The sequence below is a fragment of the Bombus vosnesenskii genome, unplaced genomic scaffold (assembly GCF_011952255.1).
Source record: "Bombus vosnesenskii isolate JDL3184/JDL3185 unplaced genomic scaffold, Bvos_JDL3184-5_v1.1 scf7180000013299, whole genome shotgun sequence".
Lineage (NCBI taxonomy): Eukaryota > Metazoa > Arthropoda > Insecta > Hymenoptera > Apidae > Bombus > Bombus vosnesenskii.
Genome location: NW_022882949.1, coordinates 1,511,652 through 2,038,152, shown reverse-complemented (window position 1 = coordinate 2,038,152; position 526,501 = coordinate 1,511,652). Strand labels below are relative to the sequence as shown.

General features: G+C 33.5%; 31 protein-coding genes, 3 long non-coding RNA genes, 3 other non-coding genes and 1 pseudogene across 71 annotated transcripts; 17 read left to right on the top strand and 21 right to left on the bottom strand.

Moving 5' to 3' along the window:
• Window positions 1–26,139: 26,139 nt before the first annotated feature.
• LOC117233751 lies at window positions 26,140–32,610 on the bottom strand (annotated as a pseudogene).
• Window positions 32,611–42,704: 10,094 nt separating this feature from the next.
• On the top strand, window positions 42,705–43,816 carry LOC117233769 (peptidyl-tRNA hydrolase ICT1, mitochondrial-like). Its single transcript, XM_033494332.1, has 3 exons — window positions 42,705–42,949; window positions 43,196–43,384; window positions 43,475–43,816. Exons 1-3 carry the CDS (start codon window positions 42,728–42,730, stop codon window positions 43,733–43,735), a joined length of 672 nt encoding a protein of 223 aa, XP_033350223.1. The 5' UTR covers window positions 42,705–42,727; the 3' UTR covers window positions 43,736–43,816.
• Window positions 43,739–46,667, top strand: LOC117233768 (clusterin-associated protein 1). 2 transcript variants are annotated; one of them, XM_033494331.1, is made up of 6 exons: window positions 43,739–43,821; window positions 44,450–44,646; window positions 45,045–45,443; window positions 45,544–45,782; window positions 45,857–46,035; window positions 46,241–46,667. In XM_033494331.1, exons 2-6 carry the CDS (start codon window positions 44,461–44,463, stop codon window positions 46,507–46,509), a joined length of 1,272 nt encoding a protein of 423 aa, XP_033350222.1. In that variant the 5' UTR covers window positions 43,739–43,821; window positions 44,450–44,460; the 3' UTR covers window positions 46,510–46,667. The 2 variants fall into 2 exon arrangements, with proteins under 2 accessions (XP_033350222.1, XP_033350221.1); XM_033494330.1 differs by lacking the exon at window positions 43,739–43,821 and adding an exon at window positions 43,899–44,371.
• Window positions 46,668–46,843: 176 nt separating this feature from the next.
• On the bottom strand, window positions 46,844–213,943 carry LOC117233767. Of its 2 annotated transcripts, XM_033494328.1 has the most exons (8): window positions 213,615–213,943; window positions 138,983–139,033; window positions 122,995–123,255; window positions 60,573–60,778; window positions 54,502–54,703; window positions 53,448–53,675; window positions 49,933–50,243; window positions 46,844–48,685 (listed from the first exon to the last, which is right to left on the bottom strand). In XM_033494328.1, exons 3-8 carry the CDS (start codon window positions 123,241–123,243, stop codon window positions 48,178–48,180), a joined length of 1,704 nt encoding a protein of 567 aa, XP_033350219.1. In that variant the 5' UTR covers window positions 123,244–123,255; window positions 138,983–139,033; window positions 213,615–213,943; the 3' UTR covers window positions 46,844–48,177. The 2 variants fall into 2 exon arrangements, with proteins under 2 accessions (XP_033350219.1, XP_033350220.1); XM_033494329.1 differs by lacking the exon at window positions 138,983–139,033.
• On the top strand, window positions 136,717–164,515 carry LOC117233770. Its single transcript, XR_004493396.1, has 3 exons — window positions 136,717–136,816; window positions 136,915–137,603; window positions 163,944–164,515. It is a non-coding gene; the product is annotated as an uncharacterized LOC117233770 (long non-coding RNA).
• A 1,711-nt stretch (window positions 213,944–215,654) lies between the features above and the next one.
• Window positions 215,655–233,895, bottom strand: LOC117233819 (sodium-independent sulfate anion transporter-like). Of its 4 annotated transcripts, none has more exons than XM_033494421.1 (8): window positions 233,775–233,895; window positions 225,739–225,923; window positions 223,557–223,694; window positions 222,299–222,577; window positions 221,393–221,702; window positions 219,634–219,936; window positions 217,745–217,979; window positions 215,655–217,616 (listed from the first exon to the last, which is right to left on the bottom strand). In XM_033494421.1, exons 1-8 carry the CDS (start codon window positions 233,818–233,820, stop codon window positions 217,349–217,351), a joined length of 1,764 nt encoding a protein of 587 aa, XP_033350312.1. In that variant the 5' UTR covers window positions 233,821–233,895; the 3' UTR covers window positions 215,655–217,348. The 4 variants fall into 4 exon arrangements, with proteins under 4 accessions (XP_033350312.1, XP_033350315.1, XP_033350313.1 ...); XM_033494424.1 differs by lacking the exon at window positions 233,775–233,895 and adding an exon at window positions 228,734–229,089; XM_033494422.1 differs by lacking the exon at window positions 233,775–233,895 and adding an exon at window positions 227,009–227,145.
• Window positions 233,354–233,435, bottom strand: Trnas-aga. Its single transcript has one exon. It is a non-coding gene; the product is annotated as a tRNA-Ser (tRNA).
• Window positions 233,896–236,863: 2,968 nt separating the features above from the next.
• LOC117233774 lies at window positions 236,864–243,606 on the bottom strand. The gene is made up of 2 exons (XR_004493397.1): window positions 243,427–243,606; window positions 236,864–237,270 (listed from the first exon to the last, which is right to left on the bottom strand). It is a non-coding gene; the product is annotated as an uncharacterized LOC117233774 (long non-coding RNA).
• Window positions 236,937–237,018, bottom strand: Trnas-gcu. The gene has a single exon. It is a non-coding gene; the product is annotated as a tRNA-Ser (tRNA).
• Window positions 243,592–280,800, top strand: LOC117233771 (sodium-independent sulfate anion transporter-like). 3 transcript variants are annotated; one of them, XM_033494335.1, is made up of 11 exons: window positions 243,592–243,705; window positions 259,729–260,061; window positions 273,066–273,301; window positions 275,501–275,702; window positions 276,421–276,641; window positions 277,279–277,624; window positions 278,540–278,842; window positions 279,633–279,778; window positions 279,939–280,109; window positions 280,222–280,375; window positions 280,487–280,800. In XM_033494335.1, exons 2-11 carry the CDS (start codon window positions 259,869–259,871, stop codon window positions 280,525–280,527), a joined length of 2,013 nt encoding a protein of 670 aa, XP_033350226.1. In that variant the 5' UTR covers window positions 243,592–243,705; window positions 259,729–259,868; the 3' UTR covers window positions 280,528–280,800. The 3 variants fall into 3 exon arrangements, with proteins under 3 accessions (XP_033350226.1, XP_033350224.1, XP_033350227.1); XM_033494333.1 differs by lacking the exon at window positions 243,592–243,705 and adding an exon at window positions 243,712–244,204; XM_033494336.1 differs by lacking the exon at window positions 243,592–243,705 and adding an exon at window positions 254,384–254,402.
• Window positions 280,801–281,175: 375 nt separating this feature from the next.
• On the bottom strand, window positions 281,176–284,328 carry LOC117233773 (galactokinase-like). The gene is made up of 6 exons (XM_033494338.1): window positions 283,941–284,328; window positions 282,796–282,982; window positions 282,567–282,709; window positions 282,196–282,493; window positions 281,806–282,127; window positions 281,176–281,717 (listed from the first exon to the last, which is right to left on the bottom strand). The coding sequence occupies exons 1-6, from the start codon at window positions 284,100–284,102 to the stop codon at window positions 281,648–281,650; spliced, it is 1,182 nt and encodes a 393-aa protein (XP_033350229.1). The 5' UTR covers window positions 284,103–284,328; the 3' UTR covers window positions 281,176–281,647.
• Window positions 284,329–284,459: 131 nt separating this feature from the next.
• On the top strand, window positions 284,460–287,255 carry LOC117233772. Its single transcript, XM_033494337.1, has 9 exons — window positions 284,460–284,638; window positions 285,087–285,273; window positions 285,470–285,605; window positions 285,707–285,924; window positions 285,987–286,047; window positions 286,138–286,266; window positions 286,344–286,679; window positions 286,751–286,833; window positions 286,944–287,255. The coding sequence occupies exons 1-9, from the start codon at window positions 284,602–284,604 to the stop codon at window positions 287,068–287,070; spliced, it is 1,314 nt and encodes a 437-aa protein (XP_033350228.1). The 5' UTR covers window positions 284,460–284,601; the 3' UTR covers window positions 287,071–287,255.
• Window positions 287,256–287,683: 428 nt separating this feature from the next.
• On the top strand, window positions 287,684–295,064 carry LOC117233822 ((E3-independent) E2 ubiquitin-conjugating enzyme UBE2O). 2 transcript variants are annotated; one of them, XM_033494432.1, is made up of 9 exons: window positions 287,684–288,302; window positions 288,566–288,739; window positions 288,817–288,975; window positions 289,032–289,688; window positions 289,779–289,989; window positions 290,072–290,255; window positions 290,346–292,327; window positions 292,405–292,776; window positions 292,994–293,853. In XM_033494432.1, the coding sequence occupies exons 1-8, from the start codon at window positions 288,081–288,083 to the stop codon at window positions 292,767–292,769; spliced, it is 3,954 nt and encodes a 1,317-aa protein (XP_033350323.1). In that variant the 5' UTR covers window positions 287,684–288,080; the 3' UTR covers window positions 292,770–292,776; window positions 292,994–293,853. The 2 variants fall into 2 exon arrangements, with proteins under 2 accessions (XP_033350323.1, XP_033350322.1); XM_033494431.1 differs by lacking the exon at window positions 292,994–293,853 and adding an exon at window positions 294,964–295,064 and having other exon boundaries at window positions 287,685–288,302.
• A 1,276-nt stretch (window positions 295,065–296,340) lies between these two features.
• Window positions 296,341–297,584, top strand: LOC117233836. Its single transcript, XM_033494457.1, has 3 exons — window positions 296,341–296,670; window positions 297,200–297,283; window positions 297,356–297,584. Exons 1-3 carry the CDS (start codon window positions 296,628–296,630, stop codon window positions 297,523–297,525), a joined length of 297 nt encoding a protein of 98 aa, XP_033350348.1. The 5' UTR covers window positions 296,341–296,627; the 3' UTR covers window positions 297,526–297,584.
• On the bottom strand, window positions 297,580–303,973 carry LOC117233827 (splicing factor U2AF 50 kDa subunit). 3 transcript variants are annotated; one of them, XM_033494443.1, is made up of 8 exons: window positions 303,952–303,973; window positions 302,986–303,215; window positions 302,637–302,897; window positions 302,400–302,550; window positions 302,251–302,306; window positions 298,996–299,277; window positions 298,219–298,383; window positions 297,580–298,141 (listed from the first exon to the last, which is right to left on the bottom strand). In XM_033494443.1, exons 1-8 carry the CDS (start codon window positions 303,971–303,973, stop codon window positions 298,010–298,012), a joined length of 1,299 nt encoding a protein of 432 aa, XP_033350334.1. In that variant the 3' UTR covers window positions 297,580–298,009. The 3 variants fall into 3 exon arrangements, with proteins under 3 accessions (XP_033350334.1, XP_033350335.1, XP_033350336.1); XM_033494444.1 differs by having other exon boundaries at window positions 298,010–298,141; window positions 302,412–302,550; XM_033494445.1 differs by lacking the exon at window positions 303,952–303,973 and adding an exon at window positions 303,648–303,931 and having other exon boundaries at window positions 298,010–298,141.
• Window positions 303,974–304,777: 804 nt separating this feature from the next.
• LOC117233834 (ankyrin repeat domain-containing protein 40-like) lies at window positions 304,778–306,205 on the top strand. Its single transcript, XM_033494455.1, has 3 exons — window positions 304,778–305,036; window positions 305,212–305,510; window positions 305,620–306,205. The coding sequence occupies exons 1-3, from the start codon at window positions 304,864–304,866 to the stop codon at window positions 305,976–305,978; spliced, it is 831 nt and encodes a 276-aa protein (XP_033350346.1). The 5' UTR covers window positions 304,778–304,863; the 3' UTR covers window positions 305,979–306,205.
• On the bottom strand, window positions 306,081–308,020 carry LOC117233830 (ribosomal L1 domain-containing protein 1-like). Its single transcript, XM_033494448.1, has 3 exons — window positions 307,440–308,020; window positions 306,586–307,151; window positions 306,081–306,392 (listed from the first exon to the last, which is right to left on the bottom strand). The coding sequence occupies exons 1-3, from the start codon at window positions 307,901–307,903 to the stop codon at window positions 306,217–306,219; spliced, it is 1,206 nt and encodes a 401-aa protein (XP_033350339.1). The 5' UTR covers window positions 307,904–308,020; the 3' UTR covers window positions 306,081–306,216.
• A 337-nt stretch (window positions 308,021–308,357) lies between these two features.
• Window positions 308,358–314,317, top strand: LOC117233829 (glycoprotein 3-alpha-L-fucosyltransferase A-like). Of its 2 annotated transcripts, XM_033494446.1 has the most exons (5): window positions 308,358–308,508; window positions 309,078–309,198; window positions 309,308–309,643; window positions 311,198–311,355; window positions 313,304–314,317. In XM_033494446.1, exons 3-5 carry the CDS (start codon window positions 309,470–309,472, stop codon window positions 314,232–314,234), a joined length of 1,263 nt encoding a protein of 420 aa, XP_033350337.1. In that variant the 5' UTR covers window positions 308,358–308,508; window positions 309,078–309,198; window positions 309,308–309,469; the 3' UTR covers window positions 314,235–314,317. The 2 variants fall into 2 exon arrangements, with proteins under 2 accessions (XP_033350337.1, XP_033350338.1); XM_033494447.1 differs by lacking the exons at window positions 308,358–308,508; window positions 309,078–309,198; window positions 309,308–309,643; window positions 311,198–311,355 and adding an exon at window positions 313,007–313,170.
• Window positions 314,318–314,526: 209 nt separating this feature from the next.
• LOC117233832 (nudix hydrolase 8) lies at window positions 314,527–316,045 on the top strand. 2 transcript variants are annotated; one of them, XM_033494451.1, is made up of 5 exons: window positions 314,527–314,628; window positions 314,744–314,997; window positions 315,125–315,433; window positions 315,570–315,772; window positions 315,833–316,045. In XM_033494451.1, the coding sequence occupies exons 2-5, from the start codon at window positions 314,760–314,762 to the stop codon at window positions 316,001–316,003; spliced, it is 921 nt and encodes a 306-aa protein (XP_033350342.1). In that variant the 5' UTR covers window positions 314,527–314,628; window positions 314,744–314,759; the 3' UTR covers window positions 316,004–316,045. The 2 variants fall into 2 exon arrangements, with proteins under 2 accessions (XP_033350342.1, XP_033350343.1); XM_033494452.1 differs by lacking the exon at window positions 314,527–314,628 and having other exon boundaries at window positions 314,709–314,997.
• Window positions 315,757–316,715, bottom strand: LOC117233837. Of its 2 annotated transcripts, XR_004493423.1 has the most exons (3): window positions 316,581–316,715; window positions 315,963–316,080; window positions 315,757–315,863 (listed from the first exon to the last, which is right to left on the bottom strand). It is a non-coding gene; the product is annotated as an uncharacterized LOC117233837 (long non-coding RNA). The 2 variants fall into 2 exon arrangements; XR_004493422.1 differs by lacking the exon at window positions 316,581–316,715 and having other exon boundaries at window positions 315,963–316,098.
• On the top strand, window positions 316,644–318,787 carry LOC117233833 (E3 ubiquitin-protein ligase CHIP). Its single transcript, XM_033494453.1, has 5 exons — window positions 316,644–316,720; window positions 316,808–316,960; window positions 317,019–317,217; window positions 317,717–318,054; window positions 318,143–318,787. Exons 2-5 carry the CDS (start codon window positions 316,844–316,846, stop codon window positions 318,383–318,385), a joined length of 897 nt encoding a protein of 298 aa, XP_033350344.1. The 5' UTR covers window positions 316,644–316,720; window positions 316,808–316,843; the 3' UTR covers window positions 318,386–318,787.
• A 387-nt stretch (window positions 318,788–319,174) lies between these two features.
• Window positions 319,175–322,842, bottom strand: LOC117233824 (GPI inositol-deacylase). Of its 2 annotated transcripts, XM_033494433.1 has the most exons (10): window positions 322,601–322,842; window positions 322,188–322,341; window positions 322,011–322,121; window positions 321,782–321,885; window positions 321,276–321,719; window positions 320,940–321,193; window positions 320,429–320,857; window positions 319,972–320,358; window positions 319,517–319,894; window positions 319,175–319,440 (listed from the first exon to the last, which is right to left on the bottom strand). In XM_033494433.1, the coding sequence occupies exons 1-10, from the start codon at window positions 322,754–322,756 to the stop codon at window positions 319,176–319,178; spliced, it is 2,682 nt and encodes an 893-aa protein (XP_033350324.1). In that variant the 5' UTR covers window positions 322,757–322,842; the 3' UTR covers window position 319,175. The 2 variants fall into 2 exon arrangements, with proteins under 2 accessions (XP_033350324.1, XP_033350325.1); XM_033494434.1 differs by lacking the exon at window positions 322,601–322,842 and having other exon boundaries at window positions 322,011–322,117; window positions 322,188–322,327.
• Window positions 322,843–325,486: 2,644 nt separating this feature from the next.
• Window positions 325,487–329,185, bottom strand: LOC117233825 (glucose transport transcription regulator RGT1). Of its 6 annotated transcripts, none has more exons than XM_033494441.1 (5): window positions 329,010–329,185; window positions 328,059–328,169; window positions 327,610–327,840; window positions 327,239–327,499; window positions 325,487–327,133 (listed from the first exon to the last, which is right to left on the bottom strand). In XM_033494441.1, the coding sequence occupies exons 3-5, from the start codon at window positions 327,799–327,801 to the stop codon at window positions 325,946–325,948; spliced, it is 1,641 nt and encodes a 546-aa protein (XP_033350332.1). In that variant the 5' UTR covers window positions 327,802–327,840; window positions 328,059–328,169; window positions 329,010–329,185; the 3' UTR covers window positions 325,487–325,945. The 6 variants fall into 6 exon arrangements, with proteins under 6 accessions (XP_033350332.1, XP_033350328.1, XP_033350330.1 ...); XM_033494437.1 differs by having other exon boundaries at window positions 327,242–327,499; window positions 328,541–329,151; XM_033494439.1 differs by having other exon boundaries at window positions 327,242–327,499; window positions 328,673–329,151.
• Window positions 329,186–329,565: 380 nt separating this feature from the next.
• Window positions 329,566–331,156, bottom strand: LOC117233835. Its single transcript, XM_033494456.1, has 3 exons — window positions 330,910–331,156; window positions 330,271–330,782; window positions 329,566–330,206 (listed from the first exon to the last, which is right to left on the bottom strand). The coding sequence occupies exons 1-3, from the start codon at window positions 330,970–330,972 to the stop codon at window positions 330,050–330,052; spliced, it is 732 nt and encodes a 243-aa protein (XP_033350347.1). The 5' UTR covers window positions 330,973–331,156; the 3' UTR covers window positions 329,566–330,049.
• A 161-nt stretch (window positions 331,157–331,317) lies between these two features.
• Window positions 331,318–333,915, bottom strand: LOC117233831. The gene is made up of 3 exons (XM_033494449.1): window positions 333,443–333,915; window positions 332,509–333,176; window positions 331,318–331,701 (listed from the first exon to the last, which is right to left on the bottom strand). Exons 1-3 carry the CDS (start codon window positions 333,557–333,559, stop codon window positions 331,425–331,427), a joined length of 1,062 nt encoding a protein of 353 aa, XP_033350340.1. The 5' UTR covers window positions 333,560–333,915; the 3' UTR covers window positions 331,318–331,424.
• A 36-nt stretch (window positions 333,916–333,951) lies between these two features.
• On the bottom strand, window positions 333,952–335,797 carry LOC117233826. The gene has a single exon (XM_033494442.1). It carries the CDS (start codon window positions 335,405–335,407, stop codon window positions 334,100–334,102), a length of 1,308 nt encoding a protein of 435 aa, XP_033350333.1. The 5' UTR covers window positions 335,408–335,797; the 3' UTR covers window positions 333,952–334,099.
• Window positions 335,798–336,970: 1,173 nt separating this feature from the next.
• Window positions 336,971–340,223, top strand: LOC117233750. Its single transcript, XM_033494309.1, has 6 exons — window positions 336,971–336,988; window positions 337,278–337,470; window positions 338,175–338,287; window positions 338,346–338,570; window positions 339,517–339,640; window positions 339,928–340,223. Exons 1-6 carry the CDS (start codon window positions 336,971–336,973, stop codon window positions 340,179–340,181), a joined length of 927 nt encoding a protein of 308 aa, XP_033350200.1. The 3' UTR covers window positions 340,182–340,223.
• Window positions 340,224–342,063: 1,840 nt separating this feature from the next.
• On the top strand, window positions 342,064–357,646 carry LOC117233782 (proton-coupled amino acid transporter-like protein pathetic). Of its 3 annotated transcripts, none has more exons than XM_033494349.1 (10): window positions 342,064–342,335; window positions 354,181–354,230; window positions 354,316–354,392; window positions 354,565–354,663; window positions 354,885–355,035; window positions 355,109–355,230; window positions 355,344–355,702; window positions 355,760–355,943; window positions 356,646–356,809; window positions 356,917–357,646. In XM_033494349.1, exons 2-10 carry the CDS (start codon window positions 354,228–354,230, stop codon window positions 357,156–357,158), a joined length of 1,401 nt encoding a protein of 466 aa, XP_033350240.1. In that variant the 5' UTR covers window positions 342,064–342,335; window positions 354,181–354,227; the 3' UTR covers window positions 357,159–357,646. The 3 variants fall into 3 exon arrangements, with proteins under 3 accessions (XP_033350240.1, XP_033350241.1, XP_033350242.1); XM_033494350.1 differs by lacking the exon at window positions 342,064–342,335 and adding an exon at window positions 344,353–344,374; XM_033494351.1 differs by lacking the exon at window positions 342,064–342,335 and adding an exon at window positions 349,207–349,229.
• Window positions 356,899–359,398, bottom strand: LOC117233783 (DNA-directed RNA polymerases I, II, and III subunit RPABC5). 2 transcript variants are annotated; one of them, XM_033494352.1, is made up of 4 exons: window positions 359,209–359,395; window positions 358,878–359,135; window positions 358,461–358,573; window positions 356,899–357,065 (listed from the first exon to the last, which is right to left on the bottom strand). In XM_033494352.1, exons 2-3 carry the CDS (start codon window positions 358,970–358,972, stop codon window positions 358,465–358,467), a joined length of 204 nt encoding a protein of 67 aa, XP_033350243.1. In that variant the 5' UTR covers window positions 358,973–359,135; window positions 359,209–359,395; the 3' UTR covers window positions 356,899–357,065; window positions 358,461–358,464. The 2 variants fall into 2 exon arrangements, 1 of the variants encoding a protein (XP_033350243.1); XR_004493402.1 differs by lacking the exon at window positions 356,899–357,065 and adding an exon at window positions 358,033–358,265 and having other exon boundaries at window positions 358,347–358,573; window positions 359,209–359,398.
• Window positions 359,399–360,519: 1,121 nt separating this feature from the next.
• Window positions 360,520–364,903, top strand: LOC117233850 (PAN2-PAN3 deadenylation complex subunit PAN3). Of its 4 annotated transcripts, XM_033494478.1 has the most exons (10): window positions 360,520–360,915; window positions 361,548–361,774; window positions 361,925–362,008; window positions 362,102–362,182; window positions 362,267–362,642; window positions 362,731–362,847; window positions 362,933–363,172; window positions 363,261–363,543; window positions 363,813–364,167; window positions 364,312–364,903. In XM_033494478.1, exons 2-10 carry the CDS (start codon window positions 361,697–361,699, stop codon window positions 364,426–364,428), a joined length of 1,731 nt encoding a protein of 576 aa, XP_033350369.1. In that variant the 5' UTR covers window positions 360,520–360,915; window positions 361,548–361,696; the 3' UTR covers window positions 364,429–364,903. The 4 variants fall into 4 exon arrangements, with proteins under 4 accessions (XP_033350369.1, XP_033350366.1, XP_033350367.1 ...); XM_033494475.1 differs by having other exon boundaries at window positions 361,925–362,182; XM_033494476.1 differs by having other exon boundaries at window positions 360,520–360,925; window positions 361,925–362,182.
• Window positions 364,904–368,037: 3,134 nt separating this feature from the next.
• On the top strand, window positions 368,038–414,066 carry LOC117233855. Of its 2 annotated transcripts, none has more exons than XM_033494490.1 (5): window positions 368,038–368,220; window positions 403,288–403,427; window positions 408,000–408,149; window positions 409,875–410,030; window positions 411,188–414,066. In XM_033494490.1, exons 2-5 carry the CDS (start codon window positions 403,289–403,291, stop codon window positions 411,220–411,222), a joined length of 480 nt encoding a protein of 159 aa, XP_033350381.1. In that variant the 5' UTR covers window positions 368,038–368,220; window position 403,288; the 3' UTR covers window positions 411,223–414,066. The 2 variants fall into 2 exon arrangements, with proteins under 2 accessions (XP_033350381.1, XP_033350382.1); XM_033494491.1 differs by lacking the exon at window positions 368,038–368,220 and adding an exon at window positions 374,780–374,804.
• A 657-nt stretch (window positions 414,067–414,723) lies between these two features.
• On the bottom strand, window positions 414,724–415,130 carry LOC117233857. The gene has a single exon (XM_033494494.1). It carries the CDS (start codon window positions 414,997–414,999, stop codon window positions 414,820–414,822), a length of 180 nt encoding a protein of 59 aa, XP_033350385.1. The 5' UTR covers window positions 415,000–415,130; the 3' UTR covers window positions 414,724–414,819.
• Window positions 414,728–416,382, bottom strand: LOC117233856. 2 transcript variants are annotated; one of them, XM_033494492.1, is made up of 3 exons: window positions 416,218–416,382; window positions 415,484–415,669; window positions 414,728–415,405 (listed from the first exon to the last, which is right to left on the bottom strand). In XM_033494492.1, the coding sequence occupies exons 1-3, from the start codon at window positions 416,246–416,248 to the stop codon at window positions 415,209–415,211; spliced, it is 414 nt and encodes a 137-aa protein (XP_033350383.1). In that variant the 5' UTR covers window positions 416,249–416,382; the 3' UTR covers window positions 414,728–415,208. The 2 variants fall into 2 exon arrangements, with proteins under 2 accessions (XP_033350383.1, XP_033350384.1); XM_033494493.1 differs by having other exon boundaries at window positions 415,484–415,709; window positions 416,218–416,378.
• An 897-nt stretch (window positions 416,383–417,279) lies between these two features.
• LOC117233853 (tRNA:m(4)X modification enzyme TRM13 homolog) lies at window positions 417,280–419,229 on the bottom strand. Of its 3 annotated transcripts, none has more exons than XM_033494484.1 (6): window positions 419,032–419,229; window positions 418,702–418,948; window positions 418,435–418,628; window positions 417,937–418,362; window positions 417,599–417,854; window positions 417,280–417,515 (listed from the first exon to the last, which is right to left on the bottom strand). In XM_033494484.1, the coding sequence occupies exons 2-6, from the start codon at window positions 418,878–418,880 to the stop codon at window positions 417,329–417,331; spliced, it is 1,242 nt and encodes a 413-aa protein (XP_033350375.1). In that variant the 5' UTR covers window positions 418,881–418,948; window positions 419,032–419,229; the 3' UTR covers window positions 417,280–417,328. The 3 variants fall into 3 exon arrangements, with proteins under 3 accessions (XP_033350375.1, XP_033350376.1, XP_033350374.1); XM_033494485.1 differs by having other exon boundaries at window positions 418,702–418,906; XM_033494483.1 differs by lacking the exon at window positions 419,032–419,229 and having other exon boundaries at window positions 418,702–419,005.
• A 271-nt stretch (window positions 419,230–419,500) lies between these two features.
• LOC117233854 lies at window positions 419,501–425,337 on the top strand. Of its 3 annotated transcripts, XM_033494486.1 has the most exons (7): window positions 419,501–420,129; window positions 420,464–420,750; window positions 421,108–421,137; window positions 423,231–423,424; window positions 423,879–424,073; window positions 424,192–424,431; window positions 424,544–425,337. In XM_033494486.1, exons 2-7 carry the CDS (start codon window positions 420,552–420,554, stop codon window positions 424,709–424,711), a joined length of 1,026 nt encoding a protein of 341 aa, XP_033350377.1. In that variant the 5' UTR covers window positions 419,501–420,129; window positions 420,464–420,551; the 3' UTR covers window positions 424,712–425,337. The 3 variants fall into 3 exon arrangements, with proteins under 3 accessions (XP_033350377.1, XP_033350379.1, XP_033350380.1); XM_033494488.1 differs by lacking the exon at window positions 419,501–420,129 and having other exon boundaries at window positions 420,403–420,750; XM_033494489.1 differs by lacking the exons at window positions 419,501–420,129; window positions 421,108–421,137.
• A 489-nt stretch (window positions 425,338–425,826) lies between these two features.
• LOC117233851 (growth hormone secretagogue receptor type 1) lies at window positions 425,827–488,390 on the bottom strand. 4 transcript variants are annotated; one of them, XM_033494481.1, is made up of 7 exons: window positions 488,197–488,390; window positions 486,280–486,450; window positions 474,819–474,931; window positions 474,272–474,434; window positions 439,719–439,827; window positions 437,127–437,198; window positions 425,827–427,470 (listed from the first exon to the last, which is right to left on the bottom strand). In XM_033494481.1, exons 3-7 carry the CDS (start codon window positions 474,897–474,899, stop codon window positions 426,747–426,749), a joined length of 1,149 nt encoding a protein of 382 aa, XP_033350372.1. In that variant the 5' UTR covers window positions 474,900–474,931; window positions 486,280–486,450; window positions 488,197–488,390; the 3' UTR covers window positions 425,827–426,746. The 4 variants fall into 4 exon arrangements, with proteins under 4 accessions (XP_033350372.1, XP_033350371.1, XP_033350370.1 ...); XM_033494480.1 differs by lacking the exons at window positions 486,280–486,450; window positions 488,197–488,390 and adding exons at window positions 475,641–476,474; window positions 478,238–478,433; XM_033494479.1 differs by lacking the exons at window positions 486,280–486,450; window positions 488,197–488,390 and adding exons at window positions 475,641–476,435; window positions 478,238–478,433 and having other exon boundaries at window positions 426,747–427,470.
• On the bottom strand, window positions 483,857–483,975 carry LOC117233929. Its single transcript, XR_004493451.1, has one exon. It is a non-coding gene; the product is annotated as a 5S ribosomal RNA (ribosomal RNA).
• A 14,251-nt stretch (window positions 488,391–502,641) lies between the features above and the next one.
• LOC117233793 lies at window positions 502,642–517,812 on the top strand. Its single transcript, XM_033494363.1, has 9 exons — window positions 502,642–503,304; window positions 504,517–504,624; window positions 505,349–505,494; window positions 507,468–507,630; window positions 508,698–508,854; window positions 513,671–513,820; window positions 515,047–515,488; window positions 515,991–516,343; window positions 516,454–517,812. Exons 1-8 carry the CDS (start codon window positions 503,085–503,087, stop codon window positions 516,225–516,227), a joined length of 1,623 nt encoding a protein of 540 aa, XP_033350254.1. The 5' UTR covers window positions 502,642–503,084; the 3' UTR covers window positions 516,228–516,343; window positions 516,454–517,812.
• The last annotated feature ends 8,689 nt before the right edge of the window (window positions 517,813–526,501 follow it).

Genomic DNA, 526,501 nt, shown 5'->3' with positions numbered 1-526,501 from the left:
GAAGCAGAGATCGCACGAATAAGCGATAAGTTAGCAAACATGCAAATGAGAAACGGATCAGAAGCCAGCTCCCTGATAACTATAGATGAAATACACCCCACCACTACGGATCAATCAGTCTTCCGAGAACCCCCCCCAATGACTCAGCCACCCCAATCACCCGAGGGCAGAGCGTTCCTCCAACGTTCTACGCAACCAGAGCTTAAAGCTACAGATGTAATAAGATGTATATCATCACTCAACGGCGAAGATGATATAGGAGTGGAAGAATTCGTTAGAGAAGTCGAAGAGATGAGGGTAATGTGCAGCGAACAGTACTTACTGCTAAGAATGATTAAGACTGAGAGAATTTCGAGAAAAGCAGCTATGGCAATACGTAGTGTGCACATTTCAGAATACGCACACTTATACCAAGCATTACGACAGCACCTAGCGACTCGAACCTCGGTCCGTGAAAACCAGGATCAATTACGAGACACTAGACAAGGGTTTAGTGAAGGCGTACAGAGCTATATTACTCGGTTTAGACGAGCCTACAATGAATTACAGCACAGCATTACTAATGAATACCCAGATGAAATGCACAGACGCGCCGTGAGCGACAGAATCTTGAAAGACTCGATAACGGACTTTGTTCGCGGATTAAAATTAGAAATAGGACAAATACTACTGACCACTCCGCCGCAGAATTTTATTGAAGCCGAGAAACGCGCCATCGAAATCGAAAGATACTTTCATGAGCACAGAACCCGCAAGGAACGGACCATTCGCCCCGATAATCGACCACGACCAGTAGCAAATTTCACGTCCACACCGCCCAGAGCGATTCAAAATGGTTTCGCCCAACAACCTAAAACGGCCTCTCGACGAGCACCGTTAGAAGAACGAGCCCAGGTACAATGTTTCAAGTGCAAACGCTTTGGACACAGATCAAACCAATGTCCAAATTTTCGAACACCAGGCCTACAACAACGAGCACCCCCAATCAACTTCGTCCAGATGGAAACGAAAGAATCAGGATCAATGCAACTACAGGAGAACTACCCACAGTGCTCCTGGGACCAGCCGGACAACCGAAACGAACATTTCTTGTCGACTCAGGGGCAGGAATCAACCTGCTCAAGCGAAAATGGACAGCAAGAACAGAACCGGTACCTGTGAAGAAATTCACAATGGGACACTCTGAATTCGAAACTTCCAAACGCGTCATTATAGATCTGTTTGACAAAAAGATAGACTTTCATATAATAGATGATGATTTTCCGCTAATAGAAGATGGAATATTAGGTTTCCCCGCATTACGACAGTTTAAATTCAATCTTTCCAACAACAGATTAAAACTAAATAATGATACTATTTTGTTACAACCGGCAACGACCATATCACCTGGGCAAGCCATATCAAAGACAGTGTACCTAGAAGGAAAACCGACTCCAGTATGCTTTATCAATGGTGGTGAGTCCAACTTAAAAATCACTAATTGCATCGAAAATTCCAACACCTACAATCAAATTTCTACATTCAGAGATCTAGTTAGACTTTCACATATAGAAAAGGCTCTCAGAGAACCAATTGAAAAGATATTACTTTACTATTTGGACGTCTTCAATCTCGAAACAGAACTCTTACCGTGCACTTCACTTGCTAAACATACAATTACCCTAAAAGAGAACAAAATCATAAACACTAAATCCTACCGACCCCCTGAATGCCACAAAACAGAAATTAGGCGACAGATGGACGAAATGCTTAGGAAAAACATTATAGAACCTTCCGACTCTCCATATAATTCCCCAGTATGGGTTGTACCAAAGAAACAGGACGCCTCGGGAAAACAGAAATGGAGAATTGTAACTGACTTCAGAAAAATTAACGAACTTACGGACCAAGACGCATATCCACTACCCGACATAGATGACATAATATCGCAGTTAGGAAACGCAAAATTCTTTTCCGCCCTAGACTTATCCTCGGGATTCCACCAAATTCCTATGGATCCCAAATCAAAGAAGTACACTGCATTTAGCACACCACAAGGACATTACCATTATAATCGAATGCCGTTTGGACTCAAAAACGCGCCAGCGACATTTCAAAGAATGATGGACACTGCGCTTCGCGGACTTATTAATAAACATTGCTTTGCATATTTGGACGATATTATTATTTTTGGTCAATCGATAGAAGAACACAACCAAAACCTAGCTATCGTTTTACAAAGACTTAGGGAATTGGGGCTGAAACTACAGCCAGATAAGTGCGAATTTTTAAAGCCCGAATTGGAATACCTCGGACATACCGTAACAAGTGAGGGAGTAAAACCCAATCCGAAGAAAATAGAAGCAGTAAAAAACTTTAGACAACCTAAGAACCCAACAGAAGTAAAATCTTTCCTCGGGCTAGCAGGTTATTACAGAAAATTTATTCGTAACTTTTCAAAGCTAGCAAAACCCCTTACGGACCTCACGACACGCCATTCCACTGGACCGACAGAACACAACTCAGCTTCGATACGTTAAAAGAAAGATTATGCCAAGCACCGGTACTAAAATATCCCGACTACACAAAAACATTTACGTTGACAACGGACGCCAGTAACGAAGGTTTAGGAGGGATCCTTTCACAAGACGGGCACCCTTGTGTCTTCATTTCGAGAACATTAAACCCTCCTGAACGAAATTATACAACGACGGAAAAGGAATTATTAGCTATCGTTTGGGCAGTTAAAAGACTGAGACAATATTTATTAGGCCGTAAATTCCAAATTCAAACAGACCACCAAGCCCTTAAATGGCTACACAACTGTAAGGACCCCTCCAGCCGATTGATCCGATGGAGATTAAGATTAGAGGAATACGAGCATGACATAGATTACGTAAAAGGAAAGGAAAACGCGGCCGCTGACGCCCTATCCAGAGTACACGCGATAACACAAACTGACGTTTTATTAAAACAATTCAAAGATTGGGAAAAATCAGAAGAAATACCAAAATTATTAAAACTAACACCTAACAAAGACAACTTTTTCCCATTAACAAAAACATATCTAGGCCCATATGACGAAACCGCATGGTTACAGAAAATATCAAACGTACTCAAAACAAATAGAAAGATAGGGATAGGAGACAACAACTTAAACGCACAAGACAAAGCACACATAAAGAGACTTCTTTTGTTTTTCAATGACCAACGCGGCGACATAGAGTTTGCTTACGAGCCAATACAGAGCTTAAGTGACGAAGAGATAGAACAAATACTGAAAGAAAATCATGACTTGATAGGACATCCCGGGATACAAAAGACGTACGACAGAATCAGAGACAAATATAGTATCCCACACCTTATGGACAGAATAAAAACCAGAATAGAAACTTGCGAGACTTGTCAAACCGCAAAAATGACTAGGATTCGACCCAAAGAAGAACCATGTATAACCGACACACCATTGGAACCCAATGACAAGATAGCCATGGATATACTAGGACCATTGAAGAAAACGAAACGAGGCAATTCCTTTATACTCTCCATTCACGATGAACTCACAAAATACCTTATCCTTGTTCCTATAAAAAACCAACAAACAGAAACTATTTGGAATTCCCTGTTAGACCATTACATATACATATTCTCAGCGCCTAAGAAAATACTGACAGACAGAGGACAAAATTTTATTAGTAGCTTAATGCAAAAATACGAAGAAGCCTTCAAAATAAAACACATTAAAACTACTAGCTTCCACCCCCAAAGTAATGGATCATTAGAGCGAACTCACGCTGTAATAGCAGATATGCTAAAGTGTGTTCAAAGGGACTCAGGGGAAGAATGGGACGAACATTTAAATTTTATATGCCTAGCCTACAATACGATGATACACGACTCGACCGGTTATAAACCTTTTGAATTGACATTCGGCCACAAAGCCAACTTACCCTCGACCATTTCACGAAATCCACAGTAGCAGACGAAGTAGCATTCAGAAAACGAGAATGGGATTCTAGACTTTCGAAAGCTCGCGACCAATTGATTAGGAGTAAACAAAGATATCAAAGAGATCAGAGACGACGAATAATAAAACCCCAGTCAATATTTAAAGAAGGGGATAGAGTCTTAATACACAACGACCATAAAGAGCATAAATTAGACATAGAGTGGCTAGGACCCTACACCATTGTTACGCCATGCGGCTTGCCATAGATCATATTCTTCACTGTCGGTCGCGGCACTATAATGTCGCAGACGGATCGTCGCGGCTGCGCGGCAAAATAAACATTGTAGTGGCAAGCGCATGGTTCATTAAGCAGAGCGACCTCCAGAAACGTCGATTCGTGGCCGTTATTTTATCTGGCGTAAAAGAATGTGGCGTGATCCGAAGGTAGTGGGGGTCGCCTTCCAGAAAGAATCAGAACGTTTCGAGAAGCCAAACAGTCCACACATATCTTGTATCGCGCATTACGTAGTAACATTTCCTTTTGTTGTTCCATTTATATTTTATAGTTAATAAGTTGTTGCAATAAACATTAATTTAGTTGTGTTAATTCTGTGAAACTCATTGAACTACCCTTATTATCATAATCGAAATAAGGGAATCGATCAGTTCGTGGCGTCGATTGTTTAATCGTAACGAGAACTTACAACTCTCGTTGACGTGATATCTCGCGATCGCGTCTCTCTGCGAATGATCGAAACATTTTGGTCCTTCGTGCCGGATCACGTGCCAGTGAAGAGTGCACTTACCAGTGACCACACAGTGCCACGTGACTTTATCAAAACCAGCAGCGGAAGCAGGAGCATCCACTACAGCCAGTAGTACAAACCAGTGACGTCAGGCGCGTCATCTTCGAAGAAGCACATCCCATTGGCAAGGGAACGCAACCACGCAGCCTTCCGTCGCAGCTGGACAATCATCAACGCAACGAATTTCACAACTTAACATACACGCGACCTCACGCCGCACGACAGTAAGGTAAGCTCGTTCCTTATTTCAACCATCTCCTATCCTCGGCAACGATGACGAGCGAAGACCAACTCATCTCCCTGCGTCGGAGACGAGGCTATTGTAGCGGCCGATTCACATATTTATCGAATCGACTGGACGAGTACGAGCAATCTGAGAGTCAGCAAAATTCCTTATTAAAGAATTACGAGAAACAACTGACCGAAGTTGCGAGTCAATTCGAAGCGATTCAACTCGAATTGGAAGTATTGGACGAGGAGGAACAAGCGCGCGGCTTCGAAATAAGGGATCAGTACGTCGCGGTAGACACAAGGCTACAAAATCTTCTGAGGAACGCGCAAACAGCTTCGCCGTCGACATCCATAAACCCTCCAACCTGTGCATCATCCGCAAGTTTAAATCCGATATCCATTAAATTACCAGATCTTCGGCTCCCTACCTTTGACGGAAGCTTAGAAAAATGGAACACGTTTTATGATACCTTTTCCTCCACAATCGATAAAAATCCTAGTCTCACTGACATACAGAAATTCCATTACCTGCAGTCCGCCCTGCAAGGAGAAGCAGCCGATTGTTTAAACGCGTTACCCCTTAGTAATGTAAACTACAGTCAGGCTATTGCCGTTCTCAAGGAAAGTTTCGAATGTCCACGATACACAGCTTTCAGCCACTGCATGGCAATAATTGATTATCCAAGGATAACCAAGGAATCTCCAACGGAATTAAGGCGCTTAGTCCACACATTTAAACAACACATATATGCATTAAACAAATTAGGAGAATCCTACCCCGATACCAGTGCTATGCTCAACAGCCTCATCCTCTCGAAAATACCACTAAGTATCCAAAAGCAATGGGAAATGACGCTGCCCAATAACGAGGTGCCTCCGTACATTCATTTACTAAACTTCCTAGAGAGATTAGCACGAAGCTCCAGACCGATCACCACGGTCAGACAAACAAGAGAATCACCGGAACAAACTACTCCTGTCCGTCAACGCGCATCACGAGGGCATGTACTTACGGCGACACAGGTTACTCCAACATGCCCCACCTGTCAAGGACCACACCCCATTTGGAGATGTGACACCTTCAAAACCAAATCCCTTCGCGAACGCATTCGGGAGGTCAAAAGGGCATCACTATGCCTCAACTGCCTCAGGAAAGGGCACACAACGAAGCATTGTTTCGCAGGATCATGTCGCGCATGCGAAGAACACTTCCAAGCCCACACCCGACGCACCAGCGAAGAACAATACATCGTCGCTCTACCTTTCAACGATCAGCTTCAGTCACTCGGATCCTCTAAAACGCTGGCGAGTAAACGACTCGCCTCACTCAATCGCCGATTCAATCGGATAATACAGGAATACCTGGCGTTGGGACACATGACAAAGGTCAATGACAACCACTCCGACGACAACGGATACTATTTACCCCATCATGGCGTGACCAAAGCATCGAGTCAAACCACCAAACTCCGTGTAGTTTTCGACGGATCGGCACCAAGCACTACCGGAACCTCCTTAAACGATACACTTCACACAGGACCCAAGTTACAGGAAGATTTATTTTATATATTAATTAGATTCCGCGCTCATCAATACGTACTCACCGGCGACATCGAGAAAATGTATCGGCAATTCCTCGTACGACCAGAGGATCGGAAATATCAAAGGATATTATGGCGCAGCGCGAGTGGAGAAACAGAAACATATGAGCTTAACACTGTAACGTTCGGTTTATCCGCAGCCCCGTATCTAGCTATTCGGTGCCTCAAGCAACTGGCAGAGGACGAAGGACATCGATTCCCACGTGCAGCACAGGTACTGCAGCGGGATTTCTACGTCGACGACGCTCTCACCGGAGCTGAAACGAAGGACGAAGCCCTCACGCTCAGAACAGAACTCACCAATTTACTTCAACTGGCCGGCTTAAACATACGAAAATGGGCGTCAAACGATAATGACTTATTACACGGACTTTCCTTAGAAGAAACAAATCACCAACATTTTTTGGGCGACTCGCAAACCTTGAAGACGCTGGGAGTGTTTTGGAATTCATCCGACGACTCTATTCTTTACTCGGTCGAAGTCAAACCCACGCCCTCTCGAGTCACGAAACGAATCATCAGCTCGGAGATTGCAAAAATTTACGATCCGCTCGGTCTGCTCGCACCGGTGATTGTTCGGGCCAAGATGCTACTTCAACGAATATGGTCGTCGAAAATCGATTGGGATGAATCACTTCCGATCGAGTTACATACGGAGTGGGAAAGGTACTATGCTCAATTACCCTTATTAAACAACGTCAGGTTCCCACGCAAGGCAATAATCGAGTCCGCAATGGAAATTGAACTGCATGGTTTCTGCGATGCCAGCGAAAAGGCTTACGGAGCCTGTATTTATCTTCGAACCCTTAACACCAACGGCCGTGTTTGGACCCAACTTTTAACCGCAAAATCGAAAGTCGCCCCACTCAAGTGCCAGACCATTCCTCGGCTCGAGCTGAGCGGAGCACTCCTTCTTACGTCCCTGATGTCGACAATACAACAAGCCCTATCACACAAAATTACTCGAACTATCTATTGGACCGATTCCACTATCGTCCTCCATTGGCTCAATACATCACCTCACACCCTTAAGACATTCGTCGCTAACAGAGTCTCCGAAATTCAAACAAAAACCAGCATCCGCGATTGGCGCCACGTTCCTACCGACGACAATCCCGCGGACTTAATATCACGCGGCCAAACACCCGAAGAGTTTCTGCGCCCAACCATCTGGCAGCACGGTCCTGCATGGCTCTACCAGTCGGAAGGCTATTGGCCGACATGGGCGCTAACACCGCAAATTGAAGTACCGGAGCAGAAGGGGGCGATTTGTCTGTGCACAAACCCCGCCGATTACTGTTTGTTGCAAAGGTATTCATCCTGGCCCAAGTTGATACGAATCATAGCTCGTTGCCTCCGTTGGAAACAGAAAAGGAACCGAGCGGCACCCCTAACCGTTACTGAATTACGCATAACGCACAATAAACTGATAAAATTGTTGCAAAACATCCATTTCTCCGAGGAAATTCGCACACTCCAAAAAGATCGGAACGCGGCGATAAAGGGTAAGCTCACGCGACTCAATCCGTTCATAGACAAGGAAGGAATATTGCGAGTCGGGGGTCGACTCAGTCATTCGTCGATGACCTTCGCCCAGAAACATCCCATAGTATTACCTAAGTCATCCGTTACAACACGCATCATAGACCACGAGCACAAGATCCACATGCATTCCGGAACGCAGGCTACGTTATACGCAGTAAGACAAAGATACTGGCCCGTTGACGGTCGAAGTCAAGTATGGCGGGCGATCAAAGGCTGCGTCCGCTGCTGCCGCGCTCAACCACCGCCGGTAGAATACGTGATGGGTAATCTGCCGGAGGCGCGAGTAACGGAATCTCGCCCATTTACAAACGTCGGCGTCGATTACTGCGGGCCGTTCCACATCAAGGAAAAACGAGATCGTAACCGTCGTCAGATAAAAGTATACGTAGCCATTTTCGTATGCCTAGCAATTAAAGCGGTACACATCGAGCTCGTTGACGATCTCACTAGCGAAGCCTTCATCGCCGCTCTTCGCAGATTTATCGCTCGACGAGGCTATTGCTCCACCATCCATTCTGATAACGGCACCAACTTCAGAGGAGCAAGCAACGAATTACGAGAGCTTCACGATTTATTACAATCGGACAATCACAAGGAAAAAGTAACCGCATTTTTAGCCGACAAACAAATCGAATGGCGCTTCATTCCCCCTCATTCGCCGCATTTCGGTGGGCTATGGGAAGCAGCGGTGAAGTCATTTAAACGCCACCTCAGGCGTGTAGCCGGCAACGAGTTACTCACCTCTGAACAATTGAATACTCTTATCATAGAAATAGAAGCAGTCCTCAATTCCCGCCCGCTAACTCCTATCTCCACCGATCCAAATGATCTCCTAGTCCTCACTCCCGGACATTTTCTCATTGGCGATTCACTAATGTGCTTACGTGATCGAGATTTCAGAGACATTCCATCGAACCGACTCTCCAGATGGCAGCATATCCAACAGCTTAAACAGCATTTTTGGAACCGCTGGCATAAGGAGTATTTGAACGAGTTAACCAACCGCAATAAGTGGAGCAAGGGTGGACACGGCATCCAAAAAGGCACAATCGTCATCCTCAGAGAGGACAACGTTCCCTCCATGCATTGGCCTCTGGGCCGAGTTATCAAGGTTCATCCAGGCGCCGATGGTGTCATCCGGACAGCTACAGTTCAGACGGCAAAGAGCGTTTTGGATCGGGCCGTCAAAAGGCTTGTCCCACTGCCAATTCAACCCGATCTCGAGAAACCCGAACAACTAGCCACCGAGACGAACTAAGATGGGAACTTCAACCACATCTCGCTAATTTGATCGGTACCCTCTCAACGGGGGGAGGATGTTACGCCATGCGGCTTGCCATAGATCATATTCTTCACTGTCGGTCGCGGCACTATAATGTCGCAGACGGATCGTCGCGGCTGCGCGGCAAAATAAACATTGTAGTGGCAAGCGCATGGTTCATTAAGCAGAGCGACCTCCAGAAACGTCGATTCGTGGCCGTTATTTTATCTGGCGTAAAAGAATGTGGCGTGATCCGAAGGTAGTGGGGGTCGCCTTCCACAAAGAATCAGAACGTTTCGAGAAGCCAAACAGTCCACACATATCTTGTATCGCGCATTACGTAGTAACATTTCCTTTTGTTGTTCCATTTATATTTTATAGTTAATAAGTTGTTGCAATAAACATTAATTTAGTTGTGTTAATTCTGTGAAACTCATTGAACTACCGAATCATAACCGAAATAAGGGAATCGATCAGTTCGTGGCGTCGATTGTTTAATCGTAACGAGAACTTACAACTTCGTTGACGTGATATCTCGTGATCGCGTCTCTCCGCGAATGATCGAAACAACCATTGAGAGAGTTAAAACACCGTATTATGAGGTTTTAATAGAAGGTAATATCAAGAAAATTAATGGAAACCGGTTAAAACCTTATTTCCCAGGACGGGGTTCATAACTATAATATACTTAGGCAACACGCAAACAGCAACCTTACCGGAAAAGCCAATTGACCTAGAGATAATCCGCAGAAACCCTGAGATTTTGGAGGACCAAAATCAATCTAAGAAGGGGGGTATGTAACGTCAATTCATATCAGAGACCAGGCCACACACCACGGACAGGATGGCACCCAGATGTCTGCATATCCTTGGCGCGCACCCTCAATAGTCTTAAGTGCCCACCAGGGGGCCTTGGCATTTTTATAGTTAAGGTCCTTCGGACCAAGCGAGTATTTCCTGTCTTAAATTTCCCTTTACGTTTATTGTCTACCACGTGTTAGCTTAGAAAGTTGGTTTTCTCCACATCTGGTATGTTCCGTTGGCAACTTTCTCGCGAGGGCGGCTAAAACCCTTCCTGGTCCACCAACCGTCCTATTATCCAATCGGAGATGGTGTCTACTGCCCTCACTTCCTTAACCAAAATTGTCATCAACAAATCCGATAGTCCCGTGTCCTTAGACACACTCACCCCTAGCTTTCCTCAGACACAGTATCGTCAGTAAAACTTCACTTATTCTGTATCCTTAGAATAATCAACATATCTATGTCGGTCTCTACTCTTATAAGTCGCGTAGTTAATGTATTGTTGTAACTAAGTCTTACATAACGTGGTTGGAGTGAATTGTGATTTATGTTAATTCAGTGCGTGTTACATTGTGATTGCTGAATTCATAATAAAGGTTGATTAAAACCAAGTAAATAGTTGTGATACGACTCAACTATATTTTATTTTCACCGACCAACCCAAAAATTACGTGACAATTTCGTCGATTTTAAAGAAAAATAGCCGTCATTTCCTTCCCGTTGGAGATATTTCGACGTTTGAGCGCTCATTCCACTCCCTTTTTCACTGCAAATGTAACGCACTACGGTTTAAGCGTCGAAACAAACAAAACAGCTCGCAAATCGCTATGACTTCGTCGATTTTCACGAAAAATAGCCGTCATTTCCTTCCCGTTGAAGATATTTCGACTTTTAAGCGCTCATTTCACTCCGTTTTTCACTGCAAATGTAACGCACTGCCGTTTAAGCGTCGAACAAGCAAAATAGCTCGCAAATCGCGATGATTTCGTCGATTTTGACGAACAATAGCCGTCAGTTCTTGCCGTTGGAGATATTTCGACGTTTAAGCGCTCATTTCACTCCGTTTTACACTGCAAATGCAACGCACTACCGTTTAATCGTAGAAACAAGCAAAATAGCTCGCAAATCACGATGATTTCGACGATTTTCACGAAAAATAGCCGTCATTTCCTTCCCGTTGGTGATATTTCGACGTTTCAGCGCTCGTTGAACTCCAGTTTACACTGCCAATGTAATGCACTAAAGTTTGAGCGTCGAAGCAAGCAAAATGTCTCGCAAATCGCGAAGATTTCGTCGATTTTGATGAAATGTAGACGTCATTTCCTTCCCGTTGGTGATATTTCGACGTTTAAGCGCTCGTTGAACTCCATTTTACACTACAAATGTAATGCACTACCGTTTCAGCGTCGAAACAAGCAAAATAGCTCGCAAACCGCGAAGATTTCGTCGATTTTGATGTAATCTAGCCGTAATTTTCTTCCCGTTGGAGATATTTCGACGTTTAAGCGCTCGTTGAACTCCAAGTTTACACTACAAATATAATGCACTACCGTTTAAGCGTCGAAACAAGCAAAATAGCTTTCAAATCACGAAGATTTCGTCGATGTTGGCGAAAACTTACTGTCATTTCCTTCCCATTGGAGATATTTCGACGTTTAAGCGCTCGTTGAACTCCATTTTACACTGCAAATGTAATGCACTACCGTTTAAGCGTCGAAACAAGGAAAATAGCTCTCAAATCGCGAAGATTTTGTTGATTTTGGCGAAAACTTACTGTCATTTCCTTCCCGTGGAGATATTTCGACGTTTAAGCGCTCGTAGTACTCCATTTTACACTGCAAATGTAATGCACTACCGTTTAAGCGTCGAAACAAGCAAAATAGCTCGCAAATCGCGAAGATATCGCCGATTGTGAAGAAAACTAACTGTCATTTCCTTCCCGTTGGAGATATTTCGACGTTTAAGCGCTCGTTGAACTCCATTTTACACTGGAAATGCAATGCACTACTGTTTAAGCGTCGAAACAAGCAAAATATCTCACAAATCGCGAAGATTTTGTCGATTTTGACGAAAACTAACTGACATTTCCTTCCCGTTGGAGATATTTCGACGTTTAAGCGCTCGTAGAACTCCGTTTTACACTGCAAATGTAATGCACTACCGTTTAAGCGTACGAAACAAGCAAAATAGTGCGCAAATCGCGAAGATTTCGTCGATTTTGATGAAATCTAGCCGTAATTTTCTTCCCTTTGGTGATATTGCGACGTTTAACCGCTCGTTGAACTCCATTTTACACTGCAAATGTAATGCACTACCGTTTCAGCGTCGAAACAAGCAAAATAGCTCGCAAACCGCGAAGATTTCGTCGATTTTGATGTAATCTGGCCGTAATTTTCTTCCCGTTGGAGATACTTCGACGTTTAAGCGCTCGTTGAACTCCATTTTACACTGTAAATGTAATGCACTACCGTTTAAGCGTCGAAACAAGGAAAATAGCTCTCAAATCGCGAAGATTTTGTCGATTTTGGCGAAAACTTACTGTCATTTCCTTCCCGTGGAGATATTTCGACGTTTAAGCGCTCGTAGTACACCATTTTACACTGCAAATGTAATGCACTACCGTTTAAGCGTCGAAACAGGCAAAATAACTCTCAATTCGCGAAGATTTCGTCGATTTTGATGAAATGTAGACGTCATTTCCTTCCCGTTGGAGATATTTCGACGTTTAAGCGCTCGTTGAACTCCATTTTACACTGCAAATGTAATGCACTACCGTTTCAGCGTCGAAACAAGCAAAATAGCTCGCAAATCGCGAAGATTTCGTCGATTTTGATGAAATCTAGCCGTAATTTTCTTCCCGTTGGTGATATTTCGACGTTTAAGCGCTCGCTGATCTCCATTTTACACTGCAAATGCAATGCACTACCGTTTAAGCGTCTGTTACGTATCAATTTGTTTGTTTAAATCGATCAAATCTTAAGTTTAAATTTTACTGAAAAAAAAATTTTTTTTTTGTTTAAGTTGAATTTAATCGGAAGGGAAATAAACTGAATTGATATTATTGTGTTTGTAATACTGATTTAGATTTCTAATTGATACTGTAGTTGCTGCCACCAGAAATAGTCTAAGGACTATTTCAAAATATTTTATTTTTATTATTTTTTTTACGTTTAATGGGTAGCGTTATCTGACACTTAATGCAACTGGTAAACGAATTCCACTTTTCAGCTAACCTGCTATGTGCAGGGATACTGGCACGAGAGAGGATTAAAGCTGGGTACAATAAATATTTTTCCTCGTTGAACGGATTTTTATTTGGACGTAGAATTGCTTAGGTTATTATATATGTCGGGTTTACATTAGAATTAGGGTTAGGGGCGTGAAACGAATCTTCGTTTGGGTTACACGTTGTCGTTATGCAATACAGAAGACATTGACTAGTGCAAATACGATTATTATAGAACCGGACAAGTAACCGCGGTAGTTAGGTACTCAAGAAACTAATGACAATGATCCTAGGTTCAATAACGAATCCGCGGTCGACGGGGTGATAGATGAACGTACTCACAAAATCTAAGTCGGACGCGTAATATTCACTGGTCGTAAAGAGTTACTCCTTTCATCAATGAGATCGCGAGCGAGAATGCCTTTCCCGTCCCGATCATGCCACAGAGGAAAACTATAATGGGGTGAGTCTAAGGACACGAAGTCATCGGATTCGTCGAGAAAAGCCTTCGTTCAGAAAGTAAGGGAAATTGGCGTTGCTGCTAATTGGTCAATCTCCATATCGGTGGTTAGAAAAAGATGCTAGTCGCCCTCGAGGGAAAGTTGCTAGTGGGAGACGCCGCTCATTGAAAAATATGTCTCCCCTATCTTCCCGTAGTTGGGGCAAAGACTGTTTGTCTGTTTGAAGGACTTTAGTTAACTAAACCTTAAGATTTATAACGGGCCCTCGGGCTAGCCGAACATGTACTGCGGAGACGCATCGACATCTGGCAATCATCTTACTCGAAGAATAGGGTCTGCGTGTGGCGAGCCACGGTAGAGAAACCGTTGGAATGTTTACTGTCGCGTGTCGCCACGAATATTTCTTTTAAGGAGAGCTATAGAATTACTCCATACCTTTGTTAGACAAAGCGTTCATCCCGTGACCGCGGCTACGTTCGGCAACTGACTGTCGCCTCGAGCCCAAGCTCATTATCACAACTCTCGAACAATTACAATCGGATTGAATAACTACAATTGTTCAATTACAGCTATAGTAGACTCTAGGTTACAATGTTGCGGGATTATCCAAAGTTCCAAAGGCTCCGGTGTTCTTTCATCTCCGACATCTATATATATATATATATATATATATATATATATATATATATATATATATATATAACGTGGACGAAAGGCCTAAGAAATATCGGGCGAACTATAAACAATGTCGCCAGAAAGTCGAAGCACCGACAGGCCCAACAATGTATCGTCGGTCTTTCGGTCGAATAGGTTACGCAAAAAGGGCCTACGTGACTTTGACTACGAGCAGAACACGTGTGCGGTGGTGCCTAAGACAAAGGAAACGGAGTCAGTCGAAAAACAGAGTGTGATTAGAAAAGCAGAGTGCGAGTCGAAAAGTAGAGTGCGAGCCGAGGAGCCGTGTGCGAGTCGAGCGGAGACAGAGGTTGCGAGTGGCGTTGCCGAGAGAGTGTGGATTGCGCTGTTTTCTGTGCGTTTGGCGTGAATAGTTCAGGTTGAACAACAATCGTCTTTTTCTGTCTGATTAACATCTCTATTGTCCACTCTTTGTAAACACATCATATCACGATATTACATATATATATGTGGAGTCAAGTAAGGGAAATTGACGTTGCTGCTAATTGGCCAATCTCCATATCGGTAGTTAAAAAAAGATGCTAGTCGCCCTCGCGGGAGGGTTGCTAGTGGGAGACGTCGTTCGTGGAAAAATAGGTCTCTCCTGTCTTCCTGTAACTGGGACAAAGACTGTGTATCTGTTGAGGGATTCTACGTAACTAGATATTAGTGTTTATAACGGTCCTTGGGCTAGCCGATCACGTACTGCGGAGACGCGTTAACATCTGGTAAACATCCTGCCCGGAGAATAGGATCTGCGTGTGGCGAGCTACGGGACAGAAACCGTTGGAATGTTTACTGCCACGTGCCGCTACAAATCTTTCTTTTAAGGAGAGCTATAGGGTTACTCAATGCCTTTGTTAGATGGAGAGTTCGTCCCGTTGACCGCGGCCACGTTCGGCGACTAATTGTCGACTTGAGCCCAAGCACATTGTCAAAAGTCTCAAACGAATACAATTGGGTAGAGTGACGGCAAATCGTTTAATTACAACTGTAGATTTTAATTACAATGTTTTTATGGATTTACCCGAGGTTTCGGAGGGAAGGCATCGGTGTCCTCTTATCTCCGACATATATATGTCGGGTTATCATTAGGATTTAAGGCGCGTAATGATTCTTCGTTTGAATTAGCCATTGTTTTACGAAAACAGAGAATATATTTACGCGAATAAATAAGATTTTACAAAATATTATAAATAATGAGTTTAATAAATGATAAGATTAACAAACGATAAGTTTAACTAATAATTAGATTAAAGAATAATAAATTTATCGAACAATAAGAGGAACGAATAATATGTCTTACGATTAATAAATTTAACGAATAATGAGATTAACGATTGATAGGTTTTACGTATAATGAATTTAATTAACGCTATTAACAATTTTCCGGGGTTCAAACGAATCCACGGTCAACGGGATAAATCTTTACTATGCGTAGAATAATTTTAAACACAAAAATACGATTGCTGAGACACTCGGTAAATTGCTCGATGTATCACTTTCCAAGGCGATCACACGAATGAATATCTGTTAGGGAAGTGATACATTTATACTGTACATGAGAGTGTGTGTGTAAGGGTTAGAGGGCGTCAAGGTCTTAGTGGAGACAAAAGACTGTTGCCAGATGTTAGAAGAATCGAGGATAGTCGGTTGGCGACCAGCGTGCGTGCAAGACGTTCTTCAGAGAGTAATATAGTTGTATAACTGTTGTGTGGGAAATATAGTCAATTATTTGTATTCCCAAATCCTCGAATTTCCTTAACATGGTAGCAGAGCGTGGTTACTAGTTTTGCAAGATATTTAGTGCGTGGTTACGATCTTGCGAGTGAGTTTTCAGTAAAGAAAAAAAACTTTCAGAGAGAAAGAAAAAAGAAATATACTTCGAGCACGTAGGAACGCTTGAGTAAGAAAAGAAAAAAAAAAGAAGAATCAATTAAAATGGAGAGATCGGAAATCATGATACCTATATTCGATGGTGAGGATTATGGAATGTGGAAGCAAAGAATCACGATGTTTCTCAAATATAAGGAATGCGAGGTTGTTACAACTAGAATGAAGAACGAAAGAGACGATGAAGACTGGGACAAAAAGGATTTGAAGGCGATTAATATAATTTATAGTGCAATATCGAACAGACAATTGGAGTATGTTAGGGAAGGAAAAACGGCGTATGATATAATAAAAAGGTTCGATGAAATGTACTTGAAAGAGTCGACGGCACTGCAGATCGTATGCAGAAGGAGATTGGAAAACATAAGAAAACATAAGAACTACAATGATTCAGCATCATTCTTTAACGATTTTGAGAAATTAATCAATGAATTAAAAAGTGCGGGCGCACAAGTAAGTGAGAGGGAAAAGCTGAATTACATGCTGGATACGTTACCCGAAGAATACAGCTACATAGCGGACATAATAGACGCATTGAAAGAAGAGGATCAAACGGTAGCGTATGTAAAAAATAAAATAGAGATAGCAGAGAAGAAAAATAAATCCAATCGAGGAGAAAGGCAAACCAACGCCTTTTCTGCAAAAAAGGAAGGATGCTTCAGATGTGGAAGATTAGGACACTTTGCGAGAGAGTGTCAAAATGGCGTCCAAGCGGGAAGCAGTAACGGCTATTGGCATGGGCCAACACGTGGTCGAAACAGAGGAAGAGGGAACAAAGGCAACACGAGCAGAGGACGTGGAAACTTTCATGGTCAATCAACAACCGGCACGGGCGAGCATGGAAACTCAAGAGCAGGCATATGGACAGCAACGGCGCACGCAGCAAACAGCAGTGAGACGAATGAAATAAGTAAGAACGAAATAGTGTGGCTATTAGATAGCGGTTGTACCGATCACATAATTAATAATATAAATTATTTCGATAAATCTATCGACCTAAAAGAACCGGTAAATATATATTTAGGCGATAATAGACCGATAAAAGCGACAAAAGTTGGGAATGTTATAAGTTATTTTGAAGCATTCGGAAAACAAAATGAAATAAATATGAGGAAAGTATTTTACGCGAAAGAAATGTCCGCAAATTTGATTAGTTTAGGTAAACTAACAGACAATAAGAATACGGTTATTTCCAAAGGAAATATTGCGAAAGTAATAGATGAGGATAATAAACTTACAGCTGTAGCGTTCAAAGAGAATGGGACATATAGAATAAAAAGTATATTGAAAGGGAAGAAGCACTTAGTAAACAGCGCCGAACGTAGTGGTATGAGTAAAAAGGAAAGATGGCATAGGATGCTAGGACACGTAAATTTTAAATATTTAGAGATTTTGGGTAAAGAGCAGCTAGTGACTGGCATACCGAATGAATTTGAAAAGGAACTTTTGAAATGTAGGGTGTGTATAGAAAGCAAAATGCATAACTTACCTTTCAAAAATAATCGAACTAAGGCTAGGGAAATAATGGAAATTATTCATACGGACGTATGTGGTCCCTTTAAGACCACCGGATTCAATGGAGAAAAATATTTCATTTCATTTATCGATGATTATAGTAAAATAGCTAGGATCTATTGTATAAAATCAAAAGATGAGGTCTTTGATTCTTTCGTACAGTTCGTAAATGAAGCCGAAAATTTAACGGGCAAGAGGTTAAAAATATTAAGATGCGATAATGGTAAAGAATATTTAAATAATCGAATTTATAAATTTGCTAGGGATAAAGGTATAAGAATAAATAATTGTCCAACATACGTACATGAATTAAACGGGACAGCGGAAAGGTATAATAGAACAGTGATGGACATGGCGCGTTGCTTGTTAGCGGAAGCGAAAGTACATAAAAGGTACTGGCCGGAAATAGTTTGTACAGCGGCATACTTGAAAAATCGAATATTAGCGAATACTATAAAAAGAAAGACACCTTTTGAAATATTCTTCGGGAAAAAACCAAGTGTTAAAAATCTACATCTATATGGAAGTAAAGTTTTTGTAAGAAGGCCAGAACAAAAAAGAGTTTCCAAATGGGACAAGAAGGCAGATATGGGAATTCTATTAGGATATAGTGAAGTAGGATACAGAGTCTTATTAGGTGGGAAAATAACAATAGCTAGACATGTAGAGGTCATAGAGACAGACACTAAATGTATCGGTTTTGAGGAAAATTCATCAGAGGCAGATAGAAATGATAGCGAAGATAACTATTCATTGGTCGGTATGGATAAGGAAGAGTTGGAAGGTAGGAAAGATGAAAATAATAGTAGTATTGAAAGCTCAAACACTCCTAGGAGATCTACACGTATTAAGAAAACTCCAGTAAGGTATCCAGAAAAGGAAAATATTTGCGAGATGCATGCAAATTATTGTAAAGTAGATATCCCTCGTACATTTGAGGAGGCGATTTGTTGCGAAAATAATGAAGTTTGGAAACAGGCTATGGATAAGGAAATAGAATGTCTCTATAAGAATAAAACTTGGAAATTGGTAGAAAGGGTAAAAGGCAAAGAAGTATTAGATGTAAAATGGGTTTACACGAAAAAATCAGAGGACAGGTATAAGGCTAGATTAGTGGTAAGGGGATTTCAACAAAGAAACGTAGCCGATGACATATATTCTCCAGTGGCGAGTAATCAGACCTTTAAGATATTGCTATCATATTGTTGTCAAAATGGATTAATAATTGAGCAAATGGATGTAGAAACTACCTTTTTAAATGGTGAAGTAAGCTCGGAGGTATATGTAAATCAACCAAAGGGATATGCGGACGGAACGAATAGAGTTTGTAAATTATCGAAAGCGCTTTATGGGTTAAAAGAAAGTCCGAGGGAGTGGTATGAGTGTTTTGATAAGTATGTGACGAGATTAGGTTTTAAGAAGAACAATATAGAGATGTGCCTATATACATATGGAGAGGGAGAAAATGTTGTTTATTTGTTAATATACGTAGACGATTTGTTGATTTGTAGTAAAAACAAAGGGAAGATACAAAGTGTAAAAAAATTATTAACTGATAAATTTGAAATGAAAGATTTAGGTGAAGTAAAAAAATATCTTGGAATAAATATAGAGTATGATTATTTAAAAAATGAAATGAGATTAAGCCAAAAGAAATACATAGAATCATTAGCAAACAAATATAAATTACATAACAGCAAATTGTACTGTACACCTATGGAGACCAACTTAAAAATTGAAAAAGCTGAGATAAATAGAGAGGACATTGGATACAAGAATTTAATTGGCGCATTGCTGTATATTAGTGTAAATACCAGACCCGATATAAGTTATAGTGTGAATTATCTGAGTAGATTTCAAGATTGTTGTAACGAGACACATTTTAAATATGCCTTGCGAATATTGAAATATTTGTACCGGACTAGAGATTTAGGGCTACATTATAAAAGAAATGAAAAGTGCGAAACGATAGATTGTTATGTGGACGCTGATTGGGCAGGAGATCATATAGATAGGAAATCGACTTCTGGGTATGTAATTAGATTGTATGGAAATGTAATTGGATGGAAGTCTAAAAAACAAAGGTGTGTGACAAAAGCCTCGACGTATGCAGAGTATGTTGCTCTATCGGAAGCGGTGAGCGAAGTAATGACTATCAGAGAACTAATGAAAATCTTCGATGTAAATGTAGACGATAACCCTGTAAAAATCTATGAGGATAACTCTGGAGTAATGAGTATAGCAAAATACGGAACTTTTACAAAAAATTCTAAACACATCGAAGTTCATTACCACTACGTTCACGAGTACGTAAAGGAAAATAAGATAAACATAATAAAAGTAAGTACAGAAGAAAACACTGCGGATATTTTTACGAAGGCACTGTGTAGAGAGAAATTTGAAAGGTTTAGGTCATGGATGAATGTAAAATAAGAGAAATGTAAATAAAGCGATAAATGTTAAATATTTTGTTAATTCGACAAGTATGTAAATAAAATTAAGTGTACAGTATAAATGTAAGGAGGCGTGTTAGGGAAGTGATACATTTATACTGTACATGAGAGTGTGTGTGTAAGGGTTAGAGGGCGTCAAGGTCTTAGTGGAGACAAAAGACTGTTGCCAGATGTTAGAAGAATCGAGGATAGTCGGTTGGCGACCAGCGTGCGTGCAAGACGTTCTTCAGAGAGTAATATAGTTGTATAACTGTTGTGTGGGAAATATAGTCAATTATTTGTATTCCCAAATCCTCGAATTTCCTTAACAATATCTGATGAAAATCTTTTTCGCTATACGACTGCATTTGTTTGTTATATGCTCGCTGGAGACATCGAAAAGGTTCCAATCGTTGTTGCTAGGCAATTTCTGTCAAAAGTTTGTTGTATACTCTTTGGAAACATCGAGAAAGATCCAAACGCCGTTACTAGGCAGTTTCTGTCTGGAGATTGATTCCTAATACAACGTGTGTCCCATTATATCGACATCTCTAAAGTACAATTCTATGTGATTTCTAGGGAGAACAATACAACCGATCCACACCTTCGTCAGGCAAAACGTTTATCCCGTGACCGTGGCTACGTTCGGCGACCAGTTGTCACCTCGAACCCACTTTCGCTTTCACAAATATCAAACAATTACAAATGACAATTGCTTAATTACAGTTATGATAAAATCTAGGCTAAAGCATTAGAAGGCTTCCTCAAAATTGCAAAGGGAAGGCTCCGGTTTTCCTTTCATCTCCGACATATATATAGGTAACAATCTGAGCAATTCGACATTCAAATAAAAATCCGTTCAACGAGGACAAATATTTATTGTACCCAGCTTTAATCCTCTCCCGTGCCAGTATCCCTGCACATAGCAGGTTAGCCGAAAAGTGGAATTCGTTTGCCAGTTGCATTAAACGTTAGTTAACGCTACCCATTAAACGTAAACTATTGGATAAGCACTTACGAAGTATCAAAAACCCCGACAGACGAAGGTACAAAGATTTGTTTTCCTACAGCCAAGAAGGTGCTTACAGAGGCACTTCCAGACTGTGAATTCAATCAAATAGTTACCGAAAATACACGACAGATGAAGTTACAAAGATTTGTCTTCCTACAGCCAAGAACGTGCTACAGATGCACTTCCAGACTGGGAATTCAATCTAGTTACCAAAGACACTATAGACGAACAATACCCATCGCACACTAACACTCCTAGCTTAAAGAAAATAATAATAATAATAGTAATAATAAAAAAAAAATTTTTTGAAATAGTCCTTAGACTATTTCTGGTGGCAGCAACTACCATATTAATCAGAAATCTAAATCAATATTTCATACACAATAATATCATTTCAATATTTCCCTTCCGATTAAACTCAATTCCAACAGAAAATAAATTCAATAAAATTAAAATTAAAAAATTTGATCGATTTAAACAAATAAGTACGTAACACCCAACAGCTCGCAAATCGCGACGATTTCGTCGATTTTGACGAAAGCTAAACGACATTTCCCCCCCGTTTGGGATATTTCTACGTTTAAACGCTCTTTTCACTCCATTTTACACGCCAAGTGTAATGAATGGCCGTTTCAACATCGAAGCAGGCCCAACAAGTCGCAATTCGCGATGATTTCTTCGATTTTGACGAAAATTAGCCATCATTTCCATCCCGTTTGAGATATTTCGACGTTTAAGCGCTCTTTTCACTCCATTTTACACGCCAAATGTAATGCACGACGGTTTCACCGTCGAAACAAGCCCAACAAGTCGCAAATCGCGACGATTTCGTCGATTTTGACGAAAACTAGCCGTCATTTCCTTCCCGTTGGAGATATTTCGACGTTTAAGCGCTCATTTCGCTCCCCTTTACATGCCAAATGTAATGCACGCCGGTTTCAGTTGTTGCGTATTTATTTGTTTAAATTGTATTGAAATTAAAATTTTGCTTAATTTATTTTCTGTTTGAATTGAATTTAATCGGGTGGGAAATATTGAAATGATATTATTGTGTGTGAAATATTGATTTAGGTTTCTGATTAATACGGTAGTTGCTGCCACCAGAAATAGTCTAAGGACTATTTCAAAAAAAATTTTTTATTGTTATTATTATTATTATTTTCTTTAAGCTAGGAGTGTTAGTGTGTGATGGGTATTGTTCGTCTGTCGTGTCTTTTGGTAGCTACTAGATTGAATTCCCAGTCTGGAAGTGCCTCCGTAAGCACCTTCTTGGCTGTAGGAAAACAATCCTTGTACCTTCGTTTTTTGGTAACTATTAGATTGAATTCCCAGTCTGGAAGTGCCTCTGTAAGCTCCTTCTTGGCTGTAGGAAAACAATCCTTGTACCTTCGTCTGTCGGGGTTTTGTTACTTCGTAAGTGCTTATCCAATAATTTACGTTTAATGGGTAGCGTTAACTAACGTTTAGTGCAACTGGCAAACGAATTCCACTTTTCAGCTAACCTGCTATGCGCAGGAGTACTGGAACGGGAGAGGATTAAAGTTATTCGGAATAGACAATTGCTATTGACAAATGTATTTATTTCGTCCAATTGAGTTATATTAATGTAAATATGTTATAATTTATGCGATTTTAGTCGATTAAAGGTATTACAATGGCGGTTATAAGTATCGTCGGATACAAATATAGATGTATTATACGGTAGTATATAGTAAGTATGTATATAGATATAGTGAATGTTCGAGCTACTGGTCGGATAGGGTTTCAGAAATGTTCGATAAGATTTACTTATTGTGATAGGATTAATGGCGAGAACTAATTTCTACTCGTTCGGGTGATTAGCATAATACGGTTTATAACAAACGCTATCGTAAGATGTAGGCGATGGCGATCGAGATTGGAAGGAATGCGTCTCGCAATGTTCGGATATAAGTGAACTCGAGGGCGAAAAACTCGGTGCAGAATCTTCGCGATTTAATTCTAACTCTTCTAGACGCCTCTTTTCTTCTCTTTTAACTTCTGCAGGAATTAATCGTTTGTACCAAAGTTCGGCTCGCTTCTTGCTGAGGTGTCTTTTATCTTTTCGATTCTTTCTTGATTTTGTCATCTGATATGATCAAGGTGAAATGAATATCATTCTCTGTGTGCGACTTGTGCGATTTCGCAAGCCTTACCCAAAGACGGGCGATATTTGCCAACGATGGGAGGAGGAATGCGAAAATCGATAAGTGTTTTCGATAATTGGAAACACCGTTAACACAGGTTTAACACAGCGAATAATCAGTTAGATTTAACAATTTAGAAGATATAAGTCGTTCTTGGCAACTAGTGGAGTCGTAAGCGAGAAATGATTATTTTAATTGGCAACTAGGTTCACTGTGGACAATCAGTGTGGCTTCGCAGGCCTCGCCCAAGGATGAGCAATCTGCTAACGATGGGAAGAGGAAAACGAAAAACTATAGATGTTCTCTGCGTTGAAAACACCGTAATTACTGTGTTACGTCGTGCGACATTCTATCTAGACCAGGCCACACACCGCGGACAGGATGGCAACCAGATGTCCGCATGCCTTCACTGCGTACCTTCAATAGTCTTAAGAGCCGATCATATATCTTAGAGGAATTTCTAAGGTCCTTCGGACCGAACCAAACATCTGCACTAAGTCACTGTTTAAAGGTTATTGTTTACTACGGAAAGATAGGAGAAGTTCGTCTTTCTTATGTACGATGTTTTACACTAGCAACTTTCTCTCGGGGCGGTTAATACCCTTCCTCCACTCTTCCACACCAATCCAGAAAATTAACCTATTACCAGAGAAGTCCTTCCCTCACTCTCCCAACAAGAACTTGGTCTTAACAAATCAGCTTTTCTCGCATCATTAGACCCACCCATCGAAAGTGTCCTCCGCTACATCATCGTTACAGAAAGTCAGTCTTTATACGTTTTTTGAACCTTCAACATCTAAGCGTGCGTCGCGTACAACACCTTGTTACTCTAGCTATCAATCGAATTAATTGTACATTCCTAGTTAAGAAGTTGTTGGAATAAACATTAATTGTATTCGTTATTTCAGTGTAAAATCAACTTAACCACCCCTATTATCGCAAACGAGATCAGGGGACCGATCATTTCGTGGCGCCGATTATCCAATCGTAACGGGAATTTACGACTCCCGTTGACGTGCTTCCTCGCGATCGCGTCTCCCCGCGAATGGTCGAAACAACCGGGCATAGCCTTACTGACGAGTCCACCGGTAGTCCCGGGACGAAACGTAAAACTCCATTTTCATTCGCCACACGATTATAAGAATCGACACCACGAATAGATCGATCCCCTTGTTTCTTGTGGGATAATAGGGGTGACTGATGTGGTATAACACTGCGATTAACAGAGTTATAAGATTTATATTTCCAATAACTTAATACACTGAATAGTTACACCGTTACGTATGATATAAATATCTTAGAAGATACTTTGATGTATGAAACTCCGATAAATGAACACTGAATGTTCTTTCGTAGTAGAGCAAGGCCCTTACAGTTGAATATAAAAAGAAGGTGACTTTCTTGATGTAGCAGAAGTAGCAATTGAATAGACTCTCCTGATGTCGTAAACGAAGTATAGAGATGAAGTGGCTGCTCTGTAGTCTAGATCACAAGTGTAGAGGGATGAAGTGACTGGTCTATCATGATGAGAACAAGTGAAGTTCGTTCTTGTGTGATTACGGAGGAAAGCTCGGTGTGGATGTGTCTTCTGAACTAAGGGCGTGGATTCGTTGTTCACACTTTTCTAACGAAAAGTGAGGGTAACGATCCGCGATGCACAAGTACACATTATTTCGTTTATATAAAAATTAAAATATCTATTCCGACTTCTTTTATGCATACAACATTAATTATCCCGAAGCTATTTCCAACTAGTTCATATTCATCACATCTTCCAATTTTTTTACATTTCTTATTATACTCCCAAGGTCATTTATTATTATTTAGTGTTTTGGTTACTTATCCTTAGGTAACATTTATATCAAATTTAAGTAAAATAGTATATTTAAATATAATTTGACAATATCAATTTTTGTTACCTTTATCTTTCCCATTTAATAAATGCATAAAACAAACTGAATTGAATGGAATATACAGGGTGGTTGGTAACTGATGGTACAAGCGAAAAGGGGGTGATTCTGCGCGAAAAAGATGTCGAAAATATAAAATAAAAATTTTTTTTAATTTTTTTTTAATTTTTTCATCGAGACAACGATCTACAGTGAGATCCGTTATAACGAGACGTGATAAAGTGCACGCGTACCGTGCGAAAATTCAAGGTCGATTTTCTCGAAAACAAAACCTCAAACGAAAAATTTTTATTATTTTTAATAATTTAATTAATATTATTATATTATTTTCGACTTCTTTTTTCGCGTAGAATCACCCCCTTTCCGCCTGTACCACCAGTTACCAACCACCCTGTATATGCGCGCTCCATGTATAGATTTGAAAGCTTTTTGGTAATCGTTCACAACAAGGGAATCACCTCTGATTACTTTGACTTTAACGTATGTTGTGAAAGACACTCTACTGAGCAATCTTAAAAACTCTGAAATCTATTGTTACCGCTACTCCATGGCAGCGTATGAATGTTGATACTGCAGACAATTCGCGGATTGTTTTTTCTGAGCGTTCCTATATTGCTCCCTCTTTCCCTAATAATATCATTAGTTAAATTTAGACAGTTAAATTCACAGTCGCTTTAAATTAATTTATAACATATATATTCGTATTTCTGTTTATTCAACCACTCCTCCTTTAGCATATCGGAACCCTTCTCTGCGATCATGATAGTCGGTGCGTTAATATTACCACCGATTATACTTGGCATAATGGAACTATTTATAACTCGTAGTCCAGTAACTCCGTAAACTCGAAGCCGAAGATCTACCACAGCTTCTGAGTCCGAATCAGGCCCCATCTTGCAAGTGTCCACAGGATGAAATATAGTCTGAGAATAAAATTTGATCGTGCACTCCCAGTATAAATCGCTATAGAACGGAATATCCTTGCAGCCAGGAAATGGTTTAGGATTCAGTTCGCTCCCGTAACGCCTAAATGGAGCAATCTTGCTCATCTCAAGCACAAACTTAACTCCTCCGATCAGTGTCGTCATATTCTCCGCTTTGTCGAAACAGTTCGGATAAATCAATGGATAATCGAAAGGACTGTTGCTTCGAAGCTTGATAACACCACTACTTTTCGGTCTTAAATGTATGGGATACACGCTCCACAGGTCCTTATCGCCAAGCTCTCCATATACGTCGTCATAGAATTCGATCCACGAGTCCGTCTCTGGCTGTCAGAGTTCTGCCCCGTTGAGGAAAAAAGCAACTGTATGTTTAGGAAATGGCCAGAGGCATTCGCATATTTCGTATTGATAAAACCTACTCCTTCTATAGATGCTAAGTTGGTCAAAGGTCCGTCTTCGAATATGGCGTATTCTAGGATGTAGCTAATATTATTCAAGCTGCTTTGTACAAGCGAAACTGTATCATTCATAAAAAACGTAAGGCCTCCCGCACTTATATGATTTTGAAGAGTATGGCTGACACTTAAATCCTGAATCACTTCCGATAAATGTTCCTTGGGTCCTATTCCCGACAACATCAGCAATTGAGGGCTATTGATAGCTCCTGCGGAAACGATCACTTCCTTGTTGGCATAAACGCGCAACGTCTCTCTATCTCTAACGAACTCTACGCCGTCAGCACGCTTCGACGACGGATCTATTAAAATTTTGGTAACGTACGCTCCCATTGCGACGTCTAAATTCTTGCGCGACATAGCTAGCCGCAGAAAGGCCTTTGCCGTGGAGCACCGGCTTCCATTTCTAATGGTTCCCTGAGGATTCATAAAGCCAGTATGCCATTCTCCGTTAACGCCTCTATTCTCGTAACCCATTTCTTTGCCTGCTTGAACAAACGAAGCGGCCAGAGGAGTGTGAAATGGTGGTTCTTGGACGTGTGGCGACACGGGCCAGGGAACTTTCCAACGGCTCTGGATACAAAGCGCTACGCCGTCAAAGCGCAACACCGACGTGCCCAATGTACCATCGATATCTTCACGCTCTTTCCGCCGAATTCTCGGAAGAGCATACACGTGCCAGGCGCGGCGGCACATCTAATGAACGCACGCTAGTGGGGGATATCGATGGGCAACGAAGGGAAGAATCCGTTCGATCCAGAACAGAAGGGCAGCAGTCTGTCTTGCGCCGTGAAATAAACAAGTACTCAGTGACATTGCATAGCAACGCGTCTATTGAACTCTTGATGTCAATTGTTATTTGTTAATCGTTACCAGTTATTTGTTGATCATATCTGTTAATTGTTATTTGTTGAGTCTGTCTGTTAAATCGCTTCTTAATAAACTATCGTTCGTTTAACATCTGAGTATTCCTTTCGTACCTATCACGGCATACCACCTCAGACGGTTATGTAACCCCCGGACGAATGATACGGTGTCTCGGTGTAATTGTGATTCTTATTATGCTCCGATTTTTTGAAATATCTTAGGATATTCTTGTAGGACCATCCTGAATTGCCTTGCTGCTCCCATATATCGTAGTCTCGTTTGGCACCACGAATGTAGACCGTTTATCGTGCTGCTGCCACCAAGCACTTTGCCACGTGGCCAACGGCAACGACCATCTTCCATTGCTGTGAGCACAATTTACGATAAAGTGCATTGAAAGCGTCGCAAGTAATTAATAATCGAATGTGTGTTGTCGATTGGTTGTACACGTACGATTACATTTTTTTGGATTCGATGATGGATTCATTTTTCGATTTAGATTGGGGTTAGATTACTGTTCTTTGCTCACCAATGTCAATGAGCCCGCCGACTCTGTTAGAAGACTCTATTATGGGGCCTGGGAGTCGGTAGTGTTATATGCGGCGCCTGTATGGACCAAGGTAATAGAGATTAAGAAGAATAGGAACATCTTGAAAAGGACACAAAGGGCCGCATTGACAAGAGTTTCGACGGCCTCCCGTACAGTGACCCATGCAGCAGTGTGCGTGCTTATGGGCATAATGCCCATTTATTTCACAACTGAGCTTCGGGCCGAAAAATATTGCATTAAGAAGGAAGATCATTAGGAGCAGTATAACACCCGCTCAAGAGCTGGTGCCGCCTCGGTCTATCAATAGAGGATTATGGCAGTGGAGGGACGCATCGTGGGGAAATGGAAGGAGGAGTGGCGATTTTGCAGAGAAGACAATTGGACGAAGCGACTGGTAGCGGATGTATGTTTATTTAGAAGATATAGGAGGAATATTGATCACTTCACCATGCATATCCTGAGAGGGCATGGGATTCTTATCGTAAAATGATTAACAAGGAGGATCACTCCAGATGTTGGGACTGCAATGGTAAAGGCGATGACGCTGAACATGCGCTTTTCTACTCTCCAAGGTGGATACGTGAGAGAACGGAGCTAGAAAGTTACGTCGGTACACCACTAGGCAAGGTTTTAGGCCTTGTGCAGAAAAATCATGCTATCAAGAATGACGCAGGAGAAATTCAAAGAGAATGGGACTCAAGTATGAGGGAGTGATGCGTAGTTAAGCCCAACTCTGAAATAATGCCGTAAGGCGGTTCTGGGGTTGATGCTTGCACAGAAGCGGAGTGGAGGCTAACGCCCTGGCCGCGCTGAGTTTCCGTTAGATCACGAAAGTTAAGCAGCGCTGGGCACGGATAGTACTTGGATGGGTGATCGCCTGAGACTCCGTGTGGTGTTGGCGAAGCGCGCTGGGCCCGCCGACCCCCCCGTGGAGTTCAAGCTTGGGCGTTTAGCGGCTCAGCGCCTCCGGCCGCCAAGCAGTTCGGTAGGGGAACCAGGCTGCCTGGCACGGCGGCCCCGGCGACAAGGCGCGGTGTGACAATGGTCACACACCGCTCCATCAGCGGTGGTATTAGGCGCGCGGAGGAAGCCCTGTTGCGACGCTCACAGCGGTTCCCGGGCCTCTCTCGATCGCAGCCGGGACGGTTATCGTGGATTATCGTTATCGGTTTTTGTCGGTTGGAGTCCGACACTACCACGCCGCTTTCCCCAGAAGCGGCCTGGCATCCGTGCGGATTTCCTCCACGTAAAATATAAAAAAAAAAGAAGCGGAGTGGAGAGAGGAGGGGTTTTTAGTGGGTATGGCAACGCCATCGACCGAGTCCCACATAGTCCAGTCTGAGCATGCGTAACAGCATTTTGCTCTCCTCGCGAAAAAAAGAAGAAAAAAGAAAGGTTGCAGTTAGCTTGGGCCGTGCTCTCGCTACCCCCGGGTAGCGATTGGCAGGGAGGAAAGTACGATACTGACCCAAACCATCTTGGCCTAATCGGATAAGGGCTCATCTATCTGACGAGGCATTGCCGCCGCCCCAATTGCACGATGACCCAAAGAGGGATGATATGCCCTGAGCTTTGAGAAGAATAGAAATATTTTGAAAGGAGCACAAAGAGCCGCGTTAGTACGCACATCAATAGCGTACAGAACGGTGTCCCATGAGGCCCTATGCGTCGTGACGGGCAGTCCATACATATCAAGGCCAGGCAGCTGACGAAGAAGTACGCGTTGAAGAAGAGCCTTGCCGCACTAAACGGACAGGACGTGCAACATATGCATGAAGAATATTATCAGTCGGCAGAGGATCAATGGAGGACAGTATGCGCATTATACAATCCTAATAATTGGACAAAAAAATTGATAGCAGACCCAACACTTCTTTATAGATTATTATACGATGGAAATTCTTACCGGTCATGGCATTTTCAACTATTATCGGTACAGAATCTGCAAAGAGTCACATACAAGTTCTTGGGAATGTGGGGACGATCAGGATGATGCCGAGCATGTACTATTTATATGTTTGAGGTGGCCAGTGGAAAGAGCTGCTCTTGAAACCGACTCTGGAACGGAGATGAAGATAGATAATGATGTAATAAAGAAGGTGGCGAGTGACGATGAGCTCTGGCAACGATTCGCGCGATTCTGCACCAAAGCGATGAAGGCATGTCAGACCAAGGAGAAAGAAGTTGAAGACAGAACAGGTAGGAGAGGAAGACGGAGAAGATATACCCTTCCAACTTCAAAATGATAGGTACACTTAAATAGAGGCCAACCCTGAAGTAATGCCGTATGGTAGTTTTAAGGTTGGAACTTCGAGTACCGTTTTAATAGTGAAAAATGAAGAGCGGGTTTTAGTGGGTACGGTGCCACCATCTTGCTGAATCCCAGATAACTCAATGGCACAGACTACTGTGTATGCGTAATGCATTTTTCCCTCCTCGTGCAGAAAAAAAGAAAAAAAAGGTTAAGGCGATGTTAGTGTTTCGAAACATTAGAACTGGCCAAACGTACCTGAATATTCAATATATAAATCAGTATAATTCAAGTGACATTAGTTAAACTAAATAGACTTATACAATTAAATATACGTCTAAATAGAAGAGAGAGTTAATTTTGACAAAAATATCTGAATGGTTCTAGTAATTATAGTGTGGCGGATCGGTATCAATAGGACACCGACAGGTCGAGGCATCAACGCGGCGCAACACCTCCCGGGCGATCCGCGGGTACCAACCGCCCACACCAGAGGGCTACGACGACAACGAGTCTGTTTATCTCGCTAGCGGTCGAATATACGGGCGAATGATACAAATACCGCACCTAGCAAGATTCCCTCTACGTCTAAGGCAGGGACTACCGGGCATAGCCTTACTGACGAGTCCACTGGTAGTCCCGGGACGAAACGCAACTTCTCTTTTCATTTGGCAGCGACAATCACTGCACAAAATAGAAAAGATAATCCTAGATCCGTCGTTTTGACATCTTTGGTAGTTGTAGGGTAAATATTCGTTAAAATTGAAAAATAACGGTGTATCACTGTTCTAAAAAGCGTTACTTATTTGGTCGCTCCATATATATTCGCATTGCCATAAATTACACCTCACAATCTTTTCACGATTTTATTTATCTCCTCTTTCCCAATTCACTTTTGTCAACATACAAAATAAAGCGTTACACATGCATGATCGCCGAATGCAGTATTGCTTTCATTATTAAATACTTATTAGTGTGATATTTAGGTATTATTCGATATTATTTACCTCGACAGTAATTTTCATTCGATTCCACTCTGTAGTCCCAATCGATATCAGTGAGCTGCAGACTATCGGAAAAAGCAGGAATATCATAAAGAATGCTTCCATCGCCACCAACTTCCAGAAGAAGTATGTTCCAATCTTCTATCTCGGACAAACGATTTGCCATCACGGCTCCTATATTAATCGTAAATTGTTAATTGTAACGTGTAAATTGATAGAATATTGTAAATTGAACATACGTAAGAAAACCCAATCTATTTAAACGTCACAAATATTTTAAATCAAAAGTTCCTGGTTTAATTTCAAAAAATCGAGGAAGGGAGAAAATTTATCGAAGTCATGAAACAAAACTCTGGGTAAATTCAAAATACGATTACAAAATAAGCCTAAAATTGTTTACATGAAGGAAATAAGGACTTCAAATTTCATCGTTAATATATACAGGGTGGTTGGTAACTGGTGGTACAAGCGGAAAGGGGGTGATTCTACGCAAAAAAAGAAGTCGAAAATATAGAATAAAAATTTTTCGTTTGAGGCTTTGTTTTCGAGAAAATCGACTTTGAATTTCCGCTTGGTATTCGTGCACTTTATCACGTCTCGTTATAACGGATCTCACAGTAGATCGTTGTCTCGATGGAAAAATTTAAAAAAAAAATTTTTTTTTTATTTTTATTCTATATTTTCGACTTCTTTTTTCGCGTAGAATCACCCCCTTTCCGCTTGTACCACCAGTTACCAACCACCCTGTATATAACAGAATAACTATCTATTCTCTTGTACATCTCAAACAGGAACGAATTTCTTTTATTGCATATTCATTCATTCAATACATATGTGATATACTCGTCTCATGGCGTTTCCCTTTTGTCTTCCTCCCTTTCATTCCTCGCTCGTACAATACCCATCTATCTTCTAACATTTATAATGGAGCTTTGTATTGACATTATGAAAATATATACCTGCAGAACCACCGGCCACGACTATGAAATCATAAGACGCCTTTAGTAATTTGGAAGGGACATTCATCGAAGAGTAAGGAACAACCAAATGCGCTGCATGTACTGGGAAGCTTAAGAGTATGAAAAACGCCAATGTGATCGGTCCTAGTATTGTCGCTTCGAAGAAAAGATGGTTGACATCCATTTCGTAACTCTCCAATTTGATTTATCAGTCTGTAATATTAAGTTTCAATACCTTAACAATCATTTTATTCACAAGATAAAACGACATAAAGGAGAATTATTGATAAACACTTACTTACTCTCATTTATCGTTTCGGACTCTAAGCGACTTACATTCTTAAATCTACTTTCCTTTAATGTGTAGGACGTAGATAGTAGCACTAGAAACATCGTTTTTGGAAAAATATTCAGGAAGGGTACCTACAGCTCACTGATTTGGACGACGTTAAAACATTTTGTCGAGGTCAATATTCCGAACAACTTTTTCCTCCACATACAGCCGCCGTAGTGTTGTTCGATCTTAATTCCGCAGATGTTTGCAAAATACTTGAATTAAATTTATGTTACAATTGCAGCTCATCCTGGAGTAGGCGGCTACATTTGTATTGGCCAACCTAAACTTAGCTCCCTGACGAGAAAGATAATATAATATTGTACAACTAAAAGAGAGAAATCAATAAGTTATTGATTGGGTTAAAATGGTTCGATCAATAACCGTTAGCGGTTAAATAATTTTCAACGAATTGATGGATATATGGAATATTGCACTTTATCCCAAATCCTCTATTGGTAAAAAATGTAACAGATATCTCTGCTGTCATTTAAAAATTGTTTACAAAAGATTTACAAAATTTAAGACAAAATTTAACAAAATTTAGAAGAAAAATCTATAAAATAAACAGTTAAATAATATATTCGTATGTCGGAGATGAAAGAACGCCGGAGCCTTTGGAATTTTGGATAATCCCGCAACATTATAATCTAGAGTCTACTATAGCTGTAATTAAACAATTGTCGTCATTTGATTCGATTGTATTTGTTTGAGATTTGTGATAATGAGCTTGGGCTCGAGGCGACAACCAGTCGCCGAACGTAGCCGCGGTCACGGGATGAACGCTTTGTCTAACAAAGGTATGGAGTAATTCTATAGCTCTCCTTAAAAGAAATATTTGTGGCGGCACGCGACAGTAAACATTCCAACGGTTTCTGTCCCGTGGCTCGCCACACGCAGACCCTATTCTTCGAGCAAGATGATTGCCAGATGTCGATGCGTTTCCACAGTACACGTGCAGCTTTCCCTCGAGGGCGGCCAGCATCTTTTTCTAACCACCAACATGGAAATTGACCAATTAACAGCAACGTCAACTTCCCTCACTTTCTGAACGAAGGCTATTCTCGACGAATCCGATGATCTTGTGTCCTTAGACACACCCCATCTTAGTTTTCCTCTGCAGCATCATCGCGACAAAAAGTCATTCTCTCATAAGATCGTATTAGCGAATTACTTAGCGTCTTTACCCTCGGTGGATATTCCACGTTTTAACAAAGAGTTAGTTTAGTTATACTTCCACCGTAGCCAAGCAAGTCGAATACGATTTGGGCGTTGGAAGAAAGCGCATCCTGTTATCCCGTTGACCGCGGATTCGTTATTGAACCTAGGATCATTGTCATTAGCTCCCCGAGTATCTAAGTACCGCGGTTACTTGTCAAGGACTGTAATAATCGTATTTGCACGAGTCAATGTCTTCTCTATTGCATAACGACAATGTGTAATCCAAATGAAGATTCGTTTTACGCCCCTAACCCTAATTCTAATGTAAACCCGACACATATATTATACGTATTATTATTATACATTACATTCTATACATTATTTTTATATTGTATATTATATATTCTATATTATACAATTTTTCTATCTAATCTAGACGAACATAAGGAATATAATATTTTTCACTTTTTCAAATAGTAATTCACAACTACTTTTTTAATCTGTGCAGTAATTGACTCACACTTTTAAACTCGCACGATCCACGTTTACAAACAGAAGATGAACGGTCAGTACATTATTCCTATACTTAGAAAATTACTCCTATACATCTTAGAAAAGAATCTTTGACTTTAAGAAGTAAAAATTTACTGTTAAACACATGCTTACTACGAATAATTTTAATTAAGTGAGCAATATCATCTCTTGTATTACATTAAAGTTGATATTGTAAAATCGTATTATAAATTCAATGGTGATAATCAGAAATAAATTTTTTTATATTGCGTTCCTTGAAAGCCAAGCTTGCAGAATTTAAAGGCGCCATTGAACGATTACAGTTCACTTTTGGAGGCACTGATGTCCCATAACTTACGATCTTATACGTATAATTAAATTCGCATTATACTTTTCTGAAACCATTTGAAATATTGGTTGGATGCCATTTTCACCTTTCAGAATGATTTGATACAAAAATGTCTGTTTTTTTCGCTATATATTTTTCCGATTGTTTTTACTAATTTTCCAATTACACGTATTTCAAATTTACTGAACGCTTCTATTAAAGATCTATATAATTCCATTTGCATGTGAGACTAATAAAACAACAAAATTGATCTAAGAAATTCCTGCTATGTATTCTATGTATTGTCCTCTATATTTTAATTCGGTTAATAGATTAATAGGATCAGAATTTTTGTTGATTCCTAATTTGCGTACGATGACTTCTTCTCTTATTTCTCTTCTCCAGAAATAAACCATATATGGATAATCAACTAATTATCTAAATAATCAACATTTGAAGAAGGAAAAAGAAAGAAAGAATCTAGAAAATAAAATATTTACAAAATTCCTCATTAAACCTGAGACAATCAACACCAAAATGCATGAAACATTCGAAAGCAGGTTTGCAAGCTAGTTCGCTGTGGAATGCCGAAGCGTGCAGACGTGTCTCTAGTGCCCAGCGTAGTCCGAAAACAACACGTGTCGCCCAACCGTCGAAAGAGAACACAGCTAAGTGTCCCTTACCCTTTAGGGTGAAGAAAATCCCACGCACCTAACCCCAACCCGAATACTAGCCTCACAGCCTCACGACTAATTGTTCATTCCGAATTAATTAGCTCGATGATGGCCCAGCAACCGCGACCAGGCTCTCCGGAGCAGACTCGCAGCTACCCCGTGCTACCCCCCCGTGGCAGAAGTGTAGCAGAACTCTCCGCACTAACGACGCTAACACTACAAAGAAAAGGAAAATAGAAACAGCAACGCAAATAAACACACACAACAGGTTCGCCGTATTGGAATCCTCAAACGACGCCATGGAAATCGTAGAACCGCCACCAAACCAACACTCACAGAGAATCCCCCCTCCCCCACCAATATTTGTGGACGACGTCATCGACATACAGACAATGATCAAGTCCCTAGAGAGAGATATCTCCAAGGAGGACTATAACCTTAAGATAAGTAACAATAAAGTAAAAATACTGCCGACGAACCCAGAAGCTTACAGAAAACTCACCAAGATACTCAGGACCCTGAACGCCAACTTCCACACCTACCAACTCAAACAGGAAAGGCCTTTCCGGGTGGTCCTACGAAACATCCACCACTCAGCAGACATAGACGAACTCAAATACGAACTCTCAAAACTCGGCCACGAAGTCATCAACGTAAGTAATATAAGGCATAGAGTCTCGAAAGACCCGTTATCCTTATTTTTCATAGACATAAAAAAAAGCCTAACAATAAGGAAATCTACAACATCAGTCGCCTAATGAACGCAATAGTAAAATTCGAACCACCGCTTGTGAAAAAAGAAATAGTGCAGTGCAAAAGGTGCCAAAGGTACGGTCATACGCAGAAATACTGCAACCATACTTTCCGCTGCGTTAAATGCGCAGGCTCTCACTCCACTGACCAGTGCGCCAAATCACCGGAAACCCCAGCGAAATGCATCCACTGCCAAGGGGACCACCCTGCCAACTACAAAGGCTGCCCAGCATATAAAACACTATACACGAACAGGTACCCTAAGCTCAGAGCAAAAGAGGTATCCAACCAAACACCCAGCCCGCCGAAATTCACGACTACCCCAACCCCCTCAACCAACCAAACACCCAGTCCTACCAAATTCATCTCCACCTCAACCTCCTATGCCCAAGAAGTACAAGGCATCCAAAATAACCCGAACAGCCAAAAGGACCTTTCCCAAAACAGTGTCCCCAACCCACCAAACACAGACAACTCCTCAAGGCTTGAAAAGCTAATAGAGAAACAATCGGAGCAAATAAATCACTTGCTATCGCTACTAACACTCATCGTGGAAAAATTAGCACGCCCCGACTCAAAATAAAACCAAGGCGCATAGCACTCTGGAACGCCAACGGTCTAGCGCAACACAAACTTGAACTAGAACTCTTCTTAAAACACCAGCAAATCGACGTAATGCTCGTATCGGAAACCCACTTCACCGACAAGAGCTACCTGAAAATAAATGGTTACAAATTCTACCATACCCAACACCCCAGCGGAAAGGCCCACGGTGGCACCGGAATAATAATCAAAGCAAGTATTAAGCACTACGAACTTCCATCATTCCAGAAAGACTACCTCCAAGCAACAAACGTAGCAATAGAAGACTGTCATGGCTCAATCACCACCTCAGCAGTATACTGCCCTCCCAGACACTCCATCGCCAAAGAAGACTTTGATAACTTCCCGGACACCCTGGGCAATAGATTCATAGTTGGAGGAGACTATAACGCCAAGCACATCCAATGGGGCAGCAGACTGGTTACAACAAGAGGCAAAAACCTCTTAAACAGCATAACAAACAACAACCTCAACTACCTCACCACATACGAACCCACATACTGGCCCACTGACACCAACAAAATACCCGACCTTCTCGACTTCTTCATAACTAAAAATATCCCATCAAGACACGTCCAGATCAACTCCTCGGCTGATCTCTCCTCTGATCATTCTCCCGTGATAGCAACAGTCAGTTCAACAATCATCGAGAATACACCTAATGGCTCCATTCACAACCAACACACCAACTGGCAGCTCTTCAGAGAAGTCTTTACACACTCAACCTCAGCCTTCACCCCACTAAAAACAAAGGAAGATATCGAAGCAGCCACGGAATACTTTAACACGAGCATAATAAACGCAATCCGCCTCTCCACACCGACAAAGCCATCTAACAGCAAACAAGAATATCCCCAATACATACTAAAAAAAAAATAGCAGAAAAACGTAGACTAAGAAGAGTCATAGAAGACTGACTAAGAAGAGTCAGACCCATAGAACACCGGAGGACAAACGCAAACTTAACAACGCAACTAGAAAGCTATCCAGAACCTTAAGAAACTATAAAAACGACTGTTTCCATAAATACCTCGCCAGCTTATCCCCCACAGCCGACGCCAACTACTCACTATGGGAGGCCTCCAGGAAACTCACACGCCCCCCACAGATAATCCCACCTATCCGCCGTCCGCAAGGTGGATGGGCGCGAAGCCCTATAGAAAAAGTCGACCTGTTTGCTGAACACTTGTCAAAAGTATTCAAACCCCATTCCCCCCAAGCCGACGCGGGCGTTACTGAATACCTGCACACCCCCTTCCAAATGTCCCCTCCTATCGAACCCTTCTCCTCTGCAGAGACTATAGAAACAATCAGTCGCCTAAACCCCAAGAAAGCAGCAGGACACGACCTAATAGGCAATAGAGCAATCAAGGAACTTCCCACAAAAGGGATAGCACTCATCACATCGATTTTTAATGCTATCCTTCGCCTGGAACACTATCCTAAGGCCTGGAAAATCTCATTGATTACCCTCATCCCTAAACCCGGTAAACCGATATACGAAACCTGCTCCTATCGCCCAATCAGTCTTTTACCTACCCTGTCCAAACTATTCGAGAAGATGCTCACGAACCGACTCCTTCCAATCCTAGAGAACTTGAAAACACTCCCAGATCACCAATTCGGCTTCCGAAAACATCATTCTACAGTAGAGCAAATCCACCGCTTAACTCATACGATCAGCCAAACACTCGAAAAGAAAAAATATTGCTCAGCGGTTTTCCTAGACATCCAACAGGCATTCGACAAAGTATGGCATGAAGGGCTACTATACAAACTTAAAAAGATCCTACCCCACCCCTACTACTCCATCCTGAAATCTTACCTAACCAAGAGACAATTCATGGTTAAATGCCTAGACGCCACTTCCGCAACATTCCCAATAGAAGCCGGCATACCCCAAGGTAGTGTCCTCGGACCCCTACTGTACTCCATCTACACTGCCGACCTACCTATATCAAACGATATAACAATAGCGACATTTGCAGACGACACAGCGCTATTAGCTACCCACGCAGACCCGGTAATAGCCTCATCCACTCTCCAGCGAAGTCTCGACTCCATGGAAAAGTGGTTTCACAAATGGGGCTTCAAAGTCAACGAAAAGAAATCCTCACATGTAACCTTCACGCTCCGAAAACAAACCTGCCCCCAGGTCACCATCAACAATGCAACAGTTCCTAGCAGGGACACAGTCCGATACCTGGGCATGACCCTGGACAGGAGACTAACGTGGAAGACACACATCTCAGATAAAAGGAAGCAACTAAAGGACAAACTAAAAAAACTCTATTGGCTCACGGGCCGACGCTCCAAACTAAATATACAGAATAAAATTACCCTCTACAAGACCGTAATAAAACCTGTCTGGACCTACGGAATCCAACTATGGGGAACAGCAAGTAACTCCAACATTGAAATACTCCAACGCTTTCAATCGAAAACGCTAAGATCCCTAATTGACGCACCTTGGTATGTAACCAATGAAACAATACACCACGACCTCAAGATACCCACCGTCAAAGAGGAAATAGCAAAATATAGCGACAGATATAGCAAAAGAATCAACAAACACCGAAACCCCCTAATCACTGGACTACTCGATACGACGGACCAGATTCGCAGGCTGAAGAGGCACTACCCGCTAGACCTAAGCGTTAGATTCATTTAATTATCCAAATTAAGCATATGCACTTACTTATAATACTTATAAATTATACCTATCTATAATAAGAATTAACTTATTGTAAATAAACAGCCATGTCACTGCGCCACGCCAGAAAAATTACTGAAAATTCTCAACGCGAGAATTGATTGTAATTTCAACAAATAAATAAAAAAAAAGGTTTGCAAGCTACTCAGGTTCGTGTCACGACCGGCATACTTCAAATCCAATGGATTGACGATGGAGATAAAGATGTGGCGGCACTCGGCGACAATGTATATCGCTGAAGTGCCTAATGAACCATCAACATCCCAACGGTCCTTCCACCGAAGGTTCTAGAAGAAAGAGCACGTGGCAACGGTCGCGGACGCCTAGCAAATGAATGGACGTTGGGGATGTGAGGGATGACAAAAGAAAGTAATCGGATCCGATCGAAAGTCAAATCATAAGAGTCTCAGTCTTAAAAAGTCACACCTAGAGTTCGGAAGTGGATTGTAAAGTGGATTGTTGTTAGAAAAAAAAATAAAGTTTTCCTTTTTTATTTTTCACCTCAAATTTTTTTATTTTGTTATTTTTGCGTGACATTCGCGTGGCACGAAGATATTTTACTCGACAACTATATCGTGAATTACACAGTCACTTATAAAATAGAATCTAACCGTCACGCGACACATACGAGATAAATCGCATATTCGTGCGTTTGTACGTGCATGCGCGTTCCACCAGGCTGCGGTCACGCACCAAATTGTGTAATCCTTCTTTCCATTTTTTCTCCTTCTCGTCCACTCCTTCTCTATTTGCTCGTTCTATCGGATGCTCCTTGTGTTAATTGATGTGGGTTTGGGATTGATAATTAATCGATTCACACAGATTCGATTTTCTCCATATTTTCTTCGCCTCGTACAACACATCTTAACACACAGGATACACTTGGCCATTAACACGTGGTCGACTTCTAAGACAAAAGAGCGTCGCTAGAGGTCGTACCAACTCAGCTTGTAGTAACTAGCGATCATACCAACCTAACTTTTCTCAACACCTTGTTAGACAAAATCACAAGTAGAAAACGTTAAATCGCATACGTGGTAATATTATACATATACACTACCAAACAAAATATCCAGAAACTTGCTTATTCTTTAATTCAAGATATATTTTAATTCTAAAATTACAGATAAATCAAATTATGATCGTTTACCTTTATAATCACCTTAACTACGTATGTAAGAATAGACTTATAAGATTATATAAGATACAATGGAGTACAATAGAATATATAAGAACATTATGGCACAATGATATTAATTTTTAAAATGTGATATGTAGTATCGTAGTAAAGCTGGTGTTTGTAATTGTCAAACCTTCTAGAATCATCTTGTTACTTTGTAAACTTCTTATCTTTAGATTTCTGGATTTTTGAATCATAAGTCAGATTAAGAAGGATCTTCTAAACTGATAGAAAGATTTCTAATGTTGATACAGTTAGTACTATTTAAATAGCAAATATGTGCAGTAGAATACATATTAAATAGTAACATATATTATTGCTATATTCCCTTCAATAACCAACCTAAATTCATATTTTACCAATCCCATAAAAAGATAGTAAATACTGCTTTTAATTAATTTATCATTCAACAACACTTATACGAAAATTCGCATCATAAATATATAAACGCACGTCGTCCGCGTAACGTTACGATAATTGCAATTTCGTGTCAATGCTATCAGCAGTATCGACTCATACATAGTCACGAATAAACTTTTATCATCAATTTTTTCAAGAATTAGTTCGATTGAATCACCATGAACTCTGCTAACCAGTGAAATTTTGCCACATTTCTGACTGTGCGCATAAGTGGACTCGTTATTCGGAAGGTGAAGAATTTAAAAATTAAACGACTGTGTCACAAAGTTTAAATATTATTGAGAATGATTGTACGATGGCAGCTATTGGTATCGTTATCTGATAGTATTGTGAGTTTAAAAGTGCTTGTTGAATTTTATACGCATTGAATGAATAAAATGGGTTTTGTAGGGATTTTCTTGGAATATACTTATTCAATATTTAATATGTTGCAGAAATTATAGTTTTGGAAACATTACTTTCGAGGTTTTTCTTTTTGAAGATTACTAACTAATCTTAAAACTAGAACCTTATGAATAAAAATTGCGAGAGAGATTTTACCTTAAAAAAAAGTTTGTTATTCCAACAATTTTACAACCTAGGAAAAGAATAATGCCTAATTGAGATGTTTAAAAAATGAATAATGGTGAACACTTGGTAATTGAAATTACTTTCATTTTTCGAAAGCAAGAGTGTTTCTTAACAAAATCAGAGAGGCCTTAATTCATATATTAATTGTCCCTTTCCTATCGCAATTCACATTACGTTTGGTACTACTTTTAATACTACTAATAATACTTTAATAATAATGTATACATTTAATACTACTTCATCTTCCAAGTATTAGCGCGATATCCTGAAGCCAGCTACAATGCTGGCGAAATGTCGGAAATCTTTTTCCTTTGGACACAGATCTGTCCAGGGAGCTTCAAACTGTCTTAGCTAAAGTAATATTTAAATGTAACAGTGCCATGTGATAATATAGGCTGCAAAAGCATAGAGACAGAGTTGTTCAAATTTCGAAATTCGTCGATTTACTCATTATTATTTGTTAGTTGCTATTGGTTTCTGTTTCTCTCAATTGATTTCTATTTTACGTAAAATTTTATAGTTTTACCTTGTATATTAATACTTATGTATATATACTTACAATACATGTGTACATATATACAAGAGATTGTAATAAGTTTTTAGCATATTATTAAATTATTTTAAATTAGTCATTCCTGATTATCCTATTGATGCGAGGGCATTTGAAGCATGATATTGAGAACTGAAATAAAGTGAATTGATTTTAACTTATAAAAAGTACTGAGGCATTGAAAAACTTACTGGCGTTGCTTACTTAAAATATCTTACCACGTGCTTTATTGTAATCAGCATAAACAGGACACTAACCACTAATATATCATGCACTTTTTATAATAAATCAAATCAATATTGCGTTAATAGGCACAAAACAGAGCATCTTTTACTGATTACTTAACATATATTGAAATCGAAATATCACAATATTACAAAGAATTTTTGTGAGAATCGATTCTGGAACTTGTAGTGCTAGTAGCAATCTTCAGATGATACGTTTGTTATTACCGCGGTATAGGTTATGTTATGATTTAAAAATTCAAAGAAACGACAAAATGAATATTGTCAGCAGACAGTGGACTCGAATTTTTAAGACAGATATAATGCATAATCAATTTTGTATTCTTGGAAGAGCCCTTGCTTACAAAAGTGCTTTTTCTCTTGATAAGCTATATCCCACAAGCAATTTAAAACTGTTCACGCCAACCTTTGTAAGTTTATTATAATTTATTAACGTACTAGAATCTACTATTTTGTACATTTTATTTTGTTGATTTCACGTACGAAATGTCTTAATTATTTATTCAAATCCTTGTTTGGAATATTTTCTATATTTATGTTTAAAATAAAATTAACATGTATCTTTAACTGAACAATTTTTAAAAATTATCTTATACATTATGAAATATAAAGGCTTATGATTAAGAATTATTTCTATAATTGCATAATATTCTCAGGTTCCTGATGATCCAAATGCTAAATTTGATGGCTATATACCAATTAAAGAACTTGATATCACCTATAGTCGTAGCAGTGGTGCTGGAGGACAGCATGTAAATCGCACAAATAGTAAAGTAGATCTAAGGTTGCATGTAGAAAGTGCTACGTGGCTAGCAGAGAGTATTAGAAATAAATTATTGGAACAGGTTTGTAATTTTTCACAACTACAAACAAATTTTACAGCTATAAGTATTAATTTCACATAAGAAAGGTTTTAAATAATGATATCATTACAGTATAAAAATAAATTATCTAAAGAGGGTTACTTAATAATCAAGTCAGAGTTAACAAGATCTCAACAATTAAATTTAGCTGATGCTCTTCAAAAATTGAGAGAAATAATATGGGAAGTGGCAAAACCACCATCAGAAATACCTCCTGAAACTTTGGAAATGAAAAGAAAACAGCATCTTCGAGCAGCAAGACAAAGGCTTTTTGAAAAACGAAGACGTTCTGAAATCAAACAATCTAGAGGAGCTCCTACTATGGACTTTTAATCTTCTTTATGTTATATATTGTACATAGAACAATATACTTTTCAATAAATGAGATATGATACAAAATGTGTAATCATAAAATATATGTACGTATTATTGTAACAGTAATGATTTTGAATATTAGATGGTGGCTTTCTTAATTTTTATTAATTTGACTTTTATTAATTTTTATTAATTTCTTTAAATCTATATTTAATCGACATTAGAAAAAAACAATTCAATTAATTAATAATTGTCATTCTGATGTAAATATTGAATGCCAATATGTACCATTATTCGTATGTACATATGTAAATAAGTATTACATTACATAAACTTGGAATTCTTTTAAAAAATTGATATATTACGATTTAGTTACTATAATTTCAATTAAATTTTTTAATTTGATATGTATTGGTTACAACAGAAGTAGAAAACATGTATGAATCAAAATTTCGAGTAATATTTTCAAAGGCCTTCTTTTGAGCCTATGATTCAAAGAAAAATAATACACTTACATATACAATGTATGAAACTCTGTTTCCTTGACAACGTGCTCAACGTAAATCAAAACATAACGTGGAAAGTGGACGAAAAGTATTGAGATTTATTTAAAACTTGCCTTTCGAAGAAAAATGTCATTTCGTGACTTGAGAAGTACATAACAACCTTTTTTAAATAGATGTTACAATATAACGTATGCTTCTACGATAATTATATTTATTTTTTTGATAGATTTTACAGAAATGATGCGAGTCCTTGGTTATCCTAGATTAATTTCTGTTGGAAATTTTCGACTGCCAAATTTTCCACTGGTTGCTGAAATTCTTGTTTGGCTACTCAAAAGATTTGACCCACATGCGGATGTATCTAGCGAGCATAATACCGAAGAAGAGCGTATTTCATTAATACGTGCAGTTGCTGAATTTATGGTAATAAAACATGCAGTTTTCAATTTTTTTTGTTTTATATTTGATATTTAGTTTTATATGAAAATAAAATGTTTCATTGAATTTTATAATTTATATTTTTGACATCTATGTTTATTTCTTCATTATTATTTAATTTTTAAGCATGCATAGAAAAGATACTTAATTTAGTTTGTAATTTTAATTTTAAGTTTCTCCGGAAGTATCAACGTCTTATTAACGAAATTATAAAAAAATAAAAATAGCAAATTAATATTTTTTAGTATTATAATATAAGTATTATAATATATTTAGTATTATAATATTAGTATTTTTTAATGAATTAATATTGTGCTGTTTATACTATGTTGTTTTTATATTTTTATACTGAAATTTATCATTGTCAAATGATTTTAATACAGGCTTTAAAAACAAATGTCAAATTAAATACAAAAAAATTATACCAAGCTGATGGTTATGCTGTAAAAGAGTTACTAAAAGTAGCCACATTACTATATGATGCACAAAATAATAGTATTAATAACAGTATAATGTCTGATGATAATTTTAGTACAGTTAGTTTTGACATTTCCAATAAAGTAAATGAATTGAAATCAACTAGGCAGTTAGCCAGTCAGTTGACAGTTACTGGTGCATCACTTTTTGACTTATTAGGTCGTGAAGTTGATCTCAGAGAGATTCGTAATTCAAAAGTTGCTAGACAATTTGACATCACAGAAATTGAGATGGCCTTGAAAAGTGTTATAGAAAATGTACATAAAGAAATTGATGATACCAAAAAACAAATTGAGAACGTTAAGGTATTACCACGTTGTCATTTTATTCTTGGAACGTTAAAATATTCTTTAGTAATTTCTCTAATCTCTAAATGTTCTGTTATAATTTCTGTAATGATTAAAGGATACAGAGCAAAGTTTGGATACAAGAATCGAAAGACGACGTGCAGAGCTTGATAGAAACCAAAAGAGATTGCAAACATTAAGAAAGGTACGCCCAGCTTTCATGGAGGAATTTGAGAAACTTGAAGTTGAATTAAGAGTTTTATATAACGATTACATTCAAAAATTTCGTTATCTTGCATATCTTGAGCATCTGTATGAAGATGCAGCTAAGACAGAACAAGAAAGATTTGAAAGACGGTACATACATAAATAATAAAAATTAATACTTACTATGCAGAAAACATAATATAATGTTTTCCAACTCATAATAGGCAAGAAGCAACACGGAAACAATTAGAAAAAATGAGGTCAGAAGACGCTAACTTTGAAAGTATAATGGAAGGAAATGATTCCATATTACCTATTAATCTTCAAGAGCCTCCGCCTCCTCTCGCTGATACAGAAAAACAAAATACCGAGAAAACAACACCAAGTAGTCGATTGAAATCAGGTAAAAATATAGTGCAGTTTTCTTCTCAACATTTTTAAGAGCTTGTTATAATATGTAATAACTTTAACAAAATTAATATAATAGCTATTAAAACATGTATAATAACTATTAAAACTTCTCAACATTTTTAAGAGCTTGTTATAATATGTAATAACTTTAACAAAATTAATATAATAGCTATTAAAACATGTTTATAATACAATAGCTGGTCGATCATCAAGAACACAAATATCACAGCGTCGTATTTATGGAAGTATGTCTGGACGTCAGAGAGGAACTATTCAAGAATCAAATGACAGTGGTGGCTCGCTAGATAGTGACAGTGACTTGTTAATCGATGGTGATCTCGATGACGATGATGATGATGATATTCTAGACTCTGTAGGAGGACCAGAAATTGGGAATTTTGATTTAAAGGTTGGACAAGAAAAACGAGCCGTTAGTAAGCTAGATCATTCGGATGAGGATTTTTAACGATTACAAAAAACAATTACAAAAATTTCAAAATATACCGTCCATGTAATTATCGATCTCTATACGCATATTTTTACAATAACTGTAAATAGGTGTCAATAAAAGGTAATATATTATTAGTCGTCGTGATCGAATAATTTTGACGGTGGTAAAAAATACTTAAGATATATATATATATATATATATATATATATATATATATATATACACACAATTATTGTATATATATGACATACGCGTGTTAAATAATTTGAAATTCAATTATTCATATAATTGTACATGTACTCCAGACTTATATTTACGAAATATATTTTCAAGGGAATCAAAATACATATTGTCGTCGTATAATATTTATTAACTTTCTCAACATGATCAAACGGCATGTTGATTGTGGCTTAGCACCGATCACATGTACGTATTCACCTATCCTACATGTTGTGTACGTAAATGTATGTACACTTCAGTGTATACACATATATACATAAATGTATGTGCGCGTAAAAAATGTGACATTATGAAAGAAATAGAAACAGTTTGCAATATTCATTGTCATAACGCTCAAATCTGTAGTCTCTTATCTCTAGCTGACCGTAATACTTCCTCCTTTGTTACATCCATTCTGAGTACAATTAATAATCACATTTTTCTTGAAATGTAGCTCCTATTATGTAACAACGTTTCCTGAAATCACTTTAAAGGGCTGATAAAAACTATTCACGAGGCAGTTCGACAACAAATAAAATTGTAAAACGCAACTAATAAAACGCAACTAATATTAATCCATGATAAAAGACGGACGAATTCTTCCTAGAACTGAAACGTTCTTCGTAGTGTCAATAACCGATCGGATATAAATCGACTATGTTTAAACGGCATTTTAAAAACATTTCGCATTCTACGCGTTTACTATCAGATTAAATACTAGATGTTCTAGATACATATTATACATACATAAACTACGACTATAAGTATTGATCCTATGGATATGCGTACGTTTTTCTTTATACGTTGTGCGGATTTATAGGTGTCAAAAAAAGGAAAGAGAAACGTATCAACAAGACAACAATGTAATATCAGATATCTTACATTATAGCCGATAATGTAGACCGTAAACATAGGCCCTGCTTGGTAACTTCTACATTCCTATTACTATGTAGGTAGTCGGTTTCATGCAGCTCGGCTTCGTTCGAACGAAAAGGAAACTCGTACATAAATATAATACCGTATAAAATCGTGAAAGAAGCACCATAGCGTAAGAGATACAGGATCGCTCGGGAAAGTCATTCGTCATGTAAGTATTTTCCCGATCGATCATGAGTCTTCCTCACGTAGAAAAATATTATTCGTCAGCTTTCGAATGAGCATCGCGCCTTTCAGAATGCTACCGGCTACCACACTTCATTTCATCATTTGGCTCATTGTTAAACAGGCACCGTTCTCCGTGTTTCCAAAACGAGATTTATCAGGCGTGGACCGCGAAAGGTAGAAAAAACGTGTTATGGTACTCCATAAATCCCGAATTTCTCTGCAATTCTCTTCTCTCAGTCGAAACTGGATTTCGCTGGAGGAAAACTACGGGCCACCGTAGTTATAGAAATAGGTTCTTGCTACCTTTGGGGTACCAGTAAAATTACTAATATCCCAAAGAGTATCGATAATAGTCTTTCGCTACCTGACCGATTTTAACACGGGGCTTGCTTTTATCCGCGGCGTCATCGCCGGCACTGGTTCTAACTTTGGTAACGAACAATCGGTGCTTAGGTCTGTCCAGATTTTGCCAACGTTTTCGGCCAGTCTATCCTTGTACTTGTAGGCCGTTCTATCGACTACCGATTGAGTCTTTATACAATCATCACCGCCGAATTCGCAAACCCGATAATGATGCAAAATTGCGGCGTCCGATGGAACGTTCAAAGTTCCATGCCCCGGAATAAATTCCCAGACAAAATGATTACCAGCTTCCACAATGTCTTGCGGCTTGCAAATATACTTCGAGCGTTGCTTGTGCGGATGCAGTTTTGTTCTACGTCTGGTTTTCTTCAGAGTAATCAAACCTGCCTCTATGGGAGTTCGACTGGCCATCACGAAAGGATCGTCCACCCACTGCAGATAGAAGAATGCGTTTTGAAAAGAATACGCTCCGGTGGATTTTGTATTTGTACGACTGCTCATCCATCTAAAATATAACATTTTTATTTTATTTTTATATTAATTGAAAAATATAGTGATTCTTATCGATATTCGAATACCATGATATTCGAGAAATTATTGCTTTATATGCCTATATATAACAATGTCGCTAAAGTATCATTTTTTAATATATTACATTTACATTTTTTAATATATTAAAATACTTATTGCAGTTAGTAGAAACATAAAATGTAAACATTAAATAATGACGTCATTTAAGATTGCAAAAGAATGTCAACTAATGAGTAAATTACATGAATTTTATATAAAATATGTACATATACAATATTATAATGTACGTATCTAGGATAAAATTTATACATATAAATTTGAATTTGATATGTTTGAAGTATCTCCATATTATTAAAAAAAGCAATTGAGTCAATTAGATTATTATGACAAATATATAGAGCAATAATCTCTCGTCTCTAAATCGGGGTACACGGATATCGATGAGTCGTGTATAAGACTTTGTATCAGAAAATATCGTAAAACTACTGTAAAATAAAATATTGAAAATATTATAGATATATTTGGTTGTAATATAAAGGCCGTTATATAGTGCTGTCGGTTATTAATTTATCTGCATATTTCATTAAAATCAATATGATCTGAGAGTTTGAAGAACTTTGTCTTGTAATAATTTTAATGCTTTAATTTCCCTGAAACAGAGTGTTTTTTTTTCAATGCAAATATTCCTACATATTTCATACGAGTCATAATTTACAGATGTGAATATTGTGTTTGAATGGCAGAAACACACACACAATATTTTTTATGAAAGTGAAAAACGAATCTTTACATCAATCTGTTTTTATATTAATAACTATTTTTTTTGTAATTAAATATTTCCCTCTTAGATTTCTCCATTTAAGTTTAATTTAGTTTATTTAAAAAGTTTTATATGTGTTTCAATTTTATTCTAAAAAGTATCTGTAAGGGACGAAGAAAATATGTAATATGATGCTGTAACAAAAGATCATGCATACTAATCAAAACTTTTTCATGTCTTGTTTGAGTTTGAGATACTCTTTAGAAACATATAGTTGAGTCGAAACTGACCAGAAGAACGCAGTTAGTTGTATAAAATTACATTTAATTCCGATCGTATGTTAATTAATCATTGTTCAAAATTTTAGTATTTTAGTTTTAAACATCTGGCACATTCACACATTACGTATAAAGAAATTAAATAACCACAAGTTTAATTATAACAAATTAACAAATTTTCACCTAATGAGATCAATGATCGTGTCGTTGTGCCTCGGTATAATGAACTCGTCGAGGTCCACCAACGCTACATATTCGTATTTGTACATAGATCGATAAAGGCAATCGTTCAGGGCAGCGAACAGTCCCTCCGTGCGAATTTCTCGCTGCGAAATCATGTCCAAATGATGCCAAGGTAACACGGTCACGAGACCTTTAGCTTCGTAGTACTTAAGAGCACATCCAGCCTCCGTGCCAACCGTATCGTTGTATAGAGTCACATGGCTAGCGCCAAGCAGTCTATATAACTCAATGAACTCTATTAGCTGTAACACCTAGAAAATTTACACTCATTAACATTTTTACTGTCACGACTAAAAGTAACATGTTTTTTCTACTTATTTCTTTCTTTTCTTTACTTTAATTTAATCATCGTAAAATTCAGTTATTGTCCACATGAATGCTTGTACATCTCATTCAGTTAAACCCTGTATATTTACAATTTACATATTGCTATATGTAGTTTAAATATAAATGAATTCACCGTTTCTATTAAGCGCTGTAAACTCTAAAAGCATTTGAAATTTCATGCAAGATTTACTTTATAATAGATAACTGTCCAGAAACCTACTCGTACATTTACGAATTCTGATTAAGATTAATGAAGTTGTTTGACTTCAAAATTGCGTTCGTATGAGTGTGTGTCAAGTTCCTTAACACATTTGCTACCAGCGTAATATATACAGTGAAGATTAATTTAGATTTAACTTTAACCTACACAACCTAATAAACGAGCATGTAACCGACACGTTTTGTAAAATAAGATAATACCAGATACGGATTTGTATTAAACTTATACTGTATTATTAAATATATTATACAAACGCATAAGGACTAAATGATCTATAGTGAACACTTTGCTCTAAGTTACTATATTAATGAACACGTAAATGCGTTAATGTGAAATCCTTTGCATTCAAATAAGCTGACTTTGTTTGAGTATCTATTGAAAAACGAATAGCTAAAATGGTATAAGTATACCATTAGAGTGGACTCGATTTGAGGAGCCAATATCAACAAGCACGTAATTAGAGAAAATATTATATTATTTAGCAACTATTGTTCTTTTCATGTTAAAGAATAGTTAAGGTGTGTTTAATTTTACCTGCACGTTGTAAAGTATCTTAGTCGAGCAAAATAACAGGTTCACATTGGCAAATGGTATTTACATACTTGAATGCAGGTGATTCGAAATCGAAAGATTTGATTAATAAGAATCAACGTAGAAACCTAAAAGGATATATCAAATCAAGCAGATAATGGATTTACATCGGTAAACTGGTTTAAAGTTGGTTAAATTTAAATCGTTTGAATAAGGTAATCTGACTAATCTGAACAAATTTAACAGTATACTATCTTGCTTTCTATCGCCTTGACAGTGGCAGCATTCTCGACATGAATATTTTATTTATCAGGTAACGATTATGTACATACACCGATTGTGTGCTCGCATTATGGCAATGAAGTAGTTATTCTATAGCTGGCAGCCGAATTGTACTATCCATATGATAATGAAAAGATAATAGATATCGATTCTTAATTACACACTCTTATGTATTCAGTATCACCTTCTTCTATTATTTTTATTGTTATCAGTTAGGGATTCACATGCGTAGACGTTCTTTCAATATCTAGTATACCTGCATTATGAGTATTCGACAATTAAAATTTAATGATAAAAATAAAATATAATGTAATATAACAATAATTTCACCAATTTTATCACTTTAGCTACTCTCGTAGTTTGAGCAAATTTTTTATTTCTTTTTTATTTTCCATGCGCACAATACTGTGAAAAGATTTTCGGCCAGACAGATTTTTCAATTATATTCTAACAGTGATATTTAAACAAGTTTTAACATATTATACATTAGTGCACTGTTATACATGTATGTATGCACTGGCTCACGAAAATATTTGAACGCTACCTACCTTTTTCAAGTTTCCAGAATATCATTCAACAGTTTTTATTGTTTGTTACTTTAATTTCTTTAAGCAAAGCAAAATTTAAACAAAGATATAAATAAAATAAGAAACTACTTGAAATTACCGATCGAAAACGATCCAGTATACAGATAGAACGTTAAAATATCGTTTTTAGATTATAGAACGAAGAATCTATCTGATCAAGAGCTTTCGTACATCATTCTATGTATATTGGATCGCAGGACATAAAATACCGATCGATCAATCGATTTTTTGAAAATCTAGATTACTATTATTTACTATTATATCATTTATTATTATATTATTAATTAATCTAAATTTTCCAAAAGTCGTATTAAAATACTTTAGGTGTGCGACAATTACTGCTAGCCCAATACATAAGTTGTTAGTTAAGTGAACGATAGGCTTAATTCATACGTCTATATTCTATCGGCTAAGCACGCTTTTGTCGTGACTCGACGCCATCAACTTCTAATAGAGAGTAATTACCATCTACAACGAAATAAAGAAGGCAGCTCTTCAAGTAAAAGTTAAACAGTCAGATTACGATAGAGTCTCGTTCGATGAAACGATCTTGTCATTTGCATAAGGCAGACTGCATAGACTGGTCCAGTAGGTTAACTCGTTAACCGTGGGAGATGATTTGATTTGTCACTGGGATTTCTAGTATCTTGGATATAACTATTCCTGTATTTGTGGGTCTTATATTCTTTACCATTCCTATTAGAAACAAATTATATCATATTCATATTTCCAACAACTGAAATCGACTAGAATTAATTTCTCTTTATTGACTTTTAAACAAAGATTTGAGGATTGAGAAGAATGAACGTATTGCACGAGTAGGCTTTATTGCGACTTTGATCCTTTAGCTTCTCTTTGGTACCTGTCACTTTGTATTTATACTATGTACCGTCCATAGCTGTAGTTGCAGTAGATACTTATTCTGATTAAACTATCATTCGAATACAAATAAACAGATAAAAGAACAAATAAAGAAATAAATAGATTCTTACGAATAGATTGTGGATATTCATGTAAATTCATACTTTATTTTTAGATCGTCGTCAGAACACACATCTCACTACTCACTATAATTCTACCCCAATTGTAAGCCTTTCTTACGCACAAATCACTTAAGCCGAATTATGTTAAGCTGCAGTCGTTTTATTCCTTGAATTCGGTTTGAAGGTTTTCGATTAGAAAACTAAGGGTTCCCTTGGTAAAGTTGCAAATTATTGCAAGTCTCAAACATAACTCAGCACGGAAATCATCACAGTTTGAACACGTTGATCGTAACGCTGGTTATAATTGGTTTACGTTACTAAATCTTTCAGAATGATTAAAATAAATTCCATAAGCTAACAAATTTTCAACAATCAGAACGATTTCGATAACATTGTTAGAAGAAGTTGCCAAATTTTCTGATGTAGCGTATTTCGCTGTATGGCATCTGCAAGACTGAAGTATACAAAATTTGCGTGACAATCAACGGGTCAAGTGAATTCTCAACATGTACCTTTCGAACTTACTCTGTCGTAATCGTAATGTAGTGGTTTCACGCAAACGGCCAACAGTTCCTTGTCCTTCGTCCTAGTCTCGGGCCGATTCTGTACGAGGATACGATTCGTCGGTGCTGCTTTGAGCCTGGCTACAACGCTCACGGTTTCCGGTACTCTATCAGACGTAGGCGAATCTTTCGGTAGCGGGCAAATCACAAAGCAGGCACTGTACTTCAAGTTCCAATTTTCTCTGATCACCTATCAAAACGATCACGATAACCACTTTAGCTTTATCGAAGAGCATGCTGCGTGCTTGCGTCAACGAGCTTTCTCCCGGGAAAACGGAAATTACAAGCAACGAGCAAGTCGAAGTGTGTTGCCTCTAATTTATCCAACATATGGGGTGGGTAAAAACTGGTTCGAGACACTAAGAAAGAAAAGGATGAATATTATGCAAAGTAACGTAAAGCGTCAGCTTCTACCTGCATGCTACGGTATTTTACTTTTATGGAAGTTAATTTCTCTAGCTTTTCTCAATTCTTTTTATTTTGAACTTTTATGATACTTCAACTGATTATGACAGATTTAACAAAAAATATTTCGAACAACAGATGTAAAAAGAGATTTCAAAAGTGTCATTTTTTAAATACAAAATGACAGTCACTTTGTATTTTTTATATAGCACGATATACTTTCCTGATCGTATTCGGGTGGATTTAGAGATGTAATAAATAAGCTACTTTTTGATCAAATAGATTTTATATACAAGTATAACATTTGACGCGTTCTTTCAAAAGGAAGCGAACGAGCTTACTGTTTAACCTAATACACAGCGCTCTTTAAACAATATAAAAATTGTTCTCCTTTTACATCAGTAAATTCTTCCCCCGATACCAATAAATTTCCACTGGAAACATTATTTCGTTGAATTATCTGAGCCGGGATAAAAATATCGTGCTGACTGATTTGCGGACCATGCTATGTATATTTTGTTCTATTTGTTTTGTAATAATTGATCTTGTTCCAAAGGCAACGTTATAGACGTTACAGTTTATTTTCCATTTTCTTCATTTGCTTAACGCACCTTCACTTTAGCAGCTACCGTTACGGAAGTTGTTACGTTGCCTCCGTTCTTTGGTCGATACCAAAGTCTACACCAAACGCGCTCTGGTCCTCTTGTCTTTGTTGCGCTTATTATGCGAACCATTCCTTGATTTTTACCTGTTGGTGTGCTCGTGCCACCAACCCTGTTATCGAAGTACGCTGAGTATACAAAGAATTTGAATCTGAGAATTGAAAAAAGAAATATCATCCTTTTAAAATCAGATCAACTCGTGCTATATACAATTACATTGGCTCGCGAAAGTATGTGTCGTATAAAGCATTTTGAAATCTTATTAGCATTGTAAAAAAAATTTACACGACTGCCATGACTATATCGATCAAATTTAAAACCAGCCTGAAAATGTATATATATAGAAGTTATTACAAAATATTTACTATAAAAATATATTCAATAAAAAATTGGAATAGCATGAATAGCAGTCATCTTAAGTATATAAGTGTTAAATATAGTTCCACTGAATATTAAGGCTTATTCATATAATAAATAATTGACTATTTAAATACTTTTATAATTTCCACGAAATTTGCACTAAATTTGTTATAGTTTCTATACATATTTTCAGATTTGTTTCAAAATTTATTGATAATAATCACTAGTGTTTGAGAACTCTCGTGAGCCACTGCATGTAACAGTAAATTAGTATAATTACGCATAATACTCTATAATATATCGCAATCTATCGCACGGAATCGTGAAATGTTATGGGAGAAATAAGATTATCATGAAATTTATTATTGTGAAACGTGTAACAGGGAAAGCAATAAAGAAAAATAAAGAGAATGTGCAAGAGTAACTACTTCCTCTGTCCTAATTTCCTCTAGTTTCCTTTACTCAACAACTTTTTTAAATATAATTTCAAGACTTCTCATGCCAGAACTGAATTCAATTTTATAGTAAAATATATGATGAATAGGGGATCTTACGAAAAATTCAGCCACGTATAAAAAGGTGACCTAAAAACACTCTCGTCTCGACTATTTAGGCCGTGATTATACAAAAGAGCGTTAAGCGGCATAGCGACAGAGCGACCGAAAATAAATTTATAGGTTTGATCAATTTTCTGTCGCTCAGCCGTCATTTGTTTTATGACTCTACCGCTTACCGCTTATCGCTCTTCTGTACAATCACGACTTTACACGTAAAGAATTTTCGCGAACGTTGGAAGTTTCTCGGGGCAATAGTCGAGTCGCGATAGTAGTGGAAGGGTCAGCTGTATCGGTGCGTTGGCCCAAAAGGGTTAACAGCGAGGTACGCTGTGCGGAATTGATCTTAAACATTCTCGAAAGCTCGGAATTAACAACGAAACTAGCGAAATGGAGGCAATAGAAATGGAGAAACGACTAGTGGAGTTGCGAGAAACAGCAGTAGGGGATATCGCGGAAACAGGAGTGAAGCTAAGTAATTTGGAAAATCAGCTGAAGACTATAGAAATTACGACGGAAATAAGGGAGAAAAAACAGAAACTATGAAAGGAATAGACATGAGGATGGAAAGAAAGGATCTCGAAGAGGAAGTAGAAGAGTTTTTAAGAAGCAAACTGGAAGTTAGCGCGGAGGTTGTACGAGCAAGAGAGATAGGAGATGATAGAGTGATTCAAGCAAGAACAAAAGAGTGACAAGACAGAATCAAAATAATGGAAAATAAGAAGAAACTGGGAGATAAGAAAATACGTGCATATAGGAAGTGATAAAACAAAGATAAAGAGAAACATACAAAGCAAAGTAGTAAAAATAGCAAAATGTCGAAAATAAGAAGAAATGGAACAAATGGAATTGGACGGAAAACTTAAAGGGCGAAAAATTTTACGCAGAAGACGAAGAAAAGCTTTCGTTTAGGCCGACTAGGGAGATACAAATTCAACCACGGATAGAAAAGGATAAAGAAAGGTAAGAAAATATAAAAACGTAACAGGGCAAATCAAAAGAATAAGAAAAACACGAGAAAGTAAACCTGTAAATATTATCCTGCCAGGTGGCTGGATTTGTCAAAAGGATCGAAGATTTCTGGAATTACGTAAATAAATCCGATATGGTAAACCTTCCTGAAACAGGATTCAAAGAAACAGATTGGGAAGAAGTGGAACATAGGTTAACAGAAGTTTAGGTGACACGGCGTACAAAAGAAGATAAAATGAAAATAGAAGTGACAGCAATAGGTGGAATGTTCACAGGAATAAAGCGACAGATCGGAAAAGCGCAAACAAGGTAGAACGATCCATCCAACAATGATGGAATTCGCACATAACAAATCTGACGAAAGGAGATCATTAGAAGATTTAGAAGAGTTGACGGAAGATAGAAATTGATAACTCAATTGGAAGCGACTTCGATGCAAGAATCGAAAAGAAAGGAGAACTCTTTTGGGATGGACAAGAAAATACAAAACTAAGACGATTCAAGGATAAGACGGATAATAAACAAGGAGAACACTTACTGCGGATTGTAGAAAAAGAAACGAATGGGATATAATAAATGGAAACAAAACAGGTAATACAACGAGTGAATGGACATTTGACAGAGAAAACAGCTACTTGATAATAGACTAGGGAATAATAAATATAGCCACGTGGAATAAAGTAGAAAGGATAGAAGTAAGAACAAGAATTGGGTCAGATCATCGGCCGTCAGAAATAGAAATCGCAGCCGACATTGCAGAACTAAGGACATGGTAGAAGAGGAGACAGAGATAGAGGTAGACAATTGGAATGAAGAAGGGATACAGATTTACGAGGAAGCACAAGAAAAAAAGGAAATTTTGAAAACGACGTAGTGCAGGGAGCAATGCCCGGACTCACAGGGAAGATGAAAAAGGCAATCAACAAACAGAAGATCGAGAAGCGTGATAAAATCCAGGAAACAGGATGATGATGGGATGAAGAATGCAGGCTTAGTAGAAAAAAGATAAATAAAGCGGTAATGTGGAAACAGGATAAGATAAACGAAGTCAAATACAGAGAGGAGAAACAAAGACACGGCAAGCTACGTAAAGAAAAGGCAGAAGGAGCAGGAAAACAAGAACAGAAGAAAACAATAAAAGTAATGGAAATTAAGTACCAGGAAGAAATAGAGACGTATGTATATACAAGAAAGAAAAAAAGAGGTGAAATTCCCGGAAAAGTATAGAATTATCAGAATAGAAACATCGTTTCATGCATATGGTAGGAGCAGAAGATACGTATGGATAAAGAAAATACGAGTGGATAAAGAAGAAGAAAGCGGAACTGAAGAGAAATAGGAAGAAATCGAGAGTGGTTATCGGTAAACTCGGTAAAGAAGAAAGCAACAGGAGGAACATTGAAAAGCGAGGCCTGCGTGTTCGCAGCAGAGAAAATCAAAGAAAGATTTAAGGAAATTATCAATAAAGTATGGAAAGGAGAAGTATCGTCTGAAGGTTCGATGAGACTTTTCTATTGTGAGAAAGACGTTAAAAATTATGGGGGGATAACGTTAATGGACAGCGGATGTCAAATTTACTGTATTCGATATTAGAAAGTAGATTAAGGAAATAAATCGAAGTAGAAATATTTCAAGTATTGCCGGATCCACAAGTTGGATTCCGAGAAGATAGAAGCTGCATAGACAACATATTCATACTGAAAACCGCATTAGCAAAAAGAATTAAGATAAAAAGAAGCGTGCTATGTATATGTTCAGCAAACTTGAAGATACGGTAAACAGGAAAAAACTGTGGCAGAACATGAGAGGTAAAAGAATGGATCTAACGTTAGCGAAAAGAATCGAAGAAATCTATAAAGAAGCAAAAAATAGAGTACAGGTGGGAAAATTCAAGGACAGGAGCGTTCTGGATCAGAAAAGGCCTAAGATAAGACTGCTGCTTAAGCTCGCTATTGTTTGCAATATTTATATCGGAGATAGACGACTACTTGAAAAGAACACAAGAAGAAAAAACTATTGTAGGAACGAAGAAAATATTCATCCTCGCGTATGCAGATCATCCAGCAGTCATGATGATAACTCGGAAGGAAGTGGAAAATATATTGAAGTATCTAGAGATATTTTTTGATAGAAAGGAATCGGAATTGAATTCGAATAAATCGACGATCATAATGTTCAGAAAATACGCAGAAATGGATTTGGAAGTGTAAAGAAAGCGAAAAAGTGGTAAAAGACGTGTGTAGAAAAGCGACAGTAGCAATGGCGCGGATCCGGAGAATCGGAGAAAGAAAATTTGCCGATGACTTCTGTGCGAGAATGTTAATGTTTAATGAGATGATCAAAAGTATTCTGATATACGGAGCGGGTATCTGAGGCTATAAGGAAAGGGAAGAGATGGAAGTAGTGCAGGAAAGATATATCAAATGAATACTAAGGTTAAACAGGTGCCCTCCAGGGTATCTAATAAGAGAGGAAAAGCAAATAAGAAAAATATGTATAGAAATGGAAGACAGAGTTGTAGAATATGAAAAAGAAATTAAAAGTAGCTGCGAAAACTCCCTGTTGAAAGAATACACGAGAGAGATGGGCCAAGTCAACTGGATCGAAACGAAATGAGGCAAGGAAAGAGATGAGTTTCTGAGAGATGTTGGAATGAGCAGATCGAAAAGTGAAGGCACCAATACTTTTTCTGTTCTCTTGGATGAATTTCTTAAACGAAGACATTTTAAACGAAGGGAAGTAAGGCAATCATCTGATGATCGTGAATCCGAAATTTACTTAATCAAATAGAGAGTGTCTGAAAGCGTAAAAATTTTGAAAACACTGAAACTAAACTAATAGGAGCCTGTCACAATCTTACTTTTAATAATATGAGTTCAACGAATGAACTCATTCTGTATATTATTATTACATTCAATCACTATTGAATGAACCTTATTCAGAAAATTATTTTCTTTCTTTTAGTACATTTTTGAATAAAACTACACCTTTTGAATTTTTTAATTTAGATATTTTACTTTTTACTTTTAATCTTTAACTGTCATCTGATTATAATATACACTGAAACACATTGGAAGACAAAGATTTTTTCAGATTTTATCTTAGCTACCTGGACAATTACTTCCGATAAAAAGATTTCCAATTTTTTTTAAATTAAGAGAAACGTGAAAGAGAATGTGAAAAAGTGGAAAAATAATAATTACATGTTTTTACATTATATCATTAAATAAAGGCTCAAGTATGGGGTGTGGTAATACCACATATAAAATATTTTGCGAGACATCAATGAATCTTGAAGCGGAATTTCTTGTATTAGACTTTCCATCGAGAAGGGGAACGTCAAAGTTATATTGTAATTCACGGTAACCTTCATTATATGCAAATGAGAGGCCAAAAACGAAAGAAAAATATGAAGACATAATGGATCTACTATGTTATATTTCACCGATTCATCGCGAATACCTAAAATTTCCAAAACAGGAAATGTTGTTATTGAAGGAGAAGATTATTAATAATTAATTACGCAAGATTACAATATACGTAACATAAGCAAATAAACCTGTTTGCTTTTAACTTGTTCCTTTGATAAAATAAATTATTTTTTACCATCATCATTTTCAATGAAAAAGTATTAGTCAATTAATAAAAAAGGAAACTGATTTCGTTTATTTGTATTATCGATTATTTGCAAACCGGCATGCGTAAGAAGTTAATTAACTAATTACGTTCGAAAAAATTAGCAGTAATTTTAGTGCATCGTACGTTCTTTACAAAAACATGAAAGAAATATTTTTTTTTGTTATCAATAATTAATAAAAGTTGATCTTCCCAATAGCTTAAAGAAATGGACTTCTGAAAGTAAAAAGTAACCGAAGTTAATTTTAATAAATTTAAATATCCTAGCTGGTCGCATAAAATAATATTAAATTCCTAAATTGGAGATTAACAGAAATTAATTAAACGTGCACGAACTTGGTTTGAAAAATGATTTAGCCTCAATAATATTTAATAGAAAGCAATATAAGTGTAAGCGGCACATTTTTATAGACTAACAATAAAATAATCGATTGGCATTAAACGTGAATAATTATCTGCAATAAATATTCAAAAAGCCTTGTCAAATCGTGAACACACTTAGTCTTCGTGACTGGCAACCATTCGGCGTGCGTGATCCTCAAACTCTGATCGAGTTGTGGTAGACGAGCTTCCAAGTTGGGTGGTAAGCTCGGTAAACCTCTCGGGTCCGGTTGTATCGCGGTCTTCTGTCCTCCGTCTTCCCCACGCATCAATAATCCGATATGATCGTCGAAGCTGCCCTTCAATCCAATGTAATCTTCAGCCTGCGAAAGCCAACAGGACGTTTAATCGCTACTGTGTATATAACTTGACCGAGGATGCTATTTCGTAGAAGGGAATTAGAGACGTTTCCAATCTTTATTTTTCGATAAATTATTATTTGACATAATTTTGAGATTGTTTCATTATGTAATACGTACGTTATTATTGACGGATTTAAGATTTTGCACACGCAAGTATTTCCAATAAAGTATTGATTTTTATTGAAATGAAAACATGTTTATTTTTATGTGCATATCTATTTATTTTCATTATATCATTTTTAAATATGTAATTAGCTATATGCGATAAATTCATATATGCGCTAAAAGTTGATACTGTATAGTTCTTATGTTAATAATATGTTATGATGATATTTTGTGACAGTTTCTTTTTTTTTGATTCGTTAAACTTTTTATTGCTATTGATGTGTCAGTTGCGTTTCGTCGATTATTTTAACAGCACTGTTTACACAAGTATTGAGTTTTTGTTATTATTGAGCATTTATTGCTGCAAGGAAGGGTACTGCGCCACGTGATAATTATTGAATATTATTACTTGGTAATTTTTGACGACCGATTCGCCTAAATAAAGCTAAATTAAGCTAAGAATAGTTACGTTACAAAGAAATGTGTCGCTTCTCTCTTTCTCTGAAGGGAAAGTAAAATTTTGACAGTGGGTTAAGTGTTAAATGAAACAGTGTTGTGGATACTTCACGTAAAGGAAAAGGACAGATTATGTAGATCAACGAAAAAGTATATATATATATATGTAATATCGTGATATAATGTGTTTACAAAGAGTGGACAATAGAGATGTTAATCAGACAGAAAAAGACGATTGTTGTTCAACCTGAACTATTCACGCCAAACGTACAGAAAACAGCGCAATCCACACTCTCTCGGCAACGCCACTCGCAACCTCCGTCTCCGCTCGACTCGCACTCTGCTCCTCGACTCGCACTCTGCTTTTCGACTAACGCTCTGGCCGTTGCCGCATTCCGTTGTCTTTTTCCTAGGCCCACCGCACACGTGTTCTGCAAGCGCTCGTGGCCAGGGTCACGTAGGTCTTTTCCACGAAACTATGCACTTGAAAAGACCGATGACACATTGATGGGCCCGACGGCGCCTCGGCTCTCGCGACATTGTTCATAGTTCGCCCGATATTTCTTAGGCCTTTCGTCCACGATACTACATATATATGTCGGGTTTACATTAGAATTAGGGTTAGGGGCGTGAAACGAATCTTCGTTTGGGTTACACGTTGTCGTTATGCAATAGAGAAGACATTGACTAGTGCAAATACGATTATTATAGAACCGGACAAGTAACCGTGGTAGCTAGGTACTCGAGAAACTAATGACAATGATCCTAGGTTCAATAACGAATCCGCGGTCGACGGGATGATAGATGAACGTGCTCACAAAATTCACTGGTCGTAAGGGGTTACTCTTTTCGTCGATGAGATCGCGAGAGAGAATGACTTTCCCGTCCCGATGATGCCACAGAGGAAAACTATAGTGGGGTGTGTCTAAGGACACGAGATCATCGGATTCGTCGAGAAAAGCCTTCGTTCAGAAAGTAAGGGAAATTGGCGTTGCTGCTAATTGGTCAATCTCCATATCGGTGGTTAGAAAAAGATGCTAGTCGCCCTCGAGGGAAAGTTGCCAGTGGGAGAGGCCGCTCGTTGAAAAATAGGTCTCCTCTATTTTCCCATAGTTGGGACAAAGACTGTTTGTCTGTTTGAAGGACTTTAGTTGACTAAATCTTAAGATTTATAACGGGCCCTCGGGCTAGCTGAACATGTACTGCGGAAACGCATCGACATCTGGCAATCATCTTACTCGAAGAATAGGGTTTGCGTGTGGCGAACTACGGGACAGAGACCGTTGGAATGTTTACTGTCGCTGTTCGCTGTGGAGTGCCGAAGCGTGCAGACGTGTCTCTAGTGCCCAGTGTAGTCCGAAAACAATACGTGTCGCCCAACCGTCGAAAGTGAACACAGCCAAGTGTTTCCTACCCTTTAGGGAGAAGAAAATCCCACGCACCTAACCCCAACCCTCATAGCCTCACGACTAGTTATTCATTTTGAATTAACTAGCTCGATGATGGCCCAGCAATCGCGACCAGGCTCTCCGGAGCAGACTCGCAACTACCCCGCGCTACCTCCTCCGTGGCAGAAGTGTAGCAGAACTCTCCGCACCAACGACGCTAGTATTACAAAGAAACGGAAAATAGAAACATCAAAACTAGACATGAACGGCACCCGGAACGAACAATCAACGATACAAGTAAACACCTACAACAGGTTCGCCGTATTGCAATCCACTAACGACGCCATGGAAATCGCAGGCCCGCCGCCAAACCCACAAGCACAGAGAATCCCCCCTCCCCCACCAATATTTGTGGATGATGTCATCGACATACAAACAATGATCAAGTCCTTAGAGAGAGATATCTCCAAGGAGGACTACAACTTAAAGATAAATAAAAATAAAGTAAAAATACTGCCGAGGAACCCAGAAGCTTACAGAAAACTCACCAAGATACTTAGGACCCTAAACGCCAACTTCCACACCTACCAACTCAAACAGGAAAGGCCTTTCCGGGTGGTCCTACGAAACATCTACCACTCAGCAGATATAGACGAACTCAAATACGAACTCTCAAAACTCGGCCACGAAGTCATCAACGTAAGTAATATAAGGCATAGAGTCTCGAAAGACCCGTTATCCTTATTTTTCATAGATATAAAATAAAAGCCTAACAATAAGGAAATCTACAACATCAGTCGCCTAATGAACGCAATAGTAAAATTCGAACCACCGCTTGTGAAAAAAGAAATAGTGCAGTGCAAAAGGTGCCAAAGGTACGGTCATACGCAGAAATACTGCAACCATACTTTCCGCTGCGTTAAATGCGCAGGCTCTCACTCCACTGACCAGTGCGCCAAATCACCGGAAACCCCAGCGAAATGCATCCACTGCCAAGGGGACCACCCTGCCAACTACAAAGGCTGCCCAGCATATAAAACACTATACACGAACAGGTACCCTAAGCTCAGAGCAAAAGAGGTATCCAACCAAACACCCAGCCCGCCGAAATTCACGACTACCCCAACCCCCTCAACCAACCAAACACCCAGTCCTACCAAATTCATCTCCACCTCAACCTCCTATGCCCAAGAAGTACAAGGCATCCAAAATAACCCGAACAGTCAAAGGGACCTTTCCCAAAACAGTGTCCCCAACCCACCAAACACAGACAACTCCTCAAGGCTTGAAAAGCTAATAGAGAAACAATCGGAGCAAATAAATCACTTGCTATCGCTACTAACACTCATCGTGGAAAAATTAGCACGCCCCGACTCAAAATAAAACCAAGGCGCATAGCACTCTGGAACGCCAACGGTCTAGCGCAACACAAACTTGAACTAGAACTCTTCTTAAAACACCAGCAAATCGACGTAATGCTCGTATCGGAAACCCACTTCACCGACAAGAGCTACCTGAAAATTAATGGTTACAAATTCTACCATACCCAACACCCCAGCGGAAAGGCCCACGGTGGCACCGGAATAATAATCAAAGCAAGTATTAAGCACTACGAACTTCCATCATTCCAGAAAGACTACCTCCAAGCAACAAACGTAGCAATAGAAGACTGTCATGGCTCAATCACCACCTCAGCAGTATACTGCCCTCCCAGACACTCCATCGCCAAAGAAGACTTTGATAACTTCCTGGACACCCTGGGCAATAGATTCATAGTTGGAGGAGACTATAACGCCAAGCACATCCAATGGGGCAGCAGACTGGTTACAACAAGAGGCAAAAACCTCTTAAACAGCATAACAAACAACAACCTCAACTACCTCACCACATACGAACCCACATACTGGCCCACTGACACCAACAAAATACCCGACCTTCTCGACTTCTTCATAACTAAAAATATCCCATCAAGACACGTCCAGATCAACTCCTCGGCTGATCTCTCCTCTGATCATTCTCCCGTGATAGCAACAGTCAGTTCAACAATCATCGAGAATACACCTAATGGCTCCATTCACAACCAACACACCAACTGGCAGCTCTTCAGAGAAGTCTTTACACACTCAACCTCAGCCTTCACCCCACTAAAAACAAAGGAAGATATCGAAGCAGCCACGGAATACTTTAACACGAGCATAATAAACGCAATCCGCCTCTCCACACCGACAAAGCCATCTAACAGCAAACAAGAATATCCCCAATACATACTAAAAAAAAAATAGCAGAAAAACGTAGACTAAGAAGAGTCATAGAAGACTGACTAAGAAGAGTCAGACCCATAGAACACCGGAGGACAAACGCAAACTTAACAACGCAACTAGAAAGCTATCCAGAACCTTAAGAAACTATAAAAACGACTGTTTCCATAAATACCTCGCCAGCTTATCCCCCACAGCCGACGCCAACTACTCACTATGGGAGGCCTCCAGGAAACTCACACGCCCCCCACAGATAATCCCACCTATCCGCCGTCCGCAAGGTGGATGGGCGCGAAGCCCTATAGAAAAAGTCGACCTGTTTGCTGAACACTTGTCAAAAGTATTCAAACCCCATTCCCCCCAAGCCGACGCGGGCGTTACTGAATACCTGCACACCCCCTTCCAAATGTCCCCTCCTATCGAACCCTTCTCCTCTGCAGAGACTATAGAAACAATCAGTCGCCTAAACCCCAAGAAAGCAGCAGGACACGACCTAATAGGCAATAGAGCAATCAAGGAACTTCCCACAAAAGGGATAGCACTCATCACATCGATTTTTAATGCTATCCTTCGCCTGGAACACTATCCTAAGGCCTGGAAAATCTCATTGATTACCCTCATCCCTAAACCCGGTAAACCGATATACGAAACCTGCTCCTATCGCCCAATCAGTCTTTTACCTACCCTGTCCAAACTATTCGAGAAGATGCTCACGAACCGACTCCTTCCAATCCTAGAGAACTTGAAAACACTCCCAGATCACCAATTCGGCTTCCGAAAACATCATTCTACAGTAGAGCAAATCCACCGCTTAACTCATACGATCAGCCAAACACTCGAAAAGAAAAAATATTGCTCAGCGGTTTTCCTAGACATCCAACAGGCATTCGACAAAGTATGGCATGAAGGGCTACTATACAAACTTAAAAAGATCCTACCCCACCCCTACTACTCCATCCTGAAATCTTACCTAACCAAGAGACAATTCATGGTTAAATGCCTAGACGCCACTTCCGCAACATTCCCAATAGAAGCCGGCATACCCCAAGGTAGTGTCCTCGGACCCCTACTGTACTCCATCTACACTGCCGACCTACCTATATCAAACGATATAACAATAGCGACATTTGCAGACGACACAGCGCTATTAGCTACCCACGCAGACCCGGTAATAGCCTCATCCACTCTCCAGCGAAGTCTCGACTCCATGGAAAAGTGGTTTCACAAATGGGGCTTCAAAGTCAACGAAAAGAAATCCTCACATGTAACCTTCACGCTCCGAAAACAAACCTGCCCCCAGGTCACCATCAACAATGCAACAGTTCCTAGCAGGGACACAGTCCGATACCTGGGCATGACCCTGGACAGGAGACTAACGTGGAAGACGCACATCTCAGATAAAAGGAAGCAACTAAAGGACAAACTAAAAAAACTCTATTGGCTCACGGGCCGACGCTCCAAACTAAATATACAGAATAAAATTACCCTCTACAAGACCGTAATAAAACCTGTCTGGACCTACGGAATCCAACTATGGGGAACAGCAAGTAACTCCAACATTGAAATACTCCAACGCTTTCAATCGAAAACGCTAAGATCCCTAATTGACGCACCTTGGTATGTAACCAATGAAACAATACACCACGACCTCAAGATACCCACCGTCAAAGAGGAAATAGCAAAATATAGCGACAGATATAGCAAAAGAATCAACAAACACCGAAACCCCCTAATCACTGGACTACTCGATACGACGGACCAGATTCGCAGGCTGAAGAGGCACTACCCGCTAGACCTAAGCGTTAGATTCATTTAATTATCCAAATTAAGCATATGCACTTACTTATAATACTTATAAATTATACCTATCTATAATAAGAATTAACTTATTGTAAATAAACAGCCATGTCACTGCGCCACGCCAGAAAAATTACTGAAAATTCTCAACGCGAGAATTGATTGTAATTTCAACAAATATATAAAAAAGAAATATATATATATATATATATATATATATATATGTCGGAGATGAAAGAACACCGGAGCCTTTGGAACTTCGGATAACCCCGCAACATTGTAACCTAGAGTCTACTATAGCAGTAATTAAACAATTGTAGTTATTCAATCCAATTGTAATTATTCGAGATTGGTGATAGTGAGCTCTGGCTCGAGACGACAGTCTGTCGTCCAACGTAGCCGCGGCCAAGGGATGAACGCTTTGTCTAACAAAGGTAATAATTCTATAGCTCTCCTTAAAAGAAATATTCCTGGCGACACGCGACAGTAAACATTCCAACGGTTTCTGTCCCGTGGCTCGCCACACGCAGACCCTATTCTTCGAGTAAGATGATTGCCAGATGTCGATGCGTCTCCGCAGTACATGTTCGGCTAGCTCGAGGGCCCGTTATAAATCTTAAGATTTAGTCAACTAAAGTCCTTCAAACAGACAAACAGTCTTTGTCCCAACTACGGGAAAATAGGGGAGACCTATTTTTCAACGAGCGGCGTCTCCCACTAGCAACTTTCCCTCGAGGGCGGCCAACATCTTTTTCTAACCACCGGTATGGAGATTGACCAATTAGCAGCAACGCCAATTTCCCTTACTTTCTGAACGAAGGCTTTTCTCGACGAATCCGATGATCTCGTGTCCTTACACACACCCCAATATAGTTTTCCTCTGTGGCATCATCGGGACGGGAAAGTCATTCTCGCTCGCGATCTCACCGATTAAAGAGTAACATCTTCGCGATCAGTGGTTATTTCACATTTTAACCAGACTTAGACTTTGTGAGTACGTTCTTTTGTCATCCCGTTGGCCGCGGATTCGTTATTGAGCCTCAGACCATCGTCACTAGTGTCGCGAGTGCCGAACCGCCGTGATCAATTGTCAAGACTGTAATAATTCTATCATTGTAATAAACTACACCTGTGTATACCGTACCAATGGCCAATTCTCGAGAAGATTCATTTAACGCCCACAACCCTACTCCCAGTGCAAATCCGACATATATATATAAATAATATACAATATATATATACAATATATATATGTCGGATCACGATTCGAATTTTGGGCGCGCGACGACTCTTCATGTGGACTAGCCATCGTTTCACAAAGCCGAGATTTTATTTACACGTATATACAGGTCTATCACTAAGCTTAACAAATAATAAGTACAACTAATAATAAGTCTAACAAACACTAAGCCTAATGAATAATACGATCTACGAATAATTAAATTAAATAATACTATTAGCAATGTTTGAGTTCAAACGAATTCACGGTCACCGGGATAACTCCTTACTAAGCGAAACTAACTTAGATGCAAATGCGATCGTCGAAAATGCTCGATGTATCACTCTCCAAGGCAATCGCAAGAATGCCAGCCTCGTGGAGATTTTTCTCCCTGTACGATTGCATTTTGTTTTCTATACCCGTTTGGAAGCATCGAGAAGGTTCCAAACGCCGTTGCTAGGCAGTTTCTGCCTGGAGTTTTGATTACTAATACAATGTATGTCCCATTGCATCGGCACCTCCGAGGCAACATCACATGTGGCTAGGCCCGCTCTCGAGGCCGCATGCCGCCACAACCACATTTCTCAGAAAACACATACAACCACTCCAGACCTCCGTTAGATAAAACATCCATCCCGTGACCGTGGCTACGTTCAGCGACCGATTGTCACCTCGAACCCAATCTCGCTTATTACAAATCTTAAGCAATTACAACTATAATAAAATCTAGGCTAAGGTACTAGAGGATGTTCCCAAAATTTCCAAGGAAAGGCTTCGGCTTTCCTTTCATCTCCGACATATATAATATATATATATTATTTATATAATATATATAAATAATATATATATATATTGTATGTATTCATATTATTTGTTATTGTTTATATATATATATATATATATATTAATATAACATCATAGAATTAATTATACCAACAACGATGAATTGGATTTTAAAGTTTATATTTCTTCCAGTTTATATATTTATTTAATAAGCAATATTATGAACTAGATAGTATGTTGCGATACAATTAAGAACTCAATTACTTATTTAAAAATGATTACAATCTATTTACTTAAATAAATAACATTTGTCATTTATATAAATATATTTTCAAAAAATAAATTGTTCATTTCCTAATGGAAATTCTTCTAATTTTATTTGAAAAATATTACATGATTAAATAAATTGAAATGCAATTACGAAAAGATGAATTAATAAAGCTTTTACACATTGCAGAAACAACCTAATAATATCTTCCAATAAATCATAGCTTCTGGGAATTGCCTATCACAATGTGTATAGGTATAATTAATCAGACCATAATTACTCTACTCGCATAATTTCGAAACTCATCGAACATTTGACCCAAAAATGAAATCATAAATATTGATTTACATGATTGGAGAAATATGTTCCAAGCGATGTTTGGAAGTCAGAGACCTATTCCATGATACAAAGTGTTGGAACAGTTATTGTCTGTGACCTTTTTTAACTTCAGAGTTACTTGCTTTATGTATGTAAGTCTTCGGGTTTACTAAATCATTATCCATTACGTTGAATGTATGTGACTTAATCATCCGCCAAAGAGTAATAGCGAAAAATAAATCTTGAATATTTTTTTACAATTAATTTTATAGAATACTTAAATCTTCTATATCTTTAAAAAATAGCTCATCTTTGTATAGAAACATATATATTTGTGACTTAGGCCACTTGTAAAGTCAGTAGTACGGTCATTATTGTAAAATAATAATTGTCTTTCGTAACTACTTTGATCACTAATAATAATCATATCAAATTTCCAATTTCATATCCTATTTCCATTTCCACCAAAATAAAGCTTTAAAAATTCCTATGTATGGTTTGTAACCAATTAATAGATACAGTATAATTTATAACGTAACTTATAAGTAAACATATAATTTATAGACAAATATAATAATTATCTTTAACATTTATGATATTTATAATGATACTACTAAAAATGAGTAATGTCAAAGGAAATTACCGAGAACTTCTGATTATTAAAGAAAAAAAGAAAAGGTAGTTGATGTGGCAATGAATTATAGAAATCTTTTGCTTACTATACACATATCTAAAATTACGATATAAAACTAAATGTGGCTTGGATACTGTTCTCGTATATCGATAAAGGTTTCTGTGCAATAGATAAAACTTAACATTTTATTTTCATTATATAGTTATCATTATATTAAATGGTAATATCTTTACATCTTATGTCGTCTTCTTTGAGCTATATATTCTTCTCATAAAACTTCTGTAATAAAATAAAATAACTCGTAATAACTCGTAAAAAATGTTTCAAACAAAAGTGGCATGATTTCACAAAACCTCGTTAACTTATTATTAGTTATTTTTAAAACAATTACATCTCAATTATGTTCAATTATATCATATTGAAATCCACCTTGTTGATCATACAGTAAATTTCAGCTAATTTCATAAGAATATACTAATCTCAAAAAATTAGTACTATATCAACTACACAGTTATATTAAAAAGAATTATTAACAATAATTTTCACAAATGTTAGCTTTTAGAATCACTAACATCTATCAATTAACAAAATCTCCAGTTTCAATGTGATCGATATTAATTTGCTTGGCTACGAAATCGTCAACTCTAGCCCTCAGAGTCATCGATATCGGCTTCCGCAGCTCCATAATTAGTACTATCAGTTCATACGATACTTACATTCTTCAATATCGCGTGTCACCACTCCTAGATCGTTAATATCGATTCCCCACTTTCCTTTTTTCACCGTTTCCCACTATCTTGTTCTGTGCTTCGAGATGATGTATCAAGTGTCCCAAGCGTATTGTATTTATGTGAAAAGTTACGTTATACATCAAAGTTTCCAACTACACATATATTTTATCATGCTACTTCAGATAAGACTGTATACCTTAACTAAAAAGTATAATGCAAGTGACTTCGTATACCTAAAACCTTGATATATAGGTTTCACACATACGAGACTATTTGAAGCGAAACTGTTCAGCTCCATCTACTTTTTATCAATTTCTCAGTTTCATGAACGCAAGTACAGGATTGATGCTTCCATCAGTTCAATTATTACTACAGGATGGCATAAGTAATAACAAATTTGAAAGTAAATTTAAAAGATAGTGTTTGTAATCATCACTTTTTCATCTCTTTCAATTATAAAATTGATCAATATGGCTTCTAAACGGCTCATGTATTTGTATCGTTGTATATCATTTGTATAATGAATCATTTTAATGACGAATGACGGCGAATTCAATTTAATTCAATCTATAATTATTACTCGAATTTAAAATTTTTAAGTCGTATCTATAGTACTTCAAAGTATAGAAAGTATATTTTTATACATTATACTATAAAAAGAATTAAAAAAAAAATTTCATATGACAGTATGTACATAACAGTATAATCAAAATAAGAATATAACAGCAACGATGATGTTTACTAATCCTCGCTCCATTATGAACAGATGGTTTTAGATCCAAATGTTAAACAAAACGAAAGAGTACATTTTTAATGTACCACGTAGTATAATCTAATCCTTCAAAAGAAGAAAAGAATGTTAGTAATATGATTCAATTTTTATTCACTATTGTATCTTAGTAGCCTTATAATTTTAATAACATTTGTTACATCACATCTTTCGAGATTTTCTTCTAATTTTACAGCAGTATCTAATTTTAATACAGTATTATTCTGACGTAATAGTAAATGTACTGTTAAAAATGACACGTTGCATGCAATTCAATAAAATAATGGTATAGACATAAAGAAGTCACAGAGAAAATATGAATATACGAATCAGAAATTTTATTTAGATTTATACTGGATGCAAAATTATCCAACTAACCGGCTTATAATCATAAAAAAGTCATTAAAATTTTGTATGTATGTATTGTATCATTTTAAAGGAAAGATTAAAAAACTTCTAAAACCCTTGTAATTATTATCTACTTATTACTATAAACGAAAAGTATAAATCATAATTCAATTTTATATATCTTAGAATTAATTCTGTCCTCCTTACAGGTCAATGGTTATCGAACAAATCCTTATTTTTTTCTCAGTTTTTATTATATACTTAGGTATTATATACCGTTATACATACTTCTTTTTTTTAAAGATTCCTTTCAAATTGTAGGATCTCTCTTATAATTTTTTCTTTTTCTTATAATTAACAAACTTTTCAAAAGGTTCGTGCTCCTATATCTATCAAAGACCTTCCTGATTTATCTGCAGTTTCATATGTTACAGCGTAATTTCAACAAATAAAGAAATCACAACCCTACACAATTCACTTTTCATCTCCAATAAAATCCAATAGATGATACAATGACATAAAAATGAATATCCAAACATGGAGATGCGTTAATACAATAATTAATAGAATTGGCGTACAAGAGGTATATGCAGGATTTGACACTATCGAAGTTTGAGTAGGAAAATGCGTTTATTTTACGGGCAATTTCAAATGGATTTTTCGAACGCTATTTTGGTCCGTTGACGTTTGAAAAATTTCATTTCCACGGATTTCACAGGCTTTTTCATGCCTTTCGTCAGGTTATACGACACACTCCTGTGTGTCATGTATGCACGGTCGGGATCATCATCTGCGTGTACACACGCTTGTACCAGCTTCTGTGCATTTTTTCATTGCACGATGATCGATCGTTCGACTGGATTGCGGGACACAGTGGCCACGTGAAAAATGGTATCATTTTTCTTCGGTTATGGCTCTCTATTTTTACGCGTTACAACGCGCGCACCAGGTCATAAACATCCCAGGCGAAATGAATTTTTGTTCAAATAATGGCCACCGTAATTTTTGCATAATTCCGTATTTGAATAATATTAACTACCGTTAGCACAATGGCAGTTGTAATTATTCAAATGACTATGAGTTTTAAATTTATTCCAAACTTGAAATCATTTCAGCCAGTTAATAACTCTATCTTTAAAGAGAGATAAATCCTATTTTATGTAAATTTTCTAATAAATTGATTATATATAAAAATATAATATACATAAGGGGATATTTTTAAAATATTTGTTAGGAAATTGTTTCATGAAACTTGGGCACTTAAATATGAATTATGAATTTGACATGTTTATATCAAATATCTGCCCTTTAATTATTAAAAAAAATTTTTTTAGACATATTTGTTTATAAATCTTTGAATATTTTCTTTTAATGTTTAAATATGTGCTAAATTTTTATAAATTGCGGATTTCATTGAACATTCTTCTTTAATGTTGATTGTTTGATAATAAAATGAAAAATAATACCCTTCTCTCTTCTTCCTTATAATTATTATACTGTATTCTAAGGTATGGCTCTCGGGGCTAATATTATAAATTTATCAAAATAACAGTAAAAATATATAGCATATACATCAGGTATAAGTGGAGAATTGATAAATTAGTAAACCTACTAATAATTTCCTTGATGTACAAATCAACATGAATACTACACACGTTACAAACGTTACAAACACAATCAATAATAAATTATATTTCAATTATATTATGAACCGACACACCCTCGATAAATGTAATGATAAGAAATTTAGAAACTTTAAAATCAAATAGGAAACGAAACTACCTCTATTCAAAAAGTAGATTAACTATTAGGTTGTCCGAAAAGTTTCTTTCGTTTCATAAGTTGATAATAGCTGAATTTCTATTTTATATTATTTTATTGAATTAGGTACAATCTATTTCGTTATATTTCTATTATTATGTTCGTGCATAATTCAATAAACTAATATAAAACGAAAAACACTGTGTTAATACTATTGTGTAATACTAAATGTACATATTAAATACCCTGTTTCATTTTCGAATTCTCTATTTCTACGAATGATTCTATATCAGTTTTATCTTCTGCAAGAAATATCGCATGTCAGCATTCTCAATAGAATAAGGAACTGAAACATTCAAAAACCAGACAAAATACAAAAATATATCATTATTCAAATTATAAGAACTTAACTACTACGTTAAATATCTCGTCCTCTCATTTTCTAATTCCTCAATATACCTTAAATGAACATTCCATCCGCATAAAAATATATCACACGTCAATAACCTCAATAAATTTCACTATGACAAATATAAAAACTTTTACAACCAAACAAGAAACGACATGAATCTTTTATCTCTATAATACAAACTGTACTTTGAAGGTTTCAATCGAACACGAAGTTTAAGCGAATACAACATCAACGATACCTTTCTTACCATTAAAACAGTTCCATTTGGAACCATTTAATACAATTCCTTTATGAAAACCCTTTTAAAGGAATACAATTAAGCTACCCCTGAAACGGAGTGTTACGCGTTGTTTCATCAAAGCTGTTCAACGTTATCTACTCGAAAGCCGGTGCTCACAAAAATTCCCATTTTTCCCTTTTCTATCAGAGATTTTATCTGTATGCCATTCTTTAAATGGAGCTATTTAAAAGTTCCTGCGTTTAACAGTGGTAATTTTGTTTTCACGATTCAAACGAATAGCAGAGTTTCCACGAGGGAAAGCGTGTTTTTTTTTATCCGCGGAACAGTCTAAAAGCGCAATATGTCAACCGTGTCATGGTCACGCGTTGTGCCGTGACAATTTCAAAGCAGAATTGTCATCGCTATATTAAGTACACCTCTTATGCGGTATTATATATATATTTATTTATTATAATAATTATAATAATAAATAATATTATATTATTATAAAATAAAAATAATATTATAATAATTATATATATAATATATATAAAGATTATATTATAAATATAATGAGATAAGATTCACACATCGATAATATTTTATCGAGATAAATATATTTGTTGAGTATTGACCTTTGACTGGTCACGAGTCTTGGAATCACGCGATGTTTATGAGATCCCATACAAAATACACATATAATCTATTTTATTATTATTACTATATCGGGCGTTCATAATGACTTCTATGTAGAAATGTTATGTTTTTTAAATTAAAAATGATATACTATTATTATATACGTAATATACTATTTTTATTTTTATACTGTAAACACAAACCAGAACGTGAAAAAATATTTTCTTGGTAAGGATAAGCAAGAGCAATGCAAGTTTCGTTATTTCTTCGCGTGTCTACCGTCGTGGAGCTTTGTAATTCCAAAGCAAATTTTCAACTGTCTCATAACTAAACCGCTAGAGTGCACAACGAAACTCAGCTATACGAAAGTACAAAATTCGCACCATTGAAATAACAATACTATGAACTTTGAAATTGCCTGCGGTTTGTTAAACCCCACGTGTCCAATCGAGGATTGTAGTAATTAATGTTCGCGTTGTAATTAGTATTTTGTAGGCTGTCCACAAAATATTTCCTCTTGACTGTGTACATTAACTTACAATAGTATTTGCATACTTGCCAAAACTTTTACATTACACGTGTTATACTTGTAGAAAATATTTTGAAATTTCATTAGCATTGCAATGAGACACGATTAGCATGACTATAAAATTGAAAATCAATATACAAATGTATATGGAAATTACAGGAGATTTATTGCAAACATATATTTAGTAGAAAATTAATACATAGCATGAATAATCTTCTTCAGTATATAAGTATTAAGTATATAAGCGTTAAGTATCCGGAATATGACTTTTCACTAACTCGGTTGTTATTATGTGTCTTTCAGTTCCTGGCCTGGTTTCTTATTGTTTTGGACTTCACACAAATTTGACCAAATTCTGACATATCTGCTATAGTATCTAATTTACCACACAGGCAATACTTTAGCCAAATGTTTAAACTTTCTTGCGATAAAAATAAAATTTTGGCGGAAGATTATATTATAGAAAATAAAAGACGATTATCATGATTATTTTGATAAAATTCGAAACCAATCTGAGAATTACATATATGTCGAAGATGAAAGGACGCCGGAGCCGTCCCTCTGGAACTTCGGGAAAATCCGTAAAATTGCAATTAAAGTTTACAGTCGTAATTAAACAATTTGCCGTCATCCTGCCCAATTGTACTTGTTTGCGATTTGTGATAATAAACTTGGGCTCAAAGCGACCATCAATCGCCGAACGTAGCCGCAGTCAACGGGACGGGCGTTCCGTCCAACAAAGGCGCGGAGTTACAGTATGACCCTCATTAAAAGAAACACCCATAGAGGTACTTGACAGTAAAACATTCCAACGGTCCCTTCGGACAATGAATACCAGATGTGGAGGCACGTACACAGCACAAGCCCAGCCAGCCCGAAGACCCGCTATAAAACCTGGGTTTTCGGCAATTAAGATTTTTGCAAACGGACAGGCAGCTTTTGTCCCAAATCGACCAATCGACAGCGACGCCGATCGGAGGAGCTGGCATACCTAGATACACTACCACAGGTTGTCTCGGTGGTGACATTGGGACGAACATTCATTCCTTCGGGAGATCTCATCGACGAAGGGACCAACACCGCTTGATCCGCGAGTAGTACACGTTCGAGTCAGTGTCAGTCTATCTCTCCTCCCGTTGACCGTGGATTCGTTACCGGACCTAGGACCAACGTCGCTAACATCGCAAGTGCCCAATCACCGCTGTTGATTGTCGAATCGGTAGTGTCCCTACTCGCAGCATCAGGCCGCGTCTTCGTTATCACACAACGATGGCCAACTCCGAGGGAGGTCTATCAAACGCCCACAACCCTGTTCCTGACTCTTCTCCGACATATAGAATGTTAAAGTGGTTACCACTTCTAAGAAAACTCTACATCTGGTCTTTTTAGTTTTCTCAAGCACTGAAGCCATCGACAGCGCGTAGACAAAAGTCTGGGACGAAGACAGACCATAAACAGTAGACAGGCGACGTTGGCTTCAGGGTTTTCAGTTATTGGGTAACATAGCTAGCGTGCGGATCTGGACCAGCTCAAATTGTATTCTTACTTATAATTACACTTTTACTTAAATATATTTTCTGCCTTACAATTTATCCACGTGTTTTCTCTGTTTACACATCGAATAACCTTAACAGGTTATGGGCCCAGAGCTGTAAATTGCAAGGCAGCAACGTGAAGTGAATAAATTGTTAAAGTGTTGTGCTTAGTAAAGTAAGGGATAGTGCTAAAATGGAATCAGCAAGTGCGAAGATCGAGATGTTACGCGACGAAGAAAACTGGCTCCAGTGGCGTTTTGTTATGTGTACACTTTTGGAGGAAGATGATCAACGTGCGTGAAGGGAATCTGTGTCATCCAGGTAACAGCGCGGAGAAAGAAATCGCTCGTGAAAGATTTTTGAAGGCAGATCGGTTAGCGAGAAAATTAATCGTAACTTCAGTAGGAAGGAAACCGTTGGATCTTCTTTTATGTTGCACAACAGCATATGAAATGTGGAAAAAGTTGAATACAGTATATGACATGAAGTCGGATGAGAATCTAAATATGGTCCAGAAGCAGTTCTTCGATTTTAAATGGGAAGAATCTGAAAATGTCTCTTACAACCTATCAGAGTTGGAACTGATAGCGGCGAAGATGAAACCTCTTGGGAGTGAAATTGGCAAGAAAATGCTGATAATACGCATTTTATCGGTGTTACCAAACAAATTTGACCATTTTCACAGTGCGTGGGATTCGGTGGAAGAAAGAAAGAAGACCTTAGACAGGCGTAGTACCAGGCTGATGACGGAAGAAATCAGATGGAAGAAAGACGACCAGGAAACATCGGTAACAAAAGGTAATAATTATAAAAGGGAACAGCAGAAGCAGTCAAGAAAATGTGAATACGAGAAACAAGGACCAAGCTGCTTCCATTGTGGAAAAGTTGGCCATCTAAAGAAGGATTGCTTTAGATGCTTTGTATGCAAAAGGAAAGGCCACTCCAGTAAAAGCTGCTTTAAAAATAATAAAAGAAGCAACAGTAGAAACAACCAGGAACCCAGAAATCAAAATCGAGATCACAGTGGAATTGGTCTATTAGGAAGCACTTCAGCGATACAAGCGGCAAACCCTGATGTTTGGATAATGGACACAGGAGCTACGGATCACATGACAGGACGACGGGAATGGTTCAACGTCTTCGAAGAATTCGATAATACGGTGAAGATAGAGATCGGCGATGGTAACGTTCATGGATGCGTGCGGCAAAGGAAAAATGAAAGTAGAAACTTTTGTGGACGGCAAATGGGTAACATGTACAATGAACAATGTTCTGTACGTACCAGGTATGAAAAGAAATCTATTTTCCATTAGATCTGTCGCAAGAAGGGGCATAGATTTCTGTGTTTTAAAGGAAGGGATCAATTGTATGTTTTTACAAAACCAGAAAATAATAGCAAGAGGTTCTGTTATCGGAAATTTGTATAAAGTAGATATGCGAGTTATCATACCGTCAGTTTGTAATTTTAGCAATAGAGCAATGTGTGCGCAGAGCGATAGAGCATATACGTATGAAAGTGCAGAGAGTGAACATAAAAACAACCTCATGGAACTAGCGACAATGTGAAACAATTGAGAGATAGAGGTAAGATCAAACGAACGATTTTTATGGTAGCCCAGTAACGTACGTAACGGAAAAATTACCGATGGATTTTAACGAAGCGATGAGTTCCGAAAAGAAAGAGTTATGGGAAACGGCTATGAATGATGAAATGAAATCGCACCATGAAAATAAGACATGGATTCTTGTAGAAAAACCAAAAGATCAGAAGGTAATAGGTGGGTTTTAACGGTAAAGCTAAATTCGGACAACTCGGGACGAATTTTGCGCGACATAAAAGGGACCGCAGACATCGGACTCTTATATACAAAAGCAGGTCCCGAAACCTTTAGCGATGCTAACTATGCAGGCAACAAAGAAACAAGAAAGTCGACATCAGGCGTTGTATGTAAGTATGAGAATGCTGCCATCACATGGCAATGTAAGCGACAACAATGTATAGCTCTATCTACGACGGAAGCTGAGTATGTCAGTGCAGCCTCAGGAGCGAAAGAAATTATGTGGTTAAAGAAAATATTTCTTGAATGTAAAATAGAGATCCTTAAGTATATGCTATGTGTAGACAATACTAGTGCCGTGAAATTAATTAAGAATCCAGAATTCCATCAAAGAAGCATATTGACGTAAGATATCATTTCTTGCGAGATTTATACAATAGAGGCGAAATTGATGTAACGTATGTAACAAGCGAAGAGCAACTGGCAAATATATGTACAAAGGCGTTGCCAAAACCAAGATTTGAATATTTAAGACAAAAGTTTGAAAAATAAAAAGGATATTAAGAGGTAATTGTTTGTAGACATGTAGAGTTTTTAGGGAGGGTGTTGAAGTGGTTATCAAGAAAAAACTCTACATGATCTGTTTAGTCTTCTAGTTGTTTTTTTGTAATAAATTAATTTGCATGAAAAAGAGAAAGGCGGCTGGCAAATGTACTTGTGAAGGCATTGACAAATTAATTTTCAGATATTTACGACAAGAGTTAGAAAAATATTAAGAGATAATTTGTAAATTTGAGAAATTTGTAGGGATGTAGAATTTTAGGGAGGGTGTTGAAGTGGTTATCACTTTTAAAAAAACTCTATATCTTTCTAGTTTTCTCAAGCACTGAAGCCATCGACAGCGTGTAGACAAAAGACTGCGAAGAAGACAGACCATAAACAGTAGACAGGGGACGTTGGCTTCGGGGTTTTCAGTTATTGGGTAACACAGCTAGTGTCACGTAAAATAACACAAAAGAACAACAACAAAAAAAATAGAAAAAAAGAAACTTTATTTTTCTTCTAACACAATTCACAATTTTTACTTCCGAGCTCTAGGCGTAACTTTTTAAGACTGACTCTTACAACTCGACTTCCGATTGGATTCGGTTATTTGTCTTTTGTCACCCCTCAATATCCCCACTATCCTTGAGTTTGTTAGGCATCCGCGATCGCCGCCACGCACGCCTTCTCCTCGAATATTGAGTGCCGCTCCACTGAGTGCCGCCACATCTTTATCTCCGATTTTAAAGTGAGCCGGTCGTGACAGCGGCCTGGTTTCTGATGTGGATTGACGTTACACTAGCGTGCGGATCTGGACTAGCTCAAATTGTATTCGTACTTATAATTACACTTTTATTCTATATATATGTCGGAGAAGTGTCAGGAATAGGGTTGTGGGCGTTTGATAGATCTTTATTGGAATTGGCCATCGCTGTGTTATAACGAAGGTACGGCCTGGTAATACGAGTATGGATACTACCGATTCGACAATCAACCGCGGTGGTTGGGCACTTGCGATACTAGTGACGTTGGTCTTGGGTTCGATAACGAATCCACGGTCAACGGGATGATAGATGAACGTGCTTACAAAATCTAAGTTGGACGCGTAATATTCACTGGTTGTAAGGGGTTACTCTTTTCGTCGATGAGATCGCGAGAGAGAATGAATTTCCGTCCCGATTATACCACAGAGGAAAACTATAATGGGGTGTGTCTAAGGACACGAGATCATCGCATTCGTCGAGGATAGCCTTCGTTCAGAAAGTAAAGGAAATTGGTGTTGCTGCTAATTGGTCAATCTCCACATCGGTGGTTAGAAAAAGATGTTGGCCGCCCTCGAGGGAAAGTTGCTAGTGGGAGACGCCGCTCGTTGAAAAATAGGTCTCCCCTATTTTCCCGTAGTTGGGACAAAGACTGTTTGTCTGTTTGAAGGACTTTAGTTGACTAAATCTTAAGATTTATAACGGGCCCTCGAGCTAGCCGAACATGTACTGCGGAGACGCATCGACATCTGGCAATCATCTTACTCGAAGAATAGGGTCTGCGTGTGGCGAGCCACGGGACAGAAACCGTTGGAATGTTTACTGTCGCGTGCCGCCACAAATATTTCTTTTAAGGAGAGCTATAGAATTACTCCATACCTTTGTTAGACAAAGCGTTCATCCCGTGACCGCGGCTACGTTAGGTGACAGACTGTCGCCCCGAGCCAAAGCTCACTATCACTGTTACGACCGTTCGCGGAGAGACGCGGTCGCAAGGAATACGCGTCAGCGAGAGGCGTAAATTCTCGCTACGATTCGGTGAATTGACGCCGCGAAGTAGTCGTTCCCCTGTTTCGGTTAAGATAACAGAGGTGGTTGAATGAATATGACACAGTAGTAAGTTATATTTCACCGTTTATTCCACAACTTATAACGAGGATAGTTACGCTGGTGCGTATGTACGAGATGAGTGAGTGACTGATCTACGGGTGTGTATACCCGGTGGAAGGATGTAAAATCAGTACTGTCTTGGGAGACGATGCTGTCTCGGAGGAAAGCTAAGGATGGGTGTGTCTAGCGCACGGGACCATCGGATTTGTTCGTGACGATTTGAGTTAGGAGAGTGAGGGAGTAGGCTTCGTCGTTAATTGATTAGACGAAGGGTCTTAACCGCCCTCGAGAGAAAGTGGTTAGTGGGAGGAAAGTTGCAGCGTACGTGAGAAAAACTAACTTTCCCTTTTTCGCCGTGGTAGACAATAGTCTTTAGAAATTCTTCCGAACCAGATGTTTGTTTTGTTTGAAGGACCTTTTCTAGGAAATTTATTAGATTTATGGAAGGTACTTGAAACTATGGAGGATACGCTGCGAGTATCCGAAGACACCTGGTTGCCATATTGCCCGCGGTGTGTGGCCTCGGCTAGGTAGAGTGTTACGTGACGTAACAATCACTAATCTCGAACAATTACAATCGGATTTAATAACTACAATTGTTTAATTACAGCTATCGCAGACTCTAGATTACAATGTTGCTGGATTATCCAAAATTCCAGAGGCTCCGGTGTTCTTTCGTCTCCGACATATATTTAGAATAAATATCCTGTAACTTCTATGTTGAGGGTATTCGTTGTGTAAACAGAGAAAACACGTGGATAAATTGTAAGGCAGAAAATATATTTAATTAGTGTACAGCATGAATAATCATCTTAAGTATACAGTATGTGTTAAAGATGCTCCCACTGAATATTGAAGCTTTTTACTATACTGGATAATTATCTGTTCAATTACCTTTGCGATATCCGCGAACCATATACATCCACTAAATATCTTGTAGTTTCTATATACATGCTACATTTGCTTGAAATTTTTCCAATATAATGATGATAGTCAAGTCTCATAACAGTGCTAACGAAATTTCAAAATGTTTCGTATAACACATGCAATGTATAGGATGAGTCAGTAAGAAGTTCTACGTAAAATAATTCATTGTCTATTGGTTTTATCGAAAAATGTTTTTGTTGAAAATTGTGGTTCTTTGAAGCCGAAATAATGTTATAGGAACACTAAATTTATACTGAGGATTAATATTAAAATAATGAAATATTTATTTCATGGACGATTTCTTATATATTCATCGATACACACTTGCACGCGTCTCAGCACTTTCTTCTATACCCGACTGTTAACCAACTCTTAACCGACTGAAGAGTTTACATTCCTTTGTTCTCAATTCTCAACGCGAGAATTGATTGTAATTTTAATAAATAAAAAAAAATTCCTTTGTTTTCGAGGCGCTGTGGACACACATACTTCCACACACTGATATTCACATACAAGTATCTCTACTACACATTTAACCTAGTCCAGCACCGAAAATTATACATATCTCAACAGTTTTAAATGAATTATGATGTATTTCAAAGGACTCATCGAACGGATGCAATTTTATTTTTTTATATCTTATATATTCTGAGATATCAAGTTGATTTTATGCTTTTTAAATTTACTTTTACTTTTTAATTTTACTTTTTACAACATAAATCGATCTAGCTAGATATTCTCTACAAAAAGGTATTAACTTATTTATATCGGAAAACCATAAGTTCGTCGGATATTTCAACTTTAATTTGTCAAATTTAATGTATGAAAGGCAAGGAATGTGGCAAAGCGATATCGTTGTTCACTGTGTTGTCTTTATCTTTCATACGTTATCTTTCTCGGTATTAATAGATTAATACAATATAATTCATTTACAACACTTTTCGATAAAACCAATACAGAACGAGTTAGTTTAGATAGTACTTCTTATTGACACACTCTGTATATTCATAGAAGTTATCTATAAATTTTCATATACTTCTCTGAGCTTGTGTATATTTGTCACATCTTTTGATCACTATTTTGGTCGATTATAACATTTATTCATACTATATATAATTGTTTCTCATTATTTAATTGCTATTTTGTTAGGAGATTTTATAGTAGAAATTTAGATTTTTAGCAATCTTTTTGTAATGTTTTATTTAATTCATTTAGATCTTGTAAGCAACATTTCGATTAGAAAGATGTCGAGACACGTAATATTATTGTTTACTATAATACTATATTTTACTATATTTACTATATTTACTATGTTTACTATATTTACTATAATTCTCTCAAATACTTTTAACAAATCTCTGTTTTTCACAGATATTGGAATGCAATTTTGTATATTTATAGAATTCCGACCGAACAGGCGCTGTTTTGTACTTCAGTTAGAATAACCGTTACGTTTCGTATAAAACCAATAGATATCCTAATACGTGTAAATAGGAGCGTATATTTAACCTTGAGAGAGCTCGCGTGCATTGTCTTTCACGCGTATCTCTGCAATTACTTGCAACTGCTGTCTGTCTCTTTCCCTTCCTCTATGTGCCTATCTATATAACTCTGTTTCTCTTTCTGTTTCTGTCCAGAAACTTGCTCCTATTGACTTTGGAAACTCGAGCACAGATCGACTTTATCGTACTATGTGGTAGCTGATTTTTGTTCTTTCTTGATTTGAATAGATTTACTTTGCGACGATAATAATTCTGAGGGAAGTTTGCGTAGTTTTAAAATTCTAGATACCGGCGCAAGCGATTAGATGCAAGGAGGAGTACTGGATGTTTTAATGCAAATATCTTCTTCAGATTATACTCAGTGCTCCCAGGTTTCAAAATTATTTCTACCTAGAAGGGAAATTCATTGTTTTAAGAAAATAATTTATTCTGCGGAAGAAGGACCATTTGTGGCAAAACAGTAACGAAACTATTCCTGTATATTTCTAACTGTATCCCTGAAATATAAAGGAAAAAGTCGTCGACTTATACAAATCAGGTCAAATCGATTTAATTAATAATTATTTATAGAGAGGCAAAACTGTTCAGATAATAGAATTTTCGGATAATAGAGCAATCATTTTTCCGATATGAGATTTCATTTATTGAAGCACAAATTAAAATTAATTGATAATTTCTTTAAGTATTTGTGGATCCCATATCTTTTTGCCTGTTAACGATAAATCACACAATTTTTTTAACCTGAATAACTGCATACAGATTCCTTTTATACTTCGAACCATCGAAATCCTTCTTGAAATGTCACGAATGCTTCGGTATGAGAAGGCACCTCTTCATCGCCGCTTTCGTTTGCTCGTCCCGCTTGTGTGACATCGTCTTTAACGCAATGAAACCATTTCATCGCATCAGTATATTTAAGGCTTTTCTACCCGTCGCTAGCAGAGGAATCCACGCTTTAAATAATTCTCACTATCACGTTTTTGTTTTTTATTGTCCCTGATTGTGGTTTCTCCAACACCGTGTATTGCTATCTCCGTTGCACTTACATCACTTTCCAGTTGTTTAATTATTTCGTACTTTGTTCCTATAGTTAGAACGCTATTAGCTTCATACTAAATTCTTATAATCGGAATTCGCTCAATCGCCGAATAAAGAAACGAATACGTCATATACATACGAACACTAATAAAATATGTACATATTTCAAACGGAAAAAGATATTCGTTATTGGAAGATAGTATGGTCGGATAATAACGTTCTAATATTAGAATATTTGGATAATGGATTATTATTCGGATAAGAGCAGTTCTACTGTATCTAAAAACAAATATCGGTTGTTGAAAACAGTATGTACAGCAACGATTATGAACTGACTTGATACATAAATTTACTTTTAATAACGAACTATTGAATTAAATATTTTGAATCTTTTTTGTACATCAGGTTTACCCAATTTGACATTTAATTTATATTTGCATTATTTAAACGGTTAGGTTATTTCTTATCTTTATAATTAATTGATTTCAATGATTTTTATAATGTTGAACAGAAGAATGATCGCTTTAAAAAAAATTCACATACGTAATCATGTTTCATGAATAGAAGAATGTTGATGGCTTTAGCTATATATTACCAGTACTTAGAAATTACTATCTTCAAGCATTTTAATCTAATTATCGTAATAATTTTGGCGCAACAGATTCTGTAGAAAAATTGTATACAAGTTACAAATTTAAAGTATACAGAAATGTAAACAAAAATGATACGCATAAATGTTACTACACAAAAATTACTGCAAATAAAAATATCAGTTCGTGGAAAGATAATCTAAACGACATTTAGAAAATAATTTATTATATGTAATAATACTCATCAGGCTGAGTATAATCAAAGATGGATATTGCCTTTTACGTTTCCTTAGTCGTTAAAGCAAAAGGTTTATCTACTTTTATTTCGTAGGAATATTACCTGTATGATATTCATCGAGCGAGCAATTTTGATAAATGTTGCAGATAACCTTCAGCAATGTCTACACATTTCGTTTTAATCCCTATAATTATTAATTTATGATTACCATAGTTTACTTGTACCGCTTTGCGACTTTAATAATCTTTAATTATGTCATATTTGATGTCTATACGAAACATTACTCTCATCTAATAACATAGCAACGCTGTGTGAACAATTATGCCGTTAGATCCACGCTACATAAACTGTACACATACGTACATACATACATATGTATGTTGCAGTTATGATTAAATCTGCATAGGTTATCTTTGTCTTCAAAGGAGAATATCTTCATCTGAAAATGCAAGTTGGGAGCTTAGAATGTTAAACTATTCATATTATAAATCATTCGAGGCGATCGTAACTTGACACATATACGAGCTGGAGAATAATAAATAATTGATAAATATGGAGTTAATACGATTACTTCAACGAGCAAATAACTTGAAATATTCAAATATTTCAAAATTCAGTTCGTGTATTTGCTATGAATAAAAACATAAATTCTTCTGTCATTTATAGTTATATAATAAGGAACATCATTAACTGATATTGTTTCCTCTTTACATAAGAATTATATAACTGTAAAATGTTAAATACAGCTCTTTGTCTTGCACAATAATTTTTTATTGACATCGGCTAATTGAAATTATTCATTGAAATATTTTATGATATTTACTGTTGTATTCGAATATTTGATAATAGCTGCTTAATTTTAAACAGACACATACAGTGAGGGACAAAGGTATTAGCACAGTCTTCAAAATAAAACAACTTTTTTAACATTGGATCATACGACGTGATTTTTTTAGAAATTAGGAGTATTATATAATTGGATAACGCGAAAAAGCTTCTTCCAAAAAATAGCAATTGGTCGTAATCGCGAAGAAAATAGTAAAGCTCGCTTTTTACAATTGTTTACCTGAGTCAGTGATGAAAAATTGAACAACATCTTTCGAAAATTTATACCAATTATATACCTACGTGCTGAAAATTTCATCGAAATCGGTTAAAGTTGCTATGAACTACACAAACGATTACAAATGAAAAAACGATCAAGAACTTTCGACCTAAAATCTCAAGATCCTTAGATCTTTCGACGCCTATCCCTTGTTCCCGCATCATTTGATTTCGATACAATATTCAGCAGCGTGTATGGTTCATCTTGAATATTTCGTTCAAATATTTCGAAAATCGTTAATGACACAAAGAAATTGTTACGACCGTTCGCGGAGAGACGCGGTCGCGAGGAAAACGCGTCAGCGAGAGGCGTAAGTTCTCGCTACGATTCGGTGAATCGACGCCACGAAGTAGTCGTTCCCCTGTTTCGGTTAAGATAACAGAGGTGGTTAAATGAATATGACACAGTAGAGTAAGTTATATTTCACCGTTTATTCCAACAACTTATAACGAGGATAGTTACGTTGGTGCGTATGTACGAGATGAGTGAGTGACTGATCTGCGGGTGTGTATACCCGGTGGAAGAATGTTGACCGTTCGAAGGATGTAAAATCAGTACTGTCTTGGGAGACGATGATGTGTCGGAGGAAAGCTAAGGATGGGTGTGTCTAGCGCACGGGACCATCGGATTTGTTGGTGCCGATGTTAGTTAAGAGAGTAAGGGAAATAGGCTTCGTCGTTAATTGGTTAAACGAAGGGTCTTAACCGCCCTCGAGAGAAAGTGGTTAGTGGGAGGAAAGTTGCAGCGTACGTGAGAAAAACTAACTTTCTGTTAGGGAAGTGATACATTTACACTGTACATGAGAGTGTGTGTGTAAGGGTTAGAGGGCGTCAAGGTCTTAGTGGAGACAAAAGACTGTTGCCAGATGTTAGAAGAATCTAGGATAGTCGGTTGGCGACCAGCGTGCGTGCAAGACGTTCTTCAGAGAGTAATATAGATGTATAACTGTTGTGTGGGAAATATAGTAAATAATTTGTATTCCCAAATCCTCGAATTTCCTTAACATGGTAGCAGAGCGTGGTTACTAGTTTTGCAAGATATTTAGTGCGTGGTTACGATCTTGCGAGTGAATTTTCAGTAAAGAAAAAAAAACTTTCAGAGGAACAAAATATATTTCGAGCACGTAGGAACGCTTGAGTAAGAAAAGAAAAAAAGAAAGAAAAATCAATTAAAATGGAGAGATCGGAAATCATGATACCTATATTCGATGGTGAGGATTATGGAATGTGGAAGCAAAGAATCACGATGTTTCTCAAATATAAGGAATGCAAGGTTGTTACAACTAGAATGAAGAACGAAAGAGACGATGAAGACTAGGACAAAAAGGATTTGAAGGCGATAAATATAATTTATAGTGCAATATCGAACAGACAATTGGAGTATGTTAGGGAAGGAAAAACGGCGTATGATATAATAAAAAGGTTCGATGAAATGTACTTGAAAGAGTCGACGGCACTGCAGATCGTATGCAGAAGGAGATTGGAAAACATAAGACTGGAGAACTACAGTGATTCAGCATCATTCTTTAACGATTTCGAAAAATTAATAAATGAATTAAAAAGTGCGGGCGCACAAGTAAGTGAGAGGGAAAAGCTGAATTACATGCTGAATACGTTACCCGAAGAATACAGCTACATAGCGGACATAATAGACGCATTGAAAGAAGAGAATCAAACGGTAGCGTATGTGAAAAATAAAATGGAAATAGCAGAGAAGAAAAATAAATCCAATCGAGGAGAAAGGCAAACCAACGCCTTTTCTGCAAAAAAGGAAGGATGCTTCAGATGTGGAAGATTAGGACACTTTGCGAGAGAGTGTCAAAATGGCGTCCAAGCGGGAAGCAGTAACGGCTATTGGCATGGGCCAACACGTGGTCGAAACAGAGGAAGAGGGAACAAAGGCAATACGAGCAGAGGACGTGGAAACTTTCATCGTCAATGAAGAACCGGCACGGGCGAGCATGGAAACTCAAGAGCAGGCATATGGACAGCAACGGCGCACGCAGCAAACAGCAGTGAGACGAATGAAATAAGTAAGAACGAAATAGTGTGGCTATTAGATAGCGGTTGTACCGATCACATAATTAATAATATAAATTATTTCGATAAATCTATCGACCTAAAAGAACCGGTAAATATATATTTAGGCGATAATAGACCGATAAAAGCGACAAAAGTTGGGAATGTTATAAGTTATTTTGAAGCATTCGGAAAACAAAATGAAATAAATATGAGGAAAGTATTTTACGCGAAAGAAATGTCCGCAAATTTGATTAGTTTAGGTAAACTAACAGACAATAAGAATACGGTTATTTCCAAAGGAAATATTGCGAAAGTAATAGATGAGGATAATAAACTTACAGCTGTAGCGTTCAAAGAGAATGGGACATATAGAATAAAAAGTATATTGAAAGGGAAGAAGCACTTAGTAAACAGCGCCGAACGTAGTGGTATGAGTAAAAAGGAAAGATGGCATAGGATGCTAGGACACGTAAATTTTAAATATTTAGAGATTTTGGGTAAAGAGCAGCTAGTGACTGGCATACCGAATGAATTTGAAAAGGAACTTTTGAAATGTAGGGTGTGTATAGAAAGCAAAATGCATAACTTACCTTTCAAAAATAATCGAACTAAGGCTAGGGAAATAATGGAAATTATTCATACGGACGTATGTGGTCCCTTTAAGACCACCGGATTCAATGGAGAAAAATATTTCATTTCATTTATCGATGATTATAGTAAAATAGCTAGGATCTATTGTATAAAATCAAAAGATGAGGTCTTTGATTCTTTCGTACAGTTCGTAAATGAAGCCGAAAATTTAACGGGCAAGAGGTTAAAAATATTAAGATGCGATAATGGTAAAGAATATTTAAATAATCGAATTTATAAATTTGCTAGGGATAAAGGTATAAGAATAAATAATTGCCCAACATACGTACATGAATTAAACGGGACAGCGGAAAGGTATAATAGAACAGTGATGGACATGGCGCGTTGCTTGTTAGCGGAAGCGAAAGTACATAAAAGGTACTGGCCGGAAATAGTTTGTACAGCGGCATACTTGAAAAATCGAATATTAGCGAATACTATAAAAAGAAAGACACCTTTTGAAATATTCTTCGGGAAAAAACCAAGTGTTAAAAATCTACATCTATATGGAAGTAAAGTTTTTGTAAGAAGGCCAGAACAAAAAAGAGTTTCCAAATGGGACAAGAAGGCAGATATGGGAATTCTATTAGGATATAGTGAAGTAGGATACAGAGTCTTATTAGGTGGGAAAATAACAATAGCTAGACATGTAGAGGTCATAGAGACAGACACTAAATGTATCGGTTTTGAGGAAAATTCATCAGAGGCAGATAGAAATGATAGCGAAGATAACTATTCATTGGTCGGTATGGATAAGGAAGAGTTGGAAGGTAGGAAAGATGAAAATAATAGTAGTATTGAAAGCTCAAACACTCCTAGGAGATCTACACGTATTAAGAAAACTCCAGTAAGGTATCCAGAAAAGGAAAATATTTGCGAGATGCATGCAAATTATTGTAAAGTAGATATCCCTCGTACATTTGAGGAGGCGATTTGTTGCGAAAATAATGAAGTTTGGAAACAGGCTATGGATAAGGAAATAGAATGTCTCTATAAGAATAAAACTTGGAAATTGGTAGAAAGGGTAAAAGGCAAAGAAGTATTAGATGTAAAATGGGTTTACACGAAAAAATCAGAGGACAGGTATAAGGCTAGATTAGTGGTAAGGGGATTTCAACAAAGAAACGTAGCCGATGACATATATTCTCCAGTGGCGAGTAATCAGACCTTTAAGATATTGCTATCATATTGTTGTCAAAATGGATTAATAATTGAGCAAATGGATGTAGAAACTACCTTTTTAAATGGTGAAGTAAGCTCGGAGGTATATGTAAATCAACCAAAGGGATATGCGGACGGAACGAATAGAGTTTGTAAATTATCGAAAGCGCTTTATGGGTTAAAAGAAAGTCCGAGGGAGTGGTATGAGTGTTTTGATAAGTATGTGACGAGATTAGGTTTTAAGAAGAACAATATAGAGATGTGCCTATATACATATGGAGAGGGAGAAAATGTTGTTTATTTGTTAATATACGTAGACGATTTGTTGATTTGTAGTAAAAACAAAGGGAAGATACAAAGTGTAAAAAAATTATTAACTGATAAATTTGAAATGAAAGATTTAGGTGAAGTAAAAAAATATCTTGGAATAAATATAGAGTATGATTATTTAAAAAATGAAATGAGATTAAGCCAAAAGAAATACATAGAATCATTAGCAAACAAATATAAATTACATAACAGCAAATTGTACTGTACACCTATGGAGACCAACTTAAAAATTGAAAAAGCTGAGATAAATAGAGAGGACATTGGATACAAGAATTTAATTGGCGCATTGCTGTATATTAGTGTAAATACCAGACCCGATATAAGTTATAGTGTGAATTATCTGAGTAGATTTCAAGATTGTTGTAACGAGACACATTTTAAATATGCCTTGCGAATATTGAAATATTTGTACCGGACTAGAGATTTAGGGCTACATTATAAAAGAAATGAAAAGTGCGAAACGATAGATTGTTATGTGGACGCTGATTGGGCAGGAGATCATATAGATAGGAAATCGACTTCTGGGTATGTAATTAGATTGTATGGAAATGTAATTGGATGGAAGTCTAAAAAACAAAGGTGTGTGACAAAAGCCTCGACGTATGCAGAGTATGTTGCTCTATCGGAAGCGGTGAGCGAAGTAATGACTATCAGAGAACTAATGAAAATCTTCGATGTAAATGTAGACGATAACCCTGTAAAAATCTATGAGGATAACTCTGGAGTAATGAGTATAGCAAAATACGGAACTTTTACAAAAAATTCTAAACACATCGAAGTTCATTACCACTACGTTCACGAGTACGTAAAGGAAAATAAGATAAACATAATAAAAGTAAGTACAGAAGAAAACACTGCGGATATTTTTACGAAGGCACTGTGTAGAGAGAACTTTGAAAGGTTTAGGTCATGGATGAATGTAAAATAAGAGAAATGTAAATAAAGCGATAAATGTTAAATATTTTGTTAATTCGACAAGTATGTAAATAAAATTAAGTGTACAGTATAAATGTAAGGAGGCGTGTTAGGGAAGTGATACATTTACACTGTACATGAGAGTGTGTGTGTAAGGGTTAGAGGGCGTCAAGGTCTTAGTGGAGACAAAAGACTGTTGCCAGATGTTAGAAGAATCTAGGATAGTCGGTTGGCGACCAGCGTGCGTGCAAGACGTTCTTCAGAGAGTAATATAGATGTATAACTGTTGTGTGGGAAATATAGTAAATAATTTGTATTCCCAAATCCTCGAATTTCCTTAACTTTCCCTTTTCAAGCCGTGGTAGACAATAGTCTCTAGAAATTCCTCGGAAACAGACGTTTGTTTTGTTTGAAGGACCTTTTCTAGGAAATCTATGCGATTTATGGAAGGTACTTGAAACTATGGAGGATACGCTGCGAGTATCCGAAGACATCTGGTTGCCATATTGCCCGCGGTGTGTGGCCTCGGCTAGGTAGAGTGTTACGCGACGTAACATACTCCCCCCGTTGAGAGGGTACCGATCAAAAGTTCTGTAAAGGTGAAGTTAATTGGAGCTGCCGTCCAACTCCATGTTGATTGTTGATGACCCGTATTCTGCTGGGTCGGCTTGGCTCGATGGTAGGACGAGCTGCGTGGCACCTCGATCCAAGATGCTCCTTGCCGTGTGAACCACAGCCGTCCGGATGATGCTGTCGTCCCCAGGGTGAACTTGGCGGTGCGGCCGAAGGCCCGTTGCCTGGATGGCACGTTGTCTCCCTTGTAATCTAGATCGCCGTCTTCCTCGTCGATGCCGAGCGATTTCCAGGTGAAATTCACGACCCAAGAAGTGTCGTGAATCTTGCTTCTGGAAGTGTCGTTAAACACGTCGGCCCAGGAAGTATCGTCGAAGGGAACGTCGGTGGGGCTTGGTGAAGATTCATCAAGCGCGGTGCGGAGGTTTGAGGTTGATTGGGAGGCTGGACTCCCCCCGATGACCCGCTCGAATCGCATTCTCTTAGTGATGATTCTTGGTAGAGGAGAAGCGTTGGGCGTCGTGATTGGGACTTGTTTTGCCATTGGAGAGTGTGGTAGCGTCGTTGCAGCCAAGGGTGACTTCAGGGAGAAGTCTGTGACACGCGACTCGTTCGGTACGGCGCTCTGTGAACTCAGTAGAGAATCGTTGGGATCAGATAGAATGTTCTGTAACAAATTGTGAGATTAAGCTCGAAAACGATTTGTCGTCTGGTGAGACCCTCTCTTTCTTCAGGTCCGAAGGCTCGTTGAAGTTGGTCAAATTCAAAGTGATTAGTAGCGTTGAATCCGATTGTTCAGTTCCTGCCGATGCTAATGTGGCTGTCGTCAGGCCGCGTTGAGGTGACACGTTGCGAGTGTGATGCGATGATTTGCGAATGGGAAGCGTTTTCTGATTTAAGGCGTTTGGCAGCGTTAAATCCGATTGTTGAGATAATGAGGACGCGAACTTGGTTGTCGTCAGGTTGCGTGTAGGTGACACGCTGCTAGTATTGTGCAATGAATTGCGCGTGACTCGCGGCGAGGTCGGCGTTCGAGTCGATGCGATCTTCTCCGTCGGCGGAGTTTGAATAGCGTTGCGTGTTTTGTTTAAGTCATTGTTACTTCCCTTATCCGTGGGCCCTTGTGGCAATGGCGAAGGTGGCGTCTTCGCATTATGTCTAGGAAAATGATTCTCCGGTAATTTAAGCGAAGCAGACTCGCGACTGGCAGCTGATTCGTCGTTTGTCGATTGTGACGTCGTAGTTAGTCGTAGGTTGCTCAGTTGAGTAATTACTCGGAGTTCTAATTTCTCGTACTCGTCGGCTATCTCGAGGCCGCGCTCGATCTCTTCCTCATCTATGCTTACGATCTCATTTTGGATGGCGCGGAGCTCCGTCTCGTATGTTTCCAGACGATTTTTGATTTGAATTAGCTCGTTCTCTCGCGGACAACCGGACTATTCAATTTCGTCCAGTTTTTTCGATAAGCGTGTAAAGTGGCCGATACAATAACCCCGGCGTCGACGCAAGGCGATAAGTTCGTTTCCGGTGGCCATTATTTGTTAGATAATTGAGAGTGGATGGTTATAACTTACTTCTGTTGAAGATTGTCCAGTTGCGGCAAGAGGTTGCGTGGTTGCGTTTTAACCACCGAATTATACCTCTTCAAGGGTGACGATCCTTGACGTTACTGACCTCGCTGGGGGGTAACGCTTCCGCTGCTGGTTATGTTGGACTCACGTGGCACTGTATGATAGTGGGTGTCACTGGTATGCGCTTTTCACTTGACGCGTGATGCGGCTTTGAGGATCGAATGATTCGACCGGTTACGTGTCCACACTTTTCACTTGTCACTGAATCCGGCTCGAAAGATCGAATGTTTCGACCGGATGGGTGACAAAACTATCCATTGCCACTGATGATCCGGCTCGAAGGACCAAATGTTACGACCGTTCGCGGAGAGACGCGGTCGCGAGGAAAACGCGTCAGCGAGAGGCGTAAATTCTCGCTACGATTCGGTGAATCGACGCCGCGAAGTAGTCGTTCCCCTGTTTCGGTTAAGATAACAGAGGTGGTTAAATGAATATGACACAGTAGAGTAAGTTATATTTCACTGTTTATTCCAACAACTTATAACGAGGATAGTTACGATGATGCGTATGTACGAGATGAGTGAGTGACTGATCTACGGGTGTGTATACCCGGTGGAAGGATGTTGACCGTTCGAAGGATGTAAAATCAGTACTGTCTTGGGAGACGATGCTGTCTCGATGGGTGTGTCTAGCGCACGGGACCATCGGATTTGTTGGTGCCGATGTTAGTTAAGAGAGTGAGGGAAATAGGCTTCGTTGTTAATTGGTTAAACGAAGGGCCTTAACCGCCCTCGAGGGAAAGTGGTTAGTGGGAGGAAAGTTGCAGCGTACGTGAGAAAAACTAACTTTCCCTAGTTAAGCCGTGGTAGACAATAGTCTTTGGAAATTCTTCGGAAACAGACGTTTGTTTAGTTTGAAGGACCTTTTCTAGGAAATCTATGAAATTTATGGAAGGTACTTGCAGGATCCGAAGACATCTGGTTGCCATATTGCCCGCGGCGTGTGGCCTCGGCTAGGTAGAGTGTTACGCGACGTAACAGAAATGTTTCTTACGAAAGTTGCACGATATCGAGGGAGATGTACTATATACACTTGTACATTTGACGTCGCTGAGACTTTGAAACTTGCTGTGAACGACGTGTTAAAATGTTTAAATGTAGTGAAAATTTAAACAACACATTGTGAAGACAGCTATACATATGTACAGTGTGTCCAGTCTATGTCGAATTGCTTAAAATATCTTGAAAAACACGAATAGGAAATGGTAGAAAAAAATGTTTCAGACAAAAATTGCATGATACAGGGGGAAACATATCATGATCTCGTATGTTTGACCTTTCGGCAACCATGAAACTTTCTGTGAAGTTGACATTACAATTTTTAAATAGAGACTTCTTGTAGCAGACAGTCAGATATTTTTAAAATAGAACAAACTTATGTGTCGTCATATAAATTTTCAAATCTCACAGAGCGATTCAAGAAATTACCCAAAACTGCTGTCAACTCACTGACTGTTTTGGACACACTAGAAAAACGTAACTTTGTGTTTTGACAACGCGATATCAGCAATAGAATTATGAAAAGCAGCTGTATGTGTCCGTATGGCGTCGGATAATACGCTAATACTAATGACCTACCGAATTTAAAAGTTCATATGCCGCTAGCGGATGATGCGAAAGATACGATAAAACATGGAGGTCTCTATTAAAAAGTTATAATGTCACCGTCACAGAAAGTTCCAAGGTCGCCGCAAAGCCAAACACGCAAGAGCATAGTACGTTTCCCCCATGTCATGCCATATTTGTTTGAAACATTTTTTCGTATCATTCGTGTTTTTCGAGATATTTGAGCGGTACGAGTTAAACCCGACACACTGCACATATATGTCTAAAATTGACACAAATCTTCCAAATGTGTCGTTTAAATTTTCATTACAGACCCACGCGAGGAAGTTACTTTCGAGAAGCTACTTTTACTTCTTATCTATTATCCCGACCAACTCTAGTTATTTGACAACATTTTTTACACGCTATTTAGTAAACTAATCCTTCCAACTTCTTATTATTAGGTTGTCCGAAAAGTATCTTTTGGTTTTATGAAGAAATAATAGACGCACAACGTTTTTTGTTTTATATTATTTTCTCGAATTACATACAATCCATTTTGTTTTGATGAGATAAACACCGCGACATTTCACAGACTTGGTTTCACGTTTGTATGAAGGTGCATTGTTGTAAGAAACACGTTTGCGAAAGAAAGACACTTTCCGGACAACCTAATACATCGCGTTTCTGTATTTTCCCGATAACATCCGAGTTCGCATGGGATGATCGTAATTACGACCACATCTTTGCCAGATTTCGAAAACATCGCAACAGTGCAGCGTGGTATTGCCTGTTCACGCAGATCAGAATAAGCGTATTTTTGCACGTGCGCCTCGTGCGGCGTGGTAGGTAGGTGAAATGCATTGAGCGCACCGTCGTCCATGCGTTTTCCATGAGCTTGTCCAGGAATGTGTAAATTCGGCGATTCTAAAGGCACTGCAACGACGTTATCGATTGAAGTTCGAGTTGAGAGAGTCTTTAAAAAGTGTTCGGTCAGTCTTAAAGTAGAGGAGTCACGGACTAGTTGTCGACGAGTTCTACGACGAAAGTCTTTGAGTCCTAGTTAATCAGTTTATCAATTGATTGTTGTTGAGAGTTCGCTGATAGTCGATGAGGTGAGTTCAGGCTCGCAAGCCTCCTACTATGAATTGCTCGCGTTTAGTACAAGTCTTGCGCGTGAGATCGACATCCTACTAAGGCAATAGCCCGCAGTCTGTAAGATAGAATGGAGGACTGTCCGGCGGCAGTAAATTTCGGATAGTGTGGAAGTGAGTGTTCGCAAGTCGAGGTCATCAGTGCATATTGTAACCTATTGTGAAATTTCGATTATCCGATACGTAACAAGTGCATGGAACGAAATCGTGAGCGTGAGTGTTTGCGTGAAAAGCGATAACGTAAAGTGGACAGCATTCATCGCGAGTCTTAACCCAAGATATCTATAGAAATCTACCTAGAAATCTATATCTATAATATCTATAATATCTACAATATTTATAATGTCTTAATGTGTATAATATCTACAATATTTACAATATCTATGGTATCTATAAATTTATAAATCTTACGAATAAATTTGTATTCGATCCTCTTAGATCGAAATATCTCCCTCTTTTTTTCTTACCCTCCCATATTAGTATATTTCAGGTAAGTAATTTAGAACGAACGAGGCCTGTATCAGACCGACAAAGGTCGGACCCACGATAAAAATAAATATAAAGCTCGGGCGCTTTTTGCTCTGCCATTGGATTGTCGCGTGCTCGCTACTGTAACCGCTATGCTTGCGCCCGCACGTCACAACCGAATTGCTGGCAACGAATACCCCGAAATACCTCGACCTTGCCATATTTATTCTGAAATACTTCAATCTTCCTAAATTTCAGTTCTTTAGGTAATTATTTAAAGATCAGCGATCTTATCGATTTCGATGATTTTTAAAGATTTTATAGAAGTTCATATTCTACACAGCTTTTTCATATATATATAGGAAATTACTATATATATATTTTTTATTTTTTCAATTATATATATGTATTTTCTAATTTTGTTAAATTATATATATATAATGATTAATAATATATTATTATATCATATAATCCCTGTTTGGCCTCAGTTTTCCAGGTATTTATGAAAATATTTTCGACATATGTAGTTTGATGTACGCTGGATGCCGCTTACGTGTAGGTCAGGCTTCTGCGGGCATAATATATGCATAATTATGTGTAATATAATTATATCACACGCTCGTGCCGCGATGCTTATATCTATATGTCACGTTCCAGTTTGTAAATACAGAGAAGAAAGAAAACACACAGACAAGAAAGAAATGCAACTTATCTTAGTTATTCGAGAGCATTACCTCAGCTATTCGAGGAAGGTGAGAGGCGATTTATGGTTACATTTATTGCTGCAGTTAATGTTATCCGGTCGCCTCACAACTGCCGAATTAAAGTATCTGATTCGAACCTAACCCAAATCATAAAGCTGGTTAGCAATTAAATAAGTTGTTATCTGATTTCAATCAATTTATGTCCATGTTTAACTTCAGTTTCAAGTCAAATAAAAAATCTTAGTGGCCTGTATTGGGTTAGGTTTGTGTTGAACTTTTTATTCCAACTGCCATGAGGTGAATGGCCATAAAACCTACTACACGCATTGATAACTAAATAATAATTATGTAGAATTTTTCTATTTATTTAGAATGGATTAAATAGGAAACGACGGTTATTTAACGCGAATTAAATACAATAATGTGCTATAACTAAGACAACTAAATAGTTAATTTACAACTCTCGTCACCACGGTTCCAACGCTCTCTTTCACGCGGACCATCCTCCTCGACAAAGCTGACAACACTCTCTGACAACTCTGACAACACTCTCTCACGACGCTGATAACACTCTTTCACGACGCTGACAACACTCTTTAACAACGCTGACCACACTCTCTGACTTCTCAATTCACGATTACCCGTGAATTCGTCTTTCTCCCTTAAGCATCCCTTTGTCTTTTCTCATCAACCCACCACGTACGTGTTCCGCAACCGTCCACGGCCATGGTCACGTAGGCTTTTTCTCCCCGTAACTATTCGACCGAAGGACTGATGACACATTGATAGACCAATCGGCCCATTGAAGATTCCAGACCCTTTTGGTCTGTTGGCACTTAGACTTTCTCGCAATATTGTTTATGGTTCACCCGATATTTCTTAGACAATTTATCCACGATACTACAATTATAACTAAAAATTATCTCTTGACCTTCCCTATATTTATAAGTCCTCTTACCGGTAAAATAGTAGATATTGGCTATGTGCAAAAAGAATCGCTATTAGACAATATTATATTAGGAACAGGAAAGGACCCACGTGTGCATAAACACTTCGATGAACTAAAATAATTTAGCTATGGGAGCTATTCAGCTGTACGAGCGCGTAACAAAATACAAATACGCAATTAAATAGCAATAGATCGCGTTTAGATATACGTATAGTAGTCAGACTCCGTGATACTCATAATGTCCCTGAGACGACGCAAACACCCTTCTTGAAGACTGGAAACCACTGGAAACAACTAAGACTGGACCATGGAAATAGGACACCTCTTAACGCTCCTTTTCTACAGCATCTGCACGGGAGCAGAGATGTTAATGGCTGCAGAGACATATAGTATACCACCGACTGATAAACAATCGGGAGTGTATTACAAAACAATGACATTATTATAACTTCAGGGAGCACAATTGAAATTATCGGAATAGCTGGGAAGGAAAAGAGCAGAAATGAGATCAAAGATCAGCATCCAGGGACTAAGAGAATTCTCGAGAATAGAAACATCAAATTTTGAATTTCTTTTGGAAGTCAGATTAGTACGTTCTGAAAACCTAACTTATGTAGTTAGTGCGGAGCTACTACGCTATAAGGACAGGGTATTATTTATACGTACTTCATTACTGGTTAGGATTGCCTATAACCTACATAAAGTGCATCCCTGGTCAGTATTGTAAAAATCAAAGGACACCGTGTGGGACTTGATCAGCAACGGTGACTCCCTACATTATATTGCAATATTCTGAATGAGTTCCCGACTCCGGAATTCTGTTACCATGACGGCGAGAGAGAAAGAGAGAGAGAGAGAGGGGGGGGGAAATGGAAATCCGAAGGTGAAAGTAAGGAACACGATAACGAAATAATCGGATAGCAACGCTGGAGATGCAGCAGAGACGAAAACGGGGGATTCTCAGAATTACAAAATAATCAGTCGCGATGGCGGACAACTACCAGTGGAGAACTCCATGACCCCATCACCACCTGAAAATTCCAAGTGAAACGCAATAATAAATTAGAAATTAGAACCCGGATGAAGCGAAAACTCATTTGGAAAGTGACAGTCACGATGAAATAGTGCATGTATTGCAGAACGTTGGTCCCGTTAAGGAAAACTGATGCGGGGGTGGAGTACATCCTCTCCTGTATGGAGGAATTCAGGGAGCAAGCAGCAAGAAATCTTGTTACGAGTGTCCTCTGCGGCCCCTGCAGTTCATCCTAGGGAAGGTGTATGATTTACATTTCCAGAGATGTCTAGCCCGCTAGCTCAACGTGATTCCAGCGCAAACGTCAACCCATGGGGACGACCGGCAGGAGGTCGCTGCATCTGCCACGTCAACCGTCGGTCCAAGTTCGACGTGTATTATCTCGACAGGGGCCAAGTTAGGGGGCAGCTATTGCGTTTCGCGAGAAACAACCAAGGGATCATGAAGCCGAAGAGGACCACAGCGCAACGTATCACATGGAGGTACAAGCCAAAAATGAATACTGGAATCCAGACGGAACTGTGGGTTAAGCATAAAGTAACTGTGCTGCGATGTTAAATCAATGAAACAGACCTGGCATCGCACCTAAGGCTACGCAAACAGACTTCAAGGAAATCCTTATCGACCTCCATCTCGATACGTTCGAAAGCCTCGAACTATAGACACACTTGTGGAGCATCTGGAGCCAGCCTTGAAAATAATTCTGTCACCGGACCAGGATGCTAAGCTGCACTACGATATGGGTCCTGTTGTCTTAGCCGCTTTCTTAGTGGTCGTGCATGCCACGACAAGACAGGAGAAGGCAGAAGAAGGAAGGAAACAAGGTTTATCTCCATTTGCAAGCGATATGTTAGAATTTTAATAGCATGTGTGATCGAGTGGACAGATGCCGATCATTGTGACGCGGAAATTATGAATTCTACTATGTATCTCTCTCTTTTCTTTCCTAGCCTCCCACATCAATACGTTTCAGGTAATTTATATATAAAATGAATATAAAGCTCAGGCGCTTCTCGTTCGGCTATTCGGTTGTCTTGTGGTTGCTACCGTAACCGCTCGCGTGCGCATATCGCATTATCAAAAAAGCTTAACTCGTTTGGCCCAATTTGAAGAAAGTTACTCTATTCCAAAGGGTGTACGAATACTTCTCTCTCTCTCTCTCTCTCTCCCTCCCTCCCTCCCCCTGTCCATATGAGTTAGATTGTTGTATATGAAACAAATGATTTCAAGAATGTATAAAATTATGTAGAATTTAGTAAATGGACGAAAACTATGCGAGGAAAATATAATAAGCCTACTTTTCTTGATTTTTTAATTTTTATGTTAATTCGTATCTAAAAAGAAGTATTTTAATATGGAATAATCGAAGAAAGGAATAATGTTACGCCACGAGGCTTACCACAGGCTGTATTTTCTAACCGTCGCTCGCGGTCTTACAGTGTCTCAGGCAGATCGTCTTATCTGTCCGCCGGATCATATACAATGTATCGACGAGAGTGTCACGTAATTTTTGGGTTGGTCGGTGAAAATAAAATATAGTTGAGTCGTAACACAACTATTTACCTGGTTTTAATCAACCTTTATTATGAATTCAGCAATCACAATGTAACACGCACTGAATTAACATAAATCACAATTCACTCCAACCACGTTATGTAAGACTTAGTTACAACAATACATTAAGTACGCGACTTATAAGAGTAGAGACCGACATAGATATGTTGATTATTCTAAGGATACAGAATAAGTGAAGTTTTACTGACGATACTGTGTCTGAGGAAAGCTAGGGGTGAGGGTGTCTAAGGACACGGGACTATCGGATTTGTTGATGACAATTTTGGTTAAGGAAGTGAGGGCAGTAGACACCATCTCCGATTGGATAATAGGACGGTTGGTGGACCAGGAAGGGTTTTAGCCGCCCTCGCGAGAAAGTTGCCAACGGAACATACCAGATGTGGAGGAAACCAACTTTCTAAGCTAACACGTGGTAGACAATAAACGTAAAGGGAAATTGAAGACAGGAAATACTCGCTTGGTCCGAAGGACCTTTTTATTTATTTGTTGAAATTACAATCAATTCTCGCGTTGAGAATTTTCAGTAATTTTTCTGGCGTGGCGCAGTGACATGGCTGTTTATTTACAATAAGTTAATACTATTATAGATAGGTATAATTTAAAGTATTATAAGTAAGTGCATATGCTTAGTTTGGATAATTAAATGAATCTGACGTTTAGATCTAGCGGGTAGTGCCTCTTCAGCCTGCGAGTCTGGTCCGTCGTATCGAGTAGTCCAGTGATTAGGGGGTTTCGGTGTTTGTTGATTCTTTTGCTGTATCTGTTGCTATATTTTGCTATTTCCTCTTTGACGTATCTTGAGGTCGCGGTGTATTGTTTCATTGGTTACATACCAAGGTGCGTCAATTAGGGATCTTAGCGTTTTCGATTGAAAGCGTTGGAGTATTTCAATGTTGGAGTTACTTGCTGTTCCCCATAGTTGGATTCCGTAGGTCCAGACAGGTTTTATTACGGTCTTGTAGAGGGTAATTTTATTCTGTATATTTAGTTTGGAGCGTCGGCCCGTGAGCCAATAGAGTTTTTTTAGTTTGTCCTTTAGTTGCTTCCTTTTATCTGAGATGTGCGTCTTCCACGTTAGTCTCCTGTCCAGGGTCATGCCCAGATATCGGACTGTGTCCCTGCTAGGAACTGTTGCATTGTTGATGGTGACCTGGGGGCAGGTTTGTTTTCGGAGCGTGAAGGTTACATGTGTGGATTTCTTTTCGTTGACTTTGAAGCCCCATTTGTGAAACCACTTTTCCATGGAGTCGAGACTTCGCTGGAGAGTGGATGAGGCTATTACCGGGTCAGCGTGGGAAGCTAATAACGCTGTGTCGTCTGCAAATGTCGCTATTGTTATATCATTTGATATAGGTAGGTCGGCAGTGTAGATGGAGTACAGTAGGGGTCCGAGGACACTACCTTGGGGTATGCCGGCTTCTATTGGGAATGTTGCGGAAGTGGCGTCTAGGTATTTAACCATGAATTGCCTATTGGTTAGGTAAGATTTTAGGATGGAGTAGTAGGGGTGGGGTAGGATCTTTTTAAGTTTGTATAGTAGCCCTTCATGCCATACTTTATCGAATGCCTGTTGGATGTCTAGGAAGACCGCTGAGCAATATTTTTTCTTTTCGAGTGTTTGGCTGATCGTATGAGTTAGGCGGTGGATTTGCTCTACTGTAGAATGATGTTTTCGGAAGCCGAATTGGTGATCTGGGAGTGTTTTCAAGTTCTCTAGGATTGGAAGGAGTCGGTTCGTGAGCATCTTCTCGAATAGTTTGGACAGGGTAGGTAAAAGACTGATTGGGCGATAGGAGCAGGTTTCGTATATCGGTTTACCGGGTTTAGGGATGAGGGTAATCAATGAGATTTTCCAAGCCTTAGGATAGTGTTCCGGGCGAAGGATAGCATTAAAAATCGATGTGATGAGTGCTATCCCTTTTGTGGGAAGTTCCTTGATTGCTCTATTGCCTATTAGGTCGTGTCCTGCTGCTTTCTTGGGGTTTAGGCGACTGATTGTTTCTATAGTCTCAGCAGAGGAGAAGGGTTCGATAGGAGGGGATATTTGGAAGGGGGTGTGCAGGTATTCAGTAACGTCCGCGGCGGTTTGGGGGGAATGGGGTTTGAATACTTTTGACAAGTGTTTTGCAAACAGGTCGGCTTTTTCTATGGGGCTTCGCGCCCATCCACCTTGCGGGCGGCGGATAGGTGGGATTATTTGTGGGGGGCGTGTGAGTTTCCTGGAGGCCTTCCATAGTGAGTAGTTGGCGTCGGCTGTGGAGGATAAGCTGGCGAGTTATTTATGGAAACAGTCGTTTTTATAGTTTCTTAGGGTTCTGGATAGCTTTCTAGTTGCGTTGTTAAGTTTGCGTTTGTCCTCCGGTGTTCTATGGGTCTGCCATACTCTTCTTAGTCTTCGTTTTTCTGCTATTTTTTTAGTATGTAATGGGGATATTCTTGTTTGCTGTTAGATGGCTTTATCGGTGTGGAGAGGCGGATTGCGTTTATTATGCTCGTGTTTAAGTATTCCGTGGCTGCTTCGATATCTTCCTTTGTTTTTAGTGGGGTGAAGGCTGAGGTTGAGTGTGTAAAGACTTCTCTGAAGAGCTGCCAGTTGGTGTGTTGGTTGTGAATGGTGCCATTAGGTGTATTCTCGATGATTGTTGAACTGACTGTTGCTATCACGGGAGAATGATCAGAGGAGAGATCAGCCGAGGAGTTGATCTGGACGTGTCTTGATGAGATATTTTTAGTTATGAAGAAGTCGAGAAGGTCGGGTATTTTGTTGGTGTCAGTGGGCCAGTATGTGGGTTCGTATGTGGTGAGGTAGTTGAGGTTGTTGTTTGTTATGCTGTTTAAGAGGTTTTTGCCTCTTGCTGTAACCAGTCTGCTGCCCCATTGGATGTGCTTGGCGTTATAGTCTCCTCCAACTATGAATCTGTTGCCCAGGGTGTCCAGGAAGTTATCAAAGTCTTCTTTGGCGATGGAGTGTCTGGGAGGGCAGTATACTGCTGAGGTGGTGATTGAGCCATGACAGTCTTCCATTGCTACGTTTGTTGCTTGGAGGTAGTCTTTCTGGAATGATGGGAGTTCGTAGTGCTTAATACTTGCTTTGATTATTATTCCGGTGCCACCGTGGGCCTTTCCGCTGGGGTGTTGGGTATGGTAGAATTTGTAACCATTTATTTTCAGGTAGCTCTTGTCGGTGAAGTGGGTTTCCGACACGAGCATTACGTCGATTTGCTGGTGTTTTAAGAAGAGTTCTAGTTCAAGTTTGTGTTGCGCTAGACCGTTGGCGTTCCAGAGTGCTATGCGCCTTGGTTTTATTTTGAGTCGGGGCGTGCTAATTTTTCCACGATGAGTGTTAGTAGCGATAGCAAGTGATTTATTTGCTCCGATTGTTTCTCTATTAGCTTTTCAAGCCTTGAGGAGTTGTCTGTGTTTGGTGGGTTGGGGTCACTGTTTTGGGGAAGGTTCCTTTGGCTGTTCGGGTTATTTTGGATGCCTTGTACTGCTTGGGCAAAGGAGGTTGAGGTGGAGATGAATTTGGTAGGACTGTGCGTTTGGTTGGTTGAGGGGGTTGGGGTAGTCGTGAATTTCGGCGGGCTGGGTGTTTGGTTGGATACCTCTTTTGCTCTGGGCTTAGGGTACCTGTTCGTGTATAGTGTTTTATATGCTGGGCAGCCTTTGTAGTTGGCAGGGTGGTCCCCTTGGCAGTGGATGCAAGGACCTTAACTATAAAAGGTCCTTAACTATAAAAATGCCAAGGCCCCCTGGTGGGCACTTAAGACTATTGAGGGTGCGCGCCAAGGATATGCAGACATCTGGGTGCCATCCTGTCCGTGGTGTGTGGGCTGGTCTCTGATATGAATTGACGTTACAAGAGCATAGTTGTCGCCAAGCAGCGAGCTCTAGAAACGTCGATTTTTGACCGTTACGTTTTCGCACACAAGAAGAGGCATACGTGATCATAGGCACGAGCGGTGGCGTGACCCGAGCATAGTGGGGGTCGTCTTCCAAATGAGACAAAGGAATAATCGAAAGGCGATCAGTTCCTTCTGACGAGTCAAACGTGACACATCGACAAATCTGACGAGCAAACGAATTTATCTAGAGATATCGTAAAGTCGAGTCAACTTTCTGTAATATATTCAGCATATTATTATAAAATATATTATTCTATGTTAACCTGTTAATACAGCGTTACATTCATTAAACCACCTCTGTTATCTTAACCGAAACGGGGGAACGACTATTTCGCGGCGTCGATTAACATAATCGTAGCGAGAATTTACGCCTCTCGCTGATGCGTTTTCCTAGCGACCGCGTCTCTCCGCGAACGATCGTAACAAATAATCTAATATATTCAAAGATATAAAGCTTTTAAAAATAGATGTTAAGTCTATGATCTTTTGTAAGAAATGAATAATATTAGTTTAACTGTTATATTAATTTAATTTGTAATAAGCAATATTAGTTTGTATATCGAACGTTATTAATATTTTTTAAACGCTCAAAACAATATTCGATAGAACATACATTAAGGGACACTAAAATTTTATATAGACTAAACTGTAATTAAATTCCATTAAATTTATTATAATGTAATAAATTTTATAATGCAACATGACAGTAAACATGTGATAAGTTTTATAATGCAACTTTTACAGTAAAATAAAAATGTCTTCTTAAGTTTGATAGAAATTATGTATATAGTATATAAGAACATATAGATTACTATCTGTAAAATATAATCATACCATTAATCAAAAAAATTGATTGTACAATATTTTAGAATGGAACAAGCATTCTATTTTCTTTCAGTAAATACTGTAAATTCCCAAAATCCTAGCCCTCACAACATCCTGTATATTCAATTTGCTTCTATATAACACAGATAATAATAATCTATGTTGATCTGTGACATATTTCGATATTACGAAGCAAGACCTTAATCTGCCTATAACCGATCTGTTTGTTCTGATATTCGTGTCGAGAAAATTAAACAAAGCATTTAATTAAGATAACAGAAAAACGTAGACGCGTTATGATGAATACTTAGTCGTTGCAAATCCGTTCATTTGACGTTCAATACAAGCGCACATTTGCCTAATGGAATGCAAACTTGTCCATTCTGGAACACGCTAAGGCGTAAGACGATTCATGACACGTGACAAATTTAATTTGGCTTTACCTTATAGCCAAGTGCTTTCTTTTCAGCCGGCTCGCGGCTAATTCTGCTCGGAACGAAAAACACTGTCTCGACATTGTCTCCTACTTACCATTATTATTTGCTTAGTTTACACGATGAAACGCGTTACACTAGCTTTTCGTGCCGAATATATAAAAACCTTTTTAGTTTTAAAACTTCTATTTGGAGACCACGTGGGAAAAGTATGATAAGTCCATCTTCGTTGCCATTCTTGAATTTTATGTCACTCGATGACAGAAGAGATGAATTTTACGATATGAAATATTATTTAATAATTTAATGCAGTGAATAACCTGATAGATTTGAACATGTTTGTCTGAAAATAGGTGATGATTCTAAAATATTTTGCAAGAAAGGAATAATACTAATTTGGTTGATACGTTAGATTAATTTAATTAATATTAATCTGCATAACACTAATCTAGTTTATATTTTTTAAACTTTCGAGGAATTGACTAGGACATATTTAATCACAAAATCAAATGCAAAGATAGTTTTATGTGAAATTTATTAATAACATGTTAGGTTTAGAAAGTTCTGCTCTTACATTATATAAAGTCAGTAAAAGTGACTTACCTTTTTTTTTCACATGTGGAATTCATTTATTATATAGTATTTTCGTTATCGAATTAGGACTATTCGAAATTTTCAATATTTTTCATCTTTTTAGTAAAAACAAAGCGCATGAATAATCCTAAATGTAAAACTTATAAATTGCTATAAAACGTTGTAATATAACAAATAATTATATAATTAAATAAAGTGGTATGATATAACAGATAATTAAATAATTAAATAATGTATAATAAATTAATTAATATGGACATAATGAATGATTAGTATACATTTATATCTATAACAATTTTGCAATGGACGCAACATGACTACATATATCAAAATATATTATACTATATATAAATAACATATATTTAAACTTAATAGATTTAATATTTATATCATATGTACATGTACCTGTATATATTTTTGTATATCATATTAATATTTTGTGTTTTCACTATAGTTTTCGTTACAGCTCATATTCTTCTCAGTATGCTTCGTTTGCACTGCACGTCATATATTTTATATAAACTGAAAGTACAGTTAACTTTCTTTAGGCATATTCTAATGTTAATTATTTTTGCTATTTTTTCATTAAACTACTTTACAATTAGTTCTTTTAATGAATTTTCTTAACTCAAATATAATAAATTTATATCATTATTTTGCCATAATTAGAATCAACGAAGATCAAGAGTTAAGAGATCGAGAATTTTGCAAAATATTATATAAACATAATCTGTCTGAGAATAAATTGAAAAATAGGATAATATAATATAATAAATAGAATAATAGAAATAAACTAAAAAGCAAATGATTTTTATATAAAATTGTGTTTTGAAACGAAAAATCCCGTTGCAATTACATAAATAAATAAAATATTAACAGAATGATAATTTTCATTGGTGATATGTTTTTTCTTATTTTCGACATTTAAATTTCGTCCCATATTTCATGTGATCTTATAATTTAACAGTACCAAAATTATAGTTTCAACTCACTCAAATCGTTCATCATAAATTAACTGAAATCAAATATAGCTTCTAATTGCTTCTGATTAAATACCGCAGCTAATATTCTTCCTCTTAGTTTATGTACATACTTGGAAACTTCCAACCTTGTTTCAATAACTCTACCAATCTTACTTAGCAACTTGTAATTTATAACTACCCTTCTATTTATCACCCAGAACTTAGAGAACATTCTGCTTATGTATTTCTAACAAAATCAATATTGAACCAGTTGTCTTTCATTAAAGTTCTATATTAATTCCTTAAATTAGTTTCTTCAGCATTTAAATATTACATATACTAATTTATTTGATGGTAAATTTTCTTAAAGTTTAAATCGAAAAACAACGCAAAATATAAAATTAAATTAATATAGATTACTTAAATAGCGTTTCACAAATGTTTAAGTAGTCTTTCCTAATTCCTTAAACTTTCATGTCTGACCCGATATCAATCTTTTCACCGATACTCGTATTTCGAGTGTAGCTTAATATTTTTCCATTGCAAATTTTTATTACAAAAAAATAAAGAGTACGAAATGTTGAGATTCCTATATTACACAAATTAAATTCCTCTGAGAAGTCGTAAAATTCACTCTGAACTACCCCCGAGCATTCCACACGAAATTCACAACGTCTAATTAAGATCTCTACTCACACGGTTGCATATTTTAAACCCACGTATTCCACTTAATTCGAACAATTAATCGTGCTAAAGTACTACACTGTTTGTTTTAAACAATGTAATTGATCAACTTCTAAATGACTGAGGAAAAACATATAAATTGTACAGTGTATATTGAAAAATATTTTTTTCAGAATACGTCTGGAAAATTCCTCCCTTTAATCTCTAAATTTTACACAGCATCCAGCTGATACACAAAACAAGCTTTCAGGTAGTACAATTTATGAACTTCTAAAAGGCATAAATAAAACCATACACAATGTTCAATAAAATATTGGACTGTTTGGAAAATTTGCAGCGTTTTTTAGTAGATGTCAGCGTTAAGACCTTTTATAGTTAAATACTACGTATAAAGTTACGATATCTATGTCTGTTATTTTAAATCTTATCCAGTTTCCTAATGTCTACTTAGTAAATACATTTAGCGATCGAATTAATACTTATTGAAGAGCGTGCAAAGGTAAAAATACCGCCCAAAACCAAGAAAGCATTTATTCAATTTATGGAAATGATGCGGTTGAAAGTACCGCATTTTGAAAAAAATGGCTTTAATTCAATTTGAAACCGGTAATTTTTGATTTGAGGATACAGAACGTTCCGATATACCATTCATAATTAACGACATCGATACTACGATGTTAGTTGAAAATAATCCAGACTATAACGGGAAAGAGCGCAGCTATATTGAAAATATCAAATATTTACGGTACTTGACCATCTAAGAAGAGTTGGATGCATAAGACCCGTCGTTACCATGTCCCTGGTTCCTATCCGCTCGACTCATAAACGCTACGAACTTTTCGAATAACTCCGTATTAATTTATAATTCATTTTTTCAAATTTATTTATAATTATTATTTTTTATTTTAATTAATTATATTTATTTGTTTAATTTATTTATAATTAATTCTCCGCAAACTTTCTAAATTACGCAAACAAAACTTGCTGCAAGTTTTTCTCCGACATTCTACGCTAAATTAACAGCTGCTAATTAAATGTTTGTTTGATCAATTAATCGCGCCAAAGTCATATACCGTTTGTGTCAGACAATACGGCCGAGTTACAAAAGACACGCTGTGCTAATTACAAGAAAGAGAAAAAGAAGGGGCAATAGACACAGTCGCGATCAAAAGTATTCTGCAATTCCGACGAGATTGAAAACCGCTGCCCCAGAGACCGCTAATTAGGCTACCGAGCAAATAAGAAGGAGATCTTCGTTGCACTAATAACGAAACTGAGAAAAAAGCATCTGTAAATGCAAATTCTCCGCACTTCTACCAGTGCAGCGCGGGAAACCAAGTGAGATTCGTGAAACTTTCGCTACGAAACTCTGGAACGGACACATACATACAACATACGTACTTTCGTTGTTCCCCTCGGAACGAAAATTCGACGTACACCAGCTTTTATCTCGCGCGGGAAACTCTTAGTCGTAAAGTGAATTTCAAATCGCCCGCCATAATCCACGACGTACGTACAGGTTTCAGTACGCTTTTGCGTACTCAACGTACTCACACTAGCAGCTGTATAGATATAAATCGTAGGCGAGTCGCGAGGGCTATAAAAATTAATTATGCAGCTCGGGCGAGCGCGCTGTTAATTTTACGCCAACTATTTTAATCTTTCTTATTTCGTCATTAATACCAGCAGCGCGATACGTGCTGCTACGTTTCGCTGAATTATGTGCTTCCGTGTGATTCAGTTTCTGATTTCGCTTTTGAATTATGAAGTTGGAAATGTTTCTCGCGTCTTATCTTTTTCCCCTTTCCTTTTAGATAAATAAAATGCATCCCTTTTTTTTAATGTGGACAGTTATTGGAACTGTGTAGTACATTTATATTACATTATATAAAACTTACATAACAAATCAATTTTTACTAGTTATATCTTCACCAAATTCAAAGAAGAAAATTCAATTAAAAAACCTTTTGTCTGTTTTAAAGAACCGTTTAAGCGTTTAGAATTTTAATAATTTACTTAGAACCGTACGAATAAATTAGAGAAGAAAGTATGTCGAGGAATTTTCTATTGTAATTCGGCTAGTTCTTATACAAAAGTTTTTGAGAATTAGAAGTCGTAATTCGTATTACAAATACTATATATCGACGTAAGGATTCGTTCGAAAATGTACAGAAAAACAGAAATACGTGAATATAAAAAAACTAATTTTTGAATGTAGAACACACAAAGTATTGAAAATAATCAAACATTAACAGAATTTATTAATGTAACAAATCCAAGTGTATTTCAATTATTCAATTATTTATTTCCTACTAACCTAGTATTATACTAAAATATAATTCAGAAGAACTACATCTTCCACAGCAAAATTCCTTTTTCAAGATTTTTAAGATATAAAAACAACTTTTTTGTAATACATACGAAGGTGATGCATTCAGCATTATAAAGTATATATCTAGTAATAAGCAGATCATACAATCTACATAACTCTAATAATTCTAAAAGTAATAATAACGGTATTAAAACATCAAAGTATAAGAATACATACGTAGCAGTAAATAATTCTGTTGTTATTTCTATACCCAGAGGTAGGATCACAATAGTTATTATTTTATTGAATGGATAAATCTATCACATCGTTGTGAGCCAAAAAAACCTTTACAAAAACTAAGGATAAAAACAAAAAAGCATCTTAAGCTTATCGATTAAATCTATCGATTGTAACTAGGATTATCTCCTAGTTACTATTTCTTATAACTAACGCATCTGCATATGGGTGGCGAGCAACCCATACTTACGTTATCATTTTCAACAAATTCTTTATGAAAATTGAAGCCGTCAACGATCTCACTCTCTCTCTCTCTCTCTCTCTATATATATATATATATATATATATATATATATATATGATTGATTGATTATCATATATTGATTGATAATATATATATATATATATATTATATATATATATTATATATATATATATATATATATATATATATATATATATATATATATATTATATATATTAGGTTGTCCGAAATGTTTCTTTCGTTTCATAAGGTGATAATAGATGAACAACAATTTCTGTTCTATATTATTTTATTGAATTAGGTATGATCTATTTCGTTATATTTCTATTATTACGTTTATGCATAATTCAATAAGCTAATGTAAAACAAAGAACATTGTACGTCTATTATTTCTTTATAAAACAAAAGAAATTTTTCGGACAACCTAATATATACCTATTTCTTCAAAAACGATTCTAAAACAAAATACACAACGCAGAAAGCACCATTGCGAACTTAAACTTGTAGAAAAAAGACTCTAACTACTTTATAATTTCCAACGTTAAGGCATCATATGTCCAAAAGGATTTTCATACACAGTGAAATAAATGAAAAAGAGGAATACGAGTTTCTGAAAGCATTTGCACAGGCAAAGCGAAAGTTTCTAGTTAATAAACATTTCGTTTTTCTTTAACCGCGATAGACGCAGCCATATACAAGTTCACTGATATATAATGAATAAATGATTCAGCTCTTTCGCCAGTGGTAATTATGACGTTAATAAGCGAAAGTCACAGCCATCCTCAGGCCGCTTCATTTGCCTGGCATTACGACATTACAGCGTCAGCTTCTGCTCAATAGTTTATTAAGCGTCGATTTATTTCACTGGAAGACGAAATTAACGCAAGCCTCTATTCATCTTGATAACGGCCTGACGTATCGTTCACCTTTTCATTATTTCAACGATCTCTACATTTCCCTCATTGTTCTACATTTCCCTTTTAGTTCTTGGTCACGTGGCAGACGAGCACGCGGGCTCTTTTCGCGATAAGGAAGATGAATTCAACTAGTCCCCCGTTCTTCTTATTCGCCATTCGTCTTCAGCTTTCTTCGTTCTTTCAATCTTCCGAACTCTGGTGAAATCAATTCTAAGTCAATTTGAACAACGATTCGCTGATACCATCGGTGAATCTTCAAATGATAAATTATAAGTAAACTGAGAATCGGTACGCGTTTGTGGGAAATTTAAGTGTAGAAAAATGTACAAGATAGACGGAAAAATACATAGAATATTATATAAAGTTCCTTATTATAAATGAAAAGGTATTTGTTATAGTATTTAAACCTGAAACTTACACATCCACCCGTTTATATGTGTCAGGAATTACATATTTTGTACATACTATACTACTTTGTATTAATTTATTTTTATATATAATACTAGATAAATAATAATAACCTTCTGGTTATTATAGTAGTAGCAGTAATATATTGGGTTGGCAACTAAGTGATTGCGGATTTTGTCAATACCACCTGATGACAAAATCCGCAATCACTTAGTTGCCAACTCAATAATTCTAATTAATACATTCTTGCATTAAAGAATTAATTTCAATAAATATAAGAAAACAGTTTCGTTCAAGTTGCACTTGCAATGGGAATATTGTAGAAAGGTTGCTATGGCAGCTTCGAAAAAAACTTTCAAATGACCTAGAACATGAATTCTAATTCCTAACAGGGTGAAATTTAATGCGCACTTGACACGTATGTACACATTAAAGAAAGATGAAGGTATTGTGGTATGATTAACGAATAATGTTTCTTGAAAGCTTTGTGGACAATCGTTTTGGGATTTGCAACTGCTACTTATAGTCAGGCATTTAGGAGAATCGTCCATTACAGAAAATAGGTCACAAGGGGTTATGCCCCTGGCTAATACTACGCTACTAATGCTATGACAGGATTTGTAGTTTATGATATGTGTATCACTAGTTATAGATACTATCTAAAGATTCTAGTAATTCGTGACTCCCAAAGCTCTAATCATAAAGTAATGTTTTTTAATTGATATGCCAGAACAAATAAATTTTATTCGTCTACATTGTACGTAAATTTGAGTTTTAAAATGCTATATTACAGGCAAATAGTTAACATTTAGGTCGACAATAAATGTATTGTAGATAACTTATGCAATATATTTATTGATGAATTGTATTAATGAGAAGTTATTTCTATTAGCCGATTCGTTTAAATTTTCCTAGTTACAGGATACACGGGTTCTATAAAAAAATTGGACAATATTTTGATAAAAAATGCATAAACATGAAGAACAGCGCGAACTTTCTGCGATATCTGATACTATAGAATTTTTTTTAAAAAGCTACACGATTCATAAGTAGTCGTAATGGTGCAAATTCGAATTTTAGATATGTTAAAAATAATTGTCACATTGGTAACTTCTCACAAGCCTAACAGGTTAGCGAAAAGAGAGTCTTGGAAAAAGAAGATTTTCTATAACATAGACGATTAATCATCACAAGAGCTAATAAAATAACCAATTAGAGTTATTATTACTTAATTATTATTACTCTAATAATAGAATTATTATTAGATTTATTACTATAAAGTTTCACAGCAAGAAAATTTGGTAACTTAAACGTATTATGTGAACCTTATTCCTGACTTCAACCACAAGATTCATGCATCGATGAAACACGGCTGAAATTATAGAAACTTAAACAATACGTTACGTAAGCTCTATGAATTCTAAAATAATAATGTTATCGCGTCTTTAGACTATAGTAAAATTGTATATAAATGGTTAAATACAGCGAAGTTTCGCGTAATCTTATTATTGTTCGACCATTTCGATAATTTCATAGTTTATTGCTAATTAAAGCACTTTATCACGGAGACGCCAACGAAATCAATACAGTTTCATTTGAATTTTAACGATGGAAAGGACGCGGAACGAAATTAAAGATCTGATCGAGCGAATCGCGCCGGTATTTATTACGATTGAATAGAATTCCCGCTCGTTCTAAACAGCTTTACATTACAGTTCAACGGAATCACGTGTACCATTCCTATAAAAGCTATTTCCTGCTGGACGAAGCCACTTTTCCATCTCGGAAATCATCTGAGACCAATTTAGCCCCTAAACTCGATGTTGCTTTTTCAAACGTTCCGGAACCAGGAAATGCAGAAACGGCGCTTCGAGAAAAAGAGAACAGTGGGAAGACAGGAAGCAAATAATGACGCGAGAACAGCTAAAACGGGGTATAATCAAAAAGATTTCTATCCTGCAATGAGAACGTTCTAAGAAAAAAAGTTTAGTCGAGATCGATTTTTGAAAGTGCTCCTCGATTGGTTGTGACTAATATTGTAGTTTGTAAATATTCACGACACGTGTTAACTTGTTGGTACCATTACGTAAAATGTAATGAACAGTATAAAGTGAAATATAGGAAAATATCAATTTTTTCTGTGCGAATTGTTCGTATTATAATTTCCTTGTCGATAAATATCTTTAATTATTAAATTACTGAATTCTCATATTATCGTTTATTATTGCTGAAATAAATTTTCGTTTAATTTGTTTCCTTTATTAATTACAGAGAGATCATAAAATGACTCTTGTTCAAGTTAGTTAGTCTCAAGTTAGTCTTGTGTCTTTCTGTATGAAAACGAAAGAATTCTGTAGCATTTCAAATTTCTGTTCAGTACATGTCAACTTCTTTTCAACAAAATATTCATCACATTACACAATTGCTGTAGATGTGTTTATGATGATATTACGAAAGAACTGCGAACTTGTGGAATTAGAACCTTTGTAGAACCGATCGATTTCCATTCGATTATAAGCCAGGACATGGATCATTTTTCATAATAATTTATTCTTAACAGGCACAGTGCATTATTATATAAAAAGGCGAAAAATTTAGCAAGAGCCATTTTTGATACGAGTTCTTTGATTATTTCATGGATCGATTTATAACTGAGTTACTATAAATTACCATGGAAAAATGATACGTTAATTTTTGAAAAATAATATAAAATAATAATTATTAAATTAAGGAATTCTTATTTTATTATATTTCATTTATTATACTTTTTAGGTCTTTTTGGAACCTTATATGTCGAAGTTACTATAAATTACGATCAAAAAGTAATATACTAATTTTGAAGAAGTAATTTTGCTTTAATATCTCGCGTGACGAATATTTATTCTGAAAACCGAGTAATATGAATAAATCAAATAATTGGGAATTTTAATTGTCGGCTGCAAGTGAAACGATATGGAAATACATTCTCCGGGTTACATGACAACACCTTAGAAAAAGAAATTTATTTTAAGATATTCAGAAAGAATTGATTCGACTTCATTTTTGTAATCCCCCATTTGAATTGCATTCGCGATAACCAGTTATAAATGGGAGGTGAAATAAAATGAAAATATCATTATGCGCAATCAGTGTGAAACTAAATACCTATTAACTAGTACGAAATAGAGGCGGATCTATGAATCGTATTTTAGTTTATCTATCTCTTGCACTGGTATTTTATCTAGCACATGCTAGTGCTATTTAGAATTTTTTATCTTTATTGTCGGAATCCTAACAAGAGAAATATTTTCTCTCTGTGTATAGTATTTTTTAAAATTTATCGCAATTTTTATTTCATTTCGTTTTATTAAAAGCGTGAACGCAAACAAAACTTACGAAAATACAAGCTCGTAGGTGTGAATAAAAATATTTTAATTAAAACATTTCTCATCATTTAAAGTGAACGGTACAAAAATTTGTAAAACATAAATAAAGATATAAATAAATATTGCAGTGATATAAATAGAAGTTCTTAAAAGTTCTTTTATTCGAATTAAAGACCATTTTATCAAATGTTAAATGTCCTATTTTATCAAACATTTCGATATAAACAGAATTTTATCGAAAGAATATTTATTTAATACAGATTCACTTTTGCTGTGCAGTGAGTTGAAGTTTGTCTGATATTTTTATCTATGCTTTTATATCTTTTTACCAGTTGAGTTATGTACGTTTCTTTCTGAAGAATGCTTGACATCTATAAATATTTTAAGATTTCTGATTAAAATAGCATGCAAAGCCTATCGCAGGTGTGTAAATTATGTCACGAGAATATTTCTATTGCAGTAACGAATTTTAATTTAGAAATTTTAATTTTCATGTTTTGTAGCTATTTTACATAAAACATAAATATAACAAAACATACATAAATAATCAATATAACTCTATACATAAATATTATCTGCACAAAAAAATTAAAATATTAAACTTCAAGTAGCGTTATAATGGAAAATTCCAATTTTTTTCTACATAACAATTATTTCTTATATTTTTCATGATCTTATTAAATTAAAACAAATTTTATACATCGTACGATATAAATACATACATATGTGTGCATTTACATACATTGTCAACTCCAAAAGAGAGAAGAAAGTTCTTTATTTTACTTAATAGTTTACGTTATAAAACACATATGATGAGAACGAAATAACATATTTTATACAATAAATTAACAAAATAATTAAACAATAAAAGCACTGAAGAAAGCATTCGATTTATACCGAATACCAATAAATACCCTAATACTTACGATTGGGAATGTATGTATATTATCAACAATGTACTATAAAACTTGTTCAGGTATTTGAACCGAACTTTATGTCACTAAAATTCCTTTTTCTAAATATTTTAACCGCTTTTATATACACAGAGTGTCCTGCATGATTGAAAGAGAATATATTTTTTAAATCAAATAGAAATTTCATAAGGTAAAATGAAATAGCACAGAGAATATGCTGGGTAACGTTCGTTACGATTTTTTAAACAATCTAATAGAAAAATGTTCTCAACAAATATTAAGTAATATTGAATCGATCACGCGGTGTAGCATGAAAGGTTATTAAGAATTTTGTTCAAAATAGTTTTTTATCGAATCGTCGAAGGAGTCAACAAAATGTTCAATCAGTCAAAACTGTAGAATGAAAAATATTCTAGAATTAATTGGACACATTTCTATGTATCAATGAATTGGAAAAGTGGAATTGCGGCTCTTTTTTAAATATAATTCCATACTTTCGTCCATGTCGATCGATAAATTGGATACTTAAGCAAACCTTTCGTCACAGTAGAAGAAACGGAACTTGTGTAGAGATTAATCAACGTCACCTGCTAAGTATTGTAACGAGTACTCTACTTTGAATATCTTATACACTTTTTGCCTATTACGTACATTTTGTGTATTTTTGCATTTCAAATTCGCTAAATTCATGTAAATACGCGATCTATCAATCAAGCTTTCTTTTCATTCTCCACAAAATTATATCGAAATTCAATTTTACGATTACCACAAAATTCGAAACCTGATAAATTAAAACGGATATAATTACACTCTCTATATACGTATCGCTATTGTATCTATAAAAATGCATAGAATTAATCTTAGAATTTTCATTTTTCCCGTATCGTTTCACTTTGTCCTACGGTGTGTTTTCCATTTCTTCCCAGCTTCAATGGCATATCGTATCCCGTGGGCGTTACTGCATGGGCCATCACGTATACGTATATCATCTGGGTGGCATCAGAATTTTTGACGAGCGCGTCCTTCACCCCGACGCGTCGCTAGCACGGAAACTCGAAACACAGGGAAAAGCAGGCTGCAATCGATATTCGTTTTAAGTAGCGGCTATATCAATGCCACGCGAACTGCTTCTTATTCGACTCTTTCGCTCCACCGTGAATCATTGTCCGACACGGTTATACCGGATGAAAGAGAGAAGAGAAAGAGCATATAAAACAGCTGGAGTGAGGTTAAGAGACGCGTGAGGCGTGTGCTATGCTAAAGGGGAAGAGGTAGAAGAGCACGAAATAAAAGGGAGGAATAAAAATAGGAGCGTGAGTAGCAGCGGAAAGCAGTGACAGGGGCAAAAATCGATGGTCCAGGATGGCAAAGTTTTCCGTCTCCACTTTTCTTCCGCTTTGTACGAACAAAGAGCGACCGAGTATAAAGTTGAGCCCTTGCCATTAGTTCGAAAGTCTTTTGCCAGTTCCCTTTTGCTTCCAACAGGAAACGTTTGAGGATTATCGACCCCGCGAGCAACGTGCGAGTTCTCCAATGGAAAACCCACTCATTCTCCGAACTCGCCCGATATCTCTTGCTTATTACTACCGTGGAAGAAGGAGTGGACGAAGAAGTAAGAAGAAAAGGAGAAGGACCCCGAAGAAAGTTCTGATGGTCAGAAGGAGTAACTCGGTTGTCACGGATTGCCAACGGCCATTGAGACATTTTAATTTCCCCGAGGGTAAGCCGCGAACACCAAAGCACGATTTTAGGTCATAATCTGCGCCCTTTTATTCGCGATGATTGCGAACTTTATAGCGGAGATTAAAATGGTTTCCGGACCCGATGCAGAGGGGAACCTCGGGTTCACCTACGACCCCTAATACGCTCTCGCTCGTCCTTCTCGCTTTGTCCTTTCAAAAGATCGAATGAGCCCAGATAGAGAGCGGTTTTCCAGGAAATTAAAATTTATTTAGTCGATTGCGTCGCAAAGAGGCTGCTATTGTCGTGTTTGTTTTATTTCAATGATATATTATAGATTGAGTAGTATCATACGATGTCTGTGATAAAATACAATATTGATTTTGTTATGATCGAAGTTAATTAGTACCGTGGAAAACTCAAATACTGAAATTCTTAGTTTCTTAACCGTCTTTCGGATTGATTTTTCAATTTATAAATCTACCTCGAAAGGTCACGTGAAAGTTGCGCGATACGAGTAAATGATATCATTTTCAAACATTTAGATGAACGTGTACTGTAATCTGTTAATAAAATTGATGAAAATGTTAAAACAGTAGATTTAAATAAATGAATTAATGAAAAGTATTATCTTTCCCAACTGATCCTCGAACAACTTTTAAAATTATTATATATGTTTTCTATAAAATTATTCAGTGTAGTATATGTATATTTATACTACGATAATATCTTTAATTTCAAAAATGCTGAACTTTAAACTTCGCAATCAGGATCTTTGTAAATTGACTTTTCCACGAGTTCACGACGAAATTTTGTTTACAAAATATAACCAACTCCGTAGTTCTGTTTAATTAGTCGTACGCTTAAAATATTCACATTTGTTAGATCAGTGATGAGACAGAGATAATCTACCTTCGATGTAAAATTACTTTGAGCATTTATTATGAAATTATAACATTCGATTAAAATTAATATGCTTCTAATATCAAAATATTATTTTAATATCACATGCGATCTTTCTTATTAATTCTAAAATCAAATATGCGAGTATATTTATTTCAATATTAATTTCATAATTTTTCCTTTCTTTTCTACTATAATTAATTAGCTCAACTGTGTACATATCAGTAGCGTCATCGTGTACAAACGCTGCATTGAAGTTTATATGTTTTTACCTTTACAAGTGTACTTCCCATTCTACATAAACTATATTTATAAACTATGAATAAAAATCGCGATAAGCAATTCGCGTTATCAATTTTTTCTACACCTCACTACGGTATAGCTTTTTACAAGACACGTTGCACATACGCCTGTACGTTGTCAGCGATTCTGACGTTATCGTTATCCAACTAACAAGTATCGTAAACGTTGATGCAGCGTCACGTGTGCACACAAACAATAATTTCGATATGCACGCTCGTTACAGCAAACTGACATCGTATATCATTTATCACGTTTTAATATCGCAATCTTAATCTCGGTGCCGAATCAATGAACGCGAACCGTTAATGCAATGAATCATCTCTTAAACCACTTCGATCGTAACGACGAAACACTGGAACTCATTCAAAGAGAGAGAAAGAGAGAGAGAGAGAATAACCAAGAATTTAACGAACTTTTAATTTGTTAAATTGACTGGCAACGTTTGTTTCACATAGATTCACAGTTAATCGACGAAGTATGTAAATAGCCGCGTCGAGAAAAATGTTCTTTGTGATCGTAGTTCACTGCGTACGATATATCATGCGCAGACAGGAAACTTTTATTGAATAACCGCTGAAAAATATGAATTATCAAATGTAATCACAATAAATGGTTACACGTTTATTTGGAGCGTTAGAGCAGTCAGTGAAAAAGAGTGCTGATCGATTGGAAACAATTTGTCGTGCGAATTTTATTGAAAACTTAGAAAAGCGGAAGCGTCTGCATTAATTTGTGATTTTTTCTACCATCAATCGTATGTACGTTTTACTGAACTAAATTATTACTGCATTATACATATACATCGAAAGCGAACAAATATTTAGCGTAGATCAACTCATTGTTACTATAGAAACTTGCAAAAAAGAAACTCTATTGTATTGATCATCTATCGATTATTGAGGTGTGCTGAAAATAAAAAAGCATAAGCACTTAAACATATTGATAAAGAGTTAAATTAAGTAAATATTAGTAAAACACATGTAGTATAATACATTTCAAACTGATTCTAAATGCATGATGAAACGTCCTAAAGGATGAAATAAAATAAATTCTATAATAAAAAAAAATGGCAGCCATTTACCATTTATTATTTAATCATCACTTGAAATGACAAGAATTTGGTGGCGAATTTTCTGAGAAAATTATTTCCCTTAAATCCTCTATAAACTTATTAGTAAAATATCGTAGCATATGCCCGTTATTAGAAAACTACAAAGAAGAAGTACGATGATCAAAATCTTCTATTTTCTGCGAAAACCAGGTTTTTAAATTTACTACATCGTCGATCAAATTCGTATCACTTTACATTTAATCTTAGGGTCGAATACATATCCTTTTTATCTTGAAAATTCAAGGACATTAATTGTCATTACTACGTCTTTTATACTTCACAAAAACTTTATAGGTTTATTCTATAATATGAGATTTATATCTTCGAACCTAAGAGGTCGTTTCCTCCACAACTTCGTCCCGTTTCAACTGTTAAAATACTCTCTCATAGCCATCAAAGCGAATCGTCGTTAAATCAGAAAATCAATATGTTTATCCCATGTGACGCTTATTTATTTTATCGGACAATCTGTGCCGAAATCACCGCTGTTTGCCTGTGGTCCCGACACAGTAGCGATTAAATACATATTCAAATCATCAGAAACGAACGGTCGTGCCACCGCGATCGGTCATCAAATAAGGGTGAACTATTTTCTGCTTTTTCTTCCCTTTGCTAGGAATACCACCCTCTACTCCATTATCCGATCAATATTTGCATACGACTAACGACGAATAAAGCGGTTAACAAAACGGAAATAAATAGCGTTGATTGGTGAAAACGGTCCATCGAACGATAGTAAATAATTCGTTAAACGAATCGCGGCTCGGTTAATCGCGAGGACCTGCTCGCGTACCAGGTCCGAAACGACCGAGTCCATTTTCTCCCGACATTTATTTCAACGGTGCGGCTGTTAAATGCACAGGGTGTTTCCAAAAGTTGGTATCAAATTTCAGGAGCGTGTAAGCAGTACGCTTTGAAACAAGCAGGCAAAGTCGTCTTAATAAACATGAGTCGAAACACCGTTAGTTCCGGAGTTATAAGACGCTTTCAGCTACGAGCCTGTAACATTACAGGAGACTCTACTGCATGAAAAAATCTTCGCGAGATTAGGTTATTAAGAAACGATAACTTTCGAGACTGCGCAAGATCGAAATCAGTTCCTGCCATGTTGCCGTATGGAGTAAATTATATTATAACCGATCGTCATTTTTTTATCACGCAATATATCCGAGTATTGGCTTGTTGGAAAACGTTGCTGCGAAATTAAATTTCTAAAGAAATTGAATACTCTATTAAATAATACAATGAATTTCTTGTTCCTTTCTATGGTGCCATTTAAAAAAGAAACTTATTATTCTTTTTAGCGACGAGTTTCTTCGTTCTTTCTTGAAGCATTCAGTTGCCCGTAATTAAAACGAAAGTTAGATTAAACGAAATCAGTGTGAGTATGTTATATCCAATGAATGGAATTGAACATCCCAGCCAAAGTTCGATGCTTTTAGACTAAAAGTCTAAAAGTAAGCAGACGCTTTTCACCGCCACACAAAGCCCCTAATTACCTTGATAAATACAAAACTTTCTAAATGCAAAACTAATTAACGAATTTCGGATTGTTCCCTTAAATTGCATTTTTCCAGTGCATCAGACTCTTCTTATGCCATCAGGATCACGATTCAGCATTTCATTCGATCGTACCTTTTTACGCGGCATTAACTGCCAAGTAGGCCACAAATTTTTCCAACAGCCCAATGCGTAATATATTTTCCTTTTGCGAAACATCTTATAACTCCAAAACTAATGACAGTTGTATTCACTACATTCGCTATGCCCTTTTTCCTTGTTTCCATGAGTACTACACGCTCCTAACGTTTGATAACCAACTTTCCGAAACACCCTGTAGAGTATGAGATTCATATGGAGCAATAGCGAAGTTTAATCAAGTGGATACAGATGGTCCTAATTGCGTACTTACTCCGATTTCCCCGTAATCCGGACGATCGGGCGCAGCCGGCAATCGATGTCCACTCCTGTGACCTCCTAGGGCCCCGGTGCCACCTACGCCCCCGCCACGCCTCTCGTCGATCAGGAATATCTCCGTAAAGACGATCAAACCGAACACGGCGAAGAACATGACCACCAGCATGAACGACATGCTGGCTCGTTCCTTCAGAACGCCAGCGTTCGCCCGGCTCCCGCTGAAACCGCTCCTTCGGGAACCCATCCTCCAAAGCTTCTGTCGACATCATCAGAGAAATTGTCAGGTCGTTTAGGTCAGTGTGTAGATCGATAGAGTGGAGGGACGAATTCGAGCGATTTGTAGGTCAGTGGTGTTCTCGAATTCGAGGATTCGTTTAGGTACATCATAAATTAAGGAAATATTGCAAGCAAGTTATATATATATATATATATGTTAGGTTGTCCGAAAAGTTCCTTTCGTTTTATGAAGAAATAATAGACGTCGAAAATTTTGTCGAATTACGTACGATCCATTTTGTTCTATCGAGATAAACACCGCGACATTTCACAGATTTGGTTTGTATGAAGGTTCACTGTTGTAAGAAACACGCTTGCGAAAGAAAAACACTTTTCGGACAACCTAATATATATTCATGTATATATGTACATATGGTAGATATTTACATGTTGGTAGATATGATTTTGTATACAGTGGCTACAAAATGTATTTGCACGTTATTGTAGCATTTGCATAGTAATTAATTAGATTAGGCTTCGTATCATTCAGTAGCGCTCACGTGTAACATATACAAAAATTATCGTCATATGACATGTAAGAAATATTTTTTGCCTGTTAGTTGAATGTTCTAAATTTCAAAACGAAAGACAACAACACAGCGTCCCAAGTAACGTCAAAACGACCCTAAATAAGAGGGAAGAAATAAAAGGAACACAAACATTTTTCAATTAATCTAGCCGCAGAGAAGTAACTGAATTTACCACAACTGACATGTTTTTTAGGTATTTAACTATGCTCACTAATACAATTTAAATATCGTACATATCTATGACCAAACAATAGTATAATAGTAATTTAATGTGATATTGTATAAACCTATGGAAATGTAATCGTATACGACCGTAGTTGTTATTGAACCTCAGATGTAGATGCGTTTGTAAGTAAATAAACTAAAAGTATGCATTTAAATATTAATTGATTAGGTGAAATTTCATATCATTTAGTAATACTTTCATACGACGTATACAAAAGTTTGATACTGCGAAAATGAAACGTATGGATCTTGGTGAAAATGCGCCTCGTTAGAGAATAAAAGTGTGCGCAGCTATTTCTTCCAGCCATTGTGTTTTTAAGCGTTGCTCAGATTAGTCGAGTTACACGAACCCAAATGATTTCAAGCGAAGCGAATTGACTAATGGCAAGAAGGATAGAAACCTGAAATAATATTTCAAGTTAAATAACCGGTTCAAACTGGAATTTGAAAAGCTTGGATGAGGTTTTAGCGAGACTTTCATTATGTGTGTTTTTTTAATAAGAGATTTGAGTATGACGAAAAAATATGCTTAGCGTTAACTATATTTTATGGAGATTGTATGTACGCTGTTACTTCTGTACAATCTTAGAAATATAGAAAAACATTTACAACTTTAAAGAATTATTTATGTAGAGTGTTTCTATCATTGAAATCTATAGTTATATATTGTATACTGATTCAGTTGTACTCTCCATGTATACACAGTATATATATATATATATATATATATGTATATATATATATATATATATATATATATATATATATATATATATGTATACGTATATACGAATATATTCATCGTTTATGGTAATCGACAGTATGCAATAAGACAGCTTTCAACATCTTAAGGAATTCAATTAATTTACATGTTACTTGAAGCGCACAACGTATGGTAAAATTCATCAAGTAGTTAAATCCATATTTTATGAATTTCCAAGCCACCTCGATTTTTTTAAGGGAAAGAAACAAATAAAAAGATTTATTCTCAGACCCCAATTTGTTTTTTTTTTGGTAAAGCTTTCATCTGAAACTATTTCGACATTTTTCGTTCCAGCGTTGCCTTGAGAAAATAAGGTATCGATATTATAAAAGAGGTGTCACAATAAAAATACAATTTACATGAACTTCTGAACGGCAATATACATTTTTTAATAACAATTTGAATTAGTTTATACATTATATCATGACAGTGAAAATATCAAACCCGAAATAAAACGAAAATAGCATCATAAAATCGCGTGATTCTATTATACGTGTATATTGAATAAATTATTTAATAATTTAATATTCATCCTTTATTTCTGTTCTCTACATATTGAAACTTAAAAAGTTTCCCCGGAGTCATGGTAAATCCTTTAAAAAAGGAAGACTGTACTACATGATCACAGGCTCGAACGTGTGAAGTTTTAAAACTCACTTTCCTCAGTAATGTTATACATAAGTGATATCGGCCTGAAAAGCGAAGTTTCAAGCGAAAGTTTAGTCGTTGAAAAAGATTCAGGGCAAATTCGATCGAATATTGAACAAACGTCTGTTTTGCGGCACGAAAATAAATAGCTTAGATGAAACGTTTCAGAAAATTTAGGTCTCATTTGAAAGTATATGGAAAATCTAATCTTTTTGTTACTGCGAATGCATATTACGAAAGTTTTAATTCTGGAATTATTATAAACTTCGAGGGTTTATAAAGTTTATACAAAGTCTATATGTACTTATGGCTCTATTTAAAAATAATAGACTTAAAGCTAATGTAGCGAATAGAAAAATTAGTATCTGGAAATAAAGGAAAAAAGGAATTTAATTTTGAAGAACGTCCAATAATCTTTACAAAAAAGGAACTCGTCTAGAGGAGATACTTGCTATAGAAAGAGATAATTTCTAAATATTTAACAGAATACATTTTTTGGAATTGTTCCAATTCAATAGCTCAAATCCTAATTTTGGATAGTTTTAATCCAATAGTTCAAGTTCTAATTTAGAATAATTCTAAATGCACATAATAAATGGAATCATTTATCAGAATGTTATTGCCTGTTTTATCTGCCACTATATTACCCTTAAAGTTTAGTAAAGTCGTTGTTGAGAATTTTGTACGCAATATGCAGTTACCTTTTCAGCATAACAATGCAACAACAGTAGATACAACAATAGTATATTTATTGATTTACTTTCAATCATTGATATATTGAACATCATCTTTAAGAAATCATTTGTTTCCTGTGTAACGTCTTCACCCTTTTATTAAATAGTATCTTACTTTTTCTATTAAAAATTGGTTTACATCATACGACAAATAATGTATAACGGCATATAAAAAATAGAGCAAATAATAATTTATTACTATTATTTTTATCTAAAAAATGTTTATCCTCTCCTTTTATCTATATTATTCTATTAAGACAAAAATTCAGTACTTATATGATACAGAAACAGATATACTATAAAATCACATTAAATGCACATATATATCACATTTGACCTAGTTTTTAAAATAATATCACTTTCATGTTTCAATAGTTTTCCTCTTTTTTACAAGCTAAGCTAGAATTATTGATTTTACTGGTAGAACGTGTCGAGAATCTTCAGATACTCCATCACTATATGAAACACGGTTGCATGTTCAATGTAAAAAAAATCAATAACTGCATACGTAATCAATATCGAATGTTTGCAGACAGACTTGATATTAAGTCGAAAAATTATTATTTTAATTGCCTCACAATGAAATATTCAATATCGATAAAATCTTTCCTGTTATTAATGAACTAATGTACGCACACGCTATCTATGTATTTACATATCATTTTAATTTATCCTGAATACTCTCTTTTTCTTCAAGTCTTATAACTGCAACCCTAACAATTTCACATACTTTTAATAATTAAGATTAATAGTTCTTATCTCTGATTTGTATCGAATATTATGAAAATTATAATATATCAAACATTCAAAGAAACTAAATGCAATTTCGGACTTTATATAAATTTAGAATCCTTTCGTTGTATGTTCAACGATAACAAACATTTTTATTGATTTCTTATTTCTTCAATTGTCGAGATTCCCACGTAGAAAAGAAAAGTTGGAAGCACAATGTTGGACTTTATGCAGATTTTATGTCAAAATTTCTTATACTGATGATAATTAAACATATTATATTTTCAACGTTCTTAGCAAAGAACGAAATACTCTGACTCTGACCTATTTGCTTTAGTAAATCAATTGACTACTACACAGTATAATTGATAAACGTTGAAAATGACGGACGCAGATCATCATTTCATTAAGGACTCGTAAGCTTCACACTCAGGTTCTAATTGACTCGTGAGTGCTGGTCAATAACAGCTACAGAGACAGATGATAGACAGTTTTTAGATCGTTCCTGGTAACTAGATCACGATTTGCGCAGCTGCTTTTGATCTCGTAATGATCAATTTCCTAACGTTAATTCAATTCGCAGATTCATACCAACAATGTTACATTATGAAAGCTCTCAGAAAGCGTTTCACTGTAGTTCTTCGACTTTCCAAACATGGTTATAGTTCTAATTTAAACGTTGAACGAGAAATATCGAAGAACTGTAATTAGACACATATATTCGTATCTTCGCAATTATTCAATTCGATTTGCGTATATTTTTATTTGTATTATAATGGACTGTCATTTTTTAATTAACCACGTAATATCAATAAAACGCTCGATTATTACGTTATATACTTCTATTAATAAACACTGCAGAATGTATATCATTAAAAAGCACTAATTATTAATTTTTACTACGGTGGCTCACTGTAATTATATTTTGATTAACTGTAATTAAATTGTGATCCACTGAATAGTAGATACATTGAAGACTGTAAAAATTTAAAGAGACGAATTTAATAAATAAGCAAGAAGCTTCTTAAGTAGCTCTATAAGTAGAGTAAATATGAGTATACAAAATATTTCGTTCATTCTTGAATACATTAATATTTATGTCATTCTAATCTTTCATGCGATAAGTTCTACAAAATTAGAGATAAAATAATATCTTTTAAGTTAATCATTTTCAAACGCAAGTATTTTAATTTTTGTATAGGAAATAAAGAAAATATATCGATTGGCGTAATTAAAGGTATACCTATAGGCTCGTTTTTTGAAAAATTCAATAACAATGATCATCTTTCTCCAAAACGTCCTGAAAACAATTTTTTACATCGCCAAAATAACTACATAATTGTAAAATATTAACGAATCCAGCATAATCGAAATTGAATTATCCTAAAATTTTTACTTATTTCGTAAATATAAAAAGAACAAAATTGTTTAGTAATCGTATTTATCAATTCAAACGTAGCTAATATAGTGGAACTGAAACTAAGACTTCCAACATATTTTATTCATTCCCCGTTTTATGTTACGGACTGAAAAATTTCTCGAATTAATAGAAAACAGTTCTAAGATTTGTAAAGACGCTTATACCAAAAATCGAAGCAGCCATATCACGGAAAATAATAAATTTAAAAGATAAAAGTCTTATTTCTAAGACTAGTTTGAAGAATCAACAAGAGATACGTATTAAGGAATTATAATTTATAAAAAAATGTTTAATTTATAAAGAAAATTAAATTTCAGTTAATATAAAATATGCATCTTTTTCTTTCATTAATAATTCCTGCATTTATATTCTTCCAAATTTAAAATGACAAATTTAAACGCATGAGGAAATGCATATTTTGAAATGCATAAAAATTCTCACATCAAATCTTATATAAAAAATTAAAGCGGTTATTTCAAGTATTATTTTATATATGAAATAGTAACTTTTAAATATAAAATTTATTAGTTCTTACTGTAAATAACAGAAACCAATAAAAATGCAATTGTATATGTGTCGGTTAAAGTTTCAAAATGAAAAACTTTTAATTGTTTCCAATAATTTCCAAAAAAATATCACAATTTGACCTCGCCGTTAAACCGAAAAACGTTTCATATTTTTATTCAATAATTGTTCCGTGATATACATCTGCTAGTTCCATCAACCAGTCAATTGGTTTCGTTTCACCGCTTTTTCAATAACGTCATCTAATTGATTATTTAATGAGAGGGAAAACTCAGGAGATATTTGAACGTTAAAGAGATCTAAAACGAATATTAAAGTGAAAAGTATTTCGAATTAGAAAGCGATGGAATTATTCTGGAATTTCGTCCGAACATTTGCCGGACCGCACAGGCGACATACTCAGACTTCGTAATAGAATGCACGTGGTCTTTAAACTTGCTTCGGACTTTATGTGAAACGTATTCAAATTCACCACATATTTCGGAGTAACACGAGAATTAACATTCCCACATTAAATTTATGGCTATACATATTACCGTGATGGTATATTTTAGACAATACGTAGCAGTGTTGTATTAAATTATAACAACATACAAAATGAACTACATACCTTTAAACTGTTTCTTAAAATGAAAACCGTACGTGAACAACGTATCTTACACCTTTTGTGATTTTAAATTCAACACACAATGATATCATGGAAGTATTTCAACATTTGAGGGTATAAATACATACATATATCTTCCATAGGAACAAGGTAATAAATAATTAACTTCTTTAAAATAATTAAAAAAAAAAATGAAAACCGTTTTAGTAAAAATAACAAATATTTCATTTTCTTCCATTCTATTACTTCTACTTTCTCAAACAATCAACTAACATTTCAATAATGCATAAATTAAATTCAACGTTATTTAATCGCCTGTTTAACGATATATTTTATTTCTGAATGAAGTCTCACCTTCTGTCGATTTAATACCATCCAATTAACACCGATATCAATCAATTTTTCGATAAAACAACTTTTCACACGTAACGTCGTTCTAACTAACGAACGGGAACAAAGTGACTACAGTGATTCGCAAAGGTATTGGAACATTCATCATAGAAAATATTTGTGAATGTACGTATTACGTGCGTTATAGAAAACTTTTCGATATTTCATGAACGTTCAAATGAGATACGATTACCGTAACTGGTAAGCTGATAAACTGGCAAAATATGAAAACGATCCGAAAATGTGCATAAATGATACTCGCATTTATTGCAAATGTACATTTAGTAAAAAACTAGTACGTATATGATCTATCACTATCACGTATGATTTCACTAAATACCGTGACTTACTAGTATAATAAATAATTGACTGTTCGAATACTTTGGGAACCTTTGTGGAGCATCCGCTTGTAATAAATAATTTTCTAACTTTTATGTTTTTTTTAATTTTTGCAAATTTTTGTAAATATCATTAATATGATACCTCTATGCCTATATCTATGCTAACGAAGTTTTAAGGTGAGATAAATGTTCAAGTACTTTTGTAAGTCGTTATACAATATTAAAATTTTCGCAGCAGAAAGGCTTAGTTCTAATTTAATAACTCTGTATCTACCTATTATTTTAAATTATTCTTTCCAATTCAATATAATGAACTATTGCTATAGTGTAAAAACTGAATAATTGAGGCACTTTATTCTACATTCTGTTATTCGATTTATTCTTCATATTTGTTGTAAAAGAATTAACAATGCATAATAACTTCTTTTTCTTTGATTCTATAATATTTCAAACTATTAACCTTTAAACTGTGAATGTAGGTATTTCATGCTCGAGCTATTTCAACCGGATTGAATTTCACGCAAGGTAATAGACGGTGAACCTCCCGCTCCCCCACTTTCCAAAAAGAAGCTATTTGGTAAAAATATTATAACCTTAAGTTAGAACGTTTGAACGTATTATATGAATTTTAATAGATTTTTTTCAATAAATATTACCTACTGAAAAATGTATCATCTGGGTATAAAAGATTCTCGTTTACCGTAAGGTACCGTAAAAACGTCTACAATTTAAGAGTTAAATAACTTTGTAATTTAACATGTATCGAGTACGATTTAATACACTAAATTATTGTTATTGTATAAAAATTGAATAATTGGAGTAATATATTTATTTATTTATTTATTTTGTATACTTATTTATTTTTATTTTCCACAGTTCAATATAACGAAATATTTTTATTGTATAAAAAAAAAATTAACGTTGCATACTATGTCTGTAATATTCCCCACTTACTAATTAAATATAATAGAATATTATATTTTTTAAGAAAAGATACTTCATGATGCTATTCATTGTCAAATGAATTACTCTGAGTATTTAAGCAGAGACGAAGCTGAAAGGGCGATATAACTTAATAGTACTTTAACTTAATTTCTTTTAGATTTAAATTATAACTTAGTAGTAATTTAAAAAGCACCGGAAATTAGAGGAGATTCGGTAAAATTTATTATAATCAGGATTACACGCGTGCTGTGAGAACTGAAAAAGCATCTTAAAACTGGTATTAATGCGTGAAATGTTACTGGAAAGTTGCAGGATCTTGTAGGAAGTTAGAAGGGTAAATGAACAGTAGCAGGAATTCGGTAATTTGGTAGAAAACGGAAAGGGGCGGCGAGCCTGAGGTTCGCAACAAACCTTACCATCCATTACGCAATACATTCCAACAGCCGCCGACTATGAACTTTCGAACGATTAAAGATGCTAGTTTCCTTAGCAAAACTACTAATTACTATTTTAACCTTCTCAAAGGCTTTATACTATCGCCATTAAGCTACTTCTAAATCCAATTTACCGATTTTGTTCAAAGTGTTATATTTTAATTTCATAGAAATGTATAATTCTGGAAATGTTTGGATCAATGCTTTATTAGAGCCGGGTTTTATTACAGTTGTGTTATCTTTAAAAATATAACATTTATCGATTTGTTTTCAAATTTCTATCTTATTCGTGTCATTCTGTAAATCTAGACATTTTTAAGTTAATCTCTCATTAAACAGACAGATTTTTTATTATCACAGATATGTTGCTTACAAATCGAATTTATCTTATTTCTAGATTTCTATTTTGTTTACGTCATACTATAAATTTGTTAAGATTTATAAGTTGAGAAATTTTTCTTCTATTGAACAGATGGGTGTATTCTCGAATCTACATAAAAGAGACGCATAAATCTTTTTAGTAATAATATTATGTTCCGAAATTTATTTTATGAAACATGTAAAAGAAACTGACCGGGAGAATCGGATAAAAGTTCGGCAATGTAAGGCAATTCATCAAATTTATGAAATATAGTAACTGTTATTAATTCTGGCATAAAATGTGAAGAGTTCAATTTTCACCAAAATCTAACATTTATAGGCTGAAATTTGTAAATTCAGAATAAATTACAAATAGAATACTTACCACGAAAAAGTAATATATAAAGTTGAAATAATTCCCATAGCGGAGTTAGCAATACACGATAAAAATGCAGATTATTACAAATTAAACTCGCAATCTACGCGTACTTGTCCGACGGAAATCAATTAAGGTAAGGGAAAAACGAAAGTTTCGTGCAACACTTAACTAAACGCAGCGAAAGCAAAAATCAGCGTTGAATTGGCCATGAAATCCCGCATTAATCGTCAAGCGGTGTTGTTGACATCGTAATTAGTCGAATCGGCGTTCTACCTTCGCTTCTTGCACAACATCGAAAAATTGTTTTCCGATAGCGGTGCAGCATCAGAGCAACGAGTTCCTCGCTGACATTACGATATGACTTCGACGTGAGGTTATCAGAAGCTATTCGATTTTCCTCTACGTTTAAAGTGTATTTTAATATTCAATTTTATCTCGATCGATGCTGGTTAGAATTGTTTTTTTTTTTTTTTTTTTGATAAAATGTCATTCAAGACGTAATTAAAGTAATTTAACGTAACCTGATAAAATAATTTCAAATATATGATGCGATAATTATTATAATAATGTAGTATACAGGGTGGGGCATATAAATATAACTCACCTCGTAATTATTCCGGGACTTTAGCAAGAATTATAATAAACGAATGTTATGCAATTAAAAACGGACCGTTCCATGCGATCTTCTCGTGTCTCTTTCCTTGTTATCATTTTTCATTTCCAAGTCATTTTCAATTACGATAAGCGGCAGCTAAATTTTGTTCATAACAAAACTTATGGAATTAACATACTTGATGAATTGAAGCTTCAAATTACATATTTTAACAAGTACATATTTTAAGATTTAGAAATCGTTCAGGTACTTCTCCCTATTTAACTCCTTTCAAATTTCTTCTTTCTACGGAATCATGTAAAACGTGCAGCTTATAAAGCGCAAACCTGGTTAGTCGTGAGAATATGCGTCAAAGACTCATTAGTGCTTGTGATAAAGGCAGAGGCATTTGCTTTTTATAAAATGTGATATAGAAAAGAACATTTCCCAAGAAAAAATTAGAGAATCAATTAACGTTCAAAGAAAACATTTTGGATATTTTTTATAAAATATTACAATATGAATAAGCGAATATACTACAGACGTCGTTGATGGAAAATAGAAATAGAAAGCAATACTTTTCTGTTTTTACTGTTAGGGCATGAATTCCCTAAACAATAATTATATACATATCTGCAGTATAATTTAGATTTCGGTGCGTTGGCATGTTTACCGTGTAAAAATCATAAACCATTAAACGGAACTTTCGTTATAATTCATACAAGGTTTATACGTACGTAAAATTTTACAACATAGAGTTTGCGCGAAAAGTTACGTCGTTAACGTATACCAGAAATAATGAAAATTCGAGCGACAGTAATCATATTAATTAATAGAATTTCTTTCGAGATCGTTTATTATGCTCATCGTACATGTATTACAACGCATAATCACATTCACTGTCAGACTAACTAATAAAATTATCAAATTTCGATGGAAGACAGGTTCATTTACTAAAACTTGCATAATATGCGAGCGTGCAATCTGCATCATGTCTACCTTAAATCTATCACGAACTTCAAATTTTCATATTCTAAATATGAAATTCATATTCACTTTCGTTGACAACAAACGAAAAGACGCAAACATTTGATATATCAATATTGGTTAATATAGCATATTGGTATATATATACACGCCCCTATGGACCGCATGATAGTCAACTGAGGTCAAAGGTGAAGGTGATTTTGATCAGGGACAGAGTTTATTTCTGACGACGAGGAGACGCTACGTTGCTACGTTGGTTGTTATCTGTGCCTCCTCAAAAGATCACACCAAAATCTGAAATTTGTTTAGGTTAGATTAGAAGTTAATTAAAAATTATTTTCATATCCATACAAGGCCCCAGTTTTTGGCTTTTAGTCTGCAAATAATCATAAAATGCATTTTAACAGCTTTTCCTGATTTTTTAAAAACTTCATTTAAGGATGCTATCCGCTTATTTTCGTCCGATGATTAATTTCTCTCAACACCTCTCCTCTTTATATAAGTCTCTGTAGAACGTGTATGTTTATGCTGATATATCAAACAAATTCTCGAAAAAGATTTTCAATGTCTTAGAAAAAACGAATACGGTAGAGTTGAAAATAATCAAATTTGTCGTCTTCAATGAAGAACATCGTTATCGAAGTTGCCCACTGAATTCTAATCCTTCGATTGTTTGCAAATTACGAGAGCTTCAAACCCACATCAATCGAAGTCATACACCGGCTACGATAGAATTAATGTTTGTTTACAGAGACAATGTAAATAGTACTTCTAATCAACGAGATATTTATTTTCACAGGTGTAATTTGAACGTTTCTGGACACAGAAGACTATTAATGGAATTCAATGTATACGTAATCAGAGATAATGTAGATGTAAATTAATTGAAAATCGAATAATAAAACAACAAAATAAGTATAGGAAGAGATTCTAAAGCCATGATAATAGAAAAAAGAAAGAATTTTCTCATTTCCAGGAGATTCTTGCTACAAATAAAAGAAAAATTCTTAATATTTTCTTCTTCTCTTAATAGTATCTCATTTATGCTTAATAAATTAATTAAAAGCATTATCCACCTTTTTATTACACAACTCTCTTTTGATTCTTTACATTAATAAACTTTGAAATGTTACTAGCTTAATATATCCAATATATTGGAATATATAATACAAAATTATCTGATAAAAACGTTATACAAGAAAAGAATTATTATAACAATAATAATTAATCTTCGTTATACTCGGATTAAACGAAAATATGAACAATGCAATTCGTGTTATGTGAATAAATGTTTAAAAGCATCTCGTTGGAAGGAAAATTAGCAGGAAGGAAGGAAAGCTTTCTTTTGCTAATATCCCGATTCAACGTTGTTACAAGGTCGTTACGAAGATATTAGCTATCAATTCAAACTTAGGTGTAAGATTTTTTCCAAGATAAGAATTCTGTTACGCGTACATTTATCAGCATGAAAACTTACTTATATCAAACAGTGCAAAAAGAATAGAAAGTCGTGTAATAAAAAGGAAAAGGGAATTAAAAAGATTCGTATACGTATCTACAATTTTATAAAACAACTGTAATCTTTCTTTATCAAAAAGATTTATACAGTTCTTGTCTCTACAAATATGCATTCTTTCCTTGTTATAAACGTCGTATATCGAAATGTATGCTGGATACAGTTCCTATAGGCAGATTCCCTTGCGTAAATTTAAATAGAAGTAATATCCACCTTGTATATCACCATACGATTTTCATGTTTGCCCGGATAATGGAAAGCATGGCTGAGAATTATTCTAACACGGATGATAAAGTGAAAGATGCCACGTCAAAATGACGTTAGGAAATCGGATGCAAATACTCCAAAAGCGCAATTCACAAATTAGCTTCTTGTTACGATAAACGTTAGCATATGCTGAGGAACTACGTTAGTTACTTAAAAATGTAACGATCGAATGTAAGGTTACTGTCATACCGCGATATTAGGGTCGAGAAAGGTGAAGATTGCTCGTAAAAAATCGACGATATTTTCTAGGAAAGTGGTCCGGGATCCGAATACAGCGGGTCAGGGTAACGAAGACGAAGATCGAAAACACGGTTTTCACACGTACATTTTGAACAACTCAAAGAACTCGGTGCTTGACGAACAAGTTATACGCTGCACGTGTCTGATAAATATGAGTTACATGATGTTCGATGATTTATGAATGACGAACTCTTTCCAGCGGTCACGCGATGGTTTTCATATTGGTCTTTGGTGTGTGTTTTGGGACAGCGGATAGCAACGCTAGTAAAGTTTTACTAGCCTTGCGAAATATTATTTAAGGCAACGCTTTAAAACGAGGCTAGAAACGTGCAAATGCTGATATTGCGATATGAAGTGTTCCTAAGTCAATGATATTTCTAGGCCATACATATTATTACGTTAACGATAAGAAACACTTTTTTTTAGCTATTCATAAGTTTTTTAGACGAAAGCAGTAACTTGCTTATTCACTGACCTATGTACTACATGGCTCATGGAAATATCTTGGAAACTTTTACGTACATAATTGTGTGTGTTATACGTAATATTTTGAAATTTCATTAGCGTCGTAAGAAAACGCCGGTATCATGATTACATCGATAAAATTTGAAACTAATCTGAGAATGTATGTTACAGTTACAAAATATTTATTGCAAGTACAGGATGTAACAGAACATGTGGCAGCCACTCAGGGAACTGATTGCACACCAATGAAAACAATGAAAGAATTTTATATAAACATAGAATCTATTGTGTACGGAATACCTATTAAAAATGTTGATATATTCAGAATGGAACAAGTTTTTCAACATCAGGAATCATTCAAAGTTTAACCGGATTCATGATAAGACGTTTACAGCCTTGCCTTGAAATGCGAGTTGGTAACTTTGAGCATCTTCTTTTAAGGTAATTGCATAACACAAGATCAAAACGTAAAATTCATTGTATCTCACAAACGAAGATAGATAGAACAGGTTTCTAGCAACTTTCTTCATTGTTTTCAGGCGTAAAATGGGTCCCGCATGTTCTGTCACGCCCTGCATATATTTAATAAAAACTTAGTTTGCAACACGAATAGTCACTTTAAACGTATAATTAGTGTTAAAGATCAGCCCATTGAATACTAAGTCTTATTAACTAGAATATTAAATATTTCGTTTCACTTGCGACGTATTCGAAGCATATACTCGCACCAAACATTTTGTAATTTCAATGTACATGTTTAAATTTGTTTCAAATTTTATGAGTATAATTATGATGGCGGAGTCTCATTACAGTGATAATAAAATTTCGAAATATTTCATATAACACACGTGATCTCTTCATTAAAAATTTCTACAGGCGTGTTTAAATACTTTAGTGAGCAACAGTAAATATATATGGGATATTTATCACCTCACAGGTGAAAGGAATTAATAAACAAAAGTTTTATTTAACAAAGCTCTGTTTTTTCGTGGTATACATATGTATCTAAGCCAAGCACGAGCCGATGAGAAGAACTTCTGATACCAACTACCGAACAAATACACCTACTTACGTATGTGCATACAGTGTAGGGGAAGTTCAGTCTGGGATTTAGATCAAATCGTCGATCTCCAAGGAAGTTGGAATTAAATTCCGGAAAGTCACAAGTCTCGTACGTTTTCCTCTTATCTACGCTAGATCTGTCTACCACTGAAAAGTATAACACAAGGTAAGAAGTTTCTTTTATCGAATCATCCGCTGTCTGGCACAAACGTTCCAGAGAGGGAAGGCGATAACTATTCTCAGAGTGAACTTCCCTTTTATCAAACATTCGCAAGCGTACTTTTATCCATTGCTCTGAATATTCCTGTGTCAACTTAGAGATATCTCTCTTACGAACAAAGAGTAGATACAGACGTGGCAAAAAAGTAAGAAACTGTCTTCCGTTTCTGTTCGGAGGAAGATTTTCATACGGATATAAAATAAATTGCTATTCGGGTTGAATTAACACGAGAACTTTTTATATTCTTATTTCAGATGTCTTCGAGCTTTTATCTCAAACATTCCCTCTGTAGTTTCATACGTTTGGATATTCGAACATTGACTTAGAAATATCTGTTTCGAAGAAGGAAAATAAACGCAAAAGATAGTAAATGTCCTTCTGGTTCTATTTACAGTCGTTACATTACGATGCACAAGTCTACGTACTATACATGTATAGCGATATAAATTATTATAATGAAAACGTCAACTCTGCGAATTTTGTGAAGACGTTACGACATAAATAACAGAGAAGTAAAAAAAATATAAAATACAGAAATTACATACACATGTTAACATATACATGAGACGATAAATGTTAATTATATTTGATAAAATGTTAGCGCAATATAATAGAATATAACAATATATTTCATTATAATTAATATAATTAGAGTACTTACATTACATCACGTGTACTTATATAAGCATGATTTAAGTACTGCGTGAGTGTAAGTATCTCCTTGGTGTTCGAGAAATTAAGTTTGCAATTTCAGATGTAATTTTTTACAAGCTTTTTACAAGTTCAATTCCTCTTAAAAATATATCGATAATAATTGTATTGACAGGCAGGTGATAAATAATTTTCTGACCAAGTACGTTTCTTGTTTCTATGATAAGTCAGATACAGAAAATTCGACAGATGTACGTGTAGACTTTCGTGACTAACTGTATATATGGTAAAATTCTGGAGAACCTGTGCAATCATTTATGATTCACGTAAAATAGACACGAGGTCTTTTTCTATTGATATATCAGCGAACTAATGCTACACTGGCCGACATAGATTACGTTTGTTAACTCGATACGAAACTTGGACTTCCCTACATTCTATGAAGGATGAAAAAGAATTTTCGCTCGGCTATCGAGCTCTTTACAGTCTCCACCCCTCCCGGGCTATCGATTTCTCTTTAAAATGCAAGAGTACTCTGTATCGGTCGATAATAAACGCGAGTGGAGTGCTTTGAATCACACCAGGGATGGGAAAGCGCGGAAGATGGAATGCAAACAATCTTATTGCCTGAAATTTTAATAGAGAAATTTCCATTACTGCAACGCCCGACTCACCTAAAGTGGTCCCAGGAAAGGCACTGCCAAGCATGGGGACGGTAGTTCGTTCTGAAAGCAAATAAAAAGAAAATGTCTAGTAATAATTAATTCTTCTAGTTCTCTGCTATGAGAGACAACACGCTTCTGTTAATACGTGAATTCTTCGAAATTATTTATCTTCGCCCTCGCATTAACGCCTGGAAAATATCGCTTCTTGTTGTAAAATACGTTTGCTTCCTCTTTACTTTTTATTCCTTTTTTCTTTTGCGCTGTCGACCGTGCTTATGGTTTTTGCGCATTTAGAGACAAATAAAGAAAATCGGTTGGTTCGAGTGACATATTTAATTTACGATACGAAATGGAAGATAAATGTAGCATCCCCTTTAAATACAGCAGCCATGAACATGATTTGCACGTGTTTTGGTATCCAAAAATACTGCGAATCAAAATTTGCAATAATTTCTCATTGTCAGTTTTATTTATATCGCACCTTCTGTTAGTTTTGTTGTTCATTCGTAAATTATTATTATTTACCATCATAAATATTTGTATAAAATTCTCTTTATTTATTTGTTTATTTAGGGCTATTAATAATGGTTAGATAGTAAGTTTTCTAAGGTACGAGAAACCTAAAAAGACGTATTTCTTAAATTTTGATTTCGATGGAGCACGTAGTGATTTCGAACTTTTGACCAGTAGTATACATATAATTAAAAATTAATAAAATTATTAATTATTCATATATATACGTATTACATTGTATAAAACTTGTTATTTGTCAAAGAGATACGTTTATACTTATATAAATAACTAGCTATGAAAATAATTAATTACAATACATATAAATGTGCAACTATTTTTCATATTCACTATAGCTATGTGTAACAAATACATAAAAACATAGCGAGTTTTAAACATTAATCAAAATTCACGCTTCTATATTCTCTTATGATTTTCGAAATTAATAACTAAATAAGACGTCAAAAATTATGATCGTTGAACTTACCATTGATACAAATTTTAGAATGTTCTTTCGTCTTTGTTATAGAAAAAGAAAACGCTTTGAGTAATTTCTAAAATATATGGTAATAAAGTTACTGGATCACTGGTATTGGAATCACGTATGAATATGCAAAAGTTTCTTCAACAAACACGATACATAACGTACACATATATATATATATATATTTTATCGAACAGTAGGGTAGTAGTGTTCGATTCGAAAGTCATTTGAATACTACAATCGAATGTGTGCTCAAGAGATTTCAAAAACTAACTTTCTGTAAGGAAAGAGATACTTTGTGCAGAGGAATTTCATCTTGTTGCTTTATAATTTATTTTTCGCATAAAAATATCTCCCTCGTTTGTTTAAATTATGCTTCTTTAAGCTATGTTACGAATGAGATATAACGGTCAATATGAAATACATGTTGCTAATATATTTATATTTTCATAGAATATAATTTCAGATATTCCTGAATTCATTATGGCAAAAAAAGGGAAAAATTCATTGGTATTTTTTATTTAAGACTTACTGTAACATCATCTTAATTCTAAGGTAATCTACTCCTACTTAATCCCTCTCTTGAAGGGATAAAATGGAGAAATTTCCTCCATTTCCTTACAGGAAATAACACACAAACGTTTGCCTTTTTAAGTGGATTTTACCCAACCAATTATTGATTAATGGATTACATACAACCAGGGAAAGCTTTCTTTCCATTCTATATAATTAATTTCCGAACTACCTTTTAAAAGGTTTTGTTTAACCTTTATACGCATTTTTTAACCCTCTTTTATACTTTAGAGAATAAAATTAGTATGTGTAATATACCATCTTTTAGATATTTCTAAATATTATTTTACGTTAATTTACTTTCAGAAGAATTAAGTCAATGGCTGGCTTTGTACAATAAAAATGTTTTAGTCAGAAAATTTTTCGGATCTTTCTCCAAAACTCATAGCAGTAATAAAAATTGAACGCGAACGTAAGCGATACAATTTGTTTACAAAGTACACACGAAGAGATATATTAGCTTGTAGAAAAATATTTTTCGTTGTGTAAGGAAAATATTCCATAAACGTATTATGTCGCTATAATGCTATTTCGGGTCAAAATCACATATCTAGGCTGTGAAGATTTATGAAAATTCAGATTTTTATGACTAAAGCTAAAGTTAAATGCAAAGTACAAAGCACGAGCTACGAGTAAAATTAAAGAAATGGAAGCCAAAGACAAATTCGTTATTCTTATAGATATTACGACAAATACATCGAACATCTTGTACATTGTAAAATATCGTATACATTCTACATATTCTTCAACACTACTCTAGCAACTCGAATGAATACTCTGAACACTCGAACCGTAGTCTAATAACAAATCTTGATTCAAAACCTGCATGAAGCAACTTTTCATAGAATGACCTAACCGTGACGCAGAATTTTCACAAATTTCCCTTCTCTCTGCCTCCATTCGGTTTTCAATATCCGACATAATGTTTCGTCGTAAACAATGCGTAGCAATTATTCGCAATTAACGGGGATTTTCAAACTGCAGCTCTAGCCTCGATTACACACACTGGCGCGATATATATCTAGTAATTGCATGCATTTTCAAAAGCACGTATTATTAAAATCGGTTATTCTTATGGAACAGAAACACGATTTGTACGAGCGCGGGCTGCGTGTATAAAGTGCAAACCACAATAACGCGGTCGCGTAGAACGAAAATGAAAAACGCGGTAACGAGCACGAGGCAGAAATAAAAAAAAAACGAGGGAAACGCGAATAAATTCCTTCGGTAAAGCGTTTCACGTAATGGCATTAACTATTTCATGTTTTATGGAGATTTTTATAATTCATCGGAGGGTACAATGCGCGACATCAACAGCTGCGATATTTCGAGCATTAAAACTTCACGCTGCGTGCATCGATTCACGTTTCCGCGAATCGGCCGTGCAAGGGAAAATCGGATTGCGATTCACGTTCAAGCTTGAAAGCACTTGCACGATTATTATACCGTTGACCGAGTTTTCCTTTACTGCCTGTCTTTTTGGTATTCGTGCGACGACACAAAGTATAATTATTAGATTGGGCATGCTTATATAAATTCATGTTTTTATCAATACAACTAAAGAGACAGTATATAAACAGAGACCTATTTCATTCACTAAATATTGCAGCGAGTACATTTGTATATTTTTATTGGTATTTTTATCGTTATATCTTTGACCTATGTTACTTTTGTTTTTCATTTTTTATATTTTTTTAGTTCGTGTACATTTTGCATATTTATGCAACTTTAAATTTCCTATGTAAGCATGAACATCAGCAGTTCGAAAATTTACATTTTTATTGGATGAGTTAAAGAAAGAATAAAATCATTTCAATGGTTTTATACTACTGTTTACATAAAAATTTCACATACGGTTCTTTTTTGTTCTGTGTATGTTTTTAATAAATAACACCGTTAGCACCATTCTCTTAATGAAAATTTCTATTGATAATTCATATTCAACGAACTCTATTAATAATCTTTAACCCTTAAGTAGTATTACTTGTTTTAACCCCCATGTTCTATATTTAAGGCTTCGTATTTTCTCTTTATATTTCTACACTTTCTTTAACGATCTTTCCATGTTCTTGTTAAAACAAGGAAAAATTGCTCCAGATGCATATTCTTGAAAAGTGTATGCGTTTATAACATTCATAAAATCAAATATTTAAGTATTCAAATTATACGCTTTTATTTGTTTGCTCATACACTTTATATCAATAAACAATTATTAATTAAAGCTTTATTAATCTTTTTTATTAATTTAATTAATTAGTATTAATTAAAGCTCTTGCTCTATGTAATTCTTTCGTAAAGTTCCTGTTTATAATTTATCTAACTACAATCTATATATTTCGTATGGTTATCCGGGTATTAAACGAGCGTATAAATTTTAAAGTTGCAAAATGTTTTACTTTCTGCGTATATAAATGTTTTTAAAACAGAGGTCGATATAAATGTACGAGCTTCAAAAAATGAGAATGATATTTTGATACTTTTATAACAGAAGATATTGTCAAATATAACACGTAAATAAAAATAAAAATAAGTAAAATGTAAATTGTTAAATATAAATATAGAAGTTGATAGTTGATTGTGAGTACAAGATTTAATTTAAATTGGAAGAAAGGAATATTCAACTGGAATATTTTATTCATTATTTTCGAAAATCAACTTTTCCATTTATCAGTATTGCTACTGATGTGAACAATACAATTTTTTTTATTATTTAATTTGCACTTTACAATTTGTCCAGTTGGATTTTGGCAAATTTTGCTAACTTAATAACAATACAAATGAGTACAATATCGAAGTCACGTAGTACTATAACATATCAACCATTTGGATCTTCAAAACTTTATCCAATGCAATACCATACAAATATAACTTAATTGTTTTATTGAATATTCATGCTCCGAATAATCTTTAACACAAATTGCTTTTCGTCTTAAAACCAAACTTGTGCACAGAATAGTTCCAAGTATACCTACGTACATCTGTGTAAGTTAATTGTGTTAACTTCATTGTGTCATAATTCTATTCACAAACGTATGGAATATTTCAATTATTTAACATTTAATATATATTTTCCTAATAGCGTTCAACACATATCTCTTATAAGAAAATGGTTAGTTAGAAAACGAACTTATCGTTTACACTAATCGTTGACATCAGTAGTATCTGTACCGTAATTTAAATTCGAGAAATTAACAATCTATTTCACTTCATCGGATGCTACGCTGTGCGTTCATGACCAACATAAACCTCTTATCTATGTCGTTTTGTTCCAGGAATAAAGGTAGAAGTAGAAAAATAGAAAAATCATGTTAGCTCCGCTGATCTCCTTCTGGCCGTTATAACAATGACACCTGGGTAAGAACAAAGTCGTATCAGTCAGAACTGTCCAAACTTTACTCGCGAGTTAAATGCTTTTCTTTCATACCCACGAATGACTTTCTATTTCAGAATGGAAATGGAGAAAAAGCGGGAAAGGTCACGTTAATCGTGTTATTCTTTTCGGGTCTGTATGAGCAAAAATAAAAATATTATATCTGAATAGGTATTATTATAATGCACACAATTTTTAATTATTAGGTTGTCCCAAAATTGTTTTTTTCAAAGTCAAATTTGTTAAATCAAAATTTCTTTTATAAGGAAATAATAGATGCTCAACATTTTTTGTTTTATATTATTTTATTGAATTACGTATGATCCATTTCTTTCTATTGGAACAATGCATCTGTTGTTTCCTTATAAAACGAAATTCCTTATAATTTCCTTATAAAACGAATTTCCTTATAAAACGAAAGAGACTTTTGGAACCATCTAATATCTGAATACTTGTAGCAACGTACTGTGAATATGTTATGGGTGTTATTGGAAATATTTTGAAATTTCGAGAAGAGCGACGATGGCAGTACGAAATTTGAGGTACATAGAGACAAATAGGTTTGGAGAAGAACAGTTTCGAACAAAAGATTGTATAATTCCAAGTGTGATTATATATATTATTTCCACCATATATTATTTCTTTATGAAACGAATTAAACTTTTGGGACAGCCTAATATTTAGCTTTAATGATCGATATATACTGGCTTACGATATTTTTTATTTGCACATTTACCATAGAGAACTTTTACATCCATATTGTGTATGTTATATAAAACACTTTGAATTTTCATTAATACTGTAATAAGACACGACTGTCATTATGATATATTTGTATAATATTGTATCATATTTTATTGATAAAATTTAAAACCAATGTTAAAATGTATATAGAAGTTACAAGATATTTATTACAAATAGATATCTAGTAAAAAGTTACTAATGGTCCCATTGAATACTAAGACTTATTTATGTAATGGGCAATTGACGGTTTAAGTACTGTTGTGTTCTCTGCGAAATATAAATTTGTACTAAACAACTCGTGATTTCCATATACGTATATCAATTATAATACGCATATATCACAGAGTTCAGGTTGATTTCAAACTTCACTCATATAATCACGATGATCGAGTCTTATAAAAGAGCTGATGAAATTTGAAAATCTTGTATGAAACGCACACAATGTATTCGTGACAGCTATCTATAAGTATTTGAATACTTTCGCGAGCCTGTGTATTTAAATCTTACCATTCTTTTTATATTCTATACCTGTTATGAATAAAGAACAGTAGAATTCCATATAACGCCGTGTTCATATCAAAAAATTCTACTATCCTCGTATGAAAGAGAATACCAAATAATACCAAATAAAACATCTGCGAATAAGGAACATAAGGAACTACTGAAAGTGAAGAAAATTCAGCCCATGAACAAAATGTAACAGCATGCGAGAAACGATATCGATGGAACTTATTTCTAAATATTTATAATACATATTTCAGTGGGAGAATTTTAATTTTACACGCTTCAAGTCATTCTATGCTTATAAAAAAAAATCGTGAGTTTCTATTATTTAAAAATAAAATAGACGATACGTTATTTTCTGTCATATTAAAATGAACTTTTTATTTAATGCCGACTGTGTCTTGGATCCCATGCAACACGAAATTCGTATAACGCAGTATGTACCTTCCGTATCATAGGAAGTCTTATTGTATTTTAAAATTTGAAGAGAAGAGGGAACACAAGGAGGAATGGGAGAACAGCAGGGCTAAATCTCTTAAAGCTTCCTTCGAATTCTAAACTTTCCTTTTTTTAGAAGCAAAAAAAGGAACAAGGTTAAAAACACTGGAAAATATTGGAAAATCGAACGCCGAACGAAACGCCATACAATGAAAAACAAGACAGAGATATGTGAAACTGAGTGAGACTGGACGAAAACGGAAAATGTTACTTCGTGTTCGCAGTTGTGAACCCGAATGCGTGTTGTGTTCACGTATCGAATCGCACGGATTTATTTCCTTCTCGAAATTGTAATTCCTGATCCTGATCCTGTTCCTGTTCCTGTTCCTGTTCCTGTTTCCTCATTCAGTTAACCTCGATGGTGCTCTGTTCGTGAGCCTTTCACGCTAATTTAATTGTCAGCAACTAGTGTAATCGATAAACAGGTTATCAACAATTGAATTCCGCTGACTTATTCGTATCGTGCTGTACGCTTTTTGACCAAAATCGTTCCTCTGCAATGAAAAAAGATTTGACAAAGAACGAATTACGTTTTACTCGTTGTTAAACGTACAGTTACAGCAACGTCAAATATCAATTTTATCGAAGAAACAAACTTTTCATCGAAAATTGTATCGAAGAAACAAAGTTCAAGGAGAAATTCAAAGAATATTTGTATATTAGAGTTTTCTAGATTTTGTTGTTCCTGCCAACATTTTGTGTTTAGTAAATGAGATTTTGCAAGCTTCCAAACAATTTCTCGCTTTCCCTGAAAAATTTGTATTCAATAATTCAATTTAATTGCATATGTATTCGATAGCTAAAGAACCGATCAATCTGCTGTTATTAAAAAAACAAACGCAACAAGATACTCACTTCCCTTTCGGGTCAACAATTTTCGAACTGTTTCGTAAAATTGACAATTTTTATCGATCTTTCAGCGAATCTAAATATTCCTTCTGAACTTTCCAGTATCGAACAGAGTCGTTCAACGAATAAAGTTAATATCCCGTCTCTGAATTCCATTTCTATCCACGCGAAGAGAAGAAGAGAAATCAGCATATACAATGTTTCGTTAATGAATTCAGAAGATTACGCGTACGCAACAGAAACAATGCGTAAGATAGGAAGATCGGTGCGGTATTCGAAGCGAGTGCGCGGAATCGCGTACGTTTCCTTCGAGCCAGCGAAATTCATCAAATGCACGTGATTCAGCACAAATTAACGCGAATTAGACTCCGATACAGAGGATACTAGGTCGATGCGACGCAGCCGCTGACGTTCTGCGATTCGGCAAGTTTATATTTCTAGTAGCGGAATCGCGCGCTTATATGTATGCATTTCACCATTGCCAGATCACAAGTGCATCGCGTTGTTTGTATGCAACCGGCCTTACCATTCCAGCTAACTGTGTTACAGCTGAAACTCGTACGACGCTGCGCAGAATGTTGGATCAGCATTGGACAGCGCTGTGCACAACGCTAGTTTACATCTGCTACGATGTTGGCGATTTTGATCTTGATTTCGCCAGACCATTGCATATTACGTAACTAGCGTCGTTTATGATTCTGAAGGAATCTGAAGTTAATTAACTTTTGGAAAACTTAATTTTAAATACTCGGCTTGAGACGACGTCTCTCATTCGCGATTGAAATTTTTGGCTAAAAAACGCAGCTAGGAAATAAAGCGTAATTTTTATGGACAAATCAATGAATACATTTTCTAGGGTATACGACTTACAGGTATTAGCATAGTCATGGAAAACGAGATACATCCGAAGAGTTATTAGAAATTTATCAAAGCTTTTATTAAAAGCTTTACGATAATTGTTTGATTTAGAACTGTGGACTACGAAGAGATAAAAGAGTTTATAGTAAGAATCTCATTAAGAATAAAAATAAACTTTTTCTTTTCTTGGCTGTGTGTCTTTTTCTCAATCGCTGTTCCAACTAACTTTTCAACCTGTGTTACTACCAGAACATGGATTTTTATGCATTTATAAAAAATTAAAAAATGCAGAAATATACAAATTGCGCATAATGTACAAAAATATTGCTAGCGATCGTCATAGGATTTAGTAAATGAGATAAATTTCAATTTAGGATCTATTTCTTTAAAATTATGTTGTTCATGTCGTGTAAGGTATATTGAAAATGGAAAGAGAAATGCAAAATTATTTAGGGAAGAGAGAAACAGATGTATTCTTATTCTCGTGTCAGTGTCATGGAATTCTATAAGGATCATTTTTCGAGATGGCTTATGGCCTTAGTAAACGTCAATCGATACTTCAAGAGGCCATAAGAAATCTTTATGCCTCAATCTATGTAACATTACTCTAACCATAATGAAATCTAGGCTCGTGTCTACACATTCCACCCTTTCAACGTCAACAATATCATAAAAGATATTAAATTACAACAAGCTCTCCTTTATTAGATCACGTGTCACCGGAACGTTCTGTTATCTTCTCTTGGCTGAACGTTTCATTATTCGAATAGGATATTTTCTACTAGAATATTATAAGTAAGCACACACACGCACAATTGATTTCACTTCATTTTCTTTTATTTTTAATTTAATTTTCTTCATTTTCTTTTATTTTTAATTTAATTTTCTTCATTTTCTTTTAATTTTAAACAATTATGTTGTTTGTTACCCGTAGGCTGATATCAAATATTATTCCACAAAATTTGCAACATTCATATAACGTTGTCTACGTATAATTGTAATTATATTACAATCGATCTATCTAGTAAAGAGTACATTCCTATTTAAAGTCATTTAACAAGACATTTCAAAGAACCATCAAGAAGCAGATTAATTCAATAATGGTATATCTGACGATGAAGGTGTCACAGAGTCATAAATTAGCGATAGAAAAACCAAGGGGATCTAACGAACACCCCGCAGGCCATCGAAACAACAACGTAGAGAGTGTTCCAGTATTAGAAAACAGTAACAGCAAGGCCATCTCTGACCTGTGCCCCGGCGACACCCTCGGCGACACTCCCTTCATAGGAGCCAAATCCATAATATATAAATCTTCCTAAAATCAGCTCTTCACATTCTCTGTTGTAACATTCTGAACCGTCCTTTGTTGGATTCGTACAATAAATTTTACTACTACATCTAAAGTTCAATTCTTTACCTTATTTGTGAAACGTTCAAACTGCGACGCGAGGAAATCACCGGTGATGTATCAATTTCATGATTTCTTGTGTCTCCCACGTGACAAAGGCGTACTGGTTTATTAAGATCATTACGAGATCCAAAAGGAATATAATATCGTAGAATTAACACAAGAACTATCGATTTTTAATATTTACTTAAATATATTGCGATTTACAGCAGTATGACAAAGAGGGATAAGTATAAACTATATCTACTATATGGTAGATATTACTATATGATATAATACTATATGATAGATATTAAATTCCATTTGACATTTAACTAGGACGTGGAAGAAGATTGTACAGCGTAAATTATAAAAGTTGGTGCCAAACTTTAGCTATCATCAAAACAAGCAAAAAGATCTTAATAAATGTGGGTTGGAAAACCACTAGTTTCGGAGTTACGAGATGTTTTTGTTACTAGGACATTACCTCTGTAACACATGTTCGATATGTCCTCGTTCATTTCAACACAGATCGGCTCGTTTTCTCATAAAAGCACGCACATGTTGAAAGGTCTCCTTTATTTCTCTTACCTTTTGGCAACAATTTTCGATTCGTTGTATAAACTCATTTAACGAAGCAACTGCTTTAATATACGCTACTTTTATACACTGAACATCTCTCAACTCCGAAACTAACGGTTTTTCAACCTATGTTTATTGATCAATTAACTGGGAAACTTAGTTTTAGAAATTAGTTTAGTTTAGGCAGTAAATGAAATCAAGCGATAACGAGTATACACGTCAAAAGCAGGGCAAACACTGCTATTACAAATTTCACAATAAAATTAAAGCAAAACGGTTGATGGCTTACATTTTTATTCGAAAGAATTACCGATTCATTGTCGATAAAATTATTGTTGCATGAAATTTCAGAATTGCAACGAAATAATAAGAAATTCAGTTGGCCTTTTCAATATGGTATTTTTCGAAACAGAATACCGCACAAAGTGGCACTTTATATGTCGTGGCTTCTTACGAATTCCATTTCTTGAACAGACAGCAAATCTTCGAAATGCATTTACTTTTGATGATACAGCTGGTATAAAATTAGGGAAATTCTTTCCGATGAAACGTGTAAGTTTTGCAACTGAGCTCGTAATTGGTCGACTAACTTTCGAAGTTTCTGTTTGTTGAATTGCATACTCCTCAAAAATTTGTTCAACACATTCCATCAAAAAATTTAATCGACTTTCCTGTTTTTTTCTTTTTATATAATACGTATTCTATACGGTTCAAGTACACAACGTCTATAAGATAGAGAAATATTTTCTTATAGTATTTCTATTACAATATACAATATACAATTCGGGAATACCGACTGAGTTTGAAAAAAGAAATACATTATACAGGAAATAACCAATGTACCGAAGAAAATAATCTAATTTTTCTTCATAAAGCAATAAAAAATAAATAGACAATAAAGAGGCAATAAGAGCAATATAAAGTAAACACACCATTAAATGACACTTTTATTTTTCCTAACTAGAATTTGGACCTTTTATAGTAAATGGTAATTTTTTATTTTACGCGACAAGTATACGTGTCAAACGCACAGAAAAATAATTTTTCTTCAAACGCGATTAACTGGTAAACACTTTTCTGTTCGTTTTGGTGAGTACTACAATATCAGAGCTATTGAAGTTTGACACTGAGTTTTACAGACACCCTGTATGTCATGAATTTCTCATAAACATTAAGATGTCTTGACTTAGACCGCTGTAATTTTTGGTCTACTAAATACAGCACTTAAACACTTTCTTTTATCACGCATGAGATTCTTTTGTTGGAAGAATTTCACGCGCATATTTGCTGCAATAACGGTCGTTTACCGCGCCCTATGACATATTTTGTAATTTTTTCGTATATTGCAGAGTCAAATAGCGTTGACAACACGTGTTTTCGTCAGAGCAATGCGAAAAACGCAGCCACGTGGAAAGAATGCGAGGAGAAATCACCCAAGTTGCACGATATTGGGAGAGTTCCCAGCACAATACCGTTTAACAAGTTCGGTTTATCCGTCCGGAGGAAACTTTTGTACACTTAATTTTCGTAGCCAGTGCCTTAAAGACAGAAAACTTTAAATTGGAGAAAAATAGTGGTCCCGCGCGTTCCTTCCTAGGGATATATTGCTATTGTGTCGGAGCTAGAAAAGTTTTCCGATACGAACAGGACAACGTTTGCAAATTGAAGTTTAATAACTTCGAAAAGATACCGGTAAACAAACCAGCCAACTTAGTTGAACCTTCGTTCCTCTATTTGTTAATTATTGCATTGCATTCGCAATGATTACATTGACAACTGTTTGTTTCAAGGAACGGTTCAGTACGATAAATTCAACGTAAGCGATTCGAAGTCCTTTCACTATCAAATTATTTAATACCTTACATTTATTTGTAAATTATGTTATGTTTTAATTTCCTTCTTTAATTTATATATCTATTACTGACGAATATTAGAGCGATGTATATGGGATATTGTTTTCCTGAAGTTTCAATTGGACAAACCAATACCACCTATATTATATGTTTTCCCATTATCAATTATCAATTACAGCGAAGAAAAACAAATATGTTACGTGCATATTCGATATTAAGAAGATTTGTTAGAAAAATATCAAAATTCATCGTTATTATTTCATACGTATAGACCAGCTTAACTTCTGTCATTCATATAAATATTTTGATATTTTTTCAATATATAAGGATATTTTATAATTTTGACGTAATAATTTTTAACTTATAACTTTCTGAACATGTACATGTTCATACTTCAGTAACGAGAGGCATATTTAATAATTATTGAAATTTTTTGCTTAAAAGTATACAAAGAATTGAATTTTTATTTATAAAATATGTCTGCAGAGGATCTCTCTTAAATACGAGAAATTGAGAAAATTGAAGTTCTAGAAGGAAGCATAATGTGATAATAGTCACGTAATTGACGATAATCAAATTTGAAAATTCTATAAAATTATAGCTTTCGTAACAAACGAATAAAAAATGTTATTAAGTCTAGTCAGAAGATTGAAATTGGAATTTCCACATACACGCAAACTAATTTCTTATGTCAAAGAAAATATTACTAGTAAAATCCATTGTTTTATTGCAGCTGCTATTAAGATATAATAATGAACTTTCAGAATCGGGAAAAAAATAATAATTTCTAGCACCAATGAGGTAATGTCATTTGAAACGAGCATATGAAAATTTCCTTCGAATATTTTAGATATCATCGATTTAGAGTGAAATATTAAAAGAAACGTTCTCCGTTTAATTTAGGGAATGCTTACAGTTGATACGATTTCTGTAATGTGCTCCAGGCTAACATTTCCGTAATACTATCCGAAATACGCAGGAAATTCTGTAATATTCACGAGACACTTCACGAAATTCAGATTCTGGCGCAACTATTTCAATTTACAAATGCTATTATTCCATCAGTATTGTTATATCGTTCCTAGAAAGAGATGAAAATGGATGACTAATATGGAACTCCTGCGGACCTAATGCATCTATCATCTCATCCTTAAAACTCTAAACGTACGAACGATGATCATTAAAGTTTTCGTATATAAATCTCTTTGAAGGAATTATCGAATTATGTCGAAAGCAGTTTCTACATATATTTGTACGTGTTATAACATATTTATATTCATATGGTTTATAACGTACAAAAATAATTTTTTGTGTTTGTCTTTTTTAAAGTTTTAGATTCTATTATATTATAACGAAGATAACGAACTACGTATTGATTGGAAAGAGGATGCAACGCAAACGATAGAAACGAAATATAAGTTGTTCGTCACCACATACATCTAGAAACGAAAACAACAATTATATTTATTTATTTTGAGTTGTAATTTGAGATGTCGCGCGAGATTTATCTCAATTCTACGATTTACAATTTTTCTGACAATAAATTTAGAAACTCTATTTACGATCTTTATATAGAAAAAAGGTACATAACTATGGCAGTGTGCAATATTTATAGACAAAGATTAACTGGAGAACTCCAAAAAAGTAAACTTTATTTCTCATAGCGCAACCAAAGATGTTCGACACGTATTTCTTTTGTCACAAAATACAAAATTCATTCATTGACACAATTCCATCGCCTCTAATAGTTCTCAAAGTATTCTAGCAGATACATTTTCTTCCGTCAATTTTAAAAGCCACGCTCATCCCTTGATTGTGATCGATTGCCGATAAAAAGGATACGTGTCGAGCATTTTTGACTGACCTACGAATATGCAAATCTTCACCAAAATCAGTAGACAATTTCACGTATTGTCTCTTGATCGAAGTAAAAATGATAATCAGTAACCAAATATATTGACATATTCATGTAGTATCGGGGAGAAGGGCCTAAGAAACGTCGAGCTAACTATAGACAATGTCGCGAGAGCCGAGGCGCTGTCGGCTCCATCAATGCGTTATCGGGTCCTTCAAATAAATAGCTTCGCCGAAAAGACCTACGTGACCCTGGCTACGAGCGTCCGTGGAACACGTGTGCGGTGGGCCTAGCAAAAGACAAAAGAATGCTACAACGGCCAGAGAGTCAGTTGAGAAGCAGAGTGCGAGTTGAGCGGACACAGAGTGTGAATCGACGTGCGACGATATTATAGTCGGTCCTTTTGTTCTTGACTATCGCTTATTAAACTAGAGTAAACTCTATTTATATTCCTTTTGTTATTGAATATCACTTATTAAAATACATTAAACTTTAAACCTACCATCATTACTTGTCCTTACTCTAAGAATCCATCAGTTAATACATTCATATACTTACAACTTTTTGAACAATTTTCAAGAAAAATTATTTTAATCAACAAAGATAAAAAAATTCCCGTAAAAAATAAATATTCTCTAACCCCGTTATTCTCCTCGGGTCTATATGACCCAAAATAAAAACTATATTTCGATAAATACTATTAAAATATAGATAGTGTTTAAGTATTTACTTTCAGTACTCGACATATCTAAGTCCTGCTATTTTTTCTGTATTCTATACTTTTAAGGACCAAAATATTTAAAAATTTAAAAGAAGATATCTGAAGGGTGAACAAGATTGCACTCTCCAATAATTCATATATGTTATTTAATAAATCAGAGTGATATTAAACTATGAAATCTGGTTACCAGGATCCAATAATAGTTAAATAAAAGTTGAACGTAGTTTACCTCCCTGACACCACAACAGCGTAATCAACAAAGTTAGAAAAACCAACCGCAAATCGCAACAAGAAACAGTAACCAAAAATCCAGAACTCGGATAAATATCGTTAGAGAGGGCCACTTGGTTGGACCAGTCAATTATTCAATTTCCAGCGCAGTTTTATGTTAGCCTAATCAGAAGAACGTCGCAGCGCCGCGTCGTCAGGTGAATGGCTAAAAAGAGGCGTTTCTACGAGGGTTTGAATTTTTGATCAAATTAATTACGCGATCCCTGCCAGTGTAGCGAGCTTAAACCATGAAAGGATAAATTATTGACCATTTGCTCGCCGTAGTAGGTAAGGACCGAATGGACTAGAATTTCCCCGTCAACTTGAAACAGTGAATAAATCCTTGCATGGTCAGCCATGCACGACTGGTTCGTGTAACTTCTGGTCCGGACTTTTTGCCACGGCGTTTTGTCCGTCTTCCCCTTTTGCACGCGCTGAAAGACCAAAAGAATAAACCGTCGCTTCATCCGAGTCGTGCATACTTTATGTGGAAACAGGTGGAATTGAGGGTGAAACACGAATGAAGACTCTATTGACAGAGACTCGTTGACGACTCGTTGATCGGCTTCCATACGAGTAAATACAGGCACATGTATGTATGTAAGTCACTTCATAAGTAATACGATCGTTTCTCGTATATTAAATGAAAAAGAAAAAAAAACGAATTATGTGTTGGTAATTAATCAATGATGAATTTGTCCTTATTTTTTTAACTCTTTAACCCTTTATCTTTTTCCATAAAGTTATGTACTGTATATACAAATTTATGTACTAGATTATGTACTGTATACCATTTGTATAAAACTTCGATTGTAATAATTTTTGAGATCTCAAACTCAGTTTTCAAGTCACGTCATTTATGAGATGATCTAATATTTTAATACGTATTGGGTTGGCGACTATGTGATTGCGGATTTTGTCAATACCACCTAATAACAAAATCCGCAATCACATAGTTGCCAACCCAATAGATGTTCAATGTCGCTCGAACGTTTCCAAATACTTGTTTTTAACATGATATGATTTAATTATACAATTAGAGGTAAAAATTATACGTTGACAAATCCTAAACGCTTTCTGTCTTATTATTTTTTATTAATGTAACGTGATGAAAGTGATTTAAAGATTAATAGATATGTAATAGAGCGTTGGCATTTGATAAAGTAGAATAAGTTATGGCGAGATTTGTCAACAAAATTGGCAGCAAAACATCCCAGTAAAGACTATCTATTATAGTTTCTAAGATACAGATTACCTTACTGCGTTTAAGTTTAGACAATAATCAGACCGTGAATACATTTCAAATAAATCAAAATATACATATAAAATATAATATTAACCCTTTAACAATCTTAATAAAGTAACAAAGAACTCGATATGAATTAGTAGTAGTAATTATTTCCTTATAGTTGAGATTTTTTCCATTTCTGTTATCCGATACAAGTAATACGTACTTTCAACTTTTTATAAATAGAAAATAGATATTAATAACTGTATGACGTAATGGCCTTTAAGATTAAGAAATTAAACTGTAAGATTAGGTTATGCTATAAAAAGATGAAGTTTATCGGAAAATTGGCGCCGGATTTTGCCTCCATTTACAATCGTATTTTGAAATTCCTGCAAATTCCACATTATTTAAAATAGCCTTGTTGAGTGAAGACAAACAACTTCTTGAAATTACAAGTAGTTCAATTATACATACGTATATATATGTGTGTGTGTGTGTGTTTTACCGCCGAAACAAAAAGTACAAAAGTGCAGTATAATATTGCTAGAGAAATTATTCGTTGTCAGAAATTTGATAAACAGATTGCTCTATTGGAAGGTGCATCTTAATTACATATCGCTTTTTATTGGGTTGACAACTAAGTGATTGCGGATTTTGTCGTTACTACCCAATGACTCACTCACTTAGGTGCTAAACCAATATATAAGTGACAGATAAAAAGTTTGTAAAGGGGGAAGATTTCGATTCTTTTCTAGAGAGGTTGTTAGATTGTTCAGATCTTTATAAAACTTTGCCATAGTAGTAATATTTCATTTTAATATTCGAAAGTTTGCATCTTCAAATTTATAAGAGTATTAATTGAACAGCAAATAACTGTTTGATTTCTAACGTTCTGATAACGAATATAGCTCTGTTTAGACGTTTGTGTTGCGAGCAACTCTCAAAAACAAAAATTTAGTAATTAAAAATTATTACTTGTCTTTTACCTTTTTAAATGTATTTCAGCAATGTTAAAATTAGACTGAGTTTAAATCGAGTGTTTTAGTATCGCGACAAATGTATAAAAGTATACGTGTTACATACATACGTAGAATTTGTGAATAATATTGCCTCATTTTGTAAATTGAAATTTAAGTAAATTACACATGGAACTCCTGTTTGTTACATTTGGAGTACAAGCCGTATTACTGCGCGTATGATTAAATGTTGTAACGGAAGGGGTTAAAGGCATTTCATGTAAGTATAGTTGATAACATCGATATATTTGCATGTTTCCTTGGTGTTATCGTACTTGACGTATAATAACATAGAAATAAAGTTTATTTTTAGGATAGACTGAAACTAGAAATTAGAAAGTCAAATCAGGCGTAAACATATACGAAAATTCACACAATAAAATCGGATAATAATCACACTGACGACATATCAAATGTATGTAAATAGAATCGTATGAAATTTTTAAGAATATACAGAACAAGGAAACGAGGATAAATAATAAAGTAAATCAAAATTTTAATCTGGTCACATCTTTTTCACAAAACCATCCAACGAAACTTTAATATTTCATATTGACTTTATATTAATAATTAATAAATATAACCTTTTTCACAGCATAAGGAAATTCGGTCCTGAAAAAATCCTAAACTCTCGTTTCTTTATAAATCACGGTTGACGATTCAAAGCCAGATTTTTTGGATAGACACGTAGTTTAAAAAGTGAACTGCATTTAAAGTCAACGATAAGAAAAATTCTCGATCGATTAAAAATGCTTAGATAAAATAGGATAAATTAAAAAAATGATAAAAATTAAAATAGTAACATAGTCGATGCATTTTGATTCTTGGATATTCTTATTCAAGTTGTACTTTGCCAGTATCAATTATTTAGGAGCCGATGAAATGTTTATACTATATTAAATTAAAAAGTTTATTTTTAACCAAGAATCACGCATAGTAAGGAATAAAAATGGAAAAAAGATGGAAAACAGAGGGAATGTGAAATCGTATCGTATGCATCTATTAACGTAAAAAGCCCGGAGCGAGCTCTCTATACGAAAGAAGTTGAATTATTCATAAATGTTTCTGGTACGTAACGGCATCGATAAAAGGAGAGGAAAGCTGATAAAACAGAAAAGACGTCGACATTTTTCCCCTATTTTCATATCTTATCAACCGACAGTGCCCAACGTAGCTTTGAATACATTTCATCGACTTCGGCTAAGAAGACTGCAACGAGCTTCTGTAATTTGCAAGCTATTCGAATTTTATCATCCCTCCCTTACGCTTACTGCAAACCTTCGACTAGCTACTGAATATGTATATCGTCTATCTTTTCCACCCATTAGCCAATGCGTCTCTCGAAAATCAAACGATCTCCATGGAATCCCAACGACGAAAAAGTGATATTAACAATTTACATAGCTTAGAAGCATGACAATATTAAGATCAGACAAGCTAAGTTTGAATATTAGTTTCGAAGCCTGATTTCATTAGACATTGTTTTGATTAAATAAGTAATTAATTTGTTTATTAATGTCGCATCAACCTCTAGGGATATTAGCATCACGTGACATAATTTACACGAGTGTCAAAATGTTTTACATTTTATTACAAAATTATTTTATTATTTATTATAAAAAGCTAATTGTATTATTAACACTAGAACTACCGATAATTAACACGACACTATTTCTACCAAAACCAGTCAAAATAACTGGTCTTTAAAAAATACGTAATAATAGAATATTTTTTTACAGAAGGATAATGGAATATTTTATTACTTTTTTACAGAAGGAATTCCATGTCATGTGGTACATTTATGGTATTATTAATCCATCTAGGACCATGATCCCTAAACGAAGATTGACACATTTGTAGCATTGTAAAACCAGTCATTCTGACTGGTGTGGTATTTCTAGTGTTAACGATCTAGCGATTGATTCGAAATTTTCCTGATACCTGATATCATCATATTGTATAATACGCAGTAAAAATTGTAAAAACGTGTGGGAAGTTATACAAAACGAGGAAACTGGTTAATTGGAGTTCGATAAACAGATTGCAGGACCCTTTTACGCTAAGTACTAGTCATTTTTAATGGTATTGGTATAAATAGCCTTGATATAAAATTATTTTGAGTCTGAATACATAAAAAAGAAAATAAAATTCAGTATATTATTCTTTTAGTTATCGTTGCGAAAGTCATTACATCATTACGGAAAAAAATATAACATGAAGTAGGAATTTTAAAATAAAATTGTAAAACTAATCAATTTGACTGATGTGGTAGTTCTAGTGTTAAATAAAAACACGCTTATATTAGGTCTTAGAGTATAGCGAATTTTTCTTTGAACAGTCAATTAGTTTCTGCGTGTGTGCTGGTTTTATCAACGTTTCCCGAATATCAATACCAGTTGCATACCTCGAGTTATTCAATTGCGTAATAAATGTCGTAATTGGGATATTGCATTCTTCGCGTACTTTTAGTGATTTATCCGTTAGGCGTCCATGCGTTACGGTCTAATTAATTCTAAGTCTAGTCATGATCACTTGATCTTTTGTATTTATTTTATTGACTTGAATTTTATAATTAAAGTAACGAATTAGTTTGTGCATGTTCGAAGTTTTGGCTTCCCAAATGGAGTTGCATTGGAAATTAACAATTCTGTTCATATTGTTTTAATTAAATGATCCGTAATTATTACTAAACTGTGAATGTTCATGTAAACTTGTTTTTTTCTGGATATAATTAACCTTCGAATACATACAGTGCTTATCAACATACAAATACGTATTTGATTTACAGTTTATTATTACGATAAATTATACATTTCATGCACAGATGTATCGTACCTACATTTATTACTATAAATTATAATTCATCCTATTAAATATGAAGCATCGCCATTCTATATTTGCGTTATAATCTTTGCGTGCTAATTCAAAAATCTCACAGTTCATCGTAGCTATTACTTTCTCTTATATTTCAAATATGATTACAGTACACTAAAATGTGGTGAAAATTGTATACAGCTAACAAGGTGAACAATTTATTCTATTTTCACAAGAATTAATTTTCGATTTGTTCATACGCCCTACACATACACATATAGTCATCTGGTAACAAACTTTTTTTACAAATAAAAAAGATATAAAGCGAGAATACAAATTTTTGAAACTATTCTTTTATAACTTTATAACACATAAATTGGTAAATTGAAAGGAAGATGTTAAGAAATGGCCATTTTTAAAAAATGTCTGCAGGACATTTAAGAGCATCTCTCAAGTAACAAAGAATGTTCTTAGCGTTTATCCGAAATGTGATGGGAAAGTTGAGAAGAACGAGTGCAAAGATGAAAAAGTAGCAGCGGTTAGCCTTATCCGTACGTTACACTTAATCTTCGTTCTCTTCAAAATCTGATCCAGCTACAGAATAATTGTCCATCTGTATCGACGTATTGATTCTTCGGAAATTCCGCTGATAAATCACTCGAAGTTCGAAATCGAGTAGATCTGAAGTATCACCGGATTGTTGCTACGTGAGAACAATAGCCAACAACGATCTTGTGATACTTGGAATTTGTTCGATTCTGAACTTTCAATCGATTTATCAGCAGAATTTCTGAAAATTATTTTATAGATGGATCAGTATCTGAAGAAAATGAAGATTAAATGTAACCTGTAGGGAAATTTGACCGCTGCCACTTTTTCATCTTGGCACTCATTTTTTTCAGCATTCCCATCTCATCTCGGATAAATGCCAGTAACATTTTCTGTTCCTTGAGAGACATTGTTAAATGCGTGAATTTTTCGCTCGCAAGCAGATCCAAAAGTGGTCATTTTTTAACATCCTCCTTTCATAATGTACGTGAGAAAATCATACATTTAAAAGTTGAGTACGTGAAAGATTCGTTTCCAGATGAAGATATTTTCATCCTTTAAAATTAGAAATCTCTCAATGTTACAGTTCACAGTAAGAAGTAAAAGTGAACACACGTGCTTTATTGAAACGGAATAATTTTCTTAAGACGACCAAACTACTTGATTTCTTTCAGAAGTTAGAGGAACTGGCTCGAACATGTGACAAACTTTTTGAAGAAAGTGAAATTTGTCGGAATCACGAAGAAACAAATAAATGTTACTTTTTTACAACATTTTTATCTGGGTCTGTAATGGAAATTAGGACAACGAATTGGTACCAGTTATGTACCTACGTTCTGAAAATTTTATCGAAATCAATTAATGTTGCTATGAACTGCAAACGATTAAAAACGGATGAAAATTACAGTTTTCGCAACTTCCGGTCTAAAATCTAAAGATTATTATGTCTTTGGTCGCCTGTTTCCGTATCAACCGATTTCGACAAAACCCTCAGCATGTGGCCACATAATTGACATAGATCAGCAAAATGTGTTGGAGACAAAAATGTTGCAAAAACCAATTGCAATTCCTTCAACACTTTTCTCGCATGTCACCTAGTAAACTAATCCTCGAAATTTCTCAGAACGAATCAAGCGATTGATTTTGATTGAATTTGAAAAAAAAGTTATTCTGTCTTGAAGGACGTGTTGTTCACTTTGGCTCGCTGTGAATATTATACTGAACATTTTGCTCTGAATATGGCGAATATTTGTCCATATTAATGCATTCTAAACCCTTCAACGCATTTAATATTCTCATAAATGCATAAATATCTGCGATTTAATTATGTCACAGTTCGTGCGAGACCAGCAAGTGTCCTAATGCTTATGAATGAAGGTAGTTCACAGGGAAAGTTTATCGCATAGATCATCTGGTTAGTAGATATAAATCTTTCCTCGCAGAGCATCGATCAAGCCCGGGACAGAATTTATATCCTAACGATTACACGTGAAAGCGCAAGCTGGACGAATTTATTCTTCGGTTCCCCTGGCTCAAAAATATGCCTCTGAAGCATTTTTCAGGAGAAGTGACATAAGTTAGCAATGAAGTCGGTCATTTTTTCCACTTTAATTAATAATCAACGTTAACTTTTTGACACAGGTAATTCCTCAAATTTTTTATATCTTTTATATCCAAATTAGAGATTCTGGCATCTTCTGCGTTCTTATTGCATTATATTTGTCGCATAAATCAAACTTTTTTTTAATACGAATTACAAACTCTTTTTTTAAGCACCTTGCAATAATACAATTGGACGAAATATGCACTACTTTGTTCAATAATCTTCTAACGTGTACAAACTGGTGATATTATTCTATCAGTGTATCAATTTCTGTTGTTTCTGAGTAAAAACGTGACCTCGGAAAGGTTAAAGTTTGACCGATAAAACAATATTTACATATTTACTCAATTATTCAATATTTCTTTGATAAGTGAAGAAATTTTTAAATACGAGTGTATAGTAAGTTCCTTCATTCTTATGCATTTAGTTTTACTATTATGGAATCTTCAAATGCTAAATATTCTAAATTTAAATGGTTTATACGAAGCATCATCATTTGTTGCAAATGCATGTAATATATATGTTTATTCTGCGTTATTCTTATAATTAGACTCTTTAGAAAATTGGACGCGCTATTCTAATAATCGAATTTTTCAAATAACCGAATAACTTCGTTTTCAGGTCAGAGTAGACCATTTACTTCGAATTATTTCATAAACATAATCATTAAAATGAAAACACACGTAATAATGCCTTTCAACTTTTCTCACAACGACATCATGTTCTAGTCTCTTATTAATTAATGTTACAATACGCTCGATAATAATTAATATTTTCATAATTGAAGTTGCTCTGTGCACCTAAACTACTGCCTTAACTATTGTGTTCATTTCATGAAAGCAGAAATGGATGAAGCATAATTTTTTCTATCAGTCATTTCTATATTTCACACTAATACCCATCTAAAGCACATTAACGTTGAGAGTGCACATAGCACATGCTACACGGCGACTACATTACATTTATCTACACAGATAAAATTTAAATCCAAATTTGTACCAAAGAAAATATAAAATTCCCCCAGTATTGTTCTTTAAAAAAAGTATTCGATATTTACATAATAATTCGTGTGAAACTGTGACATAACTACGCAAAAAAAAAAAAAACAGTTACCATAATAATTAAATGAACTTTTGTCAGCCAAGTTCATTTAATGACGAAATTAAGAAACTTCCGACAGGGTTGGTTATTAACCAAGTAATTAGCTAAATTAGCCGGCTGATGTTATGCTTCTACAATCAGCCTTCTATTGAGAATATGTAGATTTAGATCTCCTGAATTGCAGAACTAATTTCCTAATTAAAGACTGTGAGTTTCAGAAATAGAAAACTAAGAAATCCCAGACATTGCGAAATTAGCTTAAACGTGAATTGGTTCTGATTTATGGTGAATAATATCGTTGAAAGCGTTTGTATAAAATATTCGCAAGAAAAATTATGAAGTAAAGTACTAGGCATAGAACAGATACGGATAATAAGACAAATATATATACGCGCACAACACGCTTTACATTTCTATTAATAATATATAATATATGTATAATATACTATATAGGATATATAATATATGTATAATATACGATAATAAATTAGCATGTTAAAAAATATTTATAATCTTGCTGGTTTTGAAAAGAATGGAACAACATAATTAACAGAGAATCAAAGCATAATTATAACACGAGTAGGAAATTCAACATAAACTAATTATTTCAATTAATTGAATTAATTAATTTAAGTGCATAATATACGTACATTAATTTATTATCTATCTTTCGACGATGCAAAATTATTTAATAACTTATAAACAACGTGAAAGTTTCCTATTATAATTTAAAATATATTTTTGTTTCCTCTAGAATAATTTTGAACCAATCTATTAATTACATAATTTTATAGTGATTTTTATCTTAATAAATAAGTTTCAATTCATCATATTTCACATTGCATACATCTTTAAAAATGTAAAAATAACTTAATTTCGACTACGCTACCGCTTCTAAATATATTTACAAAATTGAAAATTTGCAATCGTATGAAAAATATCTTGTTAAACAGACCTTTCACTCCTTTTTTTAACAACAAAGAGACTAAGAATTTTGAGCGCTATTCAATGAAAATCTACATCCAAAACAAATAAGTAGAATGAATGAACATCCCAGTCTTTTTGCCACTATCATGCAAAGATTATCATATAGAAACAAAAATAAAATAATTCGTATCGGACCGTATAAAGCACACAAGATCAATCCCCAAAACATCTCAAAGTGCAAATCCAAACGTAAATATGAAAAAACGCAGCCTCTTCGCATCTCCAAACATTCAACGATAACACGTTTTGGCAACAAGTTCCTCCAGAGAGCAATATTCCTCTCGCGTGTGCTGGCAGATCGAACGATCGCCACGTTGATCAAATTATCATGAAACAAGTGGAATCCCGGTGGAGAACATCATTGAATTACATTAAATTGCTCGGCGAAAAAATTCTCCGACGATCGAACTGGGTGCGCATTTAGCAGCTTGCGACTCCTTCGATCGATCGCGGAAGGAGAAAGCAACGCACTTACACAGGTAGCAGTGACACAATGCCATTCGTTATTCAGAGTGCTACTTCCTTCAGCTCATATTAATTTAAAACGCTCGTTTAAGGTCGTAAGGGATGGTAAATTTACTCTCTGTTTTTTTTCCTTTCTTTTTTAGCTCGGTCGACTCCGCTAATAGAGCTGCCTTTCTACACGAGGCACCTAGTGGCTAGAGTCGTATCCGACGTTCGAGTTTCTCTCTGTTGCACAGCCACAGGCAGAAGAGAAAGGAAAACGCGGCGAAAAATCTGAATGCGCGGCCTCACCAAGCCAGAACCAAGGCATAATTACGAAAACGCATTTATGAGCCGACGCGTATGAACGTTATAGAAATACGGGACCAGGGAAAAAACGTTAAAGCCTGGCATCGACATCGGAAAATTATTTTCTCAGCGACATTCCGATACATCGACCATCGACCGTCTCAAAAGCCTCTGGCTGCGCGTTTGAATTCGTATTTCCTAGCGCGAGTAATATTTCATAAAAAATGGAAAATGAAATATGGTTTTTTAGAAGTAATGCTAGTTTGCTCGGGGAAACGGTGTTTATGCTAAACTATTTAAGTGTATAAATATTGTATATTTATCTAAATATAATAGATGTACGTAAGAATATTAATGAAAGATGAAACGCATATTTTTATATTAAGATTGGAATATAGTATTCATATTTGGATAAATGGTGCTTATATTAAAATATATACATATGTGAGGATTATATATAGTAACACAGGACAATTTTTTATTGACTTCGTTCTCACTTTTATCAAATATTTCTCTCTTATCACCTTTATCAAAATATTTGTCTATTTTGTTACTCGTCAAAGTTTTGCTCCTAACTTATGTTGATTCCATCATCATGTTCATTTAAACTGAATGTGTCTATTTAATAACATATTAGTAACATAAAATGGCATCTATGATAAACGAATTATATTTACTTCTATGTATATAAATTATTATTTAATTTGATTAGCTGCAATCACCCTTGATACTTTCAAATTGTTCTGTTTTCCCGTTTGCAGCCATTGTGCCCTTGTAAAATATTTCAATAAATAAATTACCATTCGTTCGATTACCACAGCCAAACTGCATTTAATTAATTTCAGTAATCAATAATTAAATACAAAAACATGCAATTACTTCTAGATAAGTATACATGTATTAAAGAAAAAAATATGTTGTAATGAATTTATGCATTGAAAATGTGGAACATTAATTCTACATACGTTCCTTTATCGTCATTTTTTTATGGCTAGTCCATACATTTGATTTTGAACGAATGAACGTGAAATTATATTTTCTCGATATATTTCTATTCCTTTTAAATATTATTAAAATTATAATATTAAAAATGAATGATATAATAATTATATATAGAGTTTCAATAAACAAATATAAGTATCACTGATTCCTCTACACAACATAATACGAAAGATAACATAGAATATGTAATATAATAATATGAAATGTTTAAATATCATTTGATATTTGCGAATATGAAGATTTACAGAATTTACTTCAATAAACCAGAATTTGATAAAATTATGTTAAATATAAATACAGTCCATGAGATAATTAGAAAATCAAAAGAATACTACTTTCAAGTGAGGTAATCAGTATTTTAAAAATTCTCGAATCGTATAGGCTAAATATTTAACGAACGTTCTTTCATCTTTGGTTTTGTTCCTTTTGCAGAATTATTTGATGAATGTTTTGCAGAAACATTGTTATTTGATTAATACTGCAGAGAAGAGATACACCGATTATTTTAGATATTGTACGTAGATTAATGCTGCATAATGAACTTGCACGAGTTTTGCGAATACTACGAAAGACATATACATATAGCACAATGAACATTAATTACAGTAGCATAAATCGTTATCCATATCACAAGATATAATAACTGATATTTTCTATCTCCAACAGTGAAATAGAATTATTAATGGCTGCTAAATATAAATCATGATCGTCTGTTGACACTTGATATATAATTAATGTAGTTAGATCAATTAAAAAATATTCGTGGAAATAAAATTAAATCGAAATTACTCTCGATAATATTACTCCAGTCGTGGTCCCGAAATGTCAAGTTAATGTTTAACGCGATATATTCTTACAACGTTCGTAAATTTTCGTTAACCACATTTTATGGGTCGCAGGAATTATAATACCATAATGAAAATATTCGAATGTTACAATTTGCATGTATGAAATGCGTGGATTTCCAATTTAGTACGAATATTTGTATGATATACGAAACCAGTATAAAAGTAAAATATAATAAAAATATAACGAGATTTCTGTAATAAATGATCAAATATTTTCGTGTAAACTTCAAACTCAAACGTTATTTTACGAATAAATTGAATAAGAGACCATTGGTTTTGCTATAAAAATACTTTTGTTCACCATCGTATAATGAAACGTTCGTATTTAAATTACGAAATGATTTAAAAAACGAGAAAATATGAAACTTCGAGTACAAAATTCACGTAGAGGAGTGAATTTGTATTTTTTACTTCAAACCTCTACGTATTCAGTTTCATATATAAAAATTGTCACGATATATTTGCGTAACATATTTTTTGGTTTTAATTTGTTGCTAGACAATTTCAGAATTAACAACATCGAGGTTTACAAACAAAGGAATAAAATTGATGGGAAGCGTATGTTTGTTCGATTCATCTTATTTATTTTATCTGATCCAACTTATCGATGAAGTCAATATTAACCTGGTGCACACAATCGTGATATATTACAATGACTTCTGATGGAATCTATTACGTTATGAATCTATGACGTACAACGTATATACGTGTTCACGATCGCATTTCAATGTTTGTTTCTCTGGAAAATAATGATTCGATGAAATATGAAGTATCCGCGATTTGCCTACACGCATTTGCAAAATTTGCGAAAGTTTAAGTCGTATTGGTAGATCAGTTGGTAAGCATCGACGTCAACAAGATTTGTTACTCACAGGATTGTATACTTCCTAATGATTCTTAAATAAAATCATACACGTCAAAGACATATCAAAATTTGTTGAGAAATTTATCATAATATATTTAATATTTTTCAAACCTTAACAGTCACGTGCATTGATATCAATTTCTATTATGTTTATGAATTTCATACTCTTCGTGGCAATATCTTTATTTTTATGTGTTATACCGTAATGCATATCGTTATATATCTCGTGCAGCTTCTTATCTTGATCTCTGTGCTAAATTCAAATATTGATTAGAGTCTAGACTTCTAATAATACGATAGTTTCATGATAGGATGATAAGGAAACTAGATAAAATGTTACATACATTTCTATTTCTGTATTTCCTTCTTTAACGTATGTTCGCAATTTCTGTTGAATTGAAGCTGATGTTTCTTAGAAATTCAGACTAATTTCAAAACTAGTCATTTTTATAGATTCGTCACCTATTTAAATAAAACTAACTTTAAATGCATATGCGATATGAATAATTTATAAGCTTTTATCATTTCAAAACACAAATAAATTATAACACACGTATAAAAAATCTGTAAAGTATTTTCAACTTTTTCAACTATTCCCCTTGTTATTCTTTCTCCAACTGCGATTAGAAAACAAGGATATTAACTTGTGGACAAAAATCGTTATATCCTCTTTGTACAGCAATAAAACACAGAAATACAAATATACCAAGATATATCGAAATTCAGTTGAACTTTTAACAGCCTTCACTCGCTTCCAATACTCATGGATTACGAAAGAAAATAACATAGAAAATAAGATAGTTCATTATCTTTACCTCTTACAATCAGCAATTTCAATATCAGTCGTAACAAGACTGCGAATATTTATGCAAATTCATATTTTTCCGAATACAATTGAAAAACTGAAGCTTGGATAAGAGGTTATTTCATACGTTAAATACTACAAAAACTACTACACTTCAGATATTTTATATATTTTTACATATTCCGTGGATTTTGTATTTCTGCATTTCCAAATTATTGGGATATGTATAATTTTGTATGCTAGATTAGATTACCCGCGTAGTAGTGACACACGTATGTGAGTACGAGTGTATGAAAGTATGTGTGTGCACAGCGTGTCGAAAAACAGATGAATGCAATTGTTTCGTTAGTAGTGTGGTATAGAAGATGGTGAGACAAACAGAGTGCTGAAACGCGTCCAAATATATATCGACGAAGATCCTGTAAATCATCCATTAAATAAGCTAAAACTATTTTAATATAAATTCTAAGTGTAATATAAGTATTCCTTTACTTTTATTTCAGCGATTAAGATCCACAATTCTCAACACTAATTTCCTACAGACGCAAAAAAATCCGCGGTCTTAGTCATAAAACTACATTTTATAAGATTACAATGTTTCCTCGTATCACTCGTCGTTTGGAGAACAAGTACATGAACCTATAAAGGCTCTTGGAAAATAAGAATTCTGCTGAATTTTTCACGGGCAGCGTACACAGAGAAACTACTGTACGTAGAATTCCCCAGCTACGCCAACAGGAAACCGTATAAAACAGTACAAAACTCGTGGTCCCAGGAAGCTCATAAATTCAGCCTAGACCAGAATCCAAAAACGAATAGCTCAAAAAGAATCGAACCGCGTATCGTGGCAAAATAAAACGCCGTAGCTTCTCCTATCCTTCTATGCTGGATTCCACGGTTGCTACGCGATATCTCCGAAAACTGGTCTACACAAACGACTGTGTGTACCGTGAAAAGGTGCATAAATCCAGCTGGATGGATGTGTCGCGCATAAAACTCTAAACTCGATTGCCAGTGTCGGTGCGTGAATCAATAAAACGTTGCTTTATTCGAAAACGATAAGCTTTCACGGCGACAGGTAATCTGTCCAAGTGTCAGCCCGTGTTATTTCCATTTGAAAACATACCCAATTCCACTATTTATATATATATATTTCTTGCTTTCTTGCTTTCGCTCCTTTTCCTTTTGTTACAACCCCTTTTAGTTTCTTCACTGACACGAAGCAAGCAGACTTCAAGCATTGATTTTCCACGGCCCCGGAGGAACCGATTTCCCAGTAGTGTGCACGTCGTGTCACGAAGTTATACATGGTCCTGAGAAGAAGAGAAGTCGTGCGGCAGAAACGTGTGCGATGCGGTTTACCCTCGCGCTGGTTATTACTTCCTTCCGCTTGTTGCACCGAATCGATTCTGACTTCGACCGCCGAACATCTCCCAGGGATTATCGTTGACTCTTCAACGACCACGGATCTCCGCTAATTTATCAGCGAAAACAACGTGGCTGTATAAACTACAGGGTTCGATTGTTTGTGTTTCACCAATCATGGACTACAATGATACAATGTTGTTCGTAGCTATGTTTTCAGTCATCTCGGGTTAAGGCTTGATCCCTTAACCGATCCATTAACCCATCAGAAACAACATTTAATCTGTAACTTTCTCAGTTACAGTACATTATCGAATTTTGCGTTTTAGCATCACGGTTATAGAATCGCAAGTTATAGGATCGCAAGAATTTGCTGAATCTTTTAGCTAAAGCTTTTCTAGTTGCCATTTCTTCTTCCACTCGTTCCTTGCAATTTAACGAGGTATGAAGAAATTACGAAGATGTACAACATTACGATATTAATTTTTTTTAAATCATCGAATATTTTCGTTATAGCGTAGAATATTTCTGATTTATGCAATGGACTTTTGTGTAGTATCCGCTACTTTAATACATTTTTTATGACATTCAATTCTTTTATAATAATAAGTCGCTCTATATGCGTGCTGGTGACGACGTATTTTTAAGAGTCGTCGGTGTCAGTTACACTGGCGTTATTTAGCCTTGTGTATGGCCAGTGAAAATGTAGGAGAAAATAAGCAGATATTCAACGATAGCATATATCTCGAAGTCACGTAACCATCGGGTATCGAGAGTGAATGTTTAGAATGAGAGGGTTTAGAAAGGCTCTCCTTTAACGACCTCTCAGTAGCTACAAAATACTTTCGCAAGTATCCTTATTTTCCAATTAAGCATTTTGTTTTATTTACGTTCTACGTTTCACTTTCATAATATCAAATTCTTGTAATCATATTGTATTGGGTTGGCAACTAAGTGATTGCGGATTTTGTCAATAACACCTAATGACAAAATCCGCAATCACTTAGTTGCCAACTCAATAGTATCGTGGACAAATTGCCTGAAAAATGTCGTGTAAACTATAAACAACGTTGCGCGAGAAAGCCTAAGTGCTGACAGACCGAAAGGGTCGGGAAACTTCAATGGGCCAAGCGGCCAATCAATGCGTCGTTGGTCCTTCAGTCGAATAGTTACGTGAAAGAAGGCCTACATGACCATGATCGCGGACGGTTACGGAACGCGTACGTGATGGGGGTATGAGAAAAGACAAAGGGATGCTCAAGGGAAAAAGACGAATTAATAGTCAATCGTTAACTAAGAGTCAAGTTGTGAGGAGTCGAGAGTTGAGTTGCCGAGTTGTTATGAGTTGTAAGCTATTAGTTGTGAGTTGTGAATTACCCATTTAGTCGTCTTAGTTATAGCACATTACTGTATTTAGTTCACGTTAAATAATCATCGTTTCCTGTTTAATCCATCCTAAATAGATCCATCTATCAATAAACTTGTCATTTAGGATAGAAATCATCGGAAAGCCTAATTTCTAATATTTCTGAATAAATAAAATCCTGTAATTCGAAAGCATTACTGAATGATTCGAAATTTAATACACTCGTACTTAGACCTAATTAATTGCTACCTACGCAAATACTGTAATAAATGCAACGGTATACAAATACCTTTTGTATATTTTGTGTATCCGATCCATCAAACAAACTCTGATCTCGTTTCTTTCTCTTCAAAATTTCCATACTCTCGCTAAATCTCCAAGTAAGTATACGAGGAACGCCTTATCGGGTCCTTATCAAGGCGGAAATATTTACATTACCCGCGCTGATTTATCGCCCCTGTCCTTCCCAAGACAGTAAACTAGAACATTCTCCAATATAAGAATTCTGGTACAAATATAGGACCCCAAAGAAAAGGACAGGACAGAAAAAGTAGAACGTCAAGCTAATATCGAAACTCTGCATGATTATTGTATCGTTCCTTGATAAAAGTTTGTACAAAAGAACTTGTAATTTATATTTCCACGATCCTTCGGAGCATCTCGATGACGATGACAAGCGATCGTTAAAGGTACGCGTGTAAAATGTTGGATCGGGAGCCGAACTGTGCATGTGCGTGCGTGCAATGTAAAGACGCTTCACAGTGGAATCTGAATCTGAATGCGAGTGCGGTTATTAGGTTATCTATTCGGAGCGTACAATAGCTTTTTTTTTTATTATTTAATTTGTACTTTACAATTTGTCCAGCTGGACATTCGGTAAATTTTTCTTAATTTTGCTAAATAACATGTGGATGGCTATCCCCAGCAGGATACCATCTTCGAGTTTGACTATTTTATTTCTTTAATAATTTCTTTTTAGTCTTCTTTTCTTGTATTTTTCTGCGTACCTGTCGATTTCTTCTTTGACCGTTGGTATTTTTATGCGTATATCCTCGTTTCTGACATACCATAGGACGTTGACTATTGTTCTCAGTATCTTCGATTGTAGCGACTCTAGGCGTGCGATAGTGCGCGCGCGACGAGAAAAACGCGAGAACAGCGAAAAACGAAGAGTAGTTGGTCGATTAGTTATAGAACACGTTGGTTTAACATTTTGTCAAATGTGTTTGCATTCCTGTTTTTTCGGCGATTTACCTTGCAGTCTCTTTAAAATTTGAAAGATCTGAAAGATAGACGGAATTGCCTATCGCGTTCAGATTTAGTACAAGACCCAACCTCTTTTAGTTTTTCCATAAGCTTCATTTTTTTCAACACTTTCTAACTATCTAATAAGTTGTCACTCATGAGATAATGAGAGTCACTTTCCCTCGAGTAATTACTTCTTCTTCGTTTAAACGAATGCACTAATATTATAAGTAAGCGATGGATTTACACTTTTGCGTTTACCCACAGTCGAACAGTTGCTGACAAAAGTCTACCAAAAGAATGGAAAATGGACCAAGTGTTTTATAATTTTGTCCAATCAAAGTCAGTTTATATTTGAATTTCTTCGCCTAGATTCTGTTATATGTCCTTAATTACTTGTTCTAATAACTTGGTATTTATGTGTTTGCTCTGAAGAAGCTATGCGATATATAGGGCGTATAAAGTGTGCATTTTTTTTTTTTAACATATGAAATATATAAATGTAATTTTGTTCGGCATTATAGCCGTGTAACGAGTAACGAACAAACAAGATTAGTACTAGTTATAGAAAATAAAAAAGTGACAATATTCTTTTATTACCGCGTCTTTTATTGCCATCAAATCACGTATATCTTACATTTATTTATTTTACATTTTACTTACAAGTAAATATTTTTGGATTTCTTCGAATAATTTGAATTTAATAGGCTTCATGGTCGAGTAGCCTTAAAAAGTAGGAATATTATTCCTGAAAGAGAGAAATGGTCGCGGAGTGAAGAAAGTAAGGACGCGTTCCGGTAAAAGGACTGCGAGGAATAAGAACTTTACTTCAAGACTTTGAAAAAGGACACGTGCCTGAATGATTCGGTCGAGCAATACTTCGTATCGATCCATATAAAAATATAAAAATTCCTAACATGAATCTTTCAACAGTGTCGCAAAGCTTCCTTGTTCCTGGTTGAAGGATCAAACATTTGTATGATATAATGTAATCAAGTTGCGTAAGTGCAACAGTATCGAAAGACATAAATGAGGTAACTTATATGTTGTTTTACCAGGGCACAAAGCAAAGTATTAAAACAATAGATACTTTCCAGAAGTCCACTATACAAATGCAGATACAAATTGACCTTTCGCGATTTAAAAAGAAATAATTCACGTTGCTATAGATACCTGAGTTTCTTTAAATTTCATAAAATTGTGGGGTTTTAAAGAAAGTAACGATAAAGAAAATATCAAACACATTTTTAGAATTTTCTTTCATAAGTACGATATTAAAAAACACGCGGTAATATAAATAAAATGGAAACAGATTAGAAGTGAAATGTTGCTGTGTTTGCTACAATGTTAGCTATTTACTGTCGTAATAGCGTATTTGGTACAGAGTATTGAAACTTATAAAGTGTTTCGTGAAATTATTTGGGCTTCGTAGGGATTTAATTTGAATGTATTATATTATGTGTGTTGTAAAAAATATTTTGTATGGCGTACGACTGCATGCTAATGTTTGAAACAAATCCGAAAACATAAAAGTTACAAAATAATAAAACACGAAGCTCATAAAACTATTTAGACAATCAATTATTCATTACTAATAATAAGTCTTAATATTTAATCAGAATATTCACAGCTACTCGTACTGTATACTATTATAATTTCTTGTTATTATTCTACATATCATTCTACGCGTGAAAGTAGGTAAAAAATGTAAAATGAAATATTATATAAATATAAATTTTCGAAAATTTATTACGCGCTTGTAGGAAGCCATGTTCAAATTCTATCTTCTTGAAAACAAAGCACAAAACGAGCAACTGTATTTTACATTTTTCACTTACTTTCACGCTGGTTCTTCATTCACAGCTAATCCATAATTAATCAAGTTTAAGCAAACGTGACAAACTCGCAAATGAACCCTCACATGAACAATTTTTATGTATATTTTCGACTTGCCTTTTTCACGTAGATCCACCCTATTGCTTTTGGGCATCACCCTATTGTTTTCACATTTAAATTATAAACTGCTTATAAATAAACAGTTCACGTTAAGGCATATGTGAAATTTTCGGTTTCTCAATTTTTTCAAAAAATGGACCCACTGCCTTCAGAGTAATTGGTTCATGCATGTATTATTTATCTATATATATATATATATATATATATAGATATAGATATTAAAAAGAGAGAAAGCAATACGGAAATAAGCTGAGGACGATAAACTGATCTATGAGGATAACAAGGTATTTAGATTTCACTAATTTCAAGATTGAATTAGTTTATGGCTTTGAAACAACTAACTGTTGACTTCATAAAGGGCAATTAAGCGACGATTATTTTGATTTCATTCGTCAAAGGAGATAATTAAGACGGTGACTTGCCCGTGATGGAAGATCGAAATTTAATATTCGTTATTGAATGTTTAGTTGACGGTTCATAAATCTCCGAGATATTAAATTTCCGTCGAGCTTGCAAGGACTAAATTAACTTTCGACAACTTTAACAGGTATTCGACGGATGCAATTACCGACAAACTAATCCTGCAGGATCGTCGTGTTAATTACGAATATAATTTACATTTAAGAAATATAAAGTTAGTCTGAATAAATTTAAAAATTACGAAACAGATTACATCTATAGGAAGTTACCAACGTAGTTTATGAAGTAGAAAATTGAGTTCGAAAGCGTCGACAATAACTTACATACGAACGATCCCCAAGAACTCTGAAGACACTCCTGTATACTCATAAATTCGAAAATAAAGTGTAGAAATATTTCATTGAAATTATTATTACTCTATCGTTATTAGTACACTGTATCTAGATAAACAAACAAATTCTAATTTCTCCAAATGATATCGTCTGTTTATTAGAAGAGCGATGCAACAGAGAGAAGTAAAATTCAGGAAACCAATTTGAAGCAGGTAGTTTAAGATATGGAAAATTATCAATGAGAAAATAAAAATATTTCATTGAAATTAGAATTATAATATTATGCTATCTGTGCGACTAAGAACAGTGTTAGTTTTCTTAACCACTTTTCTTACCATCTTACTTTTCTTACCATCAGTTTGAAATAGATCTTTTAAAAAATCGATTGAAAATAAGGAGTTTGAAGTAGGAAAATATTCATAATTCAACAATTTAACGATAAAGACTTTGTTGATTTTTAAGGATTACATTTTAAGAATTTCGAATCAAATATCATTTACGTGTAATAATTTCAAATTTCAATCGATTTTCATAATCTTCGTGTATAATATTACCTTACAATTTAAAAGAGGGCTAATGTTGTTGGAATTGTAATATTCTTCTTATTAAATAATATAATTTTATCAGATAAAGTAATGACAGGTAAATTTACGATTTTTATTACGACATTACGAGAATAATGCACTGAAAATGTAATATATTCACAAATAAAAGTAGAAGTATAATGTATTTCTTTTTACTTGCTCCCTTTCCACCATTTCGCAAATGATATGAAATTATAATTTATTATCATCGATATTTACGTACACGCTTTCCTCGTATATTATGCGACATATGGAGGATATTATCAACAGACATCTACTATTTTTTCTGAACATAATACGCACACGAAGTACACAACATATTATCAATTAATAATACTAAACGTTTCTTATGTAATACAGTATGATTTCTTTACTGGGTATTTCGTATTTATGACACAATCTTATATCTGATTATTTATATACCACATATCGATATCATATGTATTTAAATGTATTCAGAGTTCCTAATAAATCTTAATAAACGAATCATGCAATTTAAATAAATGGTCCTTTGCAATTCAACAGACAGTGATACAATTCATAGGAGGTTTTACGATGATATTTAGAAAGATAAATTTTCCTTCATAGAAATCACTTTATTCACAATTAACATTCTACCTGTTCCGGACAAACAAATTTCATCCTATTACATCCCATTGAAGCGATTGTTAACAGAAATGAAAAACGACGTACACTCGGAACAAGCGACTTTTTACATCCAACAATTGCATTTCATTTTTTCCAATGTTCCTCCGTCAAATGAGCTTTTTGTACACGACCATTCGACTAATTAAAAGGCGCATTAAATGCAAATGCAGGTTACGTTCCCGTTCTACAGCAAGAAAGACTCGAATTTAAAGAGCAATCTTTTCCGCGTCAACTTTGCAACAATGCAGTAACAACGGTTCGTTTTGACGAAATAAATTGCACTCGAGCAAAAGCCGGCACAAATGAAATACTAATAACTAGTCCGCGAATATTTATGACCGTTAAATGTGCAAGAAACATATTATAATTATTTTCTAAAAAATAATCGTGAATCTGTACAGATAGAGTAGTAGAGAGTAAAAGTTTCTCAAATTTGTCAACAGACGATATAAAATGCTAATTCCACGAAAATACATGAATTGCACATTTTTTCCAAATTTCGCTACGAACATTTCGAACAACTCATGAAACAAAACTCAATGAAACAAGAACAATTCTGAAAATTCTTGACGATTGCCAAGAATCACAAATCCCACATATTTATTGGGCCCGAAAGTCATTCAAATCATCGAGCACCATCCGCCGACCTTTCGAACGAAAGAAAGAGGGTAGCAATAAAGTGGCGATGAGAAGTCAAATATTTCCTGCGAACACGAACTTTCCATGTTATTTCTGGAATATTGTGCGCTCTGAAAAGATGAAAAGGGAAACGATTCGAGGCAATATGACGAGACTGACCATCGCGGATATTATTTTCTTCCGCTTGTTGCATCGAATCGATCTCAAGCTCGTTCATAATATCGTCGATCCTTCAAGGTTCCCGCCGCTTTTTGAAGACGTGACCTGGACATAATTCAACCACTAAAGACGACTCCTTTTCTTCTTCACGAGTGGGACATCGTGCTGTCTTGTACAAGGCGAGCTGTTATTTCGCAGAAGTCTACAGGCAGTAAGAAAGAAGGATATTTTATGGGTCAAGTATCGAAACAAAATGCACTTCGTATGGAAGAATATTAAACGATAAGAGCAGAATATTTCTTATGATCTTTTTTTCCTTCCCCTTTTTCCCCCTCTTCATATTTTTAGAAGCAAAACTGGCGACATAGATCCTAAAGGAAGCTTATATATCAGCTACCAGGTATAATAACGAGTACTGTCTTTTGAATATTTTATATATTTTTGCATATTACATATATACACTTTGCGCGCATTTTTGAATTCTTAAATCTCCATAAATACGTAAATATGCGCTATTAGTAGACTGCAGATTTTTGTGCAATTTCATACATCGACTAACTATACACATAATTAATACACCTACGTAAAAATGTTGAACGTTATAACAAGTATTGGGTTTGGCAACTAAGTGATTGCAGATTTTGTCATTACCACCTAATGACAAAACCGGCAATCACTTAGTTGCCAACCCAATACTTCGCTTCGAACATTTCTTTGTTTCTGTATATTGCGCGTGCTTTTACATTTCTGCACTTTTAAATTTTCCATAGATATATAAAAATTTGCAGTTTATTCGCGAAATTATATGGGATTGCGGACATAAGGTGTTTCAAATTCCTCTGCAACACGATGGTAGCGTATTTTGTGACTAAAACGAGCAAAATATAGGATCATAAACTCCTTACTAATTACTATTAACTAGTACTAATGACAATGGATTCGTAATCGCTTTTAAAATATCATCACACTAGTGAATAACGATGGATTGAAATTTTCTGATCCGATATTTCGATATTCGCGATTCGATATTTTATCACTGTATTTTCGCGCGACTGAAACAAGATTTCATCGGAAAGCGATATTTACTAAGCAATTATGTTTTTGCAGAAATTAACTTCGCGAGCGATAACAAACATGAGTTTGTTGTTCTTAAACAGGATGAGATGATTTTCATGGAAAAAAGAAATGTTTATTATTGGGAACATGTGTATCTGAAGTTTTATTTCGACACTAGACATATGCGATTACGTGAACATCGTATTTCTGAAAATTATGTTGTTTGGATATATTTTAATCGTTGTTCCTTGCTATTATTTAATTATATTATCGAGGAAATTTAAAACGAAGTAATTAAATGCAGAAACGCAGCTGTTTTTAATAATTACGTTGTAACTAATTAAATGATCGTAACTGAACGAGATTACGTGCAAAAATTCAAATGGGAAGTAATGTAATTTTCCTGGTCCTCTAAGGCCAAAAAATCTGAAAATTATATTATTCTTAATGTTTCTTCTATTGTTAATTATTAGATCATTACGTGGAAATGTATTCACAGCTTTTAGACATATAAACAATTAAATATGTACATATTTGTGTACAATGAGAAAGGAAACAAAAAACGAAAATAATTACAAATGTGTTTCATTAATACATTTCCGCGATTATTACATTTTCACAAATTATTCGTAAATTCTTTTCGCCTACCACATATAGATACATTCAATCGTATGTATAATAAGCATTAATCGAATATTAATCATTACGAAACGTTCATCACAGATTTGCCTTTAAATGTCTATAATAATATTTGCTAACAAATAGACTTCACAAAAAATTTATTAAAAATTTTATTAAATTCAATTAAATCAAACTAATTTAATAATATTAATAAATTAATATATAATATAATATATTAATAAATCAATTAATTTAAACTTATTTAACTAAATGAAATTCTGGAAACTTTCTCAAATTTCTTGAATCTTAACTTACGTCTTATAAATTACAAACTATATAAATAGCTCGGCTCATATTGGAACGTAACCTGGTTTTATAAATGACGCGACAATTAACCCAAATTACTAAAGCAATAATTAATCTAAAATCTTGTAAAAAGAGTTATGGAAACTATAAGAAGAATATAACAAGTTAGGAATTACGTGAATGCAAACGCACAGAAATTGTACGCAGTTAAAAGCCATAACATGGGAAAACAGCAAAACAATTTTGGTAAAACAAAATTGCTCTGCTTTGTATTGTATCCTAGAACCACGCTCTTCCTCAGCAAAAATATGACCTATCATATTGCGGTGTTGTGGCCTTCATATCGTAAAAGTACGTGCCAACTGAGACCCCAAACGTATGCACGTATTAAATGTGTTAATAAACAAGAAGCTACAATTACAGTTTAGCACAGAATTCGCCGCAAAACCAAGCACGATTTTAATATAGGTCACCACTGACACCGTTCTACTGTCTGACACAGTCTCTCACTACACACGTGATTTTAGATTTAAAACACTCGGAACTGGGACTCCCAAAATCAATAGAATCCGATACCACGACAAAGTGAAATAAAATCTCGTGTACATCGTACGTGTAATTTCGAGAATACCGGTCTACTGTCAATCCGAAAGAATCCCTGTGAAATTAAAAGGCTCGGAGCAAAAACGAGCATCGTTCGTGTTCATTGTTCTTCCCAAGAAAGCAAAAAGAATATCTTGAAATAATTACGTATTAGGTACTTTATTTAAACCAGCAAACGATCTTTCTTGAAACTTTTATTATTTGACTATCGAATGAAGTAATTTATTTCATTTACTGTCATGTATTCGCATTATACAGGGTGGTTGGTAACTGGTGGTACAAGCGGAAAGGGGGTGATTCTACGCGAAAAAGAAGTCGGAAATATAGAATAAAATTTTATTTTTAATTTTTTTTTTTTTTTTAATTTTTCCATCGAGACAACGATCTACAGTGAGATCCGTTATAATGTACCGCACGCGTACCGAGAGAAAATTCAAAGTCGATTTTCTCGAAAACAAAGCCTCGAACGAAAAATTTTTATTCTATATTTTCGACTTCTTTTTTCGCGTAGGATCACCCCCTTTCCGCTTGTACCACCAGTTACCAACCACTCTATATAATTAAAGAAATTATGTAAATTTGGTAGACGCTTTCTAAAATAATCAATATTCCTACGTTACGTCACGTTAGAAGTATAGATTTCCTGACAAAGATGAAATAATTGATTATTTCAAATGAAACTCAGAATTTTTAACATTTGTCTTAATTATCCAAGATAATTATTGGAATAGATTTCAGTAGAATATTTTATCCGTATGATAATTATTGAGGAATAGTAATTATACAGATAAAAAATTATTTTCCTTATTTGCTCCAACAATGTTCGAATAATAATAAGAATAACTATGGTCGCTAATGACCATAACTTTTCACTTAATTTTGTGCGAGTTTGCATGAGTACATTGAGTCACATGCTCACGATCAGTACAACCTCAACTACGAATGTACCAAATGATTAATTCATCGAAGAGCGATGAAGTTTTCTGATCTAACATTTGAAAACGAATTAATTTCAGAAGTCAGTGTTACCACAGCTGAACGATGAATCTTGAAAGTATACTTCACATTCAATACTTCGTTGCTTCTCCAAATAGGATACAGTAGTTCACGAAAGTATTGTATTTCTACATTTATCATAGAGATCATTTATGTCCATATCGCATGTATTATATGAACCATTTTGAAATTTCATTAGCGCTGTAACGAGACGTGGCTATCATGATTGCATTAATAACAGATGCAATTTGAAACCAATCTGGAAATATATATAGAAATTACACGATATGCATTGCAAACATATATTTAGTAAAAAGTAAGAAAGTACATAATAAATGGTAAATACGGTCCCAATGAATATTGAGCCTTATTAATTAGTATACATATATATACATACATACATACGTTATAACGTATGCTAAATATATGTATACTTGTATTAATTATCTTGCAACTTCCATATATATTTCCAGATTTGTTTCAAATTTGACCAATATAAATCATGATAGCGCTGTTTTATCACAACACCAATGGGAAATGTTTAAAACACATAATATATTGATAAAAGAAGTTAACGCATGTTCGAATATTTTCGTCACCTTACAAGAATCAATTATTCGAAGAAAGTTTTATCAAGGTCAGTTCACACACGAGTAATTTCTTATATGAACAAATTCTTCTTCGGATAAATTGAAGGGTTGGATACGAGAATCAAGTAGCTCCAATAATTTCCTTTCGCGCTATAGTGAGCAAGCAGTCACATGGGTATAGTATTCGTCGTAATTTTAGTGCGAGAACTGTACAAAGAAGCGCTTGGAAAATCTCTTAATAGGAATATTATTGTTGTAAATAAAGAGCAGCTATCCATTTCAAAATATACGGAACTGCGAAATTGCGGGACGTAATGACACTTGGCGAACGCTATGTACATCCTAGTGACAAGTAGCATTACAACAACGTAGCCAGACATTCAACTGAGAATGGAGTCACGAGTGGATAATAACGGTAGTAACAATAGTGGACAGACAAACATTCGTACCTACCTAAAATTTCTGTAACCTACGATTGAAGTAATGTGATATTTGTAACGTCATATTCCTTGTGTAATATACTCGTTTAAAATATTAATAAATATAGAATACATTGAAACACGGAATGCAAATAATTACAGAAAATCTGGTATTAATCAAATTTGCAAGAACCAGCTGGCTCTACCCGAAGTCTACTGCTCTATGAGCAGGAGAAATTGAAAATTTTCCTACAAAACAGAATACACTTGTATAACGGATAAGCTACGATTAATATATTGACAGGAGAAGATATTTTGTAATATCATTTTGTAACTTCTTAAACAACTTTCTCTAAAATACGTGTTCCTGTAAAATTAGTAAAAGCGGGGATAAATTGTTTTTACATCCAACCCTTCGATTCGATTGGATATGTCCATGATTGGATTGTTCGTTAGAATTGGCAAATAGAATGGCCAATAGAATTTTATTCCTTATTTTTATCCCTGCTCTGTTATCCGAATAAAAATATCGCTCAGCTGTGTCCTAAACGCGTTACTTACGAGTCCGCACGCGAGCGGCAAGGAGAACGAACGTTTAGCCGGAAATTATAGCGGAGTTTCCCTAACGAATCATCCTCTTAAGTTGAAGGTAGTAGCGCGCCGGAGTCGCTTTCACGCCCCCATGAGAATCGCTGTTTTAACGTCGGTCTACCGAGAGAGCCGGTTTAAACATACGGTTATACGTCCATGGATTATTTTATCCGGCGTTGAGGGGTCCATTTAAGCCTGTGCAGACGGATATAAAACCCGCGATTCACTTTTTAAGCCTGCTGATCCCACTTTGCTCGGAAACAAGAGAGGGCTTCGCTGAGCCTGCGGTCCGTTGTTACTTCCTGAATTTACGATCCTATTACTGTACTATATCCTAATTCACAGGTTCATAATAAAAACAACCTGCGTCAATATTTTGTACTTTCAACATAAAAGTCGCGTGCCTGTTAGTCAAAACCTTACCACATACTGAAATCTATATTATAAATAATGATCTACGATGAATTCACGAACAAATTTGAACGTTGATCATAGAAAGCCTTTACGAATATGCTATGTGATATTGCGCTAACTGTTAACTAGTTTGAAATTTTATTAGCTTTGTTTGGTGACAAAGCAATCGAGGACTTAGAAATAAAACTGAAAATACCAGGTATTCGCGGATTTACTAACCGACCGGTCTTACTCGTAAACGATAAGTATGTACAGTGATGCGAAGAAGTTTACGTAGTTTCATTTTATCTTACAACAAATAAAGAAATGAGAAACATTTAGATATGTAGAATGATTTTTCATGTATCTATATCTCGGTGTTAGTCGTACTCGCTCGATATAGCGATCAGCTATGATCGTTTCTAAAAGCGTTACACTGCAATATCGATAATTTAATGATAAGTTTAGAATTATGGAAAAATATTGAGATAATGGAAGTGACAATCCCTAAATACGTGTATACGTATCAACCGTGATAAGAACTGAGTTTATTTCAAGGGCGTGGCTCCTTTGTGAACTGGGATTTAATGTCTTTCTTGGGATATCGCGCGATTCTTTATGGGCAATGAAAATTTCATATATCAAGAGATATAGTACACATACGTATGAATATTCGGAGCTTGAAATATCTTGCTGATATTTTGAAATAAAAAAATGTTGTTAGATTCAAACAGATCTACAAAACGGGTAGATTTCTTAGATAATACACATTATTTTACAGTTTTTGTAATTTACAAGCATGTACCAATTTTATATCTTTTACCATATTTTATATTTGAAGAGAATTGTCTAAATGTTATTAAACAACATTCTAATATACCTACTACATAGTATCTATTTAAAATTTCACGTTTAATTTGATAATAAAAATTGAAATATTTTCTATATGTATTAACTTCAGAAGGTAAAACTTGAATTATTACTGTCAATAATTAAAGACGAAAATTAATAGCAATACTCGCAATTATGCATAAGTTGCTTGAACGTAATGTAAACGTTAATTGATTACCATTAAACATTATTGCTTCGATTAATTGTTAATCGTGAAAAACGAATTAATTCGTCACTCGCGTTACCAATCTCTTGGACATAATAATTTTTTGATTTAGAAATTTTCTACCTTTTTATATTTCGTTTCATTCCCGTTAACAACAAATTATATCATATTTACGTTTGCAAGAATTGAAATCAATTTAACTAACATTGGTTGAATTCCACTGACTTCTAATTCGGTGATTATACGAATTTGGTAATGCATTAAATTATTACAAATTAAAATATACAAGCATTTCTTCGTGTTTCATACCTAATTTTATCGACCATTTCTAACGTACCTATTGAACATTTACATTTTCATCTGTCACTGTAATATATCAAATTAAACTTGACTGGCAGACATTATCATTAGTAACGTTAAAATATGAATTGTAGTAACTTCATTATTTGAATACCCATTATCTAAACGTTCCATTATTGGAATATCCTACTACCTGAACGTTCTATTATATGAATGTCTGTACATGTATCTCTCCTTCACCATTTTATTAGCATACGTATTTTGATTATATTATCGTTATTATAATTATTATTACTGATATCGTATATCGATATTATTATTAATATTCTACTATATATGTCGAATTTTTGGAAATACCATAGAAATCGGTAGTGTGAAAATTTTAACACATTTTATATGTAAAATATATATAATGACATCAAAGAGGAGACGTATGATACTGTGAAAGCGAAGCAAGACATTTTAAGAACTAGGAAACGATAAAAATGTGATAGAGGTTGTATAAATATACGACATTGAAATATACAAGCATTTTCACCTTCAACCATTTATGGTACCAAGGGACGATCATTTAGATGGTTTAAAGTGTAAATAAACGTATTAGATTCAGTAGGATATTTTACCAGAGATATGCAAATGTTCTCATGAAATATTTCTAAAGATAAATCTATAAAATTAAGCGAGACAGATACATAAAAAGCTTTTCATCTTTCTTTATATGACATACACAAATATTATTTAGGACGTATAATTGAACTAGATTACTTGAAAAATAATTAATAGTTATAAGAAGTATCTGTAGGATTTTTGCAGAATAATAGTGAATTATTAATTGTAGTGACGAGCAAGTTTTTAAAATTAAATAACTTTTTAATAATTGAACCAAACGACTTTTCTCTTTTTTTTTGTTGGAAGTTACAAGGATTATTTATTAGATAACGTATAAAATAATTTTGAAAAAATTGTAATTGGTCGGAATGGCGAAGAAAAAAGTATACATACTGAAGGTTCCACCGAAATTGATTAACATTGCTACAAGCTGCAAATATAAAAAAATGATGAAAGTCACAATTTTCACGACTTTCGGTCTAAAATCTACAAATTCTTACATCTTTCGACGCTTCTGACTCTTGAATTTTAAATTATTTGAAAATTTCCGAACAAAAATTATTATTTCTATAGCACGATAATCAAAGTCGGACTGGAAAAGTTAGAAAAGCTTTCCTTCGTCGCCCTTTAAAAAAAAAAAATTTCTTTTGTGATAACTTTTACTTATTACTAATATTACTTTTACTAATATTAGAATAATCCCGTTGAATAGTCCAATAGGTAATATTTGACATATTGAACAATTTGTGGAAATCTAATGTTGCTGATATTATTGTTTCTGCGGTATAAAATAATTATCATAAAAAAATGAATGTTTTCTTAAAATTCCCTATATCGAACGATCATCCCTATTATTCATATTCTAAATCCAGACAGGTTTCTTTTTCGTTTATTATTTTCAGATTCAAATATTTCCAAAGTTGATGTTATTTATTAATATCGTTTATTCATGCACATTTTATTATCCAGTACACGTTTTAGGCAAACACGTGTTGAATGAGAAAGAAAGTCTCGTTGACTTCAATCATTAAAACATAGTAAATCCTATTTAGAAACGTTTTTAGCATTTCAATGTTTACATGCATTATTAACACAATTGTTTCATAATAAAGATGAACAGGGTGGTAAACAGTAAAACAAACGAATAAACGCTAGATGGAAGAAAAGCTTAGAAAACTTTCAAATTAGTTTCACGTTTTTACTATTGCTATCCTTTGTGCTCGTATCTTTTATGGCATTAGGCGATAAACATAAAAATTTTTCCTTTACTTTGTCATGCGCAGACCATAAATTTTAACATGCATTTTTTAATAAAATTATTAATACGTTAGTAACGTATACTTTTTTCAACACATCAAGTATCAAGTGAAGTGAATCGTTAGAATATAATTTATTCGAAATTTTTTTCAATTTCGAGGCAAATGTAATAATCTTTGACCAAGATCTTTGAACGGAGCTGTATATACATATGCAGATTAGATTCTATTGGAAACGAGTTTCAGGTGATTTGGAGCACAAAGGGAGAGTACGGCTGCTGAAATAATAACATTAAAGCAAATTGCTCAATGGCAGCTGAAAAAAATTGAGAGACACTGAAAAAAAATTATTCAATTTTGACCGAAAAGCTTCTCTATTTGTGTACTGTAATACTAATGTACATGTACGTGTCTTTATTGTAATGTATACGGTTGTCCGAAAAGTGTCTTTCTTTTACAGACACGTCTTTTATAACGGCACATCTTTATACAAACATGAAACCTGATCTGTCGAACGTTGTGATCTTTATTTTATTAGAACAAAATGGATCATACGTAATTCGATAAAATAATATAAAACGAAAAATGTGCATCCATCATTTCCTTATAAAACGAAAGAAACTTTTCGAACGATCTAATATCATCACACAATGATAATCAGCATAAACTGTGATGACTCAAATTGACACGAATGTGAGTACTCCAGGTGATGTTTTTTACATTATTTAACTTATGTCGCTAAATCCGTAGATGTAAAGAGAGAACTGTTTAATTTTTCGCATTCTTCTGTGGCGTCCAGTAATTTTCTGGCCGGTTTGTTCAGATCTGTACACATCTACGAAATATTTCACAATATATTTTTATGATATTCTTCTTTCAACAAATTATACAGAGTTATTCGATTATTTGAATATCCGTGTTTTGGTCCGGATAATCGAAGTTTTACTATACTTTTCATCAAAATATGTAAAAATACGTATTCTGACCTTTCTGAAACAAGTTTTATCAGACACATTCTTCGAAACGTACACACTTTTGACAGCCGAACGAGTTTATTACTCGATCGAATATTTAAAAAAATAAAGATTTCTGCTCAAAAGTCTTCAGATATCTCTTACGTATCGCTAATAAAACTTTAATATTTAACTTAATAATATTAGATTATGCTCTTTAAACAGTATGAATTGTTTGAATGAATTTTTAATATATCAGTAGCGTATTCTCAGTTTAACATACAAAATATCGATTCGAATGAATTATTAAATTAATTATTAGTATAATTCATCTGTGACGTGAATCAATCTCGTTTCGTAGCCGCAAGGCAAAATTTAATGAAATACATATGCATATTAACATAATTGGTTTATGTTAATAACAATTCATTTATGCAGAGATAAACAAACGTATTCGTATAATTGGAATCTAGAAATATATATTAGTTTATTTATCTATATTATATCTACATTATTATTATAATTGCCTATATTATTAAATATGTTCAGATACACATACATAATCGTATATTATAATAGATACTATAGCTGTACAGAAATTGAATATACTTAACAAAACAGAAAATCTTTTATTTCTACAATTTCAAACTGTGCGAATACCTTCGCCCCTAGCTGTACTAAATTTTGTACAATTTTTCAGCAAACACAGTTATCGCCCTAACACTTTTGAGCGGTGATTATATCAATTGCAGACGAACGATTAGAAAATGCAAAAATATCACGTTGAAAATACACTGCGTTCTATTTTGCGAGCTTGTCTCTTGAATTTGCACTGTAACGCTAATTCGTCGGGCAGCAACGTGTAATTACAGTAAACTGCATGCAGGCGACAGAGCGCGCGGTTAATTTGAAAAATTCGGATTTCCCGTAAAACGCTTCGAATGCACGACGTAAATCAAACGGACGCGACAGCGGAAGCAGAGAAAAGAGAAAGAAGAGAAAAGGTGGGAAAGGGACGAGAACGCACTCGTGAAAATCAGCATTAATAACCCGGAAATGCACGGGACGCAGGCTGCATTTCATAAATTCTTTCCCAAATATCATCTGTCACCATTTATTTACGCCTCGAGCGTATTTCAAGAGAACCTTAACGTGGACAAAACGCACGCGCGTGCGTCCGCTTTGTTCCTGTATTACGTCCTTTAAAGGGCAAATTATACCGCCAGCGCCGGCCACGTACAATTTGCAATTAGCATCGAGGACGGGGGAACGACAGCTGGAAAATCCTCGTTTTCGCGAAATTTCGCGCGAGTAGGAAAATCAACGACCGCCCACTCGTTCGCGATAAAAACCGAAACATGTAAATTGTTGTAATGAAAAGAACCGCCTGGTAGTTGGGAAATTGTATTGCTCGTGCGGTGCACGAGGTGTGGCTGGTCTTATTTCGTTAAATGATGCTTGCATATTTTGCGAGTAAAAGTAGCAAGAGAATTTTGAAAAGAGTATAATAAAAGTACTATATATAACAATGGAATACAATGGATTGATTTTTCGTTCGATAAAGCGTAAAAATAGATCGGCTACATTTACCGGTATATCACACAGCTTTATTTTAAGATATTACTTACACGTGGGCCTTCTTGCAAAATTTTCAACCGTATAATATTATTAAACAAATTTTGTACAAGTCTCGAGATACATTTTTATCGGCACACTATACATGTCCTTTATTATCTCATCAAATTTTCTAATTAAACTACCGAATACCTTTGCGTAATATTAACAAGTTTGGCAGCAAAACGATGAACATTTTTCAAACAGATTTTAAAACATTACAAGCTACTTCGTTAAGCCGACTATTTCCAAGTCAACTTGATCTAACATATCGTTCTCACCACTTGAACGTGCCATGGGAATAAAACAGACAAAGATAATCGTTTTTCACGATTTGTTGTCTAATAAATTATTCAACGACCTCGATACAGAATTATTCATTGCACGACTCCATCTGCTTTAATACGTTTATCTCGACAAAAATATCAACATTCATTATCCATCATTCTACGTTCAGGTTGGCAAGTATTGATAGGTCTTATTTCGTTTTGTCCTCGAGGATCTGCTCCGACACAGGACGATGTTTAGTAAACCGAATGATAATGATGAATTAAGGGAGGCACTCGTGGATCATTTGTCACGGGACGGAAAACAATAAAGCTCATGGCACAGCTGGAAATTTATCGTTCCCCTAATTGTTCTTCCACGCTACTTTCTGCGGATGCCCAACGTTTCGCCCCTGTGAAAATGAAAACGACAAAAGGGAGCACGAGAAGGACGCGAACCTAAGCGTCGCACCATGGTACAACCTTTCGTGGCCAAAATCCAATTTTTCAACATCGCATTGAAAAGGCGAATTGTTCTTCTATAAGCTGACGAACCTCAAAAGCTTCGAAATTCACGCGTACTTCTCTTTTCGGACGATTATGCGACCAAATGTGCGTAGTATTACGAAAACAAAGTCATAAAACTTTCATATTTTAATTATCATTGTACAACATCAGAATACAGGTTTTGTATCACATAGATTTAACGTTTGAATTTCAGTTTTATGAGTATAATTAAACGCAAAATGTTGTATAAACAGATCGCTTAAAGTTTCGTGAAAATGTTTGAATAGAAACAGTAAGAACATTCGTTCACTATGCCAGATACACGACAAGTGTTCTTTTCTTCGTTTAATTCAACATAATCGTTAACAGAAACCACCAGCTGTTAATGTTCCATTTCAATGAAAAAAAATTGGTTTCGTTTCTGCAGGTAAGTTCATTTTGACTTTGTTTCGTCTCGATGCACCGATTTACTCTTTGAATGAATTCATCCCACATTTTCACGGTATATGCATAATTTGATATATCTTTCTTTCTCAAAATTTTGCGCATTTCAAACTCCAATGACACGAATTAAAAACGAGAGTGCAGCTTTTGTTCACTTTTATTACAACTTTTAACCCTTTCCAGCCTACATATGCGCGAGTACGCTTGCTGTATATGAAAAAGTCGCCAGTGTTTTTGCACATACAGTGAGATATACGTAGTCTTATAAAACAATTATCTAAATATTTAGTATCTTTTATTTCCAAAGAAAACAACCTAAGCTCGAACCTTTAAAAACAGATATATCAATCACCGATTTCTTTCCAGTTCTCTCAATAGTCTGGAAAAGATCTTTTACTATAATTGTTTTATAATACCTAAAAGATTGAGTGGCGCAGCGGGTTCGCAGAAGGAAGTGTAAAGAATTGATGAGATTTTAAGCGATAAGAGTTCAAAAGAGAGGACAGAATGGCTGAGCATGTCGAATGGAGAACGAAAGAAGAGGCCAGAGATACCGGAGTCAGTTGCAGGCGATAGTTAGAATTAGAGCTGCTGTTATTGAGCTTGGGAAGGGAAGAAATAACAGGCAAAAATAGGCAAGTGCAATGGGGCGGGATGGCAATAAATAAGCATTAGTTTTAGGCTCCATGTAATTTTCTCGTCGGTTTAATTTTATTTCCGGGAGCCAAACCAACCAAGTTTCCTTTTCAAGGCCGTTGCACCGAAAAACAAAAATATAACAATAGTAGTAAAAAATTGATGCTTTTATTCTTGTTAGAATACTTATTGCTACAGTGCTGCACGTAAGAAAATACGTAAGAACCGTTGTTTTAATATCTACATATGGAATACGGTTTTAAAACGGTTATTGCGATTATGGTGCAAAGTAGCAAGAGCCGACTAGTGTTATGAAGGAAATTCCAGTTAACACTACAACTACCGATAGTTAGCACGAAGCTATTTCTACCAAAGCTAAAATGACTAGTCTTTAAAAAATACGTAATAATAGAATATTTATATATTTATTGCTTTATTACTTTCTTACAGAAAGAATTCCATGTCATGTGGTACATTTTTGGTATTATTAATCCATCTGGGACCATGATCCCTAAACGAGAGTTGACACATTTGTAAAATTGTAGAACCAGTCATTTTGACTGGTATTGATATAAATAGCCTTGATACAAAATTATTTTCAGTTGAAATACATAAAAAATAAAATAAAATTCTTTATATTATTCTTTTGACTTTTGACTTTTGACTATCGTTGCGAAAGTCTTTACATCATTACAGAAAAAATATAACGTGAAGTAGGAATTTTAAAATAAAATTGTAAAACCAGACAATTTGACTGGCGTGGTTGAAGCTTTAAATAACTTATGTTTATATAACGGTTTCTTATTGAATTATAACCATAGAATGCGCTGAAAAAATTTGGCTGTTAAACCTTGAAACACACTGCTCCATTGCAGGTACATTTCAGTTGTTTACATATCATAAGCATTTTTTAATTCGTGTACAAAGTTTATAACGATTTATATTCAAATTCGGAAGATCTATAAAAAGAAAGTGGTTAAGAGTAATATACAAGGTGTCTATATGTAATTTGTGGTATAACCCGTTAAGGTGCGATTTAATTTATACGAAAGGTCGATTGATTTGATTTATACCAATGTTTAACGACGAGAACGTGAATTTTGCTTACAGCTTTCCTGTAATATTTAACTCTATGTAGATTCTTACGAACGGACGCTCGATTTTCACCATAAAATTCCTTTCTTTCGTGAACAATAATCGTGCTGTTTTTAACGATTTACGGCAAACAGTCGATACAAAAAGCTTTTGTATCGAAGAAAAGAAAAATCGATACATAGATGTTTTTAATTCTGAACAGAAAATGTTATTTCTTCGACAATCGCCAGGCTACTGAACGTTTGCGTTATTGTCCGAGGACAACTTTGTTATTTTCCATCCAACTATCTCCCATTGTGATGTTCACGATACAAACGCAAGGGAAAAAGCGACGAGATTCGTCCGCGAACGAAAGAAGGAAAGTTTTCAATAGGAATTCTATACGCATCGTTCGAAAGAAAAAGGAAATATAAGGTGGATGCCTGTCGCCTTTTGCGCTTCCAAGTTCCTCGAGGAATAGTTTGATAGAAAGTGAGACTTTCTCAAAGAGATTCTTGCACTCGAACTCGCTTTTTAAACGTTTAAGTGGAAGTGCCATTATTTGGCTTGTCTAACGTTCAGACTTCTCTAGAACAGAGCGCTACTATGATTTCCGGTTAGCACGATTAATCCTCAATCAGGACTAAATCGCGAATCTCTAAGCAAATTTTATGGACACACCGGTTATATATTAGGTTGTCCGAAAAGTGTCTTTCTTTTACAGACACGTCTTTTACAACGATGCATCTTTATACCGTCATGAAACCTAATCTGTCGAAGGTAGTGATCTTTATTTTGATAGAACAAAACGGAAAATGTTGTGCATTTATTATTTCCTTATAGAATGAAAAAAACTTTTCGGGCGACCTAATAGATTCAATAGATTCTGAATGCAAAAACTTGTGATATTTTAGATACACTAAACTTTTGATATTTTAAATATTTTTACCTATTACGTGCTATCCGTGCATTTTTGCTGCTTTAAGTTTCCCATAAATGCATAAACATCCACTAATTACGACAAATATATTTTATTAAATATACTTGATGAAGTAAATGAAATGTAAATGAATTAAATTTTATTAAATGAAATGAAATTAAATGAAAGGTAAAGTAGCTCACAAGAGTATTTGAGATCGGTCAAAGACGATAGTTAGCGAACATGTTTACCAATAAATGTGCATGAAGTGAATGCGACCACCGTACACTCGTTTAACCGAATTCGTTTTATTTGTGAGGATTTATGTAACTGTGAAGCCCATATGAATACATACAGTGGCTGACGAAAGTATTCGAACGCTTACACTTACAAATTCCAATTAATAAAATGAAGTGTACTAAACTAATTTGTTAAAACAATTTGCTATCCATAGTGACGGGAAAGTCTGAAGATTACATCAGTAAAATTTGAAAACGATTCAATAATATAGACAGGAGTTATGATACATTTATTAGGAACATTCATGATAAGCGTCTCACAGAAGTATTCGAAGGCTGTAATAAAATGATAGTTTTTCATCTTCCTTTGCACCGAATGTAAATATCATTGCTAAATGAAAATATTGGTACGTTCACTTGATGTTAGGATATCGTTTCAGTAACAGTACCGTAAAAGTGTGCACAATAGTATTTAAAACGAATACCAAAATGTCTGAAACAAAGAAATGTGAAACAGAAATAGTATCCGATTACATGAGGACGGGAAATCGTATAACGAGATTGCCGGAATTGTGAACAGAAGTAAGTCTACAATACATTATATCATAAAAAAGTGAAAGAATGAGGGAACACTTGCAAACAAAGCTCGATCAGGTCGAACTAGAAATTTACTGGAAGAGAGGAGAAAGTTATTATTCGCGAATTAAAAAAAAAATCCTACTATCCGTTCCTCAACTCACAAGTATGGTAGCTGATATGTTTCATAAAGAAGTTCACCCGGAATTATGTCGACGAATCCTACGAAGCAATGATTTTCATGGCAGAGTACCGGAAAACAAATCATATATTAATGCGGTAAATCATAAAAAAGACTTTCGCAAAAACCTATATTAATAAAGATAATTCTTTTTGGGACAAAATCATGTTTTCGGACGAGTCAAAATTTAACATTTTTGGCTAGGATGGTCAAAATTATGTGTGAAGAAAATCAAATACAGAATTGGAAATTCGATATCTACATGAAGCCGTGAAACACAGAGATGGATCGGTCATGGTGTAGGGGTGCATGGCTGTCAGTGGCACCGGAAATTTAATACTTATTGATGGAATTTTACAAAATCATTGGTTTACAGTATGGAACGTCGATTAAGACACACTATTGCTGCTAAAGGTGGTCCAACTAATGAAAACTAATAAACGTATCATAACTCCTATCTACGTTGTTGAATCTTTTTCAAATTTTATTGACACAATCTTAAGACTTCCATCTTCCTATTGACATCTGCTTGTCTAAGCAAATTACTCTAATGTACATTATTTCGGTCATTCAAGTTTGCATATGTAAGTGTTCGAATACTTTCGTGAGCCACTGTATATAGCGAATATTAGTAAATTACAGCAATCTACAATCTTTTGACATAAGTTTTCCCCTTCGGTTCACCGAAATGACCTCTGAATATGAAAATCATGTAGGTCAGTCTCGTCCATGTGTAGCACTGATAACACAGACGTACCAAAAGAAACAGAAATCGCTACAAAGTGCGACGAGATAATTAAAAGTACTGATACTGAGATCTCGCATAAGTCGATAAAACGCGTAAGATCGGAAATAACCGACGACTGAAGCCACAGCACAGGATCGAATCGAAGACCTAAGCTACACTATAGAAACCCCCTAGAAACTTAATTAGGCAAACCTTAATTAGGGATCTGAGATATAAACGGAGAAAGAAGAAATTAAATTAATTCAAAAAATTACTAAAGCACAACAAACAACGAACGAAACATAGAATATGTACTACAAGCAGTTAAACATAGACCAGAAAAATCAGGTAAAATGTTAAAAGTTTCCTTGAATAATTATGTGGGTCTTCCAGTGCCAAGAAGTAGAATGTCTAGCACTTCTCAATCTCTAGCTCACAAGTCGCATCATCAAAAATAGAGAAAATTATTAAAAAATTTAAAGTAACGAGGAATTAAAAGTTAAACCTACTAATGCTGATCTTCCAACGAGCCCTTCGGCTCCTTCAAAATATTCTGACAGTCGCCAGAGCTCAGCAGACGAATGTACGAACTGAACATAAATACAGCACTGTTCTAAGTAATCTTTAAAGCGAAGCAGAATTTTACAGTGAAATGTGAATAGCCATAAAACACAGTTTGAATTCTTACGTAAATTACTCCAAGATCACTGATCATGTATACCATGCCTGCAAAAAGCAAATTTCAAAGCAAACGAATTCATGAAAACGTTAAAAGTTTCAACGTAGCTCGAATAAATAGAACGAGTGCTCTGATTGCAAGTGACAGAATTGCAATCTGTTTGAAGCAAAAAATCAATTACACAGAAATTAAATTAAATCCGCTTAACATCGATATTGAAGCAATTAACGTTTCAGTTATCTCGCATCAACGAGAAATTTGTATCTGCAATGCCCATATCCCCAACGATCATCAACTCGAAGAAGCTGAGCTAGTCGAGTATACAGTAACTTTCTAAATCATTTTTATTAATAAGAAATTTCAGCAGCCGTAATACGATGCGGAGTTGCACAAATACAGATACCAGAGGAAAAATAATAGAAAACAAACTACTCAAATCAAAGATCAGCTTGTTAAACATTATCGAATACACTCATTTCGACATGCCAAATGGCTCTTTCAGCTCAATGGATTTAGCCTTTTGTAACCCCAGCCTTCTCAACATCATTGAATACTCAACTTCAACCGATTTACACAATAGAAATCACTTTGCCAGATTTTATAATCCAGCCAAGAGGGAAATTCAAAAGAGCTGATTGATCACTATGCCGCTACGAATTACTCAAGATCTTTCAATGTTACAATGTCCTAACTCCTCGAATTGTAGGAAAGTGAACCAAATAGCGGAAGAGTTCGAGGAATTAGTAATCGATGATGCAACAAAAATTTCTTTCTAAAGCGTCAAATATCGTGAAGAAAAACAGCCTTCCATGGTGAAAAGAAGAATGTCAGAACGCGATAAAAGAAGAGAAACACACTTTCGACGTATGTAAAGAGCATAATAGCGATACAAATTTAGCGGAGTTGAAACAGAGGAAAGACATAAGCAAGGTAAAAGAAACTCGTGAATGAAGAATATCTCTTCGTTAATAGAAAACGCTCCATGAGATGAAACGCGGAATGGATTAAAGAAAATCAACGACTAAAAAACGAGCTCTCAAATTCCCAACTCAACTGTTACAGATTCCACAGAAATTGCCAATCTACTTTGCCAATAACTTTGCGAGTAACTCGAGTAATGAAAATTTCGACCCAAGATTTCTCCAAATCAAAGCAGGTATAGAAGAAGTGTTCAAAATACAAAGTTACGACACCCCCAGACAATAATCACCGTTAATTTTGAGAAAAAGCCTAATTTACAGAAATATTTAAACTTTCTTAAACTACTTAAGCCGGTAAACTAAAAAAAAAATACTTCAAAATCGAAAATCCTACTATACAAAGAAGACAATAGCAACTCGTATTATGAACAGTAAATATTCCTTGCAAAATCGATCAATTCCTAGAAATAGATAAAGATAACGACCCTAATGTTTCCAGAACTTTATACGCTAACTATCTAACGAATATCCAAACCACAGAGAAGCTCAAAGCAATTGAACTGGATACGCGGTATGTATTCCAGAAAATAAGCTGCTATTCCCACTTCCACAAACATTTACTGTTTCCACCACTGAAGCATTTGCCGTTTTACAAGTTTTCAAGTATGTAGAAAAATCGATAAACGACGAATTTATTGGGTTGGCAACCCAATAGGTGGTATTGACAAAATCCGCAATCACTTAGTTTCCAACATAATGTTACTTTCTCTGATCTCAAAAGCGTCGTGTTAGCTTCAGCAAATTTGAAAAACAGTAACACTATGATATGGGAGATTATTGAAATGGGTATGCAATACTCGAGTGTGCCAAAAAAGATGTTTCGTATTTTTTGATCCCACCACATGTTAATGTCACTGGTAACGAGGAAGCTGACTCAACAGCTAACCTGGCTATCTCCAGTACATCTACGATAAATGATGAATCTACATCCTAGAAAGATTTTCAAAAATATCAGATTAAAGTGAGAAATGAAAAATGGAAAAGTTCAAGATCTACGCTACATCTAAACATGATCCAATTAATTCGTTCAACATGCTGCAAAAGGAAGACTTCGGGAAGAAAGCTCTAGATTTCCTGAGAGACATTAATTTATACAACTCGCTATAGATTCGTTTTGCCACGCTGATCGCTCTTTAACGTGGTCATTGATAACCTTGCATGTGACCTTAAACAAATAATTAAAAAAAAACATTTAAACATTTACTATAGAAAACATTTATGTACATATTGTAAGAATTATACAAAACATTTTGAAATTTCATTAGCACTATAGTGAGATACGACTACCCTGATGGTATTGATAAAATTTAAAACAAATCTAAAAATGTATATAGAAGTTACGAGATATTTGCTGCGTACATATATTCGGTAGAACAATAGTATATATTGGTATGAATCTTAAGGAACATTAGTATACATCTTAAGTATATAATAAGTATATATGATCTCAATTAATATTCAGGATTATTAATGTAATGGCCAGCAGATTGTTTAAATGCTGTTGTAATCTCTGCGAAATATAGGTACACTTCCACTAAATATCTTATAATTTCCGTATACATTTTTAGATTTGTTTCAAACTTTAGCAGTAGCTGTAGTGATAAGCGAGTCTCGCCACAGAGCTAATGAAATTTCAAGATATTTTATATAACACATGTAATACATTCATGAAAGCTTTTTACAAGTGTTTCAACGTACTCACCTTCGTGAGTGACTGTTTAAAGAGCGGATACAGGTACGTAAATAGAAAAGTATAGAAAGTTGCTATCAATGTTTGAAAATTAGCATTATTTATGTCATGTTTCTACAGTGGCTAAACTTATAGAAATAAATATTTGTTTCTTGAGAATATTAAAATAATATATAATTTGATTATACCAACAATTTCCAGCCAGATATAGTTGTATCTTGGAGTAATCTATATGGTAGTAAATTTCTTTTTACAAACATTTTTACAATATTGTACTTTATAAGGCGCATAAGATGGCCATACTTGTATTAGGTTGTCCGAAAAGTGTCTTTCTTTTACAGACACGTCTTTTATAACGACTCATCTTTATACAAACATGAAACCTAATCTGTCGAACGTTGTGATCTTTACTTTGATGGAACAAAATGGATCATACGTAATTCGATAAAATAATATAAAACGAAAAATGTTGTGCATCCATTATTTCCTTATAAAACGAAAGAAACTTTTCGGACGACCTAATATGTCAGATTTTTATTTTTGGATATGCTTTTTCTATTTCAACGATATAGTAAAATTATACTTTGGACGAAAACTTTTGACAACCACTGTATCTAATTCAATAAGGTATATTGTTATTGAATCACTAAATACAAGCATTTGAATGATATTTAAATTGTTTGATAAAAGTATCTAAGAAACTATGTATATGCACATCAACGAGAAGAAGAAGAAATCTTTTTCTAAAAATAAAAGTTTATAAAAGCAATTACACAAATGCATCTGAAAACAGAGATGTAATATTATCTTTTTCATTCTTCTTTACTCTCAAATAAAATTAAAACTTGCAATATAAAATGTGAAAATACTCATTTTGAATGAAACAAATCTAACTTGTAATATTAATTTTAAAAGATTATGTTGCACTGAATATAAAATTAGCCCTGAAAATGTACCAAACTTTTTCAAAAATGTACAAATACAATAACCATTGCCATATGCGATTATTTATGATATAGAAATTATTCTCTGAAAATAATAGATAGCATAGTTATAGGGTGTTTGATAAATTTCTTTAACTATATAAAATTTGAATCACTTATATAAATATTTGATTGCACAACAAAATGAAACTTGTGTTTGTCAATTAAATGAAAAGAAAGTGAATAAAAAGTTTACCAAATTACAAATTTGATTGGATTTGTGGGGAATTATAAATTAAAATTACTTTTATACAAAAATCACTCTTTCCACGAAACAACTTTCTTAAAGATTGAACTAACAAAAAAACAGAACAAACGCCAATCGTTCAAACGCGAACTAATTTAGTACAATGTTCGAAACGTTTGCTTCCGGCTCCTGTCACGAAATTAAAGTCTCGAACAAATTCGCAGCAGCGTCCTACATAGCGCAAGTATTGCAGAATAGAAAGCAAAAAAGAAAGAACAGAGCAGAATAATCCTCATGTTACAAATGAAATTCAAAAAAAGATTAAATACCGAATTTTTTTAAAACACTTGAAAATTATTTTTTCGAGTACAATTCTTACTGCTTAAATAAAAAAACTACCTGTATTTGATTCGTTTGTTTGATAATAATAGAATTGATTAATAGCAATAGATGTGTAATAAATTTAATGATAAATGATTTTCTATACGTAATCTTTTAAAATTTTACTTGATCGATGAAATAAAAATAAGTTTTTGCAACGATGCAAATTAATTTCAATTAACCTTCCTCTCTCGTACTAATATATACATCGTTATTATAAATATTAAATACAGAAAAAATACGTACTGGAATCAAGAGAACATAAGTGTACTTTATGGTTAGCTGTTGGAAAGTTAAAATAAAAAATTAGAGCAAAAATTAGTCGACATAATATACTCTTAACCATAAATTAATACAAGAATATTCAACAGGAAAGTTAGTGCAAGTTATTTAATTAGCATCTACCTCTCTTTAAATGACCTTTTACCTAAAGCAATAGAATTCACTAGCAAGAAATTATAATACAAGTTCTAGGAACACTCCTTTAACCAAGTTTGCATCATATTTGTGTGCTGCTATTTAATCAATCTAATGAATCATTTAAACACATACGGGTACATGTGTGCAATGTACGTTACTGTTAGAAAAACATATTCCAGAATGAAATACAAAAGCTGGAAAATATTCATATTCCATGTTATTACACATATTGCACCTGGCAGTGTATAGACTAAACTATTTCGTACGTTTTTTAACGTTAACTAGTGGGAGTCTCTTAATCCTCTTATCTTCAGGGTTATCAGATATACACTTGCATATATACTCGATCGCTTCTCATTAAAATTAATATAGTTAAAAAAAAAAGAACCGATTATCGAACGGTCGAGCAACGATCGTCATCTGATTCATTTTTTTCTCTTTTCTAGCTTTGAGGGAATCAAATGGAAAAAAACGAAACGAATCGTAATCGTCAGTGATTGAATTACGTAGCAAGCATGTACGTAGGAATATTTTACAAAATTGTTAAATAATGTTGTTTTAAAATTACTTTTTAAAGTTATCTGTAAAATATATATATATATTTTATATATATATTTTATATATATATATTATATATATATATTATATTACTATATATATATTACTATATATATATATTACTATATATACTACTATATATATTACTATATATATATATATAGTGTCAAACAAAAGTATTGACACTAGAGGCCGGATCTTCGTATAGAATTCTTTGCAAATCTCTGAAGTATGCGATTCTCTATTTAAATCTTTAAAATAGAATTTTAAGGTTATATAAATGTATTTATGTAAAATATAAAAATATATTTACATAAAATATAATTTTTGTTTCGCTAAAAATGCAGCTTCATGTGTAGTTCTTCATTCTTTTTTTCTTGTTATAACTACTTTTAGAATTCATGGTATACTTACACTTTAGAGTCGACAGTTATATTTTACAAAAAAATTAAATAGAAAATGGAGAAAATAGAGAATACATTTCTTACAGATTTGCAATGAATTTTACACGAAGATCCTAACTGTGCAAATACTTAGGATTCCACTTAGACACACAATTTACAATGGAAATTTACAATTCCATTTACAAATGGAAACAACATACTATATCAATTATAGAGAAAATGCGAATAAAAAGAAGACAGATGTACTGGCGAACTAGTCGAAACTCTAAACTCAGCATAGAAAATAAACTAAAAATCTACGAAACGATAATAAAACCAATTTGGACGCACGGAATACCGCTATGGGGGACAGCAGCAATGAGCCACATAAATAAACTAGAGTCGCTACAATCGAAGATACTGAGAACAATAGTCAACGCTCCATGATACGTCAGAAACGACGATATACGCAAAGACTTAAAAATACAAACGGTCAAAGGAGAAATCGACAGGTACGCAGAAAAATACAAGGAAAGAAGACTAAAAAGAAATTACTAAAGAAATAAGATAGTCAAACTCGAAGATGGTATCCTGCTGGGGGTAACTATCCACATGTTATTTAGCAATTAAACTAGAAAAATTTACCAAATGTCCAACTGAATAAAGTGTAAAGTACAAATTAAATAATAAAAAAAATACTTTCGTCTGCCACTATGTATTTTTAGAATATCATAAATGTCCCGCGCTAATTTTAGTCAAAATTATTTGTAACTGATTTATTTATCAGTCGGTGAAATAAATTATTTACCATTTAAGAGTATGTGTATTTGTTAATCGATTTTGATGGAAATAATAGATTTATTAAATACAGTGAGTTTGTTTCATACTAATACCATTATACGTTTATACACTAGGTCTGTTACTGCATTTCTTTCCATTAATGTATACTACTCCTTTTAGATGTTATCTGAAAAAGAAACTTTCGATTAACAAGTAAACGTTATTTCATAAAATAATCGGCTTCTCAATTCATCCTTCTCAAAATTATTCGTCTAGTTTTAAATTTCTATCATTGACCGGATAAAAAACGTAGCATTAATTGAAACATATGTACATAATATTTATCATATAGTAGTTTGACACATTTATTATTAAGAAACTATTATTTCAAATACAGTTCTCCCGAGTTTATTCTGCAATATGAAACAAATATGAAAATCAGTATGCGAAAATGTTCTAGATGAATATTATTATATTATGAACTTAAATATACGAAAACTGGAATACATATGCATTTAAATAATAGCTTTTCACGTAAAAAAATATGTCACATATATGAACAAAAAATAATTAGAATTAAATTCTTATATCTATCAGATCTAACTAATATTTGTAAAGTTTCTAACATTTTGTGAATATTTACGAGACAAAAATATAATACTTTTAATCTTGAACCTAAAAGGAGATAAATTTGATTCAATTTATAATAGAAAAAAAGATACGAAGGAAAGACAAAAAATGAGTGACAAATGAAACAAGGTAAATACAAAACCATACTAAATCGAACCGAGAACATTTACGGTTTGCAATAACCGCAAATTGAAAACTAAAAATTACAAATTACGAGCTTGAAACGCGAATTGATAATTAAAAATTGAAAAATCGAAGAACTGAATCGAATGCAGCTAAAAAAGTATTAATTTCCAACTGGTATTGAATCGTAGACAACATGAGAAAGTTTGAATTAAATCACTTAATTGTAGAATATTTAGTTCTAGTTTAATCTTATATGGTTTTGTATTTTATATGACGAAACACTGTCAATGATATTTCTGACATAAAAAACAAAACTAGAGTTAAATGCCTATTATAAAATCGAATAATCTGTCTTAAATGTAACAAGAAAATTATTTTTGTCGCCTGTGATAGCCAGTTGAAAATTCAAATTAAAAATACGAAAATCACATACTAAGAATTATTAAAAATTCAAGGTCGAAATTCTATTGTACATTATGGCTTTTAAATATTTGAATTATAGATTTCAAGTTCTCGTTTCGGTAAGAACACGAAACACGATAGATGCACCGACATTGATAAATGATTTATCGTCATTTTTAAAACCTTGAGAGCGTAGGATAATAAAGAACTCAAGTGGATTATTCACGCTGTGATTAACAGCGAAAGACTTTTCACCACCGACAGGATCATTAACAGACAGCGAAGATTCATAGCCGAAAAGTCATTCAAGCTACGTGATGTCTAATTCGAGAAAGCAATTCCCTTGTTGTATAACTAACAGTTCAACGATAAGCCGGTGATTTAATGTTTCTAATCATAGATGAACGTGGAAGATCTGTAAGAAGAAACAAATGTGTAGTCATTCATCGCGAAGGCTATCCTTATAGTACGAGCTCTTCATACATTAATTCATATGCTTATGCATAGATACCTATTAATTAACGCGTACGTGAACATATAATTTGCGTTTGAAATTTATTAAGCCAGCAGATATTAAATATACCAGGCTATTAACTTATTTGTATTAAGCGAAGGTAAATTTGTTAAATTTGCATTAAGGTTAAATTTGCATTCCACAGAGCATCGATCACTTCTGAACTGAAATATATCGTAATTCGCATAAAAATAGTGGGGGCATGAGCCAATATTTTACTGTCATCGAAATTATCTAAAAAATACAGACCTTTAAACTTACCAATTTTTAACCATTTTTACGATTCCTTCGCAATATCATTTGTCCCTTCATTTCTTTACGAGAAAATTTTTATCCTCGCGACTACCGAATATGCAAATTTTGCTTTCTCTTGATTTTAATTGTAAAAAAAACGTAAAACGTAAAAAATTGTAAAAAATTGTAAAAAAGTTATTAAAAATATCGTTATTTTGTAAATATTCGTTTGATTTGTTTTATTTTATTTCCGAAGGCGTAAAGTAAGTATTGGGTTGGAAACTAAATGATTGCGGATTTTGTCAATACCACCTAATGACAAAATCCGCGATCACTTAGTTTCCAACTTAATATAAAAAAAATGTAAACGGAAAACATTTCGGTATTTCAATATCTTAGAGATTCTTGTAGCAATAAAATGTTCTTCTTTTACGTATGAATATATCCCTTATGATTAATTTGATATAACGAAGCAACGGAAAATTTTTCCTTTTCAATTTCCTTAAATTTATCATGTTAGAATTTATAAATAAAATTTGTAGATAGCAGAACGTTAGAAAAATTTTTAAATAAATGTATAATAGAGAAGAAGATAACGTAATGGAAAATAAAAACTGACGCGCTTAACATTAATTTTAAATCATTTTTACGTTAGATGCATAAGCACACGGCAAAAAATCATTTTTTGTTTTCTGAGAAAGTGTAAACTGTAAGTACGCGATAAGAAATACTTTTCCATTGGTGTGCGAGGAAATAAAACGTTTGTCGTATAATAAAACGTCGATCATGTTTAAAAGCTTTTTCTGAAACGAGCTTACTTTCCAGCAAATAAAATACCACACGTTTCCAATAGTGAGAACGAAATAAAAAATTTTCCCCTGTTTTTATACTCAATTTCGAAATTTTTACGACTTTCACGTGAACATACAACATGTATATGTAATTTATCAACCACGACGATTCGTCATTGGGATTGCTTTGAAAAAAAAGTGGAGGAAACTACGATTATTATTCATTGTTATCTAAAAAAAAGAAATTTAAACATATCTTCTCGAAAATTGATACTTTCTAAATTAATCCACTTTTATCGTACGTGATTAATATGCGAAACTACATGCTCCGAATAAACCATCGATCATTCTGAATAAACATCGAAGTGCAAATGGAATTAGAAACTAATACGCGATTATGATTAATGCCACTAAATATGATGCAATTCGAGGAAACCCATATTATCTAATTAAGTCACGCATAACTTTATGATGGATTACATTTATAACTAATTTATATTAACTACGATCATTTTTAATTCTATTCAAACGTAGCATTATGCAAAATATTCACTTTGTATTTTACAAGAATTTTCACCTTATATTGTACTATTTCAAAAGCGACATGTAACAGAATTTTGTCTAACGTCGGATGTAAGGACATGGCAAGCAAACGAAAGCAGCACAATAAAAAAACATCGTTGTACATATAGTTACTGTGTATATGATATTACTTTAAATTCTTGAAAATATTTTTCGAACAGCAAGTGAAGAATTTCTCTGGATGAGAAGTTTCGCGCGACACTGTACCACAAGATTCCAATCGTATAAACATGCCACACCTTCGCACACTATTTCCAGCTATATACAAATATTTGAGTTTAGGTATCGGTATTGGATTCTGCGATATCTATCAAGAAGAAATTTTCTTTATAAATAAAACGTATGTGTATGTGTTCTAAATAGGTATTATACCTAAAAATGTAAATAAAAGTATGCAGAAAAAAACGAATATTTGCAGGGAAATCTGAAATACGCGGTAATTGAGGATACGCTGCAACGATAAAATTGCAATGACCTATAAACATTTTTCCTGTATTAGCCATAAGTAATTAATAATAAACCTTTATCAGTTAAAATAAATTTATAATTCCATGTTATATTTATAGTTTCATATCACATGATGGGAGCATATGCAAATTTGCTGCAGAACTACTGTTCCATTTTTTGTTAATTTTTCAGTAACTGCTTTTAAAAATCAGAATATCATTTCAAAATTACATTTAATTTCCGCTATATTTGTTAAATTTTTTTCGGCTAATAGCTCTCTTGAAACGGCTAATAACATTTGCTTAAGCTGATAATTTGTATATTTCAGTAAATTCAAACATGCAGTACATATACTTTTGCATGATCTGTTAGAAAAATCATGCGAAATATGCAAAACTACGTGAAATAAATAAGTGGTTAAAATCTGCTGAGGGTAAAATTTCATCTTATTACTAATCTTCCATAAAACTATGGTTGTGCATAAATAAACGTACAGAATGTATTTGGAAACTTGCAGCAAGTAGCAAGATTCATATAATGGTAATTCCTACATAACGAACCAGCTAGATGCAGCAATTAAAAACAAATTTGTCGAATGAATCAACGTTGTTTCTCAACAAGACAAACACACTACATCTCGTGCATTGATGAAGAGCCAACAAGGATTTTCGATCTTTGGCTTCAGCGAATCTATTCACTGAACGTAATACAGCTCGACTATCGTTCATCCTTGTTTTTGCTAAACTTCAGTAGCCACTGGATACTTACGATGTACACTGAATATCTCAAAAAACTATTTAGAAAAATGTACTACGAAAAAGCGGACCTCGAAGAAAGAGAATCTTGAAAAAAGTACTTAAGGTATCCGACACAAAATGAAAAATCACGGAAATGAGATGTTGATTATACCAAACGAATTCCTTAAGGATGTTTATTTAACATAAGAATTTCGTTATTGTTATCGCTTTTATTATACTTTACACAATCATCCACGAATATTAATTAAATTTACGCAATAAAGACGTCGGTTTACTTCGATATTCTACAGTATTAAGCTACCGGTTACCAAAGAAGTAGAGAGCTTACATACATGAAAACGCCGAAATTGATCATTTCTTTAGCTATTTATATATATTATTGGGTTGGCAACTAAGCGATTGCGGATTTTTTCATTAGGTGGTATTGACAAAATCCGCAGAGACAGACAGAGAAATTGTACGCGATCGTAAGCATTCGGTTCGTCCGCCTCTCGTTACGGAGGAGTTGAAGAACGTGTCTGCGATTTCGTTGCAAATGATAAAGGCATCGAATGAACCAGATTGCCATTTTTTGCAAAACTTGAGGAATTGTTTGGTCGATGACGCTTCGCAAGAAACGATGATTTAAGAAACTACGTAAGACAATGGTTGTATGAACTGACGAGTGTATGATAAAGATATACAAAAACTCGTATAACGTTAGAATGAATGTTGAAATAGGGCTGATGATTGTATTGGAAAATAACTTAGTACATACACTAAAGTTACAAATAAAGAAAATGCATTTTGAAAGTAGAAACTTGCGTTCTTGTTGTTTTAAAACGGGTATCGTTTTCTGAAAGACCTTTGAGATACTAAAAATAGCTAATGAATTAAGAATTCTGCACGATCATGTTATTTATAAGATTGCCATAAATTTCGCTGAAAATTTCCTAATAAACACTCCGATATTACGCAACATATGAAGAAGGCATATATACCGGGTATGACGACATAAAATATAAAATTATGAACAGCCATGCATTTAATGAAGATGACTGCGCGAATAAACTGAACATTCTAATTCGCCCTGTATAGAAAATTTAATCTCCCGCTTGTAATGGCGCAAATGCATCAACAATACATTTATAAGTTTGTATTTACACGTTTACCAGGGATATTTAACCCGAGCGGAAGCAAAATTGATAACAAAAGATTAGCCTCGATTACCCGTACACATTATGAATCGTTAATTCCTCGATCATGGTTCCACAGTCATTAAAATGCGCGCAAAGTTACAGCTAAAATATTAATAACACGTACTAAATATATAGCCGAGTGATTAAAACCTTTGGGTTTATTAATAATTCAACAGAGATACGTCATTAACGTAATAATTTTATAATAGCGTTCATCCAAATCCTACGGTCGTGTGTTTTCTCTTTTTGCGTTCAAGTATTATTATTAAGTATAATTAGCACAATACAATAGGAAAAGAGCGCATCTAACGAGCTATCAGCACAATAAACGAAGAGGATGTAAAATCGTGTTAAAGAATTATACGTATCGTCATCAACGAATCAGTGTGATCAACAAAAATGATCGAAAAACACACATGACCAGCTTATTATATAGAATACTAATTTCTCGACAATATTTCTATTTCAGAATATATTTACATTATTTATTCGTTAATAAGTTGATAATATTAAATTTCTTTAAATCTAAACTCAGACTAGCGATATAATTGTTTTTTAGACGCGTTTGTCTGGAAGTAATTATGATTTATATGCAAGTAACTTATATTAATGTTTCAATAATTTTTCTTGAGATAGCAATAAATGCTTAAGCTATGTTTGTAATCGGTTTAAGCAGAAAGATACAAGTACCGATCGATTGACAAATTTGTAGTATAATAAGATTTTCTCAATGTAATCTAAAAAAACGAAGTCAAAGAAACAATGTAGAATAAGAAATAATTACGACGCATAAAATGACACAAACTAACATAAAAATTATCGACGAAACCTTTCTTGACATCGATTTTCATAACTCGTGTGCACGATCATTTTGCCAATAAAAACCCAATAAAACCAAAAAGAAGATTAATAATTGACAATTGAAGTTCCACAAACTAAAAAACTTAAGAATTAGATAATTCTCAATCGCTCAACAGGAATTCAAAATAAAAATACTACGTCATAATATTAGGTTGGCAACTAAGTGATTGCGGATTTTGTCATTAGGTAGTATTGACAAAATCCGCAAACTTAGCTCTTTGCACAAAGTACCTATTAATTTTTAACATACGTATAGAATATACATTTTTATTCAAATCGAATATATCGGGTATTGACATTATATATTATATTGGGTCATTAGGTGGTATTGACAAAATCCGCAATCACTTAGTTGCCAATTCAATATATTCGATTTGAATAAAAATGTATGTTCTATACGTATATTAAAAATTAATAGGTGCTTTGTGCAAAGAGCTAAGAAACAGTGGCGCAGGTTAATCCACTGTTATCATTAATAAAATAGCGTTCTGCGTTTGTTATTACAAAAATGTAATTATATCTTTCGAACTATGGAAACGTATCCCGCCAAAGAATAGCGTTGTAACTTAATTAATTACGAAACTTTCATGCTAAAATGGTGCCTGGTGAGATGATGATTTTAAGAGTTGAAATACCAACTGACTGAAGTAATTAAATCAAAGTAATTAAATCTCGATATCTTGACCTACACCGCTATAATATTCAACCCGTGTTACGCACCCTAATACCTTTAATTAGAAACAAATTTGTAAAATAATGCAAAATTTAAAATATTCAATGTTGGAAACTTTAATACCCAACCGAATAAATATTTGATACCGAAACAACAAAAATTTCGTACGAGCAAATTTTAGCCCGCACTTCTAACCTGCGCTGGACACATCAAATATTAATTGAACTTGAGTCACAACGCGTATATAGTGGGCGAGCCCCGAATTAAATTCCGTGGAAAAAGGAAACGAACTACGGTGAAATTTTATCCCCACACACCTTCAACTCGTTTCCACTGTCCGAATCGTCCCGTTTACGAGTTGCATCGTGAATTCCACGTGCCAATCCGCATTCATTTGAAACAGTGATAAACTTTCGTGAATAATATATAACCGTGTGCTGCGCCGCAACACGCATTTTTGCGAAGACGGCGATAAGCATAAAAGCAAGTTTGATACGAGTGATGTCGGTAATCAATCGGAAATTGCTAACAAAGTTTCAATGGGAATGTAAGGTGCGCCGAATCGAAACCGAAACATTTCTCTGCTCGTATCAGAACACGTTGAACGTTTCTAACCGGAATGTTCTTTGCTTAACGACGCGAAAAATGATTAATTAAAACTAGTAATCAGAGTTATTAATTGAATGATTTCTCTGCAAGCAAAAACACGATAAGTGAAATTTCCTATTTTTTTAAGCGGGCAATTTTAAAATCCACTACGTTATCGATCTATCTCATAATAGCAAAATTATTTGTACGTTGTACTTCACTTTCGAGTAAAATATATGTTCCTTTCAAAGTTTTCAAAATATTGTTCGTTATAGTATTACGATATTAAATATATCGAAATATTATCTGCCTTAATCGCTAATCACACCTTTGGCTTCTATAAAACTTCTTCAATTTGTCAACTATTTTTAGAAGACTTAGAATCTTGGCTCTGACAGCCTATTTTAATTTTCTTGTAGACTATTTTAACGATAAATAAATAATATGTATTCTATTACAAAGGAGTGGTACTACGAGTAAAACTTCAAGAAGTGTGACCTATTTACACAGCTTAATTTCGTTTTTTTTTTTTTATCGTGACACATAAGAGAATAATTCAAAAAATAATTAAGTGAGACACTTTGTACAATACAATATAATTGAATTACTAGGCTTTTTGAATATGATTTAAAAAATAAAAAATACTAACTAACAGCTGTATTTAAACTATTTGGTACTAACATAATAACATGTGTATTGCATTATTAAGATAATAATGTAAAGTTGTAAGCGTCTTAAGATAAGTCTAAGATAAGTTTTATAAAATTATTTTAAGCAGAAAGAATATTATTTCGTAAAAATTTAGAGATGCATAAATTTTCATCAATCAAAAACAAATCTGCCTGTGAGAATTCCATTTATTTATTATTTTTTATATAACGCTGCACATGTATATTATATTTTGTATATTATTATTTATTTTTAATATTACTCTGTTATTATTTTTTAATATTTATTTAAATCGCAACCGAGAATTTAATTTTCTAATTGAGACGTTACTCTCCAAGGATACAACATAAATCACAAGTAACAATACGCAATTCCTTTTCATTTAACTTAACAAACCAATTACTATTTTAAATTACTTTCACGATGGAATTATACAAACATTTAATTTTCAACCTCTTCATAGACGATGGGAATTATTTTTCCTGTCAATTAAATTCACATATATAAAAAATATATTTCTATTTCTGCAGCTTGATCCAGTGAATACAGCCAGCGGAAATCGTAGCACCTACTACATACATCCTCCCATTTGTAAGGGATGATACAAAGAAGAAATACATTGATTTCTATTTAAAAAAATGTCTACTAAAAGGATATTATGTAGTTAGCTGTATTCTATTTAATATCTCATGTACTGGAATGTTTGTTTTGTCACAAAAATATAAATTGTATTCATAAAAGTTATATATATATATATTATGAATAGAATTTATATTTTTGTGACAAAATTAATATTCCAATATACAAAGTATGAAATAGAACACAGTTACCTACATATATACTATATATGTATATTACTATATATATTACTATATAATATTACTATATATAATTATATATAATGTATATATGTATATTTAATATATAATGTCTGGTAAATACTATTTATTATAAGTGATTAAATAAGATTAATAATATAATATGCATATAAATTCATTTTCTTCTTAATTTTTGACTTCTCACAAGATCCATAAAAAACGCTATTACTTTCTTACCTATACGACACTGATAAAATACAACAGAGTATAGTAATGGCTGAAGCAAAAAAATGTTGAGAGACGTAGACACATCAATATATAGTTTTTAACACGGGGTTATAAAAAATTCAACAAAGCTCACTTAACTGTACGCAAGAAGCTGTGAATCAATATGAGAAGAGTTAGTGCGCGTGAAATTGGGAATCAAAATACGTATGTTCTACGTAATCTTTTAAATGAATCGACGAAAATTTATTTTGCAACAAATAATAAAAGGAACACAATTGTTTCGGATCATATATTAACGCGTGTAGAATAAATATTTTGTAATAAATGTGCTTTCTTTCTTTTTATATTTACAGGAAAATTTACCAAAAACCTTAACGCTCGTGTAAAATATCTTATGTTCTATGTATTTCTTATTTGAGACCAATTTGTAGACAAGTTGATATTCGAAATTAGAACTTGGTGTTCAAAATATTATTACTCGTATATCTAACTCTTATACACATAAATATTTTCCAACAAGTACAATTTAAAAAAAAATATGTAAAACGACTACTGAATATGAATTTTGTTACTTGGATTATTTTTTCGTTACTTTGTTACAAGTTGAAATTTTGTTATTTTTGTTGCGAATAAAACATTCGATATAAGGTACATGTTTTCTATAGTAAACGTATTCTTATAAAAGTTTTCATAAAAACGCATTACGAAAATATTAGTATCTACATAAATAAATGAATAATTTTTCATCGGATGTTCCTGATTCCTTAAAATATTTCAAACCCAACAAATTATTTGTATTCCAAAATCTCCAAGATATTTACTTCAATTTGCAATTTATATAAACTATAACTTTATTTATTTTAGATTAGTTTGAACTCGTTTCTGAATTTGTTAATTTTAAAACGTGCATAGTCTCACCATTATGTAGAAGCTATGACAAATTTAAATTGTCTATTTGATCCAAGATATTGCGTGTACAAAATACTGAAAAAATATTAAAAAATCTATTTATGACATTGTGTACAAAAAATAGCTTATGAAAATATGAAATTCCCTTTTATCTTTGCTACAAACATTTATGATAAAAAATACTGAGAAAGTAGCATAACCATCTTTTGTAATAAAATATATAGACAAATGAAACTAATATAATTATTTATAATAACCTTTCGGTATTGAAACTATAAATTACGTATTTATTGATACATAGAAAATTTATCTATATTGAAATTATATCGAAGTGACATTAGCTATTAACATTAATATTCATAAAGAATATTGATATTATCAAGTAATAACATCCGAATTACTGCAAAATTATATTTGAATTATCGTAAATTAATATTTTAAATTAGATATTACTGTCCAATACTAATACATAAAAAAAACAACTACTCTATGCAATTCTTACAATTAAGGTTCTTTAGCTTTTATAGTTACCGCAGGCTACTTGCCGTAACTAAAACAGGATAACTAAGATCCTGAAAACGGTTTAACATTCAACAAAATCTCTAAAGTGTTACTTTGAAGGATTTTTCAGGGACGAAACTCGAAATAGTTAAATTATCTATTCAAATTAGACCTATCTTTCAACCAAATACATAATAAGATTTTATTTTCCCATATTTATATAAAATTTTTCTTTACAATATATTATAGGAACTTTTGTATATCACATGTTCTCATAATAACTTAAAATTAACACGAATTCTTTTCTTACCATTGTATTCTCCCAATTATCGTCTAAATAGTTTTTAATTTTATTGTGTAGAAACAATTATTTGTTACTTACCAAATATGGTATATAAATAATAGAATAAACATAATGTAGCGGTTTCAGTTTATTTAAAAAATAAAAGTAAGATAATAAATCTGTATTAATTGTATCTACTAACATAATAAAACTTGCCATAAAAATACTAAAAATTATACTATTCTATTCAACATATATATAGTAATATGTATATGATATGATCTAATAAAATAGAAAACTGATTGAACAATAATTAGAATGATTCATCCAATTTCTCAATAATTTCCATTAAACTATTAAATGATGAATTTCACTCTGTTCAGTACCACCATATTAAATGCGGAGCATCAACCTGATTTCCAGCATTTAATTAATTCACCAAAATTATCTAGAAATCTAATGAACTTCTAATTATAGGTATCCTAATTACGGCACATTATTGTGCGTCATTTCTTTACGATATAATAAATGTTCGTCCATTACACTAAACATTAAATTGTCCATTATAGAAATTTCTATCTGACTTCAACTTTAAAGTCAATATGTTGAAAATACTTTTAATTTTTAAATAAAGCTTATCCAATTACAGTGTAGAATTTTTAAAATTGAGACTTCACAAGCAAATGAATCAAGAGGATTTTTTATATGGCTCGGAAAGGGACATCGAGAGCACCTGTTTGCACGTGATTAAAAAGTCTACAAGCATCTTTATTTTCTATTTAATTATTTCAATTACATGATATGAAGAAAATTGTTAAGTAAAAATTAAATAAAGCTACATTGATTTTGAATATAATTTTTAATATTTGTAATCAATATTTGTAGTTTTCATTCATTTCTTCTTTAATTAATAATCTAATATAATTTCGTTTATATTTTTATAAATCATTCAAAATTCATGATATATTTTAAATATAAGATTCATGAATTTTCTCCCCATATATTGTTACTTGCCAAAATATTAATTATAATTCCATTTATACTTTTACAATTTTTATAATTCGTTTTATAAAATATTTCAAATAATATATAAATAGAAAGTCTTCACGCATCTCTAATTCCTCTTTGTTTAAAAATACTTTTCAACAACATTTTAAATGAATGGAACACGGTTGATAATTATGCACGAGGTCGGCAAGATCGTTCGATTAAATTAAAATTTGTCCTGGCTACTCTTGCCATTCATTAGGTAGTATACATATACGTACATAAGTATGTCAGCAGTATGTTGATTTCCGTTGTCACAATGTATATAATCAAAAATTGCTATCTGAACTGCACGCAGTCTACACAAAAATTTGTTATTGCCTGTTATGTCTTTTCAATTGATTTGTATTAATATATGTCTTGCTTTTCCCATTATATATCGTCACGATAAGTGAAACTAATAAATTAAAAATAATATAAAATTTTTTATGTATTTTCTACGATGTATAACATTCTATGATTCTATCAGATACTATGTAAATAATAAGCAATATTATTAAATGAAAACTGTCACATAATTTTTTATGACTAAAATACAGCCTTTATTTCGTATTTTTAATAAAAATGATATCACCTGCACTCCAATTAGTATTATTTCAATTTTTAAACGTACGAAATTATAACAGTGATTCGTGCAAGAGAATTTATCCAACAATTTCTAATCACAAGGAAAATATTTTTAAAACAAATTCCAATCGATATTTACACTTAACCTACTAAAATCGCAAAGAAGAATCAATTTCTAATTCTAAAATATCAAAGAGAATTGTTAATCGATTCGAATGACAGGAGATTAAAAAATGAAACAAGAGGATACAAAATAAGCTAGAAGTCCAAAGAAAATACAGAAAGTTAGTTTGATCGGAAGGTTAAATCGACTATGGACATCCGAATCATGACACACATGTACGAATCCACGAGACAACCTTTCGTCCTCGTATATCGGTTAATCGTGACAGAAATTGAACTGCCAAGTACATTAACCTTTATAGGAAAGTGTTTGGCACGAGTTCGAATTACGTCCCGGTAATCGCATTTCGCGGAATAACATCGACAAATAAAATTCAAAAATTACTCACGATTACGCAGCAACACTCTCCAGCTGGCCCGCATTTCCCGTGTTCAATCGGTGTACCGGCATCTTTTTGACAGTCGTCGTTACTCGTGATCTTTTAGCTCATTGTAGCCTCGTCGTAAACAAAAAATATAACAACACCGACAAGTGACGATTCACCGGAACCGGAGACCTTGTTCCCTACGAATTGACGCGAACGAACCCGCGCGAGGAAACACAACCGAATGCGAAAGCGGACGTACTAGGACAACGTCCTCAACTTGCCTGTCGTTGAGGGCGCCGCGACGCTTATCGCGTTGTAAACGGTCGCCCACTGGCGCATACTCCTAGGGCGAGTGCATCGATCGAAGCACCCTCTACTACCCAGCTTCCTTATTGGTCGATCATCGATGCGCGCGCAACTATGAACGTGAGATATTTTTTACACATGCGTACTCACGCGGGGAAAAAGGGCGCGGAAGCACCCTCGCGCAATATATTTTTAACTTTTATATCTTAATACCATTGAATCATGTCAAATCAGTCGATAATTTATATTGATGTAAGAAAAAGAAATGAGAAATCTATTTTCAAATAGTAGAAAGAGAATGTTCCACAGTTATTAACGAAAAGTTTAGTTATACTCTATCCTTGTCGCTTTTTAATTGAATGATAACATGGCACGAAGGTAAAGAATTATTGCAATAATTTAAACAATCAGGTTTAAAACAGTACGCAATTTTAAAGCTTCGTATTTATGTATTTGTGCATATATGTAATAAACTGGATTTTGATAAATGATATAATGAAGCAAAGAAGTATGATGTTAAATAATAGCTTAATTTAACTATTGTACGTACACAGTAGATAATCTTGATATTTTTGTTGCACAATCAGTGTGAAAATAATGCATGTTCGTGTCGTTACACTTAAATGTATTAGAGTAATGTACAGGATGTCCCACCTAACTCGAGCATCCGATATATCTCGCAAAAATGTCAGAGAAGAAGAACATTTAGTTCGAAGGGGTTAACGTGATGACAGGTAAAATATTTCCTGAAGGTCATTTTTCTCGAGGTTTCAAGGTCATCACAGATTTTTTTAATGAATCTACGTATTTTTTCCATTACGATATGATACGTAAGATCAAAGCAAATCCAACGATCTGTAATAGTATGAATTTCTGCTGACCTTGAGTGCAAAAAGTATATGTAAAAGTATAGAAATATTTCATAATAAAAATACTATTATATTTCTATTGCAGGTACAATATGATTTTGTTTCAATTATACTGAACTAAACTCAGAAATCTGATTACTATTTAAAAGATTCGCGTCAAAGCTACAGAGTAGAATTATATTCCAACGTAATACCAAATTAGAAATATGAATAATAATTATGCAGACATAGTTATAATTTGATATTCAGATCTTTCTGTTTAAACTTTTTTCTAAATTACAAGTGCATTCGTAAACATTATCATTGTAAACGAATTACTAATTGATAATGTTAGATTTCTGAAAGAAGCTACTCAAACATAATCTCAAATGTAACGCATACGTTATCACTCGAAAGTATCCGAGTACTTACTTAGTTTTGACAAAATGTATTTTAATCACAAAATTACGAATAAATCGAATTGCAATGATTTTGTTCTGTATAATCACCATACATACATTCAGCTATGTATAATAAAATATCGTGATTATAATTTGCAATAAAATTAATTTGCAAAAACCAATATGCGATAATAAAATTGATATTTGTAATTGTCCAGTATCGTAGAACTGTTTCGTTACTTGACAAATTCTTAATATCCAGTTTCTTAAATTTTTACGTTATGGAACAAATAAAAGTGGGACTTTCAAACTGTAAAAAAAATGTCTTCTGATGTTAATATAACTGGTTGCAATATTTAAATGGTAAATACATGAAGTAGTGTATAATAAAGTCTATTGGAGTAGTAAATAATAATATATATTTTTGTGATGTTTAACAGGTAATTTGAATTTCCAGACTGATAACTCCATAGGAAACATAATAAGTGTTGCTTCAAATTTTAATTATTAATTAATTTATTATTAATTTGAACATGTTGACACATATTTCTGTTACAAAACGGCTAAAGTTCTCAGATATACGAGCGATAATTTATACCGAATAACAAATAAAATTGGACATCATCGTTTGATTCAATTCAACCGATACTCTCATGCACATCTGGAAAGATTAATTTTACATGTACGTACAAAATAGTAGAACCATATGTAAATACTTGCAATTCTGCGTCAGGATCATATAGTCACGATGAAAATTTCTCGTATGAAACCTTCTGCTGATTATTCATGGAAACATTCGAATAAAGTTTCATTTTCCGAGCAAAGCATTTCCGTCAATCGGCATCGCGCGGTTACGCAAACGTTATTTATAGGTGAAACGAATCGAAATCCTTCAATACTTTCAATACTGAATCCTATATTTACACGATTCAACGTTAATCCTTAAAAGCCATTATAAGTGAAATTGTACCCTCTATGAATAATTTTGTTTTAACATTACCATTCTGTAATAATATTACCGCAACGTTATCGTTTGCATTCGCTGCAAACAATAATTTTCTACTCTTTATCTAATATCGAATAATAGTAAAACATTTAATTCGATACATTCAACTGTATTAATTGTTCAATTTTTTAAATATACACTATGGAAAACTTTCACACATGATAGTTAAGGACTAAAAAATCTATCGTTATCGTGGTTGAGCGCAAAACAACACGCGATCACGATTATTTCACAATAATTGAAGGAAAATTGAAAAAGATTACATCTATAGTTGTAAATTGGAAAAACATGATTATAGTTCGTGTTTTCCCGTCTGAAGCGTAAAATTAGATAAATTAGGAAGATAAGAATAAAAAACGTGTATTATCTTGAAATAAACGTAGCGTTTAAAATAATGGTTAAAATTGTGATTTTACGAAATGTGGCAGAAATTTTCACTATTTTTCCACGGAATAGTTAAGTAACCATTTGCGGAATTAATTTTAATATGAGTGCAGGTAATTTTCTTAAAGCAAACGTTATCAGACTTATTCGTCTTCTTTCGTAAGCCAATGTCAGATGAAATAGTATTCCTCTCTCATATTCCATCTCTATCGTTAAATAGAAAAAGAAAAGAAGTCAATTTTAGAGTACTGTAAATATTACGATATAACTACGTATGGATATTTGGATCTAACATCATTTAAATCGTCATCGCAATCGAATATTTTACAGAAAACAATTAAAAATATTTAAATAACGCGTTCGATCAAGCCAAATGCTGTACAAATGTTTCGCGATAAAGAAAATTATTTCTTCATACGAATGATTAAATACGTTTCCTCTTTTTACATGCATATAAAAACGTGGCGCCTTTATTCCATCGGATTTTTCATCGAATAACGAGAAGCACGATTTCTTGATCGTCTTTTCATAAAACGATTGGTCGAGATGCTGTTTGAAATGACACCTTCGGCGCGGTTCGTGGAATTTCGATAGATGTTGGTGCATCGAAAGGCAAATTGAAGGCGACTGAAGTTGCACGAAGAACTAATCTTGGCCGAGGCGTGTTCCATCGTTAAATAAAATACGTTCAGCGTTTCGTGAGGCTTCGTTAAACGCGAACAGGTTGAAAAGAGAAGAGCAGCTCTCGTTGAACGAAGCTTAGGAAGATTTCAGAGGCAAGTGTCCCGTGCATTCGTTAGATTCAAAATTTCACTCGCGTGGAACATGAGGTGACGCGATTCTACCTGAAAATATTTGAGCTATGCTGCCGGAACTTCTGAAGGACATCGTGAGAGAAGCGTCGTAGCTTATCAAAGTTCTCTTAGCTTCCTCGCACCAATTCCAGAACACCAGCTTCTGGTCCCTGGTTTCCAAGTCGGCCAGCAGCAAAGCGAGGTTCTTGGCGACGGTTGCATCGATTCTAAGCACGTGACGACCTTCCACTACCACGGGAATAGTTCCTACTCTGGCATCACACCTAAAGAACAATAATGTCAGGTTACTCGAGGTAAATAAAACGAACGGTCTGACAGGAGGCTCGCGAAACCGCCGATTTATGATCCAATTACAAAGCCAGTGAAACGCGATTATGGTGACTTTACTCACCACGACATCACCCGTTCACGAAGATATTCCGCAGCTGGGTAGCTCAACGATTGTTTCGGCGATACAAACAGAATCGTCAGCCCATCGACAACACGTTCCTCGATCAATAATCCAGGTCTGGCCGCGAAATAGAGCAGGAGAATTAGATTTACCGCGATCCCAGCAATCATGCCGTATTCTGGACCAATTGCCAAGCAGCTCAACAAAGTCACCGTCAAAGGTATCAAATCGGTCTCTACGAGTAGAGACAAACGCTAAATTACTACAGTCCTACGACACAGCCGATTGTCGTATGAATAGAATTCCCGTGAGGCAAGTGAACTATCATTGGGACTAGACAAGAGGACCGATGATATCGTAAAATAGCATTCTACATGGCAGATGTTGCCAGTTCGCGCGTGAAAATAAATTATACAATGAATGGAAGATCACATGGAAAATACGATAAATCATATTTTTCTCTTTTGTAGCGGGGAAATTTTTAAATTCACTATGCTGTCGACTATCTTCGTGTACTAAAGTTATTTGAGATTAAGTGCGCGTATATTCTGTTCCTTGAACCTTTCAACGATTAATATTTATTATGCTCATGGTATTTTTCCGATGTTTATAAATATATTTATCGCTTATTTCGGAGGTGTAATCTTTAGGCTGAAGTGGCAACTTTCGTTAAACTACATTGCATTAAAATGTTCTATTTAAGTTAACAAATAACAGTTGTTGTGGTTAACTTTGCTACGCTCGACAATGTTGAAACATGAAAATTAACGATTTTCATATATTATATTACTACATAACACATTAACGTAGAAAGTACAAAATAAATAGAAATGGATTTATCGTGTTTTACCGTGTGAACTTTGATCAAGATGAATAACAGTCGTGTTTAAATAATATGAACAGCGTCTTTTTTCTTTTCTTGTTAGGTTTCAAACAGTCTCTCAGAAATAGGTGACAAGTCTATGAACAGACCACAACCCACAACCAAACAAATTTTGATAGCGTAGGGGTGATTAATGTTGATACAATCGAATATTGAATCTTAAGATCGCTCACGTTCTCGTCCTGTGGTCTTCGATTATATCGTATCAGGATTCAACTGGTTTAATCGTAAAACGACATTAAAATCGGAATATCAAGAAAAATGTACTTGTCATGTTTGTCTCCCGTGATCTTCGTGTATAAATTAATTATTGAAAGTTCAAATCCTTTCGATTTGTAAAATATTTAATTATACCGCGGTCTTCAATCGTAACTTATTACTCTATCACGTAATATCATTGTAAATTATCAAAATGTATCAAACGTTTCCTTAATCCCAGTTTTGTATAGTTGATGCATATCAACGTATCTTACAAGGCTGTTGTTAAACTTCTTAACATTAGAACTACCGATCTTCATTCTACTAATCAGAATTACGAAACAGTATGACGAAAATACATAAATATATGTCGTTGTATTTGTGATAATAATAAAAATCGATATTGTTATTAAAAACATTCGTTCGTTTAGTAATTACAAGAACAAGGAGCCCAGTACCGATGGTTTTAGCTGGCTTGATAGTTCTAATATTGGATAACTAACTGCAAAACCTTGTTCGATACTTTCTACGACTTTTATGCAACGTTAAGCTTTAGTGAAGCTTAACAGTTACCCTGTTAACGAGCATATTCTTTTTAAGAAATAAATTCACCATGAGACGTGTCTCGGTTGCTTTCACGTTGAAGGACTAAATAAACGAAAGAATATTGCGTCTAATATTTTTCCGCCAGAGTATACGCATAGAGAGACTTTTGAAAGACTTTTCAATCTCTTAGGGGTAAAAAGCTGAGACGAAGCCGGGTACGATGCGTTGAACGTAATTTTTTTTCTCTTAATCGGATCTTTACTTTTCGTTCTCCAAAGTACGGTGAAAATATGAAGTTCAAGCATGTAGTACATGGCGACTATAATGACTGCAGCGAGTGTTGCCTTCGGGATGAATTGGAAAGTCGAGGTCAGAAGGCCACACGCTAAAAGCACCAGGCATCCAGTAATTACACCGCCCATCGGTGTTTTTACACCCGAAGCGTTGTTTACGGCGGTCCTTGTGAAGCTTCCTGTGGTTGGCATTGATCGAGAAAAGCTGCCGAAAAGGTTGCACAGTCCCAAAGCCAGCATCTCTTGATTAGCATCAACGGTCTTCCCTTTGGCTACAAGACACAGATTTTACCATACAAACTAATGTAGGATCTTTTTATTTATTTAGAAATATTAGAAATTAGGATTTCCAATGATTAAAACGTTTCTACTAGTTGCAATACAATTTCGAATAAATATAATCGTTGAAATGAAGGATCGTTCGTAATATCAAAATATAATCATTTTGTTATACGTAAGAGGCATTTAATACTTTGACTGCCACGGTGGTCATTGGTGACCGGAGCGCTTGAACTTCTTACAATTGTAAAAATTGCATCAAAATTCACAGTTAGGGCATTTTCAATATAACCGATAAATAGAAGGTACTTTGAAACAAAAAGTGACCCATTGAACAATTAAACATTTTTATTAGAACATGAATAAAAAAAATGAGAACAAATCTTGCATCTAACGGTGCACTATGTTTGCGTCCATATCTTTGAGAGATAATCTACGAATATTATTATAAACACAGCTTAGAAAATAATCGTAAATGCTGCTTTATAATCATATAATTGAAGTTAGAAATGTGCACATACCTTACTATTATATACAGAACGAGCAAGTACTGTTTACTAGTATCATCTACGCGTTTCAACGATATATTCTGGACGTTTCGCTTACCACGAAATAACGAATGCGAATGCTTTGTTGAAATAAACGAAGCCTTGTTATAATATGTCGTCACTATGGTCACCAGTGACCACCAATAAGACAAACGGTCCATTGGGGAACAATGTTGTCTTACATCATCAATTTATTATTATTTTGCCATTATATGCTTTGAATAATAAGAATATTCCCGTGGCTTCCTGAGCGAAACATGTGATTTCAACGTGGCAATCAAAGTGTTAAATACGCGAAACAGACAGCGCGGTATCAAGAAAAATCATTGGTAACAATAATTGTGAAAGATGAAAATATTAAACGTGAAATTATGAAATATAATTAGCGATGGAAAGTCAGTGATTCTGATATACGTACAAGTAAGATAAACTAGTAGCGAAGGAAGCATTTTTATTTATATTAAATTATTGAATATATTTGATGTATCTGTTGTTGCGTTACGTTACAATACGCACAAAGGGATATTATAATTAATTTTGTTTTCAAATACTCGTTACTGAAACTTCCATGCGAAGTTGAAACGATATAATTTAACGTAGCAACTTCGGATCTTTGAAAGTACGAGCTTTGTTTCCTCTTAATTTAACTTCCATTTTGTTTGAATTTTAATTTAATGTTTTAACGTTGCTGCCGAGTTATTTGTAATCTTTAAATATAAATACAGTTGAGAAATTCTTCGTTTTTGCGTTAAGATACGGCGAATAAAACGAGGATTAAACAAAGAAAATAAAAATGACGAACAATCGTGTTTATATATTCAGTAATTTATATAGATAAAAGATGTATATATCGTAAAGAAATTATAAGATTAATATTTTCATTTAACTCTAAACGACGTACCAAAAGCTTTAGCAATGGCAATGCTCTCCAAAATGGCAATCAGCGGGACTGAAATGACAGTGCTTCCGAGTTCACCAATTAACTCCTCAAAGTTATACGTATGGTTTCCTTTCACGAGAGAAAATGGTGGCGGAGAGAACGGCGGTAAACCTTCCGTTATATGTCCAGTAATTTTGAAGGGTTTAATACCGTAAGAGTATAACGAATAGCTTAATATTATTCCAACAATGACGACTACGGCGTTCCTCGCCAACGATGTTACCCACATGAATTTTTGCAACGCCGTGCCGCTTTTCTTTGCAGGTAATTTCTGTTTCGCGATAGTTAAGCAAACGTGTTATTTAAGAGAGTAAAGTTCAGTTCCTAAATATAATTCATTTTTACAGGATATTTTTAATACAACATCGTTAATGATTTCAAATATTACGTTCTCGTTGCAGAAACTTTCAACGATTAGTATTAAATATTTTCTGCGGTGAATCATTTTCGTTTCCGAAGTTTCTATAATTATGTTTTTTGTGATTCTGTTACTTTTCGGTAGAAATATAATTAAAAGAAATAGACGAAGATATAATTTTCATCAATCGCCGATCAACAAATCGATCAACAAATATCAACCAAATCGTAAATAGATAAATTCCAATAATTAAAAGTACTAAATTTATGTTTAACGTGATTACTTTATGGAGAATATTTCATAATCAAAATATTCGCGGAATTAAAATCTCCAAAAATTAAAACGCGCATTAAGGTGGAATTTACGCTAAAAATATTTTCGTGTCTTTCAGCTACCTCCATCCATATACTACCGAATCACGAATTTGGAATTACAATAAAAAATACATATATATATATATAATATATTAAAAGCATATATTAAAATAGTGAAAAAAAAAATAATCTTACTTTAAGACAAACGAGTAAGATCATCGAACAGACTCCTAATATCGGGTCCCAGAAAGTAATTTCATTTACGTGATTGACAACTTTGGTAACTGCGTCGATAAAGGAATCGCTTCTGCCACTCAAACCAAGCAACGTGCCCAATTGAGATGTTCCAATTATTATTGCAGCTGCATTAGTGAATCCAGAGATCACTGGCATGCTAACAAACTGCACAAGAAATCCCAAGCGGAACAATCCCATAAACGTAATCACGCAGCCTGTCAGGAAACATAGAAGCACCTGAGAAAGTAAAAGATTCGCTTGTTGCAATTTCAGAAAATTATCGCATTTACTTTAGATTCTATTTAACAATTATTCCATTTACTTTGTAATGGAAATCAGATATGATCAACGATGTTTTTAGCAACGTATGTACATATACGTTCTGAGATTTGGATAAGTTATGAGATTTTGCATGCGATAGTTTTATGTACTCCGCGAAATGTTTAGAAAGGTACATTGAAAGCTTTATGAAACAACGAGATTGTAATCTGCGACGCGAGAAACTGGCCTTGTACGAATTTGACGAGCTTCTTTCAAATGGAATTTCCGCTCTTTCCTGGTTAATCAGACGCTTTTCTTTAAGAAAGTTAACCAGACTTCTAAATATTGTAGATAGCAATCTAAAAGAGAAAGGTCTGGCGAGCAAAACGGACGAGGAAAAACTTTGTAACCCAGTAGCACCTACAATTTCTTAAAAAGTCGCTATTTCCGTCTCAAATATATCAGTTATCTCGTACACTATCCTTCACTTCAAATTTACTATATCATTCTTTCTCAGAACTTTGTTTCATATTTTAAATACAATTCCTTTTTTCACATTATTTAAACATACCGTTGATAAATACCGCTCAATTAGAAAATACATAATTACAAAATATTGCAAATAAGGAAACTATCTATTTAAAGAAATATCTATTTAAACGAAAAGAGAACTATTTTACTTACATGTAGAGTTTAGATAACAAAGTGGCCAATATCTGAACGATGCAACTCTTATCCTTTGAATAACGATAAATTTGTTTATCGCGTTATTTCGCAAAAGTTCTCAAAAACAAAGCGTATATACTTGAAAAGAGCAATATTAAAGTTGCTTACAAAGTTTGCTTCTAAAGATTTTTATTTTTTTATTATCAAGCACGTTTGATTTTCTAGCAGAAATTTCCGATTCGAAAATAGAGATAGCTTAGTCTTATGAGAAACGCGAAGCTGCACTTACCGCGATATCATCTCCCAGTCTTATAACATGATTTTGCGACAGTAATGCCATTATTGCCGTAGGACCCACAGTGATGTCCTTGCAGCTACCGAACACCAAGTAAACCAAGCATCCCATGAAACTGCTGTAGAGGCCGTACTGAAGTTTTCAAAAGTTTATCTAACGAGAACCGCCTTTCCGGCTACCATTCCATCGAACTGTTCGTTTTTATCAATATTTTTTTTCCGATCGTCGAAAAACAACACGCGATTACATTCGCAAGGTAAACTAAACGTCACGCTACAATCTTCCTTTTATGTTTTATCCACACGTTTCATCTCTTTCCCCTTTCATTTTCATTTTATTCAAAATGTAAAATTTGCAATTTGAACAATAGCCTAGCTTCGATTCGTGAAAGATTCGTTTATATCGGATGATCAATACGTTTACCTTGATTTTCTCGCGCTGTGAAACGAACAACGTTTCTCTCTTTTATGGAAACGAGTTGATTAACAAAAAGCATTTTTCAACAAACCAAACGATATTGTTTCGCTCGAAACGATAATTAATAATATAAAATAGTAACGAAAGTGACGAGCAACGCGAATAAATACATTTTTATTGTTTCGTATATGTTAACAGGAACGTTCGGAATAATTGAAATAGCGGCGTTTAAAATTCATGCAACGATTAGGAAGGATTTTATTGCTCGTGAAACCGTGTAAAAGATTCGAAAGAATATTTCAAATGATTTATTTGCGTAAAAAGTCACCTAAAAACCTACTTCCTTCGACTGTGCATCTACCACTAATAGTGATACTTTTACTAATTATCCTAACGTGCAAATGTGAAATTTGCGAATCTTAACTCGTTAAGGATCAACTTTGCCTTAATATTCTTCATTTACACTCTTTTCTTTCAATCGATTTATATGAAATTTTGTTTCTTAACACTTTGGCTGCCACACCGAAATCACATGTTTCGCTCAGGACGCCACGGGAGTATTTTTATTGTTCGAAGCATATAATGGCAAAATAATAATAAATTGATGATGTAAGACCACATTCTACACCGATGAACCGTTTATTTTGTTGGTGGTCACAGGTGACCATAGTGACGACATATTATAACAAGGCTTCGTTTATTTCAACAAAGCATTCGCATTCGTTATTACGTGGTAAGCAAAACGTCCAGAATATATCGTTGAAACGTGTAGAAGATATTAGTACACAGTATTTGCTCGTTCTATATATAATTGTAAGGTATGTGCACATTTCTAACTTCAATTATATGATTATGAAGCAGCATTTACGATTATTTTCTAAGCTATGTTTATAATAATATTCGTACATTATCCCTCAAGGATATGGACGCAAACATAGTGCACCGTTAGATGCAAGATTTGTTCTCATTTTTTTTTTTTTTTATTGATGTTCTAATAAAAATGTTTAATTGTTCAATGGGTCACTTTTTGTTTCAAAGTATCTTCTATTTATAGGTTATATTGAAAATGCTCTAACTGTCAATTTTCATACAATTTTTACAATCGCAAGAAGTTCAAGCACTCCGGTCACCAATGACCATCGTGGCGTCACAGGAGAAACCGTGGCCGGTCATATATGACCAACGTGGCAGTCAAAGTGTTAACATTACGTGCTGTAAAAAGGAATTCCAAAGATTTGCATAACATTTTTTCCGTCGTTGTTACGTCCACTTAGATTCTACGTTCTTTATGAAATTTTGAAGAAATCGAAGCACTTCTAACGTTAGGATAAACCATCTCTCGGTGTTCAATAAATCTCAAATAATTAACGACTTTGAATAATTATCATTCGTAACGACTGTCACTATCAAATGTACGATTATGCGATAAAATTATAAGATTATTCTACATTTTACTTTTTTCGCGCTTCTTCACACCGTAACGCTTCTTTTAAAAACGCGACGCGTTCAATTTCAAACCAACAGATTCTTTTAAATACTTTCGACGAATGGATCGATCTGAATGAAAAACATGGAAACATTCTATTTAAATACCTGGAATAAAAAAAAAATCGATGAAAAACAAAATGACAGAGCGTAACGTAAAAGAATTGCTAGCTACGTTTCAACGATGGAGATCTATCTCGCGTCTGTGTTCTCCGAAACTTTATTTTAAATTCAACAAGAAGAAAGTTCAACACTATCGAACAAATGTACACACCTGAGCTGGAAGTCCGGCCACAATTGCGTAAGCTATGCCCTGTGGTATAGCAGTCAAACCAACGGTCAATCCTGCCAAAACATCGTGCAGAAGTTTCGACAAACTATATTGAGGCAGCCATGCCAGGATCGGTATCCTTCGTAGAAGGAGCTGCTTCAAATCGAATCTGGAAGTCACGTTCCTACCTGAAATTTCCCAAGTTTCACAGTTTATACGATATGATTGCCAGATGAACGAGAATTCGTCTATCTCACCAAGCAACCATTGTAATCACGACCAACAACGTTTTTCGATCAATGAACATTAAGTTTGTTGTATTGGATATCGCGTTTTAAACAAATCCGTCGTTTTCGATAATTTACTAAAAATTCTGGAATAAACAATCGTACATTGACAAATACTATTCAGTGTTGAGCGATAACGGATACATATATTAGCGAATAAATTGATAATGCACCGATGAACATTAATTTATCCGTGAAAATAATGTCCGGGCCACGGTATCCTCTCTTTCTCTCTCTTTCTCTGATAAATAGAGTTAAGTCGCTTGGTTAAAGATACGTATATTGAGATTAATAAAACTCTGCTTTCAGCTCTTAACTTTTACTCCTACGAGGAGAATATTATCAGAATAAATCTGATGTTTCATACACATATTACGTAATTTTGTTTAATGAAAAATTAATACAACGGGTAATTGGATATCAGGTGATCAAATTATACAATACATCGTATTGTAAAAGAATTTTCGTATTATTCGTCGGTAAACTATCTTATTCAACACCGGTGCTGATAACGCAAAATAACGGCATTTTTTAATATCGTTTTAATATTTATATTTATCTTAATATTAATATTATCTTAATATCTATATTTTTAATATCGTGACAAAGTAGGTTGCAAAAATAATCGGGCGTAGCTTCTCGAAAAATTATTCTTGAAAATAATATTTATATTGAAATATTTATATTTATATTAGTACATTCGCATTTCATAATTTCCTAGTAAAAAAAACTACTGCTACTATAATGTTTAAATATAATACAACAGTACAGCGTTGGAAACTTTTATCTCTAATTCGTCTACGTAATCATAGTAACGTCATAGTAATTTGAAAAATTGAAAGTATGTACGTGTTCGTGTTAAATCAGCCAGGATAAAATATGTCTCTAAGTTTCCTGATTCAAAGTATCAACTTCAAAGTACAAAGATCTTTTTATTCGTATCCTTAAAGTATATAGACATGCATTATATTTTGAAACATTCTTACTCGTCGAAACGGCAATATACACCACATCCGACATCTTTCACTAATTATTTTACGGTAAACTTCACTTTACAGAGAGCAACGAACTGTTGTTATGAATCAATATTTCACGTAGGAATTTTACGTAAAGGAAGCTTGTTTCAAGACGAAATCAAGACGAATGAAACAAGACTCTGATCTTACACAATAAACACCGGATGAAAAATCGAGAGAACGGAAATTAAGTCCTTGAATAGCAAGGCATTACAACATGTTCGTTACATTGACTGCAATCTTTGCATACACCGTTAATATTTTCATGATGTCAGCATATTTTCACGAAATTACTTTCATAATAAAACATTACTGATAAATACATATAACGTTATGCCGTATGAAACAGGAAATGTGTCTCGTATACTATCTACTTACGTATTAGATTATTATTTAGTTTAACTAAATAATTATGTTATAGAAGCACTGTATCATTTTACGTTAATCTAAGTACGACGTTATTCTACAAATCTGTTCTTTTCGATATAATGACGAAATAAGCTTAAAAATAGTTTGAAAGTATCTCCGTGAAGATTATTTCTGAAAATGAGAAATTTCAAGGATTTCTTCGAAAAATTTTCAGATTTAGGAAACGTCGAAACAAAATTTGAAGATAATTAAGTGAATCAATGATATAATTGTACGAACTATTGATTGGAGATACAAAACATGCAAAATATGTGCAAGATGTGTTTTTATTTTTGTATTTCTTGTTAAAAAGGGATGGAAATCTTCTGCATCGTTTCGAGGATTATTACTGAATTTAAATATTGCGTAATTTAGGCCATCGTATATTTAAAAAAAAAAAATGTCTTGAAATATCAGCCACGTCCACTTTCCTGAAGAATTCAATATTTGTAATCCGAGATAACGCTATAACATAAATTGTGTTTGCGTTGTACATATATCAAATTGAAGCAGATAAAATATTCTAAGCTATATTTTCAACTTTTATGTTTGTACACAACTCGTATCCCATTTTTCAAATAACGCATAAACTTTTGAATAATCCTCCTGAAGCTAGAATAACATGCACATTTTTCTTGTTAAATGTACGTACGTAAAAGCTAGAGAAATTTAATACGTCGGTATATTAACAAAATATTAACGAAGCAATTTATAAAAATATATTTAATAAATAATAATAAACCATGCATTTAAAAACTTGATATATATATTTATTTTACTTCAGAATTTTTTTCATAAAAGTATTTCTCGTTAGTGATGAAACTAAAATATTCTTACAGAAATGAAATGTACAAAAATTGAACGAGAATTGATAATTAAGGATTAATAAATTTAAATAAGAATTAAATTATTACGTTTAATTATTACGTTTGCAGAAGCAGCTTCTGTTTCCTACGAGTATACACTTACCATATATATGTCACATATAATCCTTTAAAAAATCTTAAAGTATTAATAAGCAACTTTATCTGTATTACTATACTTTGAGACATCAGATATCATGTATGTCGCAAAAGGAAATAAAATACATTACGTATAGAATCTATCAAAGATCGAACCCTAAGCAATGGACTTTTTCAAATAACAGAGGCATACTTTATGTCATATTTTATTTCGAATCATTTAAATTATCGCTCGCATGTTTCTATTAAATATTTCGATAAACGACCGGACTTGAAAATTTCTATATTCATTTATCTCTTATATTGTTTTTATATGTGTACCTACATAGCACCATTATTTAAATGCACCACAATCTTCTCTTAATCGATAAAGCAATCCTATACCGATGTCGTAAATTGATTAAAATCAAATACGATCTTCGTCAAAGTAAAAAGTAAGATTCACAGAATATCACCGGCGTATTCTTTCTCACTATTCGTCCACGTTTTTCACGGTGGCACGCTTAATAGATAGTACAGTTATAATTAAAATCGTAGCAGTCAAGACACTGAAACATAAATTTTCAGCGGTAAGATGAACATTCAGATAGCACGTTTAGCCGTGTGATTACCACCCAGCTCTGTAGATAACAACGGTTCAAGCTAACGACACGACGATATATTGACACTGCATAGAGGGACTTTCTTTATTCGCCGAGATACACTGGTCTAGATGAAACGTTTTATCGGACGAGCCCACTAATTCCATTTGATAACAGATCACATGATTAATAACAACAATGAAATTGCATTTCAGTACGAAAAATCCCTGATCCGCTTTTGAATCACAGTTGAGCACACGATTTAATAAAGTGTAAAGATTTTGAAAGATAAATCCTTAAAAGAAAAGGAAACAGAACGATGTCGAAATTTCATTTTATTTATACTTACATGTAGAATTACATATGCACGCTTCAATAGAGAATTTTTTAACCATGAATTTTTTAGAGAATTTGTATAATGATATTTAATATACTACGAAATATTACTATACTATAATATATAGAAGATATTATAGAATACTATACTGTCCTAAATATAGCGAATATACTATTGTAGTATCATAATATAGGAAATGCTAGTCCTATATATAATACTTTAAAGTATAGTACTATTTAATATATATTTCTTCCAGAGGGAACAAATATATATTCGGATATTGAGTTTTGAGCAACTTTTCAATAACATAAAAACGTATAATTGTTATTTCTATATATCGACGTTTCAAATGTTGGTAAGAAAAAGAAGATTATAAATATGAAAATTGGAGAAGGATAGTTGATGTTTGAGTAATTATTAAGGATTCTTTTTACATCCGATCCATAAAAAGCCAAATTTATTAAGAACTATGAGACAAACGCGATATGCTTGAAGTAGCGTGTGACGGAATAATATCAGTTACAGCCACATAGATACTATAAGTATAGATATGTATATGGCAATTTATTAATCGATAATAAATATATTTTTTATCAATGGATTTTGAACGTCTGGAGAGATTTATTTCATCCAAGTGTAAATTTTACTTCAACCTCAATGATAATGCAAAAATGATAAAAACATCAAATTATGATAGAATTGAAAAAATGTATTTCAACGATAATATAATATTCTACGAATATAATAATTCCATGAAATTAAAAGATGTATTTTTGTCAGCAATCTGTTCCGCTTGAGTGACAAATAACGACAGCAGCCTGACATAGAAAGACTAGAAATTAGCAAAGAGAAGCTTATGACGAAAATTTCAATGATGAGTCGATAAATTGAATTCCATACAGGCCGATCAATATTGGTACATACTATTCGATGGATAAAGTACAATACGTAAACGCACTGTCCGAAAACAAAGAACAAACATGATCTGACACGTTTATCGAGTGACATTTAGAACATTTCTTCGATATACAATCCTCGAACTAATTGAATAAAGAATATTTATTTAATGTGTTGAATTAAATTATTTATCAAATTTTATTACTTTTATGCCTAGAATAACTTCAAAAATACGATGAAATGAAATTTTTACTAAAAATGAATAGCAATCATCGTTGAGAAACAGTCAGTCGATATGTGTTAATAAAATCAACAGTATGTACCGTAAAATTCGTAAGACGTTAAATTAACATCAAATTGATAAAGACAATAATCTTGTGCTATATTCCCCGTGAATACACAGCAATAAAATGTGAGCCATAATACTATGTAATAAGAAGCATATGACACTTAAAATCAAAGTACAAACAATATATCTGATTGTGTATACTATTATTCTTAAGTTAGAAACCATTTTCTCTGGCACGATAATTTCATTTAGAACAAATAAACGGCTATAATTGAAAGCTGGTACTTTTCCCAAATGTGCAACTATCGTTTAATTATATACGATATTACAAATAATTGGCATTTATTTAATTGAAAAATAGCATTGAAATGATTAATTTACCACGACTTTACATATTTTAATCTCATATTTCTATTGTATGAAAAAACAAAAAAGATACCGGAAAAAATCTGAAATGTGCAACTAGTAATTGAAAACATTTTCAAATAGTTTAGTACATTTAAATCCCGCGAAGTATATTATGAAAGATACAATAATAGAAAATAATGATAAGAATATAACATCATATTCACAAGAAATATTAAATTCGATCAATGTTACAATTTTACGAATTTAATATTTGACTTAATAAATCAATTTTATAAATTTATATCAATTTTACATTGGTTCTAAAATACCATAAATTTCAAATTTTAAGCTTCAAAGGTATTAGGTAAATTGTGATTAATATTATTATGTTATTAATATTAAGATGGATTATTATCTATTGATTTCCATCATGGAAATATATAACAACGATATATTTATTCATTCCTACTATGAAAATAAATAAATTCAACTTCTAAAAAGAGATTACTTAATAGTCAATAATAATGAACCATTAACTTAGATGTAATGTTCAAATAGAACAAGGCAGATAATAAAAACAAGGACAACGCAACGTCCGTCCTTGCAATTCTTTATCTTTATATCGATTGTCTTGTGTGTTATCATACGCGAATATGTATATGTACTTCAAAATTTGCTATACATTACCCAGATAATTTCTACATATTCTTACAAAATTTTTCAAAACTTAATGGTTTCTTTCTAATCTACCTTTCTTTATATTCAAATAGTCTCGTCATTTTAAATTATAATGGACACATATAATAGGATATATTCTATATATTCGAAAATAAATTATCTATTCTAATAAATTACATTTAGTTTAAATATAATTAATATTACTGAAATACTTCAAACGTTCACATGAATGGATCTTACAAAAATATGTTTACACATATTATTAAATTATTATTATTAATTAAAATTATTAATTAATACATCAAGTGTTATTAATAAAGAGGATAATTTTTTAAATACAGAATTGAAATAACGACACGACAAAATTGGAATACATATGTATAGAGGTAGATTCACAAATGCATGTGAATACGTCAGAGGGTAAATCTAAGCGAAAAAATGATATACGAATATATAGCATGGTCTGGTTTAACTGGAAACTCTCAAATATCTGTAAAAGTACGAATGATACGAAAAAATATTTGAGACAAAAAATGTATGGTACCGAGGGGGGCACACTGTGCTTTTATCTATTCAACCTTGCGATCTTGAAACGTCCTGTAAAGGTGACATTAACATTTTTTAATGGGTACCTCCAATTTTTATTACATATTCTTGTAGCCGACATTCAAACGTTTTTGAAATACTACAAACTTGTGTCTTTTGCATCATCCGCCATAGAGATATAAATTTTAAAATTCAATGTGCCGCCGGCATTAGCGTTACCCGATGTACACCGCAGTAGCACAGAAAAATGTGTCTGATAGTGGCGCTACTAGTATGACATTGTCGGAACACCAAGTCATAATTTTCCAATGTTCCATAACTTTCCAAAATAAATCGTCAGTTTCGTGCTACATTTAGTAGTAAATTCAGTTTTTTGTATTTATCCGTCGAATCAGAAAGCTCACATCTCGATTCCGAATAATGCAAGAGACACACGTATGTTGCGTTTTGGAAACATCTGAATGTTAGCTAGAAGAATGTGTAACAAAGAGTGAAGTATCCATTAAAAAATTTTCATCTCATCTTTATAGAACTTTTCAAGACCGCCGCAAGATCTAATAGATAAAAACAGAATATGTCCCCCTCAATGCCATACAACTTCTGTCTGAAACATTTTTTCGTATCAATCGTTTTTTTCCAGATATTTAGGCACTTCCAGTTAAAGCAGGCATATTATATGTCTTATATATATTACATTATATATGATACTTTAGTTTTTGAGTTATGCATAATGAAAGAAAATTTTCAAAATTCTCGCCTCTTGCAACACGCTACCACGTGCCTTGGTGCGTTCTGAACTTATCTAATGTTTACGAACGATATCCATCGATATAAAGTAGACGAAACTTTGGCCAGTTACTTAACCTGTTACTCTTGCGAATTCAGTATTAGATTTGGAGCTATTCGAAGTATACCTACTACATACAACATTTCATACAACTATGTCATACACATATGAGTATGGAACTTAGAGTTAAGACGTGCAGTATCGTGTAAGAGTTATCTATATATACGTACAAAATAAATGTATTATGTACAAGATGTTACTATAAAAATTTAATATATTTAATTGTCATAAATTTTAATTAAAAACATTATGATCAAAAATATATAATTCAGCAAAGACCTATAAAATATATACATTTACTTTTTATCACAAATTTTTTATAAATATATCGGAAATAATTGATTCGAAACATATACTGCATAGTAATTGAGAGAATAGTAGAAAAGGAAAAAACAAAAATACAATTTTTTGTATTTACCAGCCGCAGTCGGTAGGACTCGAACCTACGCTCCCAGAGGGAATCTGATTTCTAGTCAGACGCCTTAACCACTCGGCCACGACTGCCACGGTTTCCATATGCTATTATTATAGTATAAATATAATAGAACGTAAAGATAGTATAATTCTAAAACCAAAAGAATGGTTATATACTATTATAACATTTATTCTACTTGGTAACTAGATGAAAATCTCTATTAAACTATTGTATATAAATAGGAATGCATCTACGAATCATAACAGAATGATACAGAAGTTCCACATAATTAAAGATTTGTCTAATCCAAAAGATACGTTCATTGTGTACAAAACATTAAAATCATCATGAAACAATAAATAAGGCGAGTTGTAGTTTACAATATACAAATGTTATTGACAAATTGAAACTTGAGAGATAAAACTTACTCAACAATGATGTTCTTTCGTCGATACTTCCTCTACTGTACGACATTTTTGCATAATCGATATCAGTACTATATCAAAACTAACAGCTTCGACAGAAAATAATGTGTAATGTGTAATCTAACGAAACTGGTAACGTCGATAAAACAGAACATGATAATTATTAAGTACGATTCTTGATAGACCATTATCATTTCAAAACATGTGTGCAATGTCATGAACATTGCACATAATATAACAGATTCATCTATTCTACAATATGAAAAATTGAAAATTAAAAATTATAATTTTAAGTATCAAACGACATATTACAAAACCAATTTTTTCAGATTATAGAAAATAAAAAATGTTAACCTCAGTATTGATAAACGTTGATCTATTAAAAATTCTAATCTTACAGTATCATATTTATTCCTATTAATTAAAAATAAATGATGTCTATGATTGCAAGTATTCTTGAATATTTCAATCATTTCAAACCTATAACGTAAAGGATTAAAACACAGTTTTCCACGATAAGAAGAAACAAATTTTTTTCGTTACGTAGATTAAAAATAGAAAAAAATTTGAATTAATGGTAATTGACAACTTCTTCAGAAACATAGTATGAAGATTATATCACTACTAAATACTCAAATAAATCTGATCTTGACAGGAGGCTACAAATGATCACAGTTCCTATTGTTTATCGATTCAATAGCCTTGATCAATGCGATATCTTTGCTTGCAACAATTTGCAAAATAATTGTCTCGAGAAGTTTTTCAACAAGCGCACAAGAAGGCACGCATTTCGTCCTTGAAATAATTAACTATGATTCGTGCATGGTGTACCATTATATTACTTATTTCATGTTCGAAAATTTAGAACGTATTTATTAAATTCAGACATAAATAAATTTATTCAGAATAAAGAGCCCATGCACGAGACATTTTGAATAAATAATTGAATAGAGTAAATAAATAATGGAATACCTTTAAACAGAAATTAGAATATTCATTCTTTTTATAGCACTTTATTTGCAATATATATATATTCTTATTTATAATTTATAGCCTTATAATTACCGTCAAAAATCGCATAAATTAACTTATTCCTATCAAATGACGAATTTATACCCATTCAATTACTCACTCGTACACGTGTCTGCACTCTACAATATATCAAAGGTGATTGCGTTCTAAGGAAACAATGAATTTCACTTTGATGGACTTCTTACTAAGAAATTATACAAACTGCACTATGACTCAGCGTGCAAACTTTTTGTAGCGTAAAATGGACAATACTATAAAAAATATGACTCAATAAATTAATACATAATTTATACATATAAATAAACGAGAAAAATTATATTTTATCATCTCTACTATTGAATACTATTTACCTCGCTATTTGCTAGTGAAAAATGACATACACTAGTTGATTTTATTACTTAATATGTTTCTGCGAACTACCAGTGTCATGCTTCATCAAACAAGTAGATCGTTGCTCGCATGATAATTTATAATATACAATTATCTACTCCAGTAATACACAAGCCTAATGCAGTCACTTGCACTAAGGAAAATCCATTGAATGTGATTGTTTCTTATGATATGAAGACGTAATGAATAATGCATACGACTAGGGGGTGTCCTGCTAATTACACATTAGCAAACTAATTTACCGTGTACATTTTACACACGTTTTCATTATCCCACTTTGTTTTCAATTCTATTGACGTCAAATCTCGGTGGTCTATTCGAACACCGATATTGAACATGCTGGAACGACTCCACAAAAAAATTCATGATCGAACATGAAGCACATTCCTCAGTTACATAATTGATTGTGTAACGGCGAGAAGCCATCGACGGTAATACAGGTAATATCTCTATTCGAAGAGGATATTTAAAAACTAAACAAATAAATTTGGTTTTACCGGTTCGTCAATTATAAAAATTTATTCCATTGCATAAACTTGTTTAATACAATCTTGGTTAAATTCGTGGTTAGATATGCGTGCTTAATATCTTGTATTATATTGTAAATCCATTATTTTATATCATATTTGAAGAAGAAGGGAGAAAATGTGCACAAATATACATAAGTACTACGTAGTTTTCGAATAAATATATCTTCCTTCATTTGAGCTAATTAACATGTATATAATAAACATGCATTTATAAATTCAATACTCGTACTCTACAATATATGTAGAAGCGGATTTTAGGGATTTTAATGAATACATTATACTTGTTGAAAAATCATCAAACACTGTCTATAAAGTAATAATAAATTGGAATATATATAAATAATGGAAAATATTTTATTAAACAAACAATCTACGTACTGACTTCAAACTAAACTAAGCTTTCAAATATGCTATTTTAATAAAATTAGTTCCAATATCATAATTTGATAACAATGTGTTATACAACTAATAAAATTTTACTTCCTTTTTTTTTTAGTACTTCTGATTCATTAAAGCGTCGTAAAATTTTTTTAGGTATTTGTAACGAAAAGTCATTAATCACTGTCTCTCAAATAATAATAATAAATTAATACATACACAATAGAAGTTCATCTAACTGGACTCCATTCATTTAAACAAAATTTTAGTTAATGTTAACTAAATTTTGTATAACTGAAATTTCGCTATTTGAATTCGCTTGCTTAAACGCAAGCTTCTATTGTATGAACCAAAAATAGTAAATAATGGAAAACATAATGTAAGCTCTTATTTTATGAATTCCAGTTATATAAAATATAAACTCTTCGTTCCCGGACAAATTCAGATACATGGAATTCTGTTGTAAATAATAGAAAATAATTTTCAAATACGTACCAGCAAACAAATGATCCATGTAGTTACTTAAAACTGAACTGCTTTTTAATTAAATATCTGATTCTGTATTTGTTTCAATAAAATTCATGTATTCAACATTACAATTTAATAATAACGTATTACATACATAATAAAATTTTACTTTAAATAAATACTACATATAAATGTATTTTAAATATACATACATTCTGAATTTCTACTGCTGCACTTTTCTTTTTATATCGAGTTCAACAAACTTCTGACTCTCGGACATTAAAGAGTCGTCAATTTTTTTAGCAACTTTCTCCAATTGTACATACCTTATGAACTAGAATGTTTTGCAAAGTAACAAAAAGCGAATCGACGAGGATGGGATTCGAACCCACGCGTGCAGAGCACATTGGATTAGCAGTCCAACGCCTTAACCACTCGGCCACCTCGTCCGATGTGAACCCGTGTTTTAGCAAATATATTTCGACGTCATCTGTTCCTAAAATAAATCTAGCATGTATTATATTATATAATTTATATATCATACCGTTATCCTTGTTCCTGGCATCATCCAAATATTCTTAACTCCAGATGGCAGTCATTAATATTCATCAACAGCATTTGTACGATTCCATCATTCCGATTTAATGAACAAGAATATTCGAGGCAAACGAGTAGACTAGCACCACCAACATTACACGAATCTAGAACACAATTTGTTAATTACGCAATGAATGCAATTTATCTGATAGAAATTGAAGTCCTTCAGTTGTTATTTAATTTATATCCATATTTAGTAAGTATCTGTTTCGTACATTTTTATAACCATTGATATATCGTATTTTAAATATGACAATTATAAATAATCTGTACATCTATTATAATAATTTAAGCTATCAATATAATCTGTCAATTACGTAATGAACACAATCTATCTGATAAAATTTGCAATCTCCGTATTATATCAACCAGTAATACATGTATTGGCCTCTCACACTTTTGTAAACATAAACGTATCATATTTTAAATATAGCAATTATAAATAATATATTCAATTTAGAATAATAATAACATTTAGCTTAATACCGGTGTGATTAAATTGTTACAACAATGTTGGTGTTTTAAGTAAACTGCAGCAGCACCTAGGTTACCAGAGGACTAATTAGAAGAAAAATTAATTCTTGCAACATCAATGTAAAATTTAGACATGATTCTTTGTAGCAAAGATTACAATAGAAGAATAGGAACTGAAAGGAATCGTTACAATTTTATTCAAAGTTATTCGATTATCCGAATAGTGTGTATCGTGATTCGTTCGGATAACGAAGATTCTACTGCATTAAAATACACGCAAAGTATAAAGAGCAAATTGCCTATAGTTCTCGATCTCAGAAACACGGGTATAGCACCAAAGCTGGATTATATAACTTAATCAGCAATTCAGAGAAGGTGGAAAGAAAGGAAAACATAGTGGGGCGTGTGGAAAATGCTTCTGGAATAACGGAGGTGGGCATTAACGTGTTTTATAAGAATTTATAAGGAATGCAAATAATTGTCAACTTGAAACAATGCACGTTCGATCATAGATAACGAAGAGTCACGTGCATTGAATTTATCTGTTCACATCACCATTCGAAAGTATATGGACAGTTATCTCTGATAAAATCTAATGTAGTTTGATTTTACACTTTATTGAACAGCTGTAGAGCATTATAACACAAAATATATTCATAAATGTTAATATTCAGTAGTAAAATTGGCGTTATAGAGCAATTTTATCATTTAAGGAGCTTCTTATTGAAGGAATTCGTGTACCAAGCTATAGATAAGATAGAAAACATTTTTCAAATTGATAGATAGAATATCGTGATTAGTTCAAGCAACGGTATTTAAAAGTATTTAAAAGTATTTAATTTTAATATACCATTGATAAGATTTTATATTTCGTATAATATACACCACGGCTTATAAGTATCCGGGCATTTTTGCCAATTTGTAATAACACTAGGTACCTATATAAATTTTATCGAAATGTTCAAATCGATGATGAATTATAAATTAAAAGCAACATTTACTATCTCTTCCCGAAATAATCAGGCTATAAATATAAATTAACTATACAATAAACATGGTAATAATATACATACGTCTGTACTTATCTGTACTTATTATACATATACATTACTATTTATATACGTTTCCTATTTAAATATCACTGTTTATATTAATATTGGATATTTTATAATTAAAAAATTGGAGGATAGACAAATAATCGTTAAGTAATAATTCTATAAGATTTAACAATAGTTTTATTACTCGGTATTGCCTGTAAAAACACGAATTTAATCGAGTGATAATATACTATTATGCACAGCTATGATTGTTATATAATTATTGCCGTTCATCCTATTTTATACCTAAACTAACTTATCTTCTTAGAAATAAGGAAATGTTCGGATATTTTTTAATGTTAGTATGTACGTATCTGTCGATTCTACAAGAAGATATATAGATAGATAAATTGTCATTAATTGACATATTTTTGCAAACATTCATATATTATTAATATAAATTGACCAATCGTATCGTCCACAAATTTCTGAACGAGGTTCGGGCGAAAAATTAAGTAGTCTTTAAATCACATGATTATCTCTCAAGTCAACGCACTTCATTTCCATGAACTTCAAGTTTTAGCGAAACGGTTTCTAACCAATCTTCGAATAATATTATTCGTGTCCTTACAAGAATCGTTAAGTTTAACTGTTCTTCTAAAACTGACATATCGACGTATTTAGCACATTAAACAACGTTACAATCGTCTTTCACGCATTTCACATAGTTCCTTTATTACGTGAAACGAGTAAGTACTATTTCATATATTCATAAGAAAAGCAAACGACTAATGAAAACGACACATTATATTATTATTCAAGATACATTACCGTGATTCGAGCAAGTATTAGTTAACTAAATGGAAAACGACAAAAGTAACCGTAACTTAAAGGAAATGTATGCTGACGTTGTAATCTTGACGTCCTCGGTGGTAGCAAATTAAAATTGCAGGAACTGGTAATTGTAATGAAATCTACGCAACCCGAATAAACTGCACTGCGCATTCATTATACATAAGCAGTTAAATTATTCAGTATTACACTTGAATGCGCTTTTGAAGTTACTCTTTTCCACAATTAAACACTTCCATTTTTATTTCTTTTCCTTATTGCAGAGACTGATAAACAAAAAGTAATTAATAATATAAATATGTTATTAAGCCAGTTTAATATTTAATTATATTCACATTGTTATCGAAAATGAAAGAAAAGGAGTTTTGTTATTATTTTATTGATTCTTTACAATATATATAAGTATATACAAGTAAGATAATATGAGGATTATTTTTCAAACTTAATTTGAAATATCCTTTAAAATTTCATCTGTCCATTTTACTTTATTTTAATCAAATTAAAATTTAATCACTTAGAAACCAAACTTAATAACCGAAAAATGTGAATTTTTCATTATTCAGATAATTTGAAGGCAATCATATAATTGAATAATATATAATAATATATTTAAGTATAATATACATAATAATATATATAATACGTATTATTATAATATATATAGTTTGGTATTATAAAAATAATATCATCGGCGACGTCTGGTCATTCATTTTAAAATCAGTCATGTTATATTACGTAATTTATCAAGGGCAATCCACGACTATTAAAATAGGGTTACCGATAATGACAGAACTTACACGAACAATCGGTCAAACAATTTCGTTTATCAACGAATTAATTGGTTTCCAATAAAAATTTTTTATTGCAAACACTCAATAATGTCCGTGCTTTTAGCTCTTTAAAAAAACCGATTACGATAAAGTACTAACTACGAACATAAGGTTAACGTATGGAATGTCCGTTACGACAAAATTTATAGTCACTTGAAACATAGACAGTACGGTAAAAAATAGATTATCTCTCGAAATTTACCAACATTTCAGAGGATGCAATTATCGAAGATGATAATTGCATATAAATAATTGAAGGTACGCGCGCGCGTGTGTGTATATATATAATAATAGAAGAATGATACGCAGGTAAACCATTCTGCGAACTTTTCTATTGTTTCGTTGAAGAAACTCTTTCTGGGATTTCAAAACGTAACGTGGTTTACCGATTGCCTTAACTTTAGGGTAATTCCAATGTACAGGAAGAAAGGAATTCTATTTTTGCATCGTGGACATACCACAAATGACGTAAAAATGAATTACCGATATTGTAACATATTCTTTTTTCCTCTATTACAGTAAATCCCATTCTAGATCGAAGGTCCATCAAGAACTACACGTTTCAATGGAACAAAGTTCTTCTCTATAGGAAAAACGTGCCAGGCACAATAAAGCCGGATGTTAACTCCCAGGGAACCGAATCTAATGCAACTGGTAAATCGTAAATGACGTTTCTTTTTTTCCCATTCCGTTCGATTCGATTTGCAACGTGCTTTGAACGACGATATTATTTACTGGCTTGATTACGCTAACAATAGGTATGAATTCACATGAATTCCATTTGTGGCAAATATGCGCCACTACGTCTGCTTGTGATGTAAGAGAACGGAAACAAAATGCAAGATAGCAAGCAGACACGTAGAAAAGATCTCTCGAACTCATAAAGAAGGCAATTGAGCTTATCCTTAATGATCCACGCGACTACTGATCGTGTTATGTAACGTTATAACTGGTAGACAGTAATTAATATTATCACGGTAAGAGAATTTTTTAGAAGATCACACTTTCATTAGCGGTAGATTTTAATAACAAAAGACCATAACAGTTTCTGTATGTCATGCTTTGTCGTCTTTATTCATATCTCTAAATGTTTACGAATTCCTACCAAGTTAAAGTTAGTGTTCTTTATTTTTTCTTTTTTTTTTATTATCCTTTCTCAAAGCTCTTTAAATTTCATTCGTTAGAAGAATATAGTTTATAATACTATATATAATCTTCGTGAATAATATTTATTAATTATTAAGAACAACAGATACAATAAGTAATGGATTGCATAATGTATTATATATCTAATACATTGGGAAATATTGCTCAATAACTGTTGGTAATTCAGAACGTATAAGTAGCATCCAAATTATTGATTGCATCATAAAGATCGAGTGAGCAATTTGAATTGAATGATACAATAAATCGATATAATGTAATGTTAAAAAACATAGAAGAGAAATATAACTATTTGCGAAAGTTAAGTTTTCAAGCAATTTTACTTAAGTCTTTCATTCAATCAATTAAAATATCTGTCATATTTATATAGTATTGAAATGTTTCCTTTTATTTTCTTAATCTTTTGCTGTAGTGATAGAAATGATATACCTATTTAAAATAATTGATTCATATAAAAATATACATATTTGTAAGGTGCGAATAATACACTACTATATTTTCTTAAACAATATCTATATTCATCTTTCATTAGCTTGAGGAGACTCTTTTTTTCTGAAGAAACAGATTGTTGACATAAAAAGCGCTTCTATCGTGTAGTTCAGGAACTGTGTAGTACGGGATTTAGTATACAAACCTAATTCATAATAGTCTTTTATGTATCTTCTAGATACCTAGAACTTTAAATGCAACTTATTAATAGATTGGTAACTTTATTAGAAAATGAATGATCCATGTCAATAGTATGCCAATATATCTTTCTACATGAAAGGAATATTCATATTTCTCAATACTTATATAATTATTAAGATTTAGAAGTTAATATTTACAACAATAGAGTTGATAAATTTTAATAGAATTCATACAAAGAACAAAAATAAATTTGTTAAATTTTCTATCTTTTTCTGTATTTGGCTGTCTATAACATATTAAATCTACAATATACTTTAATAGATATAGCAATACAAAGTTAACTACATTATGCGCTAATGACGCTCGAGAACACATCTCCAAATACAATCTATTTACAAGTAATGTGAATCTTGTTTAGGAAATTCGAACGTCATATTTTCAGCCCGCTGATTAAGAGATGTCATCATCCGATTGCATTTCTAATTTGTTTCTTATTCTTTGTTGCAATAACGATTTTAAAATCGTTAGAACGATCTAATAATCTTGTTTAACCTTAACAAGCAGAGATTGGATGATTGATATCAATTTCAAATTAAAGAGATTCGTAACATGTGTATACACATAGAAACTACAAATTCCGACAATAATATCTTTTTTACGATTTGCACCTATTTTTGGTAATAGTTAAATTTAAATTTGTTAAATTGATATATGCTAATATTTATATTTAAAAATTGCCATATTTTAAGATTCCAACATTATAAAGTTACTATAAAAAATATTTAAACCTGTTTTTAATAAAACTGAAATCATAAAAAGCTTAAATTGTATTACTAATTATATTGGAAAAAATATGTTCCAAGATCTTCACAATGTAAATTCATTATAAAAATAAAATAAAATTTGAACAGCTGAAATTCCATTGCCAAACAAAGATTTGTTTTAGTATTATACGACAGAGCATTAACATAACTGGAAATTTTATCACTAAACGTATTTTATAACCTAGATCAAAGAAAAGTCTTATCATATGGAACAAAAGTCTATTCGTTTTTATCCCTTCCTAAACACTTTCACCTAAATTGTTTAAACATCATATAATTCCCAGATCACGCGTGTCGACAAATGTTAAACTATTAATTCAAAATGACTATTCAACAAAGAGAGAAAAGCAGAAAAAGTTGTACGAAACAAATACCTGAAGCGAGTCGAACAGGTTTCATTACGTTGGAGTTCGTACCACATGTTACGTTAGAGAAACGAATATACTCACCGAAGGCTTTTTGTAAGGAAAGTGTTCAGTCGAGTCGAGTTATTTACATTTTTTAACAAGATATTGGTGGGTTTCCGGGGATTTACGCCGGCCATCTCTTTCCTCATTTTCATCGCGTTTCAACGCACGGTACCGTGTAGCGTGTAGTACAGTGACCAACGTGTAGCGTGGACTGACTCAGAAGCACGTGACGATGTTTTAGGAGAGATGGGTATTAATGCGCAGACGCATCAGCGCACCGCGCAAAGGCGAATTCTCGGCTGTCAAGTTTCAGCTCAGGTGAGCGTTCCCCTCAGAGACACACGGTTTACAACGTTCGAACGTTTATAAAGATTTCTGTTCGATTCGCATCGAACCACATCGACCAATTCAGCGAAAACATATCAGTGTTACTTTCTCGATCAAACGGTAACCTAAATTTTTCACGGAACGCGCAGCTCTTTTACCTATTTACTTCTGTTAATAATCTGAAACGAATTCTTCGAGCGTTTCTTATACGGTGACGATCGCACGTGGTGAAAATTTCTCGCTGAATTTCTCGCGATCGTAGCGTTCAGTTTTTGCGTGGAAGCTGTAAAACTGTGCACGGAAACACATTTGACGCGACGCCAGTGAACTCTTCGCGAGTATTCTCGGAAAAGAAGAGAAAAAAGAAACAGAACGATCGTGGCGTTCGCAGGGAAAACAACACGCCAGTGGACACGCTACTGGTCATGATGGCTTTAGGAATTACAATTACCGTGCTTCACTGTTGGCTGTGATGTGACATTGATACAAGGTATTTATGTATGCGAGATTAGCATGGTGTTTCTATTTTCAATCGATGATATCGTGTACGACCATAGGATCGAAAACTACGAGAAAGTAGAATGGGTTAATGTTAAATGAAGTTTATAATAGCTTGTAGGATGGCTTCGAACGGATATCAACGGATTTTAGAACGTGTAATAAAATTAAGAAACAAAGAATCGTTAGTGCACGAGACTCTGAAATATCAATTCTAATGGAAATTGTTTTTAATTTTTTTACAGAAAAGACTATTTACTTTATTTATTATATATTCTTATACTGCGAATTTTTATGAACTTACGTGAAATTTAATAATACAAAAATGTACAAAATGCATACATATATGTAATATACGAAAATATATGAAACGTTCAGAAAAGGGTATACGTTATGACAATTTTTAATACTACTTATGTTCTATTTCGTTAGTTATGTCTATAAAAATATAAATTTGCATAAAAATTCGTAATCTAGATATTTTATATCACAAATGGTATATAACGATGATATCATAATATAAAATATCTCCATGAAAATAAAAATGAATAGCAAGCAATGAAAGCAAAAGAATTATAAGAATAAAAATAAAAAGTATAATAGAAATAACAAATAACAGACATGATAAATAATGCAAGGAAGAAATATAACAAATTTTTTTAACGTTTTAGCTCCTTAAATAATTTATATTATATATATTTACCACAATATATCCAATAATATATAATAAATAAATCTAGTATAAATCTGGTGTATATAAATATATAAGTTTACTAATATATGAAAATGATTAATTTAAGTTTAAACAGATTTTGAACGAACGTAGAAGGAAAAGATTATAAAAGGCATGTGTCTCTTCTTTGAGGTAAATTACATATTCTGAAAGTTTAGACAGAATTGAATTAATTATCGTGGTAATAATTCCATGAGAACTATTTTACTTGCTATCTATAGAATTATATTATATGCTTGTGTAATATCCATATTGAACGTGTTGATTTTTATACCAATTATTACTATAACTTACATAAGTCATTTCTTATAAATTATATATTATAATTCACGCAAATTGATATTGAAATAAGCAAAAATGTAATATTGTTTCGTGTAATAAGGAACAAATAGCAAAATAATGCGTAAAAATTATATGAACTGGATGTTATTAAAATACACAAATAAAACAAATTGCATATTGTTTTACCGAAGTACAGGTAATACATTATAATAATAGGTATACTACTTGAAATTACTTCACAAGATAAAACACGCAAATAACAATTTCCATGAATTAAAAATACCACAAATGTCTCAGTTCCTTCACATTCTTACAGATAATAACTAAATACATATGGAACTAATCCTTGAAATTTCATTCGTAAACACAATGTTTAAAAACAGTATTTAGCAATACAAATTTATTAAAATAGATCAAAAATGTAACTAAGGTATCATGCATCTAACTAAGATAAAATGTAACTAATATATATACTACGAGTATATGTATTAACGCACTGTTTATTTATCTCTGATGAGATATATTAGATATAACAACAATTAACAACAAATAATAGAAGGAAACGTGCTAGGCAGGTTTGCATCTTGAAGCATTGTTTCAAACGAATATCTATAAAAAATTGAATCAAAAAGTCTTTCCAACTCTTTATCGCGTTGTATACATGGCCGAACGATTTTCATTTCAAGCGTTGCGTCGCATCGCGTCGCGTCGCGTCGCGTCGCGTCGCCACACAAAACGTTGAATGAGATGTATCAATTCACTGATCGCTTCGTAATGTTCGTTGAAATCGTTCAGAGAAAGCATCATCCGCCTTTATGTAGGATTATAGGCCTTCTAATAAACTTTCGCACATATACTTAGGCGAATAGCCGTGAATACGTAAATGAAAATTGTATCGAGTGAAAAATTCGCGTGTAATCTAGTTACAAAAACTCGTAAAAAAACGGCTTTATATGGCTGCTTGGAATGTAACAGTAAAAAAGTGGAAAGAAGAAGAGAAGTACAATAGCTTATGAAAATATTCCCGTATTTCTCAATACCTAAATATTCTAAATATTTAAAAATTTCATCAGTACGAAAGCCTAGTAGCACCGACTGTGTGTGTTAGTAAAGTCTGAAACGATTCTGAAAATGAACATAGATGTTAAAAGATATTCAATGTAAGTATATATTTCGCAAAGATCACAGAAGTATTTAAACGGCTAATTACCTACCATATTAATAATGTATTTTATAATAATGTTTAAATTATAATTATAATAAGATAATATAACAATATTATTATAATAATATAATTATTATTGGCATAAAATAATATAATATAAATTATATTATATTATATTATATTATATTATATTATACATTTGTTGAATACTAATTTTTTATTAAATGTTTGCAGTTATACATCTTGTATATTATGTACATTTACCGACTGAGTTTAAATTTTACAGTGTTAATAAAATTTAAGATATGTTATATAACACATATAATCTGTGAATGAAAGTTTTTTACGATAAATGTCCAGATACTTCCGTGAGCCACTGCATGTAGTACGATCTCGTTCAAAACAATTGGATCGCCAATTCCAATAACATCGTAGCTCTTTGTATGATATCCGATACGTTGAAAGTTTTAACATGCTAACGTGCGTGTTAAACATTCAGGAATTTAGCGGAATCAGAATTTAGGCCAATAGAAAACAAGATTAAACTACTTACAGCGACAGAAAAAGAGAAGCGTGGTGCCAAGCAATTTAAAATTTAAATCAAATATAACCGTGCCAAAAGCACGATATTTCCTTCGCAGTTAAAGATTGATTTATTTTACAGAAATAACAACAACTCGTGTCAAATTTTTTTAACTTTAGTAACAGAGAAGCTGAATTCACCACATGATGGAATAGACGATGGAAAAAGATACCTCGATTTATTGTCGATTAAAAATTAACTAATTCTATAAAAAAAAACCTTTATCATAACATTCACAGCTTCATGACTTAATTAAGTATAATTCTCCTGCGGTATAATTAATTATAGACATGTGCACTTACAAGAATTGTGTACTTTTGTTTCAAAGAATTGAAATATTGGCAGAGATTAAAGATTCTAGCGTATGCTTTTGCTCTCCTGATGAAAGATAAACATAGGCAAGAATTATTTTTGTCACGACTTCTTCGATTATTAGAAGAAAGATTTTATCAATTTCATTATTAGCTCAAAAAATTCATGGAAAGGACGAAGCAGTTATATATAAGTACAGTGTTAACAGTTGAATAAAGTAATATTCAGCACCTAAATATGTGATGCTTCAATTAAAGTCGTTAGTTTGAAATTAGCTGGCCCAATTTTTTATAATAATAATTATAGATGGAGATTTGATTTTATTTTGCCTGTAAATAATTTCAAATTAAACTTATTTAAATCCATTAAGAATCATGCTGTGAAATAATGCATAAAAGTTGCGTAAGGGAAAATTCTTAAAATGCGTAAATGGAGTAACTAAATTCTACAAAAATCAGATTTCTGATTCTTATAAATAGTAGATAAATTCTAGGAAAAACAGACAAGAAAAACATTAACATAATTTAAAAAAGATAGTTTATCACATTTTTATGAATACTTCGTTTTTTACAACCTTCGTGAAATTGTTGGATCTAGGTGGAAAAGGAAATAATAGAAAACATATTAAGCAAATCTTTGGAATTCCCTTTCATAACCACAATGTTGAGAAATAGAATTCAATAATGTAAATTAACTGAAATATCGCGTTAGTTCAACTTCAATAATTAGATATCACCTGACTATTTCAGAAAATTGCACCTTTAATTAATCTATTAAATTAGTCCTGTTCATAGTTATATTAATTTATACTATCCATTCCATTTCTGTCTTGCTTAATCCAAATATCTTATCTATCATTTCGAAACTGAAGGACATTGACGTTTTATTATTTCTATCGCCATCTTTGTTTTTCTTTGTTTCGTGTACAATTTACATTTAGTAATTATTTCATAACATCCTACATAACGTTACTTAAAAAGGTAAAAAAACTAGGGAACTTGAAGTATTTTAACACACATACATATGCATGTTTAGCTATTGGAAAACTGAATATATTTATGTATTTATATAGGAAATTTAAATAAATAGAAATGTACAAAATGCACGTATTATGCAGACATATACAAAATATGCAAAACAAAATATTCATTATAATTAGTACTTGTAAGGAGAAATCTTTTTATGTTTCAGTTCCATTTCTTTAGTATTTTATATAATTTCTGTTCACAGAGGAATATAAATTTGCATAAATATTCGCAGCCTAATAATTTCATTCGTCTGTTATTATTCGTCTATGCTAGAAAACTAGAGAAGTGAATGTTTTGAGAAAATACTTTAACTGAAAAGGACAAGCTAACATAAATACTCACCTTGCTCTTGCAAAATAGATTATAAAACAGCAGAAGTAACTAAAAGAAAAGGGCAGTGGAAAAACCATTGTCATTTGATGGTACACGAACGCAGCCAATAATCCGTAACCACAGACGGGAAGAAAAAGAGAAGCAAAAAGATACAAAACGTTCAGCGGCAAAGACGTAACGATGAGACCTTCGCTGGTCCAATTACCGTCGTAAAATTACAAAATCGATAGGCTAACTGTTTTTCGAGCAAAACGACACAATTTATGCAACACGAAAAATCGTTTTTTAAGATACTCACTGGGCTCGTAAAATCGGATGCAAATGCATGGAAATCCTACGAATCTCTAGAATTCATTTTTCAAATCCAATTTCGAGAGTTACGATCGTTCCCGGAGGCCCGTTATCGCAAATTGCACTCCGTTGACTGTACTCGCCGTAGCGAGATATTAAAGAAAATAACAAGGTATTCATACCGTGACTGATTCACAGCCGGTATATTTAAAACAATTTCACGCTCTTTTCTCTCGAGCAGATTCGAGCGGCGAATCCTCCGTCTTTAATCACTACTTACTTAATTAAGTCTACTGTGATCTTAAGTCTCTGAATCTTTGCTGGAGGATCGAGGAAAAAGGAATGATACCTATATTCTTGCGGATATTTTATTTTCAAGTCATTCTATGACTAAAAAGGAATACTTCGATATAAAATAGCTGAAAATGGAAAGAACCTGTTAGATTCAGTCAAAGGTGTAATTATGCTCGTCAGAAGTCAAACTGATATGTTTGGACAGTTTCTCGGATTCGTTACATTACGTGATTAACGTCCACTTCTGGAAAAGTAAATTAAAGTTAAATTACTTGCTTCCATGCAGTCATTTACTACAAGAGAGCGACATAAACGCTAGCAAATGGTAGAGTAAATCTAAAAAATAATGTTTCGATTTCAAGTTTCATCGTCACTTTTTTCTGCTTTTCAATTTAAGAAGTTGGTCAGTGTAGTTTCTCGATTGTTAAAGCATTAAAAAATAATAGATAAACGGTATTTTGCATTCTGACAATAGGAACTTTTTAAATTATTCAGCGGAGAAAAAATTATATGTTTAGCCTAAAAATGATACAGAAGGGCAATTGCAACATGTGAGCAGTCGTCAATGTATTAGATTTTAAAACTACTGCTCCGTAAAAAAATGGAAAATATGATTCATCGTGCTTTCTCCTGTGGTCTTGGTATATCAATTCTGTTCTTATCTCAACAAACAAAAAAACTTTTAGTGTTCTAAGAAAGTTTTTAACATAGAATGAGAAACTTAAAATGAGAAATTGAGCATACTAATAACAATCCTTTCATAATTTGCTCAATCTTGTGATATTTTTTGACGTTAAAAAAATACTATTGGGTTGAAAATAATCGAAGGAATGCAGTAAGACTGGATGCAGTTGACGAAAAATAGTAAGAAAGTAGCTAGAAAACATTTCCTGTTTGTAAGAAACAAGTCTTGATAACGCGCGCATCAAAAACAAGAAGAAACGAGATACATATGTACTATCTTTCGTTCATCGACCAAAATCATAGCCCACAATAATGAACACATTTACATGCAGGATGTGTGCAGCACGTAATTAAATCGAGTTACTCATCGCTAAACTGGTTAGGAAACTGTTTGTCCATTTAGAAAGCCAATTCGTACTTTGAGCAATAATAGATGAATTATTTAACACTTTCACGAAATTATCACCTCTGGTGCGTGGTTTATTGTGTGCGTACGAAAGAAATGTATGTCGATGCCCCACGAGGTTCTCAAGGTTCGATGGACAATTACAGTTTCGCGGAGCGTGTGATTGGTATTGACACAATAGTATTCGCTATAATAGTGTATGTAGTGATACAAATTTTATTCGTAATAAAAGTAATTTTATGTAACAAGGAAACTAAAACAAAGACACATATACTTTTTATGTTTGACGATAAAATGTTTTAATATTTAATTTAATAACTAAATCTTTTAATATTTTTTTATCCACGAGGTATTCATATCTTTATTCCTATTGCTAGACTGTGGATATTTATGTGCAAAACACAGATAAAAAATAGGTTGTAGGAAAAAGAATTGTTCATCTATCAAATATTATATTATACTCTGAGTATTTTACATACCTTTTCATATTATGTGCATTCTATGAATTATTGTATCTTTAAGTTTCTCACAAATGCATAAGTATCCGTAATCCATATGTCACTGCACCAAAGTACTTATAGGATGCAACTTTATGATTACACATATTTTCTTAAACAAATGAACTAATATTGTTAATAGAACGTCATAACTCACGCGTTACATATTACCAAATTTTTTCTACGTACAACAACGCCAATAAAACAAGTGAAATTCTACGAGTAAATTTTACAAGTTAGAAATCAACTCCTGATTGACGTAAAACTGTAAAATTATAAGAACTGCTTGAGCAACAGAAAACTATAACTTATAACTTGTAATTTGTCAACTATTGTTTGTCAACTGTGTTTGTCTACTATTAAGTGTTACATAGTTGGTAAATTATGGTACAAGAAATCCTCGGCCATTCACCTGTCGCTACACATATCATTCCTAAGATGCGTTACTGTCTTCACTGCCTTAATATTGCAATAAGATTTTTGCGACGAACCATATCTTGTAAAATATTTATTGAAAATCTCCGTTCGTGATTTAAAGCACTTGTGTAGAGACCGCGCGATTTTTATTAATACTCCACCGTATGTTAATTATTAAGAATGCAGACTGAATTTAAACTAAGCTCATTTTGTTTTAGAAAATTCACTTAAATTAGCGAGACAGTAACAAGAAATAATTGTCAAGATTTTACATAATATTGAGTTGACAACTAAGTGATTGCGGATTTTATCGCTAGATGGTATTGACAAGAATCGTAAGCACTTGGTTGTCAACCCAATAGAATCACTTATTTTAACAGAGGAATTATGATATAACTGTAATGTAGACTCCTCAATTTATTCAGTGAAGAAACTCATCTTTACATATGTAATTACATAAAATATTAAAAATAGAATTTATTGTACTTGTTAATATATGACTTGCCACTATTTCATTTAGTTATGATAAAAGAGATCTTTTTTACTGATATCAGTCTTGTATGGAAATTGAGAATTACTAGATAATTGCTATGAATAGAATGTTTGATGCCATTATAAATAGTAATATAATAATAAAGTTAATAATAAAAAATAAATAGAAGATAAATAGAATATTATTTAAGAAATACAGACACGTAATATAAGTATCACTTTCGTGATTTTACAAAAATTTAATCAGTAATTACTCGTATGTCGTTTCCTAGAACTATAATACATTTTCTGATAATGTTGTAATTTTTCTTCCTTGGAAAATTGTTAAGATTTTGACAAATGATTGGACTGACTTCAATTTGGAATTGGATTATGATAATTAGAACAAAATTTAAAAAACATAAAGACATGGATAACATTAACAGTTGTTTTCTAGAACTGTGTTTCAATTTATCATAATCTTTTAATTTCTTTCTTGAAAAATTGTTGAAATATTGACAATTGATCGGTCAATGTTATAAAATGACTGCTTTGATGAATTGTCTTAAGCTTATCCTTTACACTACTTTAACAATGGCCGAAACAAATGAAAATCTAGCGATGTTAAGTCTAAAGAATAGAATAAATGACGTAATAATTTCCAATTATCATTGTAAACGATCGCTGACATAAAAAAACAGAATCCCTTTCCATTTCATTAATATCGATCACTTTTGTATTATTACTACATACTTACAATTCTTCTAGTTGCTAACTGCAAAATATCAACTTTGTCATGAAAATTCCAAGGGCGTACAAGAAACAAAATTGATCATGAAATAACCAGATACATGCGATTAAAAATGTATTCCGGTTTATCGTCTCCTCACATCGTTCAAAAAGAAAAAAAAGGTCTGAATAAACGTCTGCGATCGATGTCGTTTAAAACTTATCGCGTCTAATTACCATCTAATGACCATTGATTTATTCGATCGAATGAATTCTATATTTCTTCGAGTAGATCGTAGTATTATTGCACTCGTGCGCGATACTGTTGAATGCGATCGATCGAACGTAACTCTTCGATCACAAGGCAGTATACACGTAGTAGTAACACTAACGGTATCTAATTACGACGTTGACACAATTCTTGAAGCATCAAATCGTTTCATATGAATGAGCGTCCCCTTGTGCTAAAACTGTGATCATCTAATGGGAAAAACGCTCCTGTAACGTCAGCTAATCGTTCCGTAATCTGTTCATTTATTCCACCGGAGGATCGTACGTATCATCGTAAGCCAACAATTCACAGTTCACACGCGAAACTAAACGGTACGAAATGGCATTTTTATGTCTGGAAATGTCACGTTAGAGCAACAGTGGAAAATATGTATACGGATAAAAAGGAAATAAATATAGTATAGATTTTAAACTTTCACGATGATCAGACGATATATCTGTGGTTCTTCGGCTTTTCAATCGTATCTTTATTAGCGCGTTGCACTTTGTTCTCGCGTTTCGTGAACATTCCAGCTTTTTCCCTCATTCAAGCTTGACCCGAGTATACACGTACTTAGTACTTATAAGTATGTATCTACGTATCTCGCAAATGTGATAAAATTATTCATCAATTATTCATTATATTAATAAGTCTTAATATTGGGATCGTGTTGAATAGCTTGATCTTAAGATGGTTGTTCATGCTATACGTGTATGAATTTTTTACTACATATACACGTTCGCAGTAAATATCTCTTAACATTTATATACACTTTCTAATTGGTTCTATATTTTACCAATATAATTGTGACGGTTGTGTCTCGTTATAGTGTTAATTAAATTTCGAAATGTTTTATATTAAGACATAATATATACATAAAAGTTAGCTAGAGTAAATATAATGTTCAAATACTATGCTTATTCACTATAGAGGAAATAGACGACCATTGAAAAATGCAAATCAAAATCAATGTTAAATAAATATCCGCCTCGACTTATCAGATATCCGCCTGCATAAATTATAAGGAACAATACGATGAGAAAAGGAGAAAAAGGAAAACTCATATTCTTAGGTGAGAAATGTATACGGTATATACGTGGCAATGTCAGATGACTGTCTGAAATCGTTCGGAGAAACCTCGCTCTATGGATAAAGAAGTAGCTACAGCTTCTTTGCTTACGTTCTTCTACTTCTTTTTATCAGGTTTGCCTCTAAGATGCAACGAAGAAGATTATAAACGACTGCGTAGTAAAATCACCTTGTAGTTGAAGCAAAAAGAACATTTCTGGCTCGCTCTCGAGTTCGTTCGCATTTCATAAAAAGTGAAATTGCATTCAATGGGATTGACATAATAAAGAGGAAACTTTTATGCGTTTATGAGAAATCTAAAGACGCAACGATGCAAAATACATGGAAAATGTGTAAAGTAGCGTGTGTACTTGTTAACGATATTTATTGTTAGCAGATGAAACAGATTTCTATTTAGATCCCATTTATTTGATGTTCCATGTATGAAAATATAAATTTGCATAAGTTTTGTTGCATATGATAAGCTTATATTGATAACTCGTGGTTCTTTAGAGTCGTATCCAATATATGATATATTTCGTGTGTTAAAAAAATTGCATTAGCCATGCGAATGAAGAGGTGTGTTTTCGTGAAAAGTTATTAGATATAACGGAATTTCAAGACAGGTAGGATATGAATGTTTGATGCGAAGTAGAATGTCATTTCATGCTGCATATATTATAATTTATATGAAACGTCGTGTTCTTGGTACAAAGTCATCACACATACCTGTATTTATTAGACAAAATATGAAACTGTCAACATGGGACAATTAAATTTTCAAAATCATTTTTTCAAAAGCAGATTATGTGTGACCGAAATAAATTAACTTGCGAGTTACTTGAGAAGTGCTTTCACGACTGTTAAATAAAACAATATTTGCAAAATGAAAACAATCAAATATTGCAACAATTTTTATTTTATTCGCATATTTTTATTAGCTCATTTTATATTTTATACTTTAATCTAACGTACAAAAACAACAATTGCTATAAGAAAATAATTTGCTTACAATGCAGTATATAGAATACGTAAAGACGCAATAGTAAAGTACGATAAAATATAACGATACAGCAATAAGTAAATAAAAATAAATTTTAATATGTATGCATACGTAACTTCCTATTCCGTTTCAAAGACATAAAGAATCGTTTCGCATATTGATTAGTGTTATTCGCAACCTTGGACTTTTCTTTTCAAGAATCGCGATGAACATATAAAATAGTAATCATGAAAGACTGTTGTTATTAAAATGTTAAAAGTTGTCCCTGAAAAAGCGAGTAAATGTTGCAACTTCGTTAAGAAGTAGAACTACCTAACCGCCACATGTTTTCTTCTCTTTTTTTTTCATCTGTGACCATAATTTTATGATTATGTGGTAGCGCATACAATCAGAAATGCTGAATAAGAATTATAATTACAAAACTTGAATCTTGCCGTCATAAAAAAGACGAAAAATGCCTGACGCAAAGAACAACTTAGAAAAAGCTGTGTCTATGCGACCGTTGAATAAGATCTGAAACGATCTAGAAAGATCTAGAATCTTCGAGTAGTTTCACGATGCAAATCTATTTTGGTCCAAAATTTAATATCGTTGCCGCTGTTCAAGACGCTGCATGTCGTTAAAATATTTTTAATTCGTACAACGATGTACAAATAAGTAATAGACGAAGAAGGGATTATCATTCATTCTAATAATTTTCCATATGATGCAAATTATTGTTTAGATAAACAAATTTATTGTTAAGAGTCAGTCGTATCTTCTTACGATTTGTAACCGATTGTGATGATATAAAAAGCGCGTTGATTGCAATACAAATATTCTGAACATGTAATAATCGCAGCTATTGGTACTACCATTGCGCATTTACACCATAAAATTTACGGTCATGTAAATATAATTATTCTGTTGAAATCAATAGGTCCGAATACGAAGATATTTTTTTTGCAAAACCGCCCATCGAAATCGTTCAATCCCTTCATATCGAAAGACGAAATATCTCGCCACGCAATATCTTTTGTGGTACGTTCTGGACGAGATATCTTGCAACAGAATGTCGTTTATGCGATTCTTTGCACAAGATATCCCGCGACGCAATATTCTTCATATGATACTTTGAACGAAATAACTCGCACGGGGATTAGGAATGTTAAATAAAGAAAATGTTTTATTTCGACAAGCAAATGATTTTAGTTTTCTGTTATATGACACGGTACAAAGCGTGGTATTATATACAATTCCAGGATACAGTGACCGATGAGCGACATCCATATATTAGGTTGTCCTAAAAGTTTCTTTCGTTTTAGAAGAAAATAATAGATGCACAACATTTTTTGTTTTAATGCAAACGAAACGTGTCCTACGACAACTAGATGACGATCGAAGATAAAGATCACAACATCTGACAGATTAGGTTTCATGTTCGTATCAACATAGCTAGATAAACCAGCTGCATGCAGATAGCGAAAGATATTTTGGGACAACCTAATAAATAGAAAGCGCCGTATAAACAACATTGAGTTGTAAAAATATTTCGCCCAAAGCTTATAATAAAAGACATTACGTGGCAAGGTATATTTTGTCCTTCGATACCAAGGAGCTAATGACTAATGATCAAAGTACTAATACACAAGATACGAGATAGTTGATACTTCACTGAGAATATGATAATGAGTGATAATAATGATGACTGTGAAACACAATTCTGCTTATCTAACTTAGGCATTTGTTACTGATTATCAAAATTAATAAAAATTATTCATGCGTACCGAATACTGTTTTTGAACGATTTTATCCTTATTTGTGGTACCTCCAGTTTATATTTTAAAGATAATCTAATATTTCAGAAATTATTGAATTTGATATATCCTTGGTATATCTTAATTATAAGATATATTACTTTTTAATTATTTATTAAATTTGCTAGTTATTTTAATATATCTTAATTATTAAGTATAATATATTATAATTAATATAATAAATACGTATGATTTTAGAAATAATTATAGCTTAGAGAATATAATTTTATTTTCTTTTCGGTCAATCTTCTGTTCAACCAATCGTTTAATAGATAGAACATTGTTGACAAATATCACTCGTATGAGGAATAATTAATCATAATGTCGAGCCATTAAATTATGCTAATACAAGTAAGTACATATTACGACGAACGGCATCGAGCATCGATAATTTCCCGTTTTAATTTTATCTCTCTCACAATGACATCACATTTCTATTGTTTCTCCGAGAAGTATCATTTTTCACCTAGGATACGCTAATCAAAAGAAACAGATAGACCAATTTATTACGATAACCGGTTATGCAATATATCAGCTATACGACATATGAAGTTGTAATAATTACAGAGTGGCAAACGTATTATGTGTTATTTACACATTATTTTTTAACTATGTCATATGGAAATTACAAAAATATTATACTGGTAGATCAAGTATCACTCGAATATGCCTGATATAGCGCTAAATTCGTTCGACGTTACGCGTAAACTTTGTATTATTAATTTGAATTTTTTATTTTCAACTTTAATTCTACGTTTCTAATAAGTCGGTGAGTTAAGTCAAAAGAAAACGATTCAAGATTTCGATAATAATATCTCCAACACATGTATATACCTATGCAACATTATTTTATTTCGCATCATATTTTGTTAGCGAAGGTAAAATTAGTGTTTAAATAGCTTTTCGATCAATCGATTCTTCGATGAATGAAATATCAGTCGAGACTTGAGAAACTTTATAATGTCGTATCAGTATAGTTGGTAAATCCTTTTGACATTGATACTGCTGACTTAACATAAATATGACATTATAGTATTGTATCACAAAAAATAAAATAATAGCAACGTAATATGCCGTAGAAAGATTTTAATTAAGCGTAACCATTGATACAGTTCAATTTACGTTCTTTACAAGTTTCTGTAGAAATTTGTTTACGTTGTTAGATTATATTTTATTTATGTATTCTTTCAGTATTAATATATAGCTGTAGCTTATAGTTAATTATTTCGTGCAAGCTGCAGCTTACCCATTTTTTTTCTTTTTCTTTAGTGTTTTAAGTAAATTATTGATGTAATTACTAGTGACATCATCTCCTGCATGATACTGTACGGTGAAGCATTATGTATGAATTTATTTATATTATACGTTATTATGATTTTCGTCTGCCAAAGCTCTTATAGCCACTAGATTACAATGGACGGTGTTATATAATCTGTTCAAGCAGTTCAGTTTTATAATCAGTCAATGTATGATTATTCTTATAAAAAACAATTTTCTATCAATTCTTTTTATAAGAAAAATATCTTATTTCTTTTTCTCCATTTATTAAAAGAAAAGATATTTTTCTTGCAAAAAGAATTAATAGTAGGTTGCTTATCGCGGTAACAATTAAAAAATGTTTAAAAAGATTGATAAAGCTAGCTTAACTAATAATTCGATAATGTAATAGTAATAGCCTTAACTCTACCTTTAATTTTGCTTGTACGTTTTGTGCAATTGTGTAAAGTTACACGGAATTGAAGATAGTTGAACATATTGCGTTGGCAACTAAGTAATTGCGGATTTTTTCATTAGATGGTATTGACAAATTCCGCAATCAGATACAAAGCTGAATATGTAATTATTAGACTATAGATTTCTATGCATTTATGGGCAATTTAAGTATGCCAAAATACATAACATGCACGTGATTTGTAAAGATATATAAAGTATTCAAGGTACAGTGCTCGTGATCGCTATAATAATTAATAACTGTAACAAACCGTCGTTTTCATCTTAACTGTTTTCGTGAAGATATGAATTTGCATAAATATTCACAATCCAACAGTTATATGAAGAATTAAAAATTGTTGGTAGCGTGAGTTTAAAATTGCAATATTTTGCCATTACTGACCCAGAAAAGAGAAACAAACCGTAGATAAAAATGTTAGATTTTCGATAAAAAGTAAATCACTGATCGTGTGCAAAAATGCGTACAAAGAATTGTATTGCGCATACTATACTTCATGGAATTGTTACTGCGAAAGTTATATTTGTATCGATTTTCGTAAAGCACGTTACGAAATGTTTGTGAGCCAGCGAAATTTTACGCGGCTTATGTTTTATACTCTTGAGAAATACACTGGCATAATTATTTTTCCGATTACATTTAGCTTTGCATTATGATCGCTATAATTGCTATAAAAATATCATAATCCCTTGTACAAGTCATTTACAATTTCTCCAACTCTGACTAGTCTCTGATTCAATTATTCGTGTTTGTATAATAAAACAATAATTCTGTTAATTAATTGTTGGTTGAATGAAAAAATCAATTAACAACTAATTTAATTATTTTATTAAATTAAGACGTCCAAGTATTTCAAAAAGTCAGAATATTAATATCGCGTATCGAACCATTGGAACGAACTAAAAATTCCCAGTATAAAATAAATATCATAATTTCTTCGTTACAATAAATTTAAAGAAAGAATTAGATGGTATTCTGTAAAATCAAATGTATACGACCGTACACAGTGCATCATTTTTATCATCATATAATAATAAAAGGAAATTTATTATGTTAACTGTAGTAATTGTAATTATTCCATTTATTATCGTTTGGAGCGAAATTCTCTTAATAATTGAAATGAAACAGAAATATCGAAAGCTATTCTACTCCTTCGTTTAGTTTCGAGAAACAATCGATTAAAAAACGCAAAAAGGATCCAGAGGAACGAAAATAAAGATACATGAGACAAAGGAAAAAGGCGATGCGGTGTGAAAATAGATATCCTTGAATCCATCGTGTACGACGAAATTCAACTCGGCAAAATGTGCAAAAAACAATGCAAAGAACCGACAAGAAAAAGCGATCTTAGAAAGCGAACAAAAAGAAAATCTAACGGTACGACGACAAGGGCCATGAATTAATTAGGTGTTTTTATTTTTTAGGGTCGCCACACGTACGAACTCAACGATGGAGTGTCTTTGAGCACCACTCGTGCAATTCAGCTTCCCTTATACATCGATATCTGACGGAGAAATCATAAAATTGGCGAACTCTCTTCAGCATAGAAAAACTACTCGCAAACATGTCCAGGTATAGCGTCCAAGAGTACGACCTCGAAACTGGAAAGCAAGTCCGGTTAACCGGATACAGCAATGCTGCCTTCGAAGATCCATTTCGAAGCAATAACAACGATTTTGATCAGACTGCTGAACTAGAAAACAGGCTTAGCAATGTCCACGTCTCAAGCCAGGATGACAAAAATATGAACAACGATGGTAAGTTTGTGTAATTTATTCCTTTACGGCGTTAAATCGACGTTACGTCGCACGAATATATGGAAAACGTTAGTAGACGGTGGATATTTATACGTATGAATATTTTCATAAATACAGCCAAAGTAGTAGGACGTATAGCGAAGATTTGTTTACCACAACGAATTTAAATATTCCAACGAATACTGTTACTTTGTATATTTTATATATTCTTGCATCTTATATGTATTTTCTATGCTATTGCCAGCTTAAATCTTCCGTAAATACATCAAAATCCACGGTCTATGTAGAATGGAGCGAAAATCAATCCTCACGATTTTTCAAACACTTTCGACAGTCGGACAGGAAAATGTATGGAACGAAAGTTAATCAGCTTCCAATCGACAGCAAACTGCAATACTAGGAGTTTCGAACAATGTTTTACTTCCATGGAAAATCGAGGTTACCTCTATTTTTTAAAATGAAACAATACATTTTTTATACAACATTTGAAGCATTGTTTTAATTCTCTGCGAAAAGATATTGAGATACTTAATCGGAAAAATGACTAGTTTAAAGGATATTTTAACTTTGATATTGTGAAACTTGTGGTATGGAAGACAAAGAAAGATGACATAGTAATTTTTGGTTTTATATTTTACTTGTCTTTCATAGGGTAAATTTTACAACGGTAAAGTTAAAATATCTTTTAAACTAATCATTTTTCGACTCAAGTACCTTCATACTTTTTTGCAGAATTAAAAAATGCATCGAATGGTGTATAAAAGAATGTATTATTCCATTTAAAAAAATAGCGATGACCTTGACTTTTTATCGAAGCAAAATCTTCTTTGAAATTCATAGCATTGCAATTTCCAGCCGATTGAAAACTGATTAACTTTTTTTCGAAACATTTTTTTGTCCGACTATTGGAACTATTTGAGAAATCGTGGGAATTGATTTTCTCATCGCGCTGTATATTAGACTCGTGAATTTCAATTTGCGCATAGCAACGTCTGAAAGAATCGCAGTGATTATTTTATATAATTGCAATTGGAAAGATTGCAGTAATAAGGAAGTAGCTACACTACTTACTGCTAGTAATTTGAATAGAGTAGATCAAAAACCAACTCAAAATCAATCAAAGTTGGATCACTTTTTAAAACGTACTCTAAATTCATATTTGTTTGATTCTGAAGCAATTGAAATCTCCATATAGAGATTATTTTGCAAATATTATAAGTCACCTACTATTCTTAGTAAAAAATTTGAGTACTTTCGGATATGAAACCTATACCTTTCTCTCTCTCAATAAATACGATTTAAACATTGGATTATTCTGCCTATCGTTACAAATCCTGCAATTATTTTCATAATAAGTTTTAACACGAAGATTTTCAAAGTTACTTTCTTCCAACGTGATTACATTGAAATATCCCACTTATGTGAATTAAATTAGATAACTTAATCCATATAAATCAAAATTTCTACAGGATGTTACTTAGAGTATCATAACGCTATCCTTTTATTTGAGATTTAAATTGCAAGCAACAATTAAATTGCTGTTAAATACTGTCAGTTATTTTTTAAAAAACTGATTCATTTGAAAGAATTAATTTAAAATTCTTAAAATATAACAAAATTTACATTCTTCCGAAAGAATTGCAGACATATCTTTATATCCGTTAAATTAACGGCTATTTAAAAAATATAATACCTTTAATACAAATATAATAAATATAACAATATTAAAGTATAATATAACGCCCCAGGCGAAAACATGAAATTTTAATTACTGTCTGTTCAGTTTTTTCATACTAAAATTATTAGCTCTGAACGATCATACAGAATTATTTCTGAACAGTATACACCAACAGAGCATAGATTCATTTTTTGAAATGCTTTTTCACACCAATTACAAAGACAATTTTTCGTTTGATTTATTTGTGTTCTGTTTTTCGTTTCATATCATAAACTGTTGTGTTGCATTGCAAGACAAACGTATTGAATTGTTGTTTGAACACTCAAAACGGGAACTCTTGTATAACGCAATTTTTAAAATACAGCGAAATATGTAAATTCGCATTTTTGTACAAATCTTTATATTGATATGATCCAATGAAATTTGATTTTGCATAATTACAACGGTGATTAAATTTTGATTTACATTGTCTCTTTGACGTATTAAAACAATGAATGTCTAAATGCTTTTTTTTTTTTAATTAAGTACTTTAACTGCCATTATTCGTAATTGAAATATTTAATATTTTATTATACAGAATGCGAATGAATTTATTTTGTATTTATAATTGGGTTCAAAACTATAGAGTATTTCATGAGTATAACTATCTTCTCTACTTTGAGCCACATTCTATTTAGAGCCTATTCTACCTTGAAAGTGTCTGATATACACATTCTCCTTAGGGTTACGGTTTGACTGAAAATGAAATAGTCGAAAACTTCTAGCATCAATATTTATCGAAATAATATGATTCAGAATAATTTATGGTAATCTATATTAGATCCATAATTTTTAAAATGTATGATAGAAATATATAATCGGGAATTATGTCCACGATGTTAATTTTAAATTCATCAAACTTTCGATTATCTGGATACTAATTCGTATATAATACTTTATTTAATTATTCTCCTTCATCCGGAAATTTTATTCAGATAATAAATAACTATAGTACATATTACCGATTTATCAAACTGAATTAAATCATTGAACTAAATCAATCTTCTGATGAATATGCTGGGTTGGAAAATTTGGAATCAATTTTCTCTTACATCGTACCGTACCGTGCTAGTAATATTTATTAAACATTTTATTGATAATTTATTCATCAAAATGCTTCGTTATTCTATAGTCGCTTTTTTACGCCTGTTGCTAAGAGGTAACAATATTTAATGGAAATTGCAGTATATTACATTCTTTTATGATTATATAATTTATTATCCTGTATAAAATTCTCAAGGTAAAGGAAAATATAGGTATCAAACACTTTAATCTAACTGAAGGAAAATAATTTTATATGGCTGTTTGAACAAGAAATTGGAATGAAATTAAAATTGCGATGAAACGCGATAACATTGAACATATAAAATATTTTTAAACATTCATGAACGTCAAAATCAATCGCACTAGTGTGATACTAAATAATACATACAATTGTAAACATTAAAAAATATAGATATCTCAGATGCATCTCATGAATGAAGAATGAAAATATTTTTCTAATCAACAGGTGATCCGCAGACATTTTATAAATTGATCAATTATTTGATCAATTGGCTGCATTGATTAATTAAATGGATTAGCTTGGTGTATAGCTTTGACATAAGCCTTTATCTTCATTATCTCACAAAGTATTTATAGTCTTGAAATTATTCATCGACTGGGAACTAAATTTTTATCTAGCATAGATCGAACGACAAGCACTAAAATAGATTTTCTAAGATACCGTTATTTTAGTATATATATACGTTTACATATTTATAATGTTTAGCTACAACCATAAAAATCGGCATTGGATTTAATGGTGTCTAATTTGAATGAAAATTCGATTTGCAAATATACACAAGGTTTACGACACTTTTGATCTTGAAATTATTCGAATGAAACTATAATAACTATTCGTTCGCCAAAGTTGCAAATTATTCCCGTTACTTGTACTTAGGAAATGACTAAACTACAATAAAATTAGTCACTGAAACTGTAAATATAACAGTGTTTGATAATGCTATTATTCTCTTCGTTACTAATATCTTTTTTAAATACTATTACAGTACTATCTGTTATATAATAATATCTTTATTCCTCCTTTTTATTTGATTTTATCGTTTTTCTATTAATAATAACATTTTCATTCTTCCTTATTTTTTCACTCTTGGTATGTATAAAAAATATCATATTGCTGCTAAAAAAAAAAGTATTCGCTCTTTTCTCGAACAACAGACATGTTCTTGTAATCTTTCTTATTAACAAAAATATTTTAGTGCCCAAACTCGATCCATCTCAGTCTGGGTACAACGTCCAACTGAATATTGTAAATCTATTGCCTGATAATCTCAGTTCTATCGAAGAAAAACTCTACGCAACGCGTGACGTGAGGAAATAATAGGACAGATTACAGATCAATGAAACGAGATAAATCTCTGTCAGAGATGCAATGGAGGATTATTCCGAAGTATGTACTTACACAAAACTAATAGTGTTTAACAGCTGAAATTCGTACTGAGGAATATACCAATTCTATTGATTTGGCAACTAAGTGATTGCGGATTTTGTCATTAGGTGGCATGGGCAAAATCCGCAATCACTTAGTTGCCAACCCAATATAATCGAGTGAAAAATGTTATATAAAGATAGAGGTCGTTTAAAATTAGAGAATAATACCTCGGACTCTAATATTATAAATTTTCTACTGCTAGATCACACTTTAATATTAATTCCCCTTCTGTAAAAAAATAGCTCTGCTATTAAATATTAAATTAAATTAATATCAAAATTTTTTAAACCAACTAATCTTTCCTAACGATTATAAAACTCAGCCTATGATTTCAGCTGAGACGCTAACAAGCAATGGTTGATCGAACAATTGTAAACAATCAATTAAAAAAGAAATATTTCAAACTTTACTGCATTGGACTTTTATACAGTGGCTCATTTAAAGTATTCGAATACTGATCATAGAAAACTTTCATGTATATATATATTGTATATGATATATAAAATTTAAAACTTTACTAGCACTGTAACGTCAAATGATTGTCATGATTACATTGACCAAATTTGAAACCAATCTGGGATTATATATAAAAGTTACAAGATATTTACTGCTAACGTATATGTAGTAAAATAATAATATATACAGCATAAATAACCATCTTAAATTTATAATAAATGTTAAAGAATATCGATGAATATTAAAGCTTGTTAGTATAATGGATAATTGACTGTTTAAATACTTTTGCGGTCTCTGCGAAATACACACATATTGTATACATACTTATCAAATATTCTGTGCTTTTATGTACATTTTCAGATTTACCTCAAATTTTTTTTTTGCCAATATAATCATGATCGTCGAGTTTCATTACTTCGATGTTAATGACATTCCAAAATGTCTCGTACAACACACGTAATATATTTATAAACCGTTTTTACAAGTGTTTGAATACTTCCGTGAGCTACTGTACGTGAGTAATTTTGAAGAATAAAGATATATGAAACAAGTATTAATTTGCATTAATGCAAAGAATTGATTTATTGGAATAAAACGAAATCAAAATGTGATTTCTGTATTAATAAGTTCAATTTTTAGTTTTCTTCTATCGAAATACGATATTAAACAGCCAATTATTATAATCTATTGAAGTTTTACAGCATAATGATCGCAAGCTCGTTACTGTACGTCAATTTCGTACTTCTACGTACTTCTAAGTTATTGCGGATTTTGTCAATATCACCTAATGACAAAATCCACAATCACTTAATTGCCAACCCGATACATACAAATTATGTTCATACAATGCATACGCCCCTTGCATATATATTAAATAATAAAACTCTACATATGTGTTTGACATGAATTATTATGCCCTTTCTCCTTATAACTTAAATTATTATATGCCTATTCATAATACTTTAATTATTATATAATATATATAGTGTAATATATTATATTATATATATTACCTGCGCCTAAACCTTATCCTAATAAATAGCATAAATAACATTTTCTATATATCCATACATATATCCACGGGATACACTGTCAGCGCTTTGATTAAGAACATTGAAACACCCTATATAAGATTAAATTTTCCAACCAGCGGACCACATGCGCATATCGTAAAAGTCGCCGTTCAACAGTCGCAAAAATATCAATAACGATCCGACAGCTTAACGCGTGATTACATCAACTACACTGAAATACTAGTGTCAACTCTTTCGTATGATATAATGACTGCGATTACATACTTATCGGTTCAACGAAGAAAACCGTATTTTTTAGTATCGACTAACGATGTGATCTGTAAAAATTGTGAGAACAAAATCAACTTTACGATGTTCTGCGGTAAACTTGCCACGGTGTATTAACTTATAAACAGGAAGCATGTCGTTAATGCGAAAGGAGAATTCCTAAGAGATTGAAAAGGGAGAAAAGAATATTTCATACGTTCACTTTTGCGGTTGAGCAGATGCATTTGACTCATAATACTATCCGTATGCATAAATTAATAATGAGAAATTATTTCAAGGCGCGGGTTCTTTGAGTTTTCTGACTCATTTCGTGACCATTTGTGAGAGAATGACGTGTATCAAAGACTATCACGTATTTACCGAAGTTGCGTTGATATTCGATACGTGTAACTGCAATTATCGTCTCGGTTGAATCAACTACGATTTGCATGTTTTTCGTACGACTGATTTTATTCTTTGATTTTTTTTCTTATTTCGTGCTTTCTTTCACTTTAATCAACGCCATATGAGTTAGAATTTACAAAGCTAACGTATTCATAGGTGTTAAATCTTATCTTACTATTTGCCTGCCATTATGGACATTTCACTTTATTTTGATATTCTACTAATTGTAAATAGTCTATTTAATAACACTTACTGGTTCCTACTTTGTAAATCAAAGTGAGGGATTTATAATCAGTTACAGTTGTTTACTTTTGTAAGCAAACGAAAGTTTGGTTACATAGGCTTGATTTATTTACATCTCATACAAATTTACATTGCACGTAGGATACGAGTATGTATAAATAGAACTATATTAATTTATATCAATTTATAATTATTATAATTAATATATACAATACTTAATTATATATAATACAATACTTAATTTTATTATATATGATACAATTATATATAATACAGTAATTAATATATACAATAATTTACGTTAATTTGTATAATATAATCTATTATTTCTTATATTTCCTTCGTTTTTATATGAAACAAGTGCAATATGGAAAAATCTTATTAGAGAGAAGTAAAGTATCTTAAGTAAATTATCCGATGCAATCTTTTTATAGACGAAGAAGCTAAAAACGTTTTAAAATCATGATATCTGGAAAAATGGAATCTTACAATTTGCATACGCAAGTGTCCCTTACATTTAATATCTTCTGTCGCACAAAGCCAATTTTACTGATGAGTTAAGAAATAGCAACACATATGTAATATGAATCAAGCAGATGTTCGAAATGTTAGCCTATAATTTCTATTAGTCTCATCCTGTATACATATAAATCTTATCATTAGATAGGTATTATTTAAATTCATTATTCATTTACATATATTTTTACAAAGTAAAGTTTTATCATTTGCAAAGTATCCAGATAAATGTCAGTGACATTTAGATATACATTTCATACAATAAAGTTAATATTAAGTAATTTCGTATTAAGTGTGGAATTATAATATGGACATTAGCGAACGCATATGAAAAAAACCTGGTTGGTTTAATCGCGTGTGTAAGTTATTTAAAACAGTTTACTGAACAATTTGTTATTCGTCGGATATTTCGTAATTTGTTTTCTAACATCGTAGAACAGCTACTTGTGGCGTAACTTTTTGACTTATGCTAACACCACGATAGTATTATTGACATTATGAAGAAAAGTATTCGCATAAGTAAAAACTGGACAACAGAAATTTTTAAAGAATCCATGCTATTTATATGGATAGAAATTGACATATAAATTGATAGAGATAGACAAAAATTAGAAAGAAAAGTATTTATATAATTAGCGCGATCACTGCTACTCGAATTTTCATTAATAGACTGCAGATCTTTAAGTAATTTTATATTTTTATGAACGTAACATGTATCTCCATATAAGTGGAGATTCGTAAATTATTACACTTGTATAACAAGTATTTTGTTTGTTTCATCTATTTCTGAATATTACATTTCTTCACTCTAAAATTCCTCACAAATACATAAACAATAAAAAATTACTTTTATTGGTTGTTCGGGATTCGATAATATTCTCAATAATACGTTGCGCTTCGTTGCAAACAATCCAGTTCACTTGTTCAGGGCAGACCTGAACTGGAATGTTCACTTCATTCATGTCGAAGTAAAGCGTAACGTACTATTTTAAAAACACGATGAAAACCCGAACAGCCACAAATATTTCATCTAACCATCGTGGAAGCTTGAAATCAAAATATTTTCGCATTAATTAATTAATTAATTAATTAAAGCGATGATGATAAAATACATCACATATGATGATGAAAATATTTTTATATCACGACTGTTACTATATCATACAGTTTTACGTACGAAGACCATGCGAAGAATATACGACAAGCCTATTTTTGTTGGTTTTCTGGCTGTTACATGACTCGATGGCTAGAAAGAAGTATTTTAACGTTCCAAGACATAAACTTTTTAAAAACGAGCGATACATGCACAGTATTTTGTAAAAAACGAATAATACTAGCTTATTTGTTGTCTTAGTTCGATATAATTGATATTAACCTGCATAAAATAAAATAACGTTATTAATGTTCGACAAAATGACAAAGCATATATACATACAACCTGAAAATCTTTTATTTTGAATCTTTAAATCATTTTTCTACGAAAAAAAGGGAACGTAACTCATCGTAATTTTCACCTGTGGTCGCAGTATGTATTTTATATAAATTATTACTTAAACTAGTATGAAATATTAATTCGAGAAAGCTAACATGAATTATTATGAAACTCTCAATGTTTCATAATTTTTATTTTTCCACCTGCGTTCAAGTCAATATTATTCACACATCGTACACGTGCCGATTCGAATACGAGACAAACGTAATGAACGATTTAAAACATGCGATTGTCGAAGTATCGCTGACAAACCCAATAAATTTCTCTAAAGAAATCCGTAATAACAGTATGTAAAACAAGATATATATCTTTTCACAAAAAGAAAAAAAATACAGTTTCACTAGCATTGTTAGCATCCTTTCAGACAAAAGATTTGCATGTTAAAGCGCGTACGTAAGCACGTGATTGTTACCGCGGATAATTTATCAGATTGATCGTTATCGGTGCCAGTATTTTGTCTTAATTTATTCCTGTCTTCGTACACTTCGTTGGGAATTTATGAACTGTATTTTCCTTTTCACGTGCCAAGCATTGACCAAATTAAGAAATTCATGCTACCTTCTATGTATCAAACGACTCGCGTGTTTAACTTATTACGAAAAAGGAGGACGTGTATATATATATATATATATATATATATATATCGGAGATCATCGTGTCATCGCATTCCACAAATCATAGGGAAGAGTTAATTCGCCAAAAATTGTTCGATTTGAGAAAGCTTGGCGCCTGATGAATTTAGAAATACGATGGTAAAAGTGTGCGAATTGACGGGAAAAGATGACAGAAACGATGTTGCAATAAGAAAAAGCAAATGTGATTGAGATTAATTTTTGTCAATGTTAAACATTTAACACCGGTATAGTTTATAACTTCAATTTCTATTTGCTGGATTTTTCGATAATGCGCGTGCAATTATTTGAATGAATTTTCTTAAAATATTTAACGATAAAAGATTGTACAAAGGAATTCACATTTATCCCAGAATCATATCTTAACGAGTTAATAAATGCTATAATTCACATATAATTATTCAATTAATCGTTTGTTTACTAATTCAGATAAGTTATTTCAAAAGTAACTACATAATTTGCTCATTATTTGATCGACACTTTAGATGTGTTTAGAAGTGTCTTTGTTGCATATGTGAAAATTTCAGGGAAACGTGATAAGTCACATTGTTTAGTATATTATTCAGAAGAGCAATTTTAAAATTCAGCACCATGTTGTATCAAAATAAACTATAATATATTGTCTTCTTATTTTGTTTTAGAGTTGAACACGCACATTGTTTCTTGCTCTTCATAGTCTTACAAATATTCCTTATCATAATATTAAAATATCGAAGATATTAAAATACTGCTTTCTTTAATAATTGTATCTTTGATTTTTATAAAATTTCGACAACTTATAAGCTATTCTTATGAGGCTTATATTTTTGAACCTAAAAGATTATTTTCATTCTCAACCGTGTCACTCTTTAGTCATAGAATGACATTAAAATCAAAAAATAAACAAAGATGTGCTTACCATATTTCTTTTCCCTGCAAACGCGATAGAATAGTGCAAATTATGAAGCATAAATATTCATTTGGATCTTCTAGGAACGCGCTACAATCAATAATTTTACTATAACTTCATGAATTTTTCAATGACTATAACTTCTCGATTAAAATTTCCTTGACAACATTTCGACTTCTAAGAAAACAGCTTGTGGTAAACAACCAACGTAAAGTAATCACAATTTCACGCTCGATGTTTCATACCCTATGTAACCAACTCGTGATTGAAATTTAATAGTTTCAGAAAAATGTTTCTAATTTTCATTTCATTCTTTGATATGACAAAGATGGTTATCTATATTTTTATGTATCTACATTTTTACGAGCTCGATGAAATATCCCAGCCAGATAATTGATAATGAATTGTTATACATTAGAAATTTATTGAAAGATCATTGTAAAAATGTCAAAAACAACTTATCAAGAAATAATAACGAGCAAAGTGTTCACAAGTCGCAGAAGTGACGAAGAAACGAATTAATTGGAAATATACGTCGATATCTTTTGAGAAAAGAAAATTTTATTTCTCGTTATTTGAGCTATCCAGTATTACAATTAGCAATAAAAATATTAAGCAAGAAAAATATTCTTTAATACACTTTTCAGGTACGATAGAAATGAAAAAAAATCAGAATCAATTTAGCTAAATTGCTAATCTTCCGTGAATAAAATAATCCATTAAACGAAAGTCTCAGATATCACAAACATTACGATAATTTTACTTCCATGATTGTAAATTTTCAAATTACAAATTTTGTTTGATTTTCAATTAGACTAAGGAATAAGTTCAGGATTGAATTTTTTTATGAAAATTCCTCACAACTCCATCAAAGAATTAATGCGTTTCTATTTCATCGAACAAGTTAAGGTTTAAATATTTTGTTGTATAAATATACTGTTTAAGACCCCAATGGAGGATTTCCATCTTTTCTACACACTAAGCGCAGTAATAAATTTTTTACAATTTCATTACTATTTAATAATGAACACAGAGCATATTATTTTTGCGAATGTTCATATAAATTTATATTTTTACGATAGTGCTTAAATAGAGGTTCATTTTATTTAACAAAAACTATAACGCGTGTTTTATCTACGATATTTCATATATCTTTGTATATTGTATGCTAATTGAAATATTCCATATATTTTTGTACATCGTATGCAGTTTTTCATCCTTAAATTTCGTATAAATGTATGACATACCACAGTCTAGTGATAATTAAAACATTTATTCCTCTTCGTCCGTTTCAATTTAAAAAAAAAAAAAAAAAAAAGGAAGAGACTGGTTGTAAATCTAAGTCTAACGTACAAAGAGTACTCTGTACAATGTAACAAAGTAATAGAATATTTGTATTAGAAACATAGTACATATAGATCGAACACAACAACTTACCTTCTTCTCTATTGATTTGCCTAAATTGTTATTCGAATTAAAACTGAAGACAACGAAAGAATAATTGTGAATCCGATAAAGTTCGAATTAACGTAAGGATTATAATGTCAATTGAATGGAAATCAATTTTTAAAGCAATTTATTTCCCGCAAACATCACGTGCTACCGCGTAAAACCAGTTAAACCAGTCTAACTTCACTTTTGGACGTAATTATCACCAGTTAACCAGTACCTACGGCAGCTTGTATACTTGTATGCATTATGGTAATCTTAATATGTATGTAGATGCCTCGTGATTGCAATTTTTATTTCACCTTTACCTTTTTCTATTTTGATTCCAATCATAGTACTTTCTACACTCGCTCCTTCAAAAGGTCGTCACATGATCTGAAGAATTTACATCTCCATCCGGAATTCCACACAGATGTTAACCATTTCTATACGTTTAATTGTTGTTTACTCACGGTTAATTGACAGTTGACTGTGCAATAATGTTCATTAGTCAAACATCTGCACGCCTCATTAGTCTGTTATTATGTTAATAAAAATGTCAATGTTCATACATTTATAAAAATAAAATATTTTTGCACTTATTGTTGACATTTATCGTAACATATTCAGTGATTTTAGACAATCTCAATGCACCAAATAAGTTAAAGTAAAGGAATATTAACGTTAGAATTATAAATATCAAATATAGTTAAATATAATGCGTTTAGAAATTGAAAAAGAAATTACTAACGTACAGATTGTACTCTGTACAATGTAACAAAATAATGGAATATTTGTATTAGAAACATAATACATATAGATTGAACACAACAACTTACCTCCTTCTCTATTTATTTCCCTATAATTTTATATTTATTTGAAGGTTTATGTCACATTATATTTACAAATAATTACCTTTTGCATTAAGTGTACAATTTAATTAACCACTCTTGTGGTCATTCTCTTGCTTGACATACAAAACAATAAAAATATATTAATAAAGATCTAGAACAGTTGAGCGGAGAATAAATCTTTTTTTGCAAACATTCCTCAGCGATGCGTAGTTCGATGCGACGTCTTTTGCTATGTAGAACGACGTTTAAATGCTACATCAACATCTATACTTTCGAGAGAAGCAACACTTAACTAACAAGCTAAGCTTTTCGATAAACATTGTACTTTCTTAATAGAAAAATAAATTAGTTAATCTTAAATGGCTCTAAATTTAAAATTAATATAAATTCGATGCGGTTTTTATCATTAACATGCAGCACTGGTATTTATATTTTAACAAAAGAAATTTTTCTATGAAATTTTTATTTCATATTACGTATATTTTATTACCACGCAGGAGTTACAGCGACGTTATTATTCCATTGTACACTAATCATAAAAAAGTATGAAGATATAGTATATCTACAATATCTTTTATAATATTCCCTCCTGTTTCAGTTCCACAAAATCGTGAAAAAGGTTTCTTATGCTCTCTAGAAAGGAAGTGGTTATATCAACGAATCAAAAGATCCTGCAGGAAGAAGTTACTTTACAAAAGAGTACCTATAGCAGCGTGGATACCAAAGTATCGCAAGGACTACATAGTAAGTGATCTTGTTGCCGGTATTACCGTAGGCCTTACCGTTATACCGCAGGCAATAGCTTATGCGAACGTCGCAGGACTTCCTTTGCAGGTAAGACAGTTTGCTCGTTCACTCGTGAAATTTTACAAATTTAATAACATACCACTATACCTTAGTATATTTATAATTAAATTATTTTATATATAGTATATATAAAACTAATTTATTTTGAAGTAAAAAAAAAAGATTATTTCTCTCTTAAACAGATTTATACATCTTTACTTTCGCAGCTATTAAGCATTGCAATTATTAAGCGTTGCATTAGCAACTTAACTCGTAACGTTATTTCTTAACGTGCTTCTAATATGTATAAAATATTCTTTGAAATATTTTAACACATTAAGATTAATTTACTATTTAAAAAAATACTATTAGAACTTAGTTTGAAGTAAGAAATAAGAAATGTTACATCATTCTCGTTATTCTTTATGAGAAGTAAAAATTTAATATCAAAAGGAGAGTGCTGGTATGTTATAAAATTTCATATTATATCTATTAAAATTTTACGATTAACGTTGTCAAAGTTAAAAACAATGTTGCATCTAACTGCATACAATTTTATGCCAAATTTAATAATTTGGAAATTAATAGTATATAATTGGAAAGGATAGAATAGTTTTGTATTGGTGCGCGTGTTTAATCGTGGTATCATACTATTCCGTCATACTATTGAATCAAAAGATTTATTAGAGATATTCTCGAGAAATTTATAGCTAATTAAAATTCCTGAAGGCTTCCGTATGCAAAAGTGTTCTCTAACAAAATTATTCCAACGTTCCATCATTATCGCAACCAGTTTTGAATATCGTTTTAGTAAAACCGATTATGATGTTTACAAAATGTCAAAATCATCGGAAATTGTAAGAAAATTTATTAAAATTTATGACACACAACATCTTCCACTATGCAACTGAAACATTGAATCGTAACTCGTTAACCAACGTTTCTTATTAACTTGGCTGATAAGTGTGTTTTAATAAAATATATTTTCATATCTTAAAACAGCCGCGCTGGCTCGGTCGACTGCAACTTAGATTCGATAATAATAATAAATCGAGTTGCAGAGGTGCCGGCCGTAAAATCGACCGGAACTTTCGATATTCCTCCTTCTCGTTTAGACAAGCGACTTTTGTGTAGATGATATCGCTACGGTCTGTCTTCGGTGTTCCGAACTGGGAAAACAAAGAAAGACGTATAAGCGATATCGTGCGGGACAAAAGTCGCTCGTCTGCATCGTGTCTAATCGAGAAGGAGTCTCTGGCTCGAATATCGAATGTTCCGGTCGATTTTATAGCCGACACCTCTGCAACTCGATTTATTCGTAGTCGTACTGTTCTTACTTCAGCGCGATATCTGGTGATTCGAAACCCGCCTAAGACCCGAACCAATGCACAATATGCACACGAGTGACGAGACAAGATGTCGCAGCGACGTCGCTGTGCGATTGTGTGGTCGAGCGATACAATCTCGCTCGTATGTATCGCACGATTAGAAACATATATGAATTTATGTGTGTAACATACTATATATCTGCCGAATCGCATAGCGATATCGTAGCGATGTCGTCGCGATAGCGCGTCGCTCGTGTGCATCGAACCTTAAACTGTGTAGGTCCCATTACGTGTCTTCCAGCTGTACCAAAATCATTTTTGCTCACTCTGCGAGTACTAGCGTGTACGCACTAAGAGTTGGAGCTTCGCTTAACGGTAGCTGGTAGAAGCATTACCGAAGCAGGAGATAAATTGGCTGCCCCATTATAATATAAGGCCCGGTGCAGACAAGCGACTTTTTGACGCTGCTTTCTCGTTACGATGTATTTCTGTCTTCGTTGTGTTTTTAGCTGGGAAAATAAAGAAAGATACGTGACGCAACGAGAACACAGCACCAAAAAGTCGCTCGTCTGCACCGGGCCTAAGATGGAACTTTGGATAGCTTACCTGAAACGAATATTTTTATGTTTTAGTTCAAATATTACAATAAACTCAGGGCGCTTTCTCCTTATTAATCCTGCGGCATAACATCTTCAGCTCAATTATATTTTTCCAACACTTCTCTACGAAACTATTTTCTCAGTTAAAAAATATCTCAATTGAAAAAAATGAGAATTTAAGAAAATTCTTCTTGGTATGCACGATTTCGTTTCAATTTTATTTTAAACATTGAAATCGAAGTATAAAAATTCGAAGATTACGGCAAAATTAAAATTTCTTGTAAAAGTAAAAATATTTAATAATTTCGTTTGTTTTGCAGTATGGTTTGTATTCGTCTTTCATGGCGTGCTTCGTGTACACCATCTTCGGATCCTGTAAAGACGTTCCAGTTGGACCGACCGCGATCATCGCGATATTAACCAGAGAAACATTACAGAAATCTGATCTAGAACCTGACTTTGCGGTTCTTTTAACTCTCATCTCTGGTTGTGTCTGTTTTTTTATGGGAATTTTACATTTAGGTAATTGTATTATCGATTACTTTTTTTAATTGAAACTCAACAAACTCTCAAACTCCCCCTCTTTATTAGAATAGCCCTAGAGCTCATATGTTTTTTAAATTTACTTCTGTGTGGAATAATATCGAATGAAATGACGGTGGTATTTAAATAATTGAATAAAAATCAAATAATTAAATTCTGTAGCGTAATTTTAAGAGAACGGTTATGTGTGAACTGCGAATATTTATGCAAGTTCATATTTTTATGAATACAACTGAAGGAGTGAAATCTAAGCACAGGTTTATTTCATCCCCTCAATATTATAATGAGAAACTTGCTTCGAAAACTTTCTATATTTTTACAATATATATGCCCTGCACATTCTTACGCATCTAAATTTTTCATAAATGCATAAAAAACCACAGTCTAGTTATGTGTATATTCCTATTTATATTAGAAAATATTATATATTTGATTATATTAATATTAAATAATATTATATTATATTAATTTATCTTATAATATATTTATACTAATTTTATTATATTATACTATAAATATATATATATATAATATATAGTATATTTTATTATATTTATTAATTATTGTTTTTATTCATTTTCAATTATTATTGTTTTATTCATTTTACTTTGCAGTTATTATTAATTATTTATTAACAATTCAATAATATATTATATTTATATTTAATAAATATTGACACATCTTCTTCTGTTATCAGGCTTTTTATTGGATTTTATATCAGGACCAGTTTCGGTCGGCTTCACATCAGCAGCAGCAATTATTATAGCTACTAGCCAAGTAAAAGATATTCTAGGCATTCATATCGGCGGTAGCAAATTCGTCGAAGTATGGCAAAATATATTTGAAAAAATTGGGGAGACGAAGCTTTGGGATACTGCATTGGGCATCTCGTGTATAATTATCCTTCTTCTTCTCAGAGTTAGTATTATTTCATCGTTCAGTGGAAAATAACACAAGTAGATCCTCATAAAAATAATTTTTTAAATATATACAAAGTAGATTCATCTTTCTTCATACTTTCTGCAGAGCTGTTTACATACTTGCAGTGCAGACGTGTGACTTTTGTCGCAATCTCACTGTGATCATATATCTTTCTTTGTTTTACGAGTTAAGAACGACGAAGTAGACACATGATCGCAGCGAGATTGCAACGATGAAAGTTGCACATCCGCATCGTGCTTTACGTCTAGTGAATGATTCGTCGAATTATGTTGCTTACAAATTAATTCCTTGCTATTACACGTGTTACTTTTACATACAAACATTATTGACTGTTTAATATTTTTTGAATATCATTCAACATCATATACATATGTATAAGATGTATATGTATAAGACATAATGTATACGATACGAATGTACATCAATTAAAATTTATTCACACGATTCAAATTAAAATTTTTCATGAATTGTAACTACCGAAATTTTATATTTTATATTTTCACGTATTATCATCGGCGATTTTTTACTCAACTACTACCTACCTTATACCTTACCTACTTTTTTATAGAAAAATAAAATAAAGAATATTTTTTGTATGATTTCTTTTTTTCAGAAAATCAAAGACATACCGTTTATGAAAAAGGCTGCAAAAATGTCATCAAAAGCACAAGTAATTATGCAAAAATCACTCTGGTTGCTGTCTACGGCGCGAAATATTCTCGTGGTCCTCGTGTGCGGCGTTATGTGCTGGCTTTTAGAAAGTCACTTAGGTTCTTCGCCTGTTAGACTGACTGGCCACGTTAAACAAGGACTTCCGGAATTTCGGCTACCACCATTTCAAACCTACCACAAGAACGAAACGTACGATTTCGTCGACATGGTTTCCGCCCTCGGCTCTGGATGTCTAGTCGTTCCTTTGTTGAGCCTCTTGGAAACCATTTCCATTGCCAAAGTTTTTAGTAAGTTTCATAACAAACGTTTTTCACCAACTACACAATTCATTTTCTCTAAATAAAATATTTCTTTCCGAACATACTTATTGTAGTAATAATTAATTTAGCAAAAAATTAGAGAATTCGATAAAAATTATTTGGAAATAGATCAAATAACAGAAGAAAATTTAATCAGTCAAAGAGTATCTTCTGAAGATCAAATGTCCTTTTTCGCGAATCTTATTACACATATCACAAGGCTTTATTTAAATGAACTTTCTCTGCACAAGTGTAAAATATTTGAATTTTAAATGTGAATATATTGAGACCGTTTTTCAGATTGTCGCTATTCAGATTTGTAACTTACCAGAAACACAGGATTTGCTTCCAATGTATCAATCACAAATTATTATAACAGAATATAGTTCACAAAAAGTGAATATCATAAATTTTGATCTTGACTTTATTCTGAGACCATATTATCATACATTAGCCAAAAAATCGAAGTAACGTGTTTTACTTAAGGACATCCTAACTGTCTTGAAATTGAAAAAATACAAAATGTAGGAGATTAACTTTAAAAATTAGTAATTTTCATCTAACAACAAGTACAGTCAATACGTTTACATAGAAGATAATTAGGAAAAGATAGAATCTGGGTAAAAATTATTTTACATACAAAATATTATATACGAATATTATACTTTAAATTTTTTATATATTTTTGTATATTACATGTGTTCTTTGCATATTTGCACTTTCAAGTTTCCCATAAGTGCATGAAAATCCGTGGTCAAATAATGAGTAACTGATTGTTCAAATACTCTGATACTATCTGCAAAGTGCATACTTGAAATAAATATCTCGAAACTATTATGTATGTTTTCATATTCGTTTTAATTTTTGCTAATGTAGTCATAACAATTGTATCGATTATCCTAGATGAAGGTAAACCAATCGATGCAACTCAAGAAATGTTGGCTTTGGGCGTGTGTAACGTTGTGTCGGCTTTCGTTTCTTCGATGCCCGTCAGCGGTGGCCTCAGCCGAGGTGCAGTAAACCATTCCTCTGGAGTAAAGACAACTCTCGGCGGTATCTATACTGGCCTTCTAGTACTCGTGTCGCTTCAGTTCCTCACCCCATACTTATACTTTATTCCTAACGCCGCCCTTGCTGCAATCATCATCGCGGCGGTCATCTTTATGGTGGAATTACATGTGATCAAGCCTATATGGCGAACAAAAAGTACGTTGTATTATTAATCCCTCTTATTTTTCAAGTAATATCAATATTATTTTGCAAATAAAGTATTGCGCCGCTTCAGCCTGTAAATAGTATTTATTGCTGAATAAATTAAATTAGTTATGAACTAGCTTGGTATCATTTATACTTATGCTTATCCTTATATCTATTCTTATTTAGCTAAGGTTTTTTAAAATTTGTAAATGTAACTTCTTAAATTATGAATTTTAAAGAATCATAACTAGACTGTGGATGTTTATACATTTTTGAAAAAATGCAAGAAAGCGTGTAATGTAAACATATATAAAATATCGAAGGTATAGTACCCATTATAATATTTTATGAGTAAAATAAACTTTTACTTAAGTTCTGCTTCTTTAAATTTATTCGCAAGTATATGAATTTACATAAACATTCGCAGTCTGGTCATAGCTCATGGTTAAATTAAATACTCTGAAAGTACTTTCTTGTATTTAGTTTAATTTTAAGAAACGATATTCTACGAACTTAAAAAACATCTTGTAAACGTTTTTAATAACGATTGTATAAATTTCTATTAATTAAAATAGAAGTTTAATAAATAGGTATAGAAGGTGTAACAGAATAAATATAGAAGTTTGCTAACACAAGAATATATATATATATATATATTCTACTACATACTAAATACTAAATTGTACTACATACTAAAATATAGAAAACAGACGGGAATAAAATCACGTTGTAAAATATAAAAATGTTTATAGTACTCTGTGTAATGATTAGTGTAATTAATACATCATTTCTTTTTCAGAAATTGATCTCATACCAGCAATAGCTACATTTCTATGCTGTCTTTTTATAAGACTTGAGATAGGTATAGTGATTGGTATCGGTATAAACGTTCTGTTCCTACTTTACGCTTCAGCGAGGCCGTCGTTAAGAGTTCATAAAGATACAGTAAGAATGCTTTTATATCTTAATATACTTATTAACTAACTTTCTCTATATAAAAATGAAATATCAATGTAATAGTAAAGAACAAAAATATTTTCATGTCTTTCATTCATGATATTTTTTATTACGCTGTTTCCTTAATAATATGATATTTTTGTTTCAGAGTATTAACGGCTGTGAATATCTTGTCATAACGCCTGACAGAAGTCTCGTTTTCCCGAGCGTTGAATATGTGCGAGCTGTAATTAGTAAGCAAGGTACGAAACAGGGAACCGCAGTACCTGTTGTCATAGATTCTACGCATATTCAAGCAGCAGATTTTACAGCCGCGAAGGTACACTATGAAATACTATCTGTAAAGTATCTGCACTAACATTCAAATTATAAAATTATTATAATTTATTAAAATTTATTTCTATGCTATAATTGATATACTTATTATTTAGGGAATTAAAAGTTTGACGGAAGATTTTTCTAAACGTGGACAACCTTTAATTTTCCATAATTTGAAACCAAGTATTATAGAAATTTTCAAAGGTGTAAAACCTTCTGGTTTGAGGTGTAGCTCTAGCGAACTTGAACTTAATGACTGTTTGAAAGGTAATTAAAATGTTATTACTTTTTACATAATATGTTGAGCAATTAAATAACTGATTTGTTCAATTTTATGTAAAAATGTATGATTTATATAAAACTTTTATTTATTTCCAGAATTTTCAAATATTTCGTCGGCTTCTATGAACAGATACTGACAATATTTAGACTTCTATAAATTCCGTCCCGGAAGTACTCTTTCTTTAGTTTATATGTATCAGTATTATATTAAGACGAAGATGGTCAATATGTTAGACAATATTATGATAAAGAGCAACAATCTTATTTTATAATTAATTGTTACTTTGTAACAATTACATATTTTAATATGTAACAATTAACCCTTTCGACACAATGTTATACTATACGACGATATTTCACGTACATAAGTACTTCTGCATTACAAAACGAAAATTCTGTTTTCTTAAAAATACATATGATACACATTAGTAATATAAAATAATTTTAAAATAATTTAAAATTTACAAGAAAATATATGAAAAGATTATATATACTACATCGATATTGTGCCAAAAGGGTCAGATTATAAGTAGGATTATAAAATATACATTGGCTCACGAAAATATTTGAACATTTATCAGAGAAATCCTTTATGCCCATATTATGCGTGTTATATACGAAATTTTGGAATTTTATCAACGAGATATTTATTACAAACATATATATGTATATATACATATCTTGTAGATCATATACATCTTGTAGAATGTTCTGAATATCTTTTAGAGTATAATTAAGTCTCAGAGCAACAATGCTAATGAAATTTCAAAATGTTTCATATAACACACATAATATATTTACAAAAGATCTCTACAATTGTTTGAATACATTCGTGAACCTGTGCATATACAAACATAAATGAATACATTGACGCAAATTCACGTAAACTGTCAATAGTATTTTACATGACTTTTTATACAGACGCATTATTTGTACATGCTATTTAAAAATTACTCCTTATTACATTTAACATATGTTAATACTTCATATCATTTCAAAAAATATTAACAAATATTAAAAAATGTTTCAGGCACATTATTCTAAGTTTTAGATAATATCCCATAAAAATCAAAATTTCAATAAAACCACTAGTAGGTATACATATTTTTCTAACAATACATCATTTTTTTCTAAAATTAAACAAGCCTGTTTAATATAACTATGAAAATAAATTATAAATCTTTTTAATTAGATTTCTCCAATAACATGACTTTTTATCAGTTAAAACTAAATAATTACTTCCCATTATCATATTGTTTAATTTATATCCAGGATTCTTGCACCCATTGCAGGGCTTGCTATATAAAATGTTGCATTTCCAGAATACCTATAATAAACAGACATTTATAAACATTGTTGTGTAAAGAAAAAGGAAGAGAATTATTTAAGAGAAATATTTAAGGAAAAAATCTAACTTGGCCTTCATATGATTAATTGCTTCGTCAATTACATCTTTTTTCAATAATGTTACTGTACACCCTCCAAAACCAGCACCAGTTAAACGACTTCCTAAGACACCATTTACTGCTCTTGCTGCTGTTACTAAAGTATCTAGCTCAACGGAAGATACTTCATAATCTTTCTTTAAAGAATCATGACTTTCGTTCATTAACTGTCCAAATTTATCAAAATTTCCTTTTTCTAGGGCATCTGCAGCATCAATTGTTCTTTGAATTTCTGTTACTACATGACGAGTTCGTTTTATCATTTCTTCAGGTACATTCTGTGATTTTAAAGCTAAAAATAAAATCAACATAATAAACAACACAATTTTGCCTTGTAACATAATTGTATTTATTTTCTACCTTGAATATCACTCATAGATATTTCACGCAAACTTTTTTTATTTAACCTTTTTGCAGCTTCATAACAACAATCTCTGCGCTCACAATATGCGCTTGAACTTAATTTATGAGGAGCATTAGAGTTAGTAATTAGAAAGATATAATCATTCATTTGTGACATAGGTATTTGTTTAGTACTAAGATCTTTACAATCAAGAAGAAGAGCATAGCCTTCTTTACCCATTACAGAGATAAACTGATCCATGATACCACATGGAACTCCAGCAAAATCATGTTCAGCACGTTGACATGCTAAAGCCTGAAAGATATAAGCTTTACATTTCTCTAATTTAGTAAAATTATAATTTATATAATATACTCTGTCATTATACTTTATCCTCTGGCTTTTCTGATTTTATACCAGTTAATGCTTCCAAAAATGTGTAAGTAGCAACTTCTAAAGCAGCTGAACTACTCAGACCAGCACCAACTGGTACAGAGGATACAATCACAGCATTAAAAGATGGCACATCATCTAAAATCAATGTTTTAATTAAATTATACAATAGAATTCTTTTATTACATTTTGGTAAAATGGATCAAAATAATGAATAAACTAACAAATAAAATTTGCTATACATCCTTTTACATAATTAGCCCATTTTGGTTCTCCTGGTTTTATACTCTTATGAGACCTAACTTCAAATTCAACATAATTTTCAGAACTAACTATTTCACTAAGGGAAACAATTTTACATTTATCCACATTGTTACGTTTTCCAACTATGAGTGTAACCATGGGCAATGCCTAAAAATATGGAAAACGTTACGCTTTATTCCATTATTGGTATTTGTTATATCTCAAATAATTTAATGATTACATATTTTCATTAAATACAAACATACTTATAACTTCTACTTTTAAAAATCGAGTAACAATTTAATTAAAAGACATTATATTGTTAATATAACTAAATTTTCTGCAAAAATAAAACAATTTTTAAAAGTCGTATATAAATAAAATAATACTCTAAAAAGTAATACATATTTAGGACTTTAATAGATGATAAATCATTAAAATTGTCTAAATTTTTAAAACCCGAAATTAATACATATATATAATATATTAATAATAATGATATAAATATATATTTATTTATTTATTTATTTATAAAATATATCAATTTAACAAATTCTGTGTGAAAATTCAATTATTAGGTAATTAATAATTTTTAATAATCTATTTCTCATATTCAATAATATATTAGAATCGATGTACGCATGTATTATAAAAAATAACAGTAGTTCATATCGATAGAAAATTAAAAAATCAGATGAATGTATGATTATACGATAATAAATGATAAGAGATAATAAGATACAAATCATAATATATCTTTGCTCAACTAAATTTTGTTATCGATAACTAGTGAAACAAATTTTTAACGAATTAAACAAATCTATTGTTTGAAAATGTCATTTCTTATTTAATGTTATTTATTAACATACATATTTGATTAAATCGATTACTGGATGATAATGAACTGATTGGATCTTTAAATATAATACATTAATGGCATGAAAAATAAGGAGTTAAGTATAAATAAGTTAGATATAATTTGAAATCAGCGTTACTTCTCCCGAACAATAACGAGTTCTGTAAAATATATTTTCCGATTAATCACGAAAAACAATAATTACAGATTTAATAATTTTGTGTAATATACAAAGAAACGTAGTATTTATATAAACATCAAAAATTTTACCATCGGTAGAACAAAACCTTCATTGTAATCGGTATGCTCTCCAATTAAATTCACGCGACCGGGTGCGCACACACAAACATTCGCATTCTCCCTAAATTTATTTGCATAAGCTTCTAAAGCTCTCGATTTAATTTCATTCACATTAAGCACAGTTGTTGCCATTTTTACCGATTATTTCAAAACTATTTATATGTAATGTTACTTAATATACGGAATATATAAAAATTTTAAAAAGATAAATGCAGTGGAATCTATGAATTTAATTTTACGTAACTCACAACACAGTAAAAATACGAACTGATACGAATATAAGTACAATACGCTTCAAACGGGTAAAATTGGTATTAAGCACACGTATACGTTATCAATACATCAACTTTGATTATGTGTGCAGTTACATGCTTGGAAATGTACGCTTTATCGTATCGTTAATAACAATGCAAGTATTCTGCGTGTATATGCATACAACATGCGCACCACAAATGTAACAGAATTCGTAAAAGTGACATTTGATGTATTAAGAGCATCATCTCATGCTGTTAAAAGAATAATACATGACTAAAATGATATCTCTTTTAATTGTTAATAATTTCTAGTTGATATCTAATTTATGTAATGAACTAATTGCCGATATTTGACAATAATCTGTATTGATAATGCCATGACGGTCTCAAATCCCCTTATTAAAGAATTGAAAGGTAATTAAACAATGTAACGCTTTTATAGGTTAGGAAATTAATAATTCATTAAAAAAATTATTATACAATGATTTCTTTATAAACTTTATATTTATCTGAATTTTAAACCTTTATTGTTAGAATTACAAAATTCTTGAATTAATTTCCAAAGATATATTTCCATATTATTTTCTATTTTGTTAAATAAAGATATAAATGCAATGTAAATAAAAGATATTTAAAATGTAATCAAATATTAGTATAAAATAGTATAATAAAATAATTTATTTTTGCAACATTGGTTTGTTATCTATTATTTAATTCATTAATATTAAAAATTTTTAGATCATAATCATACTTTCATCCTTATTCTTTTTTATTATATTATAAATCTTGTCAATATATCATTAAACATGATGAAATGATGTCATATGATAAGTATACTATTAAATAAAAAAAACAATTTCAGGCTGGACAAGAAAATTAACTGAAAGTAACATTGAGATTGATGAAGATAATAAAGACCTGCCCTTCTTTTTTAAATGTTTAGAAAGATGTTTCCAGAAAGGTATATTGATGCGTTTAAATCCCATAGGATTTCCAAAATTACCCGATGCTTGGTACTGGATGGAAGAAATTGCAGAAAAACATTTTAGGTTTGCAAAAAGATTTGTAATAAATAAAATTTATTATAGGTTATTTAATTCTTTTCTCACTACTGTAGTATTTTAAGAAAATAAGAACATTTGTATTTATAAATTTTAATTAAATCTCTATTATAATATTTCAATATTTAAAACTTAATGTTAATAAGTAAAAACTTAAAATTAAAAATTAATAACATTATTTTAGTTCCTCTTGTACCTATTCTTTGGTAGTCGAACAAGTCACACAAAATCCAAAAGTGTATACACCTACTGGGCATCTCAGGCTTTTAATTAAAACATGTTTAATGCGAAAGTGCCTTCATATGCCAGTTGAAATGCTAGTGTGTATAAATGATATTTAATATCTTAAATAAAATGTATATTTTTGATTCTACATAATTATCATTATGTTTTTATAATTTATGTATGTAAAACTTCATAGGTCAGAACACCATTAATGGCTACTGATTATTATGATAAAAACAGTATTCTGGGAGATAATATTCTTGGAGAAATATTTTTATCAGTATTACTGCAAAGCAGTAAATTAAATTTCAAATTAAATTTACGGAATTGTAGTTTTTTGGATGAATCCTGGCAATTACCAGAATGTTTAGCATTGGAATTAGTACCATGTAAAAGTTTAGGTATTTCTGTATGGTAAGAAAGTTACATTAGTAAAAACAAATGTTCATTGTGAATAATATTTTGTATTATTACAGTTTTACCAAAGGGAGAGCTTTAATAGTTAATTTAGATAAAAACTCTGTAGCTGCAGAAGATGTAATAAACAGAATAATTTTTTAAAATTTCTATATACATACATAATAAAATTTAAGACTCTAACTGTCCTTTACCTTTTACTTTTATTAGGATAAAGTTGAAATTGGAGATATATTAGATGAAATAAATGGAAATGCTATAACATCTAATACCAAAGGACAATTACGTAAATTTATGAGAAAAACTATAGGTCAACCAGTATATTTATATGTAATTAAGGTAAGGTATATTCAAATAATATAACACTTAAGCATATAATATATACCCTACATATTCCTTACATCATACATTTTCAGCACCGCAATAAATCAACCTGTGAATTATATGCACCAATTGTTCATCTTATAAGAAGCTCGGGTATTGAGGGATTAAAACAGATCTTAAAAAGATTTAATTCTGAAATACAAGATGAGAATGAGAAAACTGAAATGATTAAGCCACAAAGTAAATCACTAAATGCTGGATTTTCTGTTAAATACTGTGGTTCAATATATATTGGTACAAAAGGTGATGTTAAACAAATTGAAAGAGCAATTTTGCAAGTACTAAAGTCAGAAGAAGTGAAGTCAGTACCTGTGAAATTTGAATGTTTAGAACTAGGAATTAGGGTGACTCAGGATTCGAATGATGCAGTATGTAAATATAATTTTCATTATATGTAAGATTATGATATCATGAGAATACATTCTAATTCAATGTTTAGATAATATGTAAACAGAGTTACATGGAAATTTCATCTTGTGGTCGTACTGGAAACATTCCTAATTATTTTGCATTTATTGCAGGGTAAGATGAACTGTAATAAGTGTCATATATTTTTGTTTTAATGTAAAAAATAATAATAATTAATATTAAACCATTTTATGGAATTTATAAGCTTTTAATTTATTTTACAGAGACACTAATTGCAATTTAGCAACCAAATTTGATGCATATGTCTTTTATCATCAAAATGAAAGCGAAGTGCAAACTATATTACAAAGTTTGGGTCAAGGATTCCAACGCACTCATTTCGCAGTTTAATGATTTTAAACGAGAGAGATTTATACAGAATTATTCTTTGGCATTCAAATCGGACTTTATGTAATAATATGTTCCTAAAATGTTTCTATTCACATATCTAGTCAATTCCAAATGAATTATGCTCTCTATTTATTTTATTCCTTGAGAAATATTCCTTTCTAATAAAAATTGTTCCAATCATGTTGAAACTAAATAGTTTCTTGAAAAAGTAAATAAAATTGATTGTTTCATTTTTTGAAATAAAGTAAAAATATTTATGTATAATTGAATAAATATAATATAATTATATTTATTTAATTAAATAAGGTATTACTCTTTATTGTTTATTAAATATTTGCAAACTATAGACATAGATATATTTATTTGACAATCAATCCTGTATACATACAGAAAATTGAATAAATTCATTAAAATTTACGCATATATTAATTTGATACATATAAATAATATTAATATATATTGAATTTTATATTTCTCAATATATTAAAAAAGTAACTCCATTAAAGAATCCTTATTTTTTCACAAAAGCAAAGCATTAATTCCTTGTTACTTCATATGATTATGAGCTATACATCTGTCAAATCGTACATGAAACCGCTCCCAAATAAGATAAATTTATCAACTAAACTTTACATACATATGTGCATGTATCATATATACACATTTCATACGCAAACTATACGTAAGTGCTTTATAAATACGTATAAATGTATACTTGATAAGGTACATATTAGATAAAAATATATTTTGACATATGGTTTGAAATGACGATTGAGAAAAGATTGAGAACAATTCTCGATTTGGGAAAAGTCGATAACATCTCGATCGGTGAGAACAATCAAAACTAGTCAAAAGGCACCTAAAATCGGTAGTTTTTAAGTCGGGGTTGGGGTCGGGTTCGGGGTCGGAGCCAAGTTCCTTGCTTGCGACGTGCGCCGTAACCGTTGCGCCGTGTAACTTTCTGTCAGCCGTCGTCGGCAGAGAGCGAGTATTCAGTGATTAGAGGAAAGATGGCTACGAACTTTGGCGTAGAGTGTCAGTACTTTTACGAGGATGTCGTCTATCGTGTGGATAAGAAAGGTAACGTTGTGTTCGGAATTGTTATGGAAAATGACGACCAAGATTTGTCCGAAGAAAGTTCTGACAGCGAAGAGAGCCAAAAGAGGAAAAAGGGCGAGATTCGCGTGGTCTGGCATCCCTCCGGTATCGAGGAGTTGGTCAGCTCGAAGAAGGTATTTAACAATTAACACAATACGCAAATACATCGCTTAAAAATAGTAGACTATATATAAATTGGTTATTAATATTTCATTACATTATTACCTTTTTCTTATTGTATTTGTTTCTAATTCTATGAAAAGCGACACCTGTCATACCAACGAATCTGCAATTGAATGTTACATTCAAATTTGAATCCATATCTGATATAATAACCGTAACCGTTTATTGTTGCAAGAATATCAGGGTTTCTAAAAATGAATTTTTTTATTTATAGGTACATTTAGCAGATAGAACACTTATGCCAGGAGATGTTGTACGTCGGATGATCAAAGGAAAGGATACACAGAGAGGATACTGTAGGGATATTGAGCTTACTGCCTGTGTTCAAGTGATTGGTACTAAACAAGTGCTTACCAATATTAGGAGCGAAGATTTAGTTCCTTTGGAAGTATGTAATCATACATTTATAGCTGTTATTTTTATCAAAGTAACTCATACATCATGATTAATAGTTTATGTTTATAGGAATTTGCAACGGATATAGCTGTTTGTATGGATTCATGGGTTGGTGGCATAAAAATGGCAAATTTTAAATTGTGGCTTACTACACCCGATGGATCTCGTTGTGTCATAAATGAAACAGATTCTCGTGTTTTAGGACAATTAGAGGAGAGACGTGATAATGTAAGAATTAAATCCAGAATAATTATTTGATTAAAACTACAATGAAAATTTTTTAGGATAATGATTTTCCTCATTCTTCTGAATTTTATCCTGGTCAAAGTTTGTGGGGACCAGTTCACTGCCTAGAAGATGCACAATGGATTACATGTACAAAAGAAATGAAAGCAAAGAGAAAATCTAAACCACAGAAACTAACAAAGGTAATTGTAGAAAAGGTAGAAACAGATTGGGTAGGAGTGCATTGGCAGTGTAGAGCATATTCAAAGGATGGTGCTTGGTCAGATCAAGCTCAACCAAAATTCGTAGTTGAAGGAGAAAATTTGAAGAAACTAAAATTATTGAATGTTTTTGAACCATCTACTGTGCAAGTGGGAGATCGAAACTTTTATGTAATTAAAAGTGATGAAAATGTCATTACACGAGAACAATGGAGAAAACAACAAAGAGACATTTTTCAAGTTCCTAAACATAGTCCAAAGAAAACACGTCCAAATATCAGTGTGACAAAGCCAGTTGAAGATAGAAAAAAGGAGAAGGATAAAGATAAACTTAATGAACAGCAAACATTAGAAGAGAATGCTCATAATAATATTAACAATTTACAAAATATTACAAGCAATAATACTCTAATGCCTCCGGTACAAAACCAGAATACTGAAAGTTCAGATGATTGGGATACAGAAGATACTGGATCGCAAAGTGACAGTGCTTCAGTAAGATTTTTTATTAATTTTTTCAATTAATATCTAGTCAATGATAAACGTAAGATAATGAATGAAGATAATAAATTTTAATATTTCCAGGTATCTAGTGGATGTTCTAGCATGTCATCCATGGGTAAAAAGAAAAAAAGCCCAGCTTTAATGACAAAGGTTCTGAAAAAGAAAAAGTTATGCAAGGCAAAGAAGAAGATTCCACCAGTTCCATTGATTCCAGGGACTAAAATTGTTGTGGAAACATTATCTACAAGTACAAAAGCTAATGTTGTATGGCAAGATGGTTCAGTAGAATTTGGTAAATTTTATAAATAGCTGTTTTGATGATGTGTTACTTTTCAGTAATATAAAATTTGTATAACTTCTATTTCTGCTTTTAGGTATTCCATCAACACAACTTTATCCGATTCATCACTTAGATGATAAAGAATTCTTCCCTGGTGATTTTGTAGTTGATCAAAAGGAAGAGTCTAGAATGTATGGTGTAGTTCAAAGTGTTGACCATCAGGGTAGAACAGCTAAAATAAAATGGTTTAAAACATACACTTCTAGTCAAAGTCCGCAGTAAGTATATTTACTACTGATACATTTTTCATTGTAACTAATGGAATTTATTGGAAAAATATAATATTAAACTTGATAAATATTTGTTAGGCCAACTTTACTAGAAGAACGTGAAGTCAGTGTATATGATTTAAAAGATCATCCAGACTTTCAGTACAGGCCAGGTACATTAGTAATTCGAATAGCTAATTTTGAAGGAGAAGATGCTGGATGTACTGCTGGTCAAGTGCTAGATAATTATCCGGAAGGACGAGTTAAAGTGTGGTGGGTTGATGGACATGTAAGTATGTGTTGGCCTCAAGATTTGTATAAAGTAGGTGAATATGATAGTGACGAAGGAGAACTTTGGGACGATGTATCGTCTGACGCGTCATGGGAAACGGAATTGGAAGACTGGTATATCGCCGATACCGATGGTACAGAACAAACAGAATTAGAAAATATAAAACCAAAGTTAGCCGCACACATCGAAAAAGCTCGCATTGCAATGTCTAGACTGGAAGAGATTTTCACTCAAAATCCCTCACTTCAGACAACCGAAGTTATGAGAAAATTATTAGAAGTTTATAAAGATTGTCGATACATGGATAAACTTATGGGTACCTCTTTCTTCCATGAATGTCATTTTCAAGGACTTCTGGAGAGAGTCCGTGAACGTGGTCGTGCAAATGTAGCGCAACGTATGGCGGATCAAGTAACAAGATTATTTACGCATAAATCTGATGGATCAGAAGAAAATATAGAAAAGAACAATATAGAAAATTCCAATAATATACAATCAGGAAGTAATCCTTGTGAAAAGATCATTACCACTGTAACGGATATGACAGAATCCATTGATCATAAAAACGACGAACCCAGCAATAAACAGAACGTAAAAGGTGAAGAATCAATTAATCGTTTATTTATTAATGTTAATCCTAATCCTGAAGATTCTGGATTGTATTCTGCAGAAAATTCAAAGAAAGAATCGGGTTCGAGTGACTCAAGTGGCGAATTTCTACTTAGCGAGGATGTGAACAATGTACCTGATCGTTCAATAGAGAAATCAGAAATGAATAAAACTTCCAAAACTCAGATGCACATAACAAGTTCTCACGTGGCTAGTTCTCAAGTTTGCGTTAAATTGTGCACTTTAATAAAAGCTCAACTTGTACTAGCGCATGCAGAAGTTTCTAGACGATTCGGGTTATCAAAGATGTCATTATCCGATGCCGAAAAAGGATCGTCTCCTTTGAAGAAGCAGAAGAAAGAAGAAGAAAAACGTATAGAATTGTTACAAGAACCATCAGAATATTCCATAGAAATTCCACCACCAATATATACAGAAGGGGAAGGATTTTCTATAGAAGAAACAGCACCAGATAGTCATAAATTTAAATTAACAATGTTTCAGCCTACAGATCCTACAAACTTTTTCAGAACTGTTTCCAAGGAATTAAAACTTTTAAAAAGTTCACTTCCACCCGGTATATGGGTAAAGGGATTTGAAGATAGAATAGATTTATATTCTGTAATGTTTCGTGGACCTGAGAAAACACCATACGAAGATGGTCTTTTTCTTTTTGATTTTCAATTATCTGCCGATTATCCTGCTGCTCCACCACTTTGTCATTATATTTCTTACTGTAATGATAGGTTAAATCCCAATCTGTATGAGGATGGTAAAGTTTGTGTAAGCTTACTTGGAACATGGTCTGGCCGTGGAACAGAAGTGTGGACAAGTTCCTCGACTCTCTTGCAAGTTATAGTCTCGATTCAAGGCCTTATTCTCGTACCAGAACCATATTTTAATGAAGCTGGATTCGATAAACAAAAAGGCTCTCAACAAGGAAAAGAAAATTCAAGAATGTACAATGAAATGGTTGTACTAAAATTGGTTCAAGCACAGACTAAGTTATTACAACATCCACCACCTGTATTTAAAGATATTATTATTGAACATTTCAAGAGGCATGCAAACAAATTATTGCAACGTTTAGAGTTGTGGATGGAAATTTCTGAACAACATAATAATCAACACCCATTATCTCCAGTAACACCTACTACTTTTAAACAAATATCTGACGTTGGTATGTTGTAATTTTTCTTTCTTTTTAATCTATGAAAACTTGCAGTCGATAATTTTAATAATTACTCTTTTATCCAGATAACAAAATTTTACCAGAATTTCCATTAATACCAGCGTCTAGAGGTTTCTGCATAACACTCCGTAAAACTTTAGCTATATTTAAAGAAGTGCTGATTAAAGAGGGTATTATAGAAAGGAACAGCGACGTACGTACTTGGGAAAATATCAAGGAGCAAACAAAGAGCGAGGGTCACGAAACAAGCAAAACTGCTGACAGTAATACAATGGAACACGACAGTAAAAAAGAGATCAGTGAAGGAAGTTCCAAATTAAATCCAAACGGTAGCCTATCAAAGGACCGTGTATCATCTTCGTCCACGAATATTTCCTCTACATCACTAAGCGAAACGAAGAAAATTACGTTGGATCATACCATCAGCTAGCCACAAGGTAAACCTAAATTTAAACCAAAATATTTAGTTCGTAAAAGATACACGATTATTCGGTAATACATTCAATTAATTTATTATGTATATATATAATATATATATATTATTATATATAATAATATATATATTAATATATATATAAAGATATGTTCAATGATGTTCGCGGTATTTATTTATTAATATGAACACCACTTCTAACAAGCGATAACTTTTAACAGAAACGCCGCTGTCATTGCTCCGCAGCTAGAGATATTTGTTACTGTAGAGTAACCACATAGTAACGTAATAAATACGATCATATAGGCATGTATGAACAAATAAGATCTTGTTCTTGTATACAATTTCGTAAATTTCTGAGATATATTACACAATTTAATTTATGATGTTATATAGAATATATAATAATAAAAATACATATATGTATATTATATATAATACATAATATTATAATATTTACGAATATAAAATTAATATTTGGTCACGGGATACTATATATGCATTTAGTTCTATAATTCTGCAATGAAAATAGAAGGCGTTTCTCAAAAACGCAGTTTGACTGAATTATTGAAACAAAGAAACAAGGAAGGAGAAAATAATGTCAAATATTGAATAAGCGAAAAAGTATTGTCACTGCATAAAGAATGAGAAAAATTAAAATGAAGAAATAAAGTAACCAATAAAAGGTAGCAATACGTTAAGCCAATGTGAAAACACTTCTCAATAGAGTTTAAGAAACACGATAATAATAGTTATTAATTCTACATGCATTTCACTGAATACAATCGAGTAATAACGCCACCAACCTTATGAAAGAGAAATTCATTATCCTTCAAATATCTTAAAAATCATTATGCCATTCAATAATACAATATTTCAAATGAAATTACATGATTTTGATTGCAAATAGGTTGTAGTTTAGGCACAAAAAGATTCGTATTTAGATCAGAAACCTATGACAATTAATGTCCAATGTTATAGATACTTCTAACGTAGTATGTAAATTATAAACAAATTATTATTATACATTCTATTATCTACAGTCAAGGAATTTTCTTTATCGATAATTTGTTTCGTATATTTATAGGAAAAAATTGTTTTTGTGAATCCTCCGTTTTTGTTTTGGTATATATAATATTTATTCGATAATAAAGTACTTGATGTTGTCACGAACATTTGCGGAGAACATTAGTACTTATTAAACAACGTAAGCGTTTTGCAGTATTACTTACATTTATTTTTTCTTTTTGTTTAATTTTACACTTCTTTGGTGTAATAATAGAATATATTTGTTTGCGACGAGGGATTCATGTTTCTGTAAATTTAAAAATGAATGCATATAACTAGGAGTATGAAACTTAATACACGTGAAACGGGAGTATGCATTCTGAGATATATTGCATGCAACGAAGTAATCGAAGAACGATTAACATATTAAGAACAACGTTCAGCTTTGTGTTTTTTACTTGATATTATGTTATATAATCTTGTTTTATTTATATATTATTATATTTTATTTATTTTTCGTACTCCAATTTTAAAATATATGTACAACCTAAAATAATTATTTATGTAACTGCCCCGTTATTTTATTAAAGGAACAGAATTCCAATGAAAACTTTCTTTTTACAAGGATGTCTTATTTGCTATTATATTTATACACTTCTTATATTTATACACACCACTACACAAATTTAATTTATTTATATATTGCATTTTTTGTTTATTTATATGCTTATATTTATATGTTAATAAACGACGTAAAAATTTATGTTACTAGGTGGTGTTTAATCCTATTAACTGATTACTCGTAAATATAAATGCAAATTAAAATTGTATTGATCATTCGAATAATTATTTCTTTGTGATATTTTTACGGTACCGGATATGTACAGTATGTGCGCGACTTGAAACATTAATGCACAAATTCATGTTCTCTCGCGCCGAAATGTAGTCAGCTTTAAAAAAAAACAATCAACAATTTAATGTGTACGCATCATATACATTTTATCTGCATGTTCTTTCCATTATATCGATTTGTTCTTTTCGTTGAATATCTATCAAATATATATATAATAGCACAGAATTTGCGTGTTAATGAAAGATATACGATCACGTAGTACTGTACATGTCGAAGTGTATCTTTTCTGCTGTAAATCAGTAGATTTGATATTCTTCGACCATATTGCAGTGTTGTCAAGCAATCGCCATAAAGTGCGGCGACTTTGGAATTCTTGCGCCAACAGGGTGCATACAAAATGGGTACAGACAGAGACAGGAAAGTAAAAAAAAGAAAACATGTGTTTGCGCGAACGTTTCCTCGAAATCATGTGGTGCTGAATACATAAACAAAAAAATGAAAGGAAAAAATCACAATTATACCAGGGAAACTGCAATCTCTAGGAAAAAAGGAAAGGGAGAGAAAATGTATTAAGTAAAAATGATAACTAAACTAAACGAAGAAAATAACGAGAGGGGAAGAAACAATGCGAGTACTGTCTTTTAAGGCAGAGAAGAGCTTGTATTGTGAAACGTGATGTTTTGGAAAGCCTTGTATATGTGCCAGCTATTTCTATTTACATTATGATGGTAATTATATCCGTAAGTTGCATAGAGCTTTATTTTCGCCGTAAAATTACTTTAATATTGTATGAAAAGAACAGATGGAATATATTTAATTATTCGAGTCAACATATAAACTGTCGATACCAACATTTTAAATGCTGCTTCAGTAACTGTTTCTCATGATCCTTTGAAACATTATACATACATATAAAGCATACTAAGCTATTGATTTATTTTACAAATTTAGTTCGTAAGTATATGTAACTATTTTGAAAGTTAATTAAGATATATTTATATATTTAATTTAAATAGAAATATTTCAAAGGATTAATGAACAACTACATAGAATATTATTATAAACCTTCTAATATAAGGCATTAATCTTAACTATATCTATTTCGTGTGTTAGAGAAAGTATCTCATTTGATATTTAGTTGAAGATCTTTTCTTGTTGGTATCGACTAATTTAATATATTACGACGATTATTATGTAATGATCTATTACTTGTAATTTGGTTTCCTTGATTTCTATTTAATAAAAAGTTAGTATGTGCGATTAAAAAATATTAACTGACTATAAATCTTTTCTGTTTCATAGATCCTACCCATACTCACCTGAATCTTCGACCTGCACTCCCGATAATCTGCTTCATATCCGAACCGTCAAATTCCAACTACATTCTGGATTTCCACATTTCTTTAGGCGATTATTCAATGTCAAGCACGCAAAAAATTCAATTTTTAAATATTTAAATCGCCTTAAATCATAGTGTACAATTCGGATGAAGTATTTTATATAAACTTGTACATATATTATTATATGCTTGTATAAATTTATTTTAACTAAATCAAATCGTTTGTCATATTTACTTGAATAATTATTTATTATTAAATTATAAGTATAATTTATTTTATTTTTGCCTGCAGTTACAAAAACGAATTAAACAAATTTTAATACGTGTAAAAGATATTAAATATTTACTAATACAAATAATTGACAGAATTAATAAACAGATAATTAAGGAATTTAAAATACCAATTAACAAAGATAATTTGTTTAGTGCTCTCATAAGCGCTCATACAAAAAATTCTTTTTATCTCTTGTAAAAATGCGATAAGATGGGTTTCCATTTGTTATCAAATATCTTATCAAAACGTTGATTCACACGTTCGTATCCACATCCTCATCTCTGACACGATTCGAGCGTTATTCACCTGCTTATTTTACCTGCAAGTGTTAATTTTGATTCTAATCTATCTATAACGTGGTTAGTTTTGGTAAAAACAACAATGTGTTCTAAAAAGTTATTATGCTATGTTGCTATTGGCCTATGTAAGTATATAAATTAAATTAATTATATTTCAAATACAATACTTTTGAAATAATTGTTACATACTATTAAACGTATCTATTGTGCACTGATGAAAAAGCAAAGAATCGACTTGCATAAAATATAAAATATTTAATTATAATTCTGGAAATCTTAATTAAAATTTGTAAATTATATTAATCCTAAAATTATATCTTAATAAAATAGTATTAGTAGCAATTATACCACATGTACACAATATACGTATTTATGTCCTCGTTCCAGAATTTTTTAAATAAATTTTTTAAATATATATGAACATGAAACACAAAATTGAAATAAATAAAATATATACATTGAATATATGTAATACATTATTAAAAACATACATTTATAAATGTAAAGAATTGTAAAATATATTAGTGTGGTCAATAAGAATATGAATAAATATATGTAATGACAATACAAACTATATTGGAATATTATTTCTCATTCTTTTTACTTTTACATTCTTTTTACTTTTACATTCTTATTTATTAATTTTGTATATAGTAATCATGGGAATCTTTATGGATGGAGTTGAAGCAAGACGTAAAATTTTGAAAGGTCGAAAAACAATTACTAGACGTTATTATTGTAAGTAAAAAATATAAAAACAAAATATAGGGAAGATGATGTACATAATAATTAAATATATCAATTTTTTAGGGGGAACTGCAATACCAGCATGGTCTATAGTACTTCTAATAGGAATTAGCATGCTACTTGCCGGCGGTGGACTCTACGTCCTATTACAAAAATTTGTGGTTGATAATGCTGATACTGGAGAAAGCCATGCATCATACCAACCTGCATTGCAAACTGAAGCTGCACCTTAGATATCAAATGTTATATATATGTAATGTAGATAAAAAATGTTTTTATACAAAAAATTGTATGCAGTATGACAATTTATTATTTATTTTTATATAATTCTGCATTTAACAATGGATTATTTCAATCTCACTACTGATTGATGTAAACAATGATGTCGCTATTTGTACAATGGTATCCTTTTATAGCATCTCTTTTCTTACTAGTAATTTCATAAATTATGGATTATTTATATCTGGTTATGTTATCGAAAGATACGTAAATTACAATTACCATTTAATGCACAGTATGATCAAAAAACAATTACATTTTGTTTTGTACATTCCGATAAAAGAGAGTCATTAATTTTTAGATTCTTTAGATTATTCATTCAATACATATATATAATATATATTATATATGTACTTAATGAATATATGTGTATATATATATATATATTATACACTGTAGTAAATTATGAATTGGTATGAAAGAAAGAAAATCTAGGTCTTAAAATTCTCTGCGGTGATACTTATCAGGATCAAAATATGATGTTACAACAACGCGATTATTGAATTTTCGTCCTGTAAGAGTCTGCTGTGCTTTCTGACAATCAATCACACTATTAAATTCGACAAATACCTACAACATTAAGAAACTTATTAATATATTTTTATAAATTAAAATAAATTAATATTTTATTATATTAAAAAACATACTTTCCCACATCCAGGTACATCAACACCTTCTATAGGTCTAGGTATTTCCACAGATCGGACTACACCATATTTATTACACTCTTCCTTGATGTCTTCTAAGATATCTTCATATTCTTCTTCTTCCATTAATTCTTCAGGTGTTACCATATTTAGCAAGCAAAGAACCTACATATATGTCATAATACATTTTGTTAAATGCAATACGCGTGTGTTTTATAATGTATTATTAAGAAATTATGATTTAATGAATATAATGAAAAAAGTAAATAATAGATATTGGAAAAGCAGTATGCTATACATGAGGAACTATATAATGAGAAACTGGTGGAATGCTGTAGAGATTATAAGGTACTGAAAGGAAAAAGGATGACGTACAGTGCTTAAGAAACAGAGTATCAAAATAATCAAAGAAATAGAGGAACAATATTAAAGAAGAACAGTGCAATAAAAAAACAAAACTAAAAATACAAAGGGATAGAAGGGGATGTAAACATAGAGTTAGAAAACTAAAGACAGTAGTATAGTACAGGTTAAAATAGAGTATAATTTAGTATAATAATTTGGAATGGATGATAACAGAGCCAAAAAGAAGCGAGAGAAGTGTGAGTAGTAAAAGCATATGATATTTTAAATAACTTATTATCTTAAAACTAAATTCATTCCTTGGGAAGAAGCCGAAATATATATATATTTATTTATTTATTTATTATATTTTGTTTATATATATATATATATTAATATTATACATATAAATTTATTATAATAAAATTATCTTACCTCAGTAGCTGGCCCACTTGTGCCCACCATTGATAACCCAGGCACCTGAATTTGAACTGGAGCTTGTGCACCAATCATAGGGTTCTTGGCGCCTACGCTAGCTCGTTGAACAATCAGTTTCTTGTCTCCCAGCTGCATTCCATTTAATCCAGCAATTGCCTGATCAGTCATTGACACGTCAACGTACTCGCAGAATGCATAACCCTTGGATAGACCTGTAGCTGAATCCTTTACTAAATTGAATGCTCTCAGTTGTCCAAAACTCATCAGTAACTCCTTCACCTGTATTGTAAAAATAACATTATTTATTTAGTCATGTAATATTAATATTATTTAAATTCATATAGACTATGCAACTTTTAATTTTATTACAGTTCTCAACATAATTAATAAACACAGATATTTCAGATTATCATAATGACTCAACAGATACAGCAATTTAACACGTTTACTGCATATCGAAAATCTAGGACTTTACTAGGTGCTGCTCCTGATTCAACGAATTTTAAATATATCACAAAAATCCGATCAGTAAAAGCTGCAATAGACTAATTACTTATGAAAATGTATGAGTATAACTACAATCAGTACTGTTGTGTTTCCTGTCACCATTTCGCATTTGTACTTTTAGAAAAATAAAAGACTGTAATATAAATAAAAATATAATATACATAAGTAATATGAATACATATAACATAGGATAAAATATTGTAAATAATAGGAGAACAAAATAAAATTATGTAACCTGATTATAGGTCAACAATGGGCAGAATTCTACAATTACCGTGATCCAGCCTAATACAACTGAAATTTTACAGCAAACTGATAAGATCTGATAGAGTAGACTACTACCTAACATGTAACTTGTGCACATATATGAAATTTCAAATACAACTAGACGATACGCAGACAAACGTGCTAAATATCATTACATACTTCATTTTAATCTCTTAAAATTAAAATATAAAATTGATTTATAACTAAATTAGAAAATCATTAATAACATAAAATTAATTTTGGATTAAGGAAATAAGTCACAATATCATAACTTAAAACTAATATAAAAGTTGCATAATCAAAAAATAATAAATTTAGTATAATTTCATATGTATTATATCTCGCCTACTCGAATTCCATATAACATCTTCACTTAATGTCTTTTTTACATATAAAAGTTTTACTCCAGTCTGCAACAGATCTTTGTCAATGTTTTAATCAGAATACTCTTGCTCTTCAAACGTGGATTTCCCTCACATTTATTTTTGAATTCTCTCTTCAAAAAAACATGTACCTTAAAGTTACTTACATCTTCCCATTCCCAAGAAGTAACTGAAAACTCTGAAGCAAAGATAACAGCATGTTGCATTTAATGAAAACTTATTTATCTTCACCTCTAGGAGTCAAAACTCCCAGGTATTTGTGATCTATGTAACTTTATAATAAGTGTTTGTTAACACTCTAATTCATATCATCAAGATATAAATTGTAATCTCACATATGATTGCTTAAGCCATCCAAGAAATTATATGCTATTAACTAAGGTATTCCAACGAAGACTATATCATTATAAAACCATCAGGTTCGTATATTCTTATTATTTAGAAGAATAAATTACTATTTTAAATAATTATAGAGATAATAAGAAGAAAAATTCCCAAAAGTCTATAAGGAATATCACGTATCAATTAGCATTACCTACTATATTATTAATTCTTTGGCGAGTAAGCAACACGCTATTATCAATAAAAAAACTATCCAATTAGAAAACGCACCATTTGTTTAGAAGAACCGAGATCTTCTGAAAGGGGCTGCAAAAGTCGCATAAGCCCAATACGAAGGCATGAAAATGATATAAGTACTTGCCTCGAGGGACTGGGCTAGCCTCTCTCCAGGCAGTGTGGTATTTTGTCATGTTCAGTAGTAGTAGTAGTGGTAGAAGTAGTGGTAGAAGTAGTGGTAGTGGTAAGCAAATGCTTTTGATCGGCGCAACCCTAAGCTAAGAAATGGGGAGAAAGGGCACTGGTATCAGTCCACAGTTACTATATAATAACCAAACGGTTATATTTCTTTGATTGTATTATTCCATCAATGTATCACTTTAATAACACAGTATTAACTTTTTCCGACGTTTAAAGTTCACATGTACCGACTTTTATTTTTCTTACTTTCTCTTTGCACTTTGTCTTTGTATTAATGCACATTACTGATACTCGAACACATAAATTCGTTCGCGTAACCTGTAAACGTATCAAAGCACAAGGACGAAGAGCTGTAAAGCCTGTAAAAGCCTGTAAAGAAAACAGCTGCAAGAGAAAAGATACTCCTGAAAAGAATAGGTGCCAAAAGACTTGGAGCTGTTACCAGATGCACATAAGATTATGTGTTGACCCTGTAATCCCATCAAGACAAAAAACAAAAAATCTGATATACTAGGTAAAATTGATTGGTTTGTCTGTTGTAGTCCTAAAAAATCTTTTTGTATGTAATACCACTGCATGAAAACAGGCTCATTCTGTAAGAGTTTCAGATGTAAAAATACGAAGAACCTTTACTTTTGAAGAGTTCATCACCTAACAATTCTGCATGACTGCTTTAAGTATAACTATTTCTCTTCTCCCCTCCTACCCCTCCCTTTTTCAGTCATTTATTGAAAAATTTCGTATCCCCTTGGCTGGGTCCACGATGTTCCTAGAAAGACTGTAAAAGAAATGCGACTGCTGCGACTGCATGCCACCTGAATGCTGCAACGCCTCTAACCAATTTCCTATCCACTATCTAATCATGGCGCTTCGAGAAGAAATACGAGAGATGAAATTCTACATTGCCCTTAGAGTTCACTGAACACACAACTGGAATTAGAATCCAAGTCACCTAGCTAAATATAACCTAATCAACGCTGGAATCCAATGGATACACATACATACCTCTATGGCATTTCAGTAGATGACACATCTTCGTAAGTTTGATCTCCGCTAAATAGCTAAATACCTATGTAATAATTTAATCCTTTGGTATAACTCACAATGCTGAGAACTAGCATATATTTAAGGTAATCCTACAGCATTGTTATACAGCAGTGCAGTTGTTTTAATCTCTGATGCCATTTAGATATATTTAATATATTTATTAAAGCTTTTACGAAAAATACTAAATAAATATGAAATAGATTTTAATATACACATAGACATCAGTGAATAAGAACTGCTTCCAAAGGTGTGCAATTAACAAAACTATGTTGTAGACTTGTTTGCATACCTGTTCCTCATTCAAGTAATTGGGTAAACCACCAATGAAGATCTTGTGAGGAGAATCTAAAAATCAAAATATTACATTGTACTTTACATAATATTAAAAGCAAATTTTTAAACATACATAAAAATATAAAGAGTATGTATAAAACATACCGGGAACCGTACCTGGCACGTTCATACTTGGATTATCAGTCATTCCTGGCATTGGTTGATAATCATGTGGTCTTCTTATTTTCAAACTCTGTCCTTTGAAGTTGATACCATCAAATGCCATAGCTTGTGTTGTTTCATCTATCGAACGGAACTAAAAACAATTTTGTGAATATTTTGTCATGAAACTATAAAAACTATAAATTGCAAAACCTTATTTTCAAATAAACTTTGTTGTACCTCTAAGAAAGCAAAGTTTTTATCTAAATTGATCTGACATGCTAATACTGGATTTCCAGCAGCTTGAGCAAGACCAGATAGATGCATTTGTTGATTAAAGAACTCCATCATTTCTTCTTCAGTTACACCAAATGGAATGTTTCCTACATACAATCTCCTTGCTTGGCGAGTTATTGTACTACCAACAACTGGCACAGCTGCTTGTGGTGTATCTGCCACAATGTTTGCCGGTATTTGTCCTGCAGCTTGCATAGCTTTATACTGTTATAATTCAAATTAAAATTAAATAAATCTCCAGAAAAAAACTAATTTATTTTGATAACTAATTTAATAAAATTCAATACATTACCTGCAAAGGAGTAATATGTTCAAATCCAGGTGGTGGTACATCCCAATAAAGAGATGGCTTCCTCCTTCTAGAACTACGACTTTTTTTAGGAGAGCTACTCCTTTTCCTATCTCTTCTATCTTTAGAACGTGAACGAGATCGTTTTCTACGATCTCTACTACGAGATCTATGTCTTCTATCACGATCTCTATCCCTATCCCTATCTTTCTCACGGTCCTGACGGTCTCGATCTATCAATACATAAATATATAAATATACATATAAATACACATGATTTCACATTGTTATTAATAATAAAAAAGCTATTCATATGATGCTTAATGAATAACGTATGAATTTCTCCTAATGGCCTAATATATTTTTTGAAATTATTATATTTACAATTTTATAATTTTGATATATGTTAAACTTCCATACAATTTCATACATATATCAATAACTATTAACTACTATCTGTATATTTAACTTGTAATATACATATATGTATATGTTATATGTACTTAGTCATTACCTACATTTGAATGATTAAAATTACAATTCTAAAATGCATAATTAATAATTCATAATATATAAAAAATATATAATAGAAATCTTGAAAAGGGTTGATGAAATAATATATAATTATTATTGTGACGTAATACTACATATAATGAAAAATGTACCCATAAGAATGATCTTCGTAGATGCTTATTTTCAGGTTACCGATAAACTCACAAGATTTTGCAAAAAATATTTGAACACTATTTTATTCACACTGAAATTAAGTAAACGTTGAATAGTTTGAGATCTTTTAAGAAAGAAATATTGAAAAAAATGCCTCAAGATATGTTGACTCTTCTTGGGAGTATTTCTCCGGCCATTACGATCACTCACTCGACTTATTTACCTGACTGTAACGCGGGAACAATGACGAAAAAGCACAGTATACTTGACAAAGGTTTCTAAAGAGACCTTTGGGATATTTACCTCCATTATAATCTTCGCCCATTTTTCAGTTACCTAAAACGTAATTTTATTTTGAAGAAGTAATAATATAAATAACAACGAAGCTAACGAGTGTCAATTGCTCTTAAAACAAATTTTTATTCTAAAATGGCGATAGGCTAAGTAGATGTTCGCTAGGAATAATTATTTTGATACAATATCTGGTTCCAGATGGCGTAAGATTCAACCGGAATTGATTTCTCTGGTATATTATTCTGATAAATATTTAAATATAAATGTATTAAATTTTAATCAGCATAGATTGTAAATTTATAATCTGAAATTTCCCAATATTTAAACAACAACAGTTAATTGAAATAAATTTTTATTATACATAGTGGTACAAATATTATATTATACAATACTATTTTATTCGGTAAAAGATTAAAAATATTGAATTAATACTTAATTTGAGATATCATCTATCATAATAAAATCAAATAAATAATTGGATATATTTTAAAAAGTTTAACAATTTAATAAAAAATTACAAAAAATTTTAACATTTTTAATGATATATATTAAATTGTTAAGCAAAAATGTATCTAAATAGTTTCAAAGTAAAAAATTATTCCTATCAAGCTTTTTACAAAAAATTTTCATATTAATTATATTCAGATGAAACTGATATGACTAATTATTTATGAGTTTATATCTTTTTTTTAAATAAATCTGTTTGTTACGAATGAAAAATCTCAAATATACTCCAGTATTTTTTAATTTAAAAATTTTAAAATTTGTAATGTTCAATTTATCTGATGTTCCTGTAAGATTCTTCTAAGCTACCACTCGTGGCGCTTAGATAGCGACTGAGTTTGAATCTCTCAAACACTTGTATTAAGTAACGCCATTCTTTGTATTTGTACATTTCAAAATGTCCTAAATAAACTCGAAATGGAAAAAAATGTGAAATCCGTAGACTTATTTAGAAGTTATGATAACATGGAAAATAAGAGAATATTAGAAGAGCGATTGAGGAAAGCAGCCTGTGTTGGTGATACAGACGTTGTTCAAGAATTACTTAATTTAGGTGTCGATGTTAATGCACGACACTCTGTTAATGGATGGTATTTCTTTTTTAATTTATTATATGCAATTCTTATATTTTTTTCTAATAACTAATAGCAAAAATGTATAAGAGTAAAACCATACAATATCTTTCCTTGTGTACATGTAATGAAACTGAATGGCCTTGTGTCAAAAATATCAAAATAATGACATAATTAGTATTTTTCCTTTAAGGACTCCTTTACATTGGGCATGTAAAAAGGGGTACTTAGATGTAGCTGCCTTGCTTTTAAAAAATGGTGCAGATAAGAATATAAGATCTGAAATTGGAGAAACTCCAGCATTTTTGTGCATCAATCCACAAATTTTACAACTTCTAGATATGCCTCTAGTTATGCCAACTGATTCTCAAAGAGTCCTAAATGAATCAGCAGTACATAATGTTATGCCTAAATATGTAAAAAGTGATTATGTACATGGAGCTACAGATTCAGGAATTCCTAGAGTAAGAAACAATGGTTTATACCAAGATGGTGAGAAATTTGTAATAATTTTATTTTTTGTAATTTTAATGTTTGTACATATATGAATATTAATAGCTCAAGATAATGAAACAGAACATTAAATCTAAACATTTTTTAGAATTAGTATTAAAGATTCGTATTGCTGATGCCCCTGACCCAGATTTTATAGAAATTGAGTTACCACAAAGTGATTTGACATATCAAGCATTGATTTGGATATGTTGCCAAGAATTAAATGTTGAACCCAACCAAATTGTAAAATTAAGAAAACTGCCCAATACTAGGTTGAGAAAAGATGAAGATATTCAACGACTTCAAAACTTCCAAGAAATAGAAGTTGTTACAAATACTGTAAACACATATAAGTACATGCAAAATACCAATGGTATTTCAACAATGGGACATTCAGGAGTAGTAGCAAGTCCAGCAAATGGGTACCAGAGTATTTCTAAGAAAGATCAGACTATTTTATATTAATTATTGGTATCATATATCGTTTTTCTTCTTTTCATATGTAATTAAATGAAGAAAACTAACATTTAAGTAAAATAATATATATATGTAATTAGGTATGTCAAATTTAAAGTGCAATAATTAAACATTTTTAATATAACAAAGTACTTAAGGTAATAATAAGTAGAAGGATAATTTTTTAACCTTGTTTACTAGATTTAATAAAGTAATAAAAAATAATTACACTTTTTTATTTGTTTTGTTAATTTCTCTTTGTAGAAAGAAACTTTCTTTTCTTTTTAACAGTAATAATGTCTCCTTCAGGAGTAACAGTTACACTAACAATACCAGGTGCAGTACTAAGCTCTCCTGATACATTACGATATGCTTTTGGTCTCTTAGGCTGCACTATTGGCACTCTAACCAAGCATTTATTTTCTAAAAACAAATAAGAAACACATTAAACATACATATAATAATTATTAATCATAGTCATATTGTAAGTCTATTATAAGGAGGTTCTTTGGCACAGCATATTGATTTACATACACATTAAGTTTATATAAAAATATAATTTTTATAAGAATTTTCCTATAAAAATGAGAATTAAATGTAATTAATCAAAACTTACTCAATGTTGTATATATAGGGAGGCCAAGGCTAGAAGATGTTTTAATACGAATAGAACGAATATTAGCCCAACCCCCTGGGTAGTTTTTAGATAAATAACTGCATGTTGCTAATATATTTTCTATAATTTCTTCCTTTTTCATAGAGGTGTGTCCAATTTGAATTATATGAGTATCACCATAAGAATGTATTTGCATGACAGTTTTCCTCAAAGCATAATCTATTTCGTGTTTTAAATCTTTGCTATGCATTCGGATGGATGTTGGCAATTTCCTTTTCTTATAAAATTCTCTTCCCAATAAATGAGATAAATGACCAGCTATTTTTCCATCTACAAGAAAATGATCATAGCTACCAACAAGCTTCCTTTTTAATTCATACTGATCATATTCAGTTTTTACTTGATTCATTGGTATTATAGCCTTTATTCTTGTACAATTGTGTTTACGTAATAAGTCTTCATAATATTCTATCGTTGGTTCATAATCCTTTCTTCTACCTCTTTGAAGATCACCAACAAAAAGTCCAATTTCGTCATTTGATGACACTATTGAATATGGTAATAATCTACAAAATAAATTGAGCGATAAATAGTGTTTTAATAAAATTAATCATACTGATTATTAAAAATAAAAATGAACATCATTTGTGACTTTATAATCACGGTTCCTCATAAGGACCTATTGGAGATTATAAAAAAAATATATATATATATTTATAAAAAAAATATATATATATAATCATTTGTGACTATATATTATACATATGCATTAAATCACATAATATTAATATATAAAAATGATTTTTTATTTATTTGAAAAGATACGTATAATTAATGTATAACCGTAAACTTACATTCTGATACATCTTCTTGGAGTTTTAGGTACTCTAATACATGTTATTTGCATAAATATTGACTGGCTTTCGTCATCAAACAATGCATTGTTATTCTTCAGTTGTTCTTCAGTCAAATGGTTGATCACGCTAATGCATTGTGATATATGTTCTTTTGACAAATCACTCAAATGTAAGCAATCTGTATTTTCTTTGTCACTAATACTATCTTCTCTTTTTCGCTTCTGCGATTCTGTAATCTCAGAAATTGCTTTTGTATATGAACTAATTTTTGTCTTATTTTGCACATTATTTTTTTCAGAAGATTTTAATGTACGTTTCAATGTTCTATCACTGATCATTTTTGGATTTTTCTCATTTCGTGATTTCTTATTCTTTATGTGGCTGTTAACTTTCGTGTTCTGTGCACTTCCAACTTTTGGTAATTCTATACGTTTTTTAATAATTTTACGAGTAGTTACCATTTTGTACACATGGAAATTACTTATGTCCACTTTTCCGAATCTAAGAGCGGAAACGGAAACGGTTCTGTAGATAACTTTCTTGTGCTATAGCGCATAGTGCCAACCATAGATCATATGCAAGTAAAGAAGGTTCATTCATTTCTAACATTTTATTCGCAGTAATAAAAGTATATTTTTAAATCTCTTAATAATTAAAATAAATTATCCTAGTATTTATATCGTCCTTCGTGGTACAACAGAATAAATGAGATATCAATAGATAATAATATTTACATATAATTAGCGATATATAATCATTACTACTACAGTAAAGACAGAAACTAGTTGTATCTGTGTAAAAAAATATATTTATGCATGCATTATTCGTGCATAATTAAGGAACAATTGCGTATCGGTTAATTATGACATAAGTCATTATTAAAAAATGTATATTGGTTAAGTATAGTAAAAAAAAACTTTAATTAACAGAAAATAAAGATATATATTTAAAAAAATTCAAGTTAATTTTGTTATATATTAAATATTTCAATTAGCGAGTCAACCTGCTTGAATTAAAATGTAAGAACTAATTGTATAGATAAAAGTTTGGAACGTTACATGTACATGTAAGTAATTTTAAGATTAAGATATCGAAATTTTTTTATTTAAAAAGTATTGCTAACTAGAATTATAATTGACTTACCAAATTTTGTAGTACGTATATCTAAAATTTATCATGATTTATGTATTACTATTAAATACTATATATTTTCTTGTCAGTAATTAATAGTATATAATAAATTAAATTTATTCGTTATTGATAAAATAAAAATTATTTTTAAATAATTCTTTAATAAAATGTAAATTTGAACATTTAGTAATCATTCAGTATGTATTAACAATTAATTACAGTTATAGAAACATATTGACATACATTTGCAATCGAAACATTTAATAAATAAGTAGATTGCATTTTTATTACGAATACTAATGAATTGAGTAATAACCGCGAAATTTGAAATCCAAACAGATATGATATACGTATGTACTCTTCACACTTGTGTACAAAATAGCATAACATTAAACCAATAAACTTGCCTAATAATAAATCTTAAACGAATATAAACGATTAAGATCTAATTTATTTGGTATTAATATTTCTTGTAATAAATTTAAATATTTCTTCAAACAATAGCAAGGGGTGTGATGTTCTATCACCACTGGGGATAACGTTCGCAACTTACTACACCTCGGACCGTTACACTTGGTTAACCAAGACAATCGAGATCAACGATTGCTTGCAACACACGTCAAAGGTAGCCTCGACTGTTGGTCAGACCTGTTTCTTTCTTCTAAACATTTTTTTTCCTTTACCTTATTACATGTTATCAGTTTTTATACTAACAAAGGTTCATATCGTTTTAGTGTTATTACAGCACCGCTCGAACAGTGTATCTTACTAACTATCAATTTTGTCTCATAAAAGATTAGAAACAGCTGTCCAATGATAAGATAAGTGACAATGATAGAAGATCAATATGCCACGACTAATATTTGTCACACTCTATCGAAAAATTCGGAAATACGATGCGCGGGATTTCACGATACGCGAAACTAATATTATTTCTATGCGTTGGGTCCATAATATTTTGTGCAATTTTTGGTACTCTTCCAAGTATCCTCAGAAGAGTTAATAATGTGGTTGTGAAACAAATGAAACACCGACAACAAATAAAAGAAGAATTACTAAGAAATGAACAGGTACATCTGTATTTGATTTTATTAAGATTAATCTATAATCCTTTTTCTTTTGATTGTGCTATTATGAAAATGAAAAAGTTTATATATATTTCCTGTACTATTGAGTAAAACACGTTAGTAGTTTAAGTAAGTTTCATAGAGTCTCTATTAGAACTTACATGTACAGGGTTATCCACTTAATTCGGAACCCGCGCTTGCGAGAACATAAGAAAATGGCAACAGTGTAATATATGCACTTACCACTACAATCAAATGTCCCTCGCTATCTATGAGCTGTTGCTAGAAGTATAATTAGGTGAGAACATGAAGTGGTTTAGTTGTCGTCGGAGCACTTTAAATTTGATGTCACAATAAGAAGACGATCGCAGAGAAAGCGAATCTCGCATTTTCGTGTCCCTGCGGGCTCCTAAACCACCCAAGCAAGCAAGTGCACCTGGTTCTGTTCCCACATGTAACTTAATTTTTTCTTTAAATAACTGAAATCTTGGATTATATTTACCTGAAATTGAATTTATTTGAAATTAATTTGAAAAAATGTAATTACAATGTAATTTTTTTTATTTAAAAGTACACTTAATTGCCAGGATTATTAGCGAATTACAATGAAATTGTTCACATTTTTACAAACATTACGGCTCTTTCTCCATATTGTTTAGTAATGTTTATTTTCAACGTATTAAACATTTTCTTCTACATCGTACTCCAAAAGTTATTCACGATCACTTTCTACAAATTGACCGTTATTACCTGATCATTCTGCTGTGAATACGTCGAATGTATGAATAAAAATTGAACAGAGCAATTGAGATACGAGATACCTCACAGAATTCTAGTTTAAGAAAATAGAAATTAATTTAATTCTTGTATTGCAGTGCTTGAGTTCGGACTACTCAGCAAAGGCTACTTGTTTATGACACAATCATTTATAAATCATCAAAATAAAAAAATAGTTCTCATATTTTTTTATTTCATTGTTATAAAGTTGTTTTTAATTAGATTGTTGAGATTCTTATCAACGAAATGATATTGAACATGGTTATACCCTTGAAAGATGGACAGTTCAGTGAACTGCATGGGAGACGGTATCTATGTTCGTTCAGACATAACATTCTGAGATTGCTTTCTTTACAACAATTTCAATTTTAAATAAGAAAGATTTGTTATAATTACATTTCAGGTAAGCATAATCCAAGATATCAGTTATTTAAAGAAAAAATTAAGTTACATGTGGGAACAGAACCGGCTGCACTTGCTTGCTTGGATGGTTTAGGAGCGCGCAGGGACATGAAATCGTCGGGCGAAAACAAGGGATTCGCTTTTTCTCAGTGATCGTCTTCTCCTTATTGTGTCAAATTTAAAGTGCTCCGACGATAACTAAACCACTTCACGTTCTCGCCTAATTATACTTCTAGCTCATAGATGGCGAGTGACATTCGATCGTAGTAGTAGTGTATGTTATACTGTTGCCATTTTCTTATGTTCTCGCAAGCGCGGGTTCCGAATTAAGTGAATAACTCTTATAGCATTACTAATTTGCGCCTTTATCCGTATCAGATTGAAACAACGTCTGTACTTGGAAAATGGCTCTTGTCTTCTGAAGGAAGTTTAACACCACCGATAATAAATAAGAGAAAGGAACCGTATTTAATCTTAATTTGGAAGCACGGAATGTTTTTGGAACGTAGGCACATCAGACGTTTTACGAATAAAAAGTTAATAAAATTATATTAAAAGCTTGTTTGTTATGAGATATAAATATGCACTTGTTAATTTACAGTAATGCTTGCTGAATTTACAATAAATCAGGTCTTTGTATTATTCAGGTTGTCTCACCTGATATGTTGATTTATGTCACTATTATCATCCGTAACAAAAAATACTTCAAATAAAAATAGAATGGTTGCGAAGGAGGTACATTAATCAATGCACCTCGATATTGTCTGTAAAAAAGTATTGATCCCTGTATATCGAAAAGTTATTGTTAAAGTAAAAGTTAACTGTAAAAGCTTTCGTACGAAAGATAAGGAAAACAAATACAAAAGTATTGCCTTATGTCTTTCCGTATCTTTCACACAATAAGGTTTACAAAATAAAAATTGAAATATCTATTAAACTAGTGGCTTTTCGACATAAATAGGTTAATAATTTTTGTAGAGTATCTCGATCTGCATTAATTAATGTATTAAAAAAAGATATGATTCTATTTAGAAAAACAAAAAATTTTTTTTCAGATGTTCACATGATCTTTACACGACCACCTAAAGAAAAACTAATAACATCAGAATATGTCCCCCTTGAAGCCATACAATTTTTATCCGAAATATTTTTCATTACGAATAATAATAATCACATAAATCAAAGTGACAATATCAGATGAGACACCCTGTGTAATTCTCGCTGAACAAGTTGCGATTTTTTTTTGCAATACTTTTCAATTTCTCGATAAGAACAAATGACAGATATAACGAAAGCGAATTAGAAAGATATACATAGTGTGTCAAGAAACAACGGTCGAGCCCTGACGCTCTCAAAGAATGTCGCATACGTTACGATGAATGATCAAATTATACAAATATCAACTTCTACTAATTTTCATTTTATTTTCTCAATTTCTATAATTTCTATCTTATCAATACAAATATAATGATATAAATAAGTTTTATAGATAACAATATTACTAATTAATAAATTAGTCACAGAATTATCAATAATTTCCAGGATATAAAACGAATTTCTGTTAAAACTAATTTGAGTTGTCTTGTTATTAAGTCATTTATTCATTTCATTCAATCATCTCATTACATAAAAATTCTATACAATGTGTCCGGTCTATCTGGAAACGTTCAGACATCTCGAAAAATATGAATGACACGAAAAAGTGTTTCAGACAAAACTTGTATGATATCAAGGAGGACATACTATATCCTTGTCTATTTAACCATGCGATAACGTTAAAACATATGAAGATTATATTACATTTTTCAAAGTCAATCCTATGAAGGTCATATTAAAATTTTCAAGTAGGTATCTGCATTTTTTATTATATATACTTGGCATTGAGACATTTTCCAAACGTTACAAACTTGTGTCTCCCACCATGTGCTATCGAAATACGAACTTCTAAATTCGATAAAGCGATACAAGAAACTAAAAATGAAAGTGACTGACCGACTGACTGTTTTGGAAATATATACCAATGGTGGCATTATGAAAAACATCTTTATGTATCCTAGTGATGTATATCGGATGACGCTAATGTCGACGGCATGCAGCATGTCGAATTTAAAAGTTCGTATTTTGATAATAAAAAATGTAGATTCCCATTTGAAAATTGTAATAGGATCTTCAAAGGACGTTTCATAGTCACCGGAAAATCAAATGAGCAAGAGTATAGTATGTCACTTAAAAGTGCTCGATCGTCGTTGCTTGATATACTGTCTTTCTCGTCTATCCTTCCTATATCTATTCACTATTTTCGACAATCGGTTTAATAAATTCGGACTATATCGAGTTTGGGATATAAAGATGTGAGTTACTGAAATGTAGGTAAAGCAATTGTATGAAATTAAATTTAAACGAGTATTACTGTAGTAATATTAGTACATATACTTTAAACTATAATTCTATTTAACTTTGAACTGAAATGTACTTCTATTTTAGGTTTTCACCTTGGGAAAATTGTACAGTAAAATGTGTACTAAGTTACCAATCCAAAGATTTAAATATAGCAGATGCAGTTGTGTTTCATTTGCATCTGACACAAAATGTACTGGAGTTGCCAATCAGAACACGATGGAATCAGAGGTGGATCTTTTTGACTGATGAATCGCCAATACACACTTTTATCTATGGAAATCAACAATTGTCTAAATATAATGGTTTATTTAACTGGTCAATGACGTATCGAATGAATAGTGATGTGCCAATACCTTACGGCAGAACGATTTCTACTTCGTTTATAAATTCACCAAATATAAATTTTTCGAAGGATCTGATACAAAAATCAAAAACTAAACTGGTCACTGTGATGGGTAGTAATTGCGGGGGCACTAATGATCGATGGAAATATATTAACGAATTGAAAGTAATTCTCGGTAGTGATCTTGATATATATGGAAAATGTTTAAATGGTAATACGACCGCATGTCCGGGTCATTTCGATAAAGATTGTTCTGTTTTAAATTCCTACAAGTTTTATTTAGCTTTTGAAAATTCAAATTGTAGAGAATACTTAACAGAAAAAGTATTCTGGCATGGTTATCACAAATTAGCAATACCAGTAATAATGGGTGCACCAAAGAAAGATTGTGAGAAATTATTACCACCACATTCGTTCCTTCACGTTAGTGATTTTGTTAATCCAAGAGCTTTAGCAGATTATATTCGCTATCTTAATAAGTACGATGATAAATATTTCGAGTTCCATGAGTGGCGTAAATATTACAAAGTAATCAACGAACATGGTTATTTTGGCAGCATGTCACGACATTATTGCCGTATTTGCGAAGCTCTTCATTATAATTCTCCTGCCCCCAAAGTGTACGAGGATATGGAATTGTTTTGGAACAAAAAACGAGATTGTACTCTCTGATATATTTAAATTTTATTTGTCTTTGTATTATATTGTTATCACTGTTTAACGTTACTGAATTAAATTTTTATCTGTTAAACTTATAGTTTATTATTTTTTGTTTGTAATTGTTTTGTTTTGATTATCGCGTAATACTTATTGTAAATAAATTGAATAAAAACATCAATTTACATATTTCATTGTAATTAAATAACAAATAGAAAATGTACGCATAAAATATAATAATTACGTATAACGTATATATAAGAAAAAAATATTTAGCTATGAATTATATAACATACTATTGCAAAATTTTTTATCTTGAAAGTGTAAGGTCTGCAGACGAATGTCTGCGAAATAAATAGATAAAAAATAGTATTAGGTTAGAATGTTTGACTATTTTAATATTAACATTGTACGTATCAAAATAAAAGCTTCAATCATGTTACGTAAAACTTTTTCCGACAATATTTATGAATCTTTGTAAGATATGGTAATAAAACATTTTATTGACAAATTTTTCAAAATAGATTCGTGAATGTTCCAATGTACAGTTTCGTAATTTCAAAACTCTGTTACGTTTCCACGGTGCTAAAACAACAATATTTAGCGAAATATCGTATTGTTTTTTATCCTATATTACGTTGTAAAATACATTGCGTCAATCCTTCTGTAATTATGGCTTCAAAGTGTTTTAATGGATGTAACGATCACTACAATGGTGTAACTATTGACTCAAATGACGAAGTTTGTACATCTGAAGTGTTCGCTCGTCGTCTTACAGGTTTATAACATAAAATGATAATAATTCTTAAACATATTTATAAATTATTACTTATTTTATCAAAATTGAGATACTTTGACAAAAATTTTTGTTAGAAATTAATATTTGTTTATTATAATTTTTGTAGCATCTTTACAAAAATGGAAAGAAAATAAAAAACGCACAATATGGTTCCGTGTACATTTACCACAATCAGAATGGATACCGTTACTTGTGAAAGAAGGATTCAAATTTCATCATGCAAAACAAGAATATGTTATGCTTTATCGATGGTTAGTTAAAGATGAGGAATGCAATGTTCCACACTATGCACACACCAATTTAGGAGTCGGAGGATTTGTCTATAATGAGGAAACTAAAGAAATTTTAGTTATCAAAGAGAAATATGCAAATGGTCCACCTATTTGGAAATTACCAGGTGGTTATGTGGAACCAGGTATACAAATTTTTTATAAACTAGTAAATTAGTACAGTATAGCTAATAATCTTTCTGTTATCATATATGTACTTCATGTTTCTAATATCATATATAATATATAATAATTTTTTATCAGTTTTTTATTTTATTGTAGAAGAAGATTTGGAAGAAGCTGTAAAAAGAGAAGTTTTAGAAGAGACAGGTGTTCAAACTACTTTTAAATGTATAATAGGTTTCAGACACGTTCATGGTTACGCCTTTGGCTGTTCTGACATATACATGATTGCTTATTTATCACCTATTAATATCAATATTAAAAAATGTGAAAAAGAAATTTCTGATTGCAGATGGATGAAGGTAATTTTTATTATTTGCTCATAAATAGTTTGTTACTGTAACTGTTTATTGTTCTCCCAGGTAAATGATTATTTAGAGCATCCAGAAGTATCTGAAAATAATAAACAAATTGCAAAAAAGATAATGGAATTTTTCAAACACAAAATGGGGATTGTTGTGAACCATGAAATACATTTTGCAACAAACAAACCTATTTGTGTATACAGCATATCCAAAATCGGTGATGCATAGCATTACACAGAATGATTAAAATGTATACATATGGCCAATTAATTTCATAGTTTAGAGCGATCTAAAATAATAATTATCTTAGAAAATGAACAAATCAAAATAAAATTTAATGTTTTAGATACATTTTTTAAATATAAGAAGTATAAAATATTTATCTTATCTTATATAGAGTAAATTAATCAAAATTATAAAGAAGTAATTCACACTATATAAGCTAAATAAAGGATAATTTAAGAAAAATAAAATTTATTGATTTCATTAAACATTCTATTACTATGTTATGTATATACAGCTTTGAATTAATTATATAAGTTGTTTAAATTCTGTAACTAAGGATTATAACATTAGGATTATAACATAAGGATTATAAAATCGATATAAATAACAAATAAACTGCAAAAATACATGTAACAAATTGTGACGTATTATATGTATACATATCTAAATTCCGTTTTCCAAACTTATGAGAAAAATGGAACGAAAAGTGCAAATTTAACTTAAGAAAAAGATAAATAAAGAAGATATACAAAAAAGAGGAATATTATATTAAAAAAATTGTATTGAAATATTTTCATACCCAAACGTTCCTTGAAAACCCAGCTTTATGTTGGAAAGTAGCTTCTTCAGTTTTGTTTACATTCTTCTTTGTCACACTTTAGTCGATGATTGACAAGTTCTCCATGAAGATGGAAGAGCACGTATTTGGTTAAGGTTAAGGTTATAGAATATTACTTTGTTGACAATTCGACTAATTTTTCCTGTAAGAAATATTACGTGGATAATTTGACGAGAATTCATATGTAGAAGAGTGTTCAATAAGGCACAAGATTTGTTGCCAAGATGAGTAAGATGTATACAACCGCCAACCTTTCGGACAAAGAATTAAAAGAAGAAGGAAATCGTCTTTTCAATCTTCACAAATACGAGGATGCTGCGCACTGCTACACCAAAGCAATTGTGAGTGCCACTATGAATCTATGCAGGCAAGTTACGACATTGCATCTCATTGCTGCAGATTAAAAATCCAACCCAAGCACTATACTTTACGAACCGAGCGCTGTGTAACCTGAAATTGAAACGATGGGAATCGTCCTGTCTAGACTGCAGACGTGCTCTCGATATTGATCCATGTCTGGTGAAGGGTCATTTTTTCTTGGGTCTAGCTCTTCTTCAAATGGAACTCTTTGATGAAGCTGTTAAACATTTACAGAGAGGTACGTACCTATATTTTTACTTAGGAATTTCACTGGCTTTTTCTTCTCATATGTTTCTTGCAAAGATTTCACTGTAGGTAAATATTCCGTGATAATTTCATAGTCTATATAAAATAATTATAAATTACACGAATAATATCTCGAAATTGACTAACGTTTATGATTTAACCATTTTATCAGTTTCATAATTCATCAAAAATAAATATTACATATTTGCATTCTGCAGAGTATCTTTTAATGAAAAGAATCTTATTTGGTCTCTAATATAGTTTGGCAATATACTCATTTGTGTATTTACATATTTATGCATTTATGTATCTTTAAAGAAGTTGCGCTATATTATATTTTTAGTACTATAATATATTATGTATATATATCAGAACATAATTATACAGAAGTATTTCATGGATATTCTTTTTTATGGTATTCATGGTTTTTACGACAATGTGAAACTTGTCCTTCACATGGTTACACATCTGAAACAACTACTACAACATAGCTGTGGATTTGGCCAAGGAGCAAAAGCTAAATTATGGAGATGATATGACCAGCATTTTAAGGCAAGCGCGAAAACGTTGTTTCCAATTGAGAGAAGAACAGAGAATTGCACAAGATATTGAATTACAATCATATCTCAATCAATTGATAGTAGAAGATGCTGAACGAAGTTTAGCAGCTTTAAAGGAGCAAGAAGCAGCTAAAGATGCAGATGGTAAAAGTGAAGGGGAAGCTTTGTCTATTGAATTAACAAAAAAGAAAGAAGAGGTAGAAGAAAAAAGAGATATGTATATGGCTCACCTTAATGATCTATTTGCAAAAGTAGATGAAAGAAGAAGGGTGAGTTTATATTTTTTAATCATGTTTAGTTATGTATAAATTAAAATAATTATATATTATTTGCAATTTTTATAAATATATGGAACAGAAACGAGAAGTACCTGATTATTTATGTGGTAAAATTAGTTTCGAAATTTTGCAAGAACCTGTAATAACACCAAGTGGAATTACATATGAACGAAAAGACATTGAAGAACACTTACAAAGGGTAGGACATTTTGACCCAGTTACTAGAGTTCGTTTAACTCAGGATCAATTAATCCCTAACTTAGCAATGAAGGAAGTAGTAGATACATTCTTGCAAGAAAATGAATGGGCATTATATTATTAATATGTAAAGTTAGGTCACCACCATATTTTTATGATAAATAATTACATCTATATTACGATTATTTTTGGGTCCCGTTATTTTATGTAAATGTGCATATCATTGCCTTGTCAACAGTAACTACATCATATATTTATATGAAATTAAACTTAATTCTTTTTTATATTAATAGAATGTATTTAATTTATACATGTGCAATCATTGATTAATTAAATAAGATTGACAAATCAAAATTTTTGAGAAATATTTCTTTTAGTTGATGAATTTGTGTAATTTATATATGAAATATTGAAAATAGTACACATAATACCTTCAAATGGGTTGTTAAGTAATATAGGTCATATAAGAGTGTTAAAACTGTATATGTTTTTCTGATAAATAATAAATTTATTGTTTGACGTATAATTAAATATTTTAATATTTCCCAATTATTTACATAATTAAATAAAAAATTTTGTGATATTTTTAACTGTGTTTACTTACATTAATATATAGAAAATGAGTGTTTCGTCCAAGATCTGCTAGTGTGAACTCTCAGTAAGGCTCTCACCTAACAGACCTATACCTTAGACACAACGAGAGAAGACAGAAAGTGACATTAATATATAGTATATATTACAATAATATATTTCACACTATCTTAAATTTCATTCTGTTAAGTATATTATATTATACATTCTCTAAAAATAAATATTTTTATAGGCAAATATAATATATTACATTTATACGCATATGAAATTGATGTACGTTGTTTCTTTTTCAAGTAAGCAGTATTAATTGAATAAAAACAAATTTAAAGAAAAATTACATTTAATGCAATAATAGTAATAGCTCCAGCCACAATAGGTGGTATATAATATTGATAAAAAGCTGGATGAGGTGCTGCTCCCATTAAAAGTACAACCCAACCTAAGAAACATAATATACTGGATAGTATTTGAGATCGATTTTTATAATTATTGGAAGGAAGTTGCACCCATCCCATTGTACTGCATGTTACTAAAACTATCCAACTTTGAAGTAACAAAGGATCTTCGGAAGAAAGTCTCATATCATAACTAGAACAAGTTTACAGAAATTAATGATAGATGATTGATTGATTAAATTTTTACACCAAAATAATAAATTGCAAACCTGAAATTTTTTGCCCAAACAAGTACAGATGGTACAGCTGGAATAGCAGTAAAACACCAAAGTATGAATAGAATAAGATGATTGAATATTTTTTGTCTTGTATCATCATGTTCTCCTGAATTATTTTTGGTATTTCTGAATCGTCGTATCCAATTAAAATGTTGTAATGAAGCCATTAATAGTTCTTCTAAATAATCTTCATAGATTTTTGTCAAATTTAAAAAATAAAGAAAAACTGAAATTAGCATAGCTAAACCCCCACAAGTTACGGGGATTAAAGATAAGACAAGAATTGCAGTAATAAAAGGTAACTGACTCAATCCACCAAGCAGCCAATCTGACCATGTTGTTGAAAAGGCTATTGCGCGAGCTAGAAATCTGGAAAATCAATAGATTTATTCAAAAAGTTTTTATGTAACATCAACATATGCATTAATGTACTTAAAGTTTCTTACCTCACAGCAATACTATGAGCTACTGAACCAAGAAATATAATGGAACAGCATAATCCAACGGTAAATACGCAAACAATTGCTAAAGCAACTAAACATTCAAACATTAAATTATAACAATATGAGAGGTATATTGTAATTACTATTATTGGAGTTTGTTTGAGACCATGATTAATTCTTGTAGATAAAAACAATAAAAGTAAACTAATAATCGTTGTATACAACAGGTACCAGCGATCCCTCACGATACAAGATATTCGATCTATAATTCCACCTTCTTCAATATTAATTATGTAAGAACATGCAGGATCTAGAGTTATCCTTAACTTTGGAAAAACGTTGGAATATTTATATCCAGTCTGGACTTTCATCGATTTTGGCCCATTATCCCTAAAATATTAAAATTGTTTGTAATAAAATATTTTAAAAACAAAAGCAAATTTACTTTAGTTATACTCACACGACCGTAAAAGATTGAATTTGTGTAACTACAATACCCCATGGTTCTAATAATTCAACTATTGCATGATGTTTTGGATCTGTACATTCAAATGCTTTAAGTTCAACAGCTACAACATCCATGGCGCTTTCAAAATTGGCATAGTATCTAACATGTCCAAGATTAGACATTTTTTTGGTTTGAGGTATTATAAATAAATTTTTTAGTAAAGGTAAAGTACTCCTAATAGGTACAAGTCTTGTATTGTAAGAATATAAATCAACGTTTATAGTAATATAGTTTTCTAAACTGTCCGGTGTAATCCTTATTATAATATGTGTTACATCGGGGTATTTTATCTCTTGAAAATTTAAGTCAACAGTTTTTCTTAAACGATGTAAAGGATCTGGTAAAATTCTTGTTCTGTTTGTCAGGTTCCAACCCCAATTGCTAGATTAAAAATAGAATTTTATAATAATAGTTTGATGAGCTTTTGTAATCTTTGCTTTAAGACAATAATATATAACTTTACCAAACTCTTGATTGTCCTTGTATATTGGATGCTGTACACGCAAATAACCAATCTTTGGATTCTAAATTAATGGTATCAATAGTTAAATAATTTGGTTGTCCACTCAATCTAATCATAAGATAGATAGGAGATGTTCTTTTAGGCAAGTCTCTGTTGGTCCATACATAATGCCTTTGAATGTTCTCTATCCATTCATTACTAGGTTCAAATTGTATTATTTCTTTATAAGAATATAATCTTTTTCCAGAAGTACGCTGTAAAATTAATTTTTAGCTTAAATGCTATTATTAAAAGTACATTAAAACTTATTAAAAATACATTAAAATATTTTCTTACATGATAAAAGTGATACGATAATGCTTGCATTCTTTCTTTAGCTGTAGAAAAAATTTTAGGTGGTTTTTGTGTACAATTAACAGAATCAAATAATGAACGTACAACAGACAGTACTAATTGTTTACACCATAAAATACTCAAATGATCTGTAGATTTCCAAACATCTGGCATAGTATTAGAAAGAACATTAATATCTGCTGTAGGATCTAGAATTTGAGCTGAAGTTATAAGTATATCTCGTGGTCCACCTCCTATTGATACTACACTTGTCCCTGCATCTTTTATCTCACTTAAGCGTTTTTCTAGATTCTGGTAATAATTGGCAAAAGTGTGGTCTAATATCAAAGTAGCTGTATGAGGAGTAGCTAAAGCAATAATAATGCTTGCAACACTAGCATTTACACTTGGTGTCATTACAATAGAACCTTTAGCTATAATACCTCCCTAAAATATGAACAGATATTTTAATATCTTTACTAAACTAAGTATACTATTATTATATTTACCATTGAATGTCCTATGAGCACAATATTATCTATGTTAGTTTTGTATAAACTCAATATTTTTTGTATACAGTGTGAAACATATACTGTCTCTTCCATTAATACACCTTGAATTAATTGATAAATTATCATTTATTTTTTCTAATCTTTTAAATAAAGTATAAATATTTGAAAAACTATGGAGACAACAATAAAGCTAACTATTCAACAAAATTGTTTTTTTTATTCATACCTCCATATAAAGCAGAATAATCATTGCCAAATGAAACAGTAAAATAATCAAAATGAAATGGAGTCCTATCTTTTAAGCTTTTCCTCAAACTGACAGAAGCAAGGGATCTTACTAGAAACAATAGAAGTATTAACAATTATTCAAACGAAGACATAATTTTTAACAGATTTTAAGAACCTTGCTCATGAGATCCAGCATTGCCAGGTATAAAAAGTACTGGTATTCCTGAGAAGTACATCCTTCTAAGCTTCTCGGTAACAAAACCTTCTCCATAGGCATATAATCTATATCTTGGATATTGTTCTTGTATCTCATTATCCAAAGAGATTCTCTAATATTTGTATGAATATATGTATAAATGTCTTGTAATATATAACTGTATTATATACAGTGTCAAATTACTATTATTATTAATAATAATTTTTAAACTATTATTACTAAATTTTAATAGAATTAGAAATGAGAGAAATATGATCGAGTCAAAGTTATAAGGAATGTTATTTAACAATAATGTTTAAAAAGAGTACAGACAAGATTAGTATGGTATTCTTTATGGTATTCTATTAAAAATATTCATTTTGCTTACATACCACATACTGTGGGTATTCAAACATATATGTCATATCACAAGTGTTGTCTTCAAAATCCGTAATGTAAAGAGCAGCTCCGAGTATGTAGAGTAAGAGAATTAACATTAAAAATAAAAAAAATATCGTATAAACTAATACAGATTTTATTAGAAACATTTTATTCAATAATAAAAAAAATGTTATATCCTTTTGATGGAAGTAAGCATTACTATCTCGACGCAAAAATTGGGAAGATATTATATATCTGTTGTTGTATTTAATATAGTGCACTTATATTATATTATATTATATTATATTATATTATATTATGAGAGAATATGAATGAATATAAACAAATATATTTGTTTTTTTTATATTCTTTAAGTTATACAACATGGTTATGATTTAATAATAAAATGAAATTAGTTATATAGCGTATACTCGGAGTCACCCCAGGGTCATATAAGCAAGTTTGGACACTTCTATATTGTAAACATACAAGAAACCGTTCGAAAATTGAGTCATGAAAAATCAATATGGAAGACACGAAGGTTCTCGTTCTGCACATGCGTGACGTGCTGTAAATGTTTCAGACAGATACCCTACTCATTTCTGTCTGTCTTGCAGAACGAGACCCTTCATGTATTCCATGTTGATTTTTCACAACTCAATTTTTGGATAGTTTCCTCTAGCGAATGTAGAGACCTATTTGTACAGGATAGAGTGGAAATTGTAGTAAAACTGGATGGGATTTTTGTACATGAAAAAATAAAAGAAACTTTAGTATAACATTTTTTATCTTAGGCTTCGTTATCGAGAAAATTGAGTTTGAAAATGGTTTAACTGTAGTTTGTCGGACATTTAAATTATTGTCTTTTTTATTTCTCATGTAATAGTTTTAACGCGTAAAATCCAAAAATACAAGTTTCTAGGAATCTAGCGATTCAAAAGTTATGCATACATAAAACTGAGCATTTTGAGTGTATTTTATAGGTTATTACGATGCCATATTGTTTTATCCATCATCTGATTGGTTAATGACCATGATCATATTACCAGGTCTCGATATTTGCATAAAGAAATCTAGAGGAAACCGTCCGAAAATTGAGTTATGAAAAATCGTAAAATCATAAATGCGTAACATGCTATGAATGTTTCAGGATAAGAGACTCTCTACTCATCCATTTGTCTCGCAAGAAAGAGAACTTTCTTATCTTCCATGTTAATTTTTCATGATTCAATTTCTGGACAGCAGAATTTTTCTAAGCGAGTGTCGAGCTGTGTTTATAGGTTACGTATACATATACATACGTATAATGTATAAAAATACATATAATACAACCTTATTAATATTATTATAATATAAGAGCAATCTTATTTTCATCGAGTAAGAGCGAGTCAGGAATATGTATGAATGAATAGAACCTGGTTGATTAGATAGATTGTATGCAGTTTGGTTATTTGTAAAGGTAGAAGAGAGATGTGATAAAAATTTGTAATATATATTCGAAAAAGTAATTAGGTCATTACACGAAAGTGGCGATTGATATATGAATAAAAAAATTACTGTTAATTATTTAACCGTCCAGGTCCTAAATAATTTTACTACGCACAATTTATTTAAAAATTAGCAAACCATGTATTGGAACAGAATACTCTCGATAATTATATTGTTTCTTTGCTATGGTTTCTAAGATTATTTTATATTATCAAAGAAAGTATTGATAATTCATCAGATATACAAAATATATTTAGTAAATTAATTTTATATAACGTTCAATAGATGTATAATTCTATAGTAATAAATAATGAAATTAATAAAAAACATTTGTGAAAATTATTGATAATATATCCTATTTATTTTATGCAATAGATATTAAGAATTTTTTAAAAAACAAATTACTAATGTCTAGATAGTTAGATTAATATTTTATAATAAAGTTGTTAATATTCATTATCAAACTGTGGCTGATATTTTCTTTCACTGTGATAAATTATATACTGTTGTAAAATTTGTTAAATCATATTCTTAATCTTTCAGTCATTCCTATTTCTAAATAGTAATGTTTTATTTATTTACAAATCCTATAAAAAATATTGCAAAACATATTGAGATCATTGAGTATATGCAAAATTAAATACCAAACAAAGATAATGAAAATTTGTTATGTCTATAGATTTTGACCATTTGTAAACAAGCTAAATTGAAATTTGAATTTCCAGTTTCTTGAAATGTTGCGCATTTATGCTCGAACTAATGATCAATGCGATCACAAAATACAACATGAGCACATTCCCCACTCTCCGTAAATAGGGAAAACCGCCTTAGTGAGTATCGATGCAACTTTATGGGTTCGTGTAGCGCGGTAAATATGAATTTGAACAATAGTGTGGCCGAGACAATGAAGAAAAGAAACTAAACGTCAAAATCATTTATCAGTGATAACTACAATTACTCTCGAATTTATCTTTTTACTTTTGTTGACATAGGAAAGAACATTGACAAGGTATAAATCGCTTGCTTTATATATGATTAACTGTTAGTTTCGAGTTATTCAATTTCATAAACACGAGCTAAGTGCTTTTGTACTTTATGGCAAACAACTCAGTCTAAAATTCCCCAAGTTCCTGAACGATCGCGTAACAGTACGAAGATGAAGTTATAGGAATTTTTTAAACAACTTTGTTTACAATTTTGAACGTACATCAACTAAAATATAATAAAATATAATATTTATAAATTTATATTATAATAAATAAATATAATATTTATAAATCAAAGAATAGGTCTACAATAAAAAGCTTCATAAAAAACGATGTAATTGTTCGGTATCGTCTCCATGAAAGAATTTCTATATATTTTTACCTCCTAAGTTTTAAGGAATCACAGAATAATTACAATATAGGAATATGCTTCAATAATTTATTCTTTTCATGATAACGATAATATTACTATTAACGTTCGCCACAGTTTAAAACTGTTTCCAACCAATCATAGAATCAACTATCGATAAAAATTTAAAAAAGATTTAAAAAGCGCCATGAACATCGATGATATCCCTTATCATATTGTCCGGAAACATCGCTAGGAAACCATTCGTTGATCAAACGATAAGTTTAGTCAATCAAACCCGTAACCAATCGCATTTGTTCGAAAAAGTTTCAAAAACGGTGGTCCATTCCATTATCGTTCGGTGAGAATACAATTACTAACTGTTGCGATATAAAGCTGAATACAAAGGTTTAAATACGGAACAAGTTCGACATACGATATACGTTAGATACACGTTGTTTCGTCCAGAATTTGATACGATAATTATACGAGTATCTTTTTATTAGAATACAGTTTTTAATGAGAAGAATGATTTACAGACGCGTCACTTCGGAATTATTTAGTGCCCTTAATTTCCCATCCGAATGGCTGGATCGACGATGTCGAACTTGAGTGTGCGTACTGATAATATATCCACCCTCCTCCTGTCGATTGTGCTTCTCTATTTGGATCACCGGCATGCACCGCGGAGCTGGACCATCCAGACATTCACAACTCAGACTTGCGTCTAGCTCGCCTTGATATGGCGGTGGTATTAACAAACTTTCGGTAGACTTGGTTGGCTGAAAGTGTCTGTTAGAACTACCCGAATACGTAGTACCGCTACTCGTTCTCCTTTGAACGGTTCCAGTAGGCGTTTTTGCTCGTCCATGAGCGCCTTTCCCAGGCCTCTCTGCGCTATGTGTTTTTATAGTAGCTGTATCCAAATAACCGTATCCGAAACCGTAGCCACCGAACGCCTTGGTAGTTAGATTGTCCCAGGACTTTGGTTTAGCATACTGAAGGCACGGCGGTGGTCGTTGATGTACGCTTGGATCCCAGTAGAGGGTATCCGTGCTTAGGCTCGTCGAACAGGAGGCTACGCTTTCGGCTGCGGTCGAGATATCGCTACTAGTAACAGAATGCAGACTGTGTCCTGATGTGCGCGAGCAGCTGTGCGCACCATGTTGTTGCTGTTGTTGCGTTTGTTGCGATTGCTCTCGCTGTACATGATGATGCTGGGCTGGTTGCTGCTGCTGCTGCTGCTGTTGCTGTTGCTGCTGCTGTTGTTGTTGTTGTTGCTGATGATGATTCTGTTCGTTTCTCGCTCTCCGTTGTTTCTCACGACGTCTACGACTGGGTACGCAATTTGGATCACAGCAAGGACTTGCTAAGTCGTACGCGTCCAAACTACCGCTATCTGATTGTTCCCTGCGACGACTGGCGCTCGAGATGCAAGCAACGCAAAGGCTATTCTGGGGTGGAGGATGAAGAGGAAGCGGATCTCCGCTGGTATTAGACTGTTGTTGCTGTTGTTGACACGATTTGTGCGATTTCGATTTGGCTGGCGTACTATTCATCCCGTTTGCTTGGTGATAGCTATGTCTCGACGAAACGGTTACTCCTGATTCGCTTGACATCTTTGAGAGGAAGTGGTGGTGATCGCTTCGCGAACGGGGAGGCCCTACTGCTACTAGACAAGCGGTGTTCCGTGGAACTAAACATGGTCGTCCATCCGGGAACTATAAAAAGTTAAAAGTGTTTGTTATTTTCTTTGATGTTGCAAAGATTAAATCGACCTAAGATATAATATATAATAGATAACAAGATGTTTCTATATAGGGTACCACGTTATAAAGTAACAGATGTTCCGTGGACGTAGCAGGCCGACAACATTGAATCGTGGAAGAATTGAAACTCGATGACGGCGATGGCTGATTGGGGTTACTCGTAATGACACTGTTAGGCGTTCTCTTGCGTGCTGGCAGTGAATGGGTTTTCCATCGACCCATGAGAATAGACCGTTCCCTCTCGCAGAGTCTCTCTAATTCACCGAGTCGTGATTGAAGAGCACGTTGTAATTCGATATAGCGCATATGTAATTCCACCTGGCAAACAATAACGAATATCATGTTTGAGTAAATAGCTAAAGTGCATTCTATTTTTTAAACGAAAATTAAAGTTTTAGAAAGTGGCTATACACTTTCTCGATATTTACCTTTCTTACACAGTCTTCGAACGACACAACCATTCGCATTCTGGTATCACAGTTCTTTATGAAATTAACCAGTGTCTTGTGATCCGCTCTGTCCATTTCGTGGCCGTTTATCGAAAGTATCACGTCACCCTCCCGCATTCCCGCTTTGAACGCTGGTCCATCGTATTCCACGTAATCAACGTACGTGACCATCTCGATTTCCTGCTCCCTCTTGTAATGTATCCCATAACTCTGTACAATTTCAAGCGAATCGATTACAATGTTTATATTTCAAACGAATTTTAATTCTTGTAAGAGTTGAACTTTCTGAGGAAATTACTGTAACATTTGTGGAAACAAAGATAGTTACAGGGTACAATGAAGGTGTAATTATTGATAAGAGGAGTGCACAGAGATGTTATATTTTATGTACCTTGCAGAAAGTACGAGCAGATAAACGGTTACGTTACCTGTAACGTGAAACCGTATGTGCCATTTTTCTTCTCGACGATGATGGTACGACGACGTCTGTCCTCATCCGCCCGTGTCACTCGATCTGACTTTGATCTCTCCAACACAGCCTAAAAAGAAAAAGCGCAACACCATGGTAAACTCACGATAAGCGCGAAACAAAGGAGCATCTATTATCATCTTCTAGCAATGCACATACTTTGACTAGTAAAACACATGTTCCGATAAATTAAACCAACTTTTAATTAAACTTCTAACGAATCTACATCCTAAATGTAGCGTCGCAACGAAAACAACGTAACCCAAGATACACATATAATGATGCATGTTCGGAAAATACTCGCGTGGGAGATGGAAAATAAAAATCAACAGACGCATCTACCAACAGGGAACAGAGGAAAAGAAATCTGGTAACAGACGAACAGTAACAACAATAATAACAAAAAAATAATTAAGAATCAGATAATAAGATTCAACACACGTTGTGCAATCCACAGAATTTCCTTGACCACGAAAAACAACTCGAAATGGGCAACAAGAAACTGCTCGAGGAAGGCTGTTTCAGCAAATAAAAATCATTCTTTCGATACACGAGTCGATGTAATAACATTACACATTCCACGACACCACTCCATTCCTCCTCGTCGCTGTTCTCAACGCCGGCACGGTGTTGTTGCCCGGCCACCTCGGTATTCTGCGGCGAGTTGTTCATGATCCCTCGAGATACACACGGAACAACGACAAAAAATCGGGAGGACCGACCGTATTATCTCCACGAAGAAATATCGGATCACCACCTGGCGGGGGAGATCCCTATGTGCGTGTGGCCGTGGTCGAGAGAGAGGTGCCGAAGAGGCTTTATCAGGGTGTACACACACGTTTCCCGTGCTCTCTGTACTTCACTTTCGATCGTGCTTCACTTTCACGTTACTCTCACGCATTGTGCTTACATTTCGAGAGGCGACGCGCCAGCCAGCCAACCAGCCAGGCCGCGAGGTTAACGTGCGTTTAGGCGCGATTATATATGCTCTTTTATTGTTATCTTCCTTCCCGGCTGGTCGCCGGTTTCCAATGCGCCTGCCCGACAATATCGGCTTACAACCCTGTTCGTCGTTCGGTGGCAGGCACTGAGGGTGGCGGAGGAAAGAGAGAAAAGCACGCGCAGTCTCATCCTCGTGGTCCCTCCTCTCTCACGTTTACCCCCTGCCTTCATTCTTTCCGCCACCTTTTATCACCCACCTTCCTTCCCTTCTTATCCCTTCCCGTACATATATGCGGGACAGGAATAACTCCTCGCGTGCAATGTCCTTGCAGTTTGCACACCGACCGCTTGTTTCCTCCGCGGTTCATGTCAATGAACATATCGTTTTCCATGAATCAACTTAGCTGGAGAAATGTTTCTTTTTTTTCCTTTTCTCGATTTAAATTTTTCTTCCATGTTCTTTGTATCTTGAGATGGAATTTCCTATAATTGGCGGACACTGTCGACCATAAATATTGGATTAGAACACCTATTGATTATATTTATTGGAAAACTTTAGCAAATTTTACTTTACTATCTCAGTTAAAATGGTAGATGGGATAGTTTAACTAAGGAAAGTAGCATAGAAAATCCTCAACTTGTGGAGTGAACATTCTACAAAATATTTTATTGCATCTTCAATGGTCTAAGCGGAACGTGTAAGATATTTTGATAATTAACAAAAGGGTAATACAGGAAAATGGAAACTGAAGGCAGCGAGAATGTTTCATCAGTTAGATTCTTCTTATTTCTTCACTATTTCCATTTTGGTACTTCGCCGAACTGGGCACTGAACGACGAGAATAACGTGTCACGACGCCATCCTCGCCATGGTCTCTGATGTATTTTTACAAATGCCTCGACAAACAGAGAAATACGTATCTTTTGCGTAGCGAAGAAGAATGTAAAGGAAAGATATTCGAGCAAAGTGATCGCAAAGGAATCGCTTATTGTCGGATTCGTTTATTGCTACTTCTTCTTCTTCTCCTTCTTCATCTTCTTGTCCGTACCGCTCATTTTGTCAACTCTTTGCTTCACGATTCTTTCCATTGGTGAAATAATCGGAGTCTTTTGTATTTTCAGCGGTGGCAGAGGCGGAGGCTTTGGTTTTGGAACTGGAACGTGCCTGTGGAAATTAATTATTCGTTTCACTAAATTATTTTTCATAATAATAAACAAATAAATCTTACTTGATGAACATATGTATTTCTTGAAGGGATCGATCCTTAGTTACATTGATCCAAATGTTCGATTGTGTTCTGGGTTTTACGCATAAATCTTTGCCCGCGCAACATTCGGCATTATCGCGTTCTTCTTGAGCCTCAAACTTTTTTTGCCAGCATTCTTCCCATTTACGCAAACGTTCCTTTTCTTCCGCTTCGCGTTGTGCTTTTCCTGCTTGGTCCATCCGTGTTTTCTCCACAGGCCGATGAAGTTTCTTTCCAGTGCGTTTCTTTTTTCCAGCTTGCTCCACTGTCTTCAGATTCTCTACATTCCCGATGTTTATCTTTTCCCAACACGACTCACTAATTGTTTCCTCCGGCCGTTTTAATTGCGGGAAAGTTTCTCCTTTAATAGTCGGTAATATCTTTCTCGTGATATTATTCAGATTAAAGAAGGCGTGAACGAATATCGCTTCCCATTGGAGGGCTATTAATGTATTTTCGGTTAGAATTCTGAGTAATATGTATGGAGAGATTAACTGAAAAAGAAAATATAAAACCAATAACAAAAAAAATTAATAGAAGTATGGGTAGCCTAACTCTCAAGTGGTATATCATTGAATCATAGGAAAGTGATAAGAAGTGATAAAAATATTTTTTGATTACCGAGGAGAAGTAGTGGTTGCTCAGGTTCGGATTGTGTGCTTCGTTATTTGTTATGCTTATCATGACTACGGACAATTTTGTTCCATGTGTGTTTGAGTTAGGAAATATGGATAGTTTTTGAAGGTTAGGTGTTGAAACAAAAGCGATTAGTTATTGAGAAACAATTTCACTTTCATCGATTGTTCCCATAAGAACACGTGTTCAGATTCTTCGATTTTTTTCAACGAGTTATTTTATATCGCACGTATTCATTTTAAGGAAAGCCTTGAAGTTCTATAAAACAAAATTTAATTCCCTGTAATTTCTCGAATAAATTAATAAATTTAAATAACGATCTGTTTCAAATAACGATCCTTAATAACCACTTATATGAATTTTATATGACGTTAATACTTACACAAATAAAATAAAATCATCCGTCTTGTTCGCTTGGTACATTGACCTCTTTACCTTCTAAGTATCACGGAGAAGTTTCTACTGTTTTCCAAGAAAAGAAAAGTTTCTTTTCATTTCTGTTAACCACAGGTGCAACTGTATTCCTTTACAGGACATCCACATTTTTTCACGGTCTCCTTGCTAAGCAAATCACCGTGTGGTTTGGGTCCTGTCGATAGGGAGGAAGCACCGCAACAAGGTGAACAAGGAGCTGGCTTTGCACACGGGCTACATTTCCCTCCTGCAGCTGCTTGTTGACGAGCAATGGCGCGAAAACTGGATATTGGCTCAGAACAACAACACGGGGAAGCTACTTGATCTTTCCGTCGGGCTTTCGGCGAACATGGACATTGTTTCCTGGAAAGAGATAAAAGAAGCTCGTATATTATTTAGTAAAAGATAATTGAAGAATTTGCAGTAATTATGCAGCGTTTCGATGTTTTTAATTGTACTTATTGGGGGAGAAAAATAGTGTAAAAGTTTATTTTGAATTTATCTTGAATTTATATCACGTTTGAAAAAGTATATTGATTTTTAGTTGGTGTTTGTTAGTTTATTCAAATTACTGGAAAATAGATCTATTTTCTTATTGCTGCAGTCCCATTAAATAAGCGAATAAATGTTGCGACAAAGATCTTTCTTTTATGATGGACATCAAAGATAAAGTAATGGCACTGGAATGAAACAAAATGCACTCAGACGTGACTAAAGTCTAGGCAAACTGATCTAGCTGAATTGCTTTCGCTTTCGAACGCGTCCAATTCGAACAAACGAACCTCTCTCTGCTCTAGTTTTAGCTCATCCTTCTGTTAGTCACGAGTGATTAAAGCTTCTCATCTGCCTAGAGTGCAGAAAAAATCTAACGTCTAAAAAGTTAGATTATATTTTAGTAATATGAGACAGTGTAAGAAATTAAGAAGAAAAGAACAAAGGGCAGTTAGAAATAACCAAAAATAAACTGATATTTAGAAAATAGTTTTTTTAAAGTGGAGATTTTGTAAAAATTCAGAATACTAAAACGTAAGAATCCGGGATATTAAAGAGAGGAAATGACTACGCACGAATGATCAAACTGGTTGCACAGCTGTTCGTTTAACTCTTGGATTATTAGATCATTGAACCTAATCTTGTTCAAAAAGGATGCAAAACGAGAAAAACGAGTACCCTGAGGATGATTGTCGCGAGGCGCAGCACGGTCGTGGACCATAATCAGGAGGTTTAGGCAAGGGGGGGCACGAAGACGTCTGAACGATCGGTGTGGCACAACAGGTTCTTCCTGTAGACTCTCCACTACCATCGATACATTTCTTCGTACAGGTACACGTCAATGGAGCTGGTGTATAGCATTCAGAGGGTATCTTCTTGCATTGAAAAACAGGACTGTCGTCCGCCCCTTTAAACAGATATGGTTTCCTATTGTGTGGTATTTGAAACTGGGTGATGATCTTCTTGCCGAAACAGGAAGCTCTTATGTAAACTGTCACAGATCCAACGCATTGTCCCGTTGCCGTAGTAATTTTAAACGTGTCTTTGATCGTTTGACAAGGATTCGGTATTTTGAAGACTTGTTGGCTCAATACGGCGTTTATTATTGCTTTTGCCTCGATTTGATGACAGCCAACCAGCATCACATCTGGTAGCACTCCAGGTGGTAGTTTCTTATAGACAGATAGTTTTATGGGGAACGTGGTTAAAGGTCTCTGGAGAACGATCGATGGCAACGCGAATAAACAAGATTTGCCTTTCTTGAAAACCTGCGTGTCGCCTTCGGTGCAACCGCAGCCATCTGTCAGGGCTTCTTGGCAAATGTCGACTGGCGGCAGGCTAAGAATCTGCGGATTTATTTATGAAAATATGCTTAGTGTAGGTTCGATAGGTTTTTTGAATTAAAACAGAATTTTTAACGGGTTTGTACTTTTTAACGAAATTGCTAGGATTGAATGTTTTATTTTATTACGATAAAGCGAAAAGCCGATTGAAAAACTGTTTACCTATTAAAGAAATATATAGGAACATGTTTACACGTGTAAAGATTGTGATTGATGAAAATTTGTTTAGTCAATGATCTATTTGGCAGTTTAATAAAATGCTGAATTACCTGAAAGGAGACACAGGTACACGCAGGTAATAGATCGTCCTGCATTGCCCTTATCACTGGGATTTTAACCTTTTCGACTAGAAACTCGATCAAGAAAAGTTCCTGTTCATCCGCCATTTTTTGAACACGATATAATATTATGAAGTTTCGAATACGCTTCCCATAATTTTAGCTCTTGATTATCAGAATATTTTAGAAAATTTGTCTGTTAACCCTCAATTTTGATATTGCCATCAAGTCGGACGGTTTCGGAAATTTTGAGATTCGGAAACCATCCAGGGGGCGCTCCGCAATATAATTCAAAATGCTCATTCATCTACGACTTTGAGAATAAATTGCGTCTCTCATTTGTATTATTTTACTTCGGTGGATTGTATAATTTTTAAATAGATAAAAGATATAACTTGCTCTACTAATTCGAGTAAAATAATTCTCAAGCAAAAGTAGACTTCAAAACCTCAAACAAATTGTAAAATACTCCACGAAGTAAATACTTAATCAGATCTAACAATAAAAGCTTAATTTAACTTCGTAGTAAAGAATAAGTTTAATAACAATCCGTATAAACGCAAAATGCAACGTATACAACGATAAAATCAGTATTCTCGCATTTGTAATCCAAAAAACGGTATCCAAAAAAGACCCAATCTATCCAATTCATTTCTTTTTCTTTTTCTTTGCATGTGTCTTTTTGTACACCTTATCGTCAGTCTGCATCTCTCTGGTCTCGCATCGGATAGGAGGTCCCTTTTCGGGCCCTTTCGGTGTTTTCATTTCCAACTGTATATCCGACTTTTCTCCAGCTCCGACAATCCCTTTTTTCCCAATTCTGAGGACGAACACGTCATGGTCAGGATCGGTATCTGGTGTAGCTTCGGACTCAGGTGCCACTGTGACTGTCGGCTTTTTGTCCTGACCCGTGTCCAGAATCCCGGACACTTTCAGAACCACAGCTTTTCCACACGGTTGCACCGGTCCACGGCTCGATTGTATCAAACCGGCCTGCTTGTGCACATCGGAACAAATATTCGGTTTCGACGTCGTCACATGAGTTACTTCGCTGATCTGTTTGCAACTAACGTTTGGTTTCAACGTGGCCCCGATTGGCTGTCCACACGGTGTACAAGGATGTTGTTCCTTGATACAAACGCGACAAGGAGGCCCGTCTTTCAATAATTCGTCTTTCGACTCCCTACAGACGTCCGCAACGTGAGGATCAACGATACGACATTTGTAAGTTGGTGATTTTTCGTTATAGTCGCCGCCTTTGAAGATATAAGACGAGATAGTTCTATCAGGTGGTGCGTCAAATTCGGTGACGATAGTTTGCCCGAATGCAGAAATTCTGACGAACATGCATATATCGCCGATCGTGTTTTCGTTATAAATTACAGGAACTTCTCCCTCGAAGACTTTCGGTGGTGGTGCCATTTTGTGCCAGCATTGCAACATTTCTTTTCGTAGGGCGGCGAAATGTTTGGAAATATCTAGCTCCCCGTTACCTATTAACACATCTGGTTTCACACATTCTGGCATTTTTTTTTCTACACATAGTTTGATGATTAGGTCCAAGTCTTTGTTGACCACAGTGTATTGATCTATGGCGAACATCACGGAGCGACCACAGAAGAAATACTCGATATCGTCTGCAACTCCTGCTTGAGGTTGAAATAACGGGTCCACCGGAGTTATTTCGATACCGTTCCTCCCTGTGAAGTTGAGGAACTCCACAGATATCGTCGTGGGGACGAAGAACATTTGGTTCAGCTTCGCTAAACGTTCGCTGGTAACGTGATGTATGAAGAATTCTAATAAGAAGAGATATTGTTCTTTACAGTCTGAAGAAACAGCATCGCGACTTCCGAACTCTGGTACTACTACCGCTTCCGATTTGTTTTTGCTACTCTCCTTTGAAATTTTTTTCTTCGCACGATGACCACGGTCCGTAGGTCGATTCATAGACATCACGATAATCTGAATGTGGAATTAATAGAGCTTATTTGAATTTCTTGGTGAGTGGAATTACTTGAATTTACACTTCGAATTTTTATGAAATTAGAATTATTAGGTTAGAGCATTTCCATGAAGCTTGCCACGAAAATTAGTCGTAATGGTTTCAGACAAGACGAACAACCTTGAGGAACTGGTTTCGATTTCTTGCTCATAACTCATTGGTACTTTCGATCGAGACGCGATTTGGCGCCAAGATGATCGGCATGAAACCGAGAAGCGGAACCGCATTCCCTTGATGAAGTTCCGAGAGTCACGTCGGAACCGATCAGCGACGCTGTCATCTTGATGAAATGGTCGTGGTTATCTTCACTTGCAGACAGACGAACCACAGTTCCCATGGAACCTCAGTGAATCATCGATTCGATAAGTTTGACTGATTCGCAAACTCTGTAATTTCACAAGTAAATTTCAAGTAGGAGTTTAATTCTTCTTTATTCTTTTTTCGAATTTGGAAATGTTCATGGTATGAATAAGGAACTATTTAATTAGTGTTTGTATATGGCGAACTGAAAATTATAATAATGTATATAATTTGAGATTTCGAGAGTTTAAATTTAATCAAATATTTTGACCTTTTAAAGTATCATTTCTTTTGCTATTAATATTTTAATTTGTTATTTCAATTAATATTTAAAAATATTTCATTCTCTTATTGCAAAAATATAACGAATTTTGTATATTAAAATATCAGAACACTATTTCATGTAAACTTGTAGTGGAATAATTTACACTACCATTATTCTCAATCAGTCCTCCATATGATAGTTACAGGAGAAAAACATAATAAGTACATTTTTATTGATTTTTTAATTTTAATATCACTTTATTGCTAAAGAGGGAAATTTTGATATAAAGTAGAAAATTAGATAAAAATTCAATTATGGTAACATGGGATTAATCGACTGTTCCCTTTTAAAATGTTTGACTTGTTATGTTCTACAGTCTCCGCATAATTATGATATAATCATCTTATGGCGGGGTGATCTAGTTTCCAGAGCCAGCACCTCTCGATTATTACATAACTGAGGTTTCGCCAACATTCTTATCCGATGGAGTATTTTACCATGGAAAACCGGCTCCCTCCCATAGATGCGTAGCTAAACAGCTCAAGTCGATAAAAAGGACAGTGTGTAAGTTTATCGGTTAGAATATCGACTAATCTTGTTCAAATACGATATCATTTTCAACATACGTTATTGTTTGAAGAACGAGCATCTTGTTCAACGCGAAAACCGTTACCAATCGTTACACCAATCGTTTCATGAAGATATATCTATATCATAAGAAAATTGGAGAATCGCACAACGAAAAGTTTGTCAAATTTGTCGACTTTTTATATAATAACGCATTTCAGTAAGGAACGAAATTGCCAATGATGGATTAATTGTTTTGAGCTTATTATATAAATTTATAATAATTTTTCTTTCTTCTTCGACCGATTCTTTCTCTTTTTGTCTTATATTAGAATTATGACTGTTACTTATATTTCAATTTAAAACTCTACTTGTGTGGACAATGTCTCCAGATATACCTGTGCTAATTATATTGACATTTCATGAAACCGTTTTCATAAATTATTATGAAATTTATTGCGCAAAGGATTGCTAAAGATATATATAGATATATTTTTTATTTGTTAAAGCGTTCTAAATAAACGAAGTTTGAATTATTAGCTCTGATAAGCGTATCCGTTTAAAGTTTAAAGCACGTGACAGTCAAACGAGGAACGTTATATTATGTTTATCGCCAATCGTTTAATGGATCCCCCTCGGCCAGTGGCATTAAAGGCAGTGCCACAATTGAATTAAAACGATCGAATTAGGCGAATGTTCGTGCAATTGTTACAGACGACCCTGTAGCGCCCATACAGGAACTGGATACACGCGCTTTAGACCGATATCTTGAAAAAGAGAAAGAAGGCTACGTGGATTCTCCTATAAAGGATAATGGAATCGTTTTCCAAACACTTAGTACCATGCCAAAATGGAAATCTGATTATCAACAGAAGCAAAAATGTTAGTACTGCGTAATATTATAAAGACTGTGATTAAAGATTCTTTTACTTTAATTATTAATCTTTCCATTACCTATTACATGTATATATTATTTTGCTAATTTAAAAAAAACACTGAATATAGATAAGAATATTTTCATTGCAAATAATTAAACAAGATATTTAAATATCGAATGAAACTAGCATTCCAAATTTAATAGCACTAGATTTAGAATTAATTTTATCGACAGAACGTAAGTAAATGAAAAACAATACCATAGATTCTAATGGAAGTATCTGCAGTTTTCTGTTGGTAATAACGTACGAACGAGTAGATCCTCCGAATTGTCTGGAATATTAATTGCTCCCCAGTTGAAGTAACAGATTCACACATACCGGTCTGGCAATTTCGACCAATCGAACGTTGGCCGGACGAATAATTGAATGTCCCAGAAGCAATCAATGATCTAGCGAATTCTGAACGACACTAATTCGCTAATGAGTCACGAGTGATTTATGACCCAATTTCAGCAAGCCTTCGGATAAAATAGTATTAATTGCTAATCACCGATCCATGTCACCAGCGAAAATAAACTGTTCCAAGATGAATCTAGTTTCAATCTTAAGAAAAATTTAAAAAAGATGTTTTTTTTAAGCAATTTGCACTATATTCTTTAATTTATTAATTCAATAACTTATTACGGTTTAAATATATTTGATTTATAGCTGTGTTTTCGATATTCCCGCGATCAAGACAATATGAATTATGGTACACTCGTGAAAGACGATTGAAATATCTTGAAGAACAGAAAGCAGCCATTGTACCATGCGGAAAAAGAGTAGAAAAACTCGAGTAAGTATTCTTGTTGTTCCACTGACACTGACTGAAAAGAATAGAACAGTACTACCAACAGGACGGATGACGAGCCGTGTGATTTGTTACAACCACCAATTTGGTGGAAAGATAAATCCAGAAAATCAAGCAAGTTTCCAGTTGGAGATATAAACGATTATGCGTTCGAGAAATTAAAAGATTTCGATCATGAAAATATGAAACTTAGCGAAAAGCTCGATATGGATCATCCAAAAATATATATACCAGACGTAATCCATCAAATACAGGTTACTATTTATACAGGTTACTATCTCTACAGACTATCGTCTATATTAATGTTATTATCTATACATCCAAGGTCTTCTTTGTTGGAAATGAATTTTCAAATTTTCAAGTTTTCAAATATTCAAATATTCAAATATTCAAATATTCAAATCTCTTTTGTGTTTAGCTGTCTAACGGCAACGTTCGCTAAACCAGTATATACTAGAAAAAAGATTAAAATAATTTGTCTGTGTAGTGTGAGAACTGCGGATCTGTCGAATTAAATATCCGGGATATCGCACTGCGACGCCAAAACAATGTTCTTTTCCGTTAAAATCGTCGGTCACATGAGCTTTATTCGTTTCGTCGCGATAAAAATCGTATCCTTATCTCGACATTTGCAAGCAACGCGAAATGGATCACGGTCGTAACTTCGACTATCGTCGGATTGAACATTTCTTATCGCAACTGACAAATTACCACATTTATATTATTTTTAATACCACATTTTTAGTAAAAATTAAAAAAAGACACTAAGATGCCATTTTAAACTATAATAATAAAACATTCGAATCAAATTATTTTGGAATCTTTTTACGATAAAATAATTGGATTTTGATGATATTATATAAAATAACATACCTGCGATGCTACAAAATCACTTTGAATGGAACATCTTTGGAATATTTTTATGATAAAAAGATTAAATTTTAAAGACATTTCGCGAAAAACAGCTGCGTAGTATTTGTCCATCTCATTGATGCAATAGCGTTACCGTGTGCACAAGATGTTACATGTATTTTTCATACGATATTATATCAAGACTACGCGATTACGCGTCGAAAAATATGCGTGACAGACGCGAAATGCAAATACATATCTTGTTAGCATTTGCGTTTCTTGCACCTCTTTCAACTTGATCGTCTTCAGTTGGCGCAGATAATAGACGAATGATTAAATTTTGAACAGAATCCAGAAGACACGACTATGAAGGACACTCTTGATCGTACAGATGCTTTTGAACTCGCTCTAGTAAGAAACGAAACTTTGCCAGCGAGACCTGTTGACATAAATGTTTGTTATTCTGAAAGACGTACGTGAACTTTTGCCTTTTTATTCTATTGAAAATCTGCTACGAGATTTTACATTTCATATGATTCTTATTTAAATAACATAAAGTAACCTCTTACTTTTTTTTCAATTTTCTAAGTATCATAATGGGTATTTTTATTTTCTTTAAAATTATTTGGATTTTTCTACACCGTTTTTTGACTGCTATAGAAAAAAATGATAGAAATTTTACCGTCTTTTCTATTTCTGTAGTTGATAATGAATTTAAGATTGTAATTTAATAAATAGTTTTTAAATTTGTTTTTCTAGCGCCGATACTGGGTTGTTGTGAAACAGAAAAGGATGTAGAAGGTGATAGTGACAGACGATGGCAACCTGTTCATGAAACTTTAGAACTTCCAAAAACGGAGTTTGAAAGAGACCATGTACTACGAGAATTAACTAGGCCGTTTTTACACAATTTGCATACGTGGTACTCGAAGAATAAACCGACAAAGTTAATCATCCCCCTTAGACATTCTGGAAAGAGACCAATGCCGGAGTGGCGCTTTTCTCATTTGTAAATTGATTAAAATTAATAAAATTACTTCGATAAAAGTTCATTACAAAATCCGATCTGTAAAGTTATTATACAGAACGGTCTTATACGATATAATCTATGTTATTCATAAATAGATTAGAATCATACACGGGTTAAACTAAAATGAAGTGTTATCGATTGATAGTAAATCAACGACGACGTAATTACGAAATGTGTTGCACAGATGTTTCACAATTTTTAATTCTTAGTAGAAAACGTCAATAGTTAATTGCAACAAGACAAATACATATATTTTCATTTTTCGATTAATTTTGCTGATACATGCTGTATTAGTATACTATCTTGCTTAGTTAAAATGTCCTATTTTATTCTTTATGAAAAAAATTGAAATTGTATTATTTTTCTTTTGTGCCATTTTGATTCTTCTTTATCCAAGTAAAAATATTTAATCTTTATTATTTCCTAACAGTTTGTATACAACATTACTTAAGAGGTAAAAAAACTAGGAACTAAATATTTCAATATATCTTGAAAAATCAAAAACTATGTACAAGGTACAATATTATCAAGCTAATTTACTAAGCGTAACAAACGATAAATACGTGCACATTATACAGAATTGATTTAAACGTTACTGTTAAACTACGCCATGAGCGGCCAAGATACGGTTATATTTCTATTTTACATGATGCTTGCAAATTCCACAAACACAGCGATCATCCTCACAACAAAAACTGCGTTGTTATGCTTTCTCGGGATTTTGTTCTACGATTTATTAAATTTTATATATTATATATCTTAATTTAATTTTTCCCCCCAAAAATTATTGACAACAAAATATTAATGAATCAATAAAACTTCAAAGAAAATTTTTATTCAAATAAATTTTTCAAGATGACATGAATACAATTGAATGACAGGTTGCAACATTTCGCATGGATTGCATTTACATTTCATCGAACACACTCTTCTCGATTATCAATGAACCGTAGCCACGCTCAATTGCGTATATGATCATGAATTGCGCGATCAGATTGCTCCGATGAAAATTACGTTCAATACCTTTTTTCCTCCTTATCAAATGTTTCAACAAGACCCGTTAACTCAACATCGTCTATGTTTTCTGAAGATAAGAACAAAACTTTCGTAATACGATGCAATATGTTCATAATCGTAATGCTATTTTACATCAGTGTGATATAGAAAATAAATGTTAATAAAATATAAATGTTAAAAAATGTTAATGAAAATGTTTTTGGTATAGGAATTGCGTAATACTGATTAATATCATGTATTACTAGCGGTAAGGGTTAAAAGATTTGATTGGTTATAGACGGAATTGATTGACATTTTGATCGTTTAAATCGCATCGCTTTATTTGCCTGTATATCTGTACGTAACTGCAGACACCGCCGGCCAGGATTTCATCATGCAGTCCTTACCACGTGTTCGGCGAACTAACTTAACACAAAAACCACACCTCTAATTGCAAATATTAATCTAGATAGATAAATTATTTCAAGCCACAGATAAGTCGATTAAATAAAAAGAACAAAAATAATATTTTTTTAGATGACGAAAAAATAATATGTATCGATATAGAAAATTTGAAATAATAACAGTATAAAAATTTCATACCCACAGAATCCATTCAATAAATATATACATATCTAAATATTTATTATTTATTCTCACACACTCTCTTTTACTACTAACATTGAACTTCGATACCAGAAAAAGAGAATTAATTGCAATATTCGTGTAGTTAATTATTCTGGTATGATTTTAAAGATTATGGATAAACCGAAATTGGACTATTGATCATTACATAGGACGTTCGACCTCTAGCGGTTGCCTGATGAAACGCAGTGGACGCTCTTCCGCGGACAAAAACTTTCAGTTTATTCTCGTTTATTCTTGTCTGGACAGCACGGCACTCTCTTTCAGTCGGTGTTTCGCGGTAGAATACTGTGGTCGTGTGGCACGAGTACGAGCCACACTCGTGTAGTGTACACTGTACAGTGGCGTATTTGTGTTGTAATAAATTCACTGATCCACTGTACTGAACCGCTGTTTGCCAGAAATGAAGTAACATTGGATTACGAGATCGGTCCTTACGTGCCACGTTCATCTTTATACACCTTAAAATCACCGAATAACTTTTGTGTCCCTAACGGTAGGTATGCATGTACACTCCATTTACATTTGAAACCCATTATTACACTATCGCTCCCTCTATCGCTATTTAAAAGCTAATATACTCGATTTAAATAACAAAACATACGACGACCGATGATCAAAGTTCTTTGATCATCAATTCAAATTGATCGATTTCCAAATTAAGCTCTTGCGCGAAGATATTTAATATTTATGTGGTCGACGATAATTAATCGCGATCATTATGGATTTTATTATAATGAATCATGATCAATACAAATTTCATTCCATATTCTGAAATTCATTGGCACGCTCCGAACTGGTTAAGCCATTAAGCAAGAGAGGTTTCTCAAATATGGGTAGTATATTTTTGTACCTAAATCTAAGACGTCACGTCAATCTGGATAGTACACACATTTACAATTCTACTGGTTCTCTTTATTTCTCTGTTAAATTCCCACCCATCAGCATACGTACATTTTGGAAGATTTAACGCACGCGCATCGAACCAGCTGCATTCGACTATTTATTGTAAATCCTTAACCTATACCTTTCTATACAGTATACGAAATTCAAAGAAATGAACGGCATTTTAATACAGTGAAATTTTATTCCCTCTTATTTTACATCTTACCTTCCGAGCTCTTTGTGAGTTTTATGTTCGTATAAACTTATCGATTAAATAATTTTAAATGACTTAAGATTAGATTCAAAGGTTATTGATGTATCGTTAAAAAAATGCGATTCATCTTAATTCAGAAGACTAAATGTTAGTTTTGTAATAGCTACCGTTGAACGAAATCTATTCTCGATTACTGATAACATCCTAATGGCAAGTTTATGAGTATGGAAACTCTTCTTTTTAATATTACATTAATAAAGTATAATAACAAATAACATAGAATTTGAAAATTTAAAGAATGATGATTTATAAATATAACGGTTGTTATAATGCATAAGCTATAAACTTTACAAGGTGTTTCATCACTACAGCCACGCCGCGACCAGCACGTGGTGTTAAGTTTGTGTAGACACGACTTGTATGGCTCGTGATAGCAGTCCCATCGCACGGTAGCTAATGTATGATGTAACTTCGGGTCGATATTTCGGACCTGCGCATCGAAACTCCCATTCTCTGTACAGGCTAATTCGTTCGTTACCCTTTCACCACACGGAAATCGATTTTTCTTCTAACTAATTTACACTTTTTATCGCGACAGTATGTTATTATGCTGTATGCTTATCGATACATAACACGTCAACATCAACCCAATAATTGATGAACTCATTGATATGTGACTCTATAATATGGTTGAAAAATCATCTCTGATTTCCATTTTATCGCTTTGCCATTCGAAAAAACAAAGGCTTAAGGAATTGTTTGTAATAAAGGTAACTGTTATAATGAATCGCATTATGTTAACACAGTCAATTGAACAAACTGTTATAGACTCAATTAATTTTTTTTTATCAAATATGTAACATTTGAAAAAGTTGGCGACGAATTGGAACAATCGTTTGTATAAATAGACAGATAAAAGAGTATTGTTATTATAATTATATTTATAATTAAATTTTTAAATATATATTCAAATCATCTATCAGAAAGCGAATCCATTGTAGCTAATGCATTTTTATTCTAGATTTTATGTTCTTTCATTGACTAGTTTTTATGATAATATTCTGCAATATTCTACATATGTGTACATTATGTACATTGTGTACATTAATGGATATTTTTCGCGACCATTTTGATATTTCCTACATACCAACATTTTTATATTTTTTGTGAATTAAATGAAATCTTACTTATTATTAAAATTGTAACCTTTCAGTATATCTACAGTATAACTAACGAAAAACGCAAAAGAATTATAAAATTTTCAATTTTTTACGTTGCCTATTATAGCACTGCCAAATAATATGGGCTGCACCAGAAACATGGGCAGAGACATATTTCTTGGAACGTAAGGAGACTCTGGCCAATCCTGTTTCAAAGTAGTATGAAAGGGTTTTAGTCGACTTTGTCCATGCAACGATAAGTTCTTGGAACGAAAGGTATTTGGCGTTCTTAACCTAATAGGGAGAGCTCCCCTGTGTGAATGACATCGCTGCGTGACCGAACGGAGAGGTCTTCCTTTTTGACTTTGGTAACGCGTTTTCTTTTTTTTTTTTTTTGCTGTTATTATCAGTTATTGTTTACCTGGAATTGTTCCCAATTAATTGCGCCACTTTTTCTGCTTTTATAAAGTACAGTATATAATAAAATACACCAATTTAGTGGTGTCAAAATTAATTAAGAAGTTACACTATCAGTTATGACTAAATAAAATTATAGTCGAACGATATCACACTGTAAAAGGATATTAAAATACATTATGTATTTTTAATTTCACGTTCAAGTCGTGTTATTTATCTTTAGTCATCTTCAATGTTTTTAATTTTACCTACATTCTTTTATACTTTTAATATATACTTTTAATTTGGTGTTTTGTATAAACAATATGTGAAATCGTTAAACAAAATCATTACCGCAAAGTAGAATTGACCACTTGAGTAATTTTTAGACTTCCTTGTTTTTTAAGTAATGAACATTAGTCCTCGATATTTGGAAAAATGCGCGGTAGTCAGCGTATAAGTTGGCTTGTTCGAGCGCGGTGGACAGCGTATAGCTCGCTGTGGCGCGCGCGGTTGGCTAAGTGTTAATAATAATTTCCTTGAATTGTAAGAGAAATTTTAAAGGTTCGGTACAATTTGATTCGAAGAAAATCTGTAGTAGAAAAGTAAATCTAAAAAAATAAAGTTTCTAGGAATAATTCCAAAGTACATAAATGTAGCATGAGCATCAAGCTCCCTGAACTCGAAAGGAAACCGGTCGAAGGTGAAACTATTCAAGAATCTTTATGTAGTATAAATAATTTTATTAACCTTGTAGTTCCGTACCAACTTTATCATACATATGTATCTATCTAACATGTAACTGTAACGAGATTGACTTTCTTTGTTACTTGTCTATAGTCTATCGGTGGGTGCGTAAAGGTCATGTGGAGGTCAACTTTGTTTTTTAAACAGAATTATATATTTTTTAGTACGTTAATCGGTGCAGATTCAGATTCTCTATAGGAGATTAATAGCTTACCTATGTCAAAAAATTATTCATTTAGTAGATATTTCAACTTTTAATCGTAAAACTTGTCGTATGAAAGACAAGGAAAATAAATACAAAAGTAGTATCTTACGTCTTTCCTTTTCTATGATAAGTATTTTTTATTTTTTTTTTTTTTTTTTTATTTGGAAGAATTTTACAATCGATTCTCATTGAGAATTACGAGTAAAATATGATAAGTTATGTGAAAAAGTTGTCAGTAGAATTTTCTCTTAAGGGAATACACAACGTCACATTATTTACTTCTGCTACGATGCTTGTGTTACATGACATAAGCTTCGTCCAATAACAACCGTTATTTATCCTCCCACCTCCATCTGCATAAAGTACGACTCATGACATCATTGTCCATTGACTTTTACGCCTTTTTTTGTCAATTCGATAATGTTACGGCGATGATAACTTAATTTGTTTTGATGTTCCGTCGTAAAATTCGGATTTTACTTAGCGTCTATCATACACATATTTAGTATCTATTATACGCGTATTGCCGTATGAAGCCGGCATAAGGTTGCGATTTACTCAAGCAATTATTGTTAGATGACAACGGTCTAAGGATAGGATGAATAAAATCGACCACCCGCAGTGATTAATTGTTCTATTCGAAATGCTTTCTTCTCCTTTATTGCTCTTGAAAAGATCAATTCTACGAACCGGTCATAGAGATAAACCTTGACATCTACACAACGAACTAGAAAACGTAGTCTCGAGGTGACCTAGTTTTCAAATGCGTTCAGCAACTTCGATACAGGTGACTATACTATCGAACACGTGTTTTTCACTAATACAACGATGCTATTGAAATGTAATGATTAATGAAATAAACACGAAAAAAAATTTTAAATGCTACAGTACGAAATTTGTTAAATAATATTTCCCACTCATATAATGTGTATTTTATTCACGTTACAAGTAATTATCGAGTCGTTCTTCATCTAAGATTTATTAAAATATTGCAAATCGCAAAATTTTTGGTCTAAATGTGTCTTTCCGAGAGTATTTTGAGTCGCCAAAGTCAAAAATCAGGGTCATTTTTCACGATAATAAACGGTTTTAAAAATTCGTCCTCACGAACATTTGACGAATGTCTTAACATTAGAAATTCGCGCGAAAAACGATTCACATTTTGCTTCAGCAACCTTGAAAGTCCGTATGAAACGTCATTCTAACCGAATATATTATCGTACGAATATTATAGTAGAACTTTTATCTGTTTCAAATATATCTCGTATGACGTTTAATTTCCTTCCTTTCTTGTTATTGTCAATCTCGTAGTAATCGCTATATAAAAGCAAGAAGATCATGACTTATAACTTTATATTAGAAGTACTAGTAGTTCTGAAAAATTGCTTCATCATGTTTTCACGAAAGAAAAACAAACGTGTAAAAATACATAGGTAATAGTTAGAATTTACATGGAAATAACAATTCTGAGGATGATTCTTTTGCTTATTTGGCTAATCCTATGCGTGAGTGAGAGCGAAGATTCTCTAAATTTAAACGCTAACTCTAAATAATTCTCTAAAAGTAAAGAAAAACTAGAACGAAAACTCTATTGATCGACCCCCTCTCCAATTATAAACTGGACCTTTCAAAGGTCAAAAATCGTTGATTTATTTATACAATGATTATAGAGAAAAATACATAAAATGCCGAATCATTCCGATAAGTTTATAAACTTGTGATCATTCGATCGATACTTGCAACATTTATTAAATTTTGCAAACAACTATTACAGGTTGCTGAATGACATTGCTAAAAAAAGTTTGCAAGTAAACATTGTCGGGGTATAATCTGCTAAAACCGTGAATCATGCGTACTTACTAGCGTTTTGAAATTGAACAGAAGATATGAATAATTATACGGTATTATTAATAGACAAAAATATTTTCATTGACTAGTTTCTATCTTTACATAATCTTTTTGTGATCTTCTAAAATTGCATTATATCTGAAATACTTGATAATAGAAATCTGAGATTTGCATTTTGTTTAATGAAGTAATTTAAAAGATAGTACAAATTCGATCGCTTGGATTGATTTCATTTGTTACGGTTCATTTAACATTTAATATACAATTAAGCCAAAATGAATCACGATTAATTATCTAAAGTTTAATATGTAGAACTCTATTTAATTGCAGAAGCGAACACGTAGAATATGTTTTTCACTAAGTACATAGATCCATGGCGGCGAAGTTCAACAAAACAGTTATATCTTTATACAACTATGACGACAAAGAACTATCGTACCATAAATCATTGTAAATATTATCGTTGCGACTTGATTTGACAGAGTAGGAGTGAAGCATGGGGTCACTAACATTAACCTTATCTTTTTATTTACATGCATTATACATACGAATCAGACAAAGTTTCTTTTTCGTGATTTTCCATTCCACGTGATTTCTATCTTCTACGCCGAATTTATTTCCGAAACATTTCTTTCTTTTGCTTTTTTTATACACATACATGGTTGATTGGTAATCTGATAATAACATTAACTGTAAAATTGACCACAATGAACGAGAGGTTAACTCTGAAAGTTGAACGACCTAATTTTCCATGTAACACTCGCTCCTGTAATTGTCGCCTTAACAAGGATAGATTAAAGATTAATTAATTTCAATGTGAATAGCTAGGAATGTCGGCACAATTAATATCGTAGTTCTCTTATCTGATTTTACGTCGTTCGTTGTCAGTATATTTGCTGAAACGTTATAAAAATGGGGAACGAACTGTTAGGGAAGAAAAAACTGCGATAGGTGATCTGGAAATGCACTATCGAGTTTAAGTGCACAGTAATTACATAATTTTTCTTTTATTTCGTCTATTCACACAAGTGTGCAGTTTCTATTCGACGAAATAGCGATGACTGCATCGCAACCGCAACTAGTTTCATGCATAAGCGACAACAAATTGTCGTGTCATATTTATTTTGTTCTCTTATCAGATGGTGTCACTTTATTGTATAATAACACTTAAGCTATAACCTTATATGCAACATTGCAGGGTTTGCTATAGATACCGATTATCGTACAGCATATAAATGAAACCAAAATATTTTCGCATAATTGCCGTGACTCGAACCTATCAGCACAAAAATTCCAATTACATTCTCAAAAGGAATTCTGTGATTTTATTCATTTTAATCATTTCCCTATTCAACAGACGAATAAAAAACGTAATATTCACTATGAATATGAATTATTATATAACATATAAAGAGAGCAGTCGAGGTATAAGATCGAAAAATTCATTTATAAAAGAAAGAATTCATTAAATTTCTAATTTTAAATAGTGGAACATACTTGAGAAATTCTAACGTATAAAAATAGCAATCAAAATATAGGATCAGGAGATTTATAAAAAAATAAAATAAATTTCTAATTTTAAATACTAGAATGTACCTGGAAATTTTTCAGCGCCATGTTTCAATTACTCTTATAACCTTAAATTATGAAATTCTATAATATTGTGCGGCTAAGTGCTTTTATCTCATCTTTCTGTAACTTGAAAAACTCTTTCATTCCGACGCAGCTCCTAATCGTAGACAAATGATTTTTGTTAGAGATTCAAGCAGTATACTGTATTTTAATTAGCACCTCTGCGACGGCGCGATTGTGATACCGTATTGTCAATGTGGCGCCTCGTAAGGCGTCTTTGGATGCAGCCGCACAATCGTATACTTAGAACCTCTAACCACGTGTATAACAATTTTCGCAACGTCATGTCGACTATCCTGTTCCGTAAGTTACAATTTTCTCTCCTCTTGTTTTCTGAGAATCGTTGACGCGTAGAAAGAAATTTACATAAATTGGGCTTTATTATCGCCACGAGGAACGTAAAAATTAATCTCAAATATAGATACGTCTTACGTGGCAATCAAAATTACATATCTAAATGAAACATTTCCAAATTTAAGACACACATTTGAAGCCAATATTTCAAGCATAAAGTGATTTGCACTTCCCACGTAATAGCGATATCTAATTTTTGGCACAATGCAACGTCATTTTTTTAAATGCATCGCGAATAAAAATATAAAAAAACACGGGATTAAATTATTAAATACAGTGAACGCTTGAATGGTAATAATAATGGTACTCCGCGTAATAAAAGAGTATGTACTACTGACATATAAACTGTCTCGGAATATAAATGTGTAATTTACGCGCAATTTGACCAGATGTCGTGAGTCAAAGTTGTTCTACCGGTTTCTCGGTTATCTTGCAATGAATGATCAATGGCGAATGAGATTTCAATCTGCATTGACAATGAGTAACACGAAAGTGTAGGTTGTTAAAATTAATATGTCATTACTGTACTCCAATTCGAAATATTTTTTTTCTTTCTTAATATATACATATGTACCTAATTTAGTATTTATTGAAATCTCTTTATGTCTCGGATTACTTTGAAACCTTATTTATATTATATATATAAATATTTTTAATTACATATATAATAATAAAATATTATATATAAATTACATAAAATATATATACTCACACTATATATATTCAAATATATTTACAAATTAAAAATTATTTTTTTATCGAATCTACAGTAAAAATTATTATAGAATCACGAATACTCATATATATATATATATATATATATGAGTCGGAGATGAAAGAACACCGGAGTCTTTGGAATTTTGGTTAATCCCGCAATATTGTAACCTAGAGTCTACTATAGCTGTAATTAAACAATTCTAGTTATTCAATCCGATTGTAATTGTTCGAAAGTTGTGATAATGAGCTTGGGCTCGAGGCGACAGCCAGTCGCCGAACGTAGCCGCGGTCACGGGATGAACGCTTTGTCTAACAAAGGCATGGAATAATTCTATAGCTATTCTACAGTTATAGCTCAGACCCTATTCTTCGAGTAAAATGATTGCCAGATGTCGATACGTCTCCGCAGTACATGTTCAGCTAATCCGAGGGCCCGTTATAAATCTTAAGATTTAGTCAATTAAAGTCCTTCAAACAGACAAACAGTCTTTGTCCCAACTACGGGAAAATAGGGGAGACCTATTTTTCAACGAGCGGCGTCTCCCACTAGCAACTTTCCCTCGAGGGCGGCTAGCATCTCTTTCTAACCACCGGTATGGAGATTGACCAATTAGCAGCAACACTAATTTCCCTTACTTTCTAAACGAAGGCTTTTCTCGACGAATCCGATGATCTCGTGTCCTTAGACACACCCCAATATAGTTTTCCTCTGTGGCACCATCGGGACGGGAAAGTCATTCCCGCTCGCGATCTGAAAAAGAGTAAGCCCTTACGACCAGGGAACAATACGCATCCGACTTAGATTTTGTGAGTACGTTCATCTATCATCCCGTCGACCACGGATTCGTTATTGAACCTAGGATCATTGTCATTAGTTTCTCGAGTACCTAACTACCACGGTTACTTGTCCGGTTCTATAATAATCGTATTTGCACTAGTCAATGTCTTCTCTATTGCATAGCGACAACGTGTAACCCAAACGAAGATTCGTTTCACGCCCCTAACCCTAATTCTAATGTAAACCCGGTATATATATATATATATATATATATATATATATATATATATATATATATAGTCTAAATAAATCTAGATTCGATAAAACAATAATTTTGCAATCGTACATATATTAGAATATATATTTGAATATATATATTGTGGGTATATAAATAAATCACTACGAATTTCATTTTCGAAATCGAAAATCGAAATTTTACGGCCTAAAGGACCTAAGTATGACTAACAAGAGATAGAAGTGAACGAATAATGAGCAAAACTGTAAGTAAATTGCTTTGAAAAGGCGTTTACAAGTGTTCAAACACAATAGGTGGCCCAAAAGCATGTAGTCGCAAGGGACTACTTAAAGCTTTTATTGAGGTACAAGATTAAGGCTCCTCAATAACGTTCGAGCGTTTGGAAACTTAGCTCTGGTGTCCTATTGCACCTATTGTCTTAGACCCTCTATTGTGTAAACCCTTTTCTTCTAAACGTAGAAACACTCCCTTTGTTTGTACCAGCAGTTACCAACCACCCTGTATATATTCAAATATATGTACAAATACAAAATTATTTCTTGTCGAATCGTAAATACGAGGTGACTGAGAGATTTAGGTGATGGTCCCCAACTATTTTTAGACCCGACGCGCGCATCCGTTAGTGGTCACCGTATTACAAATTGCCAACGGTTCTATATTTTTGAGGACAATGTCCGATGTTACGTCAAGGATGATCGATAAATGCTATTCTCAATGAAACACTTTTCTACGGTTTCACTCGCCAGCACTCTGTCCTGATGCATTTCACTTGCAAATGTCACTACGTATCGACAATTTCCTTTTCTTTATTATTATTCATCTTAGAGTCATGGAGAGACCTGTAAATATTATATCATAATTATAGAAGAGGAATTTTGAAATAAACAACATTGCGTAAAATTAGACCGAAATAAACGTTTAAGATTACTTAATAGCTATTCTGATATCTGGGACTTTTAGTTAATTTCTTATATTATTATCTATTATTATAATTTATAATTGTAATTGTAATTGGAAAAAAAGTGAATAAGTTTTTATTTTTCGGAGAAGTAATCTTATATATTTGAAGATCGTAAAGTAAGACACAGTACAAATATAATATAACATTAGGATTCTAGTAGAAAAAAATTAAGCAATTTACTTTATGAGAAACGGTCTTTATTCAATTTCTAAGAAAGAATTTGCATGCTACAATAATATTAGCGAACAAAGGAGTCTTTCATCCGTTGGCCTTTTTAAACAACGTAATTATACACATTTAAATCATTCAATTGTGATGCATTCAAAAGAATTCATCTGAATAGGTTTAAACGATCGGTATTACTCAATTTATTTCGGTATCAGAAAATACTGCTTATGCTGAAAAGCCCGTTATTTTGTTTTCTACAACTCTGTTAAAAGATTTTCTTTGTGCCATCGATTACTTATGTAGAAAACATTTTGGTCAATCACTGCCACACAACATTATCTAACTTGATTAATCTACTGATTATATGTATTTTAATTCGCACGTACTTACATCAATATGTACGATAATTTCAAATATTTCGAAAGTTTGGAGTTCTTAATTTTAAAGTGATTTAAAGATTTAAAAAGCCTAATTTCAAAATTATTAAGTATTATTTAAGTATCTTTAAATATCTTTGAGCCCTTGTCAACCTTTTGTTATCTATAAACCTTAAATTTCGCAAGAACCTTGCTATTGCCCGAGAATTTTTAATTTACTTTTAGTATAACGATATGATAGTAAAGTAATATACTTTTAGTATATACTCACATTAAATACTATATACATTTATATTTTATTATTATTAAAAGTATTAATAAATTAAAAAATTTATTAATATTATTTGAATATTTGCTAGTTTAGTTTGAATTCTTATAATATCACGAAGACAATTGTTGATATTGTATCAGGTAACATTCGCGCGTTTATGTTAATTTTCCATACCAGCCACCCACGGTTATGCATTTCCGCGTATTTACACCATTAATACACTTAGAAACGCAAGGCCGAGGTCTTGAAAATAAATACTGTTTCTACATGATGTTTTACGTAATAATACTTCGATTCTACGTAGATCAACTCATTTTAGAGTTGCAATATGATAAAAATAATTTCATAGCAATTTATAATCTCCCTTGTTTAAACAAGGAAAAGTGGGTTTTTCCCATGTTCGACGGCCACTGGTGGCAGACGCACATGATAGATCTATATTTCATGTATCAATGAAACTATTTTTATATGTTTTATACTGCATTAATGTCGTCACACCATTGTAGTAACGATGGTAATAATACAAAATTTGTAACTATTGACATTTGTTCAAATTATATATCTCTGCTAATCTTGGTGCACTGGTCACCGGTGATCCCCGTGGCATTCAACGTGTTAATTTCAATCAGGTGCCACAAATTTCCTATGCAACGATTTACAAAGAGAAACAAATGTGTATTCTATACCAGATATTTAACTTTTACGATATCAGTAGCTCTCCAAATATTGTCAACGATTATTCTGCTGATAAAGTCTTATTTCGAGCTAGACTTAGACTATACTAGCGTATACTGAGGTTGGACTTCAAAAAGCTTTTACGGAAACACGTTTTTCATTTTATCTAATATAGTAGTACCATATGTACTATAAATGCTATAATATGATCGCGTTATTTATATATAATTCCTATCAATTGTACTATCAATACCGATCAACGATAATAATATCCTAAAAAAAAAAAAAAAACAAAGAATTTTATTATTATGATTTAACGAATTAATGATAACAATTTCCATCGAGTCAAAACGTATAATCAATTGCACTGTTTTGATGTAAATCGAGTAAAAGGCGTAGGCTGTAAAGAAGAAGAATACCGATAGTCGGTCGCGTATGCATAACTTTGCATTGTAAATCAAATAATAATTAGTTTGTAAACTTATGATAGTAGTATTATTTCACTTTCCATCGTTTAACTCTAATTCACGAGTGTGGAAAATTGTTTGTGCAAATAAACGCGATATATACATTAATTTGTTTTAAAACCAGCTTATGTTTTTTGAATTTACGCTATTTTAAATGTACACTCGTGATATTGTAATATGTGCTACTGTATGTTGATATCTTTTTGTAATATTAATTTCGTTTGTTGCAGATAACGTACAATAATCAAACCAAGATATACACATACAAGCATTCACAATGGCAAGTATCAATGAAAATACATTATTTTATAAAAGAAAATGAGTTGTTATTTAGAATTTTATTATATAATGACCGTCTTTTACAGGAATACAAAGCGCCGACAGAAATGGACACCTTCCTACCCCAAGATGGGTCTAATGCGAAGGATGGTGTATTGTCCAAGTAAGAATTTACTATATATTTACATAGTTTCGACTTATTCACAGGTTCAGATTAATTGCCTATTAGCTAAAGAAATCGTATTAACAAAAATATCATCGTGAAACACAACAATCTTGTTGATTCGCTAAGCAAAGATGTTAAACAAAGTAGAATTTATTCATATTTATTGCAGATACAAAGTGCAAGTCGCTCCACGAGATATTGAGGTCGGACAGGGTGATGGAAAAAGCTTCGACCCCTTCAATGAACGAAAAGTTGATAACCCGACGACGTAAGTCGCGATATGGCAATTGATATAAAAATATATAATTAACTGATGTTCTTAACTTTTATGTTAGATACTCAGGGTTATTATATTATTTGTGATGTTTAATCAAAAATAAGTAATATCTATGTTATATAATGTTAAACAGTATGAAAGTTAAATGCACTGTAAGTGACACATTTATACCAAAATAATTGCAGCAATAATAGTCCGTAATTTGCTTTCAGGGACGGTGACACATTAACGCATTTGTTAAAAGCTGCCCTTGGAACGGGTATATTATCCATGCCAATTGCTTTCAAGAATGCTGGACTTGTCGTTGGTGTATTTGCCACAATTCTGGTGGCGTTCGTATGCACACATTGCGCCTATATTTTGGTACATAAATACCAATGATATTGAACACAATAACCGAAGCAATAAACTAAGTTACGATTCATTAATATTTTAGGTAAAATGTGCACATGTTCTATATTACAAAACGAGGCGTACAGAAATGAGCTTTGCCGATGTAGCAGAAGTAGCGTTTGCCACGGGACCACAATGGGGGAGAAAATTTTCAAAACCGATCAGGTAAGATATCATGACAATAATATACAATATTTATATTTATGAAATAAAGTTTAAAAATATCTAAGGAATCGTGTTTTCAATAGGATAATAACCACATAATATGTTATTTACAGATACCTTATACAGATCAGTTTATTCACAACGTATTTTGGTACCTGTAGTGTGTACACAGTGATCGTTGCTGCAAACTTTGATCAGATCAATAAGTATTATTATGGGGAATCGAAATTCGATATCCGGTACATGGCAGCCACTTTAATTATTCCAATGGTACTGCTCAGTTGGGTACCAAATCTGAAATATCTTGCACCTGTTTCCATGGTAGCCAATATATTCATGGGATCAGGTTTAGGAATAACGTTTTATTACTTAGTTACGGATATGCCATCTATCAGCTCTGTACCTTTATTCGCGCCCATTCAAGACTTCCCGCGATTCTTCAGCATTACTATCTTTGCAATGGAAGCAATAGGTATTATTCGACTATTTAAAGGAATATTGATGTTTTACTAAGAGACTGACGTTATAGGAGTTGTAATGCCACTGGAGAATAATATGAAAACACCCCAACATTTTATCGGAATTTGCGGTGTTCTCAATAAGGGAATGTCCGGGGTTACGTTCATCTACATTTTACTTGGATTCTTGGGATACGCGAGATATCAGGACCAAACTTTAGGCAGTATCACATTAAATCTACCAACGGAAGAAGTGTAAGGATCACAATAAAATTAACCCTTTGCGGACGGGTGTCGGTATATAACCGCCCCCGAATCTGCTCATCGTTCCGGATCGGTTCACCTTATTTTGAAATGGCTGGCATACGTCTATTTTCCTGGGCGATAATGTAATGCGTATTTACGTATGGGCATAATAAACTAAGCAGTATTATGTTTTCGATGAAAGAAAATTATAGATCTTTAGAAATTTTATCTTCCGTTTAACGTAAACTCGCGATGTAAGACAATGGTCGAGTCAAAACGAATTTCATTGGCATTACCAGACGAATCAACAAACTTTTTATATGTTTTATGTATTTTTTATAATACCTTATACACGATGCTTAAAATATCCAGAAAGGACATGTTGGATAGTAATAGTAGTGATGACGAGCATTATGAACTTGACAAGATAGGAGACGACGATAGTGCTTCAGGCAGTGAAAACGAATTCCGTTCAACAAGGAATCGGCTCAGATGTTTCAATATTTCTAGTAATAGTGACAACGATGATGAACTAAATATTGATGAAAATAATACAAGCCTCGACAATGAATAACGCAAACATTCAACGTGTATATATTCTCAACTGCGCGCGCCGATACCTCTCGTCCACAGCGACGCTCACTCGTCGAACAGCCCCGTCCGCAAAGGGCTAAGTTTGCGTTGACTATATATTATATCTTTTTTCTCTAGAGCGGCTCAAATCGTGAAGATATTAATAGCTCTTGCCGTTTATTGCACATTTGGACTACAGTTTTACGTTTGCCTGGACATTGCATGGAATAGTATAAAACATCGATTTCACGAAAGGACAATAGTAAATTATATTTTAAGAACAGCTATGGCCATAGGAGCAGGTGTGTATTTTAATTTATAACCAAATTTTCGCTATAACATTTATTTCAAATTCATAAATGTAATTTCAGAATTCTAGAAATTTAAGAAATCTGTTTATATGTTTTAGTTTTATTGGCTGTGACCGTACCAACTATCGAACCCTTTATTGGACTAATTGGTGCATTTTGTTTTTCAATATTAGGACTTTTAATTCCTGTGTTCGTCGAAACCGTCACTTATTGGGACGTTGGTTTTGGACCCGGAAATTGGGTAGCACTGAAAAACGTAATCATATGTATCATTGGGCTTATGGCTCTAATATTTGGATCTCGAAGTGCATTAATGCAAATCGCAGAACTTTACAGTTAAGAAAAATTGGTTTCATATACATAGATTTATAAATATTCCAATATTCCAAACTCCAAAAACGTTTGGAAGCCATTTAACAGGTTTTAATGCAATACATTTCTGATAATTTAATTATTTTATGATGACAATCAAGAAAATCAAATAGGATATAAATTGAAGATATCAATTTATTTTGTAAGATACGTATAATCAGAAGTTTGGTAAAATTTATATCAGAAATTTAGATGCGATCATATTATGCTTACAAGACATGTCCTAGTATTTTAGTAAGATAGAATGAATTCTAACCAACGTAACTTCGGTTGTTGTGCAAATGAGAATTCAATGAATCGAAATTAAATTCTTTTAAGAATGAGAAATTGGAAAACTAACATTCGATATAGTTCAAATAATATCTACGCACAAACAATTTATATTATAAAATGAGAACTATTAGGGGAGGTTATATGAGAAGATTTAATCGTTAATAAGTGACTAATTTGAAAATATATCTAGTAACTTACTCTGTTCCTAAAACATAATATATACTATATATATTCTATTTAATTCGTGAAGATACTAGACTGAGAGAAGTTAACAGTATTCGTAAGAAATATTTTACATCGGAGCAATACGTTGTAATTAATTTTGATTGATATTATTTATTTAACAAATTGGAATTTTTTACTTTATTATAATGATAAATTACGTTTGAACATTTTTTTATATTCTGCACATATAACTGTACCCTATTTGAAACATATTATAAAGAATTTTAAAAAGTTTTAGCTACAATTAAGATCTATAAAAATTGTTAATGCATAGAGAAGTATGTTTGCGTGTTGTTAGTCTTATAAATTAACAATCAAATCTTAAAGTATAACCTTCATTTTTCTTCCTAAATTTAATAGCATGTATTATTGTAATAATTCAAACATTTGTAAACAAGCCATAACATGTTTCATGTATGTGATTCACAGTGCAGCAAATGTTTCATTCTACTGTGTTGCATTTAATACAAATGTACATTTAAAAGAAAGCAAAATCCTTCCGAAGCAATTTTTGCTTATCGAACTTGTTATAAATCAATTGACTTTTTATACAGTTGTTGGAAATTTCTACATATTCCTGGTGAAAAAGAAATAATGAAGTGATTATAATATTTAAATACAAACCATTTTACAATATCTTTTCAATTTTTTATTCTACCTTGTCATCATACATTTCCTAAGAAATATTTCTGTATAAATAACAATATCCTATTATATAATTGGTAATTTGTATCTTAATATTTAAAGTGAAATGAGAGAATTTTTACTTCACATTTTTATTTTTCTAATGGTGCGTAATTCAAAAGCTTCTCAATTAAATCTACGTGTCCAAGAAGCATTCTACGGCAGCAGTATCGTTTTAAACCCAATGCGTCGAGAGCATCACTGTAACATATATTATATGGTTACATATAGAAGATAGCAGCACATAGACAATATTTTGATGTACTCATTATTAACAAAAATAGTTAAAAATCTCATTTCATTCATTAGAATGAAACAAATTAACAAAAATAGTTAAAAATCTCATTTCATTCATTAGAATCTTTATACCGTGAAGGTTAGAGTTCCTATTAGTGCAAACACAGTATATAAATTACGTTATTTACATTATAGTATATCTAATTTATGCCGTATTTCACTCATTTAATTTGTTTTCACAGTTTGTTATGACAATGTATATACTTACCCTTCAGTGTATTCTGCCTGTAACAAACCAAGATAAGCTTCCCATTTATTACCGATCACTTTTCCACACGTAAAACAACGTACAGGTATAATCATCGTGTTTTTAATTTGATTAAGCAGTCGGATTTTTTAGTTTCAAAGTGATATTCTCGTTGATAAACGTAAATTCCACTTGCTCAATAATATCGTTCGTTCAGATTGCGATACGATTGAAACACTTAAAGTCTAACATTTGAAACAGTGTTGCCAGCACAACTACCTAAACAAAAGTACAATTAGATAGATAATCCGAAAAAATAACAATACCAAGGAAAGCCCGTTACATTTATTACTTTATTGCTATTGTAGAGATTTAACCCAAATTTATATTACAATGGCCACTGTCTTGTAGTAAACAATGTAACGGAAGTAAAATCGTATTTCGAATTCGAAAATCTCTTTAAATGGTTCTCATTAACAACGTCATAAGCACACACAATAAAATTACCCTCATTAAGACCGTAATAAAACCTGTCTGAACCTGCAGAATCCAACTATGGGGAACAGCAGGTAATTCCAACATTGAAATACTTCAACGCTTTCCATTATAAATGCACCCTGGTACGTGACCAACGAACTAATACATCGCGACCTCAAGATACCAACAGTCAAAAAAGAAATAGCAAAATATAGCGACAGATATAACAAAAGAGTCAACAAACATCGAAACCCCCTAATTATTGGACTACTTGGTACGTCGGACCAGATCCGCAGGCTGAAGAGACACTACCCGCCAGACCTAAACGCTAGATTTAATTAGTTATTTAAATTAAGTAATATTTACTTATTTACAACATTTACTTAAAAATTATACTTATCTATAATAAGTATTAACTTATTATAAATATTTAGCCATGTCACTGCACCGCGCCAGAAAAAATTACTGAAAATTCTCAATGCGAGAATTGATTGTAAATTTTAATAAATAAAATAAAAAATTAACAACGTATTATATAAACTTAAAAATCATCCAAGAATATTGCAAATAATTTACTCGTATTGATACTAGATGCTTTAAACAAAATTTTATTTTTTCCTTTACATTATATAGTTTTCGCTACACTTTTGCTACAAATTCTATATTTCAGTTGTTAGTAGATCTAGTTTTTCTAAAATCATACTTCTCAATGTTCCATGGAAGCATAACAATATTTTGTCTACAAAAAGAATAAAAACATAAAATCTATTGATACAGATCGATCATATATATTACAATGTACAATGATTAGTACCCTAGTGTATAATTTTTCCTATTTCGAAATACAATTTGACATATACAGTGTATCGCAACAATCGTGGTATAATCAGCAATAGGGTAATTCTATGTGAAAAAGTCGAAAATATAGAATAGAATTCTTTTATATAATTCTTAGTTTTCAAAAAAATCAAATTTGAAATGAAATCACCTAAAATTAGTACAGTATGACATTTATTAAGAAAATAATACAGAAATAAGAATAAGTGATAAAGAATAACAGTATATGTAATTAGTAAGAGGGTTCGAAAAGGTAAATATACAGGTACGTGACTCGCGCGCCCGGAGACAAGCTGTGGTAGAGAGACAGCTGCTCCGATCGAAGGATATGAATAGAGGGGATGGAAGGCAGAGAGGGAGAAAGAGAAAAATAGGAGGCCGGAGCAAAGGGAGAGCACCATAAACATACAAGTTTCGGATTGGTTCTGCTTTCTCCTTTGTCTCCGGAATGTTATATACGATCAGGCTGCTTCAAAACCATCACTTCACAGTTGTATTTCGTTGAGTGCGTTTACAGTTCCGTTTCGGAAACCGGAGACATCAGAATTTTGGCGCCGTACCACCGACGCGATATCAGTGACAGTGTAAATGGTTATGTTGCCGTGCTTACTTGCCATACGCGTTTTATCGTACACGTAGCCGTATTAGATCGTTTTCAGTATCTTTATTGCACAATCGTACGGACTTTTGATCGAAATTGTGTTCACGAGTGAATACCTCCCATCAGCAATAACGTGGAATCAAGGTTATATCCTGTGCGTCTTTTTCACTCGTATTGTCAAAATCAGCTGCCATTGCTATAGCATGCGATTCTACTTGTTCTTTTCGGTTTTCCTTCTTTTTTCTTGGCTCGAGCTGTGCTCATCGTTCCCGAAATTTCATTCAGGATTTACGATTTGTTGTTATGTTTAGTCGTACTGAGTCATACGCGGCAAGTTGATACTTTCGTTTATAACGAGCAGTATATTTTACATCGAATTTATGCATCACCGATTTGACGAACACAAGCAGATACCGGAGTAAATTTCGAGTAGTGTAAATAAAATTAAATCGGTTTTCTGTAATTTCTAAGTAGATGGTAGCTGCTTTGGACATATTATACTTATTTGTTTAACAATTTTTGTCTTTTTTTTTTAAATAGTAATAGAAGATAGTAATGTTTTTAACTTTGAATTTTGTCACATGAGAACAAATGAACTAATTTTTTGACAAAGCATACATAATTATTTGAACTTTATATATATATTATAGTTTATACTATTATTGAATAGCTATTGTTACAAAATGATATTGAATCATAGTTGGAGTAATACGTAAAATACGTAATTTTAAGTTTACTTTTTATTTCTATTTGTGTATTTATAAAATGTGTTGCAGGTTTTGGAGATTGATGTTATATTGTGCATCTGTGTAACACGGAAATATAATCACACATAAAGTACATTTGTTCATTCCTGTTGAAAGAAAAATACAGACAATAGAAGTGAGGGTTAAGTGCGATAGTAAATGCAGTGGTTGAGGAAGAGATGGACCCATCAATGTTTGTTCCATACACTCCTCAAACAAACGGCGTCCCATTGGAATCCAAGCTTGCTACCTACATGGTAATTATTTGCAATTTATTTGAAAAAACTCCTAATAAAGATATTGTTTTATGTTATATTATACTATTATATATATATACACAAGATATCCATTAATAAGTTATAGAAAAGATACACATTAATATAATTTTATTATATATTTTTGAACAGAATCGTCAAAATTCAGCGATAGCTTTAGGCACTACAGTTGTTACGAAACATCTGTCAAACCTTTCTCTGGATTCACAGAAAAAGGTAACTGCCAGCCCAGAATTTGTACCTGGAAGAGCTCTTACTGGTAGTAATAATAATTCTCCGAACCTTTTCAATAATTCTTATCACTCACAGGAGAATGTGGGTGGTACTACATATTTCTACCTTGGGAATGCAGCAGCTGATGCTGTTGGAACTGAGGAAGGAACTGAAACTGTAAGTAGCTGTAGAAATTCAGAAAAGCTTTTCGTTACTTCTGCTCAATTGATTAACGAATTAATTAATATCTTTTGTGTCTAGATTGGAAATGTAGGAGCAGGTCAGATAGGCTATGTCTATCCAGGTACACCTGCACACCTCCAACCAGTAAAACCTACAAAACCTGTGTCATCTAATAGTTCTTCAGCTCCCTCAACCCCTCCCCCTCAAGCATCCTCCGGTTTTTTTGTCAGTGAGAGTTTGAGAATGGATATTGTCCAAAAAAATGCTTTAACGTTAGCACAACCTGATGTAGTACGATTTCCCGACCTACCAAACGAGGTAGATAATTATCATGAGTTGTGTCCATTGGAACCAATTCACAAACCTGCTTCAACGATGCTGGGATATCAGACTTCTACGTACAAAGCTACCAGCATTAAAAGCGGTACACGTTACTGTCTGCGACGTGTACATGGTGAATATCTCTATAACCTTATGAACTATTTAATACCGTGTAAGAGGTACGGAACTGGTAATGAAATAAGCATTTATTATGTTTTTAGATTTCAGACTTGCTAATACAAAGTGTATGATGCTGGTAGATATGTGGAAGCGAATATCACATACAAATTTAGTGCAGTTAAGAGAAGTTTTTACCACCAAGGCTTTTGGTGACCATTGTATGTATTAACGTCTTAAAACGATATTGATAAATGTATTTCTATGAAAATCTTCTTTTATGAAAATGTACTTTTATTATTTCAGCCATGGTATTTGTTTACGATTATCATCCGGGGTCAGAAACCCTATTAAATAAGCATTTTTCATCTACCGAGGTAAATGGTTATACGGATCCATTTTCCTCGGACCCTAATGCTCCTCGTCCTTATAGTCATACGAAGAATACAATTTTGAGACAACAGCATAGTAGTATGCTATCAGAAAGCGTCATATGGAGCTATATTATTCAGTTAACTGCCGCACTCCGTGTTGTACACGCTGCTGGTTTGTATCTATCAATTACATTACCTTACATCTTATTTGTTTATTGTCTAGATAATTAAGTAATTTTTTTTATTTTGATGATTTATAGGTTTGGCATACAGATGTTTAGATCCTACAAAAGTGTTACTTACATCACAAACAAGACTACGTTTAAGTTGTGTAGCTATACCAGATGTTGTTACTTTTGATGGAAATGCAGCGAATCCACTTTCGCTTATAGCACACTATCAGCAAGAAGATTTAATCGCCTTAGGAAAGTTGGTGTTGGCATTAGCATGTCGCAGTCTCCTTTCCGTCCATCGCGACAACATGCAAGCCTCCCTCGAGCTCGTCGCACGTTCCTACTCTGCGGATCTTCGAAACCTTATTCTGTTAGTATACATTTTATCTTTCTCATAGATTCTTTTTACTCATTAACTTCTAACATGATGAAAGCAGTACATTTCTTCATCAATTTAACATTTCATTGTTTAACTTGATTTATTTATAATCATCTTGAGGTAATACCTTTTATGAGAGACAGATTTTATTATAAAATTGACACTTTTGATAAAGAAAAAAGAGGTGACACATCTTATGTTACCTAATGCATCTATGTTCGTGTTAATGTATGTTCTCATAAACGAATATAATTTTATAGGTATTTACTTTCGAATCAAGCACGAAGAAGTGTAACAGATCTCATGCCGATGATTGGAGCACGATTTTATACGCAATTAGATGCAGCTCAGCTTAAATCTGATATATTGGAGAATGAACTTGCCAAGGAATTAGAAAATGGAAGATTATTTAAATTACTAGTAAAGTTGAGTACTATTAACGAAAGACCCGACCTTAATATGGAACCTACGTGGGCAGAGACGGGCGACCGATACATGCTCAAATTGTTTAGAGATTATGTCTTCCATCAGGTAGCAGCTGATGGAAGACCTTGGTTGGATATGGCACATGTTGTATCTTGTTTAAATAAGTTGGATTCTGGCTCACAAGATAAGGTATATTTTTTCTTTCCAAAATCGTATTTTTTTTTTTGTTTTGTTTTTAAAAGAAACTTCAATTTCTTTAGTAATATACAAAATATTCAAATAATTAAAAATCGTTCAATATGTACTTTAAAATGTATTTTTCTAATTTTATAGGTATGTTTGATGTCACGAGATGAACAGAGTATATTAGTAGTAAGTTATGCAGAACTACGACAATGCTTAGAGACCTCATTTGGAGAGCTGGTACAATCCACAAAAGAAGTTGTTTAGATCCGTGCCACATTTTTTCTTGGTTGACCAGATAATACATACTCTAAACTGCAAATGTGATATCACGATTGTATGTTATTTTAATCTTTATGAAGACATAGAATAAGATTTAATCTAAGAATTAAGTTTGGCGATAAGAATAATAGTACGTGAACCAGTTTGTAAGCATGATTACAAGGTTGATTGAAGGATTATATGCAAAATACATTCTGGTATTTGAATGTAATATATGTATGTGTGTAAGCAGTATGATGGTGCAAATCAGAAAGCGTCTGATCTTATTGTGAAAGCTATTACGGTAGCATACAAACAAACAAAAGATTGTACACAACGTAAAGATGTAATGAATTCTTAAGATGTTTTGTGCGTGAATACACCTAAACACAATCAGTGTATAGGATAGATCTTAGTTTTTAGGATACAACTGATAAGCATTAATTTTGAAATAAATGTTTATTTTTGAAAGCAATCTTAATCGATCCTGTGTAGTTATTTCAAAGTGACATGCCATTAAAAATCCACGATATTTCTCTGTAATAATATATCTTTATATTTTAAGTATCAATAATTATAAACGATGGTATTTGATACTCGCAGAAATCTGGTATTTCGTTTGTTCCAGTTTATCCAGCTGGCAATCTGTAGATTCGGTTCTTGAACTGTCCTATCTCCATCCCCTGCCTCTCTCCGCCTCTGTTCGACTGCTGTCCGCAATCACTCAAACTTGATCTCATTTCCTTCGCACAATTGCACGACCGCAGCACGGGCAGACTTTTGCATACACGCACACTCTCTCGATAGTATCATGCACATGGTTGCCGCTAGCGATTTATTCGTGAAATGCAACCTTAAACCAGAACTTATGCATGTATTTTTCAACGGTACACAAGTTCAGGGGTAATACCTATATATATTTTAAACAACAATTTTCCTATATATAACTTGTTGTAACGAACGAAAATTGCGTAATTACATGATTACAATGTGTCACATTATTCCTCATTTCTAATGCTCCGTATCGACGCCCATGCATTTATCCTACGTACGTCCTGTGGTTCGAATAAGTGTTTAACTTATATGTGCATGTATGGCTGACCATGGAGTCGAAATAAAAGGCATATTAGACATCTGTTTCTGTCCAAGACACGTCAACTGACTCGGCTGAACCCGTCGTTCTACACCTAATTGTCTTAATGCCGACGTGATTTACTCCCCCGTGCCGTGTCACTTCTGACAATTACTTCTCGTATACGTATCAACCATATACACGTAGTACGACCGCGTGTAAGTCTTCATTTTATTCGACATCAACCCGCTAACCCAGAGACGTCACGCTAACATTATGCGATACTTTTTTATCACATTCAACAATAATATACATTGTTCATAAAAATAATATTTCTTATTATCAATAATTTTTATGCGTCACTAATTATTCTGTAAAAAAATCTTATAATAATATCAGTAGAACATTTTTTTAATATCAGAAAAAACATACGCTAACAAACTTCAACGTTGCTCAATAGTCGCATTAATATCAATTTGTAATTTTTATACAAATTTTATAAATTTGGCGCGTAATTTTAAGGATTTACTTTACGTATTTTTTCATATAACTTTCATTTTGATTTCTTTTGAAAATGTTTTACACTTTAGTAGTCGGTAGATCCAGTTAAAGTAATCTGGTCGATCTATCATCTTATAAACACAATGAAAGATCTAAGATACACCTATAACAAGATCGTAAAATAGTGTTCACTTTAAATCCAGTTCCGCCGGTCGTTAAGAAACTTTAAACTGACGGCCGGAGCAGCGAACCCTTGCGCAAGGCGATTTTTTTTCTGATCGTCCCACGATCGTGAAACTGGATTGTACGGAAGGTCGCATGAAGCACATCGTCAGTGTATGGGTTGGAAAGAGACTAGTCGGTATGTCTCCTGAGCGAGAAACCACTCCTGGCTGGCAATTAAGGAACCAGCGAATGTATATGACCTGAGCTTGGTGAGGAAGAACATCTAACTTCTTCTGTGTGTTCCAAGAAATGCAAGATACCAGTGAAACATGCTCGCGCAATATATGGTATATTGAGTGTCCCGTCCATCTGTAGTTATTCCCCTCTTGTCCCTTCTGCATGTTGACTTTCGTGAAGTCGAGGTAATTTAACGATAAAAAATTTTACCAGAATTCATTTATCGGACGTGTAGGTCGAACAAGAACGCGCCACGACTATTGGTCAACATGAAGTTCGTTAGCGCGTGTTTTTCTCCCTTCCCATAACGGTTAACTGTTCCTCGGCTCGTGCACACGCACACGAACATCGTACACACCATGTTTTGCATCCGATTCGTTTGAATCGATATTCTTGCCTACTCACAGTCGTGGTTTAATCGCCACGTTACGGAGATTAATCGTTGGCTAGATACGAGAGACAAGTTATCTGGTAATGTATGTGTGTCGTGGCAAATTTACATGACGATGGTAGTAACACGATTTACGTAGGAAATACGAGGTTGATTAAAATATGTAATCGCTACTTTTAACGATATCGTTTCAAACAATTTTCATCCTCTTTATCCCATTTCTTTTTTAATTAGCAAATGCAAATGCTGGGAAATGCTTGGATAATTTAGTATCCCAACGACGCCACAATATACGTAATACCGCACGAGCAAAGTTATTTGTCAATTCTTGTTAAACGCCAAAAAAGGGAATGTAACGCTAGTACATAACACGATTGTCGGTAAAAACAAACTTGCAAAATACGATGGCGTGAATTACGTTTTCTAATTTAAATCTCATTTTATGTCACGCTTCTCGTGCTATCGTCTATAACGCTTCTACTTTATCTGTATTTTTCTTTCTAACTACAGGGGTATCGATTCATACTTGTCTCCCACGATACAACATTGTATTTGAAATTTACATTTATTCCTAACCGTAATATTATTACCATCGTCATTCGTTTACGTCTCCGTTCAAATTAATCCTTTAAACGATCCTCAAACATTGTTAAAACCTCTAATAATTTCGTATATTCATCTGGAGGACATTGATCTATATTTATTCTCTAGATTATTCTCGAGTTTAATCCTAGCGGGGCTTCATCTCTTTCCGCTTAATCCTATCGTTACAAACGATTAGCAACATTATCTCTTGGCGATATAATATTTATCATTTCCATGACTGTAGAGGCAAAACCCGCGGAGCAGCGATGCAAAATAGCAGGCAGGTTCTATACATTACAGGTATAGTTTGAAAATATCCTTCAGCGCAGTGGAACGATACGATGGGGCGACGTTGGTAGCGGCAACCCCGCGCCGCGCTGCTTGTGCGAAGCGAAGGTTGCTGCTGCGTAGACTCGGAGGGATGGTAGAGAGGCACAGACACAGAAGAGGGAAGAGGTCGTCGTGGAGCGAGTAGAGCGGTAGTGGCTCTGGCAGCAGCAACACGTAGTACACGGTAGCACCGCGACGAGGACGCACACGGTTCGTATCACGTCGCTTTGGTAGTTAGTAGTCGGTAGACTCGCTTCGAGCCAGTCTCACTTCGGTCCAGTGGCGCAGTCGCGTTACGCGTATACATTTTTTCGTATCTCCAACCACTACCAGCGGGGCATCACCATCGCTACACCACCACCACTACTACTACCAGCGTCGCTGTTACCACCGCTACTACCACCTGCATCGTCGAGCGTGTCAACATACACGTAAACGTCAGGAGGACTACCAAGCCACATCGGGTTGTTCCTGGAAAATAAGCAAGAGAACATTTACATCTTCGAGACGGCGCGAGGTATGTAATATACTTATCATTTCCTTTTTTCCTTCAGAAATTCTTTCTCTATTATAATTCTCATGTCGATCCACGAGCGTGAAAATGGTGGACCTTTTACGTGCGCGGGTTCCGTGACGGAAGTGATCACGCGTCGTCGATGAAGACGCGAAGCAATTTTCTTCTGGAGCACCGCCGTGTTTCGTTCTACACGCTCTCCGTGTATTCCCATCGATTTTCCACGGCAAGACCCGCCCTGTAATTTACCGTTCTCTTTCTCTATAAGTATACCTTACTCTACCTCTCATTTCGCGCCTACGATTTGCAATCTAATTTTCATTTTTTCCAATTATAAGGTATTAGATTTGGACATAATGTTGTACCTGTGTGGAAACATTAATATAATCTTCTCGATTATCGAGACGAGTCTGCAGATCTTTTTTTCGGCGAGCGCGCTCGTGTTTGCCGTCGACGATCGATGGACTCTATCGGCTTCTCTCTTTCACCCTCTATCGACGAATCGTGGTTAGCCATTTCTTTCTAACGTAATACGCTTGTTAGACGGCCTCCCTCGATGGACCACGCGTCTTACGTATCGATTCTCGATAGAATAAGAAGATCGAAGCCCGATCGTTGTTCAGCATATTTTCACCAGACTTTTCTCATATGTCCTAACAGAAGTGTGCAGAAACTTGCACGCTTTATTATTCGTCCATTTTTCATACGAGTTTTTAATATTGATATAAATATATTTCTTACATTTATATGTGCAATTTATTGTAAATATCTCCTTATCATTTAACAAATTTATTTTGTTTTTAAATTTGAAAAATTTTTAATTGCATTTTATTCTAAATAAAAAGAAATTTCGTAATAGACAATTGAATCATCTTTTTCACGTTCTGAGCTTATTGTTTACATTCGATGTTCCCTGCGTATTGTTTTTCTCGTTGAAAGTGTAGAGACATCGGTCTGCATCTCGAATTACAACCGGCAAACCCCATGAACAGAAAGAATTCATTGGAAGGAACTTTGCCAACGCTTCGACCGACAGTTCTAAAGTAGTTTTAAATTTTACACGAGAGATCGAATCTATTGTTGGAATTGAAAATAGCTATGAAGGCATTTGAACGTAGAATCTGATATACCGTCAAAGTTTCTTCTAGAATTTTCTTTAACTTATTTTCATTTAAATTATTCCCTTTTTATAATCTTATTTCTCATTTTTGAAAATTTTGAAATATAATTAGGCTTTAAGAAAACAAGATATAGATATTGCAAATATGACAGCATGAGTTCCACATTCAAATAGAAGATTCTTTATGTACGTGACATAATATAGCATTTCATTCTCCATGAGTGAATTATATGCTAGGATACAAATCCATTTATCTTGGTTAGAATTTCGGACAGCAAAAAGATCAGGTTAAAGATGAAATCTTTGTTATTTGAGTAGTTAAAACACCAGACATTAAACATTCTGTAATATAATTTTAAAGGAACCGGTATTTCCTATAAAAATGGTAATTACTCCATAAAATATCCGAAATGATCTTCTTTTACCAAAGTTTTCTAAACGAAAACGTGGTAAAAAAACGCGTGGCGATATGACAGTACACTTAATGGATACACCACTTTGAAGATACCGTATTCCATAAAAAGGTACTATATACACAGTTCACGCGCATGGACTTATCACACATACATAGATACATCTCTCCCGGCTTTTTACGCAATAAGGTCTGCTTCTCGATATGAAAAGTGTAATACATGTTTATCTTGGATAGTACACAGGTTCCGTAGGATAGCCAATGATTAACGATTTTTTTTTCGAGCTGTATGCGTCACCCTCTGTACGTTCGTGTGTTAATTCATTAAAGGATATCGAGTAGGCGACATGATGTTGCAACAACCCTTTGAAGCAGATAACACTTGAGAAAAACACGTCGGTCCAGATATCGACCATTTTTTTCTTCATTCCCCTTTCCTCGATGATAAATTCAGTTGCACCCGGTTTAGACGAAAATGGTAACAATAAGATTATTCGTTAGTAGCTTTCTTTCTTCTCGCAAAATGTTACCGTAATTCACTACTTTACTACGCGTTCTCTAAACATGTGCACCGGTGTTCCTAAAAACTTTTTCCCTAAAAGTTTTTAACTAGCGATTTCAAAGTCCAAGGAACAAATGTTCCAACTTTTATTTAGCAGATGGCATTGACAATAGATGTTAAATTAACTCTCATGGAGGGTTGACGTTGGCAGCTTGATAATGTTAATAAAACATAATGTGTATGTATGTATATGCTTCGATAAGTGATACTTGCTTGATAGTGGTAACGTGAGATATCAAGAAACTACTCTCAGTCATGTTTTGCTGGTTTCATTGGTTTCACTGGGTGAATTATATGCGGAAGATGGGAATTTGCAAACGAGAAAGGTACTTAAAAAAGTAAGAAATTACATCGTTCAGAATTATTAAACTGTTCGTATAAACGTTTTCACCGGGCGACAAAATAAATATTCAAAGCTTTCTCGGTGAAAGCGAGTCTCTTAATTGTTTCGACTAATGTAGTACGAAAAGTTTCGTCGTGAGTATCACGTAGAAATGATAAGAAACGCGCAATTATAAATAATATATTTTCTTTATCTTGTATCTGTGTTTCTAACAACTTTTTGAAACTTATCCTTTTTACTGTACCATAATAAAACTATGGATGTTTATCTGTTCTTTCGATATTTTCTTTCCAGTTAAAAAATGTTGATCTATTATTGAATACATTAAAAGATGAGAGTTAACTTAAACTTAAACCAACTAAAATATCAAATTTCCATGATTCTTTTTTGCAACAACTAAAGTATGTATGCAGGCTAAGTTGTAATCGTATATAAAAAAGAGTTTCGATTCTGGTGGATCGTCGCGAGCGTCTAACATGGCGGAGACCCTGACAAAAAAGCGTATCTGTGTGACTGATATCGTGAGAGAAATTATCACCGATGGAAAAAAAGGAGGGTTGACGCGCTTCGCCATCGCCAGCGAATTAAGTTACACGAGAGCAATTTGAGGGGAAATTGCGTGCAATATTTGCCATTGCCGTGATGGAATCATATTACGTGCGAGAAAGAGGGTTAGGGAGGGAGGAAAGTGAAAAGGGAGGGAAAAAGAAGAGAAGCACGGGGCCTCGACAACATGTGAGCAATTCGCGACGTCGTGTTTTATCGTGTCGGAAAAGGTTTCACGATGATACTGTGACATGCATATTTTTCACGGGATCTCGAAAGACTCGGTTTCGCCCACGGAAAACTGTCTCGATTTTCTTTCGTAACATATAGTACACGCGAATAACAGGATAGCTTGATATATGAATCTTGAAGCACGAGTGACACTCATTTTCTGATTTCCTGCTTATCGTAATGTCTATGTTTATTCTTAGTGCCACTGACATTTGTACCTCCTCTGAAGCAGATTAAAATTATAACGCGACTTGAAGCATAACGCTGAAATTCGCTGATAGTTAAAGTTCAAAGTAAAATACAAATTGGTATTCGTGATCTTTGTATATGAAGACTATTTATCCATACGTTAATGTTATTAATTTTTTAATTATCGTGTACAAGGGCATAGATAAATTCTTGTGCTCATTCTCTTAACATCTAAAATTAGATACAATTTTTTCAAATCTTGCTTTTCAAAGAAAAAATGTAAATCAGTTTGTCTACACGTAATTTTATATAAAACTAATTTATTTATTTCATTTCTAGATACCCTGTATAATTTATCGTACTTATCGTATTACATTGTGAATTAAAGCTGATTTCGTATAAGTCTGAAGGTCTATTAAAAATGTGAATGCATTTAGACGTATCATGACCGTATTACCACGCTATATTTCCCTCTTTAATTAACCTCAATTTGTGTTACATGTGGCGACATAGTTGCCGCCAATTTGCAAGCATCTCGCGTTCCCCGAGCAGTTTATCGTATCGACAGTATCGTACGAATCGTGCTGCTAAATTGTCAGCAAGACATATAGGCTTGAGGGCGGTGTGCGATCGAGGTTCATTGTCAGCACCATATCCAGATAGCATATCATGCGTATAACCATACGAGTTTCTTGCTGGAATAGGTTTCTATTGAAAAAGCTCATTTGCTATAGTTTCGTAATTCGAGCCAGACTATTCCCCCCCCCCCCTCCTTCTGGCAAAGAAGAGAATAGAGAACGAAAAAAAGTCCAATAAATGAGGGAAATCGTTGACATAATATCCATGTTGAACAGGAGTATTTGAATTCAAATGTTCCTCTGCTTTTTTTACATATAGGAAAAAAAGAGAAAAAAATAGGTAATTTTTTCATGTGGATAGAACATGTTTAAACACATTTTAATTTAATCGGTTTTAATATAACGTTTAATAGTTTCTCTATTTTGGACTTAACATTCAGAATGATATTCTTTCATCAAGATATAAAAATGTATTAAAGGATATATACATATCATTCTTATATTCTACAAGTTAGAAACATTTAAAGAAACGTTCGATTATTTATACATTACAGTAATACAAATCATGACATCCGAAATTTGATCGATGCACTCTACACGTTCGATCACGAGCGATTTGTACATATGTCACCATCGGGCGTTTATCTGAAAAAACGCGTAATATTCTAGACATAATCGATTCTAGACATTTCTAAGAACATAGACTTATGTAAATAAATTAACCTTCCTCTCCTTCCTCTTTTTCTACATTATGCATTAGCCTTTTTCATGTTTGACAAGGACTTCCGTCCGAGAGTCTTCCGTTAAGAGATCCTAACCTCTTAGAATTTCAATGTTCCCATAGATATTCATGATATTCCTTTTCCGCTTTTCGTCAACTATTTTTATTCAGAAAACGTGGACGAAAAGTGGTTTCATAGAATACTACATTCTTACATTCGAAAATTTGTTAAAATGTCGATTACTATCTGATTCTGACAAGGTCAGTTATGCAGTTAACTTGTCCGATAATTTATCGACCGAGCGTGTTAATAGATTCGATCCACGAAACTTGCTATCTGCCTATTGTAGTTTAACCCTTTAAATACGGGTATACTTCCATGAATCGTTCCTAATCATATAGTATAAACACAAAGCTATAATTATTTGTATAACTATCATAAAATAGAGTCTTCAATAAGCGATTCCTTCGTCTTAAAATTATTTAAGATTTTAATACCGCTCACTGAAATTTTCGTTTTGTCGTCCATTGGCGAAAGCCATATTTAAAAGGATTAAACATTTGTATCCGAGATTCAACGATATCAATTGAAATTTCTTCGGTCGACATGTCACTGCTTTTTCAATGAAGCCTTTCTTTTTGTTTGCGTGGCTAGGAACACATTCATGCTTTCGAGTGTTTGCGATGTAAATCATCGCGCGGGCGAAGCATTTCGTCTTCTGGACTGTCGCAAAGGACGTAGATGTCACATACAGTAGAAAATGCGGTTTTACTCGTGGATATATTGTATGTAAATGGCGCACAGTTTACGTCGTTCCGTTTCTCTTTACCTTTATAATAAACGTCTTAGCTTCCTGTTCCCCTTCTCCATCGGGGCGAAATGTATTCGTTCTGTCCGGGGTTTTAACCCTTTCACCAAGTATTACAGCCAGGCGCAATATATAACGCGTAATAGCTACAAGTGAACACTTTTCACGCCCGAGAAATAACCTCCTTTTCCGAATTACCTTACGAGAACGATCCATCCGGCAACTGTCTTGAAATTTCGTTGACAGAACTAAGAACACACAGATTGCACGCGATGTTTGTGTTATTATTTCAACTCTATACAATAGTAGCTATAAAAAATATTTGCACGTACCATTATTTTTTAATAAAGCATTTTTTATCAGATTCTATATTTGAACCTATCAGAGAACAAATTGATTAATCCCATTTTTTATGAAATTCTCCATTTCATTACGCAAGTATACAAGGTATCGTATACGAAATCCTGTAATAAAGTAAAATCTCTTGACAAATCGGTGAAACGTATCCCCGTTATTTTCATTTCACTAATGTTAACGCGATATCTTTATTTGGTTAAAGATAATCTTCCCCTATTCAAACATTTCTCTTCCCGTGCTTCCTCTAATAGGAAGTATATAAATCTCATATAAACACTAAAAGCTATCCTACTGAAAACCTACAGTTAGAGAACAAAAAGCAAAAAGTAAAAATACTTTGTACAATTAAAATTAGAAATCTTCTTGTTTTATTCTACTTATGTAACAAAAGTCAAATCTATGAATTGTCATTCGTCATAGAATTATAGGTTAGTAAGTAATTATACATGAGACCTATGTTAATGACTTCATATATTGATAACCTTTCAAACCATTCCAAACATTAAGTTAAGTATCACAACTAAAAAAATCGAAAAAGGAATAGTAGCTTTTTACGAGTTAGGGGATTGTATCGAAATTTTAACGAGAATTTCGCCTTGTAACATCAGAGGTGAAACGACGAGGTGTCTTGTTGCTCATAGGGGATAGAAAAGAGAGAGTCAGCGGAGCTTCCCCGGTTCTCTCGAATAGCCGGAAGACACGGTACCGGAAATACCACGGTATGTAAACGGTCGCCCCTTCTTTTCCTTCCTTCCTCGTTTCGTGATCTTTTCCTAGCCGCTGCAAGGAAAATGGATCGTCTCGTAACGATCTCACCGTAAGACGCTTCTTATCCCGGCTTAACGCGACTCTCTTCCACCTTTTTCCCCTTTCTTCTCTCTCTCTCTCTCTCTCTCTCTCCTCTTTCCCGTTTTCTTCGTCGTTTACCTCCACATCACCTTTTCTTTTTCGCTTCCCTTCAAATCCTACGACAGCAACGTGCCGCTGGCACGGCCTTATCGGAAGCATCTAGATTCCAAGTCGGTTCGCCTAACGCTCGCCGAATAATCGTTCGCTCGCGTCCTCTTCTCGACTCTACTTTTGGTCAGTTGTCTTGGGTTTCAAACGAGATCCCTAGCTTGGTGATCTGGTTACCGGTTTTGCAGGCTCGACACTCGATTCCATCAAATGCTCTTCGTGGCTGTAGTAATTACGATTATTATTGTTGGTGTTATCTTATAGTAGGGATGTTGTGAGGTTAGGTTGCGAATATTCACCGGAGGAGGGAGAGGGGGCTTTTGACGAGTACAATCTAAAAATACCAGTCATAAGGCGCGAAGTTCATTGTTTCCGTAGTCATTGACGAAATCAGTTTAATGATTCACGTGTAAGTAACTGAATGTTCGTCAAATAGCTAATTTACTTTAATGAGCATCTACTTTAATGGCGTCTGTACAACATAGGTAGTTCAGTCTGGTAAATGAATTTTCAATCCATATTCTCTAAAACTCAAAACAATTCCTCCTATCATAGAATAGAATAGCGCAATTATAGCTATAAAAATCAAATTTTACATTCGATGAAACGTAAATGATGCATCGGTGGCGAAGATGATAAAATATATCGTTGGAATTTATCATGGTAACAACAAATCGGCAATTTTAATAATTTCAACACGTTGGTATCGCATGTAAATGAAAGATGCACGCGTGCTTGAAATTACCGTGGTAAATATTAATTTTCTCCGGCAACATCGCGCAATTTCGTATCGTTTTGCTGCCAAATTAGGGGGAATGCATGGTAACTTCGTTAAGACGTCGTGCAGCACGGCACGGCACGGCATCCCAATTAACCAGAGATAATTAATTGGGATCTATTGTTCCAATTGCATATTAATGTCAATTTGCATGGACGAGTTCCTCGTCATCCCTTTCGCGACTTAAGTGTCCCCAGACGTAGATGTATATAGATGAAATTGCAGCCGCGTTTCCAACGAGCAGCATCGTTTCGTTTTAAAACGACCGCAGCGAAGATAATGTCAAGTGTCGTGTGCCGTGGGATCTCGAAATTTCGTTCGCCATTCTTCCTCCAATTCTTCGTCGAATTAATCTTTCTGTCGAATCTTTTGAAGGGCATAATTTCATTTATTTTTCATCTTTTTTGCTTCAAGCACTTTAAACTGAAATTAACAGAAATTGCATTAGTGTGTAATATAATGGTGTAACAATAAATGGAAGAAGGAAAGTGGAAGATGATGTAGCAAGTTGTGAATGAAAGGGAATGAAACAATTAGTAGACATGAAAGTTACACGCTTTATATAACAGTGTTGCGAATATATAGTTGAAATTTTGAGAGAAAATTGTGTTTAAAGTTCGGTACTTTGTACGCACTGAAGATGTACTTGCACGTAATATTATTTACTGATGACACATATGTAATCTAAAATTGTGGTAGGGAAACATATTCGGTTAGTAAGTGGAAAGGCTCGAGTTTAGGTTACTTTGGTAGATATTTGGATAATAAAATGAACTGGTTCCTTAGAAGTTCAAAAGCATCTTTCCATCGCAGAGTGAACGTTATTAATACGCAATATAATTTAAATGTATAGAGCAATTTCATACTAATATCATTTGGAAAGAAAATAATTAAATATAAGTAACAGAGAAAGAATTTGACACTAGAATATACTAGATAGAAACATCAATGGCACGGTATTAGAGTATATACATTAGCACACGTACAAGTCACTGATTGGACTAAAAGAGCCAAGTTCTCTAATAGTGGAGCATTTAACCCTGGAAAGACCTCTCTAGCATCCCGGGTCACTTGAGACCGCTTAAATTGTATCCACTTAGAATCAAATAGATTTACATCGACCACAACCTAACTACACAAAACAACTTCCTATCAAACACATAAATATATACTCATTTCCCTGCAGATTAATCATTCTAACAGCTCAACGAAATTGTTTTAGCAACGTTTAACGAAACTCATCCGTTCCACTCTGTTTCTCTGTTTCCTCTCTCTTTTCACTATAACAGCAACTCAACCAGAACCGCAAAAGACGATTAATAATTGAAGAAAACCGAGTCCCGGGTAATCCACAGATCCAGAGTCTCCCAGTAGTCTCCCAACAGGGAAACGAAAACGGCGAGGAAAGGGAATCGCAAGGGACAGGGTTCACAATGCGCCGGAAGAGGCGAGCAAAGAGGCCAACGGAAGAAAGATTCTGTCGCTGGGCTCGCGGAACGAACGACGCGGATAAATGATTCACCGGGTCGCTGCGAGCATTTGCGTTTCCGCGCCTCGTCCCCCGAGCATTTCTTCCTCGTTCTTCTTCCTCTTCTTCCTTTTTCAAACACTCCCGGACAAATTTGTATTTCGCCGGAGAAAACCAGGTTCTCCTTAAGAGACGACGCGAAGAAACGAGTAAGAGAGAAGAAAAGAAGGAGGCTTTGCGAGAGGAATAAGAGGGACGTCGAGGAGACACATGTACCGGATGGACCGGTTATAGGGGTTGAAGGGCGGAAATTGAAGATTCTTAGGGCAGAAGAGAGGAATTTATTGTGTCATCAGTAGCAATTACGCGGAATCGCGAAATTATATGGCGACGGTAGGCTGTAGATTTCTTTGTGACGATGTGCACTGACCCGGATTTTCGGTGTTTGCTTCGACAAGCGAACGGTAAAGGGGAAGAAGAAGAAGAAAAGAGGGGGGTGGAAGTCCCCTTTGGACTCCTGCGAACTTTCTTGTACTCTCGATTAAATTGATCTTATCGAAGACCGCGACATGCTGAAATTCCACTCCCCCTCCACTCCCGATTCGACCTCGGCTATGATCAGCAAGAAATCGGGAAACGATTTCCGCCTCATAAGTCCGTTTACTATTGTACATAAAAATGGCTCTTTATGTGACTCGATGATGAATTTTGAACTCGAGTAGGGTACTCCTAAAAATATTCCTTATCTTTCGGAAGATTAATGAACGAGGAGATGCTTTTTTTTTGATGTAGTTATGATACTTTGGTTATTTCGGAATCTTTTTTGTGACGATTTTTTGTCGCTGTCTTTTTTTGGTAATAGAATATTTTTAATGAATTTATGATGGTTTATTATCACTCTTATCACTTTCAGAATACATAATCATTAATTTTAGATTTATCTTTCAATAGCGTTTTGTTTTATTTTTAGTTTCTACTTGAAACTAAGTGCCTGACCGTTTTGAAAAAAATATTTATTACTTCCCGGTGAGAAGTTTGTTTTTATTCTGTATAACGAATGACTCGCATATGAAGCTTTGTTTATATTTTATTTATTTGTAAAGCAAAATCAGTAAGTAACCTTGATATCCGTTTTTCGATAAGTAGTGAAAACGATTGCCCGAAAAACCTGATGTATCAGTATACTGAAAAAAAGGAAGTCGCAATAGCACACCGATACGAATTATCTTTAACCTCTGCCGAACGCGTGATGCTTTCCTCTTGCCTTGTCAAATATAGTCGAAATATATTTTTACTACCTTATAGCAGTCTTAATGTAGACAGATGATTTCTTAAAATTATTCAAGTTGTTATAAATCAAATAATTATGAAAAAATATAATACAGAACAACATTAAAAAAAAAAGAAAAAACTAATAGGATCAAACGGAATTTTTGATAAAATATAGATTTCTGCGAAACGAGTTCTAAAAAAAAAAAAAGAGAAAGAAGAGGAAAAAAATAAAAACTTCATTTCGGAAAATTTTTTAAGTAGTAAATTATATTGTCTGAAATAAAAAAGATGTAATACACCGGGAAAAATTTTGATTGCCGACCTGGTACGAAACTAGCAACGCGAGCTGCAGATACTCGGCGAATGACCAGGCTATTGGACATCATTGCTTTCGGTGGTAACACGGTGTTACAATCTGATGCAGCTCGTCCGTGTCGGTAATCGTGGTCGCAACACGCGTAAAAACAGCGAAATAGGTGGCACTTAGGCAGCTCGGTACATCGACGATTCGTAATATTTTATTATTCATTTCCGTCCATGAATTATTCATGTGAACAGGAATATAGGGGGCTGCCTGACAGAAAAACTGTGGATAATATTCAAGCTCATTATTTTATAAGCGTTATAATACTTCTCTTAGGAACAGATTTTTCAAGCCCATCCTCTATGTCTCTGCCTTATACTTCACATTTGCATATTTCGTACAGAAACGATGCAAGAGAAAGTTTTAATTGGACATACCCTCGCAGACGATACTCGATAACAGTTTCGTATACCGAAATACTTTCGTAAATATATGTATTACTGCGAAAAGCATCGGGATACTTGTTTACTTTTGATAGGATTTACTTCAAATAACGGCTACGGATGAATCAAACGGCAATGATTTTATTGTTTGCGATCATCATCACTACATTGAATAGTAGGAAAGTTTAAAAGAAATGCATATACGTAGCATACAAAAATACATAGAATATTTAAAATATAACGCATATGTTAAAATATTTAGAAGCTAGAAATGAATTTTTATTTAGATTTCATTTTTTTAATTGTATCAATAAAAATTAGAATTTGTATAAACATCTACAGTCTAATGATTATAAAATAATGAAATCAATTTAGTTCACCTGTAATTTAATAATAATTGCAATACATTTTGTTGAAAACAAATAAATAACTGAATAATTTTTTACATAGCGTACATAACTGATTCTTTCTTTCTTTGCCTCTTGAAGTGGAAAAAAAATATAGATGGATAAGGGAAAATCGGATTTTTACATATAATGCAAGCAGATGAGAGTAGTAGATTTGAGTGAATACGGCTTTGAGCGGCATGCACGCCTCCACTTGGCCATTTATCCGGGCCACGGGCAGAAATGGCCCTTTACAGCACGGCTAGCCCGGTAATATACAAGAAAGGAGAAACTGGTAACTAAAAATATACGGGTACACTGGGGCTTGCAACGAACCCGACTTCAAAGAAATGGATGGCCTTCAAAGGCCACTCGCGGATGGTTACGTGCGAATTTTTTAGGATCAACGACTACGTTTGTATGATGGCGGCGCCTACCGGACAAAAATATTTTCCCACCGTTTCGTTTGCTCTAGGGACCCGTTCGCTCTGTTTGCTTCGATCGAGTAACGATTCTACTGGGATAGTTTCTATCCCGAGAACACTCGGTTATCTCTTTGTTTTTGATTGTTACATAAATGTGCTATAACAGAATTTTTTGGATTTGGTGTATTTGATGGTTAATTTCACCGAAGATGTTAGGTTATGTCAAATTAGGTTCAATTAAAAGCTGTGTTTTCTATGAAATCGGATTCATTAATATAGTTGTTCTTTCGTCTTCTTCGTCGTAAGAAGATGAATTTTGTTTACTTCATAGTAAAAATAAGTATTGAACAAAACATCACTATTAGTATTGTCACGAGCTAATCAACTTCCTGATTACCCATAATGCTCGTACAATTATACCGTATCAGCCGTACCATAAATGTCCATATTAACCAAGTTTCATCGCCATCTAATGACTTCGATATCCACGGGCTAATCCGCGTCCAAATACAGGGAGGAAACTGCACACGGGATGCAATAACGACTGTATATTCCTGTTGTCCTAAGATCAACTTGTATCACGATTACGCACATCTTGATTCATCATGAAGGTACATATGTGCAGTAAAGAAATGAGATAAGGTAAATAACCAGACTAGCCAGAGAAAGGGTATTCAGAAGATTTCAGTAATCTCTAGGTAATCAAGTAACATTATTGGGCTATTTGTCTATCTCTCACTGAAGATGTATAGCTAGTGGAAACGATATAGCGTGGTCATAAATTAAAGCGTTAGGTGGCGACAGTTATCGATGTGGAGCTACCATATCTACAGCTGTATGCATGATATAGTAACGTTTTAGCATTTTCATTTGCAAAACCTTTCTATAAAATAGATCTTTGAAATATTTATTAATAAAAATGGAAATTTGGAAGAAAGAGAAATTCGAAGAATAAAAACGTCTTCTTTGGTCCGAGTTTATATTTTTATTGATAAATATTCCAAAACTTTTGAAAATTAGCGTATTAAAAAAAATTAAATTGTTTCCTAGAGAAGTTAGTCTTGCTCTTCTCCTTTAAAAGAATTCATTGTTCTCGAACCATGTCTCGTAATTGAAGCATTTTATTTGCGTAGAGAAGTAGCGTAATCAAAGTTGCTCTAGTAATTCCGAGAAAGGGTGTTTTCGCGAAAGATGCGTGGTTTGGAAACGAATGTAATAGAGAGGCATGTAGATCTGGATCCAAGAGCAACGTCCCCTACATGGATATGTCGAGACTTGTGGCTGCTTGTGTCGAGCTACCGCATGGTCTATATCTGACGACGCATTATCTGCTTTACTGCCTCCAGCAAACTCGGTATTGCATCCTACTTGAGTTGTTCTCGTGACACTCCCGATACATCCACTGCTATACCTATAGTACTACTATATTCCACCTTTCTTTTAGGCGGAATCTGTACCCAAGTTTCCCTTTTCCTTTTTTTCGTCCTTTTTCTATCTAGCTCCTTTTCTAGGGTCTTTTTCTTGTCCCTTTAACAGACTATACATATATCTTTATCCTTTGCTTTGTCGCGTGGCCAGCCGCCTTTTATTTTATACCTTCCTCTGTCTCCTTTCTGTCCTTTCACCGACGTTTCAATTTTTTAGCCTCTATCGAACATTTTGCTGCCTTGAGATCCAATTTCTCTACTCTGATGTTGCTCTTTTCCTCATCTACCTTTTTCGATTTTCCTGGTCCCTTCTGTGTCACTTGTTTCTTTCAAATTCTTCTCTCTCTCTCTCTCTCTCTCTTGGGGATTACACGATGCTGCGAGAAGTATCGTTTGCTTAGACAAAGAATATCTATCCAGAGATTTCAGAAGTTTGACGTACTAAGTTGCAAGTTCAAAAGACACGTTATTGCAGAAACTGTTCAATCTGGTTTCTATAGGCCAGAATTTTCTCGAAACATATCTTTGATCGCCGGATCATAATCCTTTACTCGTAGTAGTTCAACATTGTCCAAAGTGACCTTTCAAGCTACCGGGCTTTGCTCCTCTCTTCAGGGTTGGTACATGAACTCCGATTGAAATCTCAAAGCTCATATTATACAGGGTGGTTGGTAACTGGTAGTACAAGCGGAAGGGGGGCGATCCTACGTGAAAAAAGAAGTCGAAAATATAGAATAAAGATTTTTCATTTGAGGCTTTGTTTTCGAGGAAATCGACTTTGAATTTTCGCTCGGTACGCGTGCACTTTATCACGTCTCGTTATAACGGATCTCATTGTAGATCGTTGTCTCGATGGAAAAATTAAAAAAAAAAAAATAAAAGAAAAATTTTTGTTCTATATTTTCGACTTCTTTTTTCGCGTAGAATCACCCCCTTTCCGCTTGTACCACCAGTTACCAACCACCCTGTATATGGAAGGCCTATATTATAGGACAGTTACCTTTCACAAAAATTGTATTATTACAATTCCTGTAACAAATTAAAATTGAAAAAATTGAATTAAATTTATAGAAATTGAATCTATTACAATTTTAGAATTAAAAAATTCTTGTCGGTTGCAATTTTTACAAGAATTTTCCTATCGTTTTAGAATCTTACCCATCTTACTTATCTATTATACTCTTTAACAGTCGGAAAATCCGTAATCTATGTAGCTACATTGAACTAAATAATTATCGAACATTTTTGTATAGCTATATTTTCTATAAAAGTCAATATTACAACTATTCTACAGTAGAATATTGTAATATATCTGTTGCGTATTATCGACTAGAGAGCAAGCGGTCAGGTCAAACCGATCGGTCTTTGCCTGGGTTTTTCCTGGCCTCGAGTTATTGTGTTTACTGCCCTGGGAGGACCGGTCATTCGGAATTTCCTAATAAGGGAAATGGGCCTATCCGTGCCATAAACGGACGGCCAACTAAAATTCCGAACAATATCTATATGTCGGAGATGAAAGGACACCGGAGCCTTCCCTCTGGAAATTCGGGAAAATTGTAATTAAAGTTTACAGTCGTAATTAAACAATTAAAGTCATTCTTTCTTGCGATCTCATCGACGTAGAGATCCACATGTTATATTACTAAATCGCTAAGCTATAATATTTTACCAAATGTCCTACTGGACAAATTGTAAAATGTAAATAAATAAATAAAAAAAAAAAAAACGTTTGAGTTAGAGCAAGTATATCTATCATCCCGTTGACCGTGGATTCGTTATCGAACCTAAGACCAACGTCACTAGCATCGCAAGTGCCCAACCACCGCTGTTGATTGTCGAATCGGTAGTGTTCATACTCGTAGTACCAGGCCGTATCTTCGTTATAACACAACGATGGTCAATTCCAAGGGAGGTCTATCAAACGCCCACAACCCTATTCCTGACTCTTCTCCGACATATATTAAAAAAATAGATATGGAAAATGTTTGTATGATAAAATTTTCTATAAAAATAATGTGTAATTACAACTAAAAATAAGAATCACAATCTCCAAAAAAATACTTTATAGCCCCGTTGAAAATCGCGACAAGTTGAGAACCCGGATTATAGAATAAACTGTTTCCCCTAAAGTGCATTAGTTTTTCCATTTCCATTTGCATAGAAGGCGCGTTGCTCGTCCTCAACGTTGACACACGATTAAGGATTGCCTTCTGTATATCACCAGCGTGTCTGCCACTCTCTAACTCCCATAAACTCGATTCCCGTTACTTCGGCCGATTCGGTTGCACCCTGGATACCGGAAAAGTGTCTCGTCCGAAGTCGGAAAGCGATGACGGCCGCGCATCGCGTCGCAACGCGACAATAGCTCCGATGAGCAACTTCGACAAAGGGAAACGCGCATTTATTGTCTCATTGTCTTCGTCTCCACTTCGTTGCTCTCGATAATTTTGTCAATTTCATCCAGCCCCTAGACGTTTCGGCCATTGCACAGTTTCCACCGACGAAAAATGAATTCGGACGCTAAGTAGTCCCAGTCGAGATTCTTTGCAATATTTACGATATATTTGAATTGTACTCTGGTATTTTACTAGTTCAAATATATAAAATGTAGATATATTGCTCAGGGAAGTTGAACTTTCTACTCTCATTATTAAAATGTTAATTTGTATAGATATGAATTCGCGTGTCCCATTTTTAATTAATTCGAATATGTAAATATCAATATTATCAGAATTACTAAAAGACAAAGGTCAAAGGTGAGAATATTATTGGCGAAGGCGGTTCTTGTTTGTTTTTACGGAATTTCCTTGGAAAAGGGAGAAATATTGATATGAGATATTGCTCGTTTATTATGGAATTAAATATCTAAAGATAATTCCGTCAATTAATCGGATGTTCGTAAAAAAGATGTAAATATTGCTCTATATAGCAAGCTACTTGAATGGAAACAAAATTAAATTTAAAGTCCTAATAAATATATTGCGAATGTTTATGCATTTCCATATTTTCATAAATATAACTAAAGACTTGGATGCAAATAAGAAATTTGTTTCATTCATTCACTAAATACTATAAAAAGTACTTCGTTTTGGATATTCTTGTTTATTGTATGCATTCTGCGGATCTTTGCACTTATAAATTTTCCCAAAATGTATAAACAACCGCAGTTTACTAATTAATATCTAAATGTATCTTATGACCCAACATGTTCGATTAGACTAATCGAAATCGATTAACTCGTACACGGTATTATAGTTTCGAATACTTGTAAGACATCTGAATATTAAATTACAAGAGCTGACAGCCTTGATTCATCAACAAATATGTAACTCCTTGTCAGTTGAACGATGTTTTTCAATTGCACGTGTTTGTGTCGTTAATTTAATTGGACTTCAGGAGCGGTTCCCGTTTCGTTCATCCCCACCGCTTACCTAACCTCACTCGCTCGGTTTCTATTTCCTTTATTGCGCTTACGTATGCAACATTTCCAAATCAGGAGTGCTGCCAAGTGGGACGTGGCACATTTCCTGCTTTACCCTGTGCTGGTTACTATTTTCAGGGTTTTTTTGCTCTTCTTTTTTTCAACAGGAGTCAATGACTTCGCGAATGCACGAACCTGTGTGTGTTTACGTCAAAATCTGCATCGCTCAGGAATTGGTAGGAAGTTTTGACAAAGAGAACGATTCCAGCGTTATCGCTGTACGTTGATGGAGGATATCCAAATATAGTACTGGTTATCGCCTTAATTTAGAACTATGCCCGCGTGCATGCAAACGCGTGTATCATACGCAACGATCACCCGTTTGATTACAATTTAGCTCACAGCCGGCAATATTTCGCAACTTTGTTGAAATTGGATTAAGGAACGTGCCGGATAATAAATAAATTGTTCTCGTGGCCGAGGCAAATTGCAAATAATCGTGATATGAATTCCTTGCTAACCTCAAAATGTTGAAGTTTCTTATTTTTGTAGAGCATACATAACGTTCAAGAAATATCAAATTTATATGGACATTTACGATTTACAATAGTTTATAAAAGTATACGACTAATTATTGAAAATACTTTTATGAATATATGTATTATGTGTGTGTTATACAGAATTTGGAAGTTCCATTTTTAACTTCATTTCTATATTAAATGTTAAAATATTTTAAACTACTATAACTAGTAAACTATAGTAAAGTGTTATATGTATATCTTCAATGTTTGAAATATGTGGATATATATTTAATATTAAAATGTTATAGATTAATTTGAATATTCCATATTCAAAACACCCGATACATTTTTTCTAATCTAATGAAAATTTTAGTGCAATTGTTGGCGAATACTCATTCCTATGAAGACATTCCATTCTAAAGGGAGCTGAGTCTCGCATGTTTTCAAGCTTCCTTTTCAATTTTCGAATGTGAATGCGTATATGTTATGTACACAGTATACAGTACACACGCCTCTGTCATCGAACGTGACACAATGGCCATCGATGAGACGACGAGTCTCGACAAAGGTAAAAGTTGTTGTATTGTCTCTCGGCTTCCACGATATCCACTGGAGTGTACCGATAATTTTGTCAATTCCGACTGGTGGCAACGCCGCTTTTTCTTCTTTCTGGATACAAGACAAATAGTAACGGTTTTCAATTACCTTTCACAGCACAGGTTTTTTTTATTGTTAGACGCCTGGTAGATTTTAACCTGCCACAGGGGTTGTTGGCACTTTTAACCTTTACTCTTCATGAAAATCAATTACTTTTTTAACTTTTTTTTGTATTTGTTTGTTTTCACAGTAACTTTTTATACTCTTTTTCCTTTTTCTATTTTCTACTTTTTATTCGTACCGTGCACCGGAGATCAATTTGACAGTCATTGGAATAGTTTTGACGTTAAGTATCCTTTACAATAATAAAATGTGTTCACCGATTGTAAGATATATCCACTCAGTCGGACATTAACATTTTTGTTAAAAATATTTTTTTATTGGGAATATAATATACAATATAAGCCGAATTTTCGATATTTGAGATAATCAATATAATGGATACGTATAAAGGATCACTGCACGTATTGAATATATTAAATACTCAAAGTAACAGAAGAATTAATATTCACGGATAATTCAGATAAGCAGATCTTTGCGTTCTTGTAACCTTTAATAGGTGATTCTTCTAGACATATGTGAGATAAATTCGAATCTGCAAACCATTTTTTCCTAAAATCTACAATTTTCGAAAATATCATCTAAGCATTTACATATGTTTAAATAATGATCGAAGTGAAAAGGACACCTAAAACACGCTATTTTTTGCTTATATTATTCAGTTTATTTCAAAAACTAAAAATCTGGGAGATAATTTAACCATAGCACGCAATAGAGTAGGCATTTCTGTTCAGGAAAGCATAAAAAAAAAAAAGTAGAAAATCGTGTTTGGTTTCCAATATAAAAGCGAAACAGTAACAAAACACATGGCAGTGACAGTGATACTCAATGTTGGCGGTTCCCTCGTCTGCCGCTCGGCGTAATAGAATCGCTAAACGCGCGCGGCTGTTATCCTCCAGTATTGAGTACCATTACCGTTGCTGCGTGTTTTGCTAAAGTTTTTCGCTTTTATATTGGAAACAAACCATGATTTTTCAGCGTTTCTCGATGCTTTTCTTAGCATGAACGTCTGCTACATCACATGCTATAGTTAAATTTTCTTTTAGGCTTTTAGTTTTTGAAATAAATTGAAAAATGTAAGGCATGTCCACAGAATTGTTTCGTCTCAATTGCAACTCACTAGCTGTTAATGTAGAAGCACAAAACATCTCCGAAATTGAAAATTTGCAATTATGTTAAAAATTTTTTTTTTTTTTGAAAACTGTGGGTTCTCGGTAAAAACATTTTGCGGGTTCGTGTTTACCTCTCTGCGGTCTATAAAAATCGCCTATTGAAGGTTGCAAAATTAAATACGTGTTGAACAGTGTTATCAGCGACGAAATCGATAGTGAATATTCGATGCAATTATATTCCCCTTTATATTTCTACTATATAACGTCACTTTATAAACTTTCCAGTAATGATCAAAGCTACGAAAGACTGTAATTAAGACCAAACTACAAACAAGGTGAACATACACGTATGCTTTACACTCCTTCATCAAAGCTTTCATTCATTTGAATCTCTCCTAACCTGTTACGTCTTCGAAATTTCTTAAGACATATATAACGTGTATAAGTACAAAGATCTGGAAATTAGTAAACGAGCTTCAAAGAGTTCGTATGGTAGCTGTTCCGTGCAACATGCCGCCTCTTGTTATCTTCCAGGACATTTTCAAAGAATCTGTTAATCCAAGCTTCCATCATGGCGGAAAGAACGCATCGTGTTCCAATGTGTGAACTCCTATACAACATACACATAAGTACTTTCCTCTTCCACGAGATTCCTCCAACACGAGTTTTTACCTTCCTTTGTCACCTTCGTGTGTCTGTTCATTTTCTCAACATCGCGTCGGTTCTATCTGGCACGCCTCTGTAAACAAAAGCAAAGCCGCATTGCTGGGCTCCACGATGCACACAGAGCGAGAGAAAGAAGAAGGAAGGATACGGCGAGGGTGGTCTGGAAGGGGGTAGGGATCTTTTAAAAATAGCTTTCTCCACAAGAAAGCCTCGAGTGGGTTTCTCTAATTAAACAGAATTTCCTTGGTTAACCACGCCGACAAGTGTCGCCAGGACTCTCTCTCCCTCTTGTTGCACTGAATCTATACTCGCGCCACTGTCACTGCGGCTAATTATGCAGCTTAGTGACTTTTCTCAATTTTCACTATTTTATTTCAGTTTTTCTTTTTTTTCCAAAGGTTTATTGCATTACTAGACAGTGGACTTTTATATAGATTCATATTTTTATGAACACATTTAAAGAAATAGAACTCAATTAGAACTCTGTTTCACCTCCTTAGAATTACAACGAGCACTTTGTAAATTTTATATATTCTTATATGTTACATTTTGTAAATTTTTGCGTATGTAAATTCTCTATAAATGCATTGACCTTTTTGATAAATTTTAGTTGGATTAAGCTGAAAACGCATTAGGTTAAAAAGCTTTCTCCTTCTTATAATTACCTCACTGAAGTTTCTATCTTTGTTTTTCCTTTCCCCAACCCCTTTTTTCCTTCCTCTCTTTTAATCTACTGGTCACGCCAAATATGCAGAGCGGACTGCTCGAAATTTCCAACGTCTGATTTTCGTCGATAATATCGTCTCCAAAAGGGAAATGGATCAAACGAATGTTACGTGTTATCAAAGGGAATATAAATTTGATCGAATAAAATCGTTCCAGCGGAGACGTACGAAGTAGCGTCGAACGTATTACATACACATAGGTTAGGGTAGCCTTTTGTTGGTTCTACGTCGATGAAACTAACAATATGTATCTGTTACGCCACGAGGCTTACCACAGGCTGTATTTTCTAATCGTCGCTCGCGGTCCTACAACGTCGCAGGCAAACCGTCTTATCTGCCCGCCGGATCATATACAATGTATCGACGAGAGTGTAACGTCAATTCATATCAGAGATCAGGCCACACACCACGGACAGGATGGCACCCAGATGTCTGCATATCCTTGGCGCGCACCCTCAATAGTCTTAAGTGCCCACCAGGGGGCCTTGGCATTTTTATAGTCAAGGTCCTTCGGACCAAGCGAGTATTTCCTGTCTTAAATTTCCCTTTACGTTTATTGTCTACCACGTGTTAGCTTAGAAAGTTGGTTTTCTCCACATCTGGTATGTTCCGTTGGCAACTTTCTCGCGAGGGCGGCTAAAACCCTTCCTGGTCCACCAACCGTCCTATTATCCAATCGGAGATGGTGTCTACTGCCCTCACTTCCTTAACCAAAATTGTCATCAACAAATCCGATAGTCCCGTGTCCTTAGACACACCCACCCCTAGCTTTCCTCAGACACAGTATCGTCAGTAAAACTTCACTTATTCTGTATCCTTAGAATAGTCAACATATCTATGTCGGTCTCTTATAAGTCGCGTACTTAATGTATTGTTGTAACTAAGTCTTACATAACGTGGTTGGAGTGAATTGTGATTTATGTTAATTCAGTGCGTGTTACATTGTGATTGCTGGATTCATAATAAAGGTTGATTAAAACCAAGTAAATAGTTGTGTTACGACTCGACTATATTTTATTTTCACCGACCAACCCAAAAATTACGTGACAAGAGCATAGTTGTCGCCAAGCAGCGAGCTCTAGAAACGTCGATTTTTGACCGTCACGTTTTTCACACTAGAAGAGGCATACGTGATCATAGGCGCGAGCGGTGGCGTGACCCGAGCATAGTGGGGGTCGTCTTCCAAATGAGACAAAGGAATAATCGAAGGGCGTTCAGTTCCTTCTGACGAGTCAAACGTGACACTTCGACAAATTTGACGAGCAAACGAATTTATCTAGAGATATCGTAAAGTCGAGTCAACTTTCTGTAATATATTCAGCATATTATTGTAAAATATATTATTCTATGTTAACCTGTTAATACAGCGTTACATTCATTAAACCACCTCTGTTATCTTAACCGAAACGGGGGAACGACTATTTCGCGGCGTCGATTAACATAATCGTAGCGAGAATTTACGCCTCTCGCTGACGCGTTTTCCTAGCGACCGCGTCTCTCCGCGAACGGTCGTAACAGTATCTGTCTGCTCGTAACGTATTTAAGAAAGCAAGTTCGTACAAAGTGCGATTTCCTCGCTAGGTATAACTAGACTTAGAGAAGCTTATCTCCGTTACGACCCAAAAACCGTTTTAGATACATGATAACTCATTTTAGTAATAATATTCGGTTCGTGTTATGAACTGAGAGGTTTACAATAGTTCCAAGTTCCTTCAATTTTTTTTTTTTTTTTTAATGTTTATTAAACCGAAGATACAATTTTAAATACATTTTAGTATTCACAATAAACGGTGAATTTTTGTAATGATGTTTTAGGTAAAGGTACCGATACACAACGGTACGACGTGGCCATGCTATAATATGTGTAGGCGCTTTACATTTTTCGTGTTTAATATAATTTTTGGGTTTCAGCCGCTGGGGGAGCGGAGCTTCTATGTGATTTTGTCAAGTTCCTTCAATTGGTCAAGTTAATTTGACATCTGATATTTTTTTGGCAGAAGTTATATATTTATGTTTAATATAACATTTTCCTTCAGAAATAGCAATATCGTGTGAATGTAAATCAAATGGCAATTTCGAATGACGTACTTCGCGCAGTTAAATGTTTTTTTCCATTGTCAGAATTCACTGTAGAAATTTCATCTTCAGCTCTACTTCTTTTTTGTCTTGGCTTTTTCTTAATCGCGAGCATCGTGTACGTTGGTTGCTGGTGGATTTTTCCTCTGTCGTTTCCGTGACTGTTTTCCATGTTTTTATTTCGTTAGTGCTTTATAATTGAAGAAAAAAGCGCTTCCCAAGTAATAAGGGCGGAATCTCTAAAACGTAGCTTTCTTACGGTTCTGCTATAGAAAAAGCTCGAGTGGACTTCCGTAATTAAAGAGAATTTTCCGAGTGACATGTCAAATTAACTTAACGACTTTCGTACTCTGTTACGCTGGGGTTTTAACGATTTCGAATTCCCCTCCCCCATTTCATCCTTTCTTTTTAGCTCTCCTATATATATATATATATAGCTGGTAGGCATTTAATTTTCGCTAAACTAACAAGGATATGTTTGAAATTGTGCATATACAGGCGCGAAAAGAATTTTTCTGTAAACGAACATCGTTATTATTTGATATTTGTCAAAGTGGAGATTAAAGAAAATGTTTCTCCATTTTGTTGATAAATAAATAAAAAACAGTACAATATAATTGCAGGATTTTTCAACAAATTGCAAACGCGTATTTCGAATGCAATATATATATAAAGCATATTAATAAAGCGCGTTAATTAAATTATTCCCAGCAAACGCAACAGTTAGAGAATCCGATTCATTGTAGCTTATTACTGCAAGTATTATTGTTGAAACGCACTGTGTTCAAAATCGCAGTAGGTAATGTATGCCTGTGTTAATGTAAACAATTTTATTGCTCATGGCACACAGTGTATTGGAGGAAAAGAGAAGACTAATTACGTTTCGTAACAGAGAGATTACAAAAATTTGATGGCATTCCAAAGCACTTAAAAATGATCAGTGTCTGATCACTGCTATCTTGTGTTTTGCCTTACAATCGATCTTTTCATATATTCTTATATTACTTTATATTCTTCTCCTGTGGCGCATTTCATTGTTCAGATAAATCCTTCAAAAATAGAGTTTTCTCTTCATCAAAATTTTTACCATGACATTTATCGAACAATTAAATTAAACCTACAAAAATGTTGTAAAATCGCTTTAAGTCTCATACATAAAAATAATCTATGAATAGAAGTATCTGTTGCACCAATGCAAGATGGCGAATAACTTAGCAGCAGCCACCCGCTACACATCTCTTCGATTTATCTTTCTATTCGAAATTGATTTTTCAACGGACATGTCACAGAGAATGCAGAGTTACGCTGCTTACCCCCTATACCCATGGATGCTTGCAGATCCTGAAAGCTTGAGATTCGCCAAATTCCATAGTTTACAGTCGAATGACGAGGACAACTTCCATTCTCCACCTAGAGACGTATAATACCATTCCCAACCTCGCAACCGACAAACTCTGAAAATAAACGTGTCGACTCAACTTTCATGGAAATAGTCTTTATTGTTATAAACTTATATATGCATCTATTATATTTGCACATACATATATCCCTGGAAATATGTAATGGAAAAATATAAGAAAAATTTTGGATATCATATTTTTCTATTCATGGCTAAAGCATTAAAGGTGAGAATATATGGTAGAGCGATATCTCGACCAGTTTCCTGTGCAGCGTCGTTGCTCAGGTCGATAGTATTCGATATCAGTCGTTGCTGTTGGTTCCATAGAAATGGATATTATAACTGATTCCGTTCCCCTCTTCATCCTTACAACGCGCAGGGAGGGAAAGGAAATCAACAATACAGTTCCTCGTTAAAAGGAGCGTTTTTATGTATGGTAGTTTATCGACTCGCGCACCCGATTGCTATCTTTGCCAGTCATAAAAACATGCTTCTTTTTATCATTTTCTTATACGTACTTCAATTCTACAAATAATAACTCTTATTAATATTTAAACACATATTTTTTCCCCCTTTTTCACTGTATGCTATACGTTCATGTCTTGAACATTTCTTGAAAATTCAAACGTAGAAAAGTCAACGTCGTGTATATATGTGTAAACAGCAAAGAGCCAAATAAATCCTGAACATACATTTTTAACCTTTTCGACTTCCCTGAAACGCGCTGCCATCGTAGGATTGAAAAGTTTACCTTAGAGGTAAACAGAAAACCCCCTCATGAGGTCCTATTGTGAGAATTCCCTTCTCAAGAAAAGAACACGTGGACGACAGGCGATTAGTTATCGTCAAAACACATGTCGAGGGTTATTCGTGGTTGGAGAGATCGCCGTGTTACTTTTTCACGATAGAGATTATTTCGTGAGCCGACATATGTCCCCCGGACATATGACATCAAGATACTCCCCCCAGAGTTCTTTCAACTCAGAAGGTTCTTTCGATGTCTCAGGGTGATGTCATGCTCATAAAATTTACCCTAAGGACTCCTTCAATTGTCGTAGTTATAATAACTGTTTACAGACAGCGTTGCTACTACTGTTCGTGCAATAATTTCAGTTTACGGTTATCAGGGAGATGCCTGATTTATTTTAATTGTATGGAGCATATATGCGGTGACTCGCAAAAGTATGTGAACATTTACCATAAAAAATGTTTATGTATAGATTGTATACGTTAATTAATTAATTTGATTATACTGATAAAATTTGAAACCATTAAATGTATTATGTCTAAGTTACAAGATATTTATCGCAAACATATATTTAGTAAAAAATTAGTTTACTGCATGAATAACCATTTTAAGCATATAAAAAGTGTTAAGAATTGCCCCACATACTGAGCACATATTGAGGTTTATTAATATAATGTATAATTGATTGTTCAGATAATTTTAGCCCCTATGCATTGTATTCGTAATAAATATTTTCTAACTTTTATGTACATTGTATATTCGGAGATAGTTTCTAGAAGTGCTCAGGTATCTTTTCCAGCCACTGTACGTTTTGCCAGTTTCTTCATAAAAAGACAGAATCGTAATGTTTCGTCTAGTTCATAATTCCCCTCGTCTTCGGATTTCAGCCTTGTTCTTTTTTACTGTTTGGAATATAAATACGTATATATAGCCAGTGGTATTGTGACTAACTCGATATGCCGCTTCACGCGAAGGCCATTACGTATAAATACAGTTTCTGAATTACGATCACTTATTATTATTATTATTATTATCGCGATGATTGCAGATGACGCCCATTGTATGAGTAATTAGTAATACATATTCTTGGACGGTAATTCCATCTCGTAAATAACATGGACTACTAAGCAGTGTAACGCGATACTAGAAACTTTCTTCATCGATGTCGCCACAACAATAGGCTGTAGGAATGCTAGAAGTTGCGGTTTTTGTTGCATGCGATCGCAGACTTTGTTAAGCCCTGTTTACAAACAACCTATCGACATGTTATTACGCAGGGTTGCGGTTTCATAGTCTCGTTCTTTTTTCGTCAGTGTCCAACCCTCGATTTAATCAACCGAATAACACACGAGAGGAGAAAGTATACGACACGTAGCTCGTTTTAAAGTTAAAATGGAAAGTCACTGGATTATATAAGAAATTCTGAATTATTCATGACTGAAATTGAACGATACGGATTTGTTCCATTCTATTGGGCATGCGACACAAAAAGTATTTATTGAAATTCTTTCATCTTATTATTCGATGAAAGTTCCTTAGCTTTTCTGTCGTCCTCGCCACAGTATCAAGGTTGTAATATCACAAATATAAGGTTTTTGCGAAGACGAACTGCTCGATCGGCTCGTTAGTCTTCTTACTCGATGAAACGGCTAACAATAGTGATGTGACCAGATATTGTAACGACACCTTACATTGATCTTCGCAATGTCGATACATCTACTACGAAGAAAATGTTCGTGTCACGTTTGACAACAGATGAAAACAACAAAGTTACTCGGACAAACAAAATTGTTATCTTATCAATCTTTATGAAAAGATACGTTTATAGCTAGTACATCTTTGACGTCTAATCAAATACGTATTGCTTTATTCGATTTGGTTGTGTATATTTGAGGTATTAGATCTTTATAATATTTAGAATGAACATTATCTATTCAGGTCAATTGAAATTCAATGTGAACAAAGTCCAAATTTATCCCTATTGTATTCCATTTTCTCTTCAAAGAAATGTTTGACAGTTGTGTATTCACACTGTGACAGACTAAAGAGTCGAATTTGAAATGGAGAGCACGAGGTTGCAGTAACAAGTTTTCCGGTGGCTTTATCCTCGTCTTGAATTTTGTTCCCGAAACAGCCGGTTTGGGAGCCACTGTTTCGCACAGGATCAATTTCAAGAGATCTCTTTGAAGACGTACTCAAAGCGTTGCATATTATGCGCTTCTAACCGTACATCGTTCAAACGCGTGTGATGCAAGGAAGGACCTTGAAACAATGATTTATGCGTATCGTCATGTGCACCCTTTACCAAATCAATCTGCAGCTTCCGTGGCCGGGATCGGTCAGGGCCGTCGTACAGTGTTGCAATTTTGTCGCGCCACCACACGTCGTTCCGCATATTTATGAACCTCCATTGAAAATGCACCTCCTTTTCTCACAAAAATTTAGTAGACCAGCCAACATTTTTACATGTTATGCACACATATATATTGTAGGATGGATTTAAAAAGATTAAAAATTTAATTCCACTAAAATTTCGTCTCGTTAAAGCGTCAGATGTTATAATAGAGGTTAATGAACGTTAAATGAACAGATGCAAACATTCTTAACCTCAGAATAAGATAGTGATATTTTGTCTCGACTGTTATCGAACGTTCATTTATAATAATGATCTGCATCTTCATATGTATAATGTCTGTGAAAATTTGACAATAGAAGACAAAGCATTCCACGAGATACACAAAGTGGTAATTAATCTGGAAAATTAATTCAACGAACAATTATCGTGGTGAGAGATATGTATTGAAAATAGCACGCTCAGTACGCCATATGTTCTTCGGAATAGATTAAATTTCCCGGATGATCACGTCGCTTCGAAATTATAATTATGGTTTATTCAATATTCTGCACTAACGTTTAATCGCGTATCGGAATAGCCTGAAAGTGATTCTGTATGTAACATTAATTAGAAACATAATTTGAGGAATGTTGTTCTTTTGCGTTGTATTATTCGAGCGTTACAATCTATTGAATGTAATGCCACTTGCTAGATTTTAAGTAATTAATAAGATCAAAAAACTTAGTTGATTTTATAAAACTTTTATGAAATACAAATACTCAGAGAGGACACTCCGAAAGGCGTTCGTAATCTGGGTATATTCCATCTGCTATAGTCCTGCCATCGTTCGTTTCTACGAAGTTTAATACCATATACGTAGCTAATTCATTTTCCGTCTTCCTTTTACCACAATCTTTGCCTTCTCCACTTTTGTCTCTGACCAGCTTTTGCTTTATTTAGTGAATATGTTCCCTTTAACTTCGTGCACACTTTATTTCGCTTACTAATGAGCTTTTTACCACTTGATCCTCTTAATTTTGTATACATTATATATATACATATATATATATATATATATATTATTACATGTAATTCCTTAAATCACTACTTTTGCCTCTTTTATTTCCATTTATTGTCTTCGCGCATCTTTTCCCTCTTTTTCTATATTTTTCTTTTCTTCAATTACTTTTCTAATTTTCAATTTACTCCTTCTTTCTTTTCTCTTCTTTACTCTATTTTTCGTCTCTTCCAATTCTTTTCCCAGAAATTCGCACACATGTTTTCCATTTCTTGTCATTTTTCGCTCAGTCACTCCATTTTCATCAAAGTTCCATTTTAGTCCCTTTATAATTCTTCAAACTTTTAAATCCTTTTCTCTCCTCCTTTTGACAAACTATTTTACTCATTTTCTTTCGTTTCTTTTTTGGTTTCCCCCCGTTCCCGTTTCTTTCGATTTTTCTTCACGTGTTCCCGATTTTTACCCCCTCCCCCTCTTTTCTTCTCGTTCTTCTGCTGCTCCCCTCTCTTCCGTACTCTTTCCAGCGATCCCTTTTTTCTCTCACCAGTGGCTGTTCTTTTCACCCCATAAGAATGCAGCCTGTGCGAAATGGCACCGCTACGAACACGATTCGCGGAACTGCAGCTGCCGTTCATTAACGCGCGGTTATTAAACTTTTCGATTGGCCCGACAACAAATCGGCCCGATTTGTGCTATTCTCTTATGCCTACCTCCCTCGTTAAAATTCATTCTTCCAGGCATTCAACATTCACAGCTATTTTCGTGTTAATCCTCTCTTCTGTTGGGATTCCGAACGAACTTCAATTCGACATTCTGTTCTTATGTGTTGAAATGTTGTTACATCGCCTTTTATGGAATTTACTCAATACGGGCGGAATTAATTATTAGAATACTTCCAATGTTGTGTAGCAAGTTTAAAAATTATTGTACTAAAGTTAATTGTAGTGTGTGAAGGAAATTTGGTTTAGGAAATGTTGACTTTGTATTTACAACTGCTATTTACAATTTACAATTGCTTTGCGCGTTTTAAAAAGACTCAGTTTTTTTTACGTTATATAATTCTTAGTTATTAAAGTTATCACTATCAATAATTTATTATGAGAAGAATGTCTTTAATAAAGCTAGACAATTTCTATATAGATAATTTTGAAAAAATTTATTTTAAAAGTGCAGATTTATGTTTGGAAGTTTAATAATTTACAGGAGGATACATAAAACTGAACACTGTAATTTTTCTTCGGCTTATAACCTGTTTGATATATAGCGCCGCGAATATTATATCGTGCAATATCATTTTCCGTGAGTAATATTGCTAAAAACGGAAATTTTATTGTACCTTAGTACCGTAAAATTAGTGGTTGAAAAACGAAGTTCGTACGAAATTTATGCTTCATAAATCGTACACACCTGACAGGGTTCCGTAACGTTAATTTTAATGAGGCATTGCTGCTTTGTCATACGCTGACGTAATTATTAACCTACAAAGAGTATATAATAAAAAACTATTAATAGAATTTGAAAAAAAGGTACGACTATCTGGTGCAGTATTTGTTTAAATTCAAGTAAAAACTATGGATATAAGCTTTCAAAACGAAGAGTGAAAAACGAGGTGAAGGAACCAGCTTAATTATAAATTTAAAAAGTTGGAAGCTAGTTTCTCGTTTGTAACGCCTCGTTAACGAAGACAGTTGCTTCTTAAGATTAATTAACATCCCTCTCGTCGAAACGAGGTTATAATACGTCGGGCCGCGAGTTCTGCCGACATTAAAAAATCATTGCTCCCTTCCCCGTCATTCCATGACCTCTTTTTTCTTTCAGTCTGCGATGTCTCCCACGTTTCGATAATAATTAAACCAATCTGTACGAACAAAATGCTAGTAGTGCCTGATCAACTGAACTTTAGCTGAGCCGTTAGTACCTGTATTAACTGCTGCCGAACGTGAATCCACTTATACGAACGTCTAACAATGAGATGTAAAGAGTAGCAGCACGCGTTATGTGATTCTCATGCCTCGCAGTCGATACAAGTTTGCAACATCATTATGTATTTAAGAGCAAATGTTTCATTGAATTCTCCGATATGAACATGAACTTCTATTAGCCGAGCGAAAAATCATGGTTGGTTAGGGAAGATATAGGTAGATTCCTATTATATGAACGACCTGGTTATATGAACTAACTTGTCCCCCGACAGGCTATCAGAACACTCGTACCCGCTTGCAATGTCATAAGAGATTGACGAACATCCGTCGCAATTTCTATTGAACTTTGGTTGCCATCGAGTAAATTCCTCCATTTCGTTGGGAAGAAATGTGTGACGTAGTATTTTAATCGCTTTATCATTGTATTATGAAATTGTCGTACTATCATAACCTTCGACTTTGTTGTTAAAAAATGATATACGTTTCATAAATACTATAAATAATCAATATTTGAATCAATATTTGAAATTTATGTGAAGGAAAAGATAAAAAGCTGTTCAAGAATTATTATATTGAATATAGTATAATCAATAAGAATAAAGAAATTTATACGAAGAATATCAAATGTGTACACTTGGTGGAAAAGTGGAACATATATGGTGGAATATGGCTATATATATATATATATATGGCCATAGAATTAATCAGGCTCGAAAATATACATATTTTATTTTATACATTATATAATATTTTAGAATGAAGTAAACAAGAATATTTTATAAACTACCATCATAAACAAAATTGAAGGTGTTCCCACTTTAAGGTCTCTTTAAATTGATGAAGGTATCTATATGCGTACAAGACGTATACGATCCTAAAAAGATCAATCGATGTGCCTTGATAATGCTTTAATTTACAACCTCACTACATCCAATTCTCCTATCAAGAGTATGTACATATTTAATATATTATATAGAGGAAAAAGCAACTGTGTATATAAGGATGAAAGATAAAATCGAGCTTTTGAAATGGAAATATAATCCATCCTTGTTCCATGGAAATAGAGTTTGTTCAAGACAATGAACACCAGAAACGGTAGTTTTATGCGGGTACCACGGAGTATTAATTTACTTCCAACGAGAAATGCGTGCGACGAATATCCTCAGTAAAACCATCACAATTTCCATAGCGATATTAGCGCTCTCTGTTTACTAATCACTAATTATATGTAGCCGCTCATTCCGCGAAAATTGAATCCACGGTTCAACGTTAGTCACCGAGTAACAATTACTATTTTTCATGCAATATTTTTTAGCGGAGCTCATTAGTGAAAATGATCCAACGTTAATTGTACAACGTGTAGCGATAAAAATTTGCATAGTATTTCTCCTTTTCTGGCTCCTCCCTCCTTCTTTCCTCTTCACAACCTAACCTGTGTCCTATCCTACTTTACTCTCTCAATCTCCAGTTTTAGTAACAGTTAGCTAATAGTTGAATCTATATCGTTCGATCTTCTGGTCTTTGTTTCTTTTGGGAAATTAATTAAGACGTGGCATTCATTACCGGGAGACATTTGATCGTCGCGACTCGAGCTGTTCTGTATTCATAATTTCTTTTTTATAGAATACCGAAGAATATACATTTTTCTTTCTAACTTTCTCATTGTTTATCAATTGCGTTTTTTTCCCGTACATGTTTATGATATACATACGTACTGATATAAGTACAACAAAAGATATTAATTCACTTAATTGGTACTTTTAGGTTATGGATGACCCATAGATTCTTGGGTTAAATTATTCAATTTATAGTTATTCAAGTGAGGGTAGGTCCTCTTACATGGTAATTAAAAACTAATTGAGTAAAAATTAAAATTAAATAAACTAGTCAGTTGAAGATAAAGATGGTCCATTTTAGAGAATCGCTTTATCTTCTTTTCTAGGTTACCTTTATTTATCGTCTTTATCTATATTTTATCTGTAATGCACCCTTGCTACAAACTTATCACTCATAATTTGATAACTCAGGTTATCATTTGATGAGCAAATTTCTTTTGGGTTACAAACTAAAAATTACAGAAACGACGTCCTATTCTATTTTACGAGTATTATTCTTATTAGTAATAAATTGAAATAGAAAAATATTCAAAGACAATTGTTTCCACTTTTTGAGAAACTAATATATTTGAGCTATGTCACAAAGCGAAGGCAAAGAGTAATCAATTTGTTACTTCTAGATGTATTGGTTGAAATAGGTGTTTTCAACTTTCGTAAACCGTTCGTTGCCGATACGCACGATGAAAAGGGAAAATTATATAGGAATACATAGTGTCCCAGTTTTATCGCTTTTTAAAACGCGATACCATGAATATTTTATCGACGATACCGGTGAACTGTTACGTTCAAAATTAACTTTCCCCCGGTAAAATAAAGGCAAGGCCGCCAGTGCGTGTAAGCCGGTTATGTATTCGACGTTTATTGTCCGAACAATTTCGATTGATTGCACCGCAAAGTAGCTTCGTAATGAGATAAACATATCATTGTTTCATTGGCATTGATTGTCGAAATCGTTGACACAAATGGACAAGATTTCAGTAATTGCGGTGCAAATGTAAGAGACAAACGAACGTTTCCTCCTGTGGAAGGGTGACGAATTGCTTTTGGTATAATTTTCTCGCCCCCGCACTTCCCTATTAATTAACCTGACGATTTAACTCGTCCATGCATCTGTGTCAAACATCGGTTTACATACAGAGCGAGACACGTAAAATACGAGGACCAAAATATTTTTGTGAATATTAAAGATACAAACCTAGAAATTTTAATCAAAATAAAAATAAAACGAAAAAAGCAATTATTCGATTTAATTTGTTTTTTGTGTATGAAAATATCAATCAGGTTTCAAGCTCACTTACCTGCTTTTTTTGAAATAGAACAGCATGTTTTAATCGGTTACATTTACTGAAAGTGTCTAACAAATACTTCATCTAATATTTTATATTATAAGGCACATATGCAAATGAGGTTACAGGTTGATAATAAAATAACTATAAAATGAAAGTAGCAAAGAGCCTTCTATCTTTACTAATCGAATAGTGTTTTATCTTAGTAATCTTCGTTGTTATGTTGAGCCTCTGTGTCAAACATATAATTGTAACTTGTAAGCTCGGATTAAACCTTTTTATTGCTGTATCTTCTTAAGACGTCATTAGAGGGTTAACATCTCCATTTCATCCTAACAATTAAATCTCTAAAAAGTATTTAGTGATCTTGATACCTTCTTGACGAAAACTTTCACGAATTAAAAAATACAAAGTAAACCAAACGATTAAGTCCTTAAAACATTCGATACGGACAACGTTTATTGAGAAATTCAAATGTTATGCTTTACGTATCTCAGCCTGTACATGTACATGGTCAAGCATGTAATTATTCTACGCAATAAACTGGCATTTGTTGACGTGTAAAGCCATCGCCCTCCTCCGTATTTAATCGAATATTAAGACAGAAAACATTCGACGTTTATTTAACCGGTTCATTTAGTCCGGTTCTTCCGGTACAACGGCGCCCCGTTGATTTCAATAATTACGAGGAGAAGCCATTGAGGCTTGCAGCTTTGGCAATTAGTACTTCCCATGTTGTCGTGCGATTACAAAATTTACGAGGGACAAATGGGCGAAACTTTCCGACGATATGCAAACTACGGCCTTGTTTGACCCATGTTTTTAGACATAAGTTATCGCTTGAAATAAAACGAGCAATTATCTTGTCAATAACAACGAAAGTTCCTGTAAAATAAAACATTGTTATTCGTTAGAATATTGTTCACACATTGTTGGCCAATCATAATTATGCTCGTGCATCAATTTGTGCCATTATTATTAAAATATGTAATTTATGTTATACGTATAAGTAGTTATTACAGTATTATCTAAATTGTTGCGTAGTATCTTATTGAAATAAGCAAAGATCTTTTAACGTTTTATGTTTTCTTCTATTTGGGGAAAATATAAATATTCTGTTTGTTGCGTATAACTTATAATACAACTTACAACGTACAAAATACTATGTTTTATGCAAAATTATTGGAATTCATTTACTCCGAAAATATCTATGTAAAAAGATAGTAAACACGTATGAAGCTTATAAAAATGTATGCAATTACAATATTGTTTTAACAAATGGATTCGATCTGATTCACAAACGAAAGAAAAACTATGACTCGTGGTTTGATGTCTGCGAGAAACTTGTGATAGTAAAAACATTAGTTGTTCACATACGGGGTTCCAATCTCGCGGCAGTAGCGCGAACGAATTGACCCGTAAATTTCGAACGTGCCATACACGGACGAAAAAATAGCATTCGAATCGTGTGTTGTTAAAGGTCCGTGAGAAAACGAAAAAAGAAAGGATGTCGCCTGTCAAATTCGTGTTGGCACAGTGAAAATTGATTTGTGCGCGATTTTTCAACGAACGTCCGAATCTGTTTTCACGAAACTGACAGAAAAATAAGAACATCTTCGAAATCATGGTTTCTTCGAATTTTATGTTAACTGCAAAAATTTTTGCCTGATTATCCTCGAAATATTTGATTGAAAATACTTATCCTGTAAATGTTTGCTACTTTTGAATTTAAAGAGTGTTTCAAGAATGTTAGATAAAATTTTAGGTACAGGTTCTATGTGTTAAAAGAAAAGAAAAAGAAATTGATATAATTGTCTTGGACAATAAATTTATTTATAAACTCAAGTTTGTACGAACCTTTTTCTTGCCTTTGATATATATAACGTGTATTTACATAGATAGGAATACTCCTGTCGACCATTTTTTAAAAACTCTATACATATATTTCAACATGGCGATATGTTGAAGTTTCTAGAAGAAAACACGATGTTTCTTCCACTTCGATCCCATCATCCACTTCCGGTAGACGTGGCCTTTTTTCTTTTCGTTCAAGCCTATCCGACCTCGTTCCTCGATGCTCTGTCATATAATAATTAAAAGAGCGCTGATTAAAGGCAGAAGATTAACGAGGCGTTCAGCTTATCTTATTTTCTCACATTTCTTTCCTTTTTTGTGCGCAGAATGAAGCTGTGGTGGAGTTTGGCGCTGGTCGGTGTCGCCCTGTTGATGATCATCGTCACCACCAGAGCGGAATCTGATCTATGGGAGGAAGATGACAAGGAGGTTCTTGTACGAACTGTTCGTGGCACCAAAGAACGAGGTATATATTAAGTTTAATTAAGAATCTATATATACGTCACGTTGAAATAAGGTGAAACTGGTTCCGGAGATACATCTTTTTAATGTAATAAATTAAAAATGAGAAGAGAGAGAATCGAGGCTCCTCCAATTTCTTTATTTCTGACTTCGATTGAACTCCGGACTGGGAAGAAGAAAATTTAATAGTATATATTAGTCTAACATACCCTAACCCAAACCAATAACATTTAAATAAATTAAATAAGTAAATTAAATTGAGTAATATTAATTAAATCAAATCTAGCCCAAACCGATACCAATTCAAAATATGCATGAACTTTATATACGCGTAACCTTTGAAATAATGTTCGTCGCGTCGTGAAATCAGTGTCCCCTCTTCAAAAGTCATATTTTATATAAAAAAAAAAAGAAAAAAAATGGAGGGGAAACAAATCCAGAAATAAGAAACCTTCAAGCGTTTTTCGACTTTGATCTTTCAAATACAACTTGGTTTTCTGGCCAAGATTTATTTACGTTCTTCGAAAAGTCTTCATTAAAAGTTCCTTTGTAAGATTATGTTTTAGAAGATCAACGGGTAGAATTGAAATCTTGCAAGTTCCGCGTAGGGTCCGTGTTACTTTCGTCAAGAGATGAAGAAACTTAATATCCGTTAAGTGTTTACAAGGTGTTCGAGTCAGGCTGTTTGTTCGCAGAGAGGTCGGTGGTGTAGTATCATGGCGTCGGTAACCGGGTCCCCTTTAAATTTCGCTTCCACATGGAAAGAAGTCACGTCCACTGTGTATGCACATAGTTACTCATTGAAACCTCCTCGCAGGTGTTTTATCTTCAGAAAAGCTCAGAGTTCGTTACCAAGTTTTAGGTTAGATGGTGTCGGCTATGTTTGTTAGAATTAGATCGTCTTTACCGAACTTTAAATGTTTAGACGGTTGTATCAGCGTAAAATAGAAGATTGTATTATATACAGTAACTTACGGCAAGATTGAAAGCTGTGATAACATTATTATCCAAATCTTAGGTACCCAAATAATCACTCAAGTACTTAGGGTATCTTAAGTATTAGGTATGTATATATGGTTTAGGTATGTATATGTCGGAGATGAAAGAACACCGGAGCCTTTGGAATTTTGGATAATCCCGCAACATTGTAACCTAGAGTCTACTATAGCTGTAATTGAACAATTGTAGTTATTCAATCTGATTGTAATTGTTCGAGAGTTGTGATAGTGAGCTTGGGCTCGAGGCGACAGTCAGTCGCCGAACGTAGCCGCGGTCACGGGATGAACGCTTTGTCTAACAAAGGCATGGAATAATTCTATAGTATATAGTAATTCATAGTATAGGCCTGTATTTTTTTTGTACGAGTACGTAGGGAACCCGTAACGGATGAATCTCTGAATTTTCGTAAAGAAAGATTAATCGACTTTTATCACTACCACGTACCTCATTGTCAACTTCATTAACATCGATCTCGTTTTCAGCGGTTTTATTACAGGCATTAATTATTTTTGTTTTACACATAGCGAGGCTATTTTGTGTAATATTACGTCAAAATCTTGGCTTAAAATTTAACGAGCAATCGCGATATCGTATTGTTAAATAACTATCAGCGAGAACATGAAAAGTTTATCTCTAACCACCGACACCTGCAACGGACAAGATTTGAGCGATACATTTAGTACCAATATTTTTTATTCCTCGCATTACTACTATATCAATCGTTCTTTTGCCAGAAATTCTCAAGACTACGGATTCTTTAATTAGCGAACACTCGGCTCCGAAATCGGGGTAAAATGGAAACGACTCACCCGGATGGCTTGATCTACCAGTTGGCGCCTCCACTACGTAGAAGTCGATTCGACACTCGGTATTGAAATTATATTCGGGGCACTGCTTTGTAAAGGATTTTCCTCCATAATCAGATTGATGGCTGCGCACTATGCAGCGGAGTCGAAAAATTGTTAGGTTCCACACTCGATTTTTGCACTAGCGACGGAATTAACTCGCGCATGATGGTCGTAAGCTCTTGCACTGTTATAACCGGCACTGATCCCACTTCTGATGTCGGGTTTACATTAGAATTAGGGTTAGGGGCGTGAAACGAATCTTCGTTTGCGTTACACGTTGTCGTTATGCAATAGAGAAGACATTGACTAGTGCAAATACGATTATTATAGAACCGGACAAGTAACCGTGGTAGTTAGGTACTCGAGGAACTAATGACAATGATCCTAGGTTCAATAACGAATCCGCGGTCGACGGGATGATAGATGAACGTGCTCACAAAATTCACTGGTCGTAAAGGGTTACTGTTTTCGTCAATGAGATAGCGAGAGAGAATGACTTTCCCGTCCCGATGGTGCCACAGAGGAAAACCATATTGGGGTGTGTCTAAGGACACGAGATCATCGGATTCGTCGAGAAAAGCCTTCGTTCAGAAAGTAAGGGAAATTGGCGTTGCTGCTAATTGGTTAATCTCCATACCGGTGGTTAGAAAAAGATGCTAGCCGCCCTCGAGGGAAAGTTGCTAGTGGGAGACGCCGCTCGTTGAAAAATAGGTCTCCCCTATTTTCCCGTAGTTGGGACAAAGACTGTTTGTCTGTTTGAAGAACTTTAGTTGACTAAATCTTAAGATTTATAACGGGCCCTCGGGCTAGCTGAACATGTACTGCGGAGACGCATCGACATCTGGCAATCATCTTACTCGAAGAATAGGGTTTGCGTGTGGTGAGCTACGGGACAGAGACCGTTGGAATGTTTGCTGTCGAGTGTTACAACTATTTCCTTTTTAAGGAGAGCTATAGAATTATTCCATGCCTTTGTTAGACAAAGCGTTCATCCCGTGACCGCGGCTACGTTCGGCGACTGACTGTCGCCTCGAGCCCAAGCTCACTATCACAACTCTCAAACAATTACAATCGGATTGAATAACTACAATTGTTCAATTACAGCTATAGTAGACTCTAGGTTACAATGTTGCGGGATTATCCAAAATTCCAAAGGCTCCGGTGTTCTTTCATCTCCGACATATATATGGGTTTAGGTTAAGATATTCAGGAACGTTGAATATTTTAGCCGTTTCAAATACTTTTGATATCTACTTTAAATATAATATTTCAGATGGTTTCGGATCTTCAATATTTAAGAATCCATATACTTATTACACTTGCTCTAGTATTCACATATATACTCAAAAATTGTTAGTATATGATATATATTCGAGTACTCTTACCGTTTTAGATTCCATGCCATAATCTCAGCTACTAAATGTCTGTATTATACTCTATGCTCTTAATTTTTCAAGTAAATACATTCTTCCACCAACATAACCTCCAAACCCTTATCGTTCAGGTGACCTGTAAACTTTCTCCGCGAGTTTTTATCCTCGACATCTCTACGAACCAACAAAAAAAAAAAGACAATCAATCCTCAACTGACAGTAGTAAACAAAGCAGGAAAGAAACTGAAGATAACGCGACACATTGGCGAGGTCGATCGAGCGTATAGCATATCAAGAAAAGACGGTCCTCGGTGCGGATTGAGCGGTGGTATCGCGAACCCTGGCTTGCGGAATGAAAAGCCTCTTTTGTCTCTATGCGGCTCTTTCTCTCATCTTTCGGGCTTCCTCTCCCGCGGCCAGGACTGGGAATACAATTGAAATATCATCCAGTGGCGCGCACCGCTTCATTGTCAACTAAGATCATTTGGTCTTAGAAATTTATTCGGTCCAGGATCGTGCTTCCGAAAGGTCACAGGCGCGGGCGTGAGAGAGGGAAGCAAGGGCTTTTCTTCGAGTTCCTTTTCAGAGCGGAACAAGTCGCCGAAAGAAGGGCAACGCTGAAATTCCAACTTCGAGGATCACATTGAATTACAGGTCGAGCTACGAAGCGCGCGCTATGGCTTTTAGTTGCTGCAAGTTTCTACTCGCACGTTTTCCATCCTCGTCTCCAACTCGGTAATTTTACTCTACCGAGTTCTTGCTTGTTCTAGGGGTGCAGGAATTTGTATCAGAGATTCGACGTTAGAAAAAATAGTACGAAGGTTGTAGTTTTATAGTAGCGTCTATTTTTAATATTGTTTCTTCTATTTTTGGTTATAGTAAAGTTTCCTTTATATTTTCTTTTTGGATTATAGTTCATTTTATATTTTATATTCGAAGCTTACGATTATTGTATAAAAGTTATTGTACATTAGCAATTAATATGACTATTTCAAACTTCGGTTCAATTTTTAAGATACAGATTAGTATTTCAAAATTTTTTTACTAGATTTTGAAGTGTTATAGATTATAGAGAAAAAAATGAAATGATGTTTACACATCTTGAAGCCTGAAGCATTTCCTTGAAAATAGAAATTGAAACGATTTCCATTCCATGGAGAAACAGTTACAATTGTGAAAGAGTTAAGATTAACTCTTGGCAGATGCCTAGGGCAATATATTGAATGATGATTGAGGAAAGGGCTAAACTCTTATGTGGTAATTAAGTGCCGCCCTGTTTATTCGGAAATTTCTCTGTCCACTTGATCGGTCGTGCCTCCAATTATCTCTATTGACGTTTTGCATCTGTTGACGCAGCATCCGGTAGCCCTCCGTCGTGCAGATACGTGAAGGGTCAATGGTCGGAATGCGACTCGAAAACCAACACACGGTCCCGCACACTGAACCTTAAAAAGGGAGACAAATCCTGCGACCAGACCAAGACCATCCAAAAAAAGTGTAAAAAAGGTAAGCCACTTTTATTCATTATTCATTTCCACTTTTGGCAACCCTCATTCTTTAGTTCATTCTTGATTTAATTTTTTTGAAGTTTATATGATTAGTAGACTGCGGATTTCTTTAATACTATATGCATTCTATGTATTTTTGTACTTTTAAATTTCCCATAAATACATAAATATTTACATATTAGTAAATTGCATATTAGTATTTACTGATTAGTAACAAAAATTGGAAAAATATTGTTCATTAATTAAGATGTTCTGAAAAATCACAAAATTATAATAAAATGTGATGTTTGACAAGGTAACAACACTGAACAGTATCCTATTTGATAGTACTAATTTTATTTATCAAAAGGATTTTCGCAAATTTTTTTATCAAAGGACAAGAGGAATTCAAGCAAATGGAATGACTAATAAAGGAGAGAAAACTCTATAATCGGAATCAGTTCTTTGTTACTTTCTCATCAAAGAACATTAACATGCACTAATCCGAATTCTCTCATATATAATTCATAAAATTCGAGAAAAAGGCTATTTGATAAATCTGATAAGGGTATTTAACCGTGACATGCTTGTATTTCGTTGATTATAAACAATGCACGACGTGTCTTTCGCTAATTAATACACACTTTAATTTGGAGACACGAACGAGGTTGAATAGTTCTTTAGATAGAACGAGAGTTAATGGACCTGACTAATTAGCGAGAATCCCAGGAACGTCTTAATTAATTGAACGGAACGAAGAAGGACGCTTCTAGTTTATCGATAATTTCGGGCAACGGTGCACAATCCCTGTGATAAAGGCATGCTAAAATGGCCATGTTTCTGTGCGTAATCACTGTCATAATTGTGTTAGTTAAATTTGAAACCAGTCTGAAAATTTATATGCAAATTACGAGATATTTATTGTGAACATATATTTAGTAAAAAAATTAATGTTAAAAATGGTTCTAATGAATATATATTTAGGTTCATTAATATTTCCTATAGTATAAAAATAAAAAGTATAATATAAATATTTCGTATGATATAGTATATTTAAAACGTATATATATATATATATATATATATATATATATATATATATATATATATATATATGTAGAAGGTTCCTACTTCACATACAACTCGAATATTTTTGCGATCAATTGTATATCAGAATGAATGAAATGAAAAGAATCGAAAGAAAAGTACATTGTGGTTAGAAGCTCGTTAAAGCAGCGCTATCAAACGTAGACTGGTCACGTTCAACGTACATACACCGACGTGGAACTTTTTAATTTAATGGACGCCGCTCCGTTTCCCCGCGTCTTTTCGATCGAGTTAAATGTGACATTTAGAATCTAATCTATCGCAATGGCCGCGCAGATATTTCGATTTCGTGCGACGACCATTTGCTTTAAAGGACGCCACTTTGGGAAACCAAATTAAAATAAATTGCCACGAATGTCAGATTCCCAGATCGATGCTTTCAACGTGTACAATGAATAAAGTGTCACCATCTCTTAGAAATTTCTAAAACAAAAACGAATAGCGAATTTAGTAGTATTTCAATAGAAGTAATTTTTCATAAAACCGAATAAGATATTGGTAAAAAATAAAAAAGAGAATCTATGGTCGTGTGTCGTGTTGTAACATGAGATGTGCACCGTTGTCGCCTTAACTTGTATCGTGAGTGAATAATGGAGTTTATGGCGTTGTGATTATCTCTGTGCGGCGGGGAATATAGCTTGCCGGTACGAAAAGGGCACGTGGAGCGGATGCGTGAATCAGCTGATGACGAGAGTGGACAATTTGAAGGCAAACAGTGACGCCTCCTGCGAAAAGACGCGCCGGCTAACCAAAAGGTGTAAACCGGAGACCAACACTAAAAAATCTCCTAAAGGTATTTTTCTTGCCATTCTTCCTCAAAATATAAGTATTCTAATTAAATATGATCCTGAAAAATGTATCAACTATAATCATTTAATATGATAACTGTTCATAAAGAAACAATGGAAAAAATAGGTAATTTTTAAAAAAATTAGTAATGTACAATTCTAAAATAACTAAATACCTATTCTGAAGACATATTTCTACAAATCTATTGAAATCTACATTGATTTTAGTAATCGTAATAGATATTTCACCCCATTTCTTATCTCCGTTGTTTGATGGATATCGATTATATCTGTAACGTTAAAATAACTGCAAAATATCGTTCAAAATAATTTGAGTATACACCAGACGTACTATACTTTCGAACACAAGCAACAATGGCGCCAAGAAAAGATAATTTGTCATTGATATAATGCAACGGAGCGAAAAGGATGTTCCTTGAAATTTTCTTAAAAGACGCAACAACCCTATTGTCTGAAGTTCAGAGTTCTGCAATGGTGCGTAGTTGTACTCTCAAGATCGACACTGGTGTCACGATTCACGATACCTCGCTTCGTCGAGCATGCTTGACGATGGCATTGACAGAGTTAAAGATAGCTTATTGAAGCTTTTTCATGCGGTCACGATCAGACAATAGCAGCAATAAATGTTCCGTCCAAATGTTTGAATAGGGAGGACATACGTCCAAGAAGAACATTTTGTTCATCGTACTGATCCTTTTTCTCAATGAATTTTCTTTTATGAATGTATTCTTTTTACTGGATCATAAAACATTCATACGAATAATGTATCAGATAAGTACATTAACGTGATTAACGCAGTTAATCAATATCTCGTTGTTCTAAATCGTGACCCGTAATTACTGAACTCATTCAGTTTTGTAAGTTACAAATTTATTATCGGCAATCGATAATAAAGAATAAATCACACATGTACGTATTTCAAAAATATCATAACTCAAACAATTTTTTCAGCAAGAAGCTATTTGAAAGCTTACGAAAAGATATTTACTAAGTTTACAAATACGTAATATTGGCAAAAAGAATAGATTCTAGAAAACAATGGTCAAATATTATCTTCGTAATTTTCCATTTTCAGCCCCTAATATCTATAAATATTTGGAAATTACGATTTATAATTTTAATGAAATTGTAATTTTTTTAGGAGAACGAGCAAGCAAGAAGTCGGGTAAGCAGTAAACAGAAAAAATCGTCGATCATACAAAATGGTGCGCGGCGATCTGTTTCGACAACAGGCAACGAAAACACAATCTTGTCTTTTCCATGTGAAACTCTAATTTTCAAACAGATACTATTTAGCGTGAGCGTATGAAATGAAATGGACGAAAAAACGGAAACGTTCTGTATTTTATAGTACTGGCAGTGATTGTAATTGAAAAAAAGAAATTTCTCAAATACGATCTGTAAATCTGACTTTCGAACGTCTTCGAACGTTGCTGTCGGTACAAGCTCGATCGTCGGTAATAATTATCGATCGTATACGTCGGCTGTTTTCAGAATTACTTCCATTATATGTGGCCAAATGTTATTAATCACTATGCGAATATGCAGTAAACAGCATAGTTGCATTCAATATTGTTCTTAACAGTTCTGCCGACTCTGTAATTGCTGTGTACCAATTTACATGTGAATATTACGGATCTTGTCCTCGATACAGTAGCATAATAAAGTCATTAACATTCCTTATTGTTCCTTATTATAATAATATTCTTTTTTATTTCTTTTACTTGGTTTCCATTTTTTGATTGTCGAGACTTTAAATATAATAAGTAATTCAATGATTAGCCGTAAATATAAGTGATAAAATAGTTGATTGTTACTTCTTTTAAGAAAACCATCTTTCTTTTTTGTATTTTTTATTACGATTATTAGACTATGCTACTATACCGATGATAAAACGTTCCAAGATATAGTAATTGTATAGCAATACGCTATGGTAAACCTCTAGTTTCAAGAATCAACACGAAACTACTGCCGTTGAGATTCTTCGCGAAATATATTCTTGCTAGAATATACATCTCGTTACGAACCCATTCGATTTTTCAGCGTTATATGATTATCGATCATAGCGTGCTAGAAATCCCCAGTTAGAAGTAGTTTATCTTTTTTTTTAGTATGCGTCGAAAGATTAAAGGAACGAAGGATTGAAGGAACAAAATAATAAACTCTATGTTTTTAAAATGCCCATTAACTTTGTCTTCCTCTAAAGAATAAACGATCTCGCTATTGACGCAAATATTCAATCCATTGAATCCGCTAGAAGTCTTTTCCGCACACATTCTTACGCGTAATGTGTTTTAAGCTGACTCTCTGTTCGGTTTATTTTTTCATTGACAATATTTATACTTAAAACCAGGTACAATGTTTGTGGACAAAGATTATATCTTCTCAACTGTCGCATAGATAATATACAGTGTTCGATGTTAACTATGTCTTATACATCCAAAGGTTTCCAAACTTCTCGGACGTTTTTATTTTTATTAGGACATAATCGAGGTTCCAACGCAATTCATAAATTTAATTATAATAATGATAAAAGAAAAGAAACTACTCTTTTGTAAGGAAAGGAATTATAATTAAAACTAAATAAATATTTCTCGTAATTGTTGAAATGAAATAATTTGGAAAGTGTTATTTAAAAACTGCCGCGTCCTTAAGTTTGGGAATCAACGACTTACGTAATAAGCACGATTTAATAATTATTACCATTCTCCGATATGTACTAATGATTCTTCTCGACAAGACGTAAACCTTGCATAAAATGAAACGTCGATATATACAGTCGTTATATGTGTCTCGTATTATCTCTGAATGGAAAAACTTAATAATAACGAAAGCCAAATGAGCATGAAAATCAAATTAACATAATGCAAAGTCTCAAGCATCTCGTAGATCCGGGGGCTAATTAAATTAATTAGAACTCGTCTCTACGAGGTGTTCCATTGAAACTATAGAAATCAAACCTTTCCCCCTCCCCAGTACAAGATTGTATTTGTTTTTAAGTCTAGATGTATACAAAACAAGAGAAAAATTCGGCAAAGTCAAGTCAGCTGATTCAGGTAACGATGCTGGATATATACGGCGTATCTGTATAAAAAGAAAAGTAAAAAGAACAACTCAGCGAACACGCGCACTATACGGATCGATCGTATTGATCGGTATCAATGATCGTAGATTAGACTACATATGTACATCATATCATCATTATGCATAAAAAAAAAGAAAAGATAAAAAAACGAATCTATCGATAGAGTAAGATAGCATTACGTTCTATGGTTTCTTCTAATTAACTACCATTAAACGTCTACTAAAACGTAATTAAATAATAACATGCTTGACCTCTATTTGTGTGGAACTCGATGGGAGTTCTTCGTGTTTTAAACGCATTGTAACATAGCATAATAACGATAGAAGGTACGCTAACGATTAGAGATTAAAATTGTTCTTAAAACGCGAGTGAAGTATCATGGCGAGAGGAAGCGTTAATTGCTTTTTCAAATTTCGATCCATCATTGTACTTGCAACATAATCAAAAGTCTTTCCAATTTTGTGTTATTGAATTGTTTGATTATGCCATTCGAAATTTTTTAAATCATTCATAGTATTCACGTTAATAGATTAAACATGTTTAGCGAATTTGAAACCAATTAATAAAACCGGAGAAGAAATTCTGTTCTCGGTATCTTTCTATATAGTAGTCGCGGACGAGTTTAAATCAGATCAAAAGAAAGCGGGAAATATTAGTCGATTAAGGAGGGCATGTTCGAAAGAAAGATGTCTTCAATAGGAAGTTCAGGTTTTAGTTGCCTAGGCCCTAGGCAATCGAATCAAATTCATATTTCTTAAATCAAATATCTCGTAGCTCGTGGGAAATTGTCGTCAGTAATTTATTTACAAGCTGACGTTATAACTGAACGCAAAAATTGTATAATGTATCTACTTACTTATTAAATAATTGTGTAACCGTTACACATGTAATAAAAATCCAATGTTGTCAATAAAAACTAAATATTATATACAAAACTGTTGATGAATCTCTTGATTTTCAGTCAAAGCAAATTGATTTGAATTTTTAATAAGTGAAACACATACAATGCATGCATGTTTTATGTAAAGACAAGCATTTTTTATTTATATGAAAACCATATAAAAAATACAAATTTTCAAAGATAATGATACAATTGCCATTGCATAAAAAACGTTAAAAAATTGGACGGATACAGATCTTAATTTCTTCAATATAATTATATAATCTTCTTTCGCTAATACTTTGTTTCTTTTCTTTCATGTTGTGTCATGAAATATATTTAAATTTAACACAGAATTTAAAAATTATTGCTTACTTTGTTATACGTATCATTCTTTAAATGAATGTTTATACGTTTAGAAGTTATCTTAGCGAAGAAGAAAATATTTTACGAATTTTCATGACACAAATCGTCATTAAAGAGAAAGAATTTGAATGGACGGAGATTCGTTAAAATTCCTTACTCTATGTATAAAAAGGTGACGTATAAAAGACACATGAAATTACATTTATAAGGCACATAACTACATTATCTTAAGGTAGAAAACTGATGTTGCCTGCATGTGCTGTCAAAGCAATTTTTTTAAGGTATGCTTGTGAAGAATTTTCAGATCTGAAGTGTTACTGTGAAATATATAGTAAACACATACTTATATGTTAAAATAGATTCTAATTTAATCTAAATTCTTTTCTAATACGAAACAGATCCGTAACATGATGTGAAAACATATGGTGATATCTATCTAATTTTACGCCATAGAAACTGAAAGTTTTCGAGAATACGCCTTTTCTTCCCATTCTCGATCAGACGGCAACGGTGCATGCCGTAGCTTACAAATACGCGAACCGTATCTTAATAAAATTATTATTACACAGACAACCAAAAGGGTTAAACACGTGGATGCTGGCCAAAAAATATGCAGTCCCATATTTTCTACTTAAATGATTTTTTTAAAGTATAATTTTACCTTGTGTACCTTGTGTTTTACCTTTGTACACTTGCTACTTTCCAACTTTGGCTATTACAGTAGATCAGTTTATATGATTGTAAAACAATTGTGATGTTCTTAATTTGATACTAATATTCTTGAGAGCTTGTAAACTTTTGTATACACATAATATCAAGACTAATGTCTAATTAAATTTCACTCTCACGTTTTTGCATCTCCATATATTCTTGTGTTTGTGGTACGGTTCCATATGGTTTTGGATTGTGATATTGTAAAACTTCTTGTTTATCTTGTGTCACAAGACGTCCTGGTTCTAGCTCACTTAAGTCCAAAGGTGGTGTTTTATGAGGTAATACAGTCCACAATGGTTGAATCCACCTATTTCCTAATTACGTAAAAAGAAGGAGAAGATTATAAGATCATTTGTAAATGAAAGATGAATAAAATATCTTATAAAAGTTACCTGTATGGGGACTTTGCCAATAATTTCTATGACGGGAGCACCAACAAAATCCAATGTTCAAAATGCATAGGAATGCAAATATGAAGGAACAGATAGTGACAGTGACATAAAATGGAGTAAAATCACCATATTCGTGCTTCACAAAGTATGGATTCTTCAAATAATCCTCTCGCTCGTCTAAAATGGACATTTTATAAATTTTAGACTGAGATTCTTCTGAAAAAACAAAGATGATTTTCCCTTCAATGCTTAAACTTACACCAAAATTTTTAAAATCAATAATTAAAAAGTTGATTGGAAAGAATAAACAAATATTCTCAATCATATAATAACATCACTCAACATTTAAAAAATATATAATAAATAGTCAATTAACAAAATAAATACATGTCTTCCAAGAGATTTAAAAAATGTATATTTCAAAAACTGAATAATGTCTTGCATTTTTATAATACAAAAACTCCATTTTTTTTAGAGATGCAATCTCGCGTCATTCACTTAATGAAGGCGTGGCGTAAGGTCAACATTACGAAATTAGAGTTACTTTAAAGTGTGTGTATATTGTTTACTATTACCATTATTGATTATATTGTATTTGAAATAATAACTATGCCAAAAATTATAGTAATACTGATTTATCCTCAAAAAAATATGTAGTCAGTTCGTAAAAAAAGAAATTAGGGAACCTCAACATGAATAAATGAGAATAACATCAATATTACATAATACGCACCTTCTTTCGTTCTTCGTTCTTCTACCGATCATTAATTAAATCTTTTATTAATTAATAATATATATAAAGTAGTTTTACTAACATTAATGCAACGACGTAACTATCACAATTACTCACATCACTCAATGCATTAGAATCTGTTACACTAAGTTGTATTTGGGCGGGGCGTTGTATATGGCGGGGGAAATGAGTGCTTTATGCAGTGTTCACATGTAGCGATAGAACGAAATAGTCGTGTTACGCTATCGCAAGAACTTGCTTTGTAAATTTAGTTTTAGCTAGCTAAAGTCAGTCTGTGTATATAAATTAGGAATAAAATTCTAAATCGATTGATTTTATGTCTGCATGAATAGAAAAATCTGCATTGTCTAAAATGAGAGAAAGTCAGAAGTCGGCAGACAGGAAGTACTTCATTAAGTAACGTTCAGTTGGGAGCTGTCTCGAATTAGCAATTGTGAGACAGGTCACGTACAGTGCTTGAAAGAGTCTGCTCTATTGTCTTTCCCAAGTTATGTACATATTTCTTTCGCAGCCATTTCCCTTCACATGCGTGTACCCCTCGCTTTCTGGTTGGGCCATCGAAGCGTTTTCCATCTCCATCGACTCAGTAGTGGATGGACCCGAAACATGAGATTTCGATGAACGGGGAGAAACCCCACCCAATATTGAATCAGGATGAGCAGGGAAGGGGATCCGAAGCAAAGAAACGAGGACATGAGCAGAAACCGCGACTTCGCAAACAAGAACCAGTTTTTCGAATTAGATCAATTTTATTCATTCTCGAGAATTAGTCTTCTTGCATTCTCGACGAACTAATTTTTGACGCGAAGTGTAAGGTTTTTGAGTAAATCATAAATCTAAAGTCTTCTCAATTTCGCACATTCCGGTGAGTAGAGCGGTTCAGCGCTTCACGAACACCAATGAGCAACGCACTTTTCCCTAGAACTGAGAACGTAACGTAAAGCCGTATTCCTAATCTGTAAATGCTTCAACAATTTTGGTTAAATGAAGGATTGGTTGAAAAGGATAAACTCCATTTTGTTATAATAAAAGTTTATTTAAATTAAAGTTAAGCCATTTATTTCATGTTATTTGTTTATATTAATTCACTATTATATTTCATCTTTTGTAGCCACAATACACATATTTTCTAGTGATACATCGGTAGTGGTATAATAAATTAGATTAGTTTGAAATCCAACTTTTTTTAAGTACTCCAAGCGACCCCAATTCAATAATGAATTTACTTTTCGGCCGATTTGTTCTTTTTCACTCGAGGTTAAAGTTTTTATGTTTGTTCTTAAAAATATTAAATAATATATTTTTTTATCTTTCATGGTTAATTATAAAAAATATTTGGAATTTTAACATGAATATATTACCTTGTCTCTCCTGAATCATTTTGAATTTCTGGAGTATTAATTGTCTTATTTAGATCAGAGCCACAAGTTGCCCAGCTAGCAATGCTACATAAAATTGTAAATTCATTTGCTGTAAATCCAGACTGTTCTAAATACTCTTTCCCAACATATGATGCATATTCACATCTGTGATGGCAACAAAATGCAATGATTATACCAGTAACATTGCATTTAGGTTCATTTTGCATTGCTTGAACTAAGCAACTTAGAGTTAAATCTATGAAATAATTTTTTTTAGTAATTTTAATATAAATATTATGAATATAATATTAGAAATATATAAAAATATATATATATACCTGTAGCTGCTCCACACAAATGTTTTGCAATACCAACTTTACGTTCAAATTTTTTAATTCCTGTTATATCATTCAGTTTCAAGTCAGCAATGTCAGCACGTATTCTTTCTATTAAGAGAGAAGATTGTTCATTTTTCAATTTATTATCACTCTTATGTCTGTGACTTGAACGGTCTACTAATAAAATACAACAGTCTTTTTTATGCTTCACTATTTGGCCCAACCAATAAGTTAGTTTACCCTTTCCTGCTCCAAATTCAATAAAGCATGTATTGTCTTTTATAAGATTTACACGTTCCAAGTGTGATAATAATGATGAATTTTGTAAGAGATGTTTCTTAATAGTTTTTCCACAAGAATTATTATTTATTTTATCTTTAAGTATTGGATGTTCCAATACTATTTTATGAAATTGGGGTAACTTTTCTATAAAAGGATTAAAGAATTATACACTTTTTAATTTCAAGTTTTGAATTTACATATGTATGTATTACTAACCGTAAACAGTTTTTACTTTGTCTATAACTGTATTTATTATAAGGTCATTTAATTCAGAGAGCGGTATGTGTCGTGGTGCTTCGTAAGTCTTATTAGCATTAATTCCTTTTACGATAAATGATGGTTGTGCATCAATCAAGCGTTTTGCATTGCATACTTTTAAATGTTTAGTTAGCTTAGACTCATAACATGTACTGGAAATGATCTATAAATTTTATATACATAACGAAATATGAAATATTTATTATAACAGAGACATAAACTCACTGTGTCGGATCAAGTGGACATTTTATTCGTTTATTTTCAGATCCTTCTTTATCAGAATGATTAAATTCTAATGAAACTGGTTGATGTTCGCCGCAATACTTCTTTCCTTCCTTCACTACCATACGGCAATAACGTTTTTTTCTCTTCACAAAATACATGCAATGACTTTCTCCAGTCATTTCACTTAATCGCTAGATTCTTTGTTCTATAAAGTGTTTTTGTTCGATCAGTATATATTTGAAAGAAGCTACAATTCATACGTATACATAACGTGACATAACCTAACAGTAAATTAAACATGCTGTTAGAGCTACGTAGGATTAAACTTACATAATTGAATACATAAATATGTATTACTACATCTAATAATTTTATGATTGAAAAATTTTATTTACTATAAGAAGTCGATCATAAAATTGAGGCTACTTTAAATTTGCGTGAAATATAACTCAACTAAAAAGTATGTATATAATAGGCAATTGCAGCAAACGTCTGTAGCAGTTGCTTTCAAGCGTTCGAAGAGATAGATGGTATTCATTTTTTAAAATATATATTTTTTAAGGTTATTTATTTAAACAATTGCATTTGTCTCGCGAAATTTCTATTTTGATGTTACATTACATATTCATTAGTCAACTATGGTTTGCCATATTGCATTGATAAATTGTTTTTATATTTAATATATAAGTTTCTGTATTTACTTAACATTTTAATATTAGATTTTACCAACAGTTAAAAAAGTGGATAATTATTTATAGTTAATTTATAGTTTACTTTGTAGATGAAACAGGAATTCATAAAACCAATTGTCGTTAATATAGTTTTCTATTAAATCGAATATACATGCTTCATATTTTATCATTTCTATAATTTCAGAAACACTTCTCTCTGTATTTAAATCTAATATACTTAAAATGGAGCCCTTATCCAATGCAAATATCTTTGTGTGGTATATATTTGTATGCTTACACTTCGCATATCTATTTTATTGGAGTATAAATATGTATATACATACATATACATATTGCTTTTATGGCAATTATCCAACACGACCAATATTTGTTATCGGAACGTCATTGAATTTCCTATTCGCTGTATTTTCTCGATAGCAGTTGGTAGTGAATCATTTAACAGAAAGAATATAAACCGAATACAGACGATTTAACTCGGTGACTATTTTGTAAGCATCTAGCTATGCATATGTAGATTTAATATCTTTAAGTATAAGCGTGCGTTGTGTGTTTCTGTTCTTCTAGTACACCTACCAGGCGATACATTTTCGACAGCCAATCGCGTGTAAAATTACTCTTTATACAGCGTACTCCCGAATTAAGGTGTGTGGCATTCAGAGTTCTGCTGGAGTGTTATTCGCAATACGTTCTCGTTCTTTTATGCAGTTAACTACATTTATACTAAAATTGTGTACATGTATGTATGTGTGTGTAATACAAGTGATAGTGAAGAACATTATCTTAAGAATTTATTATGTATTCCGTGCCTTTTAGATCATAACCTCTATTTATATATTCCAACGAAATATTTAAAACAACAAACGATCGATATTCAGTGAACTATGATGAGAATCAATCTTTTCTTCTAACGATGTTTTGGATTTTTATTTAATTTAAAAAAAAGTACATGATGACAAAATTGAAAATTGAATAGTATTTGAAGTAATATTTTGATTAATTTATCTACGATCTACTGGCCAACTCTCGCAGTTTTGGGAACTATTATGAAGTAATTCAGTCTCTCGTTATAGTTTCGTGGACTACGACCTTACACCAGTTTGTCTTTGTCACCGCATGTACGGTAGCAACCTGTTGCGAGCTTGCGACCGTTAAAAAAAAATGTCCGGTACAGATTCTCACAGTCAGCATGCGTACATTTATATTTTAAGACCATTTTGGAACCGGTGGAAATGGTACGCGGTGATTGCATTATTAGGCATCGGTTCGATTATTTTAATTCGGCAATTCATATTCGCGTCCTATTTTCCTTTGAATCAGTTAGGACATAATGCGTATTCGGAGGAGCTAAATCAAGATGGTACGTATTTATTATTCAATGTGTATCTACTTGGATATTGTCATGGCAAAAGAATAAAATTTAAGTGGTAAATGAATTTGGTAAAATCGACTAGAGTAATATTAAAATAAGAATTGAATAATAACAAACATGAAATCAATATATAAAGAACACTATAATATAAGAATATAATAATGGACGAGGAATATTTTTATTGATATGAAAGAAATATTTTTTAAAAACTAATAAAATAATAGACTGATTTACCGGTGGAAAATATTGGAAATTCATGACGAAACATATGACAATATTCTTGTTGACGTGCAACTTCTAAACAAGTATATTATTAATAATAATTTGTTTCTACTGCTGTTGCAGTCCTTAATAGGTGGTATAACTTTACCAATGGTGAGTTTAGAAAATTAATTATTTATCTTACATTTTTAAAAGATTTAATAATGTAGCAATAATTATAAAACGTTATACAACATTGCTTAATTTGCTCTTTTGTTTCTAAATTTTTCCCCGTATTTAGGCTAATTTCGTAATGGTTTCGTATTAAGTTACACTTTGTTTATATTTACACAGGGGTATAGAATTTCCGTAACATAATAACAGTATTGTTTAAAGTTACAAATATTAATCTTAATCTTTCGAATTACATTTGTATTCAATCTAGATTTATTAATGTATGATTTACATCATTACCAATCAAAACAATTGATAACGTCTCTTTATCGATCATTTATTGCTAAGATCTTTATTGCCAAGATCGTGTTATACGATATATTGTTGACCTATAGGAGTATAAACAGAGTAAAAAATAATTGATCGAAATCCCAATTGAATGCACTTACGCATAACTATGAATTACTGTTATTAACCTCTTAAACTTGAAATATTTTCCTATATATATCGAAATAGCTATATTGACATACCGAGATATTCCTCATACCCTGTTAGGAAGTTAAGAGACATCTGTTTCGCGGACGTTTGTAAAAGTAATTGGTTATGGAATGATCGAATTAAAATAAATATAGATTGAGGCTAGCAAATGTTACAAATATTTATTGCCCTTGTTTATAAATACATATTCGATAGGAATGCTTGATCGGTAATATCAACTACTGTTACTATTATTTTTCAAATTTTTAATTTGAAATGATATTTTAGATTACATATCCTTTTTAGTATATCGTTAATTGTAATCTTATGAAATTCTTTAAAAATAGATAAAAAAAAATCATCTTCGATTTCGACGATTTTGAAATATGATACAGAAATCAACATTTTGAACATTTATTTTCTTATATGTATCATTAGGTGGTAATGGTAAAATCCGCAATCACTTAGTTGCCAACCCAATACACATATATAGCCGGCGGTCTCGTTTAGTTTCCGAGATATTCGCACATAACTCTCGGTATTACTACAGTGATTTCTACCTATAGTTTTGCATCCGTAACAGTGTATGTATTAGTTTGGATGCTGGCCGCCATTTTCCTCATTTTCTGTTTATAAAGCTGAGTCGGACGAGTTTAAAGCCCTATGCACAACTGCAAATGCGAGCTCGTAAGTAATGTCCGTTATAACTTATAATTCAATTAAAAGTGAATATCATAAGTGCATTAGGTTTGGATTCGATTTTTCAATTCGGCCGCTGCAAAGCGGCCAGCAACTCTTACGTAAAGTAATAACAATTATTCCGCTTCGTAAAATAGTATCAAATACTCATTCGTATATAATTTTCATAATTAATCTATTATTAGCTTATCCAAGTATTCCCGGTTACCTTGCGGCTGCTGGTTTGAAAACTGTAACTGAAACCTAAACCCAATACATTAATCATATTCGTGTAATTCATAACAGACATTTTTTACAGTTTTGTATATGAAGTTATGCACGATGCTTTAGGCTAGTCCACCGTCATTTATAAACAGAAGATTAGGTGACCGGTAACCAAATCGTACACATACGCTGCTACAAAGGTACAACTACAGATAGAATTCATTGGTAGTGATACCGCCAGTTTTTTGCAAATATCTCAGAAACTAAGAAAGATTGCCGCTAATATGTATAGGAAAAGTTATTCACAATATCGATTTTTAAAACATATCCAAAAATCATCGAAATTGGAGATAAGGTAGCCTTTCTGCAGTTTCACCAGTAATAATTTCTATGGTCTGATGCATATGCATATTCTTTTCCAATGATGTCTCAGCCATTTCAGTCACGTTTACAACTAGTAACGTTTTAATTAATTTGTTCAGCCTGTGTTTATGTCATGCTATTTAGTTATCAAGTCATGTTATTAATACCGCATGTTAAGGACACTACATCAAGGACATTGCAAGCAACGGGATATTAAATATGCATAACTCTCGTACTTTTACTTATATGACAAATTGATACATATTTATCGAATGTTTTCTCCGGAGTTCAATTACAAATTAAAATCTGGCCATAATTCTGATTAATCTGATTATGTATATTATTTTAAGTTGTTAAATGGTACAATGGCAAAATACAGTCACCATCGGATCCGGCACATTGGCAGCGGTACATGACCGATATTCGTCGACAATGGATATTTCGGGAATACAATCCGGATCAACCATACAACCTTGAAAATCCAGAAATCGAAGATCAATCGATGGGCCAAGCCGAACATATTCGAAAAATTTTCAAAGATAAGGTAATATTAAAATATTGTGTAATTATAATACTTTTAATATGAAATCAGTAAAAAGAATCACTATCAATGGTCTCATATTCAAATATTTTTTAAATACATACTTTTAATATACAATTTTTACTATCAAATATTTTTAATATAAAATTGGTAAAAAAGAAATTACCGTCGATAGTCTTAATTAAAGAATTTTTCAGATTTTTTTAATATAAAATTTCTGCTGTCAAATATTTTTCCTACGTAACGAAGAGAAAGAAATATTGTCAATGATTTTAAAATTCAAATATCTTTATTTTCATTATTCAAATTTCTGTTATCAAGTATTCTTAAATTGAAATTGATAAAAAAAAAATGCTCTCAGTGAAATCTCAATTCAATTTAAGAGAAATGTATTTTAGTTCTCGATGTTTGAATAAGTGGCAACTGACAACGCAAACATTTGATAATTTGTTTACAGAAAAATGGCTTCTTCGTAGAATGTGGCGCTTACGACGGGGAGACTCGGAGTAACACATTGGTATTGGAACGATACTTCGATTGGAATGGCCTTCTGGTAGAGGCGGATCCTTTGAACTTCAGTAAAATGTTGAGAAAAAACAGAAAAGCTTATCTAACACCTACGTGCCTTGCCACTGAGCCATTTCCCTCCGTGGTACGAAAGTTCGTAATTTGTTGCAGAAAATTATATAATAAGTTACCTTATAATATTTTGCAATATTCATATTTTTTATTCATATATGTATATATATTTTCCATTGTGCAATTTTCAGAATTCCTTCTTGATGGCCGATAATGTTGGACGTCTTCACGAGCCGAATGCTTCTGATAGCCATTTACCAAATTCTCCTGATGTTGCCCACAGTGGTGTCCACATCTCAGTTCAATGTTTTCCATTTATAGATTTAATGGCTGCTCTTAATGTGACTACAGTAAATTATTTTAGTCTTGACATTGAGGGGCATGAGCTTCAAGTATTAAAAACGATTCCTTTCGACATGATAAATATCGAGGTGAATTTAACTTAATTTAAAATTAAGAAAAGAATTATAATTTTAAATTTTGTTACTATTTTTATTATTTTTTAATTATCTTTGCATAAATTTTGAATTACGAAATTTTCAGACACTTTCTGTGGAATTCTCTCATGTTGAAGAAGGCAAAAAGGAGTTGATCGGTTTTATGGAGTCAAAGGGTTATTATGTGTATTCAATGGTTATTAGATCTGATAATTTAGCACACGATATAATATTCGTGAAATACGACGAAAAGTTTAATTCACTAATAGAATAATCTCGCCTTAGCTACGTTAGCGTTTTCCTTTTAATATCATATTTAAGTAACTTATTTAATGGGAAAACTACATCATTAAGTTATATACATTATCACATTAGCGTACGTAACATGAAACATATTCCATTGTAATGTTAAATGCAAAGTGTTAATATAAAAAATTAGTTGATCTGATATTATGAATATTGTTCGAATTTTATTTTACAAAATATTTACAGAAACATATATTTTGGATAATAAAAATAAAGTGTCTCTTTGTAAATAGTTCGCATAAATAAAAATCAATAATGATCTATAAACTATTGAAAACGAACGCTTTGCAGTCAATTAGGAACGAAATCTATACATATAGCATATAAATCGCATTAAGAAGTTTGTTTTACCTGCTCCAGCTTAAGCGTCCTAGATATTTAAATATTTTTTACGGTAATTGATTCCTATTGTAAAAATAAAAGCGAACACTATACAATTTTTAAAGACTACTGGAATGATTTAATGTACAATTAAATCAACCTGCCATTTATTGCTACGTCATGAGCAATAAAGTTTTAATAGTTAGCGCGATGGCAAAAATATCGATGTATATGTTCCGCAGAGACTGTAATTAAATAAATAATTATTTAAAGCTCGAAGACTAGTTTCGTCACCTCCTCAATACTTTTACTTCATGGAAAATTATATCTATACAGTTTAAAAATATCTCTAATTGTTGTAATATCTGTCATAATTATAAATATAAATCGAATATGTACGTAGTTCGATAAGCGCATAGGAACTTAATTTCCGTAGAAACTTAATTTGTCATTTTGTACATTTATAAAGATGAACATTCACTAAAGAAATTAGAACAAACAATTTTGGCAAATCACACGAATCTTGGTTAACATGAAAGAGAAGATCTTTTTAAGATCCCTTTTGGTTCTTAAACATTAATCAATTTTATCTATCGTATAGCTTATCTTTAGTTTTTCTTCAATTCGAAGACACAACTGTTTCATCTTTGTTCTAATACTTACTCGGTACACGGTTATATAATTAGTGATCACAGATTCCAAAATTCTATGCAACGATAATTCGATCCTAATATATCGTTCATAATCTTATGTGGATTAATGTTTTTTTTTTGGTAATGAATAACATAAGCATTTTTAGATCTCTTTCTCACGCTATTGAAGGTACAAATAATTGAAATAGACTATCAGATAGTCGGTAATTAATATTAAATAAATGATTCCAGCATTTTTAAATTTCTTTTAGGTTAGTTTTTAATAAATAGTGTTTCTATAAAATACAGAATGTTTCCGAAATCGTGGTAAGTTGAATAATTCTACTCTTTCAACTTAGACGTAACAGAAAACTCAAAGAATGTGTACAAAATGTAAAATATAGAAATCAGAACCATAATGAAGTTTGTTTTCTTCAGTCATCTCAGTCCGGTGGTCCGGTTTCACCCGGTAATGTCAATTGGTTATGGGCTGGATGATATTGAATACGGGATGTAAGATATAAGACGTAATAGATGGGATAATCTTGGGGACCATGGAAAAAAGGATAGTATAGGATTTGCCGAATAAAAATCTGTCTGCGGCACCAAGAGCGACATTTTCAACAATTTGTAAAGAATTAAAATAAATGTCATTGAAACTACGATTTCGAAAAAAGTCTGTATATATGTACAATATACAATCCACATACGAATACGAACGACGTTAAGTAGTATAATCAGTGGAATTGATATAGCCAAGTCGGTGTCAGTTTGAAAATGATAAATAGTACATTTAAATTAAGGAGAACAGGTATGGAAAATGAAGACGAGTGTAATACGCGGTGCGATTGGCAGCATGCAATCAACTAGCAAGGAAATTATCCTATATACAGCCCTAAACACAACACTATTAGTAGATGCTAACACTGAAGTCTTTAATTTACAACTTCATTACCATATCTCTTCCACCGACTATGCTACGATATCATGGAATGGTTCGAAAGATCACAGTCTTAGAAATTATCCTCGTCATATTCCCACTTTATCCTTTCAAACATAACTCTCCTGTTTCTTCCTGACGATACTTCCACTAACAACCGTTGTCTGAAGTGGCACTTTAACCTGTTTCTCCGCGGTCGTGTTGTTGCAGGGTGCCTTAACGCTGTTGCTCTTATTACTGCTATGTCTCCTCCAGAAATCAGACTGATTGCTACTACAATTGGTCGAGCCAGTAGTATAAGTACCAGTTTTGTCCGACGTTTTTTTCTTTTTCTTCCTATTGGGGCCCAGACCACAAACCCTGAGAAAACCTTCCCTGAATTTCGTGGACATCAGATTGTAGAGGATAGGGTTAATGGCAGAGTTCAGATAGAACATCACTCGACAGAAATAGAGCAGGGTGAAGTAGCGCTCGATACCAAAGTCGAGGATTACTTTAATTGGAACGACCAAGATCCAAAGTGTCAGTGCCCTAAATGGTAACAAGCATAGGAAGAAACAAAACACCACTGTCCCTAGCATCAGCATCACCTGCTTGCGATATTTGAGCAAGTTATTGGACGAGCCACGGCTAATCGTCGAGTTCGTCATCAGATGTCGTGCAATCACCGTGTACAGAACCACAAGGATCAGCAGTGGTATCACGAAGAACACGATTATCGTGAACAGAACGAAGCTGATCGGCCAGAATGAATTTGCAACTGTGCTGCAGGTCGGAATGTACGTACCGTTCGAGTTTTCTTCCTCTTCGTACTTGACCATCAGTAGAATGGGGCTGTGAACAGACGTTTTATCTAAATGATTGGTGATTTATGTTATTTTCGTTTCGTATATGGTATAGTTTTTAAATATTTGTTATTTTTCTTTCGTATCTCTTGCAGAAAAATATTATTAGCTGGTCAATATAATAGAAGCTGATTTAGAGTAATGTATTATTGGATTTTGATAGTTGCACTACTGCGAGCTTAATATTGTTCAGTAATTGCCAGCAGTGGCTAAAGCAGTACAAATGAATTACTAGCTATATTGATGAAATAGTAGCTGGAACTAACGTAATTAAATCATTATTGGAAAAGCAGTCATAGTCAGTGGTTTTAGGCAGTTCTTCAGTATATTTTTTTAGTAGATTTTCATAGTTTTTTCTGGAAGAGATACTTCACATATTATACATAGTTATATATACAATAACTATTATAGTAATGTATATGGTAACATATCAGTATATTTTTCTCAGGTTTTATTTTCCGAATATTTTTATAAATTTACTACAGTAATTTCATTTGGAGCAGAAACATGGAATGTTATTATTAAATATTCTTAATCGTATTCGAAAAAGGTTACCATCGGCCAGTAACATATAAAAAGTACATAAAAGTTCATATCACAACAATACAGTATTTGTTCGAAGAATACCGTTCTTTAATACAATCACATAAGCAGCTGTTTACAATACTGTAAGTGAGATCACGCTCTCTAATTAATGCCGACTGAAAATGTAAATGTACAGTAAAAACATCATGCCGGTTACATAAGAAAGTATCACACAAAGTTCTCTTCCTGTTCACTACTATCAATTTTCCTAGTTCCGGTCATATTGCTCCTTAATCCTCTCTTGGCACACTTCTTCATTCTGCATAGTTCCAAAAATCCTTTTTTGAACTTACTGCTCATTAAATTATACAATATCGGATCAATGGCGCTGTGCAGATAAAACATGATCCTGCTAAAGTTAAGAAAAGCGAAGAACGTGTCTCGATCAATGGCAGCAATCTGTTCTGCTGGTGCGATCACTATATAAAAGATCAGAATCCTGTATGGCGACAGACAGATGAAAAAGCTGATAACCACCGATAGTAACATTGTAATCACGTGCTTCTTTGCTCTGGTATGGTAAGAGTCGCTTGTATTACTGGGATCTGGCATCAATTGCCTGATGATGAAAGTGTACAGGATCAGCAGGATCAGCAGTGGCGCTATATAGAAGACGAGGACCAGAAGTAAGAAGAATACCACAGTGGCGCTACTGTCGGCCATCGTCAAACAGACTGGAACAAAGTTCCTCGCGTCTTGATCGTTCTTGTTCTCCTTCACGCGCATCTCCTGGTACTGAGAGACCCAGATTATGGGACTGCAATCAGTTAAAGCGAAATTGGCGTGCAACTGGAACTTTCAGAATCTTCAAGCTAGACGGAGATCGAGCAGGAAGGATGGCGGTTTGAGATTAACGTGTAAGCGGTTTTTAGCCCCTTTACCGACCGAGTTTGCAGAGGATTTGCCTTGTAAGCTCGGCGAAGCTTGTGATTCGATTGGATCTTGCACTAGTTTCTTTTTTCATTGAGTACAAGCTTTGGATCCTCATGGGTCTATGCCACATGAACAATGTTGAATGTTAACAATATAATAGCAATATAAGAACAATACCAAAATGTAAAAATAAGGAATTCAGAAGTAAAAATCCGAGTAATCGCATGGTTTGTAATACTTCATCTTAATCTCTGGATTTAATCTTAAATTTAGCGTTCTTCTTTTTAGTTTTTTTAATCTACACCTGGTTTTAGTTTTATGTATTAGAAAACACCAGTACAATGTGTACGGTTTGAACCTATATCTGACAGCTATTTGTTTTCTCTGAGTTTTAACATTATTATTCTTGTTATAAGATAACTTGCATTATATTGAAGGGTTGAATTCAGCCTTACCTGGATAGATCAAATCTTTAGGTTAAAACAAGCAATATGTATTCAAAGCAATTATTTTTTTCCTATACCCTGCTCTTTCAATTGGAATTATTGAATCAGTGTTGTATTGACGAAAATGTGATGCAAATGCTTTCGACACGTTTTCCAGGAAATTGTTCAATGACTCGGTTTAATGCGCGACGCACAAAAATAATCAATGGGGATTTTATTGCTGAGACGAAATGGATCCACCGTATTTTAAATCCGAGTATTGCGCAAACTTGATTAGCAAATAATTTAATTAACTGGATTAATAATAATTGAGTCTCTTTATATTTATTCGAACCACGTATAACGTTATTCCCCTTGTTTCTCTATTTCAGCAGTAATTTTCTTTTTTTTCCGATTTTTCAATTTGAATAGATTCTTACTTTTTATATAAATATACATATATATAAAAAAGAAGAAAGAAAATCATTCGAATTTCTTTGTTGAGATACAGCTCTTAACTTTTCTGAAAGTCGTTTTAGATATCGAGACACGGGGAAAATAGCTTGCCGTCACACAGTGACACTCCCACGTAACCGAACACAGTATCCTGTTGCTTTCTTTTCGTTCTTCCTCCCTCCTTTCTTTTGTCTGGGCACGAATCTCGGACCCGATCTTCGCACGAAAGACGGTACCGTGATATTGAATTTCCTCGAATACTCGAACTGACGCAATTTTCGGTAATTGCACAGAGATTGTTGTGTTTTCTCTCTTTATAAATGGAGAGAGGAAGAGAAAAAAATGACGCATTTGTCAAAATTGCTAACACTGTTCAAAATTTGTAGAAAACTGTTAAATTATATCAATGTCTGTAGAACAATTTATTTTCTGAGATTTTAAGTAAGATTTTAAAGATAAATATTTGATTGAACTATGCAAAATGATATTGTAAAGTAAAAATATAAAATAAAAAGCATGCTTTTTTATTAAAAATGAAGAATTGTTTTTCTTAAATCGACAATAAAGAAACGCAAATGATCATTGATAATAATAAAATTAATGTAATAAAATTCTTATTGTTTTCATTGGACTTATAATTTGTATTATACCAACGTATTTCTTTGAATTTGAGTATGTTAGAACCCACTTTGTATTGTTACAGTTTACTATAAATTTCTTCGTCTGACATCCCAAATACAGGGAAAAGGCAGATGTTTGAAAATTTAAGGAAATGTGGGTTATTTTGCTAATAGTGATAGTAGAATTACCCCATATATATCAGAAAGAGAGGATTTCCCGGGTGATTCATCAATAGTATTGTGTTGCAAGGCCGTATACGAGCTTGGAGTACTTGGAGCTTCATTCAAGAAACTTCCCTCTGAAATTATACTAGGCATCTGTCTTGCTTTCCTGCCTTGATAAACTGCGATACGCTTGTGCTTATTCAGCTTCCCAATGTCTGACATATATATATATATATATATATATATATATATATATATATATATATATATATATATGTTGGAAAGCAACAGTTTCTGCGCTCGATTTCAATTTCTAGTTTCTTTTGTTGTCTCTTATAATCTATTTCTTTCCTATTTCTTCGAGTTGCAATGTTAAAAGAAAGAAAAATATTTCGTATTTGATTTCTGAAGATCTAAAACGATACCTGACATTTGTTTTCTTTTGTGCTTATCTAAATTCAAATTTTTATGCTTGTATTTGAGGTTTAAATTTAAATTATAATATTCTATCACTTTATAGGTTAAATTACCTGTACATACAAATTGCAATTTCTTCCCCTAAATTTACTTTCAAATCTACCGCACGTCATTGACCTGGAAAACGTGTTTCTTATCACACCAAGACGTCACAGATCCAAAGGAGATCCCCTGTTTAATATCTCCTCTGCTGATAGGTCCCTCAGGAATAAACTCGGTAATTAAGTTCCTTTTTTACCCTGTCCTAAGTAACTTGAAGCCTTCAAACAGTACCATTGTAACATTTCTACGATATATTTCCTTCCTTCATATATTCAATTGTAGTTCTCTTCTAACCGAGTTTTACATCTCTGGTTTTTTTCTGATTTCATCCTGGACCTTTCTGCTCCATTTATGTCGTTATCTCCTGGCAATTTTGGCCTCACTCAAACGACCATTTTGTTTGTACTTTTTCTAGCGAATGGACGTAATAAAGTTCCTTGCCAATTTTTAGCAATTTCATATTTTTTTGTCTATTCACAATGTAATTGTATTTTTCTATGTCCAGTTTCTGACAAAGCACCATCTCGCGGACCAATTACGTTTTGCACGCTTAGTACAAGTTAGAAAACTTCATACAGTGTTCGAAGGTCTGCTCACAAATCAGATTCGTTATCGTTGGAATGAATCTCAGAACTGGATGGGCTACGTTTATTTTTTCTATCTCTACCAGAGAATAAAAGCTTTAAACACAAAATTTAATAGAAACTCAGATAAGTGGTTAAATAAATTCTCTTTGTAGTAGTATTTCAATATGTTTTAAAGATCAGATTGGAGATAAACTTTGATCAGTTTTTCATATTATTATCTTCAATATGTCGATCTTTTCTTCTTTGAAACAATGTCGATTTTCTAAGAGAAACTCCTTTGAATATCAGATATTGAATGTGATAGAATTCATGTAATAGGAATTAAGCAACCATGTCTTCTAAAAGCCAAAATTGATTTCTATAAGATGTGTTACATCTACGTTCAAATCAATGATATTATTCAAAAATGCTATGAAATTCCCTTTGAACAAAATATTTACTTGTTTACTTGTTGATCATAAATGGTTAAAGAATTTATAACATATATATATATTTCTAATCTCTACTTTGCCATTTCCTTTTCCGAAAGCAAACTTTTTCGGTTAATTTCAATGTTTTCTTTCCTTTTGCTAGAAGGTATTCGGAGACTTTCTGTTTACCGAGTAGGCACGGGAGCAAAATTTTTCTATCAACTGGCATCCGTTTAATCCCCTAATCTATGGATGTGGATTATGTATTCTGTCTCTATCAATAACACCGTCGAAAATCCGAGATTACGATTTCAGAGGGCGGTTGTGTACGGTAAACAGTGGCGGACGAACATATACAAGTATTTATATTGCAGAGGAGTAGCGTTGTATTTTCTAGTCCTTTATTACCATTGATAAGTTTTGCCCCAGAAATTCGATTCGGCGAAACATTTTTGAATACCTCGAGCTATTACTTTCCCTTTAACTTCTGTTTTCTTCCAATTTTTCGGCACTTGTGCAATCAATCTAGGACTGGAATTCTAGGAAGTTGATATACTGTCACGACTGGCTACAGAAAGTGCAATTTATAAATTTCTCAGAAAAGTATGTAAAAGTTGCGATGGATTTAGGATTATTGGATCTTTTAGTTCTTAAACTTTAAATACTTCTTCCTTGAAATTTATCCGAAAGAATTATTGTCTTTTAAATTGAAGTTATAATATAACCTCCTCGCCATTTTCCTAGTTTCACATCATCTAGTTTTCACTTTTTAGTTAGAAATTGATGAATCTTTTTCTACCAGCAATATGTCTATATGATATTTTATTTGAACGGACGATTGAAATTAAATTTAAATATTTCTTCAGTCAATTAAAAAACTGAAACTGTTCCAGATTGTATCTACTTAATAAAGTACAACGAAACATAACGTAAAACATAACCTTTCAATATTCTAAATACTAAACAACATTTTATACTAATTCTGTATAGAATCATTTCTTTCCATCATATTACGCAAGTCAATTTAACCTTTATTCTATGTTGAAACACGCCCAATAATTTTCTTGCGAAGCCATCTCCATCTGGGTTGCCTTCCATCTTCCTCGAAAGCTTTGTTCTTTTTCACCACGACACCTAATGCCACTCTTCTTTCTTACTTCGATATTTTTTTTCCTTGGAAGACGATCCTCCAGCAGCTTTTTCACAGACTGCTTTCCCGAGCCATAAATTCAGCGAACAGGGGGCCTCGTCTTTGAGCCGAGTAACAGCGCCCTCGTGATCCACGAAAGGAAAAAAGTGTTACCGATGTGTAAAACTCTTCCTCAGAAGTGGTTCACAGGCGATATTCCTTTTATGACCAGTGATACACGTTGCCTTTCTTCGTTTGGGCCAACTCGAACGTGGATGAAACACCAGGTAGATTTTATGACTCGTTTAAATCGAATCTTTCAGCAATATATGATCGACTTTCTTTGTTAACACTGGACTGCGGATATTTAAATATTTATAAAATATTTAATTTTTAATTGGTATTGTTGAGTCCTAGATGATAACAATTATTTAGGTTAGGTTATTTCATTTTAATTTATATCCTATATCTTACGCAATAAGATATGTTAACGATATTTATCACGTAAATCAGAAGATATAAATTAGAATAAATACTTTAAGATTAAATAACCTACACCAAATTATTATGCGTCACCGAGATAACCATTGAGGGGTAAGAATGTAAAAATGCGTAGAATATACATAACCTGCAACAATATATAAAATATTGCAAAACAGTATTCCTTATGATATTTAGGGACCGAAATAAATACGTTCCACTTCTCTAGTTATGTTTATAAAAATATAAGTTTTTAGAAGTATTCGCAGTCCAATTATTGCGTTTCGAACGAACTACCGATAGATCTAATAAGCTTAAACCTTTTCTTTTGTCGAGAAAACTTTTTACCAAGTGTCGAAGGAGTTTAGTAAAAAGTTTTGAAGTGTTCGTTGAAGGAATTTCTATTTGAAAGACGATGTTGGTTTGTGTGCTTGGAGCTTTCGGGATTTGTGAAGTTCTATCGTAGTTGTGAAGTTAGTAATATGGACTCTCAAAAATTTCTCAATTTTATAAACTCGTTAAACCAAATCGCTACCAATCCATTGAAAGAAAAAGACTAAGTTTTGATTATTTCAGGTATCTTAGGATATATGTGAGCTTTCTGAATATTCTTTTTGATTGTTTCCTAGCCACGCATTTAATTTAATTACATAAAGTGGCTACGCATAGCGATTTTACTTAATGTTCCGGAAGAATGGTTGCATTACAGGCTTATTCATGAGATTACTAATGTAATTCCAGAAGAGTATCCACACTTTTATTAGGACCATCCTTCTTCCAGCCCTTCTTCGCGCGCTTGGGGATCAGCCTTTAATAATGATTAGCGTATTTGGATGATTCTAATTTGATTTGAAGATATTCTATTCTAAATAATTAAACTATGTTCCTAAGCATGAAATAGTTATATTTAAGAGTCACATTTAATCATAAATGGAATTGAATTGAAACATGAATATTTTAATAGTGTATGGTAATTTAATGTAAATTAATGTATCTAGGAACTTTTAAAATTATCAAAACTATTAGCAGTGGTACTAACGCGAGAAAAGTCAAAATCACTGTCAATATAAGTTAAACGAATCTCAATTTTAAAACTTTCTCACAAGACAAGTAAATCTTCGGCAATAACACAAACAGAGAAATAATCGTAAAATAGAACTCGGAACGTATTACGGTGGTTTTTACAGCTTTCCTTTTAATTTCCATCTGGCTAGGTCATCATATTCTGCCCTCGTTATCCCTCCATTTATAATCCTTGCTCGTTTATCACCAGGAGTAAAGTCAGAAATTTTTCAGAGGATGTCTTACGGACCATTAAGGTTTTGCGGGTCACCGTCGTGATTTTCTTATCATCGCCACTCCATATCGATTTTTACAGCCGGATTTCCCCGGAAAATATCCCTGAGGGAAGCTTTTTCTCGCGCGTACAATGATATGGTAACATATGGCTTTAAATTACTATCGTCTTCGGTGAAATTCCCTTTCGCAATGTATATATATATTGTAATTGAGAGAAACAGCTGCCTTTTAGCTTCCACGTATCCTCGATTCTTCTTCAACGCTCTTCTACCTCTGTGGCGTCATATTTCACCGGTAAAAAATCGTTAGTACTGTTAAAAATGGTTAACCGCAGCTATTTTTCTCTTTAATGTTCCTGAAGATAGATTGCATAGTGTGGTATTGAAAAGTTTACTTCAGTTTGTTTTTATAAATATTTTAATGTCAATAGCTTAAAAAACCAATATCTTCTAAGTTCTATCATCTTTTGATTTTTACGCGTTATGGTTGGCACGCATGTCACAATTTACTAATTTACTTATATAACGACCACTTCATCGATGTTGATACTTGTTGAATCTTCATTTTTAAATACAAATCACAAAATGTCATAAATAGTCTTAAAGAAGTATATTTTTTCGCATTTTTATAGAAAGTTCCATCATATCTAGATATTTGCGCAGTGGTTGGTGCACATGTTACAATTTACCAATATAATATGGAGATCACTTCGTCGATATCGATACGTGTTAAAACGTGTTCATCTCTAAATGGAAATTACAAAATGTTTAAATACCTCTTTTTTGGCTATTAGTCTTAATGTTTCAACGTTTCATTTATTCATATCTCACGTCACGTTGCCGTTTCAATGATTATCTGTATTGCGACAAAAAATCGTCAAGCGTGACCGTGGTGCTTAATTAAACGCTTCAATCGTCAAGCTACAATTGGTATAAAAATAGAACGGAAAAATAAATAAGGAAAAATGTCGGGTAAGTAACGTGCTTAATAGGACGAACGTTATTGCCTACGTAACTGGTGCACGACATTCAACTGCGTGATTCACTGCAGTTTGCAGCTCACGCCACAGTGTTGCGCCACTTTAACACGTTGTTTACGCCCTCTGGCAATTAAGTTGAAAATCGTCTCGGGAGTCGAAAATGTAAGCGGCCCTTCCGTACACTATGGAATGATTTCATGGGAAAATAGATTTGGAACATTAATGAGAATTATCAGCTACAGTAATTAACCTCAGTTATACGTTTCTGACAGATAATTTTACCGAAATCTTAAAATGTAGAATGACTAGATTCAGCAATTACACTTTTGATCGAGAAAGACCAGTCAACTCGTAATTTTAATAGCCAAATAGCCAATAGCCTCGGACAAAATAATTTCTTTACTTAGGGATTTTCTATCTTTTTTAATGTCGTTTCATTTCTATTAAAAACGAACTATGTCATACTTACATTCGAAAAAGCTAAAACTAACCTTTAATTAAATTTAATTTATCTCTATTAAGTTTTAACTTTTTAATCATAGAAACTTCTGCTTATGGGACCTGGTTAGTAGGTTAAGGTAAAGATAAAAATTCAATGAATTTGATTTTAATTATCATGCGTACGATATTGTTTTATTTATCGAAAAACGTAATATATAATTAAAGGCTGTTAATATATTGCAATAAAAAACTTCGAAATATCGCGATATTAAGTAGTTCCAACTGAAATATACGACAAACGCAGTCAATAAAAACAGAAAAACGAGTTTGCGTTTAATTGCCTTTGCACGAAGTTTATGAATGCCACTTCAGAGTTTCAAACTCTACAATATTAAATTCATGGAGAAAGAAGAGGCCTGACATTCCAAGTGTTTCTCTCGAACGAACAGACTGCAATATTCTGGATATTTCCGTTACATAGAAATGCAGCATCAAGAGCGAATGAAAAAAAGAATGGAGAGGAACAAAGAGATAGCGAAAGAAAAATAAAGAAGCGGAAGAAGAAGAAGTGCAGGAATTGAGAAGCGAATGAAAGCATGGTATGCGTCAACAGCGAAGAAAGCGGATAAAAGAAAAGTGCGAAGTAACAATTCGGTGTTTCATTTTATTTGTCTCACCTGGTGCAAAGCGCCGCCGCAACCCACGCGACGAAGCAAAGAAACGTCGCTCTGGCCTTCGTGCACATATACCTATGCAAAAATACCTTTCGTCAATTCCTGTTTTCGTAAAGGTTTAAAAAGTAACTATTATTTTTGGTTTGATTTGAAAAATAAATAAGTGGGAACCGTAACTGACACGGTGTCGCACACGGATAGTCACGCACGAGTTCTGCATCAATTCACTACTTCAAAGGGATGAATGATTTCGACAGATACGTTTCACCAAGAGATAGGAGAGTAACGTACTTTTGTTTTTAACAGAGTCGTCGCTTTCGTTCGTTGGTGGAATTTCGATAGATCGAATGTTTGGTTAGTTTCCTGTCGATTGAATTTCACAGTGTCTGTTTCGGAACGTGAGTATTATTGTATCAGAAAAGAATTGGATAGAACATGCAGCGTGGGACTTTTACCGTAGCATATTTTTATATAAACGGACGAATACGCGACTAAACACAGGTATACAATATATGTATATATTGTGTGTATAAATTTTGAAATTTCATTGCCATTATAACGAGAATCGATTATCGTGATTATATGGGCCGTTTATTTTGGGAGTGGTGTAAGTCCATTTCCCTTTGTTTCGAAATATCGAAGTGTACGTGTTCCCATCGATTGAAAAATCCTGATAAAGATCAGTAAGCAAAGTAAACTCAGTTTGTCTAAGTTTCTACGTATTGAGTAAATATAAGTTCGATTTTAATAAAAAATAAAAAAAATTTAACCAAAATGAAATTAAAAATTTAACAAATGGTTCTTTTTAAAATTAATTAGATCAATATCTTTTTCAGGGTCACGAATGGACTTATACAACTTCTAAAATTAGAGAATTATGTAATTTATTAAATTTTTATTATTTAATATTTATATGTGTGATATTTGAAAATGAATAGAATATAACTAAATAAAATTAAATTATCATAATATTATTATGTCAGATTCCAGTAAATATCCGTATAACTATTAGATTCTAATGTTAATCCAAAATTATTTAATGAGAAAAGTAAGGGAGATAACAACAATATGTAATACTTCCTTCAGTTTTAGGTTTGTACTTCGATACGATATAAATGTAAGATTATTAACAGTTTAATAATAGTTTAAATGTAATAATAATTACATTTAATTGTAACAATTTAATTAAATGATATAATAATTAATCAATGATTGTAATAATAATTTATTAGTATATTACTGATAATTTATATTGCATTTGAACCACTTTTCCACACCCGTACATGCAATATTATGCCAGATACAGAAGTTAGGATAACATTCGCAATCATTTGTTTTTGATTATTGGTGCCTGGATTACTTGGATAAAGTACAGTTTACAAGAAATGGATTTACACCACTTTCAAAATAAATAACTATGCAATGACAATTACTAACAAAATCTCAATTGATTAGAATAAACGAATTTTTTAAGATTTAAATTAGAAATTGTATAAAAAAATTTTTCGTTTTCTCAATTTTTTCAAAACATGGACTTACACCGTTTCCAAAATAAACGGTTCATATTGACCTAATTTGAAACTTGTGTCACCACGTATTATATAGCACATAATATAGCACATAACAGGTTTCTATGGTATATGCAAGTGTTCGAATACTTTCGTGGGCCGATGTATTTCGTAGTATATTTATATACAGGGTGGTTGGTAACTGGCGGTACAAGCGGAAAGGGGGTGATTCTACGCGAAAAAAAGTCGAAAATATAGAATAAAAATTTTTCGTTTGAGGCTTTGTTTTCGAGAAAATCGATTTTGAATTTTCGCTCGGTACGCGTGCGGTACGTTATAACGGGTCTCACTGTAGATCGTTGTCTCGATGGAAAAATTAAAAAAAAAAATTAAAAAAAATTTTTATGCTATATTTTCGACTTCTTTTTTTGCATAGAATCACCCCCTTTTCGCTTGTACCACCAGTTACCAATCACCCTGTATATAATAACGTAAATCCTGAGGGTAAATAAGACGATCGATTTTGGAAAATCAAGTTTATTTTAGGAATAAATTAAATTATATACAATAACAGGTAATAACAAATCTACTAGAAATTTTACCTGGAAAATCGAGAATCGATTTTCTAAGTCCTAAATTACCGTTCATCTCTCGTGATCTAACCTATTCATTAAAATGACTGCCGGTAAAACAAAGCAAAAGTAAAAATGTGGGTTGGCGGGCAGTTTGAATTCTATAGAATTTACATATAATATATATATATTTTATATATGTGTATAAAGTATACACGTTGACTCATACTTAAGCTAAATATTTCATCAGCGCTCCACTCGATAAGTATTAAACCTGCAAACTCACTTTGACAAATTTTTCAAATTGATACTTTCCTGGTTACAGAGAACGTAATATACTCGCTACGATTCAAGCTTTAAGTTAGTGTTTTGTTTACTTGGGAGCGCCACACGGTTCGTGACCGGTTTCGTAACTATTTCAAAACCAATTGTCTCTGTATTTGTCGAAAGTACACAGAAAGATGCTACGTGTTTACTTGTGAGATATTGCTCTATAAAATATTCCCTTTACTTACCCAACCCGTAGGGGCTCGCAAATTGCATAATACCGCTCGAAACTGATCGCCAAGATCGTTAGAACCGAAGCGTGTGCCACAGTCAATTCTACAAATGGTACCGCTTTACCTGAAATAGGAAAAATTTGCTATTAGCAGAGAATTACTCAAATTATTGTTAATCGAAGATTACAGAGGAAAAATATAAAATAATTAAGAAATATTAAGAAATAATACAAAAATATTTCACTTTGTTCGTAAGTCTTGTTCGTTGGTATTGTTCATAAAAATATCAATTTGCTTAGACATCCGTAATCTAATTATAATATAGAATAATTTATGAATTAATAAATAATTAAATACTTTACGTACTAATGCTAAATGACTGAGGTTGACTACTTTTAGAGAGGTTGGGAGAGGCTGGTCCGATTACTGGCTGGGATATTCTACTGATTGATCGATCAGCTGACTACAGAAGCAATTTGATTGGCTGTTGATATTTGCAATGCTCGAGTTTATGCTATACATTCGTATCGTATGTACATATATTCAACATATTAATACAATTGTCCATGCAAATAAACGGATCTTATTGTAAATGTGATTATTGTGTGTTGAATATTTCTGTAATTTAATTTGACGTGCTAGAAATGCCATCTCGTTTGTCGTTGTAATTTGCCGATCAGAGAATAAATAATTGACGGAATTTCGTGTCTGAACAAATAAATGCCAGATATTTTAATATTTCAATCTAAATATTCAAAATTAAACAGGAACTTTGAACACGAAAGTCGGGTCAAGTTTCTCTTTTAAAGAAATACCTATTATTATCGAAACATGTATTTTATATAACGGGTAACTCAAAGAGAAACTTTCATGTATGATTAACGAGATTTAACCCAATTCTCGATTTCATGTTAAAATATATTTTCAAATATACTTAATATATAATATAAATATATCTATAATAATAATAAATATATATAAATAGTAATAAATAATAACATATAAAATATGGTTAATATGCAATATATAAATATTAATAATAATAAATATATTTAATATAATTTAAACATTTAAAACTGAGCTGCCACTGAACCCGAAAATGTAGACTGTTTAATTATTATTAATGAACCGTAACTTAAGACGGTGTTTCACATATAATTAACGAAGTTTATTCCCAGATATTCGATATATTCAGCTTCATCCTCTCTTCTGACATAACTGCAACGGGTTTCAAAAGTTGAAGGGTCAATTTTCTCGTTGAACAGCCGGGAACGAGATTTACGATTAGAAATTTATAGTTGCGGAAAGGAAGCTTGCTCAACAATCAGGGTGTCGCAATAAACTGGTACGAAGCTCTGGATGCTATTATTTTCTGTATACCTTTCTTCCATTTACTCTATATCCACGGAGTCCAGAATCGGCTGAGTAATTTTGTCCTTGTACTGTTTCCTGGAAGTCGCCGTGTTTTTTCGGTGAATATATCCACAACGAAACAGGAAGCATTCTATTAGGAACATAAAGTCCTCCAAGCCGTTACCCCTTTACTTTTTACTCGACAACTCCTCTGGCAATTTATTTTGCTATCTAAAGCGTACTACGTGTTTCAGATTATTATAACCATACGTATATTTATAATTGTTGCATAACAATTATTCCTTTATGCTTCATTATGGTACCTAACTTTCAATTTTTTAATATAACTTTGAATAATTTTTATTCGATTTAAATATAACTTTAAAAGACACGGTCTTTCAATGTTTTAAAACATATTTCACGATTTGAATCATCGATGGTTATCATAGAGTGGAATCTCATACCACGCAAATTTTTTTACTTTAATTTCATCGTAACGTTAGTTGTAATCATTGCGAGGAATAATCGTTTTTACAACTAATCTAGTTTTAAATAATAATAAAACATTTCTCTTCGGCAATTCCACTTCCTTGATTGCATTAATTTTTTTTCTTTAAAAAAGGTAGAAAATAAATTTTTTAAAACAAACTTTTCTCCGGTTCTAATAAATTTGTTTCTGAAATTGGAGAGTTTTGGAGGGCTGGATCGAAGTTTACGAGACGAAATTAGAAAAAAGTTTCCAATAATAGCACCGTCAAAGATTCCGGAAGCTTGGCAAACGCATAAGCCATAGGAAATTATGAGTCATTCTGGAGCATTGATCCACTTTGGTTTCCAAATATTTGTTCTTGTCGACGTTGCGTTCGTAAACACAATCGTCGCAAGAAGAATTCAGTCCCCGTATTATTATTTTGCCTTGTACCGGCCACCGTTATTTTTAATTCTTTATGCGTTTTAGTGATATTTGTAGAGCATCTGCAACGCTGAATTATGTAATTTGACTTTCTGGAACATATCCGGTTACTAACACAAAATAATTTATTCGAAAATAGATATTATTTTAACTAAGACATCGAATATCCCTAATGCTATTCAGAGATAAAATAAAGTCACTCGTTTTCCAAACAGCCTGTATTATGTTTAAAAGATCACAAATCACGCGGATCACAATTTGCCCTTCTTTTAAATATATTTAAATCCACAGTTTCGACATTGTACAATTTACTATTATCAATCTTTGGAATATTTTGTATAAAATTTTAAAAACAGCAACGAATTGCACGACTATCGAAACAGATAATCGTATCTTCAGATTCATATTTACTCGTTTACTTTACGATCACGCTGTACAATCTTCAATGCGATATGTGAAAGTGGTTTCATATCATTCCGTCGAATTTCTGCACGAGTTTCCAACAAATCACTGCAATTGCCGTGAAAATTCTCTACGAAGGAAAATAAACTAACGAGAAAGAGATGTATATTCGAGTCCCGTCAGATTTTTCCTTCCTTTTTTTCCTCGTGCAAGTCATTTTCGAACGTGCACAGAACGATAATAATGCGCTGAGCATTTCTCCTCGCGCAACAGGAAATGCCCCTTCAAGATTGGACGACTTCCGGTCAAACGAAGCGGTAGAACCAGCTCAGCAACTTCCAATGCTTGGAAAATCGTGGAAAATCCAATGCGTGGAAAGAGAAGAAACTGAACAGCGCTCTACTTTGTTTCAATTTCACCCACCTTTTAAATTGCATTTTGGTTTTATTATTAAACATACTCTTTAATTTACATCCGTCTGGCTAATTTTTTTCTACTGAATATAATTTAGATTCACGACTCCGCACGATGCAATTAACATAACGCATCGATTAAAATACTGCGTTTAATTGTTTCATTAAAAATAGAAACGTCGACGCGAGAATGGATAATTCTCGTACTTTCTTTATGACTGTTTGAAAATTAAATGTTTCGTCAATGACGAGTTGTAAATTTATTTTTTGTCAGATTTATAATTATTTATAAGAGCATGAAAAATCGTGGTATACAGTGGAATTACTATTTTAATATAATAGTAGAGTAGTAGTAGTAGTAGTAGTAGTAGTAGTATAGTAGTAGAATTACCATTTTAAGTGATGATGGTTTTATTCGTTAAATCGAATCTGTGAACCAACCCTCTTATGTTTACAAAATTAGTTCTTACAATGGATTAGGTATGTTGTGAAGCGTGTAAAATGATCGAATGTAAATATACAATTTTTTGAAGAAGAATTTCTTTGAATAATTCCAAGTCGACAGGGTGATTGAAAATAGTCCACTTTTCGTAGTTAACATGGTAAACGCTTTGTAAAAGGGGAACGAAATATCGCTGTACGCGAACGAAGAATAAACGTAGTCGTGTAGCAACGTGAGTATTTTAAAAGGTTACCACGATCTTTATCGTTGTCGTTGTAGTCGTATATCAAATGCGAGGTCTTATCGAACATGCGAACTCGCCTGCATAATGTCTATTGGATTGGCAACTAAGTGATTGCGGATTTTGCCAATACCACCTAATGACAAAATCCGCAATCATTTAGTTGCCAACCCAATAGTTTGAGGATTCACGCACGACCATCTTGTCTTTGTTTCCTACCTCGTTAATGAGACTGTCCTTACACTGATACTCGTACGAAAGGGAAAGGAAACAAAGGTGAAAGGTATTTTTCGTCGGAAAAAAGGAAACAGAGAGCGAGTTGCTGTGAAAAATATTGTAAAAATAATACTTAATGCGAAAAAAAGTGCGCTTCCAGAAGAAAGACGAAAAGATACTTTTTCCAAAAATACTAGAAAATATTTTTGATGTAAAGAAGAAAGAGATGTTAAAGTATATAAAATACACAAATTTACACAGTGACATTTTCCAATGGTTAACGACGTGACGAGCGTAATATGAACATTTGTAATTATTTAAACGATCAACGTCGTACAGTGCATTAATGCAATTACGCGTACGACATTTACATTACAACGAACGAATAGCGATGGTCGAGAAATGAACTGGAAGCATTGATTTGCAATTATCGGGCTTTCGAATTGACAATGAACAGCACACCGAAGAATTATTTGCTTTCAATAATTTATCAACGATTAACCGAAACTCCCTTCGTTATTTATTCTTTCACAGTTAATAAAACGATTCGTTGCATCTGTCAGCGTTCCACTTTGTTGTTATTTTGTTATTTATGAGTATCTGGCGTAAACAGAGAACACACTTCGGTTACGGTCAAATTGGAATCGAACGGACGTTCGATGTTGAATTATGGATTTCTAAAAATTTCAAACAAACTTCAGTTACTTCCAGCGTGAGCTCTAAGCGTCTATAAAAGCAAGAAAGAAGAAAATACAAAATATAAAACGAATATAAATATTGTACGGTGTGTTTCATTTCCAATAATTGGAAATAAGGTTATACTTTCAATTAAGAATTTTCAAGGAAAGTTAGAAGAATTGAAAGATTCCTTATTTTCGACGAATTTGTACCTTGAAGTATGATTTTTCAAATACAGTTGAAGAATTTAAAGATTCTTTTTTCTTCAAAATTCCATAATTGTCAAAATAGTCCCCCGTGAATATTCCTAAAAATTCTCATAAATGCAAAAGTAATTTTATTCTAATATGCAACCACGAATTTCCTTTTCTACATTTCCCCCCATGAAGTTCTTATCAGTCCTCGTTAACGAAACATGTTTCGTTGTTTCGCCCGTGAAACCTGAGCCCGATAAGAAACGCGCGGCTTAAGACGGATCGTCGTATTTTTGATTATCGCCCCGCCTAGTTCGAGTCCAGTATTCGATAGCAAGAGGTTTGTTTTCCGGGAAATTTTGTCCTACAATTGACGGGTATTCTCGTCACGAAGCACGTGACAATAAAATACCAATGATTTGGGGAGCAACACTAATAAATTAGAATTTCCATATTCGATGTAAATTTCGTTCTATACGTTTAATTATATTCATTTGGGCAGACGGATTTGGCTGAAGCGAAAAGTTATGAAAATAATTACAAAATTCGTTGGTTATATTTTAAGAATTTTTACTCGTACGGACGAAGATCTCATTGGTCAGGTCTTAAGAAATGTTTTACTTTTATATGTAAAAGATTAATTGTTCCAAAAATTATGAGCTACTTCAAACCTCTATCAGTTCTATTATCGCGTTAGTTTCTAAGATTATTGTATAATTGTATATAAATCTGTTGTTTAAAATCAATAAAATACTAAATGCGCCAAGTGCAATAAGAAACGTATTGTTGCAATATTTATAACCAACACTGTGTATTCGTCAGGCTAACGAAACAGCTGATGAGAACTTGTTGGGTCTAGTTAAAATGTTCCCAAAATTTCCAGTAATTTTCTGAAAGTTCAAGCCACTTTTTCAGCGTTTCTGTCAAAGAGACGAGAGTATCGCCAAGAGGATCCGGCGGTGGGAATCGGCGGCGCCTTTTCCATTCTATTTCCTGCCACGAAGGTTAAAGAGAATTGGATAGAAAGCGGCAGGACAAGGAGGTGTTATGCCGGGCGTAGCATTAAATGCCTTAGCCTCTAAGAGCAACGGTAATTCCTAGCGGGAGGTAGAAGTTGAGCCGCTCGTTTCAGCCAGCCATCAACCTTGTCCATCGCATCGAGCTCGAGCCGAGTGTGTCGTTTGCTAACGCGTGCCCTTTTCGTCCATTTTGCCATAGCCTTGTTCAGGCAAGTCCTCAAGGCCTTCACGAAACAAATAGAACAGCAGATCGACTCGGAGAAGTTTATTTAATTAGCCATCGTTCGCAGATTTTATCGCTGAAATTTATTCTTTGGGTCGATCTTCTCTGCATTCGCCTTATCGTTAGTTGGCACCGGTTGCATAGTTAATCTGTGGGACATGCGAAGATCGTCACGTTCACATTACGTCGAACGATCATTTTACGGAAGATCGGGAAGTTTCACTTTGATTACGAAGCAATGTAGGAAATAATTGTAAAAATTGTAAAAATAATAATAATAAAAAATAACAATGTAGGAAAAAATAACGCTACTGAAAAGATTCTTTGTTTATATAGATATAAACATGATGAGGTTTCAACTGCTTAACTAAAAGGAAGCAAAAATAAATAGTAATGATAATAATAGTAGTAAATTTTAAACAAACATAGATGTTGTCACATGAAGAAATTTTGCAACTAGAAGATGGACTGACTGATAAGTAAAGACTGATAGACTTTTGTAACGAGAGTTTATACCGCGTGGTTCTAGAAATTTAAATTCATCAAAAAGCACAATATTTAAATTCGTCTTTGTTGAAATGACAAATCTGAAATTGAAACTAACAGATGTCTGACAAACAGAGAAATATGTACAAGCGAACATAGTATGTGTATTATGAATTTAAAGGGATGTTCCTACGGCGTTTTCCACTGCAAGTGAAATTAGATTTGTCGTTGAAGAGTAGCACCAGTAGACGTGACATTTCAAAGAAACCTTTTTGCTAATGAAAACGGTAATACATTCGAGAGAAAACTGATAGTACGTGAGAAGGACGCTAAAGGATTTGAGACCGACGAATCGTCAAAGGAAATGCATCCTGCATTGTTATTTCCACGTATACCTTCTCTTAAGAGATTAAAAAATTGCTTAGCTCGTTCTTTAATTTGCGTAATTTTTAAACCATTAATTTTCTTTACTTGTCTCGTCTTTAAGCTTTTAGTTTACGGCTGAATTTGACGCGGAGCTGTTTCTCTGTAAGGCAGAGTTTCACGCGAATTACGCGTAAACGATACAGCACTGCAATGTGTAACATAATGCTGTTCTCTACGCAAGCACATTGAAATGAAGTTTTTGATAACTAAATTATAATTTTTTTTTAAGATATGATGCATATACTTTAACTTTAATAATTTATTTTAACAATTAATAATACAATTGAGTGTGACACATGTTAAAGCACGGTACAACACATAGAACCACGTCACAATTTTCACACTGATAGCGCGATAGTGTCTGTCAAATTGCTCTTAGTTTTCTATTTTGAAGCGACATTTGGAGGTTGAAAATTCTACAAAATTCTAAGGATACGAATCGGCATGTTAAAAAGAGCATCTAATAATGGTTTGTTTTAATAAAAAGCGACAATTGATATCTGACACTGACGTATCAAAAACAAAGGCTATATGTTCTGTCTGTATATTCTTAACACTGTTATAAAACGTTCCGAGGTAAGACAAACGTGAAGCAAGACAAATGAAAAAGATCATTTAGTTCAAACGGTGAGCGAATGAGTCAGTAAAGTGAGCCACTATAGTGGCGCGCCGTACCTAAGAGTTTAAAAGCCTGTCTTTCGTTCAAATTTTGGGAATTTAAGGAATTTCATTGCAATATAGTAATATACAGGGAAACATAATACATAAATATATCATTTGAAAAAATACATACCACAATAAACAAGTGTTTAACATAATTGAATAAGTTCATTTTTTCCCCTTATGTCCGCAATTTTTAATCTCAGTATGCATCAAAATTGTAGAAAATGCAACAGAAAAGTTTCTAATTGCAAATATCACTCTATTACGTTCTCGCAGAAAACAAAGGATTTTCCTGTTCCCTTTTCTATGCGTTAGTAGATTAAACTCTTCGATTGAATTACGTTTACGTTTATAGTTTCAATTCTGGCAAAATGAACACCGTTGCTCTCTTTTGTTCTCTATCCTTATTATCGTTAACTATTAATGTTTACCAGTTTGTAAATAAATAATTACCATAATAAATTGATCTCGTTAAAAGTTGGTGCAACTGGTTTCTGGGCGGTTCAGAAACTGGGAATTAAATTTTGTTCGTTAAAACATAGTTTAATAGCGAGATACTGGAGGATTTCAAAATGTTATCTATGTCATATTGGAAGCGAATGATTCGATGAACGTTTCTCAATGAAATTTTGATTATATTTGATTCAAAATTAAAATATTATATATCGAAAGATTCAGAATTGGAATGACGGAAATTGCAGCGTTCGAAATTCAATGATTCGAAATTCAGCGTTCAAAATCGAAGCGTCCAGAAGATTCAAAAACTCAAAATTAAACGAAATCGAAGCATTCAAAATTTAAACATTCCATCATCGAATTGTAATATTATACATCGAATATTGAAATATATTCGAAACTCAAATATTTAAAAATTAAACATTCAAAATTCCGATATCGTCATCGAAATATCGTGTGGTGTATCGATAAATATCGTGTCGTCAATTATCCATTTAAAGAGCGTTTTTGCTTAAAGAGCGTTAAAACACAACCTCTGAAATTATCGTAAGAAAATCCTCGATGGTAGCAATTTAATGGATTCTCGACCTAAAGTAATTCGAAGTGAAACAGGTGGTTCCATCGCGAGGTCGATCGTTCTCGATGATCGATGAAGACAAAAGTGTTTCCAGCAGGACTGTTTCAAACTGATCCCTCGTAAATATCCCCAAGCGCAACGAAGAAGTAACGAAACAAGGCTAACAAATTATACCTGCTGTCTGACACTGGGGAAACAATTTCCTTCGGGGTTAGCCTTTACGCGGAACAGGCTTACCCTTGTAGAGTTTTACATTCAAATGGAAATTCCTCCATAAAGGCGTCTCCGCGAGAATGTCTACATCTTTTCAGTCTCGTCTGTTCTTATTTTCCCCTCGCGCTCTATTGCAATTTATCATTCGGCAAAAATTAGTAAGAATTTCTTTTTTTAAAGATAATGAACCATCTCAATTAAAACGGAGATTATTATATAAACTGAATAATATTATTTCATCGCTGTCGGATTTTTATTAAATGTTTCGTTCGATTATCCGTATTAAAATTATCTTCGATGTTTATTATTTTGAAACGTCAAATTTTCCGTGAATTTTTAAACTTCCATCTTCCCGTCCGAACGAATCGAATTTTCAAATTAAATAGCCAGATATTCTGACCGTAGTGATGGAACGCTCACGACATATTATTTATCTGGCAATGATTTCATCAACAAAAAATAATTTCCCCACGAAATCTGCATTCTAATATAAATGTACATTATGAGTATTTTTTACACATTGACAATTAAACACTTGACTTTTAAATAATATTTTCTTTCAGTTCATTCAAATTATACGAAACTAGAACTGTTTTCCTACCGCTGCAATCCTTGCGATTTCGCGAAATCAACCACAAAGGGAGTAAAATATAACTCGAGAAACGATAATTTGCTGCACGTTATGAAATATTTAAGTTGAAACGCCGCAGAAGGAATGTGTAAGGTATATATTGGGTTGGCAACTAAGTGATTGCGGATTTTGTCAATACCACCTAATGACAAAATCCGCAATCACTTAGCTGCCAACCCAATAGCATCTACTACAGAGCGTCAGCATTTTGGTATCGCAGTTTCTGCCAGGGTACATGGCCAGAATAGCTCAACTCAATGTAGAGGCAATGGCACTTTGGAATTTTCAACTTAAAATCGAACATCGAACTAGTTATCTTTATATCCGGTTACGTATTTTCTGCTTCTAGTTTGCTGCAATGCCTCGGGCTATTTTTGAGCAAGCTATTTTAGGTTACTTTATGTGTAATCGATGTCTTCGACAAAGATGGGTCAACGCGACTTTATGGAAGCCATGTTGGTAGCAGAGATGAAGTTAAAATGCTTTAAGAGTAGAGGCGAATAGTAAAATTTGTTTGGAATTTATTTAGTAAAATTGGAAGTTACATTCGGAGAAGCTAAGATATCATTTATTATAAAGTTTATTTGAAATTTACGTAGTAAAATTTGTATGAAATTTATGTAGTAGTATTTATATCAAATTTATTAATTAATTTCTATGAAAAATTTAGTTAGTAGAATTTGATTAAAAATTTATTTAGTAAAATTTGCAGCACCTCCGGAAGGGGTAAAATATTATATAATTATATAATTAAAAATATTATATAATTTAATTAAGAAGAGATAATGAACATCCTTTAGACATACGTTTGTAGAAAATTCATTTGAATTTTAGTAAAATACTTTGGCGTGTCTCCAGAAAACATAATAAACTGTAAGATTTTTTAGAAATTATACATATCTATCATTTGCTTATTACGAGTCACGAAATGGAAAAACGAGTACAAATTATAAAAAATTATAATTCTCTCTAGAAGCCACATTAACAATGGGATATTTTACTAATGGAATTTGAAATAATTAAACGCGATAATGAATGCCCTAGAACATTTTTATATTCGTACAATTTTTTGGAATCTTTGCAACAGACAGAAAGTTATGTGGCTTTTTCAAAGCCATATTAGTAGCGAGACATGAAATTAGTCCGATGAACCTTATAATCTGTTTACGAACAAAAGGTACCGTGAATTATTCAGAATATTAAATTTGAATTCTGTTCTAATAGCAGCAAATGAACCGAATAGTTTCTATCTATACGTACTATGGCAGTCAAAGTGATTAAAACACAGGATGGAGCCTTTAGAAAATTAAACTGTAATTGTATTAAAATTCAATTTTCTAGAAACAGAAGGCACACGCATACTAACGATACTAATTGCGTTTTGAAACCAATGACAAACGACTTTTATCGTACAAACCGTGAAACCAAAGTGGACTAACAGGTCAGACAATTAACTGCCAGCTTGTTCCTAAAAATTGACCTAAATCTATAAAACGCTGCTGCGATTAACTGTGATTTATTTATAGAAAAATAAGTAGCTCAACCTAAGTAGTATAATAAACGATGCACTGAAGTTAATACAAAAAAACCAGAGGAAGTTGAAAAAAGAAAGTTCGTGTTAATAAAAGATACAAGAAAAGGTAAATAAAAGTAAAGGTGCTGACAAAATTGGTTTTCTGGAACATTGCGCGAGTCTTGAACCAGGACAAAGATCTTGCATTTATAAGTCTCAGTGGAAGGAAAAATTGAGGATAGGTGAGGATGAATGAAATATTTTAGCGGTTTATAGCAAGGCAGGAATGAAGGAAATGGCGAGAGGAATTAATGAATTAGGAAAGGGATATGTAAGAAGAGTGGGAAAGGCAGAATATCTGGAGAAGAAAGGCGAAGCAAGTGGCCAGATGCGACTATCTAGATTAGGTTCCAGCGTTTTTAACAGGGGAATTATTAATAGCAATTAATTTTATAGAAATATAGTTTATTAACAGATATAGTGAAAGCTGGTTAAGTGTTTTAGAAAAAGCATGAAAATATAGATAGTGAACTAACAAGTAAATCAAAGATAGGTGATATAGTGTATAGTTTATGTATAGGTTAAAAAAACGAAGACATACAGAGAATGCGACCGAATAACACGTAAAAGCGGACACCACGTGATTCTTTGTAGAAAAATAGAAAAAAAATAGAGAATACAATTTTTTCATTCTAAGCTTAGTTTTCGACAAAATCGAGTTGGAAATTTGTCAAATATACTCGAACGTGGCTAATTCTGGACTGAGCAGGAGCAAAAGTTCTATGTGAGAAAATTAATCGAAAATGTAGAATGAAACTTGTCCGTTTGAGCTTTTCATTTTGATGGAAATAGAGTTTGAAGATGTTTAGTTAAAAATTGACCTGGCTTGGCAACTAAATGATTGCGGATTTTGTCATTAGGTGGTATTGATAAAATCCGCAATCACTTAGTTGCCAACCCAACAGTATACGCGTATGACAAATTTTCAAATTTATTTTTCTGCGACACAAAGCGTCTTCTGAAAAATTCTATTTTATTTCCTAATTCTAAATTCTTTCTTTCTTTATTCTTAATTCTAAAGTCGAGAATGAAAAAGGTTTATTACATATCTTTTTCTTGTTTTTCTACAAGGAATCACGTTGTGCTTGCTTTTGCATGTTACACGGTCGTATTCTGCATGTTTACGCATTAGACAGAAGATGAAACATGTGCGTTTGGGATGAGAGTGAGGATAAGTATGGGTCTGTGAATCTAAATAAAGTATGGGCTGAGTGAGAATAAGAAACGTGTAAGCCAAGTGCTTTTTCCGGGCTATGAAGCCGAAAAATAGATAAAACAGAAAATAAGATGAAAATTATAAAAAAATAAAAATTAACAAAAGACGAAAAGTAGATAAAAATCACATCTAAACTATATTTACTTTAAACAGTAGAAGCTACATTTAGAAAAACAGAAATCTTTATAACGTTTCATCCAAAAAGAAAAAAGAAAGTAGTTCCTAAAAAAAAAAAAAAAAAAAAAAAATAAATTGAAGGAAGTCGTAAAAAGAAATGAAAACGTTCCATCGGAAGAAAAGATAAAAAGCGGAAACTGTACGACACAATTAAGTGAAACTTATCTATACGAAAACAGAAAACAACAGAAATGACATAATGAATAATACAATAAAGTTACTAGAAAGATAGAGGCAAGTTGTAAAAAGAAACGAGGGCTACGTTTCATTGGAAGAAACGATAAAAAGTAAAAAGAACGAATAACTGTACGACCGGAACTTTCCAGACGACCAGCATAATTTCAACTGTTTTTAAGTTATAGAATCTTGCGTAACCTATTTGTATCGCGAATTACACACCATCCTATATATGTCCGTGTATATGTACCGAGCTTGCTTTGTTCTCAATTAGCGTCTGTGTTCGCTAATCTCGAAACGTAATTTCGTTGAAAGCATTGGACACGAACCATTTGTTCTTCAATAATCGAAGACACTTTACGATCTCTAACGACGAGTGGACCAGCCATTACATTCTTGAAATATCATCTTGTGAATCTTTTATCTAGGCAACTACAATGCTATGATTATTTAAAATATTGCGTTGGCAACTAAGTGATTGCGGATTGTGTCATTAGGTGGCATTGATAAAATCCGCAATCACTTAGTTGCCAACGCAATATTTGCATAAATTTCATCGCTTACGTAAACGATCAAAATACTGTAATTACAAGCGTATAAGAAATAAGTTCGAAGCTTTGATATTTAATTGCATAAATTTCACTGAAAAAAGGATAAAATAATATTTATAAAGATTTAACCCTAAAAATGAGATTTTGGGGCGGTTTTTACGAAACAATAAAAAATTGTCAGAAGAACTATTAAAAACCAGATTTCCCCTACTATGGATAAATGAAGGTTTAGCTTTCTCAACTCGCGATAAAAATAACTTTCTATTCATTGTGGAACTTTCTAAGAAGAGATCGACGAGACGAAATTGCGATTGTAGTATATTATTGGGCTGGCAACTAAGTGATTGCGGAATTTGTTATTAGGTGGTAATGTCAAAATCCGCAATCACTTAGTTGCCAACCTAAAATATTGTAATAGTATTGCCTAACAATCTTCTGATTTGTAAAACGTCAGGTGAAACGTTCCCGATGCAAGTTAAGGCGGGTTTCCAAGGATTCCTGATTACGAAGTGGTCTAACCTAAATAGATAATGAAAAAGCGGGCTCTATCGGGTCTCTGATTCGTCGACTATGTTAGTACAACCCCATGGTCGACGAGATAACCGAGCGAATTTAACGAAACTGACGCAATCGACGCTTTCCACTAAATTAGTTCTCTAGCCATTCGTTCATTCACCGACGTTATTCGTTATTTACCGTTGACTAATTTATCGAATTATTAGAAATTCTCCCGACTATAAACAAAACGAAAATGAAACATAGTAAACATGCTGGCAACTGTTTATTGCTAACTGATTTATTTAATTTATTCTCCTGATTATAATAGAAACTAAAATGAGATATAGTAGAAACGGCTCTAGAAAATCAGACAATTTTAAAATAATAGGAAAACCACGTCCTGTTGTCTTAAAGTTATTTACCTATTGCTAGGGTTTACAACAATTAAAGTTCAATCGCGTAAGTTGATTTTGGCGGTGTGCGAGGCAATGTCGATGGAATGTTCGTTGCATACAACGACTCTGATTATCTCAAATATATTCAACGGCAAGCGGTAACGACAAGCATGGTAAATACGCGTAACAAACCCGGAACTCATTGGTCGTGCAAGTTCGATATCTTGGCAAGTTTCGAGCGGTATAAGAGTCACTCTTAGAATAAATTAGCTCAGCATTTCATCAACGACAAGCAACTTGTAATTTATTTCGAAAGTTGTTATATGCGACGACGAGAGATCGTCATTATATGCATATTATTATAACTATCAAGTTAGAAGTTTTTTGAACTTTTCGTCAGTGAAATCATGCAGACGGTTCTAACGAAAAATCGTCTTTTATCGAGATAGCAATATGATACTGATGGAAATGGAGATTATTTAGAAATCACTCTGGAAAGCTATAATAAAATTGTACTTTTAATAAAACCGAATGAATATCACGGTAAAAAATTGTATTCTGAAAGACATCGGCCTGCTGCCAATTCGCGAATCATACGGCAGTACGCGCCTCCGTGAATATTCCTCTGTTTACCAGGCTCAACGATTCGTTCGGTAAAAATGAGTAAGCGTGCATTCCCTCACGGAAAATGAGTAGGCCCGCACCTCTTCTTCCTTTCTTTTCTTTATTTTTCTTATTTTTTTTAGGCTGCGCTCTAAACAGCAGCCTCGTGGAATATCACCGAATTAACGAGTTCCAGGAATCGCGGGGTATCTTGCTGTTCTTTGAAACGTCGTCAGGCAAGTGTCCCTTTTAATCCTATTTTTCTGTTCTAGTTTTATATTTAGTCTTACACGAGTCACAAGTAAATACAGAATATTCGTGTGATTTCTTCTTAATACACGTCTAACTGTTTCACGCAGCGTAAAGAACCTTCTGCAATGTATATGACAACTTTCATAGTTTAATGAACATTCGCTGCAATTACCAGAAAAGCGTACAGTCGTGTTTCTACGAATACAATAAAAAAATTGTAATATAAGTATAGAATAGTTTTACTTGGCATCATAAGGAATACCATATTTTGGGTATTTTATATATTTCTCTTATTATTTCAACGATAAATTCGCTATGAATCTTTCGTGATCGTAGGATGCGACATCGAAGTAAAACGAAGAAGGCCGGATATGACTGGAAAACACGGAATCAACGTTTAGAAACGAATAACTCGATAAACGTCGTCACAGGAGGTCGTTAAAGCTCGAATATGAATTTGCGCAAACAGATAGTTTAATGGACACACGTGGTATTATATCGCTGGACAAACAACGTTCTCTTATCCACCTTCCTCTTGGCCAGTTGTTTCTCTTTGACTTTAAAATGGTCTCGATTTGCAACGAGGTCTCGCTATCAGCTCCGTGGAAAATGCACACGTGTCGTTATTTCATATGGCCGATCGTTCGGATCTGTATCATGTCCCCTATCAAATTCGTTCCTTAAATTATTTAGATTACAACGAAAATGCGATGCGGTCGAACGATTGAAATCTTGAAATATTGCTGCTTCGCAACCTCAAATTAACTGAATCGCCATTCTCATTCTGTTCGTTAACAATAATCGATAACTTGAAACTCAAACTCGAACATCGTTTATTTATTTCGAGATTTATCCTTCACATTTGGCTTCTGAAAAAAGTGACATTTTCACGATATAAGAAGTTAGATCGCGCGTTAATTCACGATTGACATGATTAATTAGGATAAACTCGATATCACGGATCAAAGCATAGCGAGTATCATAAATAGAGCAACAGCATAAAATTGTAATAACCTGCCGCGCTGGAAAAGATCACGCTCGTAATTTCTTCTTACGTCAAATACAGCGATAAAAAGAAATATTTACAAAATGATTAAAAATTTATCAATATTAAGATGGTAAATTAAAAATATAATTAACAAAAATATAACATAAATAATCCAAGTGGCAGAAAAGTTTCTTTGTTTCAATTGTTAGGTAGAAATGCAAATTTTTAATGATTTGTTAAGTTTCATCCTCTGCGAATTAAATCGAAAATCCGATTTTCTATAATGGAAATGAAATTTTTTTTTTATTGTTTTATCGTCTATGGTGTTCCACGCTTCAATAATCGCATCCTTTAATTCCACAATCTTGTCATACTTTCGATTTTTCGAACGAATTCAGCAAACTAGCATACCCCACATATTTTCCACTGCAGGCAATTCCAAAAGAGGAATATTTTCCGAAGACCGGTGTAAACTGCTGGTCGACGGGTGCATAGTCTCGCACAAATATTGAGTTTTTATCATTATTTTCTATGCGAAGGTGTTTTCAATAATTATCCAGCATATCCGTGCAATCGATATTATTCGTTCTGTTTGAGATGAAAGCAACGCCAGAAACGGAAAACCTCGTGCAAACCCGGACGCCTCTAAAATTGCGTTTCGAAAAATATTCTGTTTCCTTCCTACGCCGATCGTAATAATTGTAACCGGCCGGGCTGACTAAGTTAAACTTTTTTTCATTACCGAAAATTAGCTACAGACAAAGTTATTATTAAAAAATAGTTTGGAAGAAAATAGATTGTAATTAACTGTTTTTCAGCTTGCGAGGAAGAAAATCTTGTCTCTTTACCAGGAATTTTTAATTTCGATGCTTCACTTTTTACATTAATTCTTAATATCGGTCAATGACTTTGATGAAGTCAATGAATTACATGTTATTCTTAGTATTTTACGTTCATCTCATAATTTTCGCGCTCGACGTGGTCTCTTCTTGTCTCCAAGATTACGTTTCCTTGCGACACAATCTATACAATTGCGATCTTTGAACAGTTCAGAGTATAACAATAACTATAACAACTACAACAATAACGTAACAATAACAGACCAATATAACCATATTCCCTGCATTCGATGCGAAAAGCATCGGTCATTGCTTTTTCTTTGATAGAAAGTTCCTCTCCACGAAGCGTTTTCTTTTCTAAAAGACTTTATTCTAACCAATAAATGTAACGACCGATGCCAAAGACGTGGAATAAAAGAACGAGCAACTGCGGCATTGACAAAATAACAGAAACGATAAAAGTTGATATAAATGGAATATTATATGAAGAATTATATGGAATATATCAATATATGGATGCAAAAAATTTAGTACTTAACTTTCTGTTCCTTTCCAATCAATTCTACTGTACGCGTTAAATCGATTTCGACTGTACTACATATTACTGTGAAATAGAACATTGACATAATTTTTCCTAAAGTGACAAAATATCCAAATATAGGTGGGTTGGTATATTTTTGACACACGCTGTGTATCATCATCTACCTGACGATTGATTGTTCCCAGATAAACCGTATCATTCGACACTAACAAATAAGGGTGAACATACGGGGGGTGAACTTTATCTCCGTAAGAACGTGAGAAGAATGAATTGGTCGACTGATGTCGTCCGTTACGTCCACTAACCCAAATTCTAACCTAACCTAATCCAAATATAAAGTTAACCCAAAGTTGATGCGGACCTAACTCAAAAACTAATTCGAGGGGTCAAATTTTTTATTTCTCACGTACACTGTGATGAAAATTTCTGTGTATCCTTAAATCAAATATGGTATACGACAGGGTGGAAGAATTTAAGAAATGGTCTAACTTTAGGTTAGGATGTTGCTACCTTAGAAAACTCTTTTTCTGTCCATCTTTTATAAAAGTGTATATACATTTTTGCGTGGGAGACGCACAAGGTTGGATTTTTCGCTTCGAATCGAACCGTCGGGAACTTTCACGGAGTTTTACTTCGCAAATCTATCGCGACAAGGTGGAGTAGCGTTTTTCTAAAGCCCACGGGATCGCTTGAGATATTGTAGCGATCACCGCCATCTTTCCCCACAAAGTAGCCACCACATGGAAACGAGACTTAAGGCATCGATTGAATCGAAAACTAAGTTCGGAGGTAATGTTAGAGAAGAAAAACGAAGACGACAAGATTTTGTAAATGTAAGAAAAATTGCAAGCTTGTGATATTTTATATTTTTCACCTATTTTTATTTTGATTTCACGCGTTTGCAAACACGATTCTCTAAAAACTGCAGTTGCCCCGCACAATTTTCTTATTTTTCATCTTCGTCTGACTTCGAGGCACGCGCTACTCATCGGTAACTTTATCTTTTACTATGATAGTTTTCTTTTATACTGTTCAATAACTTTGTTATTTCTATTTAGAAGGTTTGCGTGAGGTATAGATGATCAAACAAAATTAATTGCATTATCCAAATATAATATTCGAGGGTTAATATGCAAGAATCTGAGAGAAGTGTTTGATAGAAGCAACCATTTCGCTGCCACTTTCCCGCAAAAATGTTTTCTTTGAAAATACATTAGGCACGTAGTTAGTTTGGCTTTGGTATCTTCTTGTGTCATGTGTTCAACGTAAGTTCGGATGATAAGTCTTTATGGTAGCTCAAGAGGGATCGATGATATATTTTTAACATGTTCTTGTAGGGTATCCGTGGTCCTCTGTAGAGAGCAAAATTTTCATTGAGAATAGAATGGACCGTCCGTTTAATTCGTTTTCTGCTTGAAGTATCAAGAATTTTGACTCATTGTTATTTTCCTCAAGATTAGTATCGCATAGTTGAAATAAGAAATTTCGATACTAAGTAAATTCTATGTTGAACAAATTTTCACGTCAAAATTTTCATCTAGATTAAATTTTAACGATATTACTACCAACGACTAAACTATAAAACTTGTGCCAGACAAATCAAAATATACACAGCACATGTTTTACAAAAAGCTATTTAAATCCTCAAAACTGCATAAATTTATATATAAAATTAAATAAAAAATTATGTATTGGTCACTTGGACTACTCTGATACCTTTGTAAATACTTCTTTTCAGAAAGCTTTAGATCATGCAAATTCTTCCAAATAAATAAATACAGTGTCAAAACAAACAAAACAACAATTAACAAAAGTGCTAATAAAATTCTTTGTGAATCTGTAAAGAATATGATACTGCATTTAATTTTTTGTGAAATGTAACTGTCCATTGTAAGGTTTAAGCACTATAATGTAAATATAAGTTACAATAAAGAAAAAAAGAAATACCCATAAAGATCCGTTTTCAGTGGAACAATAGTATTGGCACACTTGAAAAATTTGTTGTTACTGGCAAACTGAGCATCATTTCTTAAAATTCCTAACAGTATCTCGCAGAAAAAAGGAAAAACCTAAATAATGGAACAAAACAAAGAAGAATAATAATAGAAAAATAAAAATAGACGAAAGAACAATTGATGAAAGATTGTATTGGATTTCTATAAGCAAGGAAACCCTATTCGGAAATAGGAAAAGTTATTACTAGAAGTCGTTTTATTGAAAGAGACGTGATAGAACGATTTGTTGGCAAAGGAGATATAACAAATGCAATACTTTGCTGAGAAAAAGTAACAAATGCACGAAGCGAACGTCCTCAGAAGCTTACAGACCGAGAAAAAAGAAAAATAGTTAATATAATAAAAAAAGTACCTAAGACTATATTCTCAAAAATAGCTTGAATAGTAAAAAAAACGAACCTAACATGGAAATACACTTCATAACAGTTCGAAGAACACACAAAACTGTAGTATGTGAAACAAGAATTGCAAGTCGAAAATCACGCATTAACAAAATTAATAAAAAAAAAAAAATAATTGCTATTCGTTATTAATTAAGTACACGAAAATATTGGGTTGGCAACTAAGTGATTGCAGGTTTTGTCGTTAGGTGGTATTGACAAAATCCGCAATCATTTAGTTGCCAACCCAATAAAACTGAACTAAATTAAATGAAAAGGACATTGTCCAAACCGTTAAACAAAGGAATGGTGGCTTAATGATATGGGGGTGTATGCGATTTTTTGGAGTATGGAAGGCTTGTTTTTGTTATTGAAATGCGCAAATGCAATTATTTAAATATCCCAAGGAAAAGAAGAAGAAAAAATAAAATTTAGGACAAAGTTATTATCTTTTAACAGGATAATGATCCCAAAAAATGAGCCTATATTGTTAGATAATGAATCATTTTTAATATACTGCATACGTTAGCTACTACCCCACAATCCCCAGATCTAAATCCTACTGAGCATTTTTCGTTTGAATTATGAGGATGGATTTAAAGCAGATCATATTATGTCTCAATAGGATCTGAAGAAAGTATTCCCTGAGCAAAAAATAAGTGGAAAAATCAGAAAAAATTAGTAGAATTCCTAATCGTCTGAAAGCTATTATAAAAAACAGAAATGCATATTAAAAATATCAAATGTTAGAACAAATTTGTACCGTAAAATCGTAAGCGTACTAATACTTTTGTTCCGTTGAAAACGGACCTTTTGTGTTTTGTTTATTTGTATTATTTATTTTTATTGCATTATTTCTTTTTCTCCATTATAACTATTTTTTAAATTTATGATTCATGGTATACTTAAGACTCGATAAGAGCTGACAGTTATATTTTACAAAAAATTCAATGGAAAATCTCGTTCTTTATAGATTTATAGAGAATTTTATACGAAGATCTGTGTATTGTATCTGTACACTTATATTGTATATTGTACATCTACAAAATTTCTATGAAAAAATGCTCAATTTATTATTTCGAATATCTTTCGACTTCGACCACTGATATTCTATGAAACACACTCGAGCGACGCAGTTATTCAGTTTCTACGTGTTCAAAACACTTTGAAGGAACCACGTGTGACCACAATAGGTTGCAGAAGCGCCAGCGTTCGCTTCATGACTCCGGAACAAAATCAACCCCTTTCTCTATCGTAGATCGTAAATTTCCTCCAAAGTTTTTTGGGGAACAGGTTCTTTCTCGAAGACCAGGAAAGATTGAAATTCCTGTAGGGTAGCTAAACCCTGCTGATACCTCGACGTCTGGAAATAGGGTAACGTGAAAAATTAGGACTTTCGCAGAATACCTTCCAGAGGATCCCTCGACCGCGGAAAATAACTTGGAAACCTCTAATCCGTACAATTCTTTCTTACTTTCTTCGCTCCATGATAATCAAGTTGGAGTTTTCTGTATTTATAAGTTTAGAGTCTGCTTTAGAAGATTAGGTATCCGCAGTTATTAATTTACTAAATTGGGACAATTTGAACGATTTTACTGAAATTTTTTCTTTAACTCTTTGTAACTGCAGATTTGGTTAATTATTTAATTAATTAAGTTAAATTAATTACAATTATTGCGCAGATTTCAATTTCTAAATTTTGCCAGTGCTAACAAAATTCTCCCACGTGAGAGCAAGAAATTTATTAAGAAAAGAAGCACATTTTGCATGTTACGAAGCAGTTGATTATTTATTCAACGCAAAATAGTACAATAATATAATTGCACAAAAGAACCCAAGACAGACAATATACCTGTTTATAGAAAAGGATAGTTAAGCCAGGATTGTCAAGAATTATGTTTTTAATTTGAATCTCTCCAATGGCGAGCGTAGGAGGATCGTCACAGTGTTTTAATACTCTTCCGGAAATGGTTTGATGACATGCATCGTAATAAAAGACATTTATAATATTTCAGTAAATTATTATGGACACGCGTGCATAAATTAGGATAAACAATGTTTTAGGATAAACAACGTTTTTCATACATTTTTCTGAAAAGCGACAATATCATAGTGGTAACGTTGAATTGTAAATATAATTAATTACAGTTTCAATACCATAAAATAACTATATTATGAAAAAACTTATTTATTTAATAAACAAAGTCATTATTTTTGTTGAAGTCTTTACAGGTTTCCAACTATTGAATGAGAGTATAAATAAATTGAACGTATACGAAAGTTCGAAAGTTTTTCGAGCTTGACTTTCCTCTCGTAAACGAAATCTGCTTTGTCTCTGAGAAATTTCTAGAGAAATTATCCTTCGTTAGTTGTCCCTTTTACCAACTTTAGCAAGTGATTAACAGATTCAAAGTGGTATAAAATCAAAGCTTTTCTAATCAAACCCGGCGTATGATTAAGTACTAATCAAAAGAACAATTAACTTTTTCAGTGTACTATTGCATAATTACAACGTTGTGTTTCAACAACTTATCATCTAATTAAGTCACAGATGTATTTGCGTTGTTTAAAATTTTATTTCATCTTCAGTGTATTATATTTTCTTACAAAATTTGTTTCCAATTTTACCGCGTTATACCTTCTTTCTTATAGAATTTGGTTATATTTTTATTTACATATTTTATTATATTCTATTTTGTTATATTTTCTATAAAACGTCAGAGAAGATGTGTCTCTATTATGACTAATAATGAATAAGAAAGAAATCTTTCCACAGGCCCCAAAAAATTGTATTTCTAGAATGAAAGAACTCTTTAATTAATCAAGTTAAAATAGTAGCTATTTCTAAATTTTGCCTGAAATAATTGCTATAAATAAAACGTTAGAAATTGCCAACGCTAACAAAATTCTCTCACGTGAGAGCAAGAAATTTAATAAGAAAAAAAGAAAATTTTGCATGTTACGAGTTGATTATTTATTCAACGCGAAATAGTATAATAATATAATTGTACAAAGGAACCCAAGATAGACATTTTCAACCGAAGCCAAGCAATTGAATCGAAGTAAAATACTACATGTAGCCAGGCATATGTAAACCGTAAATTCATAAATCTATCGTTAATCGTTTAGTAGAAGAAATAAAGTCGAAGGAAATGTGCGACAACGAAAAATTCAAGGGGAAGAGAAGACGAATGACAGGAGGCAATGTCGAGATATCGATGGTACTTTCCAGCAGCCGTGCCCCATATATCCGGCAGGTCAAGTAGAAAATGCCGGTCCCCCGAAGACAATATGGCACAGTATAGTTATAGCCAAGGCTGAACACAGCTCGTTTCGTAACGAGTATCGCCTCGCCTTGTTGTTTCCATATTTGTCCGATGTTATTAATACCATTAACGAACTCGGCATTCCTTTCTTTCACTTTCCTTATTTTCTTCTTCTTCGTTTTCCGTTTCAGTTCTCTTTCTTCTTCTAATAAATCCATTCAATTGGTAACTAGCAGCGGTTACGTCACGGCTATTTTATTAATTCGCATGCTACGTTTTCTTGGCTACGACTTAACAGCCTCTGAAAGGGAAACGGCCGTTTCTCCGCTTACAATAACGAAACGTTTCTCTATTCTATGGTTTTCACGAAAGTTTCGGGTAGGAAGGAATAGGGTACAGGTCTGGCTGAAACGGCTGAAGGGAACACGCTGAAAACTGTTGGCAGCGTGCGAATAGTTTCGTTGCGCTTTAACTTCGCCTGGTTTACGATATTCGCTGACAGTTCTAATGGTTTTCGTACTCGTTCCACAGTTATTAAGCAAAATTTAATTGTTGTCTCGTTGACTCTGTTTAGCCAGAATCTCGCTTGCTTTCACGGGATGAAAAATTGATCGGAGTTTCTTATTTTCATTTGGAAAATAGGATAATTGGTTATTAATGGACTGGTTGATATTCGTATAACGATGTAGTATTGTGTAAATTCATACAACAGGAATATGCATAACACAGGATATATTATGTAAATGTAGTCCATACGAGACTCTAATTTATAGGTTTTGTTCAATGAATTCTGTATAATGCAACCTTTTTTATATTCCATTGTTTTCCATTCTACAGGGTGGTTGGTAACTGGTCGTACAAGCGGAAAGAGGGTGATTCTACGCGAAAAAAGAAGTCGAAAATATAGAATAAAAATTTTTTTTTTTAATTTTTCCATCGAGACAACGATCTACAGTGAGACCCGTTATAACGTACCCCACGCGTACCGAGCGAAAATTCAAAGTTGATTTTCTCGAAAACAAAGCCTCGAACGAAAAACTTTTCTTCTATATTTTCGACTTCTTTTTTCGCGTAGAATCACCCCCTTTCCGCTTGTACCACCAGTTACCAACCATCCTGTATATAACATTTACGTTACACAGATTATTGTATCTTACATATAATATGTTACAGGAAACGAAATGTATAATGACGTAAAAACATCGAATTACGAAGGATCTATAAGAATGCATAACACGTTTAGAGGCATAACACGAACAGCAGAAATGATTTAACAATCAAAACGGTGATAAAACAGAGTCGAAGAAGAATACACGTAAACATGAAGTTTATGATATAAAGAACGTTCTTTCCTATTTTCTAAGAATGAAATGTCACCTCTTTGAGTCGTTGGAAGAGGGAAACGCGTCGAAACATAAAGAAAGTAACACATGTCACCCTAAGAACCGTGACGTTTAAGAACTTTTAAGTCCACGCTGACCCGAATCTCGTTATCTATTTTAGACGTGCGTATAATCGAAACCGATATCCTCGAGTCTTTGCAACTCTTAAATTTACCTTCGTTCTTCATTTTTCTTTTTTTTTCATTTGCTCCGCACAGCCAAAACAAAACTAAAAGAGAACGGACAGGATGAGCATAAAATCGCGTTTTACGAGCCAGATGATCTTTATCTCGAGTTTTTAATACTTCTAAACCGAAACGAAAGCGATAATCGATGACAGTCTAATGATCCTAATCCGAAACAGACGATTTTATTTACGCGGCGCAACGACGCGCGACGCGGCTCTAGCCAGAATTTACGATTGGTTAAAGTTAAATCGGAGAGTCGCGTGATTCTTTTAGCTTGCCGGCAGGAAAAGTGACTTTACCTGTGAAATATTTCATACACAAAAATGTTTTATATACGAGATAGCGTAAGGAACAACAGGTATTTTAAGAAAGATATTAGATTAGACGAATGAGGAATATTTATAGTTAGAATTTAGTGTTGCAACCCTTGTTTGTGCTATTACATATTTGGCAATCGTAACAATTTAGCATTAGATCACTCTATTTCGGAATATCTCGTTTAATTTTATTTTATCACTCATCTATACCACCGATCTAAAAACTGATAAGATTGACAATTTTTTAAATTGTCGTACAGCTTTTTAAATTACTATTCACCAATTGTTACTATCCTTCTGACATTATATCTACGTATACAAATGGCAATATCGTACGATTATCAAACGTATAATAATATATTGTTGGTACAGTATCTGCAGCAAGCGTACGACTATAACAAGCCTACAGTATCTCTACAAACTAATAAGATCGAAAATATTTTAAATTGTCGTACAACTTGTTTATTGAGATGCATGTAACTTTGTGTGCTACGCCGGATCAACCGTGCAGTAGTGATACACATATACGTGTGAGAGTACGCGTGAGTATGTGTGTGCACAGGGTCTCGTAGAACAAAAGAATGTGACTGTTCCCCGCACGCATCGTAACAGTAAGACTTGAAGAGTGCCGAAACACGTGAAATGGGTATCTATGAACATCTTGTAAATCACATGTTAAATAAATACAAAGCTATTTTATTATCATCTCTACATGTAATGAAAGTATTCCTACATATTTATTTTGGCGATTACGATCCACAATTCTCGACATTATTAAATTATAATCCAACAATTCTTACTATCCTTCTGACATTATATCTACGTATACAAATGACAATATCGTACGACTATCAAACGTATAATAATATATTGTTGGTACAGTATCCACAGAAAGCGAAAACGACTAATCTTTCAACAGTGAATCGTCGTATATAATACAATTATTAACGTTTATTCTCTATTAAAGATTGAAACACGAACATACGAACTCTTTGTACAATATCTCGTATTTGATAGAAATGTAGGCTACCTCAATATAAAGAGGAAGCTGTTTTTTAAATTATTTATTCTGAATCCGTCGCTAATTTCAAAGGATTACAGCGATACTATGTTACTGCGTGTAGCTTGGTTGAGGAATCGCTTGAAAGTTTTTGAGTTAACAGGGTGTTGGAGACGAGCTGTAGTTGAGAATTACTCTTCCGATCTAAGACGCGCAGCTGTTGCGTTTCCCTAGGTGCTGTCGTTCGATGGACAAGCAGGCTGACGACATAATAGCGATGCCTCGATTCTCCGCGAAGTTGCTCGTAAAAGAAACAAACAGCAGATGCCGCTAACAAGGTGCGAAACGTTTGGAGAGAAATAAACGAGGAAATGTAATAAGCAACCGTGGCGTGTCGTTTTATTACACGATATATACGATATATCGATCGGACCACCCTTTCGACTTTCTTTTATTCTTAACATAGCGTGCGTCCCGTGAGACGTTGTTATACTTTTATTGATACGCTGTTCTTAATGTGGATTCTTTTTTATTTATTTTTCAAATAAAATTGCTGCGCAAGAATATCAAAAGACTGGGAAGTAGTGGATTGGCAACTAAGTGATTGCGGATTTTGTTAATACCACCTAATGACAAAATCCGCAATCACTTAGTTGCCAACCCAATAGAAAAAGGAGGATTAGGGGAAGAGGGGAGAGGCAAGAGTGCGAAGAAGATGAATAAAAGCAACGAAACGGTTATTAAGTTAGTCCCACAAATATAGAAAACATCATACTTTGTACATTTTTCACACGAGCGGTCTGCTTTGTAACGTAAATAATGATAATTGTCATAGTAAACTTCTTAATATTGACGATATTTCTATTAACGTTATCTATGCATTTTTATTGTTTATTAATAAATTTCTACTAACACTGTCTCTACATTTTTATTAATTTCAATAAATTTCCATTATTTTTAATAAATTCCGCTCTAAAGAGATTTTACTTAGTCTTTTATCTAGTTTATTTAGATTTCATTTAGTTTCCGCCAAAAATTCAAAGAAAAAAAAACAGCAGGTAACGAAGACTTTACAACTTTCAGACTTGCGTGGAATTTTTTCTCGTCGCGTGTGGAACGCTGTGAATACTGTGTTGCATTTCGTTACGGCCAGTGACGTCGAATTCCGTGAGGGGGCGCGAAATAAAATACGATCTCCGAGCTTTTACGGCTTTCCTCGCGTGCAACTGGAACGGAAAGCTTCGATGGGAGTTTCCCAGTGATTTCTCGCTGGTAAATCGAGATGTTGGCAGGCCGGCCAGTGGTTTTAGTTCACACGAGGCGAATAAAGTTCCTTTGACGAGATTCTCGAGTGGGGAACAGCTACATTTTACACAAGTTGCCGTAGCAAACGATTTCAAGGGATTCCGATAAACGACCAACTTTCCAACTGTTTCGAGGAAATCGTTGCTGGATCACATTCCCGCCCATGACAAACGAATCTCTGTTTTGTAGAAACCGGCATGATAGGCCAGTCTATAGAGGAGATCTGTAAACTCTCGTAGAAATGGAGAAAGTTAAGTCCGATAACAATCGAGAAATTTGTGAGGTCTCGCGGTAATCGAGAAATTTACGAAGTGTCGTAGAAATCGAGAAATGAAAGGAAAACAGAGTTACAGAATCGCGTAGTGATGGGTTCTATCAGGCAATCGAGAAAGTTGCGTCGTTTATGACAAAAAAGGATGATGCAGAAGTCGTAAAAGAAACTCTCTTGATTACCTAACAAATTTGACAAGTTTTACGTAGAAAGGACCCACGCGAATAAATACAAATATAAAATTGAATTTGATCTTTCACGAATGGGGTTTTAAGAGAAAACTGCACTTTCCAAGGAGCATCATATTGAAACGCGAATTAAGAATAAAAGATTCGAAGAGCGAGCTTGGAGGTCGGAAGAAACGTTGACGAAGTACTGTACGCTTTAAAAGGTTGGAAGAAAATTGAAGTCATTTAAATCATGCAGAATGTTGAAATATCGTAGCGCTAGCTGGCCAACGTTCGAGAAGAAACGCGCTAAGAATTCCGGGGAAAATACTCGATGGCCGAGGGGATGGAAAGCAACTTAACGTAAACCGTACGCGGCTCATAAAACCCAGACACCTAAACGCTCTTCCCCCAGCGAAAAATCCCCAAATGCAACCCCTCGACTCTCGGTAAACGCATACGGAACCTTTGAACCTCCGCACTTCTTGATTCCATCAACATGCCTATTTTCTGCACTCGTTCGATCGTAACGAAAAATGTTTTATCGTGATGCAGAAAAAAAAAGAAGAGAAGTATAATGTCGTGTTCTGAGGACGATTTTGGGGATAGCTGCCATTACCATAAATTCCACGAAGTGTTAAACGCTTTCAAAGGAACAACGAAAGGAAGATATTACTCGGACACTGTAAATAACAAACAATTACGTATACATAATACGACAAAGTTATATTAAATAATAGAATTTGTTAATTTTATGAATTATATGAATTTATCAGGCGACCATTTAATCTGTTAATTGGGTCATTCTCTGATTAGGAATTTCGCTAACTTTGAAGTTGAACATTAATACAGAAGAACTGGTTTTAGTTCTTAATGCAATATAATAAGAAATATATTGCGTTTTTAATAGAAGTGCAAGAATGTATCGAATAATAGAGGTTTATAATCAATGAATAATAATCAGTGAATAATAAGTCATATGAGTAATAAATTACGTATAAATATTTTTCTAGATAATGTACGTATTCGTAAGGATTTGAATTTGCATTTGTATTTATTCTACCATACCATCTACCTATTCTAGCATACCATCATAGTGTTTTATCACATAGTCGCTAACGCAACTTACAAGATGGAACAAAGTGTGTAGTAGGAACGAGAGTATAATTCGGAAACGAATAAAGTGAGAGTAAAGTCATAGGGTTGGTTATTTTCAGAAGGAAGAATCGTTGATTAATTCCACTCGGAGCGGCGACGAACCGTGATCGTCGACTGTTTTCGTTACAGAGAATTTAATAAGAGGAATGGAAATGAAAGGAATACTGTAGAAATGTCGGTTAACGGTCTATCAAATCTTTTCGTGTACGAGTGCATTTTTTTTTTTTTTTTTGGTAGAGTTAAGATAAAGAGAGAACAGATGGATGCGAATAAAAAGTTACGGGGATAATGCAATTCGGGAGCATTTATTAGATTTCGTGTTCTCTGGAGCAAGTTTGCTGAAAGAGGAAATGAATACAGCTGGTAGAAAGACTGGCTAAGAAGTATGGAGGATAAAATGTACCATGTTTTTCTAAAATGTGGTCGAATTAACGAGCCATAAACGAATAATAAATGCTACATTCTCTGTGAAAGAAGAGAAGATTAAAAAGGAACGAACAGATTTCTGCTTTTACTGAGAACAGATTCGTATAAATAGCAATAGTTAGTTAGTTAGTTAGAAAAGAGACTAAAAAGAAAGTAAAAGAAAATTATCCACAATCAATAAACAGATTATTTCTTGCCCGTGATTGAGAAACAGAATAAGAACAAATGAAGGAAGTTACGTAATAGCAAATAATGATATAGTTCACAAGTGATACTATTCATTGCAGTCGTTGCTTCGCTTCTGTTATAAAAGCTGAGGAAGGATTCCTTGCTATTGTTAACGCATACGATTCTTTTCTGGAACAATAAATACCATTTCGATTGTATCATTGGTTGGAACTTGTAAACTGACTTTGGTTCTGAAACTAAAATAGTGAACTGATTTTAATTGGAAATCCTAATTGATCATTGTTAATGTAACAAACGATCCTTCCTATCTTAACTTGAAATAGCAGGTAGCTATGATATTTCAAGGTAAATATTCAAATCTGTATTCTGTTAATGGCAGATGTCTCTGAGACATCCAGCTTTTAGTCTTATTCCTGTTCAAGCAGCTTTCAGTTTTGACAGAATGAGGAAATTAAATTACTCCGACTGCGTGAGTGTTAAGAACTTTTAAAGGATGAGCTTACGTAGGATAAATCGATTCTCCTGTGTCATTTTGAAGAACAATGTTTCAACAACGATAATTCCCATACTTTTAGTCCTTATTATATTCTATTATGTTTTTTATGTCTTTCGTACCATATTATTATTTAACGATATTCTTCGCGAATAACAACTCGACAAATGCACGTGGAATTTCTATTAAATGTTTTTCTCACCACAAAGTAGTTTGATGAAATGTAAAATTATGTTTTGTGTAGAATTTACATAATAAAAATTTCAGAACAAAGAACAGAACAGAGGATGCTAAAATTAATAATAGCAAAGAAGAATGAAATTATACATTTTTTATTGATTCTATATTATATATTTTATATATAATTAAATAAATATATTTAAGAAATTGGAAAATTGTTCCATAACATTGTCAGCTGAAATTTCGCCTAGAAATTTCAAATTAACCAGCCTTAAGTGTACAAATAAGATACAATGAGAGTAAAAAATAGTCAACACCCACGTTTGACAATGTAAAAACTTGAAATATCAAACATAGAGCGGAAAAGGTATAGTCTATGAACTTTTATTGTGAAACGAAAGAACGTCTCTCTGTCACAACATTATCTGATTAACTTGCGTGATATTACAACTAATGACAATAAACACTCGCTTTATTTTTACGTTTCTTACTGCTGTTATTCTCTCATTTTGCCACTTTACTGCAGTCTGTATTCTTCTCCTGTTGATGTTTAAAAAACAGATAGTGAAACAACGATAGTGGAAATTTCGTAAAGGAACAGTACGAAAAGAAATGTTGAAAGGCAGCAGAATTACAACTTACAAATTCAGGAAATAAATATTTCAGAGATTTAGAAATAAATCAAATTTTTAGGATAGGAATTTAGAATTCTCATTCACTTTAAATAAACTTCAGCCTTTAATGACGCGAATATATATTTTTATAAAATCATACTCGGAAAATACGCCATAAAAGCTGTTGAAAGCACGGACTCGACGCTTGAAGAAAATTATGTGATTTATAAGTTCTAAATGTAGACTCAAAATGTGAACAACTAATGATCGCTTGTTGGAACGTAAATTAAAAGAAACTGCTGTGTTGCACTTAACAGGGTTGTGACGAATAAGAATGACACTTCCTTTTAAACGAAACAATGTTTTCAATTATATATCATAGATACTGTACATTACGTTTAACTCTCAGACATTATCATTATAAACTTTTGAATGTACCAAATGTCAAAGCTCGGATAAACAAATGCAACTATTGTGCGTTAATTAATTATGTTATATCTTAATTGTTCCTTACCTAAAATTCTATTTCCGCTTCATCTTTCCTCTTTTATATCATAAAATATAATAATATAAAATATCTTCGAAACATTTGAATTGTTCGAAATAATAAGATATTTGAATTATTTCGTACTAAACTATCCGATGTATTAAACCTAAAATTAGTCGTTCCAGCTTGATAACTTCCAACATAATAGAAATGTCTTCGTTGTAGAATTCTTTTTACAGAATCACGTAATTATTTCCATGGATGTTGCAAAATAAAGTTTCGAAATTATTTTCCAATAAATTCATCGATATAACGTAACGTTGAACGATGAAACGAGATTCGAGATCAAAGGTATTGGGTGTTTCATAAAGCGGCGAATTCATCGTGAAATCGATGAATATGTCATTCTGTATCAGCACAAACGGAATATTTAGGAAAGAAAGGCAACCCCTGAAATTAATACCCTTAGTACCGCATACGTGGCAGGAAAGTCCAAGTAGTCAAGCGTTACCATTATGATTTACTATTCGGGTCTAATCTAGCGAAAAATTATTCGACCTTGCAAGAACCTAGCGACTGTTCAATAAATATGGTAATTTTGACAAATGAAAAATATAGGAGCGAAATATACAAATGGTATTTTCTACGCTCTTATTATTTCCAGTGAAACCCTTTTTTATCAGGTTCTATATAATATGATCCCTGAAATGTTCACTTACAAACAAACTAATAATCATAGTGGGGATTCTGACGTATTCCTAGGAAATTCAAAAGTGTAAAATTGCACAGAATGCACATAGTATGAAAAACTATATAAAATATTCAAAGTATGATGCTTTGTATAACGCTCGATATGTAACGATGTTCCATTACGAGGTTCTATGTTTTAAATTATATTCTCAAAAACATGAGATCGTATAAAAATCAGCAGTCTGTTAATAATAATAATCCAAGAAACAAGAAGGAGAAGGGCTAACATAATCTCGAAAGCTCTTCCAATTTCACGCAAAGTCATTTCGAATAAACGTACAGCCTCGCGTAACAGTTAAATGAGGTGAAAAGTGGAAACATGGTGTTACGCGGCTTCTCCGCAACATCATTCGCGTTCTTGCGTTTTCAAGTTAACTAGGTGCGAAGTATGTTTCATGTTCAAAACGAATCGTGTTAGCGGAACGCTCAGCTCTGCAACCGAATGTTGCTTTTATCCAGAGTATACAGTCATTTTAGTAACTGTCTGGCAGAATTCTTACGAATAAATGAAAAGTGTCTGACCTCGTTTTCTATACGTTTTTCACAGAAGTAGTAAAATATCATACGGCCGTATGTCCCTGGTAAACACTCGCTGAAACTGAAGATAAGGAAACTTATTATCCCAGTTTGGTAGTTTTAACTACACACGAATTAACTTAAAACTGGTGTTCCCGAAATGTCTATTTACTATGACAGACAGTAAAAATCTTTCAGTAGGAAAGTTACTAAAATTCATAGTGTGTCAACTATAAACTTTCTATTGCTCGTCGCTGCGTGCAATGAAATTATGCATTTCTAAAAGACTGACTAGACTGCGAATTTTTATGCAAATTTGTATTCTTACGAACAGGACTAAAAAGATAGAATTTAAATGAAGATTCCTTTCATTTATCAAGCGTTATAAAGAGTACTCTATCTTGGATATTTGATATATTTTGGTATACTATTGGATTGGCAACTAAGTGATTGCGGATTCTGTCGTTAGGTGGTATTGACAAAATCCGTAATCACTTAGTTGCCAAACCAATATATACAATCTGTCATCATGTTGCAATGAATAAACTTATAGAAGAAAGTCATCTATTTCATGGGAATTGAACATTAATCGTATGCTTATGTAACGAAATTAAGAAATTAATAAAAAGTGAAGCTGCTCGTCTTGTGCGAGGCTCGTATTATTATCGTATACTTCATATTCGTAGTCTGTGACTGATTATACAGTTATCGACCGATTAATCTAGAAAATAGTTTCTTAAAAAATGATTTATTTCGTTATCACGTGGACATATAAAAATACCTAACAAAACGTAGGAGTGAAAAGTTTGTATGGTTTCATAGTTATGAGATTATGTATACATTCATCGATAATTATTAATTTCTCCTTGTCTTAAGACGTGTCACAATACCACGTAATTCTCCCACTTTGACATCAATAATGATGATTTCAAACAGTTACACTATCTTGGCTAGCATCCAACGAAACGACGCTAAACTGACAGTGTCAGAATTGAATTAAGGATAGCATAGATTTTCTCGTCCATGGGCGAATGAAATACGAATTCGACCCGGATGGCTAATTAATGCGGATTCGTGGCAAATTAATTGCTTAACAAACGGCCGTTTCCTCGATCGCTGTTGGCCATTCGCGCGATTTTCCGCCGTTATACGAACCGATAATCAACGCCGTGAATCTAAAATCGATTCGATTTACCTCGACAATTCACTGGAACGGTTCGATTGCCCGCGGATATCAAACTGCCAATGTATCACAAAATTGCATTAGTCCCTGATAATTATTTCGGAAAGACCTTCTCTATCGTTATTTGCAAGTCATTGAATACTTAACAGTAGGTGCGAAACAAGTGGATGAACGTAACATAAATTTCTAACTACATTTGTAGATTTGTTAAGATCTATTAATATCTAGGTATTTATATTATCGTAGATCTACAGAGATATTCATGTTGTAGGAATTTAATTCCTCTATACTTGTCAACATTTATTACGATCTAGTAATTCATATTACAAAGGAGGTTACATCATATCATCCCTTCTCTGAAAATCTCACTGAAACCTATTTAGACTGTCATCTTATTTTCTCTTATATTGCATGTATTATATTATATTATACGTATTATTATTCCACTTACTACTATTACTGCTATTTTAATTTATAATATGTCTATCTAATTCCATCGTAAAATTTTTATATAGTGATCCATAGATGGTTGTACTTTGCTATAGGTATACAAAAACTACTTCTAAAAACTCCACGATCCTCTTCAGTTTCGCGCAAAAAATAATCTGCGTATAAAAATTGACTGTACAATGAAAAGAAAAAATCATCCATTCGTTCCTCTAATTAAAAAAAAAGAAAACCAATACCAACTATTAAATGTGCACGACAGTTGATTCAAGCATTTCAACCGATCGATATCGTCGATTTCAGTGGAGGGAGAATGTCAAAAATAACAAAAAACAAAGATCAGAAAAAGCATTTCGTTGGTCGTTTTTCACGAACGTTCGACCGTTTGCACACGTGTCGGAGAATCAAATGTGCATCGCGGCGTGTAATAATAGTTTACGTGCAATGTATGGTAGTATGGATCGTGGGCTTGACTTACACATGTGTTCGCCAAGCAGCCAGATTTCAGGTCCAGAATTCACCTCAACAAGAACGGTCGGTGTACAGATCAAAAGAACGCAGAGGTCGGCCACGCTAAGGTTCACCAGAAAGATGTTCGTGCTGTTCCGCATGTCTTTACCTCGAAACACCACGATCGGTACCTGAAACGAATAAAAAAATCATCATGTTTCTGATATTCGATCGCGAGAACAACTCGACGTATGAAGAGGGTATGAAGGGATGGAAAAAGATTGATTAAACGTAGTAAGATGTTTCTAGATCACCTGGTAGTTAAATGTTAGACATAATTGAGTAATACGAATTTAATATTTAAGTAGTAAAAGTATAATAAAAGCAACAAATTTCTGAAAATTATTCGACAGTAATAAGATTCGGTTCAAACTGAAATTAAGACTGCGATATGGATATAAGAGAATATTGTAAAATAACTTTCGCACATACTGTTCCGTTGCCTTACTTCAATTCTTATACATTATTGGAAAATAACTGACGAACGATAGGTAAAATTGAACGGCGGAACTTACCATGAGATTCCCTATTATGCCGAGAACCATCACCACAATACAGGCGATCATGGACGTCGTACGGATGTAAGCCGGTAACATGTAAAGATCAGTGGTATTTTCAGTCTTGATCACTGAAACGTTACAATTCGTTTCGTGTTAAATCGATTATGTTCTCCACCGAGATTTATTAAATAATAAATAACCAAAAAATAATAGACTTGCTCTTGGAACTGTAAAAATATATCTATATTTTAATTTATTCGATCAAATATTTAAATTCATATTATTGTACAAATGATAAAATTTATGCTTCAATTTTCTTTATATCTACTCGATTTCACCGATATCTTTTATTCAGAACTTTGTCTCGGATTATCTTCTACATTTTGACGACAATTAAGGGGGCTCATGATGAAACTGATCCTTGTTGAATTTTGTTTACTTTTATTTTATAACCCGAAGAGTATTTTACTAAAAAAATGTACCGAAGAGAAATGAAAGACGCTAGAGAGTTCTATTCTGTCAGTTTCCCCAGAAGGAAGAAGACGAACATAGACAAGAGCCGGTTCTACCAAGAAGTCATTCGATTTCACGATACTTTTCTCTCTCGTAAAATACAATGTCCAAAACTATAAAACTTTCTGCGACAATAATATTCATACTAATAATATAAAACGATGACAGCGATTACCATCGTTGTTTCGATGCTTCGATATTTCGGCTAATGCAAATACATTTACATTCTCTCGCCCACACATCCTCTTCGCCGCATGCATTTTATCAAATAACCGATCGCGAAGAATAACAAAATTAAGCGTGACATGGCACGCCGGTGCATACCCGATAACGCATTGAGACCGTTGTTTCCAGTAACGGTTGTACAACACGAAGAATTTAATTCGAGCGGGACACTGGACACCGTGGACAACATTTTCGTCCCTTGCTGCGCCAGGAACAATTTCCAACCGTGTATTTTGCCCCGCCTCCTGTCACACGAGCGCGCGATGATGCTTCTGTTAGTGTCGATTGTCCATCGTGTGCCTGTTTTATCCTTTGCGAATCCACCTTACTCTCTCACTTGCGTTTTTACGTTAAGCGCACATAATACACTCGCACACTGTATCGCGCCACAATTTCCACAGCACGAACGCGCATCTCAATGTTACATATTTACAGGCGAAGGGTACGTGAAACGTATTACCGAACGTCTCGGTGTCATCGGAACGGTTTGGTCGGTAACCTTCTTACGTCGGTAATTTGACGATCGGACCAACGAAAATTCGCGAATTCGAGACGTCAATTACAGTACCGAATTCCCCGATCGACGTCGATGATAACCAGAGAAAATCCATAGGGGATCGTAAAAGGAACGCCGGCCACGTTGAATGACCGTTGGATACGGTTTCCTTTAACTTGCAGGCAACCGTGGATTTCGTTGACGCGATGGTATTATGTGACATTATAAACTGCTTGTTCGTGACCGCCAAGTAGTTCTATGCGAACAGACAGTTTCTAGCCAAACCGGTAATCAGTCGTCCCACCCACGGTGCGCGAGGGTTTTCGTCTTGACCACGTACTTGTCATTCCTTCGAGACGGCCGATTCCAATTTAATATGCTCAGCCTCCTTCGAACCCCTGTGGTCGCGTTAAGGCAACTAAGTAGGTTATGTTTTTCTGGCAATATATCTAGTTATATTTTCATGGTTAACGAAGAAACGTTTCTTATATTTCCGCAATGGATGAATAAATAGTATTCACGAATATAATAATATAATAATGTAATATAATATAATGGATGAATAAGTAGATGTGGCTTGTAAGTGTATCATTTAAGTTGTTCTGAACTGATCAATTTATGCTGGTTAATTCTATCAATCGAAAAGTACAGGAAATGATGCTGCAAACGTTGTTTCCTAAATTCCCTATTATCCGTGTCATATTCTTAGGGAAATAGATTATTCGTTTCTCGAGAATTGATTATTAATCGCGTACATAATGAAATTAAAAAATCAATAACGAGTAGAGTTGACCATGTTGACTATTGATAGTAACAGAAGACAGCGAGCACTATGAGAGTTTAGTGAAAATTATAGGATCGTTTCATGAAATTTAGAATTCTTTGATGCGAAAGTGAACATTTTTGTAATGGTCAAGGTAAACAAACTGTTTGGTACACTTGCAAAAAATAATAGAATAGAATAGTATCATACATCATACGTATATTCGATTCGTGTTTAAACAAATTCCAATTTCGGACGTTCCTTTACGAAAAAGCTGACTAAACTTGTTACCTGACCTAACTTAACCTATCGTACATTATAATCGTCTTCTCCTATTTCAAGTTGCTACGAACGTGTCTTTAATTTGAATCGCGCCGTTGTTTGATCGCGCGCCGTCTAATAATAATCGTATAACGATTTACGAGAATTATCACAGTTTATTGAAAACGAAGAGTTCGTAAATATAGATCAAAGGATCAAATTACGTGGTACTAACGTTTGAAACGATCGTAACAAAAAGAGCAAAACGTTTTCAATTTACTATCAAATCTTTCCTTATTTTAGAACCAATTATATTGTCGAGTGATATATACTTTCGCCCCGTTGCCTCTTGGTATGACTGTTCCATTTATCTCCTATAAACATGGAATATAGGTCGAAGCATCTCAAGTATGTACGTTGCTACGATCAGTTAACATCGATTAACTAACGCGCTATGAAAATCTATTCGAAATCTAATTGCATCCTCGTCTTGTTTAATCGTGCGTGTAAATGGAACACGCGAACGGACTTTATGAAACTACTTGCCCTAAGAATATTAACATCTCACTAATTTTCACTTCTAGAATTGTTACGATGAACGCTGACAGTTCCTCATAATCGTAACCTCGATTTTAACAATTATATCGAATAAAAATCAAATGAAAAACGAATAAAAGTAAGAGGAATGACAAAGTTGTAATGAAAAGCGTTCTATATTATCAACATAAAAAGAAATAGTACTGCGTTTTTCCTTTTTTTTTTTATTCTATTATTACGGAAATAATTAGTCACTTGTTCCTTTTATAAATGAAAAATTGTACAAATATGATACGTTCCCTTCCATTTCAACAAAATTTCCATTTACACATTTTCGCAAATAAATACTGTTCTCCAAATTGACAACTAACGACTCTGCCGACATACGTTCGAAATTTCCAATTTTTCGAGCAATTGATGAAATACTTGGAATCGTAACGATCAAAGGGATACGTTCCGCCGGTGCTTTTTCTAAGCGCAAAAAAGCGCAAAAAAAAGGAAGATAACGAGCTAGCATAACTTATAAAATATGAAAATTATATAATTCATATTCGAACGTTCCTTTCCGAGAATCTTTCGATCGTTTGAACTGCGAGAATTTAATTTACAATTGGATGCTTCTATTTAAATCTAAATAACCTTATTTTGACACGACACTTGGTAAGAAGTTTCGTAAATTGCGATCACGTCTCGTTTCGAAACATTAGAAATCGTTATTACGATTCGAAGTATCGCGAAACTGGGAATTCTGACGGGGCACGAAAGACACGTGACAACCAACAAGTTTCGAAGCGGTCACATTTCCCGAACCACGACGACCGCAGCCAACAAATAGTACTGGTGAACTGAATGAATACCGCTTGGCCCGCCACGATTCTCGAACGCGCCGCTCGTGCTGCGCATGTGCAGTCCTCTCTTTTCCTTCGATTCCTTCGCACGCGCGTTTTGATAACGTATTTCCTTTTCTTTTCGTCACAACACGAAACACTCAAGCTTCAGATTCTTTTTATACAATTTAATCAAAAAATAGGTATATAATGGAAGAGATAGACGACGATACTTATAAATAAGCAGGCTCGTCGATATACAAAGTGGAATGATGCATTGCATGGGAAACTGTCTTCGTAAAGCTTAAGTCAATACTTTCCTCATATATCTTTGGTCAACTATTTTATTCGAAAGTTAACACGTAATATTGACTATCTTATATAACAGAAGTAAAGAAACGTAAGTCGAATTACTAGCCTGCGAATAATAATAATAAAAATCTAATAATAATAATAATAAATTGTAAAGATCTACAAAATATAATATTTATTAGTTGAAAGGAACTTGTATTTAGGTTTCAGTTTTTTTCCATTTCTGGATGTTTTATAATAATATGAATTTGCATAAACATTCAGAGTCTACAAATTATTTCAACATTATTGGGACTGGTGAAGATTAAATAAGAATCAATTTCATTAATTTTATTTGTACAAAGAGCGTTTCGTGTAATTTATGTGAACTCTTTTGCATGCGTATGTGTACATATGTTATATAGATAATTCTGGTAATTGTAAACACAAGCCTATGTCTCTTTCTCGAATGAATTAAAAAAAGATCATACAGAAAAAGTTTGCACTGTTCAACTCGCACTATTATTTCATAGTGCGACCTTCTTCGCATGTTCTTTTCAAATAGGACTATATGACCTTTCTACATAAGTCATGCTACGAGCGAGTCATACGAGGTCATTGAAAAATTCAATGTTTTACAAGATATCTTATTTTTTCAAAAACTTGATTCGATCATAAAGGTATCTCTATTGCAACTTAAAAATTTCTTATACATTTCTGAATATATTCCATTAAGTATTAGTAAGTATAAAGAACTCGTAACGCATAGAGTGAAAGGAAAAAAGAGGCCATTTTCGCAAAAACGAAGAGTACATTAAAACTACAGATTCCATATTTAATAAAAAATCAATTTGTCCTTATTTCGTACGATTTTTATAATATTTTAACCTTACTGTCACATTTGAGTCATCTTAGACATAATCAAGATACTTTGCTATTAATAAATTATTTGTTTTTAGAGAAAATGTAAAAAAATCGTTGGTTTCTTATTCCGACAGTACACAAAAGTTCTTCTCGAAAACATTCAAAATCTATATGACATTGGAATACATTAATAACGTTACTATAAATTTATAAATAAAGATATATTAAATTTATAAAAATCTTGTATAATAAAAAAGAATTTATTTTATCTATTTACGCATATTTATCAAATATTCTAGCATCGCTTAATCAAAAAAAAAAAAAAAAAAAAATAAAAGAAAAGAAGCTTAATACACCCTCTATAATGGATTAAAAATATTTTCAAAAATATCAACCGCAATTTATCTCTACAATCTTCATCGCTTAAATTTTTCTTCCGAGAAGAATCTTTTATGTAAAAGTATTTTGCAACAACTGCATATTCAGGAGATTATACAGATTATCACGTAAGATTCGTAACTCTTCGCGATTCCTTTCTCCTTCCTCGATCCTTGGACATTGGCAATCGGGTGAAACGCAAGAGGGAGGCGAATATTCGTGGGACGTTATTTCTTCAACGGATTTCGAAATGATTCTCCGTTATTGAGGTGGCAACCGGGGCACAAAGGAAGAAGAAGGCACAAGTTAAATGGAATTCCGTATTAGGAATCCAAGCACATTCCGTGTAGCTCTCACAATTCTATTCAACCGATCGATGTGAAACGTTTTTTCAGCTTCGCTATTTTCAGCCAGAAACATTCGACGCAGCACTTAGTAATAATATTTGCTAAAATGGGATAATAAAAATAGAGTAATCCTACATTAGACCAAACCAAGAACAATCCTGGGAACAAATCTAGAATACTAGAAACTAAAAACAATTCTAGGAACGAATCTAGAATAATTCGAAGCAAGGACAATTCTAAGAACAAGCCTAGAATAATTCAAGGTCGTTATTATAATGGGATATACTATAACAAATGATACTACAACGAACGAATGCTTTAATAAATATAATTCCGAAATATAATTCTTATAAAACGAAAGTTGGAATAATACAACGAATACGAAGAAATATTACCAACCACTCCATTTATACAAATAAATTAGAAATTACTTTGCTATATAATTTGCCAGAACACAGTAACAAAGATAATTAACTCAGACTCAGATACAATGTGTAAATATTAAGCAAATTCATTTTATATTATTTTCATATTTAATTAAAATTCAAATCTCCAAGTATATGTACATGTATACGTGTGAACTGGCGCTAAGGGATAAAGATTAGAATTATGTACTTGACGATAAGGCAAGTTTTCATTTTCACGCTTCGACTTTCGATTTCTCTTTACAAGGTCAAGGAATTTTCATTTTAGACAGAAGACAATGGGATGAAAAATGATAGTAACGAATTTCCAATAATGTCAAGCTGAGAAGGAGGATCGCCATTGTCCTTTTCCCTCAAAAGGTTATCACGCGAATGCTTCAACTCGACCGGGACAACAATGGACCTCATCCATTGTCCACGCACATTCGATGTAATCTGATTTTATCGAGAGATAAAGAGCGAGCGAGAGTGGGGAATAAATCTTGCGGGTCAAAATCTTTCTGCTCATCGTCAATTTAGAGCGTTTCGACTAATAAGCTCTTCGTGATTTATGACTCTGGTTATAATCGCGTCAGTACGATGTAGGATCATTCTCGGTAGTTACTTTTTGCTTAACAACTTTTCCATCCGGTAATCTTCTTTACTTTAACATGTTTGTTAATCAGATCAATTTCTTGTTTATACTTCGTACTATATGTTAACGAACAATTTTATAATACCTCGATATAATAATTATCTCTGTGATACAATTAATCTAGTTTTTTGCAGACATAATTATATTTTGAAACGAATAAAAGTCTTTTTTTTATCCAAATTTTGTACAAGCATCGGTTAACTTGAATTCAATACATGAGGTTAATATGATCGCCCGTGGTTTCTATGATTCCATGAAAATGCACCAAAAAGGAAACATAACCTACAAGTATCTGTTAAATGTGATACATAGTTATTAAAATTCAATAAGATGTGTTTATATCGTTTTACTTTGGAGGGAGATTCTTAGGTTTATGGAACATTTTGTAGGGAAAGTCAAACCGACGCGAGACGGTGGAAAATATACAACGTTATTGTCACGCGTGCCGTGAAATTAAATTCCTTACTACGCGACGCGCATTCATTTGAACCTTTACGATCGAACTTTGACGACCGCGCCACTTCGCTACAACATCTTTTGTCGAGCTTGGAATTTTTCTGATGCCCCGACTAGACAACTGTAAATCGGAAATTTTCTTCGTTTCAGGCCGTAGAGTTTGTACGATCGAACAATTAAACATCCATAAGCGAACTAAAAAGGAATTCAATTGAAAATAAGGAAATTACAATTGTAAAATAAGAAACTGTACTAAATCGCAATTACGCTAAATTCAATCGAATTCAACCTTACGGATTGTTAAAATTGACATTGATAGTACAAAAGAAGAAGAAAAATGTGAAAATGAAGAAAAAAAAGGAAGAGAAAAATTACAAAATAAAGAATCGTATTAAATTGCAAATATCCGAAGTGCAATCGAGCTAAAGTTCACACGTGCAGCGAGCATGCGCATGTTTCCGTGGCGCGAAGGGTAACAAATATTGCCGCAACATTAAACATTATTCAATTACGTTTGCCGGATGTCGCGCGTTTGCGATGCAACGAAGGACACTCCATGCTCCCTCAATTATACACATGGTATATACATTGCATCCACGTTGATTTGTGTCACGTATTCGCGTGCTTCGTTGAAGACTCAACCTCGAACTGAGCCAACGGACCGAGCTTGTTATATTAATTCATCTTGCTCGGTTCGTTTATGCGAATCTCTCGTCGATAATTCGTATTCATCCGTGTTCAACGTGATCGTAAAAGATGCTATGGCTTCGATTCATAGCAACCAGGGATATAAATGACTTTGTCAATGAGCCGCGTAAACATGAATGCCTTGCTAATGTCCTCGAGAGATCGATTCTATTGAAAATTGCCGCAAGGGTAAACGATGTCCAAAGATCTTCTCTATGTGTAAACAGTTGTAACCTTCGTGTTTTCGTTGCTAATATTCTTTGCGGTTCCTTGTTTTTCTGTTCTTTTATTTTCATATCAATTTTTTACCCCCTTTACTTGATTTTCTATTTACTTATTTATTTACTGTAGAGTTATATATTGCGAAAATCTATACTATAAAATTTCTTGGAAGTTATCATTTCTGTTCTTATACAGGGTGGTTGGTAACTGGTGGTACAAACGGAAAGGGGGTGATTCTACGCGAAAAAAGAAGTCGAAAATATAGAATAAAAATTTTTCGTTTGAGGCTTTGTTTTCGAGAAAATAAATTTTGAATTTTCGCTCGGTACACGTGCGGTACGTTATAACGGGTCTCACTGTAGATCGTTGTCTCGATGGAAAAATTAAAAAAAAAAAATTTTATTCTATATTTTCGATTTCTTTTTTCGCGTAGAATCACCCCCTTTCCGCTTGTACCATCAGTTACCAACCACCCTGTATATCAATCAACTTTGAATTATGAGATGGTTCTTGAAATTAAACCTATTTATGACAATACTCTACCTGTATCTGATTTAATAAATCGTTCACGATTCAGGAATAGTTTTGTTCAACTGATTTATAACTAAATACGTATTATTCATTATATAGCGTGTATAGAATATCGTGGTACAAGTCGGAACGGGCTGATTTCCATACAAAGGTAAGTCGTAAATGCAGAGTGACAATTTTTCATACGAAGTTTGTTTTTTAAAAAAATCGTCGATGGTGTTTCGTCGAGTGGCGCGTCACACTTGAGTGGTAACGACAGTCGATTGAACGAGTTTCTTCGCTTCTAGATACTCTGTTCGGCGGTACAAGCCAAATGGGGGTGATTTCCCACGCAACGAAATCCGAAAATATAGAATAACAATTTTTGATGTTAGTCTGTTACCATAAATCATTTCTACATATCAAAAAACGTGACCTCCTTCAGTTTTAAAACATGTGCTAACTTATTTGTATGTATATGAGAGAATGATACAATGTATGGTAATAGTCGTGTAATGCTACTAAAGCATATACTAGTGAAGAATATACTTTTTGCTCTATTGGATATTGTCATAGTTCACGAGGAAAAGTAAAAGAGACTCGAAAAATAAAAGAGAAGCCAACACCACACGGAGTTCCCAAGCGGTCACCCATCTAAGTACTACCCGTGCCCAGCGCTGCTTAACTTTCGTGATCGGACGAGAACGAGTGCTCTCAACGCGGTATGGGAGTTGGCTGAAATAAGTAATTGTGTTACTTGATATCATTGTGCAGAAAAATATTAGAAAGGAAGCATATGAATATGGGTAAAGATGAATTTTATTTACGTAATTATATTTATTTATATACGTGCATCCAGATGTGTAAAATTTTGCTGGCTCTGCTTTCATGAAAATGGACTATGAAGTTCGGCGCATGTAGATACGCGTGCACTTGAAAAGTAACGAGAGTCAAGTGGACGGTCAACTTCATAACTGATTTTCTCGAAAACGAGACCTTGTATCAAAAATTGTCATTCTACATTTTCGGCTTGTTTTTACACGAAGGATCATCTGCTTTCGGTCTGTACTACAATTTTCCGTATATCCTGTATATGTAACGATAGAAATAAAAATATCAGTTTTGAATAGACTAACATTAATATTTTTGAAAATCGTGATATTCTTGGCAGCATACGTTTATTACCGGTGATTCTCATCTAGTTCTGAACTGTATTTAGCTTAGAGTTTCCAGGTCGAAATAAATAACACTAAGGTAAACTTAGTGTTTCCTATCGATAGTTACGACGTTTCACATCAAAGAGATCTGTTATACCCAAGAATCAATCATCCTTTTCGGATATTCACACCTTCAAACACGCTACGACAATATTTCAATCGAAACACGTATATACCTTTCCAACGTTTCTTTGAAATCCATCTTTGAATGTCATTTCAAGAAATATTAAAGTCAATCACGTATTTTCTTCTAACATTGAATAGAGCAACGTTTCGATCTCTTCCAATTGTTAATACGAAACTTTAACGCAGAAAACTTCATTACACTACTTAACTTTAATTTAATTCAGTAGTTGAAAATTTTATTATGGGTGTACTTTTGATATTTTCTTCAGCTGTACATTTATTTCGAACTAAAGAAAATGATAGTCCCCACAGAGAGGAATTAAATGAAAATTTATTCATTGGACGTGAGATATAAAGAGTAGAAAAAGAAAGGAGTAACGTAAAAAGAATTATAATTAGGTAGCCATACAAGATGAGACATCTAATTTGAATACCCTCTTTGAACTATGTAGTTTTTTCCTTTGAAATTTATATCTAAATACATGAATAATATTTTCATTTACAATTAAAAGATCTATTTCTATTACTTCATTCCAGAAAATTTTGTAGCAGTTGCTTATCATTTTGGTTTAACTCTGTTCAATTAAACGTTGACTCTATTAAATTAGATTTATGTTAAAATGTAATTAATATCTGTCATTAATAATATTTAGCACGTAAAATATGGAACATAGTAAAATTGAATATTTAAAAAATAAATAATCTAATGAAAACGCAACTTCAATTAATTATTGTAGTCATTTATGATCCAAAGATACTAACTAAGAATTAATTTTGATCTTATGAGTTGTTGCAATTGCATGAACCATCCTATACAAATGGTACAATGAGGGTCGGAATCCCAAGAGAAATTTGGAAGCGGGGAAGATTCGGGAGGATATTAATCGAACCATATGCGATCAGGAAACACGCGTGTCGCGAAATTCGTTAAATAAATCACAATACCATTTCCAGGTCCCTTGTCAATCACCGAATAAGAAAGTAATAACGACATCGACGAATCAATTTATCAATCTTGAGGGATTGTGTCCAAGATTGGAAACCAATATTAAATAATACCATCGATGGTAATTGCTTCATTGTATTTCATTGGATCATTGATGCAATATTGGATCCAATATTGAAACGTATCTAATTATTCCACTATATATTTCCTTTAATAATATGTTTAAATTAAACAGTTAAACATGTTTTGTTTAATCAAGATCATATAGAAGTCCCTAAAAGAGGTTGTGCAAGTATAAAATTATCGTTATTCGCATCTACATATATATATTTCCTTTGATTATACTTCTAAATTAAAAACGTTTCATTAAATCAATTTCAAAATCATACGCAATCTAAAAACAATTATGCAATTTTAAAATTACTAATATTATTCATACAAAAATATCTTTGTATTGATAAAAAAGACAATTATTTCTTCATCGTCTGAATATTTTCTTAGTTAAAAATAATATACTATCATTTAAAAGAAATATTTAAAAATGAATTTGTAATTGATTAGTGCATATTTATCTTATATTATTTATTAATCTTTGTGCGTATTAAATCTTGTACTTTACAAGAAGAAGGGCAATCGTGTTCAATATCAAGAAACCTTAAAATGTATATACATTTAAATATAATAACATATAAATGTACAAACGGTGCAAATGAGAGAGGTTAAGAAATCGAATTATAAGTAACTACTTTACCGATCAATGTCCCGATTGTCGCTTCACTAAGCTCTGATTAATATCTGCATGAGAAGCTTCCATTTTTCTGAACTTGGGGTGGCGTGTATCCAACATCTTCATTTTGTAAGCATCGCCTCGCCTCCGAGAACTCATATTTTACCAGTTTACTTGGCCCCAACTTAGTGAAACCTGGTAAAGAAAGAATGGCAATTTCAGTATTGTGCGATACATCAAATTTATCAAAATCGCCATCTGTTTTCATCTATCTAACCTTTTTTTCCCCCTTTCCACATTAATATAGTATTAAATACACATATAAAATTATTTTATTTTGTATTCTTTGCTATTATAAATGCAAATTGTCTATAACTAATCTATATTTAGATAACTTACACGTAATGTGTCATTTGCACTATTTAAATTTTGATTTTAATTTGATTTAACCTAACCTAACCTCTCAATAATCTCTTCTCCAATAAGCACATTAAAGCTAACACAAGTAAAATTTTAATAATGTTTTTCATACAGCATTGCAATAAAAGCAAAAAAATTTATTACGTAATCTATAAATAATGATTAATAATCTCTTCAATTTTCTTGCGACGGAAAGGACATAAAAATCCGTAAAAGTTTGGAAATTATTTTCAAATAATTCCTGCAATTATTCAACCGTATATTCAGCAAGCTTGATCTCGGTTCTTTATACGCTCTTCTGAATACAGAAAGAGTAGATATTAACGGCGAGATAAAAAGGATCAGGTAACTGCTGGAAGCTCGGAAGCTACATAGATTAGACTTACTAAATAATGCTACTAGCACGACAAACTGCTGCAAAAGAAACTTTAATTGGATCCTTCCATCTTTTCATGGCTAAAAGATGCATCGGAATAGAGCTTGTCTCGTCACTGAACATAGAAGAATCTCTGTATTTCTGCTCGACAGATTTCTGGAGTTGTTCGTGTTCAATTAGTTTCAGTCTGTGAAGTCCGTGACGCGACCTGGTTTATGGAAGACAGACATAGAAGTCTTTGGACTGCGGTAGGTCTATAGACAGCTTGGATCTCTTCAACTGACGGGTTGAAATTGTACTCTTAACCGTACGTTGCAGTCTTAATTACGCAACAAGTGGATTTTCATTTGGGAAAATGGAATGGAACATTGAACAGATTATTGTTCTAATTATTATTTTATTTCTTTAGATTATATCTACTGAAAAAGATATTGTCAGAAATGTTAGGGCAACTACTTATTTGATCATATCCAGTTTTCGTGATTTGTCAATTTCAAAAAGAGGAAATTAATATTATAACGTAATATAATAAATTAAATTATTATAAATTAAGTAAATTGTTATTAAACAATAACGTAAATTAATATTCCATTTTTAAGAAACAGGTACTTGGCTTTTAAAAGTTCGTTTATTATAACCTGATATATCTGCGCAGAATAATTGAGAAATAACAGTTATCTATCCTCGTCAAAGTTGTACCTAAGAGCCTAAATTATAACCAAAAAATACACTTTCAAAAAATTCCTATTTACGAGATAGTATCTACCACAGTTCTTGCAAAGAACCAATGAATAACTCTCATACTATTCACAGAAAAGAGACTACCTAATATACCACCATAGAAAAATACAAGAATAGTAGTCATCTACCACTGTCAAACCTACACGCGTTAAGTCAATTTTAACCAAGAAACAGCTGCAAAAATTTTCTATTTGCGAAAAAATACCTATCACAGTTGTCACAAAGTACCAGTGACTGATTCATACTGTTCCATTGAGGTTATGTTTCGATGGTCTAGCTGATCGGCTGTATGCTTCGTTCAAATTCGAACTGGGCTAATTATATTCGATGTCGAGCAGAAAGTGAGAGAAAGAGATAGAGAGAGAAAATGTGAAACAAACTTCAGCATCGCGTTTAACACGAACCTGTTGTCTCCTGTCAAGATTCTCTCGTCTATCGGTTCGTTTGGTATTCTTGTAGCCGTCTAAAAAATCTGACGCGTAATTTACGAGTTCCGTCGAAATCTGTGTCCTGTGATTTATCTAAATTCCCATAAGTTTCCGGAAAAACCACCGGTATTATTTTTCTTGGTCGACCACGTCCAATAAAAAGGTTAGGAACATCGAAACTGAATAATCGCTACAACCTCTGAGAATCTGGACGTATGTCTTCGATCTTTCGTGTTTCATGGATCTTTTGATTTATCGCGCTGGGTCGCTAACCTCGTTTTCACATATTGCACGTGTCGACGTTTTAATGATCTTGTTGCTTCGTTTACGTTTATGATCCTGTAGTTTGAGTAATTCCAAATGAAATTAACAATTTCAGGAAATTCGATTAGCAGAAATATTCTGGTCTTTATGTGAATTTTAATTGATCTTAATTTTTCTCTATTTTCTTTTATTAATGCATTTCCTAATGATGTAAAGTTTACCGCCGCATTTTTTGCTGTTTCTTAGATTTCTTGTTTGCATTGTTATTTTTATATGAATGTAAAATAATTTGAGAAAAAGAAGAATAAATAACAAATTATACTCCTAATAAGGAAAGTAAAGTGTTTTGAGTAAAGAAATGGGTTGCAGATTAGGAATTTAGATGAGGTTATTAGAATTTGTTACATGTAAAGGAGAATTCAATTATATAGACCGTAATCGACTAAATCTACAGCAAGTTCTACTTAGCACTATGAGCCGTTCATCACATGGAACAATGTTTAGGTCTTCCTACGTGCAATTATCTTCTGAAATCTGCTAGTTCCGTGCATTGTTTCATGCGAATGGAGATTAAAGGTGTTTTAGGTTATCTTCCAACAAGATAATATCGCTAATAATAACGATAAACATTTGTATTGCATATTATGAGTGAAATAAAAAAAAGACAAATAGGAAATAAATATCAAAGGAAAAAGGACAATTTAAAAATTTTCAAATGACAAATCGAATGCCCTCTCAATAAGATAATAACACAATCAATATCGTACACTATAAATCATCAAATCAAGTAAATATTTATTTTATTTAATTATCCAAACTGTCTATAAACGTTTAAAAAAACGAAAAGAAGAATATAACAAGTTTGAAGATTGCGGTGGATTTCAGGTCGTTTTCACGGTAACGTCCTAATGTCTGTTCACTAGGGTCGACGCGAATTTCGATATATGTATACACAACAGGCCATGATATAACTATCTGATGAAGGATTTACAACAGTTCGGACAGATGTATGGATAAACAGTGGAGATTCGTTCGCGATTCGCAACGAGGAAGATGTTAGAGATCCGAGGAAGATTCACGTCTTGCTTTTAAAAATTTCGCTGTTATTGTTGGTCCCGGGCCAAGCTAAGTAATGCCCTGCATGACGCAAATACATCAACCTCGCCGCCATCGCCACCATTTGCCTTTCCTTTCGAACTTTTCGCCCCGTCTTCTACTTACAAACGTGACAAATCGAGCATGTTGATGGAATTATTCTAGTCCCGTGGATTAGGTCGGTGTATTTCCATATAACCCAGGGAATCACTTTCTTTCGAAGAATTTTTGAATATTATAAAGTTTCTTAGAATTTGGAATGCTGATTCGTTGCTATTTGTTTGACCCTTTCATTGTTAATTGTAATTAAGATCACAGATCAATCAAAGACTGTTAACTTTTAGTTTATAAATCTGCTTAAAACAGATCTCAGGTTAATTTATATCTTTTTATCTTATTAATGGTCCTTTTTATTTTTGGACGCGTAACATAACCTTACTATTAGGATAAATTTTTCACGCGAAACCATAGTATTGAATATTATGATTTACTAAATCGTATTTTTCTGACATGTATCTATTTGTGATTCTTTATACAGGGTGGGCCAAAATTCGTGGTACAAATGAGGTCAGGCAGATAGTACCTTCGGCTCAAAATAAGATGAAAACAGAGTAACAAGATTGCCGAGTCTTTGTTTACGAGAGAAATGCAATTCAAAACCAGTCTAGTACAAATGTATCTAACTAATGACTAGCGTTGCAGATTTCATTGCAGACCATTACTGTCATTGTTTTTGTTCAGGATATAATGTCGATGTCAGGCATTGTTTATTATCAAAATATTAACAGTTAATTGCTATCGGGCAAGCGATATAACGCAATACACTAACGAGGAGTATAAGGGTATGGCTTTCGCACTGGGAGATTGTGATGAAAATGCATCTGCTGCAGCAAGCTATTATCGTGAACAATACCGAATAATTGCTGTCATCCGGATAGGAGAATTATCACTAGAGCTTTCTCTTTCCCCGTTCAATGTTTGTTCCTGTTCTTTATAAATCACAGAAATGAAAAGTCATGGCCATGACCCCGGAATTTGTGACAATGCAGAAATAGAATTCTCCTATAAAAAGATCTATAAATACGAAATCTCTTTCTGTTCGACGTAATGTAAGTAAATCAACATCGTCGCGTAGCACAGGATAATAACGTGCATGCGTACCACTACACCGGTGCTAACACATACAGACTTTGCATCACGTTTAACTTTCTGCCACTAGTTGGAGCAGTAGTATTCTAACAACGTAGGTTTTTTTATCATGCATTTCATGGCCAGGTGAATCCAAGATTACAAAACACGCGAAACACGCAAAAAGAATGTATGGGCCGAGATAGTCCATAACGAAATTGTCGGTCCCCATTTTCAAATAACCTAAGTGGTGTATCGTGTTTTTATGCAACGAACTACCTTCATCACTTCCATCATTCGAAGAAATAATATGATCTTTCAACATGGCAGAACCTCGCCACAATACACCAAGAATGTATGTCAATCTTTAAATGAGCATTTCGACTGTTGGAACAACCGTTGAGGAACAGTATCTTGACGCCCCGAAATAACGCCTCTTGTTTTCTATCTGTGGAAGCACGAGAAAGAATAGTTTACTACAAAAACATAGCAAGCGTTGAGCAACTAAAACGAAGAACCATCCTGCCATTTGAAGACATAAACACTGCAGACAGTTCGATATAATTTAATTGTGTACAATTCTGTATACGGAAGAACGGTTAATATTTTGAAAAATATATAAATAAAAATAAACTGAAATGATGGATAATAAACTGTATTTGATTAAAGCTAGACTGTTTTAAGGGGAATATCTCCTTCTTTGTCAAAAATATTGATTTTTTGGCATTTTTTTATTACAAAAAGATATGAAATTAGTTAATCTGAAACTTTTGATGCGTTTTATTTATTATATTTTTATTAAGCAACACAAATTTTTTCAGTTCAATTTACTGAAAAATACAGTTTAAATGCAATTTTCTCGAAACAACTTTCTCGCAGCTGGATGGCACGATTAAAAAAAAGTATTGGGGCGACTAACTTGAAATCTTAACTGTATATTAAGAACGGGTCCTTTTATCGTTTGACCTACAGGCAAAATGATAGGTTGTATGTTTTTTCTTTAATACCGAAAAGTTCGCATGAAATATGCTAGGTGAAATCGAACATTTGGATTTGAACTGTTGTCACCATATCTAGAAAAAGAAATATTTTTCGTTGATTGCAGATCAAACGATAACTATACGCGTATAAAGTATAAACTCAATGAAATTTTTTACTTTAGACGAACTAGAGGGTTCACGTGCAGTTCAAACAGTATTTTTTGGTAAATAGAATTAAAAAAATTTGTATAACTTAGTAAAAGTATCGTAAAAACATATAAAACATTCAAGATTAATACATTTCATATCTTTTTGTAGTTAAAAATGCTAAAAAGTCGATAGTTTTGATAAAAAAAAAAATTTGTTCATTGGTGTCACTTATTACATTTATTGCGTTCATTTGTAAACCTGAACAGTATATGTAGCAGAGATAAATATCGATAGTAAACAGTGCCTGATATCATATCCTGTATAAAAACAGTACTAGCGTCTGCAGTAAAATCTGCAACGTTAGTCATCAGTCAGGTGCACGCGCACGAGACTGATTTTTAAATGTATTTTCTCGTAAACGAATTTTGCTAACACACATTCGATATTCTTGATTTTCATCTTATTTTGAACCGTACTATATTCCTAATCTCATTTGTGCCACAAAATTTGGTCCACTCTGTATTTTATTTTGAGATATACAAACCGCATAAAAGCCCATACCTTGCAGGATATAACAAAACAATAGATGTTACGTTCTTTTCATAAGTAGATTCTTGTTTCTATTATTTCAGGCGTTTCGTAATTTTTAGTTAAAAAGATTTCTGCATTCTTAGACAGACGTAGATCTTATTTCTTTCTTTTCCTTGTTTTGTGCTTGTTTTGTAAAACGATTGCAAATAGATTATGAGATTAAACGTCTGCGTATTGGCTAGTGGCGCCAGCTAACGAGGATCCTCCAAGTAACAATAGTTGCACTTGTCGACTGATTTCTACTGCCACCTGCTTCATTATCAAGAACAGCCCAAAAGAAAGTTCCTAAGATCTATACGTAATGCTACATAAGTGTCCATTTGACAAACTATAGTAATAGTATCGCGAATTGCGCTGGAGAACATTTCTCGCAAGTGGATACTGCGTTGAGAATGAGCTGAGTGAGGATAGCACTCCCAAATGAGAATTTTTACGCAAACCAAACGGTATTCGTTTGCCCACAACTGAACCACGTTTGCCCACACAAACATTTTGTTTATCCGCTCTTCAAAAAGAGGTTATTACCAAATGAACATTTTAAAAAATTTGTAATCAGCGTAAACATCTTCGTTCATTTTTTAAATGCTATACGTTTGATTATGTTATCTTTTTTATGATAACACCTTACCTCGCTCGCATTTCACAATGAAAAAAAGAATCGTATGCAGCATACGTGTGGCATACTACACGAATCTCAAATGGATGCCTGTGTGAAGTTAGCCCTCCATTGCCAATTACCATATTTTTGTTGTTGTTGGAAGTTGTTCTACATTGTTCCAGACGAAGAATGATTTATCTCGAAAGTTTTCAGAAACAACGCCAAAAAAGTAATTTTCTTACCAGCTCTCCATTTAATGAAAATCCAACATATAACAGTTATTCTAGGTTATTCTAGTTGTTCTAAACATTGTTCCAAAGCATTATTTCAATAACATATTTAGTTTAAGAAATAATGTGAATACACTGTATCCATAAGACAATGTTCAGTTTTCTTCATTTTGACAATAATAATACAATGTAAAGAGTTCTTCTGTTAATAAACATATTTACGTCTTTAGAACAACCCACAACAAAGCTTTGATCACCGAAATACGAAAACAAGGATGATTTTATTCTCGCGTAGTAGTCGAGGTGCAGCGTTAAAATTTTTGTCCTGGCTTGTTCTAGGGATGTAGATGATTGTTCCGAACAACCAAGCCTGGAATAATTTCCATTCTCGAGAAACCTAATAAAACGTCGTCAACAGGCGGCGTCAATGCAAAGGTAAAGTCACTGTTGTATTCGCATTCTGGTCTTCAAACTTTTGTTCTGGTTTGTTTTAGAGATGTAAGTACGTATTCCAAAAGAAGAACTCCTTACTGTTACTAGACTATTATTCCTATTGTCGTCGAAATAAAGAAAAGTGTCCAGTCCATTGTCGCATGGGTGCGACTTCTCGCGTTATTTCTTAAATTAAATATGATATGGAAGTAATATTTTGAACTAGTGTTGTTAACACTCTTGGGCCGAAGATGCGAATTTGCGTCTGTCATACTTCATGCGGTATCCTATAAGAATTGTAGCTACTGTTAAATAAAACAGTAAAAAAGCAACGGATGTTATAAACAAAATGTTCGAAAATGTTTTTACATTACACGCTTGCATAATATGAAACCGTTACCAGTATATTAGACATAATATTGGTCGCTTTGAATCTTCCTCAATCGCCCTTTGGAATGAAACAATACACCGCGACCTCAAGATACCCACCGTCAAAGAGGAAATAGCAAAATATAGCAACAGATACAGCAAAAGAATCAACAAACACCGAAACCCCCTAATCACTGGACTACTCGATACGACGGACCAGACTCGCAGGCTGAAGAGGCACTACCCGCTAGACCTAAACGTCAGATTCAATTAATTATCCAAATTAAGCATATGCACTTACTTATAATACTTATAAATTATACCTATCTATAATAAGTATTAACTTATTGTAAATAAACAGCCATGTCACTGCGCCACGCCAGAAAAATTACTGAAAATTCTCAACGCGAGAATTGATTGTAATTTCAACAAATAAATAAAAAAAAAAAAATCGCCCTTTGGAAAACACCCGCGAATTCAGGCTATATGCTTGTGAGAGCAGTTGGTGCTCAGATTGTTAAAATGAGCTTTGAGCCTTGGTCTTTGAGAACTCAAGCGGCAATTTAAGGCCGTGAAAGACAAAACTCTTTGGGTTCAAGCCTCGAGCTGTAAGAGCTGGGAATCTTCAATGCTTGAGCCTGCGAATTTGCTGTTCATATATACTATTCTTTGTTTTCTTATACACACTGTTCTCTACCATTAAATTCTGTATTGTTTATCAATATAGTAATATATAGTAATATATGTTGTATATATATAATATATTATATTATAATCTATTATATATATAATAGATTGCAATATATATATTATAACATATTAATATTAATTAATATTATAATATTGTATGTTGTATATATAATATATTATAATAAATTAATATTAATTAATATTATAATATCATATGATGTATATATACAATATATTATATTATATTATATTATATTATACATATACTATTCTTATATATTATATATATACTATATATACTATTCTTTGTTTCCTAATGCACACTGTTAGAATATGTGTAGAATATGCTATTGAAGAATTTGATCTCGTGAAGAATATTACAGCCATTGTAACAGATAATGCTGTAGCTAATTGTAGATAAAATCGTCATTAAAAATTAATGAAAATCATAACACATATACCCTGTATAGTTCGCGTTTAAAATATAATTGCTCAAAGTGCTCCGAGGAAAATTGAAAACGAAATTCATGAGATATCCAGGCTTGTATATTTCATTGTATTTCTGCAAAAAGAAAACCAATGCTTGAAGAATGTTGCAGTTCAGTAAATATGAAGCATTGAGCTCTTATCAAAGATATTCCCGTTCGATGGAACTCAATTTATCTAACGTTAGAACGTGCTATTCAAATGAAAAAAATTCTTAATTATCCATGAGAAGAAAACACAGAATTTATTGAATACTTTACATATTTATAGTTGGAGCAATACCGAAACAATTACAGAATTTCTTAACAGATTTAATGACGTCGCAGTTATTTTATCAAAGTCGAGATGCCCAAGTACATGCTATGCACATGTAATTATTCACATACTATTACAGCGCATATCTAGTTCTAAAAAAGGCAGTGTAAGAAAATAAGTATATGTCGAGTCTTCGGAATGACTTAAGCGAATTTGTTGAATATCCTCGCATAAATAGCGATTATTATATATATACATATTAATACATCACAGGAATCTAAAGATACGATTCCACTCACATGCTGGAACTATCGGAAAATGTCGTTTCTAACCGCAAGCCAGTCGCTTTGAACGAACATTTTCTACAGCTGGTGATTTAATTACAAAACGAAGGAACAGAATGAGCAACCCAATAATTCAGGCTTCTATATGCTTAAATTCTATTTTTAATTCTAAATTTTACAATCTAATAAGAAATCACCGGATGCTTATTGATTTCGTATAATAAAAATTATTGATATCACCAAATTACTAGCAATTTATTTATTATTATATTATTTATTTACATAACACTCAAGGAAAGCTTCTATCTGTTCAATTTAGCCGGTCAAAAATTTCCTGCGGTTGTTATTGAAACCTCTGTAGATAAATCGTTATTCCTTTGGAACGATGTAGAACAAACGTAGAACAATTTGGAACAACAAACAAGAATTGGTGATTTAAAAGATGCGTTGCTAATTTCATACACATTGAATGGACGCGATTCTGAGAGTCCTGTCTCATAGTAAGCTCTCGGCGAGTATTCTACTGTCCGCCTGAAAGTAAAAGTTCTCAAAGTGGCTCTCAAATGGACACACAATTCGGCAGTACTCTCGAGACAAACTGTCGGAAGAAACTTTCAAATGGACGCTTGCAATCAGCATAACGTCAGATCGCACGCGATCGCCACTTGCGACTACACGCAACTTTGCTTCAACGTAGATAGGATTCTCTATAAACGTTAAATGTCTGCATCTGGACACATGCGCTTCCAGCATTTATTGGTATCTTGTCGTCTACCTAAACGAAAGTTTAACGAAAACGTCTAACGAAAAGATAGTGTGTAGTGTGTACTTAAAGAAAATGTATATTTTGAAACGGAGCTGCTACCACCTTGAATTTCACTGCTATTAGAAGAGAATGAAGAAGATGAGAAAATTCTTTGAACAATTTTAGTGAAAAAAGAGATGCATAAAGCAAATAAAAAATATATGCAAAAATGAAATTATGGGGAAGGTTATTACAATATATTAATATTACGTTTATTCTATCCTTAGTCAATGATCTTACGTAAATGAATAAATCTCCTATTTCTGAGGGATTTCAGTTAAGAAGCATTGAAGTACAGTTTACATGTATAAGCATAATATTATAGGAAAAGATCAGATTCAAGGTAAAACGTAAGCAAACACCCACCTTCGCCGTGGTATTCGACGTATGTTTAATCCTTAACCAGTGGCGATATATCGACGATCGGTTACGTCAAATGTAGAATCCTAAAGTGATTCGAACTACGACGTATTATTGATTTTTCGACGGTTAACTTCAGTGCAAAAGTTTACTGCTCGCTTTTAAATAGTAATTTGGATGATAACTTAATTTAGATAATAACATGGCTAATGAATAATTAGATAATAATTAATGGCTAATAAAATAAGTTTCGTCGTAATATAGGATGATTTATTGTACGATTTTATTTAAAACAAAGCTGTGAAGTCAAAAGAGATTAGTTTCTGTTAAGTTTCTAACTATACCGTCTAATATGAAAGATTCCATGCGTTATTGTAAAATTACTTTAGTCATAGAAATTATTTTTTACTAAATTTTTCAACAACAGTTTTAATCGAATCTTTAAATCTATCAAAGTTTTAGCTCTCTATCGAAATTCAGCTTTATTTTCACACATATTATATGTCTAAAGGATATAACCTAACAAACACGAAGTGGTACCCCACTGGGGGTAGCCACCCACGTGATAATCAAACAGCTAAAAAATTCTACCAAATGTCCAAATTGGACAAATTGTGAATGTGAAATATTAAATAAAAAAAAAATATTATATGTCTCATTACAAGGTTACCTACTTCGACTATAAATGTCTAATTTTCTAAAAGGAAAAGAAAATTGAGATTTCTTAATGTCAAATATCCGGATCCTTAAAAAGACCAGTTGAAATTTTCTAAACTTAAACAGCTAATTTCCCACAAAAAATGTTAACTGTCCCGACCTCGAGTGCATAATTTGCTAAGAAAGTAATTTAGGTCTCTTAGTCTCAAATAGCCAATTATTTGACTTCTGAAATTCTTAGAAATTTTCTACTAAAAAATTTAACTTCACTTTCCGGACTTCCAATATACTTCATAGTCACGTCCCTTTCCAAACACTATATATGCAAATATTTGATTTTTCCGAGTAGCATGGCATTTGATATTCTTCGGCGTAATTCGAACAGGAAAACGAAAGAATTTCAAACGAGCAAAGAAATCGCACACATACACAAAGAAAGAGGAAGGACAAAAAAAAAAAAAAACACGATGAAACGAAAAAAAAGGATCGTATCCTATTAATATGAAAATTCACATGGGCGTATAATCTGATGAAACTATCAGTGTCTATTGCGAAATAACGGAGGTAACACAACTTTTTACACTCATATTGTCGATTTTCCTCTTTCATCTTATACGCTTGTTTAGCACATGTTTGCAAGTCTGATTTCGATGAATCTACCTTAAACGCATTTGATATGCAATTATACATATAGGAACTGTTTTTTATAAAGCGTCTAATGAATAAAATATCCGAGTTGTTTGCTTTTTTCTTCGTTCCGGAGATTTCTGTGTTATTATTGAATGAAAACTAAAATTATTCATTACGATTTTCCAATATACATTTATTTCGATTATCGAAATTATTTTCGATACTGATTTGAAAATTTGAAAATTCAGAATTTTATAATAGTTGAAAATTTGGGCAATTTGGAGAAGTATTTTATTTACCGAAGAAATTTCTATGATATTATTAAATCTAAATCAGAATTATTTATTATTAAAATTAACATTTGTCGAATTTAAACAATTTGATCGATTTAACTAGAGAAATGTATAGAAATACGATATAAAATTATAGAAATTTATTGAACCAAAAATCTAAAATATTATTTTTAAAGTTTTCAATTTAATACTCGTCGGCAGTTTTAATGCTGAGAATTGAAAGATACGTATATCGTACTACATATATGGTGTATGCTAGAGAAGAGTGGGGAAATATCGGTGAGTTAAATATCTAATATATGGCTTTGTTTTATACCGACCTTTTTTTGTGCTGCTCTGTTTCAATCCAATTAAGTAATCTGCAACGAGTCACAATTCTCTGCTGAAGTGTTTGACAAAAGTACGTCGGTGAAAATTCTACACGTTTTTTGTTATAAATTTCTGAAGTGAATAAGAAGTTATGAGTATTACTTTAACTTGTCATTGTCCTTCCAGTTTTTGCAATATGTCTAGGAGATAGTTTTACTCTATAAACACAAGAAAGCAATTTTGTCATCGTAACACGTTGACTGTCACGACACTCATATTCGGGTGTCAGCAAAGTTTCTGGTCGGGCCACGTAACCCATATTCGGGTGTCGCTTATTTGACTACTTGCGAAGGATCGTCGTAGGTATTTGAAAAGATATTCCATAATAATAAAACTGTTGAATTGTTATAAAAGTAATACGAAAATGGTTTATTAAAAAAATTATTTAGAATGTAAAACTAAGAAACAAGTTTTCAATTTTTCTTTTCGACATTGTAACGAATTAGGGCAGAGATTTTAAGTTATACCGTTCGTTGCTCGGCAAAGGTTCAAACTGATCTTATAGAAAGTGGAGAGATGTGAAACAAATGCGAGGGAATGGAAACAAAAGAAACAAGAGATCATTTTTGAGACCACCACTTGGGCGACTCGCATTACTAAAATATCAATGGGAGCACCTAGCAGAACACGCTTGGTACTACTGCACGCGTGACCTGACGGAGATTTCTTTGAAAACACGCGTGGCAGTCAACGTGTTAATGAAATAGTTTTATTATATGTACTGAAGATTATGCACTTAGCGTACTCGTCGGGTAATACCAGTCGAAAGGAACCGGGGCTTCTCGATCGGTACAGCCGATTAGGGGAGATTTTTCATTATTTGGGAGCTCCTTTTTCTTTTCAGACGCCTTGTAAGTGGAATAGAAAATCAGATAGAGAAAATTGGACCGAATCGAATCTTTTTTCCTTAAGATTACATTTATAAAGACTTCGTTCTTGTACTTTTGTCTATTTATGTGCAATAAATAAGTTACGTTATCAAATGTATGTTATCAATAAACCAAATAGTCATGTTATTAATACTTCTATATAAATAATTTTGTCTTTTTCCATTTATAAAGTGTGGAGGAAAAAATCGGTATTACTCTATAGATGGGATAATTATCCCATGGGATTATTATGGGATTAATTATTATTTCTTAAATAAAATTTTTAGTAAATCTGACAATCCAAGTCTGTTTTTAAGCGAACAGTATTTGCCCATTCTGTCCTACATGTCAAGGGATAAAAAATGCATGTTCTTAATATGTGGAAAATAACGTGTTTTTCAATATCCGTATAGATAAAAGATATTAGAAGTTTTTAATTATCTGAATTACGCGGGGTGCATTATCTATACCACTGCACGTATATTAATTATTATTTATTCATATCCTATGCATAAGTGATCGTATGCAATTTGAATTTAACTTAAAACATCTATCTAGAGCTCGTGTCTCTGACATTTTACAGTATGAATAATTTAAAGATACTGTTGAGAATGAAATACAATGTGAACTAAACTACTGATTATGGAAAAATTCAAGTTTTATTGCAGTCTGTAATTAAATTCGCATGTTATATTATTTTCGCTAAGTTTTAATTATTTCCTTAATTGTATCTATACCGAGCTTCTGGCTAATTCTTGTCAATTTTTAATTCTAACCTAAATATTTTATCGTTATAACCTCAATAAAATTCTAATCTGACCTTTAAATTTTCGAATTTTATGAAACACAGAATGATATTCCAAAATAATTTACCAGTATAGACATTCATGAATTCCACTTATTTATATTCTTCAGATTGAAACGCTGCTGAAAGAAATCTGCTTGAGATCTTCCTTATCTACTGAAATTCGAATTGCAACCTTAATTCTGTATTGTAATTCACTGGTGATGTATCATGCGATGCAAAGCGTATTGAATATCCGTTCATGTATGAAAAGGAACGTTTAGAAATGACGTCGAATCGCGATGGAAGATGCATTCTAATCAAGCGTCGCGGTTATGCAAGGGTGAAGTTGTGCAACTAGGATTTGCAATCTCGATAGTCCCATACGCTATGCTAACGAACTTAGTTACGATTGATTATGGAGGTTCTCATTGTACGAAACTTTCACCCAAAAGTAGCCAATCCTACATTATTATACTTGTCAGTTACACTACGCTACATAATATAATATTTGGTAACATAGAATATAATGTGATTAATAGAATATAGAACCTGATAGTATATACGAACGTTAAAATAGATAGCTCTAAAATAAGAAATAAATAACTAAAAGAAAATCATTGGTGGAGAGACGTAGAAGAGAAGCATAGCTGAAAAGGGTATTTAATTTGATCACATACGAATAATAGTAATGTAAAGGCGGAGAGGAAAGATACATATGAAGAAAGCATTTAATTCTATTATATATAGTTGACGAGATGTTAAATGAGGCACTTTGTATCAGTAATTGTCGTATCGACTGTGTTATATATATATTCCGTTAGTCAGTTTGATATATTTTCTATGTACACAGGCGAAATTGTGCATCACATTATGTAAAGCTGCTACAACAAAGCAATAGGGTTGTAGAAGTTTTCCGCTGTAACGTAATAAAGAAACAGGCTTCGAACGAAAGGAACAGTGAAGCAATAGTTTCGCGTAATAGGTTTCAACTCTTTGTAACCAGTGCTTTCTGTAGTCATGAAAGATTAAAGTACCTACACAATCGATTGTAATTTCTACTTGTACGGCGCAAGAAAATGTATTTATAGAACGTAAAGCAGGAGTCCTGAAATAAATGTAGAAAATAGGAAACCAATATATATTAAGCTTAGAAGAAAATTGTAGCCTGTTAATAGAAAATTGAATAATTTACGAGATAGATTTGCCCAATATTAATTTAAAATGCGAGTAGTTTCTTGGTTTCGAATGTTCCGTTACACCAATGAAATATAATGACGCAGTCTTAAGTAAAGAAAAAAATAAAATTTAACCAATCGAATTTTTTAAACATGATCTTCCGTACACAGCAAGCAATTACAAAATATATAGTACAAGATGTTTCACTCAAGCCGAATAACTAGATAAATTACTAATTTTTGTTAAATTAATAGCTTGGTGAAATACATTGACCTCGTCCGGGTATCTTCTACAGAGACGTGTTAAAAAAAAGAAACGAGTATTGACATATAAAGAAATGTCAACAATCTTCAATACGAAGTATATCCTTTTCTCATTGTCACATGATAGTGCTTTGATATTGTACGTACAAACTTTTCTCCACATGTTAATCGCTTTGTTTTCTCTTTGGTAGTAATTTTAATTGAGACATTCAATAGAATTGACACAGCCTGTATACACGTATTAATATAACGTTCTACATAACATTCTATTATAAAACAAATAAAAATTCAATCTTCAAACAGTTGAAGATTATATATTGCCATAAAAGATTATATATTGCCAAGATCGATTTAAACGAAAGTAAATAAATGAAATAAAATGAAGGAAAATACAAAATATTCGAAGTTGTCATATCGAACGATGTTAAGAAGGGTTGACACGTATAATAGCAGGATTGAAAGAGGAAGAGGGAATAACAAGGTCGTCTTGAGAACACCTGGCGCGTGGTTATTGGGGCCTAAAACCCTAGAAATTCGCCTAATACATACCGTATTGGCTTCCTTATATAAAGCTTCCGTTTTTCACTATCAAGGTCCACAGTTCGAGGAGAAGCTGCTGAAGAACAGGCTACGGCTGCCCTGTCGCGATTAGCTCCCAGCGATCTTCGCCCCCGTAACGAGAGCCTCGCACTGACGTTCCGTCATTTTTCTGCGCGTCCGCGTCGTTTCTTGCCGCGTACCATAGTTCAGTGACGACAAAGAGAGCGATTAAAAAGAGAGGAAGAAAGAAATCGTTCACGCTGCAAGATTTTACGGTGTATTCGGTACGAGTGTTTCGTCCGCCAATATTCTGTAATTATTGCGAGCTAAATCTAAAATTACGAAGATATAGAAGAAGGGAAGAGAATCTAAGAAAAGTCGGAAGAAACAGGGAGTTGAAGATATTGAAAGAGGAAATAGGACAAAGATGAAGAGATGTAACGTAATGTAAAACAATGAAAGATTAGAATACAACGTAACGAGAGATTTAAAAGTAGCAAAGGGAAGGAAAGTGGAAAAAGAAGAGCAGAGGGAAGAAGAGAAGAGATACGAGAGGATTTAGAATGGGGAAGATGAGAGCTTTGCTGATGATAATCGGCATTATTTACGCGTGTACCTGTGGCGGGCGTACGGAATGTGGAAATCACGCGCAGATTTCGCTGCTGACAAGCATCCATGATGATGCGTCCTGCAGGAAGCTATCCGCTAGAGGTGTACTGCTGTACGAAGCGGCGAAACTACTCACAGAGATTCACAATAACAAGACAGCTGGCTACGATATCGGTAAACAAGAGAAATATTATTTCGACTTTAGATTTTCACGATGATTAAACCGATTATACGTTTGTGATCTTGTCTTTTTATCGTCGCGGGGTAATAAGCAGGGACAGAAGAAGATGCTGAGCGAAGAAACAAAAGGATATAAGAAAAGAAACAGCGTAAAGGAGAAAAAAGAAACGATGTCAAGGAAACATTCCTGATACTTATCCGAGCAGAATAGATTAGACGTTAATATATATCGTATAATAGCTTGGTTGTCTCCGGTGTTGGGTAATATCGTTTCGAATGAATTGTTTCGCAGGTTTTTGACTTTCTATTCTTTAGTTTTGCTCGGAGCGATTGTAGTCATAGAGAACGGAGATTTCCTGTTATCTTTTGCGTGGAACGTTATCCAGTCTCCTTGGACATTTATCAGATAACGAATATTCAAGCGAATGGATTCCAAAACAGAGAAACTCCGATTTTGCAGGACTAATGATCGCTGAATTTTTAGGTCGACAAAATTCTGTGAAAATTCAACGCATCGTTATCGTTAGTTCAATTCTATCGAGGAGAATGAATTCCAAAGTATACGGGTTCCAATTTTTGAAAGTTGAAAGCGCATATTTCCTAATTTAATTTTCCATGTAGCTTTATGTGGAAACTTAATACAATCGGTCGCGTTACAGTGGGCAAAACTGCAGGACTAAAGCCTGAAACCCTTAGAATACCCTCTGGATATAGAAATGTCGAATTCTAGAATTAAACATCTCATTAATATAAATAACTTAATGCCTCAGTTGGATGGCCTTCTATAAAAGCTAAACGCGATTAGGTTTGACATATTAAAGCAAACAAGGCCGAAATCTTGAAATTCCAGCACTAAATCCTAAACGTTAAATCAGAAAGCTCGGAAACTTCAGTTTCCCCATATTTGCCCTTCAAGACATTCCCTAACTTTATTTTTCAAACGAATAACATTCTACTATAGCTTAACGCGATTAGGCTTAATATGCTACAGCAAACAGAGACCAACTCCAATTGGAATCCAATCTCCAAATCCTGAAACCCAGAATCTGAAAGTCTGACAACTTCTATCCGTAAACGAGAACCCGCCATTTTAATTAAGATCATTCCTTAACTTAATTTCTCAATCGAATAGCGTCGAGTGAAAGCTCAACGAAATGAAATCGTGTTAAGGTGAATAACTGAAGCATGGCTTCTACTATTTTGCAGAAGTGACTGTTGTGGACACGTGCGATAGCATAACCGGCGCTCTGAAAGCAGCGATGAAGGCTCTCGTGGGGGCAGACACGAGCTGTTTGCAACCGCCCTACTACTTAGGTAAACGCAACAACTTGGAACATCGATCATGAGATTTTCCTAGTTGATACTTAGCCAAAGAACGATGTTTCGTACGACGTGTCACGATTCCCCCGTTTCCATTGCTGCAATCCCCTTCTGTTTGCGCTGCTTCAAGCGCACACATAGCTCGTCGCTTGGTTAGTCGCGAAATCGTGAAGCCGAGATCGAAGAATTTACGATCGTGACTCAAATACCTGTGTTTTATCACCAATAACGTTTCACATTCCTTCTTTTTTTTTTCTTTCTTTCTTTCAATCGTATTAACGTTGTAAACAACTGCGTCTAAAGATCCTCGCATTTGTCCTTTTATTTGATTATTCGTTTGCAAAAACGGAGCATACTTTGTGATCGTCAAATTTCTTTAGCAATTGACTAAGAAGCTAAACTTATCATTCTTATGTCATCGTATTTATAAAACATACGTTGCTCTTTCATTTTTTCGAAAGCTATAAGTTATAGTGGTTTTTAAAATGCCATTAAATTTCCTAACATGAAACGGTCATAAAGGGATCGCTTATTTTCATCATAAATGCATATAAAATTGAGTTTTTAAAAAATAACTGTACATAGAAATACAGCTGCGCAGGCAATTCTATTGCGTTGGCAATAAGTAATTGTGTTATTAGGTGATATTGACAAAATCCACGATCACTTAGTTGCCAACCCAATACTTCGTTCTAAGTTGTGTTACTTTGTTGAGTAGGAATTATCGGGCCAGACACTGCGACAAATGCGGAAGCCGTACACAAGATAACGTCAGTGCTGAAAGTGCCGCACATCGTGAGACGAGAATCGAATTCTCCGTACCTTCATCATTTAATGAAGGAATCCGATTCTTATCTAGTCCAGGTGACTAATTGCTTATTATAATAACCTTCGCATAACGAGATTAATTGATACAATGACGTCCATGACCATTACAACACGTACATCCTATCTTTTCCAATAAAGGCAAAAATATTAAATTATTACATTAATTATGAATTAAAATATCTGATAATGAGTAACTACTATTGATGCTGCGTCACGTAATCTACGCTACATTCCATGTATCTTTGCGATGCTAAACTATAAATATCAGCCAGATCCAGGGTCGTTCGCAGCGTTCTTTTCCATGAGTATTAATTCCAGCTAGATGACATTTAGGAAATGTTTGAAGTTTCTTCGTAAAATCAGGATATGGTATTCTTAATGAAGTAGAAACGTAGTTAGTTTGCTTTCGAAAACTTGGCTAGTAATAAATAATAGTAAACTGGGGTCATGTAAATGTTAATTCACGCGACTTACTCTATATATATATATACATATATACAGGGTGGTTGGTAACTGATGGTACAAGCGGATAACGGGTGATTCTACGCGAAAAAAGGAGTCGAAAATATAGTATAAAAATTTTTTTATTTTTTTTTTTTTAATTTTTCCATCGAGACAACGATCTACAGTGAGATCCGTTATAACGTACCGCACGCGTACCGAGCGAAAATTCAAAGTCGATTTTCTCGAAAACAAAGCCTCAAACGAAAAATTTTTCTTCTATATTTTCGACTTCTTTTTTCGCGTAGAATCACCCCCTTTCCTCTTGTACCACCAGTTACCAACCACCCTGTATATACAAAATACATATATATACAAAAATATTGCACCATTACATATATATATATGTAGTATCTTACTACTTCTTCCTTTTTTTCTATACGTGAGGAAATCCTCATGGGCAGCTCCCCTCCCGCTCTATGGAAGCGGTGGAGTAGTGTCGGAATAAACCGACTAAAACCCCACAGTGGATCGTCCGACGCTCAGCTGGGATGCCCCGGAACCTCTTTCGAATTACTGCCGGAGCAAAGTATCTTACTACTACAATTAGTTTATTTACAATAAATAGATTAAAGAGATGTTGATTAAACAGGAAACGATGGTTGTTTAACGTGAGCTAATCACAATAATTAAGACAACTAGATAATTAATTTGCAACTCTCTCCGACAACGCAATTCGCACTCTCTGGCTTCCCAACTCATATTGCCGTTAATTCGTTTATGTCCCCTAGTAACCCCTTGTCTTTTATCTTAGCTTCATATCTTTTGTCTTAGTCCCACCACGCACATACTCCGCAACCGCTTGTTTATAATTCGCCCGACGCCCCCCAGGTCCCTTTACCACAATACTACATATATATATATATGTAATGGTGTAATATTTTTGGAAATTAGGCGATCGATTCGTGAAACTCAAGAATCGATTTTCTAAGTCTTCTTCCGTATCTCCTCAAAAACTCTCCGCTTCCAACCCCTTTTCTCATTCCCCTTCTAACTCTTAATTTGCTTTTCTTCTTCTTTGTTCAATCTTCGCTTCTCGAAATCCTGTTTTATTCTCTGTACTAAATGCCCGTCCTTCTTTACTTATATCGTTCGATCAACTCTCAGTAAACACAGGGAAAGTCAAACCGTCGGTTGGTGTTCTAAATTCTATAGAATTTACATATATATTATATATTATACACGCATAATTGCAAATTCAACGACGCGAAAATAAAATTGCGGTTACGTGTTACTTAATCCTACTCGCGAACACGTGCTTTCTAATCGTTATTTCTCGCAAATTTCATACGAATCTTATGAAATAACGAAGATTTAAATAGAATAAATGTGAAAAGTATTGAAATTTCGTATTACCGAGTTATTGAATTATTGAGAAGTGGTAAAGTATTCTCGTACAAAAATGGTGATTCTTTCAAATTATGATCTGTGGCAAATTAATGAAAGCAGATGGATCATTGTAAAGGAATTTCAGATCATCGCTGACCAGACACGATTTTCTGTTTCAGGGCACCTTGAAGGTCGTGGAAGAACTGAAATGGAAGTCGTTCACGTTGGTGGTGAACGCGGATGAAGATGGCGAGGATGATGCTCAAAACATTGCTAAAAAACTGACAATAGCAGCCATTAGGAAGGGTCTGTGCGTTTTGATCGATGACGGCGATCAAGACGGTGAGATTGCCAATTTATTGAGTTTATCAGGACAGGATTATCGTTATACGAAATTAAATCAGAATAATTGCGATAGAATTGAGTGGTAGAATTGAGAAATTGATAGTAGACACGATGGAACAGATAATAGTATGAAGCATCTATTCTATTAGAGTATTCTAAATGTTCCAGGATGTAACAATTTGAAAATTCAGAAACTCAGAAATTATATAATGGAAAAACAGAATAGGAAATGGTGCGGCCCATCAATCTCGATGATTCTGAAATATATTGTCAAAGTCATCATCGCTAACAATTTTTTCCCGTGTGTGCTACTATCGCTCAGTCTTAGGTTTCGGGATATTCATAAAAAATTTCATTTAAATCCAGTTTCATTTAGTCTTCACTGCGCTCTTTATATAGGTCACGCTAAATTTATCTTATCGATACTAATTGCATTTCATATAAATAAAAAATAGATAAATTAATAAGTTATAGTTTGGCTGGGATTAATATTCTTTATACGTACTACCAAACATATTTTTGTGTATGACTTACATGCTAAGACGTGTTTATCACTAGGTTACGTGTGGGGGACATTTATACACACGTATCTGCTGACTCTAATTATTAACATGTACGTGACGTGTTCTGCTGAAAGACAAGACGTACGAAACAGCATTACGTTGGTTATATCGCAGAATTTCTATTTAGTCGCTGATATCATTTTGACGATCGAATAGCTGCATTTCCCGATATAATGACAGAGATGTTTCTGGTTAGATAATATTAATTATAACATGAAGCAACGAATCTACTAATTGTAATTTGGAATATATCTATTTATTACTAATTAGCCTTGATTTAAATAAAAATTCTAAGAAATACATAGTATTAAAAGTACATAACTAAGACCGCGATGGTAATACGCGTAGGAAAAGATTGTTCAGCACGATCACCTTAATAATATATTTTAAGGCTATCAAGATCGGTGGAGAGCATCCTTTTGTAAATAATTGCTAAATTTTAACATTTCCACCTCTGATAATTCACAAGTTAGGAAATTCGAAAGTTTGAATATGCAACAGACTTGACCTCGCACATCGTGCATATTGGAACGCCGCAAGACGAATTCTTCAGCAAACCGGTGAACGCGACCGTTCTGGTCGTCAGCGAAGGGCATCTCGAAGAACACCTGAAGCACATCAACTCGACAAACGCTATACTGCTTCTAGAAGACTCCAGGTAATCAAACGTGCCTCTACCTCCCCCTGCGCACTAATTGAAACCTATTTTCAATTCAAGTCATCTATGACCTTCGAGTTTATTATAACTCTCAACTAACCTTCTCTCTCTACTTTGAAAAAATCCGGAACACATCCTCAAGAATCTTAGGATTTGTTATGCGCCATTCCTCTGTTTCACATAGGCTTCAACAATTAAATTATTATACTGCTCGTTAATCAGATTCCGCCACGAGTATGCATCTGATTTCCTTATCTTATTACACGTCTTGCTTCTCGAAACAATTTAATACAAGTCTTTTTCGCATTGTAAACACAGTCGATTGCAATGCTCTATGAGCAGAGGGTTTCATAATTGCTCACCAAGAATTACTTGATCTAATGGATTTCTCGTCAATTTAAGTTCGCCATATGAAATCATCAATGATCAAACGAACAGTTCTTTTCGCATATTCTTGCACCGACCAATCTTAACGCACCATTTCGTTACTATTTCGGCGTTGTGATTATAAATCTAAATATTTCCATCTCTAACTCGTATTTGTCTTCTAGCTAATAGTTCTTCGGACCGTGTAGACTTCTTCCCTTCGTTATCTTGAATCTAAATTTACTGTTCTTCAATTAACGTCTTTTAATCTACATTGTATAAAATTTTGATTTTTGACCTTTTTCTCTTTTCTGTTTTTTGTAAGTTGCTATATCCGATAAATACATGTCGTTGTAAATGCATTCTAATGGTCACACCTTATAAATAAATAAATAAGAAAATAAATAAATAGTAATTAAGATTATATCGAAAGCTGACTCATGACTAATGCTATTAAATCGTTAATTAAAAACTTCAATATATCAGATCTAAGGTCAAATAATTTTCCGAGTATTACGTATTACTCTTAAAAGTCCAAAATATCTTAATCGTTACCTTGATAAATCCGATTACAGAGGAAACGAAAGGAACATAATTTTTTGTCTGACAATTACAGTCGAAACCAATGAAACCATTCCGCTAATTTCGAATCGTCGAAAACAATTAAGTGTATTTATAGAACTTGATTATCAATTAATGATTCACGCTGCCAACACATTGAAAGACAAATTAAACTGGAATTGAAGATTCGTTCTTGTACACAATGCATAATTCATTTGATATAACGGGAAATCGTTTCTACTTGATTGAAATTCGATTACACAATTTTCAAAACTCGCACTTTCAGTTGCCCAAAAGCTCTTTGCTGTAAACGTCGCTTTAAATCCTCGTTCAATTCGCATATTTACAAAGAGAAATCACGTTCGTTCTCCACGCTGAACGTTACAATGTGCACCACAATCGTTAGACTTTCCACGCGTCATTTGTTCGACTGGACCTTCATCGACTCTCTGATTCATCTAACCGACGCGACATGACGATTCATCAGAATTCCACGTCTAGTGATGTCTGGAATCTAGCATCTATGAAAAAAATGTAAGAAAACCAAGTTTCCAATTTGAGAAAAATTTGTTTCTTAATTATTGAAATTTCGGAGCACAGAAAATTCTGTCGATCTAAAATTTAAATTTTACTATTTTACATAAATTCTATCTGTCCTCAGGTACACGTAGATTATATTAACCGCATAATTTGCAAAAGTTGAAATGGTCAAACACTTATTTTTCAAATCTTCAAATATAAAAAAATCTATTGACCCTATAAAATAAATTAATTCATAAATTTTACAACGTTCCCTTTTACGATCGTCTTAATCGTATAAATTATTCAAAACCAAATTTTACGAATCCACTTTGACGATCATAGAAAGGTTCGTCGATCCTAGAAATTAATTTAATCTAAATGGCGTTTGCGATCTTCCAAAGTATCGACCGTGTCAATTGTGTAACTCAGAAATGTCGAAGTTGCATAAGTTCAACCCGAGAATTACCGATCGTATCGATCTATCACAGTTTATCTCTCACTCACGATCATTCGTGAGCAAACGGTAGCCATGCTGATCTATTGTTGCGTAATACTCCGCCTATTAATACAATAGCATATTTTTTCTCTCTTTCTCTCCCTTTCTCTCCTCTCCAAGTGTCATCACAACAATGGAAATCCTGCGTCGACGTCTGACTCATACAAACGCACGTAACAAAAAGCTTCAGCAGATCGCGTGTTGATTGTGCAGACTTCATACGAGTTTACTGTTAAGCATAATTAATGTGATCGTAAATATCGTGTACGTAACCAGTCGCTGGATTCAGGAAGAAAAAGGAGGGACAAAAAATTAATTACCGTACGGATCGAACTTCCAACGAGTTAGTTTCCTGTTGCCACGATTACACTGATTCTTTTTCCTTTTTTTTTTTTCTTTTATTGTGAAAATTAAAAATGCATCTTCATCCAGCAGGAATCAATGCTGCGTTAATGCACCAATTCATTTGCAATTTTGTTTAATCAAACTGCATCACTGAATTCTGTTTCTTAACATTCTAACTACGATAGAGGATTGCAAGAATTCGTTTAATATTCTTTTCGTTACGGTTTCACACGCTTACATTTATTAGTTATATTTGCATTTTGAACAGTATATGTGTATGATAACTACGTTATCCATATTAATCAGATTTATCACGATAATTCATCCCTTATATAATAATTTTTAATACAGCAGTTAAAGCATAATGCAGCAATAACTAAAACATATTAAAGCAACTATCACACGTTTTTACAGTATGCACTAGAACATTAGTGAAATGACTAATCAACCAAGATGAGATTAAAAAATATACGCGTAATTGCTCCTTATCTCTAAAAAATTATTCACGTATTATAGTTTTAGTACATATAATCTGTTATCTCGCGATAAAGCATCAGCGTTAGTGCTAGGTTCCGAAGGGACGAGGAAACAATTTTTAGGAAACGAAGCAACAAATTAAAAATTAACATAAAATAAAAATAAAGATAAAAATTGTTTTTCGATCGAATGAATTACGCTTATGTTCGCACGCTATTCGACAGATTGTGTCACCGAGACGCATTTTACATTCAATGTATCGTCATTATAGCGGCAATCTGTTATTCATGGAAATAAGCCTAATCGTGCAATTAGCCTTTGCATATAATATCAGGATAATAGACAGCGATTAATAGAAATAGAAGTACAAGCAAACAGCACGCGACCACACCGAGTTCATTAGCACCTACCTATCTGACGTTCTGTCACCTAATTATTGACTGTTACAATTGCAAATTCTACCGCTATATTCTATCATTACTCAAACGTCGTTCTGGTCGATTGTATTTTATATTTACATTTTATTTCTCTTTAATCTGTTTTCAATTGACTCATCGTATATATTTACTGTGTCTTTAATAGCAATTAAATTCTGCCACCCATTTTGTATTTTCTTATATATATATAATTATGTTTGTAATTATAATTTCATATAATTTCTTAAATATAATATAAGAAATATAGAGTAATATTGAGGTAAGATATAACAATTGAAAAATGAAGGGGAGTTGTTTTTTAGTCAAAGACGGATTGTCAAGGACGTGATGTAATTGCTTATATATATGTTTTTATTGGAGTCATGAAAATTACACGATAATAAAGATATTAGAAATAACAATGACTATATATGCGTGAGATGTTGCATTTAATTTTCACAGATTTAATCTAAATAATGCACTCATAAAAAACGGGATATTCCACGAAGATCTTCCAGAACATAAAGTCTAATTTACGCTGGTAATCAAGGACATATAATCGTAATTTAATAATCTTATTCTGATTTTCGTTATTAAGATCGTTATATGTTAAATTAGCGTTTCCGTAATTTAATCATTGCTATTAATCATTCACTCATACCTGTCAGAAACTTCTACAAAAAGGAAATTTAACTCGATTCTGGAAAAAACATATAAGTATACTTTATATGATTAGATCTTAAAATGCATAATAAAAATTCTAGGAAATATACAATCCTATTAAACACGAGGAACATGTTGATATTAAAATCTCTGTATGTAACAAGTCAAATATACCAAATATCCAAACAGGGCTTCATTTATACATTTGAAGGCCCATTTTAAAATGTGGCCCCATAAAGAATGATGTATCCAAATATTCTATAATATACACACACATGTATACAGAAATATTCTATTAAGTTTCTCTCATGAAATCTTTCATATAAACAATTTTTCAAATAGAACAAATAAAAAATTCGAAGAAATTATAATTATAATTATAAGCATTTCTCATATATGTATATTACTCTATATTTCTTATATTATATTTAAGAAATTATATGAAATTATAATTACAAACATAATTATATATATAAGAGGTGCTTATAATTACAATTGCTTCGAATTTTGTATTTGTTAAACAGATAATAACAGTGTAAATATATATTGAACATATGTATATCTAAATCTATATATTAACCTACTATACCCAAATTTATATGTTGGGTTGAGCAATAAATTCGTTCACATTTCACTGGTGAGTTTTTGTAGCCTTCAGAAAAATGCTATAAAAATATTTGAAGAATGTAAAAATATAAAATATACGTCTCTGAATTTTTTAATGGTAGATATATGTACGTTAATAAAGAAATAATAATACTAAAGAGGAGAGATCTTACGGTAGATCTTATGTGAAAATTATAATAACGTGCTCTTTTAGGAACTCGTGAGTGAACTTATTACTCAATCTAACAGTACGTATTATAATATATAATTGCATGTATTATAATATACGTATACGTAGATTTTATATGAAAATACATAAAAATATATGGTAGAAAAATTCCGTGAACTTTTCTTTTCTTTTTAGGAACGAATTCCCAGGATTAGAAGCAAGGGTAGAGAAGTCGAAATGGTGGTCGAGCAAAGATAGCGGGAAATACGACTCGGAGGAACTGAGGGAAGTTAGATGGCTTGAGGACGCGATAAAGGTGTATGCGAAAGCGTTAGACACGCTGTGGTGAGCATGACCATTTGATTACTCGTTAATCGTCTGTTCCCGTGAAAAAATTGCAAAATACATAGTCACCCATGGCATAAATTCGCAGCATCTAATTATGTAAGAAGCAAAAAGCCAGCCAAGATAATCAAAATATGCTTATACTTTACATCTTCAACAGTGGAAATCGTTACGTAGTCGGTCGATTCAAAATTCAAACAGACGCTCGTTTTTATCAGTCACATATTTATGAACAACTATCATTAATAAGCGGTACCTGTTATTTACGATTATTAATTTTACGAGTCACGTATGTATATATGAACGACAATGGTCAATAAATGATACATATTATTTACGATTAAAGTATTAAATATTACTTAGGATTTTCTATAACATTGTCTATAGAGATTAATACAATACAGCTGATTCGAAATTGATGAGACACCAATAGTAATTTTTTTTATTTCGATAGATCTTTGATGAAAAACAACATAACATTCTCACCTAACTTTTTTCCGAAATTTCGATATTATGAAATACGTGAAGATCCCACATTTTTCGTCAGTAGTATACAATGTATAAATACAAATACAACATATTAATAATAACATTGGTGTAAGCATTCTAATCTAAAACTCGTATTTAAATCTTTCGCTATATTTAGAGCAAAATTAAAGTATCAGAGTTTGATCTTAATGTCGAATTTAACCGATAACGTATTAATCATTATCGTATCCATCAATTTGCTCATTTTACAGAGCAATTTTCATGGAATGCAAATCGGTATAAATTAAGATCAATTTGATAATCTTGAAACACGATTCAAGCGTTAGGTAGCTTGTCAAAGTTTATTTTATCAATTCCTTTTTCATTCTTCTGTAAAAACAAGATCTATCGTATATGGAACAACGTATAATTAGATTAATTAGTCGGCAGGATAATTATCGAGTTTGATCGAATCAAGCGTTAATTAGAGAAATTTCAACGACGTGCTACGAATACCACGACAGAAATTATTTCCGTTCGTTATACGGAGATCTATCGACGTCTATTTATAATTAATTAATGATAAATTATATATATATATATTAATAACTTAATTATAATAATTTTTTATTATAATTGGCAAATTGAAAGGTTGATATTCCAAACCTATCTTTTTCCACTTTGTATCAACAATATCTCAAAAGCAATCTAACCTGAACGCTTTGTCGTTCTGAATGAACCGTTTGACTTGCTTGTAGCAAGAAGAAGAAGTGCAAGAGCCAGGTAAACGCCGTCGACTGGAACAACGTTGTGTCGAACGTAATCGCGAGTCACGCGAAAGAATCGCAATCAAGTGCTGCTTCTCTCGAGCTATCGATGAAAGTAAAGGCCTCGGATCTACAGACAATAGGCACGATCGTCGTCAGCAAGAACAAGGTAAAATTACATTGGGGCGACGACGATGACAACGATGACGACAAAGACGACGATGATGAAAAGGATGATGATAAGGATGACGATAACGAGGATGATGATGAGGATGAAATGCCTAAAGCGTTCAAGAAGTTGATCAGTAAGGAAAAAGGGATGAAGACTGGCTGTGCTACCACACCGAAGGAGATTAAGATGTTGCACGAGAACGACGACGAGACTGCTCAGGTTCTCGTTTCTGAGATAGATAACACCGAGTGGTGGACCATGGTTAGTCATTTGTTCAGTTATTAACCTACACCAGTTGTTCTGCAATTCTCATTTAGGGTTTCATTATTCGTGCAGTCGTTGTTCAAATTTTTCACATTCGGCAGATGACTGTGCATCTTAATGAGCCAAGCCTCGTTCTGATCAGTCAAGTAACTTGAATTTGACTAATCTAAATTGAGTTTTATTTACTTGAATACAAGTGGCTTGACTTCAGGCTTATATTCGTATAAGCGAAGCTAGTTACTTTGAAGTTATTTCGACCTAAGTAACGTAATTCCAAATAGACGCGTAATAGAAAATGAACACCTATAATGGCATATGTCTATCGTCGACCTAATATATAGCCTTGTATACAAGTCTTATTGTAGGTAATTAAATTGCAAGTTTCCCTAATGAGAAATCAGACACAAATTATGGGATATCGTAGAATAATATTCCGATAGATTGTGACAATTAAAATAAAGAATGAAATTGTTATTGATTATATGATATAACGATATAGGTTGGCACGGTAAGCGGCGTCGGTGTGGCGATGTTCGTGGTCGGGATCCTAGCCGTTTACGTGGTCTACACAAATATTCGTGGTCCAGTGGCACCGAAAAACGCTCGTATCGAAAGAGACACCAGTCTGAGAAGAGTTGGTAGCGACAGGGAACCACCTGTCCGTACCCAAAGACACCAACGTACGTTGCAGAGGAGGGACAGTAACAGAAGCACCATTTCAGAGAAAAGCGTCTGACGGGATTTTTCGATGGCAGGCAATCTCGAAAACTAAAGCTAGTCACACACTTAAACGAATCGAATATTTCGATAACGCGATATCTTTTTAGTTTTGATTGATCTTGAGTCGCCTCTAATCGGTTTGAATCGGTTTGAATCGGTTTGAATCGATTTGAATCGGTTTGAATCGGTTTGAATCGGTTTGAATCGGTTTGAATCGGTTTGAATCGGTTTGAATCGGATTGAATCGGTTTGAATCGGATTGAATTATTTTAGAAATGATTTACAGTGCTGCGAGTGATTATAGACTCAAACACATTGTTCATCCTTTCTTCGTTATTTCTTCAATGTCTGCAAGAAACCACTGATCATGTCTGGATATGTTCAATGAAATTGTTTTGTAACAGGTCGATCGAACGCTATAGAATATCAAGAGTTATCTCATGACGAAATTTCATAACCGAAATAGCAAACAAGGAGATAATTTTTCAACAATACAATGCTCCCATTTATATAGCCGCCACTACAAAAAATTGTTTCCCAGATTTTGGAATAGAATTATTACCATGGCCAGTATTGAGTCTTGACCTGAATCCTATCGAGAACCTGTGGAGGATTCTAACAAGTATGGCCGGTTATTCAAAACGAAGCTTTAAATAAGTTAATAGATAACAGAAGTAATAGAAAATAAAGAGAAATCCACTAAATATTGAATGAGAACGTAACAAAGTTAACATCAAGTTTATATTTTTTCATAGCCGAAAACGTAATTTTAAGAAAACGTTTAATTTTCTACAGATTTCTAAAGAAGAAAAATTGTACATGTCGTATCTCCAGTTTTATATGACAATATGAAATTATATAAAAGACTTTGCCAATTTTTGTTTTAATATTATGAAAAATCTAAAAATGGGCTTGGGCTTATAATTATTCACGGCGCTGTATGTTAACACAGTTAATACATTTAGTATGATGTCGATATGTGTATCGAAGTGGAAGAAGCTCTTCAGTGACGATGTCGATACGCGTGGACAATACTTTTTTTTTCTCAGAAATCTGACGTGTGTTGTAGTCACTTTTTAAGGGAAACCAAGTGAAAAATGTTGTTTTTAATATTTTTCAATGCGGAATATAGGAATCGACTTCGTAAATCGAAATATTCTCCATTTAACGTGTTAAGGTAGGTTTAAGATTAACAAGCTTGTCTTGATTCTTCTTGATTTGAAGTGATTTGTTCGATTAAATCGATTTTAGACGGATTTGTTCAATCGAATTTCGATTGATTCTCTATTCGATTGATTTGTTTGAGATTCGGAATGGTTTGACAACAGTCGTCATTTCCATTTGCAATCGATGCAAACCAACTCAAACTCGGTTCACTCGGTTCAAATACGTTTAAATCGGTCCAAATTCGTTCGAATCGACCAAAATGCTTTCAATTTCCGATCTAGTCACTTTCAATTTAGTTTCACTCGTTGGAAAAAGATTCAATTTCGATTGGAACAAGTGTACGACTGGCTGGTCCTCAATTCAACCTAGCGCGTCATATTTCGCGGAAACTTTCAACAAGCAACCTCAATCTCTATCGAATCGATGGAAAACCTCAAATATCAGCAAAATGTCAACAAGTTGTCTGTTTGCTTTTACCTTCTTGTGTCTCTCTCTCTCTCTCTCTCTCCCTTCCTCTCTCTATTTCGAAAGAAAAATGGAATGAGTACACACTGAAAATACTTTCTTACAAAAGAATAGTTTATCCTTTAATCCTCTCACTGCAAAATTACTGGAAATCGTTGGAAAATCACTATGTTGGCATATATAGAAACAAGTTTAAACCATTATTCGGTGTCTTCAAACTAACTTTTAAAAAAAAAGAGAAAAAACGAGAAAAAACTAAAAAAATATTAGACGAAAATGTTAAAAATATTAATTGACAAATAATATCAACTAAAGTACTCATATCAACCAGAAACTAAACTTTAGTTACTAGGCTCTAGTCACTAGACTCTAGTCTACTCGATTGCCCATTAACATGTTCACTGCGGTATAGGACATATAGGCTCCGTAACGAACTTTCCTTCTGGGTAGCCCCTTCTTCATTAAACTTTTCCTATTTGCGTGGCTACTATTTCCTTCATTTTTCAACATTTATCAACGATACAAAAATTAACTGAGTCTTCGCAGGGTAAAGTAACATAATACAGTTGTAAATCATAAATCGCCCAATTAGTGCGAAAAATTTAACGATTGTAACGATTTGTTGTACGAGGCTTATTTGTCACGTACCGCTAAGAATGGAACAACGCTCCTCGTTATCAACAGATGGCAACTATTATATTGTAGTATATTTCATAAGTCTGTCAAATATGGAAGTGCAATACGAAACATATGTCGAAAGAAGTGCGGAATTACGAAAAGGACAATATGGTCATTCGATCGAAATTGCTACGGGTCACTGTTGCCCCGTATCGCCAAATACGAAAGTGCATTACGTAGCCTATTTGTCCTGTACCGCGAAATACGATAGTCTTTTAAAAAAGTGAACGCCATAGTAAACGTGTTAAGTGTCCGAACATTTTAAACGATTTGTAGCAATAATAAACGAATATTATTGAAATATATGAATTAACGATAAACATTACCAAGAAATACCGGTACCATCTTTGCCACTAGATTCGATGTTATACGGATAAAAGGACTATATAAACGAAGTACACAAGTGCCAAGTAACTAGAGTATTATTATTATTATTATTATTATAGGTATTTGAATCATCGAAATAAAGACCAGTACTATACATCTTCGATATAGGTATCAGATAAGTATGCATGAATAAAAGGAACTGTTATAGAAATAATGAATTTAATATATGTAAGTAAAAACGATTGCTCTTATTACTTATCACAAAATTGTTAAGTTTTCTCCTGAGAACTGCTGACTGTTAATAAATTATTATGCTCATACGCAGCAGTTGCTTACAATTTAATAAATTTCAAACTTTAGGGGAACGATGTTTCATAGAGCTTAATAGTTCCGTTTGGATTTCACCACAGAGTCCTGTGTAAATTTACATTCACGATGGCAATATGACTTGTATGTAAACGCTCGAAAGAATATTTCAATTTTAACATCGTACAATTACGTAAATTTCTGTATAATCATATGAAGACGTAAATATGTGAGAGATAATACAAGCTTAATGGCACCTGCCGTGAGAATCGATGAAATTGCCGTTGAAGCTGAATGAAGTCATCTCTTTATGGAAGAAGTTTCTCGAATCTTTGAAATGTTTCAACGATTGTATCCTGTACTATCAAACAATTAGGAAAGCATTAAAAAGTTCTGATAAGAAGTTCATGATCTTGTTACACTGTTCAAACATTTGAATAGAATACCACATCTTCTTTAAAGCTACTTAAAGTCCAGTATCCCATTTCTCGTGACCAGATTGCGAATTTTTGTGTAATTTCATATCTTCATTAACGTTATTAATGAAACGAAAATTGCATAAAAATTAATTTTCCTTATTAAATGTTACAACAAGCATTTCGAATATCCTTTACCTTTCTGCATATTATGTGCGCTTTGTACATTCTCGTGATTAGATCGCGAATCTTTGTACAATTTCATATCTTCATTGACGTTATTAATGAAACGAAAATTGCATAAAAATTAATTTTCCTTATTAAATGTTACAACAAGCATTTCGAATATCCTTTACCTTTCTGCATATTATGTGCGCTTTGTACATTCCTAAACTTTTAAATTTCGCCTAAGTGTATAAAAATCCACTTTGCAATCGTAACTTTTTCGTTCTATCCAAAAAATTCGCAGAGTATCATGTCGTCTTTAAAACCACAAAAATTTCAATAATTCCTTTTCCTTTCCTTTTTTTGCATTCTATCCAAAAATTCAAAAGGAATCGCACCTTGTGTAAAATCAAATAGATAAAAATGCCAGTGCTGTATTTCTCGTGATTTTCCTTGAATTTTTGCAGAATTTTCTTTGCAACCATACAAAATTGGAATGAAAAATTGAATGTTGTAAAAAATGACGAAATTCGTGGGTTGATTTAAACGCTGAATAAATGACGAGGCTTACTCGTCGTTGTTTTGATCAACGCGACCGATGATCGTCGAGTATTTTGCGTGTTACATAACTTTGATTGAACGTCTGATTGGGTCAAGTGGCGAGAACAATAGTTGATCTCTCTCCACGCTGGGCATAACCCTATTTTATAATCTTAATTTATCACATCCGCGGCAACACTCGCCCCATAGCTTTTACGTGTAAGCTTCCTCGTGCCGGAAGTGTTACTCTGATATCTTGTCCCGCGACTGATAATCTCTGCGAAGTTGAAAAGAAACGCCAAGGTCAATTTTATCGACCTCATCCTCCTCACTGCGCCGAATACCACACACTTAAACAACACTTCTCTTTCTCGCGTAATTATTCATGCTTGGATGCTGCACCTTTTCTTGGAAATACTTATCGCGAATCGTAGTAGAGAAAGGAATATTGGAATATCATCAGAACGAACGAAAATAAATTAAATTAGCACAACTTTCACACGCAACAATAATATCATAAAAAATGGCAACTTTTTGAAACTGGTAAAATAAATCGATTCGTATGAAATTCTGTGTTTCATTTTTCTTGTTTCACTTTTTACCGTTTATACTATTTAAATGGTGGCTCGTTAGAGGTTGTGATCGTGAAATCGTAAGGTCTAGAAGATCAGTGGAATTGATCAATTTGAGCTTTCAACGAATAAAATATATCTAGTGCAATAATTACAGCGTAACATTATTGGCACGTGTATTCATACGATCGATATTATTGCATCAAGAGGCATTAAAATCATCGATGTTCATTCTAAGTAGACGAACAACTGATTCTTAAAGTCAAGTGAAGAAAAAGTATCATTGGTGTACATATTGATGGAAGTAAAACATTCTTGCATTTTTTATCTTTCCTTTGCAACACTTTTTTCGACACGTTTCTAGTTTCTCTTTTTATTTAATATACCTATATCAATGAATCACTATATATGATATATAATGACTATATATCATATATATAATATAATAACTATATGTCGGAGATGTAGGGATAACGGGCCTTTTTTTGGAATTTTGGGAAGATTCCCAATACTTTGGTCTAAACTGTTTGTTATAGCTGTTCATTATAGCATTATAACAGTGGGCTTGGGGTCCAGGTGACACAACTGGTCACCAAACGTAGCCACGGTCACGGGATGAACGTTTTACTTAACAATAGAAGCACCAATGTTGAGGGACACACGTTGTATTAACAAACAAGTCCCGAGGCGGTAGCAACGACGGCTTTACGCGAGTCTGCCTAGTAATGGCGCCTGGAATTTTGTTGATAACCCTGATCAATACGCAATTGACAAGTGTGAACGTGTCAGTCTTTTATTCTTATGATCACCTTGGAGAATTTATACACAAAGTCTGTCTGGCGGTCTGAAAGATAACGTACGTCGTAGCTAACGTCATTTTCAGTATCAACACATATCCAATTGTACAAAGAGTTATCCCGTTGACCGTGGATTCGTTTGAACCTAAGAACATTGTCTTTACTTTAAGAGAGTCTTATAATCACGTATAATTGTTAAACCCTGTTAAATCAACTCTTATACATATCACTGTAAATACAAACCTCTTTGAACAACTACAATGGCTTGTCCTAACGAAGATACACAATGCGCCCCAAGAACCAGCGCCAACCCGACAAACCCGACAAACCTGACATAAATGTAACATCTATAATATATACATACATATGTAGAAAGCGTGGCGCTGTTTGGAGCAGAGGTATGGAACATGGAAGAAAGACTGGATAGAATACAAAGAAAATATGTGAAATGCATCTTAGGTTTAGATATAACAACACCAAATTATATATTGATAGAAGAATGCAAGCTAACAGAAATCAAAGAGAACACATTAAAAAGAGCAGCAAGGTATGAAGGGAAAGCCTTAGAATTGAAAAAGGAACTAGTAAAGGAGTGCATAAAGGAAAGAGAGAGAAACTGGGGAAATGACCAAGAAGAGAAAAGAGCAAGAAAGAGAAAAAAGGGGCTAGAAGAGGTGAAAGATGGAGGGACACAGATGTAAACAAGAGAAGAACAAGAAAGGATGACAGCAGACCAAATTATAGAAGAAAGAAGAAAGAGGGAAGCATAAGAGAGGTGGAAAAGGAGAAGGGAATCCAAATATAACATACATTACAGAAAAATCGTCAAAGAAGAGTTACCAAAGTATTTAGAAGGGAGGATGGAGTGGAAGAACAAAAAAATATTAGCAAGATTGGGGTTAGGTAATACTCTATAGAAGAGGGAGAAAAAAGATGCAGACTATGTAAAAGGAAAGAAGAAGACCTGAGACATGTACTAGAAGAATGTGAAATAAAGGGAGGACCAAAGGACATAGAAAAAACACTAAATGAGACTGGAGAATAACTAGCAGAACTAAAAGCAATAATAAAGAAGAGAAGGGCAATACAAGACGGGGAGGAACGACAAGAAGGAAGCATAGCAAGGAGGCAAAAGCCCAAAAGTGGCAATAGTTTTTAGTCATTAGTTCTTAGTTTTTAGAAATAGAATAATTAAGAGAGTGCAATGTAATAGAGTGGATAAGAGGGGAGGTAGATATATAAGAAGCGAAATAGGTATAAGAAATGTAAAACCGAAAGTTCGCCCAAAGCCGAAAGACACGGACTAAGCAATAATAAATAAATAATAATAAAATACATACATATATATATATTGTACATTCTACATTATATTAATAAATATTTATAAATTAAATATTATAGATATCACATATAATGAAATTAAATACTAAATATATTACGTTTAATATTTCATACAAATATCACTGAGTGGTTAGACATTTAAACAAAATTTGCAAAGATCCTGAAGTAAGCATACAAATACTAATTGAATGAAGATTAGATAAAATCAAGCTTTGAAAGTCTTGATAAGAATTTAACAACATAGGCAAAGTAAAACCGCAATAGACCTATATTGTTCAGATTGCTTCATTCACATACGTGCAACGGTATATCGATCTGGTATTTCTCTAAAGTATAGAATGTACAAGATCGTTCACCGCCTGTCGACTGGTTCATTCAACGATCAGGCAATGACCTCTGAAATCCAAGAAATTGTGACACGCACGACGCCGATGAATAGTATGTCGTGTGAGTGTAACAGGAAAATGTCACGCATAGTTGCGTATCTACGACGGGATTTCCAATTTCCACCAACCGCATGGGATTCCCTTAAGAGTGAAAACGCGATAACTCGTAAAGTAAAATATACGGGCAGGTGATATTTATGCTGAAAGAATCGTAAATAAGAACATTGGCGAATGTAGTTTTGAAAAAAATATTAAATCTCGAAAGGGAATAACGAATAAATATAATTGAAAGATTGTGTTAACTGTGGGAAATAATTACGGATGAACATGCTGAAAGTGGCATTGTTAACAAAAATATCAAATATTGAAAAAGTTACAAGTAAATGCACTGGAAACATCGCGATAAGAAGAGTTAACGATCGTGAAAAGAAGATTACATGTAAATATTGAACACTGTGGCAATTATATTGAAAAACTTCAAAAAATTCTAGAGAAATGTGCTGCTATAAAGAATCGATATTACTAGAATTGATTAGACTAAACCATCATAATCATAATAGTAGTAATGCTAACTGTTCAAAGAAATTTATGGTAAATACTGTATATGCAAACTAATGGAATGTTATTAATTACTATATAAAAATGGGAATAAATACATTACATATGATCAAAGCAGTGTCGATTATTAGAAAAATACAAGTATTAATTATATCAAAAGGAAATTATGATAAATATAGTACAAGTAACATAATCATAATAGTTATCGAATAAACATAAACTTTATATTTTTCCTACATATATTTAGCTTATATAGCGAAAAATACCTATTCCTTTTAATAAAGTCGCAATTTTAATTATTGAAATAGCATATTACGTATGAATGAATAGTACTTTGCCTCCAATTGAATGTGATATCAATAGCGTAATAGGCAATGAAAAAAATGATCGCTTGCGTTTGATAGAAATGTAGAAACATTATCGATGGAAAGTAAATAACATTCATGCATCGCCACTCTACAAGCAGGAATGTTATATTTGAAAACATTTCATTTCATGATGTTTTACATAGAAAAATGACTTGATTTTTAATAAAAAGACAAAAAATCCCCTTCTATTTCATGCTGTAATTTGCTTGATTGCATGGTACTGCTGGTAGTTCGCACAATTTTAGCAACAATCAGCATACCTGCTGCTGCACCGATATCCAATCAATTCTAATACAGTTCCAATATTAAATACGCCAACGCTGATTGCGTAATTAGTCCTTTAAATTAAAAACCGTAGAAGGGATAATTTAAGTCAATTACTAGTGTTCCTTGAATACTTTTTTAGAGGTGGTATAAATATAAAATAGACATACGTATACATGTGTATAAATATAAAATTAACACATTTCCTGCCATTGAAGACCGAAGCAGAAAGCTCACTATGTATCATGTTCCGCTTTTTCCGTATATTTCGATCTGATTCTTTTAATTAATGAAGTATATAATTTACACTAAAATTAAGTAAAACATAATATTAAGACGACCCACATAGGATGATAGTGGAATATTTTTATAAATATAATTTCAAAATTATATACAGGTCAAAACAATACACTTTAATTTCTTTTTTAATATGATAAAATATTTATTAAAAATCTATAAGAAATATCATTAATCACTTCATAGTGATAATGCTATATCAATATATTAATCTGTATAAAGTTAAAAATATACTCAATAACAACGGTTATTATAGTGTTGTACCTTTTTGCAGATTACTACGTTATTGCATGAATAATTACATAAATAATACCCAAGGAGCGTAATAAAATGAAAAAATTGTAAAGTAATGCACGTTGATCGATTTCCCAGCACAAACAAACTATCGCATACACCTGCACCGATAACTTACACAACTCGATATGCGAAGTAAAACGTAATATGTACGTACTCATTGTTGGATTCAATGTCGCAATCGCGAATGGATGCATCATACACGAAAAATTCTTAGACTACCGTGGAATTCTTCGAATTTAATAAATCGCTGAGGAAACAAATGTTTTCGCCTTTCGATTTTTCCGGAATGACAAATTAGATTGTATTAACCCAATTATTTGAGTCATCTTTGTTAGAAACATTATGACGATAACTGAACTACGAATATTTATGGAAAATAAATAGAACAACCAGAGATTTGTTTCGTTCATAAGCACTTTATTTTTTCCATATTTCCATTGCATGTCGTATTTATTCTGTAGATTTTTATAGCCATAAATTTTTCATAAATACATAGATATTCCCATTAATCCACGTCAATCGTGTGTCAATCGTGGATGTTTACGGATTTATAGAAAATTTTAATACGTAAAAATATACAAAATGCAGATGATACGCAAAAGGAAAGAAAATTTTTAGTAACAAATAAATCTCCGATAAAAATTCTGAGAATCGCGAATAATATAACGAATGATCGATGATGTATGTAATTTGTCATTCTAACAGGAACATAAAGAGACAAGACAATAACAAAAGCAGCTATTCATGGAATAAGACGCGATTAATGTGCGCCACTCGGAACGATTATCCAATTAGCTACCGTTAGATGAGTTAGAAGCCATTCGCCCCGACCATGTTACAATTACGTCGTTAAATTTGAATTAAACTAATTGAAGCTGAACGCGACGAGCCACGAGAACCGACCTTGAATTTCTAAGCATTCATCCACATCCCCATCATTTTCCATCGTTTCCACGTATTTTTTCAAGCATAACAAAAATTACTCTGCGATCATCCTTTTTGGAGAATAGTAGGCGTATTTGAATTAACCAACAATAATAATCTCTCTGATTAAATTTAATAAGAATTGAACTTTATTTTAATATTTATATCATATAGTATTTATATAAATAAGAATTAATCACTTAGATTAGCAATAATTACTTCGATATTAAAATTCATGTTCATAATTCATATAGTTTTATACAATTTCTCAGCATTGTTCGTGCAGCCCAACATCCTTCTAAAAAGATGGCTATCCTTTGGGGGATCAACTGACAGCAATGAAAATTAACGATCAGATAAGAATTTAATAAATATATCTAATGTGGGAGACTGTTGGAGGAATCAGGTGAAAGAAGTAAGAT

Excerpts from the sequence above, each read along its gene's own strand:
- LOC117233833 (XM_033494453.1), top strand. The coding sequence starts at position 316,844 with ATGAGTAAGATGTATACAACCGCCAACCTTTCGGACAAAGAATTAAAA. Across the intron at positions 317,218-317,716 it reads TGTTAAACATTTACAGAGAG|CTGTGGATTTGGCCAAGGAG; the intron begins GTACGTACCTAT and ends ACTACAACATAG. Across the intron at positions 318,055-318,142 it reads AAGTAGATGAAAGAAGAAGG|AAACGAGAAGTACCTGATTA; the intron begins GTGAGTTTATAT and ends TATATGGAACAG.
- LOC117233824 (XM_033494433.1), bottom strand. The coding sequence starts at position 322,756 with ATGTTTCTAATAAAATCTGTATTAGTTTATACGATATTTTTTTTATTT. Across the intron at positions 321,194-321,275 it reads TATCGTATCACTTTTATCAT|CGTACTTCTGGAAAAAGATT; the intron begins GTAAGAAAATAT and ends TTAATTTTACAG. Across the intron at positions 320,359-320,428 it reads ATTCAATCTTTTACGGTCGT|GGATAATGGGCCAAAATCGA; the intron begins GTGAGTATAACT and ends TTAATATTTTAG.
- LOC117233857 (XM_033494494.1), bottom strand. The coding sequence starts at position 414,999 with ATGGGACTGCATATTTTTTGGCCAGCATCCACGTGTTTAACCCTTTTG.
- LOC117233793 (XM_033494363.1), top strand. The coding sequence starts at position 503,085 with ATGGGGAAGATGAGAGCTTTGCTGATGATAATCGGCATTATTTACGCG. Across the intron at positions 503,305-504,516 it reads GACAGCTGGCTACGATATCG|AAGTGACTGTTGTGGACACG; the intron begins GTAAACAAGAGA and ends ACTATTTTGCAG. Across the intron at positions 515,489-515,990 it reads ACACCGAGTGGTGGACCATG|GTTGGCACGGTAAGCGGCGT; the intron begins GTTAGTCATTTG and ends ATAACGATATAG.
- LOC117233834 (XM_033494455.1), top strand. The coding sequence starts at position 304,864 with ATGGAAAAAAATGTGAAATCCGTAGACTTATTTAGAAGTTATGATAAC. Across the intron at positions 305,037-305,211 it reads CGACACTCTGTTAATGGATG|GACTCCTTTACATTGGGCAT; the intron begins GTATTTCTTTTT and ends TTTTCCTTTAAG. Across the intron at positions 305,511-305,619 it reads CAATGGTTTATACCAAGATG|AATTAGTATTAAAGATTCGT; the intron begins GTGAGAAATTTG and ends AACATTTTTTAG.
- LOC117233772 (XM_033494337.1), top strand. The coding sequence starts at position 284,602 with ATGACGGTCTCAAATCCCCTTATTAAAGAATTGAAAG. Across the intron at positions 286,048-286,137 it reads ACTCTGTAGCTGCAGAAGAT|GATAAAGTTGAAATTGGAGA; the intron begins GTAATAAACAGA and ends TACTTTTATTAG. Across the intron at positions 286,267-286,343 it reads TATATTTATATGTAATTAAG|CACCGCAATAAATCAACCTG; the intron begins GTAAGGTATATT and ends ATACATTTTCAG.
- LOC117233836 (XM_033494457.1), top strand. The coding sequence starts at position 296,628 with ATGTGTTCTAAAAAGTTATTATGCTATGTTGCTATTGGCCTAT. Across the intron at positions 296,671-297,199 it reads CTATGTTGCTATTGGCCTAT|TAATCATGGGAATCTTTATG; the intron begins GTAAGTATATAA and ends TTTTGTATATAG. Across the intron at positions 297,284-297,355 it reads AATTACTAGACGTTATTATT|GGGGAACTGCAATACCAGCA; the intron begins GTAAGTAAAAAA and ends TCAATTTTTTAG.
- LOC117233750 (XM_033494309.1), top strand. Across the intron at positions 337,471-338,174 it reads TTATCAACAGAAGCAAAAAT|CTGTGTTTTCGATATTCCCG; the intron begins GTTAGTACTGCG and ends TTTGATTTATAG. Across the intron at positions 338,288-338,345 it reads TTGTACCATGCGGAAAAAGA|AACAGTACTACCAACAGGAC; the intron begins GTAGAAAAACTC and ends TGAAAAGAATAG.
- LOC117233853 (XM_033494484.1), bottom strand. The coding sequence starts at position 418,880 with ATGACTGGAGAAAGTCATTGCATGTATTTTGTGAAGAGAAAAAAACGT. Across the intron at positions 418,363-418,434 it reads CAAAGTAAAAACTGTTTACG|AAAAGTTACCCCAATTTCAT; the intron begins GTTAGTAATACA and ends ATCCTTTTATAG. Across the intron at positions 417,855-417,936 it reads TTTGTGTGGAGCAGCTACAG|ATTTAACTCTAAGTTGCTTA; the intron begins GTATATATATAT and ends ATTATTTCATAG.
- LOC117233767 (XM_033494328.1), bottom strand. The coding sequence starts at position 123,243 with ATGGGTTCCCGAAGGAGCGGTTTCAGCGGGAGCCGGGCGAACGCTGGC. Across the intron at positions 53,676-54,501 it reads CGGTAGCTGCTAAAGTGAAG|GTGATCAGAGAAAATTGGAA; the intron begins GTGCGTTAAGCA and ends TCGTTTTGATAG. Across the intron at positions 50,244-53,447 it reads TACATTACGATTACGACAGA|GTGTTACAGCTAATAGAGTT; the intron begins GTAAGTTCGAAA and ends TAAATTTTCTAG.
- LOC117233822 (XM_033494431.1), top strand. The coding sequence starts at position 288,081 with ATGGCTACGAACTTTGGCGTAGAGTGTCAGTACTTTTACGAGGATGTC. Across the intron at positions 288,740-288,816 it reads AAGATTTAGTTCCTTTGGAA|GAATTTGCAACGGATATAGC; the intron begins GTATGTAATCAT and ends TTATGTTTATAG. Across the intron at positions 289,689-289,778 it reads CGCAAAGTGACAGTGCTTCA|GTATCTAGTGGATGTTCTAG; the intron begins GTAAGATTTTTT and ends TAATATTTCCAG.
- LOC117233769 (XM_033494332.1), top strand. The coding sequence starts at position 42,728 with ATGATACGTTTGTTATTACCGCGGTATAGGTTATGTTATGATTTAAAA. Across the intron at positions 42,950-43,195 it reads AACTGTTCACGCCAACCTTT|GTTCCTGATGATCCAAATGC; the intron begins GTAAGTTTATTA and ends TAATATTCTCAG. Across the intron at positions 43,385-43,474 it reads GAAATAAATTATTGGAACAG|TATAAAAATAAATTATCTAA; the intron begins GTTTGTAATTTT and ends ATATCATTACAG.
- LOC117233851 (XM_033494480.1), bottom strand. The coding sequence starts at position 475,731 with ATGTTGTCCACGGTGTCCAGTGTCCCGCTCGAATTAAATTCTTCGTGT. Across the intron at positions 474,932-475,640 it reads CGGTCTCAATGCGTTATCGG|TGATCAAGACTGAAAATACC; the intron begins GTATGCACCGGC and ends GTAACGTTTCAG. Across the intron at positions 427,471-437,126 it reads GCGGCGGCGCTTTGCACCAG|CCCCATTCTACTGATGGTCA; the intron begins GTGAGACAAATA and ends GTCTGTTCACAG.
- LOC117233783 (XM_033494352.1), bottom strand. The coding sequence starts at position 358,972 with ATGATTATACCTGTACGTTGTTTTACGTGTGGAAAAGTGATCGGTAAT. Across the intron at positions 358,574-358,877 it reads CAGGCAGAATACACTGAAGG|TGATGCTCTCGACGCATTGG; the intron begins GTAAGTATATAC and ends TATATGTTACAG.
- LOC117233854 (XM_033494486.1), top strand. The coding sequence starts at position 420,552 with ATGTCCGGTACAGATTCTCACAGTCAGCATGCGTACATTTATATTTTA. Across the intron at positions 421,138-423,230 it reads GTGGTATAACTTTACCAATG|TTGTTAAATGGTACAATGGC; the intron begins GTGAGTTTAGAA and ends TATTATTTTAAG. Across the intron at positions 423,425-423,878 it reads GAAAAATTTTCAAAGATAAG|AAAAATGGCTTCTTCGTAGA; the intron begins GTAATATTAAAA and ends ATTTGTTTACAG.
- LOC117233771 (XM_033494335.1), top strand. The coding sequence starts at position 259,869 with ATGTCCAGGTATAGCGTCCAAGAGTACGACCTCGAAACTGGAAAGCAA. Across the intron at positions 276,642-277,278 it reads TTATCCTTCTTCTTCTCAGA|AAAATCAAAGACATACCGTT; the intron begins GTTAGTATTATT and ends TCTTTTTTTCAG. Across the intron at positions 279,779-279,938 it reads TAAGAGTTCATAAAGATACA|AGTATTAACGGCTGTGAATA; the intron begins GTAAGAATGCTT and ends TTTTTGTTTCAG.
- LOC117233825 (XM_033494435.1), bottom strand. The coding sequence starts at position 328,771 with ATGAACAACTCGCCGCAGAATACCGAGGTGGCCGGGCAACAACACCGT. Across the intron at positions 328,170-328,540 it reads AATTCTGTGGATTGCACAAC|GCTGTGTTGGAGAGATCAAA; the intron begins GTGTGTTGAATC and ends TTTTCTTTTTAG. Across the intron at positions 327,134-327,238 it reads ATCTGTTACTTTATAACGTG|TTCCCGGATGGACGACCATG; the intron begins GTACCCTATATA and ends AACTTTTTATAG.
- LOC117233827 (XM_033494443.1), bottom strand. The coding sequence starts at position 303,973 with ATGGGCGAAGATTATAATGGAG. Across the intron at positions 303,216-303,951 it reads GGGCGAAGATTATAATGGAG|ATCGAGACCGTCAGGACCGT; the intron begins GTAAATATCCCA and ends ATGTATTGATAG. Across the intron at positions 302,551-302,636 it reads AAAACTTTGCTTTCTTAGAG|TTCCGTTCGATAGATGAAAC; the intron begins GTACAACAAAGT and ends AATTGTTTTTAG.
- LOC117233773 (XM_033494338.1), bottom strand. The coding sequence starts at position 284,102 with ATGGCAACAACTGTGCTTAATGTGAATGAAATTAAATCGAGAGCTTTA. Across the intron at positions 282,710-282,795 it reads ATGTATAGCAAATTTTATTT|ATGATGTGCCATCTTTTAAT; the intron begins GTTAGTTTATTC and ends CATTGATTTTAG. Across the intron at positions 281,718-281,805 it reads ATTAATCATATGAAGGCCAA|GTATTCTGGAAATGCAACAT; the intron begins GTTAGATTTTTT and ends TGTTTATTATAG.
- LOC117233856 (XM_033494492.1), bottom strand. The coding sequence starts at position 416,248 with ATGATCGGTAGAAGAACGAAGAACGAAAGAA. Across the intron at positions 415,670-416,217 it reads AAGAACGAAGAACGAAAGAA|CCATTTTAGACGAGCGAGAG; the intron begins GGTGCGTATTAT and ends TTTATAAAATGT. Across the intron at positions 415,406-415,483 it reads TTGGCAAAGTCCCCATACAG|GAAATAGGTGGATTCAACCA; the intron begins GTAACTTTTATA and ends TTACGTAATTAG.
- LOC117233768 (XM_033494330.1), top strand. The coding sequence starts at position 44,350 with ATGTCATTTCGTGACTTGAGAA. Across the intron at positions 44,372-44,449 it reads GTCATTTCGTGACTTGAGAA|ATTTTACAGAAATGATGCGA; the intron begins GTACATAACAAC and ends TTTTTTTGATAG. Across the intron at positions 46,036-46,240 it reads AAGTAGTCGATTGAAATCAG|CTGGTCGATCATCAAGAACA; the intron begins GTAAAAATATAG and ends ATAATACAATAG.
- LOC117233832 (XM_033494451.1), top strand. The coding sequence starts at position 314,760 with ATGTACAGTTTCGTAATTTCAAAACTCTGTTACGTTTCCACGGTGCTA. Across the intron at positions 314,998-315,124 it reads GTTCGCTCGTCGTCTTACAG|CATCTTTACAAAAATGGAAA; the intron begins GTTTATAACATA and ends TAATTTTTGTAG. Across the intron at positions 315,434-315,569 it reads AGGTGGTTATGTGGAACCAG|AAGAAGATTTGGAAGAAGCT; the intron begins GTATACAAATTT and ends ATTTTATTGTAG.
- LOC117233835 (XM_033494456.1), bottom strand. The coding sequence starts at position 330,972 with ATGATAAGCATAACAAATAACGAAGCACACAATCCGAACCTGAGCAAC. Across the intron at positions 330,783-330,909 it reads GCAACCACTACTTCTCCTCG|TTAATCTCTCCATACATATT; the intron begins GTAATCAAAAAA and ends TTTCTTTTTCAG. Across the intron at positions 330,207-330,270 it reads GAAATACATATGTTCATCAA|GCACGTTCCAGTTCCAAAAC; the intron begins GTAAGATTTATT and ends TAATTTCCACAG.
- LOC117233829 (XM_033494446.1), top strand. The coding sequence starts at position 309,470 with ATGCGCGGGATTTCACGATACGCGAAACTAATATTATTTCTATGCGTT. Across the intron at positions 309,644-311,197 it reads AATTACTAAGAAATGAACAG|ATTGAAACAACGTCTGTACT; the intron begins GTACATCTGTAT and ends TATCCGTATCAG. Across the intron at positions 311,356-313,303 it reads AGACGTTTTACGAATAAAAA|GTTTTCACCTTGGGAAAATT; the intron begins GTTAATAAAATT and ends CTTCTATTTTAG.
- LOC117233819 (XM_033494421.1), bottom strand. The coding sequence starts at position 233,820 with ATGTCGTACAGTAGAGGAAGTATCGACGAAAGAACATCATTGTTGA. Across the intron at positions 225,924-233,774 it reads CGAAAGAACATCATTGTTGA|GTAGGAACGTGACTTCCAGA; the intron begins GTAAGTTTTATC and ends GGGAAATTTCAG. Across the intron at positions 222,578-223,556 it reads GACTGGGAGATGATATCGCG|GTGCTTCTATGTTTCCTGAC; the intron begins GTAAGTGCAGCT and ends TTACTTTCTCAG.
- LOC117233826 (XM_033494442.1), bottom strand. The coding sequence starts at position 335,407 with ATGTCTATGAATCGACCTACGGACCGTGGTCATCGTGCGAAGAAAAAA.
- LOC117233831 (XM_033494449.1), bottom strand. The coding sequence starts at position 333,559 with ATGGCGGATGAACAGGAACTTTTCTTGATCGAGTTTCTAGTCGAAAAG. Across the intron at positions 333,177-333,442 it reads GTACCTGTGTCTCCTTTCAG|ATTCTTAGCCTGCCGCCAGT; the intron begins GTAATTCAGCAT and ends ATAAATCCGCAG. Across the intron at positions 331,702-332,508 it reads TCGCGACAATCATCCTCAGG|GAAACAATGTCCATGTTCGC; the intron begins GTACTCGTTTTT and ends ATCTCTTTCCAG.
- LOC117233855 (XM_033494490.1), top strand. The coding sequence starts at position 403,289 with ATGAAGCTGTGGTGGAGTTTGGCGCTGGTCGGTGTCGCCCTGTTGATG. Across the intron at positions 403,428-407,999 it reads TCGTGGCACCAAAGAACGAG|CATCCGGTAGCCCTCCGTCG; the intron begins GTATATATTAAG and ends CTGTTGACGCAG. Across the intron at positions 410,031-411,187 it reads CACTAAAAAATCTCCTAAAG|GAGAACGAGCAAGCAAGAAG; the intron begins GTATTTTTCTTG and ends TAATTTTTTTAG.
- LOC117233782 (XM_033494349.1), top strand. Across the intron at positions 355,703-355,759 it reads CTTTGCAATGGAAGCAATAG|GAGTTGTAATGCCACTGGAG; the intron begins GTATTATTCGAC and ends CTGACGTTATAG. Across the intron at positions 355,944-356,645 it reads AATCTACCAACGGAAGAAGT|AGCGGCTCAAATCGTGAAGA; the intron begins GTAAGGATCACA and ends TTTTTTCTCTAG.
- LOC117233850 (XM_033494475.1), top strand. The coding sequence starts at position 361,697 with ATGGACCCATCAATGTTTGTTCCATACACTCCTCAAACAAACGGCGTC. Across the intron at positions 362,183-362,266 it reads CTGAGGAAGGAACTGAAACT|ATTGGAAATGTAGGAGCAGG; the intron begins GTAAGTAGCTGT and ends TTTTGTGTCTAG. Across the intron at positions 363,544-363,812 it reads GATCTTCGAAACCTTATTCT|GTATTTACTTTCGAATCAAG; the intron begins GTTAGTATACAT and ends ATAATTTTATAG.
- LOC117233830 (XM_033494448.1), bottom strand. The coding sequence starts at position 307,903 with ATGGTAACTACTCGTAAAATTATTAAAAAACGTATAGAATTACCAAAA. Across the intron at positions 307,152-307,439 it reads CCAAGAAGATGTATCAGAAT|ATTATTACCATATTCAATAG; the intron begins GTAAGTTTACGG and ends TTTATTTTGTAG. Across the intron at positions 306,393-306,585 it reads CCCTATATATACAACATTGA|AAAATAAATGCTTGGTTAGA; the intron begins GTAAGTTTTGAT and ends ATTTGTTTTTAG.